Source organism: Pipistrellus kuhlii, unplaced genomic scaffold (genome assembly GCF_014108245.1).
Source record: "Pipistrellus kuhlii isolate mPipKuh1 unplaced genomic scaffold, mPipKuh1.p scaffold_m20_p_2, whole genome shotgun sequence".
NCBI classification, from domain to species: Eukaryota; Metazoa; Chordata; class Mammalia; order Chiroptera; family Vespertilionidae; genus Pipistrellus; species Pipistrellus kuhlii.
Genome location: NW_023425515.1, coordinates 64,688,647 through 65,265,362, shown reverse-complemented (window position 1 = coordinate 65,265,362; position 576,716 = coordinate 64,688,647). Strand labels below are relative to the sequence as shown.

General features: G+C 38.3%; 3 protein-coding genes and 1 pseudogene across 13 annotated transcripts; all 4 read left to right on the top strand.

The window, feature by feature from the left end:
* The first annotated feature begins 3,197 nt into the window (after window positions 1-3,197).
* LOC118723882 (translation initiation factor IF-2-like) lies at window positions 3,198-10,277 on the top strand. The gene is made up of 3 exons (XM_045583786.1): window positions 3,198-3,219; window positions 3,755-4,314; window positions 9,255-10,277. Exons 1-3 carry the CDS (start codon window positions 3,198-3,200, stop codon window positions 9,279-9,281), a joined length of 609 nt encoding a protein of 202 aa, XP_045439742.1. The 3' UTR covers window positions 9,282-10,277.
* Window positions 10,278-133,121: 122,844 nt separating this feature from the next.
* On the top strand, window positions 133,122-134,105 carry CCDC54 (coiled-coil domain containing 54). The gene has a single exon (XM_036443982.1). The coding sequence runs from the start codon at window positions 133,122-133,124 to the stop codon at window positions 134,103-134,105; it is 984 nt and encodes a 327-aa protein (XP_036299875.1).
* Window positions 134,106-171,708: 37,603 nt separating this feature from the next.
* Window positions 171,709-174,019, top strand: LOC118722954 (annotated as a pseudogene).
* Window positions 174,020-279,550: 105,531 nt separating this feature from the next.
* BBX (BBX high mobility group box domain containing) lies at window positions 279,551-568,639 on the top strand. Of its 11 annotated transcripts, XM_036448442.2 has the most exons (19): window positions 279,551-279,688; window positions 283,059-283,129; window positions 397,598-397,671; window positions 414,582-414,699; window positions 464,810-464,980; window positions 472,938-473,180; window positions 486,762-486,957; window positions 492,513-492,580; window positions 505,957-506,037; window positions 509,237-509,311; window positions 517,327-517,407; window positions 532,210-533,218; window positions 534,197-534,335; window positions 537,511-537,659; window positions 546,711-546,800; window positions 548,172-548,231; window positions 556,332-556,529; window positions 558,400-558,583; window positions 562,840-568,639. In XM_036448442.2, the coding sequence occupies exons 5-19, from the start codon at window positions 464,819-464,821 to the stop codon at window positions 562,925-562,927; spliced, it is 2,823 nt and encodes a 940-aa protein (XP_036304335.1). In that variant the 5' UTR covers window positions 279,551-279,688; window positions 283,059-283,129; window positions 397,598-397,671; window positions 414,582-414,699; window positions 464,810-464,818; the 3' UTR covers window positions 562,928-568,639. The 11 variants fall into 11 exon arrangements, with proteins under 11 accessions (XP_036304335.1, XP_036304334.1, XP_045439972.1 ...); XM_036448441.2 differs by lacking the exon at window positions 414,582-414,699; XM_045584016.1 differs by lacking the exons at window positions 279,551-279,688; window positions 283,059-283,129; window positions 414,582-414,699 and adding an exon at window positions 379,460-379,479.
* The last annotated feature ends 8,077 nt before the right edge of the window (window positions 568,640-576,716 follow it).

Genomic DNA, 576,716 nt, shown 5'->3' with positions numbered 1-576,716 from the left:
AAAATATTCTGAGAAGACAGAAATACATACAGAAAAGCAGACATTAGTGCACTTCTCTTAGCCCAAGACAAAAATAAATTATTGTACGAAAAGCATTTATGATAATTGACTATGTAACTTATAGAAAAAAGTATACCTCAATAAATTGCATAAGGAAAAATACAAGTCATATTCTCTATCCATTATATAATAAAGGTAGGAATCCATAATAATCAAAACATAAGAAAGCCTTATCACCTTGAAATGTTTAACTTTTCTAATAAACATAACTTGGCTCAAGGGGAAATACCAACTGATATTGAGAATTTATAGAAAAAAAACCATAATGAAACAGCATCAGAGACTATGAGGTACTGCTAAAGAATGTTCAGAGTAAAATACATAGATTTAAATATTTACATCAAGAAAAATGAGAAAAATAAAAATAAATTAGACATGGCACTCAAAAAGTTAGTATTTCATGTTTGTTTTATTTTTCCACTTTGGATTTAATTATTTGTAAATTAAGCAACCTAGGTTTGAACACAACTTGAAACAAACCTAGCTCTATGAAACTGCAATTAACTATTTTACAATTAGGTATAATTTTGGTGCTGTTATTTTGAAACTATTATATATTAGAGGGAAATAAATAAGCAATTATATTATTATTATTAGAAACCATGCTTTTCACCAAAGAGAAAACAATCATTTGTGGTAGCAATATCTTTACTGATACAGCTCCTAGACAAATGGAAACTAAGGAGAAAATAAACAAATGTATCTGTATCAAAATAAAAAGCTTCTACACAGCAAAAGAAAACATCAACAAAAAACCCATTGCATGGGAGAACATATTTGCCAATGTTATCTGCAATAAGAATTTAAGCTCCAACATTTACGGGGAATTCATACAACTAAACAAAAAGAAGATAATCCAATCAAAACATGAGCAACGGACCTAAGTAGACACTTTTCAAAAGAGGACATACAGAAGGCCGAGAGACATATGAAAACATACTTAAGTCACTAATCATCTGAGAGAGGCAAATAAAAACAACAATGAGGTATCACCTCACACGGGCCAGAATAGCTATCATCAACAAATCAACAAATAACAAGTGCTGGTGAGGATGCAAAGAAAAGGGAACCCTCTTGCACTGCTGGTGGGAATGTAGACCTGGTGCAGCCACTGTGGAGAACAGTATGGAGTTTCCTCAAAAAAGTGGAACTCCCATTTAACCTAGTAATCCCACTTCTAGAATTATATCCCAAGAAAACAGAAGCACCAATCAGAAAGGACATATGCACCCCAATTTCATAGCAGCACAATTTACAATTGCTAAGATTTGGAAACAGCCTAAGTGCCCATCAGCAGATGGGTGGATTAGAAAACTGTGGTATATTTACACAATGGAATACTATGCTGCCATAAAAAAGAAGAAATTCTTAATATTTGCAACAGCATGGATGGAACTGCAGAGCCCTGTGCTAAGTGTAATAAGCCAGTTAGAGAAAGATAAATATCACATGATCTCACTCATTTGTGGAATATAATGAACAATATTAACTGATGAACAAAAGTAGAACCAGAATCATAGAAGCATGAAACAGACTTTCCAACCTATGAGGGAAGGCAGGGGGTGAGGGGTAGGAGATCAACCAAAGGACTTACTTGTATGCATGCATGTCAGCATAACCAATGCACACAGACAAGAGGGGTAAGGGGGAGTGAGGATATGTGTTGGGGGGTTTGGGAGGCCGGGGAGAGGTCAATTGGGGGGAAAGGAGACTTATGTCAGACTTTAAACAATAAAGAATTTAAATTTAAACATATGTATATATATAAAATTAAATAAGTAAAGAATTATATAATATTTCATTAGAATTGCAAAATAATCAAACATTTATGATTTATTTTTATATTTCTTTGAAAAACTACATACTTCCTAGACCTTATATTAAAAAGTCTGAGAAGTAACAACAACCCATTTAGCCATGAACATCCTAAAGTGCACAGATGTGGTCAATATGCCATTTCACTGAAAGCAATGAAGACTCCTTTGAGAAATAGTTGATTTTATATCTAGGGCAGTAAATGAGACTGTTCCAATATAAGACTGGAACTCTTATATTGTCCAAAAGCAAGGAAGCCATCAAAACATTTGTGGTTGTCATAAATGCCAAAGATACAAAATTTGAGCTTTAAAATGAATAGTTACTGTAATTATATACAAGTGTAACTAGAGATGCCAATAGAATTAATAGATGACTAGAAGCAATAAGAGATTCAATATAATAGTAGCAAGATACAAAGTTACATAAAGAAATCAATACCTTCATATATTTAAGCAATAGCAATTAAAGGGAAAAGTAGAAGAGATGGTCCCACTTACATTGCCAACAAAAATGAAATATAGCCTAGTAATACATTTAACAAGAAATGTGCAAAACTTACACGAAAAACACTTCAACGCTTTCCCAAAAGACATAAAACTGAAACTTGAATAAAAGGAAAAATAGCCTTGTTCTTCAGTAGAATAATACAAAATCATAAATCGATGGCAATATTATAAAGTATTTTTATGGATCTAGATTCTATAGTTTATACAACTAAATGAATAAGCAATAATATCCAAGAAACAGAGAAAACTAAACAAACAAACAAACAAAAAAAAAAACCCCACAGCAATGAGGCAGGTTTATCCATAACAGATATTGGAATATATTATACAATTTCTGTAATTAAAACAGTGTAATATTAGCACAGGAGTAGACAATCAGATCAAGGGGGTGGGGTTAAGAAAATACAGATATAACCCAAGTACAATGTGGAAATTTATATATGTGATAAAAGTGGTATCTCAAGACACTGGAAGGAAATGTGACTTTTTTAAAATTAAACGTTAAAACAGCTAAATATTCCTTTGAAAATAGATAAAATTGAATGTAACATCACCTAGACAAGATTCCAGCTTAAAAAAACAAAACAAAAAATAACAAACAAATGTTCAACATTAATCTTGTGTTGAGATTGAGAACCAATCTGAGTGTCCAAGTTGAAGTACATTCTGGAAAGACCACTGGACTGAACTAAAAAAATGTCAATACCATAAACACACACACACACACACACACACACACGGCTAGGAAAGTATTCTAAATTGAAAGAAAGTTAAAGAGATTTGAAAACCAGTAAATGTAATACGTGATCCCAGATGTATAGTTCTAAACAAGAGGGTAAGCGAGGATTTGGGAGGGAGGGGGGCAGCGGCGGAGTGGTCAATTGAGGAAATTCGAATACAGACTAATTTAACTGGGTTAGTGAGTTCCTATTTCCAACGCCTGGAGAGCCTAATGGTGCATTTATTTCCTAAGGACTCTGTATTGTGAGCCTATAGGACAGCGGTCCTCAAAAAGGGTGACTCTGCCCCACCCTCCCACACCAACTTTTGGCGGCGATTTTGGTTGTCACCACGAGGGAGGGAGGGTTGCCACTGGCAAGGTTGCCAGGAGTGCCCCTCACCACTGCACAGTGCCCACGACAGTCCCCCCCCCCCCCCAACCTTCACCCGGGACCCCACAACAAGGGCTCATCCTGCCCAGAGCGTTCCTAGGGCCGATGGAGGACCAGGACTCAGGAGCATCCCTCCCTCTGCTCAGGGGCAGGTCCCGGGATCCCGGGCTGAATGAGAGGACATGGTCTTTAAACGTTAGTAGCGGGTAGAGGTGAAGGGTTACGAAGTTCACAGCTGACTCTCAGTGAGTTCCGCAGAGACGCAGTCCTCGTCCTTCCGCCCCGGCTTCCTCCGGCCCGGTCCCCGGGAGGGGGCGGGGACCACGCCTCCCGGCGGCCGTGCCCGTGGAGCCTGCGCAGTGAGCGCGCGCTGCGGGGGGCGGCCACTGCGCACGCGCCCGGCGGCCGCGCCCACGCGGCGCTCCTTCAAAAGTTGCCCTGGCGCCGAGGGCCGCGCAGAGCGGCGCGGCGGCCGCCACGGGACGGAGGAGAGGGAGCTCCCGGGGTGGGGAGCGGGGCTTCTCCGGAGTGACAGCCGTGCTTTCCCAGGGGAAGCCGGGAAGCCTTCTGTGCCGTCCGCCGACGGCTGCTGCAGGGAGCGCCGTCCATCCTTTCGGAGCCCCCGGGCGGAGGAGCCGGCGGCGTGTGGGCCCGCGATGCCCGCCCCCCGCCAGGCTGGACCCCGCGGAGGCGCGTTCCCACGCCGATGCCGGCTCCCGGGTGTGCGGAGCCCGGCGCCGCTGCTCCCGGTGAGGCCGCGGACGGGGGTGCCCCTGGCGCTCCGTCCGCCCCGGCTTCCCGCCCGCCAGAGCCTACAGGTAACGTCCAAAATACCATACAATTCATCAAAGAGTTGGGTAACTTTTTGCATAACGAGCCAGATGACAAATGTTTTAGGATTTGCAGGCCAGGATCTGTTTCCGTCGCGTATTTTGCCTTTTTTTCTTTCTTTTCCTTTTTTTTTTTTTTTTTTAACAACCTCATAGAATGTAAAAGCACCTCTTAGCTCCCTGGGCCTTTCAAAAACAACATGAGGATGACAGTGATGAGATGCTGATCGTTCTCTAACCCAGCTCGGAGGTTGGAGCTTGGATCTCAACCACAGCGAGCTGCAAGGACCCAGGTTCCTGGAGGACCGCGACCTCCCTGCCCATGGGTGAGGGTTCGCGGTCTTTTGGTCCCTGCACCTGCGCCTCCTTCCTGCTGGGGGGCAGCCGGTGAGTCGGCGAGTCCCTGGGTGGCAGCCTTGCCACCCGGAAACCCCAGACCAGCAGCCACACCCGCCTTGACTCTAAAATGACAGTCTCTTCCTTCCTCGGAGCAAAAGCCGAAGTCCTTACAGTGTGATTAAATTAGTATAGAAGTAAGAGAGAGGTATTGCTAACATGTATTTTAAAACATTTTTCTAGTGATAGATATAGTATATGTCTACTATGATAATTTGGAAAACACTGAAAAAATATATAGAAGGAAATAAAAATTCTCTCTAAAACTAACCCTCCATCACACACACACAAAAGAAAAAAAACAAAAAACAACTAAATGTTTATATATTCTTTTAGTCCATTTTTACCAATGCCTATTACTAGGACAACTTATTGAATAACTGGATTTTTATGAATATTTCTTAATAAACTTTTATTGAAGTTTATTACTACAGTCAAATTTAGGACAAAATACAGAAAACTGGGCGAACTATAAATATACACTTCAATAAACTTTCAAAGACTATCATAAATATACCCTTGCAACCATAGTGGAGATTTAAAAAAAAAAAAAAAAAAAACAAAAAAACACAACAGACCATTCCCAGCTCCCTTAATCCCCTTGCCCAGTCAGGGACAACTTTCCAAATACAACCATTGTCCTATATGCAAATGCATAGATTAGTGTTGTCTGTTCTTGAATTTTACATTAAATGAATTACTCAATAAATATGATATAGTATTTGTTTTTTGATTTTTTCACTTCATATTACATTTGAGATTCTTCCACTCTGGTTCCTGTAACAGATCTTTTTAAAATGTTTATTTTTTTATGTTCTATGACATCCAATTATATGAATATGCCACAACTTATTTTTCTTTTACACTGTTTTTAATTAATTTTGGCCTAACTGATATATAATTCAGATACCATTCAATTCATTTATTTAAATTGTACAATTTGTTGGTGCTTTTAGGATATTCAGTCACAGACAGGTGCAACTATTGCCACAGTCAATTTTAGAACATTTTCTAGTCTCAGGACAACTCCATACTTCTGTAGTTATCACATCCACACTCCCCATCCTCTCTGGCCCTAAGCAAGTACTAATCTACTTTCTGTTTCTATATATTTGCCTATTCCTGACATTTCATAAAATGGAATCATATAATATTGTGACTGGTCCCTGATATTGATATTGTGACTAGTTCCTTACACTGATATTGAGTGTTCAATTCGTTTTATTTTCAGGTGTGAAATAATTATTGATATACCCTGTATTATCTGAATGATATGCATCAGTGGAAACAAATGTCCCACATGGAGATACAGATTTCTATTGGGATATATATCTTAAAAGTGGAATAGCTGGGACATAGGTTATGTTTATGGTTCACTATAGCTGATAATGCCGAACAATTTTTCAAATTTATACACCCATCAGCAGTGTATAATGGATTCTCATTGCTCCATACCCTCCCCAACATTTGGTGATTGTGTGTTTCCAATTTACATTTCTTTGACAAAAGAAAAAGAGCAGCATCTTTTCATGTGATTATTAGTCTTTTAGAAATCCTCTGTAGTGAAGTGTCTGTTGGGTCTTTACCCCATTTTTCTATTGGGTTATCTATCTTTTTTACCTCATTTATGTATTCTACATGTGACTCCATTTTCATTTATGACAGATGCAAAAAAAAAAAAAAAAAAAAATAACCTTTCCCTAATCTGTGGTTTGTATTTTAACTATTTCATTGTCAAATTTTAATGAATGTAAATTTTCAATGTTTAAAGACATACTGTTTTCTTTGAACATTTAGATCTGCTAACCATATGAATTGACTTTGGAGTATAATATCAAATAAGAGTTAAATTTTTTTTCATATACAGTAGTTATTCAATTGACCCAAGTCCTTTCCTTGAAAAGATCGTCCTTTCCCTACTGCTCTGCAGTGTCACCTTTGTCATGAATCAATAGAAACAATGAATCAGTAGAGATGTTAGAGTTAATAAACAAGGACTTTAAATTATAAACATGACAAATATATTTAAAAATCTTGCTAAAGAGGATATAAAGGTTGGATAGAGAATTTCAAGAGAAATACAGATATTATGTTTTAAAATACGTTTTTATTGATTTTACAGAGAAGGGTGGGGGGAGGGAGAGATAGAAACCTATGAGAGAAATATTGATCAGCTGCCTGCCATACATCCCCCAGTAGGGATTGAGCCTCCAACCCAGACATGTACCCTGCCCAGAAATCTAGCTGATAACCTCCTTTTGCATGGATAGACACTTAGCCACTGAGCCACACGGAGCGGGCAGACTATATATATAATATATATATATATATATATTTTTTAAAGAACAAAATGGAAGTCCTATAATTGGATAATACAATATCTGAACTTATTTGATGGGCTTATAAGTAAATTAGACGCAAAAGTAGAAAGGATCATCAACTTCTAGACAGGTCACTAGAAATTATGCAAACATAAATACACAGAGAAAAAAATATTTCTTAATAAAACATCCATGACTCATAGAATAGTATCAAGTGATCTAACAGACATGAAATTGGATTCCCAGAAGGCAAAAAGACTGAGTATGGGGCAGAAAATTATTTGAAAAAAATATTCACAAAAGCTTTCCAAATTTGATCAAATATATTTTATCCAAGATGTCTGCTTATTTTCAATGGAGAATTGGTCCAAATAATCTAGCTTACCATAAATGAAATTTAGATGTTAGCATAAATAATTATAAAGTTTTACATCTACATGAATGAGCAGTAGGTTGCTTTCCAGTTGCACAAAATATAGAAAATACTTTGTTGGGAGCATTACTGAACTTTTAACATGCATGTTGCCTATCTACTAAAGGCCAGTAGTATCAACCAATCACAATAATACCAAATGTTTTTCAAAATACTCCCTCGGTGTGTAGTATACCCTGCATCCATTGTGAATCCCTCTCTCAGATGACCTGTCACTGCCTCCTTTCTCCAACCCCTTTCTAATTTCAGCTTCTAATGCTCACATTTCTCAGACAACACTGGTCTCTTTTTATCTCAGAGCTCTTAGGATTCCTTTTTCATCTTTGCAAGTGTTCCTCCCCCAAATACTCATGTGACTGACCCTTTTCTCCTCAGGTTGTTTAAATGTCATTTTCTCAGTGAGATCTGTAGTTTAAATGAAACAAAACAAAAAAAACTTGTACACTCTTTCCCCCATCCCTAATTTATTTTTTTATTTAGATACTAGAGGCCCGGTGCACAAAATCCATGCACAGGGGATAGGGGTCCCTCAACTTGGCTTGTACCTTCTTGCGGGTAGGGTCCCTAAGCCTGGTTGGTCCCTTTCCCTGGCTGCTGGCAGCTGGCCCTGCCCCCTGCCACTGCTACTGCTTGCCACCTGTGCAGCACTTCCCCCCCCCCCCACCCCCGTCCTCCCACCCCTGCCACCGGTCGCTCCCTCTGCAAGCAACAGGTGAGGGGTGCAATTGCTGGCCAGCCCTGCACACCCACCACAGCATCACTGGTGGGTGGCCTGGGCCTCCTTCTATGGGGCAATCCTGGGGCAATGGTTGGGCTCCCCCGACCAATCGCATTGCACCCACCTTGGCTGGCCTGGAGCCAGTGCATGTCATAGCATGGTCATCCAGATGGTCGTTCTGCTATTCAGTCGTTTGGTCAATCAATCGATTCGCATAATTCGCTTTTATTATTATAGATAATTGACGTATAACATTATTATTAATATATTAGTTTTAGTTGTAAAACATGATTGATTCTATATTTGAATATATAGAGAAATGATCACCACACAGTTATAAAATTTTTTACTTGTGATGAGAACTTTTAAGATCTACTCTCTTCTGGCTTTCAAATATATTATATAGTACTGTTAACTTTAGTCACCTCTCTGTACATTACATCTCTAGGGATTTTTTTTATTTTATAACTAAAGTTTATACTTTTTGACCACCTTTACCCATTTATTTTTATCTGTGCCTTTTATTTGAAATGCTATGTATTTTAGTTACTTTATTTATTTCCTTGTTTTCTGTACCAATATAAGTTCTGGTGAGAGGGGAGGAGAATTTACCAATTTTGTTCTCTAATTCAATATCTTGAATTTGTAAAAATTTCTAATTGTTAACATTTTTCTCAGACACCTTAATTTCTTGCTAATAACCCCTATATCTTTCAGGGTATTTCTTCATTTTTTTATGAATAAGAAAGTCCTGATTGTATTCTAGTAATTTTTATATTTTTAAGGTATGTTTGAGTTTCTCAGCAAAAAAAAAAAAGGATTATTATAATAATAAAAGCTCTAGGCTTTTACCAAGGGGAATAAGAAATGTGATATGGTTGTTGCCAAAGCAACAAAAAGCTCGTTCTGATTAAGTACACTGAGGGCTTCTCCTTATTAGATTGGAGTATCCAACCGAATTGCTGAGGCCCCCTCACAAAGAGAAGCCCCTTAGAGTATCATCACAGAGAAGTCTGTCTATTCAATTAGAAGGTAATTTGTACCAACTGTTTTTCTTTAGGTGGTCTTGCTTCAGGGTGGCTGGTGACCTTCCAGAAAAGGAAAACAATGGAAAATCATCAAAATTACCATAAACCGCTGCCAACTGAATGTTTCTTTTTACCATGCAGAGTGGAGGGAAATGGTATTCCTGCATTACATAATCTACAACAACCTACTTACCTACTGTCTTCTTAATCTACATTATTATTGGAAGCAGGGCCTGAGACAGAGGCAGACATATTCTACTTGGGAATATAATCCTAGGGAGCAGGAATGAGAGAGAGGAAAGAAAATTCAAGCAAAATAAGGTAGTGTTATCAAGTGTCTGCCACTATTAACAGTTTCTTAGTGAAGAGCCTTCTCAGGATCCTTACTAAATTTTGTGTTGGAACTGTCTGTCTGCAGATTGACAGGGAGAAGCATTTATCTCTCAGCACCCATCTCCTACATATTGAGAACTGCTCCCTTTGGTGTTAATTCCCCCAGCCCTGAAGTTGCAAAGCTGGGAGAGCCTCCCTGGCACCAGAGCATCACTCATTGCCACAGCAGAGAAGCCGTGAGATAGGAAGCCAGATCCTTGGGCCAGGCTGGAGTGAGGCACTGTCAGCACAGAACAGGGGGAACCTTCCCAGACTGTTCACCAGCGTGGTGGCTGGACCTGGAGGTTGCAGAGATGTGAGACAGAGCACAGCAGACATCATATAAGCCTACAGAATGTGCTTTTAGCTGTGTCCAAATCTATTTTCTCTCTTTTTTCTGTAATCAAAATTTCAGTGTCCAGAACAAGGCTGGCAGAAGTAGAAAGTTTAACTGTGTTAGAATATGTACATTAATGACAGTTTTAACCTTAAGGGATTTTTGTAAGAAATAGGACAGGAACATGCAAAATACAACATGAGAACTTGGGAAAATAAAAATTATATATATTGTACTTGAAACATTAGACTATTGAATAGAGATACTAGATATCTTCTAAACTCATGTAATCTCAGAAAACAATCATGAATTGTTTGAAGAAATAAAATGAACCTTTTGTTGAGTCTCCGTGGGTTTTATGAGTCATTGTCATTAACTTTTCCTAAGATAGTGTTGTCTACTGTCACATAGTATTATATTAACAATACAGAGCGTACAACCAATGAAAGAAAAATTGGTAGAAATACAAGAAGGAAAAGCGTTGGGATAATTTCCATCACGTAAGGGGTTGGCATTAAAATTGTTTAAAATAGGGGTAAATTGCATGCTTTGATTCAAGCTTCCTCTATGAGGTTTCCAAAAACAGTTTTTTCTGTGCCTAAACTCTTGTAATGACCTCATCATCCTTTCTTATTTGATCTGGAATTACCATCAATAGGATAAAACCTTTGAGCAATTCAGTATGTGTTGAGCTACCATTTGTTATGTACAGGCACTATACATTTAAATAAGATATAATATAAAACATTATATCCAAAAATTTTAGAATGCATAATATTTTAAGGCTCACCATTCAACATTTACCAAAACTGACCATTCAATTGATTATAAATTTCCAAATATTGAAATAATATAGAGTATGAATTAAGCCAGAAATCAATTACATAAAGATAAAAACAATTTCCCAAATTCTTATAATTTAAGGAAAACACTCCAAATGATCCATAAAGCAAGCTATAATAAGTAACTAGAATTTAGAAAATATTTTGAGATAAATTCTAATGGAAATACAACATATCAAAACACAGGATATTGTGAAAGCAAATATTTATGGGAAATTTATAGCTCTAAATATATTTAAAATTTCACAAAAAGATTGGCTATCAATACTCCCAGGAACCAGGGGCATGAGGTAGTATTAAAGTAGCCTTTCAGACAATGGACAACTGGCAGCAACAGTGGGATGACAGAGGGAGGAAAGCAAGGTGACCCTCCAGTTGCCCCACCTGCCTAGATTTAAGGGCTGGATGACATTGCAGGAGGAGGAGCTGAACAGAGCAGTCTTTCTGAGGTAGGGAGACCAAGACAAGTTGAGTAAAACTGAGATGGCTTGAATTTTCAGGGCAGAGTATCAGTGAAGAAGCAGGTGTGCAGATTTTTAAAAAGTTAAGAAATCAGCATACAGATCCCTTTACATTCATTGCTGAACACTAAGCTTAACAATGCCCCACACTAGCACAAGAATGGGAAACATTTAATTTCCATCCAGCCACAGTGGAGAGTCCTCGCTCAGAACTCCTGACATTCACTGGGATCTCAGGAAGGTTACACCTTGTGTAAATAGGGTTAAGCCAGCCTGATGGTAAAATCTACACTAGACATGACCAAAAAAAAAAAAAAAAGTTTACAAACCCCGCAGCAGTATGAAGTTGATCCACAAGTAACTGTCAGAACAAAGTCCAAGTGTGTTATTTCAGGTCCTCCAAGATGCACATGCGAAAATAGATTTACAAGAGATCTATTTGGGGAAATGCCTGTGAGAGTTGAAATAGGAAGACAGAGGAGGAAGTTTTCAGACAGTTGTATGTCTAACCCCTTTGAAAGAAAGAAGTTTGAAGTAGCCTGAATCTCTACAGCAACAAATTCCAAGAAAGTTAAGGGTCGAAACTCTCAAGCCAAAGTTGCCCCTTAAAGGAGTCCCCTTGCACACATGAATGGGCCTGCATTTCTATACCCGCTCTGCTCGCTGTTCTGATGGTAAAGCCTCCTGGGAACTGTAGGCTTGGCATGAACATACCAAGGGTTTCAGAGAGCAGCAGACAGGGCCCTCAGCCAATTGAGTTCCCCTCAGCAGATCTGCGTGGTGCACTTGCATGGCTGCCATAGCCCATCATTCTCCCGAGCACTATTCAGGGAGGAAGACCTCTGTGATTCCTGAAACAGGCCCATTTTCTTGAGCATGAACTTAGCAGAGGGAGGTTGGTTAGTAGACTGAACTACATCCATTATCACTGATCTCAGGGCAGCAAGTGGTTCTCATCCTCTTTTCCCCCCACTATCCCAGGAGGGAACCTCTTCACACTTATCAATCACCTCGGGAGTTGTGGTAGTTTGCCTGGTCATGTGATGCAAACTTTCCCTTTTCAGAGGTCTGAAACCTTAGTAACCACACCCTTCTTGGAGTTTGCCATGTGCTTCTGATCAGTTATAGTGGGAAAAGGAGCAACAGGGGGAACCAAGTGGCTCACCATGGATCCACGCATATCCTTCCCTGTCCCTCTGTGGAGGAGCCCAACCTCCTGCTCATGGTGGTCAGTTACTCTATGGATATGGTGACTCCTCTCTTGCACATCGCTGGGCACAAGGAGTACAAAGTGCTCTAGTGGCAGCCATTTCTTGTGGTTCAGTGAGACCCACTGTAGCCCCTGGGAAGAGTATGCCCCCTGTGGGAACCAAGACCTCCAAATTTACAGAGGGCAGAGTTGCAAGAAAGTACAAATGCTTCCAATAAAAAGTCACTGGGAGTGTTGAAACTGAAGCCACTCCTTTTGCCACTGTATTTGACTCTTATGATACTTCCGTACTAGAAAGTTCCCAATTTAATGAATCTACTGTAGTCATAATGTTGCCCTAAAGCTCATATTTTAACCTGTGCCTTTAGAAGACACAGGTACGAGACTGCAATGCTGTCTGTGATAAGACCAGGGGATCCCATGGTCATGGGCCCACTTAGCACCTTCATCATTATGCATTGGTTGAATACTATGTAAGTCCTTTATAGTGATGCTGGCTGAGGCTCTGCAGGTAATAAAGGCAAACTCATACCTGGACTAGGCTCTAACCCTGTAAGAACAAACTACTGGTCCTTCCAGGATAAAAGAGTCCCATTAGAGTTGACTTGCAACATAAGACTCTTTGATCTCCTTGAAGCACGGTGCCACATTGAGGGCTCAGTGATGGTCTCTGTAGCTGATGGCATGGACTTGAGACTGCGTTAGCTACATCAGCCTTAGCAAATGAGAGTCCATATGTTGAGCCTATTTATAACTTCCAGCTCTGCCACTCCAGCTACTTAATTCAGGTATTCAAGGTGCCAGCTCAGGGCATGATAACAAAGCCTGGCTGATAAGAATCTTCACTGGCCAAGTGCTAAGTACCCCATCAGTGACAATTGCCTTCTTGGGTGGTAAGGTGTGAAATAAAAATCTTAAAGCTCTATGTCCACTCCCATGACATACCTCTACACCAGACTGCCTTGTAATTTTCCAGTCTTTTTCCATCCATCTCCTGAACAAATTGCCAAGCCATTAGCCACTGCCCAGGGAAGTACACGTATTCTCACCTAGAACCAGTTCTCCACACACAGCAGATGACCAGGTATGCCCTTCACAGCTCTGTTTATTGGAAATATTTGCCCTTTCTATTGTCCTTCAAGGCTACTTATGGACATAGTTATAATGTAGCCAATTGTGTCTGATCCTCTTTCCAAGTTCTGATTGAAAAGAACACCTTCATCAAATCAATGGGTACATACGATGTACCTGAGCCCTTCTTAATCGCTAGTAATGAATGATACCACATCTGCACAGCACCTGAAATCAGGGCCAATACTAGGTTCTACCCGCACTAGTCTACAGCCACTCTACCCGCACTAGTCTACAGCCACTCTGTCCAGTTTTCTTCAAAGCCCAGACTGGCCAAGTGGATGGAAAGATCATGACGACCACCAATAAGCTCCACCCCCCAATCCTAGCCAAATGTTTATGATTTCCTATCTTGGCTGGGATAAGGAGGAGTTTCAGAGATATCCATTTGGCTTTCCCCACTATGATCACTCTTACCTCATGTGTCACAGGCTTTATTTGTCTTACAGTCATCCCGCACTACACACTGAGGCACTGTAGACATGAACAACTGTGGGTCTCTAGACTCAATGTGTCCGTGAGCCAGACTTCAGCCGGTACCACAGGACCTGGTCCCTATGAGCCCCCACTTTAAGGGAGTGTCACTATGTTGCTTGGGTTTCCAGGTTTCACTGTGAACTCAGATCTTATGTCCAGCAGTCCTTGAAATGTCTGGATAGTTCCCTTTCTCAGGGTACTATCACCTTAGCAATTGGCCACACGAAGAATTGGAGATTCACCACAGTATATGCCTGCCACTGAATAGCAGGCTCCTTCCTCTGAAGGACCCTCTTCCATCTGTGGGTTCCATATCTGAAAACTCTCTTGAGCCTTGAAACTGAATAAGAGATTGTGACATTTCATTGGGGCCAATGCCCTCACCCTCCTCCTTTTCCATTTTTGCCTTCCTGCTTACAGAGGTTAGGCAGCATTATTACTTGCCTATCCATTTTGGCTGTAGGAGTGTTATATTCAATCAAAAATCTCCTAAACACCCCGAGGGTCAAACCCCTTCACTGCCCCTCCAGTTGTGACACTAATTATGGCCTCTCGCCTTTGGGTAGTTAAGCATCAGTCTTCTATCAATTCAGGGCCAATCATTCTGAATGACATTAAGAAGCACAGTTCTGTGAGCACCTCATGCACAATCAGTCCTGAACTAAAAAGAAGAGCCAACAATGAACCCATGATGCTCAGGCCTCTCACAGACACATTCTTGGTGGCCTTAGTGAATCATGTGTCTTCTGGGCCTTGCTTTGGAACAAAATTATGTGATGAGTTTTCTAGTCTCACAATATATGCAGTCCAGCATGACCACTTCTCTCAGCATCTTTATTACTTCTACAATTTACCAGGACAACCTGAGGATTTTCACTTCACTCAGTGTTGGACATAACAATATCAGGCTTCATACACTATCAGCGAATCTGTCCCATCCCCTGGGGTTCTTGCTAAGGTGGTAAATCCTGTGTCCCAATAAAGTTCCCCTAAATAAATAAGTTTTATTTCTATAATCTTATATTCTGATCCCCTAAATAAAGCACCCCCAAAATCCAATGCCACGAATTACTCCCCTGGCTCCTGGTAGTACATGCTTTTTTTTTGTAGTTTCTTTAATGTATAATGTTTTTCTTCCTTTATCAGGCCCAGCACTTTTCAACTGAGGTTATGCTGCATTAACTCAAGTCATCTGCCTAGCAGCCAGGAAAGAAGATAAGACATTTCCTGAGGGGACACCTACCTATTGCCTTGTTGAAGAATAAAATAGCTGAGTAAACTTGGGAGTATTTTTCTCCACAGTCAAATGCTTGTTCCTACCCAGGCACTTAGCCCCCATTCAAACTCACCCCTCCCCTCCCCCCGACTATTCTATAAGCTTTATGCCTTGAGGAGCATCGGCCATAGATAATTCATCAAAATAAACATGAAAGAAAAAAAGGTTGGTGATTGGTTTTCATTTGCAAGGATCAAATTTTATGGCATTAAACTTAGGATTGGAGGGATGCTAAATTCCTCCATGCACTACCTTCTCCAAACTCACTCAAAGAAAAAAAAATCTCAGCACTAAGTGAGCAGAAAATAAATCACAGTTGGAGAGAAAGCAAAAGAGATAACTGCTGCTGAGAGTTTCAGAAGAGAGATTCCATATTCTAAATTAGAGCATAACAGAACCCCTAGAAAAAAATGTATGTGTGCTAAAAATGGAGAAGCTGGTACCCTACCTCCTGTGTGGTTATCTTGAGAAAGTTCCATTGTGTTGTTTGGACACATAAGAAATTGGAGTAGAAATACCTGCACTGAGTAACTAGACTGATGAATCTGAAACTATTTCACAGACATTGTGGGCCACAAGGATCAAGCTAATGGTTTTCTGGCGTGATTGAAAACATTTGGGAAATGGCCCCAAGAGCTGACAGACCTCCTTGGCCTAAGATGCAGTGTGAACTCTTTGAAGAGGTACTGGAGGGAAATGCAGACACATCATCAGGTGTAAGCTAGGAGGGTGATGTCAGGAAAGGCCAAAAAATAACAGGGTTAATCTCAGTTCATGCTAGCTGTGGACAGATGCCCAGCAAGAATCAGCTGTATCCCCCAAGGCTATGACATGACTTAAGTTCCTTGGAGCTTAGCTGCAATCCTGAGTAGAGGAGAAAATGTTGTATTAAATCATTTTAAAGCATAATGTCTGTATACCTAGAAAATGATTGAAGTTAAGGATTTGGGGGAGAAAGTGCGTGTACCACCTGGCAAAACAAGAACTTAAGACATAAATTAAGTCCAGTTGTGGAAAAATAAAGTCATTTTCCCCACACACCTGAGTATGACTTAAAAGCTAATACAGCAACACCAAAGGGGAAGGGAGCCTAGAGCAAACTATCTGTCTTCAGTTTTTTAACACAACCTGCAAAGCAATGTACGATTAGGGAGACATTTATCAAATTATGTCCTGTGGAACGCTAGTTCCATAGAGTTTGAATTGATGTCAGGAAAGAAATAAAGTTGGAAGGTTTCTTCAGTTACCAGAGTCTCAAAGCCTTTCTTATGTGAATGTTTAGTGCAACTCTCTAGCACAGATGAATTGACCTGGCCCATGTGGCAGCATTGTGATGTATGGCCCAGATCCCCCCTCAAGGAAGGACTTGCTCCTCATTTGCTGGGAGTGCTGTCCACAGGCAGGCAGCCTGCAGCTGTTAGCCCTCTGTGGGAATTGCCTCAGCCCCACAGAACCACTTCACCTAAGCACACCCCTTCATGGAGTTGCCCATACTCAGGGACTTCTCAGTGCAAAGCCCAAAGTTGTTCTTTTGCCCATTTAAGGACAACTCTGAAGGCCATTCCGACTCCAGAGGTCCGTGTTGTTGGCCATGGTGGCTATTGGAGCTGCATTACAGATCAGCCTGTCTCCTTACCCGGTCAAGTGTTGGGCCCAAGAGCACTTCTTAATAAATACCTTGCAGGTTAAACTGTGTCTCAGAGTCTGAATCCTGGGAAACCCAGTCTGAATCACTCCTCTTCCCAATTCTGTTTGCCTACCAAATCCTTTCTTCACAGACTACTTAAAAAGCATAAGGTTTAAGAAACACGTTTTTGGATGCAGATGTAAAAACTGGGTAAGTACTTGTGTGGGGAGTGGGAGAGAGCCCCCCAAGTCTTCACCACCACCCTATGGATTCCTCTAAAATTTGAAACCAACCCTATTTTGAGATATCTGTCTAATTCTTAAAGTACTATAGGAATTCATTATTAAGACAAATGGAGAGAATCTAAATATTACACAACCTACACAATTTTTATTTTTCCTCTAAAATGCTTTAAATCTCTAAGGTGGGGTCAGTATTCTATAAAATGCAATCATTTCTGTCTGGCAAGTGCAAATATTTTGCATTCACAGCTGCTTTTGGATATTTAGTGAAAGAAGAAAAGGGAAAAGCATAAGGAAAACCTCTGAAAATCAGTTTCTAATAAATAAAAACTAGGCAGTAGGATTTTTTCAAAACTAAAACATCTTCAGAACTAGAAAATACCAAACAAGTCTGAGAGGTTATAATACACTTACCTTATTCAAATATTTGTGTTTGGCAAGCCAGTGACTAACATCATTTCAAGACAGAATTGTGCTACCAAAAACCATGAAATGACTTTTTTTTTTTTTTTTTTTTTACAAATCTTAGAAATAATCATCTTATTTTAATATTACTTTGAAACAAGGAGGCTGACAGGCTAACACTGGTGTGATCAGAGACAGTGAACTCAGGCTGCATGGTCAGCATAGAGCAATTTCCAAATAAAATGAGATGTGTGCAGCCTCTACTAAAGTGGCGTGGGGAGGAGCTTGCTTCAGCTCACTTGAATAAGCCACTGTCTATGGCTCACAAGAGTCCCGTTCTTAATGAGGTGGTGCATAGCAGCAGCACACTGTGAATCCAAATAGCAGATGGCAACGCTGTTGAGTAGGCTGGCAGTCTGATGTCTAGCCACCAACTGGCAGCAATCATTATTAAACTGATTCATGTGCCCAGGGAAACTCTTCCTGGGAGTCTTAGCACATGTGAGCAGTGAGAAGCAAATGATCTGCTCTTGCTGTCTTTTGTAGATACTACCTATATTTCTTAAAATATTATTTCCCAAGGCAGTGCACACAACAACGTGGCACAATGTGTGAACTGGAGGCTTTATTCCTCTCCTATAATATAGACACATATATCTTTAAACGTGATAGCTATAATTTCTGTTTTGGTGAATAGCTATTAGAAGAAAATGGCTTCATAGCATTCACCCTATGGACCCACGGCAAATATTCAATGACAGGCAAGCACTTACAGATCCTCCAAAAGGTTCTGTGGAAATGGTTTAGTGAATCTAATGACAACATATTCTGTCTCACATAATGAAGCAATGGCCCAAATTGCTCATGGTCCATCTACCCAAGGCAGGTAGCTCATCCCTGGGTGAAAAGCACGTTATTACTGCGCTTGGCTAAAAAAGCAGATAAAGACGGCTACTAGATTTAGAAAACTGTTCTCATCTGAGGACTTTTCACAAGAAAAAAAATCTTGATGAGATTCATTTTTTAGATCATATCTTTATAAATAAAAATGATAAGCAGATAGCATTTTCTTTTTAAATGTTGAAAGGATTTGCTATTGGTCACCAATAGAGCCAAATCTTAATAAATAAGATTTAAGGCAAGGTTTTATGGAACAATAAAAACTTGCTTCATCACTTACAAAATACTTGCACTTAAATTAAAAAACAAAACAATCCAGCAGTTCTCTAAATCTCCATTAAGTTTGTTTTCTAAAATTAAGATACTAGATTTATTTTATGTCATGTGTTTATAATAACAAGGAGAAAAACTACAGCCAAATGTCTGGTATTCCACACATTGCAATCACAGATTTTATTACATATTCTTTTTTTGGTAATCATTTAATGAAAGCAAAATGTTAAGCCTTTTAAAAGAAATGTCAAAATCTTTCTGAATGTATTCTCTTTGATTCTAGCAATTTGAAAAACCAATTTTGGCTGAGATATTATTTATAACCTCCAGAGAGAGCTTGTGTTCTGTGTCAGACATGAAGGTAATTCTCTACTAAGTTCAGTACCCTAGCCCCAGCCATAAAGCTCAAAAGCAAGCTCCTACCCACTTCTCAAATCTCTCGACATTCTCTCCAAACAGGAAATCAAATACCAGAAGTCATCATGCCCTTTAATATTTAAGATCACAAAAACTCAAATCACTTAGAGGTTGTTTCTTCATTATTTTACAAGAAATCAATTATGCCAATGTTAGATCAGATGTCCCTCTCTTGTCTGGAAAAGCAAGCGTCGTGTTAAAAGATGTCTGTGAAATAGCAAGGGAGGTCCTTAAAATAGCTGGAAACGCTCAGAATATTGAACAACTTATCAGACCAACAAGAGTTGTATTTTTATTCAAACATTATAAACAGCTGGTTTTAAGGAAAATGAGATAGGATGGTGAATTTTTGTCCCTGGTTATCAATATATCCAATGTTCAGTATTAAAAAAAAAAAAAAAAAAAAAAAAGCTAACAATAGTCTAGTTCAAAGGACATATTCCAGGCATTCTGATATAATGGTAAAAACTAGGAGCATAGGTATAGCAGTACTAACAATGCTCATTTTAAATACGTCAACCACTTTATCAAAGATCAATGTTCTCTTTCAGAACAGAGAACTTCTAGTGATCATGAGCTAAGGACGCATGCGCTGAGTAGTTATTTTCTGTTCTCCTGCGTCTCACTAAAGCTGCCCTTATCAAAGACCCCACTCACCCGTCTGATATCCATTTTGCTAAAATCAAAGTTTCATTCTCCAGGTCTCTCTTACTCTAACTCTCAGAGGCATTTAATGCAATTGATCACAACCACCATCTTAAAACACTTTCCTGGCTTGGATTCAAGGCAGCAGCACATCTGCCTGTTTTTCCTTCTTTCTTGCTGCCGTTCATTGTTTCTTCAGCTCCTCATCAAAACCCTGACTTCTTGACATCGGAATGTTCTTAGATATTCTCTTGTGTACATACTGATATCCAAATGAATTTGGACATTCTGCTATGTACACTCCACTGAGTGCACGGACTGTGTGTGTCTGATTAACTCCACAATGCTCAGTACATAATCAACACAAATATTTGTTGAAGGAATGAATAAATACTGGAACAACTACCCCATTGGAATAGATAAGTGTAAGTACTATAATGATGGCCTGGGAATTAAATAGTTTCTGACTATTATTTTATTGAAGTAGTTATAAATATCATAACCCTCATCTTTTTAGAACAGGAAACTGAAGCTTAGAACAATCAAGTAACTTGCCCAATAACATGCAGCTGCTAAGTGTCAGAATTGAGACTTGTGTTCTTGCTGTTCGGTCCAAAGGCCATGCTATTAACTCAGTGCTATACTTACTGCAATACGTACAAGAGAAAACGAAGAATAAGAATCTGAGTTCAGCTCGTTTTTCTCCTGGTCCTCTGCTACAGCAATCCGGCCTTGAAGCTGATGGCTGTGATTATAGCAGGACTACAAATGTGATTTTTCTCACATTCAAAAGGAAAAAGATCTGCCTCCTCATTTATAAAATGGAAATAAAACACTCAGTCTACCTTCTATAGGTTGTTATTTTTAGGCTAAAATAAGATAATGGGTATGTAAAATATAAATCACTATACAAAAAATAATGGATAATTTCCCTTCATAATTACTACTGAGAGGTGCTACAAAAAGAGCTAAAATGGAGAGGCAGAAAATCTCCTTACCAACAGGAACAGATAGAGGAGCAGGAAAGGAGTCAAGAAAGAGCGAGAGCCCTGGCCAGGTAGCTCAGTTGGTTAGCATGTTGTCCCAATAGGCCAAGGTTTTCGGTTCAATCCTTGATCAAGGCACATATAAGAATCAGCCAATGAATGCCTAAATAAGTGAGACAAAACACCAATGTTTCTCTCTCTCTCTCTCTCTCTCTCTCTCTCTCTCTCTCTCTCTCTCTCTCTCTCCCTCTCTCTCTCTCTCTCTGTCTCTCTCCTCTCTCCTTCTCTCTCTCCCTCTCTCTCTCTTCTCCTTTCTCTCTAAAAAGCAATAAATAATATTTAAAGTGCTAGAACATCCCTTATTTACCTAGTTCTGTCAATTAGGGAAATGAATGGAAAGAGAGGTAATTTTCTCCAGCTTTCAGCGAAATTGTAATGAACACCCACTACCTAATTACAAAAATACAAGTTTATTAACTTAGTCATACTGTGTATTTTTTAACAAAAAATTTAATCATAAGGACAAAAGTCTGCTGATGCCTTGAAATAAAACTAGCAATTCTGCACTTAATTTGCTTTTCACCTGTGTGGTTTTACCTTTCATTAACTCTAGAGACATCACAATTAGCAAACCCCAGGGATGACTGGAGATAAAGCAGGCAAGAGATGTCAGGTTAATGAGGCAGCACAGAGGAAGGCAATCCTGTGACCCGCTGGTCCTCAGAACATTCAGGTCTTTAAACTGTAATCAGGCAGCACAGTTAGGAATACTCCCAAAATTCCCATTCACCACTGGATTCCAGGTTGTAATATCCAGTCATTATAGAAAAATGGTGACCAGGATGAACTTAAATTCTGGGACTCCACTTAAAAGTTTAGTAAGGGTCCCTTCTTCCTTTGTTAGCAATATAGTCATCAGATTAGGGGGACATCACTGCAGATACCTAAGGTTTCTTGGTCATGTTCGTATCATCACAGGGGATATCACACAAACATTTAACTTAGTTAACCAAAAGTATTCTTTAACCCAAAGAATATAAGAGGTATGGCCTAGTGAATAGAGCTCTGGAGTTAGATCAATCTTTAAATATAAATTCACATACTTAGCAAATATACTAGGAAAATTCAGACTCAACCTCAATATGCTCATTAAATAGATATGATCCCTCACAAGTCCAGGGTCAGTTTTCAGAAAAGTATGGCTATTATTATTATTGAAGTTGTTAAACAGTGAAATGATGATTCCAAAATTGGCTATAACTTTTTTACTATGTTGCTTTTATTTTAATAGAAAAAAGAGATCCATATGTGTGTTTACATAAAATATTTTCTGGAGAGTTAAGAATTCATACAACAATCATTTCCTAGTTCTCTTTTAACTTTAATTATTAATTAATAAAACATTAAAGGACATTAATTTAAAGAGTAAGTGCCTAATATGTGCTAAGTCTAGGGTACTGTGAGTCTAGGGTCTAGGAAAAAGATACAAAAGTAAGTATAATAAAGACTCCATTCTTGAGACTAAAAGTAAAGAATAATTTAAAAAAATAAGTATCACAAATGAGGCATAAATAAAATATAGAAATTCAGAATACATAGTTTTCTTTGTTAAGAATCTGGAAAAATACCATGGAAGAAGTGATATTTGATATTTCTTAAAGTAAGCACAAAATTTAGATATGCAGAGATTGAGGAGGAGGAGGTAAACAAATTAATGCATAAATTATGAATGAATCATTCATTTCAAAATCTTCTGATTGCTCTAATTCCTGGAAATCAGCCCTTGTGGCGCCTACACTCTAGTGATGAACAGCAAACCCATATGAAAATGAAATGACATGACTAAGAACATGGAGTGACTCACGATGGCTGAGGGGAATAGTGACAGATAATAAAGTAGATCATGGAAGACTTCAAATGCCAAAGTATTTGGACTTTTATTCAAGCCCTTTGGGAACAAGTTTCACAAACATTATCCCACATTACAATTAAAAACAAAAGATAGAGGTCTGGTTCAAGTACAAACTGACCCACAGAACATTGTTAAAAGGTAAACTGAGCCATATTTAAAATTTTAAGAATTTATTTGAACATTTATGGATAGTGTCAAACTAGAAGTGCTTAGGAGCAGTCTGATGACCGGAGCTGGGAAAGAATTACATAGAATGGGGAAGCAAAGAAAGGAAATTATTGGATTAGCTGTTGTTTAAGCCTAATTGGCTATTTGTGATTGGTTGTCTTTAGCGTTTGATTTCATAACTTTGAGGCAATTACAGGCTTAGATTTTGGTTTCCTTCAGTAGGACACCAGGGCATTACAGCCACCTCTGACTAGTGGTCTCCTTGTTTAATTACTTTAACAACATGCATATTGTTCAATGGCATGTAAAGTTCTTTCTAGCATAGTTTGAAACATATCCCACGTAAGAAAGTCTGGAAATAGGGATGTAATTTCACTTGGTCAGGAGTGATGTAATGAGGACCTGACATGAGACAGAGAAAATGAGAGAACTAATAATGCTTCATGACTCTTCACAACCCCTTTGGACCTCCTATCAAGACAGGGAACTAGGTTAAATAAAATAATTTAAATCCTTATCTCTCGCAACATTTGTACTTACAAGGGAGCAAATCTTTCCATTTTAAACTTACACATGAAATAAATAACAAAGTGATTACCAGTCAGTTAATCTGGCAAACTCGAATGGAAGCCAGAAATGTGCAAGAGAGCAGCCTTCTAAACTCCATATTCTTTCCCATTCTGACGTCCTGTTTGCTGGCCCCCATGATGCCTGTGTCTTCCTCAACGATTCTCGGTCCTCAAGACTCCTGCCTTAAAGTCTAATCGGGTGAAAAGTACTGAACCCCTTTCATGGCTACACCCAGCAAGGCACATCCTGCTAACTTTCAATCTGACCCACTAGTGTGATGACATTTTCTTGAAGTGACTAATATTATTATCTCTATGAGAAAAAGCCCTATCTGTGACTTTTCATTATAAACATATCTACTGGGTACATAACATTATTCAAGAAAACATGAAAGCTTGCAGAACAAGTAAACAGCTGAAAGGGCAGCAAGACAAGATAAATGTTTCCTAATAAAAACATGGGAATACATTTCATTGTCTGTGAAAAGTAGAGAGGTTATCCTAAGAGACAGATAAGGTTAAAAAATACCATGAGGTATACGCTATAGGTAAATATATTAACAGTAATGTATAAATACCAAATTCATCATACTCACATTCCCCAATGCCTGTTCATTTCCACTGTACCACCCCCACTCCACTCTATTATTCATCCAGTAAAAGAATCAGGGACATGGGAAGCACACTTTAACTCCCATACCCAATTATTTAAAACTAGAGGCCCATTGCTTGATATTCATGCAAGAATAGGCTCCTGGCTTCACTCCCAACCACCCAGAAGTCAGCAAGTCCCCGCTCCCCACCCCAGCCACCTGGGAGCTGGCAAGTCCCCGCTCCCCTGATGCCTGGGAGCCCGGAACATCCCCACACCCTGGCCACCCAGAGCCAGCAAGTCCTGGCTTCTGTCTGGAGCATCACTCCAGTAGCTCCCTCTGCCACCCCCCTTCCCCTCATAGCAGACTTTACACCTCTCTGCGCCTACGTATGCAAATTAACCTCCATCTTTTTTGGGGGGGGGGGTTAATTTGCATACTCACTCTGATTGGCTGTGGGCATAGCAGTGTGATGATTAATTTGCATGTTTCTCTTTTATTATGTAAGATGTTTTTATTATATTCTACTAACTAAATTTCTTGCATATACCTAATTTAAACCAATGGTTATTTTCTCCTGGTATAGGATAAAATGCAGCTCCATATTGTGGCAAAAAAACAAAATAAAAAGTCTATTATATTTAGCCACTTTATAGCCTTACCTCCTATCTTTCTCCTCTATGCACCTATTCACATCCTGTTTCCTCTGTTTGGAATGGGCTGTGACTACCCACCACTGCCTGCCCATTTAGGAAATTATGATCAGATCATCCTGTGAGGTTAGTTTAGGCAGGATTTATTACAGAGCCCCATTTTGTTCACAAATATCTGATAACTATTTCTCATTACTCAAAGGGAACCACTTCACTAAGATAATGAAAAGGAGGAAATATTCACATTTTCTGAGCTCTGTGCAGAAATATTTTCCAAATAAATATTTGATTAATACAAAGACATCACCAGTAAATAGCATCAGTCAAGCCCTGTATTTGAATCTGTGCAACTACCAGTTCTATGGGAATTGTTTTATGATGATTTTTAATATAGTGCAATTTTTCTAGGAAAAAGGTAAACAAACATACACATAGTAGTGGCTTAAGATACAGCACATGTTAGTATTCACCATGCTTCCATTCTCCATGTCCTTTTCTCCTTTCACTTCCTGGTTTACCTAATCTCTCATCCTTTTCCTATTTCTAAATATCTTTCTTCGTATCCTCTGGAAATCATGAATTGGCATCAGCAAAATCACCTATATCTTCAGCTTATCCTCTGGTCTTCTTGCTTTAACTGAGACTTAGCAGTACCTTGAGAACACAACCTACCCTAGATCCTCCTCTCATACTCCCATGGGTTCCTTACTTCCAAGAGGGAAAAAGAGACAAGGTGATCCTAGAATAGTTTGCCATATATATAACAAGAAAGGTATCAGAGATCACAGGGTCATGTCAAAAGGATCCAGGAGCTAACATGAAGAGGCTCCTAATGGTCAAAAATGGGAAAATTTAGGCATCACTAAGAATAATAGCTACAATGAATTGAGGCACAGCAAACATGTCTAAATCCTTGAGATCATGATTATACCAAAAATAATAATTGGAGGATACTAGGAATCATCTCATTATTTTTGAAAAGCCTATATAATAAAAGGCTAACATGCAAATTGACCAAATGGTGAAATGACCCATTGCTATGACATGCACTGACCACCAGGGGGCAGGCACTCAAGGCAGGATCTGCCTCCTGGTGGTCAATGCACTCCCACAGCAGGAGTACTACTCAGCCAGTGAGCACAGTGGTGGTGGCAGGAACCTCTCACACCTCTATGGCAGTGCTAAGGACCCCTCGGGAGATGTCCACCAAGGGGTCCCAAACTGCAAGAGGGTGTGCAGGCCAGGCTGAGGGATCCCTCTCCCCCGGTGCACAAATGTCATGCACTGGGCCTCAGTAGACAAATAAAGGAAAATACTCTACCAGTGGTGTATCAGCTATTGCATCAGGAGAAAGTTCTGTTTATAAAAATGTTCTAAGGCATTTCCTGTCTCAACTGTACCTGGTATTGTACTAACGCTTCTGCCAAAAACATCAATAAAATCTAGATGACATACATAAATCAACTGTTTGAAGGCATTGGCTAGGAACCAGGACATGCAGGACTCTCTCAGTCCCTGAGAGCAGAGAAGCACATATGGTGAGCACTACATTAGTGCCACAGCTTTTTTCTGAGGGCATTTTTCAAACTGTGGTGCAGGGAATAGAGCTCAAACAGAAAGCGATAGTCTTTATTGGGCTGAGGGGAAAGAGGTCTGAGTTCACATACTGCCAAAGCATCACAGTTCCAGACAGAAAGGGAATTGAGAAAAAGATCCAAAAAGCTGCACTCAGATTTTTCTTGACTCATGTTAATGTCTATGGTGCTAATGTATATGGTAACATCAGCCCAAATAGTGGCAGGTAGGTAAATGGAATTGAACTGTTGAAGTATTCTTGCATTGGTCAGTAACTGGTAAAGGTCCTTATTTAAAGTAGACAATAAGATATTGATATATATTTTATTTATATGGAAGACACCAAAATATAATTTTTAAAATATATACCTAAAATCCTGTAGAGAAAAAAACAGAATAAATAATGCCGTCTTAATCTAAAATAATTCAGGAAAGAAAAAAAATAAAAGACCAAAAAACAGATGGAAACAAATAATATGTTGGTAGACATCTGCCTAATTCTTGTAGTTAGTTTGGGGTGCTATTACAAAATTCCATAAACTGATGTCTCATAAACAACAGAAATTTCTTTCTTATGGTTCTAGAGGCTGGAAGTCCAACATCAGGGTATTAGCAGGGTTGAGTTCTGGTGAGAGGCCTTTGCCAGGTTGCCTAATACTGATTCTTTGGCCTCTCCATGGCAGAGAGCAGAATGGGAAGCAAGCTCCCATTCTAAGGGCATCAATCCCCATTCCTGAGGGCTCCACTGTCATGACCTCATCTAATCCTAGTCACCTCTCAAATATATCACATTGGGGATAGGGTTTTAATACATATATGAATTTGGTGGGACACAGACATTGATTCTGTAACATCAGCTATGACAGTAGTTATATGTAAATGGATCAAAGATTTCAATTAAAAGGCAAAGGCTGAATCTTTTATAAAAGGAAAAAAAAAAGGATCCAGCTACATGCTATAAAAGACATACTTTACAACAACAACAAAAATAATAAAATAAAAAGAATTGCCCTGGCAGCTCAAGCCTGCAGACCAAAGAGTTACAGGTTTGATCCCCGGATCTAGTCAGGGCTCAAGTGGGAGGCAATCATTAAATGTGTCTCTATCACATTCATGTTTCTCTCTTTCTCTCCTCCCCGTCCCTTCCATTCTCTAAAAAATCAATGGAAAAAGATATCCTCGGATGAGGATTAAAAATAATAATAATAAAATTAAAAAATTATATCATGCAAAATCGAAACAAAAGCTAACATAGCTTTATTAATACCTAGCAAAGTAGATTAAAATTAAGTACAGACATACTTCATTTTATATTTCATTTTATCACATTTTACAGATATTGTGTTTTTTAGAAATTAAAGATTTGTATCATTATCAACATCGAGGCTAGACCCTCCATCAGCAAAAAGATTATGACTCTCTGAAGGCTCAGATGATAGTTAGCATTTTTTTTTTTTTTTTTTTTTTTTTAGAATTAAGGTATCTTTTTAAAAAGGGATGTGCATTGTGGATTTTTTTAGACACAATGCTTTGCACACTTAATATACTACAGTATAGTGTAAGCGTAACTTTTATATACACTAGGAAACCAAAAAGTTCCTATGTCTCACTTTATTGGTATAGTCATTTTATTGCAGTGGTCTGGAATTGAGCCTCCAATATCTTTGAAGTATGCTTTGCATTACTAGAAATAGAGTGATATTTCAAAATGATAAAGGAGTCCATTAAACAGGAAGATAAAACATTCCTAAACCTGTGTCACCTAACATATCCTTGAGACAAATTCATAATCACTTTTGGAGATGTTACAATTATTAGCAGAATAAGCAGACGAAAAACAGTAGAAGTATAGAAGATTGCACAATACAATGAACTACCTCAACCCAATTGACATACAGACAACACTACAACCAACAACTGCAATGTACTTTCTTAACCAATGCACTTAGACATTTCCAAAATAGACCACAGCAAATCTTAACAAATTTCAAAGTTGAAATCACAGAGTATGTTCTTTGACCAGAGTGGAATTAAACTAAACAATAGTAACATAAAGATAACTAGAAAAGAATCCTAAATGTTTGGAAATGAAGCAATGGACTTCTAAATAACCTGTGAGTAAGAGAAAAAAAAGTATTGCAAAGCAAAAGAAATAACACAAATTCTTACAAAGTACTTTCCTAAATTGATTTGCTTTTGAATTACTCATTTCATAAAATGACCTTTGGAAAACTTCAAAAAAAGTTTATGGGCTTACTCCATTTTCCCAATCTATAATAAACTTTTTTTCCAATGACAATTCAGCAATTAAGGGACTAACATTTGTAAAGTACTGTGTAGGAACTGATAATTTCCTGAACTTGCTAACCTACCACAGTTTTAAGGATACACAATGAAGATTCCTGAGTCAGAATGGAAAGAGGTTATCACAGCACGGTGGCAGCATGAGCTGCAGGTTTATAATGGCTCTCTGTTTCCCAAATGTCACAGGCCTGATACGGAGCATCTTAGGTGCATGCAGCTCACTAAGATGACCAGCTCCCTGCTGTGCCCCAAACTGAAGAGTTCCTGGTATTCAGGACATTATACAATAATCAGGAAATTCTCGGCCAATGTAGGACAAGTTAGTCACCCAGTGCATACTGGGTTTGTATTCTAGCTGAAGTGCCCTGAGTTTAGAAAACACGGCATGCATAAAAGAAGACAGCCAGTAAATGTGTCCAACCTTTGCTCCAGAAAGAGACATTATCTTTATTATCCTGACAGCAAACAAATCTGCCCTTTGCCTCAGAGAGAGTCACTATCTTTACCTTCCAAAGCTGTTTGCCAGACAAACATACTTGAAAATATAGTTTAGAACAGAAGCTGCCAGTGTGTCTGCTCAAAAGATATGCAGAAATGCAAGACATCTGTGAAGAAGTGTCTCCACAAAATACCCTTATTAAATTACAGTGCAATTATACTATAATGTTCTCTGTAGTAATATTCATCTTGGCTTTGAAAATGAAAAGGCCATACTCTTGTATATATTGATCAAGTTTTCTTTATTAACAAACTAATAAAATATGTTTGCTCACAATTTTTTTTAAAAGGAAGTTTGTGATAAAGGCATCTAAATAGGCTGAAAAGGACAATTTATTTTCCAAAAATAAGTTGCTATTTTATTTCAGTAGCAAAAATTTAGTAATTTAAAAATGCAGTTTTCTACTGTTTTTATTATCTAAGGACATACTTATTAAATCCATCTCTTGGTATCTACCAAAAGAGATCAAACCCCTCCTCCCCCCCCAAAAAAAAATGGGAGTGGGAAGAGTAAGTCAGAAGGCAAAATAAAAACAATGTGTCCCTTCTGGTGAATGAAGTGCATGCTAGGGAAATGAAAGAAATTGGACTTTATGGAGATGTATACCATCAGCTTGTAGAGTCCAGTGGTTCATCTATACATGTAAAAAGCCAGTGACTGTAATGGCCATAGCGACCAGTCTCTATAACATCCATTGTGGCCAACAAACAGGCAGATCAGGGGTGGGGCTGGCCAGCCTGACCCTGATCAGACTCTCCCACCCTGATCAGGAGCTGGCTGCTGGCCAAATGTCCCCCTCCCTTCCCCTCAATCAGCCCACCCCACCACTATAGGCCCGAAGCCCCTCCCCCTGGTCCCCACCCCTGGTCATACCCCTCACCCCAATAAGGAGCAGGGCTGTCGAGGCAACCTCCTGTAGCCCTTCCCCCTGCCTGGTCCCACCCCAGATCTGCCCCCTCACTCCATCCGGAGCAGGGCTGGCTGGAAAACCACTCATGGCCCCTCCCCTAGACTGCTGGTCCTCTATCAGCACTCTCCACCCTACTCAGGGGTGGGGCCTGCCAGCCAATCACCCATGACCCCTTAACCTACCCAGCCCAGCCCTGATTGGGCCCTGATCGGGGTGGGCTGGCTGGCCAACCTCCTGCCATCTCCTCCTTTCGACAGGCCCAGCCTCAATCCACCCTGATTGGGTCCTGGTTGGTCCGACCCCACCAGTGTAGGAATTCGTGCACTGAGCCTCTAGTGTAAACTATAACAATCCAATTTTTATTGTTTTGTTTTGTGTTTTGTTTTTGTTTTTTCACCATCAAGGAAACTTTTTGGGAGTTCCTATGGATACTTCACAACCCATTACAAAGTCTTATATCATGTTCCACTATTTACCATGGACATCCATTGTCTCTAGGACTCTGTGGCCTCCCACCACACCTGAGGCCTGGATCCCATAAAATAGAAATATCATCATCCTTTGTTACTGCATTCGTTTTCTATTTATACATAGCAAATTACCATAAATGCAGTGACTTAGAACAATACAAATGGTTTATCTTAAATATCATTTGATAAGATAAACCATTTAAGTATGGCATGGCTCAACTGGGTTCTCTGCTTCGGGTCCCACAGGGTAGAAAACAAGGTGTATCCTGGGGAGTACTTTTATCTGGAGGCCCCAGGAAATAATCTGCCTCCAAACTCATTCAGGTCATTGGTCAAATGTGGACAAAAGTATGAGTTTCTTTGCGAGCTGTCAACAGGGGCCACTCTTAAGCTCCTTATGACCGCCTGCATTCCTTAACACAGAGCCCCCTCCATTTTCAATCCAGAAACAGTGCGTCAAATCTCTTCCTCGTACTTTAAATCTCTGTCTTCTGCTCTTCCACCTTCAAAAAACTCTCTGCCTTAAAAGGTTCACCTAATAGGATCAGGCCCACCTAGATAATCTCTCTACTTTAAGGTCAACTGGATTGGGACTTCAATCGTATCTGCAAAACCCCTTCAAAGAAGTCCTTAGATAGTGTTTGAATAAGTGACCATGGGCCAGAAATCTTGGGAGTGAACAGCAAAGGTTGGTGAGAGCATTTTTAGAATCCTGTCTACCAGTTATCACATGGGAAGAGCTCTTACCTCTCTATCCCATGGGTTTAGAGACCTCCAACAATGCACCATTGCTTGTGCATCTATTGTAAGAGTTTTTATAAAATCAGGTTCTTTGGGACTGAAGTACAAACCCATTGTTCTCCACAGCATTTAAACCTGAATCCAATGGAGTTTTGGCTACAAGTCAAATGAAAGTGAAAATTTTTGGTATTGTTCAGAATCGTCCATCCACTTACACATATAAGACTTTACAGGATCAAACTCCTCTCTCAGGATGGAAGCTTTCTCCAAAATCTCCTTAGTCCATTAGGAAATAAGTCTTTGGGGAAAATGGCTTTACCAGTACATCAGGCATGTCCAGACCTGTGTGAATTCTAGTTGATCTTCAGCCTGTTCTGTGGCTACATTTACATATTATTAATATGGAATCTCTGAGCTTAGTGTCAGAACTTGGAGTGCACTGGGCTGCTGCTCTCTGGGGAACAGAAATACGATGTTTCTGGTGGAGCAGCTAAATGTATGACTTGCAGTTTGAGACAAATAGGGACTTTTGATTCCCTAGTTTAGATGCTTTCTCAAAGGATAAGCCTGAGAGTGTTTGTACTTGGAAGGGGTGAGTGCAAACTAACACGTGAATAAACATGTTTCTGTGAAGGATAAGCAAAGAAATAGTGCTGTTTCTGCAAGAAGGTCCAGAATTAAGTAAAAAGAAAAGAGGGGGGGAAAGCTTAATTTTCTAAATAGAGAATAGTAGAATCAAAGCAAGAATAGAGTTAGCATTGTGAAAGGAATGATTGTGTCCTCTCCATCCAGTTTGCTCTAAACACACAGAATGCCCAACTGTGAGCCCTGACTGACTTGTAAAGGAGGCATCCAGAAATGTAAGGGGAAGAGTTAAAGGCCACCAGCTAATCTTGGATTTTTTTCAACTCTGTGAACAGATGTCAGGGAAGATCATCCATGGCAGAAAGTAACTCCAGAAAGCAGGACACACTACTACTACACAAGTTATGTAATTTATGTCTTCTTATACTTTTATTTTCAAAGTCTAAGATCCACATAATTCTGCTCATTGTTTGTTTGACAAAAATAAAAATGTGTTATGTGCCTTGACTTCTGAAAAATTGCAAGGGAAAGTAGCAAAGTGGATTGGTCAATTTGTTATATAAGGCTTAGTTGTCCAGGTGGATGGATGATTCTGAACAGTATCAAAAATTTTCACTTTCATTTGACTTGTAGTTAAAACCTCATTTTAATGGGTCAATTTGTTTTTAGGGAGTTGTTCTTTGAAGCCAACCAGTCAATAGTTGATAAAATAAACCAACAAAGGAAATGAGTAATTTAATTTCAGAATTTTATTTTTCTTTTATTAGTCTCAAGAGTATTTATGTGGGAGAGAATGATGCATATAATGAGAGACACCTACCAGGTGTATATTATACTCACCCCTAAAATTAATGAGAAGCTCAGAGCAAAAACCAGGTTATGTGTTTATGCTCACCCCAGAAAAAATGATAAAATCTCCTGTGAGCTTTTGTTTCTAGCTCCATGTTTCAAGTCCAAAAATATAAAATAAAAGATGGATGCATAAAGAAAAGAAAAGGCTATTTTTTGTCTGTATATAGTTACAGTAATAAATGGACTTTTACAACAAGAAAATTCAAATCTAAATTATTAGTAGACAAGTATATAAATGTATAAAAATCACATACATATGATATATAAATCCCCTCAGTATTAATGCTTAGCCATGGCTTCCAAAAAATGTATGCAGATATTATAATTCAGGTAAAATGAGAAATAACCTCAATCACTTAAATCTTGGCTTCTGTTAAGCATAAATAAAGGTATAAATAATGCTATAAAGTGATTTCTGGAAACTACAGAAAGATTTTGAATGTAACAGTATGGTGGAGAAAAAACTTTCTTCTAGCCTTCAAGGTTCTGTCAACTAGTCTAATAACTAAATCTACATGAGACAGATTAACAAGAGGAAATAACCAAATTTAATTATATAAGTACATATTGAAATCACATATAAATGAGTGAGTCAGAAACCTCACATGGATAAGAGGTTCAGGGACAGAAAGTTAAAATAAGGCATATATGTCATTCTGAGCTAAGGATTAGGTAAGGTACCTTGGAGCTTCATAGTGGGGGACAGGACAAGGCAATAAGAAAAGCAGATATGCAATAATTAAGAGTTGTCCTGCCATATAAACAGATCAAAAAGGTGCTCTCTGCCGAGACAGGTTTGGCTCAATGGATAGAGCGTCAGCCTGTGGACTGAAAGGTCCAGTTTGATTCCAGTAAAGGGCATGTACCTTGGTTATGGGCGCATCCCCAGTGGGGGATGTGCAAGAGGCAGCTGATCGATGATTCTCTTTCTATCCCTCTTTCTTCCATTCTGTAAAAAGTCAATAAAATATATATATTTTTTAAAAAGGTACTCTCTGATAATCTCTGATTATGAGCAAGATCCCTAATATAAGTTCTACATAGTTACCAGTAAGGGGGTGGGGGAAATAGAAGTTTCTCTAGAGCCAGAAGGGCCTCAGTTTGCCTTTAGTTCAAAATAATCTACATTACCACAGTTGTGGTGACTCATTCTGGGCCTCTACAGTGGTAAATGTTGAGGTTTGAAATCAAGTAGACTCAATTTTGATGCTTACTTCTGCCTCTTTTTGACTGTGTGTTCTAAAATAATGTGACAGAGACTGAGTAGCTGTTTCCTAAATACATTTTTCATTTCTGGGCCAACAGTTAAACTACATTTCCCAGAATGCATCTTGATGGCCATGTGACCTGTCTCTCCAATGGAACATAAATGAAAGTGATGTGTCTCATCCAGTCCAAGGCAGTTTCCTTCTCCTTTACAAATCATGTGCTATAGTTTCTTTGCATCTAAGGTCATGTCACAGGTATTTTTTTAAAGAATGTTCTATTCAATGTAATATTTAAATATTTTTAAACTTAAAATTTCCTCCAGTGTTCTTAAAGTTGCACTGTAAGACTAATGAAATTGTTAAAAATTTCCATTGGAAGGAAAATGAAAAAAGAACAAATGGGACACGGGGACAGCAATGTAAATCAGGACTTTTGTGGGCAAACTAGAAAGTCAGAGTGAGGAGATAAATAGATAAATGTTTCCACCCCGCCGTGTGGCTCAGTGGTTGAGCGTTGACCTATGAACCAGGAGGTCATGGTTCAATTCCTGGTCTGAGCACATGTCCAGGTTGCAGACTCATTCCCTAGTAGGGGATTTATTGGAGGCAGCCAATCAGTGATGCTCCCTCATCATTGATGTTTCTCTCTCACTCCCTCTGAAATCAATAAAAAATATATATTAAAAAAATAGATATTAATTTTCTTTAAAAAAAATATATTTTATTGATTTTATACAGCGAGGAAGGGAGAGAGATAGAGAGCTAGAAACATCAATGAGAGAGTCATCGATCAGCTGCCTCTTGCACACCCCCTACTGGGGATATGCCTGCAACCAAGGTACATGCCCTTGACCGGAATCGAACCCGGGACCTTCCAGAGCCCAAGCTGAGGCTCTATCCATTGAGCCAAACCGGTTTTGGCTAGATATTAATTTTCTACACAGATTTCAACCCTCCTCAGAAATGGAGGATACTATGTTTCTAATGGTGAAACGTTAGGATAAAAAAGCAGGAGGCATAAATTATGAGGGAAAAAATAATAATTTTATATCAAACCACTGCTGATATTGTCTTCCAATTGCAATGCCACCCCTATTTTACATCTAAGAGATGATTAAGGCCTGGCCAGGATGCTCAGATGTCTGAAGCATCATCCCATACACCAAAAGGTTGCAGGTTTGATTTCTAGTCAGGGCACATATCTAGGTTGTGGATTTGATCCCTGGTCAGGGTACATATGGGAGGCAACTGAGCAATGTTTCCCTCTCACTGAATATTTCTCTCTCTCTCAAGTCAATTCTCAAATCAATAAACATATCTTCAGGTGAGGATGAAATAAATAAATAAATAAATAAATAAATAAATAAATAAATATCAATAAATAAATAAATAAAATGTGTTAATTTTCTCTTTCTAGCATTATGCAGCCAGTTATCTCTACAGGAAAACAAAATTGCTAAATAAGATTCCAAGTAGGGGGGAAACATATATCTGAGACATACATTTACACCTGCCCCACAAAATTATGAGAGATGTTTTTAGGATTCTGTTTTAAAAGCAGAATCCTAACACCAAATTCATCCTCTTAAATCAAAGCTTCCTCAAGAGGAACCACAGGCCACATACGAGATCCAATTGCAAGTTAAAGAAAAAGAGTATTTACGCCCTGGCCAGTTTGGCTCAGTGGATAGAGCAGCGCCCTTTGGACTGAAGGGTCCCAGGTTCCATTTGAACCTTGGTTGGGGCACATCCCCAGTAGGAGGTGATGAGAGGGAAACATCAATCAGGGGGCAGCTGATTGATGTTTCCCTCTCATCGGTGTTTTTAGCTCCCTGTCCTTCTCCCACCCTCTCTGTTAAAAATAAATAAATAAATAAATAAAATATATTTTTTTTTAAAGAAAAGGGGTATTTAGTGACATTTACTATTTTTTTAACCTTTCAGGGAAAATAACAATTCAAAGTGGAAAGAAATTCTCAGCTCCTCCCTGAGGTTAGCAGTCCAAGCTAACAAATGCTCTCAAAAAAGTCAACATCAACATAGCCTACAATAGTTACTTTTCTTCATAGAGCCAGGTCAGAGAGAAAAGGATGTGTTCTAATTATCAACTGAAGATAACCTAAAGATTTTCTATTTTCCAGAATTTCTATTTTCTTAATATGTTCTCATAGCTGAGGTTATTTTTCTCAAGAACCACAAGAGGGAGTATTCTTACTTCTTTGTCACAGTCCAGCTCTGACAAGGAATAGATACTATCCTTAGGCTTGTCTAAAATTGATAAGGCATATTATTTAACACTAGGCAAGCTTCTTTTTTATTCATGTAAAATCTAAGTGATTATCTGCTTATCTTTGATACACATTTTTTATATCCAGGACATTTTCTTGGTCCCTTGTGATAAAGGAGAAAGCAGACAGTATCTCATGCTGATTCTTTCTCTTGTGTTTATTATCTTGGGATTGTAAAGGAGAATTTTTCTCTTAAGTTGTGTTCAGCAAGTGTAAGATGGCAATGGGAAGTTCTCCCTAATCATGAAGAAAGCAATCAGATATCTAAAAAGAATGATACTACTGCTTTGAGCTCATCTCTCTCTTCTATTCCCTAAAAGGCTAAACCAAACCACAAATATGATTCTGCCAATTATCATCACATGCCTGCCTAAGACATAAAGAGAGGATAACCAATACTTCCGTCAATGACCAAAATGTAGTAAGGATCAAGAAAGTGCAGGTCTTATGTAAAAAATTAACACCAACTGCTAAACCAAACAACCCAAACAGACACACTCATTCACACACACTGCTTATTCCACTTATTTTTCACTCAAGTCATGTCAGATAGGAGTGAGATGAGTAGCCTGGCTACTTCAAGAATTCAAGTTCATTCCATCATGTGGCTCCCAACATCTTCCCACTGAATTTTCTCTTGGTGGATGAGCACAGAATTGGATAACTTTAAGGGTCAGAGCTGGAAATTATATACTTCTGTCCCCTAGCCATGGTCTCAAACTCAGTCACATGACCAACCAAACTGCAAGTGAATTTGGAGAATGAGGTTTCCTTATGCCTGGAAAGAGGATAAAGATTTACATGGGCTCAAGAGTTGCCAAAAAGATGGAAAATGAATTTCATCCTGTCCTCCAACTAAATGTAGTATGTGCTTTGATAATAGATGTGGGTGTGGCAGATGCTTATAATATCCTAAGCCACATCCCACTCGTCAGTCCAGCCCACTAGTAAATGATTGTCAGTACCTCTTCAGAAATATGATTACTCCCATAGGTTGAGATCGGAAACCAAGATGGCGGCATAAGTAAACGCCTAACTGCAGCCTCACACAACAATTTCAAAAAAATACAACTAAAATACAAAATGGACATTTCCAGAACTACAGGAAAGTTGACTGACTGGAAATTCTACAATTAGAAGGAAAGAGAAAACCAGAAGGAAAATCAGAGGAGCTGTAAAAGCCAAAGGTATGGAGACATGGTGTGCATGTGGGGAGAAGATGGAGCCGGAGAGGAGGGGTGGCTGAGTGCCTGGCTGGTGTTCCTTAGCGGGAAGGAGACCAGAGCTCCAGACTGTGCTGAGCCTCAGTTCCGATTGCACTGAACCCCAGTTCAAGACCAGATCCTGGGGACCCAGGCTCATACAAAGGGAATCTGGGCTGTAAGGCGGAAACTCAGGGGAGTGGCGAAAGGCAGAGCCCCCGGAGGCACGCATGTTGCGTGCAGAGGATGGACTGTTGACTGTGCCGCTGGATTGGCCTAGCAGGAAGGAGACAAAAGCTCCGGACTGCACTGAACCCCACTTCCAACTGCACTGAACCCCAGTTTCGGCCTCATTGGGGGAGAGACGAGACTGTCTGGTAGTGGGCAAAACTTGAGGGCACCTTTCTCTCAGAGGTGCTTGCAGCGAGTAACAAAGCAGCGAGTACCAAAAGATACTGAGGAACACTGAGACTCAGGAACCTAATAGGGTGGGGCTGACTGGAAGCCAAAGCTGTAGGCTCCACCCTGAAACTCTGCCCCATCCAAGCTGAACACAGAGGCTTTTGCAATTTTCCACGTCTAGTCGAATAAGGCTGTCTCCCAGCATAGACAAAGCTGATGCTCACAACCAATTGGCCTGGAGGTCAGTTCCTCCCAGGATAACTAACAACAATCAAGACTTAACTACAACAAGGCTGTACACACACTCCACAAAGGGGTGCACCAAGAGTGTGCACCTAAGGTAACTGGAGGCTGACCCACTGAACCATATAGGACACCTTAGCACACAAAGCCACCCTACCAACTCAGGAAGCTGTGAAAATGCCGAGACAAGGAAACATCACAAAAAAAGAAATGGAGGACAACAAGTGACTGGATATAAGGTTTTTCAAGAATTTCCTAGAAAAGGCCAATAAAATAAATGAGACCTATGAAGATATGAAAAGGGATCAACTAGAAATAAAAAGGGACCAACTAGAAATAAAGAATACATTGTCTGAAATAAAAAATATTATACAGAGTCCTAAAAACAGAATGGAAGATCGCAAGAATCAAGTCAAAGATTTGGAACATAAAGAGCCAGAAGACACTCCTTTGCAGAAGCAAGAAGACAAGAGAATCCAGAAAGTTGAAAATAGTGTAAGAAACCTCTGGGACAACTTCAAGGGAACCAACATCAGAATTATGGGGGTCCCAGAAGAAGAGAGAGAGTAAGATACTGAAAACATATTGGAAGAAATAGTTGCAGAAAACTTCCCCCACCTGGTGAAAGAATTATACTTACAAGACCAGGAAGTGCACAGAACCACAAACAAAAGAAATCCAAACAGGACCACACCAAGACACATCATAATTAATATTCCAAGAGCAAAAGACAAAATATTAAAAGCAGCAAGAAAAGCCAAAGCCGGTTTGGCTCAGTGGTAGAGTGTCGGTCTGCGGACTGAAAGGTCCCAGGTTCAATTCTGGTCAAGGGCATGTACATTGGTTGCGGGCACATCCCCAGTAGGGCGTGTGCAAGAGGCAGCTGGTCGATGTTTCTCTCTCATCGACATTTCTGGCTCTCTATCTCTCTCCCTTCTTCCTCTCTGTGAAATATCAATAAAATATATTTTTAAAAAATAAAATAAAAGCAGCAAGAAAAAAGCAGATAGTTACCTATAAAGGAGCACCTATACAATTATTAGCTGATTTCTCAACAGAAACCATGCAGGCCAGACGGGAATGGCAAGAAATATTCAAGGTGATGAATAGCAAGAACCTACAGCCAAAAATACTCTACCCAGCAAGGCTCTCACTCAGAATTGAAGGCCAGATAAAGAGCTTCACAAATAAAAATAAAAAAGCTAAAGGAGTTTATCACTGCCAAACCAGAATTATATGAATTGCTGAAAGGTGTTCTTTAGGAAGAGGAAGAAAATAAAGATAAAATTTATGAGCAACAAATACCTAACTATCAACAAGTGAATCTAAAAACCAAGGGAATTAAAAAATCTGATGAACAATATTAACTGGTGAATATAATAGAATCAGAGGTATGGAAGGGGAGTGAACTGATGATTCTCAGGGAAAAGGGGAGTGGGGGGTGCGGGAAGAGACTGAACATAAACTGTGCACCTATGGATGAGGACAATGGGGGGGGGGGAAGGGCAGAGGGTGGGTGGTAACCTGGTGGAGGGGAGCAATGGAAGGAAAAAAAGTGAGGAACATTTGTAATAATATGAACAATAAAGATTTATTTTAAATTAAAAAAATAAAAGAAATATGACTACTCTCTGCTTTTCTGCCTAAGGTTTTTTTTTCTAAAGTCATGGATGTTATCATCATAATTAGCTAGTCCTATCTAATGAAAGAGTAATATTCATATTGACAGTCACTCCAACACACAAGTTGGCTGCCCCCATGTGGTCAAAGATGGTCACCCCCATGTGAACACAAGATGGCCACCACAAGATGGTCAGCAGGGGAAGGAAATTTAGAGAGACCAGGCCTGTAGAGGAGGACAGTTGGGGGCTACCAGACCTGTAGGCAAGGTCAGTTGGAGGCAACCAGGCTTATGGGGGAAGGCAGTTGAGGGGGACCAGGACTTCATAGGAGGACAGTTGGGGGTGACCAGGCCTGCAGGAGAAGGCAGTTGGGGGACAGGGGGTTGACCAGGCCTGCAGGGGAAGGCAGTTGGGGGTGACCAGACTGGCAAAGGAGGACAGTTAGGGGCAACCAGGTTGGCAGGGGAGGGCAGTTAGGGGCAATCAGGCTGGCAGGGGAGCAATTATGCGTCAATCAGGCTGACAAGGAGTGGTTAGGGGATGATCAGGTTGGCAGGCAGAAGTAGTTTGGGGCAATCAGGCAACCAGGCAGGCAAGCAGTTAGGAGCCACCAATCCTGGATTGTGAGAGGGATGTCTGACTGTCCATTTAGGCCTGATCCCACCAGGATTGGGTCTAAACGGGCAGCTGAATATCCCTCGAGGGGTCCCAGATTGGAGAAGGTGCAGGTTGGGCTGAGGGACACTGCCCCCATGCACAAATTTCATGCACTGGGCCTCTAGTTAATATTAATAAAAGGAAGAAAGCAAAGGGTCAGACATTGTTGATCATATTCAACTGGGAAGCATAAGCCTGTTTGTTTCACCAGAAAGCTACAGCTTCACATCCCAGGAAATCATAGTACTGTCCCTGCATGGGAATTCACACCTCCTCTCTTCTCCCATTATTTACTGATTGTTGGGGGAGGGAGAAGAGAAAGAAGAGATGGACACATGTGCAGTAAAAGTCAGGTGGTGCAGGGGAAGTGCTTACCTGTCTCTCTAGCCTGAGGAACAGTAGATTGGCTAGGGACTGGACCCCATCAGAAGGTGTGGAATCTTGGAGAGTTAATTGACTAGTTTGAAGAAGCTCCTCGTTAAAGCCACAAGAGTTCCTTCTCTTGTTTGCTCTTGTACTCCTATTTTTCTCTTTGCTCAGTGACCTGCACTCACCCCTGTGTCTCTGAGTTCACCTGTTATCTCTCCGAAGCCATATGGCCTTAAGCAGCAGCATGGCCCATTGCCATGCACATGCAATGGACTGCACCTGGGAACACAAGCTAAGCTAACCAGATGCTGGACTGAACAATACTTTAATACAAAGCAGGAATGATGAGCATTGGCTTTTATTCTGGCCTTGCTGATGACAAGATTGGACTTCTATAGTGATGTGGACAGAGATGGAAGGGAACCTTTTAATTTTACATCAACAATAAGCTTTCCTTGAAAACCCATCCTCCAGTGGGGGCCTCAGGAAATTATTTTCCTTGCGGCACTCCAGGGAACTCCACTTCCACTGATAACCTTGGAAGTCAATCAGTAGATGCAAAAAGTATTAATATCCAAGGCCACAACCCTCAGACAATGTTGTACAGTAGTTTTTATATACATAGACTAGCCTCATATTCTTTAGCAAAAACAGTTCTAAATTTTCTACAAGATTCCTCAGAATGCACAAGTGGAATTAAGTACCAATTGTTCTCAGCAAAAATAATATTTACCATTTGTTGGCTTTTCTCCTTTCCTGTTTCATTCTCTCCACTCTCTCATTTATTTCCTGAGATTATCTCCTGAATAAACTACCTGCACTGAGTCCTTGTCTCAGGCTCAGCTTTTATGAAAAACCTAATTTAAGAGTTGGAATGGGAAGAAGCTCTGGAAAACAGCCCCTCAGGATAGAAGTTTTGAAATTGAATTACTCAACAGTCAGATGGCAACCATTGCCTGGGGCAGTGTGGGAGGAGGTTAATTCCAAGCATGTTGTGGCATTACAATGACTAACACTCCCATCTATGGCATATTGGAATGTGAGGTTCAGGTAAGAAGACAAAATGTTAACATATGCAGCATCTCTAGTACTCAAAGGGTAATGGGGCAGATGTAATTAAAAGGATGGAAAGCATTGGAGGATGGATTTTGTTAATATCCTAGAAGCTTGGAGAAAAGCTGCTTTTTATGTACAAGGTGTTAGGCATTCATTAGCACTCTATTTGAGATTCCAAAGCAATCCCTACTGTTTTAGATTTTATGTTTCAGCAGCTTCCCCCGGGGGCACTTCCAGATACCAAATATCAAAATATATACCATGAACTTATTGCTAGATAATGCAGGACCCAAAATATAGAGACTTATGACAACATATATTTTTCCTAAAGATCAACACTTCGGGCAGGGTTCAATGGGGACCATCCATTTATGCTCCACTCAGCTTTGGCTGGGGAAGCTTGAAGGCTGGCAACTGGAATCATCTGAAGTCATGCTCATTCAAATGTCTGGCAGTTGGTGCTGGAGACCTCCTGGAGCGTTGCTTATGGATATCAGGTAAAGCACCTACTTGTGTCCTCTCCGTGTGGCTGATTTTCAAGAGTGAGTTTTTCTAGGAAGAGAGCCATAAAGAAGCTGAATTGCCTTTTCTAGCACAAGCTGGTTGTGACACAGCATGACTTTTCAATGCATTATGTTTGTTAAATGCAAATCACTAACATAACACTAAACGCTATTCAAGGGGAAGATAATTAAAGTTAACCTTTTGAAGGAAAGCATTAGAAAGTGTGTGGACATATTTAAAAACTACAACACTCAAACATAGTTTACATAAAACTGACATAATTTATCTTATTTTCATTAATCTGACTGCCAGCATACATTAGTTTGACTATTAATAATAATATACTTTGTTGAAAATATAAAATCTTGGCATATATAAGACTCAGCAGCATATAAAAGATTTTTCCATGAATCTTTTCATCAGCATAATGTTTTAAAAACTTTAAATGTCTTAAAAACAAACAAACAAACAAAAAATCACCTCACTGGGGAAGCTCAATAGCAGAATGCACATGTCAGGAAAGAAGACCTATTGGATGGTACTAAAAGGCTTAATATTTGTGTAATCAGAGTTCCAGAAGGAATAAAAAAAACAGGGGTGCAGAAAAATATGTGCAGAATAATGCCTGAAATCTCCTGCTTTTGATGAAAGTCACAAATTTATAAATTAAAAATAGCAAACCTCCAACCAAATAAACATAAAGAAATTCATGCTAAGACATATTATAATGAAATTTCAAAAAATTAAAGACAAAGGAAAAATAATAAAAAGTAGAAAGAGAACAATACATTAACTAGAGGGAACAATGATTCAAATGTTTCTCATCTGAAATCCTTGAGGCCAAAGGAATTGGCTCAATATTTCCAAGTGCAAAAATTTTCTTAAGGAATAAAGATAAAATAAATGCTTTCTTGAATGAAGGAAATTTTTTGCCTGAAAACTTGTTCTAAAACAATTGTTGCCTGACCACTATGGCTCAGTGGTTGAGAATCAACCTATGAATCAGGAGGTCATGATTTGATTCCCAGTCAGGGCACATGCCCTGGTTGTGGGCTACATTCCTAGAAGGGGGCATGCAGGAGGCATCCAATCAATAATTCTCTCTCATCATTGATGTTTCTATCTCTCTCTCCCTTTCCTTCCTCTCTGAAATCAATAGATATATTTTTAATTATTTTTAATTATTGAAGGATGTTTTTCAGACCAAAGGGAAATAAGACCAAAGGAAAACTTATAATATCAGTGTTGAAGGAAAAGCCACATAAATAGTGGATACTTGGATAAATACATCTCTTGAGCTCTTTAAAACACATTTGATAGATGAAAACAGAAATTAATATATTTTTAGATATTTTTTCATATACATTAATGTAATAATACATGGGACAATCACAACATAAATGGGGGAGAATAAAAGGAGGTATAGAGGGGTAAACTTCCTACAGTCTAACTAAAATGGTAAAATATGATTTGAAATAAACTTTGAAAAGCTAAGTATATAGAGTGTAACTCTTAAGCACCACATACTAACAAAGAGAGTAAAATACAATAGATAAATTAAAATTAAGTAGTAAAAATGTTCACAGAATCTAAAGAAAGATTATTATTAAAAGGGAAAATTAGTAAAGGGGAAATAGAAAGATAAAAATGGAGGGGGAAGACTAAATATCTATATATATGTAAAATCCTAATATGCAAAGACCAAATGGGGAACAACCAAACAACAGGTCACTATTATGTGCGCTAACAACCAGGGGGTACATACAGTACATGGCGGCCAATGGCAGCAGGCAGCAGAGTGCAGAACATGGTGGGCATTGGCCACAGCGGGAGGTTGGACTGGGGCACCAGACCAAGGTGGGGCACTGTTCGCTGTCATCATGGTTACTGAAAATTCTTTGCTCCCATGTATTGTGGTCTCACCGGTGCTCACCCCTGCTGCCAGTGCTGGCCCCACTTGCACCCATTGCCAGCACCAGAGCCACTGCTTGCACCCACTGTGATGGCGCCCGGTGCTGGCCTCAATCACTCAGCACTGTTGATGGGTGCATGTGGTGACTGCTGGTCCCATTCGCCCCTTATAGATTCTCCACCTTCCCCTGCTCCTGATGGGTAATCAAAGCAGCAGCCACCACTTGCACCCACAGACAGTGCCAACCCCACTTGCACCCACTGCTGGCACAGGCCCCAATTGCTCTGCACTATCAGCAGGTACAACTGGGGCTGGCACCATCAGTATGTGGGAGCACTGGTGGCAGGAGTGGGGCTACTGTTAGACAAGAGACTGAGGGCATGGGGGGAGGGTCCGGGCAGGGACACAGAAGATAGGCTGAGACCCACCCCTGTGCTCACTACAGCCTCAGAGTCTACAGTTCCTTTCAAGGTGCATGGATTCATGCATTGGGCCCCTAGTGATTAATAAAATTTTAGACAAATCCAAAAATATCAAAAATCACAATAAGTGTAAATAGTCTAAACACATAAGTTAGAAGACATCGGTTATCAGAAAGACTTTAAATAGAAAAGCTAGGCAGGTAAAATGATGGGAGAAAATATACCATACAGATATTAATCAAAAGAAAGCTAAAGTGATAAACAGGCTTATGGCATCATAATAAAAGGGTTAATCCACCAGTGAAAAAGCAAGCCTAAATAAACAAAAAAGCTTCAAAGTACATGAAGCAAAATGAGAAAGTAGAAAAAGAAATAAATTCATAATTATATTTGGCAACTTCAACTTCTCTCAAAATTTGATAAAGTAAGCCAACAAAAAAATATAAAGAATATAGAAGAACTAAACAACAAGAATATAACATTAATTCTACAGTTTATTCCTAAAAATAAAAGAGCAGAAAATACTTCTCAAATCTGTTTATGAAGCAATATTCCCCTAATACCAAAACCAAACAAAAAATTATACTACAAGGCTGCCATAATCAAAACAGCATGTTACTGGCATAAAACCAGACATATAGATCAATAGAACAGAATAGAGAGCCCAGAAATAAACCCAGGCCTATATAGGCAGTTAACATTTGACAAAATAGGCAAGAAAATACAATAGGGTAAAAACAAGAAATCTTTGTGCAGTATTAATGGGAATGCAGACTGGAGCAATCACTTGAAAAAATGAACAGTATAGAAGTTACTCACATATTTAAATATGGAACCGTTTTATGACTCAGCAATTCTACTACTGGGTATAAAGCCGAAGAAAACCAAAATACTAATTTGACAAAATATATGCACCCCTATATTCATTGCAGACCCACACAAATATGGCAAAAACAATACACTTCACAGATTATACAAAAAATAATTCATAATGAATCCTAGATCTATACTTAAAACAAAACTTTTGAAGAAAATATGGGAAAGAAAATTTTATGGTTTCAGGTTAGTCAAAGAGTTCTTAGGCATGACCCCAAAAGGAACAATTCATAAAAGAAAAAAATGATGAATCAGACTTCAGCAAACTTTAAAACTTTGTTTTATAAAAGATGGTTAAGAGAATAAAAATATCAGTCATAGTAGCAGAGGAAATATTTGCAAGTCATGTATGTGAATAAACAAATATCTGTAGCCAGTATGTACAAAAAAATATTCAAAGAACTCTCAACAATTCACCAATAAAAACATCAACCAAAATGGACAAATATTAGTACAAACACTGCATCAAAGGAAATACATGGTTTTCAAATAAGCATGTGAAAATATGCTCAACATTATTATTAAAGCCACAATGAAATATTCCTCACAGCTATCACAAAGACTTTTTTTAAAAATGATAATTTCAAGTGTTGATGAGGATGGAGAGGTACTGGAACTTTTATACATTCCTGGAATGCAAAATGGTACAGCCACTTTTGAAAACATCTTGACAGTTTCTTATGAAGTCAAATACATCTTGTCATATGACCTAAAAGGCCCACTCATAGATATTTGCCCTACAAAACTGAAAACATACGTTCATACAGCAAATGTTTACACAAATAGCTCTATTCAAAATTGGTGAAAACTAGAACCAGCCCAATGTTTTTCAGTGGGTGAAAGGATAAACAAACTGTGATACATCCATGTAACGAAATATTATTCAGCAGTAAAAGGAACAAACATTGATACACATGGAAATTTGAATGACTCCTAAATGCAGTATGCTGGATAAAGAAGGCAGTTGCACAAGGTTACATCATCTGATTCCATTTATATAACATTCTAGAACAGGATGGATTACAGTGATAGCAAATAGATCAGTAGTTGTCAAGGATTAGGGCTAAGGGGAGAATGTGACTTCAAATGGACAGCATAAGGAATTTTGGAGGATGGTGAAATGATTCTGCATCCCAACTGCGATAATGGTTACATGAATCTATACATATGTTAAAACTCACAGGACTCTACACCAAAAAGGGCACTTACTGTAAGTTAATTAAAAAAATAAAAAGTAAATAATTTTTAATAATCTGAACTCTAAAGAGAAAAACCATTTTTGGATCTCCATGTGATAGAAACTTGCTAGCTATTAATAAATAGCTTAAAAGGCATATATATTCATTAATTTAACAATCTTTACATTAAATAATCCTGTTATTTAAGTATCCTTATTCTATAGATGAGGAAATTCAAACCCAGAGAGATTAAGCAACATTCCCATAATCACACAAATAATAAGTGGCGGGATCAGGATTTAAATTCATCCCTCCATTTATGTCCATAGAAATCATCACTTTGAACATTAAAGACAGAAAACCAATTTTGGGGAAAAAGATTGATATTAGAATATTTGCTTCTAAGGGTTAAGGTGGCTAAAAACTAATATTTACTACTAGCCTCAAAATTGAAAAATATTTTAGAAGCCTGCCAACTCTCAAGATATTTAAGAATTATAAAACATCCTGTTATCTACAATGCAAATGGTCAAAGAACTCAAATAACTGAAAAGTATGTGTTTTATCTGGAAAATATAAATGACAAGTAAACAAGCTGACACCAGGAATTTTTGAAGCAATTTCCAAAATATACCACAGGTCAGCATATTTTCAGCACATTTCTTGGACTGTCTACTTTGAAGTACAGAATACAAATCAATGAGTATTTGACCACCTATTATTTATGTTCATTATGATAACCGTGTTACTTCAAGATCCCAAAGTACCTTCTAAATCAATAAAGCAAGTTTAAAATTTGTCCAAATGGTTTTATGACTGTTTATTTCATCATTTTCCTCTAAAAATTGAAAACTCATAACTGAATAGTAATTAGAGAGACTATTAAATGTACTATAAAATCCCATTTCCTCAATCATTTCAATGAATAGGAGTTCATTCATAGGGTTTAACAACTTTAAAAGAAAATTGAAATCAAAGGCTAAAACAAATGTTCGTCTTTGTTAAACATATTTCTTGGTTACTTGTTTTGAGATATATGATCAAGACACATCAGGGACTTTCACTTCTTGTTCTTCTTCCGTGTAACCTTAGGATTGGGGTTCACATTAATTAATTTTTTAAAATCTTTGTTGTTGAAAGTATTATAGATGTTCCCCTTTTTCCTTCATTGCCCTTCTCTACCTGGTTCCTGCCCCACCCCAGGCCTTCAGCATCCTATTGTCTGTGTCCATAGGTAATGCATATATGCATATGAGTTCTTAATCTCTCCCCATCCCCTTCTCCCTCCTTTAATCTGAGATTCATCAGTCTGTTCCATGTTTCCATGCTTCTGGTTCTACTTTATTCATCAGTTTATTTTTTTCATTAGATTACTTGTTCATTTATTCTTATTTTTAGATTCAATTATTGATAGGTATGTATTTATTAAATTTTGTTGTTCAGATTTTATATCCCTTCTTCTTCTCCTCCTCCTCCTCCTTCTTCTTCTTCTTCTTCTACTTCTTCTTCTTCTTCTTCTTCTTCTTCTTCTTCTTCTTCTTCTTCTCCTTCTTCTTCTTCTCCTTCTCCTTCTTCTTCTTCTCCTTCTCCTTCTTCTTCTTCTTCTTCTCCTTCTTCTTCTTCTTCTTCTTCTTCTTCTTCTTCTTCTTCTTCTTCTTCTTCTTCTTCTTCTTCTTCCTCTTCTTCTTCAAGAATATCCTTCAATGTTTCATGTAATACTGGTTTGGTGGTTGTGGGCTCCTTTAGCATTTTTTTTGTCTGTGAAGCATTTTATCTGACCTTCAGTTATAAATGATAGCTTTGCTGGGTAGAGTAATCTTGGTTGTAGGTCCTTGCTATTCATCATTCTCCTGCCACTCCCTTCTAGCCTGCAGTTTTTGTTGAGAAATCATACAGTCATATGGGTGCTCACTTGTAGGTAACTAACTGTCTCTTGTTACTTTTAAGATTCTCTCTTTGTCTTTAACCTTTGGCACTTTAATTTTTATGTCTCTTGGTATAGGCCTCTTAATGGTTCTCTCTGTGCTTCCTGGACTTGTAAGTCTATTTCTTTCACCAGGTAGTGGAAGTTTTCTGTCATTATTTCTTCAAATAGGTTTTTGATATCTTGCTCTCTCTGCTCTCCTGGCATCCCCATAATGGGAATGTCGGTATGCTTGAAGTTGTTCCAGAGGCTCCTTACATAATTTGGTATGCTTTTTTATTTTTGCTTTTCTGGTTGGGTGATTTTGTTTCCTCATATTCCAAATTCTTGATTTGATTATTTGAATCCTCTACTCTGTTGAATCCCTGTAAATTATTCTTTATCTCAGTTAGTGTATGTTTAATTTCTGACTGGTCAGTTTTTAAATTCTCTGAAATTTAAACTAAGTACCTTGAGGCTCTTGTTAAGGTCCTTGAGCACCCTTATAACCATTGTTTTGAACTCTGTATCTAATAGTTTATTTGCTTCAATTTCATTTAGTTATTTTTCTAAAAAATGTCTTCTGTTCTTTCATGTGCAACATGTTTCTTTGTCTTCACATTTTGGCTGCTTCCCTGTTTGTTTCTATGTATTAAGTATAGCTGCTGTGGCTCCTGGAATTGGTAGAATAACCTTGTAAAGTAATTGTTTTATAGGGCCCAGTGGCTTAGCCTCCCAGTGATCTGAGCTGGGCACTCTAGGTACACTCTTGTGTGGGTTGTATACACAGTCTTGTTGTAGTTGAGCTTTGATTGTTGTTGGCATCACGGTGAGGAATTGGAATCCAGGTCAATTGGCTGTGAGGACCAGCTGCAACTACAGTGGAAGAGCTATTGTACAGGAGATGCTGCTAAGGGCAGGACTTGCTTCAGTGGGGGTATGGTTCTCACTCAGTCTGCCCCTTGAGTATGTAGCTCATGGATATGTAGAGTTGTAAGCTGGTATGGTCTAAAGCTGTCCATTGGGTGAACTGGCTCTGAAATCTCCCAGGAAGTGCAAAGTCAGCCACTGCCTAAGGCCACCAGGCTGGAGTTACAGAGCCATCTGCAAATGGCTGCTGTTTGTGTTGGGCTTGGAAGTGCCCAGCGAGGCCCTTGAGAGTAACTTGAGAGTAATATTCATGCATGAAGTGGTGAAGCAAGGTAGGCTGGTGCTAATGCTGGGTTTGGGGTCTTTTATTGATATGTTTTGGGCATGCTGACACCAACTGCTGCTTGACTGAGATATTTTAGGTAAGTCTGAAGCCTGAGCCAGCACAGGCCATTTATATGGAAAAACTGCTGTAAATTGGTTGAGGTGGGGTCTCAGAGAATTCCCAGGGCACAGCAAACAGTGTGAGCCAGGCTGATGGAAACTCAGATATGACTGCCAGTCAGCTCTGGAATGGGGGAGATCTCAGCATAGGAACAATGACCCCTGTGAGCACCCCTGTCTGAGAAAAAGCCATCACAGAGTTTTCGCTCCAATGCCAGACAGTCCAGTTTCTCCCTGTATGTTCCTGAATCCTCCTAGTCACTGTCCCAGTGCTGGAGCTCAGAAAGAGCGACTTTGTGTAAGTGCATACATTGGTTCTTTAAGAGGAACTGCCTGGGTCTCCAGCAGCTTCAAATCACTCAGCCACCATCCCAACTGGTTTTTATAGCCTGAAGTAACAGATTCTCTTCCCAGCTCTGGAACCCTGGGCTGGGGGTCTGGTGTGGGTCTGGGACCCATTACTCCACATGGGAAATCTCAGCAGCCGAGATATTCCTCCTGATTAAAGAAATGTCACACATGGATGCCACACATTCTGTGCCTCCATCCCTCCAACCAGTCTCAATGTGCTTTCTTCTTTACTTCGCTAATTGCAGGTTTTCCATTCAGCCAGCTTTCAAGTGCTTCTGAATGATGCTTGTTCTGTATTTAATGTGTTGTGGGAGGTGGTGAGTACACTGCCATCTTGGTTCTCCCTTTATTTATTTATTTTATAATTTTAACTTCTGTGGGAGAGAATGTATTCTTTGCCTCCTTTCTTTGCACTCATCATAAATGCTTCTATTTGGGGATGCTGGGAAATTCTGCCCCATTTAATTTAATTCCTTAAACTTGTTAGTATAATGCCAAATATTGAGCATAAAAATTGTCATGCATGAATATTACTCTCAAGTTATTGTACTCAGTATCAAATGGGAAAGACAAGCATGGAAACATAAGACTGCAAAAATAGACTTATCTCTGATGAGACACAAAGGAAGTGAGGAGCAACTTTGCTTGCCTGGGTAAACGAAGGCAACACAGTTTATAAAACTATGGGATGGATCTTAGCCCAGCTGTACCTACATTTCTTTCCTCTCTCACTCCAGATCCATTATTCAGGTAATCATAAGAAAACCCATGAGGGCTTTAAGAAAGTTTTAATAAAATATGTATTAATTCAAAGCACAGACAACTTTTTCTGTGAAGAACCAAACAGCAACTAATTTATACTGGACACACATTGTCTGAGTGGAAGCAGCCAGAGACCATTTGTAATTGAATATAGTGTGGCTATCTTCAACAAATACTTACAAAAATAGTTGAAGTCTAGATTGGGTGTGAGGCCATCATGCGCCAACTCCCGCATTAATCAAATCAACACAATTTTATGTCTAAGCTTTAAGTATAAATTATTGGATCCTTCACTGATAAAATAATAATGACTTATGTCAATGAAAAACATGTTTTGTTGCAAGTAAAGTTAATAAAGACTCAAGTAATTTTGTTGCAGATACCTGAAATGCAAGAGCTTTCTCCTAATACAAATAAAACCTCAATTCCTAATAACTTTGCTCCTGGCCTAACACACTGTTCATTGCTACCTAAAGCTATAGGGCATATTAGGAAGCTCTAAAATTAAAGAAGGGCTTCATTAATCATTTACTTCTTCTTACTCTCAGAATTCTCTTTTGAACAAAAGGTTTGAGAATTTCAGCCTATGGAAATGTGGGTGAACTGTGTGTGGAAATGTTTCTCTGTTGCAGTGTGGCTGATAGGGTCTTTATCCCTTAGCAACAAACACTTTTACTGCAGCACAGCCCTGCAGAGAGCTTTTGAGCAAGTCTTAATTGAGCCAAATCCTCTCCATGGGTAATGCTTTGAGTTTGACACTTTGGTTTTGATGGAGACAAGAGCTACCTGTTGACACATAATCTGAAACTTCTCTCATCGCAGTGTCTAAAGAATAATAAGAATCGGAACTGAGACTGTCCTAAGTGATAATAGACAGGGGTGGTGTCAGAGAAGTATGAATACCATGACCAGATTACCCAAATCTATGGCTAAATCTGGAATGTTACTTTCGAGAAATGTCAATCTGGCATCACTAAAGGCACTAAAATTCAGGTGAGTCATCTTGTCATATGCAACACAAGCTTTTCTCCAACTGCTGTTTTTTAAAAAACACAATAATTACTATTGAATACAAGTGCATCCTGCTTTTTAAAAAAGTATTCTGATGCCTTAGCAAAGGTAATGCTTTTATTCTATTATGAGCTGCCCACGTGCACTTCTTAGGCTGTGACTCATCTCAATGGTTTTCCAATTAAAGAACATTTTATTCTAAAATTTAAAAAAAAATTAATGTCCCACAGTGGTGTGGGGTTAGCATAAACATGGAATGACAGGCAATTCAGTCTAAAACCAGAATCAGGATGATGTCAAAGTATATAAGAGCTGCTATAGGATTTCTTAGGTGCAGTATTTTGGTTTTCATGATCATAATTTCAGGGGCCATCTGATGATGAGTCACAGTCCTGTTTGTGCTGCTAACATTTTGTTCTCCCTTGTAACTATGGTGGGAGTCTGAAGAGGTTTCCAGTTCATTCTAATTTTCCTCCCTGAAGCTGCACTTAATGTCTGTGGCTGATGCTCTTTGCAGAATATATGGGGGGATAGCTCTCAATTTCAGGACCTGAAGGATATCTCCTAACCAGAGTTCAGGGACCTGAAAACCCTTAATTAAGTTTCTAGTCACAAGCAAGACAATCTTGCATTAAGGGCCTTTGAGAGCAACTGCAATCATGTCCTGGTGTCTTCGTCACCATATCCAATAGGATTCTTATTTTAGCACCAAAGGCAATTCTTTCCTCATTGAGGGTGAAGAGAAACACTCAACAGTCAGTTTGAAGAACAGAACACAGTAGAACAAAACACATTTCCTTTTCTGCCCCACGTGGCTCTGGAGCCAATTTTATTCTACTTACAAACAATTACATAGCAAATAGTATTTCACAATGTCAGGTCATCTAATCATCATAGGGACCTCATGACATAGTTACTATTGTTACCTCCAGTTTACAATGGAGAAAATGAGAATGTGTGGAAAACAGGGACTTGCTCAAGGCCAGCAGATAGTTGACTGTCTGCCCGCTGGTGGTCAGTGCACAGGTTCAAGTGCAAGTTCCTCAGCACCACCAATCAGGTGCAGTTGGCTACTTCCCTTTCTTCTTTGAGGTCTCCAGGCTCCAATGGGGCTTGAGGGACTATTCTGGTGAGTAATGCACCAAACAAAGAGCACTAGGGTGGCCACATTTTAGACATGCTTAAAATACCCTATGAAATTTTACTTTGAATTCCCTCTGCCTGTGTAGAATTTATCCTATATAATAAAAGCCTAATATGCTAAGTATCTAGTCATCCATTCAATCAATCAAAGCATAATATGCTAATGATCTGGTAGGCCCGCTTGCTATGATGTACACTGACCACCAGGGAGCAGAAGCTCTGACTGGTAGGTTAACCTGCTGCTGGGGTCTGCTGATTGGGATTAAGCAAGATGGGTCAGACATGCCCTGGAGCCCTCCTATGGTCCCTCTCTGGCTGGTCAATCTCCTGCATCCCTCCCCAGCCCCAATAATGCACTGGTGGGGTCCTTTGGCCTGGTCTGTGCCCTCTCGCATTCCAGGACCCCTCAGGGGATGTCAGAGAGCTGGTTTGGGCCCAATCCTGCAGGCCAGGCCAGGAACCCCACTGGTGCATGAATTCATGCACCCAGCCTCTAGTGCTTACATAAAAGAGAAAACAACTCTATCTCTGCATTCTTCTCATAATAGCTATTATTAGAAGAATGCATCTTTTTAAAATATTGTCTTATGTACTACATCTCTAAGATATTCACAGCTGGTTTGCTAGGGATGATCCCCTCATACACTCTGTTGTATTGCTGGCCTATTCAGTTTAGCATTTGCCCTGGATTTTTTCATTTTAAACTAGTAATATTAGTAATAAGTTGCAGTAAAAATGCTAAGAGGGGCTGGTGAACTTGCACTTTTCCAGTCCAACTCAGACTCAGCTAGGAGCAATTGAAATTTTGTGCAATGAGTAGAGTTCCCATTTTAACACTTGGTTAAATCTGAGAGATGCCCAGAACTTTATAGGAACCAAGCAAGTAACATCAGACTCCCATGGGCATCAGGTAGGATGCTCAATAATAAAAGAAAAAGCACATGAGTGCCATCTTGGTGCCTGCTGCCATCCTGGCTTGGTGGGGCAGCTGTGGGCCTGCCAGTCAATGGATTCTTTAGGAAATAGGGGAAATATAGGGTTGATATATATAAAATATAAAGGGGAAATAAAGGCAAGGATATCTTAACCTGTAAGTTACTGATTAAAGTATTCAAATAGGTACAAAAAAGTTCTTTAAAATGTTTTCAATAAGTCCAAGTGCCCAGCAGTAGATGAGTGGATAAAAAAGCTGTGGTACCTTAATGGAGTACTATGAGATGGTGAAAGAGAGATAAATTTTACTTTATTATGATAGCATAAATGGACCTAGAGATTATTATGACAAGTGAAATAAGCCAGTCAGAGAAAGACAAATACCATATTGTCTCACTTATACGTGGAATCAAAGGAACCAAATAAACTGATAAACAAAATAAAAACAGACGCATGGATACATGGAATAATCTGATCATTGTCAGAAGGGAGAGGGGAGGGACTAAATGAAAGAAGATGAAAGAATTAGCCAAAGAACATATATGCATAACCCATAGACAACGGTGTGGTAATGGACACAGGGAAGGAGGGCTTGGGCTGGATAGAGGAACTCAAAGAAGGAGAAATGGGGACATCTGTAATAGCATTAATAATTTAAAAAAGGAAAAAAGTGTTCAATAAGATAGAAAACTCTGCTCATGTAATTTTATTATACAGATAAACCATATAAGTACTTTTTATATTTTGTTTTAATATACATAGATACAGAGTTGTGCAAAAGTAGGATTACTGTGGTTTGCTTGAAAAATAATATAATAATTAATAAATAATAATAATATAAGATCAAATTCTGTGCTTCATGTACTCATAAATGTACTTTTGCCCACCATATAAATCTTATTTATTAAAAAATTTAGCATTAGCCAGTTTTGCTCAGTGGATAGAGCATCAGCCTGTGGACTGAAAGGTCCCAGGTTCGACTCCAGTCAAGGTCACATGCCTGGGTTGCATGCAGGAGGCAGTCAATCAGTGATTCTCTCTCATCATACATGTTTCTATCTCTCTCTCCCTCTCCTTTCCTCTCTGAAATCAATAAAAATATTTTTTAAAGAATTTTATTTTTAAATGATTTTTAATAGAAATTTTACTATATAAGTTTACTAATAAAATAAAACCAATATCAATCAATAAATATTTCTTTAAGAATTATGTAACTAATAATTAGCACTCCATTTTATTCTCAACATTTTACATATTTCATAGATAAAAGCTACAATTACAAAAAAAGTTCTTCCTCATACTTATTCAATACCTGCTTCCTGGTAAATGTTCCTTAGTTTAGTTCTGATTCTGTACCTATATAAATTAAATTCCAGTAGTTCCTCCCTAGAGGAAATATTTAAGAATATTATATTCTGTATCCTGTTCACCCAAGCAGAGTTTGTAATGCTTACAATTCCAGTATATCTACTATTTTCATGTCTTTTCCTTGCAAGAGTTTTTGAAATGTTCATTCTAGCCATTTAACAAATAAATATTTGCTCCTAAACAAAACAGATAGCAAGAGGTAGTTCTCTGTAAAAATTATATTTTCCTTTGTGTTGCTGCTGTCCCCCTCATTTCTTCTATTGAGTAGTTATTTCTTACAGAGACAGTGAAAGACGTAAGCCAGGGATAAAAAGAAAAAGAAACAAGAATAGAAATATTCTTTTAGGGGAAAAAATAATGGCAAGATACACAGATGTAGATTTCAATATGCCAGATGTAGATTTCAATATGCCAGAAGTTGGCATCTGGTTTTTGAAAGGGCACAGGATTTCATTGATAATACCTCACAGGGTTTGTGAAGATTATGCAAAATAATATGAGAAAAATAGACCAGTTTGAAAGTACCATGAAGACATGGGCTATTATTAGAAGAATGCATCTTTTAAAATCTTGTCTTATGTACTACATCCTTACCAAGAAATAAAAAGCTAAAATTAATTATTCTAATTTGTCCAAAGGCTCATCTATTAATCAGGTATATTTTACACATAACATAAAAACCATTTTTGTTATTTCTAATAAAAACTATTAGAAACATATGAAGAAATAAAATTTTAAAATGTTAAAGAAATCAAATTATAAATTCTATGACAATCAATTAAAAAACCCAGATTAAACCTATCATACACTAGAAACACAAAAGTTACCAAACTGATTCAAGAGGAGGTAGGAAATCTGAATAGGTCCTTAGACCCGCCCAGGGATAAGGAATCACAGTGGTACTGCTCACCAAAGTAATTGTCCTATCCGAAGCACATAATTGGTGAGGCATTAAATAAATTGGATGTATCTGTCCAATTTTTCCAACACCATTTATTGAAGAGACTGTCCTTGGTCCATTGTATGTTCTTGCCTCCTTTGTCAAATATTAATTGAGCATCGTGGTTTGGATCGATCTCTGGGTTCTCTATTCTATTCCATTGGTCTATATGTCTGTTCTTGTGCCATACCAGGCAGTTTTGAGAACAGTAGCTTTGTAATATAGCCTAATATCTGGTATTGAGATCCCTCCTACTTTGTTCTTCTTTCTCAGGATTGCTGAGCTGTTTGGGGGCTTTTTATTTTTTATTTTTATTTTTTATTTTTATTATTATTATTCCAGATGCATTTTTGGAGAATTTGTTCTAGGTCTGTGAAATATGCCATTGGTATTTTAATGGGGATTGCATTGAATCTATAGATTGCTTTGGGTAGTATGGACATTTTAATGATATTGATTCTACCAATCCATGAACACGATATGTTCTTCCATCTGTTTATGTCTTCCTCTATCTCTTTTTTCAGTGTTCTGTAGTTTTCCAAGTACAAGTATTTTACCTCCTTAGTTGTGTTTATTCCTAGGTATCTTAATTGTTTTGGTTTGATGGTCAATGGGATTTTTTTAAATCCCTCTTTCTGTAAGTTCATTATTGGTGCATAAAAATGCCATAGATTTATTGGCATTAATTTTGTATCCTGCTACATTGCCAAATTCATTCATTAAGTTTAATAATTTTTGATGTTCTCTTTGGGGTTTTCTATGTACAGTATAATGTCATCTGTGAATACCATTAATATATACCACACTTAAAAATAAACTCAAAAGGGATAAAGGACTTAACCATAAGATGGGAAACCAAAAAAATATTAGAGGAATACACAGGCAGCAAAATCTCAGAAATATGCCAAAACAATATCTTTTCCAATACAGCTCCATAAGGCAATGGAAATTAAAGAGAAAATAAACAAGTGGGACTACATCAAAATAAAAAGCTTCTGCACAGCAAAAGAAACCATCAACAAAACAAGAAGAAATCTCACTGCATGGGAGAACATATTTGCCAATATTATCACCAATCAGGGTTTAATCTCCAACAAATGTTGGAGAGAACTCATACAGCTTAACAAATGAAAGATAAACAACCCAATCAAAAAATAGGCAACAGACCTAAATAGATACTTTTCGACAGAGGACAGAAGGAAGGCCAAGAGACATATGAAAACACTAGAGGCCCATTGCATGAACCTTCCTTCCCCTGGATGCCAGCACTGGTTTTCCTCTAGCACCTGGGACCCAGACCTTCGCTCCAGCCTTAGTGGAGAAGCCAAGCCTCTTCAGTCTTCAGTCTTTGCTTGGGCTGGAGCCTTCAGTTTTCACTTCGTACCTGCATATGCAATTTTCATACTCACTCTGGATTGGCTGGTGGGTGACGTGGAGGTATGGTCAATTTGTATCTTTCTATTTTATTAGTGTAGATTAGGGGTGTCGAACTCAATCAGAGAAGGGGCCAAAATCTAAAATCCAGCCTAAATCTCGGGCCGAATGGTTTACTGAACAGTCATAAACTGTCATTGTGATGGAAACGCAGCGGAGTGCAGTGATGACAGCGCAGTGCGGGCCACATTGCAAGGCCTGGCGGGACGGATTTGACCCGCAGGCCTTGTGTTTGACACATGTGGTGTAGATGCTCAAAGTCACTAATCATCAAAATAACAATGCTGTACCATCTCACACCTGTCAGAATGGCTATCAACAAATCAAGAAATGACAAGTGCTGCTGAGGATGTGGAGAAAAAGGAACCCTCATGTACTGCTAGTTGGAATGCAGACTGTGCAATCACTGTAGAGAACAGTATGGAGTTTTCTCAAAAAACTAAAAATGAAACTCCCATTTGACCCAGTAATTCCTCTTCTAGGAATATATCCCAAGAAACTAGAAATACCAGTCAGAGAGGATATATGCACTCCTGTTTATAGCAGCGCAATTTACCATGGCTAAGATTTGGAAGCAGTCTAAGTGTCCATCAGCAGATTAGTAGATTAGAAAACTGTGGTATATCTGCACAATGGAATACTACTCTGTGGTAAAAAAGAAGGGATTCTTACCATTTGCAATAGCATGGATGGAACTGGAGAGCATTATGCTTAGCGAAATAAGTCAGGCAGAGAAAGATAAAATATCACTTGATCTCACTAATTTGTGGAATATAATGAACAATATAAACTGATGAACAAAAACAGATCAAGAGACAGAGAAGCATTGATCAGACTGTCAAATCTCAGAGGGAAGGTAGAGAAGGGGAGGGTTAAAGGGGAGAGATCAACTAAAAGACTTGTGCGCATGCATATAAGCCTAACCAATGGACATAGATACCAGGGGTGTGAGGGCTTGAGTGGGGGTGGGGAGGGTGTAAGGGACCAATGTGGGGATGAGGACACATATGTAATACCTTAATCAATAAAGAGAGAAGATAAGAAAATAAAAAATAAATTGGAAAAAAAATAAAAATATTTTTAGCCAAAAAGGTAACAGGCCTAGAGGAGTTTGGAAAAAGGCACCATCAAACATTTCTGAAATAAGGAATTTCTATTTGCTCTTTTAACCAATTGCTAGCATAGTGAAATTTGAAATAGTATCTCTATATATAAAGAGCCAGGGTATGTAATGACCAAGATTCAACCAAACACTGAAAGTCAGTACTGGGTTGCCATGGTGACCCAGCACTGACTGCTGCAAGGGCTGTGGATCAGGCCCAGAGAGAGGCCTGAAGAGAGAGAGGTAGTGTCTGATCCCCAGCCTCCATGGCAGCTGTTGATCAACTGTTGCCTCTCTCTTTCTCTCCTGGCTTCATCAGCAACTGCACCTCTGTTTCTCTCAGGGCCTCCTCAGGGGCTGCTGATCAGCCCTGCCTTTTTGATCAGGCCCAGAGATAGGCCCAGAGATGCTGACTGGCATAGAAACTGACCAATCAGAACGAAATCTGGGTGAAGTGCCAGGAGCCAATGGCTGCTTAGGAGGTGGAGCTTTTGATGCTGACTGGCATAGAAACCGACCAATCAGAACCTAATATTGTTGAACTGTAAAGGCGGAACCTAACGTGGGGGCTAAGGAGGGGTTTTAAAGGCAACAGCTGTTTGGTGTAAGTGTAAGAAAGTGATTCAGTTTTTTCGTGGCCAGTTTGATAGTATAGTGCATACGGCTGGCTATCAGTCCAGATATAGGGATTATGTATTTTTGAATGCCAAGAGCATCTCCTCCTGCTGAAAAAGGCTTTCCCCCATTTAAGCAATCCTATCCTATATAATCTATATATACTACTAAAAAGGTAATATGCTAATTAGACAGGGTCAACCAGCTTCTTCTGGATGTCCAACTTCCTTCCAGACAAAGCCATGATGGTTGGCGCTGAGGCAGAGGCAGTTAGGAATGATCAGGCTGGCAGGGGAGGGCAGTTGGGGGCGAGATCAGGCAGGCAGGCAAAGGCAGTTAGGATCAATTAGGCAGGCAGGCAGGTGAGTGGTTAGAAGCCAGCAGTCCCAGCTTGCAAGAGGGATCGGGCCTAAACCAGCAGTCAGACATCCCCCAAGTGGTCTTCAATTTGAGAGGGTGCATGCTGGGCTGAGGGACCCCCCATGCACGAATTTTATGCACCAGGCCCCTAGTTTATAAGTACAGAGCCCAAATCCTAAATACAGTGTCATAAAATTATTCCAGAAGTGTAATAAATATAAAAGTATGTATTATTACCATAAATTAGAGAGCAGTTCAATATTAAGACATTTATTAAAGCATAAAAGCACATGATCATATCAAGAGATGCAAAAGATATTTGATAAAATTCAACCATTAAAAAATCACCTAAAAAAACTGAAATTTAAAAACATTTCCATAGTGTGGTTTTGAAAAAATATTTATTGTAAGCTAGTCAGAAACATAATTTTAAACACTGTCTAAAGATAGGAGCAACACAAGGATGTTCTCTTATTCACTAAAATATTTTTTTTTTGCCAAGACTAAAAATACCTAGAAGGTTAAGACAATAACTATTTCATAGGTATATCACCCCTTTTAAAATATTTCATAAATGATATTATGTCCAGAATATTTTAGTGAAAGAAAACTCCTCAAAATGGGGGAAACAAGTAGCATTTTATAATTATGATTTTATGTTTATTTATCTGAAACAAATTAATCTTTTTCTTTTTTCTTTCTCTTACTCTTGAGAAAGTTAGGAGATTAATTGATCATTAAAATTTTTTATCTACTCCAGATAGTCAAGAGTTTCAAAAAGAAAAGAGAAAATGTTAACCACTTCCTTTTGTATGTTTTCCCCAATTATAACAGTAATTTAGAATAATGGTTTAACTGTGAATTTGGCTAATCATGTTGGATTCTATATGAGAAAAGCTAGAGACTCAGAGCTTGGAATTGGTTCAAGAGGTTTAAAATATGCCTAATAAATAGATGAGCCTTCGGACAAATTAGGATAATTTAATTTAGCTTAAAAACAACTTCATATCTTCTCAATGGTTTTATCACTATGTAAAAATAATGTTTGCACCATATTTCAATTAGTATAAGATTTGAGTTCACTTTGTAGTAATAATTTCTATTTTTAAAATTTTCTTCATTAGCATCATGGATATTGGAAGGTATATTTTTTTCAGAAATTTTTTAATTGCAAAAAATATAAAAATATTTTTAATAGAAAATTGAATTGACAGATTTTTAAAAGAATTTTATCTTGTTAACTTTATAATGCTAGAAATCACAAGATGGTCTCATTTAAATGGTTTATCCAGATTTTTACTCACTTTAAGATTTTAAGCTAATGTTAAATTGTGTTATTTAATAAATAATGCATAGCTACCTGGATAATTTCTCAGTAAGAAAAATATAACACTTTGGTCTTTAAATTTAGTTTTACATTTCCCTTCTATTTATTTTTATATATCAAATGACTATAGGTTAAGGAGATGTGTAAATAACTTTAAATAATATTAAATACATTGAATTACCGTCTTAACATTTATTTAAGTAAAATAAAACATGCTCATAAAAAATTTAGCTATATTGATCTTGGTTTCCTATTCTCTAGTTTTCTCATGTGTCTGGAAAAAAATTAAGTTGGTTAATTTTGTTAAAAGTGGTAATTAATAAAACTGGCTATGAATAAATCATCATATGCCTATAAGAAAATAAATCAGGTTTGTTTTGTTTCAATTTTTTTATTGATATTTATTTATTTATACATTTAGTCATATAAGCATATAAATTTTATATATAAACACTAATAATTTTATATATAACCATATAAATAAATTTGGCATATGTAAATGCTACCTAATAAAAGAGCAACATGCAAATTAACCATCATTCTGCTACACTCACAAGCCACAGCCACTAGCCACACCTACTAGCCCATCAGAGCGAGTATGCAAATAAAACCAACCAAGATGGCTACAGCCACAGAGAGCAGGAGGGAGGCTTGGGTTTCCCAGGCAACAGAAGAAACCAAGCTTTCTGCCTGCCCTTGCTGGCCTAGGCCTCCACTCCAGGCTACAAAGTTTCAATTATAAAAGGTAAACAAATTCCAACAGAAATGGTGGCAGCCATGAAGCAAGCATGGCTCCCCTCCAGGTTACAAAGTTTCAATTGTAGAAGGTAAATAAATTCCAGATACCAGGGCCTCCACTTGGGTTGCGAGGGGGCATGGCTGGCCTGCAAACCACCACAGGCCCTTAGATCAGGCTGCCCCACACCCCAAGGGAAACCCCACCCTGATCTGGGACACCCTTCAGGGCAAACCAGCTGGCTCCCACCTATGCACCAGGCCTCTATCCTATCTAATAAAAGAGTAATATGCAGATTGGCCATCACTCCAACACTCAAGATTGCTGCCCCCATGTGGTCAAAGATCCTGCCCCCATGTGGACACAAGATGACCAGCAGGGGAGGGCAGTTGGGAGGCACCAGGCCTACAAAGGAGGGCAATTGTGGGTAATCAACCCTGCAGGGGAGGGCAGTTGACAGAGGAGGGAAGTTGGGGGCAAACAGGCTGGCAAGGGAGCAGTTAGACATCAATCAGGCTGGCAGGGGAGTGGTTAGGGGGTGATCAGGCTGGCAGGCAGAAGCAGTTAGGGGCAATAACCAAGGCAGGCAGGTGAGCAGTTGGGAGCCAGCAGTCCTGGATTGTGAGAGGGATGTCCAAATGCCCGTTTACTGGGATCAGTCCTAAACAGGCAGTTGGACATTCCTCAAGGGGTCCCAGATTGGAGAGGGTGCAGGCTGGGCTGAGGGACACCCTACTGTCCCTGTGCATGAATTTTGTGCACTGGGCCTCTAGTATATAAATAAGTTTATTTACACAATAAATTCAATTTTTTGGTGCACAGTTCTGAGATTTAACATATGCACAGATTCTTGTAAGATTCACAAAAACAGAATATAGAATAATTTAAAAACTCTCCCAAAATTCCCTGTTACTGCCCAAAATGTAGTCACTGTCCCCTCATATCTAAGCTTGGTAACCACTGCTCCTCTGTCCCTACTGTTTTGTCTTTTTCAGAATGTCATAAAAATTCAACCTTTTGTCGAAAATGGTTTGGCTCAGTGGATAGAGCATCGGTTTGTGGACTGAAAGGTCCCAGTTCGATTCTGGTCAAGGGCATGTACCTTGGTTGCGGGCTCATCCCTGGTAGGGGGTGTGCAAGAGGCAGTTGATCGATATCTCTCTCTCTCATCAATGTACCTAACTCTCTATCCCTCTCTCTTCCTCTCTGTAAAAAAATTAATAAAATATTTTTTAATTCAACCTTTTAAGATTGATTTCTTTAGCTTAGTATAAAACATTTGAGATACAATCATGGTGTATGTATCAAAAGTTCATCACCTTTTATACCTGAGAATTATTCCACGGCTTATTTATACATTCACCCATTGAAGAACATTTAGTTTGGTTCTTGTTTGGGGCAATTATGAATAATGTTATTATAAACATTTGTGTCCAGACTTGTGTGGACACAAATTTCTCTAAAATAAGTACCTAGGAGCCAGATGTGATAGGTTTATAACAAACTTCCAAGAGACTAAATCCTACACACAATGATGAATTCATGGAAAGTGGAACTTACCTATACAGAAGAATCTCATTTCCTAGAATTTTCAATATTTTTTCAGTATATCTTCATGATCTGTTAGATTAATTTTTTGTTGTAGTAGTATAACATACACATAAAAAAGTTCAGAAATTGTAAGTACTCAGCTTAAAAAAGTTCACAAAATGAACAAAAGTGTAATCAGAACCCAGATTGTGAAATAGAGTATAATCAGCACCCCAGACGGTCTCCCTCAAGCTCTCTTCTTCCCAACAAAGTAACCACTAAACTCACTTCTACCAGTGACCTGTTTGAAAACCTTTGACAGAGAAACTGTAATAATTGGAAAAAATAGTCATAGGTTCATAGAAAACTAAAAAAGAATTAAACAAAAAATATGGCACTGATGAACTCAGAGGAAAATTTACTAGAAATAAAATAACATTTGGTTCAACTGTGATGATTGTTACTACAATTATTATAATATAATCACTGATTACTGCTTAATGCAAAAACCATGATAACTTTTGAGATCTCTGAGGGGGCCAAATACGTAGCAATCATCTTCGCAACCTGAGTTCTGAGTAAACTGAGATGTAAAACAAAAGAATGGCAGAGAGAAGTTAAGGTGTCACTTTTATCATACCTGATAGAGGCAAACTTGAGGGTGCAGCATCAAGTCTTTTTTGCAAAGTGAAGTGATTAACAAGAACCAGACTTGGGGAGACTTACCCCCTCAGGTGTAGGCAGTGCTGGATGGAGGTAGGCTTTCTCACATGAGTTCTGGTGTTGCCCAACAGAAGTCTCTTCCAGCCAGTAGGTGCCTGTTTTCCATATAACATCACTAGATTTTCAAAGTTTTCTTTAGAACATAGTTTAGTTCAATAAGGAGGAAAGTTTATCTCCAACTCATTTGGTAAAAAGAAAACCATTCTAGGCAATATTCATGCAGGGGTATGTTTTAATTAAGATATACTATAAAAAAACAAACTCCTAAATGTGAAATGTCTCAAACACAAATAAATTGAGTTTTCGTTCAGTAACAGGCCAAATCATATGTTCCTCATCAAGAGACACATCTTTGACATTTCCCACAGAAGGCTTCCAAGGTTGTACTACTCAACTCAGCATAAACAAGTGAGGGAGGTTTTTATGGGTCAGGCCTGGAAGGGCCTCTCATCATTTCCACTCACCTTCAACCAGCTGGAGACCTAATTGCAAAGGAATCTGGGAAATGTAGTCTAGCTATGAGTGCAGAAAGAAGAGGAGTCTGAATTTTGGTGAACAGCTATCAATCTCTGCCACTGGATGTATGGTTCAGTTGGGCAAAACCTTATATGTTTCCCATTGCCTCCTGTGTCTGACACATAGTAAACGAGAGAGAGAAAGAGAGAGAGAGAGAGAGAGAGAGAGAGAGAGAGAGAGAGAGAGAGAGAGAATGTCAAACTTTTCCAAAATAGCTGTTCCATTTTGCATTACTACCAGATATGATGTTAGTTCCATACTCCTAGTTTGTGAAGATATTTTATCATAAATGGAAATTGAATTCATTAAATGACTTCTCTGCATCTATTGATATGAAATACAACTATTGGTATTACATTAGTAGATGCATCATATGTAATATTGCATTAGTAGATGCAATATCAATGGTGAATTACATTGATTGATTTTTGAGTGGTGAACCAGCCTTGGTTAACTGTTAAGATAAACCCCATTTGGTCATGATGTATTGTTCTTTTGATATTATGCTGGATTCAATCTGTTGCTTTTTGTTGATGATCTTTGCAGTTGTATTTATGAGGTATTGGTCTATAGTTTTCTTCTCTTGTATTGCCTTTATCTGGTCTTGGCCTCAGGAGAGTGCTGTTTTCATAAAATGAATTGGGAAATGGTCCATATGTTTTGTGGAAGAAATTGTGCAAAATTAGTGTTATTTTTTGCCAAAAAATGTGTAATAACATACACCAATAAAATTGTCTGGGCCTGAAGTTTTCTTTTTTGGAATATTTTAAACTATTAAGTGATTTCTTTAAATAGATATGGAACTCTTCATGTTCTCTATTTCTTCTTATTTCTGTCTTTGAAAAAAAATCAGTCAGTTTCATGTAAGCTGTCAAATTTATGTGGATAGAGTTATTTAAAGAAATCCTTTATTATCCTTTCAATATTTATGAGAGTACACAGTCCTGTCAAAATCTTGATTTTGGACTTTTTTATAGGGATTAAATTTCTGTTGTTTTAAGTCACCAGGTTTGCAGTCATTTCCTACAGTGGACCTTGGATACTAATGCACCCAGATATTTATTATTTCAGTTGATCTTCCTTAATTTGTAAAATTCCAAAATTCACTATTATCAATTCTTTTTCTACCTAAAGAGCTACTAGCATTTCCTTTAAGGCAGGGTTTTAAGTCAATAAATTATCTTTGTTTCCCTTCACCTGAGAATGTGTTTATTTTATTTCATTTCTAATGGATATTTCCACTGGCTATAGAATTTTGGGTTGGCAGTCTGTTCTTGCAGCACTTAAAAATGTTGTTCTATCTTCTAATCTCTTGGTTTCTGATGAGAAACCTTCAGTCATTTGAATTGTTGGCACTCTTCAATGGCTGTTTTCAAGAATTTTCATTTTCATATTTGGTTTTCAGAAGCTTGATTACTTTGTGTTTGGAAGATTTCCTTCAGTTTATCCGGTTTGGAATTTGTTTTGCTTATTGGTTGTCAATTTTATTTTCCCTCACTAAATGTGAATTTTTTTTTGCCCAGTAATAGTTTCCTTTTTTATCATTAAGATTCTTCTCTAAATTTCTGGCATAGTCCTCATTTGTTCTATGAAATGGTTCGTATTTTTTAGAATAAAAATGTTTACTAATAACCAACCTATGTAATAAAGCTTAATATGCAAATCGAATGGCAGAACTATGACATGCACTGAGAAACAGGGAGAAGATGCTCAACACAGAAGCTGCCCCCAGCTCACAGGCCCCATGCCGGCCAAGGCAGGTGCTGGTAGGGGGAAGGGGAGCCCTGATTGCCCCGCCAGTTTCCCCACATATCAGCCCTGATTACGTCCAGGCCTAAGGACCCTATTCATGCATGAATTTCTTGCACCAAACCTCTAGTTTACTTATAATCATATTAATGAAACTAAATGAATTATATTAAGTTTACATTACAAAATATTTCAATAACTACATTAAAAAAACACACAAAGTAATGTTCATGTACACAGGTTGGTTTAATTGTCTAAAAAAGACTTAAATTTTAGGTTACTCAATTTCAGTGCCTTTGTTAACTGGAGATAATCATAGTACACTTTAAGGCACAAACCAAAAAGCCCTGGAGTTTTCTCAGTGTCCTCACTTCTCATAATGTGTTCTTCCTCCCAGAGTAAGACTATATCCTTATACATTTATTGCTTTACACCTCAAGAGAGAATTTCCCCACCTTCCATTCTGCTAATTCTCCAGGACATTTAGTCTTTAAAAGAGACATCACAGAAAAACTGTCCTTATGGCTTGATGAAGAGAACTTGACTAGGTTCAATTAATAATTAATACAAGAGTCCAGCTGGTATGGCTCAGTGGTTGATTGTCAACCTATAAACCAGAGGTTATGGTATGATTTCCAGTAGGGCACACGCCCCAGTTGCAGGTTCAATCGCCAGTGGGGGAGGAGCGTGTGCAGGAGGCAACTGATCAATGATTCTCTCTCATCATTGATGTCTCTATATATCTCTTCCTCTCTCTTCCTCTCTAAAATCAATACAAATATTTAAAAATAATTAATTCCATCCCTAACTGGTTTAGTTCAGTGGATAGAGCGTTGACCTGCAGATTGAAAGGTCCCAGGTTTGATTCAGGTCAAGGGATTGCAGGCACATCCCCAGTGGGGAGTGTGCAGGAGGCAGCTGAATTGATGTTTCTTTCTCATCAATGTTTCTAACTATCTCTCTCCCTTCTTCTCTGTAAAATATCAATAAAATATATTTTTAAAAAATAATAATTAATTCGAGAGGAAAATTATAGGGTGTGGACCCTTAGACCTATGTTTCAACTAAACAGATATTATTCTTTTCTGAAACAGTGAAAAACTGTCCCAGATTTCAAGCTTAGAATCCTTAGGAATCCTCCAGATGCTCATGATGTTGGGGGTTGGGCAGTTTATAACAAAGACCTTCAGATTAAGGAGACAATTGCAAATAGTAGGCAGTTTCCATTTAAGACTAATGAGCAAGATCCAGATGACCAGAACTACTGATTCCCATGCTTTTATTTGCATTATTTCGTCCTCTATTTCCCTAGATATTTTCCTTTTCTTTCCTGATCTAAGATTCCGATTGTGAGTAGACAGTTGTTAACTCTGATATCTATACAGTTTATATACTTAATAATTTGTTTGTGTACATATATATTTCTTGGCATGATACTAATACCTGCCTATAATTTGATTGTGATTTGGTTAAAGCATAAAATCAAACTGGCTATTGGGTTTGTACTTATTTTATTGGCGGTGCTACTCAACTTCATTTGATACTATTTCCTTATGACAAATCAGACAAAACAAACTCCTTGTTAATCCCTGTTAATTGGACTCAACCACCAAGCAACTTATTTAAATGGCAAATACCACAATAGACCATATAGAAATTGAAAGTCCCTACTATGTCAAACCTAGACAGGGGTTCTCCTTTTCCTATAGAAAAAAAAAAATAGCACAGAGAGGAGCTAGCCTATGTAATCAAGCTTTCACAGATATAGAGCATAGATAAAGCTAGGTAACACATGGGGTAGATTGAAAAGTTGCCTCACTTTTATAGACCTTGCAATAAAGGTGCATTAGTTAAGCTAAACCCTCATGCCTATCCAATTTACAGATTTCAGTCAACAGTCTTTTGTGTTTCACATCCAATACCACTTGTTAGGGGCAACCCCAGGATCTGCTTTTAGTGAAATACTCATATGTGGGTGTCAAATAGAATTGGCCTGTTTCCAGGCAATAGAATTTGTGCCAGGCCTATTCTATTTAACACTCATATATGAATATTTAAAGCATAAAAGACTAATGGCTGCATTCTGAAATCTATAAACTGGACAGGCATCTCTAATGTCAGTAAACTTCAAGATAGTTCTTAATATTACCCTTGGTCTATTCTGACCCACCAATTTCCCTTCCTTAAAAAAAAAAAAAATAGACATTTAGATCATTTAACCCAAAAAGTAAAAAGTTATGAGCTTCAATTTACATTAAAAAATATACTCCCAATATGCCAAATTTGAGTTTTGATATCTGGTCAAGGCATATACCAGAAGCAAGCAAATCAGTATTTCTCCTCCTCTCTCTCAAAGAGAAAATAAATAAAAACAATCACTGAAGGAATATTTTAGATGGCTTTCTTCTTCATTTCACACTTTACATGAGGCTTGAAAACTAGGCAGAGTTCTATAAACAATCATACAGAGACCAGCAGGAATGACAATATCACTGAGGCCATAGAACTCCTCATCTAAGAGCTTCATAAATTTGGACAGGTGGCTGTTCAAAACTGGGGCCACTCAGCATGGGACATGTGCTGACTTAGGACATAGGGACGGAATATTGTCCTTACATTGCAGCATACCTCTGCTGGATCTCCATTTTTAAATTATCCAAAAGCAAACATAAAAACCATAAAACTATGTAATTTGGCTAATATCCTCATATCTGGTTGTGTGGCCTGTGCAGATTGGAAATGGTATCAGTTCTCTTGATTTAATCTGGCCATTTTTGGCTCCTGCCTTAGAAGTATACTACAAGCTCATAGCATAACTGTTCTCTTAGTAATTGTCCATGTGGCAACTCTCATTTGCTCTCCAGGGTCTTAAATTATGCTGTGCAGTCACTGTTCCACCAAATGGTCTAAACATGATCCAACAAAATGAACAAGAAAATCTGTCACTTAGTAGAGTTTGGAATGACTACTCTCCGGAACTTTTCACATGACCACAACACATCAAACAGTGATATAAATCTTGAAAAATTATGTCCATAGATGATAATGGTCTATCCTGCAGCCTTGGCAGATTAAAAAGCCAAAAGGAATCCTGACAACTGATAGCAACATAATTCACCATCTTTATTTTAAACCCAGACACATTTTCCCAGTCCTGTGTTAAACAATATTGGGGCAGAGCAAAAATGAGCACCTGCTTGCTCCAGGGATTACTTGCTCTCAAGAAGATAAACCTATAAACCAACTTAACAGCTTACTTATCAAAACTAACAATTTATTTATCAAGACTTTCTTCAAGATCCTCATCTGCTATGCCCATGAATCCAGTTATTATATCATAAACTTCCCAATCCCAACAAAGTTACTGACCTTTCAGGACACAAATTGAAATCTCCTAAATTAGTTGACTTTAAATCCTATAAATATACTTCCATAATTTCTCCACTTTGAGAAGCTATTGATATATTTTTTTCAAGCTGGTGTTCTCCCTCACTGCTGGAAGTCTAATAAACTTAGTCTTTTTTTATTATTAATCCTCACTTGAGAATATTTTTTTCCATTGACATTTTGAGAGAGTAAAAGGAAGGGAGGAGGGGGCAGAGAGAGAGAGAGAAACATCAATGTGAGAGACACATCAGTTGACTGCCTCCCACATGTGCCCCAAACAGGACCAGGGATCAAACCTATAATCCAAATACATGCTCTTGGCCAGAAATCAAACCCATGACCCTTTGGTCCAGGAGCCAATGTCTAACCACTGAGCAACATCAGTCAGGATAATAAATAATCTTGGTTGATCAGTGAGTTTCTCTGGTGGTCAACTGGGGTATAGATAGTTGGCACTACTAAACTTTTATCAAAATGGGCCTTTGTCCTCAGAATACCTTACCTGACTAGTTTTTTAATATCCCTTAAGATTCCTTTGAAATTCATGGAAAACTTTCATCCCCTTTGGTGATCCTCACCCTTATGGCTTATCCCCTTGCCATGAGCACTACAGTGAAATGCAGATAAAGCTTATGAAAAACAGAAGATGAGAAGATTACTCATTGTCCTACTTCTCTGCCCAACCTACAAAGTTCTACTTTGTTTACATGCAGACATGTAGAGTATGCTTCCTTGTTATGTAATCAGTGGTCTTGGTGTATAATTGGTGTCGACTGGTAGACCCTCACTAGGGTATAAAAACCTTCAGTAAAGTCCTTAAATGTGTGAATAAAAGAAACTGCTCAAATAGAAAGAAAACCAGTCATCTGCAGGCAATGCTTCCTAAATTATGCCTGTTCTCACAAGCTTGCCATGCAATGAGAAAAATAAGTAGGATAGCGTAAATTTTCATAATGTTACATAGTTTATGCTATATTTTATTCCACTCTCTTGATTTTAAAAAGGCTTCCCATTCTTTTATGAAATGGTGGTATTAATATATGACAGTTTTCTGCATTTGTGATTTTTAAATTGATATTACTTGAAAATTAAAATTGGCAACACTATCAGTCATCCAACTTCATTTTATTTTAATAATTTTCTTCTTTGTGAACTCTGAAAATCTGGGAACTACTCATCTAGGCATGTCAAAGTATAATTTCCAAAAAATTAAAATCATGACTCTCATGCAAATATGTAGTGTACAAATGTCAAAGATTTTTTTGAACTCATTAATGAATGAATCAGCAGGATGACAAACCTGTTTCAAAGGAGAATATAAGAGTTTGAGAGTTACCAAAAGAAAGCTGAAATAAGACTGCTAATTTATATACAGGGCAATGAAACTGTAACCTTTAGGGGTTATCTTTTCCATAGGATAAAAACCATTAGAATCTCTACCAGGAAAAAAAAAAAGTAATTTACTTCTTATCAAGTTAATATGCAGTTTTATGGAGTTTGGGCCTTGGTCAATAATAAATAATAAGAGTGGCAGAATACTCAGATCAGCTTCTTAGACAGTCTCTAGGTTGAGTCCATAAAGTACTACTGTAATTTTTCTGCCTTATTTCCAAGTTTTGGATAATTTTATTAAGAGGAACTTGCCACTAATATTTGGATGGAGGTTACATATATATAAAGTGTGGATCTATAGGTTTATAGATATGAAACTTAAAGGAAATAAACCAAAATTGAATAATTATTATGACTTGGAAATAGTATTATCAGTGTATTAGTTTGAGAAGGCCGCCATAACAAAGTACTCACAAACTGAATGGCTTAAACACAGAATGTGTTGTGTTGTCTCATAGTTCTGGAGGCTAGAATTCCATGATCAAGTTGTCAACAGGACTACATTCCTTCTGAAGGCTCCAGGGCAGGAATTCTTCCTTGCTTCTTCCTAGTTTCTGTGGTTGCCAGCAGTCTTTGGCATTCCTTGCTGGGTAGCTTTGTAGTAGTTAAAACCCAGGAGCAGAGTAGGAGTCCTAGACCAGGTACAGAAGGTCACCAGGGCTGAAAACCCCAGGGGACCTAGAAAAGGACAATTGTAAGGTGTGACCTCACCCCCAGGGTGACCTTTCCCTCCCCATCATATCCTTAGTCATGCTGTTTAGACCTCCTGATCTCTCATATCTCTAGGCATGTGGTAGGTCCCATTAGAGGAGGAACAATGTGGCTGAAAAAATAGCCTCCTACAAGCCCTTGCACAACCACACCCTTACACATTAAGCACTAGAGATAACATCTAGGTCACAGTAGTGTTTCAGCTCCAGGCCCAGAAAAACAGTGAGGCCAGGCAGGGTAATGCCATGGCTGACATCAGGTTCTACTGTGATGACTAACGACCTTTAGCCCTGGTGCCAACAAATCAGTGAAGACCACAACCCTGAAAGAACACAACTAGAAAACTAATGAATATTCATGCTTCAGCCTTTTCCCTCTCCTTCCCTCAAGGAGCATATATACTTGTTTTCTCTCTCCTAATCTCCAAGGCGCCTTCTTTTGTCTCTGTAACTTGTTTCCTGAGCCCACACAGCCCAACTGGCTTATTTCTTCCATGGCTCACTCCTTCTACCTCTGTGACTTTCTAAATTAACTAGAGGCCTGATGCACAAAATTCTTGCAAGAGTAGGCCTTCCTTCCCCTGGCTGCCTGCACCGGCTTACCTCTGGCACACAGTTCCCGGGCTTCCCTCCAGCCACCAGGAGGCGCCTGGGACTTGGGTTTCCCTCTGGCTGCCAGCAGGCACCTGGGACCCAGGTTTCCCGCACAGCCTCGGCCTCGTTTAGAAGGTTGCCCAGAAGGCCATCTGGTCTAAGTAGCATATTACACTTTTATTATAGATTTTTGCTTGTATAGGATTCTTGGCTCTGAATTCTTTTCTTAGCCAGGACTCAAGTACTGAGGTTACTGAACCAAGATCCCATAACATTCTGGGACCATTTCATTGCCAACAGCTTTATCACTGCAATCTCTGCCTTCATCTTCACATGGATGTCTTTAATTATCTTTTAAATGTTATTTCTTAGTGGTATTCTAGGGTTTATCATACATATCTTAACTTCTGATAAGCTAATCCTATATAATAAAAGCCTAATATGCTAAATATCTGGTTGTCCGGTTGTCTGTTCAAACAAAGCATAGTATGCTAATGATATGCTAAGGCCACTCAACTGCTCATTATAACATGCACTGATCACCAGGGGGCAGACAGTCAACTGGTCGACCAGTCAACCGGTTGCTATGACATAAACTGATCACCATAGGGCAGACACTCTGGATGGTAGGTTAGTTTGCTGCTGGGGTCCAGCCAACTGGGACTGAGTGAAATAGGCCAGACAGACCCTGGAGCCCTCCTATGGTCCCCCCCCCCCAGCTGGCCAACCTCCTGCATCCATCCCCAGCCCCAATCATGTACCAGTGGGGTCCCTCAGCCTGGCCTGTGCCCTCTCACAAACTGGGGACCCTTGGGGGTTGTCAGAGAGCCAATTTTGGCCTGATTCCATGGGCCAGGCCCAGGAACCCCACTGATGCACGAATTTGTGCACCAGGCTTCTAGTATATTATCTAATCAGTATCATTAGATTTACAAAAATTCAATTGCTGTTATTGTTAAGCATAGTACATGTGTTCTGAATCCAACATTACATTGTTATAATTATTAATTTATATAATTTTATGACTATTAAAAGATAGGCAAGCATATATTTATAGAATTTGTTATATTAACCTTATTATTTACCATTTCTGGCTCTCTTCACTTGTTCCTGTGGATTAGAGTCACCATCTGGTAACTTGCTTTAACTCCAGTGTAACCTTGCTCCCACCTGCTTTCTTTGTGCTACACTTTTATTGGCAAATATATTGCATTTCTATGTGTTATAGGTTCAACCATAAAATTTTGTTGATATATTATTTTACAATTGCTTTCAAATCAATTAAGAAAAGATGGGAGAAGAAATTTACACTTATACTGTTTCATAATTGCACAATTACCTTTGCCACTGCTACTTGTTTTTTCATGTGGATTCAAATTACTATTTTGGATCACAGGCAGTTTCTGTTTCCTGTTTTTTTCTCCCTTTGTATAGGTCACATTTTCCTGTTCTTTGAATGTCTCATAATTTTTTTTTCTTGAAATTACATGTTTTAAATAATATGTTGTAGCAACACTGGATACTGACTCCTCACCCCTTCTCTGGAGCTTGTTTTATTGTTGTTATTGTTTGCTTCTTTATTTGTTCAATGACTTGGATAGAGAACATTAGTGAATTCCATTTCCCCTGCAGTATGAAACCTCTGATATTGCTCCTTGGAGGGAACACTTTGGGTACGCACACAGTCAGTCTGAGATGATAGCAGTTTTAGCATAGCTTCTCTCTCTCTCTCTCTTTTTTTTTTAAATTGAATTTATTGGGGAACAGGTTTCAAGTGTACAATCCAATAGACTGTCATCTACACACTGCATCCTGAGCCTATTGCCCCCAAGCAGTTCCTTTCAATCTTCATCCCCACCCCCTTTTTGTCCACCTCCACATATCCCCAACTTGGCTTTCCCTCTGGCTATCACTAAACTGTTGTCTAGGTCTACATGTTTTACACACACACACACACACACACACACACACACACACGTATACACACATACTAGTGACCTGGTGCATGGATTCATGCATGAAAGGAAATTAATTAGAAGGTGGTTGGTGGGGTGAGACTGGGTAAAATGGGCTGGACATGCCCTGGAGCTAAACTCCTGGGGTCCCCCAGCTGGCCACACCTGGGGCGGCACTGGGGCTTAAAGGCTGTCTTGCAAAATGAGCAAGGACCCTCTGGCAGGTGAGATCTCTTGGCCTGGCCTGTGGGAATTGGACCAAAACCAGTTCTTGGACATCCCCCAAGGGGTTCTGAGTGTGAGATGGCACTCTGCAAAGTTGCTGTCATACAGGGTGTGGAACGCAAATGCAAGTGTGCTGTAAACCAGATTTTGGGAACAACATAACCTAAGGCCGAAGGTGGAATGGAGCAGCCCCATGAGGACTCAGGCTCCCTCCTCTCTGGTTTTGGGATGTATCACCCAAGAACCACTGCTGCCCAGTCATTGCAGTTTGGCAACTCCTGTGTGGAACGTTTGCCCTATGGTGGTCAGTGCTTGTCATGGCGACCTGTTGGATGGTTGGACACTTGGCATATTATATATATATATATATATATATATATATATATATATATATATATACACACATATATATATATATATTAGAGGCCCAATGCACAAAATTTGTGCAAGAGCCTTGGCCCCAATCCCCACCTCTGCAGCCTCTGCCGTGGCCCCCGCCCACTGTGGCTTTGTCTGGAATGAAGGATGTCCAGGAGGATGTCTAGACTAATTAGCATATTATGCTTTTATTATGATAGACTAGAGGCCCGGTGCATGAATTTGTGCACCAGTGTGGTCCCTCCCTCAGCCTGGTCTGCAGGATCGGGCCAAAATTGGCACTCCAACATCCTCCAAGGGGTCTCAGATTGTGAGAGAGACTCCACCGGTGCATGATTGGGGCTAGGAAAGGACCCCACCAGTGCATGAATCCATGCACCAGTCCTCTAGTATGCATATAAGATCTTTGGTTAATCTCCCCCTGCCCTCCCCCCTACCCACTTCCCTCTGAGATTCATCAATCTGTTCCATGTTTCCATGCCTATGTGTTGAGCATCTGCCCCCTGGTGGTCAGTGTGCATAATAGTTACTGGTCCCACAGGAGGGCTCCAGGGTTTATCTGGCCTGTCTCGCTCAGTCCCAATTAGCTGGACCCCAGAAGCAAGCTAACCTACCAGTTGGAGTGTATGCTCCCTGGTGGTCAGTGCACATCATAGCGAGTGGTTGAGCGGCCTTAGCATATCATTAGCATATTATGCTTTAATTGGTTGAATAGACTACTGGAAAACCAGACACTTAGCATATTAAGCTTTTATTATATAGGTTGTGTGTGTGTGTGTGTGTGTGTGTGTGTGTGTGTGTGTGTTATCTTGCTTAATCCCTTCACTGTCTCTTTATCTGATCTCTCTGTTATGCTGTCTGCCTCCTTTGGCCTCAAACCAAGTTCATAGATTCCATTAATTGCTGACTGATTGCTATTACTGACTGATTGCTCTATCATCTTTGATAATGCCCCAGGGCATAAATTATTCTACAGTCTGATCTAATTGACTTTGGGCCCCTTTTCAGGAACACTTTTGGAAGACAGTGAGTCCCAGAGGGACTCACTTGTTAACTGTCTCTTTTGCTGATTCTCTCTGGTAAACTAGCTGGCCACTGCTTTAGGCCATTGCTATCATAGATGTATCAGCTGCCTCTTAATTGTTTTCCACCAAAATCTCCATAGTCACTGAGAGCACTCTTAGGCTTGAATTTCCCCACAGTGTGTTTCAAATATAATCACTTTGTTTAAGGAAAGCTTTGTAGATGTCTGCTATTATGGATTGCCTCTCTGCTTGGGAAAAAAAAGTATCAGAACCAATGTGCTGGACCCTGAGCAGGTCTTCTCAGTTTGCCTCTCTTAGAATTGAACTTGTACCTGAATAGTAGGTTGAAGGGAAAGTAATATAGGTCCCAAGATTCTCTGCCTACCATGCCCTGGAAACAGAGGCCAGATGAAATGAGGGCACTCCTGACCTCTCAGCCAAATTCATTAGGAATTTAGTCTCTGAAACTCAGAGTAAGAGGGTATGGCAGCTGTCCTTCCATGTGAGATACTGTATCCTTTGACTGGGAGTTTAGGAAAGAGGACTTCCATCTTCTTGTCCATACTTACATGGTGTGGAATTTCAATCATAGTATACTGGAGATGGAAATGAAAGAATGGGTCATGAAATGTGAGAAAAGAAGGGGACGCTGTAATACTTTCAATAATGAAGATATGCTTAAAAAAGAAAAAGAAAAGAAAAGAAGCCCAGCTGGTATGGGTCAGTGGTTGAGTGTTGACCTATGAACCAGGAGTCACGATTCAATTCCCAGTTAGGTCACATGCCCAGGTTGCAGGTTCTAGCCTCAGGTGGGTATTGTGCAGGAAGCAGCAAATCAATGATTCTCTCTCAACATTGATGTTCCTATCTTTACCCCCCCCCCTTCCTCTCTGAAATCAATAAAAAATATATTTTTTTTTAAAAAAAGAAAATGATATTACTAAAATTATAAATTTGATTATCTAAAAATCAAATTTCTAGAAAAGCAGGTCAGAAAAATCATATGGCCAATCAAGATCACATAAGTAAAATGTCCTTTTTTATTATATTACTAGAAGCCCAGTGCACAAATTCAGGTCCCTTTGCCTGGCTGGCTTCGAGACCTATTGGAGGGCTGGCCAGCCAGGGAAAAGGACTGTGGGAGGTTGGTCAGCTGAGAGGGGGGCAGCGGAGGGGCCATAGGAGGTTGGCTGGAAGTTGGGGAGGGATCATGGGAGGTTGGAGGTGGGAGCACATTGACCACCAAGGGGCAGTTCCTGTGTTGAGTGTCTGCCCTCTTGTGGTCAGTGCACGTCATCATAGCGACTAGTCGACTTGTTCTGATCATTTGCTCATAATGGTCATTTAGGCTTTTATAAATATAGATACTAGAGACCCAGTGCATGGATTTATGCACCAGTGGAGTCCCTTGGCCTGACCTGTGCCCTCTCGCAATCCAGGACCCCATGAGGGTGTCAGACTGCCAGTTTCAACCCGATCCTTGGAGGCCAGGCCAAGGGACCCCACCAGTGCATGAATCCATGCACCAGTCCTCTAGTATGCATATAAGATCTTTGGTTAATCTCCCCCTGCCCTCCCCCCTACCCACTTCCCTCTGAGATTCATCAATCTGTTCCATGTTTCCATGCCTATGTGTTGAGCATCTGCCCCCTGGTGGTCAGTGTGCATAATAGTTACTGGTCAAATGGTTGAACAGTTGAATGGTTGCTTAGGCTTTTAAATATATAGATAAACATCTGCCTCCAAAATACTATATTTTTTTCAAATTGACATTATTGCTCATTCTGGCAATAGTGTCTCATTCCTAATCCTGACTGTCCTAACTGTCAGGTATCTGGCCCTTCATAGTCATCCCTGGACCTCTTTCTAGCTGGTCTCTAGTTGTATAGCCTTTCCTACCTGGCCACCCATTAGGAGCATCGCTAGCTTTCAATTTTACACCTCCTCAAACTTTTACCTCACTCTGTCATCAATAAATATTTTGTAGAGCACCTACTATATGCTAGGTGAACAGAAGATTAATTAAAAAAAAATGGGTTATGAATTAAGTGCCACAGAGCCTTGTAATGTTTAACAAGTTTGAGTAGATTTTCTTAAATAAATCTTTCTTCATTTGTTGCATGACTTCAGTACAAATACCAAAGACTTGAATTTTTTTTAAAAAAAATGTTTTTGCCAGTTTATGTTTGTTTTGTTAGGGAGCAGATTTTTAGAACTCTTCATTGCTGCCATTCCTGATATTTGTTTTTCATAATTAGCTATTCATTTGTTTTCCATTCCAAACCTGAACTCACACATGGTAGTTATTAATATGGTGAAAAGTAAGTTTTACTAATGTTGAGTTCTTGTGATATTTTGCATTCGAAATATTTAAAGAGTGGACAAGATGACATTTCAAACTTACTTTTTCTTCTCGTCCCATATGGGACAGTGCCAAATGTTTAATAGAATATGATTAGAAAAAAGGTGTTTCAAAAGACTCTCTATGTTTATAGAATCGTAAAAATGTTTGACAGTCTATGTTTAAAACAAAAGCAGACAGTGGTTGGAAGGCAGATGAAAGTGAATATTAATGAGACATAGGTGTAAACCCAAAATTTCCTTTGTGAGTCATTCCAATCAAAAGAGCTAATCCAATTATAATATCTATCTTAATATTGCAGCCAATATTGCATTCACAAAAAAAATCTACATCAGAGTAGAAGGCCATGGCTTAAAATAAATATATTGCAATAACATTCATAGATTCATTTAATGCATTAAAACTGGTTTCATTTCAGAACATGAAAAAAATCTCATGATAGAGATTTATACTTGGATGTGAGAGTAAAACATACTTTAGGATGTTTTTCTATTTACTAGTATGTTTTTATTTATTTTTATTCTTTGTGGTATGCTAACTGACTTTCAGTTTACAAAATGTGGCACCTATAAATATACTTTAATTATTCATTTAGTTCAATCATTTAGTCAACAAATACTTATTGAGTAAATAGTAAGCCAAACTGTTTTAGATTATGAGCATGAGGCAATGTATAAGACAGACAAGATCCCTTTTCTCTTGAGTTCATACTCTAATTATTATCTTAAAATAAACATATATGAATGGAAATGTGTTATGTATTGTATTGTATGCTAAGGCACCCTGTTTAGATGCTCTTATCAGAAATAATACACTGAAGTGTTAGCTGCTGATATTTCATAGCCACATCTCTCCCTTGAAATTGCTATCTGTTTAAGGGACCCATCTCATCCAAAGTTACAATATCTGCCCTAGGACAGCCTGCATCTAATGTCTGGTTAACACAAAGTATAAGACCTGTTCTTCAGAGTTATTTGTGGATAACTCCGAAGAGCTGTCTAAGCTCCAGTGATCCCCAAAGGGTCATCTGATACTTCTGTTATAATTTAATAACAGTAGAATTTCTGTATCTATCTAGTTCTGCTTCCTGTACTTCCTCATAGGCATTGTTCCTTAGGGAAATTACCAATAAACTTCCTACACAGAAAACTTCATCTCAGATCTGTTTCTGGGCACCAGAAATGATCATAGAAAGGAGACTCTAAGTGCTACCTTTGATCACATCACTGCTGACAGGTAGAAAACAAACTAGACTGTCCAATAACATAATTTTGGGTAGTGAAACTTCAGAGAATGTTGAACTCTAACCCTGGCAGCATTGCTACACCAGAGAAAAGGCTTCAATGAAGAAGTGGAACCCTATGGGCAAGGGATCTAAATAGACATTTTCGAAAGAGGACACACAGAAGGCCTAGAGACATATGAAAACATGCTCAAAGTCACTAATCATCCGAGAGATGCAAATCAAAGCAACAATCAGATATCATCTCACACCTGTCAGACTGGCTATCATCAACAAATCTACAAATGACAAGTGCTGGCGAGGATGCAGAGAAAAAGGAACCCTCCTGCACTGCTGGTGGGAATGCAGACTGGGTGCAGCCACTGTGGAAGACAATATAGAGTTTCCTCAAAAATTTAAAAATGAAACTGCCATTTGACACAGTAATACCACTTCTAGGAATATATCCTAAAAACAGAAACACCAATCAGAAAGAATATATACACCCCTATATTCATAGCAGCACAATTTACAATAGCTAAGACTTGGAAACAGCCTCATTTCCCAGCAGCAGATGAGTGGGTTAAAAAGATATGGTACATCTACACAATGGAATACTATGTTGCCATAAAAAGAAGGAATTCTTACCATTTGCAGCAGCATGGATGGAACTGGAGAGCATCATGTTAAGTGAAATAAGCCAGTGAGTGAAAGAAAAATACCACATGACCTCACTCATTTGTACGTAATAAAAAACTTTATAACCTGATGGACAAAAAGATAGATACAGAGGCAGCGAAGTATCAAACAGACTGTCAAATTACAGCAGGAAAGCTGGGGAGGAATGGGGGGGGGGAGGTAAGAGATTAACCAAAGGACTTGTATGCATGCATATAAGTACACCAATGGACACAAGACACTGGGGGTGATGTGGAGTGAGGGCATGTGCCAGGGGGTCAGGGAGGCTGGGGGAAGGTCAATGGGGGGAAAAAATGAGACATACTGTATGTACTACTATCTGTAATACTTTAAACAATAAAATTAGGAAGGAAGGAAGGAAGGAAGGAAGGAAGGAAGGAAGGAAGGAAGGAAGGAAGGAAGGAAGGAAGGAAGGAAGAGCCAGACATAGAAAAACAAAACAAAATTGTGGAATACTATGCCGCTATAAAAAAAGAAGGAACTTTTGCCATTTGCAACAGCATGGATGGAACTGGAGAGCATTATGCTAAGCGAAATAAGCCAGTCAGAGAAAGATAAATATCACATTATCTCACCCATATGTGGGATATAATGATCAATATAATTTGATGAACAAGAATAGATCCAGAGACAAATGGTAGGGGAGGAAGGGAGGTTAAAGAGCAATCAAAGGACTTGTATGCATGCATATTAGCATAACCAATGGACACAGACACTGGGGTGGTGGGGACTTGCCCAGAGTGGGAATGGTTGGGGGGGGAGGAGTGTTAATTGGGGGAAAAGGAGATATATGTAAAACTTTAGACAATAAAAAATTAATTAATTAATTAATTAATTAAGTTGAATGAAAGACAAAAAAGAAGTGGGACCCTAGAACTAAGAATGAGGATATCTGGATCCATACAGTGGAGAACTTTGAAACCCAAATCTAGCTGAGCCATATGGGCCAGTAAATATCTCACCTCTTCTCTTAAAAGCTACCCTCTTCTTACAGATGATGCCGAGATTTGTTCTTGAAAAAAAACACATTACCTCTCAGGTTCTATCTCTAATTATAAAACTCTGGTTAAAAAAAAAAAAAAATATATATATATATATATATATATATATATATATATATATATATATATATGTCTTGGAGTCTAATCTCAGCATAACTCTTGTTTGAGGAATTGTTGAGCCTGGGAAAAGAAGGAGACAGACTATACACTGAGAGGGCAGGGCAACCCAGCCTGAACTGGTAGTAGCCAGGAGAATATATATGGAACAAGAAAATGAGATTTCTGAATTAAGAGATGCAAAATATAAAAGTAGATAAAGGAGAATTTATTGAAAGGAGAGTACTCTCTTTTAATACTGAATTTAACACCCTAGCAAAGGTTGTATGATGTGTTACTAACATCAGCCAGGATGGCTTTTGGCAGCTGAAAGAAAGTTATGGACCATACTACATGACAGAAACATGCTAGAGCTGCTGACAAAAGGCTCAGAGAACAGAGCATGCAAGAATGGATATGCTTCTCAAGGTCTAACACTCTACCATCCATCTGTTTTCTATAGGAAGACCCAGAGAACATCCCATTTACCAAAAAAATAAAGAATGAGCTTTGGGCCATGACTAAGAGTAGGAGGCACTATTACAGAGCCAAATCCTTAGTGTCAATGATGATGACAGAACCATGGACTAAATCATGGAATGGCATGGGCCACTTGGTGGCACTATACTGACAGAAGCGAGGTGGGAATAACTGCTATAATGAACAACTGGGTTGGGAGAGCAGCCAGAAGGGCCTCACTTATAAGGTTCTATGGTGAGGGCTTATAAAACATTTACTCACAGGTATAAGATAAATGGGCAGCCCACAAGAACATCGCTAAATATTTAAAATCAAAAGTGATTAGGAGTGGGTGAGCAAAAAGATGAGGCCAATTATGCCAATGAAATGTATAACCCTTTACCAAGCTTCCAAACCTGAGCCAATTTTCAGGCCTAAAACCCATTGATGGAATGGTAGCCAGGGTTCCTATGAAGAAGGACCCTGCAACAGCAAGCAAATTATACAATAGTGATCCTTCCACATTGGTGAAGCTTTTAAGGCACAAGTGGCTGAGGCATAAAAGAACATCCCTTGGAAAGTCAAGGGCAAATTATTGCACCTTGCTCTTCCCAGCAGTAAGAAGGAAGCATAAAGCTTGCTAGTTCTCTGAATTCCAGAGGCAGCATTTTCCATAGTTGGCAATAGTGCTCCAACCCACTCACTGTACTATAAAGAAGGCTTCCAACTTTCAGTGGAGTCCATAGCAGGAAAGAGCCTGTGGTAGGTCCAGACTGTGGTACAATCAGCCCACAGTAACCTAGGGTCTGCCATATGACCCAGCACACCCTAAGTTACTAAAAGCATCTCTGATGGAAAAAGACAACCCATGGAATGTAGGAAAGCCACAATAGAAAAATTGCAACATAGGAATCCTAAGGTCTGGAGAAAATCCAGGCCATCTGCAGCAAACTAGAATCTATCATTTGAGAAAAAGCTTCCGGTGTGCAATTGGGCACTTGTAGTGAAAAAACATCTGACCATGTGGTGAGAGTAGCCCATCATGAGCTGAATTCAGTCAGACCCATAAAGTCATAAAGTCAGGCAGCCCAGCTGCAATCCACCATAAGGTGAAAATAGGATCAGTTATAACATCACATACTATTATCTCATTGGCAACTCTTTCTCAGATCATACCTATGCTACATCAGGGTGAATTTACTTGCTCACTACATTTATTTGTAATGCCAAATGTACTTTGTGGTGTTCCTGTGGTCATTCATGACCATGAACAGAACGGTGAAAACTGTGAGTCCTCTGATGTTCATATTCTCAGCTGACAATCAAGGTGATGCTCTGCCTTCTTGTTTTACTGGTATCTCTTATTTGTAAACAAGTGTCCTTTTTGCAGTTTATTTAGTGCCATGTTTTTGGCATTTTTGTACTTTTTGCTGGTGATTTTCCTATTTAATATGGCTCACAAGTAAAAAGTGTTTCTAAACAAAGATGCTGGGATGTGTTTTAGGGGGAAAATAAAACCAGGTTATGTATTGATCAGTTATGATGAAAATGTTATCCATGACCAAAGACTCAAAGGAACTTAATCCCCAAGAGCAATGCCTCAGTATCTGCTAATTCATTGGTCACAGAGACTTCATGGAACATATCTACCACAAATAATGAGAATTGATTATATCTGCACACTGACCACAGCTCACCAATGAACCTGACCCAATCAGAGTCCTTGAATCTAAGTGTCCAGATTAATAAACCCTCTGCTTGGGAAAATTTAAGAGAGGTGAAAGGGAAGAGCAAAGGCTTACGTATCTGCCCTCCCCAAGAGGATTACACATCTCACATTGTATATCTATTTTGTATTCCTTGTCCCTATAAATACAATTCAGTCTTTTACATCACTAGTTTTATTTTTGGCTCAGAAAATAAATCTCTGAACATTTGTGTTCTCTTCCCAAGCACATTATAAAATCCTAAAGAGAAAGGACTATCTTTGGATTCTTTCCATCCTCCATAGTGCTGGGGTTGTGAAATGAATAAATAAAATTTTATAGATAATAATCATAGCAATTACATTTATCAATGTCTTTCGATTCACTAGGCTGTGTTTTAAGTGCCTTACTCACATTAACTAATCTTGAAAACAATTCTATAAGGTATATACCTTAACATACTCACTTTATAGGTAAAAAAATTGTGGCTCAGGAAGTTCCATAATTTTTCTAAACTCATACAGCTTGAAAGTGGCAGAAGCAGGATTTGAATATTTATTCTGTATTAAAGGCCTGGTGCATGAAATTCGTATACTCAGGGGGAGTGTCCCTCAACCCACCATGTGCTCTCTCACAGTCCAGGAGCCCTGCAATTGATTGCCCCAAAGAGGTAGGCTCTGCCCACCCAACTGGAACTCCATGATGGATTGTCCCCATGGGGTAGCCTGGGCCTCCCTCTTCAGGGCAATTGTTAAGCCTCCCAATTGATCCATCACTCCACTGGCTGATGGCCTGGGCCTCCCTCTGAAGAGCAATCATAGGGCTATGGCAGGGCTCCTTACCAATCACATCGCACCCACGTTGGCTGGCCTGGTGCCAGTAGCTGTCATAGTGTGGTCGTCCAGAAGGTTGTCCAGACAGTCATTCTGCTGTTCAGTTGTTGAGTCAATTTGCATATTACACTTTTATTATTAAAGATTGTATGAGAAATGTGAAATATTTACAGAGGAAGAGAAGATGACAGGGCGGGGGGACAGTCTACAACATGGGGAGTATATCAGAATCCAACCAAGGGAGCAGAACAAGTAGCAGATATATGCATACATATTAAGAGATTTTTCTAAAAAAAAAAAAATTATTGATTTGAAGAGAGAGGGAGAGAGAGAGGAGAAAACAAAGAGACAGAGAGACAAAGAGATGGAGAGAAAAAGAGAGGTGAGAGAGAAACATCAATCAGTTGCCTCCTGCACTCCTGGACATGCAACCTGGGTATGTGCCTGGACTGGGAATCAAACCTGCCACCTTTTGGTGTTAAGGACAACACTCCAACCAACTGAGCCACATCAGACAATGCAAGAGATTGTTTTTTTAAAGACAAAGAATTGCCTTATGCAACTATGGAGCCTGGCAGGCAGGAATTAGTAGGACAGGCAGGAAAGGAAGATTCTGAGCAGATTTGCAACTCACAGGTTCAGTTTGAAGCTTGTTGTCCTTAGATGGAAGTCAAGAAAGAAGACTCAGGGGGAAGAGAAAACAATCACAGACCCAGTTTCTTCCTAAGGGGAGGCCTAAGCCCTCTTTTAAAGGCCTTCCAACTGATTAAGTTATTCGCACCTAGAGCAGTTCTCTTTTTTATTGACTTAAAGTCAACTGATTAGGGACTGCAATCACATCTGCACAATCCCTTCAGCGCATAATCTATTGTAGATTAGTGTTTCAGTCAATAGCCCTAATAAAATACATATAGTCTACAAAATTTCAGTTCTTTAACTTTTCAACCAGAAACATACTGGATAGGAAATTATGGAGAAAGTTTTTCACCCTAGCCAAGTTGATAAAGACCATCAAGGAATGTAAGGGGATTCTACAGACATAGGGCAGTGGCTAGGTGGGGGAACAGCCAAGACAATCCTAATCCTAGTGGCAAGAACACAGAAAAGATTAATCCCTCATGGCTTCTTTTAAAAAGGTTACTGAAAGGTGAGGACTCCAGTGCAAAATGAAAATGGTAAATGTTCTGTGTTTACAGGAAAATGAAGTGGGAAGGTATCTAGAGGATTCAGCTCACAGAGCCCACAAAGCCAAAGGACAGGGAGAAGGTGATGGAGTAAGCCCCATTGTGGGGACAGGGGGAGATGGGACAGATCAAGAGCTCAAAGTGTCTGAGATTTTTAATATGAATAACTGAGTGACCTAGCAGATATAATCAATTCTCATTATTTGTGGTAGATATGTTCCATGAAGTCTCTGTGACCAATGAATTAGCAGATACTGAGGCATTGCTCTTGGGGGTTAAGTTCCTTTGAGTCTTTGGTCATGCATAACATTTTCATCATAACTGATCAATACATAACCTGGTTTTATGTGTTTTTTGTTTAAAGACACCTTATTTAACATATATTGTTGATTCTTTAACATTGAACTTGTGTCCCACAGCACTATAACTCACACTTGAACAATGCTTATGTAACACACATATTTTCCCCCTAAGACACATCCAGCATCTTTGTTTAGAAACACTTTTTACTTGTGAGCCATATTAAATAGGAAAATCACCAGCAAAAAGTACAAAAATGCCAAAAACATGGCACTAAATAAACTGCAAAAAGGACACTTGTTTACAAATAAGAGATACCAGTAAAACAAGAAGGCAGAGCATCACCTTGATTGTCAGCTGAGAATATGAACATCAGAGGACTCACAGTTTTCACCATTCTGTTCATGGTCATGAATGACCACAGGAACACCACAAAATACATTTGGCATTACAAATAAATGTAGTGAGCAAGTAAATTCACAAATACGGAATCTGTGAATAATGAGGATTGACTGTACTTCTGAAGATTCACCTTTAATGTAAAATGGTTAGAGATTCCCAGAGTTTAACACTGTTTATGACTCCATCTTAGACATTTTGTGATTAAGACTACAGCATGCCAAACAGGAGAAGAAAATTAAGCAAGCAATCCATTATTCATGCTTCTGGGCCAATGGTGTCCAACATTAATGCTCCTTAGCTTAAAGTCTGATGGTTGAGTCTATTTGTGCTATCGAGTTTGGAGCTGTGATTCATGGCCTCTTCTTTGTTTGTTTTAAATACCTATAGTTTCTCCACTATGGCTCGACATGCAACAACTGCTTAGTTGTCTTGCGCTCATCAACTTTTACCACATGTTCAATTAAAGATGACTTTCTGTGACTGCACCTGCACAAAGAAAGGTAACTTGTGAAAAACACTCTCAGGCTGATACTCTACTAGTAAATGTATCAATTCTAATCTCAAATCTGCCCATCGTGCTAACTAGCAATTCTAATTTCTCTGCCCATCCTCTTGTCCTCTACTGAAATAGACAGCTATGCCATATCTCTGTTTTTGTCTTAGTTTTCTCAGGATGGCATAATAAATACCATAGACTTGGTTGCTTAAACAACGGAAACTTATTTCTCACAGTTCTCAAGGCCGGTAAGTCCAAGAATAGGTTACCTACAATGGCCATGTTCTTGTGAGGGCTCTCATCCTGACTTACAGTTGACCATCTTTTTCTGTCCTCACTTGGAGGAAAGAAATGAAGAGCAAACTATTTTGTATGTCTTTTTATAAGAGCACAAATTTCATCATGAGGGCCATACCTCCATTTAAGTCTAATTACCTCCCAAAGGCCATTTTCCAACCAAAATGGCTAAATTCAATGGTTAATGTTCAGTTCTCAATTTGGCTTGTTTATAAATAAGAGATACCAGTAAAGCAAGAAGGCAGAGCATCACCTTGATTGACAGCTGGGAATATGAACATCAGAGGATTCACATTTTTTTATACAATTTCCACTTTATTCTGGACACATTCCTCTCACCTGGCTTCTGGATTATCCTTTTCCTCATTCACCTCATTCATTGCTCTAGTTATCATTTCTTTGTTCCTTCTTATGTCCCTTCTTATGTCTAAACAGTATAATATTCTATGTCTTCATCCTTGTCCTTCTCTATACACCCACTCTTTATCTTATCTTTTATGCCTTCTTATGGAGATGAGACTCCCAAATTTGGATCTATAATCTGGATCTCTTCCTCAATTCCAGAATCATATTTCAAGGACCTACATGTGATCTTCACTTGATTTCTAATGACATCTTGAAGTCTAGATATGAACTCCTCGTAAACCCAAGAACCTTTTTCTCTTCTTTCCTACCTCAATAAATTCCAGCCAATCCATTAGCAAATCCTGGCACATTTATCTTCAAAACAATAGTGTATTCATCCTCCTCAACTGCTACATCTGTACTCTAATTACCATTCCCTCTAGACCAGATTATTGTATTGCCTCCTTACAGGTTTCACTGTCCCTGCACTTCATTCCTGGAGGTGTGATCTATAATCAACACACCCAGGGCCAGCATCATGGCTGTGAAACATAGGCAATAACACAGCCCTATGTTAGGGCCAATGCTCAGTTTTATGCTCTGCTGTCACGATCTTTAAATTCTTAATAATTTTTTAATAAATGGTCTTGTAGTTTCATTTTGCACTAAGTCCTGCTATTATGTGCTATATTATGCAGCCGGTCCTAAATACATCCAGTTAGACTTATTCATAAATCAGATTGTATTACTCCCCTGCTCATAACACTACAAAAGCTTCCCATATCATTCAGAGTAAAAAACAAAGCCTCCAGGGACCCACATGACACCTATCCCCATTCCACTACAACTTCTCTTACCTCATATTCTGTCACTCTGCCTTTGGTACACTCTATCCCAGCCTTTGCACATATTCTCTCCCAGGAATGACCTCCTCTGCCTTGCATGAGTGATAATCTCTCTGCTCCTTATTCCAAGACTCAGCTCAAACATTGCCTCTTCCTAAAGCTCCCATTACCTCCATCCTTCTGGGCTCAGTAGTGTCGATTCTCCAGCTCCTACAGTATATTGTAAAAGGTAACAGTTACTGATGCCTTCACTTAACTATGAGCTTCTGGTAGGCAATTTAAAAAATAGTTCTTAGTAATATGTGGAGTAGAAGAATAGGAAAAGAAGGTATACCTTTAGAATGCACAGAGCCAATGCATTCTTGATTTACAATGAATCTAATTTAAGAACCTTCTTCGTTCTGACAGTGTGATTTCAAAATTAAGCTGGGCCAGTGTCACTCAGTGGTTGAGAGTCAACTCATGAACCAGGAGGTCATGGTGGTCAGGGCACATGCCCAGGTTGCAGGCTCAATCCCCAGTGAGGGGGGTGTGCAGGAGACAGCCGATCAATGATTCTCTCTCATCATTAATACTTCTATCCCTCTCTACCTCTCCTTTTCTCTTTCTAAAATCAACAAAAAACATATTTAAAAATAATAATAATTGAGAAAACTCTGGAAGGATGTATAGCCAACATGTAAATAGTGATTACACCTGGATGATAAGGTTACTAATGTGGTTTTGCTTATCTGTATATTTGTATACTTTTTCTTGTTTCATGTGTCAGCAGATTTTAAATATAAAATGCAAAATGATGATCACAATAAAAAATAAAATATGTATTTCTTCATAAGAATTAAATAATATTTATAGAGAAGATAAGATGAGACTTTTTTGGACACATTAGCATTTATACAAAAGAATGTTCAACATGCAATACAAAATATGTTTTTTCTATGTTGTCTAGTTTTTATACAATGAACATGTTGAACTGTACTAAAAATATGCATATAAATATCAAAATAATTTTTAAAAATTTAAAGCAATCAAAAAGAAAATAAATGTGTCTATTTTTATAGTAACTGAACAGCCCAAACAAAAGACACATGATTTGAATCAATCACAAGTTCATTGGGCTCATTCACTATTCCAGAAAGGTAACGTTCTTTTTGTATTATTACTGTCATAAACACCTACAGGAAGCAATGGTCTTTGAATGGTGGTAAGGTTTTGCACTGGTTTCTTACATTCCTAATATATCAAGGGCAAGGTCCTTTGCTCTGGGCTCATACTGCAATATTTGTGATGAGTAAAATAGCCCAAGAACTTGGAGAGAAAAAAAGAATGGACTTAAAACAATCACCCATCTAACTAGCTTCTCTCTAAAAATATAAATTAAGTACGTAAATAAGTAACCCAACTAAACCACCTGCTATAGAAATTGATTCCTGAATCCTAGCACAAACATTGACTCTTTTTTTCTTGGAGATGAAAATAAAAATAACAATCTTTAAAATCATTTTGGCTTTATGTGTTCTATGATGTCTTTTACTTAAATACAATTTGTGCAAATAACTTTCTTCTTTTACTTTTTATAAAATATTATTTAACACCAGGTTCACTAATTAGGAAATACAATATAGTATTTTAATAATTGGGATCATAATTTGGAATTATTTTGTATATTGTGATTCAAGTTTGTTAATACATGTAGAGAATTTGTGCATATTCTAAGGGATAATGGGAGATAGGAACCCTGAGCTACATGTTTGATTCTATAATTTTAAAAAATTTGTTTGGCAAGGCAGAGTAAAATTAACAATAATGATAGTTATTTCCACAGTGTTTTTCATCTGACATCTCGAAACATCCATCATTTATAGTACAGTGGACCCTTGAACAACATGAAGGTTAATGGCACAATTTCCAGCAGGGCTGAAAATGTCCATATGACATTGTTTGTTGTTAATTCTCATCTGAGGATTTTCTTTTTTTGTAGTTAAAGCTTAAATATCAGTCAATTTATTGATACGTTAATTATTCTTTCCTACTAATATTTATTTCAAATTTTATTTTATTTATAGTTTTAAGGCAGTAAAGGGGAGAATCCTATTCATTCATCCATTCATTCATTTTAACTTAAATTCTTTATTGTTTAAAGTATTACATATGTCTCCTTTCTCCCCTCCCCCCCATTCACCTCTCCCTGGCCAGTCCCCTCCCCCAACACATGCCCTTGCCACCCTCGTGTCTGTGTCCATTGGTTATGCTTACATGCATGCATACAAGTCCTTTGGTTGTTCTTTTACCCCTTTTCCCCCCACCCTCCCCTGTCTTCCCTCTGAAGTTTGAAGGTCTGTTTGATGCTTCCGTGTCTCTGGATCTATTTTTGTTTATCAGTTTATATTGTTCATTACATTTCACAAATGAGTGAGATTATCTGATATTTATCTTTCCACCGACTGGCTTATTTTGCTTAACATAATGCTCTCCAGGTCCTTCCAAGCTGTTGTGAATGGTAATTGTTCAACTGAGGATATTCTTTTTCATTGATTTTTAGAGACAGTGAAAGGGAGGAAAAGAGAGAGGGGGGAAGGGAGAGAAACATTGATTGGTTGCCTCCATACATGCTCCAACTGGAGCTGGGAATTGAACATGCAACCGATACTTGTCCTTGCCTGGGAATCAAACCTGAGATCTTTGGTGCATGGGTCAATGCTCTAACCCCTGAATAATGCAGGCCAAGGCCCCATATGACTTTAGACCTTACAGTAAGAACTTCTCATCCGCATCTGTGGATTCAACCCATCTTAGATCAGAAACAGTATTTTCAAAGAATATGATTGTCTGATCACTATGCTGAATACCTGAAACCAGTTAAAAACAATATTGAAAGTTAACTGTAATTGAAAAAAAAGATAAACAAAAACTATTTTTAGTCTGCTGGTGGGAATCTACAAGAGGTAAGGAAGGTCACTTCATAATACTAAAGGGATCAATACAAGAGAATGTAACATTTGTAAAAATATATACACATAATGCAGGAACACCTAAATACATAAAAAAAATTTTTTTTGAAGATATCAAGGGAGAAATTGACAGCAATACAATCATAGTAAGGGGCTTTAATATACTCCACTGACATCATTGGATAAATCCTCTAGACAAAAAAATCAGCAAAGAATCAGCAATCCTAAATGACTCACTAGATCAGATGGACTTAATTGACATCTTCACAACATTGCATCCTAAAGCTATGAAATATACATTCTTTTCAAGTATATATGGGACATTTTCAAAGATAGACTGAAATCATATCAAGCATCTTCTCAGACCACAATGGCATAATATTACAAATCAACTATCAATACAATAAAAACAATGAAAAAAATTGAAACACTTGGAGGCTAAATAGCATACTATTAAACAATGATTGGGTTACCAAAGAGATCAAATTAGAAATTAAAAACATCCTGAATACAAATGACAATGAAAACACAAAAATCCAAAATCTATGGAACACAGCAAAAGCTGTACTGAGAGGGAAGTTCATAGCATTACAAGCCTACCTCAAAAAACAAACAAACAAACAAAAAAAAACAAGAAAAACTGGTAATAAATTATGTAATTCTCCAACTTAAAGAATTAGAAAGAGAGCAACAAGAAAAGCCCAGAGTGAGCAGAAGGAAGGAAATAATGAAGATCAGAGCAGAAATAAATGACATAGACAAAAAAAAAAAAAAAAAATTACAAAAGATCAATGAAACCGAGAGCTGGTTCTTTGAAAGAATAAACAAGATGGATGAACCTTACCAAGGCTTACCCAGGCTTACCAACAAGCAAAGAGAGAGGACCCAAATAAACAAAATCAGAAATTAAAGAGGTGAAATAACAACAGACCCCACAGAAATACAAAGGATTTAAAAAAATAATAATAATAAAATAAAGTGAAATAAAATAAATAAATAAAAAATACTATGAACAACTCTATTCCAACAATCCTAGAAGAAATAGACATATTCCTAGAAAAATACAATCTTCCAAAACTCAACCAGGAAGAATAAAAAAAAAAAAAACCTGAATAGGCTGATACCTATGAAGGAAATAGAAGCAGTAATCAAAAATTTTCCAGCAAAGAAAAGCCCTGGGCCAGACGGCTTCACAAGGGAGTTGTACTGCACCAACTTAGCTAAGGGTTCAGCGAGCCTAAGGGAGGGCCAGTGAAGGATGAAGAATAAAAACAGACAGAGAATAATCTGGATCTACGTGGATCTTCTGTGCCTCGCTTAGGCCACAGAATAGATCCAGACTGCAAACAAGATAATTTACAATGTTCTTGTAAGTTTCATTTGTTTTTGCAACACTTGCTGCCCTCCCACAGCCCATTAGCTACCCAGAAAAGATCTACAGAGCAGTCACAAGATCAGGCTTTATGCTTAGATGGCTGTACCTTCTAAGCTGGAACTTGTTTGCGACTTTGTCGGCAGGTCAGTCCATGGTTAACCCTATAACCGCTCCCTACATCTCACCCTTTCTTTTAATTTTAAGCTACTAATAATGGAAGTAAAAATTAAACATCAAGAACAAAGTTCTGACTATTAAAACATTAACAAAACAATGCTAATGAAAAATCCAGTTAACAAAACAATGTAAATGCAAAACCTAGACATGGCTATTAATAAAACAATGCCAATACAACACAACAATAATGCCAATGCAACACAACAATAATGCCAATGCAACACAACAATAGAGAAATCAAACTACAGTAACATTTTGTACTAAATGAAAGTTTCTTTTGCTGATTTATTCAAGAGTCCTTGGACTTGGCTGCGCAAGAGTTTGCAGAAGACTGGCAGCTAACCAATGCTGGCATGGCCAAAAACATAGTTGAGGGAATAGCTTCCACTTTTTGCTTTTCTGCCATCTGCTGGGCCTCGGTTGTTAACTTCTTCAGCGGATCCCATGTTGTCACCTCAGTCTCTTGCATAGCCTTAGTCATCTTCCTTTTCCACTTTGCTGTCATTGGGGCAACTTTTAGTCTTTTGAACAACAGGACAAGGAGCTTCTCTAGGTCCATTGTGGTGACGCACACAACAGTCTGGCACCCAAATTGGCTATGCTGCTCCTTCTGGAAAGATACAAACACAACCTCTTTCCCACCTCATTACTGAATCTGGTCCAAACTATTGTCCAGTTTGTGCATCTTTCCATTGGGCTAACCCTGCAAATGCTATTGTACAGGAGGTCTGCTGCCTTTCAGCTGCTGTACAACCCTCTACATCACAATTCAAAAATTTTGAAGTATAAAGAACATGACTGAGTTTGTTTTGAGGTGACACATAACATCCGTCTCCCTCTTTGTGTTTTAATAATTGTATAAGAGTATGGTTTGCTCTTTCCACTATTGCTTGACCTTGAGGGTTGTAAGGGATACCAGTTTTATGACAAATTTCATATTGCTGACAAAAATGTTGAAAAGCAGAACTACTGTATTTTTCGGACCATAAGACGCTCTGGACCATAAGACGCACCAGTTTTTAGAGAAGGGAAATGAAGAAAAAAAGATTCTGAAACAAATAGTGTCCTAAAATATTTTATGTGCATTAAAACCCAACATCACAGTCATAAACACATGTAATCAACCCTGTAAAGTAAACAGCAGCATTTAGAACCATTTTAGAGCCGGGCAAGCACACAGAGACCACACAGAGCCGGGCAAGTAAAAAAAAACTTTTTTTAAAAAGTATATGTGTAGGCTATATTTGGACCATAAGACCCAGGGACTTTTCCCCCCCACTTCTGGGGGGGAAAAAGTGCGTCTTATGGTCTGAAAAATACGGTAATATATGCAGGTCCATTGTCTGTCTTTAGCTCTAAGGGAGAACCTAGTACCACAAAGGCAGCTAGGCAATGATTAATTACATGCGTGGCACTCTCTCCCATTTGGGGAGTTATAAAGATAAAGCGGGAGCAGGTATCTACATTAACATGTCCCCATCTATGCTTACCAAATTCTGGTATGTGAGTGACATTCATTAGCCAAATTTTATTAGGTTTAAGACCCCTAGGATTAACCCGAAATGATTGTTACAGGGCAATGAATTATATACTGAGAGCACTGCTTAACAATTTGATGAGCTTGCTTCTAAGAAATATGGAATTGTTTGCATAAGGCAGTAGCATTTTGATGGTGTAAAGCATGGGAGGACTGGGCAAGAGAAAATGGGGTAGCCTATTGCATTACAGCAAGGAGGCAATCTATAGCATCATTGCCTATAGCTAATAGACCAGGGAGACCTAAATGAGACAGGATATGTCCAATAAAGCAGGGAAATTGTCATTCTCTAACGACTTTTTAAAGGTTGAAAAATAAATGAAAGAGTTCCTTTGAATTAGTGTGCCCTATGGTAGCTGTTTCAATAATTTTGGCCATACTTACCACAAAGGCACTATCACTATATAAGTTAATGGGTTCCGTAGCAAAATCTGTCAAGGTACAGATAAGAGCTTGCATTTCTACACGTTGTGCTGAAATATAAGCAGTTTGAAGGACCTTTGCACCTCTGCTGCAATAGTATCCAGCTTTTCCAGAACTGGATCCATCTGTTATAATTATTAGTGCCTGAGGTATAGGTTGTGACTTCACTATCTTTGCAAAGGTAAAGGTAGTGACTGAGAGAAGTTATAAAACCTTATTTGCTGAATAATGATTACCAACCTTTCCGGAGAAATTAGCAAGTGCAACTTGCCAATTTGTTGATCGTTGCCCGAGCCAGTCTTGCTGTATAGCTGTAAAGGGCACTACAATAAGGTCAGGGTCTTGGCCCACTAATTGGCCTTTTCAAAGGTGAGATCGTGCTATTAGCTGGGAGACTAAATCATGGAAAGGAGTTAATACCTTAGTTGGAGAATGAGCCAAATATAATCATTCAACAACTCCAAGAGCTTCCCAAATGACCCCAGTGGGTGTATGTGTACATTTATTAATTTTTATTTGATAAGGCTTTCCATGCAATTTCAAGTATATTAAGAGTCTCATGCTCTACCAACTGAGCTAGCCAGGTGCAATCAATTTCAAGTATATTACATCTGTTAAATTTTAAGAGATTTCCTTTAAGAAAAGAGAATAAACTTCTTGTATTACTCTGAGCCATTGGAGCTTTCTAAGAATCATCTGTCAAAGCCTTGAAATTTTAAGATGAAAAAAAAAATCAAACAAACGTCTATATATGATTTAAATATTATAATACCTTTTATAATTATCTTAAGATTTCAATTAGATTTTAAACAGTTTTTGCATATAAAAATTTTGGTTGGGATCATAGGATTAGTCTTCTTTCTTAATTAGACCAATAGTAAGCAACTTATTTTTAATTCCTAATTATTAGAGAAAACACAACATTTTATTTTCTCAAAAATAAGTACTTATACTCTAGGCTTTTAATTACCACAACTATGTAATTTCTCCCAATTTAATCTGCACTTTGAACTTTTAAAGCTGGCAGGACAAATATATTTAGCATTTCCTAGATGAATAACACTTTACATTTTTAAGAACAAACCGATCATGTTCTTTCCTTCCCCAGGGAAATTGAGTAGCAAGCCTGTAAGTATTCAAATGCAAAGAATTGTCCTTAAATTTTTTCTTTCTTTTTCGCTTTCCAAAGTAATAAACTAATTACCCAATTTGGCCAAGATCTGCATTTCCCTGCCACATTCCTCCACTCCCTTTCTGGAGTGGGCTCTAGGCAGTACTGAATCAAGGAACACAGACTGAAAGTAGAGGCAGGCATTTCCTCTGGACCTTTAGCTATATAATGATCGTGAAGTTGTTTTCCTACCTTTCCCCAGGCTTCTATATTTACCTTTTCTACCTCAGAAAACTATGGGCAGATTTTACTCACAAAAATCCAAAAAAAATCGAAAAGCTGTTCATACCTCACAGAACAGCCCATTGCGTGGAGCATAGCCTTAAGCATGGATATGCATACATTCTTTCCCTGTGGTCCTGAATTTCACATGTTTTACACCTGGCTAGTACTACACCCCTTCCTTACTTACTGCTTGCACGCACCTTGGGGCCTCCTTTCACTTGACAATTGCAGTTCCCTTACACTCAGGTCTGCATTGAGTGCCACTGGGGCCGAACTCAACACCCCGTTGGGTGCCACTTGTGCTGTGCCAGCACAGCCAAGGGTTCAGTGAGCCTGAGGGAGGGCCAGTGAAGGATGAAGAATAAAGACAGACAGGGAATAATCTGGATCTACGTGGATCTTCTGTGCCTTGCTTAGGCCACAGAACAGATCCAGACTGCAAAGCTGATGCTTTATTTATAGTCAGGGGCAAACAAGGTAATTTACAATGTTTTGTAAGTTTTACTTGTTTTGGCAGCACTTGCTGCCCCTCCCACAGACATTAGCTACCCAGAAAAGATGTAGGGAGCTGTCACAAGTTCAGGCTTTATGCTTAGAGGACTGTGCCCTCTAAGCTGAAACTTGTTTGTGACTTTGCCAGCAGGTCAGTCCAAGGTTGAACCCTATAATCACTCCCTACAGGGAGTTTTACTAAAGATTCAAAGAAGAACCAAAACCTATCCTCCTCAGACTATTTTTAAAAAATCTAAGAGGAAGGTATGCTTTCAAGCTCTTTCTTTGAATCCAGCATTACCCTAATCATAAAACCAGATAAAAGACACTACAAAGAAAGAGAATTGCAGGCCAATACCTCTGATGAGCATAGATGCTAAAATTCTCAACAAAATCCTAGCAAATCGGATCCAGCATTACATTAGAAAGATCATACACTGTGACCAAGTGGAATTTATTCCAGGGATGAAATGCTGTTACAATATCTGCAAATCAGTAAATGTGATACATCACATAAACAAATTGAGAGGTAAGAATCACATAGTCATATTAATTGATGCAAATAAAACAAAAAACCATTTGACAAAATCCAACACTTTCTTGATAAAAAAAAACCAAACAAAACCTCACCAAAGTGAGAATAGAGGGGTTATAACTCAACATAATAAAAGCCATATATCACAAACCTATAGCCAACATCATACTCAAAGGGCAAAAACTAAAACCATTTCTCCTAAGAACAGGAACAAGTCAGGGATGCCCACTCTCACCACTCCTGTTTGACATATTACTGGAAGTACTAGTCACAGCAATTTGACAAGAAGAAGAAATAAAAGACATCCAAGTTGGAAAAGAAGAAGTAAAACTGTCATTATTCACAGATGATATGATATTTTACATAGAAAATCCCAAAGACTCCATCAAAAACCCATTAAGTTAATAAATGAAGTCAGCAATATAGCAGGATAAAAAAATTAACGCCCAGAAATCTATGGCTTTTTTATATACCAATAATGAACTCAGAAAGAGAAATTTAAAAATAACAATCCCATTTATCATTGCAACGAAAAATTAAGGCACCTAGGTATAAATTTAACCAAGGAGAAAACTCTAGGACATTGAAAAAAAAGAGATAGAGGAAGACATAAACAGATGGAAGAACATATCATGTTCATGGATTGGTAGAATCAACATCATTAAAATGTCCATACTAATCAAAGCAATCTATAAATTCAGTGTAATCCCCATTAAAATATCAATGGCATATTTCACAGACCTAGAAAAAACTCTCAAAAATTTCTATGGAATAAAAAAAAAAGACCCCAAATAACTCAGGAATACTGAGAAAGAAGAACAAAGTAGGAGTGATCTCAATACCAGATATCAAGCTACACTACAAAGCCACTGTTCTCAAAACTGCCTGGTTCTGGCACAAGAACAGACATATAGACCAATGGAATAAAATAGAGAACCCAGAGATCGATCCAAACCACAATACTCAATTAATATTTGACAAAGGAGGCAAGAACATACAATGGACCAAGGACAGCCTCTTCAATAAATGGTGTTGGAAAAATTTGACAGATATATCCAATTTATTTAATGCCTCACCAATTATGTGCTTCAGATAGGGCAATTACTTTGGTGAGCAGTACCACTGTGATTCCTTATCCTGGGCAGGTCTAAGGACCTATTCAGATTTCCTACCTCCTTTTAAATCAGTTTGGTAATTTTTGTGTTTCTAGTGTATGATAGGTTTAATCTAGGTTTTTTCATTGATTGTCATAGAATTTATAATTTGATTTCTTTAACATTTTAAAATTTTATTTCTTCATATGTTTCTAATAGTTTTTATTAGAAATAACAAAAATGTTTTTTATGTTATGTGTAAAATATACCTGAATAATAGATGAGCCTTTGGAAAAATTAGAATAATTAATTCTAGCTTTTTATTTCTTGGTAAGGATGTAGTACATAAGACAAGATTTTAAAAGATGCAAACCAATGGAGCAGAACAGGGAACCCAGAAATCGACCCAATTCATTGAGCTCAATTAATTTTTGACAAAGGAGGTAAAAGAATACAGTAGATTTAAGACAGTCTCTTAAAAAAATGTGTTGGGAAATTGGACAGATACATACAAAAAAAATGAAACTAGACCACCAACTTATACCATACACAAAAATAAATTCAAAATGGATAAAGGGCTTAAATGTAAAACAGAAAACCATAAAAATCTTAGAGGAATCCACAAGCAGCAAAATATCAGACATACATCATAACAATATCTTTACCAATACAGCTCCTAGGACAATGGAAACTAAGAAGAAAATAACAAATGGGACTACAGCAAAATTAAAAGCTTCTGCAAAGTGAAAGGAACCATCAATAAGACAATAAGAAAGCTCAATGCGTGGGAGAACATATTTGCCAAAGTTATATTCGACAAAGGTTTAATCTCAAAAATTTACAAAGAACTCATACAACTTAACAAAAGTAAGATAAACAATACAATTAAAAAGTGTGCAAATAACCTACATAGATACTTTCCGAAAGAGGACATAAGGAAGGCCAAGAGACATGAAAACATGCTCAAAGTTAGTAATCATTTGAGAGATGCAAATCAAAACAACAGTGAGGTACTATCTCACTCCTGTCAGAATGGTATTATCAACAAATCAACAGATGACAAGTGCTAAAGAGGATGCAGAGAAAAAGGAACCCTCATGCACTGCTGGTGGCAATGCAGACTTGTACAGTCACTGTGGAAAACAATGTTAAACTTCCTCAAAAATTAAAAATGGAACTTCCATTTGAACAGTATCCCACTTCTAGGAATATGTTCTAAGAAATCAAAAACACCAATGTTCATAGCAGCACAATTTACAATAGCTAAGTTTTGGAAACATCCTAACTGCCCATCAGCAAATGGAGTGGGTTAAAAAACTGTGGTCCATCTACACAATGGAATACTACACTGTGGTAAAAAAAAAAAAAAAAAAAAAAAAAAGAAGAAAAAAAAAAGAAAAGAAGGAACTCTTACCATTTGCAAGAGCATAGGTGGAACTGGAGAGCATTATGCTAAGTGAAATAAGCCAATCAGAGAAAAATAAATACCTCATGGCACACTGGTTTGTGGAACATAATGAACATTATAACCTGATGAACAAAAAGATAGTTAAAGAGGCAGCAAAGCATTGAACAGACTGTCAAATTACAGCAGGAAGGCTGGGGAAGAATGGGGGAGGTAAGAAATTAACCAAAGGACTTTTATGCATGCATATAAGCATAACCAATGGACATAGACACTATAGGGTGAGAGCATGTACCGGGGGGTGTGAGTGGCTGGGGAGGGTTCAATGGAGGAAAGGGGATATATATGTAATACTTTGATCAATAAAGAATAAAAAAATAAAACATGAAAATTGAATAAAAGCCAGGCATAAAAGTGTGCACATATAAAATGTCCCAAACAGACAAATTTATAGAGAAATAAAGTTGATCAGAAGTGGTCTGGGACTAGAGGTGGGAGTGAGAATTTACTTGAAAGGGGTTCAAGGGAATTTTGGGGTGTGATGGAATGTTCTAAAACTGGATCATGGTCACTGTTACACAAGTATATAAGTTTACCGACAAAAAGAATTTTAGAGGATGAGTGTTAGGCTGAAGTCATTTGCCCTATTAGAGTGTTGGAATCCCTCTTCAGTTTCCAGAATTTAGCCAGTTTTTAGACTCAGAACCTATAAACTGAAGGAATGACTGGTCCCCATGAGGACACCATAGCAGTGACTGACCCTGTTATTCCCTAAGGGAATATGATTATTTATTTTTAGTCCATGAAAGGAAGGGAAAAACCCAAATCTTCTAATGGCTTTTGAGTAGAAAGTTTGGATCAACATTGATAGATGAGGAATTAAAATACTATCATATCTACATTAGAAGTTGTCAGACCTCACCATGCATTGAATCACTGAGAGTGCTTGTTAAAACATAGAGTCCTGAGCGCCTTGCCAACTCAGAGATTCTGGTTCAGTGAGTCTAAATTTCTAAAGAGCTCCTATGTGATGAAGGAGCACATGTGCTTTGGGTGGCACTTGCTTACATGATGTCATGATGGAAAGCTTTAATTTAATCTACTCATGGTTTAAAAACAACTACTCTCTCAGAGAAGTTGTTTATAGGGCATGAACATGAATCACAAAATTACATGAACCAAAAAAAATGTAACTCAAGCAATAACATTTACATCAATGTGCATGGACATTACTTCACTACCAGCATTTTGTCAAAAGAATAATTACTTGTTTCACTCCTCAGGTTTGTCTCAATCTTTTAGTTTGATCAATGGAATTTATTTTGTCTTGTAATTAAGAAAGATTATCCATTGTTTCCAATAAAAATAAATAAACACAATGTATTAATATTTTATTAATATACTTTGACCCATTAGTAAAAGCATATGTTATATGAAAGACAACTGGTTAAAATGAAACTGAGTCCCACAAAAGAAAACATACTACTATGCATAAAATCAATTTATCACTGGCCAATTGTAATGATGATTAAGCAACATAATAAAAGCCATATATTACAAATCCACAGCCAACATCATACTCAATGGGCAAAACCTAAAACAATTTCTCCTAAGAACTGGAACAAGACAGGGATGCCCACTCTCACCACTCCTGTTCGACATAGTACTGGAAGTATTAGCCATTGTGATTAGACAAGAAGAAGAAATAAAAGGTATCCAAATTGGAAAAGAAGAAGTAAAACTGTCCTTATTCACATATGACATGATATTGTATATAAAAATCCCTAAAGATCCATAAGAAAACTATTACTTAATAAATGAATTCAGCAATGTAGCAGGATACAAAATTAATGCAAAGAAATCTATGGCATTTCTATACACCAATAGTGAACTTACAGAAAGAGAGACTAAAAAAGCAATCTCATTTACCATCACACCAAAAAAATTAAGATACCCAGGAATAAACTTAACTAAGGAGGTAAAAGACCTATACACGAAAAACTACAGGACACTGCAAAAAGAGATAGAGGAAGACATAAACAGACGAAAAAATATACCATGTTCATGGATTGGAAGAATTAACATAATTAAAATGCCCATACTACCCAAAGCAATCCATAGATCCAATGTAGTCACCATTAAAATACCAATGGCATATTTTACAGACCTAGAAAGAACTCTCCAAAAATTCATCTGGAATAAAAAAAGACCCCAAATAACGACAGCAATCCTGAGAAATAAGAACAAAGCAGATGAAATCTCCATACCAGATTTCAACCTGTATTACAAAGTCACTGTTCTCAGAACAGCCTGTTACTGGCACAAAAGTAAGCATATAGACCAATGGAATAGAATAGAGAACCCAGATATTGACCCAAACCACTATGCTCAATTAATATTTGACAAAAGAGGCATGGACATACAATGGAGCCAAGACAGTCTCTTTAATAAATGGTGTTGGGAAAATTGGACAGATAAATGCAAAAAATAAAAATAAATGAAGCTAGACCACCAACTTACACCATACACAAAAATAAACTCAAATTGGATGAAGGACTTAAACGTAAGACAGGAAACCATAAAAATACTAGGGGAATCCACAGGCAGAGAAATATCAGAATTATGTTGAAGCAATTTCTTCACTGATACTGCTCCTAAGGCAATGGAAATTAAAGAGAAAATGGAAATTAAAAAAACAATGGAAATTAAAAAAACAATGAAAATTAAAGAGAAAATGGAAATTAAAAAACAAATGGGACTACATCAAAATAAAAAGTTTTTGCACAGAAAAAGAAACCATCAACAAAACAACAAGAAAGACCATTACATGGGAGAACATATTTGCAAATGTTATCACTGATAAAGGTTTAATATCCAACATTTACAGGGAACTCATATAACTTAATAAAAGAAAGATAAATTATCCAATTAAAAAAATGGACCTAAATAGAAACTTTTTTAAAAAGACAGAAGAAAGGCCAAGAGATATATGAAAACATGCTCAAAGTCACCGCAAATCAATGTCGTACCATTTTACACCTGTCAGAATGGTTATCATCAACAAATCAGCAAATGACAAGTGCTGGCGAGGATGTGGAGAAAAAGGAACCCTTGTGTACTGCTGGTGGGAATGCAGACTGGTGCAGCCACGGTGGAGAACAGTATAAAGTTGCCAAACAAAAAAACAAACAAACAAACAAACTAAAAATGGAACTCCCATTTGACACAGTAATACCACTTCTAAGAATATATTCCAAGAAACTAGAAACATAAATCAGAAAGGATATATGCACCCCTATGTTCATAGCAGCACAATTCACTATAACTAAGATTTGGAAACAGCCTAAGTGACCATCAGCAGATGACTGGATCAGAAAACTATGGTCCATCTACACAAGTGGAATACTACACTTTGGTAAAAAAGAAGGAACTCTTACCATTTGCAGCAGCATGGATGGAACTAGAGAGCATTATGCTAAGTGAAATAAGCCAGGCAATGAAAGAAAAATACCACATGATCTCAATCATTTATGGAAAATGAAGAACATTATAACCTGATGAATAAAAAGGTAGATACAGAGGCAGTAAAGCATCTAACAGACTGTCAAATTACAGCAGGAAGGCTAGGCAGTGTTGGGGAGAAGGGGGAAGAGATCAACCGAAGGATTTGTATGCATGTATATAAGCACAACCAATGGACATAAGACACTGCAAGGGGTGGAATGAGGGCATGTGACAGGGGGGAGGGGAGCCTGGGGTAAGGTCAATGGGGATAAAAAAGAGATATATGTACTACTACATGTAATACTTTAAACAATTAAAAAATTTTAAAAATAATAATGATTAAGTACAAAAGTGCTCGGGCAATCTTCTTCAAACACTCTATTAAATTCTAACTTAAACAAACAGCAAACAGCCAAACTGTGCCAAAATGTGCAGCAGGATATGCCACACCTAGATGCTGCTTTATATGCCATCAGTGATGTGCGCTGCCTTTCTCCCTTGCCTTCACTGTGATTGTGTGAAACTTCATATTGATATAATCAATTAAAATGCAGCATTTCCTGGCAAACATTGCCACTCGATAGAGTGAGGAATGTGATGTGTGAAGTTGATCACATCATGGGTAATTGCTGGATTGTTGCTTTTAAAATAACATCTGTGTGTGTGTGTACTTTGGGCTGAAATGTCTCAGCTTCATTGCTTTATATTATTACAGCACATTTCAGAGGTGTAACAGCTTTCAAAAGAATTTTTTTTATTGTTATGGCAGGAAAAATTCAGAATCTTCACAAGAATTCAAGACAAAGTTATGCCTCTCAATCCATCTAATTTCTCAACATACTGTTCTTCCTCTTACATTTATACCACTCCAATGATGAGGACCAAGTATGATTCCCTGCCCTTTGTCCTTCTCTCTAGTAATCAGGATATTACCTGTTTCCTCATTGAAATACTACTAATGCTATCATAAAATTGCTTTAAATTTTTGTTCAGAAACCTTGTCAAATGTTGTTTAAAATGTTGTTTATAACTGTGCTGGCAAGAACAGATGCTTTTGATACAACATCAGTGTTGTGGGTTTCTGTGAAAGCACGTTTTGGTGCAACTCTAATTTGGTGAAGGGGGTGTCACTCCACTTCAGTGCACTCTTGCGTGGCTTCAGGACACTGGTCTAGAAGTACTGCTGCCTAGAGGAAGTAGTCAACTCAACCAGACTTTCCCCGAAGACCCTAGGATCTAGTCTGACTTCCAAGATCCCCCATAAGAAATGAAAACCCCTGAGGAGAGGTCATAGAAGGATGTTTTCTTTGACTTGAAAGTCGGCTGACACCTCCATAAACTAATCTGGCAAGAATGAAACTCCCTATCATGTTGCTGTTCATCCATCATCCGTGCAAGATACAAATACATGACTTATCTCTGAAAAGGTGCTCTACTTTTTAACAGCCTCTTTCCTTATTTTTGTCATTTTTTAAAAAAAGAAAGAATAGTTAGATAGCGAATTGTATTATGAAGAAGGTACAACTCAAATCCACTTGTGTAAAAAGCATTTCCTGAAGATCCTAGATTATGTCCCAGAATCAAAGAACAATAGGAAGAAAGGGCAGCTCACCTGGGAGCAGGGCCAGCACAGGGACTCGGGTGTCTCTGTCTCCCTCTCAATCTGCCCAATTTGATTCATCACAGGGTGATGGCACTACTCTCCCAGTTTTTTCATGTGGCAGTAACATGGCCACATTTGCACAGCTCCTGAACACAGTTATATTCTCATAGCTCCTGAACATAGAGAAAATAAACCTTTTCTCTTCCAATTTATATTTAGAACATTCTAAAGATGGACATTGGTCTAGCCCCTTTGCTGCTTCCTGGCCATGTCATTGCAACCACTGCTTAGCTACCTCTGTGACAGGGTGCTGGAAGTATGATCACGTGATTGGCAGACCCCAGCAAAACCACAGGGCACTTCTCCCAAGGGAGAAAAATATCAGGGGGGTCAGCAAATCAACAATCATTCCCGCTTCCAAATAACTCCCTCAGCTATCAACCACTGGGAAGTTATTGTCCCCTTTTATAAATGAGAAAATAGAATAAAATTCCAATTAATGCAGTCTCTCTCTCTCTCTCTCTCTCTCTCTCTCTCTCTCTCTCTCTCTCTCTCTCTCTCTCTCACACACACACACACACACACACACACACACACACACACAACTGGAAAGCAGTCAAATCATATTCATAACAAACAGCATCATTTCTGTGGGTTTTAATAAAGAGACTTCTTATAGCAATCTATTTCTGAAACAGTGAGGTTTGGTTTTAGGAAAAGCTGATAATTTCAGATTCTCAAATTAAGTAATCAAATACCTACATTTACAGAGATCAGGAAATATGGGGGGGGGGGAACTTCTAATACATTCTTCAATAGTCTGGGGATGTGTTAGTCAAAATATCTCTGGTGAGTTGTAGCTAGTTTGGCTCAGTGGACCAAAGGGTCCCAGGTTCTATTACCAGGTCAAGGAAACATACCTTGGTTGCGGGCTCCTCCCAGGCTGAGCCTTGGTCAGGGCTCGCACAGGAGGCAAGCAATGTGTTTCTCTCACATTGATGTATCTTTATCTATCTTTCTCTCTCTCCCTCTCATTCTCCCTAAAATTCAATAGAAAAATATCCGCGGGTGAAGATTAACCAATATATATATATTGTTAGATTTTGAGCATCTTTTATTTCTATTCACAATGGCTCTTCTTCCTTCACCTTCTGTCTCCAGAGAAGGGAAATTCTATTGAGTTCAGATTTCTGACAAATGATCAGTGGTTATCTGGAAGTGTCTAATGGCCTAACATCTAAAACTTTGGAATTATGCATGATATTCAGTTGAATTTTTTACTTAATTAGGTGGTTTAATGATACAGATATATATATGGAAACATCATTAGAAGCCAGAAAATGCATGTAGTTCTTGTAATCTAAATGAGACTAACTTTTTTTTTATAAGAGGAAAGAAATCCTAATAGGCATTGAAGGCAAAGTTTATTCAAAAACACTTCAGGCTTCTGAAAATTATACCAAACTAAGTGGCTCATTAAACTTTATGAAAACTGTGAAAGCAAATATTAAATAAAATGTCTTGTTTGGATTAAATTCAGGTTAAAACCAAATTTTAGGGAGAGGTTTGGCCTGATACAATTATAAAATCTTATAACCTAAGCATTAAAAATGCTTAATTTGCCGAAACCAGTTTGGCTCAGTGGATAGAGCGTCTGCCTGTAGATTCAAGGGTCCCAGGTTCGATTCTGGTCAGGGGCATGTACCTTGGTTGCTGGCACATCCCCAGAAAGGGGGTGTGCAGGAGGCAGCTGATTGATGTTTCTCTCTCATCGATGTTTCTGACTCTCTATCCTTCTTTTTTCCTCTCTTTAAAAAAATCAACAATATATATATATTTTTTAAAAATGCTTAATTCTATAAATTTACCTATACTTCCGGTTTTTAGTAAGAATAATGCTCAGGAGCTAGGGGAGGCAAGGGGAAGGTCAATGGGGAGAAAAAAGGAGACATATGAACTATTATCTGTAATACTTTAAAAAATAAAAAATCATTAAAAAAATAAAATAAATTTCTCCTTATCAGATAAATTTCTTAAACTGTTAAAAAAAAAAGGGGGGGGGGAGGGTGGGAGTGGGGAGAAATAATGCTATTTGTCTAGCCCAGGGTGTAAAAATACAGACATTTTTCTCTTTAACATAAATCAGAATTTAATTATTTGGATTTTACAAATAATATAGAGACTAACCCATCTAACAATATGGTATTAAATCACATAATCCATATGAATGTGTATCTGAGTTCTCAAAGCAAAGTGATGATACAAAACAACCTCTTAAGCAAACTTAACAGTGTTAGTTTGGAAGTGTTAGGTCATTCTAGTAGTGTGCAGTGGCCAGATAATATACATGGGTTTTGAAACACTAAATTCTGTCCTTTTATTTTAGAAAGGGCAGAACAAGAAGTAATATAATATGGGAAAATAACACTGGCCTGGGAGTCAGAATGTCTGGATGTTAATGCTTTTTACAACCAAATAGTCAGGTGACCTTGGATGAGCTTAGTTATTTCTATAAAATAAGAAGATTCGGTAAATGGTCTCAAAGTCTATTCCAGTTCTAGAATTCCATAACTCCATATATGTAAATGTGATTAGCACAGTGCTTAGAGATAATTCAAAAGATGTACCACTCTCCATTCGTTCCTCTTTCCCTTTCCTTCCTTTTCTCCTCAGTCCTTTTCATGAACCCAGCCATGTCTCAATGCATATTTTTTTCTGTATCTACAATGCTTGCACACAGACTGGCAAAAATTGCTGTCTATAAAAAGGGCTTCTATCATAAAGCAATTCAATCTGATAGAGCAAACATATAAATAAACCCCATTACTATGATTTGAGTCCAAAAATACATTAGTAATTTATATTTCTCACAAAGGCAGTAGAGCAAAGAGATCCACAAACTGTCCTTTAAGCTAGATCAGAGAAACTTAATTAAGCAGGGAATGTCTCAATATCTGCAATAGATTTTTAAATGCTGAGGAGAGAACAGAATGTTCCCTCAGTGGAACCATGCCACAGTAACATGGGTTCTGCTCAGGTGCAGATAGAACAATCTAATTGTCATGAATTTTCTGCCCTTAAAAACCAGATTTCCTGGTAATCTACCATGCCTTCTAAGTGATTTTTGAAAAAACTGATAAATGGCTTAATTAGTTTAGAGATATAATTGAAATATCATTTAGCAAACCTTGATTATTATAGATATTATACATATAGCATTAAAGATTATATTTTTATGTATGATTCGGGGGCTTCCTATTCAGTTTCACTGATCAGTATGCCTATCCTTTCAAAAATATTAAATATTGTATATTAACTACTATAGCTTTATAACATATCATGATATCTGATACTGCGAGTCCTTCCTTTATATGTGTTAAGACATATTTTCTGACTTAGCACATACTGAATTTGAGCAAATTTTCTTGGAGCAGAGAATCAAGCTACAAGTATCACCATCCAGTGCTACTCTTTCTCTTTCTTACCTTCTTTGAATAACTGACTTTTAATTATGAACACTTTGCTGGGTTTTGTTTTGTTTTGTTTTGTTTTGAGGGGAGGAGGTTTACTTGAGATATTAAAACATACATTCTTAATTTATCAAAATCTAACATAATTTAGTACTTTCACTTCTTCTTAGACAATGCAAGTACCTTAAACCATGTGACTTCATTTTACATGACACTTTTGTCATGTGTTTTAACTCCACATATTTTAAATTCCAAAGATACTATTATTATTATTTTAACAATAAATATTTCTGTAGGCTTACCCACATATTTACTTGTTTGGCTCTCTTAACTTCTTGCATTTCCAATAATCTGTCAGGAATTCTTTTTCCTTCTTTCTGAAAGACATTTTTAGCATTTTTCTTAGTGATGATCTTTCTGATTTTGGTTTAATGAAAAATGGCTTTACTTAACTTTCATTCATAAAGAATATTTTCATTGGGAAAAGAATTCTAGATTAGCACTTATTTTCTTTCAGCACTTATTTCATTGTCTTCTAGCTTCCACTGCTACTCATTAGCTCATGAGCTCATTCTTTTTTTCTAATATATTGTATGTACTTAAAAATAAAAATTTCTCTCAATATGGTTTTACCTATATATCATAACTTTAGATTGTAAATCTCCTATGATTCCTTTGGAGTTATAACAAAAAATTTTTCCTGCTTTTAAGTATTTCTCTGTCTTGTTTTTCAACAGTTTTACTGTGATGTGCCTATGTGTGATTTATCTTCTATTACCTGCTTAGGTTTCATAAGATAAATTGAATCTATGGTTTGATAATGTTAATCATTTTTGATAAATTATCAGTCCATCAACACTTTAAGTACATTTCTGCTTTATTTTCCTTTTACTCTCCTCTAGGAACTCTAATTTTCCAAATGTTATACCTTTCTCAGACTATCTCCTAAACTTCTCATACTATTTTACCAATTTTCGGTCTTTAAAAATAAATTATTTGAACTATCATCTGATTCAGTAATCTATTGCTGGATTTAATTTGATGTCATATTCACCATTGCATTCTCTGATTTTTTGTTTGTTTGTTTGTTTAGTTCTAGAGTTTTCATTTAGTTTTCTGTTAAAATTATCTTGAACTTAGTCAACATGGTTGCTTTAAAATCTGTCTGATACCTCCATTTTCTGGATCTCTTATGGGATTATTCCATTATCTATTGTTTGATTATATTATCTTAGTTGTGTGCTCTTTTTATTATTTATTTACTTGAGTACCAGTTATCTATAATAATAAAAGCACAATATGCAAACTGACCAAACAGCGGAACAGTTGAATGACTGTCCTGGTGACTTTTCGGAGGCAGCTGGGGCTGCAAATTTCATGCATTGGGCCTCTAGTTATATATAAAGGGTTTAGAATTAAACTTAGGCCCTTCTGATCTTCCCAAGAAGAGATTTGTGCACTGTTTTTGACAAGTTAAAAGGATTCTAACAATATGGGGTCACCTTAATGCAATTTTAGAAATTGAGATTATTGCAAAGTAAGTTTCAGTCCTACAAGGGTTTGCTTCCTTTCTGGTTCACCACTGCACCTGGAATGTTGCTGTTTTACTGTAAGAAAAAAGAGGGCAAGAAAGAGAAAAAAGTAACACTGAATGAAGAGGATCTCAGCTCAAAGTATGAGTATTCTACCACTGCTCACCTTTCTTACTAGGCCCTACTCTCCAATCTTTTGAAAAAAACTCAGAAGACTAAATTGAATTTACTATCACCCAGAGAAGAATTAAATTTGTTTCTTCTGAGACCCAGCTAGTACTTCTAGCTTGACAAGACTATAGCCCATTCCAAGATCCCCAGCTTAATTGGGAATCTTGGTATCAGCCACTCAACCTTGATGCACACCTAAAGCTTCATCTCCTTATTTTATCTGCTTTTTCACAATACTATCTTGTTGTTCTGATTTTGCATTTTATATATATATATATATATATATATATATATATATATATATATATATATTGCATTTTATTCTTCTTGTGTTTGTGTTTGGGGAAATTTTGGAAATTCCCCCTGCTTCCTGCAAGCTCAGGGATGCAATAAAATTTCATAATGCAGTATTTATGCAGAATCTTATCAGATGGTAGAAGGTCTAAGGGCAAAAGTTTCTGCTTCTCTTTTTGTAACATCACTTCATGAGCTTTTTGAGGAAGATAACATTCTTAAAATACTTACCAGATGGAAACCAACTTCAGCCCCAGAGTTCTTATGGAAAACACTGATTGCAAACAAAAACACACACTTTGGCTACTGACAAACACTTGGCTTTGAAATACTTTATGGCATAAATGAAATAATTAATTCTTCCTCTTCTTCATTATGTTTTGCTTGCACTACAGGTGACTAATAAGTCTCAAATGGGTCAATGATACAAAAAACTTCGTCTTACAGAGGGAGCTAGGCAGCCTTTATTATTTAAACCTCAAATTCTGGCAGCAAAGGAAGGATTTACACAATGGTTGTCATCCCAGTTCTCTTATTCATATGCTTTAGAACTCTCTATGTTCCTTACTTGCTGACTCAACATGAATTGAATTTTCAATACGTGTTGAGTGACTATGAAAAAGGGGGAATTAGACTCAAGTATATAACAAAAAATTACATCTTTTTAAAGGTTACCATAAAATACTTTTGTTTCTTTTTAGGATGAAACATATCCAGAAAGTAGGAGTATGCATGAAGAAAAATAAGGAGGTGTTGCAATGTCCCTGCAGGATGAGCAGTCTGAAATGGCCTACTTTTTTTTTCTTCCCCTAATCATTCCTATTTTAACTATACAAATAGTACAAATGTCCAAAGTTATGGACAAAAAGTGGCATATGGTAGTGTTATTGTAGAACTGACCTATAGGTTTAAATCACACTTAAACTAGTTATTAGCAATTTAACTTTAGGTGAGTTTCTTGACTTCCCTCTGCTTCCAGTCCCTCGGTAAAATATGTCAGTACTTGCCTCATAAAATTGTTATAAAGCTTTGAGATATAATAGCAAGTTCCTAAAACATAGTAAAGAATTCAACAGGTTAATTGAGTTATTTTTCCTTTGTGATGCTTTTCTTATCCAGGAAAAATAATAGTGTTTTAAGGGATAGTCCTCCAGCCAAGCACCAAAATAAACCTAAGGGCTTACCAGGGGCCACAAAAGCAACGGTGAGCCGGTGCCCAATCCACACCTTATCTACACTGAGTAATGCTGAATAGCCAGCAGAAATAGTGAGAAACAGCTGGGGCATTAAAGAATCTCTGACTCAGAGAAAGAGAAGCACCGAACAGACTTTCAAACCTCAGAGGGAAAGTAGGGGAGGGTGGGGGTAAAGGGGAAGAGATCAACCAAAGGACTTGTGTGCATGCATATGGGCCTGGCCAGTGGCCATGAACAATGGGGGTGGAGGGTAAGGGCTTAGGTAGGGAGGGGTTTGGGATGGGATTTGGGGGATGAGGACAATTATGTGATACCAAAATCAATAAAAAAATGGGGAAAAAAGAATCTCTGTTACAATCATCGTGATATTTCCAGTACACAATTGTTTTAAAATATGTAATTATAAATCTAACCGTGTTCAAGTTGGAAAGAATTATTAGTATTGTTGGAGGAAATAAATAATAAATTTTTAAAAGGAAAAAAAATGGGAAATAGCTATTTTAAAAAGCCATTAAATAGTTGGAGTTAGAAAACAGAGGCAACTCTTAAAGTAGGCTCCAAGAAATTTGTACTTAAGTAGTTAATATTTAACGCTCTTGAAGTATGAAGTATACATATGTTATAAGAAAATATACAAATCATCAATTCCAATATCTAGCCAAACCAATATATCCTGAACTAGTTGCCTCTAATTCATAATCACATTGGGTTTTTTAAATTTATTTTAATGTTTAATATACTTTAAAAACCTTTTAATGTAGTGTTTGATAAGCATTTAAGTATGTAACTACTAGGAAGCACCATGCTGGCTCAGCAAGTAATACAAAAAAGGGTAGGATAAGGGTTTTGCTGTCAAGTAAAGTCATACATTATAATGTGATTTTAATTGTACAAATTTAATACTTCATGCAAGACATAGCATATATTAAGTGTGTATAAACTAAAAAAGGAGAGATATCTGAAAACATCAAGGAAAAAAAACTTAAATCACATTGCTATGCCAAAGTTTAGAGTAAGTGCAGAAAGAGATAAACAAATACATGAAAAAGTAAATAATTAAAGAGTTATAGCATATAAGCCTAATCAATGGTCATGGACAACAGGAAGGTGGGGGCATATGTGGGGAGGGGTTTGGGATGGGAATGGGGGGATATGGACAATTATGTGATACCATAATCAATAAAGAAATTTAAAAAATAAAAGAGTTATATATTTTTACACAAGAGGAAAAAAAACAAAGCTTATCTCAGGATGTTATGCAATAACTAGTTGTTAGGGTACCATGGAGAAAAGAGGTTCTGTAGTTAAAAAAAAAAAAAAAGTGAAGATTCTAGATAATAGATATTCAAAGTTTCTTTAATGCATGATTTCTTACAGCTTTCATATGGTAAAGTTCATTTTGAATTCCCAAGGGGTTTGTATACTGTTTTCCAAACTTCTTTGGGGAAAAAACACACACACTTGTTCATGAGACTTCATTGCTTCTGTTAGGGAGAGGAGAGTCTTTTGTGCAAAATCTATTAAAGAACTAGTTGGGCAAGTGTTATTAAATATACTAGAAGCCCATTGCACTATATTCGTGCAAGCATAGGCCTTCCTTCCCATGGCTTCACTCCCAGCTGCCCGAGCCAGCAAGTCCTTGCTTCTACTGAAGCACCACTCCTATAGCTTCCTCAGATACCCCCCTTACCCACTCACTGCAGCATCCTGTCCCTCCCAGCAGCTCTATGCCTGCATATGCAAATTAACCTGACATCTTTGTTGGGTTAATTTGCATACTCACTCTGATTGGCTGCGGGGGTAGCAGAGATATAACCAATTTACATTCTTCTCTATTATTAGGTTGCATGCTGCAACCTCGTATGCCAACTTCACGATCCACATTGTTGGGCACTAGCTTTCCCAAGAGGTGGGATATGGCCTCAAAATGATCAACAATGCACTGTGGCTAGTCACTCTCAAATTATTAGTTATAGATGGCGAAATGCTTTGCCTTCACTTTTGCTAACCCTACAATTAGTCATAGGAGTTGAAGGAGAAAGTCACTGCTCTGATCTGAAATAAACCTGCTTCAAGTAGGAGATACTGAACTGAGGTTTGAAATAAGGTTTTGAATTAATGAGAAGTCCCTTCATTAATTTAAACTTTAATTTTTTTCTTACCTATGATGAAATTATTTGCTTACTCCATCCTACCTTTAGCATTCTAGAGAAAGAAAGGATAGGGGACAAAACTGGAAACAGACATACTGCCAACTATAATTAGGCTAAAAATAGTTACTAAATATAGTCATGCATACGTCAAAGAACTCATAAAAAGTACTGAATAAGCACCGATGGTGTGACCCGAGTTTCTTTAATCAGGCCTCCCTGTTCCTGGACAGAAACCAGGCCTGAAGCAGGTCTGCCTTAGGATGGCCTGTAGTGTGTGCGTTCTTAACTTCATGCAGGAAAGATTTCACAATAGAAATCCAGGTGATTTTGAGAGTACATTTATTAAAGCTGGAGACAGTGAAACAAGGAAGGCCTTAGGATAGAAGAAGCAGCAGAGAGAGAGCGCCTAAGTGGGGTTGTGTTGTCTCTTTATAAATTTTATAGTAAAGAATTGAGCCAAGGTGGCTTACTGAAAAGTCAGCAAAAAGGGGGCCTTGGAGACAGTTTCAGGGAGTTAGCCTAGGATGAGCATTGTTCCCTTGGTGGCAAGTCTCATGGGGACCCTTAGAACCGAGGGAGAAAAAGCACACCTGAGAGAGAAAGGAGAAAGGAAGACATGGGCTTGCTCCCAGGAGGGAGAGTGAGGCCTGGGTCCTTGTTCTTGAGGGTTTTTAAGGCTAGGAATTTAAGAAAGAACCTCAACAGACTATTCATCAGCATTGTGCTGATGCACCAAAATGAGATTTATTCCCTTAACATATCCGTCCTTGGGTATGGTTGGCATCAATGGCACTAATTGGATTTTAGTGCCATTTGTGCCACTAAATCACCCTGAGGAAGGTTATTTAAGCTATTTATCCTCTGGTTGAGGAGGAAAAAGTATAAACCATTTAGTCCTAAGTGTCCTAAGTCAGTGAAGAGAGGATTTTTTTATATGGCTGCAAACTGCTTGGTCATTTCACTGTCTGTCTCAGTTTCCCCATTCCACCTGTTCTGGCTTACTGGCCCATCTCATCCCCATCATTTGGGTACTAGTAAGGTAATCTCAAATTTCTCTGCCTCTTATCCTTACCTGTTTATGAGACAGAAATTGGTCCATGAAAAGTTAGCCTTGCACCCCAGTCTAGCTATATCTAGAGATCCTGAAAGCGTACCTCCAAAGCTTTCAACATCTTCTCATCATTTTTCAGGCTGTGGCCCAACTCACTACAGTCAAACACTGAGAGGGGAAGTAAATGACAGTGCTGGTGTTAGTGTCAATAAAACTTGAGATGCCTACATGGCATGGTCTCCCCTATCATTTTCTCTCAGCTAAATTCCCTCTGAGTTGGAAGAGTAGGAAGTGTCCCTCTCCTTACTCTGTGTCTTCACGTATCAGCCCATTGTATTCCAGAGTCACCTGTGAAAATACTTTCTTCAGCTTCTGTTTGGAGGCCTCACGGGAAGACCATTCTTCATGAATTTCTCACATTTCTGCAAATCTTATGAGCAGAGACACTACCTGCCTTTGTTCTGGATTATCTTTCTAAGGATCTTTGTGTAGCCAAGATGAGCATCTGCCTCCAGAGCAAAGGGCAGATTTGTTTACTGTCCCCACCAAAAATCAGGCAGGCGCTCTGCCCATTATGAAAGGTTCATGTTCTCTAAGCTTGAGTTTCTCCTATAACACAACCCACTGCACGTGCAGACATCACCTTGTTCTCTTTGCATCACCCTGTCAGAACACGCAAACATGCCACTACTGTGCCATGAGAAATAAAGTCCTTTGTCTCTGACCCGGGAGTCTCATATCTTCAGCATTCGTGACACGTGCAGGCTAACTTGTTACTTTGTAAGTAGAGTAAACTATTGGACTCTATGTAATTGTTAACACAGTTTTCACTGCTGTATTCAGATATAACTTTTTGGATAAGAATTGCTATGTAGGACAGACACTATGCTGTCCTAAGCAATTCGCAGATTTGCCACCAAAAAAATTGGCCTACACTCCCATCTCCCATATTTCACCAGCAAGGAGAGCAGGTCACTAGCACTCTCTACCTGGAGGATGTTCAAGATCCACCTTAGCTCTCAAGCTGAGACCATGCTTCCTGGACAGCCACAACCAGAGTGTGGGTAGGTGGGAGTACTAGCACCTGGACATTTCTACTCAGCAGGGGACTCAATCTCATGGAGAGTCTTTGCTCCAGAGCTCCCTGTTGTGTTGGCCAAGATTTTATCAGATTAGTAGGCTTTTCCTGCTCAAAACAATTCCTTTTACTTTTATCATTCATGGATGTTTTCCCAATAAATTGTTTGCACTCCCAACTCCATCTCAGTGTCTGCTTCCCAGAGAATCCAACTGATATACCTGTGTCCTGTCACAGATACCAGAACCAAACATTCCTCTTCCTATGAGAGTACTCATATAAAGCAGTTCATATACATTAACATCTCATAGGCATCCTGAGGTTCACCAACAAGCCCACACATTAAATCTCTACATAGGTTCAAGTTGGAACTTTTGGTGCATAAAAAATGTTCAATATAACTTAATGTACTTAACATGGTTATGTTAAGATATATTGGGTTTACGAAGTGCTGATTTAATTTTAAGGATTAATATATATAATTCATTTTAAAAAATATATATTTTATTGATTTTTTTTTTTTAACAGAGAGGAAGGGAGAGGGATAGAGAGTTAGAAACATCAATGAGAGAGAATCATTGATCGGATGCCTCTCACACACCCCCTACTGGGGATGTGCCCACAACCAAGTTACATCCCTTTGACTGGAATCAAACCTGGGACCCTTCAGTCAGCACGCTGATGCTCTATTCACTGAGCCAAACTAGCCAGGGCTTGATGCATTTATTTATGTTAAGACTAAAAAGTTGGTTTTAAATTTAGAAATTCATAGTAAATTAATATTTACTGTATTCCAACAAACTTAAAATGGCATTAATTACAAGCATGTTGTTAAGTATTTTAAAGAAAAAAAATCCCCAATTAGTCTATGACACTATGTTAAGATGCCTTATATTATAAGACAAATTCCAATTTCAGTGACATAAAAATGTGAAAACAGATGCAACTTTAATTTCATAAAATGTGGTACATATGACCTTAGAATTTTCCTGGTCTCAGATTATATGTATATTTTTAATAGCTGAAACAGACATTAACAAGAAAAGAGTCTCCAATTCCTGAATTACAGTAGTCTCCCTTATCTGTGGTTTCACTTTCCATGGTTTCAGTTGCTAAAGGTCAACCTGGGTCCAAAAATATTAAATGAAAAATTTCAGAAATAAACAATAAATTTGAAATTGTGCACTGTTCTGTTAGTATGGTGAACTCCAATGCCATCTCACTCTCTCCCACCCAGGACCCAAGTCATTTCTTTGTCCAGCTTATCCACACTGCATGCACTAGCCCCCCAGCCACCAGTCAGTCACTAAGAGCCATCCCAGTTACAAGATAAACTGCCACGGTATCCGGTATCCCAGTATTTGTGTTTAAGTAACCCTTATAGTAGCAATTCTAACAGTGTCACAATGCATCCATCACTCACCTGACTTCACCTTATCACAAAGGCATTATATTATCACACATTATCACAAGAAGAGTCATGCCAGTACAATAAGATATTCTGAGGGACAGAGAGAGCACAGTCACATAACTTTTATTATAGTATATTGTTATAATTGTTCTATTTTATTATGCTACTAGAGGCCTGTCAGGAGGAGGAGACAGCAGTAGGTTGGCCAGTCAGCCTGCCTTGATCAGGACCCAATCAAGGCTAGTCCAACTGGGGGGAGGGGCCCCAGATGATTGGCAGGAGGGCCCCACCCCTGGTTGGGGTGCAGGGGGCTGATTGGGTGCAGGGCTGGCCATGAAGAGGGGCTGTGCCCAGGGAGCAGGCAAGCCCCACCCCTGAGTGGGGTTGGGGGGATGGTCGGAGGTCTGAAGCCAGAAGAGGGGCCCTGGGAGGTTGTCTGGCCAGCCCCACCCCCTGATTGGTGTGTGTGGGGGTGCCAATCAGGGAAAGAGCTGGTTGTGGGGAGGGGCCACAGGCTGATCAGTGTGGTGGGGGTTTAGTGGGGGTGGGGCCAGATATGGGAAGGGGTGTTGGTGGTAAATCAGCTGGTCCCACTCCAGAATGGGGTGGGGGAGCTGATCTGGATGGGTCTGGGTGGGGGGAAGGGCTGCAAGAGGTTTTCCAGCTGGCCCTGCTCCCTATTGGGGTGGAGTGGGGGGGCAATCAGGGTGGGCCAGCTGGAAGGAGGAGCTGCAGGCCAATCAGGTGGTGGTAGCCTATTGGAGTGGCGCTGGTTGGGGGGAGGGGCTGAAGGAGGTTGATTGGCGGGCCCCAAACCCTGATCTGGTTAGTTTGCTGGTCACTGTGAGTGTCATAGTGACTGGTCAATCTGGACATTATGACATTCCGGTCGCTTGCTTTTTACATATATAAATTGTTCATCTCTTGCTGTTTCTAATTTATAAATTAAACTTTATCGTAGGTATGTAAGTACAGGAAAAAACACAGTGTATATAGGATTTAGTTGTACCCACAGTTTTGGCATACACTAGGAGTCTTAGAACTTACCCCTGTAGAAAAGCAAGGACTATAATACCTGTACTTTTGCAGGACATGTGATTATTCTCAATTACATAGGCAAATATCTAACTTGCTAATAATCAAATATTAGATAACAATAAAAAACTTCAAGCTTAATAAACATACAAAGTGGGTTTAAATTATGAACATGGTAGATAATTGATTATTTAACATTTACTACCATAATGACATTTTTTAAATTCAGAAATCTGAAGATTAATTAAATCCCCCTTCTGACTTGTAAGATATACCTTTTCTAATATTTAAATTGAAGTGGAATTAAGATATCATTGAGCCTAATCCCTGTTTTTCTGGAAATCACCAGGAAGCTCAGAGGGTGCAGTATATTCCCTCACAGGTAAGTAATGATAGAGCAGAACCGGAGCCTTTCGCTAAGGAGCCCTCTGCAAGGGGTTCTATCCACATCTTACCAGGACAGACTCCAGACTGCCACACTTTCATGGCACCAATGGTCCTAAAGCCGCTGGGAGAGAGATGATCTTTCTCCCTCTGCACAGAGATGATATGGTCTCTTCATTGCCAAAAATAATGCAGATGCAAACAAATCCAATAGGCTCAGATCTTTAGAAATGAGAAAAAATTCCTCCCTCCTATTTTTTTTTTATTTTTTTTTTAATTCTTAAACCATAACCTAAGTAGGAAATTATTGGGATCTACCAGTTCTGGGACTGTTCACAATGGTGAGGTTATGGACGGACTTGTGGCAACAGCCTTCCTCACAACACATGCCCAGTGAGAACCAATGACAATGGCACCCAGTGAGGTAGCAGAGGTGATGATGAAGAGTCAGGGAATCAACTCTAACTCCCACTTTCCACTCCCGCAAATATATGGCTCACGAATACTTACAAACAGAAAATTTAGCTATTCCATAGGAATATCAAAGAAACTAAAGTTTGCTGATGCTTGTTTTAGCTTCATGACATATAAGAAATTTTTTTGATTGTCTTGAAACATTTCTGTCTGTCTGTCTCCTTTTGTACCTCAAACTCAGTTTAGACTCATCTGGCAGCATGAGCCACCTTCCAGCTTCCTCACCCTCAGTCCTCAGGTCAGTCAGGATGCCATCAAGAGACCCAGCTGGCAGCAGATTTCTAGCTTTTCCTCCTTTTTAAAGTAACGTTGACAATTTTAAAAGAAAATCCCATCACATAGAAACATGGAGAACTTGATCCTAAAGGATCGAGATGACACTGGTTGAATACCAAATAAAAAGAAATGTAGAGAATAAATAGGATAGAAAAGATGAGACTATCGATGTGGACAAAAAAAGGGGGGGGAGGGGTTCCTACCAAAAGTATCCTCACACCGTGATCTGATCCTAAATGTCCAACTGGGTTGTCATGCCCCTGGCATATAACTTTTTAGTAAAAGGTTTATCTTTGCTTTAAGCAAACAGTCCATTGTTTCTGTGCATAGATTAATACACATTTGAAATAAACAGCCACCATCCTCAAGGGAGCACATAATCTTGTTAACTGTTCTGCAATCCAATGCTGGCCTTGCTTTCTCTCACCTTCTTGTGATCTTCCTTGCTTCCCCCTCTTTAATTTCAAATTCATAAAAGAAATTGCAAAAGTGTTATTCTCTAGGCAGGGGTCCTCAAACTTTTTAAAGTGGGGGCCAGATCACGGTCCCTCAGAGAGCTGGAGGGCCGGACTATATGAACTACTAATTCCTACTGTAACACCTCAGCTGCGCTCACTGCCCAAAAAACCTGGCGGGCTGGATCAGACTCCTCTGCGGGCCACATGTGGCCCGCGGGCCGTAGTTTGAAGACGCCTGCATGCTTCCTGACAATTATTGTCAGTTTGGCTCAAATAAACTCCTATAAAATTCTCTACAGGTCTGGATGTTTCTTAGGTTGACACCAGTAACAGACCAATTTCTTTTCCTCCCTTTTTAAATTGCTCTATCTGGACAGCAAAATGCTGGGTTACTGAGTTCACTGATTTATAGAGAATATTCTTTTTATGACAACACTTACACCATAGATGTTTATTAAACATTTATCAAATACCTATGATGGGCCAGGTACTGAGTTGTTTCTCGTCTATATTTTCTCACTTAATTTATTCCTCTCAACAACTTTATGAAGTACTATCATCTCTATCACATGGGTAAGAAATCAGGGATATAGAAATTTTTAAGAAACTGATTGAAGCACCTACACCTGGTGATTTCAGGTTACTACTCACAATGTCCTCTTAAAAATCAGGTCACTGTGTGTGTTTTTTCTCAAGTTTGTGATAAAAGAGGCAAGAAAAAAATCTCCAGTCATATCTAAATGATAAGCCCTGCACCTAACATCAAAATTTCAAATTCATAGGCTTCTTCCCAAATGCAATTCACTCTATTAGGCTTTACTCTGGGCTTTTCCAAACAGCAGGCTGAGCAATGTCATCCAAATTTTTAATGGCTCAAAATGAGCCCATTTATGTTGGATGTATGAGATGGTGAATAAATTGTGGGGGGTTTCATTTCCCAATGTCTGCATTTCAAATAGGCAAAAGAGCATGGCAAATCAGAGATAAAATATCATCCTTCCGATGGATATGATGTAGCTGTGTGGCAACCACAGTCTTCCTAATATCCAACCTCAGAATGAAATTGGCTCTCCACACTTCAGCCCTGCGTATTGAGATGGGGTCAGGAGGGTGGGGGGATGGGGCAGCTGTCTTCCCTTGTTCAGCTGGTGGCATGGAAGATAGAATGAAGAGCTCCCAAAGCAGGCAGGCAAATCCCAAAGGCAAAGGAAAGGAGGACGGAGAGGAGTTATGCCTGCCCAGTTCCTTATCCCCAAACTCAGCATTAGGCAAAGGCACTCTTCTCCCCTCAGGAGATGGAGAAAGGGCAGGAGAGATATGATAATTCTTGTCCCTTCTCCTAAAACATTGTAGTCTGAGAAGGGAGGGATCACCCCCCAAACACACACAGAGAGAGATGTGCTATAGCACTGGACTGTTACATTGCCCATTCTCTTCATTTGGGACACGCTGGGTCTCAGGCACTTCTGGGCATGAACATTTTATTCATAACAGTCAGTAGGGAATAAGAAGTGAAATGACAGTGTTCTGCTGTGGGGAAAGTTGAGCTTTTAAAAATGGAAAATATCATTGTTGCATGTTACATGTGTAAGATAGACAAATAGATGTAAAAATCTGAAATTATATAGAAAGGAAAAAGAAAATGCCCACGGTGAGTCAGGAGTAAATAGCCAATGGTTAATTTACCTCTCTGAATAAAGGAAAGCCACCAGGTGAGTCACTGTCCTGCAGCAATGACTCAGCAGATGGAGAGCCCACTTGTACAAGTGGGAAGAGGAGGAAGGAGGCAGCAAAGGGCTGGGAGTGGGTATGAAACAGGGTTTGTGTTTAATAATATCTCCTTTGTAAATGGTACTAAAAGAGGAGAGGGGAAAAGTCAAAATTAAAAATGACTTAGTTGTCCCACAGAGCCTTTCCTTCTTTCCTCCCCATCTGGGAAATTAGGCACAAGGCTCTGATGAGATAGGGTATGTGGTAGAACAGCTGCAACTGATAAAAGCTACAGGAGCTGCGATGAAGTAAGACCTCTCCCACCACCAGCACAGGATTTAAGGCTTTAATCCAACATAGTCCAGTTTAATACAACACAGTAACTAATTTCACCTAATGGTAACCCCAGCATCATACATATATATATAAAAGCCTAAGTGACCATAAGGACCAGTAGACCGAACAACCAGTTGACCGGTCACTATGACACATGCTGACCACCAGGAGGCAGATGCTCAATACAGGAATTGCCCCCTGGTAGTCAGTGCACTCCCACAGACAACCTCCCTCAGCTGGCCAACTTTCCAAGGTCTTTCCCCCGGCCAGCTGGCTTTGATTGCCCTGATCAGGACTGGGCAAGATGGCCCCTAATGGCCCTGATGAATAAATTGTGGGGATCCCACCTGTGCATGAATTTATATACTGGGCCTCTAGCTGTAATAATTAGCAAGCTAAATAAACATCCTGTGCCACCATCAAGTCCATAAAGGTCACAAAATGGTCCATACAGCTCCTCTGAGAAATCTCCACCCCTTTCTAGGGAAGATTATGAATATTTCTCCCTCTGATTGAGTACCTTACCCCCTGATTAAATGAACCTCAATAAAGGAAGCAAATCCCACTTAAGTAGGGCTGCTTGGTCTGTGCAGTAGCCCATTATCTGTTCCACTGTTTCACCCTAATAAAGTCACTTCATTTTAAACTCTATTCTGGTTTGTGTTTGAATTCTTTCCTGCACAAAGCCAAGAGCTCACTGTGGGTTGTAGCCTCTCAGTCCTCGGCCCCCCCAGGACACCTGCATCAAAAGCTTTAAGCTAGTTTGGTTTGGCTCAGTGGATAGAGCGTCAGCCTGCGGACTGAAAGGTCCCGGGTTTGATTCCGGTCAAAGGCATGTACCTTGGTTGTGGGAACATCCCCAGTGGGGGGTGTGCAAGAGGCAGCTGGTCGGTGTTTCTCTCTCATCGACATTTCTAACTTTATGTCCCTCTCAATTCCTCTCTGTGTAAAATCAATAAAATATATTTAAAAAAAAAAAAAAAGCTTTAAGCTAAAGTTGCTGCAGGAGACGTGACAGCCTCTCCACTGCTATGGGACTGAAGCCTGACAGTTCAGTCTCAGATTTGGAACCACTTCTGCAAGGTCTACTCCTAAGGCCTATCAGAATTTCATGATAAAATATTGGGTATGCCACTTCCGCTGTTTCTTAGTTCCTTAGCCCTAAGATTAAGACACTTGATTTTGTAGCTTTGACCTCCCAATACCTCTTGTAAAAGGCTCGTCATGCTCTCAACTGATCACCAGAGATAACTAGAGGGGTCACCAATGTCCATTTAATTCACTCAGCTTCAGAGACCCAGGTGGAGCTCCAGCCCTGGGTTAATGCCATCTTTCTTGGCTTTAGTTTCACTAAAACACTATATTCATCTTTATTGAAAGCCTACTGGTATTCAGCAGGCACCAAGATAGAGACAGTGAAGACAAACCAAATAGGGACCCTGATTTCATGGTGCAAAGAAAGAGATTTTCATCTACCTAATCTCACTCATTCTTAAAGGTTTTCACTGCAACCAATTCCAAACCACTATATTTCTATGGCCACCCCTTCTATGATACTGAAATAATCAACTGCCTTTACTCTGAGCAGATCATGTATTCTAAGTTCTAAAACAAAACCACCTAAAGGCTCCAGACCTCTTGGCAACAACACACCCACAACCAGGCACTGAAGTATGAGCCACCCTTCTTCTCTTTCTGTCAGGAATTATATCCTGGGGTATCCATAAATGCCTTTGGGACAGGTGATTGGAGGTTAGGTCTGTGAATCATCTAACATTATATGCAGAACTACTGTATGTACATATGCTGTTTCTAGGGGATGACTGCAAAGCTTTCTTTGGATTCTCAAAGGAATACTGGATCTTCTGTTTTAAGTTTTAAGCAATTATGTGACTTTTTTAATCATAATGAGCCTGGCATTCCTTTTTTTTTTTTTTAAGTTCTGATCTCTAATAACAAAGAATGTGATTTCTAGGAATTTTCTTTTGTTGTTGTTCTTGCTTTTAAGTGCTATTAAAAAATTTAAATGTGAAGTCCAATGGAGGTTATGGTAAAGCTTTTTACCTATTTTAGTATCTAATTACCCAAGGGCTTAAGCCAGCTTGCTCTCATTTTATACTATATTATAGAGGAGAAACTTGGGCACCTAAATAGAATGAGTGGTAATTAATTCTCATAAGTTACAGTGAGAATCATAGCCATTAGTACCAAAAACTGAAGCTGAAAATTATTGAAATAGGTGTCTAATAGAACTGTCTTGTCATTCTTCATTTCTGTCATTTGATACTTACATTATATTAAGACCATCAGAAAGAAATCTCAAATTTCCAGAAAGAGAAGAATAAAAAAAATCTAATTCTCAATATTTAGTTAAATATGTTTAAATACCTTTTATACTCTAATTGGCTTTTGGCACACCCAAAGCAGAGGCAGCAACAATATCTATTCTGGGGGGTGCCCAGGGAAAGGAGCTTTTAATAACTACTTAAAGCAATGAGTAAATACTTACAATTGTAAAAGCCTAGGTAGAGAAGAAAGAGGAAAAGAAAACCTTCAGTTTTAAGATTGCCTTTTGGGCATTTTCTATTCTATGTGTAACCAGAGAGTACAGAGAGAAATAATATATTTGGAAAGTTAAATAAGATCTTTGCAATCCAAACCCATTACAGGAGAAAGGACACATGTAGCATTAAAGAGAGAGAGAAAATGACTCTAAAATCTAACTCCAGAAGAACAAGCACTGCAGAAAAAGTGCATAATGATAATAGTTTAAGGGTTACATAAATCTAAAAATTAGACATTTCATGATAACCTCATGACACTCCTCCCACATTAGCACATGGCATTATTGCTGTTCTCGTTGCACATGTGAAATAAAGTGGGAAGAATTATGCCTAGGATGGAGAGCAGACTAATAACAGAAGGAAAGATAGAGCCAGGGGACAAATGCACATCTACTTCACAGAGGTACTGGTGCAGATTTCCTCAGAAGCATAAAATGTCATAATAACAGATGCCTCTCAACGTTAGCAGCAGCATTAAGGAAAACCAGCACAATCTTTCACATTATAATCTTTAAAACTTTAAGTCCAGAAAGAAAATAGCTTCCTGGATTTTATAGTCCAAAGTCCTGTAAAGCATCATTACAACTGAAAACCCAAACACTAAAACAGAGTTTTTCTTCCGATTAAGATATAGTAGCATATAGACAAATCCAAGTGAGACAACACAGCAAAGTACACAGCATTTATAATTAAAAATGGGAAAACTAACATTCTTCAGTTTGTACTCTTGATGATTTCTGGATTTGCTTACATTTTAAATCCCCATTCCTATATGATCACTATGTATTTTATGTCTTCTATTTTTGGTGTTTCTTAAATGAAGTTTGGTGCAATTCAGGAACAGGACAGCAAGTTAATCCAGGACTGCACTCATCACATAATTATTTCTGCTAAGTGATATAAATTTGGTGAAATCAAGGTGCTTAAATAGAATAACTCACTGAGTTTATTCACCAGTGCCATTAAAGGAAGGAGGTCCATGGTTAAGCAAAAAACACTTCACGTTTGCTTTCTCTTTCATTTCCTGGCCATTTATTTTTATGGCTACATCAACTGTGCACATCAAGACTTATAAAGCACTAGGAAGAGGGTGCCAATCATAAGCTATGGGGAGCAGAGGTTAAACAGCAGTCTTGGAGAAGGGAAACCAAGAGGTGAAGTTGAGCATTACAGAAGCTGAGCAGCCTTATGTAATCTATTACCAGCAAGAGCCAAGCATAGCAGAAAGAAAGGGAGGAAGATGACAGAGAGGAGAGATTACATAAAATACTAATGTGCCCCGAGGGTTCTGGAACTAAATGGTGAAGGGTATGTCTAGATAAGCTAGAGAGAGCCCTTTGTAAATTTGGAGTTCAGAGTATAAAGTGACACGAATAAAGAGATAAGTGCCTGAGTTCCCTAGATGGTGACAAATGCGTTTGCAGACATACCCACAGGGAGTTGGAAAACACACTCATTACCTGTGGTTCCCTGGAGACCTGAAAGACTCAATATGGGGCACATGGGAAAGTGTGCTGGGTACCTTAGTCAAGTCTATGATCAGTGCCATTAACACCAATCCTGTTACCATCACTACAGAGTTCTCTCTCTCATCCATGCCTTAGCTGTTTCCAAGTTCATAAATTACCTCTTTCTGCCTGATCTAAATTTACCTATCTTGCCATGTAACTATTGGGTCGGCAGCTAAGTAATTGCGGATTTTTAAAAGAAAATCAAAGACAATTTTTTCATGGAACTAAATAACTTTATTCTGTAATGTATTGCCCATTTTGATCAATGACCTTTTGCCATCTTTCAGGCAGCATCATAATCCCACGTTCAAAGAACTTCTGGTTTTTATTAGCAAAAAACTGAATCAGGTACGATTTGACATCATCATCATTATTGAAATTTCTACCATTCAAGGAGTTTTGTAAAGATCGAAACAAAAAGTAATCAGATGGTGCAAGGTCAGGACTATATGGCGGATGTGGCAAAACATCCCAACCAAGCTCCATTAATTTTTGCTGAGTGACCAAAGATGTGTGTGGCCTTGCATTGTCATGATGGAATACAACATCTTTTCGATTTGTCAATTCGGGCCGCTTTTCTTCAACTGCATTGGTTAATTTCGTTAGTTGTTCAATGTAGACATCAGAATTGATCGTTCGGTTGGGTGGTAAGAGTTCAAAGTAGACAATTCCTTTGTAATCCCACCAAACTGATAACAAAACCTTCTTTTGATGAATATCAGCTTTTGATGTTGTTTGAGTTGGTTCACCTGACCTGCTCCATGATCTTTTCCGCTTGATATTGTTGTAAACAACCCATTTTTCATCGCCAGTTATCAGTCGTTTTAAAAATGGATCATTTTCATTATGTTTCTTTAGCAAATCGCAGCTGCTAATGCGTTGCGTTAACTGTGATTCTTTCAGTTCATGAGGAACCCATGTATCGAGTTTTTGAACATAGCCAAGTTGTTTTAAGTGATTTTCAATGCATGTATGTGATACATGAAGCTTCTCTGCAATCTCACGTGTTGTACTGTGACAGTCTGAATTGATTATTGCTTTGATTAGGGCGTCATCAACTTCAACTGGACGACCAGAGCGTTTTTCATCTTTGAGTGAAAAATCACCAGAACGAAATTTGGCAAACCAATTTTGACACTGCCGTTCTTTTAAGGCTTCGTCACCATAAACAGCACATAACTTTTTATGAGCTTGCGATGCGTTTTTCCCTTTGCGGAAATAAAAAAGCAAAATATGACGAAAATGTTCCTTTTGATTTTCCATTTTTCAACGAACGCCAAACGAAAACTACAAAACAGATCAAAAAACTTTTTTTACTGATTAACAGCTGAATAGCCAACTATCAAATAACAAAATGTGTTTTACATTTGTACTACGTCTGCAAACCTAAAAATTCAACTGAAGCCATATATGTGTGAAACCCGCAATTACTTAGCTGCCGACCCAATACTTCAAGTCTCTGGAGAAGCAATTATTAAATCCCTATCCCAAAATGCTAAATGTCCCCTCAGGAGCTGAGAAAAGTTATCATAGATTCCCTTTATGAAGAAAGCAATGTGTTCCCCAGCCACCCATAGAATTAGGCTCAGGAGAGACCCAATGCATATCTTAATAATCATCCACAAAGGTACTCATCAATGAATAAAGATAACTGAACACTGAGTGCATGTTGGGATTGTGACACTGGAGATAAAGAGTCGAAAGCAAGTTTCTTCTCTCAAGGAACTCACAATCTAGAGGGCAGATTGGCACAACAATGGCATACAGCAATACTGTCACTGTGTGTCAATCACTAGTGGGTAGGGACACAGAACTTTCAAAAAGCTCTAGTAAGTCCACGTGAAGGATCCTGGAGAACAGACAGGAGGAATGTATTACCTGGATGTTTCCTAAAGAACTAGTAAAAACTTGCCTGGGTGATAAATACATGGAGGACATTCAGAATTGGACCCCACAATTTCAGTTATTGTGATAAAATAAATAGTATGTGAAAGAAAATGATCATTCCATCATTTCATCAGAGTTGTCCATCTTATTTGCCCAGGATTCATAAAAATTTTTAAATGCTATCCTGAGCATTTATGGACACCGAAGAGTGAAATTTGGCCCTCTCACCCCAAGTGTCCCTCTTGCCAAGCTGCCTTATCAATGGCAATGGCTCCATCGTGTCCTTCAGCAAATAATGTGGCATCACTGCCTGCCTCTTCCTCCCATATAAACACTGTGCCTTTCCTTTACCCTTAATCCCTTGGCCCAGTGCAATAGCTCTGATGTCAATTTTGTTCCTTTCTACTTCTCATGGCTAAAAGGAAAGAAAAGTAGAAGAGTTGGCTGCACTTTGGGATTCTTAATAACTACTTGGCTTGTGAAACACCAGATCAAGGCTCTCTCATTAACACATTCTTATACACTTAGGTCAGTTACCCTCTGATTAACTTTGAAAGACCTCCCTGGTTCCTCTTCCCTTAATCTTTTTTTCTCATTCGGCACATGATAAGTGATATTCAGGTGGGAGAGCTCAGGTTCTTGTAAATCTGCTCCTCAAATTTTGTTAGGGATGCAAAAGACCTTCAAAATGTCTTCATCTTCACAACCACTAAGGGTACTTGAGCAATAGTAGAGACTATCAGAGTAACATAAAGTTTCCAAATGTCCAATTGCCAGCAAAAGAGCTATAACTCTACCAACTAAAAAGAGAAGCATATTAAAAAGGATGTAAATCGGGGTAAGTTTAAAATAGATCATCTGGACTCTACCATAATAAATTTACAGTTGATTTACTCAAAACCACTAGTATTTTAAATGTTAATAATGTTATCTGTTATTAGAATCATCTCTCCAATGGTCATTCCATGCCAGTCTTTCTGACACTATAGCTTGTTGCAGTAGCTGTACTAGGAGACACAATATTGGTTTATCCGACCCTGTTTGCTGCCTTCTGGTCTCTTCTAATCCAAATGCTTTATCTGCATGGCACATGAAACAGTGAGCAGTACTTGCTTTATGCCATGGTCATATAGATAGCGGAGTGACCTCTTTACTGAGAGAGTAAAGAGACTGTAGAGCTAAAGCTTAAAGCTCTTAACCATTTCCTACTTTCATTGGAAAGATGAGTGAGAAGAAGGTAATCAGAGAAAAGGAGGAAAGGAGGTTACAAATACTGAACACCTTAATCCCCAAACCCACTCTATAAAATAGGTGCTATTATTATCCTATTGTACAGGCTTTTGAAAGGTTAGTAACTTAACTAAGAGCACTGAGTTTGTAAATGAGAACACCTTGAACTCTGAACTTTCTGGCTCCAAATACCATTCCTGTAAATGCATGCCTCTCAGAGAACATTTTTCTTCAGTGAAAATCCACCATTAGGTTCCAATCTTAAATGTTATTTTATTTCTAAATGTTTCCATGTATCTGGCAAGAATGAAAGGGTGGGAATCAGCTCATTCCCCATTTTTCATTGACCTTTTAATTATATTTATTGGGATGACATTGGTTAATAGGATCATATAGGTTTCAAGTGTACAAAATTTATATAGTGCACTGTATGCCCACTACCCAAGTCAAACCATCATTCACTTGTTGACTGCTCTTACAATTCCACCCAAATCAATAGGCTTATATCCTCCCACAATAGGTTCCCACTGTCCAACAAGTCCCAAATAGGCTGAGGCTCCTTTTCTCAACATTAATAAATAAGTAATTAGAAACCCAGATAGGTTTATGCTTTTATCAAACCTACTGGAATAATTTGCTTCATAAAATTATTCAGTGGACAAGAATAATTTTAGTTTAAAAATTTAAGTCTATTGTTCTTTATTATACAGTTGTTATATTACTATTATAATAAGGCAAGAATAGCCTTAGTAGCTTTAATAAATAAAATAAAATAACCAACCAAACATTTAGTTTTATAATATTGCTAAACAAATAAAATTTTAATCAAAATGTTTTCAATAACTATATAGTGTGATTTTTCTAAAAACAAAAAAAAGAACGCCTATCTCTTTCTGAGTTGGCAAACAGGTATTTTTATCATAATTGTCATGGCAGTAGAGATAAAATATATGAACTCTGCAGCTTGAATGTAAGGATTTTAAATTCAATTCTTCCTATTCTTTAGAAGAAAGAAAAATTACTTGATGTCTCTGAATTTCAGTTAAATAAGATAATATTTAGAACAGTGTCTGGTATGCACCCAATAAGTTTTAACTGTTATTACCCCATTTGGAATATTTGCTACAAGCAATCTCTTTAATTTATTTGAAGATTCTTGTAAAATGAGAACACCTAATCCAAAAATTCCCCCAAATTTAATGAAATTTTAATTCTAAATTTAACAATTAATGAAGATGATATAATGGTACACTTTGGAGATACTTAATTAAACATTTATTGTTTCAATCCTATAGCTTTCTTTTAGTATTCTGAACCCATTATTTTATTTCTTTCTGCTTTCAAATATTTTTATTGGCTCTTGACAAACTCATAGGCCCTAAGCACTGTGTCTACAGTGCTCTATGAATAGAATAGCCTTGTCTAAGGTGAATGGGGCAGCTCTGAACACTACTCAAGTACTATTCCTTTGCTAGTCTGCTTCCTGGAAAACATTTTTTTTTTTTCTCAGCAAGAGTTTGGAAAGTTTTCCAGAAGTTTTCATGAGGTTTCTAAACAGAGACTCAAAGATAGGACAATCAAGGAAAATCCCAGATATCATTGATGAGCCAAAATTCTTAAATTACTTTGGCTTAAATTCAGAGTTTGTACCAAAACCTAAGCCAAAACTAGCCCTGCAATTAAGCATAAATAGAAGGAAGAATGATTTAGTAGAGGGTTGGGACTGGCACTGATCCTATAAGGAATATCCTTTTTCATAAAGTGGAACTGCACCTTGAGAGACAGCTTTAACATGTGGTTTAAATTCCAAAATATCCAGTCTTAGGTGACCAAAGAAAAAAATTAATGTTTACCTCAATAATGTATATGAAATAAACAAAACATTTAATATTTCAAAGGAATGAATTTCAAATATTATTATTCTTAAAAGCTGTAAGAAGAAACATAAAAAAAATGTCTGCTGTTTTTTTTAAAGCTTAAGGCCATGGTTCTCAAGGTGTGGTATACAAGGCATGATGAGAGCAAAAATATTTCAAAAACTATCAGGCGTCTTCAAACTACGGCCCGCGGGCCACATGCGGCCCGCAGAGGAGTCTGATCCAGCCCGCCAGGTTTTTTGGGCAGTGAGCGCAGCCGAGGTGTTACAGTAGGAATTAGTAGTTCATATAGTCTGGCCCTCCAGCTCTCTGAGGGACCGTGATCTGGCCCCCACTTTAAAAAGTTTGAGGACGCCTGAATTAGACTATACCATTTTGACATTTGCATTTTGCCAATTGCATTGCAAAAGCAATGGTGGGTAAAACTTAGCAGAAACCAAGGCAGTGGTAGTAAACTGTATCAATAGAAAGAAAAAAAGAATACAAGGAAATTCCAGTTTAGCTTTAGATACCCTTAATGAAGGAGAAAAAAAATTAATTTTCTTAAATCTCACCCCTTCAATATGTCTTCTTAACATTTTGTGTGATGTAATAGGAAGTACACACAAAGCACTTCTGTGACTTACCAGTGAATGGTGGATATCTTCAAAAAAGTATTTATCTGAGTTACAAACTAAACTATTGCTTTTTTTCATGAAATATATATATTTATAGATAGATGATAGATAGATAGATAGATAGATAGATAGATAGATAGATACTTCAGAGGGGAAGGGAGAAAGAGGAAAACATCAATGATGATGGAGAATCATTGATCAGCTGCCTCCTGCACACCCCAACTGGGGATGTATCCTGACCAGGAACTAAACTATAACCTCCTAGTTCACAGGTCAACACTCAACCACTTAGCCACACCAGCCAGGCATGAAACATCATTTAAAATTTTTTAAATTGCTGAAACCGGTTTGATTCAATGGATAGAGCATCGGCCTGCAGACTGAAGGGTCCCAGGTTCGATTGCAGTCAAGGGCATGTACCCAGTGGGGTGTGTGCAGGAGGCAGCTGATCGATGTTTCTCTCTCATCAATGTTTCTAACTCTCTATCCCTCTCCCTTCCTCTCTGTAAAAAATCAATAAAGTATATATTTTTAAAATTTAATTGATTTTGAGAGAGAGAGAGAGAGAGAGAGAGAGAGAGAGAGAGAGAGAGAGAGGAGAGGAGAAAGTGTGAGAGAGAAACATCAATTTGTTCTTCAACTTATTAATGTATGCATTGATTGATTTTTGTATGTGTCTTGACTGGGGATCAAACCCACAACCTTGGCATATGAGGATAATGCTCTAAACAACTGAGCTACCTGGCCAGGACCATGGAATATCATTTTTACTTGAAAGAAAAACTAGAAGCAAACTATAATAATTCATATTTGGGTATTTGGCAAGCATTTTTAGGAGAAAAATAGATGGAAGGACCTTAAGGAAAACAGCCTACAAGCTTAATTAATTTCAAGCTTTTCGGCTAAAATTAGAATTTTGAAAAATTTTATCTGCTACCATGAGGATGGCCTCTTTCCAGTACTCAAAGACTATTTTCTTCATATACTTTAACCAAAACAACATTTCACAATAGCTGTAATGCAAGAAGCAGAATCCAAGTGTCTTCAACTAATTCAGGTATTTAAAACATTTGCAAATATATAAACAAAGTCACTTTATTAATTTCTTATTTTGGAAAATATAATTATTTTGTGTCAACATGTAATATTGTTATTATTTTATTAAATTAATATCCTAAGACTCTCTTAGTTTTAATTTCTAATAAGGAATATTAATTGATATAACCAATATAAACAAAAGGTTTGTGGTCTTCAATTTTTATGAGGGAAAAACAGTTTTGTGACCAAAATTTTTGAGAATTACTAGCATAAGGTTAAATGGAATCTTAGCTAGCAGCTATTGTGACATCAGAATCAGGTCAATAATCACCACATGAAAGAGTCCATGCAGTTAACCATTATTCACAAGCACTGCCCTGAAAGAAGCTAACCAACTATGAGTACCTACCATTGCCCTTCATGTTCTCCATAAGGCATTCCACAATGTTACCAGGAAGACATGCAACAAATAGTAAGAGAAAGACCATTTAATTCTAACATTGCTTCTTTCTTTGATTCTCATCAGGTCTCCCACCATCTTGGCTCATAAAAGATGTACAAACATCAAGCCAAAAGAGTAAAAGCAGCTGCTGGGAATATGTGTCCTTTAAACCTCTCCAAGATCAGACAATCTCTTAAAAATGTTTACAATAAATTTAATAACCAGCAACCAGATTCAACTAGAAATCCAACTATAACTTCCTCTGGTTGTGATCAAGATGACAGTACTGATGAAGAAATGAGTGTTATAGGAATGCTCCAAGATATTAAAACTGCCCAAATTGACCTCCTCAGGAAAATGACTGACATTGTCAGTGCAGTATCAAAATTCCAGGAAAAGACTGACTTTCATCATAAGCAGATGGAGGTACTAGAAACCAGAATAAATGTTAATGAAGACAAGCTATGCACAACAACTAAAGATATCTTCTCTATGAAAGAAAACATTGATGCTTTAAAGGAGAAGATAACAGAGCTGGAAAACCAGCATTCTTCTCCCAGCATATATTGTTCAGAAGTTCTAGAAGGAGAAAAGGGTAAAGAGGTCATGGATCTACTTCACAAACTCATACAACCACAAACTTTGGAGAACACATTGGCTTCTACAGAGTCTGAAATCTCTTCAGCAGAACCAGAGAAAGTGCCTAGTTATTCTGATCCCACTGATCATCTTGAGGAAAAAATAATTTCTCCCAAAATTAAAATTCTGAAGCAAAGTAATCATCAAAATGCATTAAAAGGCTTTAAAAGGGCAAAGTCAAGCATTTATATTTACCCAGACATTAGTACATGGATCAAACTAACTTTTGTCCCTGGAGGAAAGTGGAGATTTTTTCTCAGTGCTACCAAGTTAGAAGAATTCACCCAGTGGCTTCTTTCTAGACCAACCATCCCTCCTGAAGAACCACAACTCATAACCCAGAGACACTGTCCACTCACTGGACCTATTGTGAGCTTGACCACAATCTGTCTCTCTGTTTTCAACTACATTTACTGTCTCTTTGGTTTTTTAAAGGAAGAAATAACTCAACTATAGATGTAACCTCATGGCTGTAAGCATTCACACATCTTTCTGGTTGCTGTGAACTCCTTGCTCACATTTCTATATGTCTACAGTAAGTTAAGGCATATCATCCCACTGGACAACTATGGTGCATTTTCTGTTAATTTTCTTGTTTTCTCATAGGCAAAATTCATAAGGCTCATCAGTGCCCATTTCTTAGATAATGAAGCAAAAATAAAGGGGTCATCACCTAACTTAGTTAATGAACTCTACCAATATAGTCTGATGCTGTTAAGTTACAAATATTCATGGTAAATATACTACATTAAGTTATTCCTAGTTAATAATTTGAAATGGGGCTTTCTTTGGCAATAAGCTAAGAACAACCTAGTTTCAATTGAGAAAAAGGTACTAAGGCAGGTACAAAGGAAATTAAGGGAAAGATATTATGAAAAGACACAATATTGTCTAATATCAGTATGTTTTTTATTTACAAGTGCATTTTACTTAATCCTTCCTTACAAATGTGTACACAAATAATTTTTAAATATGTCTCTATGTAATAGGTGCAGCATGGAAGGTTCTATCACATATCTACTTAACACCAGGCTATATGTTAAATGGGTTTGTTTTAAACCCATTTAAAACATGCTATCAAAGTCAAGTATCATCTTGGAAAAGGCACCAGCAATCTATGTATTTAGTCACTTTCAGAAAAATCCATAAAGAACAGCCAGATTTCTAGTTCAGCACCTTGGGTGTGGTCCTTACATCAGAGAGTAACTAGGGGAGATAGGCCATGATACAGGCAAACAGATCACAGGTGGATTCCAGGAGACTGAAAAGTGACTCAACTGGTATTTTCTGGGTCATCTGAGCCTCTGTATATTTACACATGCTTTCACCTTACATGACTACTTAGCACTTGCTTATTGTTTCAACAGAGGCAAAGAATTTAGGGAAAGAGCATAGGGCTGGGAATCAGAAGATCTTTGTTCTGAACAGTTTTAAATCCTAGATTTACAAGCTTTATTAGTTCATCTCACCCAGGTATGTTTTGTCATCTGTAAAAAAAAAAAATGAATCATTCTATTAACTTAGTACATACATCTTCAGTGTTCAGTAATAGCAAAGGGTCATGGAGGATAAAAGAAAAAGTAGAGGATGTTCCCTGTATTGTAGACACACAACACTGAATAGGATAAATAGAATGTGTGCACCTATAACTCTAATGCATGAGAGATAGGGATGGGCAACAAAGAGCAATATAAGAAGTATTCCTAGTATCAGGGGGTGAAAAGGGTGATGACTCTTGTTGTAAGGAAGGAGGCAAGGGGAGGAGAATGTGGTGAGGGCAGTGTACCAGGCAGAAGGAAAACTGAACAAGAGCACAGCAATGGAACCTGGAGGGAATGTGGAAAATCAAAGCCACCAAGTATTTTACAAACATAAAGTACTGATAGGCTATTATATCATCCCTTTTATGGGTCTCATATTTCTCTTCAGTGATCCCCATCATGTTCATTTTAAGCTGGCTTTTATCTGAATAAGAAAGTTAGAGGAGGAGAAGGTGAGAATAGTACCACACTATTTACTCGGTCACAAAATTTTCCTGAAGATGAAGGTCCTTTTAGTTTACCCAAGATTCCTGTGAGGAAAGAGGATTTTGCTTTTGAGTCAATTATTTATTATCACCACCTAGGTGAGCTCTCAACAACTCATTAAAATTAGAACTCAAGCCCAGCTGGTGTGGCTCTAGTGATTGAGCATCGACCCAGGAATCAAGAGGTCACTGGTTTGATTCCAGGTCAGGCACAAGTCTGGGTTTCAGGCTCAATCCACAGTAGGGCGCAATGCAGGAGGTAGTCAATCAGTGATGTTTCTCTCCCGTCAATATTTTTATCTATCTACCCATCTCCCTTACGCACGCTCTCTCTAAAATTTAATAAAGGAAAAAATAAGTAAAAATTAAATTAGAACTCAACTTGTAACTACATGTGAGAAAATAATTTTTCACCCATCCTTGCTTTCAAATTCTCCTGCCTCATATCCCCTGACTCAGGGTAGTCTAATCACCACCACCAGTTCTCTGTACTCAGCGTACAAAAATATGTGTTTGCCTTGTCCTTGTGTCCCCCTCCTCTTTTTCAGGTCTCTCATCATCCTTAGAATGAGAAGCCCACCCTCCCTGTCCCCATTTCCCATTTCCTCCCTGGATTATATCTTCCATAATAATTCTCTCTCTCTGGTCCTCTTACAATCACTCTGGTGGATCTTTCTCAGTTTCTTAGATGACTCCTCTGCCACTAATTATTCCCTTAAAATATTCATGGTTCACTTTAATGACTCTTAAGTCAAGGGACTATTAACCCAGACTCTTTGGGTACCTCCTGAGCTCCTATCCCAAGTGACTATTTATCTTCTCTACGTGATGTCTACAATAGTCTGAAACTCCTTATTCTTCAATTAACCTTAGCAACTCTTCCTCTGACTCAAACTCATTTCTTTTCCATCATTCCTCTTGCTAATGACATCACAGTGCAAGTTATCAATAGCCCCACATTGGGAATTACTCTCAGCTTTTTCTCTCTCAATTTGTATATCAATCATCAAATCTTTTCCTGTTTATCTTCCAACAATTCAAGGGATCTGTTTCTCTGTTCTCACTTCTACTATTTTGGTTTAAGCCTTATTAATCTCTCTCTCTCTCTCTCTCTCTCTCTCTCTCTCTCTCTCTCTCTCTCTCTCTCTTTAAGGTTTGTCATGCATGGCCTTTATTATGTGCAGGTACTTTCCTGCTATACCAATTTTATTTAATATTTTTTCTTTATTGATTATCGTATTACATATGTGTCCTTATCCCCCCATTGCCCTACCCCATTCATGCTCTCACCCGCCTGTTGTCTGTGTCCATTGATTAGGCTTATATGCATGTATGCAATTCCTTTGGTTGATCTCTCCCTTTTACCCTCACCCTCCTCTACCTTTCCTCTGAGGTTTAAATGAAAAGTTTTCCTGCTTGATATCCCAGCCTCCAGGATGTCCATAATCCAAGTCTTAGAAAGTGATTTTTTTTGCTCTGGTCAGTGTTGTTCAGTGGTTAGAATATTGGCCCAAGCACTGAAGGGTCACAGGTTTGATATCCAGTAAAGGAACGTACTTGGGTTGCAAGTTCCATCCCCAGTCCCAGTCCGGGCACCTGAGAGAGGCAACCAATTGATATGTCTCTCTCACATCAATGTTTCTCTCTCTCTCTCTCTCTCTCTCTCTCTCTCTCTCTCTCTCTCTCTCTCTCTCTCTCTCTCCTCCCCTCCCCCCGCCCCACATCCTTCTCTTCTACTCTCTCTAAAAATTAATGGAAAAAATATCCTCAGATCAGGATTAACAACAACAAAAAAAGGTGAATTGAGAAAAAAAAAAGTTTGAAAATGTTTTCATTGATCCTCATGTAAAGCAAAATAAAATTAAAATTTCTTCAGAGCCCACACAACCCTTCCATCCTGCATTTTCACCCTCAGAAAGTAGAGTTTCATAATGGTAGAGCACAATGGCTTTGGCATCAAGCAGGCCTGATTTAAGGCTGGCTCTGTCACTTACTAACTGTATAACTTTGGAACTAAACCAAAGCTTACATTCCCAAGGCCTTGGTGTCCTTATTTCTAAAATAAGAATTATAATCATGGGCTATTGCCAGTAATAATGAAGATTATTATGTGAACTTCTAAGCAATCTAATTGATGTATAGTTAGTGTGAAATAAATGATATTATTATTATTTCTTCCCATTATTACTCATTTTCCTATGATAACTTTTCATACAAATCATCATCTAGCCACAGTAAATTCCTTGCAGATTTTTTTCAAATCTTGTATCTTTATATTTGTTGTTTCTACTGCCTTCAATGCCCTTCTTTTATCTGGCTAATGAGTAATAATTGGTCATTTGAGATTCAATTCAATTTTTTTTTTTTTCTGAGACACCTCCCCTAATCCTTATCCTCTACTCAATTTCTCTGAGAAAGAACTGGGGACTTCCTTAACAACCCCACCAGTGAGAGAGAATAACATTTATTTCATCACATTATTACTCACAAAACTTTGAGCTTTGTTATGATAACAACAGAAACTGACCTGTTTATCTTGAATAACTAAACCAGTTTATTAGTAGGTTTTCAGTAATTGTTTTTTAATTAAAAGACAGAAAATAAAGCACTATGCTGCTCTACAAAGAAAATTAAGTATAAATATAATTAGATGAATGCTTATAATATATATAAACATGGAAACCATTATGCATCTGTCAAAATGTCTCAAACCATTGTTGTGGTTGTTTTTAAATTCATTAATGGGGAGGTGGAATTCAGCAGTGAAAATAGTAAGGACATTCAAAAAACATCAGACTTAGAACAGCTATTTACTGAACATTTATTATGTATCAGGAACTGTGCTAGGAGCTGGGGTGTACAATGGTAAACTTTATAAATATGTGATTTTGGCAAAGTCCTTGATCTTTATATTAGTTTTCTCAACTCTAAATTGAGAACAATTTATGTCACAAGACTGTTGTGTTAATCAAATGAGACAATGTGTATAACCTTCCCAGAACAGCCCATGACTTAGTTGACACTTAACAAATGGTAGTCATTTCCTTCTTCTCTTGGCTAGATATTTAAGGGGGTAGGAGATCAACAGAACAAAGTCCCTGCCTCAAGGAGCTTACATTCAGAAGCCTCCCTCCCTTTGCCTGCTGTAAAGAACTTCAGACAAATAATGAACCAAGTGAAAGACTAAATACAAAAACTCCAAAACAACTTTTGATTCCCTCAACCCAATATAGCGTGATAAGAATAAGACCGGGTCTGAAGCTCTACTCTTGGTCTGGGCATTCAACCAATGTTCTATCATCTCTAACAGCTGTTTGCCCACCTTTAATTGCACACTGAAAAAATAAGCATCAGAAGAAGTATGTATGGAGGAAGGGAGAGACCCATTTTAAGATAAGTCATTTCGTTCAGTTTGGAATACTTGCTTGCATAGACAGACACTAAGAGTATTCTGCTCATTCAAAAACAGCATTCACTAACATTTATTGAAATCTGACCCTATGCCAGGAACTAACTGAGCTAGATTATGAAGAAACAGAGATGAACAAGACAGCAGCCTTGTCCTGAAGGAACATAATTTCCAATGGTGTTCTCGCCAGTTTCTAATTATTTTGACCTGTTGCTTAGATTTGGAGTAGAAAACTACACACTTCATTTAAAACTAAATGCAATATTTTTATGGGACACAACCCAAGTCTCATGTAGAAAAAAAATTGCTATTCCTAAAAGTAAAGTAATGTTTTAAGATTAATTCCTATAAGCCACAAAAATGCAACTTTTTTGGTATCATTCTACCAAAAATGTAGACTCTCCCCAACAAATCACTTCAAAACTTCATTTCCAAATCCACTGTTTACAATTCAGAATACATATTACAAAGAAACATTTTAGAGTTGGATATTTTGGGCCAACCTGTGAAAACTAATTGAATAGCAATATACCTAAGTTATTGGTATTAATAAAACTATGGAGCCAAGCTTTTGGTATTCCCATGCAAAGTGTATTCAGGAAAATACTATAAGAGCAGTAGTTTTGTCAAATGAATCAGGGACTCCACTCACTTTGCTCTCTCTTCTAACTGATAGTAGCATAAATCTTTCACAGATGATGGTACAAGGAGAATACTTTGGGGAACATAGGGACAAAGAACGGGGTCTAATGGGGACCAAGGATGAACTCTAGGGATAAGACACTGACATGGGTGTTATTGGACAAGAAAAGAGACAAGGTTCCATGTCTCTCCTGAGAATCTAGTCCAGGACATAAGGGCTGAAGTGGGCTAGGGCCACTTTTTATAGTGAAAGATTTAAAGTTGATCTAGAAAGAAGAAAATTATATATGTAAAGCACTTAGCATAGGTCCTAATGCTCAATAAATGGTGATGGAGATATTAGAGACAGTGAGGTAGAAGCAAAATTGGAGGCTTAACTCCCTCATTTGTCTTTTGGAATACAATCAACTTGGAAAATAACTTTTTTTAAATAAAGAAAATGACATTTTATTTTATTTTTAATATATTTTCTTGATTTTTTTTTTTTTTTTTTTTTTTTTTTTTTTTTTTTTTTTTTTTTACAGAGAGGAAGGGAGAGGGTTAGAGAGTTAGAAACATCCATGAGAGAGAAACATTCATCAGCTGCCTCCTGCATACCCCCTACTGGGGATGTGCCCACAACCAAGGTACATGTCCTTGACAGGAATCGAACCCTTGACCCTTCAGTCCACAGGTCAATGCTCTATCCGCTGGGCCAACCCAGTTAGGGCAACTATTTTTTTGTGAATATGGAACTCCAATACTTTCTGAGCTATGAAATGTTGGTGGCAGGTGGAGTTAGTGGAGCAGGGCATTGCTGTAGTGGGCTCTTGGGACAAAGATAGGATAGATTTGCATATCCCCTCATCATTCTCCTTCTCCACCCCATTCCTTTCACCTAAAGCTTGTGTACGAAGGTGTGGGAAGATGTATCCCAGCCAAAAGTAGAGTCGGGGAGAAGGGAAAGACAAGGAGAAGAAAGAAAACTCCCAGTAAGAATGAGAAACAGCCCAGCTGGTGTGGCTCAGTGCTTGAGTGTCAATCCATGAGCCAAGAGGTCCCTGGATCCATTCCTAGTCAAGGCACATGCCTAGGTTGTGGGCTTGATCTCCAGCAGGGGGCATGCAGGAGACAGCCAATCAATTATGTTTCTCTCTCATCAATGTTTCTACCTCTCCCTTTCTCTCTCTCTCTAAAAATCAATTTAAAAAAAATTTCATGCAAGTTAATAAATAAATAAATAAATAAATAAATAAATAAATAAATAAGAGTGAGAAACAGCAAAAGTTTGGTGCAGTCCTTCATACAGTAGGGATATTCCTACCAGAGGCCCACATCATGTGCTCTGAAAATACTAAAAAAGGCAGTGTGTCTCCATAGGCAGTTTAGTCCTTTTTTTACTCAGTTACAGGTTAGCTCTAAGGAATATGCAGCTTCCAGAACAACTCTCAACTGGACCTTTTCAATTTTCAAGGATGCCACCTATTTTTAGATACTCCCTCTCTCCCTGATTCTCACTGAGGATAAGAAAATAAGTGGATGAAAATGTGCCCAAATGACAGTCTGATTTTGATGATATACATATCTTTTCTATCAGTCTGTTCAGAAAGTGTGACCTCATGAGCCAATATCCTGATGGATGGTATAACACATCTTGGGATATCAGAAAATTAAGATGTGGTTGCCACTCTCATTTATACTGACCCTCAATCAACTTACATTTGACAACTATAAAGATAATAATTGCTTGATGTACAGTTTGTAATTAGATCACAGCCATCAGTGACATGGTTATTTGTTGTTATAACAATATTAACAAAATTATGCCTTTGGCAGTCTAATTAGAGGAGCACCTTAGGTGACCCAGCTGGTGTTTTCAATATGTTATCTAAAAGGTAAGATAAGAAGACAAATCAGAGCTGACTTAATAAAGTTTCTGATCAGAGGCTGCTCTGAAGACAGTGAATTACTGAAGGGAACAAAGAGGAACTGTTGACTCATGCAGGCTTCTAGAAGACAACAAAAAGCAATGGAATACTAGATTCAGCCTTATTGTAAGGAGTATCAATGAAAGTTTCCTTTCTCTTGAGCAGCAGAATCCCAAAGTCATAGAAGGTTAGCTATAATAGTAAAAGAAGCCTAAAGATTACTAAATTTTGGTTATATTCAAGTGGGAGTACTTCCAAGAGTTTTTTTTTTTAATCTGGTAGACTTTTACAAAATAATCCCTCCCCAGTATTAAAATATGCCTATGGGTCAGGGGATATATCCTTACCCCATTTGAAAATCATGACTATAAGGAGCAGCAAATGTAGGGACCTAGATATTAGATAGACCTAAATTAATGAGGGCTGTGTTACTCAGCAGACATGTAAACTTGCTGAGTTTCTTAAATTCTCTGAGCCAACTTTCTTGGTTCTAAGTTATGGATAATAATAGAATATAGTAAAAAATTATATGCTGAAGATAAAATCAGGAAAAGTACTTCACTCAGCATCTGACACATAGTAAGTACTCAATAAGTGTTCCATATAACTTGTGATGGCTGGTTTTATGTGTCAACTTGACTGGGCTAAGAGATGCACAGAGAGCTGGTAAAACATTTCTTCATGTGTTTGTGAGGGTGGTTCTGGATGGCACTAGTATTTGGATAGATAGGCTGAGTAAAGAAGATGCCCTACTCAATGCAGTGGGTATAATCCAATCTATTGAGGGCCTGAATAGACCAAAAAGGTGGAGAAAGGGTGAATTTGCTCTCTGTTTGAGCTGGGACATCTCCCTCTCCAGCCCTTGGACATCAGCACTTCTGGTTTTGGATCTATAGTCTCAGATTGGGATTTATACCACTGGCTCCCCTGGTTCTCAAGCTATTAAGCTTGAATGGGAACTACACCACCAACTTGAAGATGGCAGATCATGGGACTTCTCAGCCTCCATAATCATATGAGCCAATATCATAAAATAAATCTCTTTCTGTGTATCTATATCTATGCTACTTGTTCTTTTTCTCTGAAAAACCCTGTCAAGTACAAAACTCTGTTATTACTATAGAATGGGCTGGGCAATAGCTATCCAGAATGTTGAGGCCTGAGATGCAGCGGTGGAAGTGACTTTCCTAACTTTACCCAACTTGAGTCTGGACCAGATTCCAGGGTTTAAGATGATGGGTCTAGTGTTCCTTAGGGCACACTGAATTCTTGCATTCTGAAAGCTAAAGGATAGCAAGATGCAGAGGAAATGCACTGGTCCAGGGGTCAAAGACACATTTAATTGTGCTTCTTACCATCTAATGTCCCATAACTAGGACAATGCATTGATCAAGGATTGGAAATCTGCAAAGTCTGCTTTCCCAGGTGATTCAGTGCATGTTCCATTCTCTTTGAAACTTTGACCTTTCTCACACCAGAATTTGCTGTCAGTCTTCTATTATCTGAACATTTATTTCATCAGGGATCAGATGTTAATATTATACAGTAATGAACATGTACTAGAGGCCTGGTGCATGAAAATTGGGGGTCCTTTAGCTCAGCCTCTCCCTCTCACAGTCTGGGAGCCCTCAAGGGTGGGAAGCGATCTGGCAATCAGGGGAAGGCCACGCCTCAATCACAACTGCTGTCAGCGCAAGCCTCAGCCGGCCCTGGTTACCTGAGCCTCAGGCTGCTGGGCAGCCATCATCTGAGGCTTGCCTGCACCTCAGGCTGGCCCTAGGTGGCTGGGCAACCAACATCAGAGGCTTGCCTTTACCTCAGACCAGCCTTGGGTGGCTGGGGGGCTGAGGGTGGGTCCAGCCACACCATGCGCCTGCTGCCCCCCTGGCAGGGCTGAAAGGACTGTGGGAGTTTGGCGGGGCTGAGGGACTGGGTGCCACCATCTTGTGGCTATGGGCGCTACCTTCTTTGTGATGGCATAATGGTCAATTTGCATATCCCCTCTTTATTAGATAGGAGATATATAAATATCTATCTAATAAAAAAGTAGCACGCTAGTTGACCATACCTTCATGACACCCACCAGCCAATCAGGAGTTAGTATGCAAATTAATCCAACAAATATGGATGGTTAATTTGCATACACAGATGCCAAGAGGCTGTGGATGGGGCGGGGCTCTTGCATCATTGCCATGGCAATAATGCAGGCATTTCACACTATCCCAGCTGTTCAGGGCTTCTGGGCAGCATGGGAAGGCAGAAAGGTGACTCCAGGCGATATTGGAAAGGCTGCTCTGGCCAGGTCGAAGACCATGCTGGCAGCCAGGAGAACAAAGGCCCATTCTTGCACAAATCTTCATTCATGCATTGGGCCACTAATATATATCAATATATGGGTCTCAAATATATATGCATACATATATACTGAGTATATGTATATTTATACCAAATACATAAGAATAGATAAACCTTTGGATTAATTTCCTTGCCTATGGTCAGTGATATTGTTCTTGTTAATATATATAGTTATAGCTTTAAAAAGTAATAATAATAATAATAACAAGCACACACATATGCTTCTGATAGAAGCCTCAGATAATACCTCTAAATATTAAAATAAATATTAAAGTATTATTTCAAAGTTGCCCTAACTGCTTTGGCTCAGTGGATAGAGCATTGGCCTGCAGACTGAAGGGTCCCAGGTTCAATTTCGGTCAAGAGCATGTACCTTGGTTGCAGGCACATCTTGGAGGAGGGGAGGTGCAGGAGGCAGCTGATCAATGTTTTTCTTTCATTGATGTTTCTGACTCTATCCCTCTCTCTTCCTCTCCCTAAAAAATTAATGAAATATATTTAGAAATAGTTGAAGAGCTGTAAATACTATTTAAGTAACTTCTATGAGTTTTAAAGAACAGTGATAACTTACTGCAAAGCCTGTCATTCAAAGGAACAATAGAATTTGAAAGAAAACATGTATGAATACATTCAAGGTAAAATCTAGTAAGCCATTCTTAGCTTGTCTTCCTTCTCACCATCTTTTAAAACAGAGTATTTCTCGTTCCATGACTCTTTTCCTGTTTTTGATAAAATGTTTTTATTTCCATCCATATCTCCTTCCCTTTGCTTCTGTCTCTGTGCATCTCTCTTTCCTCCTTCTATATTAGTTTTCTTGGGATGGTGTGGCAACCCATGAGGCCACACATACATTCACTTGCCAGATAAAGTTATGTGCACTTGTCTTTCCTCTTTTCTCCTACTCAGTTTCAGTCCGAAACTTTAGTGTTGACCTTTTCCTATTCTTCCTGATTTTGCTTACAGGTATCTCTCCTGTATTAGTTGACGTTCTCCAGAAACATAAACAATAAACATGGCTAAGGATTCCCATGCTCTTCCATCTACAAACTGAGGCACTGGAAAGCCAATAGTATAGATTGCACTCTGAGTCTGAAGGCCAGATATCCAGGAGCGTGGAGGACAGGATAAGACTGATGTATAAGCTCATCAGCCAGGAAGAGAGTAAATTCAACCTCCCTCCACCTTTGGTTTCTATTCAGGCCTTCAACAGACTAGATGACACTTACCCACATTGGAGAAGGCCATCTGATTTACTCAGTTCATCTAGTCAAATGCTATTCTCTTCCAGAAACACACACAGAAATAATATTTAACCATTTACCAGGGTATGCTGTGGTCCAGTCATGCTGACACATAAAATTAACCATCATACCTGATCCTGGTCTAACTTCCCCTCATGGTTGTTAACCCCCCTACCCATTCCCCAAACTTTCCTTCCCAGGTCGAAATTTCTGCTTTCGGTTCATGCCAGCAACCACCCTTCACCTTCTGATTTTCTCCTTTGGCTGGCTGCTTAAATTTACAAATCTTACCCCGGACTGAGGATTCACTCTGGTTATCTCCTTAGGGTAGCCTTCTAACAAACTTGCCCAATTATTCACTACTTCCTCCACTTTTGGTCAAGCTTCTCACAACCCCCATTTTTTTTTCCCCCAGAACTAATCATAATAGAGAATAAAATTTTATTATAGAATTTATTTTGTATAATGAAGACAATTGAATATGCCTTGGTCCAAATTTCAAACACAGGTGAGTGGAACAAGTTATAATTTGGCTAGGGAAATAACTACAGGGTTTTTTTTTTTTACTCTTTATTTTCTTATAGTCAGTTGAGAAAAAAACTCTCCAACCTGAGAAAATATATGAAAACTGGTCTTAAACTAATTTTATTTTCTTTATTTGCTGTAATATTCTGCCCCCTTTATGGTTTCCAGCAAATTATTTTTTTTAATTTCTATGGAGAAATAGGAGATATTTTGGTTGGTTGTTTCCACCCCTCCCCAAGCCCCCCGTTCACTGAAAATTGCTTTCAGAAAAAGCATGTTTTACAGAAACACTAATCAAAACTCTGTCATCTACAACGATAAAAAGAAAGTAAAAAATAACATGGACAAAATAATTACACAATAAGTTTTGTAAATTTACTGATTCAGAGACAGGATAACTTGCATAGCTCCTCTCTCTCTCTTTTTTTCTCTCTCTCTCAATTAATTCACAGGTATTGAACTTTCACAATTGTAAAATCAATTTCAATGTGTTTATAATTTTTTGAATACTGTATGACTGAGCAACCTAAAGAAGATTGAAAGAAGTGGAAAGGTTCAATTCACTGTGAGTATTCTAAAAGAGCCAAAGAATTACGCAGTCTCAGATTCATTTCTCTTTCACTTTATTAAAACAAGCTCAATCACAGACAAACAGAATTTTAAATCAGGAGTGAAACTTCCCCAGCCTAATCTTCTGCTGTCTTTGTTAACTAAATGTGCAGAATGTCCTTTAAAGACAAGAAAGACATGTGTGGACATGATGAGACTGGGCTACACCAGAACCCTCTCCCCAGCATGTTCTGCAGTCCCCATAGTGGGTAAGAATCTAAGTTCCACAAAGCCCTGAAATGTGTCTCAATCCCAAACTCCTAAATTCTGTGGTTTTGAAAAATGTCTCTTTCAAGGGCATGCATTGGAAAGGAAAAGAGATTGTGTCCTCCTCCCAGTCTATGAAAACTAACTATTTTAATCTGCCAAATCTCCCCAACTCCATGGAAATAAGTCCCAAATTGAGTGAGGTAACACTAGCTCTTACTACTATCATCTTGGATTTATCTCATAGTAGTAGCCCTGCACATGAATCCATGTGCCAGTAGGTTGCTGCCACCTTCCTATAGCTCCCTCTGGCCCCCCTCATAGCTTGCTGTCCTGCCCCCTCCTGTAGCTATCTGCTGCTGGCTTATAGTTCATCGCCCCACCCTCTTGCAGATCCATGATCTGGTCCTTATGCGGTTGGTTGTTACGCCTCAGGGCATAATGGATAATTAGCATATTTCTCTCCTGTTATTTAGGATGGTCATAAATGATTCTTTTGCTCATTAAACAGTCATTGAGAGTCTGCTATATACCAGGCACCATGCCAAGTACTTGGTAATATGTTGGTGTGTAAAACAGGTAGGCTCCCCTTTGAGGCTCCAGGGAAAGGGTTAGGGGCCCACAGAGCTTTTTCCCTCCTGAAGATTCCTCTTCTCACTTTTTGCAGATGTCAACTTGTTTTCAAACTCTTCAGAGCCATTGCTACACAGTATTTCCTTCTTCCTGTTTGAAAGCAAAAATAATTGCAGGAGCTTTAGCATTCTGCTGTGAATATGAAGAAAAAGATCAAGAGAATCACAAAGATGCGGGCCCTAACACTGTTTGAGCTACTGAAACAACACCAGCAACCTACCTAAGGATTTGTTACATGAGAAATAAACCTATTTTGTTTAAGCCAATGTAGCTAGATTTTTTTTTGTAACTTACAATCAAATGAAATTCTTACTGATATGTTGTCATTGCCACTATCACAACCAAAACTCCTTTGCATCTTGGGAGTTTAGAGAATCTTTCAATTCCTACACTGTCCAAGGCAAGGTTGGAAAACTAACTCCAAAATGTTATTCCTTCTTGATCCCTGAGGAAGTCTATCAGCACATCAGAACGCTCCTGGTTGTTAGTCTCCCATCCACTTTTACTTTGGTTGTTTGGAGGTATTTATTCAAATCCTTTTGAGGGAGTGGGTGTGAGTAGTGAGACTTATAGCATGTGTAGGTACTCAATCTCCAGGCCAGTGGAGTGACAGAGATGCTAGCTCACTTCAAATAAGATAATGGCAACTTATCTCTAAAATGCTTTTCTAGAAGAAGAAAAAAAAAATCAGCAGGCCAATAACTAAGGAGGAAATTGAAGAAGTAATCAAAAAACTTCCAGCAAACAAAAGCCCAAAGCCAGACGGCTTCACAGGACTTTTACCAAACATTCAAAGAATAACTAAAACCTATCTTTCTCCAACTATTTCAACAAATACAAGAAGAAAGCACACTTCCTAGCTCTTTCCATGAAGCCACATTACCCTAATACCAAAACCAGATAAAGACTACAAAGAAAGAGAATTGCAGGCCAGTATCTCTGATGAACATAGGTGCTAAAATCCTCAACAAAATCCTAGCAAATCAAACCCAGCATTACATTAGAAATATCATACACCATGACCAAGAGGGATTTATTCTGGGGAGACAATGCTGGTACAATATCCACAAATCAATAAACGTGATGCACCAGACAAAAAATCACATAATCATAACAATTGATGCAGAACAGACATTTCACAAAATCCAACACCTTTTTCTGATAAAAACTCTCAGGAAAGTGGGAATAGAGGGATCATACCTCAACATGATAAAAGCCTTATATGACAAACCTACCACCAACATTATACACATTGGGCAAACGCTAAAATCATTTCACCTAAGAACAGGAGCAAGACAGGGATGTCCACTTTCACCACACTTGATTGACATAGTATTACAAGTGCTAGCCATAGTGAACAGACAAGAAGAAGAAATAAAAGGCATCCAAATTAGAAAAGAAGTAAAATTGTCATTATTTGCATTCTGAATCATTGTAAGTGGTACCAACATCTTCCCAGGTGCTCCAGCCAGAAAGAAACATATGAGCCATCCTTAACACTTCCCTGTCCTTCAATGATTTGGCCCACTTTTACTCCCCAAAATTAATCACAAATCCAGTTGCCCTACTGCGGATAGCCACAACAGTGGTTGGACAGGTTCAGTCCTTGGACTGACTTGTGGCAAAGACACATACAAGTCCCAGCTTGGAGGGCAAAGCACTCCCAGCACAATTACAGCCAAAAGCTATGGTTGTAAGCTTGACCCTTGACCGTACAGTCCAATCCTGCAGTCTTAGGAGGCTGAGCGATGTGGGCTGCAGGGGTACAGCAAGTGCTGCCAAAACAAGGCTTGATAGAGTTCAGAGAATGGCAACAACAGGGAAGGAGCAGGTTTGAAATTCGAGAGAACATTGTAACACCTTGCCCTTTTTTTTGCTTTGTGTGATCTGATTATAAAATAAAGCTTTGGCTTACAGGATTTGGCACTTGTCTCTCCTTCCGAGAACAGTCCCATCTAGCCCCAACTGTATTCTCTTGTCTGTCTTTTTTATTCTTTCACCACCCCTGGCCGTGCTGGACACGGTTCACCCTGCCTCCTAAATCTAAGTGCTTTCCAATTTAAGTAACCGTCATCTCTCACCTGGACTTTTCAAATTACACTCTACTAGTTTCCTATAACTCACTTTTCCTTGCCCCAACCATGCCCCAAATTTCATGGTTTCTCAGTACTGAGTATTAAATCCAAAACCCTTATTTGTATTACCTAATCAAACAGACTCTTTTTTGCCTCTAGATATTATATATGCCAGAAATGCTGTTTCTTCCAGACTGTGCACAGCCAACCCTTACTCATCTTTCAGGTATGAGCTTAATTACTGTTTTTCTTAAGGAAATATGTCCTGATTAAGTTAGGAATAGATTCCCTATTTATTTTCATACCACCTTATGATTTCCAATTATAGGACTTGTCACCATAGTAATTAAATCCTACTTGTATGATTATCTAGTGAGGTGACCTAACTAAATAATGTAAACTCTATGAAAGTTAAGATGATATATATATATATAATTTTCTCACTAATGTATTCTCGATGGCAAGCAGAAGGAAATAGTAGTTGCTCAATAAGCTTTGTAGAATGCATAAAATGAGTTTTATATAGTTCTAGTTTTAAGGCCTCTATTGGCTTATTGTTGTGTTCACAGACATATAGGACTTTAATTATGGATAATTGCTTATGTTTTAATAATTATAACTATTTAATCATGGTAATTATTTAATTATGAAAATGAGTATATTTCTATAAACTAAAGGAAGTCCTGGATTTTCTAGAAAGTTAATTATAAGGTTAGAATTTTATTGTTCTTGGGGACTACTGGCCAAGAAATTGTATTTTTTTAAAGGGGGGGGGGTGTAAAAAATTGACTAATTCAATAAAATTGACATGTTGGCCATCAATATTCAAAATATATCAGAAAAACATCTTTCACTTATTTGAAACATTTTCTAAGTTGAATGAAATTTTAATTTCAAATCTAGAGTTGTGAGATTAAGAAGTTGGAAAGTGATATACCAAAAATTTCCTCTAGTAGCATCCTATATAATAAAAGCCCAGTGACCATAATAGCAGAATGACTAGAATGACTGCTCCACCAGTCACTATGAGGTGCATTGACCACCTCTTGGTTCCTTTCCCCAGCTGGCAAGTTCCAATCGCCAATGGTAAACAGGAATATGGGGTGGGTGGCAGGGGATGTGGGCAGCACCAGATGAAAGCCTCCACCCCTCTGATCACCCCACATACAGAGGGCAACTGGCAGCAGGGTGTGGAGCTGGTGAGTGGGAAGGAATGGCCAACCTCTCAGTCCCTCCCCCAGCCATCAGGCTCCCATCAGGATGGAGAAAGGGGGACCAGGGTGAGTGGTGGCAGGGGTCAGGGTCAGCTGCCAGCAGCTGGGGAAGATGGCCCTGATTGCAAGCTAGGTCTAGGGACTGTATCCAGGCATGATTTCGTGCGCCAGGCCACTAGTTCTAATATAAGGACTTAAAGGCCAGTCTATGCTCCTGAAGTCCATTATAAATATGTATGGGAATAGAATTAACATAGAATGAGAGAGTATGAGGGAAACCCTGCCAAAGAGGAAAAATACTGATGAGGATTTAAATTCTGAGAAAGTCCCGATTCTCAAGAGTTCTGCTTTATTGACATAAAAATATTGGGCAGACAGAAGTAAGAGGAAGAAGTAATTAGAGCAGAGTTTTCAACTGTGGCACTATTGACATTTTGTGCTGGATAACTCTTTGTTGGAGGGGCTGTCCTGTGAATTGCAGGGTATTCAATAGCAGCTATGGTCTCTCCCCAATCAAAGCCAATATAGTCCTCCACTCTGAAATAGTTACACTCAAAAATGTCTTTAGACATTGCCAAATGTCCCCTGGGGAGGAAATATTGCCACTGAATTAGACAAAAGTGAAAGGGATTTTTCAATTCAAAAAAGTACAAAGGACACAGTTTTTCTATCATTCACTGGTTTATTTATATTTTTATATTTTATTTTTTTTATCCTCACTCAAGGATATGTTTAGTGATTTTAGAGATAGGGGAAGGGCCGGAACCGGTTTGGCTCAGTGGATAGAGTGTCGGCCTGCGGACTGGACTGAAAGGTCCAGGGTTCGATTCCGGCAAGGGCATGTACCTGGTTGCGGGCACATCCCCAGTAGGGGGTGTGCAAGAGGCAGCTGATCGATGATTCTCTCTCATCGATGTTTCTAACTCTCTATCCCTCTCTCTTCCTCTCTGTGAATAAATCAATAAAATATATATATATATATATATATATATATATATATATATATATATATATTTTTTTTTTTTTTTTTTTTAAAGAAAGAGATAGGGGAAGGAAGAGAGAGAAACATTGATGTGAGAGAGACATCCATCAGTTGTCTCCTATACATGTCCCAACCGGGGATCAAACCACAACCCAGTTATGTGCCCTGACAAGAAATCAAACCCGCAACTTTTTGAAATACAAGAGGATGCTCCAACCAACTGAAGTCACTGGGTTATTGATTCATACATTCATTCATTAGACAAGACACAGTACTAGACACTGTGTCACAAAGATCAGTAGAGAGCCCAGTTTCTGTTAAGAGCTAAACGTCTGTTGAAAAACAAAGAAGCCGCTGTCTTAGAATATATCATGGATTTGCAGTTATGTGAGACATGCAGTTATGTAGATTTTAATGAATAAAGAAAATTACCCAAGAAAGGTCCTAACCATGCTTGAAATGCACAGTACACCTGGTAATGGGACCATAGGGTATTAACAGTTAGCATCCAATTCGGCTTCCTAAAGCATCCTCCTGACTTGCATCACTTAGAGAATAAAAACTACTTTGCCCCAAATCTCTTCCTGCCAGGTTTCCTGGTGCAGACCAGTTCAGTCCATTCATCCTCTGAATCCACAAGGGAGGAAGAACCCATCTTCCTGCTGCTTACTGCTCAGAGGCACAGTCCTTGAGACCCAGTATTCCAGTGTGCATCTCAACCAAACTCCGTGGGGATCTTGAAGTAGGTGCAGTGGGGATAGTGGCACCCTCCCGCCCCCTGAATGGCAGCTATGACACTGTGTTCTTGAACTCAACAGGTCAGCAGTGGACTCCTAATTCTACCATCCTATTCTGAGAGAAGCAGTAGCGTTGCTGGCAGGCCAGGTACCAGTATTATTCTGGAACTTATTCTGAAAAATTCAACCTGTGCCTCTAGCACTCTGATGAATATGTATGGGACTGGTTCCTTGAATTATAGTTCACCCTGCTTAAAATATCTAGAGTGAGTTCTGCAAAATGAGTCCTGCAACTTTATACAACAAACTGTAATAGATCACTAAATCTATCACACACTGTGATCACATACCCCCAGTATGGAAACAGATCATAGATTCTTCAGCTAAGCATCAGATGGAGAATTTGGCTTCCGTTTAGGAACCAAGCTGTATAAAAAATATCTTTGCTTATGTTTATGTATTATTGAACTGCTACTTGACGGGATTCTTGTCCCAGCTTAACAAGGGGCAATCCGGAGAAAGGGGTTGATGCATAGATTCAAGAAGGAGTTCAAAGATGAAAGATAATTTTGAAAGACATTGGGGGTCAGAGGATCTTCAGCTAAAGGAGCTAAAAGACTATCTCCTTTTCTAGGACCCTTGCTTTTATTAACATAATTTGTCCTAAGGCAAGGTGGAGATATACACTTCAATGAGTAAGGTTTCAAAGAATAGAATTTACAGAAGCATTGTCAGATTGGGGAATAGCCTACAGCTGTTCAAGAGTTTGGGCAATAGGAGGCAATAAAATGCCCTGAGCTGTCTGGAAGCAGACAATCCTATTCAGGTTTGGGGGAAGTGCCATTTAGCCATTCCAACAGGTAAACTACATATGTGGCTCAGCCCTTGTTGAGTCCCCCAAGCTTCATCAACCTTTTGGTGAAACTCTTGTAATTATATGACATGTTGGAATTGGTTCCCAGCAGCTACTTGTAAAAATATAAGATTGCACTGTAAGTACAGATAAGCATAGAGTGCAATATAGAGGTGGTACATAGCCTGGGAAAATTTTCCAGAGAATTGAAGTCTGAGTTGAGCCTTAAAGTATGAGTAGAAGTGTGACAGAAAGATTGCATTTGAGCATAGGGAAAAGGCAGAGGATGTACATTAGGTTTTAAAAGTCGAAAAGCATAGTACAGTTACAGAGCTTGGAATTGTTTAGGGTAGCTGAATTGCACCATGATAGGAGTGGTGAGTGATCAGTTGGAAATCAGGGGCAAGATCATGAAGCAGGGGAGCAACATAACTTCCACATTTTCTTGAGTCTAAGAGGCCACTGATTATAAGACACACTATTTACTTTATAAGAGCTTTCCAAGGATAAAATTGAAACACTACATTAAATGTACTCATTTCTTTAAAAACTAATTAAAATCTCTATTTTCAATACCTAAATCAGAATTTGTACCTAAACCTTCTTATAATATTTGCCTATGAGAGTCTAGAGATCCTTCTAAGTCTCTTTCCACATTTGGCTGTTGGTTATATTTAGCTTTTCACCAGTGCCTGTGGCCTTGACTTCTTTTTAAGATTAACAGTACATTTCAAGCCATATCAAATTATATTAGGATTTCCTTCTCTGCATTTCTTATTTGGTTACACTAAGTATTTTGATTTTTTCTCCATTATTTTAGGTCAAATAACTTCTCCTAAAAATTAGCCAGAAACTTTTGATAGATCGATATTCCATAACTAAATAATGGCCCTGTATGAAAACAAATTAACCACACTAACTCCTCCTGCTTTGAAAAGCCTATGATCTGTTCCAGGAGATTTGGCAGGTTCAATAACCTTTCATTCCATCGCCTGATGTATATGACAGGCAATCTCCCATGTACAGGATTTATTTTCATTTCAGTACTGTAGCATAAAGACATCTTTTTGCAGACAAACTAGGGATCCAAATGCAAGAAAGCTCAACTGAGATACAACAGAATGAAGGAATATCATGATGTATCTTTTAGTTCGTATATGTTAAGAAATGACAATGGTCACAACTCTATAACTCTCTCCTCTACCTAGAAACTTGTAAGACATTTTCACTGTACGAATTTTCCTGTCTTAAAAATGGTAAAAGGGAAAGGGGAAAAAATATATTTCAGGCAAATCAGGGCTGGAACAAGGTCCAGTGTGGGCCTCCTGCATACAACAGGAAACTTCTTTCTCCTTTAGAACAGGATGGACGGGTGTGTGTGCAAAGCCAAGCAAAGAAAGATGATTTTTGGATGAGAACCGGAGGTGGAAAAAAAAAAGGAAAAGAAAATAGAAAGAAGTCTTTGTTAGTAAGAATGGTTTTATTGAAAGAAAGAAAGAGAGAGAAGAAAGGAAGAAAGAGGGGGAGAGGGAGAGAGAGAGCGATAGGTAGACAGAAAGAGAGAAAGAGAGATCCTAGAAGCAGATGACTCTCAACCATAAAGGCAGGATATTCAAGTATGCAAATGATCTGTAGTTCCTTTAATCTCTAAAATATGCCAATCTTCATTTTAAACTACCATCCTGCTAAGTAATAGTAGAAATTTATACTTCTCGGTTATGCAATTTTGATTTTTCTGGTTTATACTATCTCTATCCATTTCAAACATTTAATCTCCCAGAATTTCATTTGCCTATCTGACTTCTAAAAAAAAACTCCTTTGGATGACTCTGTTTTATTTACTTCAGATTTCTGCTCTTCCCCCTTCTTATCACTAAAGTAATACCTAAAATATAGAATATATGGAGGTCTGTGGCTCATGTAATCTCCAGATAGTAGGGGCAGAAAGTTCCTCTGATCTTTACTCTATTGCCTCTGTTTCCACAGCAAGATCCTTTTTCCAACACTTGACCACATAAAATTTCCGTTTACATAAAATTTTTTAGCATTCAATGCTGTTTCTGAGAATTCCAAAGATGCTTATGAAAGTTGCAAAATTGAACTTATGCCTAGAGAAGGCTAGTAATCTGCTCTCATAACGTAATAAATTGAGATTCAAACAGAGCCTAAAATCCTGAACTCCTAGGCCAACTCGGTGTCAATCAAACCTATTCTCCTTATCTATCAACCTTTGACCTCAGAAAGACCACTCTAACCTCTAACCTCAGAGTGGTCCTTATAGGACTTGTTAAGATTGAAGGTTTTATCTCAAAGGCTATGTGGAGAGTAACATAAATATATTTGCATTTTTTAGAATATTGGAGAATAGAAGAACAAAGTCCTATACAGAGTTAATGGCAGTGTTCCATATAAGAAAATGTGAGAGTCAGAATTCTACAAATATAGAAAGGATCTAAATTAAAAGGCTAATTAAACATAAGGATGGAGGAGAAGGCCATAGGAAAAATTGCCAGATTTCTAACATAAAAATCTAGGAGAATGGAGGTGACATTCTTTAAGACACAGGAAGAGAAAGTTGGGAGTAGATAAAATAATTATCTCAGTCATGGTTGTTCCAAGTTTGAAACTGCCTGTGGTACATCAAAGAGGAGATATTCATTGGGCACCTTTATACCAGTAAGTGGACCTTGCAGTTAGAAAGGAATCTAGGCTAGTGTAACAGATTTAAGAATCTTTGCAATATTAAAGGTAGTTAATATCATAAGAGTAGATAAGGTCATTCTAGCACCAAATTGTGTAAAATAAAAAGAGAAGAGGAATGAAAGAGGATCTTATGCATAGGAAAAGAAAAAATGATTGAAAAGGAGCATCCAAATAAGTAAGGAGGTAGAGGGGTGGGGGAAGAAGAATTAAATGTCATTTTATAAAATAAGATAGCTATTTTAATTTTTTTAAGTAAATAGGTGTATGGGCTTTACATTGTCCCCACTTATGAAATGCTGGGCACTTATGCTAGTTCCATTCAGGCTTTTTACTCCATCAATCTGATCTAAGTGTTCAAAGACACACTCTTCTTCTGTGAATGCTGAAAACTGGTGAAAAGAGGGAAATTTATTTATACTGAATACTAGTAGTATTAGTAGTTGAACAGAGTCTTGATTTGATTCAAGGCTTGGACAAGGATGGGCAATAAAGCTCCTGTTAGACAGTAACCCAATAAGAGAAACCTTCACCAGGCTCAAATGGGAAAGGCATATGGCAGAGTCCCTGGGTGACAAAGACAACAAACTCCACTCTCAGATGTCCTTGGATGCTTGACAATACTTCTCACAGCATGCATATAAGCATAACCAATGGACGCAAAACTCTGGGGAGGGAGGGCATGTATGGGAGTGGGGGGGGGGAGTTGGTAAGATATGTACACATATAATACCTTAATAAAAAAATGGGGAAAAAATACTTCTCACAGTGTTTCTGCACCAAGACAACCCTCAGTCCTGGCTGGAGATTAGCCTTTTCAGGTCTAGCCATCTTCTTCTGATTCTTAAACCTTCTCTGCTATTTTCTTAGTCTCTATGCATCTTTAATACAGGTTTGGGAGATGTTTTTCCTTTAGGGAGTCTTGAGAAGGAGGTCTTGCTTTCTCTTGTGATAGTTTCCCAAAGTATCATAGGGTTTTTCAGACAAAACACACATACACACACACACACACACACACACACACACACACACACACCAAAAAAAAACAACAAAAAACAAAACAAAACAAAAAAAAACCACATAGGATGACACTTTTGGCTTCTCTTTCTCACTTTGCCACATTCTTCCAAGGTGATGAGCTCAAAACAGCTAGTTGTTTAAACTACAAGGTGGGTGTATCAAAGAAGAAGGAAGAGAGATAAAATGCTCTATTAACAGGAAAACATTATTTACTATATAAAATATTAGGCTGACACACACAAAAAGTTAGTGCTAATGTCTGAATGTTTGTATCTCCCCCTAAATTCATATGCTAGAATCCTGATGTACACGGTGTTAGAATGTGATTGTGTTTGAAGGTGAGAGGCCTTTAGCAGGTGCTTAGGTCATTCAGGTAGTGCTCTCATGAATGGTATTAGTATTCTTATATAAAAAAAAATCCCACGGGGTTTCCTAGCCCTAGCAACCATGTGAGGATACAACAATAAATCTGGGACCCATGAGGTAGTCCACACCGGACTATGCTGGCCCCCTGATCTTGGACTTCCAGCCTTCAGAACTGTGAGCAATAAATTTTGGCTGTTTATAAGCTACTCAGTCTGGTATTTTGTTATAGCAGCCTGAGCAGAGTAAGACAGCTGGACAGTGTTAAAAAGATGCTTTTTGACATAGTACACTAAGACCACTATTTGTCTAAAAAGATAAAAACAGCAATGGCCAATAGACAGAGATGTTGAAGAAGCAGTCAAAAGAAACAGACAGGGACAATGAGTATTACATTTCTGAAGAAACAGTCAAGAGAAATAGACAGGAACAATAAGTATTACATTCTTACTGAAGTCCATTTTTCCAAGGCCTAAATCCCCCTTTTACCCCAAAAATAAATTTGCTACTTTGAGTTAAATGTAGACTCTCTCTGAACTTCACACCATTTACAATAGAATGCAGGAAATTTATAGGATAATCAAGAGTAAGGTTGTAGATGTAAATGTTTTATTAGCCATTATTGACCAGTTTCATATCATTAGTTCCAACAAATGTGGCTGTTGGTTAGTCCATTACACCTGTTTCCCAGCCTCAGGTTCAAGTAGAACATTAACAAAGTCAAAGGCCCACAATTTTAAAAGTTAAAGTAATAACTAACACCAATATTTCTAGCTCTGACATCCTTCCTCACTGTACAGCAAAGTACTAGACTTATAATGAGGAAAGATTGGAAAGTTACCCAATGTCTTACACATCACTATCTACATATATTTAAATTCTTGCCTTCCTACTTTAATTATAGGTCTTTAGCCAATGTTTCTTTTTCCTATAGTACTCCTTTATATTTCAAAAAAAAAATCAGAAATAATAATGTTTATCACAGTGAAAATATTCAAAAATACAGTAATGGGGAGGGACATATAACATTTTTTCTAAAAGTCTCTTAATTAGAAGCAATTGTGGTGTAATGTTGTAAAGAACATTTCCTCTGGCACAGGCTGCCAGGCTAACACCACAAGGTCTCCAGATGTATGACTTTGGGCATATGCTGTCTGTGCCTCAATTTGAGAAATATTCAGAAATAATTCCTGACTCGTGCTATTGTTAAAATACTGAAGCTCTAAGGACACTGCCTGACACATAGTAGGTATTCAATAAATGTTATTTATTAACTATTATTTTACCCTCTCCAGTTATGAGCACATTTTCAGCTTATCTTACCATTTTTAATGCCCATTACTATGCAAAAGATAATAATTACAGAATGATGATAATGCAAATGGATAAAAATTAGATCACAAGAGATCAAAAGAAAGAACTCAGATTTTTTTTATCTAGTGTCCTAGACACCTTAGAAAAAATATTATGAAAAAATCTAACCCTGACCTTGACAAGTTACTAAAGGAAAGAAATTTCAATGTTTGTGAAGAAAAACACCAGCTCTTAACCAATTTGCTTTCATTGTGATCAGTTCAAATGTCATTGTGAAATATGGTTTTTCCAAAAAAATTTATTTCACTGACAACAGTAAGATACAATTTGTTATAATACATTATGTTAATGTATTTTTCTACTAAGATAGAAAATTTGACCAATGAATCCAAATAATTCAGTAACAAATTCATACAATAACAAAAAAAAAGGAATTAATATTAGTTTGGTATCATCAAAGTTTTATTTCTTTTTTTTTTTTTAGTGTTTTTACAGTGTCAGCTAGGAACAAAGTGGACTAAACAATTGAGTCTAAGGCTATAAATTATAGTCAATGTGCCACTTTAATGGAATTTTTTTATTATAAATGAAAAAGAATATAGGATTTTTAACAGAGATATAACCACTCTGACACTTAGATCCAAAAAGGCTAAAGAGAAATATTTCTTAATATTAACCTAACATAGTGACCTCATCATGCCTCAGTCAGTATAATCCTTAGCCATTAGCTGAGATATAGATTTCTGTTCAGGAGGGCATGGTTCTCTCTGTGGAAGAAATGCCTTTAGAAACATTTCAAATCATTTATTATAAAAGCTTTCTGGCGTGGCTGTGGGGTAGTGGTGAGAATGTAGAGGTAGGAAAATGCTATTTTTAAAGATTTTAAAATGATTTTTTGATAATGAGTACAGTATAAAATAACATAATTTGAACTTGAAATTTCCAAAAAAACTTTTTGTTGAAACAACACTAACTTACTTCTTTAAAAATTATGTATTTAAATAAAAAGATCAAGGAAACTGTTGAGTGAGGTCAAGAAACCATGATAAGCAGAAATATAGCCATATATATATATATATATATATATATATATATATATATACACACACACACACACACACACACACACACACACACACACTGAGTGGCCAGATTTCAGTGATCTCTGAAAGCATAATAATCTGGCCAGTCAGTATATATATATATATATATATATATATATATATATATATATATATATGTGTGTGTGTGTGTGTGTGTGTGTGTGTGTTTCCATGTGTGTGCATGTGTATATGTATATTGTGTATGTGAAAGTACCAAGTATGTATAAACTAGAGCCCAAATGTACTAGGGTGGGAGAGGGGGAGAGGTCCCTCAGCCCAGCCTGCTCCCTCTCACAGTCTGGAACCCCTCGGGTGATATCCACCTACTAGCTTAGGCCTGATCCTCCAGGGATGAGGTTGGCAATCAGACATCCCTCTCACAGTCAAAGGCTCTCACAATATGAGACCACACGTTCCTTATTGCTGCCTGCAGTGGAGGTGGGAGAGGCTTCCACCACTGCAGCTACGCTCACCAGCTGTGAGCCCTGCTTCTGGCTGAGCAGCACTCCCCCTATGGGAGCACACTGACCACCTGGGGGCAGCTCCTGTGTAGAGCATCTGCCCTCTGGTGGTCAGTGCATGTCATAGTGACCAGTCGTTCCCTGTTTGGTTGATTTGCATATTAGGGTTTTATTATATTATATAGAATGTGTGTGCATGGGTGTGCATGTGTGTATGTACATGCTGTGGAAAGCTGTCCAGATTCACCCTTCAGGATTCAGGCATACATTTTGTCAGCTCCAAGGTATGGTTGCAAACTGTTCATAGCTCTGGTCTGTCTAGCAGTTGCCCTCAGGGAAAGGGAGATGACTCAAACAAGTGTACACCCCCTCTCCTGTGGGCAGTCCACCTCCAATGACTAACCAATGTGGAGCAAAAAGGGTAGGCCTCTTTGTTTCAAATCAGAACAACTCTAAAGAATCAGCCCAGCTCCAGAACTTCCTTTGATATTAGCTGGAGCCCTTGCTACATCTACATTGCTTCCCTTACTCCCTCAGAGCAGTTGTTCTGGAGGGCACGCCCAGTAAACTTCCTGAGCACAAATCTTCATCTCAGTCTGTTTCCCAGGGAACCCAAATGAAAGCAATAAGCATGTATTATTTAGCATCACTTTTAGCAAAGAGATCTAGAAGCAACAAAGTCAAGGAACTGAGGTTCAGAGCTAAGGTTCCAATATAGTTCGTGTGGAAGGGCCTGGGCTCGTGTTTGCTGGGAGAATATCTAAAAGAGAGGCCCCAGCCCTGCTGGTGTGGTTCAGTCCTTAAGCATCAACTATGATCCAGGAGGTCCAGTACAATTCCCAGTCAGGGAACATAACCAGTTTCAGGCTCAGAGCGCAGGAGGCATCTAATTAATGATTTCCTCTCATCATTGATGTTTCTCTCTCTCTCTCTCTCTCTCTCTCTCTCTCTCTCTCTCTCTCTCTCAAATAAATAAAAAAATAAAAATAAATTTTAAAAAGACACCATTTGACTCTCTCATATTCCTCAATATTTTGGGTTCCCACTACTTCCGCAATATATTTTCCGTATGTAATAATCACCTATTAAAAAATGTTGACACTTCATAATTTTGGAGAATATTCTTATGGGGAAAAAACCTGCTTTCATTGCTGATTGATCTCAGAGCTTTGGGTGAGGATGAACCCATGGGCGAAGGTCAAAAAATCCCAGTTACTGAGAGAGGAAGCATGTGTGGACAGCAGCCAAGAAAATTATTGTAATAGAACAGGGATAAGACCTGAAATAGGCAAGCAATTGTCAAGTATTAAGGGGAAATTGGCTATTTGGAGAAAATCACTATTGCAAACCTTTGAAAAACATTCTGGGAAGAAACTGTAGGCACAGAGAAAATGGTAATGTATGCATTTCATTCAAATTGCTTGTAAAAAATAAATAAATAAATAACTTGGCCCATAAGCATACAGAGAAGGCATATCCTTCTTTTGTAATGCGAATTGCTGAAGGCTTTCCCTAAAGGATTAGAGTATATACTCTTATTCTCCAGCCTAAGGACAACTAACATCATTAGGTTTTCCCCAGTGGTTCTGATAAAGCCCCAAATTCTATTGATCTTAAATGTACCTAAAGAGATTAACTCAGAATATGATGACCGTAACGCAAGTGTTTTATACCTGATAAAGTTTGATCACACATGATCTCACTTAAGAATGTCATGTACTATTATCATTACTTTATAGATGTAAACATTGAAACTGTTATATTCTAAGAGACATCTTGCCCAGAGGTATGAGTCTGGACAAAAACGGAGATACCTGGAGTCTTAACTTAGCTCTCTCCATATCATCCCATAGAACCTCTCTACAACTGTGACACTTATTATAGAGTCAGATACCCTTTGAATACTCAGTAAATATTGATTAAGGGAACATTCTGTGATTAGCATTGCTTACTTGTGATATGGTATTTTCTGCCACCTAATGGTTTTCTAAGCATGTGAGGTCTCCTTTTGGGGGCTCGGGTTCCAATTATAAAATAGCTTAAATAGATATTTTAAATATTTTTTTCTATGCATAAAACCCAACAGGTTTCTTCACCATCTGGCAACTTGTAAGAGGGGTGTGTGTGTGTGTGTGTGTGTGTGTGTGTGTGTGTGTATGTGTGTGTTGACACAAAATATTTTTTTATATTGATTATATACAAAGGGTTGAATAAATTGATGTTCATTAAAGGATATGTGATGATTCAAAACTTGCCTATATTTCTTATAATCATAGTTTATTTTCCTTTCTTTGAACTTTATCATGCATATTTAGGGGTATACCATGATTTTCTAGTCCTAGTTAATTGAAGAGTAAGTTATATAACTATTTATTTATGTATTTATTTATTTATTTTATTGTTTAAAGTATTACATATAGTAGTACATATATCTCCTTTTTTTCCCCATTAACCTTCCCCCATGTCGCATATTAGTAATCAATCATTCATTAATGCTAATAAAATTGTGAGAAAGAGTTTAAGGAAACAAAGTATAACTAGAGTTCCACTAATAAATCCAACTGTGTCATAAATCTGATTACTCTTCATAATTACAACTTATATGTATACATATAAATATTTTAAATATAAATCACTTGGTTCATGTGGTTTTACACTTTATAGCTTTCTTTTGCATATACACAGAGAGGTTTTGGTGCAATCTGAGTCATCTGACTTGTTTTTTTGCCTAGACTATTGAGTAGCTCCGACTGTCCTAAATTCTTTCTCTGGTATGTTACAAATACAGCCCACAAAATTTAGAAATATTCCTACTACCCAAAGATCCAGCTTGATGTTTTACAAAACCTATAAATGGACTCTAATAAGTGACTTCAGTTATGTGACATATCTAAAATTCCAAATTCAGTTCCATATACAGACTAAATTATTTATCTTCATTAAGAAGCAGAGGAACACTGGGAGTAACTTCACTGGATCTTCTTCCCTGTGATAGAGCATCCTGTTTGGCAATCATGAAACCTTAGCTTTGAAAGAGATTCCTGAATATTGCTGAAAATACAATTTAGAACACACTATGTTGTTTCAGTTTAATTGTTGTTCTTTGTTTCTTTTGATGAAAGTTTATTCATTCTAGTGAAACATTTAATAAGTCAAGGATAAAGATGTTTATTGTAAGGGAATGGTCCTAATTGCATGTTGGATTGTGTTCCTATTTACCAGGAATTAGAATTTCCTTTCAGTTTAGTAACTACTGAATATGTGAGGATGTACCACTCAAACTTATTTTTATATGTCATTGTATTTTCATTTGCTTTCGTCTTGATGTACATTTGTTTTTAATAATCAGTTGTTTTCTTCATATGACTTACCCTTTTCCAGCTATCACTACCATTACTTTATGTTATTTTCATTGATCAGCTGTACACCCCTCATTGGGGATGTAGCCAACAACACAGGCATGTACCCTGACTTGGGAATCAAACCATAACCTCTTGGTTTATAGGTTGACACTCAACTACTGAGCCACACTGACCAGGCTGAGAGCTAATATTTTTAATTCTGAGGCCTTGAATATTTATAAAGAAATTTTCATTAAGAATAATACATTAACCAATGTTTAAAATTGTTCTTTTGTAAGTTTTTACTTATTTTATCTGAGAGTTTTCTTGTGAATTGCTGCCCTCCTACTTTAATTTTTGTTAGTTGTTGTTTCCATAATCTAATTTTTATTTGGCTTCTATATAGCTGTCTTGTTTCCTCTATGGACTTTTTCCTATAATTTCTCTAACTAATGAACAATGTCTGTAATTTAGAATATAATAAAACTAAGTGGATGCATGATCAGAACCATAAATAGTGTGCTGTGAGGAGTTAACCACATAACCTTCTTTAGTAGAATAATTATAGTGTAAAGTAGTCATCTGTCAACACAAAGAATAAAAATAGTCAATTTATAAATCTAAATAATAATTTATCTAGAACTCATATTATGAGGTCTTAAAATATAAAAACAAGTATTTTACTATCTTTCTAAAAACTAAAATTAGTATATAATTTAATCACTCATAGACACTTAAACAAATCTAAAAGCTCAAGAAATAATGAGACAGAAATAGATGGCTTTTATAGTGTCACAAAGATAGATTTATTTTACTGCTTTACTGAGTCACTACTGAAATGAATTTCTCTATTATATCATAAACTGGGACAAGACACCATTATGCCTTATATAGGAAAGACTTGCCATCTTAAATTAATTCTCCTACAAAGAATACCTAGGTTTTTGTGGGAAATCCTTGAAGAGTGAAAACATTTTATGAATATAAAACAATTTACAGAGATTTGATCCCTCAAGCAATATAGAAGTTATAGAAATTAGTCACAGAAGATTTTATTTTTTTCTGACTAAAATATTTCAAGAGGTCATGAAATCATGGTATTAGCATTACTGCATTTATTTTTAAATAGATATGACTGGCATATTTACTTAGAAGAAAATATTCTTTCCATATAGCTCTGGAAAATGAACTGAAAGATGTTGCTGGCCAAATGAACTTCTTATAAGTTTACATGAATCCAAAAGTCAAGTAAATGTGCCCAACAGTTCTGGAAATATGGTTCTAAAAATGTTTTCCATCATTTTTGGGGGGAGGGGGAGGGGGAGACTGTCAGAGTCCAACAAACAGAAAAAGACATGATTGGAACCTAATTAAGCCTTTGATTAAGGTCCATGGGTATCTGAACACAGGACGCTGTTAAAGTAAAGGATTCTGGCTGAAGCCAGTTTGGCTCAGTGGGTAGAGCGTCGGCCTGTGGATTGAGGGGTCCCAGGTTCGATTCCAGTCAGGGGCATGTGCCTTGGTTGCAGACACATCCCCAGTGTGGGATGTACATAGGGCAGCTGGTCGATGGTTCTCTCTCATCGATGTTTCTGGCTCTCTATACCTCTCTCTTTCTCTCTGTAAAAAATCAATAAGATATATTTTAATAAATAAATAAACAAATAAATAAATAAAGTAAAGGATTCTGTTCACTATCCCATCTCCCCATTTGCATCCTCTAGGTCTCATCCCATTTACTCTAGTTAATTGGTAATTCCCCCACTGTTTGTACACATGTAACTCAACACACCCCATACTCTCTGGAAGATGATCCCCTTTCATACCTTCAAGATCCAATCCCTGATAATCAGAGTAGATCGACCTAAATTTTATTTCCTAAAGTTATTTTGACAGAACCAGGGATTTGTAAGCTGCTGTGGCCTATGCATAGAATAAACATATACATAATGTATCACCAAACCTGGGTATTTGTGAAGGAGTAAAGGGGCTCAATATACTTGCTGTACTAGTTAACTATCACTACAACAAATTACTACAAGTTTTGTGACTTAAAACAACACAAATATACCATCTTACAGTCCCAGAGGTCTGAAGTCCAAAATCAGTATCATTGGGTTATATTCAAGAAGCTGCCAAGGCTGGCCCTTTGTAGACACTCTGAGGGCAGAATCTGTTCCCTTGCTGCTTTTATTTATTTTTTTAAATATATTTTTATTGATTTTTTTACAGAGAGGAAGGAAGAGAGATAGAGAGATAGAAACATCAATGATGAGAAAGTATCATCTATCAACTGCCTCATGCACGCTCTCTACTGGGGATCCAGCCAGTAACCTGGGCATGTGACCCTGACCAGAATCGAACCCAGGATCCTTCAGTCCACAGGATGACACTCTATCCACTGAGCCAAACCAGCTAGGGCCAGAAGTACTCTTGTCATTACATTGGGCCAGTCCAGATCATCCAAAATAATTTCCCCATCTCAAGATCCTTAATTGAATCACATCTCTCTAGTCTCTTTTACCATGCAAGGTGACAAACTCGGGTTCTTGAGATTAGGACATGGACATTTTGAGGGGCATTATTCAGCGTGATTATCATAGGTCAGAAAGTATAAATTGGAACTATTCCAAGAAAATCAGGACCCTTCTTAATAATAGGTCAGGACTCAACATCTATTGTTATCTCTCCTCTGTGCTCTTGCCATTGCCATGTCTTGGTCTGCTCTTCCTTTGCCCACCCACAATCCCCTATTGTTCAAGGCCCATTTTGAAAGCCAACTCTGCTATGAAAACTATCCAGCCAGGCTAATCTCTCCCTTCCCTACTCCCGTGTCATGATGGATTTATGTCATTCATACTGCACTTGTCACCACCCACCCAATTTAATATAAATACAGTTGTGAGTGTGTCTTTTCTCTCCTACTAGAATTAAGCACTTGATGATAAGAGACCATACTTTCAGCCAAAAGAGAGCTGCAAGGATTCAAATGTGCAACAGAAACATGTCCTCACCCACATTCAGACTGAGAACTGTTAGTGCATCCCCTCCAGGCCAAATTCCCATCAGCTTAGCTAGGCAGCCAACCAAGCATATGAGTCACATGACACATAGGGCAACTGAAGAGTGCTTTCTATACACTACAGAGAAGAATATTTCACCGGAAACTTCTTTCAGACTGGGTGAAAGCCCACATTTTGATGAAGCTGGGCCTGCTGACCAACATAATTTTTACCAATAGGATTCTGCACCCAAATATCAGCTTATCCCAGTTTTTCATTGCAGAAACAAAGAACATGTTTGATAGTTGTTTAATTATAGACTAACTGGTTTCAGATGTTCACCAACAATCAAAACTCATTAGAGCTAGTTTTTGACAGGAGTTTTTTTAATGGCAGAAGATGATAACATTGAGATTTTTTTTAATCAAGTATCCTATATAATATAAGCTTAATATGCTAAGTCTCTGATCATCTGGTTGTCTGTTCAACCAATCAAAGCGTAAAATGCTAATGATATGATAAGACTGCTCAACCATTTCCTATGACTGGCCACAAGGGGGCAGACACTCTGGTAGGTTAGCTTGCTGGTGGGTTCTGGCTGATCAGGCTGAGGGAGGTGGGCTAGACACACCCTGGAGCCCTTTCGCAGTCCCTCCCTGGCTACCCAACTTCCTGAGTCCCTCCCCAGCCCCAATCATGCATTGGTGGTGTCCCTTGGCCTGGCCTGCACTCTCTGGCAATCTGGGACCCCTCAGGGGATGTCAGAGAGCTGGTTTTGGCCCAATCTCACAGGCCAGGCTGAGGGTCCCCACTGGTGCACAAATTTGTGCACCAGACCTCTAGTAAAGATATAAACTTTTAAAATTACACTTAGTCATTTCTCTAGAAATTATACATCATAGTAGAGGCAATAAGTTGAATCCACAAGAAGTTATATTATTTGGTGGACCTCAATCAAGAAAATGTATATAGTTAAATAACCAAAAATAGTCTTTGGTACATTTGCTTCATCAGATGCCCCCACCACACAGAATCCCAATCCTTTTAGCCAGATTAGAGTGTATCAGAAAGTGGGAGGGTAATAAGCATTGCAGACTTATTAAAAAAGGACTCTGGAAGTCATTCAGACCACTTTTTCCTTTTCCATTATTAGTCATTCCTAACCTCATTAACAACCTAGGGAATGAAAGACCAAAAATAGCCACCAAACCAAGCCTATTGTGACAGCTGTCTTTGGTGCGAGAAGGCAAGCAGACAGTTGGAAGTCCAAGTGCAGTGAGTAAACAGAGGCTAAATTGAAACAGCAATCATGCTAATCATCAGTTTGTTAGCAAATGTACTGCACTTTGTATTTTCAAAGCCTTGTATCATCATTCATTAATTAATGAGCAATGATTACTATTGCAGTGCCACATAAAATTGTGTGCAAGAGTTGAAAAGAAATAAATTGTTTCATATAGGGTGCACTTAAAAAGTTCTTGTTTCTGTTCTTGTTTTTTAGTTTGTTTCCCACTAAACAGTGTGTGCCATGCTCTCCGTCACTTTTCTGTTTTAGGTTATGCTACTGCTTGTACCAGGAGCATGCTTCCCCCGATAAATTCTGTCCATCAATTAGATATCAGTGTAAACATCCCTTTCTCCTACAGGTCATTCCCAATCCTGCTAAGCTATTTTAGGGATTCCCGTAAACTCCCTTCCCAAGCCCTTCAGCCTCTGTTCAAGTGCCCACTTAATTGTCTGAAACCCTTTCTGGATTGTGGGTTCTGTAAGGACAGAGGCCTTGTATGTCTTATTCTCCTAGCACAGTTACCTAAGATAATGATTGGCACGGGAGGGAGGGTGGTGGGGGGGGGGAAGGGGAAGAAAATATATATATACACTGATTTTTTAGAGAGAGGGAGAGAGAGAAACATGGACTGGTTGCCCTGACTGAGAATCAAACTGGTGACCTTTTGGCCCATGAACAACACCCACCCAATTGAGCCACACTGGCCAGGGCCAATAACTGTTTCTTAAATGAATAAAAGAATCTCCTATAAGATAGAGCTAAAGAGAAGCTATTATTACAACCTGAGTTCTCACCCTATAAGAATTAATCTTCTCAGCATGCTCAATGCTTTATCTCTTTTAAAGCTCACTATGTTACTGTGAGATAGGTAGCAGGTAGGAAAAGAAACTAACAGAGAGCAAGTCATTTGCCCATGATCACACTGTTGGTTAGTGGTGACACTGAGGTTGAATCACAGGTTTCCTGATTCCAAAGCAGTGGAGAAGACAGCAGTTGACCCTGAAATCTGACACTCAGGGGTAGGTCCCAGTGGTACCTCAGACTGGACTAAACTTAGCGGCTAGCCCAGGTTTCCCTCCTGTGGCACATTCACAGTCTCACAGAGCGGCATCAGATAAGGTCACAATAGAGTGAGACAAAACAGGGCCTCTTCATAATTTTGTCTAAGCACAAACCTAAATATGGGCCCTAGGGAAAACTCCAAAAATACCATACAGCCCCCTGTCCTGGATTATATGAGTTTCTGCTGCTTCTTTGCCAACCACAGCTTTATCCTCTCCCCTTTTACAGATAAGATTTATTCAGATACCCAATCATAGAATTACCCTCACTTCCTGACAGCATCCATGTAGAGTGAATCTCTGCTTCCTTAGACTCTCTTCAGAATCACCCATCAAAGCCCAAGTCCTATAAAAAGCCATTTTAATGTCCTCTTACTGAAACGTGCCACTGTTCCACAATGTGTGTTCTCCCTTATTGCGATGAGTAGTAATAAACTCCAGATGACCTCCTGGTGGTCTCTGGCTGGAGGACACTGACAGTGAGTTATACAAATCCATCTATTGGACTGGAGATAGAAAACACTGGAACTTTCATTTCTAAATTTTTGCTTAAAATAAAAAGGCCCAATCGGTGTAGCTCAGTGGTTTAGCGTTGACCTATAAACCAGGAGGCCACAGTTTGATTCCAAGTCAGAGCATATGTCCAGGTTGTAAGCTCGATCCCCAGTGTGGGACGTGCAGGGGGCAGCTGATCAATGATTTTCTCTCAAAATTGATGTTTCTATCTCTCCCTTTCCCTTCCTCTCTGAAATCAATAAAAATGTGTTTTTAATAAAATAAATATTTTTTAAAATAAAATAATAAAAAATAATCTTAATATTTAGTAGTTTATAAACAAAGCTCTCTTCCTTCACCCCTCCCTCTGTGAGATGGCCACAACACAAGCAAGGTCCACAAAATAACAGGGTCACTAAAGGTCAAATACTATATGGTTCCATTTAGGTAAGATAACCAGAGTAGTCAAAATGATGGAAACGGAAAATAAAATGGTGATTGTCCAGTTCTGGGAGGAGGAGGGAATGAGGAGTTATTCAATGGGTATAGAGTTTTATTGTAGTTTTACAAGATGAAAAAGTTCTAGAGATCAGTTATACAATAATGTAAATATAGTCAACTCCACTGAACTGCATGCACACTTAAAAATGATTAAGACAGTAAATTCTGCATGCTTTGTTTTTACCACAATTACACACACACACACACACACACACACACACACACACAAGAGAAGAGTACACGTTTACAAGTGTATCCAAACAGGTTTGACACGGCAGCCATAGTCTTTCTCCTCCTGGATGCTGTAATGTACTGCTATTGATTTGTGTTCATTTAAGAATTTATGAATTATATTAGCTTAGTTAGAATATGTAAAATATTTTGTGATGATACAGGGAATATTCAAGGAAATTTTTGTCCAAACATAACAATAGTTCTCCTTGTGACTACATGTGAGAATAACTAGGGATGATTTTGAAAAATACCGCTTTCTGTGTCCCACTACATAACAATTAAGTCAGACTCCTCTAGGGGTGGAATCTAGAAACCAGGTAAGGGGGAAGGGTTGTTTGTTCATTTGTTTCTGTTTTGCTTGTTTTTTAAGGCTCCCAGTGATTCTATTATGTAGCCAGCAGTTAAGAGTCATTGAAAATAGAGGTCCTCTAGTTTTCTCATGACAAAGCACTTGAGAGTTCTTAAACTGGGCATGTTACACATTGTTCTTTTGCAACTGACAAGTGTCCCTAATTTATTGAACTCTCTTGTAATGAAAAATTGCTATGAATAGCGTGCTGCTCAGCAGATTTTTTAAAAATACATAAATGTTATCTTTCCTTTTGAGGAAAAAATAACACTTTCTAATGAGTGAAAACATAATTTTTTTAAAAAAAGTAAAAACTTGTATTATATTGAAGAAATTTTGAAAATGTGTGGTTGGAAATGCCCCCATCATTTGGTTGCTGAAAAAGTGATGTCATAATAGCTGTTCAATCAACAGCTTGAAAACAAAGTTTTCTACCCTATTTAAAGTGAGTTTTAGTAAATTTGGGGTCCAGTGTTTGTGGACAGTATTAAAAAATAGGTGACAAGCCCTATCTGGTTTGGCTCAGTGGATAGAGTGTCAGCCAGTGGACTTAAGGGTCCCAGGTTCAATTCAAGGGCACAGGCCTGAGCTGTGGCCTCCACCCCCAATAGGGGGCATACAAGAGGCAGCTGATCAATTATTCTCTCTCACCATTGATGTTTCTATCTCTCCATTCCTCTTCTCTCCTCTATGAAATCAATAAAAATATTTTTAAAAGAAAAATTGGTGTCACAATTAAATTTTTAAGCCATTTATACATTTTTTTAAATTTTCATCTGCTTATCTTTGTGAGGTTTTTTTCTTCCAGAAAGACAGAATTAAAACAAAATACAGAACCAGAAATTTGAATTTCTAGATAAGAAAATGCTGAAAAAAAGTTTTCAAAAATAATAAAACATATTTAATGATAATACTCTTATCAAGCATATCAATATACCATCTAAAATAAAATACATTATATTTAAATATTAATATATTTCCTAAGTCTTGTTTTGAATGTTCTTTATAACATATAATACATTCATTTACTTACAAATATACATTGAACTGCACTGAAAATATTGATATTGGGAAGTGTATAGTCAGAAAGCAGCTTGAGGAGGCTTGACGTGCAGGAAACCGTTATAGCACTCACATGTTCTCTGGCTGCCTCTGTCACCCCACTCTTGCTTCAGGTGCACTTTATTTATTTTTTTTGGAATATATTTTATTGATTTTTTACAGAGAGGAAGGGAAGAGGAATAGAGAGCTAGAAACATCGATGAGAGAGAAACATCAACCAGCTGCCTCCTGCATGCCCCCTGCCGGGAATGTGCCCACAAACCAATGTACATGCCCTTGACCGGAATCGAACCTGGGATCTTTCAGTCCACAGACCGACGCTCTATCCACTGAGCCAAACCAGTCTCGGCTTCAGGTGCACTTTAAAGATCCAAAACCATGACGGCCTCCAAGTACTTCATAAGCAATAAGAAAGGAGAAATCTTTGTATTAAAAGCTGGACTCCACAATGAAAAGAAAGAAAAGAGGAAGGAGGCTGTGAAGAAAGCGACTGCTTTCATGACTTTAGGGAAGGAGGTTAGCGTTCTTCTCCAGATGGAGCATATCTCTGCTTGATGAACTATGCCATCATGGCTGTCAGCAGGTGTTGTGAAGGACTGTGAAGATCCCAATCCTCTAGTCCTGGCCCTGGCAGTCAGAACCTTGGGGTGCAACCAAGTGGACAAGATTACAGACTATCTCTGTGAGCCCCTCAACAGTGCTTGGAAGACACAGATCTCCATGTTCAAAAAACAGCAGCGGTCTGTGTGGCAAAACTCCACGATATCAATGCCCAGGGATTTCTGGATTCTCTGCAGGATCTCAGAGCAGATTCAAATCCAATAGTGATGGCTAATGCTATAGCTGTGTTACCTGAAATCAGTGAGTCTGACCCAAACAGCAACTTACTAGAACCGAACCCATAGAGCATTAATAAGCTGCTGATAGCCCTGAATGAGGGCACAGCTGTCCTGAATAGGGACATGTGTCAAACACAAGGCCCACGGGCCAAATCCGTCCCGCCAGGCCTTGCAATGTGGCCCGCACCGCACTGTCATCACTGCACTCCGCTGTGTTTCCATCACAATGACAGTTTATGACTGTTCAGTAAACCATTCGGCCCGCGATTTAGGCTGGATTTTAGATTTTGGCCCCTTCTCTGATTGAGTTCGACACCCCTACCATAGAGCATTAATAAGCTGCTGATAGCCCTGAATGAGGGCACAGCTGTCCTGAATAGGGACAGATTTTCTTCCTGCACTGTCTGTCTGATTACAACCTTAAAGATGACAGAGAGGCTCAGAGCATCCTTGAATGGGTAACTGCCGGCTATCTCATCCAACTCAGCAGTAAAAGTCCTAATGGAATTTCTGGAGTTGTTACTCATCGACTCTGCTTATTGCCATCAGAAACACAGGAGCTGGTCCAGCAGGTCTTGAGCTTGGCAACACGGATTTCTGGTCATTTTGAGCTTCAAGATATTTTTTGGTGGCTTCTCTCAATGAACCCTGTCAGAGCCAAAGAAGTAGTCATATCTGACCTCTGAGGAGACATATATTGAGCCAACTCTGCTGGGAGAGCGAATCTGCCACAGCGGTTCTTTGGCCACTATGTACCACAAGCCTCCCAATGCTTCTGTGAAAGGAAGTCATGGAATCCATCACAAGCTCTTCCCAATACATCATGGGAGCACTGATGCAGGTGACAGCCCTGCTGGCACCACCACTGCCACCAACCTGGAACAGCCTCAGGTTATTTTCTCTCAAGGTGACCTTCTGGGTGACCTTTTAAACCTTTTCCTTGGTCCCCCAGTCAATGTGCCAACGTCTCCTCTATGCAGGAAGGAGCTGTGGATCTCTTGAGAGGAGAACTAGATAGTCTTGTGGCATAACCTTCATTCATCATTAGTGCCTAAACCTTTGCTCTTTTGCCTACTGCTGCTGTGGTCAGCAGTGGGTCTGAATGATCCATTTGAACTCAACAGGCATAGGCATAGCACTTGCTGGGTATATGGCTCCTGAGGCTGTCTGGCTGCCTGCAGTAAAGGAGAAAGGCTTGGAGATTTCCGGGAACATTTACTCATTGCCAAGGACACATCTATATGGAAATGAACTTCACCAACAAAGCTCTGTAGCACATGACAGACTTCACAATCCAGTTTAACAAGAATAGCTTCGGTGTCCTCCCCAGCACTCCTCTGGCCATCCATCCCCAGAGGTGCCAGACCAGAGCATTGATTTCTCCCTACCTCTCAACACCTGGGCCCAGTCATGAAGATGGAACCTCTGAATAACCTGCAGGTGGCTGTGAAAGACAATAATAATGTCTTCTGCTTCAGCTATCTCACCCCCACTCAATGTACATTTTGTAGAAGATGGCAAAATGGAGAGCCAAGTCTTCCTTGCAGCATGGAAGGATGTTCTCAATGAAAACAAACTTCAGCTTCAGATTAAAGAATGTCATTGAAAAGCTGATGTTATTTCCAGCAAATTACAAAACAACATTTATACTATTGCCAAGGGGAATATGGAAGGGCATGCTGTACTAATGGCATTTGGATCTTGGCCGAGCTATGTAACCAGCCAGGAAATTCCAATTAGGTATAATTTATCCCCAAAATGTAGAGCTCCTGAAGTCTCTCAGTACATCTATCAGGTCTAAGACAGCATTTTGGAAAACTAATAGACACCTGTCTGGTGCCTTTGGGCCACTTTGTGATTGCTCCAAGCCAATAACTCTTAACTGGAAAAAATTGTATCGCCATATAGAATCTGAACCCAAATACACTGAGGCCACCCACCAAGGTAGTGACTACTCTAACCCGTGCTAATATTAGGGCACAACTTACTGGGCAGTTTTAGTTTTCTGTGAATATTTGTAACCACTGCTTCACTCACTTTCCATCTCTTGCTACCTGCTGCTGCTGTCTGTCCTTACTTGTGAGCTTCTCCACACTGGGCAAATGAGTGTAGTTTAATATTTTGTAATTGAGAGCTCATTTCAAAAGCACAAAAAACCCTAGCTTGTTTGGCTCAGTGGGTAATGTTAGCCTGCGGACTGAAAGTTCCCAGGTTCAATTCTGATCAAGGGCACATGCCCAGGTTGTGGGCTCAATATTCAGCAACTGATCAATGATTCTCTGTAATCATTGATGTTTCTATCTTTTCCTCTCCCTTCCTCTTTGAAATAAATAAAAATAAAATATTTTTTAAAAGAAAAAAAATCAAAGCAAGAAAAAGCATCACTAAAATAAAAAGGTTAGGAGAACACAGCACTAACCTATACTTCCTTCTCTCCAAAAGTTTACTATTCTTAAACAATTATAATACTTTCATAACATTGCCTATTTATTGTATTTTTAGCAAATTAGGTTAAATGTTATTTAGATTGCTTTAGTTTCTAGGTGTGTTGGAAGCAGGATTATATATTATAGAATTTAATTATAATTAAGTATTATTATATATTAATTTATTTATAACTACATATTAAATTACATATTATGTATTTTATTAAATAATAAATTTAAAGCTGGTGCTTGGGAAAAATATGAGTTGGGTATCAATAAAGTGAATTGGTTTAAACAGCATTGCTAGTAAGATTACAACAAGAACAATAGCAAAAGATTTAAAATTTAAAAGTCTAAGCATGTAACCAATAACATTTGAAATGTATTTTGTTATTTTAACCATAGGTAAAAGTAAAAAAACATCCTTCCTATTCCTGAAGTTCCCAAACAGCTTCTCCAGATTGCCTCTCATGTGCAAAACATTACTAAATTTTCTTTGTCCTTGTGGTATACAAGATGGGGCAAAACTAGGTTTATAGTTGTTTGTATGGAAAATAATATAATCTATTGTACATATAAAAGCCTAATATGCAAATTGTCCCCACGGGAGTTCTACAGGGAGACCTATCACTCACTGTGACATGCCCTGACCTCCAGGGGGAAGCACGGAATGAAGGAAGGCCCCTACTAACCGCCAGAAGGCCCCAATGGACCCTGATAGCCGGCCAGACCCAGGGACCTTACCCATGCATGAATTTTGTGCACTGGGCTTCTAGCTAATAAATAAGAATATAAAGAGGGTGAGAGAATAAGTTATGTTTCATGTACTCACAACTGTAAACCTACTTTTGCCCCACTCTGTATAAGTAATTTTAAAGACAAGATATAAAATACCTACTGTAATCTATATCATTTTGTAGTATAACTGTGTTTTTAATGAGAATTCTTTTAGTTATTAAAAAATTCAATCTATCTACAGTACATCTCAGAGGAAAAGAATTATGTTTGGTGACCCTTGAAAAACCAAATGCGGCTGTTTAAAATATACATCACTATTTCACTCATCCCCAAGTACACTGCCTAAATTTCAATCTTTCAGCTGGTTGAAACACTAGTATCAAACTAGTCTTATTAATACCACTAGCATTGCTTACATGTCTTATCATTGACCTTGGAGAAACTCAACTGAATGTGTCTTTGTTCACTGTATCTGCAAGATTATGCAAGTAAAAATTAAAGACAATAAATTTTCCACCTCCACATGGTAAAACCTTGGTTTAAAAAAGACCTTTGAATATGCTTTATTAACATTAGGTTCAAAAGAGAAAATACCTGGGACTTAAAAAAAAAAAAAAAAAAAAAAAAAAAAGCTTAAAGTGGTAGGAATCCTGCATATGTAGGTTAAGAAGAATTGGTAGCCGTAGTGCTCTGAGCACTGAGGTTTGCAAGTAGAGGCCCCAGAGGTCCCTCTTGAAACCAAATCAGATGGGTCTTCAGGCTCCTCCACTTGCTTTTTCATCAGATTCTTACATGCAGCTTCCAATTTAGAATTCTTTTGAAAAACACATTCTGTTGCCTTATATAATAATAAAAAAAGCATGAACGTGACTAGATGCAGCAATTTTATGATATTATCTAACCCTGATATCAGTGGATGATAAATTGTACTGGAAAAGAAAGCCAAAGGAAGGCAAAGACCTATTTCTTAATGAAGTGCCCACACAGGGAACAGACTGAGTAGGAAGATCAAGGAGCAACAAAGACAGGGCCTCACATAAAATTCCAATTTCTGATTTTTTCTAAAAGATGGGAAGAGTCTGCGAAGGTTGAGAATGTGGAGCACTGACCATAAAGAGAATAGATTAGAAAAGGAAGGAGAAGCAACTCCTTCCTTTTTCACAAGACTATAAGAGTACATGCTATGTCCGTTTTCGGTTTCCCAAAGTGAAGCAGTACGTGTTTTTCATCATAGCTTCTATGTCTTACTTTTATATTTTATTAACTTTTTTTAATTATAAAGATATTGTACTATAGTATCATAACCAAAGAGATGGGGGTATTTTTAATTATGTACTATAACTATATAGAAATATTAGCAAGTTTATGTTGATAATGTTGTTTTTAAATTCAGTGTAATGTTTTTACCAAAACATTAAAAACTTATTCACAGTTATAAACTGTGAAGAAATGATAAAACTAGTATTTACTTAGTACACAATAATTTGAAACATTTAAAAGAGCCTGATTTCCAGTGGGGGCTTGCCTGAGGTGGGAATGGCTGGGGGGAGGGGGGTGAATTGGGGGGAAAGAAGACATGTGTAAAACTTTAGACAATAAAATAGTAATAATAATAATAAAAAGATCCTGATTTGTCAAAAAATTTATTTTCATCACATTAACTTATTAGATGAAGCAAAAGATATAACACTCCTTTATAAGTTTTGCTCAGTTTCCAACATCTTATCCTTTGCATTTTCAATGTCATGACGTATTTCCCAAAATTCCTTTAATGTGAAAATTTTTGCCAGCACCACTTCTCCTGGGACATCTTCATTATTTATATTACAACCAGTGCCTCATATATGTCTTCAAGATCACCTTCATTATTTTCTTCCAGCTGTACATATAGGTTTTTGAACATCAGTTGTGCCAACATTGCCATGGTCAGCTCTTTCTTCTATAAACTCCATTTATGTTGATTCAAATTTCACTTCCATTCTTACCATTTTTTGTTGTTTTGCTGAATGTTCATTTTTCTTGGCCAATTCCCTTTTTTGGTCATCCATTTTTGGAAAAATGTTATGTGGCTTTATAATTGAGAGACAAGGAGACTACACAACTACATGCTTTGCTGACTAGGCATAAACTGAATAACAGATGTAAAGTGATTGATCACCAACAGTCTTGGAAAGCAGTGATATGACTGGTCACTGATCACAATGTGCCTCTCCTATTTAGGCAATGATTTCCAACTGAAGGGCAAACAGTAAAGTTTGTATCTTATATAAATAGTCGCTATAACATACTATATTAACTAAAACTTTAGAAGAACAGTATTACATAACTAAATCATGGTAACTGAAATTCCTTCAATGGCCTTCGGCATTTTTTTAAATCTGTATTTTTCTTGCAGTATCTGCTAGTATGAACCACATTCAAGATAAACTAATTTCCTCACTTCAACAATTTAATGGGCACCAATAAGATAATTGCATACAGTCTGTAATCTGGGAACATAATGTTAAAAGATAATGTAAAAGTTCATAGATGAGTGAACTTACCCTTGGTCAAGAGATCAAAGGAGAGATAACAAAGCTAATGGGAAGGAAGACAAGTATTTTTAAGGTTATTCCAATGGCTACTTGGGTTTCCACAAAAAGTATAAACTTTTTTTCCCTATTCCTCTAACATTTTTTTCCTATTTATCTTGCTGTTATAAATGGTTTTATGGATAACCTTGTAAATATAATAACTTTAAAGTGTAATAACTAGACAAACTGGTATCAAGTCTTAAGGCTGTTGGTACATATTGTTGCCTTGAAAGTATTTGTCTTTAATGTCATTATTTACCTTTGATCTCTGTTTTGATCCCTCAACCAAGGGTAATTTCAGTCACTTATGAATTTTTTTTTTACCATTTTTAAAACTTATGTTCATGTGGTTGTATTATTCTTTGCATAAAAGTGTATAAATCATAGCTACACAACATAGAGGGACCCATTTTTCTGAAGAGCCGAAGTTGAGAAAAATAGCAAGTACTGCTTACTGAATGCCAAGATGAATAGTTGTCACAGAAAACAAGAGTCTTCTCAAAAATTGTTTTCTAAGCTTTCTGGGATGATAATCGATGTGGAACAATTACTACGCTGGTGAAATATTTAATAGCTTAAGAACATTCCGTAATTTGAAAGCTTTAAAAATTATTTGTGACACTTCAAAGAAAGAACATAAAAATGAAATGTTGTCAACTTCCCCCATCAGGCAGAGTTCCAGGCCAACATGAGTGTGCAGGGAGGAGTCAGGGCAAGGGCACATTCTATGTATGTTTGAGATTGTAGCTACATTAACATCTCATAATGTTTTCAAAGCTATTCCTAAATAGTGACTGGTTTTTTTAAAAAGCCAATTAAATTGGCACAATTTATAAGTTAGGGCAGAAAGGAAAGAAACATTAAAACTGGTATAATTACATATAAAAGCATTTACAATTCTACTGAGGTATATTTTGACAAATTGATGAAAAGCCTAAAGAAGAAATATTTTCAAGATAATTCTTAAAAACATTGTCAAATGAATAAAACATGCCACTGCTAGTCTACGAATTAAGTTTCTATTCCTGAAGACAACTTTCAGAGAACTACAGTTCCCTGCATCCCTTGGGACTCTATAGTTTCAAATCCCTTTGTAAGAACTCTAATAAAAATATTTTAAATATCAGACAATATTAAAAATCAGCCCTTATATTTTCAGTTTAATCAAAATAAATGATAAATTACACTCTGAACATCAATCAAGTTAATGTTACTGGTTATTTCATCAAAATTAAATTAAATAATAGTACCACTTTTTAAATCAATATTGACTTTTGTTGATTATGTGTACTTAATCTTCCATAGGTTAATTAATACTATACATATGTACACATTCTCATCTTAGAATTTGCCACTTCAAATGTATTGTATAAAATTCATGTTTTTATTAATATATTTGTTTCAAAATATGTTAATGCTCTTACTTCTTTTGGCAATATGTTAATTACTGACAAAAATAAAGATGTGTTTATGTAGTCATCAAACAAATACTTGGAAATTTTAGTTTGCCTTTTAAGAAAAATAACAGCATAAATTAAATGGCCACTTGTCCATTAAAGATAGTGTCTGACAATCATAAAACACATCACTCTGCTTCTTGTCTCATTACATTTGCTATTTTGCACTAAATTCTAAATTTAATATCCAGCGCCAACAAAACATTTCCCCCCAATATCTGAGCAACTAAAATGCTACATTACTCTCCAGAGCCCTCATCCGAAGCAATTATTGGTTAGCAGATAATTGGCAATATGTGTCCCTACAGAAATAAAATACAAGCCAAGAAATAGTAAAGTCTTACTGGAGGAATTCCTGCTTCACAAGATGACACTTTCATGGATTTTTCAGAGCTCTTGGTAGTTATTCAGCTTGTCGTCAGTTTTATTCACTGAAATACTGCCACCTTCAGGAAGAAATGTGGGAATCTGCAATTGCATTCTCAAGTGGAGACTTAAATCCAAACTGTACTTGCCTTTCTTTAAACATAATTGTGAAGTATCCTATTAAAACATATTTCCTCTGTATCTACAGGTTAGTAACTATTTCTGCATACCTTGTTTTTCTTATTAGTTATTTTCCAAAGTTTAAATAAACATTAAAAAGTTTCTCAGAAATGATAAATAGAAGATAATTCATTATTATCAATCAAATAAAAACTATCTCAATAAGACCAGGGATTTTCAGGAATTAAACTATAAAAAACATGAAGAGCAAGTTCCAGGATATTTTGTGTGCTCAAATAATAAAGTATATATAGATAATATAGGTACATGGCATAAAAATAATTTCAAAAACAATTTATACATTTTATAAGAAAAATATTCCTTTAAATATATTAAATTGAGGCTTCTAAAACAAAACATTTTTCCTCTTTACATTGTAGTCCCTCCTACATTTATGGGTTAACATAAATGTTAAAAGCAACTTTGTGTCAGCTTTCTGATGTTTAAATTGAGAATTTCCATTTACATAAAAAATTTGCTCACACTCTCCTTTCTGCTATTTTTCCTCTTTTATTTTTATAACTTGCTCTTGGTCTCACTTTATTACTTTTCCTTTTGCTTATTCTTCCCCCTGTTCTTTCCCGTCCTCCTCCTCTGTTCATTGGTTTACCTTTCCTTCATTTAGAAAATCCATTTTTATATTCAATAACAAATGTATACAATGCCCTTTTTCTGCTTTCTCTTTATTCAAAATCCATTCTCTATTATCAGACACTGCCAACTAGCACTTTTCAAAAAGTACATGTTAAAGTACAATTACTATAAAATGTCATAAATATTCTACAAAACACTAATTATATAACACAATTAGAAAAACCACATATAAAACCTCTTATTTTTATACTCTAAAGTAATTTGACAATTACAAATGTGTCAATTCCCCTCATATTCTCAATGTGTAAAGAACAGATGAATGAAGTAGAAACAAACTATAGTATAGAAAAAAGTTGACATGTCTTAAAGTTATTTTTAAAAGTAGGGGAGATTGTTTATTTAATTAATGATGGTAGAACAATTAGTTAACTATTCAAAAAACTAAAATTAGATCTTCTACCTGATAAATATGCCAAAATAAAACCTACATAGAATGACCATTATTTTAAAATTTATCTTTATTGTTGAAAGTACTACAGATGTCCCCTTTGTTTTTATTCCCATTGATCCCCCTCTACCCTGCACTCACCCCTCCCAACCTTAACCACACTATTGTCTGTGTCCATAGAATGAACCATTTTTTTAAATAAAAGTCTATTTAAAATACATGTAAATATTTATTGAATTATAATGTAGATAAGAAAGAAACAATGAAAAAAGTTTAATATGTGGGTTAACATAAAAATCAAAAAACATCATAAATCTAAATAATAGTCAAATGGTAACTTGGAAAGATAATTTTCAACATTAATGAAAAGGTTTAATATCCTTATATCTGGAGATACACTACAAATAATAAGAATAAGATAAATACCTATACAGCAAAAAATAAACAAAGGTTATAGAAAATTTTAAAAAAAATTCCTATTCAATATATATTTTTATGTTCAATCTCATTAGCAATAAAAATGCAAATTAAGCCTGCAAGTTTTTGCCTCTAAAATCGATGAATATTTTTTAAATTATAGTACCCAGTTTCAGAAAAGGTGTTGCAAAAATGATACATATATAACCTTTAGGAGGACAAGTTATCAATATATATCCAAAGTTTTATGCTCTTATCCTTTAGCCAAGCAATTCCTTAGAACACAGTGTTGTATGTTCAAGGGAAATAATAATGATGTAAAGAAATTTATATACAAGAATAATCACAGGAGGGTTGGTAAAGTAAATAATAGTAGATATATATAATGAAATAATATTTGGTTATTTATTCTATTTCAAAAATAATTACATTTGAAAATGTTCAAGGATTTATAAAGTGATTAAAGTGAGTTATTAAACTACCGTGTTTCCCCAAAAATAAGACATCCTCTGAAAATAAGACTTAGTACATGGAAAGATAAGACATCCCCTGAAAATAAGACCTAGTGCAACTTTGGGAGAAAAAATTAATATAAGGCACTGTCTTATTTTTGGGGAAACAGGGTATATTATAATTATAATCTATACTTATACACACAAAGGAAGAGACTAACAAATTGTTAATTTTTTTTCTGAGTAGTAATACCATTTCTTTTTTTAAAATTACTTGTCTGTATTTTCTAATTTTCTCAATAATATGACATTTTATCAAGAAAAGAGTTGTTTTCTAACCAATGAAAATCCTATTTTTTAATCAAGTATACTGATGGAAAAGTAGAGATATCATATGTAACATATATTTTCAAAAACTATTTGTTTTCAATTCCCATAGAATGTTCATCACCAAGAATGGACTCTAATGTAAAGTATGGACTTGGAAATAAGATGTGCCAAGGTAGTTCATTGATTGTAACAAATGTCCTGGTGCAGGATGTTGATAGTGGAGGAGGCTGGGTATATGTGGGGACAAAGGACATATGGCAACTCTTTGTATTTTCTGCTCAATTTTTCCATGAATGTAAACCTTTGCTAAAAAATAAAGTGTGTCTGGGGGTGAGGGGGAGATTCCCAGAATGTAAATTGGATGTAAAATAGTTTGGGCACTATATAATACAGAAATTTAAAAACAATACTGATTTAGTGTAGAAGCCTTTGAAGTATCCTGATCAGCTACATATAAGCTTTTAAATAGCAATTGCTTTGAGAAAATCTATATCTCACATAATGAACATAAAATTAAGATAATATTTTTCCATTTGCTTTTTATCCCCATAGATAGAAAGTGATCTGTAAGAGCTCCATCCAATAGAAATATGACATACATATGTAATTTTAAATTATCTGGAATTCACAGTAAAACAAAAATAGAAAAAGGAAATGGGTAAAATAGTATTTAAAAATATAGTTTATTTAACCAATATATCTAAGTATTTTCATTCTAGCATGTAATCAGTATTGAAAAATTGAGATATTTATCCTTTTTATTATATTAACTCAACTAAATTTGATGTGAACTTTAAATTTGCACACAACTCAATTTAGTTGCTAACTTTTCAGTGAAAATATTTGATCAGCATTTAGATTTCATAAGACTTATTGTTAAAAAAAAAACAAGTTTACATATGCAAGTTTTCCTCAACATAATCAAATTTTCCTCTTATAGAATTTATTTTTAAATTTAAGTAAAATAAAATTTAAAATCAAGTTCCTCAGTTGTAGTAGCCACATTTCATGTGTGGCTAGAGGCTACCTTATTAGACTATCTTATATCTTCTCCTGGAATATATTATTATCTTATGGGCAATAGGCCTGAACGCACCTATATTTAACACATTTTAAATCTAACTCTTAACCATTTTAAAAGAATGCGAATTGTGGATCCTTACCTTCTTTTTGGTTACGTGTTAATATCACTAAATCACATGTGAGATGTTATTCCCAGCAAATTCATCTACACAAAGAAAATATCCCATACTGAAAATGAGATATCTGCTCCCCGAAATCAGTTGCCTGCACAATTTCACTTACTCTCAGTGGATTTAGTAATAATTTTGCCACTAAACAATTTCTAATAGTAAAGACTGAAGGTATAAACAATGCAAAATAAAGTCATTTTGCTATATATAATGGATGGATTTGTGACTGCCCAGGCAACAGGACTTCCTCACATATTTAAGAAGTCTTGCATGACCCAAAGGAGTGGAACTAATGAACTGTCCAAAGCTCAGCTGTGCTTTTCAGTTTGTCCTTACAAATTGGACAAGCCCTTTACTGTTAGAAGCAATTCCTCTGGTGGTGCTAGTGATTGCAGCATTTTAAATACATCACCAACTGGACTCAAATCCTTCCACAGTGGTTATGTGACGTGGTGTCCTGGGTATTAGCAATGAAATAGCCAAAATAGGACATGCACATGAACATGGCTGCCAATGATGTTAACTGTTTGGAGAAATTATATCATGACAAGTCCTCCTTTCTGAGTTCTTCTGAATAAATATATCTCCCCCAAAACTATCGTTCTCACTTACTCACATAAATAAAAAGCCAAACTAACTAGGATGTGGTATGTAAGTAATTACAGAAGAGTGTACATGAACTACTAATTCCAGTATGTCAGTCAACACATTCCGTTTGTTGCCAAGGGGATGGGGATGAAATAAAATAATTTTTAAAAATTTAAATCTGATCATGGCTTGACGTTCAGCATGTTTTGGTCAGTTTATACTTTTTAGGTGTGTGATTCTAGAATGCAAAAGTAAACAAAACAGAACAACAAAAAAACAAAAACAAAAGTACAAGTTTTCATTGAACTGAGCACCAGGCACTTCAACATCTGTGAGGCTACCATTACATAAGCGATACAGCTCTGAGTCAGGGAGATTAGATATATAAAAGGCAGCAGCAAGTTAACAACATACTGCAACTTATAGTTAAATTGCAAGTGAATGATCCCAATACCGATTACTATAGGACTAGAACTGGTTCTGCAGGTCCACTGAGGTTCCCAGTGGTTCACAGCCTCTTGGAGGTCCCCAACACTCTCTCGGGGGTTCTGTGAGGTTAAAACTATTTTTATGACAATTTTAAAATGTTATTTACCTTTTTTACTGTCTCTATGTTTTCACTGATCGTCCTTAGAACTGTGTGTGGTTTCTTCAGCATAAAGCAAGCCTGGCATCCCACTGTAACAGCAGTCACTGTATTCTTAACCACTGCACACTTGCAGGAAGAAGTGGACGAGGAAGAGGAAGGAAGTCACGTTCACTTAAGAATGTCTTTGATAAAACAGTTAAGTTTATTAATTTTATTACATCCTTATCCACCAGGGCATCTCTTTTTAATAGATTGTGGGATGAAATGGGAAGAAGAATAGAGTGCTTGCGGAAAAGCACTGAGTTTCAAGTGGAATTAGCCACATTTTTCATAGAGTAGCTTTTTATTTGAAAGAACAACTGACAAACTATGGTTATTCAGACAAATATTTGGCAGATATTTTCTCAGAAATCAACAAAGGGAGCCTGTCACTTCAAGAAAAATAACCAACAGCATTTCTTGACAATAATAAAATTTGAACTTTCAAGCAAAATTAGCATTTTGAAAAACTTGTATTCTAATATATAAAATTTTTCCTGAAGAAATCAATGATAAAATTAATGAATATGATATTTTTGACATTATATGACAAAATCAGTCAACATTTGAGGATCTGTGTGATTCAGTGAACTAAGTTTCCAAGTGACCAGTGGATCACATTACAAATCACGCATGGATAAAAGTCCAAATGGGTTTTAGTGTAACAGAGTATGAAAAGTGTATTTTTGTGGATTTTAGTTTCACATCGCAACTAACTTCTTAAAAGTTACCACTTGAAGAATTTTGGAATACTATCAAAGAATACTCATAATTATCTAGAAAAGCTATAAAAATACTCCTTTTTCAACTACATATCTCATTGTAGTCAGATTTTCTTAATATACTTCAACCTACACGATCTATCAAAATATAATGCAGAAGCAAATGTGAGAATACACCTGCTTCGAACCAGCTAGATATAAAATCCAGGTAGATATTAAAGAGATTTACAAAAATTTTCCCATTTTATTTTGCTTTGAAAAAGTTATTTTTAATTTAAAATGTCACTTATGTAATGAGTATATCATTATAAATGAAATAAGAAATGAATACTTTAAATCAGTGTTTTTCAACCTTTTTTGGGCAAAGGCACACTTGTTTCATGAAAAAAATCACGAGGCACACCACCATTAGAAAATGTTAAAAAATTTAACTCTGTGCCTATATTGACTATATATAAAGTAATTCTCTTGAATAGGAATCAAATAAACACAAAGAAAGTATTTTATAATTACTTTATTATGAAATATTAAGTAAACAAAATAGTGAAAAATTATAAAATTCTTGTCTTGTCTGCACCTACGGCACACCAGGCAACATCTCGCGGCACACTAGTGTGCCGCGGAACAGCGGTTGAAAAACGCTGCTTTAAATATCCCTCCAATTGCAATTTCCAATACAATGAGTATTTGCAGATGCAATTCACATAAATCTACATAATGAAAGCTTTTTATGTTCTTGAGACCAAAAATATCTGAGACTTGCTAAACTACAGAAAAAGGAGCAATCAGGAGGAGCTCAGGAAACTTTTATGGGACCAGTGATTTCATAATCTCCAAATATGCCCCTTCCCCTGCAGTCCTTCAAGGCCCCAAATGAATTGTGTTATTTAAGTATTACCAATTTACACTAGTCCTCTTCACATAACACTGTATTATACTTGTGGAGATGCAATATACAATGCCCCAGATGCAGCAAAACTCCTATATAATCAGAGCTCTACTATTAAGTGGCAGAACTAATAACTACACAGAAGAGCTAACTGTATTATATGAGCTTTTATGTTATATCAGTGGTTCCTTTACACGTCCAAAGTCTCCTTTTTAAGGTTTATTAGCATTTATAACCCTCCATGGACCATATGTATATTGCCTAGCAAAGAAAGTACTTTGATTAACAGTTAATTCATTTTCCTATTTTAGATTGATCATACAGTACTGTGTCCATATAATTACCAGGCAAAGCAAAAACAATGGAATTTTAGTTCATCTGTCTGCAGTAATCGTTTAATTTCTGTTTAGATTTTTGAAATTTTAAAATAGGGGGTAGAATCCTCTCTACCCCATTATTACCTCCATAAATCATTTGGGATACAGAAACTCAAGGTTAAAATCCTCTGTGCATGTAGTATGTGTTTTTGCGATTTTTTTTTTAAATCTTGGGGCTTAAATTTTTTTTAAATTTGTGGATAGTTGGTATACAGTATTATATTAGTACAATATAGTGATGTAAGATTTATATACCTTACACTGTCTCAAATATAATAAAAATGAGTGTGCATTTTTGCTCAGTCACCAGAGAGTGCCAGGTTTGTGTTCCTTATAGGGACACACTGCAGTTTTAAGGTTTGGAGCAAGATAGTGTGAAAAAATCTGAGCTCTAGAATCAGAAACAACTATTTCCAGTTAATACCCATACAAACTTAGGCGAGTAGTTTTAGCTCTTTGAATCTCAGATACCTTACACTGTATGTGAAATGGGACTAATGACATCCACTTTGTATAGCTGTTGTGTGGTACACAAAATGATGGCCATCGTAATTAAGCAAATAAGCCAAGTTGTGTTACTACAATACAACACAATATATTGTTTTAAAAGTTAAAAACCTACTGATATCTCATGTTATTGACAATTTATCTTTCTATAAAAATAAATCTTTTGTGGTTGATGCTTGGTGCAATCTTTGCCACCAAGCTTGGAATAGACCTATCTCTGTGCTCAGTGTGCAACTGCTGAATACACATATTTGGAGGTAGATAGCCTTGGGCCTTGGCACACTTAAAACTGCTCAGGCTTATCTTTAGGCACAGAACTCATGGTGAGCCAGTCCCCTGGTGTAGGACTGACTAGCCACAGAAGCAGCTGGGTTTCTGGTTTCTCTGAGGAAACTCAATTTGGAAATGCCCCTCCCAGATTTATTTGCTTTCTTTCTGCCATCTGCACCAAAAGTCTCTCCTTTTCTTGATTCCTCCTCTTCCCTCTCAAGAACAAATTTAACAGTTTCCCACAGATTTTACAATAGCTTAATTAGTATTCATCATTATTTTGAGAAGATCCTATATTCTTACATCATGAGATGGACTTTCTTATCAATTAAATTGTGCTATTAAAATTCTTTCTGGCCTTTGTGCTCGCTTCGGCAGCACATATACTAAAATTCTCTCTGGCCTTTAATAGTTATAGCTGCATTTCTACAATCTGTTATGGTGTTTAAAAAATACGTTAAAAGTAGAAATTTAATTGTAATACAATTGAAACATCTTAACGTCATGTTATGATAAAATACTGTAATTTTTTCCTATATTCCAAAGGTTTTTCAGGAATTAATTATAAGGGCTTTTAGTTGGGTATGAGATTTATAGCTGTTGTCAGACTAAATGTTTACGTTTTTGGCTTTTTCTTTTCTCCAAAACAACATATATTCACAAATATTTTGTGTGTGTATTTAATCCAAACGAATTCTTTCTATTGATTTTTAGAGAGTGGAAGGGAGAGGAAGAGACAGAGAGAAAGAACATCTCTGTGAATTGGTTGCCTCCCACAGGCACCCCTCCCAGGCCCTGTTTAGAGCCTACAAGGGAGGTACACACCCTTGGGTGGCATCAAGCTGATTTCAATCGAACCCCGAGCCCCTTCAGTCCAACACTTATCCATAGAGCCAAACGGGCTGAGGCCACACATTTATTTTTCATTTAGAAAGAAAAATGTGCTCAGTTCAGAGGAAATACCGGCTTTGGAGAAGCTATAGAATGCCTCTTGTGTAATTCCGGAAACTCAAGTGCTGAGGCTACCGAGTGGGGTGGGTTTTCAGTAAAAATCCGGCCGCTGGCCAATCTCTGGCCAACCAACCCGAGCTGCCCCCTCCGCGGACCGCGATGCGCTGCGCTGCACAGGGTCTCCTGCTGCAGACACAGTCCTCGCAGCTGCCCTGCGTAGGTGCCTGGGGATCTTGACCACAGAATTCCTGAGGACTCTATGGACCAGCAGTAGCTCCTAACTCCTAATGAGAAAAGCCGTTTTAAAATTCAAAACTGAACAGACCCCTCACCACCACCACCACCACTCAAACGACTGTAGTACTCGTACTTTTAAATTCTCTTTGGATCGAGAAAACGTAAAAACCGATCAAAAGGGTCAATCGATTCTGTAATACACGCTGGCATATTTTATCAATCGTAACATTGGCATACATCTGAACGTATTTACTCAGTCCGTGTGCTCGTTAAATTTGCAGGCATGGCTTGGTGCACAGATGGCTTTGCCCACGCCTTGTAGAGGTAAAGCCCTAGGCGCCCCGGGTCCGAGGCCGGATGCCGGGGAGGGGAGCTTCTGTCTCCTGCCCCCAAAGGTTGAATGAAGCCGATTCCCAGGGGCAGACAGGACGCTCTTCCTGCACGTCGCCGGGGCATCGCAGGGCGTCTGCTGCCCCCTATTGGCGGTGAGGCGAACAGTAACGCGAACTCTAGAATCCACTAGAAGGGGCCTCTTGAAGGGAAGAAAAAAAATGTATTCCGCCACTACGCAGCAGTGAGCGGACTCCCTGAGAGCCCGTTTTCTGCAGACACCCGGTTCCACGGCTGCGTTTTAATGCGAGTGTTTGCAAATGAAAGGAAGTTTACTGGGTTGCGAAGGGGAACCTGACGCTGGTTCCGGGAAGGCTGGGGAGAGGGGGGAGGTGGGGGCTGCTCCGGGGCACCCTAAGGATCAGTTTCTGTTTCCCACCCTCCTGCCCACCAGTCCACCTCATCCTCAGGAGAAGCATGTGCCCTCGGTCGGGAGGAGGGCAGTCCTTACGAGCACAGCGTGGTGTTCTCCCCAAGCCCCTAAGGCGTCTGCACCTCCGATGACACCTTGATCCAGGGACCTCGGCTGCACGAGTGACAAAGACCACCCTCCCGGCCCCGGCTGGTGCGGGCATGGCCTCCTAACAGCAGGCTACTTCCTCCGACCCCTGTGGGGGGAACGCGGATGTGCTCCAGAAAAGTACATGCGGAGAAGGAAGCTGCCCGGGCTCCACGGATCCCTGTGCGCGTGAGGTCCTCCCTTAGGTCTGAACGTGCACGGTGTGCCTCCGCTGGCACAGAGCGAGGCCCCTGGCAGGTTGGGGGGCCTGTGTTATTGCCACAAGCCCAGAGATTTGTGACTTCCTTTTTGTTTTCTCCCACTGCCTCCAACACACACACACACACACACACACACACACACACTCACATACACACGCACACACTCACACACACACACACACACACACACACACACACACGCACGCACGCCGTGCAGTACACTAACTTGTTCGCTCTTGCCCACATTTGCCTTGGCCTTTGAGGAAGACGGCAGAGATAGGAAGGAAGGGGAGCGGGGCGGGGGCAGGAGCACCGCCTTCCGCACTGGACTGGCAGCGGGAGGGCAGCCCGGGCCCGGGGTCTGCAGGGCGGCCCCGGGGGAGCCTCCCGAACGCCCCCGGCTCTAGCACTGGCGCCCCAACCAGCCGGCGGGGCAGCGGGTCGGGGTCCAGCGCGCCCCTCCGAGGTCCTGTCCCCCCCACCGGCCGCGCCAGGGGTCGGGCCCTCCCGGTCCCCGCGGGTCTGGGAAAGGAAGGAGGCTCCCGGCTCCGTCCTCCCTCCTCGCTCGCCATGGAGGCAGCCCCCGCCGAGTCCCGTCCCCTGGCGGCCGCAGGTGCCCGGGGGCCCATCCCACGCGGGAGTGGAACTGCCCAGCCCTCCCGGCGCCCTGCCCCGAGAGGGTCTCCGGGGCGCAGCCGGACCCCCGGGCCCGGCGCCGCCACTCCCGCAGCCCCGGGGGGTGCACTGCGCGGGGGCGCGGGCGGGTGGGCGGCGGCAGTGGCGGCGGCTCCCGGGCGCGGGCGGAAGGCGCGGCCACGGTCACGGCCAGGGCTGCTGCCGGGGCCGCGGCGGAAGCGCGGGCTCCGGGGGGAGGGGCGGCCGCGCCCGCGGAGGCCCGGGCTCCGACCCCCAGCGGCGCTGGCCGGGGCGGGAGCCGACCCCGCGGGCCCGGCCAGGGCGGCCCCGGGGCCCTTTCAGCCCCGAACGCGCGCGCGGGGCGTGAGGCCGGAGCCCACGGTGTCCGCCCCGCCGCGCGCCTTCGCTCTGCGCCCACGGACCCCGCCGGGCGCGCGGGCCCGGTTCCGAGGCTGCCCTTCCCCGCCGGCCCCTCCGGGATCGGAGCCGCAGCCCTGCCTCCGGGCGGGAGCGGGACTTCCCGGATGGGGCCCGGCTTCTCTTCCAGGACAATCAGGCTCCTCCCGCCCCTCCCGGCGGTCTTTCCAGGAGCCACCTCCGGAGAGGAGACTCGGGGCGGCTTCCTCTCCGCTGGCACCAACTGGGAACTCCTCTCTGAAAACACCGGGGAGATCACACGAGGAAAACTGGGCGAGGGACCACCAAAACCGAAAAAAAAAAAAAAAAAAAAGCATGCAGTTCAATGTGCACAGAATGTTTGGATGAATGGGCTAATTGGGGATCGAAGCTCAGGGTCTATTTTTGTTAACCCTGATTTTCAAGCTCTTTTTTGTTTGTTTGTTTGTTTTTAAGTTGCACGGCCCGGTTTCTGCTCAATCAACAAACAACACGGAAAATGGAAATGTTCCTTTTCGTTGTGATTCAAAAATCAATTGCAAGGATGGGGACTTGGAGAATTGCACAGCGTCTTGTGAGATAAAATGGAGATGCACACTTAGGTGAGAGTGGTTAGATAGTGACAGGCTGGATCCGGCCAAGGAAGTCCCTGAAACTCATTTCCTGTCACTCTCAGCCACTCCCGAGGGACTTTTTATCATTTAATTATTTTTTAAATTATCACGAGGCTCTCACGAGTCTAAGAGTAAGCATAGGGCTAAGATGGAGCACAACACTTAAACACTTTTCCTCAAGCTATCTTTACCTTTTGGAGGAAGTAAATCCTGGGCTAACAAAGAATTTAAGATCTGAAGACAAAAGAAAAAGTTGTTAAAAGAAATCCTTCAGTTATACTTCCCTTATTTATTCAACAGATATTTATGAAGCACCTATACCTGCATACAACTTGCACATACACACACTATATATACATAATGTGGATTATCCAAATAATAGCATAATATTTGTTGAATGCTTAGTATGAGACAATCTACTTGTTGTTTTAAAGCCATTATGTCATTTTACTCTTCCAGGGACAATGTGAAATTGATACGGATATTGTTATCCATGCTTTCTGAGAAAAATGAGATATTGCAGGCATGAAATAACTTGTTCAAGGTCATTCAGTGAGTGGCATGGCAGGGGGTGAAATCCAGTCAGTCCAATACAGTACACAGACTCAACCACCACACGGGGTATCCTCTAGTCACATCTGGGAATCTGCATATTCTGCAGTCACCTCAGATGAATCTGATGCAAAATAGAACTTGAGGAGAATTGATATAATCACACTTCCTATTTCTCCTGGTCAGGAAATAGACCCAAAGAAGTGATTTGTCCAAAGACACACAGTAAATTAACTGCAGGATGAGCACCCAAAAAACTGCTTCCTGATTCCTTGCCCAGTGTCCTTTCTACATCCACTCAGTCCAGGAGGAGTCAAAGAATGTAAATAATTTGACAATTTAATAACAATCTAGTCAAATCTTGGTTATCCTTAGCTTCCTCTTCTAACTGCTTGCCTTCTGGATATTTGACTGTTGTACTTCTCTCCCAGAGAAAGAGAGAAGTCAAGTAAAACTCATTCATTTTCTGCTAATGTTAAGTGATAAGAACTATATTATTAAAAATAAAAGGGGGGGGGGGGAGAAACACCTAGAGAAGTTTGACGGCAAAGACTAGCACCAAGTTCCTAAAATAAGACCTGCAAATGACCCCTGGAGTTTCCCATTGCTAGAAGCTTGGCGTGAGGGGAAAAGCGAAATGGATGCTCCCATCTAATGCTACCTTTTCTCCACTCTTCCTCTTCTTTGTACCCATGCCGACCCCTATTTGAGAAGTAGAAAAATGGAGATGGAAATAAATGAAGGGAGTATAATGAATTATTCTGGAACAATTTCTACTTTTGTTCTGCAGAGTGGAAAAGTTATAGTGCAAAAAATAACTAGGCCACTGTTCCTCCATCCTCAGCCTCAAGCACTGAGCATGGATAGTCATACATTACCATTAAGTAAATAGATTTAGCCAGCTTAACATCCTGACTTCTATTTCTCTTTTGGCCTTTTTCCTTCCTAATCTACTCTTGAATCATAGAGATATTGAGAGGCTGTGCAAGAACCGTGGGGACTTCTGACATTCCTCAACAACTCTATTTCCTTACTGAAAAGTATTTGCTTTATGGGAGTTGGGGGAAGGAAGAAGGAGACATGGGGTGGGGGGTTGTAAATGGCGATGGAAGAAGGCTTAACTTGGAGTGGTTGAACACAATACAATACACAGTGTGTTACAGAGTTGTATACCTAAAACCTATATAACTTTATTTACCACTGTCACCCCCCAATAAATTCAGTTTTAGAAAAGCATTTGCTAATTCCCAGAAACTCTATGGAATAAAATTTGACTCATTAGCACAGCAAACAAAAATATTGTTCAATTAGCCCCTGACTACTTCTCTTGGTCTATATCTCTGACTCTCATTGAAACCTTAGGCAATATTAAACTAGCTGTAATCCTCTGAACATGCAATGCTGTCTCCTGCGTCTAGCCTCTGTGATCCTGTATTACACCCATCTTCTCCCTGGAATGTTCCTTCTTTCCTTGTCTTCATGGTAAATGCCTATGAATTGCCTCAAACCCTGCTCAGACAACACCGCACCTGTGAATTCTTTCAGGATCCTCTGAAACATTCTCCCAAAGCAATAATCCTTTGCTTATGTGCGAGGCCACTTCTGTTCTGTACATTATGGTTCTCAGTCTCTGTAATGTTTCCTCCCCCATGTCCTCTTCTGTTACTCTGGGAATCTGTCAATATAAATTTTGTTTAGTATATCGGAAAACTTAGAGAACACAAGATCAACTTACTTTAAATAGAATATTTTTTACATTTTGAAATAATATGCTCAGTGTGTTTAAAGCAGTAAGTCCATTTGTTCTATAGTACAGAATGTCCAAAAAATCTGGAAACAGTAAAACAGTATATTACACTTTTTCTTTTTTCTCAAATTACCCCATTACTTTAAATGTAGAGGTACTTAACCTAGAAAGGTTTCTGGAGGTTGGAAAACACACTGAGCATATTATTTCAAAATACAGCTAAAGTACTGTTTAAATATAAGTATATCTTGAATTTCAGACCCGTTGTAGTCCCAGCACCTAATATTATGCCTAGTGCCAGTCACATAGGAAGGATCGGTTGAATTGTTCCAAACTGAATAGAGCATCCACCTTAGATAGTCATTGGCCCAGGGGCTTCCTGTTCTAGCTCAGGGACAGTTCTGACCTCTGCCTCTCCTTTTGGTGAGCTCTTACCAGCTCCAGTCACTTTGCCAGTCACACTCCTCTATTTGCTCTCTCTTTCAGTTAGAAGCAAGGGTTTTAACTAAATTATAATTACCTACAAGCTTCTGGCATTTATTAGGGAGTCCCCATTGATTACAAGTTTTTGAGGGGTAGAGACATTTAATGGAGCAGTAGAGCCAATGAGGCCGCCAAATCAACAGGTGGGCCAATCATTCTTTTATTCAACAAATATTTCCCCAGCAGGTGCCACATGTCAGCCTCCGGGCTAGACAATGGCCTCCCACACCTGTAGAGGAGCCAGCATCTCCAGTTGGAATTGTTGCAGAATTTTCTATTGTCAGAAGCTTACTCATGAGTGGGCAAGCACCTTCTATGCCTTCTGAGGCCCTGAGGGTATGCCAGAAACAGCCACTTAAAGTAAGGACTTGGTGTGGATACATTTTCCATATCAGGTTCACTCCTCAGTGAATAAGAAACTTTGTGCAGATTTATGCTAAATTGAGTACGTTTACGCAAATTTTTTTTTTAAAAATGGAGATATGTAATAGCACCTCTAGAGCACACCCACACATACATACACACACACCTTTAGTCCACATTCCTGAAAAAAATGGCCTCACCTTAATATACTGATCTCAGGCCATAAGTGATCTGCACCTCCAGAAGATTCCCTTAGCATTTAATAATACCATGACTATCTTTTACGTTTGTCTATTTAGGTATATTAATAATGTTCATATACTCACCTCAGATAACTAAAAGGGAGAAAGCCTGGGATATAGTAGGTACAGTTGAACTTTTAGCACCGTTAAAGTACACCTTGTACATCACTAGGGAGGAGAATCTAGAACTTTAGATTCTTTCAGTCCTAGTGAAAGTAATGTGAAGTAGAGCAACATAATGAAGTCTATATTTCCAAATAGTGATTATATTCTCTACCAAAAACAAGCCATTTAGGGGAAACTCTTGGCTCAAGAAACATTTCTTAGATTACAAATTTAAGAAATTGGGGGGCAAACGTCATCGCACCCTAGTAAAGGGTATTTTTAGAAGTGTAGTTTGTATGTTTTCTTCCTCAGTGACACTCAGTCTTTATTTGTAAAGCAACCAAAAATATCCAGACAGTTATTTAAGTAATTTAAGCCACCAGATAAAGTAGCTCTGAATTACATCAGCAGTATCACCATTACAATCATAGTAGCTTAAAGTAGAAGAGGCAACAGACTATAGTGCAAATATTTGGAGCCAAATGATTTGGATTCAAATCCTGCTTCCCCCATTTGTCAGCTCTGTGAGTTCTGCCATGCTTAGCTTCTTCCCACTTTTGGCCAACTCTTGTGTGACACAGGCATATCTCAACTGCCCTGTCTACCATAGAGAGGTATTGTGAGAATCAGATACGGTGCTGGAAATGAACACTGCACTTAGAACTGCAGAGCATCTCAAATCTAAGTTTCTGATGTAGGTCACACAATTTTCAATAAAAAAAAAAAAATCATTAAAATGAATTAAAGGATATCCAAATTTGGATTAAAAAATATCCAAATTTGCCGAAACTGGTTTGGTTCAGTGGATAGAGCATCAGCCTGCGGACTGGAAGGTCCCAGGTTTGATTCCTGTTAAGGGGATGTACCTCGGTTGTGGGCGCATCCCTAGTAGGGGGTGTGAAGAAGGCAGCTGATCGATGTTTCTCTCTCATCGATGTTTCTAGCTCTCTATCTCTCTCCCTTCCTCTCTGTAAAAAAATCAATTAAATATATTATAAAAAAAGAAATATCCAAATTGATTCGTGGAAGCATTCAGAGAATAGCATTAATTCTCTAAATTAAATCCCAAGAAACCACATTCTCAAATCTTTGTCTATTTTGTTTTGTTTTGTGTTTGGTCAGTAAAATGAGTTCTGATACTACTGTAGCTACCCAACAGTTTCTACCCTGACTTCTAAACTAGTGAAGAATGCATCAATGCAGTGACAAAAAGGATCAGTGACTTCTCTTGTCATTTCACATAAGGTATTTTACTAAAGTCACTAGATTCATTACAAGCATCTATACTGATAGCTTTAAACAAAACATTTATAAATTCTATACCCATTTATTTAATTTTAATTTATGAGTTTATATGCAAGGCAGATGAAAAATTTGAGGAACAAAAAAGCTCTTTTCAATTGTAGATTCTCCCATTTGATTATGAAATCATTTTTTTCTAAGCAAAAAGATGCTACAAATTCATAATGTTAATTTAAACTAATGCTGTTCAAACTGCAAGGAGAGGAAATGAATTAATAAAAATAGCTGTATAAGAATTAAGCAGCAAGTAGCATTATAACTCAAAACAACACCTATTTCTTCCAGTTAAGTTTTCTTATTCAATAAATAAGACATGTCTGCTTCCTTTCTCTCATAGTAATTAATGATATTATGATTATAATGTATATCATTTTCGTAATAATTGTATTAACATGACCCCCCCTTTCATCTTACCTCCTAACTACAGAAAACAGAGAAAACAATATTGCAAAATAAAAATATAAAATAATGCCTAACTTAAATACTTTTTTTGTTTATTTTGAATAAGAAAAGGAAAGATTTGAGCTTCACTGCCCTAAGTAAATTATATAAGAATTGTATGTATAATTAAGTTCCTTACATCTTTTAAATCCTACGAAGTTAGAACCATCCTGAGTGACTTAGTGAATTGAGCTCCCATCTAACCCATAAAGACAGGTTTGAGATGATTCTGGATCTTTCCACAGTTCAGAGGCAGTGATTGGCAATTCCCATCTCTTTGCAAATAAGAAGTGATGTTCTCTGGAGGTTTTCTTGGAGGCCGAGAAGTGAATAATGTTCTGTTACAGGTTGCAAAGGTGTCCAGGGGTTTATAATGTGAATATCTGTATGTGTGGGCATGTTAAAGAGACTCCTCAGAGGCTAATGTTCAAAAACACTGGGAAACACCCAACAGAATTATTAATGTCTCTTCAGTTTTGTGATGATATTTTCCTGATTAACTTGGTAAATTACACTGTTCTTAAGTCGCCAAAATAAAAAAGTATGTCCTTGGCTACACCAGAGTATAAATAATAAAGAAATGGGGTGTCGTGATACTGTCAATTAGTGGATTTCATGAGGAGCATCAATGTAAATAACACAGGAAAAGAAAATGATGAGTAGGAAAACCCCCAAAGCATCTCCATGGCTACTGTTCACTTTTAACTTTCTACTGTTTCCAATATTCCTTGAGGAACAGAGGGGCTGATTTCTTGTTTTTCCTTTGTTCAGTTGTCAGCGTTATTTGAGTGAGATGGGTTTACTAGCAGGATTCTACAGCTCCTGTGTTACACTGGATTCAGCAGTGTGACCAGACACTGGAGGAGATGGACTTGACTTGGAACACCGTGCCTGGCCTCAGTGCTTTGGACTTCTCTCTGGACCCAGATTATAAATCTGCATAGTGTATCTTTAAAAAAAAAAAAAAAAAACCTAAATAGATATTTATTTATTTATTTATTTATTTTAAAATATATTTTATTGATTTTTTTTTACAGAGAGAAAGGGAGAGAGATAGAGAGCTAGAGACGTCAATGAGAGAGAAACATCGACCAGCTGCCTCTTGCACACCCCCTACCGGGGATGTGCCCGCAACCAATGTACATGCCCTTGACCAGAATCGAACCTGGGACCTTTCAGTCCGCAGACCGACGCACTACCACTGAGCCAAACCGGTTTCGGCTAAATAGATATTTATTAAGCTCTTATTTACAGTAGCAATGTTCTAGACTTTGGAAGTATATGCTCAGAGATGCACCAAATATATCATGTTCTTGTAACAAAGACAAAGTTTGAAATTCCCAAGGATGAACATGGAGAAGTCAAAGTGAGGTCTGATGCAGTTATGGAAGTTAGGTTCAGAATATCTATTCCAATTTCCTTCTAGTGTGACTTCCCTTTCCTGTGGAAAGCCGAAAACGAAAATAAAAATTCCTCCAGTTCCTTTCCAGCTGGTGATCCAAGTTTGAATTGGGTTCCACATCAGGTGAGATCACATGAAACTTGAAAATTGAACTGAGATAAATGGGAAATTGAGTATGCATTTTATCAATGTAGATCGTAGCAATTGTGGCATGGCTCTGCAGCCAGACACTGTCTCTGAGGTGTGCTTAGCTAGCAGAAATAGCATCTTGATAGTCAAAAAGGCAGCATGACATGGATCCTGAAGCCATAATGGCAGCCTCTTGATTTTTCACATGCGGTTTTCCAATTGGAGCACAGTGATGCTGTTCTGGAAACAGTAACTGTAGCTAACATAGCAGCTTATACCGAGTCAGTCCTGTATTTTATGTCTATAATAAGGGAGGCCTCCTGATTTGACAAGCAGCTTCCTGATCATGGCAGGAGAGCATATCCTTTGGCAGCCTTGTTCTGCAGTATAAACCAGAGAATAGATTCCGGGATTTCATCCTACAGATTTTTATTCAACCATCTTAATAATTCTGTAAGTCATTTGACAAGCTGTAATAAATCTGTTCATTCTAATTATCTACAGCGGAATCTATTGTGGCCCTCATGTTCTCTGCATCAGAATATTGACCAATACAAAACTCCAGAAAAGAATAAATAGAAAGAACACATAAAAAGCTGATTTTTAAGACTATTTTAAAAAGTAAATCAAATAATTGAATTGAGTAATAATTGACCCTGACTATAGGTGGCCCGTTGTGATTTCTCTTTTTTATCCCCAGTTGTTTTCTGCTTCCTTCTCTCTATTCCTCATCTGTCACTTTGCCATGAAGAGGAAAGGTAAGAGTTGACAGCATCTGTGAAAAAATGTTCTTTTGAAATGCAGTGTCATATCTCTAATTTGCATTGTTTGATTCCTCCACAATATGTTGCAATGATTTTAATTCAAATCAAACTCATTTTCCATTTTATTCTCAAGTGTATACTTCCTTATTTTTGTCTTTTGCTTTAAAAAAAAAATCCATACTACCTAGATTCCTTCATTTTTTCCCTCATGTTTCCTCAAAACACACAATGTACATATTGGCATATAAGCTTCCAAATAATATACAAACTTTATATTTTACTAAAGGTATATGAAAGTTCTAGAACAGGTCTATGAATAACTACCCACTCTGTTTTGGGAGACTCTCTCTATAACTTATTAGTAGAAATCAAGTTTAATAGTGGTAAACTTTTTGAGAAGTTAAAACAGTAAATATTTGACATTTTTTTCTAATTATGAATTCATTTAACAGTTCCTGAGTATCCACTCCATATTAGTTACTGTTCTAATCCCTATGGTTACAGCAAGTATTATGGACTGAATTGCATTCCCCCAAATTCATATGTTGAAGCTCTGACCCCTAATGTGATGGTCTTTGAAGATGCAGCCTTTGAAAAGTAATTAGTGTTAGGTAAAGTAATCAGGGGGCCCTCATGATGAGTTCAGTGCTTTTATAAGAAGAGACACCAGAGAGCTAGCTTGATCCCTCTTTTTCCCCATGGGCACCTGTACAAAAAGTCAGATGAGTGCACAGTGAGATGACAATCACCTATCTCCTCAGAGTGGATCTAACTTGGGGCACCTTGACCCCAGTCTTCAGAACTATGAGAAATAAATATATGTTGTCTAAGCCACCCCATCTATAGTGCTTTGTTATGGCAGCCCAAGCAGACTAAGACATCAAGGAACAAAAGTGACAAATAAAGTAGAAGTAAAACCTACAATGTGTTGTTAGGTTATAAGTAGTGCTGTGGAAAAAAATAAAACAGGGAAGGGCAACAGGGTGGTTGTTATCATTTGTTAAAGGAATACTTCACTGAGAGGGGGACCTTCCATTAATAACTTGAAGGAAATAAAGAGCCAGCAATCTTCACCATGGGGAAACAACAGGCCAAATGGGGAGAGATAGCAAGTGCCAAGGTTCAGAAGCAAGAGTGTGCCTGGCAAGGAGGAGCAGGCAGGTCAGTGTGGACAGAGGGGATGGAGGATGGAGACAAGAGTAGGAAATGCAGTCTGAAGGAAGGAGAAGGTGGGATAGATCAGATGCATAGGACCTTGTATGCCATTGTGATGGCTGGGCTTTATTCTGAGTAATCTAGGAGGGTTCTGAGCAGAAATAGGTGGATGCCATGAGCTGTCTTATGTTTTATAAGCGCACTCTTTCTACAGAGTTGAAACTAACTATAAGGGGCACAGGTACAAGCAGAGAGAGAAGAGCTACTACAGTGGTCAAGGGGAGAGACGATGGTGGAAAGTGGCAGTGATGAAAGTAGTGAAAATGGTATATGTGTTGTGAAGGTAGATCTAACGATATTTGCTAATGGCTTGGACATGGGGTATCAAAGAGAGGAGCTATTTTAATGTGCAAACCCAGGATTTAGAGCCTGAGCGATTGAAATGATATGGTTACCATAATCTGAATTGAGGTAGATTGTATAAGGGGCATGTTTAGAGAGAAAAACTGACATCTTAAATTCAAAATACTGCATATATTAATATATTCAAGTAGAGATATTGGGTAAGCAATTGAATATACAAGTCATGGGGTTCATGAGAAATGTTTTGGTTTGAGTTGGACATACAAATTTAGGTATTCATCTAAAGCCCTATAAATAAGAGCAAGAATGATATTAAAAATATTTCACAACCAGTATGGAAATGTTACTAACCAATCAGAAAGTGCTAGAGCAGAGTTTTAAAAGTTCAGGTGTTAATATATTAGCAACTGAGTATGTGTGAGGGCCCAGACTGATGAGTGGAAGAAGGCACCTGAGAGTCTGAAAGCTGCTCTTTACATACTTGAATATAAGTTTTTCAACATTTCATTAAGCAGTGTAGTGTATTAGTGTGCAAGAGGTGGAATACAACCCTGAAGGAGTGTCAAAAAGGAGCAGGAGGTCCAAGGATGCCCCAGGCAGTCCAATATCTAGAGGTCATAAAGAGAAGGGAGAGAGCACAGGAGACTGAGGAGGAAGAGCCAGTGCAACAGGAGAAACACAGGAAGGAGTGGTGCCTAGAAGAACAGTGACTATATAGTCTAGTTTGCCTGAGATAGTCCAAGTTGGTGTGTACATCAGTGTAATTACCCTGTTTCTCTGAAAATAAGACAGTGTCTTATATTAATTTTTGCTCCCAAAGATGCGCTAGGTCTTATTTTCAGTGGATGTCTTATTTTTCCATGAAGAAGAATACGGTACACATTTACTGTTAAATGAAAATAAAGGAAATTTATTACCTGTATATGGTACGGTAGTATGGTAGTTGTCAACACAAACCAGACAAACTGTGAATCCTACAGTATCAAGAATTTACTCATTTATTCAATGACAATCATGTCATCATCTTCTGGAACATCATCATAACAATCCAATTCCTGAATTTCCTGGTGAATTTCTTGTGACTCCATTTCTTTCAGAATCAGTGGACCAAATCTCTCATGTTTAGCTTAGGGGGGCTTTATTTTCAGGGGGATGTCTTATATTTCATTCAGAAGGAAACCTTAAGTAGGTCTTATTTTCAGAGGATGTCTTATATTCAGGGAAACATGGTAGTAGTAGTCCCCATCTTTCACTCTCAAAATTGTCTTTATTCTGATGACAAATTATATGGTCTCCCTACCAAAAAAGCCAGGTAAAGAAAGTAGTTTAAGTGGGAGGCATGATCAACTATTTTAAATGATGTGGCTAAGTGGAGTATGAGGACTGAGAACTGGTGACTAGATTTCGTGTCAAAGTGGCCACTGGAACCTTGTCAGGAAATCAGGTTCAGTAGTGCATCAGGCATAAAAACAAGATGTCAGAGAAACCAAGATGGCAGCATTGGTAAACACGTAAACTGATGCCTCGCACAACAATTTCAAAACTACAACTAAAAGACAAAATGGACATCATCCAGAACCACAGGAAGGCTGGCTGAGTGAAAATTCTACAACTGGAAGGAATGAGAAAAGCACACCTAGACTCAGAGGAGTTGCAGGAGACAGAGGTACTGAGATGCATGCGCAGAGAGGACTGGCAATTGAGTGCACGGCTCGCTTTCTCAAACAGGAGGGAGACAAAAGCTCCTGACTGGGCTGAACTCTGGTTCTGGATGATACTCTGGGGATCCAGACTTATATGGGGTGAAACTGGACTGTCAGGAAAGAGAAAAGCACACAGGAAAGAGAAAAGTTTACTTCAAAGAAACTGTGGAAGACAGAGGTACTGATGTGAGTGCATGGAGAGGGCAGGCAACTGAGTGCATGGCTGGTTTTCTCAAGCAGAAGGGGGACAAAAGCTCCTGATTGCACTTAACTCCAGTTCTGGGCGAGACCCAGACTCATTCGGGGAGGTACTGGACTGTCTGGCAGCAGACAGAACTTGAGGGCGGCTTTCTCTCGGAGGTGCTTACAGCAATTACCATGGGACACTGAGACACAGGAGCCTATTAGTGCAGGACTGACAGGAAACCAATGCTGTCTGCTCCACCCTGAGACTCTGCCCCATCCAAGCTGAGCACAGAGGCTTTTGCAAGTCTTTTCTCACAAGGGTGTCTCAAGCACAAAATAGACACAGCTGATCCTCACAGCCAATTAGCCTGGAGGTGAATTCCTCCCAGTGATACCAAAAGCAATCAAGGCTTAACTACAACAAGATTGTGCACACCACCCACAAAGGGGTACACCAAGAGTGTCCACCTTAGGTAACTGGGAGGCTGAGCCACTATAGGGCCCTTAGCACACAAAGCCATTCTATCAACTCAGGAAAGCAGCCGAAATGTGGAGATAAAGAAACATGCCACAAATAAAAGAAATGGAGGAAAGCAAACGACTGGATATAGAGTTCAAAACCATGGTTATAAGGTTTTTCAAGAATTTTCTAGAAACAGCTGGTAAATTTAGCGAGATCCTTAAGAATATGAAAAAGGACCAACTTGAAATTAAGCATACATTGACTGAAATAAAAAAAAATATATTATACATAGGTCTAGCAGCAGACTAGAAGATAGCAAGAATCAAGTCAAAGATTTGAAATACAAAGAAGCAAAAAATACCCAACAGGAAAAAAAAGGGAAAAAAAAAGAACCCCAAAATATGAAGACAATGGGACAACTTCAAGTGTACCAATAACCGAATTATGGGGGTGCCAGAAGAAGAGAGAGAGCCAGATATTGAAAACCTATTTGAAGAAATAATGACAGAAAACTTCTCCTACCTGGTGAAAAAAATAGACTTAGAAGTCCAAGAAGTGCAGAGAACTCCAAACAAAAGGAATCCAAAGAGGACCATACCAAGACACATCATCATTAAAATGCCCAGGGCAAAAGACAAAGAAAGAATCTTGAAAGCAGCAAGAGAAAAATAGTTCCTTACTTACAAGGGAGTACCTATACGATTGTTAGCTGATTTCTCAACAGAAACTATGCAGGCCAGAAGGGAGTGGCAAGAAATATTCAATGTGATAAATAGCAAGAACCAACAATCAAGATTACTCTATCCAGCAAAGCTATCATTCAGAATTGAAGGTCAGATAAAGAGCTTCACAGATAAGAAAAAGCTAAAGGAATTCATCACCACCAAACCAGTATTATATAAAATGCTGAAGGGTATTCTTTAAGAAGAGGAAGAAGAAAAAGGTATTGTAAAAATAAAAATTATGAGCAACAAATACATGTCCATCAACAGGTGAATCTAAAAATCGAGTGAATAAAAAATCTGATGAATAGAATATCTGGTAAATATAATAGAATCAGGGGCATAGAAAGGGAGTGGACTGACAATTTTCAGGGGGAAAGGGGTGTGGGGGTGCGGGAAGAGACTGGACAAAAATCATACCCCTATGGATGAGGACAGTGGTGGGGAGGTAAGGGCATGGGTAGGGTGGCAACCAAGTGGAGGGGAGCTATGGGGGGAAAAAAGAGGAACATCTGTAATAATCTGAATAAAAATTTATTTAAAAAAAATAAAAAATAAAAGAATGCCTATAGCAGGGGTACAGGAAGTGGGTAGATACAGCATAGGGCATTTGTGCAGAATGGGTATATTGGGTTTCTTCTCCCTGATTGTTTCTTTTTCTCAATGAAATAATAAGCATAGTCATATAGTAAGGGTAAGGATGGTGTAGGAGGTAGAAGGTTTGCAAAAAGGAAAAACTGTGAAACAGCTACCAAGGAGTGTAGGAGAGTGAATGCACTAGGGAAAAAGTAGTAGGATTGCAGGGCAGCACTAAAAGCTCCTGTGAGGTTAGGTGAGGAATTTAAAATGAGACCAGGCAGTATGAGTTATGGGGTTTTTCTCCAGCCACAATCAGTTATAAGCAGGAGGAGAGCTGGATTCTAGCTGGGATGGTTTACCAAGTAAAGTAACAAAGTGAGAGGTAGCAGGCAGTTAAGGTGCACACAGAAGAGTAATCATAACAACAGACCATGGGATTTAAGCTGGGTAAGAATGAAAGTGGGAATATGAAGGGACTGAGGACACTGAATAGACCGAAGGCTTGACTGTAGATTCTGGTGGGTCAAAATAGCTGAAGTTAAATTCTATTGTAGAAGAAGTTAATTGAAAGGTAGCCAAGTCCTAGCCGATTTGGCTCAGTGAATAGAGCATGGACCTGTGGACTAGGTTCACTTCCGGTCAAGGGCACATGCCTGGGTTGCAAGCTTGATCCCTAGAGGGGAATGTACAGGAGGCACCCAATCAATGATTCTCATCATTGATGTTTCTATCTCTCCTCCCTCTTCCTTCCTCTCTGAAATTAATAAAAATATTTAAAAAAAAAAAAAAAAGAAAGAAAGAAAAAGAAAAAGGAAGGTGACCAATGATGGTTTTATAATGGATTGCTTGTCATAGAAATTATGGAAGGATATAGAGTTATTATTAATGATGAGGCCTACATGTAACATATGAGTATTTGTTATGCAAAATTTAAGTAACCCCAAAACCACATACACTCTCCAAATGTAATCAATATTAAGAATCTGATGTACATCAAATGTATATCATACACACACACACACAACACAAAACAATGCTTCAGTGTTGTTGTTTTTTAATATAAAAATAAAAGCATGTGATATTATTGCATTGCTTATATTTTCACCTAACAATATGTTCTGGAATTTTCATGATTATCTCATTTTTCTCATTTTTCTCATTTTTTAATGGCTTGTTTGTTTGTTTGTTTGTTTGTTAAATTAACTTCCAATTGAACTAGCTACTGGAATATTCTAGACATGTTTTCAGTGGTGGAAGAATATTAAACTAAGGAAGCCCAGGTTTCTGGGTTGCTCACTTTCACGGGCCCGAACCAGAGGGTTAGCAATGTGCTCGCATGGCTGTAGGTTTTTGTAAAATTGGAGAGTAAGATATTTCAAAAGTGACTGGTTAAGACCAGTCATTTCTCAAATTTCTTCCATGGCACTTTCCCTGTTGTTTTGGGTGGTGTTGTAGAGGCTGTGAGTATTCAAATAAATACTCACTTACAACTGAATTCACTTCTGAATAAATATGTGTTTTCATACCTAATTTTAAATTCTTTTTCTTAAAGACAAATTTTATGGTTGAAAATGCTCTAAGTCCTACAGAGTTTAGATCTGCCCTGCAAGTTTAGCAATTCTCCTCAACCAGCTTATTTCCTCAATGATTCCCCCCTTCCTAGCTACTTACTCCTGCCCCAAATCTATGTTACTGAATCAAAAAGCAAAAGTTCTCTCTCTTTCACACACCCCTTCCGGGACCATTCTCCCCCTTCTTCTCCCTTTCTGAAACCTAATTTTGAGATGGCCAGAGGACTTTCCTGAGTCAAGTTATTGACCCTCAAACTGATCTTAGGTAATTATGAAAACATGCAAATAACTCAGATCTTCTCAAATGCTCTAATTTGTGGGTATTTGTTCTGTCACTGTTACCTTAATCTCTGTATAAAAGCTGTTAATCATTAACTGAGAAGTTCAGACATACAAGATAATTTAGAGATCATCTAGACCTACCCTCTCATTTTATAGCTTTAAGAGCTAAGGCACAGGATAGAAGGACCTATGACTGTTAATAAATCATTTGTTAAGTAAGGCCCAGCCCTGTGTTAAGTGTGAGGTGAGAAGATCAAGTGAGTCAGGTCCCAGCTCAGAGACAAACTGTTAACCACATACCCTTGTAAAATTTAAGCACATTCTCCCTTGCTAACAGACACTAATGAGTGTAATAAATTAAGGAAGGTTTAGTTAGGCAATAAACAATTATAGTTGACAACAGGGTGTAAACTTGATGCCTTAATTAATGTATTGACCATTAGCTCTTTCCAGGTTAAGAACCCTGATCCTAATTCAGCTATAGTATCCATGATTTGTTTCATATTTTATGTACTAGGACTAAACCATCTTCAATATTCAAATAATAGTTGCACAACGCAAGGTATTAGAAAAACAAAGAGACTCAAAAGGAACTGAAGTTTGACCACTCTAGAGTGATGGTACTTTAACGTACCTCACAGTGTTATGGAGATTAACAAGATTATGCCTATAAGTATTCTAAGCTCTTTGGATTTAAAAACTGCAGTTGGCTGCAGCAACATTTTCTTTATGTCTCATCTGTGTGGTTCATTTGGTAATGAGATATGACTTTAAAGCAAGGAGACTAATCTTGGACAAGCATATCCCATCAAGACTCACTCATCCAAACCTACTTTGTCCTGCCATGTGGTAACCCTGGGAGACTCTGCACTTATTTTGATGAGGCTGCCATTGCTTGAAACATTTTCTGGACTCCTCTTTAGGAACTATTTTGGAGCTAGCTTCTGAGACATAGCAGAAAAACAGCCTCCTTATGGTTTGGGAAATTGTGGAAATACACAAAGGTCTTTAAAATCACCACCAACAACAGCTCATTTGGCAGGTAAATCAGTACCCTGCAAAGACAAAATTCTATATGTTTAGCAGAGAAGCAATTGCATAAGAAGACAAATAGGTTCGTTTAAATGCCCCTGGAGTTGTTATAAGGCTCATCAAAATGATGTTTAAGCACATCTGTGCTTGGGACATTCTCCTGGAAGACAGGAAGGATTTTTTTAATATGAAAACTTTCAGCGATCTAGTGTTTAGTGATTTGGTAGGTCATACGTCGGCTAGTGATTTTAGTAAGAGTGAATATCTGTGTGGTATAATTATTTAAGCATTTTTATGCACATTGGTTTATTTTATCTTCACAACAACCTTAAGATATCACAAAGATATTATAGATAGATGGCACTATCATTTTCATTTTACCTTGGTAAAAAGTCAAGCACTAAAACTTAAGAGACAAACCCAAGTTGATATAATTAATATATGAGGTGGACTTCAGACCCACCTCTTATAAGTTCTTACTGAATTCTTTCAACGTCATAACTAATGTTTTCTAAAAGTGCGTTATGAAGAATTCTGGAATTTCAATATGGTCATAAAGTAATTAAAAAAAAAAATTCCCACAAATTCTTTGACATTGCTCCCTTCACAAAAAACCCTGGAGTCTAAAAAAAAGTTAAACCTAACTCTTCTTCTCTTGAGTGACTCATTGGTAGATGCGATGGTGTGTGACTAGGTCATAAAATATATTAGAGCTTTCTCCTTGCTCTCTCATAGATCATCCGTTCTGGGAAGCAGGCTGCCATGGCCTTCAGCTGCCCTATGGAAAGGTCTACGTGGTGAGCAGCTGAGGCCTCCTCCAACAGCCATGTGAGCGAGCCATCTTGAAAACAGTTCTTTCAGGCCTGCAGACTCAGCCAGCATCTTTACTAAATTCTGAGGAGAGACTCTGACCCAGAACCGCATAGTTCAGCCACTTCTTGATTCTCAGAAATTGTATAAGATAATAAACACTTGTTGTTTTAAGTCAATAAATCTTGAATAATTTGTTATTAAAAAATAGATAACTAATATAAGCCTCAAACAAAGTTTCCTTTGATCAATTATTTTTGGGAAATCCTCATAAAACCTCTTCAAGATTTATAAAGTCTGTTAGTGTATAAAAGTTTTTGAAAAAGTCCTTCAGAAAACAAAACAAAACAACAATAACAACAAAAAACATTACCCTGTTTTTACATCTTTACAATACAGTTCCAGGGCCACTTTAACAAAATATATTTTACCCCCAGGGAACTGCAACAGTATAGGTTGCTAGCAACTTCAGTTAGTTATGAATTTCTTAGTGAGCATTTAGACAAATATCAAGAACTATCCTACAAACCCAGCATATGTTTGGGCCCTTGTAAGAATTATACTGTGGTTATGTACGAAGATGTCCTTTTTCATAGCTGATACATGCTGAAATTTGTAGGGCTTAAGTGTAAAAACATCTGTAACTTTCAAATAATTCAGGAAAAAAAGTGGTATGTGTGTTTGTGTGTGCATGCAGGGGTGAACCATTCAGAGAGGCGCGGGGCAAATGTGAGGAGAAAAATAGCCAGGCCTCCATTCCTCTATCTGGAAATACAACAAACAATTGGTGTGGGATAAGATGCAAAGGCCTTCATCTTCACTGCAGAGTTTCAGAGTCTCTGCTCAGAGCCAGCGCAGAAAAACCGATGAAGGAAGTAAACCATCTGTTCTGTGCTCCTCCTCAACCTTCCAGTTACAGCCTAACTGTGTCTTTGTGATCATCTTATCTGAAAAGGTTCTTCTCAGTTATTCTCTATCCAAAAGCACTCTGTAAATCCCATTACACTTTCTCAGTGTTTCTTTTTTTTTTTAATGTAATTATTCTATACATCTTTATTGTTTATCTTGTCCCACTAAACTGCATGTTCCCTGGGGACATAATGCCTCTTCCATTTACCACTTTCCTTCCAGTGTTTCACTCTAAGCCTGGCCCATAATATGTACTAACAATATTTTTTAAAGTTAATTAATGTCCTTTTCACTCTTTACTTACTACTGCTTGGTAATCCCCAGTTACTTCTCACATTCACTAGGTGACAAGTTAGTTCCTTTATGCTACCAGGTAGAAACACACACACACACACACACACACACACACACACGTATCAGAGAGACACGTATGCTCCACAACTAGATTTTCCTTAGAGGTGAGCTGAATGTTTAGCCAAAATGCACAGTATGCTGGTTGAATATTATCCCTCAGAAAGTCCTTCCTATCCACCTGGTCCTCAGGCTGCTACCTAATATGGAAACAGGATATTAGCAGATGTAATTAGTTAAGTTAAAAAAAGGTCATACTGGATTATGGTGTGCCCTAATCCAATGACTAGTGTCCTTATAAGAATAGAAAACAGAAATAGACAGAGACATGGGAGAAAGAATGTCACGTGAAGAAGGGTGGAGAGACTGGATATACAAGGCAAGGAACAGTAAGGCTTCCTGACAACAATCACAAGCAAGAAAGGGGAAAGAAAATATTCTCTAATAGAGCTCTCAGTGAGAGTATGACCCTGCTGACACCCTGATTTCAGACTTCTAGCCTCCAGAATGGAGGGACATAAATTTCTGTTTTTCTAAGCCCACCTGGCTGGTGGTAATTTGCTATGGAAGCATAGGAAACAAAAACAGATGCTTTGTGTAGATAATTGTAAAACTGAACTAATGTGTTCAGATATACCCTCCCCAGGTAAGTCTCCACTCTAGGCCTATAAACCTATCACAATAATGTCTCTGTGAGTCAACTGTACAGAAACTGACCACCTTGGAAAGTTTTTTTTAATATATTTTATTGATTTTTTTACAGAGAGAAAGAGAGAGGGACAGAGAGTTGGAAATATCGATGAGAGAGAATCATCAGTCAACTGCCTCTTGCACACCCCCAACTGGGGATGTGCCCGCAACCAAGGCACATGCCCTTGACCGGAATCGAACCTGGGACCCTTTAGTCCACAGGCCACCGCTCTATCCACTGAGTCAAACTGGTTTCGGCAGACCTTGGAAAGTTTTGATAAAAAGCCCCCAGCCTACCAACTTATTAAATAGGGGTTGACAACTTATTTGACATCCCTCTCAGACTATTTGCATTTTAATAGGAAACTTAGTCATTCAATATTCCTGGATCCATTTTCTCAAAAGGGTTTACTGAGTACATACTGTCAGGCATTGCTATAGGTCAGCCAGAGGTCTATTTTAGGACACAGAAGCAGCTTTCTCTGAATGTTTCAAATCACACCCTAGAGATCTTCACCTACTCATTCAATGAACTCAAAGAACTTACTGGGTATTCTGCCTGGGAAACCCAACAACATGTATATCTTCTATTAAAGAAGAATATGGCCCTGGTCGGGTAGCTCTGTTAGTTAGAGCATTGTCCCAACATGCCAAGGTTTTCAGAGTTAAGCTCCAGTTCAGGTACAAACAAGAAGCAACCAATGAATACATAAATAAATGGAACAATAAATCAATCTCTTTGGTTCTCTCTCTCAAATCAATAAGTAAAATTTTAAAAGAAAAATATGATCTGTCTGAAAAAGTTATTCTCTGTGTGAGCATAGTCCTCCGAGACATAAACACAGAGTGAGGAGGAGGAAAGTCACCAGTCACATAACCAGTCAAGCAGGGTTAGGCTAATCAGTGCTGGAGGATCTCACAAGACATTCTGTCCTGGCTTTGCTCCGAGCTCTCTGGCCTCTTATTTTCCAGTGAGCTCTCTGACCTCTTGTTTTCCACCTCCTTAAAATGCCAGTCTTCCTCTGTCCATTTGCAAATGTTTGTGTTATTTACCATTTTGTCCTGGGCCCTCTTTTCATCTCCTTTCCACATATTCTCCCTGGATTTTTGCATCTAGTTCCATTGGTCTCAATTACCATGCAACATATACCGACGTCTCCCCAATCTTTACTCTAAACCAGAACTTCTTCCTAAGTCATACACCATTAAATCCAACAGCTTGCTATATAGCTCCCCTTGGATATTCCACAAATATCTCAAATTCACCATTTCTAAAACCCAACCAATTGCCTTCACCAGCAAATCTGCTCTTCTATCAACTGTGTTCCTTAAGTGAGAAACTTCCATAATGAGCTTAGTAATGTTTAGCATTGTACTTCCTTTACTCGTCCTAAATTTAGTAGTTTTGATCTTCAAAGACAACCCAAATTCTAGTTCTTTTTAATTTGGTGATACATTTTTGTATCAGTGATAGATCATTGATCTATCATTTCTCTTTTCAACTGTAATCTTAATTTCCAGAGCCCGCCTCCATTTTTTGAGGGCTTTAATAATTACCTATGTTTTCTCCAATTCTTATGTAAAAGTCTAATAACCTAAATTTCTAAGAGCAGAGTCTAAAACTAAAACTAAAGCAGGTTTTAAAACTATACATGGAACATGGAGATAAATTTTGTTAGAAAAAAATGCATGATCCCAATAGCCAAATAATATTGTAGACTGAACTACAGATTGCTTTACTCATTCTTGAAACTAATCTAAAATGACAATTCCTTGAAGAAAATAAAGAGGACGATAGGAGAGGGAGTATAGATGGCAACCTAAGAAATGAGGCGAGGGAAGACCTCTCTGAGATAGCAATATGAGGTCTGTTATCAAACAGGAAGAGAATGGGCCGATTGTGTAAAGAACTGGAAAGAAAGAATTGTGCCAGGTCTAGGGAACAAGTGCAAAGGCCCAGTTAGAGTTGGGGAAGGGCTTTTTCTTTTTGAAAAATAAGAACTAGGAAAAGCCTTTGATGGATTTTATGTTGGTAAGTTACATGATCAGATTCTTACTTTTCTCTCTTGAAAAGTAAGGTTGTATAAGAAAGCCTACTGCAGCATGGCAAGAAAGGCAGTTTGTGACCAGTAAGGAAGCCATTCCTGTTGTCCAAGTGAAAGATTATTTAGTTTGCACTAGTGGGTGGCTAATGAGTTAGAGAAATTGGAGATATATTTTAGTGTTATCATTTGTTATATATGGAGATGGCTGGTGTGTATATTTAAATATATCATGGTGGTATATTCTATTTGGTCAATAGGACTTGGAATTGAATGTTGGCATAAGAAAATCAAGCATGTTTTTATCTTATTTTTTATTTAATAAATATTGTTCAGTTTATTACAGTCTTTTCCTCCCCCCCCTCCCAAATAGGTCCTCTCCACCCAGTTTCCAACCCACCCCCATGCCCTTACCCACCCCCTGCCATAGGTGTAAGATTTTTTTCCAATCTCTTCCCGTATTCCCATACCCTCTTCCCTCGAGAATTGTCAGTCTGCTCCCTTTCCCTGCCCCTGATTCTATTACATTTACCAGTTTATTCTGTTCATTATATTTTTTATTCATTTTAATTTTAGATTCACTTGTTGATAAATATAATTTGGATGTTGGTACACTTTAAGTTGTCCCAGTGGCCCCTTACACTATCTTCATATTTTGGTGTTTTTTTGTTTGTTTGTTTTTTCTTTTCTGGTTGGGTGTTTTTTGCTTCTTTGTATTTCAAATCTTTGACTTGATTCTTGGAATCCTCTAGTCTGCTGTTGAATCTCTGTGTATTATTCTTTATTTCAGTCAGTGTATGCTTAATTTCTAGTTGGTCCTTTTTCATATCCTTGAGAATCTCACTAAATTTATTGGCCTTTTCTTGAAAATTCTTGAAAAACTTTATAACCATGATTTTGAACTCTATATCCAGTAGTTTGCTTTCCTCCATTTCTTTCATTTGTGACATGTTTCTTTGTCTCCGCATTTTGGCTGCTTCCCTATGTTGATAGAGTGGCCTTGTGTGTTAGGTGTTCTATAGGGCACAGTGCCTCAGCCTCCCCAATTACCTGAGGTGGACAACCACTTAGATTTGCACCCCTCTGTGGGCTGAGTGCAGTCTTTTTTTTTTTTTTAATATTTTTATTGATTTATTACAGAGAGGAAGAGAGAGGGATAGAGAGTTAGAAACATCGATGAGATAGAATCATCCATCAGCTGCCTCTTGCACACCCCCTACTGGGGATGTTCCCACAACCAAGGTACATACCCTTGACCGTAATCAAACCTGGGACCTTTCAGTCTGCAGGCCGATGCTCTATTCACTGAGCCAAACCAGTTTCAACTGTGTGAACAGTCTTGTTGTACTTAAGCCTTGATTGCTGTTGGTATCACTGGGAGGAATTGACCTCCAGGCCAATTGGCTGTGAGGACCAGTTGTATTGGGAGAACTGTTGTGCTGGAGACACCTTATGGGGCAGGACTTGCTTCAATGGGGCTTTGATGCTCACTGAGTCTGCCCCTTGAGTGTGTTGCTTATGGATGTGAAGAGTTGTAATCCAGTATGGTCTCACTCTGACTACTAGGTACACTGGCTCTTGGATCTCCAAGAAGGTGCAAAGTCAGCCACTGCCTGAGGCCACCCAGCAGGAGCTACACAGAAATCTGCAGATTTCTCCTCTTTGTTTGTGATTTGGAAGTGCCCAGATGAGGCCTGGCTGTGAAGCAATGCAGACTGCTGCTGCAAGCCTTCTTCTGGAAGCTTTGGAGCTCTCTGACCCAGCTGTAGTTTGTTACGTTTTAGGTTGCAAGAAGGACAGACCATTCATATGCAAAAGCTACTGTGCACAGCTTGGGTGGGGTTGTAAATTGGGTGGGGTAGGGTTTTAGGGAATCACCAGGGCAGAGAAAACAGCAATTGCTGCCAGTCAGCCCTGCCTGGAGAGGTCCTTGGGCTCTGTGTCCCGTGGCCCCATGCAGGAAGAATGATCACTGCAAGCACCTCTGAAAGAAAGCCACCCTCGAGTTCCTGCCTGATGCCAGACTATCCAGCTTCTCTCTGTATGAGTTTGGGTCCCCAGAGTCTCACCCAGAACTGGAGTTCAGGGCAATCAGGAGCTTGAAAAACTCGATTGAAAAACACAACAGTGCACCAAATTGCCAGCCCATTTTGCACGTGCCTCCATACCTCCACACTTTTTGTACCTCTGCACTTCCTACCAGTCTCAATGCACTTTTTTTCTTTCCTTCTAGTTGTAGAAACTTCCACTCAACCACATTTCCCATGGTTCTGGGTGATATTTGTTTTGTCTTTTAGTTGGAGTTTTGATGTGGTTGTGAGAGGCAGCAAGTACAGGTGTTTACCTATGCCGCCACTTGGTTGTTCTCTCAAGCATGTTTTTAACTTAAGCAATGTGGTGAAGCCTATGCTATTTACTAGGATAATATTTGCATACTTAGGATATCTATTATGATTAAACATAAATGACATGCCCTTAGGTAGGGGAAAAGCAGTACTTAACAATTACATCACTCACTCAATGTCTAGATGTACAAACTACAAATTACCTGCAATTTCTAGTTCAGAGAAGACTTGTTTGAAAGGAAATTAATTATGAGAATAAGTTTCCAAGATTTTAAAAGGAGGGTGTAGCAATAACTTTAAAAACCTGTTTTAATACAACCTGTCTCACTGCTGTATAAAGATAACTTATCTTTGGAAGGTGATGGATCATTTTGCAAAAGGAGCTTAGGATTTCTGTAGTAAAAAGCCAAACTCACTGACTTTTGCTCCTTGGGACTCAAAGTTAAGTAGACTTAGAAAGGTGGACAGTGTGGTCCTGCCTGAAGTTCAGGAGCTGAAACTATCAAGGAAGCCCCTGGAATAACCTTGAGGAAAGGACAAGTGGAGGGTGGTCCCAGGCTACACTTGTGGAATGGTCTCCATAGTATGTGACTAAGGCTAGCCAGATGATGTAGTGAAGTGACACACAGAAGGTTTTGTGATGAACAATGGCAGAATAACTAAGTGAAAACTAAGATATCTAAAAGTTAAAATCCACATTCAAATCCCCATTGTGAGGCTGACAGGCATCCAGACCAGCAACAACATCACAGTGAGTAGATAGGCATTTGCTAGACTTTGGGTGCAGTATTCACAGTGATATGAGACACCAGCCACAAGCAATGGCAATCCTGAGTTGATCAGTCATACCAAATCTCTTTATAGCCAGCACTAGGAGAAAAGGCCCTGCCCATCAACACATCCTCTAGTTTAAGTAAGTTTATCCCTGGTATTCTTGATAAATTGGCCAGAACAAAAGAGAGGGAAATTTGGCTAGATGAGTGGAGAAGGCTTCCAAGGGGTTAAATTCACTTTCAATGACAATAGGCTTCTCAGATAACTCATGTCAAAATGGTTCCAAACCTGCATAGACCAGAGACCAGCCACTCTTCACCTGAGTACAAACGCCTTGCATTTCTGGAAGAGTCACTGTAAAATCCTTACAATGTGTGTTCATGTTTCACCAGATAGAAGTCTTTGTTTTTTAGTATCTTAGTTGTACTTTACTGACAAGTTTTAATTCACTTTTAAAATGTTAATAACCATTTATATTATTATAAAAAAAATCTCTTTCTTATAAGTTTCCAAATGTCTAAACTTTCTTCTAAGAAAAATAAGCCCTTTTTCAGGAGAGAGGGAAAAAAATGTACTTTTCCATAATACATGACATGAGTCATGGAAAGGACTTGAATAATTTGTAGACATGTTGTTATTGAGTCATCACAAATGATACAAAACCACTTGAATACTGATAAAATTAAACTCTTTAAAATATGTAAGAAATAAAAATAATACTATTTTTATATTTCACAAAGAACAATTTCAGTTTTACCCTAGAAGAGACACTAAAACTAAACAGCAACAATTCTCATTCATTGCTTAGGAAGCTTGTTTCCTAAGAAGCCAAATAAGATCTACAACAAAGAGAGAGTGTGCGATACAACATGGACTTAAATACAAGTGTTATCTCTCATTGTTCAATATATTCCTTTCCTTTACAATAGGTAAAATACTATATTTTAAAACAAACTGGCCAGACTGTGATTAAAACACTCAAGGACTTGTAAATCTAAAAGCTTTAAGTAATATGACTGATGGGTTTGATGGTACATTGGAATGCTGGTGATTTATTATATAATTTAAGTGCCCATCTGTGCAGCTGAGCAAAAACATAGCTGATGAAAATATCAGCTGTCCAGCTGTTTTCTCTATTCAGCAGAGGTCATGTGGATTGCTTCTCTGGCTGCCATTACCACTCCAACAACCTCATGTCTGTCAGAAGAACTCTTCGTCTCCATACTCTCCTGAAATAGCAAGGTCAACAACACTGGTCCTTAATTCTGAAGAAGATCCCAGCTACTTTCCAGGCTACTTGCAACTTAATGAGCCTTGACAATGGTTAAAGAAGTCATTCTCTAAACTTTGTGTCACTGTGCCTCACTTTCCAGCTAGCTGGTCTGGGAAAAGAGAAGCTATGGTCTGACTATTAAAATAAAAAATTAATTATACAGTATCAAAATCCGGTTATAATTACTTTTCCACTTTCCAGGTACTGCTTAGCTACTTCAGCCATTCTCCATGGCTCTGAAATCATTGACAAATTTGGTGACCTTAAGTAGAACATAAAACTTAGAGATAATTTCTAGTGGACCTTGCTTTTGTTTTAATATGATTTACTTGAGTAATATAGACCTCAGCAACCCTACTTTCTATCCTTCCCATTGAGAAGTTTCACACTAAGTGGCAAGTGTTGAGTAAGTACTCAGATTCAGGTATAAAGAAGAAAGAGTTATTGACTAGTAATAGGGCCAGATGAAGGGCTTGCAAATCTATAAGGTGCTATAGACTCAGTGGGTATTCAAACTTTTTACTACATTTTTTTATTGCCTTTAGTAGTGATTTGAACACACAATGGACAATTGAAGAGCTAAGATCGGGAAGGCAGCCAATTCATAGCTACTGACCCTTTCAAATGCCTTTCAGGCTCTAAGTAACCATTCTGACCTAAGTTCAAAGACTACAACAGTATCCTCAAACAGTATTGTGGGAAAGACAAGAGAGAGGGTGGGGGTATCCTGAAGGCATTAATAGGTTTCCCAATCTGATCTTTGATCTTCTACTCCATCATCTCAGATGGCTGCCAAAGGACAGGGCCCATAGTTAATTTGCCTGGTTGATACACTCTAGTTTTGAGTTCTGATTTTTTAATTTTGTGATAAGAAAAGATAACATAAAACCTACCCTTTTAATGAATTTTTGTGCACAATGAAGTATTATTAACTACTAAGGCTCAGGGCACAAATTCATGCACACATGAGGCCCCTAGGCCAGGCAGGTGATCAGGGCTGGACCAATCAGGGCCTGCTGGCTGGGGGAAGGGACAGGATATGGGAGGTTGCCCACCAGCCCCAAGGAGGGAGCCAGCCCTTCACCCCCTGGGAAAGGTGCTGCATCTGCCACCACCCACCCTCAGTTCTCTGTCCCAGCCCAGGGTTGGAAGGCCCCAGCAAGGGTGGGAGAGGAGCCAATGGTCACCAGGCCAAGAACAGAAGGAACGGATGCTGGATGCAAACACTGCTGGCCAGCTGCAGGAGGTTGGCTGTAGGAGTGCATTGACCACCAGGGGGAAGCTCCTGCATTGAGCATCTGCCTCCCTGGTGGTCAGTGCATCTCAGAGCAACTGGTTGACCGGCTGTTCAGTCATAACAGTTGTTTAGGCTTTTATATACATAGATAATCACAATGTTGTACAGCAGAGATCTAGAACATATTCATCTCACACACTGAAATATTATATCCATTGAATAGCAACTCTTCATTTCCTCCTCCCCACCCAACCCTTTCACTTTCTGTTTCTAGGAGTTTGACTCTAAGATACATCATATAAGTGGAATCCCAAAGTATCTGTCCTCTGCAGCTGCCTTATTTCACTCATCACAATGTCTGGGTTCATCCATTTTGTCACACATGGGAGGTGGATTCTGATTTTTTACTCTAAAACTATGAATGACTTGAGGCCAGCCCCTAAATGCTATACATGCTGTAAGCATATGTATAACGCACTTCATCAATAACAAATTCATTCCTGGTAAGCATAGGAATTGTTAAGGATAAATGTACTTTTAGAGCAAACATACACACCTATCATGGGGAGAGTTTAGTGCATTCCAGCAACAGAGGATAGCTAGATTTAATTTGGATCATTTTACTCAGTTTCTCTTGAGTCTTTTTAAACTGTTTATTTGGGGAGAATGATACAGTTCTAGAGGCTTCTCTCTAAATTTTTTCCTGGCCCATCACAACAATAAATGAATAATATTGAGTGGTGTTTTATAATTTGTAAAGGATTTTAACATTCATTTTATCACCCCACCTTCACTGAGAAAGCATTTGTTGATTAGACAAAGGCTCAGAAAAGTAGTGATTTGTCCAAGGTTGCCCTCCAAATCTCAGTCTCTTTGAACTAAATCCTAAAGCCTTTTATATTCTTCCACTTTAATTTCAGGTATTTCTATTGCTTGAAAAGTAAACTCAGATGTGGGCAAAAGTGATTCAAAAACTTTATAAGTAATATCAATAAAATTAAGTTCAGAAATACTTATAATTTTCCCTTACTGAGTCCTATACATAAAATTGTCACTCAGAGCAAAATGATTATCATGACCGTAAAACACATGTCTAATCCTAACTAGGAATCTCTTCGCTTTTTTGTTTTCAGTATGATAAAATTTATATACAGTCCTGATATACAAGGCATGTCAGTAATGTAGCAAGGTAGCTGTCATAGGCTGAATTGTGCCCTCACCCAAATTCCGATGCTGAAGTCCTAATCCCCATGTACCTCAGAAATGTGACTGTCTTTGGGGACAAGGTCTTTAACAAAGAAATTAAATTAAAATGAGATCATTAGAGTGAGCCCTGATCCAATATGACTGGTGTCCTTATAAGAAGAGGAAATTTGGATACTGACATACATAGAGGGAAGATCATGTGAAGACACAGGGAGAAGCCAAAGAGCTCATAGGAAAGCATCTTGCAGACACCTTGATCTCTGACTTCTAGTCTCCCGAACTGTGAGAAAATTATTCCATGTTGCTTAAGCCACCAGTCTCTAGTACATTTTATGGCCCTAGCAAGCTAATACAATAGCTAAGATTTAGTTGCTTGCACAGGTTAGTAATGTAATTTTTAGTACAATGTATGGACAATATATGGATATTGAAATGCCATTGCCCTCAATTTTTAATAAAATATGAGTGTATATGTTAATAGTGGTATATGTTTATTATGTTTTGAACATAAGTATTACTCATCAGGTAACCACAAATGCATAAATACTCATATCAAGTTAAAATGACACACACAATAATAACATTATACACTGAGTCAGCATTCATATTTTTCAGGACATCAGTGCTAGATGAGACTAAGAGAAGTTTTTGCTGAAGTGGCAGAATGAGTAAGGTTTTGATGTAAGTAGCTCAGGAACAGTATAAGGAAGAGGTTATGAAAGTGAAAAACCATGGAGGACACAAAATGGGTCAATGGAGCTGGAGCAAAAGAAGTGAGGAAATTAAGTCAATTTGGTTTCTAGGGAGAGAGAATTCAGAAAGAATGCGGGATACTATCATGGTGAAGGAAGGGTGTGAGGATGAATATGAGCCTCAACTCAGAAGTTGGTCTATTACCCTCTCTATAAGAACAACCTGCTGGTGACCTAGTGCTCCATCCTGAGGCTACCTTTTGCAGTTATTGAATCCTTTTCCAGAAATAGCCAGGGAAACAGAAGCTTCTGTCTATACCAGTGACTCCCAGAATCACATGTGGGGGCTTTATTCATTGTCCCCATCACAGATACAGTCAAATACTTACATCTAGGTCAGTGTTCTCAATCTTGGCTGCACATTATAATCACCTGGAGCTTTACAAAATTCTGGTAGCCAAGCTACAGTCCAGACCAAGTCAACCAGATTTACTGGTGGTGGGAGCCAGGCATCAGTTCTATGTTTCTTAAGAGCCTCAGTTTATGTAGGCTGGAGACCCATTGCTGTAGGGAGTAAGGCCTGGGTATCTGTGCTTTTAGTAGGCTTCCCAAGTGATTCTTCCTAGCCAATCCATGAAAAGCATTTGATCCTCAAAACTGAGCATCCATCTTGTATTCCTCAATTAGCTTTCTCTATTTCCTAAGAAAAATCAAACATGTCACTTCTCATTTTTGTCTCCTCTCTATAAAGAATCTCATAATTTATATAAACTTACTTTTCAATTTGGCAAGATAAAAAGGGGGTGTTTTCCACAGAACACACAACAATTGCCTTTAGTAGCTATAGTATACAGAAGCAAAATAAAGTATTTATGTAGGAAATAGAGTATTAAAAAATAAGATAGATGTGGACCTGATTGTGGAGGGAACAGTTTTTCAGCTACTAAGCCAATGGCCTTGAAAAAAATAAGTCAGTGGGAGATTGACTTCAATCTAGATTTTAAGGAAATTATAAAGAAGAGAACAATGAAAGAAAAAAATTACAAAAGACAGTGTAAAGGAGAAACAATTGAACTTTTCTGGTAGATAAGGTATGTGAGAAGGTTGGGAATTGAAGATGTGCAGTTGTAAGCCTGAGTAACAGAAAGAAATTATAGAAATGGGAAAATGAAAAGAAGCTAAATTTCCTTGGGGAGTGGGGAGGTAGAGAAGGGAAGAGGGTTAAATTGGGTTTTGGATTTGTCTGAGATAATATGGCATTTAGAAAGTGAGGCCATTCTGTCTTTTTCATCTTTGTGGCCCCAGTACCTAGCATGAAACTTAACACATGGACATTGATTAAATGATGGTTGAGTGAAAAATCAGAGGTGGAACTGAAGGATTGAGGAACATGCCAGGCTGAGAAAAGTCAGAACCAAAGAAAAACTGAGGGTGGGGATAATATATGCCTCATAATTAAGCTTCTCATACTGTCAAAATGAGGCCACATGTGCTGTCGTCAATTTTGTATCTGAGTTAAAAGTGTTAATCTGTTAACTATAAGCTTTTTAAATATATCATAATTTGTGCAATCCTGTTTAGCATTTCTTTCTTTCTTTCTTTTTTTTTAAATGGAAAAGGCCTGAGCCTCTCTTGATATTTCAGAGTCCCCAGGAATAACCATTGTTCAGTGTATATGTTAGGTAGTTACTTTTAAATTGTGTTGCTAAGCCATGCTTTGAGAGTTCAGAGGAATTCCCTCAGGGACCACTTTAGAAGGGATGGGAAAGAAGGATTTGAGTTGAGCCTATGAGCCTGTGGACCTACAACCCCATCCTTACCCCAAGTGCAAGCTTTTATTTGTTTCATTTATTGGTACAAGTAAGGCTTTATTTGGAAAAATAAATAAAGGCAGTATTTTTACTTTTTCCCTTAGAAAGTAAATCGTGAAACTTACATGCTAAGAAATAAAGAGAAAATGAATAACAAGATTAACCATGAAGACTTAGCTGAAGCCGGATAGTGGAAATTGGCGGCAGGCCAGATCAGCATGGTCCTATTGGCAGGCCAAGTGTAAGAGATTAAGAACAGAGAGTCTGGAGGGAGAGTGTGGAGGAAGGTGAATGACATACTCTGAGCGTGGAGTCCAGATTTCAGTCACTAAATGGCCCTATAGCTTAGGTAGGACATTTAACCTCTTTGGGCCTGTTTTCTCTTTTGCAAAATAAGGTCACTGGTCAAAATGTCTCCAATGATCTCTAAAGTCTGAAGTCCTGCTCAAAGATTCTGTGATTCCAGGGAGCCAATGCAGCAATGTAGGTGACTGACACTGATTTTCCAGGCTACCCAGATTATTCATTATAATCAGAGAAAGCTCATTGTTTGCAGGGAGCCAGAGGGAGAGGTGAAATGTTCAGAAGTTTGATTTTGGGAGTATAGAGTACTTAGCTTGAATAATGCCTGTTAAATTAATTACGCAAGGAGGCCATTATAGAGAGATGGCTCTAATACTATGGTGCCCTACATAAGTATATAAAAACCTAGGCCTGTAAATGCCTCAGGGTTATGAAATTGAAACCTAAGAAAAGCCAATCACAAACACCCAACAAAGCTTCAAACGATAGCCTATCAATCACTTCCTTATATTTTGCTTCTACCTTATTCTATAAAAATATCTCCCTGAGTTCCTGTTCGTGGAGAGCTCCTAAATAATCCTTGTTTGGTGTGGCTTGATTTGAATCACTTTTTGCTCAGATAAACTCTTAAAATTATTAATATGCCTCAGTTTATCTTTTAACACAGCTAATATGGTCTGTGCATTAAGTACTGATATTTACTAAGGACTTTACCCACCATACAACATTTCATCCACACATTGCCATCAGGAAAGTACAATTGTTATTCCCGTTTTAAACTTGAGGAGGACAGGCACCTAGTAAGTGTCCTTTTAAAAAGATGATGTAAATAGTATTGACAATGTTAGTGCTGGTTAAAGAGAATTTACCTTTGAAATGAACATTAGTAAACTAAATCTAGTATTTAACAGTTCGACCACACTGTTCTTATATAATTCAACTGAAAGCTCTACTGTTATAAAGAAACTATGAAAAAATGGAAACATTTGAATTCTGCTCTATCAATTAATTGGGTGTGTAGGTGGCAGGAATGTCCAAAATATTTCACATTTTCTCTTCTTGATGGCAACTTATAAGTTATGAAAAAAATGCAGTGATAATATCTTATACCTATTTGTAAAATATTTAAGACTACAGAGTACCTTCCCTCATAGATATTATCTCAGTTAATCTTATGATTACACAAATATGATTGTCCCCATTTTAGAGGGACAATTTAACTTTTATAAACCCCACTTGAGGTCTATAAAAGTTAATTTTTTTGTCCAGGGGTGATACGACTAGCAAGTGGAACCAAATTTCAGTCTTCAGACTCCAAGTCCAATGCATTTTCCATTATACTACAATCTACTTTATTAAAATTCACATTTTATGTCATATATATTTTACTATACCTACCTACTACAATAGAATTAGTTTTGTCATCTAGAGGAGGAAATCATGTCCTTTCCAAAGATTTGGTTGCAAGTGGTAACAATTACAATATTAATATTGTAATAGATAATGATTAAAAATATGGCTAACACTTAAAAGAGGTAAATAAAAATAAACCCAAATGTAAGCTATTTTATAATTTAGGACTGAGCACAGTTAGATGCACTTCTTAGTGAATATAGAATTGGGTCATCTTTGAAATGTTTTAGGGATTGTAAACTTACTCATTATGAGTCAGTCGAAGAGAATCATTGGTTTATGGTTAAGCCTCTGATAGTTATGATATTTAAAGAGCTTAATTTTCTCAATCTCAGGGAAAAAGATTATACACAACGTATTCTTTAAACCCATACAGATCTGGGATTTTTTCTAATTCTACAGCTAACTACCTGTGTGACCTTGAGGAAATGCATTAACCTCTGCTTCTAACTTTCCTTAACTATAAATGAGGTCATCATTCCTATATCACTGAATTGGCTTGAAAGTATAAACAAAGGAGAGAGCAAAGGATTTACACTAAAAATAAAAAAAAAATTTTAAATAAAAATAAAAATTAGTTCTTTTCCTTGAGAGATTTGCATGTGCTACTCTATTGGACTTCACATATCAAAACAAACCAAAACAAAAAACAATAACAATTCACCTCTACTGATATCTGACATTAAAGAGATGGCTATTTACTAATCTATGTTTCTCACATCGATATTTCTCTCTTTTCCTTCTCTTTTCCCCCCTCTCTCCAAAATCAATGGCATATCCTTAGGTGAGGATTTTTTAAAAAAGTTTAATTCAACTAACATTTATTGGGCACCTACCAAGTTCCTGGTTGTGAACAGGTATAGGAGAGGTATTATACCTGTTCACAACCAGGAACTTGGTAGGTGCCCAATAAATGTTAGTTGAATTAAACTGAAATCAAATTACCCCTTCTCCCTGGATCTCAAATGTTTAATTAGAAGCCTGCCATAGCCCAAATCTCACCGACTAGTACTCAGCCAATATATAAAAGAGCATTGTCCTTGCAGCATCTCTCTTTCATCTCCAGACTCTGCTTTTTTTGTCATGGTTCATTCCAGCTGAACTAAAATTTCCCCAAACATGACTGGAGCAATGGGCCAAATCTAACAAGATTACATTTAATAGGGATAAATGTAAAGACTAATACTTCAGTCCAAAAAGAATCTTGTACAACTACTAGATGGGGAATATAGAGATTAGCAGCAACATGTGTGAAAAAGACTTAAGGGTTTTAGTTGATATTAAGCTCAATTAGTCAACAGTGTGCTTTTGTTAACAGGAAAGTTGGTGTGAACTGAGCCTGCATTAACTCCTGCTCAAGCCTGGCGATGACTCCACTGCTCAAGTTCTTTATATTTAGCAGAATCTCTAGGATGCCTCATTATATTTCAGATGACAGTCCCATCCCCCCAGAGCTTTAGCCTTTCTTAGGGTAGACCTTGAGAATTCACATTTCTAACAAGTTCCCAGGTTGGTGCTAATGTTTGGTCCCTGCATCACCCTTGAGAACCATTGCCTTCCTCCAGGCAGGTAACACTGAGACCACTAGTAAAATAGGACAAAGAGATTGAAAAGATAAGAGGAGAGAAAAAAAAAGGAAATGAATAGTTGTTAGGTAATGTAGTAATGTCAGAAAAATTAATATTGTTAACATTTATTGAGGATTTATTATAGGCTAGAAGTTCAACCAAACATGTCACACATAATTAATAGTAGTAATAATAACAACAGTAATAATAATAATAACCACCACCCAAGTAGTGTGTCAATATTTTTTTCATTGGCTTTACATATTTAACCCTTACAAGAGGTTAAAAAAATCCTCATTTTTTCCATGGGCTTAACATATTTAACCCTTACAAGTAATATATCCTATGAGGCATATATTACTACTAGAAGCTCTATAGACAAAATTCGTGCACTGGAGGGGGGTGGGTTCCCCTCAGCCCCGCCTACACCTGCCTGTCTGATGCCCCTAACCACCTCGCCTGCCTGATCGCCCTTAAGCACTCACCTGCCTGCCTGATCACCCCCTAACTGCTTGCCTGCCTGCCTGATTGCCCCTAATCATTCTCCTGCCTGCCTGATCGCCCCTGACTGCCTCTGCCCCCGCTGCTGCAGCTTTGACTGGAAGGATGTCTGGAATGACATCTGGAAGGTTGTTCAGCTGTCCGGTCTAATTAGCATATTATGCTTTTATTATTATAGATATATTAGAGGCCCTGGGCATGAATTTGTGCACCAGTGGGGTCCCTTGGCCTGACCTATGGGATCAGGTCGAAGCCGGCTCTCCAGCATCATCCTCTGAGGGGTCCTGGATTGCAAGAGGGCACAGGCCAGGCTGAGGGACCCCACTCATGCACATTGGGAGGGCCTGCAGGAGAGCTCCAGGGTGTATCCAGCCCGTCTTGCTCAGTCCCAATCAGCCAGACTCCAGCAGCAAGTAACCTACTGGTTGGAGCATCTGTCCCCTGGTGGTCAGTGCACATCATAGTGAGCACTTGTCTGGCCTTAGCATATCATTAGCATATTACACTTCGATTGGTTGAATGTCTGACTAGACAACCAGACACTTAGCATATTAGGCTTTTTTTATACAGTGTATTTCCTCCTTATCTGCAGTTTTACATTTCCAGGATTTTAGTTATCTGAAGTCAGAAAATGTCAAACAAAAAACAAACAATTCATAAATTCTCAATTTCACACTATTCTGAGTAGCTCCTCCATCCTACCTGGGCTATAAATCATCTCTTTTTTCTAGTTATCTATGCTCTACATGTAGTAAAATAAGATATTTTGAGAACAAGATAGAACACATTCATATAAATTTTATTATAGTATCTACAATAATAAGAGCATAATATGCTAATTAGACCAAACAGCCAAATGACCTTCCAGATGTCCTTCAGGATTAAGCCTTGGCAGCATGGGCTGAGGCAAAGGCAGTTAGGGGCAATCAGGCAGACAGGTGAGCAGTTAGTTAGGGGTGATCAGGTAGGCAGGCAGGCAGAGTGGTTAGAGACAATCAGGCAGGCAGGCAGGCAGGCAACGGTTAGCAGCCAGAAGTCCCAGATTGCAAGAGAGTGCAGGCTGGGCTGAGGGACACCTCTACCCTCTGTGTACAAACTTTATTCACTGGGCCTCTAGAATTATTATAATTGCTCTATTTTATGATTAGTTACTATTGTTAATCTCTTAGTGTGCCTAATTTATAAATATAACTTTATCACAGGTATGTATGTATATATGTAGAGGGGGAAAAACATAGTATATAGTAGAGTTCGGTACTGCCTGTGGTTTGAGGCATCCGCAGTGGGTTTTGGAACATATCTCCCATAATGAAGGGAAAACTACTGTACTCATTTTTTTTTTAGATGAAGAAACAGCTCACAAAAATCATGGCTAGACTTTGGATTTGTGTATGCTGACAACAGCTCCTGTGATACCATGAGGCTCCCCTGGAGACATGATTTAAGTAAAGATTTAGTTTAGAGAAGAATTAAAAAAGAATCATGCAATGTTTGATAATGAATGAATAAATTGAATATGGTATATCTATATTATAGACTAATAGTCAGCAATAACAATGAACTAAACTATTGAAAACAACATGCAACAACATGAATGAATCTCAAGAAAATTATGGTGAGTCAAAGCAGCCAGACAGAAAGAACTAAGAAAATGCTAATGAATCTACAGTGACAGAAAGCAGATCAGTGGTTGCTTTGGGATGGTGGAAAAGGAACCTTGAGAAGATGTGGGAGGGAAGAATTAAAAATAGACACAAAGAACTTTTTGGGGGTGATAGGTATGTTCACTCTCTGACAGTGGTGAAGCTTTCAAGGGTGTTTAAATAAATTTAAATTTATCAAAATGTACACTTATATGAAGTTTCTTATATTTATTATAGTATAATAAAGCTATAAAAACAAGTTTGGGTTTAAATATGGTAAGTAAAATTCAAGAATCCTATGAAGTAGACCACAATTATTATTTACTAGTAACAGATTAATAATTGTGTTCACATATAAAGAACAGGTAATTTGGATAAACCAATATCTTCAGCATATCTAATAATGTATACCCCAATGTCTTACCAAATTCTGAGTAGAAATAGCCATTAAACGATAATTTAGATTCTATGAAAACCTAACTCAATGGGAAAATTTATTACTACTAGTAAATTCTAGTTCATTAAAAAAAAAAAAAACAATTGGTCCTTAAGAGGTCACAAATTCTTTTTTTTTTTTTTTTTTTTTTATATTTTATTGATTTTGTACAGAGAGGAAGGGATAGAGATAGAGAGTTAGAAACATCGATGAGAGAGAGTCATCGATCAGTTGCCTCTTGCACACCCCCTACTGGGGATATGCCCGCAACCAAGGTACATGCCCTTGACTGGAATCGAACCCGGGTCCCTTCAGTCCCCAAGCCGACGCTCTATCCATTGAGCTAAACCGGTCCCGGCAAGAGGTCACAAATTCTAAGAACTAAAATAATCTATAGATATAATAGAGGAATATGCAAATTAGCTGGGACAGTGTAATGTCACGACCTAATAACAGGGACCTGAGGCTGCTTGGTGCCTGGCTGGGGCGCAGGACCTCAAGCTGTGCCCCCTGCCTTGCAGGGCTTGACTGGGGACCTCAGGCCACGCCCACCACCCGGGTGCTGGGCTGGGAGACCTCAGGCTTCACCCCCTTTCCTGGCACCAGGCCCAGGGACATCAGGCTGCACCCTCCGCCCAGAGGGGATTGACGGGGGTGGAACCAGCTGGGTCTGGGTCTCACCCAATAGGGGTGGGGCCAGCCGGGTCTGGGTCTCCTATGTTTTTGAAGCACATGCAGGTGGGGACTTGACTGTAGGTCCCACAGCACGCCCCAGACTCTGACAGGAGGGAGATTTTCATATACATTTTACTAATTTTTTTTTAATCTCTGACACTTCTAGTTATATAGAGAAAGGGCAAATAGCAATATCAAAAGATTTTCTCTAACTAATTCCTATTTAATGTGCACAAATTTTGTGCACTGGGCCACTAGTACTTAAATATAATTACAACAGTAATAGTATAGTAGTAGTAATAGTTTCTTATTAAATTCCCCATTAAAAGAAAACAACTCAAAAAACTTTGGCACTTTCCTTCCAAAATTAGCAAGATAGATAGGATTATTAACAGGAAAGATAGGATTATTCCTAATTAATTTTTAAGTTGCCCCAAAATGCCTTTTTTAAACTTTTTTTACTTAACAGTTTTGATAACAAGGATCACAATATGTTTGCTTTGCTTTGGCTTGAAATTCAGTTAAGTGTCCTAAGTTTGCCATAGGAGTTTACTAATAATTTTTAAAGACATTAATTAAGGAAATTATACTAAAATTAATTCACACACCACACGTGTTTTTATATCTTGGAAGAAATATAACAGGGAGTAAAGATTTCTATATATATTCTTGATTTTTTTACAGAGAGGAATAGAGTTAGAAACATCAATGAGAGAGAATCATAGATCAGCTGCCTCCTGCACACCCCCCATTGAGGATGTGCCCATAACCAAGGTGCATGCCCTTGACCTGAATTGAACCTGGGACCTTTCAGTCCGCAGGCCAATGCTCTATCCACTGAGCCAACCCGGTTTCGGCAAGGGAGTAAAGATTTCTAATCAAATTAGGAAACACTCCTATAGAGTTATTCTTGTAATTTTTTCAGGGTTACTAATACATGCTGTTCTCAAATTAATTGTGACTTAGTAGATACACGAAAGCCACTTGGCTCAGGAATACAAAACTGAATGTACACTAGAGGTGGGTCCTATACCCGCTACATTTTTATATTAATTTCAAGAGAAAATGTAAGTTGCTCAATTCTCTCACTCTGTTCCCAGGGAGAATTAAGTAATACAAGTCAAGGATACAGCTGAACCTCCAAGATAAGGAGAGGAGAGGAGAGGTGTTTGGGGCAGGAGGAGTGAAGAAGACAAGTTCTCTAACTCGTGAAGATCTAGTCGCATCCCTCGTTGCTGAGGGAGTGAAATGGGGAAGAGGGAGAAAGCCTAGAAGAGACTACTCAGATTTGCCTGGTGGGTGGTCCCAAAATAAAAGGGGTGCACAATAAATTCCAGTAAGGGAAATCAGGGAGGGACCTGTGGGGAAAACCATAGCGGCATAATGAAGGTGCATTTGCCATTTCTCCTTTATTCCTAAACACTGAGGGGGTAGATTGCAAAAAACCTCAGAATTTCAATATTGGGGTCTTGGCTTTTAAAAACAGATAATCAAGTGGGTAGGAATGGGAGAATAACCTTTTAGAATCATTGAGGTTCTCTTAAGAAACAGCTCTCCCCAACAAACTTCTGATATTTCTCACTGTGGTATGGATAGGTATTGCTAGGACTATTTAGAAATTACAGAATCATGTTTACACAGCCCTTTCTGGCCTCAATAATACCGTACTTTAGATTTCAAATGTGTGTCCTGGAACACTTTATTTGGTGAAGAACCACTGAGGATGAAGCCTTGTGGAGAGGGCTCTCAGTAAATGGAGGGTAATCAGGCCCAGCCTGGGTGCGGGACCTGTGCAGCCAGGCCAGACCTCCGCCCCCAGCGAAATTTAAAGATCTGCCGCTCGCTGCTGTCCAGAATTCTTAGTGAGTTTTGAACAAAGGGCTCTGCATTTTCATTTTGCATCAGGCCTCGGATTATGTAGCTGCAACAATGTAATATCTGGACCGCAGATCCCGTCCTTCTCCCCCCTTCTGGCAAATCTCTTCTGCCTGGGCACCCTACTCCTCCGGTTTGCAACATTTTCCAAGAGATCGTCATTCAAAGCAGCTGCAACTCCCCAAGGAACTGTGCGTCCTATTGTTCTTCAACAACAATTTTTAAATCTTGCAAAGTTCAAATTTATTTCATCCCAACTTTATTTCACATGAAGAAAGAATGCCAGGGCTGTGATCCTGTGAGTCTAGTTTCGTGCAGAATGCTTTTTCTTTATATTCCATCGGCATTGTATGCAAAGTCCTATTGACCAGGCCACTGCTTCTGAACCAGAACTATATCCACAAGCCTTCTGCCCATGTCCACATGCACAGCCTACTCCATTCAAAAGTGTTTGACTTTGATCCCACATGTAAAATCATGCAAATCGGTGGACTGTCCAGGGAACTGAAGTGAGTATTTGTCCCTTCTTGGCTGCAAATGCCACTGGCAGAGGAACCTCTAACAGCATTTCCTAAGGGACGAGGCCCAAGTGAAATTACCAGGACTTGCTGATAATTAAAGTTGAAATACCAAATACAGAAAGAGTAGCTTTGTAAGAAAGATATGACTGTGTCCAGGCCGCAAAACACTGATATTTTCCCACTATTGTTTTGTGTTATTTTATTTCCTTTAACTAAGCTCACTTTTAAAGGGTTATGTTTACAGCAGCCTAGGGAACACACACAGCTGTGTCTGCTATGGTGAATTAGATTTTCTAGCTGCAAGAAAAGTTAAAAGATCTGGAGGCTGCCTCTATGGAGTGAATAAATGCTGCAATTGAGGGGATAGCAAAGAAAAGGCTGAAGAGTGAAATCTACAATACGGGGATAGTCAGAACCTGACCATCCATTTCACACACTCTTTCTACAGATTCTGATTTCAATAATTGTGCAAGCAATTTCATAAGTACAACAAAAGTCCATTAATGTTTTCAACTTAAAATCTGTATATGCAATATGATGGAACTCTGCTGGTTTACCTTTCTATCATAGGCATAAATTGACTACTACTAAGATGATTATTGCAAAATGAACTATGTTAAAAACATTTTAAAGCACCCTTAGGGGCTTTATAACTAACTCATAGCTCTGTGAGGAAGATACTGTCAGGTACTTGAAAAATTTGACTTTTTCTTTATTTTAAAATCTGTAATAGAGATTTTTCTCTTTATTGAAACACTTTCCCTCAATCTTCAGTAGTTGAGCTCCTACTTCACATAAGAGATTGTGTCGGGCATTGAAAGGAACATATAGAGGAAAATGCTGTTTCTGACTTCAAGGATTAAGATAGATTCCCAAATGAGTATTTCCCAAGGTAAGTGAAGTTAAAAATCAGAGAGCAGCTTAAGCAGCCTGCTATGAGAGTATACACACATTATATGGGTTTTTAGGTTCCAGCAAAAGCTGATCCCAAAACTGACCCTGAGACAAGAATATGTGTGCTTATGGTTTATTTGGGCATTACAGAAAGCACCATGGAGGGAACATACAAGCTAATCAAGAAAGCAAAGTAGCCAATAATAAGAGGTGAATTATCCAGCAGATTCCTGCTGTGACCTCCTGGGGCTCCATCCTACTGGGGAACTTCGGGACACATTACAGAAGATGCCACAGTTACCCTAACTGAGGGGCGAGGACACCTGGGTTTTTATCCTCCCGTTTGCTTCATTCATTGGTTGAGAGCTACCCTGGAAAATGAAAACTCCTGAAACATAGGCAGTAAAATCTCAGACATTTCATGTAGCAGAATTTTTGCTGATATATCTCCTAGGGCAAGGGAAACAGGAAGAAATAAGCAAATGGGACTGCATCAAAACAAAAAACTTCTGTGCAGCAAAAGTAACCACCATCAGAATGAAAAGGGAACTCACTGTGTGGGAGAACATATTTGCCAATGATACATCTGGTAAGGAGTTAACCTCCAAAATATTTGAAGTACTCATACAACTCAACAAAAGGAAGACAAACAACCCAATTAAAAAATGAGCAGAGGACCTGAATAGACACTTCTCCAAAGAGAACAAACAAATGGCCAAGAGACATATGACAAAATGCTCAAAGTCCCTGATCATCAGAGAAATATAAATTAAAATCACAATGAGCTATCACCTCATACCTGTCAGAATGGCTATCATAAATAAATCAACAAACAAGTGCTGGCTGATTGGAGGGAAGAGAACACCAGTTCACTGCTGATGGGGATGCATATTGATGCAGCCACTATGGAAAAGAATATGGAATTTCCTAAAAAAAATTAAAAATGGAATTGCCATTTCACCCAGTTATCCCACTTCTAGGAATATATCCTAAAAACCCTGGAACACAATCAGAAAAATATAGCACCCCTATGTTCATAGCAGCATTATTTACAATAGCAAAGATTTGGAAACAACCCAAATGCCCACAGTAGATGAATAGATTAAAAAGTTGTGGGACATTTACAAAATGGAATACTATGCAGCTATAAAAAGAAGGGATCTCTTACCCTTTGGGACAGCACAGGTGTACCTGGAGACTGTTATGCTAAGTGAAGTAAGCCAATCAGAGAAAGACAAAGATCACCTGATCTCACTTCTTCGTGAAATCTAATGAACAAAATGAATTAACCAACAAAATAAGACCCAAGGCATGGAAGCATGGAACAGACTGACATACCTCAATGTGGGGGTGGGGGAATGAGGAGAGAGAAATAAAAGAATTTATTTAATCTATACCTAAATGCATAGCCCATGAACAGAGACCATAGGGTGCTGAAGACCTGGTAAAGACTGGGATAGGGGCTCGGCAGAGGGAGGGAAAGGAGAAAAAATGGGAGACATCTGTATTTATATATTAAATAAAATAAAAACCCCTGCTCTTGTGACATACCCACCTGCCAGGTGCAAGGGGAAAGTACTCAGGCAGCTGCTCACAGCTGGAAGCCCATTGGTAGATGTGCATGAGAATGATGTTTCTGTTGGAAGAGTAGGATCCTAATAGTTAAAATATGATTTGAGATATGCTTATGAAAGAAGGCTGCTGGAAGAAGTGGTACTGTAGTGAGGCCATACACGATGTAGGTAGTGATAGAAGTGTCACTTGCAAAGAAGTTTTTGCCCTTCCTCCCCCCCCCCCCCAAGATAGAAATCAGGAGAGGAGGCAAAACAGGTTCAAAAGAAGAGGTTTACTGAAAACAAGGTGGAGGGAAAGAAGAAAGGGAGGGAGCTTGATGCACCAAGGGAGCACACAGCAGACTGGAACTGCTGCTGGGGCCTGGCTTACATAAGGCTGGGTTCTCCACACAGGCCTAGGGTAGGCATCATTGCTTTCCAGGTCCCCTCATTGGCTGGTTTCCACTGGTGCAGGTACAGGGCAGAGCTCGTTGGAGAGTGTCTGAAGAGAAACTTTAAACATATCTAAGGAGGGCCTTTAAAAAATAATTGAAGAGCATCCCCATCCATTTAAGAGAGGATGCCTCAGAGAATGACAGCAGTAACTATAAGATTGAAAGGCACAGAGATGGGGAAGGGTATATAACAGTCACTAAATACAGCCCCTGGTAAAGGGGTCTGAATTCACAAGGAAGGAGGGATAGTGGGAAACATGACTAAGAAAGGAAACAGTAATTAGAATGAGAAGGAATCTTTAAACATCCTGTCTAGCAACTTCAAAATCTCTCCTGTAAGTCAAGAGGAAACAGAATATATTCTATTACTAGAGTGACATATTAAATTTTTATTTTAGTATTAGAGGCTCAGTACACTGGGTGGGTGGGTGGGGGGGGTTGTCCCTCATTCCAGCCTCTCCAATCTGGGACCCCTCAGGGAATGTCCTACTGATTGTCCAACCGCTTGCCTGCCTACCTGCCTGATCACCCCCTAACCACTCCCCTGCCAGCGTGATCAATGCCTAACTGCAACCCTGCCAGCCTAATCACCCCCAACTACCCTCCCCTGCAGGCCTGGTCCTCCCTAACTGCCCTCTCCTGCCGGACATCTTGTGGTGATCACATTGTGACCATATGGGGGCAGTCATCTTTGACCACATAGGGGTGGCCATCTTGTGTGAGGGTGTGACAGTCAATTTGCATATTACCTTTTTATTATATAGGAAGATTGCTTCAGAAACTTTGTCATGATGTTGTGGATGGTGTGGAGGAGGTGGACCAGAGGCTATTGTCATAGCCAGTATGAGGCACAATCAGCCATGGTCCAAGGAGGCTGGCAGTGAGAAAAGAGAAGGGGTTTAGGTTTGGGCACGTAGAGAGAGGCTCCCACGGACGGAGAGGAGCCAAGGAACATCCCGCAAAGCATCCTGGAGCTGACTCCTGGAGCTGATGTCTTTAACTGAGCTAATAAGTCACAGCAGGAAGAGGAGGTTCTGCAGTTGGAATGATTTCAGGGTGGGCTGTTAATCTGGAAGGGTCCAGCAGGCAGTTGGAAATACGTGTTTAAAGCCTCAAGAGAGAGCTGGTGCTGGAGGTACACATTTAGGATTCATCCAAAGTCACCACGGAAGAGGATAAAGTGAAACAATTTCAAATTGGTCCCCGCCCACTTCCCAAATGCTCAAAATTAGTGATGTTTTCCTATAAATATAATTTGAAACAGTCATTTCAAGATATCTATTAATTAGGATATAGAATTTCCCTTTCAAATTTATGCTTTAAATATGAGAGTAAAAGGCTTATGGACCTATAAAATAGAAAATATTTTCTTCTCTTAATATAATTTACTTCTATGAATCAGAATATAAGAATAACAAGTACAAACTGAGAATAAACGATAAGTGCACTGTTCAGTTTTTTTGTAATGACGGCTGAAAGTAGCTGAACCACTATATCCTTACAGCAGTGATTGACTGATTCCAGAAATACTCCAATTGTGTCCCAGGAGGAAAGCAACTAATTTTAAAGCATAAAATAAAGCAGCCACCCTAACCACATTTGCCAAGCTCCTCTGATATTCTAAATTGGCCACTTGACTTCTTTTTCCAAATGCTATGAACTGCTGATCTGCACCTCCAAAGTCTGCAGAATATTTCTTGAGCACCTCTTTGCTCTCTTCCTTACTAAAGCTCAGGAGACAATTAATGATGAAGATGTTGAAGTTTGTGGAAGTCCAGTAAATAACACTACATCCTTCCTCACTTGAGTTTTGAATCAAAAGACACCAGGCAAATGAAAAACAATATATAACCTTTATTATAATCATAATCATCATCATCATCATCATCATCATCATCATCCCCATCACTACATAGATAAAGAAAGGCGGGGTTAAAAGATGTGGAGCAAAAATAATGCTGAGCCGAGACCGGTTTGCCTCAATGGATAGAGCGTCAGCTTGGGGACTGAGGGACCCGGGTTCGATTCCGGTCAAGGGCCTGTACCTTGGCTGCGGGCATATCCCCAGTAGGGGGTGTGCAAGAGGCAGCTGATCGATGACTCTCTCTCATCGATGTTTCTAGCTCTCTATCTCTCTCCCTTCCTCTCTGTACAAAATCAATAAAATATATTTAAAAATAAAAAGTAAAAAAATAATGCTGAACCCCTAGATGAGGCAGATTTATTTATCCACCAGACCATATGCAAAAGTGAACAACCATAGGCTTCCCCATGTAGGGGCCTACATTGCAAAACAAACTTCAAGCATGGAAAAGCTTACCAAAATTTATGTTCACAACAATTTATTCTCAAAAGTTACAGAGAGGAAAGGAGTAGAGCCAAATATGCCCAGTTCCTTGTCCCATACTTGCTAACAAGTTATTTATTCTTCAGTCACTTTCACTTATGTTCTTGGATACCCCATATTCTGAAAACATGAAGCCATTTGAAAGAGATTCCTCTCTTCTTTTTTTACCTTCTTTCCTTCTCCACCACCAACAAATCCATAGCCTAAGGAGTTAAGATGAGTTGGAAAGTAGAATCCAGAGTAAGAAAAGTCCTCTCAGGTTACTTCCCCTGACTGTCAGTGCAGAGAAGTGAAGTGACTTGCCCAAAGGCACACAGTTAATTAGTGGATGATGTTAGGCTAGTATCCATTAAGTTTGAAGAAGAAATTTAGAAAGATACACCGTTACTTAATTCCATATTTTTGTGCACCACTTCTCAAAGATTTGAGAAGTGACATCAAAAAATCTCTAACCCAGAGAGGGAACTTCATGAAGCAGCAGATTTTCACATGGTCCTTATTTATTCTGATCTGAACAATATTTTCCGAGGCCATCGACTGTTCTTTCTTCTACTCTTGAAAGATTCAGTCTTCTCTACACAGAAAATGGCAAAAGACTGACTATGCCTATTTGTTTCTGGGGAATCACCTCCCAACTAACACAAAGCCTGGCACATAGTAAGAACTCTTTAAATGGGGGAGGCTGATAGAATAAATAAATGGATGAATGAATGAAAGATTTCTTCTCATTTGAAAAGGATACAAGATGAAAAATATGAGTGCTGTTCCAGTTAAGGCAATAAAAAAACTCAATGGAGAAATGCATTAATTTACTTTCTAAAAGTTTTTACCTGAAATGAACCCAAATACTAACACCTATCATTCAAAAATTGACTTAAGTAGAGAGAATAGAAAGAAAAACTAAGAGTAAAGAAACAGCAGGAGAGCCCTGGCCAGGTTTGCTCAGTGGATAGAGCATCATCCTGCTGACTGAAGTGTCCAAGGTTCGATTCTGGTCAAGGGCATGCATGCACCTTGGTTATGAGCACATCCCCAGTAGGGGGTGTGCAGAAGGCAGCTGATCAATCTTTCTTTCTCATCAATATTTCTACTCTCTATACTTCTCCCTTCCTCTCTGTAAAAAATCAATAAAAAAATATTTTTAAAAAAATGAAAGAAAGAAACAGCATGAGAAAGATCCACTTTAAAAAATTGTTAACTAAGCCACAATACTTATGAAGAACAGTCCTAACAACCCTATGGTTCCCCAGATTGACAATAAAATAGTAAGTACTAAACCCAGCTTCACACCTGACCCAAATGCTCCCATTCTGAACACCAGCCCTAGAGCATTTGAAGGTCATATTTGTGCCAGAAACTTTAATATGGATTCTATTTCAATCTTACAACCAGTCCATGAGGTAGGCATTATAAAATCTGTCACAGACTACACAAATCATGAACCTTCATAAATGTTAAATTGAAATAATCTTATGCTATATAAATCTATCTTGAAGCTTATCTCTTTTTCTCTCCTTTGGCTGAAATTTTTCCTCTTGCTCATTCACATGCCAGTCCATTCATATAAAAAGTATTTATTAAACTATAGGGGGATGATAAATTGTTATATACATGACATTTAAAATTCAGTAGTGAAATTAAGAATACAATTCTATTTGAAATAGCACTATAAGGAAATCAATATTTAGAAATAAGTTTAACAAAATAATGTAAGACTTTTCAAATGAAAATTTTAAAACTTTTCAGCAGATGATCAAAATGGAGAGACATTCTGTTTATTAAAAAAAAGACTCAATATTGCTAAAGAGACCATTTTCTCCAAATTAATCAAGAGATTCAATGCAATTCTTATCAAAGTTCCAGCAGGTTTTTGTTTGTTTGTTTTGCAGAAATTGACAAGCAGATTCAGAAACTTATGTGGAAATACAAAATATCTAGTACTGTCAAAACAATTTTGAAAAATAACAAGTTGCAAGATTTTCATGTCCTAATTTAAAAAGTTACGATCAATCTATAGTTAACAAGATAGTATTATTTTGGCATAAAGCTAGATACAGAAAAATGGAACAGAATTGAGAGTTCAGTAATAAATATTATATTTATGGTCAATTTAATATGACAAAGTTACCAAGGCAATTCATTTGGGAAGGAATTCTGCTCAACAAATGGTTCTGTGATAATTATCTCCCTCTTACACCAGTGTTTCCCAAAGTGTGGTACACATACCCCCAGGGGTACAGGAAGAGTTTAATGGTGTACGCGTTGCACTGGAGTTTGGTGGGGATATGCACTGTACCGTGCTTAGCTGCACCTAATTCTACGTTCTCATGAGTATGAGGGGTACTCAGCGTTACAAAAATTATAGAAAGGGTACACATATGTCAAAAGATTCGGAAACACTGCCTTACACCATACACAAAAGTTAACTTAAAATGGAACCATAGATGTAAATTTAAGAGTTAAGACAATGAAGCTTTTAGAAAAAAATATAAGAGAAAATCTTTTAGATCATGAGTAGGCAAAGATTTCTTAGATATGATACTGAAAGTACAGTGCATACAAGAAAAAAAATGATTAAATTGTACCTCATCAAAATGTAAAACTTTTGCACTTTAAAGTACATCATTAAGAAACTGGAAAGACAACCAACAGACTGAGAGAAAATATCTGTGAAAATCAAGATTTGTATCCAGAATATATAAAGTACTCTTATAACTCAATTATAAAATTATTAAAATTTCAATAAAAAGTAGGCAAAAGAGTCGATGGGAGAAAAAAATGGGTACATCTATAATACTTTCAACAATAAAGATAAAATTTTTAAAAAGTGGGCAAAAACATGAAAAGAGAATTGACCAAAGAAGATATGTGAATGGCTAATAGGCACATGAAAAGATGTACAGCATCATTATACCTTAGGAAAATGCAAATTAAAACCACAATGAGATATCACTCACTAGAAGGGCTAGAAGACAAACTGTAACAAATGTTGGCAAGGAAGAGAAAAAACGGGATCTTTTATCCATTGTTGGTGAAACTATAAATAGTATATCTACTCTGGAAAACAATTTGACAGTTTCTTGAAAGTTAAACATAAAATTCCCATAAAACCCAACAATTCTACTTCTAGGCATCTACAAAAATATGCACAGACAAATACTTGCACTAGAATGTTCATACCAACAAATAATGGAAACAAATCCAAATGTCCATCAGCAGGTGAATGGATATACAAAATGTGGTCCATCCATACAATGGAATATTATTCAAAAACTAAAAGGAACTATGTGATGGATGAACTTCAAAAACATTATGTATAGTGAAATACAACAGAGATCACATATTGTGTAATTTTACTTACATAAAGTTTCCAAAAAAGGGAAAATTTATAAAGTAGAAAAGTGGCTGCCGAGGGTTGGAGCTATGCCTTAGAATTAACTATAAATGGGCATGAGGATGAAAATTCTCAAAAACTGATTCATGATAATGATTGCACCACTTGGTATAGTTACTAAATATCCTTGCATTGTATACTTGAAATAGGTAAACTTTATATGCAAAATATGCCTCAATAAAGTTGTTAATAAAAAACAATATAATTAAGAAATAAATTAGTAAAAGCCAATGTATCATTTGAATCTAGATGCAATACACATCATTGATTTAAGCTCAAACCTTAAAGTCATTATGGAAACACTAGAGGCCTGGTGCATGAAATTCGTGCATGGGAGGCGGGGGCGTCCCCTCAGCCCAGCCTGCACTCTCTCCAATCTGGGACCCCTCAGGGGATGTCTGACTGATCTTTGGGATCAGGCCTAAACCGCCAGTCAGACATCCCTCTTACAATCCTGGACCACTGGCTCCTAACCAACTGCTTGCCTGATCACCTTAACTGCCCCCTGCTGGCCTGATCACCCCTAACTGTCTTTACCTGCTGGCCTGATTACCCCCAACTTCCCCCCTGCAGGCCTGGTTGTCCCCTCTTCCCCCCCTGCCGGCCTGGTCGCCCCATGCAACCTGCTGCTCGGTCGTTTGGTCGCCCCTCACTAACTCCCCTGCCTGCCTGGTTGCCCCAAGCAGCTGTTCAGTAGTCCATTCGGTTGCAACAGTCACTTATGCTTTTATATAGAGAGATTCCTCTTCTTCATGGTCATATAGATCAGGTATCAAGGCCTTTTTGGTTCTTCCTATGATCTTTACTGCATGAAGCCATTTATTTTTCTTTTTCAAGCCATCCTGTTAATCCAGATTTTCCTTACTTTCTTACACAATTTAGTTATAATTAAAGGTAGTTTCCTTAACTCAATTTATGCCCTGTAGGTTAAACATTATTAATTAGTAGATTAATCCTCTAGTAACATTGGTTTTCATCTGGTTGCACTTTTTATCCCCAGACCTTTAATTGTTCTCATTGCAAACAGTATACAATGCAAACAATGACTTTCCCATTTGGATCAAACCTATATTTCCAATTTTATTTTTCATTTTTATAACAATCCCTTTACTCTATCAGATTGGTTTTCTCATTGTCCACTTTATTATTGGGGTAGTTTCTTAAGGCTACTGTAACAAATAGCTACAAACTAGATGGCTTAAAAAATAACACAGAAATTTGTTTTTACAGTTTGGGAGGCTGGAAGTCTGAAATCCAGGTATCAGCAGGGCCATGTTCCCTCCGAAGAGTCCAGAAGAGAATCCTTCATTCCTTCTTCCTGTTTCTGGTATTGCCAGCAATCCTTGGTTTATATTCACATTATCCCAATCTCTGCCTCTGTGGTTACATGGCCTTCTGCTTTGAGTGTGCCCCAGTTCTCTTCTCTTCTAAGGACACTTGTCAGTAGTTAACTTTAAAGCAGGCTGATCTCAAGATCCTTAACTCAATTACATATGCAAAGATCCTTTATTCAAATAAGGTCACATCCACAGGTTCCGGGTGGACATGTCTTTTGAGGCACCACCATTCAATCCGCTACATCCCCCAAGCACCCTCTGTCCTTTTTATACTTTTACCATGTCTGAAATATCACTTCCAGACCCTGCTCAGAACCTGAGTGTGGCTCAGAACACCCTGTATTAGTTTTTCTGAACCTTTATAGCACTCACTGCTCCCTTCATTTCTTTGCTGCTTGTGTTCATGTTTGTAGTTCCATTTGCCAGCCTGATTTTAATCTCTTGCAAGAAGACCTCAAAATCTAAAGCAGTGGGTCTCAGCTTTGGTTACATATTAGAATTATATGGGGAATCTTTACTAGTAAAAAGCCGTTGTTACTTTTGTCCACCCCTCGGGGTTCTAATGTAACTGGTTGTGGAGGGGGATGTTCCAGGTGTGGGTATTTTTTTAATAATTATTTTATTTTATTCTAATGAGCAGCCAAGACTGAGAATCTACTGTTTTAAAGCATGCATCCTCCGCAGAGAGGGCTAAAATTGGTGTTTTAGGGTAGGTGAGGGTACAAAAATCTTTAATAATACAATGGACCAAAGTATATAAATAGATATATGGTAAGTATACTTAAAGTACTGAAATTTCATGAAAAGGAGGAAATCAGGGGAAAATGTGTAAAATGACTTCTTAGGGGGGCAAGAATTTAAAAAATATATTGGTAACGCTGCTCTAAAGTCTATCAAAGTCACCTGTGGAATTTGTCAAGCTGCATGGGACTGAGTCCCCAGAGATTCTGACTCAGGAGTTTGGGCTGTGATCCAAAACTCTGTATATTGAATAACAACAACATTTATTGTGTGCTTTCAAATACCAAGTACTCGTCTGAGTGCAGAGGGCATCATTTCACTTTATAGATAAAGGAACAGAGGCAAAGGGAGCAATTTACCCAAACCACACAGCTAGTTAAGTAACAAAGGAAAGATTTGAACCCAGGCATTCTGCTCAGGTACTTAACCCCTAATCATAAGGTCTCAAGTACCAGAGCTTGAGAAACACTGTGCTGGAGGGTAGGAGACATGCTTCATAGTTCTCTCCCATTTCCTTCCACTAGGAGCAGAATGGTTCACATACAGAAGAGGTCAAAGAACACTTATTAAGTTAATGACCATGATACAAATACAAAGCCAGACAACAGTAGGGCTATGGGGCACCTAGATCAAGATCACAGTAAGCACCCTAACTATAAGATAGGGTAGTAACTGTGTTTCATTTTTAAAAAGATCTACTCACAAATCTAAAATTAACTAATTTGAAATTATGATAAGTATCAATATTTTAAGCTATACGTAACAAATAACATGTGAGAAAAATGCATATGTCTGTGAGTTCTATTGGTGACAAAGAGTCACAGGTACTGCTAACACTAATGTGGTTTGTTGCCAAATTCATTTCTAGAAAGAAATGCTAATTTTGAGTTAATGAAAATAAAGATGTAAATATTTTCCCATCCATGGGCCCCTTGGGGTGGACCTGTGGATCCCAGGTTAAAGGCTCTGCTGAAGAAGAGATCCCTGATCTGCTAAATCCTGCCCAATTTGGCCTGTCTCAATTGGAGGGAAGTCCATTGACTAGCTCCATCATTGTGAAAACCTTTTGGCCAGGAAAACTTCCCCAAAAGTTCCAGACAGTCTCTTGGCCAAACAGCAGCTTTGGACACAGTGACCCTGACAAGAACGAGAACTGAGCAGTGTTCTGGGGAAGAATTAGTTAGAAAAGTGTTTCTGAAAAAAATTATCTTTTCTTAAAAATCAACTGGGAAATCTAGAAAAAATTAAAACTTTTGGACACTCTCAGCCCCTTCCCCCCAATACCCCACCTCATCATGCTCACATGCCTCAGAGCTTCAAATTCAGTGGGTTTGGGGCAGGGCCCCAGGAATCTGCATTTATAAGGATCCTACCAGGTGATTAAGTTGCTGTATTCAGGTGCATTAGCCTATAGTCTCCATAACCAGAAACCTCTTTTGAAATCAATTTGTGTTTTCAAATGGCAGAGAAAGAAGTTAGCAGCCAAGCTTTTCAGAGCATTTCCCAACAGCTGCCCGGCCAGTCCCTCAGGGGGCTGGTTTAGGGCACACACGGCCTAACTCTACGATTCACCATCATAGCAAAGCAGTTTATGATTCCCATCAGAAATAAAATGTTATTACTAAATTTTCATCTGTTGATAAAGGGAAACATCCTCGCTCCTTTTCTTTCCCACCTCCTCTGTGCTGTCCCCAGAATGCTGCAAAGACTAAAAGGAATTCCATGAGAGGCTTGAAATCTTAACCAAAGTGTCAAGTAAATACATTGATGTTTCAAGAACCCCATAACTTTGGAGTACACAGGGTAAGGATTTCTTGGACTCAGGAGGCTTACTGTTTCAAAGTGTATAGGATAACTTCTTTATCTTATCTGCAATAACTTTATCTGCAATCAGGGCGATAACTCCTAATTGTGTTAAGAGAACCATGATATAAACTTCTATCATCCAACCCATGACCTTTTTTTTCTGGAAGAAACACAGGAGGGGGGTTTGAGGCTTCCTAATCCTTTTATGTCATTAGTCTCAAGATTTTATTAGAAAGTTAAGTAAAGTCACCTAGCGTAGGTGTGAAATTCTTCATTCAGGTTGGGACTGCAGTATTTTTATGTTAATAAAGAAGTAATAACATATTTTCCTAACATGTTAAATGCATCTTGTATATGTAACACAATGCTAAATTACATGTATTAGCAATTACGATGTGATTTATTTTTTCTCTTCTTTTTGTAGGACTAATTATACCTCCTGCCAATTAATTTAATTTATCAGTATTTTATATTTTTACAAGCTTCCTATTTAATAGGTTATTAGTCAGTGAAATATATAAAATCTATGGTCTTCTCTCCAGTGTTCCATCCTCCTCTCACAAACAATATATACCACTTAGTACTACTTTTGTAGCCAGGCCCTCTAATCCGATACATCATAGTGTTTACAACAAAGACAATATTTATTGAATAAATTCTGAGTCAGGCACTGTATTTACTACTTTACTATGTTAATCTCATTTGTTCTAATTAATTAAATACTCTTCATCAAATTCTATGAGGTCAACTAGAATTATATTACAACCTCATTTTATAAACTAAAAATCATGAGTGTGAAGAACACTGAATATATTTATAAGATTTCAGAGAATCAGTGGAAAAACTGAAGTTGGTTAGGCCTAGGAGTTTATAATTGTTTAATCCACAGGTCATCATATTATGGCTAAAGGTGAAATCTGGTCCACTGCCTGTTTTATTGCAACACAACTTATTTGTGACTGTGAAAGATGATCTGAAATAAGAAATATTACAAACTCCAAACCCTTATTTCCTACATCTCAATAAAGACTAAACATGTTGAAAATGTTTGGCAATCTTATTATATTATATATTACAAATTATGTGTTTATATTTATCAGATTAATCAGATCTTAAAACATAAAAACATATGGACTTGACTAATTTATTTTTTAAATATTTTATTGATTATTTACAGAGAAGAAGAGAGAGGAATAAGAGTTAGAAACATCGATGAGAGAGAATCATCCATCAGCTGCCTCTTGCACAACCCCTATTGGGGATGTGTCCGCAACCAAGGTACATGCCCTTGACTGGAATAGAATCTGGGACCTTTCAGTCTGCAGGCTGATGCTCTATCCACTGAGCCAAACCAGTTTCGGCAACTAATTTATTTTTAACTCTCTGTCCTGATGTTCACTTACCACTTGATTATGCAAAGCACACTGGAAGCTTATGCAAAGACCAAATCCAAAGGAAATTGCAGAATCGGGGTAGGACGAGTCACTGAGTCTCATGGCTGGATTGGGCTAACAACTAGAAAGCCATGGCCCCTTATTTCTCCAGCTCTCACTCTTTCCCAAACCACATGATCTCTCATCTCAGTACTTCCTGCCTGTTTATCACATGACCCACTATGAGTGCCCTTGCTATGTAGCCATTACATCTAGCTTTTGTGGCATTAACATAGTCTCTGGGTCAAATTCCTTGTTTAAGCATCTAATGCATAGTTGGCTCTATATATATAAAGAGCCAGGGTCATAACATCCAATAACTGGAGGCTCCACCGAACACCAGGCTATGTGCGCAGTAGGGGAGAGGGCTGAACTGCTGACTTCTCAGAGAAAGAGAGAGGTTAGGCTGATCAGCAGTGGCAGCAACTGCCATGGTGGTGGGGACCAAGGCAGAGGCAGCTAGAGGTGATCAGGCTGGCAGGGGAGGACAGTTGGGGGCAAGATCAGACCTGCAGGGAAGGGCAGTTGGGAGCAGGCTGAGGAACCACCCCCCATGCATGACTTTTGTGCATTGAGCCTCTTGTGTGATATAAAAGTCTCTCTCTTCCCATGCTATGGAGGGTCAAATTCTCCAAGAAGGCTGTATGGAGGAGAGTAAGTGATGTTATCACTTTATGCCTATTAAAGTGATTCTCAACACAATGGGGGAGGGATGTCTATCCTTCAGATTTGCACTATAACTGACACTGCAGGAAACCACAAAGGAGGATATTGTGTCCTTTAGTTTTGCTTTCCTGGAGAAAAGGTATAAAATGATTCTCTAATGTGATTTATGAAAATATATTATGTTAATGAGAAAAAGCTTTATGGAAGTATTATATTTTGAACTAATACAAACATATGATGTATTGTTCCTTAAAATATTTACCTTGGTATATACAGGTATTCTTAAACAACTAACAATTAAATGGAGAAATTGAGACAATTTGCATTACTTTGATGTGCTATAAATGTCACTTTTGTTTTGGCTCCTTACTCTGACCTACAAATTTGCTTGCCTTCTGTGCATTTCTTGTAATGTTTATGCTTCACAAAATAGGAATACCAATACAATTTCATATGCTTATCAGCAGCAGAATGTCTAGTCTACTGGTAGAGTATTACTATGTTTGTCCCATTAGATGTTTTAGCAATTTCCCAACACATTCTTGGGATCACATTGATAATGTATTAATAATCCATTTGAAAATTCACATCTGAGATCATAATGTTGATCTGAAAAATTAAAGGTACACTTTTGCTAGTCATCCAGCAGCTAGTATAACCTCCAATTATTTTATAATTGATATGATGAGTGTTGTTTCTATTGTTCATGAAAATGATAATTCTCTCCCAACTGTACTTATACTTGTATCTTTCACCCTTGTGGGGAAAAAAAAGACTGACATTTAAAAATAAATTTATCCAAATTAGAAGTATTTTCTAGACCAAAATACAATGTCTTCCTCTATAAAATTCTAGTTTGTTCTATGAGTGGTACTGTGATTTTGAGATTATAATTATCATGTGTCTTTGCATCACTTTTACTGAGTGCCTACAATATTCAAAAGATTATGCTAGAAATTTGGAGTAAAAAAAAAAGAAGTAAGATAATCCCTGTCCTCAAAGAGCTCCCATTTGTTAGGGAGTAGCCACTAAACATTCTAAATCTGATTGTGACATGCATTATAATAATAGAAAGATGAACAAATCCCATTAGAGAATGGAAAAAGACCATTGATTATTCTGGGAGTGAGATAAGAAAAACTGCATATGACATGACCTTTGAATTTAGCATTGAAAGAAGAAAGAAAAATTCAGGCAATAGAGAAATCAACATGAGAAAATATAGTGAGATGAGGCAAAATAATTAAGTTAGTAAAAGGACTGGGTCTAGGATGGCTGCATATTTTGAATAAAGAGGTAAGAAATAAAGTGGGATAAATAAGATGGAATCATGGTATAAAAAGCCTTGTATGCCACTGTAGGGTATCAAATGCATCATAAAGACAATGGAAAACCATTGAAAATTTAAAAAAAAATTGGAAGTTTTTTAATCTGAGGATTTACAAAAGCATATTTCTATTTTAGAAAAATGATACATGTAGCAACATAGAATATTATTAAATTGCAATATCAATCTAGTTTCCTTCATGAATAATATTTACCCATTCATTCATTTAACAATCACATTCCAAGAATCCTATGTTGAGTTATCATGACCAAGTATATATTACAAAGTTGATTAACAGTTAATTCCTTTCAACTTCAAGAAGCCCCCATATTCTTACATTTCCCTTTGTGCTAAATCTACAGGTGAAACTTTCAGTAGTAGTCAAGCCTTATTTATATGCAAGTTTACTTCTTGCCATTTATAATTATGCAATATAGAGATGTATATCATTACTCAAGTTATTTTAAAACTTTCAAAAAAGAAACATAAATTACCAATATCAAGAATAAAAGAGAAAACATCACTACAGATCTTATAGATTTAAGAAGATATAAAAAAAATTATCAACAGCTACATGCCAATAATTTCAACAACTTCTATGAAATCAACATATTCTTTGACAGGTACAAATGATCAAAACTAACAAAAGAAGAAATAGAAAATCGGAAACATCCTATGTCTATTAAATAACTAGAATTCCATAATTTAAACATATTCTCTTGAGGGGTGGGGAGGGGGCGGTGGGTGGTGTGAGAACCTGGTGGAGGGGGGAAGAAATGAGGAACTTTTGTAATAATAAGAACAATAAAGATTGATTTAAAAAAATAAAAATAAAAATAAACATATTCTCAAAAGGAAAACTCCAGATCTGGCTGGTGTGGCTCAATGGTTGAACCTCAATTTATGAACCAGAAGGTCACGGTTTGATTCCCAATCAAGGCACTTGTTCAGATTGCAGGCTTTATCCCTGAAAGGAGACGTACAAAAGGCCACTGATCAATGATTCTCATCCTTGATGTTTCTATTTCTCTCTCCTCCTTTCTCTCTGAAATCAATAAAAAATATATTTTTAAAAGAAATAAAGAAAAATCTAGGTCCAGGTGGCTTGACTGATGAATTCTACTGGCTATTTAAAAAATAATAACAAATTTAACCAAAAATAAAGGGGAGAAGAGGATATTTCCCAATTCATTTTATGAGCACAGCATTACTGTCTTACCAAAACCAAATAGAAATATTACAAGAAAACTACAAAACAATATCCCTACAGCCGAAACCGGTTTGGCTCAGTGGTAGAGCGTTGGCCTGCAGACTGAAAGGTCCCGGGTTCGATTCTGGTCAAGGGCACGTACCTTGGTTGCGGGCACATCCCCGGTAGGGGGTGTGCAAGAGGCAGCTGGTCGATGTTACTCTCTCATCGACATTTCTATCAATCTATCTCTCTCCCTTTCTCTCTGTAAAAAAATCAATAAAATATATTTTAAAACAAAACAAAACAAAAAAAACAATATCCCTACAGACTCAAAGTTCTCAACAAAATATTAGGAAGTTGAAATATAGTCATAAACAAAAAGTATATTACATCATGACAAAATGGGATTTATCCTAGAAATGTGAGCTTGTTTTAATATTCAAATTATTTTAAAAGTTTAAAAGGTGAGATTTAGAATTTAAAAAAAGCTTCAATGAGCACACATGGGGTAAATGACTTATTTTATCCAGTTTGTGCATTTTGAATAGTTGGATACCTGTTTTCATTAGCTGTGTATAGCTCTCTTCCATTAACTCTTCCATGGCCTCATTCTACCTTCCATCTCTTTTTGGAATTCCAATTTAATATATATAAAATCTTCCATCATTTATGTCTCAATGTCTCTTCATATTTCCTTCTTTTTATATATTTGTATTGCAATCTTTGTATTTTCAGTATATCTTCCAGTTCACTAATTCTGACTTTAGCAGTCTCTTATCTGCTTTTAAACCAACATATTTTTTCAAGTATTATACTTTTAAAATTTAGAAGTTATATATGGTTCATTTTCAAATTGTTTTAGTCACTGTTTGTACTTTATTTTTTAAAACATATTAAACATATCAATTGTATTGATAATTGAAATAGTTATAGCTTTTTGTGGGTTTATTTGATTCTGCAGGTTCTTGCTCATTGTTCCTGTGTATTTTCTGATTTTTGAAGGTGACCTAGGAAGTCTTGGGATTTATCTGTAGAACTATTTTGATATCTGGATTGAAGGAACATTCCTTCTGTGTGGATCTGTGTTCACTTTTTCCAAATCCTAGAGAAAACTACTACTTTGGCATTACTTTAAATTTAATATTCACCTTCAAGTGTTTCAGACCATGTGGGTGGTGTGAATTTGGGGTTAGCTGTAATTATAAATTTTAAGGAGAGAATTTTCCTTTTTCAACCAGTACCAAAATTTGTATATAGTCTCCTTAGGAAATGGGAAGCAGTGTGGGTTCACTTCACTGTCGCACTGAAGAAATCTATAGATTTCCCATCACTATCTGGTTTACTTTCACACAGAATATTCTATATCCTAGTGAAATGAAAGAATCTAAAAATTAGACTCCCCAATTTGAGAGGACCTTGGAATTAATCTTTTGTCCCTTGTACTCCAAAAAGTGAAGTTCAAGTTCAAAGTAGCAATTGCTACTAAAAGACATTTTCTGTGTTCCAGTTTATGCTTTCATTTACTTTTGGCATCTATATATTCTATACTTTCTTGCCACAATACAGATGCGTTTAAATACATGTTTCTTATTTCTTTTAACTTCACATATTTAGGGTTTTTGTTTTGTATGGGACTGTCAGTCCAGGTATCTTAGTCCATCATGCTATCTGATATGAAAGTGTCTTTATGTATCTTCTCTCATGCTATTCTGTTAGCTGAAGACTTTCTTTCCACATTGTGAGAGATACTATCTTATCATATAGGTTCCAGATTCACTCTTTACTGCCTGCTGTGCAAAAATGCAGCTGGACCTTTTAAATAATTTTGGTTTGTCAGTTGACACAATGCTGCCCTTTGGCAATGAGGGTGATGGAGAGACATTGTAAGATAAGTGGATGTTCCTTCTGGTTCTTGGAGTATTTCTTCAGTAGGCTCCTGCAGCATGGGCAGCTTCTCCAGCACCAGACTCCTGTGGCTTTCACAACTCCTCAGTGCCTGGCTCCTGTAGTGCACATAGCCGCCCAGCACCCACCTCGGGCAGTGTGAGTGGCTGCCCTGGCACCTGGCTCCTGCCCTCAGGCAGCTTCTCCAGTGCAGGGCAGTCCACTACAAGGAGCAGCCTACAGCGGTCCTAAGCACTGCTTGGGCTATTGACTAGCAGAGTGCCCTAAGTGAAATTCCTCCTTGTGAACAACATTTCCCTCGTTTCCCCAGGATTTATTGCCAGGACTCCCATCACAGCAAATTTTCTGCCATTCAGGGAATCATGGGTGGAACTTTTTCTGGATCTCAGACCTGGGGTAGAGGGGAGTTCTTTGGGAGTTCCATTTCAGGGCTAGGGTTGGGTTGCTGCTGGTCTGTACATCTGCTTTTTCTATGTTCTTCAAAGTTCTCTACTCCTTTCTAGTCAGTGCCTCCTTATTTAGATACCCAGATTCTTTGTATTATACTTTCCTCGCTCAATTTACTGCATGGCTTTTGTCTCTGATTGAATCCTGACAATGAACACACTTTCATTTGGTAATCTTCTCCCTTCTCATCAAGACTCAGCTCAAGCCATCATCACCTTTCTGGTTCAGATATATTAGAATGAATCATATGAAAATGCCATTTTTGTAGAATAAATAAATATTGGCAATTTCAAGTGGTTTGAATTAATATATTTTGTTCTCTGTAGTTCCTTCTGCATATATCTGCTAACACTTATCTTACTAATTGAAAATATCAATTCTTTAAATATAGTATTACCTACTATAAGAATAGACACTCTTGGGAATGATTGTTAATCTTTTATTTTTAATGCCTTAATGCCTATTCCGATTCACAGTAATTACTATATGCTAAAAAAATGCTTGTCGAACTAACTGAACACTGGCAAATCCTTTAGTCTCTCTAATCTTCAATTTCTTTCTCTTCTAACTGGGATCATTAACATCTGCTTTATTTAATTCAAAAGTTCTTAAAATGAACTAAGTGAATAGTTGTTCCTACTTCCTTAGTTCAATGGAAGGCAGATCATGCTACTAAGTGTGTCATTTCATGGGGGAAAATCATTAAAGAATTATGCTTTTAATACTAAGATTTATTTTAAAATGTTTTAATTAATTATTGAGTAAAGAACACAAAAATATAAATAAAATAAAAATCACTCAAAGTTCTACTAACCCGAGATAAAACTGTTAGAATTATCATGTGGTTATTTCTAGTACTTTTTTCCATGAACACTTTAAAACTAAAATTAAGAAAAAACATTCTTATATATAAATTTTTATATTCTGTGTGTGTGTGTGTGTGTGTGTGTGTGTGTGTGTGTGATGTTTGTGAAATATCTGGCAGCAATTCCACTGAAGTTAAAGGGTAACTTTACAAAGTGTTCTTTCTACCGCATTATTCTGGCTTCCAGTACATTCTGCCACAATGGATAACTCTCTTGCAATTTTGTCCTCTCAACAGCATTCAACACCCAGAGTCCTCAGGTTGGGTTGTATGAGGACTAAGGAAGTTTCTGAGGGGTTCTATTTAGGTATAACACATAATTTCATGGAATGTATTAGAATTCCCCAGGAGATATTGGATCCCACCCTCCCCCATTCCCCACCCCCTATTAGAGTTTATTGTAAAATACCCAACGTTCCTTGGAAATGCATTAGTTGAAGGTCTTATTGAAAATAAAAACTGCCATTCTGGCTAATCACTCAGAAAAAAAAAATAACTTAAATAATATTCAATAGCTCATGATATCTCCAGGAAGCCTGGTCAACCAGGATCAGAGGCTATCCTGTTAATCACAGTGCCCCTAAACATGCTGCAGAATTGGCCTTGCAAAGTGGCTGCCACTACCCATTGCCAGGATGGATTCTGAGAAATCCCTGTTTCCCCACTTCCTGACTTTGACTAAGGTTCCAGAGTAGGTGAATCTGACTGGTGGACTTTATGACATAGCTGCAAGGGATGTTTAGAAAGTGAGTTGCTGGTATTTTCAGTGCCTAAGATAAGGGTTACTCATTTTATGAGTGAGTGGTTCAGATGCTGGAAAAACAAGGAATATCAAATATCCATTCCCCAGCCCAATGCAGATAAACACCCAGTGTTTTTACAAGAATATGAACCTGGTGTCACCAGAAATTCTTTAAAAAAAGAAAAAGAAAAAAAAAAATGACAGCATCCCCATATGCCATCTTGGGCTTCTCATTTAACAAATATTTACTAACTATAGGTCAAGTGCACAAAATCATGCGCAGGTAGGGTCTGGCCAGTGATCAGAGCCAAATGAGGCCTTCCAGCTGCCTGCTGGGGCTTTCCTTCATTCCACACCACTCCCTGGTGATTAGTGCACATCATAGCGAGTGACTGAACTCACGGTTTCCTGGTCGAACTCCCGAGGGGACACTGTGCACATTAGCCTTTTATATATATAGATAGAAATTTACCATGTAAAAGACATGATACAATATATAAGAAATTCTTGCTATTCTCAGAAGACTATAATCTACTTGAGGAAGCAAGACTTACATCAACAAGATTTTAAAAGTTTGACAATTAAAAATTGTCAATTAACTCAAACACAGGGGTAATACAAAATAGTGTACAACTGCTCTAGCTGGTTTGGCTCAGTGGATAAAGTGTTGGCAGGCAGACTGAAGGATCCCAGGTTCGATTCCGGTTAAGGGCACATGCTTGAGTTGTGGGCTCATTCCCCAGTGGAAGGCGTGCAGGAGGTGGCTGATCAATGGTTCTCTCCCATCAATGATGTTTCTCTCTCTCCCTCTCCTTTCCTCTCTGAAATCAATAAAAATATATGTTTTTTAAAAAAATAGTGTATAACTGTTGTCTTAGTTTGGGTTTTTCTCAAAGTAGAACCTGGGGTAAGGACATGGTTCAGGCAGTATATTTTGGACTCGGTCCCAGGAAGAAGGAGTGAGAGGGTAGGGAAAATGTATGAGGGGGAAAAAAGGAAAGGCCAACATAATAGTGTCATTTAGAGGTCATTGTTGTAGACAATGGGGGCTAATTTCTGCCAGGATATCTAAAAAGCATACAGAATAGAAATGTCCACCTAAAAACAGCAGGCAAAAGTATTTACCCACTGGTTCCCACAGCCCACAGTTGAAGGGTTTTCCCTAGGGACAATTTACTCTCCCACACTTCCAACCAGGCTCATCCACAGCCCGAGTTCCCCTCATATCAGAGAAAGCCCAGTGAGCAAGTGCATTGGAGGTGGGTGAGGAGGGCCCACAAAGTGAGGTGAGTTTGAGCTTGTATGGGTCCTTACACTAGGGCTGCAGATGAAATTAAAGGCGGGTCAAAGGGCCATGACAAGGACACCAGGGGTGCCTATTTCAACTGCCCACCTATGGAAACACTCAGTAGGGGTGATGCATTCAAATGAGCACAAGGTCATGCAGGCTGGAGTGTTTGGAGAGGCTTCCTTGAGGAGGCTGGACCCCAGCTGAGCCTGGAAAGAACTGACAGAATTTCTCATGCCAAAAGTTTTACAACACACCAGGATCTGGAGTTTTCCGAAGTCTGGCTGTGCTGAAGGGAGCAGTTATATATTCCTGCACCTCCATGATTTAGTCTATATTCTATTTATTTTCTTGTAATAACATTACATTAGTGATTATGGCATTTAGGCATCTTTCAAATGCTTGCCTAGGTTTTGACACACACAAAAAAAATCCCCTCAATTCAAGTGATTTTAGAGTACTGGAAATTCTGATAACAGTTATTAGTGGTTATTTTTTTAAAGTCCTTAAGTACAAAAAATATAGCCTATAATGACTTAATGATGATTCTTATAAAATAAGCTATAACTACAGACAGAATAAAATAGGTGATATAGTTTTCCTTCTGAATTTTCATAGCTTTGCTAATGAGGCATCTGTAAAATAAAAATAAAGCAATTTCTTTATATTAGGAGTCAGAAATTATAGTAATATATATATATATATATATATATGTGTGTGTGTGTATATATATATATATATATATGTGTGTGTGTGTATATATATATATATATATATGTATGTATATATATGTGTGTGTGTGTGTGTTTATAATCTTACTGTAAAAAGGGCCTATAATGAGTTATATTTTTTCTTTTACCTCATCTTACTTATTGCTGTCAATAAAATCTGCCCATTGCATTGGAAGAAGTAAAACTCCATTTCTCTAAAAATGTATATGATATAGACTTTGCCTAAACCCATCTGGCATACTCCCCAACTATTCCAAAGCCGTGTTTTCAGATTTACAAATGACTGATTCACAGATGCTTCTGGCATGAGGCTACTTGGTTGTCTCCTTCCTTCTCTCACACTCACTCACTCACTCACACAGAAATGAGCTTCTTTACTCCACTCTTCTTTCTCTTTCTGTGAACAATCTCTCTATTGACAATGGCTAATCTGACATAACAAAAATGCGAGCACCATTAACCTCTTAAACCTTTTAAAGTATTCAGAAGTTTCCTTTAAAACATCCATAATTTTTCCAGCTATTCCCTCTAATTAAACGTGCCTTTACTCAAATTCACTTAAATACATGCACATTAAATAGGTTAATTGTATAATGTATAAACTATAATACACTCAATAAAACTGTTATTTAAAAAATTATAATAAAAATATAAATCCATTTCCCCCTAAATGTGATTAGATTTTAAATTATTTGTGGGGCAGGATGATTTACTTAAATATTAACTTGTCTTCTTGCCTATGTATTTTTTCTCTGCTCTCAATCCCAGATGTTAGCCTAAGATTTTGTATTTCATTTTTGTATTTTGTATTTCATTTCTTCAGAGGTATTTCTATGGTAAAGTAGAGGTTACGTGAGGCAAATTCCCTTTCCAACTTGGATGAAAATCAAACTCACTGAAGAGTTTATGCTCTTTGAAGGGAGAAACAGAAGACCCTTGGAAAGTAGCAACAGGGAAAAGGAGAGCTGTTCTGTGGTCTGGGGAGAGGTCACGGTAAAGGGACTCTGGGGCAGGTGGCTCTGGGTTGGGTACCTGGCAGAGCTGGGTCCCAGACACAGACATAACCAGACTCACTCAAACTTGCCTTGAGACAAAAGGTCCTTTTAGGCAGGCATAGGTCTCAGTGGGCACCAGGGCTAACCCAAGAGCAACCAGACCAGTTTCCCAGGAGCTTTAGCTTTTAGTAAAATCCAGCAATTTTGCATGAACCTTCACACGGATGGGTAGTCCCAGAATCGCAGGTTGAACCTGTTGCTAGCCCCAGGCAAAAGATGCAGCCTCATGTTTAAACTGGTTCACAGAACAAAAGGAACTGCAATAATTTTCACTAGGAACATTCATATTTCTATACTAGTACTGCAACCATCTGGATTGCAATTATTTTCTAAATATCACCTCACATAGATGTCACTAATCAATTTTTTAAAGGAAGATTTTTTTCCCCCCTCCTCCCTCATAATGGAGTAGTTACTGTTTCATTTTATACCCCAGAGGGATCTTATGGGTTTATTCCATCCCTATCATTTTATGAATTAAAAACTTGAACCTGCAGAAGGTTAGGTAAATCCTCGAGTCACAGAGCTGAACCCGAGCTAGAATCAGGCATCCTCATTCCTAACCAGTGCTTCCTCACTTTCTGGGGCAAGGATTTGCAGTGGCCACATTACATTGCTAATGGATTGATGAGCTACCAAGCCTGCCTGGCAACTTGGCAGTTGTTCATTCTACGGATACAGATGTGGGGTTGGATAATAATCACACGTTTACTTGTGATAGAGCCTAGCTTTTGTGTCATGCACTTGAGAATGGTGGGGTTTCAAGTTTGCATGGTTCACCAGAAGAGCACCACTTCGCACATTTACAATAGCCCTTCTCCCAAGGACATCAGTGAGCAATTGTCATCATCAATATATACTGTATGGAAAAGAACATTCTCCACTGGATAAGGAAAGCACATTTGTTTCTTTTAGGGTTCCTACAGTCTTTTCTGAAAGACATACTTTGACCTACATTTTTTGTACTTCTATAATATAACAGTGGGGTAATTCAGAAGAATCTGAAAAAATGACAACATAAAATGCAAAGAGTTAGAAGAATTGTGAAACAAAAGAAATAATACATTGTGCAAGGATTAGTTCTATAGGCAATAATGCAGAAGATTAAAATGAAGTAGATACTTGCACTTGTACACTGGTTAGGAAAAAAATTAGTATGGAGTGGTGTAAGTATGCCTGGTTTATTGTGATACTTGCAGAACTATTCTTCTCTTCCCTGTCATCCTTTGCATGCTGGTGAAACATTTGTTATACGTTTCATCACCATTTAAGCATTTTTCCTACTCACTAACTTAGAAAGCAATTTAAGCAATTTTAAATTCCCACTCTGGGAAAATAAAAATGCCATTAAAAGAAAACACATTTACTTTGATTTATTCCTATCAATCCATTTTAATTCAAAAATATACTTTTCTGATTACATCTTTGTTCAATAATTCCACCTACACAGTATGGTTTCTGTTGAAGGAATCAAATGTAATTTTTATCTGGTAACCTTACTAAATTTTGAATCTAAGGTTTGGGCTTTATTTATGAGAGTAGTTTTTTCATTATAAAAATGTAAACATGTTAACAGTTCTCCATGGCAGATTATTTTGTGGTATTACCAGCTCACCAATGCTGCAGTTAAAGTTCAGAAATAGGGATATCAGAGGCAGATAGCCAATCAGCAGCCCAGCAACACTTCACAAGGTCAATGATCTTTGAGAAGTTTCTCCAGGTCAATATTGGGTCTGGAGTATTGTGGAACTACTGACTTCATTTTTTTTTTTTCCAATGTATAATACCTGAGCTTGATCAAATCAAGCAAATATGTCATCCTATATAATAAAAGGCTAATATGCAAATAGACCAAGCGTTGGAATGACCGGTCACTATCATGCACACTGACCACAAGGGGCAGATGCTCAACACAGGATCTGCGCCCGGGTGGTCAAGTGCACTCTCACAGGGGGAGCGCAGCTCAGCCAGAAGTGGGGCTCACAAAGGGCGTGTGAGCGCTTCAGTGATGGAAGGAGCCTCTCCTGCTTCCGCGGCAGTGCTAAGGATATCTGACTAACCGCCTAGGCCCACTTCCTAAGCCATCAGTCAGACATTCCCTGAGGGCTCCTAGACTGCAAGAGGGCAGAGGCTGGGCTGAAAGACCCCTATCCCCCCATGCATGAATTTCACGTTCCTGGCATCTAGTATTTATTAAATTCTCAAGAAGGCTCATCTATAAGCCCAGATCACTCCTTTACAGATGCAGATTCACTCCTTTACAATGGTAGGAAGAACTTGGGCTATGAAGTCAGCAGGACTGGGGTTTGATCTAAATTCATCAGTACTAACTGTGAGGCAAGTTGCTAAATTTCTATGAGACTTGATATTTGCATCTGTAAAATGCAACTGCCAAGAGGAGTAAAAGAAATGTATAAAGTATTTAGCACAATGCCCAGTCCTCAGTGAATGATGGCTATTACAATGAGCATAATGATGGTGATGACAACAAAGGGGAAAGGAAGAGAAGGGAAAGGAGTGGGAGGCTGCAGCAATCACAGGTATTAGAAGTCTTGTGCTGGTTGATTAAATGCAGTTGAGAGTGAAATAGAAGGTACTATTTAGTAGAGAATCAGAGCTAAATGAATTAGATGGAATATTATAAAAGCTTAGGCCTTCCAGCAATGAGGGTAGATCCATCACTACTCCATGGATATACCTATCTGGCAGACAGGATAAATTGTTTCTATTCCAGTACCTACAACAGTACCTAGAAAATGGCACTTAATAAATAGTTAATGAATAAATAGGTAGAGTACTCTAACCTATGTACAGTGTTACTCCCTTTATATTTGGTTCACCTATCTCTGGACTTAATAGAGCTTTTGCTCTCTTCCATTTCTCCCAAATCCCCACAATATATGAACACAGAATTTTTCCAGTAATATAATTAACTGGTACAAAGATTTTTCTGTTACATCAATTATGTTTAGACATTGTCTAAACTCAAATAAATCACATCATTCACTACAATCATATTTCCAAGTTCTGTGTGCCCTGCCTTATAATCTAATATATGCTTATGGTATAGATTGGCCTATGTTCCTGAAACTCATGTCTTCTTTTTCCTGGATACACAGCTAGATTACATTTTTTATGACCAACTTGGTTAGGTGTGTCCATATGCTTGGGTTCTGACTACTGGAATGTGTACATATGTGAAGTACATTTCTTCCAAGCCTAGCACATTAAATCTACCTATTCGCAACTCAGATATCTACCTTCCTTTGTCCAGATGAACAAAGAAAATACAGTTGCCCCAGGAGATGATTGAATCAATAAAAGGAAAAATCCTGGGGCCCTGAATAATCACATAGAGCAGAGTCTGCCTCCCTTCTCTCCATTACAAGCAAACATATCAACCCTTATTAGATTACTAGAGGTCTGGTGCACAAAATCTGTGCATTCAAGGGGGTGAGAGGAGTCCTTTAGCCCACCCTGCACCCTCTCACAGTCCAGGAGCCCTAGGGGGATGTCTAACTGATGGCTTAGGGAGCTGGCCTAAGACATCAGTCAAACATTCTTAGCACTGCCATGAAGGCCAGAGAGGCTCCTGCCACTGCCACTGCACTCTCCAGCCATGAGCCCAGATTCCAACTGAGCAGCGCTCCTCCTGTGGGAGCACACTGACCACCAGGGGCTAGCTCCTGCATTGAAGGTCTGCCCCCTGGTGGTCAGTGCACTTCATAGTGACCGGTTCTTCCACCATTTGGTCGATTTGCATATTACCCCTTTTTTTTTTATATAGGATTATGTGAATGAGAAATATATCTTTATTATATTAATTTACTGAGATTTGGAATTATTTCTATACCAGTTATCTGTACTGACTAATTTAGTATGGTATGTATGTCACTTTGTTGACTTTTTTTTCTTCTTAAAACATTATTTTTTATTTTTTTTAAATATATTTTATTGATTTTTTTTACAGAGAGGAAGAGAGAGAGGGATAGAGTTAGAAACATCGATAAGAGAGAATCATCGATCAGCTGCCTCTTGCACATCACCTACTGGAGATGTGCCCGCAACCAAGGTACATGCCCTTGACCGGAATTGAACCTGAGACCTTTCAGTCCACAGGCCGACGCTCTATCCACTGAGCCAAACCAGTTTCGGCACTTTGTTGACTTTTAATTTAAAGATGTGTGTGTGTGTGTGTGTGTGTGTGTGTGTGTGTGTGTGTTGGCTTGAGAACTTGGAATGTTTTATTTTTGTTCTATATTCCACATTTATATGGTTACCCAAGGGCTCTTTCTTCTGTCCTCTTAGTCACCCACATCACACCAAATCAATCAATAAATAATTAATTTGCCTCCTAAATATTCATTTCTCTTCATCCCCACTTCCTGTATGTTATTTATTAGACCTCTAACTTTCCAGGTGGACCACTGAAATAGCCTCCTATATTTTGTCCTTGCCCTCAGTTTTTCATTCTTTCAATTCATACTCTTACCAGAATGGTCTTTCTACATGAAAGTCTAATTTTGTCATTTTTCTTTTGTGCAGAATTCAGTAATTCTCCATTACCTCCTGGTTAATAGCTAAGGAAATTTACTTCTTACAAATAAATATAGCAATAAATTTATTTTAGCACTTTACATTGTAAAACATTATCTTATTATGATTCTAGAAAATATTTAAATTCTACAAGCATATAGAAATAAAAAATGTCTAACATTTGCAGGTAAAATTTATCTCAGTTAATATTTTCATAAAATTATAGTTGTTCAAGAACTGCTTATTAAGTAAAGATGATATTCATATAGAATTAAAATTAGAGAAACAATAAATCTGTAATTATAAATCTTTTAAAAATATTTTTATTGTTGATAGTATTACAGATGTCCCCCATTTTTTCTTCCTTTGCCCCCCTCTACCCAGCCCATATCTGCCCCTGCAAGACACTCACCAACTTATTGTCTATTTCCATGGACTATGCTTATTTACACTAATAAAAGAGAAAGGTGATCATACCTCCATGATGACCACCAGCCAATCAGGAGTGAGTATGCAAATTAACCCAACAAAGATGGTGGGTTAGCCAAAACCAGTTTGGCTCAGTGGATAAAGCGTTGGCCTGTGGACTAAAAGGTCCCAGGTTCGATTCCAGTCAAGGGCATGTACCTTGGTTGCGGGCACACATCCCCAGTAGAGGGTGTGCAGGAGACAGCTGATTGATGTTTCTCTCTCATCGATGTTTCTAACTTTCTATTCCTCTCTCTTCCCCTCTGTGACAAATCAATAAAATATATTAAAAAAAAAAAAAAAAGAAAAGATGGTGGGTTAATTTGCATATGCAGGTACAGAGCGAAGACTGAAGGCTCTAGCCTGAGTGAAGACTGAAGACTGAAGAGGCTTGGCTTCTCTGCTGTGGCCGTATCAAAGGCCTGGGTCCCAGGACTAGAGGAAAACCGGTGCCAGCAACCATGGGAAGGAAAGCCTATTGCACCAATCTTCGTGCAATGAGCCTCTAGTAAGTATATAAGTTCTTTGGTCTATCTGTTCTCATTACCCACCTCCATACAAAGTCAGTCTGTTCCATGATTCCATCTTTTGGGTATTATTTTGTTGGTCAATTCATTTTGTTCATTAGATTCCACAAAGAAATAAGATCATGTGATATTTGTCTTTCTCTGATTGGTTTACTTCCCTTAGCATAATAGTTTCTAGGTCCATCTATGCTGTCTCAAAGGGTAAGAGATCCTTGTTTTTTAATAGCTGTATAGTTTTCCATTGTGATTACATACCACAGAGGTTTTTTTTTTTTAAGCCATTCACTTACTGATGGGCACTTGTGTTGTTTCCAAATCTTAGCTATTATAAATTGTGCTACTAGGAATATAAGGATTATATATTCTTTCTAATTGGTGTTTTGGGGTTTTTAGAATATATTCCTAGAAGTGGGATCACTGGGTGAAATGTCAGTACCATTTTTAATTTTTTGGAGAAAACTCCATACTGTTTTCCACAGTGGTTGTGCCAATGTGCATTCCCACCAGCAGTGAATGAGGGTTCCCTTTTCTCCACATCCTTGCCAGAACTTGTTTGTTGATTTATTTATGAAAGTCATTCTGACAGATATGAAGTGATATATCATATTATTGTGCTTTTAATTTGCATTTCTCTGAGGATGAGTGACTTGAGCATTTTTTTCATGTGTTTCTTGGAATTCTCTTTAGTTTGTTTTTTGTTTTTTGTTTGTTTGTGTGTGTGTGTGTGTGTGTGTGTGTTCAACAATTTTTATTGATTTCAGAGAAGAAGGGAGAGGAAGAAACATAAACATTAATGATGAGAGAGAATCATTGATTGACTGCCCCCTGCATACCCCACACTGGAAATTGAGCCCACAATCTGAGCATGTGCCCCACCAAAATCAAACCTTGACCTTCTGGTTCATAGATTGATGCTCAATCACTGGGCCATGCCAGCAGAGCAGAATTCACTTTCTTTTAGAGCCTCTTTGCTTGATTCTCTCCCATTATCCACCTTAAACTATTATAGCCCAATGATTCCCAAATGTGAGTCTGAAATACTTATGCTCCTCAGCAGCATTACTGAAGAGTTCAGGATTCTACAAGTAGTCTAGGCATTATTTGTTGACTAAAAAAAAATGATATAGCATTTTTATGTCATATATATATATATATATATATATATATATATATTACTACTGAATGAGTTAACATAAAAATGCATTATATATATACATACATATATATGTATGATCTACTGTTATGACCATCACTTTCCAAATGTATGTATTTTTTGCCATCATGACTAATAAGATAAGTTTTTATTTGAATGTAACAATTTGTACTCTATATCCAGTCGTTTTTTATCCTCCATTTCTTTTGTTTGTGATCTGTTTCCTTGTCTCGGCATTTTCACTGCTTCCCTGAGTTGGTAGGGTGGGAGGATCAGCTGTATCTATGCCATGAGACAGCCTTATTCGACTAGACTTGGAAAACTGCAAGAGCCTCTATGCTCAGCTTGGATGGGGCAGAGTTTCAGGGTGGAGCCTATAGTCTTGGCTTCCGGTTAGCCCTGCCCTATGAGGTTCCTGAGTCTCAGTGTTCCTCAGTGTCTTTGGTACTCGCTGCAAGCACCTCTGAGAGAAAGGTGCCCTAGAGTTTCACCCGCTACCAGACAGTCTAGTCTCTCCCCCAATGAGACTGGGGTTCAGTGCAGTTGGAAGTGGGGTTAAGAGCAGTTCGGAGCTTATGTCTCCTTCCCACTAGGGCAATCCAATGGTTCAATCAACAGTCTGTCCTCTGCGCAAAATGTACGCTACAGGGGGGCTCTGCCTTTCGCCGCTCCCCTGAGCTTCTGCCTTACAGCCCAGGCTCCCTCTGTATGTGTCTGGGGCCCTAGGATCTGGCCCAGAACTGGGGTTCAGTGCAGTCGGAACTGGGGCTCAGCACAGTCCAGAGCTTTTGTCTCCTTCCCGCTAGGGCAATCTAGCAGCACAGTCAACAGTCAATCCTCTGCGCGACATGTGCACGACAGGGGGGCTCTGCCTTTCGCTGCTCCCCTGAGCTTCTGCCTTATAGCCCAGGCTCCCTCTGTATGTGTCTGGGTCCCTAGGGTCTCGTTCAGAACTGGGGTTCAGTGCTGTTGAAACTGGGGTTCAGCACAGTCTGGAGCTTTTATCTCCTTCCCGCTAGGGAATGCCAGCCAGGCACTTAGCTGCCCCTCCTCTCTGGCTCCGTCCTCTCCGCGCACGTAACATGTCTCCGTACCTTAGGCTTTTACAGCTCCTCTGATTTTCCTTCTGGTTCTCTCTTTCCTTCTCGTTGTAGAATTTCCAGCCAGTCAACTTTCCTGTAGTTCTGGATGATGTCCACTTTATATTTTAGTTGTATTTTTTTTAATTGTTGTTTGAGGCTGCAGTTAGGCAGTTACCTATGCTGCCATCTTGGTTTCTCCCTTAATTTTGAATGTAACTGTTTGTAATACATTTCTCAATTGTAGGATGCTAAAATATAACTACTCTCAGGCATATCAGGGATTCAGTATTTTGATGTTAAGAAGGGATCATTACTTGACTATTTGTGAACACTGCTCTAGCCGTTGTAAACTATTTGCAGTTCTTTGAATGGACACGAACAATGACTCTGTACAAGTGGTGGTTTCTGTGGCTTGACTTGCTCAACCTCCTTTCCACCTTACTTCTAGGGTGCTTCCTGTGCTGCAGAGACTAGACAGCTAAAGTTCCCATGTCTAGCGATAGCTGCCTTCAGGACTGCCTTCCTGACTCCTCAACAGTGGATGCCAACGTGCTCTTGGACAGCATACTTCCAGTGTTTGCCTCGGTCGTACAGTACTCTAGTTTTTTGGAAATCATTCCTGGTGGGAAAGCCCTTCCAGATTTTTGTCTTAAATACCTATGAATTATTTTTACCTAGATCCTTTTCTTCTTAAAATGACTCATTGGTTTTGTTTCCTGCACTGAACCCTAATACAAGCCTTGGAAAATATTGCTGTCCAACATGGAATGCATGACCCCTTCCCCTCCTCTTGTCCTCAGTTCAAGGATCTTCATTGCTAGGAAGCATTCACCAACCCCTGTAGCTGAGTAAAGTAACTTTCCTTTCTGCCCCAGTCATGGCACTTCTCCTTAGTGCATAATGATGGTCTATATTTGTCTAAGAAAGCTAACAAATAAAGCTACTTTTTTGTTAGTCGTTTGTTCCTAGATAGCTGCACCATAAAGTGTTGTGGAGTGAATGAATGCAAAAAATGATATATCCATAAATAATAATCAACAATGAGTAACTGATCCATAAAGAACGAATGTAGTAGCAAGGAAGAAAATGTGTAGTTTTTGCCAAAACAGGTTTGGCTCAGTGAACAGAGCATTGGCCTGCAGACTGAAAGGTCCCGGGTTCGATTCCTGCCAAGGGCATGTACCTTGGTTGCGGGCACATCCCCAGTAGGAGGTGTGCAAGAGGCAGCTGGTCGATGTTTCTCTCTCATCGATGTTTCTAACTATCCCTCTCAATTCCTCTCTATGTAAAATCAATAAAATATATTTTTTTAAAAAGAAAGAAAATGTGTATTTTTTTCTTGCAAAATGGTGCCTCATGTAAGTTTATGTAAAATAAGGCAGTTCTGAAATTCTATGAGTCTATATATGTCCTCCTTAGACCTCTAACAAAGACACCCCTATGGTCCAGCAGGGATTGGCAATTTTTTTTTTTTTTTTTTTCTGTAAAGGGACAGACAGACAGCAAATACTTTGGTCTTTGAAAGCCAAACGATCTCTGTCACAACGACTCAACTCTGTCATTTTAGAGACAAAGCAACCAAATATATAAGCAGATAATATATAATGAGAGTGATTGTGCTCTCATTCATCAATAAACATTGAAATGTGAAAGCAATATAATTTTCACATATCACAAAGTGGTATTCTTTTGATTTTTTCAACCATTAGAAACTGTAAAAGCCACATAAAAAGAGGTGAGAGAGACAATGGGAAAGGGAAAGCTTACTTGGCCTGCAGGCAGTAGGCCTGCAAATGCCTGGTTTAGAGATTAAAGAAAGATCTGAATTCACAGGATGCAGTGACTGAGTTGTTGTTGGTTTTGTTTTTGTTTTTTTGTTTGTTTGTTTTGGGAGGGACCTTTATGTACATTTCAATTTCTTCCCATGTAAAATGAAAATAATAATATGTTACTTATGTGATAACATATTACTAATAGAATTAACTCTGATATAAAATAATAATAATAGAGATCTTAAGGACAAGTTTTCGTCATTTGTAGGTCAGTTTATGTTCATAAATACTGGGATATTTTAAGTGTTAGATAGAGAACATCTAATGATTAAGGCCTTGAAGTGTCAAATATGCTAGTGAGCAGTATGTGGTAAGAATCCAGTTTTCTCTTCATTTATAGCATGGAAGGGAAAGAGGCATAAAAAAATATTTTCAACTTACTTTTGTTCCCATCCAACAATGGACAAATCACTATAACTGACGTTTTTAATAAAGCAGACATCAAGAAAGCATATGCCCACATATTATACCTGCTTTAGTTTCTAGAAGAAAAAATATTGAGGCTTTTCAGAGACTCACAGGATTAGAGAGGTAGAAGGGACACCTCCCCCACCTCCAATTCACAGGTGAGAAAGTCTTGAACACAGAGCTGTCAAATGATAGCGGTAGGGCTGAGGGAGACCCTAGTCTCTGAATCCCCATGCAGTCTTCTTCCCATTTTGACAGGCTTTAAAAATAATTATGCTGCTATGTTTTATTAAAAAAAAAAAGTCTGAGATTAAATTCAATAATGGGTTTATAGTTGTTTATATGTGTGTTTTTTTTCTGAGCTGCAAAGGAGTTCTGTTACATAAAACAAAGATATATAGCATAAGAAGTTCTAATACCTCATCTTTTATTGATAACATTACCTATCACTGAAGGTCCTGAGACATGAAACCCAGGAGAGCAAGGGATAAAGATTCCATGACCTTAGAGAGGAGAGGTGAGTGAAGTAAAAAAGAGAGAACAAAAAACAGTTCTTGTCATCTAATGGGCAAGCATCAAGATGCTTCTTTCTGCTGCGTTTGAGAAATTAAAGAATGGCCTCTACTCCTTTCAGGCATCCCATCCTCTCTCTCTGCCTAATGTCACCCAGGTATAGTGTGAACTCAGCACAACTTCGTGAAAAAAAAGGAGGTTCCCACCCCTCTTTGATAAAGCAGCTCATTGAGCTTTATCATGATCATCTCATTTAAAACTGGGACACCCAGCCTCCACTCCCCTGCTCTCTTCTTCTATAACCCTCTGCCACTATACATACTATGTGATTAATTCACTCTATTATTGTCTGTTACCTTTCCCCTCTAGATTAGAATGCAAGCTCCATGACTGCAAGGATTTGAGTGTTTTGTTCTCTGATTTAAGTACCTAGAATATTGCCTTGTACACAGTAGGCACTCGGGAAGTATATGTTGAATTAATAAATGAAATTGAGAAAATGAAGAATAGGGAATTAGGTGCATCTTGACAGATTACATGATTAGATTTGAAATAAAGCTGAACAAGATGCAAAGGAAAGGTGGGGATAATAGAATCATAAGAAGAAAAGGCAAAAGGCTATTTATTGAGTGCTACTGCAGGCCAGGACAACATACAGACCTTTAAAGCCATCACCATATGTTTCTTACCACAGCTACCATTATGCTCTACTTATAGTTCATAAAACTGAGGCTCCTTAAGTTGTTCGGGTTCATACAACTATGAGGGGTGGAGCTGGACTCAAAAACCCACATCTGACTCTGAGGCCCTAGTGTGCTCTGTGACACACTACGCAATGCCAGCTCTGTGAACCAGAGTGCTGGGCAGCCATCTCAGCAGCGGGGCCTGATTTTATTCAAATGGCTAGATGGGCTGGTTTCTTTTGTGGGACACTAGCAAAGCCATGTTGAGATTTTGCTTTCCTGAGATACAGTCTCCAAACCTAGCACATAAAGAATATCTATTTCCATTGAAGCTAGTGGGATCTCCTTAAAACATTTAAAATCAAAAGTAAATTAACATTGTTCCATGCACCAATCATTCTGCCAAACCATAGAACTTCAGATATCAAAATTTGCTGGAGAAAATGGCTCAGCAAGCTAAGTACTCACAGATTCAACATACTGGGAGCAGCAGGCAGCAGGTTTGCCTCCGGAGCTCACCTGTCTCCTCTCCTGTCACCACTTAGGCCAGGCCAGTGGTCAGCAAACTCATCAGTCAACAGAGCCAAATATCAACAGTACAACTTGAAATCTCTTTTGAGAGCCAAATTTTTTAAACTTAAACTTCTAACGCCACTTCAAAATAGACTCACCCAGGCCGTGGTATTTTGTGGAAGAGCCATACTCAAGGGGAAAAAGAGCCGCATGAGGCTCTCGAGCTGCAGTTTGCTGACCAGGGGGCGAGGCAATATAAAGGTAGAGATTTCTTCCCTAACTTCAGAGGCATCTTTTCCTTTCTTTCCCCACACTGCAACTTGTGTTGACACTTTTGCACATATATCCCTTTTCTATTTACAAACCGGAGCATGGAAATAATAAGTTTTACTGCCTTCGTGGCTAACACATTTCTAGAAATGGAATCAGATAGCAATCACAACTATCTATCTGATGTGACCAAAGTGGATCTCGAGTAGTGATCAGGACAGAAGGGGTGTCCAGGTTGGGGATGTATGAGACTAGGAACAGAGGGACTGGGGCAAGAAGGGCCCACTTTAACAGCTTCAACCCTGGAGAGGTTTGCATACACCAGAGGTTCTCTGTGGATCTCAGCATCTCTTCCTTTTGCTCCATCCCCAGCCCTACTCTTCAGCCAACAAGGATAATGTAACAGTTTAGCAGTTACCACTGCAGGCAGGAAAAGATAATTCCTTCTAAAGACTAGATGAGAAAGTAAGTGATTATTAATCAAGTGAGATGGAATGGCTGTGAAGGTACAAAGAACAAAGGTTTTGTGTCCTATGAGGGCTTTAGGGAGTGTCCTGTAAATGTTTTAGACACGTTACCATTTAAATGATGAGCATAACCTGGCTGAGCATGGCGAGTAGAGCTTGTACGTGGAACATCATGATTTGTGTGGTTGAGTCATTCCTAAGTGTAGGTGCTGATAAAAATCAGCTGGGTTGGGATTTTTTGTTTAAAATCCCAAGACTTCTTCACAGGTCAAGGCCAGGAATCTGAATTTTTAACAAGTCACCCTGGCGATTCTGATGAATCACATTTTGAAAGATCCTATCATAAGACTGCAGAGCGCTGAAGATATAATGGTGGGTTGGAGCTAAAAATGAGTTCTTATTCTACTATGGTCACATTCAGAAAACTAAGCGAATCGTGTTAGAATTGTATAAATACTCTGATATTCTCCAATGGTACCAAATAATTGGGAACCCCGCTATCTTTTGTAAAGAAGAGAGAAGGAGATATTTAGTTCATTCCATCCATTGTCATTTCTGTTCCACCATACTATATGTTAGCAAACTACAAAGGACAGGCCACCCAAATCTCTCAAACGTTTTAGTAATCCTCAGAAGATAACATTTCTGTTTACCTTTTGTGGCTCTGCGACACTGGACACAAAACATTACTGGGCACACTTAACATGGAAGCTACGACTTATTGAGCGCTGGGGACTGTTTTTATAGGCAGCATCCAGTTTAATGTCTGCAACAAGCCTTAGAGGCAGGGACTATCCTAATCCCCATCTTACATGTTAGGCAAATTGAAGCCTAAGGCTTGGCAGGTTAAAGAAGACAGTCCCAGGTCATACAAACTCGTAAACAGCAGGGCCCGTATCTGAATTCAGATCTTCCTGACTTCTTCCAGAAGCACTGGTTCTTAAGCTCTAAGCAATTCAGCCTCTCCAGGGAGCCTTAGTTCACACACACCCTATGAACATGCACGGATAAAGCAAATATCAATACAAATTGCATAGCTTGCTGAGGGTACACAATCCCAGTAGAGTAACAGGTCTATTCTATTAAAAAAAAATGACATAAAATCAAAATGTAATTATGCCTTTTGCAAAATATAAATAATAACTAAAATCCACATCAATATTCAGTGTTTGTCATTCTGGCCAGACATGTTTTATCTTTGGAAATAGTCAGACTTTTGTGTGTTCAGTGTAGCTGCCACCTGAAACCTCCAGTGGATAGTACTTCCTGACATGTCTTCTTATAACCACTAATACGTAACTTTGTGTGTGTGTGTGTGTGCTGAATACTCCTAATACATTTAGCCTCCTACTGAAATTTCTGAAGCAAACAAAATAATCTCTTCCAACCACTACTACTGCACACAAGCCCACGAGTTTAAAAAGAATAATACTAACCACAAAAATCACAAAAAGGGCAAGTCCCAAAGTGGCATTTTCTTTTACTTAGAATATAACACCAACCTAAGAATCACAACATACTGTAATCCAGCCTTTCTTCTTAGCCAACCAAGGACAGTCTCTTTACTCTTTAAAACAGCTGACCCTTGGGCAGCTTCTGATCCTGCCTTTGCTCTCCCACTTCTAGATTCCTCCGGCATTGCAGGCTGACTTGCTCTGCCTCCGTCCCAGATCCCGGGGGACATTTTGTGTTGTGTGGTACACTGCATCTGTTCCTGCTGTTAGACCATAGCTCCATTAGTACAGGGACCACATCTGTTTGGTGTCCCTCGCAATAATCACAGTGCTTGGCACAGAGAAGGCACTTAATAAATGGCGTTTAATGAATTAATGGATGAGTGGCCTGTGAAACTGACTGGTTGGCTCCTAGACCTTGGTTCTTTCCTCTAACCTCACCAGAATAATAGCTTGAGCTTAGTAGGATGCCTCTTTATTCTTTACTTCATTCAGGACTGAGAAGTTACGGGTTTCTCAGATGACCACCAAGACCTGAGACCAGCTTTTCTCCACTCCTCACTCTGAGACACCCTTTGAATCAGGGCTGTTTCTCTTTCGAAGTGCCAGAGACAACGCCAATATGTAAAGGATGGGAGAGCCTCCAAATGTGGAAGGAAAGACTGGACGGAGGAGCAGAGGAAAATGGAATCAGGAGGGCATTCCGCTGCCTGCTTTTCTCCTCTGAACAGAAGAAATGTGATGGAGGAAAGGAACTCCGAACTTCACTCAGCAATTAAGGTTTAACAGGCAGGACACACATTGTCTAAATTAGGATCGCAAAGGAGGCGTCCTCCTTGCTGCAGCCACTGTTTATGCCTACAGTAGATTGGGACCTACAGGGCAGAGAGCCCCTTCTCCCTCTGTCTGGTGTTGGGGACTTAGGCGTTGCTCACGAGGCTTTTTTTCTAATTGATAATTATCTTCCTAGGGAGAGATTTATTTTATACTTGTTTCCTCCCCGTAAGGTCACAACTAAATGCAAACTCAGAGCCAAAGGTGGTGACTTCCAGCATAATTTCTCCTTGAATATGTCTTCCTTCCCTTCTCGTCCTCCGTCTTTCCTTCTTTCCTTCTTTCCTTCTGTCCTTCCCTCCCTCCTATATTGTGACAAGCAAAGTTACCCATTTCTTTTCCCTTCTCCTGCATAGTGCTAGCCAGAGATCAGCATTTTTTAACAGCCGATCTGATCTTTGGAAAGAGAACTTTTGTCATTCAACAAGTTAGAGTTTTATTTTTGAATGAGAAAGAAGACGGTAAGAAAAAGTGTCAAAAGGCAGGAAAAGGGAAACATTCCCTTCCAAGTGGCTAAATACTCTTGAGACCTGCAGTCAATCTTCCAGCCTCATTTCAGGTAAGGTACTAAATGCCTCTTTCTTAAAGCTATAGTTTCTGGCAAGCCAGCCTCGATACATTTGCTTGTAGTTAGTAAATCATGTATGGTGGGGGTGAGTCTAGAAGTGAATCTCTAGGAAAACCATTATTGAACAGAAGCTTCTCTCCTACCTTAGTTTCATCTCCTTTACCTCAAACATCATTGTTTTAATGAAGTTCTCAATTGTACGCCTCTCTGGTTTGTCCCATCCCACTTCAGGAAAAAGCAATCTTTCTGCCAGCTGTACTTCCTGCATTGCAACAGCACCTTCAGAAAATGTCCCTGGCCTATCGCCTATCTCCGATCCCTGATAATCTCACTGTATTTAGGGTTTAAATTATAGCTTTCTGTGTTTGGTCCTTATTGTAACCTTACCTGCGTAGTGATTCTAATAAATCCTCCCTGTCTTCACCTAGTTTGAAAAATTGCGTAGATTGAAATAGGAAGTAAAAAAATAAGTTAAAAGAAATTTTAAGGGACCACCTAGATACTCTAAATGAGTTCAGATTTCAGATTTCCTAGATCTATTGGATAATACCCAAGTCTTGACAAAACATGCAGGAAAGTTGGAACTGTTGAAGGCCAACTGAAATCTTGTCTAGAATGAGTGAAGCAATATAATAACTAGGTAAACATCCAATGAAATAATGTATTTCTAAATGTAGGGTGTCTCTAAAAATGCATAACACATGTTGAACAATTATAAAGGCAGTGTTTATTAAAAATACACATCATTTTCAAAATTGAGCTATCAGCTGTTATAGTGTGTATACTTTTTTTTGGGGGGGGGACTGCATATGTGGGTTTGAACATTCTGAGAAATTCTGGCTAAATTTCTTGTGATGGGGAGGGGAAAAAATGGATTCTGCAAATTTTAGGCTGGTGAATGAGACATGCAGCCTAGTTAAGATTCTAGAAAGTGCTGTGTAGTAGAATACCCTTTGTAGCCTTCTAGTCTTGTGCTCGTTTTACTGCCTACAAACGCCAAAAAAAGCAGCTCTCCGTAACAGATGAATCCTTGTCCCTCACCTGGTGACCCTGGCAGGAAAGCAGGCGATGTGCTTTTGTTCCCAGGCCTGGTTATCCTTGCTGCCCTTGACTTCCGGGAGTGAGGGGGGGAAGGGGGAAGGAAAGACCCCTATATTTGTACAATTTACTTCCTTTTTCTCCTAAGCTTATCTAACTGGCTTTATGGTCCTTGAAATAAAATGAAATCTGACTAAGATAGGCAAGTAAAGGAAAGATCTGTCTGTACTTAGAAAAAGGACAAAGTAATCCTTAGAAGCCAGCATGGGGTCAGCGAGACTGGCCTAAGCCTATTTCTTTTTTGTAACAGTGTTAATAGCTCAGCAGCTCTGTGGCTGTTGGAGATGTTTTGGACCTCTTGTTTTCACCTGTCCAGTATTTCTTTGCCTTCTTCTCTTAGTAGTGCTACTCCAATTTCACTTTGGGAGCCTAATAACCTTTGTGTGTGTGCGCGCAATCTTCTCTTCCCTACTTTTCTTAAGGCTTATTGTTGTTTTCAAAAATTATTTGATACATGCAAAAGAATAACATTACATCTGCTACGTAAGTTACAAAATGAGCTCCTGTGGATCCACCAAGAACTAGAATGTTACCAATACATACCATGCACCTAAATGTTTCTGTACTAACTCAACTCCCTGCCTCCCCCATCGCTGACCCTCCCTCCCCACACCAGGAAGCCCCATGCTCTAGGTGGGAGGATCAAGCAAAGTGTCCTCTTTTACTCTGGCCAAAGGGTAAGCATAAAACTTGGGTAAACACAATTGGAGTCTTCCATCCCACTCTTTAGGCATAGAGAAAGGAAGGAAGGAAAAGAGTTTGAGCAAATTCATTATAATGAAGATATTCTCATCTAAAGTGATCTCAGTCCCTGGAGTTGACAGTGTCCCTGGGCTTTCTGAGATCTGGTTCTCCAGCTTTTCTTTTATTCTAAGAGTGTTCCCATATCCTTCCATAATTTCCTGTTTTTTGTTTTAATTAACCAGAGTTAGTATACCCCACCCACCAAAGGACTCCTTTCTGATAACATGAATGAATGAAAATTTCATGAAGCCTTTTGATTAAGTCACACCAAATTATTTTAATGACTGGACTGCAAAGAATATGGATAGCATGAGAGTGAAAATTATAAAATAATGGTCACTTCTGGAGAGAACTAGAGAGGTATTGGACCAAGGGAGGGAACTTCATTTGTACATGCAATGTTTTATTTCTTATAAAGAAATATGAGGCAATATAACAATACATTAAGTCTTAATAAAGCTCCTACATGTTCACTATATTATATTCCATTTAAGTGATATTAGGTGGCTCTATTGCAGATGCAACAACTGTTGCCCTGGGAATGCTGATTAATGATCAATGCTAACCCACTGGGAGGCAGGTGCTCTGGGCTTTGCTTTAGTCCAGGGGTCTTCAAAGTTCTCTCATTATGAGAATCACCTGGTGGAGGTGTTAAAACACAGATTCCTGATAGCACTTCTTATAGTTGGGATCCGGGAATCTGTGTTTTAACAACTCCACCAGGTGATTCTCATAATGAGAGAAGTTTGAAGACCCCTGCTTTAGTCTATGCTTTTAAAATGACTTGGAAAAAAATGTAAGGAAGGCATCAAATGTGTGAATGAACCAAAGATGGTAAAATCAATAGAAATATGCTGAATGAAATAACATACAAAAAGTTGTGACAAAATGGAATTCTGAGCTGAGTCTCATCAGCTACAGGAAAAAGAAAAAAAAAGAAAAACTTGACCATTTATTGGGTGCTATATGACAAGCTCTGTTGTAAATATTTTACATATATTATTTAAATTCTTAAAATAATCTTACAAGGTATAAATTCCCATCCCTTTTATACATGAAGAACTGAAGCAAAGAGAGGTTATGTAATATATCAAAGTCCACAAAGTTAGTGCTGGGGCCAAGTAATGTAATATATATATTGAGATATATATATATGTGTGTGTGTGTGTGTGTGTGTGTGTGTGTATATATATATATATATATATATATATATATATATATGATTAAGTGTTCATCCGTCCAACCAGTAACTATGACACACAATGACCACCAGGGACAGACGCTCAACGCAGGACATGATGTGCATTGACCATTTAAAAATAAATGACACCATGTGCCGAAGCCGGTTTGGCTCAGTGGTAGAGTGTCGGTCTGCGGACTGAAAGGTCCCAGGTTCGATTCCGGTCAAGGGCATGTACATTGGTTGCGGGCACATCCCCGGTAGGGGGTGTGCAAGAGGCAACTAGTCGATGTTTCTCTCTCATCGACGTTTCTAGCTCTCTATCTCTCTCCCTTCCTCTCCGTAAAAAATCAGTAAAATATATTTAAAAAAAAATAAAAAGAAATGACACCACGAACCTGGCTCTGACAAACCAACACTTCGCTTCCCCCAGGTGGGACACAGAACCCGCCACCACCCCAGAGCGACACCCCACCAAATCACAGCCAACACTGCCTAGACCCCATGGAGCAAAATGTGGCCCACAGCCCAGCCCAGTCCGGAAACGGTGGCTGTGGGTGCCAGGTAATGACGTCACATAGCAATACCTGGCTTCCTTAGAGTTTCTTCAGCCTAGGAACCCGGCTTGCTTTACAGCCAGGTGCAAACATTTTACAGTTTAACCAAATGTTTGTGAAGTGTTTTCCCATGCCTCATCTCATTTGATCCTCACAGAAGTCTTGGAGTAGGTAGATAGGAGACTTGGTAGAAACCAATTTTCTTTTCATTTGCTGGAAAATGGAGATTTAGAAAGTTTTCAAACTTGAACTGACTGAAAAGTAAGAAATGGTGGAACTTGAAAATGACATCAGGTTTTCTCACTGCATAGAACATAGTCAAACACTGCTACAGTTAAATATTTTACCCTTTTTTTCTCCCTGCATGATTTATAATAATGATCTGATTCGTGTTGATATTTACTGCTGTGTTGCTGACAATTACCTGAAAGAGAAGTTGGGGTGCTTCACTGGGCTGGAAAAATAGCTAAATCAGAAAGCAGGTCTAATTACTCAGTAACTTTTAAAACAAGTAGTGAATAATAAGGAAAAATGTGTGTGGTTTTAATAGCTGAAATCACATGTGAAGATACACTGTAAAATAAATGTTTTCTATGTACTATTGAGAATTATCTAATTTTTTTCATTTATATATTTATAGTTGATCTCTTCCATTAGGATGTAAGATCCTTGGGGTCAGAGGTTTATTGCATTCATTTTTAGATCTCTATAATCTTGAACAGAGCTTGGTATAAGACAACTGGTCAATAAATATTAATTGAATAAAATAAAAAAAAAAAGCAGGTCTAATTAAGCAAGTTTATCTCTACATATAAAAGGCTCAGTTGACTCCCGCAAGCATATAAATAAAGCTCTATACATATAAAGCTCTCATAGGCCCAATCACTCACATGTGTTTTGATCTGTCTTTGTTGATTCTGAATTTGGTTGACACTTCTATTATAGAGAAAAGGCGAACAGTGATATTAAAATATTTCTTGTAATTAATTTCCTTTCAATGTGCATGAATCTGTGTAGCAGTTATAACTCTAAAGCCTTGGATCTTAACCACTGTGCAATACCTGGGTCATTAAAGTGTATGTCTCAGTTTCCTAAAATAAATTATACAGGGCCTCCCAAAATACATTCACACATTTTGAATAATTTTAATGCAGTGTTTATTAAAATACATTTAATTTTCAAAATTGTGCTATTAGCTGTTAAAGTATGTATACATTTTGGGGGGATAAAGCAAGTTGTTTAACAGCACACACTTAAAAATTTTTTTTTGAGAATAGCAATATTGGTCAGCAGAGTGTTCCATCTCGGCTGCAGAAGTAGAAACTTTGTTTCAAAGATAGGGAGCCTTGGTCATGCTGTCTTGCACAGAGCCTCAGCCCCCACCTGCTCTGGATATGCCACTTGAAGGAGCATACAAACAAAGATAATAGGCAAAGTTTAAGAGAAGACTAAGAATAGAGAATGGTGTCCTAGGAAGAATGTTTTAAGGAACCGGGACTATTTGCTGGAAAAGACACCACTCAAGGCAGGAGGTGGTCATGGGAGCTATCTTCACATATTTCAAGTGTCACAGGGAAAAGGAATTTAGATTGTTCTGTGTGGTAACAAGGAAATGAAAAAAGGAGTGATGGATAACACTTAAGAGGAAAGGAATTATGTTAAATTTTGGGAAGAAGCCTACCATTCAAAACCATCAGAAGATAAAACAGATTTGGGAAGAAGGGTGTTCCCAGGAGCTCCATGTGTCGCAGCAGCCTACCTTGTTGGGGATGTTGTTAAAGCTTCCAAAGAGAAAGAGGCTAGAGGGACCATCTAATGCTAGTGCTTACTGACTTTATTTTCAAATCCATTAGTGGAAAATCATTGTCCACTCAGAGACCTATTTTTATGGTCTGATCCTTAAATGACTCCTTGGGTATTCTTCCTACTTCCAAAGGCAGCTAGCCTGCAGAACTAGGTAGCTAGAACTTTAGTATAATACTAACCCAGCTTTGCTACTCCCTATATGATGTAAGGGAATCATTTAGCCTTTCTCTGATTTTTTTTTTTTTTCATCTTTAAAAAGAAGGTCCCTCTATCTGTCTCACCTACCTCATGTGGATATATTTGTGAGTATGCTAGGCTATCTTACATGTGATTTGGAAAACTGAAATGAAAGAAAGGTGTAATCTTTGATGACTAATGTAAGTTACATTCCCCATACCTGGGACCCCCAACTTTCTCTGGCACTTTTCTCTGTAGATTTTTTCTGGTCCTTCTTAGAATTTAGAGTCTTTTTGATGACTTTTTTTTTTTTTTTTTTTTTTAATAAATCTTTGTTGAGTTAATTGTTACATGTTAGGCAATGCACACACTATTGTGCTAGCCACTGTTGAATAACAAAATGATTAATGGAACATCATGATTTTCTTCAAGGTGTTTGCCATCAAATAGAGACCTCTATCAATACACAGATAATGTAATACAAGGCCAGGTATTTAATGACTTAAGAATAATGCAGATAAACTGCTACAGAAGATCACAGGAGAGTGGGAATTATGAGAAGCTTTGCCTAATGTCACTCTAGGAAAGCAAGGTATAAATCCCTAACTCTGCCTGGACCAAGTAGAAGCTGGTTTTCTTTGAGATTACAAATTTTTGCATTGGTATTGAGAACTCGTTCAATTGTCTGAGTTTCAATTTTTAGTCTCTTTGCATTGGCCTTGAGGAGAGTTTTTTTTTTTTTTTTTTTTTTTTTCCCTTCTCTATTAATTTCTTTTACAGAGAAAAAAGTGAGCTCAGCAAGGTCAAATACAAGCCAAAAACTTATGCAAGGCAGACCCTCATCAGTGCAACTATCTAGAGTTTCAATGCACAAAACAAGGCTTGTTTCAAAGAGTGATTTATTACAAGTATGCCTTTTTAGGTGTTTAATAATGGCCACCCAATAAAATGTTTGCTTTTTCCTGGGATCAGGCTTAACTCCTTTTTATGCTGAAGTTAGTTGAATGTAGGCTAAAAGGAAATTGTCAACACTGGAAGTAAATTGCAACAAGTTTCATAAACTCCATTTGATAAGAGGGTTAAGTCTTATAACCTTCTGTAAAATAGCTGTCACTGGCTTGTACGTGGGAAGACAAATAAAAATAATATTTATTGAATATTTAGTGTGTCCTGGCTTAAACATTTTACATAGATTATTTTATTTATGGATACTCTTCATATTCCCATTTTATAAACTAGGAAACTGAGTCTTAGAGTGATTAAGGATTTTTTCCAAGTTTACATTTAGGAAGTAGTGACATCAGGATTGGAATTAGTATACAGGAGTAATATATGAATAAAGAAACAAAATCTTATTTATAGACCTACATAAACAACATACAGACTTATACATACACATTTACATATATTTAAATTTACTTTCAAAAAATTATTTTATGTGGTTTACAACAGAGAACTTGTAAAAATAAAATTAAGATAATGAATAATCGAGGCCATGAGAAGGGAGATTATGCTAACCATATGAACTTAACTTATATCATCAAATGTGAAAACAAGAAAGGAAAACCATAGACCCTTTTACCCATAAGTATTGTTTTTATCTTCATAGATTTACATTACAAAAATTGAATGAGCTTTATGAAAGCTATGATTTTTCCTGAACAAATTTTTAATTTTCGAGCATCAGTGGCACTTAAATGTCTCTGTTTATTCTTAAATGAGATAGTTAAAATGCAAAAAATATTTTCTAAATGGTAAAGTAATATATTACATTGATTTCTAAGCCTCGTTTCCTTACTCAGTGGTAAGGCCCTGTCTACCACACACGAGACTGGCATTCTATTCTATTCCATCACTTCTAGAGCAGGCAGATTTCCTTTTCCAGAATCTGGCACGCACAAGTGCCCAGCACATAGATCCTTTCTAATAAGTGATTTGCAAACAAATATTAAATGATGGATCATACTGCCACATGATGCCTAACATGCCACTGATGTATAATGTGTGTGTGTTTTTTAAGTGTGTCATTCTTTTGATCTAAAGGCCCTGTTAACCCACCAGTTCCCCAGTAGTTATTTCTAAGCACTTTATGCTCTCTTGTATCATCCCTGGCCGGTTATCACCTCTCACCGTCAGAAGTCTCCGTACTTGAATGCAAAACCCTGTGGCCTGTGCTAAGGCTATACCATAGGAATCTGGGAAGATTAAAACTCGTAATTTATTTTTATTTCATGCTTTTTCATTTCATTTTTGTGAGTGTAGGCTATGTAATAATAAAAATACATGAATGCAGTGGTACATTTTATACATATATTTAGGTACACGCTCAAACATTTTACTGATAGCAATGCAAGATCTAAAAGGTTTGAAACTATAGCTCTAAATAATTCTGCTAAACTCAGCATAACTCAACCAAAAAAATCCCAAATCATAAAAAATAAGGAATGTTTTCCTATGCTTGGGTTAGGGGCATGGGTGGGGAATGAGCTGGTCTTTTCTATTTTTTCATAACATAAATATACTAGCAAATAATTCACAACACTTCACGAAGCAATTAAATATAGCAACTTGTGTTGATTTTTTTTCTTCTTTAAAAAAAGAGCACAGTGAAATCCTAAGAGTTCTTTTTTTTTTTTTTTTCTTTTTTCTTTTCTTTCCTTTTCTGTTTTTTTCTTCATCTACCTCTGGTCCCCAAAGTTTGTCATTTTGAAGGAATCATCAAGTTACTCAAAACCTATGTTGAATTTGAAGAGTCCAGTCCTGGGTTTAAGTCCCTTCTTCACTGGTATATTCTGCAAAATATTGAGCAGGTTAGGCAATTTGTCTCTGTCTCATTTCTCTTACTGTTAGAAGTCTTCGAACTTGAATGCAAAACAGATAATAACTTAGAAGCGACCTCATAGCAGTGTAGTGTGGGTAAAGAACACTTTGTTCCTTCTGTCAACTAAATGCAGTGTCATTAAATATAACCTTTAATATTATCAGTGTAAAATGCTGTTATGAAAGACTTTTCTCTTTTAAAAGTTATTTTCATTAAAAAATAAACAAAACACGTTTCTAAATATCACTGTTTACTAAACTTCATAAACTTTAGTTTTCTCAGTACTATCTATTTCTCTCCCTGTCTCTCTCTCATTTGATAACTTTATGGTTATGAGAGGAAAACTGTAAGATAGCACCAAGGAAATAATGGGGATTTGAAGTAAGTTCCCTTAAAGTTTTAAAGCCATGCATTTAGGCCATACAATTGTAGTGTTTATTTAATCTTCAAAATGTTTGTGTTTAAGAGTAACTCATGGACTCTTAAATCAGAAGCACTCTTAAGAAAACATTTAGAGCCTATGACTATGCCTGGTATATAGTAGATGATAAATAAACATTTAATGAAAATAAACTGAGGAAAGCTTCTTATTTTATTTTTAAAAGAAAAAATGAAAATAAAACCTAAAACCAATTCTGAACATTAAAGTGACTAAGTTATTTGCTCAAAATTGGTTCAGCTAGTTTAAAAGTTGGGTCTAAAATTTATTCATCTTAATTTCCAGCTTTGCACACCACCCACCCCAGCAACCTGTTGACCTGTTTATCTAGATCTGTCAAATATAATCTGCCAAAGACGCATAATAGAAAAAAAAATTAAAAGAACCGCTTGGATTCACCATCTCCAAAAGTCACCCTACATGTGATGTTCACATATGATGTGAAATATGTAAGGTCAATATCATATATGTAATATGCAAAAATACAAATCTTGCAATAGTGACTCAAATGTCTGTTTTTAAAAGAGAGGGGCCATAGACAATCTTCCGTGACTTATTCTACCTTATAGCACTGTGTATGCCCATGCAGGTGACTTGCAGTCCTCGGACTAGCTAAAAGTAGATTGGCGATTTCAGTAAAATGTTTTTCGTTGCTTCTGTGTATTTCTGTATTGATTTTCCTGAATTTACCTCGGAATGAAGCATTACCAACCTCGACGTAAGATCGTCCTAATAAACTTACTTGCACTATTTTGGCCTATGTGATAGCTATCCCATTGACCAAAGAAACCGAAGCTGATAAAAGCCTTTCTTAAGTCCCTGACCAGCCAAGTCAGGCTGTACAATCCTAACATCATGCATGCCTCTTCTATGGGGCACCACACAGGAACGATTAAAAAAAAAATAAATAAAAAAAAAAAAACCACCAAAACCCTCACTTCCATATCCAGGGGAGTTCTAGTTTATCACTATCCCCCTCCCAAGTCAAATGGACACCCGTTTCAAGCCTTGCAACTCGGCGCCCCCAGGCTTTTTCCGCCCCTTCCTCACTCTGCCGGGGCCTCCCTAACCTGTCCCTCTCTCGCTTGCCTACAGGTCCCGCACATGAGAAAACAGAAAAAAAATGTGATGATCTTTGTGTGTCTCCGTGAAATGTGTGTGTGCGCGCGTGTGTCGGGGTGTAACGGGCCTCCTGTTTGGCCGCGCGGGCTGTCCGTCAGCGCGCGGGCCAATGGCGGGCCGCCTTCTATAGAGCGAGCGCGGCCGGGCTCGGGCTGCACGGGCTGTCTGCGGAGCGGCGTGCCGGGCGCGGAGGCAGCAGCGCGGCGCCGCCAGCTCCTCTCCACTTTCCCAGCGAGGAGCCCGGCGGCCGCGGGGGGCGAGCCACGCACACACCCGCCCGCGCGGCCGGCGAGCCCGCGAGGTAAGCGCCCCGCAGCCGCCGCCGCAGCCCTGCCCGCCCGGGCGCTCGCCCCGCACTTTCTGTTTCCCCGACTCACTTGCGAGCCGCCCGGCTGCAGCCCCGAGGGCTCCGCGGCGGGAGCGGCGGCGGCGGCGGCGGCCGGTAGGGTGGACTTGAGGGAGGAAGACGGAGGGAGCCCCGCGCGCCGCCGGGAGCCGCCGCCGCCGTCCGGCCCGCGCCCCGGGCACTTTCCCCGCCGCCAAAACTTTGGGTCGCGGGAGGTCGGGGGCGAGGGTCGCGGCGGCCGCGCGGGCGGGGGCGGGGGGAAGCGGGGGGCGCGGGGGCAGTGCCCGCGGGCGGCGGGCGGGCGGGCGGGCGGCAGGGGGCCGGGCCGGGAGGAGTAGGCCAGCCGGTGCCAGGCTGCGTTTGCAAACCAGCACCTCTCGGCACCCGGGCGAGCGCCGCCCGAGGAGGGGGCGCGGGGGGCCGGGGCGCGGGCGGGAGCAGCCGGAGGAAAACAACAACAGCCCCCACGCCGGCGGGCGGCCGCCCGGGGAGCCCCAAACTTCATCTCCTGGCGAAAGTACGCGGATCGCAGCCCGGGCTCTCGCTCGCTCGGCTGCCGGGGAGGTGGGGCCTGGGGCGCCGGGGCCGGAGGAAGGTGCGGGGAGCCAGCCCCGCGGGGGACTCGTGGAACGTTCCGTGGGCTGCGTCGGGGCCGGGAGCAGCAGCAGCAGCAGCAGCAGCAGCCCCGGGGGCTCTCGTTCGCCTGGAGAGTTGGGGTTGGGGTTGGGGTGTTCCGGCCCCGCGGATCGCTGCCCTCTCACCCCCCAGCCCGCACCCCAATGCGCGGCGAGTAGAGAAAGTGCTGTTTTAGGTCCGGAGTGGCCCCGGGAGGGAGAATAGGGGGAGAGGGAAGAGGGCGAGGGAGAAGGGGAGAGAGGAGGAGAGGGAGGGAACGCGGTGGGGGGGGGGGGAGGAGAGAGAGAGAGAGAGAGAGAGAGAGAGAGAGAGAGAGAGAGAGAGAGAGAGAACGAGAACGGGAGGGAAGAGAGCGAGGAGGGGGGAGAGGAGGGAGGCTGTGTCAGGGTTTTGCTTGAATGTGGGATTATGTTGTGTCAATAAGTTTAAGGTGGAGGGAGAGAGAGCGAGGCTGGGGGTGGCGGCGGCGGCGGCGGGGAGGAGGAGGAGGAAGGCCTCGGCTGGTGAAAGTCTCCTCTCGGGAGGTAAGTTGTGGCTTTGCACGGTCGCGATGACAGAAAACTTGCAGATCCCGTGCCCGGGGACGGGGTCGGTGCCCCCGGGAAGGGCTCCCCAGCCCCCCTGAGCCACACGCGTGGTCCCCTGGTGTTCGCCGCGATCCGGGTCGCCAGCAGATTTACAGAAATCAGACGCGAGGTTTCCTTTCCTCCTCCTCCACCTCGTCTCTCTCGCTCACCCTCAGAGAAACGTATTATTATTTTTATTATGTTTTTTTGGGGGGTATGGTCATCAAACTTAACGTAACTGAGACCTAATCCCGAGTCCAGTCGTGTCCAGGGACCCCCCCCCCCCTCCTCCCTTGAACCCAGGAATCTGGAACACGTTCATGGGTGAAATATCCGAGATCCTTTCTGCTAAATGAGGAAGGTAAAACGAAACGATGCAAAAAGCTAAGACACAACATGTACGACAGAGGGGAGGGGGGGGGGGGAGAGAGCAGCTATTTTTTGCTTTGCTTTCGGTAGGAAGGGAGACGCGGTGTGCATCCCCCTCCCCTCCCCTCCCGGCGTGGAGGGTCCGGTCCATATTCTGGCCGCCGGAGGAGGACCCATCCGCCCAGGTGGACCTTGCTGAAAAGTTTCGCGGGGTGGGGGGGAGCCCCGGAGGGGAAGGTGGGTGGAGGTGGTGGGGGATGGGGACGCAGGGAGCGAGCTCTGCCTCTGCTCCTGATCCACTGGCCTGGGGCTCTGAAACCATTGCCCGTCCTGCTCCGGACACGTCCAGCCCTCCGCGCCCGTCCGCGGGCGGACGCCGGGCTGCCGGGGACCGGGGTGCTTTCCCCGCCGGGGGAGGGACCTCCGGCGCCACCCCCGGGGGTTGCCCACTCGCGGCGTGGGGGGCTCCTCTCTCTCTCTCTCTCCCGCGCGCGCCCCCCTGCGCGGCGCCGCCACCACCTCTGCTCGCGGCGACTCCTGTGGCCGAGCCCGCGGCGCGGGGTGCGGGGTCCACGGCCCCGCGCGGCCACCGGCCCCACGCGCCGCGCGGTCAGAGCCCCGAATGGCAGCGCCGGGCCCGGCGGCCGTGCCTCCCCGGGGGCAGCGGAGGCAGCGGCGGGGCCCGCGGGAGGAGGAGGAGGACGACGAGGAGGAGGAGGAGGAGAGGGAGGAGGAGGAGGAGGAGGAGGGGAAGAAGGAGGAAGAGGAGGAGAGGGAGGCTTTTCTGCTCCGATTGCCGCCAGTTGGAGCCGCCGCGGGCACGGGGACTCCCCACTCGTTGCTCCTCCGTTAGGAAAAGGTGTTGAGCAGACTTTTACGCCCCGGAGTGTGGGGTTGCTTGCACTTCAATGTGTGTTTTCCTCTCTCCCCCCTCTTCCCCAAAGCAAGATGGACTCTATCCCCTTTCTCTTTCTCCCTCTGCCTCTGTCTTGTCAGCCTTTAAGATCGACATTTTGTACTAAGATGCAAACTTGATGGTGACCAGCAACAAAGCCAGGGTGGGTGGGATCTCTTGGCTCCCTCCCTCCCTCCCTCCCTCTCTCCCTCTCCCTCTCCGTCTCCTAGCTCCCCTAGCCCCGGGCTGGTGGCCCCGCACTTGCCGCCCTGGGCACTGGGAACGTGCTTCCTCGCTCGGTTCCCATCTCCAATCTCGGGATGGTGACCGGAGCCCGGCGTTTGGGCGAGGGCTGTGGGTGGCAGCCCTGATCCGCAGGGCCGAGCTCAGGCTGCGCTACCTGGATCCGCTGCCATCGCAGTGCTCCCTCCCGCCGGCTCCTGGGCACCTAGGAGGCTCCGGCTGCCGCCGATCCATGGCTATGATTTGGTTACTTGCTGGTGTATTTGTCCTGGGGGTGGCGATCACTTGTGCAAGTTGATGAATGATCGCGGGGTGGGCTTTGGGTTTGCGGAATGGATCAACTTTCTGCTTTGCACATACGGGGAGTCGGGAGAGAGGCTGCTTGAGGCACCTTGAAATGCCAGCTGAGCTACCCTCAGCCTCTGCCCTCTGAATACAGGGGACTTCTTGGCCTCCTTCCCTGCCCCACAGTTCCAGCGTGTGGGGGTGGAGGAAGGGGAGGGGTTGGTGGGAGATGGACTTCTAGCTTCCGGATCCTTGATAGATGTCGCAGGAGTTGGGACTCTTGTAAAGCCCTACCAATACTGATGATGTGCCTTTATTTGATACTTTATAGGTCACTATCATATGACAAAGGCTTTGCCGCAGTTCATCTTCTTCCAGTGTACTTTCCATTTGCCTTCCTGGGTAAGTATGCGAATTCCTCATACAGGAGACCTGGATGGCTGTGAGTCGTGATATAAGGGTCCTTAACTGTTGCTTTATTGGGCTTGCAACACCCCAGAAAGCTTGTTTCCCTGAAGTTCCCACAACAGAAGCCAATTTAGGATTCTCAGTATTGAGAGTTCAGCTGCTATTACTAATATTTTAAGATTGTTTAAATGTTCATGTTAAACTTATTTTCAAATAGGGGATTTTAATTAATAATGTAATTTACAGAATTGGAGGCCTAGGATATTTAATGCTAGATAATCTTGTGGAAAGATTGTAGCTTATAAATGGAGACAATTATTAAAAACCCAAAGAAGCATTGTGGAGAAGACCTCTCATTATAGCCAGCGGCATTTGCTTACTCTTTCCTAGGTTTCTTTCTTGGGTAACGTCTGATGTTTGTGACAGTTACTTTTGTGGGGAAGGGTGGATTGGGTAGTGTAGTAGATCTAGCATTTAGTGTACCAACCAGCTTGATTTTAAAGGCAAATAACCGGGACCAAATTGATCCTAATTTCCTTCAAAATTTAAGCATGTGGAGAAATTTGGTACATTTTAACAGCCTACAGATACAATAAATAGTGACTTTGGAATTCATAATTAAATGACTTTTTCAGATGTATGCCTCTTGTAAGGAAGAATCTGAAATAATGTGTGGGATAACAAGTGTCTGAAAAGTTTGTGAGAAGTAATGAATTGTCTAGCTGAAAACTGAGGGTTTATAGAGCATTTGAAGGCATCATGGTGAGCCCAAATATAGAAAACCAACTTAAAATTTTGTCCCTCCACAATAAAAAAAATCCTCAGGTACTGTCAAGTTGCATATATGTTAAGAAAACTGGTTGTATTAAATTGTGTAAATCAACTACGGTGCTTTGTCACACTACCACAGTGAAGATGGAATTATATTTTGTGGATGAAAATGGACTTGGACTCAATTTTTCATAAAAGAAAAAGAAAAGGAAACTTTTCTGTATTGTTTCTTGACTTCCTGGGATACTGTGTGCATTCTTAAAGGTCCTCTTAGTATGAAGAGGGATTGAGTTTGAAGACCAAGCCTTTCTGGTAGTTTCTAGACAGTAGTAAAATATACTTTGACATTGCTGAGAAACTTCGCTGAGGTATAATAGAAAGTATTGCTGAGAATCTTAGCTGACATATAATTTAAAATATCTAGCATCTTTTATGGAATGTAATTACATTACTTTAGGTAGTTTTGAGATTTTCCTAATATATCACATATAAAACAGGCCAATTGGAGTGGTCAGAATGAGATGGTTCTGTAAGATGAATTTAGTGCACACCAAAATATGTGGATTTCATGTCTTTGACCTTTTTTTTTAAAGCTTGTTTGGAAGAGAAGTTTTTTTCACTTTAACGAAAAGAATATTCAAAGTACATCCTGATTACTAAAGAACACCATAGTTGCACATTATTTTGTTCACTGGAGCAAACTTTTAATGTTAGGTCTTTTCCCATGGATATATTTTAAATGGGATTCTATAATTTTCACAATAAAAGCTATTTGATAGTCTCTTGTATTTCTTTGAGATATCAAATAACTGCTTCATTAAAACAATATTTTCAAGTATAGTCTTGGTCGTTAAAAGTCAGAGTAGTTTTTATAGTTCAAAACTTATTGTAATGACCTAAAAGTCACCCTAACAGTGAATTGTTAGTTATTTGAGGCTTAAAATAAGAATTTAGATAAAGGTTTGCCTCTACATTGCCAAAATTTCCCAGACTTCACATTTCATTATTCTGCATATCTCTGTTAAGTTCTGAAACTGAAGCCTTAATTTGCATTTCATTTTTAATGCTCGCTATCGAAAAGGAGAATTACCTATGTTGATTTTCAGTGCTATATACTTGGAGGTACTCTGGCAGTTTTAGAAAGAACCTTTCACTGGAGACTTAGATATTAACAAAATTTGCAATTTTCATACTTTTAAAAATCCATCTTGATCTTAGTATCCAAATTAAAAAAAAAAAAAAAAAGAGGTCCCAGGTTTGAGAGTTTGTGAGATAGCTCTGCTTTTATTTTTTAATTTTTAATTTATTTTTTTAAAAATATATTTTTATTGATTTTGTACAGAGAGGAAGGGAGAGAGATAGAGAGTTAGAAACATCGATGAGAGAGAGTCATCGATCAGCTGCCTCTTGTACACCCCATACTGGGGATATGCCCGCAACCAAGGTATATGCCCTTGATGGGAATTGAACCCGGGACCCTTCAGTCCCCGAGCCAGCGCTCTATTCATTGAGCCAAACCGGTCTCGGCATGATAGCTCTGCTTTTAAAAGTGTATGCCACCTTTGACCTTCAAGACCTGATCTTTATACTTAGACTATTGAAACAAAATTGTTTTTAGACATTTGAGTGAAAGCTAGGGTGAATATGTAATAATTATTGTTCATTTGTGCTGTAAGAAACTATGTAATTGATAAGGGTTTTTTTGTATGTAGTAAAGAAGAAAAAGACAATCTTAACCTGGTGCAACTCATAAAACCTAACTAGGCAGTTAAAGTTAGCCATATTTTTCAGTAAAATTATAAGCATAATATTTAATTATTAATCAACAGCTAACATACTTAAAGTTTATGTTTTCCTACATTTCGTAAAGAGCATGGGTAAAGCAAGAGCCATGTTTTATGGGATCTTACCATGAATATCAATTACTTTAATATTAGAGTACTTTAATAGAAGTAATAAAGACTTCACATCTCAACCCTATTAAAAAATCTTTTTGAAAATATAGTCGTTACAGGCATGCCTGTTTTTGTTGTACTAAAGGACATCCTGAAATTATTGCTGTCTTACCAAAGTGCAAAAATGTTTAAAATTGTGATATTTAAATGTTCTAAATTAGTAAATTTAGGCAATTAACTGTGGCATCTTGCATCACCACCAGTGAGGCATACCTGCATTTTAAAATGGTAACTTAAGCAGGTGCTTTACTTAAGAGGATGACACTTGTCTTGAACTTGTTTGAAATCTACCTTTTTTTTTTTTTTTTTTTTTTTTTAACATTTCATTGTGAAGGGTACCTTTTAAAATAGGTCTGAGTAGTATCCTATATTTTTAGTCAGTTTTCTTCCTCTCACTGTGAAATGAAAATAATGTAAATTATAAGAGCATTGTAATTTCGTGGCTTCGTTTTTTAGCACATGCCCCAGGTAAATTGGTGCAGGTGGTCCTCAGGCTATACTTTGAGAACACTGCTCTGAGGGAAGTAAAGACTAAGGCCAAAGCCTGAATGGAGGATCTTACAGTTTGAAAATTCTGGGACTCTCATTCAATCAGTGGGTTTGTACTACCTCAAGGGCAGTTATCACATACTGAGTCGAATTGCAGAGATTTCTATATTTGAAGTCATACCTGAGGAAAGCACTTTGTGAGTATAGCTTCACTCAACATTCGTATGTGTGCATATTATTCCATAGAAGGCAATTACAGTTCCTTGAAATGCCAGGACATCATTTTAAAATGATAAAGGTATACCCAGAAAAATCCTCATGTGTTAATGTTTTCATTTTTTTCTTTCAAAGAAAGAGATAAGGTGAGAATTAAAATAAGTATCAATTATACAATGGAAATATAACATAAGGCAAGCTGCTGGAGAATTCTATCTAAAAGTATATATAGAGAGAAGTTGGAATACTAAGGAAATGAAAGACATGATTAAATACTAATATAGACCATGAAGCATTGACACACTTACCAAAATATAAACATACTAAGTTAAAATGTGTGAGTCAACTCAAAGATCTAGTGAAATGACTTCAGGTATGAGGTGGTTGTATAAAATACAAAGTAAAAATAAGAATGAATTGGATTTTATGAAATCTTAGAAAAAAATAAAAATATTGTAAAATACTGATTAAGTAATTAAACCAATAGCTAAACATGGCCCTTGGGTGAAAAGATCAGAAGGTAAATAAGCTCCTGGAATGGAATAACTGAGATTCTAAAAAGGACATGGAAGGATTTTATTAATGAATTATTCCATACAAGGAAATAATTAAAAGATCGATAATTTATTTCAAAGGAGAAATAAAAACAAGTACAAATAATTGTTTAAAGCAACTGTATTTCTTCAATGTTTTTTAACTGAGGTGTGTGAAAGGAAATAACTTTTGTATCCCAATCCACATATAAAAACTGAAAAGTTTTCTGAAACAGTACTAAGAGCAGTGCCTTATGATATTTTCTATTCCTATCCAACTCTACAAATCTAATCTGTTCCAAATCATTTTACTAAAAAATAAATAGAGTATCATTTACTAAGTTGATTTTTTTATGATGTACAGTTTGAGAAACACCAACCTGGAGTACTTGCTGAAAGTGGAGGTCCTCAGGCCCCACCCTCAGGTATTCTGATTCAGTGTGTCTGGTGGAGGGCTCAGGATTCTGCATTTCAAATAGTTCTGCAGGGGATACTGAAACAGGTGCAGGGTACTCTGACACACTTTGAGAAACTGCTATAAGGGACAGATGGATAAAGATTGAATGGAAGTCATGCATGTAGTATGGATGACTGCTGAGGTCTCTTCCAGCTTCAAGATTCCATGGCTACGTTTCAGTCAGCATTTTGCAACACCGCGAGGACCTCCATGCCCCTCTGTAGATATTCATAGGTATGGTGCAAGGAACAGTGCTGCCTCTGTAGCTTACTAAGCTGAGAGAGTTTGAGCATGTCACTTCAGAATAAACTTTCAATATCTTATGTGCAAAAGGACATATTAATATTTACCATGCAACAGAATGAGAATTACAAAAACAATGATGTCAGTAAATGACCCTTATCCAGAGTCAGCACTCATAATTTAGTATAAGTTTTCATAGTTACATCTCACTTCACCCTAACTCCCCCTAAGATTAAAATTTCTCAAAATGGTACCTTTAATTTTTATTTTCCCTGAAGCAGCAATTTACAACCGGTGTGCTGTAGCACCAGTGTGCTACAAGAATTTTTTAAATGTGGAATTCCTGACTATTTGGTCAGGGGCACTGATCTCTTTCCATTAGATCAGGGGTGGGGAATCATTCTTCTGCCGAGTGCCATTTGGACATCTGTGTTATCACTAGAGGCCTGGTGTATGAAAACGTGCGTGGGTAGGGCCCCTAGGCCTGGCTGACCTTTGGGACAGATCTGTGAGGCAACCGGCAGGGCAATTGGAGGGCCCCCACTGGCACCCGCCTTTGGCTGGCCTGGCGCTGCCCACTTGCCGGCCCTGCCCCCCACCCCCACTGGTGAGGGCCTGTGAGCTGGGGGTAGCTCCTGCATTGAGTGCCTAACCCTGGTGGTCAGTGCACATTATAGCAACCGGTCGTTCTATAGATGGTTACGCCCTTCAGTTAATTTTCATATTAGTCTTTTATTATATAAGATTCTGGGCCATACAAAATTACCAACTTAAAAATTAGCTTGCTATATTTGGTCATTTAATTAATTCACCCCTAATGTTTTGGCAGGGCCAGAACCAAATGATTTTGAGAGCTCTATATGGTCTGCAGGCTGTTTTTTCCCCACCCCTGCCTTTGATCGTCAAGTAAAAAATTGACAACAGCCAATACAACAATAGCCATCTAGTGTGAATAAATCAAAATTATACCTACTTTTTTTTTTTTGTCATATTAGCAATATATGTATTTTTGGTGTGCTGCAGAATTGTAGTAATCCTATCCTATATCATAAAAGCCCAGTGACAGAATGACAGAACAATCAGTCAACCAGCTGCTTTGATGCACACTGACCACCAGGGGGCAGATGCTCAATACAGGAGCTGCTCCCTGATGGTCAGTGTGCTCTCACAGTGGGAGCTCAGCTTGACTGACCAGGATGAGCAGGTCCACAGTTGCTTGGCTGACTGGGCTGAGCTGTGCTTCCACAGCAGGCCGATCCCTGAAGGCCATGCCTCCCACCAGTGCACGAATCCCATGCACTGGGGCTCTACTTAGTTTATAAAATGCAAAAGGTTGAAAATCGCTCCTCAAAAGTAATTTTCAACCCTAGTATCATGAAACATTAGTGTGTTTTTCACTAGATGTGAGGTGTTGGACAACTTCTTTGTTACTGAAGGAAATAAGAATAATCAGAAGGGAAAAAAAGAATAGTTGGGGCATGTGCAGCTAAGTACAGGCCTTTTTTTTTTTTTTTTTCAAGTTTGGATGAGATTTTCCCACTTCTCACAAAAGATAAAGTATAGGACAGGAGAACAACTCTTTTCATATTTCAAAGTGATTATCTGAGTATTCTCTCCGGTGACTTTGGTACATCTTGGAATGTTTTAGTCACTAAACTAAAGAGCATCACTTCTCAAACTTTTCTCTACCATGATACATGTAACTGATATTTACACATGTGGCATTGCAATTTCCCTGGTTAGAGACATAGATAAATTACCTGGTGGGATTTATATGTAGTTCACAGTGTGATAAAGCCACTTCCTTACCTGTTAAGAATGTCAGAATACAAGTGGGAATTGTATTATAATGAAAATTTTGAATATACCCATACATTTATTTGAAACCCTTTATAAACTGTGGTACTTTAACTGTAACTACTTAGGGCATTTTTCACAACCAATTAAAACTCATCCTTGTGTCAAAGCATGAAAATTGAGAAGCATTACTTCCAGAGTGCGTAATTACATTGTACAAAATAGGCACTTAAATAGGAAAGAGGGGCAAGTGAAGAAGGTGAATGGGAAAAATACACCAAATTCCTGAAATCTTGGCCAACATGAAAACTAAAAGGTAGGGAAAATGCAACATGTGGTCAAATACAAAGAAATACAAATGACTGCAAATAGTATCAGAGTTCTCTAACAATTTATTTTTAAGTAGTCTCAACGTTCATTTATTTGAATGAATTAAAAGGAAATAACTTTGCATTTCACAACTTTTAAGATTATTTTTGATAGGAACATCTTTCTCCTTAGCTAAATTTTAGTTGAGTGTACTTCTTCATCTCCAGTAAATTAATTAGCTGTATATATTTTGAAAATGTCTTTGTACTTTGATGTGTAGTGGTATTGGATATATAGTCCACATCCTTTATCTTAAAAAAAAAAAAAAATCTCCAAAAAATGATTTTTGTTTTTGTTTGTTTCTCCAAAAGTTTGGTGGCAAGAGAAAACCTGATGCAAACTATTATGGGCTTGTTTAAAATAGTTTTAAAGCTTACTTAGAAAGAATATTCACATACTTTGCTATAGAAATAGTAATATGTTTGATTGTGTGGGCTGTCCCTAGATTGATAGATCTAGTTAGCAGTGATATATAATATATGTTTTATGCTCTCTCTGACCTTATTAAAAAAAAACTTTTATTTTTCAATTAGTTTACGTGTAATATTATTTTGTATTAGTCTTAAGTGTATAGCATAGTGGTTAGGCAATCATATACTTTACAAAGTGGTCCACCCGATATTTTAAGTACCCACCTGACACCACACAGTCATTACAATATATCTCTGACCTTTTTTCTTGGGGGGGGAAAATACATACATATATATATATATATATATATATATACACACACACACACACACACACACACACATATATATATATATATATATATATATATATATATATATTTCAGAGAGGAAGGGGGGGGGAGAGATAGAAACGTCAATGATGAGAGAGAATCATTTATCGGCTGCCTTCTACACACCGCCTTCTAGGGATCAAGCCCACAATCCCGGCACGTGCCCTGACCTGGAATCGAACTGTGTCCTCCTGATTCACAGGTCAACACTTAACTACTGAGCTATGCTGGCCAGGCTCTCTCTAATCTTTTTAAAAACACAAAAATTTGAAGCATACTTGGACCCAAGGATTTTACATAAGGGATTATGATCCTATCATATTAATTTCCTTAGTCCACACAGTGAAATTTATCTGCCATTCCTACCCACTTCACTCAATGAAAATTCTTTTGCTAACTTTGATCACTGATCATCTGAACATTTTGACTTCATTGCAAGCTGGTGAATCATGGAAAATATCTTAACATTATATTTTAACTGCAAAACTGTCTATTGGAACCCTTTGGCTTCCAATATAAGGCTAGAAAGCTTTAGAGATTATAAATTCAGATAAGCAAAATGGTAGTTAATACCATTTGCACCTCCTTAGTTGAGCAGTGTAAAAGGCTCCTGTCCTGGGTAAGGAAAGCTTAAACACACACACACACACACACACACACACACACACACACACACCTATACACCTATTAATTGAACCTCATATCCATTTTGATATCATGATTCCTTTTTTTTGTTATAATTGTCAGTTTATACAAACACATATCTATATAACATTTGAAATGTTTACTGTGTTGAACATTTCTTATGTATAATTGAACAAAATTTAGTCTCCTTTTATGGTTTTCTGTAGTGAGACATTTCATGAAGAGGTTCTATTTCCTTTATTGCCATTTGCACATTTCTTACATTCTAGCAGAAAAGTAAAAGTAGAAAGTTTTTTGCAAATTTAGTCTACTCTCAGATGAGAATATTTTTGTGTTGTATTGCTTCATAGAAGTTCTAGATGCCTTTATTTTCAATAATTAACTACGAAAATGTAAGTTAAGATCTTGCCTTTGTACTTTTAATTTTCTGTGGAACCAGAGAAAAATGAAAAGTTTGTGAAGAAAACAGTCACACATTCTCTAGGAATTAAGTAGTAGGTGATGTGATTTATTGTTATGGCTAGACTTAAATAGGTCTTCATTTGGTATAGACTGAAACTGTTGATGACTAAAGAATATTTTGCTTTTATTATTTATTAGAGGCCCAGTGCATGAATTTGTGCATGGGTGGGGTCTGGCTGGCTTGCCCTGATGGGGCCCATTGGGCTGGGTTGGTGGGGTGGAAGGGCCAGGGGCAGTTGTGTCTGGCTGGCCCTGCCCCTCCTCCCCCTCCCATCAGGGTGTTGGGGGCTGACCGGGGGTGGAGCTGTTTGTGGGTTTCAGGGGGTGGGCAACCAATCAGGGTCTATATTAGGCTGGTTGGCTACTACACTGTGGGCATAGCCTCCGGTTCTTCTGGCCGATTTTGCTATTCCAGTCGCTGGCTATATATATATTGCTTGACTACTGTAGGAAAGCCACAGATTGAGTAATTCAGAGGGACTCTTATTAGCAATGCGGATTCTTTTAATATTAAAAAAAATATGCTGATTTTCCCTCCACTTTTGGTGTGCCTTTGAAAACTCACCCAAGTGAGGAGAGTTCTCTTTGACTATATACAAGGGAATGTGGTGGACCAGGTGGAGCATGGAACAAAATGAGAAAATAATTCTCCACACCCAGCTGTCACACTTTGAATATCTTTTGAGTTACTGAGGTTAATTTTTTTTTCTTTCCCTCATTTCTTTCCTCCTCCTTCCCCTCTCCTTTTATCCTGTCTGTCTTTCTGTTCACTTTTTGTCTGTCAGCCTTTTTTCATATTCACTAATGTGCATCTGTGATACTACCTACAAATGTTTAAGATTGATAGTAATGGAGTTGAATTTTTTTTTTTACTGTTATTTGATTTTAAAGATTTGTTTGTACTGTTTGAAGTGTTTAGTGATTATCACTACTTATTAATAAAGTTGATGATATATGAGTTTGAGCCATCACCCAATTCCCTCCATGAAAGTGTCAGTTAGGAAGGGATTATGAGGTGCCTGTAGTAGGACTTTGTGAAGTAAAGTTACTTGTTTTTGTGAAATAAATCAAAATGAATTTCTTATTCAAATATTTTGTGTTTTAGGGTAATAGGCTGAGTACATAGTTTTATTTATATTTAAGGGAAAGTTGAAAGCAGTATTTAGAAGTTTTCCAAGTAGTGTTTTACTTTGGGAGGAAGGGATGAAATTGATTTGGACTGAGAGCCCCTTTGTTCAGTACAAGTTTAATTTTACTACTTTATTTTCAAAACAAATTTTTGTTGAGAAGTAACTCTATTTTAAAATATATTTTTTATTGATTTCAGAGAAGAAGGGAGAAGGGAGAGGGAGAGGGAGAGAGAGACAGAAACATCAATGATGAGAGAGAATCATTGATAAGCTGCCTTTTGCACACTCCCTACTGGGATTGAGCCCACAACCTGGATATGTGCCCTTGACTGGAATCTAACCAGGGACCCTCCAGTCCACAGGCTGATGCTCTATCCACTGAGCCAAACCTGCTAGGGCAAGGTAACTATTTTATTTTAATATATTTTATTGATTTTCTACAGAGAGGAAGGGAGAGAGATAGAGTTAGAAACATCGATGAGTCATCGATCAGCTGCCTCTTGCACACCCCCTACTGGGGATATGCCCGCAACCAAGGTACATGCCCTTGACCGGAATCGAACCCGGGACCTTTCAGTCCCCAAGCCGACGCTCTATCCATTGAGCCAAACCGGTTTCGGCAAGGTAACTATTTTAATGATGAGGAAACTGAGCCTTGTTTAGTAATTTCTCTGAAGTCATAGAAGTATGCTTGGCTGCAGTGCCACAATCTTTTGGGGTTTTCTGCACAATCTTTTGGGCTTTTACCTGCCTCTAGCGCCACATTCCCAGAGGTTAGAAATGAAAGGTTTGGGGCAACTTCTAGGCAATAATTTCCCTAATTTTTCTTTCTCCCAGAGAACAGCCTTCTTCATTTTGAAATCATAGGGCCAGAATGCTACTCTCTGTTACACTTAAGGGAGATAGATGAGAAAGTCTCTGAGCTGAGGTCTGTTATCAGTGAGGTCGCAAAAAGTAACCAGTACAAATGTAGTTTATAAATTTACATGTAGTGAACTAACTTTCTCGTTGAAATATTTAGTATAGAAATGTATAATAACAGCAGGTATTGTTTCTACTACTTAGTAATTCCTCTAATACATCATTAGAAATTCTTTGTTCTTTCATGAGGAGTTGTTTTTTTTCTGGCTGAATATTCTATGATGTTTTTACTCTGGTACGTTTTAATACTTAAATTGTTTTACTGAAGGAATTTACCAATATAGCATGGAGATTTTTATGAAATAGTTTTCTGGCATTTGCTTTGAAAAGGAATTCCTTATTATTGGAAAAAATAATAAGCAGATTCACTGATTTGTATTTCAGATGTCTAAAGATCAAACATGAATTAGATATAGGGTCAGGCAAAAGTTGACAGCTTTTGAAGTGGAATCTGGGTACTTTTGATTTATTTTCCCGGGAAACTTAACTTCTGCTCTGATAAATAGAAGAGATTTTTATAAATTATACATTTCTATACAAGTAGAAAATCATTTAGAAAATACAAAATAATATGGTCCTTTTTTTTTAATACTAAGAGCCCTATTCCTCTGAAATTAAATTCTTTCATCTTTGTAAATTCAGTGAAGTCTGAGCTTAATTCAGATATGAAAGATCAAAATGTAGTCATTCTTTTTTAGATGGCTTTTCTTTTTTCCCTGATCCATAAAACATGGAAATACGGTATTTTTCTATTTTGGCAAAGTAACTGTTGTGGATGGTATTAGTATTATTAAAAGTATGCCCTTGCATTATTTTAGCTGATTGATACTTTACCAAAGGTGATGGGCTTCCATTTCTTGTGTTTCATCTTCCTCCAATAAACCACTTCCATGCTATTCTCATTCAATTGGGATGGTAAACCGAATCATAAATTTATGGCCTCTGACACCTTTCTTTCGACTTGTTTCATTGTGTCATGTTCAAAGAACATTTTGCATATTAAATACTTTGGTTCAGTGTTAGTGAGATTAAAGTAGCAAAAACTACAATATTATCAATTTAATTCAGCCTAAGTGGATTAAGTGCCTATAACATGGTGATGCTGATTTAGACTTCAAGATAAAAAAGATGAATACAGAACAGCTCTTTTATTTTTTATTTAAAATTTTTCTTTATTGATTAAGGTATTACATATGTGTTTATATCCCCTTATTGCCCCCAAAGTAAATGTGTTCTGCTAGGTGGAAAAGGCCACTAGATATCTATGATATACGTTATTCTGTGCTAATTGTTCTAACAGATATGGCATAAAATAGTACTGAGTAAATGCTGCTGAAAAGCTGGTTAGTTCCAGCACAGAGCTGGACACCAAAGTGGAAATGGGGAGGAGTTTCTTGTTCTGACACTGTGTTTGTACTACTTGTCATTAGGATTGTAAAACTAATTTGGCTCAAGCACTAGAGTAGATTTTAATAATTAGATTTTTAAACCTAATTTGGCTTTTATGTAAATACCAGATGCCTGGTGCACGAAATTCGTGCACAGCAAGGGGGTCCTCTCAGTCCAGCCTATACCCTCTCCAATCTGAGACCCCTTGGGGAACATCCCTCTCACAATCCAGTACTGCTGGCTCCCAACTGCTCACCTGCCTGCCAGCCTGATCATCCCTAACTGCCTCTGCCTGCTGGCCTGATTGTCCCTAACTGTCCCTCCTGGTGGCCTGGCTTGCCCCCAACTACCCCCTCCTCCTGTCCACTGGCCTGGTCAAACCCCCACCCCCCCCCCCCCCCCCCCCCCCCCCCCCCCCCCCGATGGCCTGGTCACTCTATACAGCCTGCTGTTCAGTCCTTTGGTTGTCCATCACTAGCCCCCCTGCTGGCCTGGTTACCCCATGCAGCCTGCTGTTTGGTCATCCAGCCAGTTGTTTAGGTCGTGACGGCCCCTGGCTTTTTATATATTAGGATAGTGTATCCCTTTGGCTTTTGGTCTACTTAAAAGGTCACTGACTTTTTTATAAAGATTTCTAATGATATTAGAAAGATATGCTTTAGTTAAGTGTTTTAAACTTCTTAATTTCTTTTTTCTTTTTTATTTATTGCTATTAGTGTTGCAGTCTCTAATGATAACACTTTTGAAGTGAAGGGAAGTGTTTGAAGATTCCACTACCAAATCGTGTTCAAACCATACAGACTAAAATAATATATTTGAACTAGATTTCAAACTAGTGGTCCACGCACATGTCAATAAAAGTATAATAAACTATTATCGTTTATTAGAGGCCCCCGCCACTGTGGAAGCTGCCTCTGCCTTGGCCCCCATCCGCTGCAGCCTCGAGGGGCCTCTGCCTCGGCTCCCGCCTGCTGCGGCAGCCTCCTCTGCCTCGGCCCCCAGTGCCGCAGCTTTGTCGGTCCAGAAGGATGTCCAGTCTAATTAGCATAATATGCTTTTATTACTATAGATACTTAACTTTTATTTAGATAAATTATACTAGTTAGGAGTATATTAATAAGGTTCTAGTCCAATTATTAAAGCACAACATGAAATTCTAAAGAGGTAAAAATTTACTTCTGTATGACCCTTGAGAAATTATAGATTGATAGAAGCATTTGGCATAATTTTTAATCAGTTTTCAGTTTTTGCAGGATGTTTTCAACTGTGGTTTGTCTCATGGCTATTAGTAAGCCATGGTTTTGGAGGCCCCATGAGTTTGGTTGCCTTAGTAATCTGGGCTCTGGTCTTTGGATTCCTCTTTGACTTGATCAAACCTTTATTATAGCTTCTTTTTATCATTTAAACCTCAGAATGTCTGCCTTTTCACCCAGTTTTAGTTGTGGCCCTCTTTTGACTGATCCTTTCTGGATATCAACCCAATTTAGATTCAAACCATGTTTCTAAAATATGGTGCTCAGTGTTCCAAATGCCAGCCATAGGTGTTTTTGATAACAAACAAATACATTCCTAGGTGAAATCATAAAGAAGAAGCCTATCTGGGAAAAGTACTCTATGTAATAAAGAGCTGATATGCTAATTAGACCGGACAGCAGAACGACCTTCCAGAATGACCTTCCAGGAGACCTTCTGGAGTGACCAGTGTGCAGGGCCACGGGGCTGTGAGGTAGCAGGGACTGTGAGGTAGCCGAGGCTGCTATGGGCTGAGCCCCTTGCACGAATTTCATGCATTGGGCCTCTAGTTTATTCATAAGATCTCAACATTAATAATGCCTCTAATGATGGCATTAAAGCAACAGAGAGGAACAGAAACACACAGAATAACAACATGAGAATCTTCCATTTTCTGTCTTGGGGCTTTTTGGCATCATGGAAGTGCAGGCATTCAGATCTCATTATTTACCAGTCCTCATGGTAATAACCTACTTCTTTATACGTTTTATATATGGGCGTGTGTTCTCATCTCATTTGGTGCTGTTTTTAGTAGTCCCAGAGAACATGCTCTGATTTGTTGTAAGGTTCAGGGTTTTGTTGTGTTTTAGTAATTTCCTGTATACAGCCTCTGCATGAATAATACAGATTCATATAAAAGTTTTCTAAAGCTTGAAAGGGCTTCAGAAAGTGGGTCAATCACATGTGGACATAGAGTTTTACATATGAAAACCTTGTTTCATACACTTAGTGATATGTTTACTGCATGAGGAACTGTGAACATGAATCAGTTGCTAGGAAATGGATTTCCTTTTCTTTATTTTTTAAAAATGTGACCATATATATAATTTCTGACATATTTGTCAAATATAGCTAAATGACCTTAACTCTAATATATAGATCTTAAGAATTAGGGTAATTGGAAATTGGTACTTTTCTCCATTAAAGATGTTTTCTTGAAAAGTTTTGACTTAACTAGTGTTTCACAATTAAATTCTAATTTCATTATGCTTCAACTGTATTTCTAAATAACCTTCAATTAGCAGTGGCTACTGATTTTATAGTTTAAAGTGTTACCATTCCCAGTTCCCATATTAAGTAATCAGTATAAAATACACATAGGGGAGCTATGTAAAGGAACATAATACTCATCATTTTATGAAGAAGCAAAATCTTTCATAAAGCAAATGATAATCCTCTATCATATATATTGAGTAAATCTGGGCTCTGTATTTTGAATTGTCTTTATTTTATGCAACATATATTTATTGAGTACTCAAAATATATAAAACTAGATTGGGGATTCTGGGGCTTGCAGAATTAAAAAAATAGTGGTTCTAGTTTCAGCATGCTCCTAGTATAGTTATGACACACATACCACATGTGGAATAAAAAATAAAGACAAAGATTCCATAATATTCATGGGACACAGGGATGGTGAGTATAGGATGATATGAAATGATTAGGAAGGGGAAATTGGAATGGATCTGATCTTTGGTTGTATTCTTTAGTATTTAGGTATTGTTGCAAAAGCTTCCTTGAATTTATTAGTGAGAAAATGAACCTGGTGGAAAGCCCAGGTTAAACCTACCTGAGCCAAACAGTTCATTCCAAATGTGTCATCTAAGCAAGTAGCATCGCTGGACCTTTTAAATGTGGCTCTATCTTCCTCAGCAAAAGAATTTGAGCATGTATCTTTGATATGTGTGCATTTGTTGATAAGTTACATATACTGAAGTATTGTTATATTATGTGTGTAATTTCTCTTTGTATGAAAGCCTAAGCGACCATTTGTTCGACCTTTGGTAGCTAGGATGTGCACTGACCACCAGGGGGCTTATGCTCAATGCATAGGCATGGAAACATGGAACAGACTGATGTATCTCAGAGGGAAGGGAGAGGAGGAGGGCAGGAAGAGATTAATCAAAGATCTTATATGCACACTAGAGGCCCGGTGTATGGATTCATACACCAGTGGGGTCCCTTGGCCTGGCCTGCAGTCCGACACCCCCCGAGGGATCACGGATTGCGAGAGGGCACAGGCCAGGCAGAGGGACCCCACTGGTGCATGAATCCAAGCATCGGGCCTCTAGTAAAATATAATAGCTTAGAAATAAGAAAGATAAATTGAATATAAATAAGATTCTAATATTTTCTTCTTACTACATCTTAACTACTATGTCTTGTTTATGTTTTGGTGTTCAAGAACCCCACTTTGAAGACTATAGGTCAAAATTGAGCATTGTTACAACCAAGTTTAGGTAAGTTCCATTAGATCAGGGACTTTGTTTTGCTGATTGCTGTACCTCAGCCCTTAGAACATGCTAGGAGCTCAATAGATACTATTGAATGAATAGGCAGAATTAGGCTAGTCAGGAGGGAGGAAGACAGACCTTCCTCAGCATGAGGGATCTGTTAGGAATAGAAACAATTTTTGTTCATTGCTGTATCTATGGTAAGCAGAAACTTACAGCCAGTGATGCTGCTGGTGGTGGTGGAGGGGTAGGAGGGCACAGTGTTAGTATGAATATCTCAGAGGAATGGCTTTGGCAACCTGAGATCTCAAAAAAAATGTCACCTTCTTAAGCAGTAGGATTTGGATTTTATTCAACTTTGTGCCCACAGTGCCTAGGTCTGTGTCTATGATTTATTTTTGTTGACTTGCTCTGTTTCATACTATGTACTGGATGTAAGAGGCTCTGCGTGTGCAGGAATGGATCAGTGTCAAGATCAGAGGCCTGTAAATGAATCCTGCCCTGATTGAAGCAAAGCCAGTGATTCTGGGATTACCTCATACGCAGATATGTTTTTAAGCCTTGGCAATGTTTCCTGCGCAGAGATGTTGTAGTGACCACAACTGCCAAATTACAGTTGTTTATTTAAAGATCATTGTTAACATACTTTTATTGACATATTATCAATGAAGATAATGGAATTTACAGTAGAATTATTTCTTACATGCTATTATCTTCTACCTTCTTCCCCCACCGCTAAAGCTGGGATATGTCATGGATCAGCACAGTGTATACTATTACAATTAGAACGGGATTTATTTACACATAAATGAAACAAGGTACTTGGCATTGTCTTTCCTCTTTTTGGAATTTTCTTATTCATGCTTCTTTAAAAGATACTACAAATTCTAATTTTGTGGTCATAAAATAAACCTGTCATGCATTTTATTGAGTGCTATCAGAGTTGGGGAGAGCAAACATTTCCTCCCTGAGAAGTGATGGCATTATCTGTCCTTTAGGAGCTAGCCAGATGAAGATAGCCATCCTTTTCGGCTCTGCCATAAACGTCAAGATGGGTACCTCCTTACCCCCTCTTATAGCTCAGTCTCATTTAGGACCTGTTTATTTAAGTAGTTTCACTTCTGCACAATTAATAAGTTACTTTGCTCTCATTTACATTTCTGATGCCTTATAGTAAATACAGGAAGTTCCTTTTTGCCCTTACAAAAACCGTTTATTCTGCCCAAGCTTCCTAGCCTTGGAAAAAATTTCTTCAGAGAGCCCTCCTCCATCTTTAGCACAGTCTCATCATTAAGTCATCAAATCATCAAGTCTTTATTATAAGGCTGTCACCCTTAAGGAGCAGTAGTAACATTGCTTACTTCCACTTGTTATTGCAGTCTAGAGTTTACATTGTGGTTTCGCTGACCTTTTACTCTTTAAAACTACTCTGTGAGGTAGATATATAGTAGGGTATCATTATTTTCATTTTGCAGATGAGAAAATAGGCTCAGGATTGTTAAGTGGCTAGACCCAGTCATGAGTTTGCAGTGGCTCCTGTGAGACCAGACTCCAGTCACTCATTTAGCGAGCTGACCAATGTGCAAAGCAGAATTTATCTTATTTGAACAGCTTTTTTTTTTTCTTTTTTCTCTTTTACTTATTTTCAACCAAGTATGCTATTGTAAACACCTGTAACAGCAGTGGCATGGACAATATGGTAATTTAATTGTTCATGCCCAGTGTTATATAACATGTCAGTGAAATGGGTCTTAACTTTCTGATGTACTTAGATCTACTTGTGTATGTAAATAAGTGTTCTCAGATCCTGTGGAATGACTGACCATTTGACTTAACTATTTTGTAGCTTGTGATGGAAAATTAAATGCATAGGGACCACACACTAACAAAGAAGTGCTTTGAAGTGTATGTTAGGATTCTTACGTGAGATTTAGATTATGTATTGGGGCCATTTATTTTCCTCCTATGAGACATTTGTGAACTTATAATGAAAATTAATTGGAAAATATGAATTGATATCTAGATATTTGAGCTATACCCATTTCTGGAATACATTTATATTATAATCTGGTATCAACTGGTGTTTTCAAAGAAATGAGGGCTTGTGCATAGTTTTTTTTTTTTTTTTTTTTTTTTTACTTTAAAAGACAATTTAATTTGGCTCTGTGTAGAAAAGGAACATTTAACAGGCTAGTTAGAAAATTCAACTATAAAAGAAGATATTTCTATCCAAAAATTACTACAGGATCAAATATTCTACATAGTAGAGAAGTTTTATTTGTTAGGATCTTACTTCAAAGTTCCCCAAGAATAAAGAGGCTAGTAATTATCTCAGTGTGAGAGAATGATAAAAAATTGATTACATAAGATAGCCAGAAACTTTTTTTTTTAATGTCTCAGATTTACAATCTGAGACAAACGCAATTTATTTAGAATATTTGTTTCTATAGATTCCCTTTATTTCAATTTGATATTTAAAATTTGTATTTGAATATTACTATTTTGGGACATGATATAAATAGTAATGAGTAAAGAATAAGTTTATTGAAGAATTGCAATTTGAAGAAAAACCGGCGCATGTTTATTGAAGAAGGCATATAAAGATGGAAGGGATTAGAAACTATAAACTTTCTTTTCTTTAGGTTGGGTTATCATTGAAGTGGAGTATGAAAATAAATGTCATGAGGATAACTTAAAATTCTGTTTTAAAGCAGTTATGCCAACTCTGTATCCAGTGGTCCCTCTCGTTGTACCTGGACACAGCCTGTGAGGAAGGAATTGTCTCCACTTTAGATGAGAGAACTGTGTTTCAGGCTCAGCAACTCTCCCAGGGTCATTCTTCCCATGAGCGGTGGAGCTGGCATTCCATTCCAGCTCATGCTAAGGAGGCCAAGCTCCCACTCCCGCACTCTCTTATCTGCCTCTTGTGCTTCCCGCTCGGCATTTGAATCGCTCCATAGTGCCATGTACCTGTCTTGACTCCTAATGAATTGTAACACTGAGGGTTTAAAGCACAGTTTTCTGGCTCAGATAAAAGTGCTTTTTCTCTGTGTTTCTACATTGTCATGCAGATTGCTGTATACACAGTTACTTTACTTCTTGAGTCTTTGTAAGTATATGGTAAAGTTCTAAAGTTAAAATTAGTATTATATAGTATGCTAGGAGATCATGACTTTAAAAAGTTGTGCCACCACATGAAGAAAAAAAAAAAGTAGTTTTGGGATTTGCATAGCTTACATCCAAGACAAATAATAGAATTTTAGCTCCAAAAGATATATTACAAATGATCTTAGTGTAGCTTAATCCGTTATTTTAAATTTGAACAAAGTAAGGCCTAGACTAAGAAACTGGGACCCAGGCATGTGAATGGAAGACCCAGAATTAAGATGTAAGGCTTCTGGTTTGGTGTTTTGCTGTAGAAACTTGCTTAGCTCCAAAATAACATAAAAAAGTTTTAGTCAATTGATGGCACCATTTTCACAGCAGGAATATGTGACTTTTTAATGTAGTCGTTTATAAATAGTTATAAAGATAAAAGAACTAAAATGTTATGTATTATTAGAATAAAGCTATATGTAATACATTATACATATTAACTTTGAAATCATTTTATGCTGTTACTAGTTGACTTCTAATTTATTGAATAGTATAACATAATTATTGTAACCAACAGATAATAAATAATAAACTGAACATGGCCTTGGTGTAGTTCCCTGAATCCTGTGAGAACTGAGGAAGAAATTGCAAAACAATATCACATTGTTACATGGCATCCCAGCTTATCAAATGCCATAAGTTTATTACAGTCTAGTTTTATCCCAGCCTTACAGCAGTTTTACCTAATCTTAAGCAAAAGAGCCTTTCAAGTTTCCAGGACTGTTAAATTTTGTTTTGTCCATCAAAGTATAAACTGCTCATTGCTGTTGATCAGGAGAAAGACGTTTGTAAAACCTTAACAGCTTCATTTGTGAGAGTGATTGAACTGATTTGTGTCCTGCGATGCCTTATGGTGGACTTATTAAGAAACTACTGTGGTAAAACAGTGGGCACGGACCTTGTAACTGACCGAATCCACTCAAATGTACTATGTGGACTAAAACATTGAGTTAAGACCCTACATGGTATTTTCAAGGTTGGTGTTTTTATGTCTCATTTAAGAGAAGTTAACCTCCACTCTGTAGTTCAGGGAGAAAGTCTGGCTGCCTTATCAGAGGAGGTCACCTGTGGGTGGCCATCCCCCAACTCCTTACCTGCCGAGGAACAGGGGCCAGGTAACCCAGCAGCTGGCTGGTCTGTTTTTCTCCTTTGTGTATATTAGAAAATCCACCTTTGCTTGAGATACTCTAGTTCCAAATGTTGGGAAATTGTCATAATAGATTGACTTTGTTAGAAAAAGACACTGTACTCCCTGTTGGCAGAAAATTGTCATAATAAATGTAAAAATCTGTGCTCTCTTATGTGAATGGTGCCCCTAGTGTTGTGCACAGGACAACTTGCACAGCTGTACGTGGAGACCCTGCAGGAAATTTTATCCAAGGAGCTCATGTCTCTAGTTATTAAAACATTTACCTCTAGAAAACTATAAATACAGTTTTTAGATATGGGATTTAGTTATAATATTTATGAACTCCTTATTTTTAAATTTATAAACATAATAAAAATTAAATTGAAAGAATAGACAATGGAGTCATTTCTTTACCTCTGCAGTGTACTGACAAGAGGCTCTGTATTCTATTACACATCTCTTGGCCCAACCGATTTAATATATTTTCAAAGTTAGTCTTTAGAGTTCTGATTAAAGAAGAAAAACTTTGGACCTTTATAAAGGAGATTTCCAAAATTAGATAGGTGCAGTAATAGAATGCACAATGACTTTAAGCATCCACCTCTTTTATCCACCAGTAACAGTTTATTGTCACATCATATAAGTGTAATTTGATGGGATTTTTAAAATACCAAAAATTGGCAATCTGGGATGAAGAAATATGCTCAGTGAGGACTTGAGTTATGAGGACAAAAGGAAAAATGAACTTTTTATAAATCTTAAGTGGCAGCTAAATGGAAATAAAAACCTTTAATTTTTGTGTGAGAATGGTGATAGCAGATCAATACCGTGTGTTCAGTTGGAAGCAGAAGGTTTCAGAATGTAGCTTGTCTGACTTGAGAGCAGTTGTTTGGGCAACTAGGGTTGGTTCCCTACACATTTGAAAGGATAATAATCGATTCAGAATCTTTGTGCTGGTCCACAGAATTATTTTTTTAAAAGGGGCAGTAGTTACCTTTCTCGTTATTTCAGGAGTGGCAGTTGATAGGATAGTCTAGTGTTTCCCTCGTTGAGTTTGAGTCTCACTTGTGATTTCAACAGGTAGTGATGATGCATTAAGCAGTTACAGCAACATTTGTGCTGGGCCTTTCATTCAGCTCAGTGACATGATGTAAAATACAGGGTTCAAAACAAAGATTTTAAAATGGTGATCTCCTACCAGTTCTCACAGTTTGGGGAAAAGGACAGCAAAATGTTGCTGGTTTGTAAAAAGGAGACTGACTGCTTGTTTACAGTATCTCAAAGGTGCTAATTGTTTCTATTGGAACATTACATGTGAAGCCTTAAGGTAATCCTTAATCTTTTACTTAGGTCCCAGGGGCCAGTGACCAGTTTGCCCCCACTGTAATACCTATCCTCTCCAGAGCCTTCCTGCTGGCTTCCTGGCTCATGGTGGACAGATTAGACATGTTAAGTTTGTGTGAATCAGCTTCCTTCACTGTGCCCTCTGAAGATCAGCTCAAAGACCTGGGAGCCAATAATCTTCCAAATTTTGATTTCTTTACTGTGTAGACTTTGCTGAGCTGACATTCATTCTCTAGTTACTTGAGCCCAAATGTTTAAATTGATCACATTTGTAATTTTACTGTTGTCATAACTTTTGGAAATGTTAGTATGAATAATTTAAGGACTATATTTTTAAAAGTCCTTTGTCAAAATACTGGTTATTTGCTTACTTTGTTCACTAAATGAAACTCAGAATTTTTAGATTTCATGATACACAAGGCCACATGATTAAATAAATGAAGTACACTCAGTGATATCATTTTAGGAAAGTGACAAAATCATTTATGGTACATGAGGTCATTTTTAGCAAGAAGTTTATCTCCTCTTTTGGATTAAAAAAATTTAGTATACTTGTTATACAATCTTATATTGGCAATATTCGTTTCAGGTGACTCAACATTTTTATATTTTACAATGTTTTCACTGTGCCAATTCTAGCAGTTATCTGTCACCTTGTAAACTTGTCACAGTACTAGAGGTTCAGTGCACAAAATTCATACAAGAGCAGGCCTTCCTTCCCCTGGCTACCGGCACCGGCTTCCCTTACAGCCCTGGCTTCTTCCAGAAGGTCATCTGGGAGGAATTCTGGTCTAATTGGCCTATTGTGCTTTTATTATTATAGATTACTGACTGTATTCCCTTTCTTCTTTTCAGTCATCTACGCACCCCATCCCTTCTGGTAACTATCTCTTTGGTCTCTGTTTCTATGAGTCTGTTTTTGTTCAATTTTGTTTTGTTTTACTTTTTAGATTCCACATGTAAGTGAAACCAAACAGTAATTGTCTTTTTTTGCCTGACTTATTTCTCTTGGCATAATACCTAGATGCATCCATGTTGTCGAAAATGGCAAGATCTCATTCTTTTTTATTGCTGTGTAATATTCCATGGCATAATGCCACATTTTTTTTTTATGCATTCATCTATAAATGGACACCTAGGTTGTTTCCATATCTTATCTATTGTAAATAATGCCACAGTGAGTATAGGGCTGCATATATCTTTTCAAACTAGTGTTTTTTATTTTCTTTGGTCAAATACCCAGAAGTGGAATTAATGAAATTTTTTTTAGGTTATGTAATGGGACTTCTGAGTTAACATAAAAACATATTTTACCTTTATGAAAATCCATAATAATCAATGCTAATGCAACTTGTATGCATGCATATAAGCCTAACCAATGGACACAGACAATAGGGAGGTGAGGGCATGAGGGGGTGGGGGGGGAGGGGGAGTAATGGGAGAATAAAGACACATATGTAACACTGTAATCAGTAAAGAAATTTAAAAAATGTTAATGCAAAGAAAAATTTAAATATATGCTTTATGAATTTAAAATGTATGAATTTAAAATGTATGAATTAGATATTTTATCATAATATTTGAAATACTGGTTTGGTGCTGGGCCTATCATTATTTATTACAAATGTGATTATAGTTATTATATCTGCAAGCAATGTGTGGCTCCTTATTTAACTCGTACTGTATTTTCAGAAGGAAAAGTAAATTATATTGATTTGCTGAGTAACTTCTTACCCAACCAGTTTCTTTTATGGTTTGTTAATATGACTTCTCTGCTAGTGTGTTTTTTCTGACTTAATAGTAATGAGTATTTTAGATAAATTTAATATTCAGGATAGTTTGAAATTTAATCAATACTCATTTCCTTGCTTTATAAAAGTATAAATGCTAGACAAGTAACAATTACCTAAAAAAGCTGCTTTATATTATAACGTAATAGTGCTAGAGAAGTATTTGCTCTGATAACAAGAAATGAAACTCAAAAGTTCTAAAAATTATTTTGGTTAAGATTTATAGTTTTAGCCCTATCCAGTTTGGCTCAATGGATAGAGTGTCAGCCTGCGGACAGAAGGGTCCCGGGTTAGATTCCGATCAAGGGCACATGCCCAGGTTGTGTGCTCAATCCCCAGTAGGGGTTGTGCAGGAGGCAGGCAACCAGTGATTCTCTCTCATCATTGATGTTTCTATCTCTCTCTCCCTATTACTTCCTCTCTCTGAAATCAATAAAAATAAATATAAAAAAGATTTATAGCTTTAAATCTTTGTGATAGGTTAGGATGATGGCATAAATTATAGTTATCTGGCAGAACTTTAAGGAAAGTTTGAAGGAATTTGTGATGGTTTTAAAACAAAGCATTAGTAAATTAATGGTATTGGTGAGCATTTACTAAATATTTGTTTAGTTAATAAAATTATTGAACTTTGTCTAATTTGTATAGGTAATCATTGTGTCTCATATGCTTGATGGTACCTGCTTCAGTACCTGTCTAGCAAAGGGCATTTGGAGTTTATGGATAAATGAGTAAGACTGAATTTAGAGTTTTATAGGTGCTTCTTGCATATTGATTTTAAGATCTAACTCGATCTTTCCTATATTCTCATGAAACCTATTGCAGTTGGTTTTCTCTTTCTACATATATTTGTTCTACTCTGCATAAAATGAATAAATGACATTAAATATAACCTGTATTTACTACCTATTATATATTAAGTACTATTTAAATATATAAATATTTTAAATCCTCACCTGAAGATATGTTGTTATTAATTTTTAGAAAGAAGAGAAAGAGAAAGAGAGAAAGAGAGAGAGAGAGAGAGAAAGAAAACACCATTGATTGGTTGCCTCCCATACGTACCTGACTTGGGATCAAACTGCAACTGGAATTGAACCTGCAACCTTTTGATGTACGGGCCAATGCTCCAACCAACTGAGCCAACTGACCAGGGCTATATTAGTCACTCTTATATGTTTGATCAATGAGAGAACCAATCAGTGGTGTTTCTCTCCCTCCCTCCCTCCCTCTCCCCCTCTCTCTCTGTCTCTCTCTCTCTCTCTGTAAAAATTAATAACAACATATCTTCAGGTAAGAATTTAAAATACTTATATATTTAAAGAGTACCTGATATATATAATAGGTAATAAATACAAACCTTGCTGGTTGATATAATTTATATACCTGCTCCTACTTTTACTTTTCTTCCCTCCTCCCTTTCACTCCCCTCCCAAATATTGAAATTGAGGCTCGAAGAGGATAAGTAACTTACCTAGTATCACCCAGGAGGAATCACAGGATCTAACACCAAAGCCAATGCCCTTTCCGTTGTCCTCACTTACCCAGGGACTCCCGTAACTAGACTCTTAATCTCTGATTGCTGGAACAGTTACTTTTTTTTCTCTTCCTCTCTGATTTGATTGGCTTCTTTTTCATGATTTAAAACTAAGTTCTGGGCCCAGCCACGCTTTCAGAAACCTAATTAAGTTGGTCTTAATATCTACCTGGGAAACATCATGGTTTAGAAGTATCATCGTGTGTACAGCAAGCCCCATTTGAATGTCATCTATTCCACCTCTTAACTCAGTGAATTTGGGCCAGGCTTGTTAATGTCTTGGTACTCTGGTTTTCTCAATTATAAAAAAGAAAAATATTAGTTACTTTTTAAAGTTATTTTTAAAATTAAAAATAAAATCTATGTAAAACGGTCAAGTGCTTTGCACATGGATACTTAGCATCTATGAATTTATACTACTTTGTGTGAATTCTCCCGTCTCTGTCAGATATATTGATTGCATCTGTGTTTATATGTGCTCACTTGTCTATTATCAAGTGTAACATCTATAATAATAAAAGCGTAATATGCAAATCAACTGAACGACCTAACAGCAGATATCCGGATGACCTTCTGGATGTCTATGCTATGACACCCGCTGGCACCAGGCCAGCCAAGATAGATGTGAAGTGATTGGTTGGGGGCCCAGCCATTGCCCCGTGATCGCCCTGCAGAGGGAGACCCAGGCCATTGACAAGTGGGCTGTGGCGGGTGGGCAGGACCCCCCTCTGCAGGGCGCGATCCATCCTAGAGCCCTGGCCAGGTGGGCGGGGCCTACCTCTTTGGGGTGATCAGTCATGGGGCTCCCAAACTGTGAGAGGGCACAGGCCAAGCTGAGGGACCCCCCCTTCATTGCATGAATTTAATACACCGGGCCTCATGATATTATATTTATACTCATCCTATATAATAACGAGGTAATATTGCAAATTGACCATCACACTTTCACAAGATAGGTGCCTATGACCAGGCTGGCAGGGGGGTTAGTGAGGGATGATCAAAGGACTGAACAGCAGGCTGTGTGGGGTGACCAGACCAACAGGGGAGTTAATGAGGGATGACCAAACGACCAAACAGCAAGCTGCATGGGACGATCAGGCTGGTGGGGGGAAGCAGTTAGGGGCAACCAGGCTGGCTGGAGGGTGCAGTTGGGGGCGACCAGGCCAGCAGGGAGGGCAGTTGGGGGTGATTAGGCTGGCAGGGGGGGGGGGGGGCGCTAGTTGAAGGTGACCAGCCCAGCAGGAGATGAGTAATTAGGAGCCAGTGGACCAGGATTGTGAGAGGGATCAGGATTGGAGAGGGTGCAAGCTGAGATGAGGAGGACCCACCCCCCTTGCATGAATTTTGTGCACCGGGCCTCTAGTTTATATATATTATAAAAAGTGCTTAGAAAACAAGTGGTTTTCTTGGGGTTCCTGATAATGGGTAAATTTGTACATTTAAAGATTAATAATAAAAGAATTGTAGCATTCATTCAACAGACATTTATTGAGCTTCTATGGGCTAGGCTCTGTTCTAGTCTTTAGGACTAGTAATAATAAGATGGTTAGAAACACTGCTCATATGTGAGGGAATCTCCTAGTGGAGTAAAAGAGGCCAGTAAGTAAGTTGTATATGTTAGGTAGTAATATATTACAGGGAAAATAAAGCAAAGAAGGAGAGAGTGCAGGATTTCAGTTTTAAACAGGTTGGTTTGTGATGAGAGGAGTTTTACTGTGTCAGGAATTGGGCAAGTCCAAGAGTGGTTCATATAAAGACGGAGAGTGTGGTGCTGACTTTGGGGATGCCCTGTCCCCTTCCAACACCTGAGTGTCTTTTTTTGCACCAGTTTTAGAGTGTCTGGCATCCTTGGAGACATTCCTGTTCAGTGGGAAATGTGGTACAGAAGTTTGTACTCGGTGGCAGGCTTTGGGGGAAATGGCTGTGTTGCTTGGAAGAGGATGCATGGTGCTCTGGATGGCTTTTTCTGTAGCTGGCAGAATTAGGGGCATGCCATGTGCATGCCTTGCAGCTAAAATGCTCACTCATACTTCTCTTAAGACTTTTATTTGAAATTCCCTTATAGCAGCCACGAGAGCTAGTAAGTAGATCTTTCAGAGTGACAAGAAGAGTATCCTCAGCAAGTGTGCTGTTCTTTAATTGCCTTTTTAAAAATAGTGCTGATGGCAGGAGGGCTGATTATTTGTAAAATAATTTACAAAGAGTTAAGATGGGGAGTAGTGTTGAGCTATACTTTTTTTTTTTTTTTTTAAATTTCTCCCAAATTTATTTTTGGGTCTGTTAATTCATTCAGCATGTATTTGTTGAGCACCTACTATGTTCTAGTCACTGTGAAAGGTACCAGGAGGATAATGGTGGGGAAAGTGATATTCCTACTTATAAGGAGTGTGTACAGCAGGGAGAGAAAGTACAGAAATACCTCCTCATGAGACATTAATGATAACACATGGGGAAGAAGCTAGCACATGCCTGGGTACAGTAGATGCTCAACACCTTTGTGTTGTGGTTTAGATAAAGTGATTAGTTACTCAGAAGAGCAATACAGTATGCTAAAATGATAGCAAGTGACATGTTAAGATGGCAAGTGACATGAATGAGGCAGCAGTAACATCTGGCTACGTTATTAGGGAAGCCTTCATGGAAACTTGAAATGTGTCTTAAAGATTGAATGGGAGTTGGGCACACCCTGTGAGCATGAGGAAATTACCTTATTTGGCTTTGTATTTTTACAGAATCAGCTGTCAAATTTTTGTTGAGTGAGAAAATAGGGGAAAGGACAATCCTGGTGAAGGGAAACGTGAGGGCCAGGGCATGCCAGAGATTGGGAAGCCAACAGGTGAGTGCAAGGGAAATATTGCTTCAAAGTAATAATGGATCAGGTTCTAAGGCTCATAATTGCAGGCCAGGCAGTGGAAGATTTTTGAAGCAGGCTTCATACCATGCACAGGTAACATTGAAGAAGCAGAGTGAGTGTCAGCAGCAGGTGATAAAGACTTAAACATTATAGGCTGGAAGTAATTAAGAACTCACTCTAGGGTGGCCATGAATGGACCTAAATGGTATTTTAGAGGCTGAATTGACAGCACACTAAAGTTTAGTAAACAGCTTTAACCTGCTCAGTGGAATGATTTTGAATGTCTCCTCTCCTTTTGCTATAGGAACTCTTTGAAAAAATGAGAGCATCAAATCATATTAACTGGAACAATTTTTCTTAGAGTTTACCACTAAATACTTGCAAGAGCCTTTATAAACACTATGAAAGCAAAAGAATATTAAGTAAAGTTATTATATCATGTTAGGTAAGTTCTTTTAGGCCCTTTGTATGTTCTGAGTTATAAATACACATGAGAGAGAGAGAGAGGGGGGGGGGGGGGGGGGGGGGGGGGGGGGGGAGGGGGAGGGGGAGGGGGGGGGGGGGAGGGGGGGAGGGAGGGAGGAAATATAGTAATAACCGCATATCAGTTATTCATTTGATTCTGCATCTTGAATGATAAGACTTTGTAGGTTTTTATGTGAAAATTCTTAATGATCATCTGTTTTATAAAGTTGTTTCCAAGAAAGATTTCAGGTAGGGCAATTTTGTGTTTATTTAAATAGAATAGCAATGATGCTTAGGTTTTATTTAGAACCATACATTTTTGTTAGGAAAACAATCCTTCAGAAAATTTATATCAATTTTTGCCTTCACATCTAGCATAATGTATAAGACTATATATAAGAGAATATAAAAGTATAATCTGTATGATCCTTTCTTTCAAAATCACATGCCTTATTAATGTGCTTGTGTGTTGGGGTGTAAATTCTGAAAACAGATACACCCAGATTCTAGCCCTGGCTTTTACACCACTGAATGTGTAACTTGTGCCAGACATTTTATTTCAAGAGGCCTCAGTTTTCTCATCTGTGAAATAGGGGCTGGCCTGGAATGATCAGGAAGGTCCTTCCCAGGGCAGTTCCCTGTGACTCTGTGACCTGTTGGAGCCACAAGAGGAAGAATCTCCCTTACCCATTGACAGATTGTAATATTTTAAAATTCAGATTATTTGGTATTCTTCATAAGTTCCTGACTTGTATCTTTTTTTCATGTAGGAAGCTGAAAGGCCATGTTCACTTCTGTTACAAAACATTGCCTTTTTCTGAGCAGAGTGCAAGGCCCATGGAAGATGCCCCCAATAAATAATTGTTGGGTTTGTTCAGCTGTGAGAGACATTAGTGTGTTAAGGGATTATTACTCTGGGCCTTGGTCTGATCCTCTGCTAATGTTAGAGAAGCAGTTGAAACAACTCTTGTTATTTCCAGAAGTAAACTCTTGAATAGGCTATCACAGAAACCATTACATTCACTAAACGAACACTTATTGAGGTCATGCCATTTGTCCGACAAGCATGGTATTAAGCCTCAGGAATATAGAGTTAACAAAAGTAGGTACACCAATATCAGCTTCCATAGTAATGGAGAAAAACAGGCATTATGGACTTAGTATGAGTAGGTATTACTCCAATTAAAGACAAAAAAGTGTGAAGCATACTCTAAATTATTGTTAAAAGTAAAACTTCTTTTTAAAAAAATGTCCAAATCAGTAAAAGTACACACTTGAAAAAATGAAAAAATATTAAGACTCACCCCAACTTCCCTCCTGCCACTGAAGTTTCTTTTTCTTGAAGTAAGATGACGGATTCTCATCTGGTTTCTTCACATTTTCCTTGTTTAGGTCTGAAGAACCAGGGACATTTCAGCTAGTCTCAACAACCATGATGGCAGGCAGGGTGATCTGTAATCTCTAAGAACATTACAGCTGCAATTATTAAGGGTTTATATCCAATAGATAAAAGCCAGTTTTAGTAATTTTTGCCTCCGTAGCAAATATCTCATTTTACCCACCCTTTAAATGCTGTACTTTGGTTGACTTCATAAGGGAAGAAATTTTTATTTTAACAATTTTATTTTGGAGTAACAAAGTGACCCCAGGTTGGAAAGGATCTGCTGAATTTGCTAAGTTTGAACAGACCAGTAAGTAGTGAAAAGCTTGAGTTATTTGGTATTTAGACATCCCATTACATTACAATGAACAGTGAAAATCCTCACTGTGTTATATCTGTAAATTCTTCTGTATTTATAATGCTACTGTGTATTGAGCATTATGTACCAGGCATGTGTTAGGTATTGTAAAACATCTTACTTAATCTTTATAGTTGTACAGTGAGGTAGAGGTTATCATTCCCCATTTTACCTATAAAGACAATGTAAATATTTCTATGCTTCAGGATTTGAATTGTGGTCATTCTGACTCTAGCGTCCAAGACCAATTTTTCCCTTTTCCCCATGCTCCCAAGTAATTATGACTAATGTCTATGCCTGAGCCTTTTTCTTTTTTATTAAACTTATTGGGGTGACATTGGTTAATACAGTTATATAAGTTTCAAGTGTACAATTCTATAATACATCATCTGTGCATTGCATTGTATGCTCACCACCCAAAGTCTAGTCTCCTTCCATCACCATAAATTTGGCCCCCTTTATTCTTTTCATTCTCCCCCATCCCCCTGCCTTTCTGATAACCACCCTTCTGTTGTCAGTGTCTGAGTTTTTTGTTTATTCATTTGTTGCTTTCTGTTTTCTATCCCACACATAAATGAAATAACTTAGGTCTGTGCTTTTTAATGCATGGGCTAAAGGACAGATTAGATAAGTGAAGGTTGTGCCTGTGAGTGCAGCATGAAGGAGGAGAAACTTCAGGGCTTAAACAGGAGAGGTGCATTTTAGAAGCCTGAGGTGAAAACAAGGAAGCAATAGCCAGAATTGTTCCAGATAGAAGTTTCCTGGACCCCCATGGATATCAAAATCCATCGAAGCTCAAGTCCCGCATATAAATGACACAGAACTATGTATACAGTCGTCCCTTCACGTTAGTACATGCCCAGCTGTGGGTCAAAAATACTGTTTTCGGTCCCCAACTGGTTGAATTCACAGATGCAAAACCCAGGAATAAGGAGGGCAGACTGTAAATTTATTGAAAGAAATCTGCATTTAAGTGGCTCTGCACAGGTCAAATCTGTATTTTTCAAGGGCCAACTGTAGTATAGTTGGGATACTTTTCTTGTATTTGCCTCTAGGTTTGAGGTTTTAGATGTACCCAGCTCACAAATGAATTTATAGGTTTCCAAGGGCACTTTGGCAAAGAAAAAGCAATTTACAAACATCGAAGTGATCTACACAAGTTGAGTTTTTCATTAAAGACCCTGGGAAAAGCTTGGAGAAGGCTTGTTAATCTTTTCAAGAAGACATTGCTATGGCCACAACATACTGTAATAGTGAAAGTCCAATAGAAATTATTCATCACAAAGCAGAAAGTGCACCAAAAATACTATCCCACTTAAGTTTAAGAACATGATCTTATCTTCTGGAAACACAATATTTGCATCTTCAGGTTAGAAAGGTTAGCCTGCCGATGTGGCTCAGTGGTTGAACATCAACCCATGAATCAGGAGGTCACGGTTCAATTCCTGGTCAGGGCACATGCCTGGATTGTATGCTCGATCCCCAATGCGGGGTGTGCAGGAGGCAGCCAGTCGATGATTCTCTTTCATCGTTGATGTTTCTCTCTCTCCATTCCCTTCCTCTGTGAAATCAATAAAAAAAAATGTTATATATATATTAAAGAAGCCCCAATAAAAGGCTTCTGAAACACCATGGTGATGGAGAGCTGTCCTGGAAGACATCTCCCAGTGCTCTGGCTAAGCTTGTGAAATTATGGATAGAGCCAGCAAAGAATTATTCACACAAATTCTGATGAATTTGAATGAGCAGTAAGTTTATACAGTCTTAAAGTTTCTATACAAATTCTCATCCCACCCCCAAGCATGATCATTTAAACAATAGGAAAAAATTGTTAAACTGTTGTCCTGAGAAGATAAAAATAGAAATTTCTTAAAAATATAACTTGCATAAATTCATGATTAAAAAATAATGGGGTGATATAGCAAGTAGGAAGTTTTGGAGCTTATCCATAATTTTGTAAAGTTGATGTCAGGGGAAAAAGCCATGTCCTTTCACAACAGCCCTCGTCTCTACTGTTAGATTGAGTACTGGTCTGTGTGGCTCAGGGTCTGCTCAGCTCTGTTGTTCACGTGCTTTGGTATCCTCTTTATTGCTATCCTGCCAAGTTTTTCCAAGATATTATGAATTTTCTTCCCATTTTAGTAAAATATTGGTTAATAGAAACCACCTATTCAGTTCTGATTCAGTAGATGTTTATTGAACATGGTTATTATTTAAAAATGACGCATATCCTATATAATAAAGAGGTAATATGCAAATTGACCACCACTCCAACACACAAGATGGCTGCCCCCGTGTGGTCGAAGATGGCCACTCCCATGTGGACACAAGATGGTCTGCAGGGGAGGGCATTTGTGGGTGGGTAATCAGGCCTGCAGGGAGGGCAGTTGGGAGTGACCAGGCCTGCAGGGGAAGGACAGTTAGGGGCAATCAGGCTGGCAGGGGAGGGCAGTTAGGGGTGACCAGGCCAGCAGAGGAGGGAAGTTGGGGGCAGTCAAGCTGGCAGGGGAACAGTTAGGCATCATTAAGGCTGCCAGGGGCGTGGTTAGGGGTTAATCAGGCTGGCAGGCAGAAGCAGTTAGGGGCAATCAGGCAGGCAGGCAGTCAAGTGGTTGGGAGCCAGCAGTCCTGGATTGTGAGAGGGATGTCCAACTGCCTGTTTAGGCCTAATCGCAAATAGACAGTTGAACATCCCTCAAGGTGTCCCAAATTGGAGAGGTGCAGGCTGAGCTGAGGGACCCCCTCCATGCATGAATTTTGTGCACCGGGCCTCTAGTTAGATTATAATTTTGCTGTATGTATCTATATTTACTTATTTATTTTTTTTGATTAGATACTGTTTTAGATGCTGGCCTTGAGCCAGACCATTTTGCTGAGCAGTTTCAGAGCCCTTCTCCTGGTGAAGGAGTAATACATTTAAATGCTAGGTGTTAAACAGCCTTACAGGAATCTGGTAACTTTCTGTAGTTATTCCTTCAATTAACTGAACCAGTGGGACTGTCCCGCTGGGGCTAATGTGATTGTGGTGATTTTCTGGTCTTTCTTTTGAAGAGGTTGCTTTAGGAAATGTGTTTTAAGGCACAAACCAGTCTTAAGTGATATTTCTACCAGGCCAGTCATTTAAATGGACAGAAAAGGCTCAATTTATATAAAACAATTCAATGAAAATGTTGGGAAACTTTAAGGAACCAAGCATTTGGCTAGATTTGGAGTTCTCCCTTAAATAAACCTGGAAGCCAGAATCAGAGGGATCTTTGGTTTTCTTAGTGTTCTGCTTCTTGATTTTTTTTTTTAACTTTCTCAATGCCATAAGAAAGTAAACTTATATTCTTACGAAGTTAGGAGTGATTGGCCAAGTTGTTCTATCAGAAGCTCATATTTTTTTAAAAAATATATATTTTTTTGATTTTTTACAGAGAGGAAGGGAGACAGATAGAGAGCTAGAAACGTCGATGAGAGAGAAACATCGACCAGCTGCCTCTTGCATACCCCCTACTGGGGATGTGCCCGCAACCTCAACCAAGGTACATGCCCTTGACCGGCATCGAACCAGGGACTCTTCAGTCTGAGACCGAAGCTCTACCACTGAGCCAAACCAGTTTCAGCAGAAGCTCATATTTTAAGTTTATAGAATGCTTTATCTCTCTCTCTCTCTCTCTCTCTCTCTCTCTCTCTCTCTCTCTCTCTTTCTCTCTTTTTTAGAATGCTGTATCTTATAAAATCTTTTGAATATTACATTCTACTCCATAATACTTTAAAAAATTAAGGTAAAAAATTAAAGACAGATCTTTAATGTTAGGTGATTGTTGACAAAATAATACACTGGTATAATTCACATATCTACATGTTTTAGCATAGAAGCAGCATTTGAAATTATTTTCATCAAGAATATTGATATTTACTTTTAACATTTTTATTTTTTTAAATATATTTTTATTGTTTTCAGAGAGGAAGGGGGAGGGAGAGAGAGAAACATCAATGATGAGAGAGAATCATTGATTGGCTATCTCCTGCACACCCCACACTGGGGATGAAGCCCACAACCCCAATATGTGCCCTGACTAGTGACCTTCTTGTTCAGAGGTAAAAGCTTAACCACTGAGCCATGCCAACTGGGCTTGAAATTTACTTTTTAAGTTTTATGGCTTTTCATACCACTTTATAGAATCCCTAGGGATGATGACAGTTGGTATGGCATGATTATTCTATTTTGAGAAGTGTGGACTTAGTTGAGATAATTGTGCAAAATGATTAGACATCGTAATGGTTTTTTTTTTTTTTTGCTAGAGAAGTCTATTAATGTCCACTGTTCATCTAAACATCAGAAAATGTCTACTTTAATTGCAAGTCAGTTATCAAGTCAAGTAATAGGTCTACTATTAGGAAATTAAAGATTCATTGTTTTTACTGGGAATCTATTTTATAGTAAAGTCTATTCACATGTATGTTACCTACCATTTAACATTCTTTTCAGGATAACATTTGACACGTTGCTCTACAGTAGTCATCTTCCAGGAATCTCTCCGATGACGCATTCCCAGCTTTCTTTTCCCCCATTTCTTGAATTCTTTTGTGAACATTGCCTGTAACTGTAAGTTTTTTATCTCTGTTTTCCTCCAGCTTTCCCCCCTCCCCCCCAGAGAGCAGATATTAAAGCTTCCTTTTAGTAGAGACCAAATTTTAGTTATTGTATCTAGTGCAGTGCACAATACAGTAAGCTCACTAGATTGATTTCAATTGTAGATACTGGTGTTGGGTAATATAGAAGAGACAAAACTGGGTAAGGGATAGACCCTTTGCTCATGAATGTTTAATATTAGGGGAGTTGATGATGGTAAGTAATATTTATTAAGAGATTTTTTTTGTGCTAGGTAATATTCTAAGCTTGTTGTATGTGTTATTTGATTTTGTATGCACAATACTCATTTGAGTTAATAACATGCCAGTTTTATACATTAAGAAGCTGTGTCTTGGTCCGATTTCCTAGAAGCAGAACCTGAGATGCAGATTCTTTCTTGTGCAAGTGATTTGTTGAGGGAGGGAAGCAGGAAGCAGGATGGGGGAGGGCATGGCCCCTGGACTAGCATTGTCAGCATAACATGTTATAAATACCTGTTCCCAGGTCTCCCTTGAGTTGGGCAGCAACTTGTGGTTTAAGTAGTCTTCCAGGTGATCCTGATTGATAATAAATTTGAGAACCACTCAGGTAGAGGAAGAATCCAGGTAAAGATGTGTGTTTTGGTAAAAATCTAGCCTTAATGGAGTTTAGGAGCCACTTTATTTAATTAAAAAAATGTTTAATTGATTTTTTTTTATTATACAAAGAGGAAGGGAGAAGGATAGAGAGTTAGAAACATCGATGAGAGAGAAACATCGACCAGCTGCCTCCTGCACACACCCCCTACTGGGAATGTGTCTGCAACCAAGGTCCATGCCCTTGATCGGAATCGAACCTGGGACCCTTCAGTCCACAGTTGATGCTCTATCCACTGAGCCCAACCGGTCAGGGCAGGAGCCACTTTAATACTTTAATCAGTTAGACATTGGCTTCAGGGGAGACTGCTAGAGGGGCAGTCAGTGAGGAAGGGAATCTCTGGAAAAGGTAGGCCTTGTGCAGCTGTGAGCTGTTAGCATCCAACACTCCCAGCATCCACCACACATACAGGGAAGTTAAGTAGCTAGTAGTGGGATTTGAACTCAGGCCGTCTGGTTCCAGAGTTCATCTCAGCCATTGGTTACACGGTCTTCCTGTGGCCGGAACAATAATAGCAATAATAGTATGGACATAAATGAACAAGAGACAATTTAGAGGAGAGAGCTGCTTCTGATGGAGGAAAACAGGAGCCCTCATGAAAGCGACATGATTTGATTTTGCCTTGAAGTAGGATAAGATCTGCACATGAACAAATTTATGTGAGAGGCCTTCTAGGTATTGGGGCTGGCCTGAGAAAAAGCACGGTGGCATGAAAGTGTGAGTTTGTGTGTGAAAAGCTAGTTATTCTGTTTGCCTGAGATTTGGCTTATTAAGGAGATCTGGGAGAAAAGTGTTCAACTTTGGTTTGAGGCCGGGTCATCGATTTCATTGGATGCCAGGCAAGTTAAGATTTTTAATCTGGGAGGTGATGTAGTCAGAACTTTAGATTAATATGGCAACAGATATTTAGGATGAATTTTAGGAAGAGAAACTGGGGATAAGTAGAGGGAGACAAGTCTGGAAGCAATTGGTGTACACCAGCGATTTTCAACCTTTTTCATCTCATGGCACACATAAAACTAATTACTAAAATTCTGTGGCACAACAAAAAATATATTTTTTGCTGATCTGACAAAAAATAGGTATAATTGTGATGCATACATGTCAGATGGCTGATGTGTTGGCTATTGCCATTTTTTTTTTCTTTGACAATTTAAGCAAAAAGAGGTCTGTGCCCTGACTAAACAGTTCAGTATTGGATATTTAAAAAATTCTTGCAGCACACCAGTGTGCATTTTTATTTAAATTTTTAATTTATTGATTGATTTTAGAGAGAGAAACATCAGTTTGTTGTTTCATTTATTTATTTATTCATTGGTTGTTTTTTGTAGGTTCCCTGACCAGGTATTGAACCAGCAACCTTCGTACAGCAGGACAATGCTGTAACCATGAGCCACCCAGGCAGGGTAGCAGTATGCCCAGTGAAAATCCTTGGTGTACATGATAAATTAGGACCTGGTCTTGGCTGTGATAGTTAAACTGGAAAGAAACTTAGAAAAGGTACTGCAGAAGAAGCAGTATAGGGAGTTGGGGGAACAAAAGATAGCAAGCCATTACAGAAGCTGCCTGCCTAAGAGGATGCTGGTCCTTTCACACAAGGATGGAGCTTCTCCAGTGGAAGGTACTTGAGGGTGTACAGAGAAAGTGCAGTTCAGGTTCAGGAGTGTGGATTTGATAAGGGACATCCTATTTGTAGATGCAAGCAAGTATTTGGAATTGTTAACCTAAAACTCAGGGATGGATAAGACTTCTTTGTAGAGGCAATTATTAGGTCTAGTAATAATTAATGTCGTTTTCTAATACTTTTTTAAATCGAATTTATTTAAACAATACAACAAAATTTAATCAACAATATAGTTGCCGTTGTTTTCTACTACTTGTGCCCAGCGCTCAGGAAGCATTTTAATCCCTCTGTTGTAAAATTCTTGTGATTTTGATGCAAAAAATTCGGTCAATGCATTTTTGAGGCATTCTTCATTATTAAATTTTTTTCCAAGAAGAAAGTTTTGCAAAGAACGAAACAAATGGTAATCGGAAGGGGCAATATCAGGAGAATATGCAGGTTGAGGGAGAACTTCCCATTCCAACTGGCGCAGTTTTTCAGCAGTGATTCTTGCAGTATGCGGTCGTGCGTTATCGTGGTGAAGAATTACGCCCTTCCGATTAATCAGTGCGGGTTCTTTTTCTCTTAAAGCTTGGGCTAACCTTTCCAATTGGGCACTATACACTGCACTTGTAATGGTTTGGTTAGATGGTAAAAGTTCATAATGAAGAATTCCTTTAAAATTCCACCAAACACACAACATCACTTTTTTCGCATGCAAGTCAGGTTTTTGCGTGGGCTGCGGAGCCTCATTTTTGTCCAACCATTGAGGCCGCCTTTTCAAATTAACATACAGCACCCATTTTTCATCTCCAGTAACAATTTGCTCTAAAAACGACAAACGGTTTTGACGAGAGAGGAGCGAAGTGCAAATTGTGACTCTTTGATTATGGTTGTTGTCGGTCAACTCATGAGGAACCCATTTTCCAAACTTTTGGACTTTGCCAAGTGCACGCAATTGATTGGAAATTGTTTTTTTGTGAACAATTTAAAGTTGTCACAAGCTCCTGTTGGGTAATTTGAGGATTTTGCACCAAAAGAGCTTGAAGAGCTTCTTGATCAAAATTGGACACACGGCCTCGACCACTCTTGTCATCTAACGAAAAATTTCCCTCGCGAAATTTCTCAAACCAATGCTGGCATTTTCTGGTGCTAACTGCATCTTGACCAAGAGCACTACAGATGTTTTTTGCAGCCTCACTTGCTTTTCTTCCTAATTGGAACTCGTAAAGCATGCAGTGCTGAATATGCTCTTCATCCGCCATCTTCTTAGCCCTAGTTTTGCAACAAAAACCAAACCAAACACAAACTTTTTCAAGCAAAACTTGTTAATTGCACTTCACACGTTCTGTAGATATCACGTGTTTGAAGGTTATGTCAATACAAGTCAACGCCAAGCAAGATTTTAAACGAATGTTGAAAAACGACATTAATTATTACTAGACCCGATATTGAAAGTCACAGGTGTGATCATAAAATTGTCAAGGATGGCAGTAATAAGAGAGACTCAGTGTCAAGTTTAAAATTCCTGGTCTCGTTCAGTTTTTTAAATACATCGATTCACATGGTCTCCAAATGAATTATGAAGTTACATTTTGCATATGAAGTCAAGAGAAAGTTAAACCTCTTACTGCTCTCTAACTCAGGGTAGGGAATATAATGGGGAAAAAAGAAAAAAAGTCCTCAGAAATCCTTTCAGTCAAAAGCAAACGTTTTTTTCAGCAATTCCTCTGTAGTATCTTGACCTTTATTTTTTTAAATCTTCTCTCTCTCTCTCTAATCCTCACCCGAGGATATTTTTCCATTGATTTTTAGGAGAATAGAAGAGAGAGGGAAAGCCAGAGAGAAACATCGAAGTGAGAGAAACACATTGATTGGTTGCCTCCTGCATGAGCCCTGACCAGGCCCTGGCTGGGGAGGAGCCTGCAACCAAGGTACTTGCCCTTGGCTGGACTCCAACCTGGGACCCTTTGGTCTACAGGCTGACACTCTGTCCTCTGCACCAAACTGGCTAGGGCAAATCTTTTATCTCTCTCCCACACCCCCCCACCCACCCCCGCAAAAAAAAAAAAAAAAAAAAAAAAAAAAAAAAAAAAAAAAAAATAAAGAGGTAGTAAATAGTTTGGCTTAAAAAATCTTTCTTTCTTGCTCTAGCTTAGATACTATCTAATAAAAAGAGTAATATGCAAATTGACCATCACTCCAACATACAAGATGACCACCCCAATGTAGTCAAAGATGGCTGCCCCCATGTAGACACAGGATGGCCACTACAAGATGGCCAGCAGGGCAGGGCAGTTGTGGATGGTCAGGCCAGCAGGGAGGGCAGTTGGAAGGGACCAGGTCTGCAAGGGATGGCAGTTGGGGGAGATCAGGCCTGCAGGGGAGGGAAGTTAGGGGTGACCAGGTCAGCAGAGGAGAGCAGTTAAGGGCAACCAGGCTGGGAAAGAAGGGCATAAAATTTAGGGGTTACCAGGCTGGCAGGGGAGGGCAGTTAGGGGCAATCGGATTGGCAGGGGAGCAATTAGCCATCAATCAGGTTAGCAAGGGAGTGGGTGGGGGTTGATGAGGATGGCAGGCAGAGGCAGTTAGGGACAATCAGGCAGGCAGATAGGCAGGCAGGAGGTTGGGAGCCAGTAGTCCTGGATTGTGAGAGGGCAGTTGGACATCCCTTGAGGGGTCCCAGATTGGAGAGGGTGTAGGCTGGGCTGAGGCACACCCCTCACCCCGTGCACGAATTTTGTGAACCAGGCCTCTAGTTTATAAACAAAAGAAAAGGCAAACTTATCAGCCAAGACACTAAATAACGTCAACTGAGAATTAAGAGTAAGATTTCTTTGTGATAAACCATAAGACTCAGATTTAGTTATATTTCCAGTTTATATGTGTAGTCAGTTGTTTCAGGAAGAGATGTTATACTCTGAATAATGGGGCTAGAGGATGTCATTATGTGCTGTAGCTCATATTCTTTATTCTGAGTTCAACCGTTTGTGATTTCAGGAAAAACACTTCCACTTGGTGTCACTGCTCATCTTCTAATGAATGATTTTGTAGGCCAAAAGTATCTGGAATTTATACTTGGTCAAGGAATGGAAATGAATTTCTGCCAGAAGAAACAGGTGGGCATTCTGTTCTTCAAAAGGCAATATGGGGAAAGTGAGAAATCCCTGTTCTCCAACCACTAGATGCTGGTATTATGTCCATGATAATGACAATCTGAATGTCTCTGAGGGGGCAAAATCACCTCTGGTTAAGAACCACTGTACTAATTATCCTACATGTATCAACAAAGAATCTGAAACTCCGAGTAGTCTGCATTTAGGCGTCGTAAAGTGTGGAATAAATGAAATTTTTGCCATTTAAAAAACTGATTACTTGAACACTGAGCTTGGGACAGATTGTCCTGGTTCTGTAAAACCCATTTCAAATCAAAGAACAGTTTGGTACAACCACTTAGGGACAGCAATTTGTCAATATTTTGTAAAAGTTGAGAAACACAGCAATTCTATTATATATCTAGTATACCCTAGAGAAATTGGCAGAGACCTGCACAGGGGCCCAAGTACAAGGACATTCATGGCAGAATTTATTTGTAATAGGAAAACTGGGAATGCACCATGGACTACCAGTAAGGAAACATACATTGAGGTGTGTTCAATGCCATGGAGGAAATGTGACCCAGTTAAAATGAATTAAGTGAATTAGTGTGGGTCAATTTAAAAAATGATGTTGTTGGGCAAAAGCCAAATCACGGAATACTTTTAACTTTGTATGATCCATATAATTTTTCAAAAAACACTCAAAACAATGGTATACATAGCTTAGCTCCCATTCATGGCAGTGTCCACTTCTGAGGACAGAGGGATGAAGATGACTGGGACAGGGAGAGAAAAATGTAGGATGTCAATTTTATTTACATTGTTTTATTAGTAAAATAAAATGCTGGGGTTACGGGTTTTCCCCAACTTTGCATGGTTGAAAATTTGGGTTTTAATATTTTCTCTCAAAAACTTAACTACTAGCCTACTGTTGACTGAAAGCCTTACTGGTGACAGTCAATTAACTCATGTTTTATATGTGACATGTATTATATACTGTATTTTTACAACAAAGTAAACTAGAGAGAAATATTATTAAGAAAATCCTAAGGTAGAGAAAATTCATTTACAGTATTTACTGAAAAAAAAAAAAAAATCCACCTGTAAGTGGACCTGTGCAGTTCAAATCCATAGTGTTCAAGGGTCAACTGTACTACAGAAATGTTAAATTTCAGTTGTAGCTTTATGCATATTTTGTTATTTATCATTCTCTGTATTTTTCTTTATTTTCTTTCAAATGAAATATAAAAGAAATACTTTAATACTTGACAGTATACAATGATATGCTTCAGTGCATTTTGGGAGATACCGACTTACACCTTTTCTGGAACTATTTTTTAGCTACAGATTTAATTTTCATTCATGTGTTTGAAGGAAGTGATGCTGCTGTGTGCTCTTTCCTAGTCACATACCATGCACTAAATCATGGTTTGGTGATTTGTTTTTACACAGACGTGTAGATCTGAATTCTCACACGCTGGACTAAACGCAGCTGTGTTTATTTCAATGAGATTACAATAAAATAAACACACATGTGGTCCCTTATGAGCGTGAACCTGTAAAACACTTGTTGATTTGGTTCTGAAGTTGTGTGTTCAAATAAACACACTTGTTTTAAGGGAAGTTTTGCTTTACTCAAATGTTCATGACTTGAACATATGTTTTATAGTAGGCAGATGTGGACATAGTGTCTTAAAAGAATAATAGTTTTTAGAGTTTGTCATTGATTTTAGACAAATACAGGGTTTATTTAATGGCCTAATTTTTAATGTATGTTGGTAGTTGTGTAATGAATTAAAAATAATCTTTGAATATCCATTTTACACAATTCACTTATTTTTGACAGGTTAACTGTTTGGAATATACTTTTCAACAAATTAATTAATATGTGAAATATATATGTTTGTTTTAGGATATAGTAATGATAAATTAAAAAGTAGAGTTTTTTTTAATTTTGAAAAATGCTGCTTGTTTAACCATACTTAAAGTCTTTTTAAAAAAATTTCATATTTTAGAATGAAAACAGTAAAGTTCCAAATGAGCAAGAGTACTATTTACATTTATAGGTATTTCTGCTGAAAGGACTGTAGGTAACCTGAATGAATTAACATGCTTGCACCTTCTACAAAATAGTTTAATCACATAGAATATATAACTTACAAAGTACCAATATTTGAGGTTATCTCTTTTTAAAAAATATATTTATTGATTTCAGAGAGGAAGGAGAGGGAGAGAGAGATAGAAACATCAATGATGGGAGAGAATCATTGATTGGCTGCCTTTTGTATACCCCCTACTGGGGATTGAGCCCACAACCTGGGCATGTGCCCTTGACAGGAATTGAACCAGAGACCCGGCCAATGCTCTGTACACTGAGCCAAACCAACTAGATCAAGGCTATTGCTTTTTTTTTTTTTTTCCTTCTATATGAACCACTAGAGTAGACTATAACAGCCAGAGCTCTTTTCTTTCCCTCCAGAATATGGGGAAATTTTTATGTGATGGTTGTGCAAATATTTAGAAAGCAAAAAACTAACATCTGTTTTTGATGTGAAAGTTATTGTATTGTGCACACTAAGGTTCTTTGGTTTAGAAATCTTGTCAACTCCACAGCCGTGGGTTCTGCAGCACTCCTCCCTGCTGTATGGAAGGACCAGGACAGAGGTCTGTGTTTATGGGGTGTGTGTGGGGATAGGTGGGGGGGAGAAGTGGCCATTCGTTAATGGAGGGACATCTTTAGATAGTCTCCTTTGACTAGTTAGGAGCTGAGGAGGGCCTCAGGGGCCTTACAGAGCCTTTTTCTCAGGGACCCTTGTCCTTTGCTCACAACTTCTGTGAAGCTCAGTGTGGTTTTGAGCTCCATCTCTAAGGAACAGACTCAAAGTGCTACCCTCCTAAATGTAAACTGTTATGTGGAAAAAAAGCTTTTATCAAATTTTGAAAATTAATGTTTCTGTTTCACAGGTAATAAATGAATACATTTTTCTTTGTCAAAGATCAACACCTTCCAGAATGTGTGTGTGTGTGTGTGTGTGTGTGTGTGTGTGTGTGTGTGTGTGTGTACTGGCGGCCTGGTGCATGAAATTCATGCATGAGTAGGGTCCTTAGACCAGACTGGCAATCAGAACCAATCAGGGCCTTCTTGCTGCTGGCCGGGGGCCTTCCTTCTTTCTGTGCTGCCCCCTGGTGGTCAGCACATGTCATAGTGAGTGGTTGAACTACCAGTCGGTCAAACCTCCCGAGGGGACTACTGGCTCGATGCATGAAATTTGTGCACATTAAAAGGAAATTAATTAGAAGAAATATTTTAATATTGCTATTTGCCCGTTACCAGTGTCTGCGACACACGCCTCGTGCCCGGGGCCTGTTGCCAGAGTCAGGGATGTGTGCTTCATGTTGCTGGGCTGGTGTAAGGGGCGGGGATGCGAACCTTACATCCCTGGCCCACTGCTGGGGGCGGGGATGCGAGCCTCATGTCCCTGGGCGGTACAAGTCCCTGCCCCCTGATACTGCAAGTTCCCGCCCACTTGCTCCTGCTATGCACTCACTCAGCCTGCTGATCAGTCATTATGTGACAGCATCTGGACTAATTTGCATATTACCCTATTATTAGATAGATATATGTGTATATATATTTAGTATTTACTAATTTCTGAAGTTATTTTAATATAAAATAAAAAGTATTTTGATGCTCTGGTTGGGTGGCTCAGGCTTTTGGAGAGTCATCCCATATACCTAAAGGTAACGGGTTTGATTCCAGGTCAGGGCATGTATGGGAGGCAACAGATTGATTTTTCTCTCTCACATTGATGTTTGTTTTCTTTTTCTCTCTCCCAATCAGTCTCTCCCTCCATATCTCTCTCTTTCTCTCCCTCTCTCTCTCTCTCTCTCTTTCTCATCTGTGTCTCTGTCTCTGTCTCTATATATCTATTTCCTTCTCTCCTTATCCTTCTCCCTGTTTCCCTCTCTCTAAAATCAATACCCTCAGGTGAGGATTTTAAAAAATGAGTAAGTTTAGAATCTGCCTCTTCCCTTTCTAGAAAAGGAAGCTTCAGGGAAACAGAGCTCTTTGTCTATTCTGTATGTTCCATAAATCCAGTGCTTATAATAGTGCCTCACATGCATTAAACACTAAATAAATGCTTGTGAATGAATAAAAGATACAGAATTCCTTTTGATTTTATTTCTAATCTTAATGTTTTGCCAACCATTCCACAAACCTCTTCAGGCTAGATACTTTATCAGTTAAGTGTGTATTCTTTAGAATCCTTTCAGTGCATTTACTTAGACTTTTTTTTTTTTTCATTGTAAAAAGCAGAGCATATTCACTATTTTTCTATACCTTTACCAAATGTAATATCAAACATTAAATTTTTTTCCAGTCTGATGTATGAAAATAGCATCTTGCTTTAATTTGAATTCTCTATGAAGTAGAACATACTTTCATCTGTTGATTAAAAAAAAAAAATTACCTGCCTATACAGTTATCTCTTGTAGTCAGTAGGGAATTGATTACTGTACCCTCGTGGATACTAAATTCAGTGCATGATGAAGTCCATTTTATAAAATGGCATTTCATTTACATATAACCTATGCACATCCTTCTGTATACTTTACATCACCTCTAGATTACTTACTAGTCCAATGCATATGCTATGTAATTAATATTATATTATTTAGGGGATAATGATAAGAAAAAGGGGAAAAAAGTCTGTACATGTTCAGTACAGACACAACTCTCATTAACTACACAGTATGCATCAGCAACAATTCAACATTTATTTATTTATTTTTAAAATATATTTTATTGATTTTGTACAGAGAGGAAGGGAGAGGGATAGAGAGTTAGAAACATGGATGAGAGAGAAACATTCATCAGCTGCCTCCTGCACACTCCCTACTGGGGATGTGCCTGCACCAAGGTACATGCCCTTGACTGAATCAACCTGGGACCTCTATCCACTGAGCCAAACCGGTTTCGGCCATTTATTTATTTTTTTAAATATTTTCTGTCTATGGTTGATGGAATGTGGAACCTGAGGCTATGGAGTGCTCACTGTATATCCTTTGCCCAATCCACTATCAGATTTTCTTTTCTTGGTATTGTTTTTGAATGAGCTTTACATATGTAAGGTATATATTACTTCTCTAATGTACTATATTAAAATATATATGGCTAATCTTTCTCAGTTTATTTTTCTTTTATTTAATTTCTCATGGGGGTATTGTCAGTTTTTATATAGTCAATATTATCAATCTTTTCCTTTTTGTTTTTTCTTTCTGTATCCATAATCATGAATATACATAAATAAATAATGATTTATGTTGTGAGGTAGAGATGAATTTTTAAACTCTTCCCAGCTCTTCACTTCCCCCCAGCCCATCTGTGGACTAGTATGTGGTTTTTCTAGCTAATTTGAAATTATTTTATCACGAACAACTATTTTGGGGTTGATTTTGAACTTACACTTTGCATACTATTGATGTTCTTTTTCTATTTCTGTGGAAATAGTAGATAGAATTATATAGCTTTACTAGAATTTGTGTTTGGGTGTGGTCTGACAGGCCCACAAAGATGGGGGCCAATCAGGGTTAGGAGAGTGAAGGGAGGGGATGTGGGAGGTTGGCCAGCTGGTTCCATCCCCAATCAGGGTCGGGGGGCTGATTGGGGGCAGGGCTGGCCAGGGGGAGGGGCTGTGGGAGGTTTGGGTGGCCCAATCAGGGCTCTGATAGGGCCACTTGGCCTCCACAGTGTACATGTTAGCGGCCAGTCATTCTGGTTGTTCCAGAAGCTTGCTAGCTAGCTAGCTAGCTAGCTAGTTAGACAAACAGACTAGAGGCCTGGTGCACAAAATTTGTGCACTGGGGGGAGGTCCCCTTAGTTCAGCCTGTACCCTCTCCAATCCAGGACTTATTGGGGGTTGTCTGGGTGCCAGTTTAGGCCTGATCACAGCAGCCGGACATCCCTCTCACAATCCAGGACCTAACTGCTCACCTGCCTGCCTGATCACCCCTAATTGTGCCCCCACACCCCATTGGCCTGGTTGTCCCCAGGTGCCCCTTCTGTCATCCTGGTCGCCCCCAACTGCCCCCCTCTGCCTGCCTGATTGCCCCTAACTGCTCCTCCCCTACCAACCTGGTCGCCTCTTACTGCCCCTTCTGCTGGCCTGGTGGTCCCCAACTGCCTCCCCTTCCCTCCCCTTCCTCCGCCGACCTGGTTGCCCCACGCAACCTCCTGTTCGGTCAGGTCATCCAGGTCATCCAACGGGATGTTTTGGTCATGATGACCCCTGGGTTTTTATATATTACGATAATACCTCTCTTCATAGGTTTACTAGTTTCTCAGTTGATTCTCTTGGGTATTATTTTCCCCAGAAAATCAAATCATAACTTAAATAATGATAATATGTCACCTTGTCCAATCTCTTTTACTAATTTTTTTTCTTTCTGGTTTTGCCTAATGCATTGACTGGTACCTCTGTTATAATGTTGATTACTTCTAGTGATAGTATATATATATTTACATATTTTAATAATACATCTAATATTTATTTCTCTACTATGAGTGATGTTTTCTATATGCGTTTTTTTAGATCCTCTTTATCAGGTTGAGGAAATTCTCTCCTATTCTTAGCAAAGAAATTTTATCATGAATATGTGCCAATCTAGTTTGTTGATTTGATCCATGTAATTTTCTTCTTTTACCCTGTTAATATAGTGAATTGCATTGATAAATTTAATTTTACATTTCTGAGATAAGCTCAACTTGATGCTACTTTATTCATGCTCTTTTATTATATTTTAAATTTTTACTTAAGAATTTTATATCTGTTACAGTATTATTGGACTAATTTTTTTCTTTGGTATTTTTACTTGGTTGTATCATGGTATTAAGTGAGCCTTAGCCTATATAGGTCATAGTTCCTAATACCTTTCTTTGCTTTGGAGCATTTACTTGAAGTAAACATTATTTAATCTGGATATTTATTAGAATTTCTATAAAATTGCCTCAGATTAGTGCCTTTTTTGAGGATGTAATCTGTGGCAACTGTTTTAATTTTTTTTTGTTTTGTTTAACTTTGGATATTGTGTTGTTGGGTTTTCTGATTGTTCTTGATGATGTGACAGGTTTTCATAGTTCATTGACAGTTTGGAATACTTAAAAATGGCTCTTTGATTACTCTTTTAAAATTTTTGTTGTTCATTTTTAGAGAGATAGAAAGGGAAAGGGGGAGAGAGAAATATCGATTTGAGGGTAAAACACTGATTGGCTGCCTCCTGCATGCCTCTACTGGGGATGAAGCCAGTAAGCTGGACATGTGCCCTAAGAATTGAACTGGCAACCTTTTGGTGCACAGGATGGTGCCTAACCAACTGAGCCATACCAGCAAGGGCTGATTTACTCTTATGTTGCTTAGAAATACAGTGAAACCTCATTTCTTAAACATCTCTCACCTTGAACTATTCAGTTGCATGACTAAGTTGTTCATAGAAAAATGTCTTGGTTGCCAGATTAAACTTTAGCTCTCGACCACAACCCTTTCATGCTGATACCTGTGTGATCAGTCACGTGTCTCTCAGGTAGCAAACACAGGCGAGTTTGCCCAAATCTGAGTCAGTTTACTGCTAAACCTTGCTTTGTTAACATCTCAGGAAATTGTGCTGTGAATATTTTTATATTTTTTTTGCTGCTTATTATTATTAAATATGTACAGTAAATCACCATGGTTCCTAAGAAGTTTAGTGATTGTAGCAAAGTGAAAAGGAATGTTATGAGAATGATGAAGCATAAAAAGGAAATATAGTATTGTATATAAGAAAAGATAAAACAGGGAATCATTTGGGGGTCTGGAACAGATTAATTCAACTTATATTATTGTTAATGGGAAAAAAATGATTCGGTTTCGGAACAAATTGCTTCTCAAACAGCCTTCTGGAAAAAGTAAATCTGAGAACTCAAGTTCCACTGTATGGTTTAAAATTTTCAGTTAAAAATTTTACACTATCATTTTTTTATTGCCTTTTTTAATGTTACTATATTTAGGTTAGTGAATGTGGCCTATAAGAATGTGTTACTATTTTTTTTGTTACATGCTAAGTAATCAATCTCTGAGTATTTAATGTCTTTGAAAGAATGTGATTTCTTTTTATGTGGAGTCCAGAGTTCTGTATATTACATTTTTTTAGGTTAATTCTATATCTAGTAGGTTAATTTGAATGTGTAATTCTTATCCTTCATAACATTTATATTACTTTTAATTTTCTTATTTTCTGAGAGAGGTATTTTAGAGTCTACCAATGTGAATGTGATTTGTCACTTTCTGTTATTTCAATTCTTTATATATTTTTAAGCTGTGTTGCTAAATATATAAGAATATATAAGAATATATTTAATATAAATATATAAGAATCAGTGGTTGCTGTTCACTCTTGGAAGATGATTCTTTTTGAAAATGAAAATATTTCTTATCTCTCTCAATTATTTCCTCCTTGATTTCTTTTTTGTCTTTTGCCACTGTTGCTATGCCTACTTTCTCTTTCCATTTGCCTGTTGTATCGATAGTTTCATATCCCTGAATTTTAAATCTTTTTGTGTCCTTTTGTTTTAGGTGTGTCTTTTAAAGGTATGTACAAAACTAGATTTTACTTTTTATTTTTTAATTTAGCCTGAATATATCTCTGAATAGGTGTGTTTCTATTTATTGTGATTTAAATTGGCTAATTTTTAAATTACTACAAGTGTGCTTTCATCTTAACTTTTCAGACTTTCATTGGAATGATCAAATTTTTCTTCTTTAAAAAATATATAGATATTTTTATTGATTTCAGAAAGGAAGGGAGAGGGAGAGAGAAAGAGAGAGAGAAATGCCAATGATGAGAGAGAATCCTGCACACCCCACACTGGGGATTGAGTCTGCAACCTGACATATGCCCTGACCTTGAATCGAACCATGACCTTCTGGTTCATAGGTCAATGCTCAACCACTGAGCCACGCTGCTGGGCAAATTTGTTTTGTTCTTGAAATGCTCTGCTGCTTTGAATAGCCTACATTCTTATCCTATTTTGTGATTACTTTTATTTGCCTTTTTTTCAATTTTATTGAGATAAAATTGATACACAGTGCTGTATATAAATTTAAGGAGTGTGGCATAATGACTTGACTAACATATACACTGAGTGACCAGATTATTATGATCTCTGAATGCATAATAATCTGGCCACTCAGTCTATATCATATAATAAAAGGCTAATATGCAAATTGTCCCCTAGACCAGGAGTTTGACCAGCAGGCAGGTCGGCCAACCACCCATGTCCCCTCCTTCTGTCCAGGCTGGCCAGACCCAACCCATGCGTGAATTCATGCACTGGGCCTCTAATATATATTTATTTTACACACACACACACACACACACACACACACACACAGTGAGTGGCCAGATTATGTGTTCAGAGATCATAATAATCTGGCCAATCAGTGTATTGTGAAATGATTACCATAAATTTAGTTAAGAGCCATTATTTCACGTGGATACAAAAATGTATTTTTCCCTTGTGGTGAGAACTTTTTAGGATTTACTCCCTTAACAATTTCAAATATACCATAGAGTAGTGTTAACTATAGTCTTCATGTTAGGGGTTTCAATCCCACCACTTATGTAATAAAAGCGTAATATGCAAATCGGCTGAATGGCTGAACAGGAGAACATCCATCCTGATGACCAACAGGGACCACACTATGGCACCCACTGGCGCCAGGCCAGCCAAGGCGGGTACAATACGATTGGTCGGGGGCCCGGCCATTGCCCCATGATTGCTCCACAGAGGGAGGCCCAGGCCACCAATTGGTGGGCTGCAGTGGTTGGGCAGGGCCTCCCTCTGCCTGGGAAGCCTGGGTTTCGGGTGCCAGTGGCTGTGGCCAGAGGGAAGCCAAGGTCCTGGTTGCAAGTGGCCAGAGGGAAGCCTGGGTCCCGAATGTTGGTGGCCAGAGGGCAGTGATGCTGGCAGCTGAGGGGAGGAAGACCTACTCTTGAACGAATTTTGTGCATTGGGCCTCTATTTTATTTATTTATTTATTTTAATATATTTTATTGATTTTTTTTACAGAGTGGAAGAGAGAGGGATAGAGAGTTAGAAACACCGATGAGAGAGAATCATCGATCAGCTGCCTCCTGCACCCCCCCCACTGTGGATGTGCCCACAACCAAGGTACATGCCCTTGACCGGAATCGAACCCGGGACCTTTCAGTCTGCGGGCTGACGTTCTATCCACTGAGCCAAACTGGTTTCGGTTAGTTTATTTTATTATTAGAAATTTGTGTCTTTTGACCAGTTTCATCCAATTTCCTCACCCCCACAAAACATTTAAACATACATATTTGAACATGCTTTTCTAACACTTCTAGCTTCTCTATAAATAGGAAAAGAATATGGACATATTCTTTTCATCCTCCATTATGTCTCTTGAGTCTCTTAAGGTTGATAAAGACAGAAATTTTCCCTTGCATTATTGTTTAAAATGGAAGTTTGCTACATCTTTTATGGATAATCATCCTTCCCTTCCCTTTCCGCCTTCCCTTCTTTCTTACCTCCCTTCCTCCTCCCTTCCCTCTATGTTTTCTGTTTTAATCCTCATCCCATGGGCGAGGTATTTTTCCCATTAACTTTTAGAGACAGTGGAAGGGAGGGGGGGGGGTGAGAGGAGAAAGGGAGGGAGACAGGGAGGAGAAAGAGAGAGACATCAACATGAGAGAGACACATCGATTGGTTGCCTCTTGTTTGCACCCAACTGGAGATTGAACCTACAACTAAGGCTCCCTTGACTGGGAATTGAGCCTGAAATCCTTTGTTGTAGGGATGAAATTCCATAATCGTAATAATAGTAGCTAACTTATTAGACACAATATGGTGAGAACTATACTGGGTTATTTTACTCACAAAATGTTATGTCATTTAATTAAACAATTCCTTTATAACACCCCTAAGAAAATATTATTAATAGTTTCTTGGTATGGTATTCTCCTGGAAGCAACTAATATTTGCCCCATGAAATTCATTGCAGAAACAGCGCTTGATCAATGGCTCTCCTACTGGCTTCCCAAACATAACAAGTAAACAGTATTTTCAAGAGAGGTGTGTTTGGCCTACCTTTGACTGTTTGTTATCTGGAGTGATTTCTATTTTGTCCTTATTTTTCTGCTCAGTGTTTAGTCCCAGTTTGCCTGTGCACTCATGTGCACGTGTGTGGGCTCATACACAACATTTATTACACTTGTTGGGATTCATTAGTTGAGCTAGATATAATGGGTTCAGATTCTTTCCTTCTTGTCATTTACTATGCAGGGCATTTATTCCTTCTGAAAAGCTAATGTACTTATTTTGTGAAGAGATTATTTTTCAAAGTAATATGAAAGGTAAATAACAGTTACAGGAAATTATACTAGACTAAGCCTACTAAAGACATTGCCCAGAAAATACACTACTTTCTTTAAGATACTTAGGATGGTACATTCCTGAACAGAACCATTGCATGCTGATGGCTACTACAGAAACTCCATGTCTCCTGAACTTTTTGAACTGCGATATTTAGGAGGTCTCTTTCTTAACTCTGAAAAAAAAAAAAAAAAATTCTAGAGAAAGAATTTGTGACAGTCATTTATTTAAAAAAAAATAAGAGCCAAAAATGAAAACTCACTTAATACATTGTTTTGAGACAATTGGTGCCTATCAAAGGGCTATTTTATCAGAATTGTTCCTTTTCAGAAAAGGTAAAATACCTGAAATGCATTGGAGATTGTCATGCATGTTAATTAAGAAAATTGCATGTTAGTTTGTCTTTTTATCTGAATGTTTTATAATTACAAGTAAACTCAATGTGTTACCTCCTTTCTTCACAACCTTCTGATCATTATGTATGTTTTCAAATTCTTTTTAAAAAAGATTAAAATTACCATCAATGTAGTATCATCATTTCAATGTTTAATATACAAATGTGTAAACAGGCTCATTTTGAAACATAACATTTTAAATCATCAACCATTCAAATGAAAGATGATCATAGTTATTGACATATGACTAGGAAAGCTAATCTTTTCAGGAAAAATACTGACTTATCTTGGCTATATAAAGAATATATAACAACACCAAACAAGTTTCATTAGGTGTTGGTGTTAAATGGACCACCCTGTTTGTTAATTTTGACCTCAAAGACATGGGTGCCTTTAATTTACTATCAGTTGCTGACACGTGCTTCTGGCTTATTTAAAAATTTTAGGTAAATTTTAAACTCCTACTAATTTTTAATGTTATCCTGTTAAGTTTAAATAGTAATAACACAGCAAAAACAATGAAGATATGATACTCAATTGACCACCTTTATTATTGGGATAAGATCATATTTACAATAATTAATGTACACTAATGTAACTTTACAGTGTTTCACAATTATGTACATAGATTAAATCTGAATAACAACAAAAATAATCAAATAATTTATGTTTGTTGGTGATTAAAATATTCTTCAATATTTAATAAAATCATCTGGTATCTCTGTATAAACTCAATTTCTTAAGATACAAATAAACAAAGTGTTTATGAAAATATTATGTAGGCTTTGAAAATGAAACTTAAATCACACATAGTTATAGTTTTAACTGTTTTTTAGTAGATTTTAGAGGACAATTATAGAGTAGTACTTAAGTACATATATTTTTAAAGTTATTATCTATTAAAGTTTAGGATGCTCTTTGGAAATTATGAAGGATGAAGGATCATTTCAAATATTTTGGTGCTTCTAACACCTAGCACAATGTCTATATAATAATTACTCAATAATTATTTGTTGAAGTGAAATAAAGGAAATTCATCTTTGGGAGGAATTTAATGAATAAAAATAGGTAAAACTATGTAACAACATTTAAAAATCCAACTTTCAAGTCTACCATTATTAATCCCCAGGAATATCTCTTGATCCTGTGTTCTGTGCTATTCTTACACATTATAAAAATACAGATCTATTTTTTAGAAGAAATAACTCAAGGCTGTAGAGGGCAGTATAAATCAACTTAAGTGGACTTTCTAGGTTAGTGAGGTTCTCTAATAATTGCTGTTGTCCAAATGTCCAGTTATGTTTTGATACCCCAGGTATCTGATGACTGATATTAGAATGGTCTCAGACTTAAACATAGAGAAGAATACGTGAAAGGTGTATTAGAACCAAAGAATTACCTAAATCCACAAAGGAACTGGCAATTAAATACTGTTTCTACCCTTCTAAACTCTAGTGTCAAACCCAAGACCATTATCTGGATAATCTAGTTCTAAAAATACTTTTGTTTCAGTGAACTTGATAACATTCTTGTAAAGAATTTCCCCTTCTCTTTAATTGTCTATATAATTTTAATTAAAAACAGCAACCCCAGTTGTCTCTTCTTTTTCTCTCCCCTTTCTTACCACTTTATGAAGGGATAGACTACTTAGTTGTGTATCAAATTGTGAGCTATACTAAATTTAGAAAATATTTAATAATATCAATTCAGTTTTATTTGCCATTCTCTCATTGTGCTGCCAATATTCATGGACTGTTTGATTATCCAGGGTTTGTTTGATTATATCAGTTTTCTGTTTCACAAGCTATTTTAGGATTATTTTGCATTAAGAGGCATAGGTTTGAAAAAAAAATATATATGTATATAAAATTGATTTTTTTACAGAGAGCAAGAGAGAGGGATAAAAAGTTAGAAATATTGCCGAAACCGGTTTGGCTCAATGGATAGAGCGTCGGCTTGGGGTTTGAAGGGTCCCAGGTTCGATTCCGGTCAAGGGCATGTACCTTGGATGCGGGCATATCCCCAGTGGGGGAGTGTGCAAGAGGCAGCTCATCGATGACTCTTATCGATGTTTCTAATTCTCTATCTCTCTCCCTTCCTCTCTGTACAAAATCAGTAAAAAAATATATATATTAAAGAGTTAGAAATATTGATGAGAGAGAAACATTGATCAGCTGCCTCCTGCATATTCCCTATTGGGGATTTGCCTGCAACAAAGGTATATGCCCTTGGCTGGAATTGAACCTGGGACCCTTCAGTCTGCGGGCCACAGTTCTATCTACTGAGCCAAATCAGTTAGGGCTGCATAGGTTTTCATTTAGGAAAAAAACCCACACACACAAAAAACCCCAAAAATCATACTAAATATCTTACAACTGTTTTAGTTACTTTTAAAATTGTCACTAGTGTTGCCCATACTGACCATCTGATAGGGATGGATATCTATAGTCAGAAGAACTAGTATACAGGATTAATGTAGTTATAATACTAAATTTTTTTGAAACGTTATCATCTACTCATTTCTCTTAGATTTTTGCTTTAGATAAATAATAATTTCCATGGCTGAAAAAATTTAAAAAAAATATATGTTTTCATTGAATTTTAGAGGGAGCAGAAGGGAAAACAGGGATGGAGAGTTAGAAATAAACATCAGTTATGAGAGAGAATCCTTCATTGGCTGTCTACTGCACACCCCCTTCTTGCTATTGAGCCTGCAACGTGGGCACATGCCCTGACTGGGAATTAACTGTACCTCCTGGTTAATAGGTTGACAATCAACCATTGAGCCACACCAGCTGGGAATGGCTGAAAATGTTATAAGAATCATTATCTTTAATAATTGCTGACTTAGCTGAAACCGGTTTGGCTCAAAGGATAGAGAGTCGGTCTGCTGGACTGAAGGGTCCCGGGTTCGATTCTGGTCAAGGGCATGTACTTGGGTTGCGGGCACATCTCCAGTAGGGGGCGTGCAAGAGGCAGCTGATTGATGATTCTCATCAATGTTTCTAACTCTCTATCCCTCTTTCCTCCTCTCTGTAAAAAATCAATAAAATGTATTAAAAAAATAATAGTTGACTCAGTTATTATACTAATTCCACTGGGTAATTATTTCTATAATTTAAATAATCTTAATAGGCATGTAGTCCTTGAGTAACATAGGATCTTTACAAAGTTTTAATAAAAAAGAAAAGTTCTCTAAATGTAGATACATGAAGCATGTTTTCCAGAAATTATAGGAGTGCTGACTTCAAGTCTATATCATATTTGACAATTTACAATATGAGGAGAACCAAGGAATATGTAGTTCAGAAAACCTAATTTGATATTATTCTCATTTGATTTTCAGAACAACAAATAAGTTAGTGTTGCATTATTATCTTTGCAAATGTGGGGAAACTAAGGCTCAGGCTATAAAAGGGATATGCTTAAGTTGAGGTGGCCGATAAATTATAATGCTTCAACTGGAACGCAGCCCTGCTTAGAATTAAATGGCTGTTTTATGAGTTTATTGGTACAAAGAGAAGTAATTTCTTCAACATATTAAGAATCAAAACACTACCTATATTTGTTGAATGAATAACTATTTAAAAAAAATCAGAGAATATGTTTGCTGTAAATTTTCAGTTAACGGTTTATAATTTCAATTTATTGACCTCACCAATTCACTAACTTTGCGGCAGTTTCTGTATTTCAGTTTTGCTTTAGAAGTCTATTTTGTTTGTTTGATCTAAGGCTGTGGTCGGCAAACTGTGGCTCATGAGCCACATGCAGCTCTTTGGCCCCTTGTGTGTGGCTCCTCCACAAAATACCATGGCCTGAGCGAGTCTATTTTTAAAAAGTGACATTAGAAGAAGTTCAAATTTTAAAAATTTGACTCTCAAAAGAAATTTTAATCGTTGTACTGTTGATATTTGGCTCTGTTGACTAAGGAGGTTGCCGACCATTGATCTAAGGTATAGAGAGCTAAGCTTTTTGCATATATGAAGGCCATATATAAGATGATTTATAGGACTACTAGAGGCCCGATGCACGAAAATTCATGTAAGAGTAGGACTTCCTTCCCCCCAGCTGCCGTCATCGGCTTCCCTCTGGCACACGGGACCCGGGCTGCTGGCACTGGCTTTCCTCCTACACCCAGGATCCGGGCTTCCCTCTTCCAGCTGCCAGCAGGCACCCAGGACCCAGGCTGGTTTCCCTCGGACTGTCTGCAGGCACCCGAGATCTGAGCTGGTTCCCTCCTGCAGCCTGCAGGCACCCATACCTGGGCTGGCTTCCCTCCAGCCCCAGCTTGGTCAGGAAGGACCTCGAGAAGACCTCTGGCCTAATTAGCATATAAGCCTTTTGTTATTATAGATGAACATAATTCATAAACTGTGTTCAGGGGTTCATGTTAACAGGAAAAAAATGTAAATTTGTGAAACAAATGTACTATCTGATGTTCAGGATTCTTTAGGTATAAACAACATTCCAAGGGTTGACTTACCTATCTGGTTAGTTATTTTTATCTTGTGAATTTTGTTAGGGGATTAAGGTCTTGTGCTTTGGCTCAACAGACTGGTTTTCTTATGACCTTTTTTCCTCTCAAAACTCTTACAAACATCAAATTATAAGAACAAGTTTACTTTTTACTACATCTCTGAAAAGCCCATACAGTTTTCCCCCATAAATCCCATTAGTTAAAATATGAAAAAGGATCCCTAAAATACCTGTTCCTCTATTAAGGATGGATGTGGACCCGTGTGTTGATAACTATTGGTATGAATATGAAACACACTATGATTCACCTATCCAAGTAAGTGAATGCACAGTTTGGTTTTACATTTATTAAAAACGACGTTTCCAAAGAAAAACAATTAGTAGGGAATAGAAGGAAGAATTGGAAGATAAAGATGTTCTGCCTCTGTCTTCCTAGGAGAAGAATTTGAGGCTTACTTTAAGTGTGTATGACTTTGGGCAAATTACTTAAGCATTCTCAATCTCAGTTTCCTTATCTTTAAAGTGGGGTAATAACAGTACCTCTTCATTGACTGCTGAAAAGAATAAGATTAAAATATGTAAGTGGCTCCTATGCTTCTTGGCTCATGGTATTCTCTAAGTAACTGATAAAAATAGCAGTAGCTCTTGGTGCTTCAGTAATTTTAAATGAAAATTAATTTATGTGTAAAGTTTAGTGGTAGCAAAAGGAGTGGGCAGGAAAGATCAAGTAACTGCAGAGTAAGGATAAACTGGTCTCCGTGTGGTGTGGCTGTGGATGTTAAGGGGGCACCGAGGTGACTGTAATGGTTCTGGTGTGGGCGTCTGCCTGTTGCAGAGATGGTGTTCTCCCCTACCCCAAGATAGAGTTTTCAAACAAAAACCAGTGAGGCAGAGTAGTGGGTAAAATAACTCAGGATAACTTAACATTTTTATTTGACACACTTGTTTTAATAAATTGGTGTCCAACATTCATCATTTTAAGTAATTTTAGGTGAAGTGATTTTTGTTTGTTTTTGGGGGGTGTGGGTAGAGGGGTGGTTCTTCTGCCTAAATCAAGTTTCAATACGAATTTGTTTGGCTAATGAATGTTCTTTCTACACAATTGAATGGTAAAATTCCTTCCATTGCTTTGTCTCAAAGAATTGGCTTTTCTTTAGGATCACAGTATCTGGAAGCATGGCCAGGTACATTCGCTGCACACTAAGAGGGAGACTGGGGGAGTAGTCAGGAAGCTTGTAGGTGGGAAGGGTTTCCTGTTTCCAGGCAACAGCGAGGAGCTACCGAGGGAAAGGAACTTGCATATAAATTCATCCAGGAGAGGACATTTTACCACACTGCCTTCTAGCCTGTGGGGACACAGACTTGATTCTGGAAGGAGAGGGTGGAGTTTAAATTTCATTTGTCAGTGGGTCAAGTTATTGTAAACCAATTTCTCACCAGGTTTTATGCAGACAAAAACATCATGCCTTAGGGGCCAGGTTAGAATTTTATAATATTTTGAAAACAGTAGCACCTGCCTGTTTGCCTCCTATATCATTTTCCAGAAGCACAGGGCTTCCTGTGGCTTCGTTTTTCTGTCTGTCTGCTTAGAGAGCGGGGAGCTCCTGGCCTTAGAACAGGCTCGCTCTCGGTTGCCTCCATCTGCAGGAAGGAGGGAGAAGCACAGCACACTGGGCTCGCTGGGAGGTGCTTCCTCCGAGGCTCACCCTGAGCAGATGAAAGAGGAAGCCCTCCTGCTCTGTGGGCCACGGAGAGTGTGTGCGATAACCTGCGTGTGACAGCTTCCTCGTCCTGTGAAATGCTGGAGGAGGTGGATTTGGATGAGTGGAAGGGGCATTTGCAGGAGGCAGTTAGCTGATGGTCTGGGTTAACCTTGAGGCTTTTGAGTTTCTAAGAAAGATTGTTGTTTAAATACCCTGTTTAATACCCAAATGCCCCTTCCACTCTTCCAAATCCACCTCCTCCGGCATTTCACAGGGCGAGGAAGCTGTCACACGCAGGTTATCGCACACACTCTCCGTGGCCCACAGAGCAGGAGGGCTTCCTCTTTCATCTGCTCAGGGTGAGCCTCGGGGCTGGCTCCACGGGAGGAGGAAGCACAGGTGCTATTGTTTGAGGATTGACCTGGAAAGGTGGTGTGTTTTGATTGCTAAGTCTGTATCCTTTTTTCATAACTTGTCCTAGGGCTCTCTAGGTGCTGTACACCCACCAGTAAGTTACAGGGCCACAGAAAGAACTGCCCGTATGCGTAAGCACAAACAGACAAGATCCAGGCTTTATAGTGGAACCCCCTTGCCATGTGTCTGAGGATGAATCACTTCTTGAAGGGTCTAATCTGTCTCCTTGTTGTCCTGTCTGGAAAGGTCACATTATTTAAGTGTAACTCCTGAGAGCCTGGCAGGTCTTTTCAAACAAATGTTGATGGATTTTCTGCCGTCCCTCCCATCTCAACAGATTTCTTTATGCTTCTTTTTACATAGATACTTAACCTATGTTGAGGGTGCCTCTTTTATGACCAGAGAGAAGAAATTATAGAGTTTAATCCTCGTGGCTTATAGAGTTTGTTCTTCCCCAGATTGTGCAGCCAGCTTTTCGTCAGTTGTTGACCTGTATCTCTCTCTCTTCCTTCCTTACTTATGTTCTCAGTATCCCATAGGAACATTAACAAAGTACCTATATAGTGGATTGAGTATCTTTTACTATCATTTTTTATATAATTAATTTTTAAATCTAGTTTTGAGAACATGAGTTGGCAAGTTCTGGGGTATTTTTTGTTAATATATATAACTATATATTAATGGCAGTGGATTTTTCTCCCTCATGTAACTTTGGATTGTGCTTGAGAAGCTCATTTAAATCAGTACAAGAGATTTTTAAAAGCCAATAATCTTTCATGTAAAATTTGTATTACTTATGGCATTTAGATAGACATTTAATTCTGTCTAGTTCATTTTAACCACTTGATATCAGTTATAGAGTTTAATTTTAGATATAGGAAATTTGAAAGATTAATATAATAAAAATAGACTCTATGCATGCATCATGCCTTCTTTAAATGAAAAAATAAAGAGTTTAGTTTATGTGGTCTGTTTATCTTATTTTTAAAGACATTGCTTCTGTTTTGCTAGCATTTTGGAAAGAAGATAAATTTGAAATCCAGAAGTTTTTCATTGTTCATTTTCCCCCTTATTATTCTCATTACTCTTTTTCAACATTATCATCCTTGCTACTTCTTTGAATGTTCAATATTGTTATCTTCTACCAGCATGTTCATGTGATAATGTATATTAACAATTTGTTTTATTTTACTGAAGATTAAAAAGTAAGATATCCATGTGGGAATCAATTAATAAAGGAGCATTGTCTTTTGATATCAGTCCCATTAAACTTTAGTTGCATTCTTAATAGGTATTTACCAACAATGTGACTGATATATAGGTATGCTATCAGGAAAAAAAAATCTTTTTAATTGTTACCCATGAGTGAGTTCTGAATGAGTTTTGCTTAAAAAACAATCTTATGTTTAAGTAGGGACACATTTAAATCAGGCTTCTAATTTTTTATAGAAGCTGCTAGGTTTGCCTTAAAGATATCTTTCAGCATACTTTCACTTAATGAGCTTTTATAGAGTAATTATACTTAAGTCTAAAGTGTGGGCTGGATAAAAGAAATGTAAGACCTTTCCCCTGCATCCTAGGAAAGGAATAGTCTTTCCCCATTTCTCTTGAAATTATTTTTGGTGATACAGGCCAATCTCTTTCAGGATTTCCAAACTCAGGAATTCCATTTCTGTGATCCTTTATTTGTGCCTTGCTCCTACCAGGTTAGAAGTGAACGGGATCATATTTTCTCCACTTGTCTGGCATGCAGGGCCTTCCAGTGCTTTGCCCAGGTAGACAAATAACACCTGTGGAATTAGGCCAGGATTTGTAAAAAGGATGGAATTATATTCCAAATAAGTGTTTTGCTAATTGGTGTCTGTTATGGACCTAAGCTGTTGATGTTCAGTTTTTATACATTGCCTATGTCCTCAGTATTTAGTATCCTTGAGTTGACTGTTTGCTTTGCAAGTAGGAATTTAAGTTAAGAAAACTTATTTGAGTTATACATTGAGAAGACAGTTTATCAGCAACAGGGTAGAATTGATAGAATTTATTAAATCTAATTTTCTATTATGTACTATGTCCTCTAAGGAGTAGTTGTATGATAGTTTTTAGAAAAGAATTATGGTATATCACATTATTACTACTAAAAACTTTTAAGTAGAATTTAGACAGTTATCAATTCGTAGGTAGTATTACTCCATCTATAGTGGCATATCTATAAACTTTAAAAAAATAATGTTCACTTTATTACAATATGCGTGTATACATGAACTTTTTAAAAAACCCTAACTTTTAAGAAAACTATATTGCAAATGTTTAGGCAGAAGCATGATTTTTTAACTTGTTGGGCATTAGATATTTTGGTAAACTTTCTCTATGATAAAATATTCACAGTAACCTGGTAGAAATATTTTTAAGTACATTTTGTAAGTAGAAAATATTTTGCAGAATTGTTTTGTGCTTTTGGAAACATTTGGCAAAAGTTTGTGTAGTTTTTACTTTGAAAATTTTTAGCACACATATAGCATATGTAGGAACTCTTTTCTACATCCTCCCCCATCCTTTCACCTCCCTACCAAGTTTGTACCTTTTGACTACTTTCACCCATCTGTTTTGTGTCCCAGATAATGCTTATAAAACTAAGACTTGTTTTTAAATATTGAAATTGTCTTTGTGGTTGAAAGCACCTTAGTCTGCCAGGTAAGTAGCCATCTTTGAAAAGGCAGAGCTTCCCAAATGCCAAACAGTTACTACTAATTTTAGGACAGCTTTCAGGTATAAATTTCAATAAAAGACTCTTCTCCCAGTTTTTATTTGTTTATGTTTTATTTATTTATTTTTTAATATATACATTTTTATTGATTTCAGAGAGGAAGGGAGAGGGAAAGAGAGACAGAAACATCAATGATGAGAGAGAACTGATTGGCCTCCTCCTGCACCACCCCCCCCCCCCCCCCCCCACCACCACCACTGGGGATGGAGCCCACACCCGAGCGTGTGCCCTTGACTGGAATTGAACCTGGGGCCCTTCAGTCCACAGGCCGATGCTCTGTCTACTGAGCCAAACCATCTTGGGCTCTTGTTTGTTTTTAATTGTAGTTGGAGAACAGTTCTTTGCTTACTAGTGTCTTACTATTATTATTATTATTATTATTATTATTATTAGTGCTATCAGTATTTTTCTTCCTTAAAGCTGTTGGTATATAACTAAGGTAGTACTTTCTCTGCAAATGTTATATCTCTGAGACTAATGTACCAGTTAAAGTATAATGCTTGTGAGTTTAAGTTCTAGAACCTTAACCATTTTTTATTTTTTTTAAATATATTTTATTGATTTTGTACAGAGAGGAAGGGAGAGGTAGAGAGTTAGAAACATTGATGAGAGAGAGTCCTCGATCAGCTGCCTCTTGCACACCCCCTACTGGGGATATGCCCGCAAGCAAGGTATATGCCCTTGACCAGAATCGAACCCGGGACCCTTCAGTCCCCAAGCCGACACTCTATTTATTGAGCAAAACTGGTTTTGGCAAACTTTAACCATTTTTAACTTCAAAAATTTAAGTTTAAAATTTTCAATGATAATACATTTTTCTGACTTGCTAATTAGAATTTAACAAACATAATTTTACTTTTTTTGATAATTCAAAATCTTTACTGCTGTTAGAATTAATAGTATGATGTAAGTATAGGATATAGAGGTATGTTACGTTGTTAGCTTCACTATAAATGCTCTGTTAGAGAATGACTTGTGCTCTAATCTGTTTTCTTTTCCCTTTTCTTATCCTTCCCCCCTTTTGACTCTCCTCAAGGCTGTTAGCTGCCTTGTTATATGATTTGCTACTACATAATGAAGCATACTGCTACAGCGATAAAAATAAAAGCACGATCAACATGTTGTGAAGCTTATGAGATCTGCCTTAAATATATGAGTCTTGTTAGGTGTTAATAAAAATAAATCCTGGCTATTCGGAAGACTTTTGAAGTTTTTTTAGGCGTATGCATTTTTTGTATTTTGAGTAGTTAAAAGTTTCAGAAGTGGACTTTTTGGTTAACTGAGATGATACTGTGTTAGGTTCCTTAGTATAACTCTTAAATTTCCAAAGTGTTGGGAAGGGTCTCAAAGGTCAGTTATGCAACTACTTATTTTATAAATTAGGAATCAAAGCATGAAAGGTTTATACCGTGTTACCAACTGCACAGGATACTAAATTTTTGGAGTAATTAATGCTTAATTTATTTTCAGATTAAAAGGAGTCATTAAGATAGTTTTAAAATATTAATTCAGGTTTAAGAGATGCTTATTCTAATATGTTTATGGTTTTCTTCATCATAGCATGATTTCTGCTGAGCCAATCTTCAGCTTTGATTTCTGAAACTATTTTTTTAATAGGTCTGTTTTGTTTCTGTTGTTTTTTAAAGTGCCAGTCATTTCAATCTTTAGGATAATTGTACTTTAAATTTTACATGTATCTCTTTTATTTCCTCTAAACGTCAACTAATTTTACAGTTGGTTTGTTTTTTAATATCTGAACCAAATTATTCATATGATACTATTTTTTCTTTAGTTTTACACTTTTAAAATCAAAGATAGTAGTTATCCATTTAATTTGTGAAACTAATCCCACCCTTCCTCACTCCCTCCCTCCCCTTTTCTCCCTCCCTTCCATTCAATGTTCATTTAAACCTATGTGCTGGGCACTGGGGATCACAGCCCCTAACGTTACATTCTAATCAGGGCAGTTGACATCAGATAATTATTTATGCAATCATTTAATTCAAAACATCATAACTGCTTGAAAAGCAGAAAAATAGAGTAGTACTAGTAAGAGAATTTTAAGTGGGACACTGACCAAAGTAGGAGCAGGGCAGGCTTTTGGGAGAAAGCAATGTTTCAGTTGAAATCTTAATTTGTTGGCCTTTGGGAGTCTAAAATGCAAAGTATAGGAAGAAGGCCTGGAGTAGGGCAAGTGAAGTGGAATCAGTCAGTACAGGACCTGGATTCTGACCAGGGAGGCAGGAGGATAATCAAGAGAATATCAAGTCAGTAACTCTAACGGAGGAAACAGTAAGGTGAGGTTTAAACCCACCACTGCATTTAGCAATGTTTAGGCCATTGGTTTTGAGAAACGGAGGGGGTGAGAGCCTACAGAATAGTGGTGCTGAGTAGCAAGTAAGAAGGGAGAAAAAGGTGATAGTTGTTGTTGACAAATGGTTTAAATAGTTTCACTTGGAAAAGGGGAAGAGAGAGAAGATAGTTCCTGGAGATAGAATTGGGAGCTGATTTATGCTGAGATAAATAGGACATACTTTTATGTCCAAGGGGAGAAGAATAGCTTAATTTCTTAAAAGATCAGTACTTACATATATAAAAATAAAAAGCCTTTAAATATTACTTTTTAAAATAATTATGGATGTTTTATAGGGAGACTTTGTTTTCCAATTATGAAGCTTTTCAGCTAACTCATTACAGCACAATACAACCATATTTCTTTTTTTTATGGTTCTTTATTTTCTTTGGAAAATGTTTTACCAAAACATATAACTTTTAGTGAAGCTAAATTGGCATGAGCCACTTGAAATAATAATAAATATCTCCAGAACAAGAAACCTATTTTATATTCATATGATTCCCTGGGTAACTAAAAAAGAAACTTATTTTTAATGATGTTATTTAAAACACAGTAGTTGAATGCAGAAAAATAAGTTATTAGGTTATATTATATTCACAAAGAAGGTCAGGAATCCCTAAACTAAAAGGTTCCAGAATCATCTTTTAGTATGCAGTTCTCTTACTGGTTAGGATCACACTTCATACTTTTTGGACATTTTTGTAGATGAACTATAAAAAAGATCAAGTTTCAGATATATTTTCTTTAATATAACTTTAATGTTAAACAAATGTTCTTATTTTAAGAAAACCCAATGCAAAATCAGTAGTTAATAATAAATAGAGGATAATTATTTGACCAAGATAATTCATCCACATGGTTCTTTTAAATTTCAGTTATCTGCTAAGAGTTTATATATTATTAACTGTTTGTCCATCAGAGAACTGTGGGTTATAGGCAGATAAATTTAAGATAAAAAAATGTTAAGAATCACTAACACTTAAATATTAACCAGGAATGAACATTGGTTAATGAATTCAGTTTGTTTTATATATATATTAGAGGCCTAGTGCATGAATTCATGTATCGATAGGGTCCCTCAACCTGGCCTGTGGGATTGGGCTGAAATCCACTCTCCGACATCCCTTGAGGGATCCGGGATTACTAGAGGGCACAGGCCAGGCTGAGAGACTCCACTGGTGTATGATCGGGGCTGAGGAGGGACACAGGAGGTTGGCCAGCTGAGGACACAGGAGGTTGACTACGGGAGGGCTCCAGGGCATGTCTGGCCCTCTCGCTCAGTCCTGATCAGCCAGACCCCAGCAGAAAGCTAACATACCGGTCGGAGCATCTGCCCCCTGGTGGTCAGTGCACATTATAGTGAGTGGTTGAATAGCCTTAGTATTGGGTCGGCAGCTAAGTAATTGCGGGTTTCACACACATATGGCTTCAGTTGAATTTTTAGGTTTGCAGACGTAGTACAAATGTAAAACACATTTTGTTATTTGATAGTTGGCTATTCAGCTGTTAATCAGTAAAAAAAGTTTTTTGATCTGTTTTGTAGTTTTTGTTTGGCGTTCGTTGAAAAATGGAAAATCAAAAGGAACATTTTCGTCATATTTTGATTTTTTATTTCCACAAAGGGAAAAACGCATCGCAAGCTCATAAAAAGTTATGTGCTGTTTATGGTGACAAAGCCTTAAAAGAACGGCAGTGTCAAAATTGGTTTGCCAAATTTCGTTCTGGTGATTTTTCACTCAAAGATGAAAAACGCTCTGGTTGTCCAGTTGAAGTTGATGACGCCCTAATCAAAGCAATAATCAATTCGGACTGTCACAGTACAACAGGTGAGATTGCAGAGAAGCTTCATGTATCACATACATGCATTGAAAATCACTTAAAACAACTTGGCTATGTTCAAAAACTCGATACATGGGTTCCTCACGAACTGAAAGAATCACAGTTAACGCAACGCATTAGCAGCTGCGATTTGCTAAAGAAACATAATGAAAATGATCCATTTTTAAAACGACTGATAACTGGCGATGAAAAATGGGTTGTTTACAACAATATCAAGCGGAAAAGATCATGGAGCAGGCCAGGTGAACCAACTCAAAAAACATCAAAAGCTGATATTCATCAAAAGAAGGTTTTGTTATCAGTTTGGTGGGATTACAAAGGAATTGTCTACTTTGAACTCTTACCACCCAACCAAACGATCAATTCTGATGTCTACATTGAACAACTAACGAAATTAAACAATGCAGTTAAAGAAAAGCGGCCCGAATTGACAAATCGAAAAGGTGTTGTATTCCATCATGACAATGCAAGGCCACACACATCTTTGGTCACTCGGCAAAAATTAATGGAGCTTGGTTGGGATGTTTTGCCACATCCACCATATAGTCCTGACCTTGCACCATCTGATTACTTTTTGTTTCGATCTTTACAAAACTCCTTGAATGGTAAAAATTTCAATAATGATGATGATGTCAAATCGTACCTGATTCAGTTTTTTGCTAATAAAAACCAGAAGTTTTTTGAACGTGGGATTATGATGCTGCCTGAAAGATGGCAAAAGGTCATTGATCAAAATGGGCAATACATTACAGAATAAAGTTATTTAGTTCCATGAAAAAATTGTCTTTGATTTTCTTTAAAAAATCCGCAATTACTTACCTGCCGACCCAATATATTGTTAGCATATTATGCTTTGAATAGTTGGACAGCCAACTGGTCGACCGGACACTTAGCATGTTAGGCTTTTATTATATAGGATTCCCATACTACAAAAAATATCATGTTTTAAGAGATACTTTCACTTTGGCCTTTGAGATCTGAATTTTTTAAACTTGAGTCAAGTAGTAACATATCCTCAGAGTTAGATAGTTCTTAATAAGAACTATAAAGATTTTTAAAACATTTTTTACTGATAAAAAAAGAAAAATGTATTTTCTGGGTGGCCTGATTAGTTAACTTATGACTGAATATCAGTATTGGATTTTTGTCTCAAACTTTGCATTTGTGTTTATGATATTGTTGACAATTAAATGTGTACCTAAAGCAAATGTTTAACTATTAAGATCATGTTCCTTAGATTAGGGTCTACAGAATTGTTTGAATTTATTTTTGTTGTCAAGGCTAAGTAAGTTTGAGAAAGTGTCCTTGATTATGATCTTTGATTATTGTGTTCAGTGATATAAGTAAAGGATTTACATTGTTAAGGGCTTTAATACTATCTTGCTTTATTTAAAAATATATTCCAGCAGGGAACAGACTGAGGAATCTCAGAGGGAAAGGGACTGGGTGGTGGTGGTTGGGGGCCAGGAAGAGATTAACCTAAGAATTTGTATGTATGTTTGCATAACCCATGTAAACGGTCAATACTGCAGTGAAGGCCTGGGGGTGTGAGTGATAGAGGGGTAGAGGGGGTTAGTGGGGGAACAAAAGGAGACATTTGTAAAACTTTCAATAATACATAAAGATAAATTAAATAAATAAAAAAACACTTAAGGGGATTTAATTAACCATGATAGTTAAATGGGTTAATTGTTTAAGGAAATATCTGTTTAATCTAACTGACGATTAATTAAAGGACAAGTGACAATGATGAAAAAAATATATTTCATCATTATTTCTGAATATTTTGGAAACTTTTAAACATTAAAAAATGAAATTAGTTTTGGTAAGGTTTGGAGAATTTAAGAAATCACCTTGTTTTCATAATACATATTACTTAGAAATTATTTTTGCTTTCTTAAAATTTTATTTATCTTCTTATGACAGTAGAGTCTTGTCTGTTTTGTTCCCCTTCCTATCCCAATGCTCACAGCAGTGTCTAGTACATAGTAGGTGTTAAGTAAGTAATTATTGAATGATTTGAATGAATGAATGAAGGTTCTGGAGGGAGCATGACCCAGATATTAAAAGATGGCCAGGCTTTGAGGAGGTAGCGAAAGAAGGAAGTGACTGACAGAGGGAGCTGTATGAAAAACATGTTCACAAAGTAAGAGAAGGGGCCTAGCACATGGGGGCGCAGGAAGGAAGAGTAGAGAATAAGGTTCAGTAAGGAAGCCAGCCTGGATTGAATAGTCATTTAATGTGGAAAGAACTCAGCCACTAAAGTGGTTGAACGAGATATAGATGCAAAGTAGCAGAGGGATATGTCATTCAGAGAAGCAATTTGGAATCACATATTTTAGGTTCAAAATCTGAGTTTGCTATCAATAAACTAGATAACCTTGTTCAAAATGCTTAACTTATCTGTGTGAATTTCCCAATTCCAGTAAAAAATATTTAATTCGGCTGTTAAGATTATGTTTATTGATATTTTTAATAATAGAAAGAAATGCTTGTGTTATTTTTTTTAAAAAAAACTAACATATGAGTAAAAAAGAATGGAGTAAACATTGAATATAGCACAGAGCACCTATTGATGTGCCAGGCTTTGGGTTTATAAAGGAAAAAAGACTGGTAGTAAAAAATGTCAATAGTGGTGTGATTATAGGTAATACTTATTTCTTTTAAATTAAAAATCACATGTATTATGTACTTATTAGCATTCATGAAGACGAGGAATTAAATCTCCCAAATTAATTAAGAAAAAACATAAGCGATGTTTACAAAGAACATCTGTATTTCCAGAGTTGGAGATGATGTGTGTTACATACTTATTTTCATTTCTGCCATTTACCTCCATTTAGCCTTTTGATATATCTTGTTAGAACCATTAGACATCATTTTATGCTCTTTTACCTATTTTTAATGCAAACTTGATTTTAGTGGGGAAAAATAAGGAACTATTTTATCTTATTATTTGAGCTCATTAATTATACTCAGTGAGTAATTATCTTTGAACATCTGCAATTTGACCATTATTTCATGGTGTTCTTATGGACATAGATAAAGAAGTGTACTTGGTTCCTTACTCTCTAAAAAGTTATAAAAGTTTCAAGAAAATAAAGTTATTAGATAGAAGAGAATAATTAGAGAATGGTTGAAGTAAAAACAGTGCAATCCTAATTCATAACTATTCTCTAGTTTTCTGCATCCTCCTGATTCCAGTGCTGTTTCCCTTGCTCCCAGAGTGCCTTCTTGATCAAGTTACTTGGTCCTCCAGATTATTATTTAAAAACTAAAATATATCTGAGAAATGACGACTAATTCCTTCAAGGGGTCCTGGATTGTGAGAGGGCCCAGGTCAGGCCAAGGGACCCCACCAGTGCATGATTGGGGCTGGTGAGGGACTGTGGGAGGGCTCCAGGACATGCCTGGCCTCTCTTGCTCAGTCCTGATTGGCTGGACCCTAGTAGCAAGCTAACCTACTAATTGGAGCATCTGCCCCCTGGTGGTCAATGCACATCATAGTGAGTGGTTGAGTAACCTTAGCATATTGTTAGCATATTATGCTTTGATTAGTTGGACAGCCAACTGGTCGACTGGACACTTAGCATATTAGGCTTTTATTATATAGGATGAAAAAGTGAAATGGATGAAAGCCATGGTCAGAGAATTCAGGAGAGCAATGCAATTCCAATGAAATAGGCTTGAAAACTTGTTTTAAGATGCAGAAATAATCAGTCAGCTGCTCAAAAGGGGTTAGGAGGAAAGGGAGACATTTTAGAAGCTTGAATCCCCAGCAATTTTATACTGCATTGATGAATAAATATATTTTTAAACTTTTCATATGTGCTAAAGGCTCCTGATTATAAGATAACCCAGTTCAAATCTTGACTTTTCAATTTATGTAGGTGAGATGTTTTATCTCCCAGTCTTTGTGACTTTTTCTGTAAAATATAAATATTTGTAAGTAAAAATTGTAGTGTAGTATAGATCCATCTTAAATATCTGTGTAACAAGAAGGGACTTGCTAAAATGTTTGCAAATTAAGATTTTCAAATATAAAACCTCTTAGACCTAGAGAGAGTTAGAGTACAATAGAAATAAACCTTCTTTTTGGGAAATTTATCAGATTAAAAAGAACATGAAAATAAACTATGTAATCTGATTTGAGAGAATGAATATATTTCTACCAAATATGACATTTATTTTGAAAGGAACTATAAAAATCAACAAATGCCTCGTGTAACAGTAATTATGCACAATTAAAAGGAGCACCTCAATTACTTAATCACATTCTGTTTATTTTAAAGGGTCTTGATAGTAATAGAAATGTTTCCTTGAGGCATAGTACTTGACTATAGGTAATTGAAATGTAAGTAAGTAAGATTTCATTAAAGTAAAAGGAAATATTTTATGTGGTGAAGAGAATCTATAACTTGCTAGTAAATGCATGCCTTTTAGCCTTTATAATCGTTATGGTACAAAAAATGTTATTTTGAATTTTTTTGGCATTGTAGATACAATTTGTAGATGTGATGACCCTGGCTTTATATGAAAGAGATCAACTCCTTCAAGAAGTTAATAATCAGTGCTAGCGTTTGCTTGGTGGTAAGAGTTGTGAAGGGCCTCATGTTTGATTCCGACCAAGGGCATGTACCTCTGGGCGCTTGTGGGAAGCAATTGATGTGTCTCTCTCACATTGATGTTTCTCTCTGTCTCTTCCCCTCCCTTCCACTCTTTCTAAAAACAAAAACAAAAACAAAAAAATGGAAAAAACTTCCTTGGGTGAGGATTAACAACAACAACAAAAAGTTAATAATCCCCCAGTTTAGTATGACATTGATATTTGGGAAAATTTGTAAGCCTATCAGCCAAAATGTAATCTACTTATTGTTCCTCTTCTTCTCCCCCCACCCCCTTCTCAATGTTTTGGGTTAAAAAAAAGTATGTTAAGATCACTAAGAGAATGCTGATATTTTAAAATACCTTAAACTGATTTTTTGTGTTATAGCAGCCTAACAAAGAATGTTCAATCTTAAAATCTTTTAGAGTCTAATAATATAAGGAAATCTTAGAGAGATTTGAAACATTTAAAAATCAAACTTTATTTTAAAACCAGGAGGTTTAAAGTTTATTTGTTTTGCTGTGTTTACCAGGACACACAGAGCTCATGTTTTATTAACAAAAGGAGCATGTGCAATTTTGAGGAGCTCATAGGTGCTTCTTCCAATCAGTGTGTTTAGATTTATTATTATAGCAATTAGATTTGCCAAATTTCAATGATATTGAATGTCATTATGCTCAGTCTTCCTCCCTCTACAGATACCCGAAGGGCTACCCATTTCTGTTAAATTATGCCGTATAATTTATGGAAGAGTTGTTTGTTTTAGATTAAGTTAAAAAGTTCCCATGATACTGCCTTTTTCAAAGAATTCTATATATAATAGAAAAAATAGAAGTATGATTTATTTTTAATAGATATTTAATCATAATTTTACATTTCTAAGAAGTGGATTATCTGTTCCTAGAGGCTGACTGGTGTTTTGCTAACTTTTTTTTAACACCCTAGCTGCTAGTTCAAGGTCTGCATTTGTCCTGTGGTGGTTCTAATAGCAGCAGTCAATTAATCAAACAATATAAAAGTGTTTATCTGATACTGACCTTGTGCTGGGCACTTCTCTGGGTATTATGGGATAAACAAAGCCCCTTGAGCTAGTCAATAAATTTTAAGTGGTCATGACCCTAAGTCATATCTTTTGTCTGAAAACTGAGTACTGGGCATATGTTCAACAAAGAGGGTACTGAAACATCATCCCAAGGGTGTTTTTCTTTTATTTCCCCAACCGGTTGCCAGAGAAGTAATCACTAATCCACTAAATCCTAATCACTTTTGGTGATTGAAGATTATCACTTTCTAAAGAGATAGGCTTCTAGAGTAAGCTCAGTGGCAAAAGAAACCTCAGTCAGAAAACAGATTTGAAAACTTTCAACTAATCTTTTTTAACATTTAATGAGTTACAACACATTGTACTATGTACTTGGGTTGTAAAGATGAACAAAACACAAATTCTCTCTGTTCTGCCGGATCTTATTATAAAAGGTAATGGAGAAACCAGATTAGTAGTCACAAGTGAAAGTCCTCCGTGGCATAATGCAGAGCATTTGGGAGCACATAGCATGCAGCCTAACTCTGCCTGAAGGAAATGGGCAAACTGTGGTTTCTGCCAGTCTCTTTAAGTGAAGAAAACAGACTTTAGATTTAGACAAAAGCCACAGGCAAATCGTGTGATAAAAGCCCAAAGCACAGTTATCCAAAGGAACTCAGCAATAACTCTGAGCATATGATTTAAGATTTGCCAAAGAAATCGAATTTGCAGTTCACTAGATGACCGGGACATTTACTGTGCTCTGATACTTTTGAGTCAAATGGTTTTTATTGTGCTTGTATCAGGTCATCAATGAAAGTTGATTAAAGTGATCACATTCCCCCCGCTCCCCCCCGCCCCCCCCAAGTCAGATAGTTAATTTGTAGACAGGAAATAGACCCCAAATTATACCATAGGCCAGGTTTGGGCCATTTTTCGTTCTGGTATTTTTTTAGACACCTGATAAAGTTTCGTAAATACAGGTTTCATAAATACAGGTACCTGTACAAAGTTTGCTTTTCTTAGGCTAAGTTTCTCTCCCCACTCCCTGTCTAGTAGCTGATATTTTTTTTGTGTTCCCACTTTCAGGCCACTATTTAGTTTTTTCATTCTGCTGCACATTATTCTCTTCCAGGGAACAGCTTCCTTCTTGACTTCTTCCCTGAAGCCCTTATTCCTGTCAGCCTCACTTAGTCAAATTCTCAACTCTATGTCTCATCACTGGGGTGCACCATATACCTCAGGCCCTCTAGGCTGACTATCAAGAAGGTAGATGATGGAGATGATGCTGATGGTGATGTGGAGAACAAGGGCTGTGCTATCATTATAATCATTCCCAGAGAGTTAGTCTACAGCTGTTCAGACTGTTTAGGCTCTGTGGCAGCTCTTTCACTTAGCTCTTTGACCTAGGCAGATTTTGTTTCCTGTCTTGGACAAAGTTTTTCTCATCCATAAAACAGGAACAATAATAGTAATAATAATAATAATAATAATAATAATAATATCTGTTATGCCATAGGATTATTGGGAGAATTAGATGAATTAAGACATGTCCCATAATAATAGCTAAAAATTATTAATTATTATTCAGTAAACTCAAGTTTCTAATTGGTACAGTGCTAAGGATATTACTCTTAAGTCCCCACAACAACCTGGTAGGTACTATTTTTACCTTTTATAAATGAGGAAATTGAGGCTTAGAAAAGTTAAATAATTTGCCCAGGATAACATGGTCTGGATTCAAACTCAGATCTGTGTGACTCCAAAATGCCTGCCCTTTGGACTAAACTTGATGCCCTCTGGGAGTCACAGAACAGCAGGAATGCTGTCACAGCTCACTGCAGCTCTACCAGCTATTTCCATGGGCCCCTAGACACACCACTAAGGGACTTGGCTAGACTATCCTTCTGCAGGATTGAGTTCTAGTTCTGGCTTTCACTCCCTGCTTTTTGATCTTGAGCAAGTCACTTAAATACTTTTGAGGCTCAGATTTATAATCAATAACCTGGAAATCATAGAGTTGCTTTAAAGGGTCAAGCAAGACTCTAATACTAGTAACTACATAATAATTCATGGGCTAGAATAAAGTGCCTACACCCCCCCCCCCCCAATATGGACATTTTAAATAGACAGAATAATGTCAGTTAACATTTTAAAACCTTATCTTCTCTTTGAGGTTATTTGAATTTTATTTGCTACTTTGGAAAGTGAGAGGTTTATTTTGTATTTCTGCAAATGAAAGATTCTAGGGCACTAGAGGTAACTAAATCTGAAATGTTGGACTACCTAACAACATAAGTAAAAACATTTAGTGAGCAGATAATAAAAGTGTGTTGGTTATTGGGTCGCAGATGGATTTGATACTAAAGAGAATCACGTCTGAAAATGTTAGGCCTCCTCTTTCTGTGAATCTTTTGTTACAGGAGATTGAGCTTTTGAATAGAACACAATATAGAGTTATGTCTTTCTATACATTATTCAGCCATCCATCTAACAATATCAGTGACCCAGAAACCATATGGCTTCTGGAGATAAGTAGAAAACACCTGTCTCTTAAATTATTTTTATGAGAATTAAACATATCTAGTTAGCTTTTTGGCTGACTTCCACACCTATAGCAGTTAGAATGGCGAGGAGAGGTTCATGCAGGCAATCAGTGGTGAGAAGTGATAAGGAGGAGCCTGACCAAAAGGGGTGGTGGTGGTGGTGGTGGGGGAACCATAAAACTTAAGTTTTCTTGGTATGGAATCTGTAAGTGAATGCTTGTTCACTTCTGTGAACTCATCTCAGTTTTGGGAGATAGTTTAGGAAGGTGCGATTAACTTCTTTTTGTAGGGAAGAAAATTGGAGCTAGGGAGTTTCATTACCTACTCGGGCTGGCAGCTTGTGATTGGCAGGTCAGGAATTGAACCCACATCCCCCAGAGTGCATATAGTTAAACAGGAGGAACATCATAGATTTTGGGAAGCATTATATGAATGCTCAGCAGGACTGGTGTTAGTAATAATTGGGAAACACGAATAAATTTTAAATTATGCTAATATGGTGTAAGAAGGTGTGAAGGAGTTCCCTATTTTAAGAAGAGTTCCTTTTAAATGTTTAAAATTAGGAGACAAAACTACTAGGGTACTCAAAGAATATAACCAGAGATAACTGGAAAACTTAGTTGCTCTTAGTGGCTCATTTCCTGAGGTTCTAGATTGTGGTTCATTTCTAAAACTCTGTAAGTCACACTTGAAAAGTGCTTTGGAATGGAAGAAGGGCGAACCAGTATAGTGGTCTTTAAACATTTGTGCTCCAGTAAAAGAATTTTGATTCTCTCATTGACATTTAAAATTTTTGTCAAAAGTTTAAATCATTTGTATGGTATAATTATTGTTGATTGTAAATACTACATTTCTTAGTAAACTTGCCATACCCTTCTGTAATATTTGAGTCAAACACCACTATCCATTTACAAACTACTTTTAAATATATTTTATTGATTTTTGTACAGAGAGGAAGGGAGAGAGATAGAGAGTTAGAAACATCGATGAGAGAGAGTCATCGATCAGCTGCCTCTTGCACACCCCCTACTGGGGATATGCCCGCAACCAAGGCACATGCCCTTGACCGGAATCGAACCCGGGACCCTTCAAGCCGACGCTCTATCCATTGAGCCAAACCGATCTTGGCTACAAACTACTTTTGAATGGTCAGAAGTTTTAGTGTTAATTTTTCTCCTGAAATCTTTATTATTAGACTTTTCCCAACAAATTTTATCTTTGTGTATTATTATGTTTAAGAATCTACTTTTAATCACCCTATCATACTTTGATGATAAAATTTAATTTACTGTGACAAGACTGTCATTTTAAAAAAGTTATTACAGTGATTATTAGTATACTGTTGATCATAATAATATCCGTGAATTATAAATTTTGATAAATAATATTAGAGAAAAATACAATTTTATTACAAATATATCTCTTAATGCATTATTAATGATTTTCTCCTAATTAGCTGATATATTAGATAAATATTATTCATTACAGCATATTTTTTGTTTTAAATATACACACTGTTGAATTTTGTTTACATAAATAAGTTTAAGAGGATGAGAGTGTTAATAAAATTGTGTCAATTCTTTGAACTTCTGGCTTCTATTTAAAATCACAATGATCTATCATTTAAAATATTTTTAATATTTATCAGCTGACAACCAAATTACAATAGGTTCTCCTCTACTTTTATTCCAAGTAAAGAAATAGCAAAGATACCTAAGTTGCAAAAGAAGCGTGATTAGGGCCATAACTTTTTCACACCGGTATTTCTCCTGTGTCCTGTGTCCTGCCCAGAGGTTTTTTCCTCCTGCAAGCAGTGCCTCTGAGTGAGATTTGTGATGGGTGAATTGTGTGCCTGGATTTTATAAAGTGGGAGAAGGGGAATTGGAAAAAGGAAAAGTGGGAAAGTTAAACCTGTTCTTAGGGGCATGCTCAGGTAGATTGGTTTTAGGCAAGGGTATTCAGAAAAGTTGATTCTGGAAACTGGTCTACCGTCTGCTTACCTGTGTTCTCTTCAGACCCTTTGGGAAGTCCCAGGGACTTCTAGGAACTTGAAGACTCTTGGGCTAGTAACCACTATATTACTGGCTCTTAATTTAAACATTTTTTTTTCTTTCTATCCAGCATGTGTGTGTGTGTGTCCTTTAAACTTAGAACACTAGTAAATAGTTGTCTAGGGTAATGTCATAGGTCTTAATTACTTCAAAACAATTATTAAAATGTGTCCTTTCCATCTTCACTATCCTAATTCTCTCTAAATTCTCCAGAAGAGGATTAACACTTGAACAGCCTGTGTAACTTTCCCCCTATACATCTTTTGGTAGTCCTACTCACATTTATCAGTACTTTGGGAAAGCATATCTTAAATAGCTCAATATAAGGACTTATTGCTGTTTTTAGTAAACAAAAACAATTGGCCACAGTTAGATGATGATTATTATTATTATTATTATTATTTTTGGCCTGTGTTTATTTCTTTTGAGCATCAGTTCATGAATTGAAAACAGCACAAGAGATCCCAGATATAATTTATATTAACTCTTTCCTTTTACAGAAAGTGAAACGAGAGATTAAGTCAGTCGTCCAAGGTCACAGAGTTGGTATCAGAGTAGTAGAACTGGGGTCTCCTCATTCTCATTATTACACCCTTTGCTACATCACACTTTCTCTTGCCTTTTGCTAAATTGCATTCACTACCTCAATCCTATTTAATATTAGTTCTTCTGGGGATTGACCGAGCTTTTGTTGACTCAGCATTATTTTTGAAGTAGAGACATTTGCTTTTTCTTTGAAGACTTTTCTCAAAACAAAAATACTCCTTATCCCCTGGCAAATACTTTCTGTGGCACAGTAGGACACAGAAAGCCTGCCTGGGGCCCTGCGGCCTCAAGGCAGTGGCACTGGGGGAGGGGGGATGTTAACAGGTCAGAGTAGAGGTGGATTGGCAGAGCTGGGGCTAGTGGGAGGTGGGAAGCTTACATCATTTCCCTGCAACTGGGCTCTGGCGAGGCTGTAAGGCCTTACAATCCCCTGTGCAATAGTTTACCAGACTGACAGAGATTCGTAAAAGAGAGAAAAGGTATGGCAGGACAGATGCTCACCCCGTTCATAAATCTGTGCTATAAGATGAAACTGTCAATAAGTAACTAGAAGCAGCCAGGACTCTGTGCTTCGCTTTCTCTCTCCTCCCCTTCTCTCCCCCCAAGCTCAGTTTCTTTCTGCTCCGCCCCATCCCTGCTCTCTCTGCTGCTCAGATCAGCTTCCTGCTTCTCTTGAAAGCGGTTCTCCTATAAAGCTGGTCTGCTTTCACTGAAAGCATTATATTCATAAGTCTGAGTCAGGTTTTGTGGAAGTATTGTTGGTTTGGTTTTTTTGGGGGGGATACAGGGAAAGGGAAGAATTAAAAAAAAAAAAGGGGGGGGGCAGGCTGATGAAAAAGCAAAATCATCATGAATTTTGTTGTCACATCTTGCCGGTGTTACAACCAGCTCTGTAGACTGCTGCACTGAAAACATTTCTGTGAGAGGTATGTGCTTGAAAACGGAAAGGTGACTGTTGGCTGTGGAGCAGACTGTCCGCCCTGCAGCTGCTCAGATGGCTGTGAGGTCGGAATTCTCTCTAGTGTTTTGATATCGCAAGGGCAGTCGTTAATTTTAAACGTGGTACAGTTAACCAGCTCTTGGTGAAATGTTAAATGTGTGCTTAGTCCCCACATCAGGACTTCTGAAATGCTCGTTCAGAATGAATATGTCTAGTCAAATCCATGGTGTTATTCCAGGCTCTCTTGATGGTGCTTGTCTGTAAACAAGATGATGATCTTTAATACCTCTCTCATTATTTATGAACCACATGACAAAGATTAATGAGAGACTTCCAGTAGCCTAGAAGAAGCTTCAGATTCTTTAGGAGCGTTTGCCTCGACAGATGGTGAAAGTAAAAGGAAATAGTTGATGATTTACCTTAGCATAAAGTGAAAGTTTTAAAGTTTAGAAGGTGTGTTTTAGCTAAGTGGAAAAATCTGGAGGGGCCACTAAAATTTAAAATCATAATCCCACCCACTAGAGTGGACCCCTGACCTGTGTTATGTCCAGGAGATTTTTGAACACATATGGATGTATCTTTTCAAAGGAAATTAGGGAATATGCATAAACGTTTCTATTCAGTGGGATTAATAATAAGAATATAGCCAACAGCAAAGGAAATGTGGAGAACTGTATAATGGTTACGAAGTACTCAGGCTATCCTGCTATAAAAAAATTTTAGAGAAAATATAACATAATTTGTCACTTACCTTGAATAAGATAGTGAGGCAAAGATCGTTTGAACTACAAAGTAGTTTCTGCTTGATCATAAGAATTATTTTATTATGTAAGAAACTTGAGAATTCTTGAATGCTAGCATATTTTAAATTTATTTTACAAAACTTTGGAGTTAAGTTGTTTAAGTTATCAACATATAAACGTGCCAGTACTGTTGCCCTTTTCCACAAAGATGGTAGTGCTTAAATCTTTGAAAGCTCTTATTCATGAATAGAATAAACTAGCGATTATAAGTCAGCCTAAATCAGTGGTTCTCAACCTTTCTAATGCCGCGACCCTTTAATGTAGTTTCTCATGTTGTGGTGACCCCCTAACCATAAAATTATTTTCGTTGCTACTTCATAACTGTAATTTTGCTATGGTTATGAATCGTAATGTAAATATCTGTGTTTTCCAATGGTCTTAGGCGACCCTGCTAGCGGTTCTCAACCTGTGGGTCGCAACAGTAAAATTGGTCTAATAGTAAAATTGATAACAGACAGATTACTAGGATAAAATAACACACACACACACACACACACACACACACACACACACACACACACGAGGGCTCCAGAAGAATATGGCATCCAAGGACAAATTGGGCAGTTGAAGCTTATAGCCATTTTGGACTTAAGGAGAGGAAGGTCAGTGGTCTAGTTATGAAGTAGCAACAAAAGTAATTTTATGTTTGGGGGTCACCACAATGTGAGAAACTGTATTAAAGGGGTCGCAGCATTAGAAAGGTTTAGAACCACTGGCCTAAATTTTTCCCTTTACAAGACTGTGCCATTTAAACTTTATTTCTTCTCAGAATTGTGCACAGAGAGCTAATCTTCATGATCATAGAAGTTATTGTTAATAAGTTGAAAATGGAAAAGGTTCTAGAACAAAAGATCTGGGAAGTAAACCTAATGCAGGCTTCTGAAAAGGAATCCCCACCACACAGACAGGTGGCCATCCTGATCTTATTAACTTGGTCATTCTCAAGTGCACATTAGAAACCCCTGGAGAACTTTTAGTACCTGCCATTGCTCAGGCCCTGCCCAGAGATCCTAATTTAATTGTCGGGAGTGGAGCCTGAGCAATGAGAGACTTAAAGCTGCTCCCAGTTGTTTATAATGCGCAGCCAGGTTGGCAATAGTTGCATTTCCTGAATGAACATTCTCAGTAGTGAAGCAGCCCATGCTGTTTTGGGTGTTGTTATGGATCAACACCTGGTCTGCTATGGTATGGGCCCTCTTAGGTCTGAACTTTGTCACTTGAAGCTCATGAGGTATTTAATATCTCTCCCTCAAGACTTAGCTTTTCTAGACTGAATAGTCCTAGTTCCTTCAGTCTTCAGGACTTTCTTTCTAGATTCTTTCCCATTCTAGTCTCTTCCTGTCATGGAATTGCTCTTTTTGAACAGCATCACACTGTCTTTTTTTTTTTTTTAAACCTTCACCCTAGGTTATGCTTTTTTTAAAATTTATTTTGGGAGAGACAAGAAGGGGGAGGGAGAGAAACTTTGACTGGTTGCCTCCCTTAGACACCCTGACCCTGCAACTTGTGAATGTGCCCTGATGGGGAGTCGAACCCAAGACTTTTTGATGTACAGGACAGCATTTCAACCAACTGAGCCACTTTGGCCAGAGTTTTATCACTCTTAAATAGGATGCCCTGGCAACTAGATACATAGTGCCTAGCAAGGATGCAGAGAGTACAGTAAAGCTGCAACTCTCTTGTTCTGGACACTATACTTCTGTCAGAGATTACATTTGCTTTTTGGCAGCCATGTCACACTGTTAACTCATGGTGAGTTTGATCTCTTAGTTCTTTTTCACATGATCTAAGCATAAGTCAGGACTCCATGCCTGTAAAGTTTTCACTATAGTTTCAGATTTACATTTATGCTTATGAAATATGAGGAAATCTCATGAATCAGTTATCCCACACAAGGAGAGGGATGTATTTAAACTGAATGTCAAAAGGTTATAATGCGCATATAGCAGCAATTTCAATGAGTGATCTGGACCTTTCGTTTTTCCAGTGTTCCTTCTAATTCATCACTCAGTGCTTGCTGTTCAAAGAACCCATTTGACTAGACAGCCTGTGTTAATATTTGCATTTGATATGTAGGGGAGGAAAATAATTTTCCTTCTACCTTTCTAAGTTCCTCTGGCTGATCTAATAGTAAAATTGATAAAAGACAGATTACCATGATAAAAAACCAAGTTTATTTTACACACACACACACACACACACACACACACACACACACACACACATATATGGGGGCTCCAGAAGAATATGGCATCCAAGGACAAATTGGGCAGTTGAGGCTTATAGCCATTTTGGACTGCGGAGAGGAAGTTAAGTGGTCCAGGACTTTAAAGAATTGGACACAGAGGAGATGTTAACAGACTTATGATAAGGTGATAGCTCCCTTCCTTTAAGCAGATATTTTCTATCCAAACTTCTTTAGGCAGGTACGTAAAATACTATTTTTGTTGATCAGTATCCCCAAAAGGCAGATTTTGGGGTAGCACACTCTGCTCTCCCTCAAATACTTTGTCAAATGCTTTTTCAAAATCAAAATACATTATATCCATGGTATTCTCCTGAACTATTTTTATTTTAAAAGGCAATGTATTGAACTTGTCATGACATTCTTATTTAGTGAGGTAAGTAGAAGGAAATATTTTGCAGATGAGCAGGTGACATACCTAGATCTTACTACTTTCAAAGCTCAGACCCACCACAAGCTCCACTGGTCCCCCCCCTCCAGTGCTCCGTGGGTCAGACCACAAGTGCTGATGTCATTTGTCATTTAGGATAAGACTTTGAAGAAAACTGAAAGGAAATAAAGCCTCTGTGGATGCTTCATTGTCTCTTTGGGGATATTTAATACTTAATCCCTTAAAATATACCATATCAAATTTTGATTTGTTTTTCATTTAGTGTTCTGCCCAGAGCAATAAAAGAGGAGTAGATGATAGCTAGCATTATTAAGTTAACTGCAGAAAATAGTTTTCTTAGCAGTTTGGGCATCCTAATTCCGCTTGGAAAATTATTCATGCCCTAACGCCCTCCACACACTGATGGTAGTACTGCCTTGCTTATAATGAATTATACCATGCAAAAGTTTTATATATAAAAAGGGAGAGGTATATATGTCTGTTTTCCAATTTTGCAGATGAAGAAGCTGAGGCGTAGGCAGGAAAGGCTTGCTGTATCCTTAGTGCTTGGCAGTGCATTTAGTACATAAACATGCTTAGTAAACAACTGGATATTGCACAGCTTTCTTCAGTATTGTTTTCTTCTCCACATAGGAACTAGATTTTATCTTTCTTTCCCCTAGCTATGATTTTGGGTGCTCATTTCTTTAACTGTGTTGAAATGGAACAGCTTTTTCAAGAATACCTATTACTTTAGAAAAGCTCCAGTGATATAGTAAAAGCTCAGATAACTAAATTTATTTTTTCAGCTTTTAAAGGGGAAGAAAATAAGTCCCTTTCCTCCCCTTTAAAAATTGATTTAAAACCATTTAGTTTTTAAGAAAGAAAAAAGAAGAGCATCCAAAGAATGAATAGCCTAGGGCTGGTCTGTATTCATCTAGCCCCATGTCCACATCTTCATTAGGTTCCAATGAAAACTGATGTTCACAACAAGGCTGGCCCTAATGTATGATAAGACCTGCAGTCACCAGTGATTTATTATAATTATACTCACTATGCTGTACTTATTAAAGTATCAAAGTATACCTTAATACATTTGGAAAGGTTTTCAGTAGCAGTGGTTTGAGCAACAAGGCTTTATAAGTAAATTTAGTCAATCAGACTAGTTTTCTTTTCTGGTCAATATAGTTTTGGTTGCATGTCCGCTGCTACAGTTTGGAAACACCTGCCTTTATTAGCCAGAGGCTTGCAGAGAGAATCAGCTGTGAAACTGCACTTTTAGAGCATCTCTTGCTTCTTTTGTAGTCCCAAGTGTGTATTTTCTGTTTTGTAAGGATATTTAAATTACTTTGATTAATAGTGGTTGTACTTTTACATGGTGGATCCTTGTATCTCATGTCCTGAAATCCATTCTTGTAACGCCTTCATTATTTTTATGTTTCAAAATGATGCTTTTAACTAGGTGTATTTAACAGAAAATGAGAATTAAATGTTCATAGAACCACGAGCCATGTATACATTAGCCATATAAAAGAATAGTTTAAAAAATGTGATATGACACATGAAGATGTGATTACTGGTGGATTTAGTTAATTCTTGAGTAGTAGTCAGTACAATGTATCCGTACTTAATTTGAAATCAAAGATGAGATGTCAGAAAAAAAATATGAGTTGGGAAATACAGGCTTATTTAAAATACTTCTTGTTGTAGATAGAATATTAAAATGTAAAGGCCTCAAAACCTAACCGCTCTAAATTACTATTCAGAGAGTGCATACAGACTTACCTTCTAAAACTTTAGCCAAATCACTTTATACATGGCATATCCCAGCAGTTGTTTTTCTATGTGTTTTTCTTTTTATTATTATTATTAGGAAACTGGGTGGAGCTCATCAAACTTTAGAAAGAATGCTGGATAACCGAACTTTGGGGTTAATTTTGGTATTTATTTTTAAAACATGAGTTTTTACATAGTGAAATTAGCTTCCAGAAAAGTTTGAATTTATATGAAGTTGTTCTTAAAGCATTGTGATAAAGAATTGCAAGAAAATAGTATACTTGTTGCTATAAGTATTCATAATTAATAACAAACAGTCTGTCTTAGTCTGTTTAGGCTGCTATAACAAAATGCGACAGACAGGATGGCTTAGAAACAACAAACATCTATTTCTCATAGTTATGGAGGCTGGAATTCTGAGATGAGGGTGCCAGCATGGTCAGGTGAGGGGTTCTCTTCTGGGTCACAGATTTCTTATATCCTCATATGAGCAAAGGATTAGAGAGCTCTTTTTTATAAAAATACTAATCCCTATGCTGTATACCTGAATCTAATACAAAATAATATTGAATATAAACTGTAATTGAAAAAAATATTTTAATTTTAAAAAAGGACTTTTAAGTGGTGGCCTTGAAAAAATAAAAATAAAAATACTAATCCCATTCATGAGGACTTCACCTTCATGACCTAAGTGCCTCTCAAGGGCTCCACCTAATATACCATCACATTGTACATTAATATTTCAACACAAGAATTTTGTGGGGCCAAAACCGGTTTGGCTCTGCAGACTGAAAGGTCCCAGGTTCGATTCCATTCACAGGCATATACATTGGTTGCGGGCACATATGTACACGGTAGGGAGTGTGTTTCTTTCTCATCGATGTTTCTAGCTCTCTATCCCTCTCCCTTCTTCTCTGTAAAAAAATCAATAATATATACACGTACATATATATATGTGTGTATATATATATCTTATACACACACACACACACACACACACACACACACACATATATATATATATTTTTTTTTCTTTTTTTAAAGAATTTTGTGGGGAAACAAACATTCAGACCATAATATTCTGCCCTTGAGACCCCTCAAATTCATGTCCTCGTATGCAAAATACATTCATTCCATCCCAGCTACTCAAAAGTCTTGACTAGTTCTAACATCAACTCAAAAGTCTAAAGTCTCATCTAAATTTTACCTACATTAGACATGGTGAGACTAATGGTATGGCTCATCTTAAGACAAATTCCTCTTCAACTTGAACCTGTGAAAACAAAAAACTTACCGTATTTTTCGGACCATAAGACGCTCCGGACCATAAGACGCACCAGTTTTTAGAGAAGGGAAATGAAGAAAAAAAGATTCTGAAACAAATAGTGTCCTAAAATATTTTATGTGCATTAAAACCCAACATCACAGTCATAAACACATGTAATCAACCCTGTAAAGTAAACAGCAGCATTTAGAACCATTTTAGAGCCGGGCAAGCACACAGAGACCACACAGAGCCGGGCAAGTAAAAAAACTTTTTTTTAAAAAGTATATGTGTAGGCTGTATTTGGACCATAAGACGCAGGGACTTTTCCCCCCCACTTCTGGGGGGGGAAAAAGGGCGTCTTATGGTCCGAAAAATACGGTATATACTCCCAAATATATTGATGGGATGGGTATATAGTTAAACATATTTAAAACAGGAAAACTAGGAAAGAAAGGGGTATGATAGACCCCAAGCAAGTAAAAGCTCTGTAGGGCAAATTACATCAAATTTTAAGGTTAGAGAATAATCTTTAACTCAGTGGTCTGCTCACCAAGCCCATTGGAAGCAAGTCGTAACTCCTGGACACACTCCGGGCAACCCGGCCCCTGTTATTTTCTGGATGTAGCCCATACAGCAACCGTTCCAAGCTGGAATGGTACTCCTGTGGTTCTTTTGGTTTGGGGTTACCTGGCAGCTTTAGCCCTTTTCCTTCAGCTCTATTGGGTGTTATCCTAGTGGGGTCTCTTCTTTGCCATGTCCTCAGCTTTTCTTCTGCTCCCGGTAGGCAGCTTGGTCCTTTGAATCTAGATAGAAGTAGCCCCCATTGGCTCCTATTGTTTTGAGTGGGAGATTTTCTGGTCTCTTGAAACCCAGGGAATATCCTATCCTCTTTTGAAAGCTAGGAGGAAGCCCTGATGATCTCTAAATTGCCTTTGGAGTCCTTTTTCCCTTGTCTTGAGGAATATCACACATTCCCAGTAGAATATCTCTATGGTTCCATTTTGTATGTTCTAAGAAGTCTGACAACTAACCTTCATTCATTCTTGTCTCCTTCCCCTTCAGTTCATATTGGGTGGCTGACTAAATCCTGGGTTCACACTCATACTAATCTCTTTATCCAAAGGTCTCTTGGTCACACCCTTAGTGTTCTCTCCTAAGACACTGTTATAATATTATAAGTTGAGAATTTTCTAATTTTTTAAATTTCTGCTTTCCTTTTGATTAAAAATTTCATCTTTAAATCATTCTTGCTTGCATTTTCCTACAAGCATTCAAGAGGAGCCAATCTGTACCTTCAACACTTTGCTTAGAAAAAGGTTAGCCAAACATCCAATTTCATCACTCAGACTTTTCTTACTCACACATTCTGTCTTCCACAAAATGCTAGGACATGAACAGTTCTTTGCTACTTTGTAACATGGATGGCCTTTCCTTCAGTTTCCAATAACATGTTCCTCATTTCTAATAGCTCATCAGAATGGCCTCTACTTTTCATATTTCCATGAACATTCTGTTCATGACCACTTAGGTTTTCTCTAGAAAGACAGGCTTTTTCTACCTCTCTTCTCTTCTGAGCCTTCACCAGAATTGCTTTTAATTGTCTGTTCACGATAATGTAGGCTTTCCCTACAGTGCACTCCAAAAACTCTTCCATCCTCTACCCATTACTCAGTTCCAAAGCTGCTTCGCATTCTTAGGCATTTGTTATAGCAGCACCACACTTTCAGTGCCAGTTTCTGCCTTAGTTAGTGTAGGGTGCTGTGATAAAATATAGACTGAATGGCTTATAAGCAACAGGAATTTATTTCTACAGCTCTGGAGGGTGGAAATCTGAGATCACAGTCATAGTTTGATTATGAATGACAAAGCTTCTTATTAGAATTACTAGTCTTCTCTGTATATAGAAAGCTCCTGAGAAAGTGGATATCAGGGGTTGTAGCAAGTAGACCTAAGTTAACATAAATAAAGCGCCAAGCAAATATGTATGATTTTTATATCGAGATGTAATATATTGATTTAGATATTATCTTTGCATAAATCTTAGAATTATTTGATCATTTTTAATAAAACACTTTAATTATATTTATTTGAAGTTGTGTAGGTTTTCTTCGTCCTATTTAAGGGACTTATCCTAGTTTGGGGGCTCAGGAAAACTCATCTTGGAGAAAGGGATGGCTAAGAAAAGGTCTTACGAGTAGATTTATAAGGGCTGGGACTGGTAGGAGAAAGTGCAAAAGATGTGAGTTGAAAAAGAGAAACTAGAAGAATCTATTATTATCAGTGTTCAGAAAAGAACAAAAAGGGTGATATGATGTAGACTTTTGTGTGCTTTGATGAGATTATGCCAAACCTAGAGGGTAACTCTGAAAAGTGTTAATTGAGGGAGTGTGGTGTTTGGGTTTGCATTTTGTAAAGATCGGTCTGATTGCTACAGGAGGGATACTTTGGAGGGAGGCATAAATGGGGGATGCAGAAATCATTCAAGAGATTGTTGTATAGTGGTAGTTTAGGCCAGGTGGTGGTGGTGGGAATTTAGAAACTTTAATTAATGGTGTTTATAATTGACTAGATGTGTAAGGGTAAGACGGGGGGAAACTCCACACTAGGTTTAGCATCTGGTGCATTGATGATATAGTGACAACCACCAAAACATGAAAAGCCACAAGAGAAGCAGAACTGGAGGCTGTAGGGAGAAGATTATGTGTTTAAGTGTACACATGTTGAACTTGAAGTAACTATAAGATACCTAGATTATATTTCCATTTATGAGTAAAATATATCTGGACTTCAGAAGAGAGGAATTGGCTGAAATATAAACTTGGAAATCATTGGCATATGGTAATTGAAGCTTTCAGAATGAATGATATCAGCTACGGAGGAGTGTACAGTGAAAGTAAAAGCGGACTTGGTAACCTTAACCCAAGGCCCTGCACAGGAGACACTTTCCACCCGAGAATTGAGAACACAAAGAAGCACACAGTGCTCACCTGCATTTTATTTATCTGTTTTGCTTTTTTTTTTTTTTTTTTTTTTTTTATGTTCTCATCTGAGGAAATTTTTTCCATTGGTTTTTAAGGAGAGTCTAAGGGAGGGGGAGGGAAGAAGGTAGAAACAGACAGAGAGAAAGTGACAGAAAAAAAGAGAGAAGCACCAATGTGAGAAAGAAACATCAATTTGTTGCCTCCTGTACATGGCCCCATTAGGGCCAGGGATCAAACCTACAACCCATGTATGTGCCCTTGACCAGGAATTGAGCCCGTGACCTTTTGGTGCTTGGGCAGATACTCAAACCACTGAAAGCACCAGCCAGAGCATGGTCCCCTTTCTATAGCCACAGCCACTTCCCTCTTGTCCCCACTCCCTTGCTACTCTGTCCTCCATTTTTATAATTTTGTCATTTTAAGAGTGTTATTTTTTTCTCTCTCAGCATAACTATCTAGAGATTCATGTAACTTATTGTATCTATAGTTTTTTATTCTGAATAGTATTTTATGGTGTAAAGATATAACTGTGTTTATAACCACATGTTGAAATTCATCTCAGTTGTTTCCAGTTTGGGACTATTATGAATAAAGTTGCTATGAACATTCATGTACCTATTTTCTTGTGAATTACCGTGTGCTTGCCCGGCTCTAAAATGGTTCTAAATGCTGCTGTTTACTTTACAGGGTTGATTACATGTGTTTATGACTGTGATGTTGGGTTTTAATGCACATAAAATATTTTAGGACACTATTTGTTTCAGAATCTTTTTTTCTCCATTTCCCTTCTCTAAAAACTGGTGCGTCTTATGGTCCGGAGCATCTTATGGTCCGAAAAATACGGTAGTTTTCATTTCCACTGGAAAAATGCCCCGGAGTGCAATTATAGGACCATAATGATAATTGCATGTTCAGTTGTTACTTTTGCATTTTGAAAGTTTTTAAACATATATCCTAGATACTAATCCTTTGTCAGATATGTATTTTACATGTACTTTCTTCCAGTCTGATGCTTATCCTTTTATCTTCTTTATACGGTTTTTGGCCAAGCAAAAGTTTTAAATTTTGATGGATTTCACTTTATCATTCTTTTAATGGGTTGGACTTTTGGTGTCAAATCCAAGTCTAAGCATTTTTAACATAACTAAATTCTAAAGGATATCCCTCCCCGCCCCCCCAGTTGTATAGTTTTTTGTTTTACACCTCAGTCCATTATTTAATGTGAGTTATTTTTTATATATGATGTGAGTCTTAGGTCAATTTTTATATATGATGTGAAGTCTTATTTTGCATATGGATGTCCTGTTGCTTCAGCACCATTAGTTTTTTTAAAGATATATTTTTATTGATTTCAGAGAGGAAGGGAGAGGGAAAGAGATAGAAACATCAGTGATGAGAGAGAATCATTGATCAGCTGCCTCTTGTATAACCCCTACTGGGGAACAAGCCCACAACCCAGGCATGTGCTCTTGACCAGAATTGAGCCTGGGACCCTTCGTCCTCAGGCCAACACTTTATCCACTGAGCAAAACTGTCTAGGGCAGCACCATAAGTTTGAAATGGCAATTCTTCATCCATTGACCTGCTTTTGTGTCTTGGTCAAAAATTAGATGGGAATATTTATTGTATTTGTTTCTAGGTTCTCTGTTCTCTGTTTCATTGATTTATGTGTCTGCTCATCCACCAATATAATACATTCTTACTATCTATACCAGGGGTCCTCAAACTTTTTAAAGTGGGGGCCAGATCACGGTCCCTCAGAGAGCTGGAGGGCCGGACTATATGAACTACTAATTCCTACTGTAACACCTCGGCTGCGCTCACTGCCCAAAAAACCTGGCGGGCCGGATCAGACTCCTCTGCGGGCCGCATGTGGCCTGCGGGCCGTAGTTTGAAGATGCCTGATTCTACACTAATAAAAGAGAAACAGGCAAATTGACCATCCCTTTGCTATGCCCACCAGCCAATCAGGAACGAGTATGCAAATTAACCCAACAAAGATGGCCATGGCCACAGAGCTGGAGTGAGCAGGAGGCTTGGGTTGCCCCAGTGATGGACGAAGCCAAGTTTCCTGCACACCTTGGCCTTCACTGAACAAGGGGTCTGGAGCACTGGCTGCTGCTGAAGGAGTGGGTGGGGGCCTGGGTCACCAGGGGTGTGTGGCCAGCCTGAAAACAGCCATCAGCCCCTGACCAAGGCTGGTCAGACACCCCAGCAAGAACCCTCACACTGAAGGGGGTGTGGTCAGCTTGAAATCCCGCTGAGCAGGTCAGCAGGCAGGTGAGTGGTTAGGAGCCAGAGGTCCCAGGCTGGCCTTGCCTCCCCAGCGGGGACCCCACTCCATGGGAGCATGACTGGCCTGCAAACTACCACAGGCCCCTAGCCCAGGCTACCCACACCCCAAGGGAACCCCCACCGTGATCCAGGACACCCTTCAGGGCAAACCAGCCGGCCCCCACGTACACCAGGTCTCTATCTATACTAATAAAAGGGTAATATGCTAATTAGACTGTAAGACCTTCCGGACATTTTTCTGAACAAAACCATGGTGGCAGGGCCGAGGTAGAGGCTGTTAGAGACCAAGAGAGGAGTGGGTAAGGCCAGGATGAGACGGCAGTTGTGGGTGATCAGGCTGGTGGGGGTGGCTGTTGGGGGTGATCAGGCCATCAGTGGGGGTCAGTTGGGGGTTATCAGGCCATCAGTGGGGGTCAGTTGGGGGTGATTATTAGAGCAGGGGGGTCAGTTTGGGGTGAGCAGGCCAGCAGAGGGGCAGAAGATGGTAAGCAGGCCAGTGGGGAGGGAAGGTGAGGCTGAGCATTCCAGCAGGGTGGGCAGTTGGGGGCGAACACACTGGCACAGGGGGGCAGTTGGGGGTGAGCAGGCTGGCAGGCAGGTGAGCTGTTAGGAGCCAGAGGTCCCGGATTACAAGAGGAATGTCCAAACACTGGTTTAGGCCTGATTCCACAAGGATTGGGCCTAAACTGGCAGTTGGATATCCCCTGAGGGGTCCCAAATTGCAGGCCAGGCTGAGGGACACCCACTCTGCCCTTCACCCCCCCATGCACAAATTTTGTCCACTGGGGCACTAGTAGCTATATAGTAAGCCTTGAAATTATGTAGATTGATTTCTCACCCTTCATTCTTCTTTCCAAAGCTATCTGAGCCATTCTAGTTTCTTTACCTTCCCATATGAAATCTAGAATAATCTTATCTCTATCCTCTGTGTCGATAAAAATCTTGCTGGGATTTTTTAAAAAGTTGTATTAAATCTGCATATCAATTTGAAAAAATTGACAACTTTTTTATATTCAGTCTTCTAGTTCTTGAACATAGTATAGTATGTCTTTTTCTTTACTTAGAACTTATAATTTTTCTTCATAAGCATTTTGTAGTTTTCAGCATACATGTGTTGGACTTGTTTTATTAGATTTACAATTAACTGATTCATTTTTTAAACTATTGTAAATGCTATTGTATTTTTTATCTTCCACCCAAGGGTATGTTTTTGTTTATTTTTAGAGAGGGGAGGAGAGAGAGAGGAAAACATCTATATGAGATCGATTGCCTCCTATACACACCCTGACTGGTGATCAAACACAACCAACTGAGCCACCTGGCCAAGGCAGTGATACTGTCTTTATAATTTTGGTGTCTATGTGTTTATTTGTAGTACAAAATATTTTAATTTTAGTGTGCATCTGTTTGTTGCTCATATATAAAAATATGGTTGATTTCCACTGATTCCCCGTATTGGCTGTTGGGAGGGGGGACTTTTTACCACCTGATTAGATAAGAATCCCAGCTCCCTGCTTGTCCTCTGATACTACCTCATTGAGGGGGTTGTGGGTCATCTTCACAGACTAGTGAGGGTGGTAGTCTAGGTTCTATATTTGGCCTTAGCAGGTGTAGGTTCATGTATTTCTGTCATTTTTGGCTCATATAGAGCATTTATTGTCTAAAAGTTTTTTGTCTTCTAGGCTGTCCCTTTCTTGATCTTTTGGCTAGAGAGAGCTGGCTTTTGTTGGGACTTAGTTATTTGTGCCCTATTGGCATATCTGGATTGCTGGCTTCTTCAGATCTAAGTCTACAATATGTGGAGCAAAAGTAAACCTAAGCCCTGTGGCTCAGTTGGTTGCAGCATTGTCCCGTGCACCAAAAAAGTTGTGGGTTTGATTCCTGGTCAGGGCACATATCTAGGTTTCAGGTTCAATTCCTGGTCAGGTGTACAAGAGGCAACTGATTGATGTTTCTCTCTCACATTGGTATTTCTCTCTCTAGAAAATAATTAAAAATCTAATCCTTCAGATGAGGATTAAAAAACAATTTTTTTTTTTAAATGGAAACCCAGGGAACATACCATGTATTGTTCTTCCTTACATCCTTAAGACCTTAGTCAATTTTATTGTAATGTTAATGTCTTATGATTGTTTTAAATATAATATTCAGTTTTTTTTTATTTGTTTTGTTTTTACTGATTAAGGTATTAAATATGTGTTCTTATTCCCCCCCCCCCATTGTCCCACAACCCTCTCCGTTCATCCCCTCATCCCCCTGATGTCTGTGTCCCTTGGTTATGCTTATATGCGTGTGTATAAATCCTCTGGTTGATCTGTCCCCCTACCGTCACCCTCCCCTACCTTCCCTCTATCCAGAGACAGAGAAGCATCAATCAGAGTGTCAAATATTCAGTGTTTTTACTTGCACTTAGTGAGACCATTAGGCACAGTATGTTTGTATCGTCTTTCTGGAAGTGCAATTCCCTTATGTGTTTTTTAATGTGGTAGAAAATATAAAAATATAGCATAGATGGTATTATGAAGATCATAGCTTGGAATTTCCAGGTGTAATCATTGATATTGGAATGATTCTTCCCAAAATAGAGATTATTTCAGGAAATTTAGATATCTTTTGGCTTGAAGACTTGATTTGCGGCTTGGTGATTGACAGTGGCATGGTGTTCTTGAGTTTCTTTCCACATGCTATTTTGGTCTTGGTTTTGTATATACAGTAGAACAGGAAGCATATTGGGTAGGATTACACCTTTGTAAGTAATTTTAAGTTCTTATGTTGTTTATTTGATTCTACTGGCCTTTAGTGCAAAGGGTCAAATACCCTTTAAATCAGCAAATTGATACAAATGATCTCTTAGAAAATTTATTTTTGTCTTTTAAAACTCAGGCTTTAGAATTTTTTTACTCCTTAGATTAACTGGTAGTAAAATTGGCTTTTTGCGTATAGTTCTATGAATTTTAAAACATGAATAAGTTTTGTGTACAGTTAACATTTTGAAAGCTCCTTCACTCCCCAAAATTTCATTATGCTATTTGTAGTCACACTCACCTCCAAACTGTTGGCAACCACTATTCTGTTCTTCATTACAATAGTTTTATCTTTTGGAGCACCTTATCTAATAAAAGAGTAATAAACAAATTGACAATACCTCTGCTACACTCACAAGCCATGCCCACTAGCCACACCCTCCAGCCAGTCAGAGTGAGTATGCACATTAATCCCAACCAAGATGGCTGCGGCCACAGAGAACAGGAGGGAGGCTTAGAAGAAGCAATGGTAGAAGCCAAACTTTCTGCCTGCCGTAGCCGGCCTAAACCTCCACTCAAGGCTACAGAGTTTCAATTATAGAAGAGAAACAAATCCAAACAGAAATGGTGGCAGCCATGGAACAAGCAGAAGGCTTGGCTCCGCTCCAGGCTACAAAGTCTCAATTGTAGAAGGTAAATAAATTCCAGATACCAAGGGCTCCGCTTGGGTCGCCTGGGGATGTGGCCAGCCTGCAAACCACACAGGCCACTCGCCCTAACCGCCCCACAGGAACCCCCACCCTGATCCGGGACATACTTCAGGGAAAACCAGCTGGTCCCCACCCATGTACCAGGCCTCTATCCTATCTAATAAAAGAGTGATATGCAGATTGACCATCACTTGTACACACAATAGCTGCCCCTATGTGGTCAAAGAACCTGCCCCATGTGTACACAAGATGGCCACCAGGGGAGGGCAGTTGGGAGGCACCAGGCCTGCAAGGGAGGGCAGTTGGGAGTGACCAGGTCGGCAGAGGAGGGAAGTTGGGGGCAAACAGGCTGGCAGGGGAGCAGTTAAGACATCCATTAGGCTGGCATGGGAGTGGTTAGGGGGTGATCATGCTGGCAAGCAGAAGCAGTTAGGGGCAATTAGGAAGGCAGGCAGGTGAGCAGTTGGGAGCCAGCAGTCCTGGATTGTGAGGGGATATACCGAGCCTCTAGTATAGTATAAATGGAATCATGTGGTTTGTAATCTTTTGAGACTCACTTTTTTCACTTCCTATAATATGTGTTTTCCTATGGTCTTAGGTTGAGAACTGCTGCTGTAAAGCCTAAGACCATTGGAAAACATAGATATTTACATTACGATTCATAACAGTAGCAGAATTACAGTTATGAAGTAGCAATGAAAATAATTTTATGGTTGGGGTCACCACAACATAAGGAATTGTATTAAAGGGTTGCCGCATTAGAAAGGTTGAGAACAACTGCCCTAACTGCTTCTGCTTGCCAGCCTGATCACCCCCGATTCACTCCCCTGCCAGCCTAATTAACATCTAACTGCTCTCCTGCAGGCCCGATCGCCCTCAATTGCTCCCCTGCCAGCTTGACTTTGTCCCCAACTGCCTTCTTCTGCTGACCTGATGGCTCACAACTACCTACTCTGCCAGCCCCATCACCCCCAACTGCCCTCCTCTATGCGCCAATTTGATTCTGATTAATCAGTTTCTATAACAGGCAGTGTCAAAAGCTCCGCTTTCTAGGCAGCCATTTGCTTTTCATAGTTCACCCAGATTTAGTTGTGATTGGTTTGTTTCTATGCCAGTCAGCATCTCTGGGCCTATCAATGGGTCTTGATTAGAGAAGTGGGGCTGATCAATAGTCCAGGTGGAGGCCTGGAGAGAAATGGAGGCACAGCTGCTGGCCAGCCCCAGAGGGAATGAGAGAGGCAAGAGCTGATCAACAGCTGCCACAGAAGCTATGGCTCAGACCCTGATTCTCTCTTCAGGCCTTTCTCTGGCCCTGATTTGCAGCCTTCTCAGCAGTCAGTGCTGGGTCGCCATGGCAACCCAGTGCTGACTTTCAGTTGGTCAAGCCTCTGGTTGTTGTGGATGTGACGGAACCAGGATTTTTATTTATTAGGATTACATAGGGCAGATATTACAGTTGTTTATCTCAATCGCTGTTGGGATCTTTTTAATTTATAGCAATTATATAAAGCCAGTATATACAGATTTTTTTTTTTTGGTTGAGCATATTTTGATTTCTCCCTTGTTAATACCTATGAGTGGGATTCCATGGTTATATCGTTAAGTATATATTAATATAAGAAATGTTGACACCATTTTCTAAAACAGCTTATACCACCTTTCAAGTCCTTTCAATCTTCTATTCTTCAGAGTGTTTGCTGGAACATTTTTATAAAACTTCTCTAAAATCCTTGTCAGATAATACTAACATCTGCATCATTTAGAGTTGATATCTGTTATTTTTTTTCTTCTATGCAAGTTGAGATTGTTTTCTATTTTTTATATGCTGATTAATTTTGTATTTTATCCTGGACATTTTGATTATTTGATTCAGGATTCAGATTTCAACCAACCCTCTGTGATTTGTGTTTCCTATATCAGTTTAGTTTTCAAAGACTTTTCAGTTGTTTGGCATTTTCCCACATCTTTGCCACCCTGTGGCCAAACTGGGAATTGAGCAGTGCTTTATCTAGTTGTTCTCAGTGTCTATATATCTGATGTTTAGTATCAATCTGTGCGTGTGTAGCTTGGTGTGACACCACGAGTTCATAAAAACTCCTCTGCCATCTCCCACTTTCATTTTGGTTCCCTGGTTGGGAGGCTGGGGCGTTAGTTATGCTGTGCTATGTAGTTCCCATGTCTGTGAATATGCAGTGGGAAGATAGAGAATAAAAGGAAAGCAACAGGGTGTTGCCCCACCCTCTTGGAACCAATGTTCCTGCAATCAGAAATGAAGGTTCCCTTGCTTAGAATTTTTGCTTCTGTGGGCTTCTATTTTTGCCTCTTCCCTCTGCTACCACAGAAATGCTTGAGGCCCAGCACATGAAAGAGTGGAGAAAGTGGTACTTCAAAATTTGTTGTTATTCTTCTATTTTGCTGTTTCTGAAATAGCTGCAGCATGCATTCTGCCCAGGTTTTATAGCTGCATTTAGTGGGATAGATAAGATGGAGTATATTTATTCTCTTCTACCCATATGGGAGCTCATTGGGCTTGCTTTAGTGTTGAAATAATTAATGGGAAGAAAAGAGGTTAGATCGTTGGTTTTGTGAATCAGAAGATCATATAATTTGGAAAATGTCTTAAAGGAAAAGAGTACAAGTTATGAATGCAAAATTAGGTACAATGTCTTGGATTAGGCTGTGAAAGTAAAAGACCATAAAGACTAAGTTTCATTGACTTTGATAAAAACCTGCCTATGGAAACAAGGTAAAATGCAAATAAATACTGATATGGGTAGAGCACTGTGCAGGGCGTATTTTAACCATGTTTTTATTTAATATTCATAAAAAATACAATCCCATTTTACAATGAGAAAAATAGTTTGAGGATTGTTAAATTATGTACACATAAGGGGCGTTATAGCTCAAATATTCTAAGACTTTTATGCATAGTATTTTTTAAAATAAATAAATTAGAGATTAGGGGAGCCAGTATAGGCTCCTGGCTAAGAGCACAGGCTCAGAAACCAGACTGCAGGGGTTCAAAATAGGCTCTGTTATTGATTATATATGACCTTGAGAAAGTTCCTTAACCTTTCCTTCCTTCTTCATGTCTATAAAATGGAGATAATACAACCTATTATTCCCATTTGTTGTGAAGATCAAATGGTTAGTCTAAAGCATTTAGAATAGCTTCTGGAATATAGTAAGTGCTTTTTATTCACCATGTACATCTGTGCATTTAGCTAAATTAAATCAAAGTTTTTATTTGCTGTGTTAGCAGCCTGCTTGGACTACAAAGACAGGTCATAAGAAAAGAGGACTTTCACTTACTCATAAGTTATATTACAGATTTGGAATGCAAGTTAAGACATGGCCATTGTTAAAATAGGCTACATATTATATAATCAATAATGCTTTCATTTTCTGTCAAGAATAAAAGGAAATTTCTTTTTTAAATTTAGGGATGTTAATCTGCTTAACAAGCAAAGCTGAGCAAAAATTCTCTATATGGTTGATTGTATTATTTTTGGACTATTATAGGCTGATGGTTTTTTTTTTTTTTTTAAAATATTTTATTGAGTTTTTACAGAGAGGAGGAGAGAGGGATAGAGAGCTAGAAAATTTGGTGAGAGAGAAACATCGACCAGCTTCCTCTTGCACACCCCCCACCGGGGATGTGCCCGCAACCAACGTACATGCCCCTGCCGGAATCAAACCTGGGACCTTTCAGTCCGCAGACCGACGCTCTACCACTGAGCCAAACCGGTTTCGGCGGCTGATGGTTTTTAGGAAATGGCCAAAAATACAGAGGTAAAGTACTTCAACGACAACAATAACAAAAATATATTTCTAGAGCTATTTTGTCTTAAATATGCACAGGCTCTTCTGTAAGATGGAGACAGTGATAGCATCAACATACATTATATAACGAAGTATAATAAATTGACATGAAACTTAAAAAATAAACATTTATTATCTTACAGTTTCTGAGGGTCAGGAATTTGGGAGTGGCTTAGTAGGGTGACTCTGGCTTCATTAGGATGTTGACTTGGGCTGCATTCATGTGAAGCCATGACGGGGACTGAAAGGGTAACTTCAAGGTGGTTCACTCACATGCTTAGCAAGATTGTGTGTGACTGGCAGGTGAGCTCATGGGGTCCTCGGCACATGGACTTTTCCATAGGACCAATTGAGTGTTTTCATGATATTTCAGCTAGCATACATCAGAGCAATCAGTCCAAGAGAGATCAAGGTAAAAGTCGCAATGTATTTTATGACGTAGCTTCAGAATTCTCTGTTATTTCTGCATTATCCCATTGATTACACAGGCCATCCATAATCTGTGTTGGAGGGGACTACCAGGAGGTGGAAGTCATCAGGGCTGTCTTGGAGACTGGCTACCACCTTACCTTATTGCTCTAATATTTTTATTTTATATTTTATTGATTATTATTATTATTATTATTATTTTTTTTTTTTTTACAGAGAGGAAGGGAGAGAGATAGAGAGTTAAGAACATCGATGAGAGAGAGTCATCAATCAGCTGCCTCTTGCACACCCCCTACTGGGGATGTGCCCGCAACCAAGGTACATGCCCTTAATCAGAATCGAACCTGGGATCCTTCATTCTGCAGGCTGACGTTCTATCCACTGAGCCAAACTGGTTTTGGCTATTGCTCTAATATTTAAATGATATTATTCCAGTGAAGCTTCTGGAAGCTATAGGTGCCCGATGCAACTCCTGTTTGATCATTGTATTTTTAATTAATGGTTCTGGTCAGTAGAAATCAGTTTATAGTTTCCCAAATGGAGAGGAAGGTTTATATATTTCTAGAAAAGAGATTTAAGTATCAGGTGATAGTAGCAATTAGAGTTTGAGGCAAGAATATTTATAAATTCTATAAGCAACAATTTTGACCCATAATGAACTCATTTAATATTATTACCACCTAGCACATGATCATTGAGGAAGAATAGTGTGTTTCTAATCTGGTACTTTTTTTGTGTATGTGTTATTGAATATCATGTAGCCTCCTCTCCTTTCTCTAAGGTTAAACAGCTTCAAATATTTTCTTTCTAAGTAGACTATATTTTACTGTTGGTAATGATATTTTGATATTATTTTGAAGAGGACACTTACTAGATTATTTAAAATGATACATAACAAGAATACAATAATTACTTTGATTTATTGTGAGAAAATAAAGGGAAATCATTTAATGTTTTTCTTTAAATGTTAATATATAAATATTTTGCCACTAGAGGGCTCCATATTTTAAAAAATTAAAGTTATAAATGGTCACTAACAATTTTTGACAGTAAAGAAAGATATAAAAGGCTCCATTTTTTAAAATAAAGCTATTGAATTAAATAGTTGCTTAGTATAAATGAAAATTGTGTGCATGTGCAAATAAAGTGTTAACAGGTATTTGCTTTCTCCTTTTTCTTATATTTGAATGAAAATAAAGCATATTAATCAATTCATAAAATACCTCCCAGCTCAGATGTCAAAATATAAAACTAGTCACTGAAAGCCCCCCAGTGAAAAAGGTTAGAGAACTTATTTTTTTCTTATATCTGTCCTATATGTACTATTTTTATTTTTTTAAATATGTTTTTATTGATTTCAGAGAGGAAGGAAGAGAAAGAGAGATAGAAACATTAATGATGAGAGAATCATTGATTGGCTTCCTCCTGCACACCCCCTACTGGGGATTGATCCTGCAACCTACGCATATGTCCTTGGCTGGAATTGAATCCGGGGCCCTTCAGTCCGTAGGCTAATGCTCTATCCACTGAGTCAAACTAGCTAGGGCTGTACTATTTTTTATATGAGAAAACTTATTGTTTTAAGGTTAATTGTGTTATTTCCATTTAGTTTTAGTTTAATAAGAATCGGTAGTTATTGCAGTGAATACTATGACATAATTAATAAAATTCCCAGAACATTAGGGTCCATTTTGAAACTGAACCAACACCAAAAACAGACATGGCATCAAATATTTGACAGTCACTGATTTTAGCATCTTTCTTTGGTCCCGAGGTGTAATTTATATTGTTTTGTTTTGAAAACTGAGCTTCAGGGTTTGCTTTTCTAGTATTTATTAGTATAAAATGGGAACCTACTAATGAGAAATTAGAAGCTTTTATGACATGCTTCAGTACTTGAGGGAATAATCTTTTTTTTTTTTTCTCCTAGAAAAATTCTAGGTAAGAAACTACTGTGCATCTCAAAAACAACATTTTTATTGCCTTGATCTTCTTGATCTTTCCTTCTTGAAAAATGTGTTTAGATTTCTTCATAATTGTGATGTGTTTACTTTGAGCTGAGCTCCAGGGAAGCTTGCAATTTCTAGTGTCGTTAAGCATTTCCCTCCCATAAGCAGTTTACAGAGCTGAGGCAGTGTGCTTTGGGTGATCTGAGTAGTTAGGTTCCCTACTTACTCAGTAGCTTTGTCCTTTAGCATCCTCTCTTCACAAAAGGAGCCTTAATGCAAATTAATTGCTAAAGAGGAGGAAACAAAACCAAACCAAAAGGAAACAAAGTAAAAAATTTTTATGCCTGTTTATTTGAACAGTATTTGCATCTGTGATACTTATTAGTACTTCTGCGTATTAGGACCAACTATTGACATACAGACCAAGAAACCAAAAACATTATGAAAGATAGGAGGCCCTAAGTACTAATTTTGCATATGATGTTGGGCAGCATTATGGAATGATTTTTTTGTTTCTTTAACCCTGTGCTAAATAAATTAGGGAAGGTAGCTCATTTAATGTTTTTCTTTAAATGTTAATGTGTAAATATTTTGCCACTAGAGGGCAGTTAGCCCTAGTTCACACTATTTATTGGTAGTGTGTTTAAGACAGTAGCCAATACCATTAACTTTGGGTCATGGGATACATTGCTTTTCTTTAGATAAATGCACAATTTAGTGTCTAATGTGTTCCATCTATTTAGTAGTGATTGTGGCATACATATGGATGCAGCCTACAGGGCATATAGGGAAATTCTGCCCTTTTCTTGAAGCCATGGGTGCATCCTTAATATTCGTCAGCTGTGTTGCAAAACATGTATGTAGCTGAAAGATATGGGAGAGGATATAGGAAAAAGCTTGACTGGATCTCCTCACTACCACATGAATTTGAAGACAACTCTGCATTGCTTGTATTGAGATAATCTTTTTTACATAAATCTATTCACATGTAAACTGGTGGGAGGCCCATCAGGGTAGGGATACATCCTATATAATAAAGAGGTAATATGCAAATTGAACATCACTCCAACACACAAGATGGCTGCCCCCAGGTGGTCAAAGATAGCCGCCACAAGATGGCCATCAGAGGAGGGCAATTGGGGGTGACCAGGCCTATAGGGGAGGGTAGTTGGAGGAAGGGGGGAACCCAGACCTACAAGGGAAGACAGGGGCAATTGGGCTGGCAGGGGAGGGCAGTTAGGGGCCACCAGGCTAACTAGAGAGGGAAGTTAGGGATGATCAGGCCAGCAGGGGAGGGCAGTTGGGGGTGACCGGGCCAGCAAGAGAGCATATAGGCGTCAATCAGACTGGCAGGGGAGTGGTTGGGGATGATTAGGCTGGCAGGCAGAAGTGGTTAGGGGCAATCAGGCAGGCAGGCAGGCAGGCAAGCAGTTGGGAGCCAGCAGTGAGAAGGCAGTCAGACATCCCTCGAGGGCTCCCAGATTGGAGAAGGTGCTGGCTAGTCTGAGGAACACACACACCCTCTCCTGCAGGAATTTCGTGCATCAGGCCTCTAGTTCTTTCTATTATATATAAGAAAATAAACAACTAGTTAGATTCGTTATTACCTTGTAGCCATTTTAACTGTGTTTTAACCACCTGAGCTCCTGAGCCATAAGAACTAGCAATTTTTAACACTACTTTCGATCTCTTCAGTTGTGTATGTACGCATGTGTGTCCATAATGGTTCTCAAGCCAGGTTGCACCTTGGAATCATCTGAGAAGCTTTTAGTACCATGGATGCCTACAGTTTATTCTTATGTCAGTGGTTTTAATGTACTATGAAGTGGATGGGCATTTGTATTTAAAAAGTGTCTCTTGTGATTGTGTTTTGTAGTCTGGGTTGAGAACGAATCATGGGAAATACCATTTTTGGAAACTTTCTGAGGCTCCTACAAGTTCTTATTAGTTAAACAAATGTATCAGAGTAAATACAGCTACTTTATCTTATATAATAAAAGCCTAATATGCAAATTGTCCCCTCTACTGGGAGTTTGGCCCGCTAACTGCCCATGGTCCCTCCCCCTGGCCGACCCGGGTTAGGGCCTGCTGCCAACCTCCTATGTCCCTTGCCCCCTGGCTGGACCCCACCTGTGCCTCTTCCTCATAAGATGCCAAATGTTACTGTTCCATGATAACATTTTCATTTCCTTCAATTGTTCTGCCCCTGACAGGGTTGCTTAGCCATGTCCGTAATTTTTCAATGATCTGATCTAGAGGCAGTTTGAGTTCTTTCTGATCTCACCTCAAATACACAGAACCAGGTGGAATGGGCTGTCCTCTTTTTTTGGACAGCTTAATTCTACAAAGTCTGATTTCTTTTTGTATACTTCAGTCTACTGACTTACATTGCAATATGTCATTTTATAGACTTTCAGTTGAGATAGGCATCTCCTATTCTCTGCTTTCAGATTTTAGTCATTCCAGTTGATGCTACTAAGTTTGAACTATAGGTGTTAACTTTCAGTGATATCCAATATAATAAAAGCCCTGAATGGCAGAACGATCAGAATGACCACTCGACCAGTCACTATGATGCGCCTTGACCACCAGGGGGCAGATGTTCAATGCAGGAGCTGTCCCCTGGTGGTCAGTGCACTTCCACAGTGGGTGCGCCATTCAGAGTGTGCTTGCACAGAGGGCCATTCCCGCAGGCCACACCCCTACCAGTTCATGCATTGGGCCTCTAATAAACATATAAAGATGAGGGAGCTTACTTAGAAATCTGTGGATGTGCTTTCATGTTACCTACTCTGATTGTTGTGCAGTTAGAGATTTTTTTACTTAGACATAATGCCTGGTAGCATGCAAATTTTATTCCCCAGTTAATACTGTAAACTTTCTCAGTTATTTATTGTTTTTTTATCCTTACCCATTCTTCATTAATTATTTTAGAGAGAGTGGAAGGGAAGAGGGTGGAAGGAAGAGAGAGAGAGAGAGTGAGAGAGAGAGAGAGAGAGAGAGAGGCATTCATTTGTTGTCTCCTGCACTTACTCTCCATCCTCCTCTCCCCCAAACTGGAGCCTGGGATTTAACCTGCAACCCAGGTATGTGTCCTTGATTGGGAATCAAACCTGAGTCCCTTTGGTGCTCAGACCAACACTCTAACCACTGACCCATACTGGCCAGGGCTCTATCATATTTTAAAAGTTGTCTTTGATATGGAGGATGGTGGGGTGAAACTAACTGGCTGGGGTGATATGAAGAGTCTCTGGGGAAAGGGAGAAGACTTGTGAAGAAAGTTTGAGGACACCAAACACCAGCTTTAGTTTTGCTTATAACCAGTTCTATACTGCTTTTCTTCTAATTTTAAATGTTCATGTCACACATTTCTGTGTGTTTGTTGAGACTCTTTGTTGAGTAGTTGAGTGTTCATGGGAGAGAACCTGTATTTTTTGGAATCTTATACAATGAAATTTAGATGACTTGTAGCTGTTTTGTAGGTTCTGAAAGATATATCATATTAGGAGCCTGGTGCATAAAATTAGTCCACAGGAAGGGTCCCTAGGCCTGGCCAGTGATCAGGGCTGATGAGTGGGACAGCTGACGGGGCAATTTTGGGGCCACCACTGGCACCCACCTTGGCTGGCCTGGTGCCACCCACTCGTGGGCTTCGCCTCCTGCTGCCACTGCCAGTTGCCTAGCTCTTTTTGACAACCAGTGAGGCGATCGGCTAGGAGGCCATCCTGGCACCTGCCTTGGCTGGCCTGGCTCCACCCACTCGCCAGCCTTGCCCCCTGATCTCCACCACTGCCTCCAGTCTGGGCCTGTGGGCTGGGGGCCGCTCCTTTGTTGAGTGTCTGCCCCTGGGGATCAGTGCACATCACAGCTACCAGTCATTCTGCGTAATTTCTCAATTCAGTCAATTTGCATAGTAGGCTTTTATTATATAGGATTCTTTTTTTTTTTTTTTTAAATATATTTTATTGATTTTGTACAGAGAGGAAGGGAGAGAGATAGAGAGCTAGAAACATCGATGAGAGAGAGTCATCGATCAGCTGCCTCTTGCACACCCCCTACTGGGGATATGCCCGCAGCCAAGATACATGCCCTTGACCGGAATCGAACCCGGGTCCCTCAGTCCCCAAGCCGACGCTCTATCCATTGAGCCAAACCGGTCTCGGCTATATAGGATTCTTACAGTTAACATACTTGAAGCAAGAGTATTTCTGCTAAGATATTTGCTAGAAATACTTAAGGCATACCCAAAAGGACAGGAATTCTTCCTGGATAATGCGATTTTTATACAAGTGTTTTTTAATAATGTTACAAAAAGTTAAATTATATTTATGTTAATATTTAAGTGTATCCATGCAACCTTCCTAAAGGGAAAAAGAGAAAGACTAGTATTTTTTACTTCTTAGAACAGAATATTTTCCAGTTAAAACTATATAAATTGCTAATGTTTTTACTTCCTTTTTTATCAAATGATTTTGGACTAAATAGTTTAAATAAGAGAGATTTTCTGTATATTGTTAATTTTTGCTGATGTGAAAGGAGCCAAATAAGCCTTTCTTACCTCAGAGGACAAGGTAGTCTTGACATTCCTCCAGTGGGTTTCATTTGCAGAACCTATTTCTGGAGGAACAGGCTAATCCTAAAATGTGTAGGCCAGAGTTTACTTGGGTTAACCCTGGCTACCTATAGGTGAGATATCCCACAGGGCTGGATTATCCTAACCTTTTCCATCTCAGTGCTCAGTGGCTTGATGGGACTAATGAATCTTCCCAAAGTACCTGGCAGTTTCTTGTTGGGTATTCCTTGATGTAGCTGCTGGCAAGCATGTTTTTATATTCTTCCTGGAAGTGAAACTCCTTCTACCTTAAATGTGCAATTTCCCCTGACTGAGAAGGTCAAAGGCACATTTATACAGTTAACAGGAGTATAAAAGAGTCATTCATAGCCTCCCTGCCAAGCCATCTGACTAGACTAATGCCTACTCATTTCCCACCTCTACTTATGGAAACTGCAGAAATTCATGGTTGCAGTATGGTCCCTGAAACAACAATATTATGGCTAATAAGCATTATAGTAAAATATCCATATTATCAAATTATCTAATGCACCTTGAAATTGGTAGGAGTAAGAAATGGCTTCTCAGACTGTAAGAATTAAACATGTTAAAACCACCTACATTAAAACAGTGAAACACCATTTAAAGTTGCAATTCACTTATCCAAATGCTAAGAATATTCAAGGCAAACTTCAATGTGTTCCCAATGTACCTTTTAAAAAATATATATTTTTATTGATTTTTTAACAGAGAGAGGAAGGGAGAGATTATAGAGAGTTAGAAACATTGATGGGAGAGAAACATCGATCAGCTGCCTCTTGCACACCCCTACTGGGGATGTGTCTGCAAGCAAGGTACATGCCCTTGACCAGAATCAAACCTGGGACCCTTTAGTCCACAGGCTGACCTTCTATTCACTGACCCAAACTTGGTTAGGGCCCAATGTACCTTTAGGACATTTTTTTCTATACTGAATAACATCCTATCTAATAAAAGAGTAATATGCAAATTAACCATCACTCCACTATACCCACAAGCCATGCCCGCCAGCCAATCAGGAGTGAATATGCAAATAAACCCAACCAAGATGGCTATAGCCACAGATAGTAGGAGGGAGGCTTGGGTTTCCCTGGCATTGGAGGAAGCCAAGCTTTCTGCCTGCCCTTGCTGGCCTACTCAAGGCTGCAAAGTTTCAATGATAGAAGACACATAAATCCAAACAGAAATGGTGGCAGCCACAGATCTGGGAAGAGTAGGAGGCTAGAGTTGCGTGTGTGTCTCCCCCCCTACCCCCCCATGGAGGAAGCCAAATTTTCCCACAGCCCAGGCCTCCACGTAAGGCTATGAAGTTTCAAGTATAGAAGGTAAATAAATTCCAACAGAAATGACTGCCTACACCAAGCAAGCAGAAGGCTTTGCTTTGCTCTAGGCTACAAAATTTCAATTGTAAAAGATAAATAAACCCCAGATACCAGGGCTGCTGCTTGGGTCTCCATGGGGCGTGGCCGGCATGCAAACCACCACAGGCCCCTCACATAGGCCGCCCCCACCCTGATCTGGGGCACCCTTCAGGGAAAACCAGCTGCCCCTACCCATGCACCAGGCCTCTGTCCTATCTAATAAAAGAGTAATATGCAGATTGACCATCACTTCAACACACAAGATGGCTGCCCCCATGTGGTCAAAGATTCCGTCCCCATGTGGACACAAGATGGCCTGCAGGGAAGGGCAGTTGGGAGGGACCCAGGCCTGCAGGGGAGAGCAGTTGTGGGGAGCAGGTCTGCAGGGGAGGGCAGTTATGGGTGACCAGGCCTACAGGGGAGGATAGTTAGGGGCAAACATGCTGACAGGGGAGCAGTTAGGCATCAGTCAGGCTGGCAAGGCAGTGGTTAGAGGGTGATCAGGCTGGCAGGCAGAAGTGGTTAGGGGCAATCAGAAAGGCAGGCAGCTGAGTAGTTGGGAGCCAACAGTCCTGAATTGTGAGAGGTCCCAGATTGGAGAGGGTGCAGGCTAGGCTGGGGGACATCAAACCCCCCCCCCCCCCCACACACACACACACTAGGCACGAATTCTGTGCACTGAGCCTCTAGTATTACATATGTGTCCTTATGCCCCCATTGCCCTCCGTCCCACAAACCCCCACTCATGTCCCCGTTCCCTTGTTGTCTATGTCCATTGGTTATGCTTACTACTATATGCATGCATACAAGTCCTTTGGTTGATCTCTCTCCCATACCCCCCCCTCTCCTGCCTTCCCTCTGAGGTTTGACGGTATGATCTATGCTTTTCTGTCTCTGGATCTGTTTTTGATGTTCATTATAGTCCACAAATGAGTGACATCATCAGTTTATGTTGTTCATTATATTCCACAAATGAGTGAGATCATGTGATATTTATCTTTCTCCAACTGACTGACTTCACTTAGTATAATGCTCTCCAGTTCCATCCATGCCGTTGCAAATGGTAGGAGTTCCTTCCTTTTTATAGCAGCATAGTATTCCATTGTGTAGATGTACCACAGTTTTCTAATCCATTCATTTGCTGACGGGCACTTAGGCTGTTTCCAAATCTTATCATAGCTATGGTAAATTGTGCTGCTATGAACATTCACAAAGGGGTGCATACATCCTTTCTGATTGGTGTTTCTAGTTTCTTGAGATATATTCCTAGAATTGGGAGCACTGACTGAAATGGAAGTTCCATTTTTAGTTTTTTGAGGAAACCCCATACTGTTTTCTACAGTGGCTGCACCAGTCTGCATTCCCACTGGCGGTGCATGAGGCTTTCATTTTCTCTACATCCTCTCCTGCTCTTGTCATTTGTTCACTTGTTGATGATAGCCATTCTGACAGGTGTGATATGCTTTATTAAATGTTTTTCTGTCACTTAACTTTAACTCCAGTAAGAGTATTAACAGTTATTAAGCATTTACTGTAAACCAAGCCTTTTGTATTTAAAATACACTGAGTGGCCAGATTATTATGACCACCTGATGTTTGTAGGCAAATTAGCCATACACTGCATCGTATGGGATATGGAAGCCAAAGGCCTGTTCTAACACCTTTGCTGTCTGCAGTTACCAAGATAAAATGTCTCCAATCCACACAGGAACAGAAGGATTGGACAGTTGAGCATTGGAAAAAAGTCATGTGGTCCGATGAATCATGTTTCCAGTTGCATCATGCAGATGGCAGAGTGAGAATTTCTCAGAAACAGCATGAAAGCATGCACCCCACGTGCATGAGGACAACCCTTCAAGCTGGTGGGGGCAGTGTTATGGTTTGGGGCATGTTTGCCTGGCATGATTTGGGCCCTTTAATTTGTGTAAAATAAAGTCTGAATAGCACAATATACCTAAGTATCATTGCTGATCAAGTTCATCCTATCACGTTGATGGCGTATCCCAATGGAGATGGCTTCTTCCAACAAGACAACGCTCCATGCCATGGTGCTCGTATTGTGCAGGAGTGGTTTCAAGAACATGAGGGAGACTTTACCTTGCTTAGGTAGCCCCCACAATCACCAGATCTCAAACTATTGAGCATTTGTGGGACGAAGTTAAAAAAGCCATCAGGCAGCTGGTTCCACAGCCATCAAATCTCACAGTACTGGACAGTGCTATTCATCAGGCATGGTGTCATACTCCTAGCATCACCTTTCAACATCTCATGGAGTTAATGCCAAGAAGAATTGCCACAGTATTGAAGGCAAAAAGATGGCCCAACAAAGTACTGATGGGTGGTCCCAGTAATCTGTCCACTGAGTGTATCTTCTGATAATCTGAGGCACCCTTTAGAGCACATGTGTCAAACACAAGGCCTGTGGGCCAAATCCGTCCCGCCAGGCCTTGCAATGTGGCCCGCACCTCGCTGTCATCACTGCACTCCGCTGCGTTTCCATCACAATGACAGTTTATGACTGTTCAGTAAACCATTTGGCCCCCGATTTAGGCTGGATTTTAGATTTTGGCCCCTTCTCTGATTGAGTTCGACACCCCTACTTTAGAGTGTACGAATTGTTAGCCCAATTTTTCAGGAAATGTCAGCAATTGGCTCACAATTGAAGGGTAGTACATGGTGGATGTAGGTGTGGACCCAAGGTCAGTATGCTTTGCTGTTAATTGTGTTTTGCTATTTATGAGGCCATGGAGAGAAAAAAAATGAGCCAGTTGCATTACCCACAATTCATGTTCCATTTTCTGATATGAACCTTGCACTTCAACCAGATCTGCCTTTTCCCCCTTTTAGCTGCTTTCCAGTATTGAAGCTTGACTTATCCTGTCTGTGCCTATGCCTGTAACACCATCCTCTGTCCTCTCTTCCCCATCCCATTGCCACCCATGATTCAGGTTCCAGCTTTGTTCATTTCCTACATAAACATTCCCCTGTGCATTCCAACTTTTAGAAAAATTCTTTGCTTACTATTTTTACATTATATATTTCTGTTTAATATTAAATAAGATGTATGTATATATTTAACTACCTAACTAGACCATCAGCTTCCAGAAAACAGCAATTCATATAATGCCTTTTGCATTGTTAATACATAGTAGTTCTTTAATACATTTCTCAAACTGTAAAAGATTGTGTCTGTTTGCATGACCTCTGAGTGCCAAACAAGGCCAGGACACAAATAGGCCGGTAGGTAGTTTTTAAAGCATACTTTTTCAATTGGTCAGTATTGAGTAATTTAAGACCATGACAAACAATGCCAGAGTTTTCTGTCTGCTTGCTAGTGCTTTCTAACACCTTACTGGAAAGTCCAAACAGATGGACAAATCTGGAATGATTTAGTAGTTACTTTGGTGTGTTGTTGGATATCTAGGGAACACTTAAGACTTGTTTTGCCTTTTATTGCTTTGTTTAAGGTTTCCTAACTGAAAGACTCTGGGTCATGGGGAAATGCAGCCGTGAGGGTGGGAAGGTAATAGAGAGGCACTTCAGGTTTGCATTTTCTTTTGAGAGGTTTTCATTCTGTAGAGCCAAGATTTGTAATTTTGGTAAAAGATTGGTGCTTGGCCAAAAATTCCTGTGAAATAGCTATGATTTAAGCTTTAACTGTAAAGATAGGCAGGGTGAGTGATTTAACAAGTGTTATCTTATTTATTCATGCTTTCTTTGTCACTGTCTTATCAAGTATGAATAAAAATAAATGCTTTTGTTAAAAAGCGTATGTACATATGTGTATCTATATAATGCCTATGTGTGTATGTATGTGTGTGTATATATATATATATATATATATATATATATATATATATATATATATATATATATATACAGGGTGTCCCAAAAATTGTATACATTAACAGTTGATAGCTCAGTTTTTAAAATGAAATGTATTTTAATAAACACTGCCTTTATAATTCAAAGTGTGTGTCTACATTTTTGGGACACCCTATCTATGTGTGTACATATGCATATATATCTCCCTGCTGTTACCTTTATCTACATGAAGATATTTTACTTTAGAAAATGATTTGACAGGAGGCCAGACTATCATCTTATTATTTCTAGGAAAAACATTCCTTGCCCTGTGGTGGATCAGAATTGCATTAATAATTGGTATGCATTTTAAGTACCATATTATTGTATAATGTATCTGATGCTACAATTGAGGAGATTAAAGAAATATAGAGGATAGTGGAGTGGGTGAGGACCTTCTATACACACAGGACAGGGAAGGCTTTAGTTAAATAATAAGAATTATTATTTTTACTATAAATATGATATGTTAAAATTTTATTTGTAAATATATAGTCTATAAAAGAGTAAATTGAGGAACAAGTAAGAATTGTGTTTATGCGAAGAAGCAGTTTTATGCTTATGAAAACCTACATTGTAAAGTGGAGATTGGAATACCTAATTGTTGGGGAAATGGAGGCAGCTAGTGAAAAATTGGATATTAAGATTGTTATTTGGGACTTGGCCTTGTTTTGACTCTCAGAGGTCATGCTGACTCTTAGATTAGAAATGCAGCCTCTTTCAAAGCATAGCCTAAATTGAAAGTAATAATTTTAAAATTTGCTTTCTTGGGTGCTCCATTTTGTTTTCTTCAGGTGGAAAAGCACGAGTACCTATTTTCAGGAGGATGAGAAAACGTTTTATTTCCCTTTCTTGTTTGGCCATTTTTGTTGTTGTTTCTGGTTCCATAAATGGAGAAGCATCTTTACCGTGCCTTGTATCATGCCCAGCAACTTTTTTTCATTTGAATGTAATTGTTCCTTAGCAAATAATTGCGGTCTGGAATGAATTTTATTGAGCTTGATTGAATTAGGGTTATGTATGAAAATGAGTTAGTTAAAGCATAATTTATTACCCAGAGAATTGATGAAAACATCAGAAAAGCAGTCATTCATGGGGATTAAATATTATTCCATGTAAGTGGGCAACCTGATTGCCTTTGAGTCCCTTCTGCACTAACTGGGTAGTTGTGACATCAGGGTGCAAAACCTACAGTGTTGGCATAGAAGGGGATTTTGCCACGATGTGACTTTGAATATTATATTGGACGTTAGCTTTAATTGGGAGTCTGCCTCATTGTAAGAAGTAGCACCTCACCTTTTTCAATATTATTAGATTTTTCATACATAGCACCTCAAAGGGCACTGTATAAGCTGTGCCAGAAAGCCCGTTGCTTTTGGAATATTTCATTGGTTGCTTAGGCCAGATCTTTAAGATAAGCGTACCTGAAAAACCTATTTGTGGTAAGAGGCAAATAATAGATATTTAAGAGGTGGCTGTCTGACCTGCCATGAAGTTTTTCAGAGGGGATCATGGGCCATGCCAGGTCAGTCTTAGCTGTGCATCCTGTGGGACTCAGCGGCCTGGGTAGGACATAGAGGCTTTGTGAAGGAAGAGGGAACAAGTTTTTAATGAGACAGTGGGCACTAAGTCATGGGGAGTTAGGATTTCAAGGTCCTATATGGATGGTGAGAGTAGGGGTTAAGATGAAGTCCAAGTGGGACCCAGAAAACACAGAGAAGACTAGTGAAAATCTGCCCTGGCTTTGGTCAAAGGGGACATTCAAATCACTATTTTGCAGGGTTGTGTTCACACTTTAGGCATCTTCCCTGTTACCCAACACGTCTGCCCTCTTGACATGTCATACAGCGATCCATTTCCATCAATCAAAATACTTTCTGAGTACTTGTAACTTAATTGCAGAACAGCTTATGCTGAAACAGCATTTCTGAAGCTACTCATGTGGCATTTGTAAAAGGTTAAATTTGGAGTTTCTAAGTTTTCTATCAAAGGGAGTCTGTCTCAGCAGGGTCTTCAGCCTTGAAATCAACCCTGCTCTGTGGATGACTCCCTTGCTTCTCTCTCCTAGTCACTGAAGTCCAACACGATTTCTTTGTTATCCTAAGAATTTTAAAACACATATTGGCCACAGCATAGACAATCTCTCCTCTTTCCCTACTCATCACAGGTGATAAATTATTGAATAGTAATCAGACTAAGGTATAGTTCTGATCCATTTTGGAGATATATATCTGATTGTAGAAACAAATCATCTATAAGGGTACCTGAAGATTATTTGAGAGTTTATTTTTGATCTTAAAAGAAGTTCATTCAGTATGTAGGATATATTAGCATATGTCATGTCATTTATCATATAGCATCTATTCATTTCTTTGATTAAAAACCAAACCAATTTTTGATCCAAAATAATTAAACCCATACTGTTAAAATTAATAGTAGAACCTCCTCTCCCAATTTTGGCAGTATGGATTATATTGAGTTTTTAGTTTATACCAATTTATTTACCTGATAGTTATTTATATTCATTTTTTACTTTACAATTTTTACCCATTTATTTTAATGATTCTCCTCTATACTGGTTTTTATGGATTTATATGAAAAAAGTTCACAAATGAATATATGATAGTACATATAATTTCTTACAACAGCATTTTTAATATTAGTTGCCTATTTTTAAATTAAGAATATATTGTACTTCGTGATTCCTTAGTAAAAACATAGTTATTTAACTTGAAAGTATTCATATGTGTCCTTTGTAGTTAGCTTCAATGATCTGAATTTATTCATTCATCCATGCCTTTGTTTTAAAAAAAAATATGGATGAATGAGTAGTATCTCATGTGAAGCTACATGAGAGCATTTAATATTTAATATTCATTCTTTCCTGCTGTTTTCTTTAGTAGCACTGGGTGACAACTGAATCATTTAACTCTAGATAGGATTACTCAGATGAATCATGACACCTTTTTTTGTTTTTGTTTTAATTTTTTATTTATTTTTTAATCATTGCCTGAGAATATGTTTCTTTTCTAAAAATACATTTAAAAAATTTTTTTTTACAGAGAGAAAGTGAGAGGGATAGAGAGTTAGAAACATCGATCAGCTGCCTCCTGCACACCTCCTATTGGGATATGCTTGCAACCAGGGTACAATATGCCCTTGAGTGGAATTGAACCTGGGACCTTTCAGTCCATAGGCCGATGTTCTATCCACTGAGCCAAACCAGTTAGGGTGAAAATATGTTTTAATTGATTAGAGAGAGAGAGAAAGAAACATTGATCTGAGAGAGAAACAGCCATCAGTTGCCTCCTGTACATGCCCTGACTGGGGGTCAAACCCACAACCTAGTTATGTGCCTGACCAGGAATCGAATCTCCAACATTGTTGGTGTACAGGATTATGCTCCAACCAACTGAGACACCTGATGAAGGCTACATTTTTATTCTATTTTTAAAGAAATTGTTATTTTTAATCACAGTCAAAATGCAATATTATATTAATTTCAGGTATACAACCAGTAATTATTATCTTACTAAGTGATCATTCCAATAAATCTTGTACCCATTTGACACCACAGATACTAGTAGTTATTAGAATACTATTGATTTTTATTTCCTATGCTGTACTTTACAACCCAATGACTATGCTGTAACTACCAATTTTTACTTTTTTTTTTTTTTTTTTTTTTTTGTATAGAAATTTATTGAAGAACAAGTACAGACTTCCACATGGGGAGGGAAAGAATCTCACAGCACAGGCTCCCATGTGGGGAGGGGGAAAGAGGCCCCCAATTTATACTTCTTTTTAAAAAAAATATATTTTTATTAATTTTTTACAGAGAGGAAGAGAGAGGTATAGAGAGTTAGAAACAACGATAAGAGAGAAACATCGACCAGCTGCCTCCTGCACACCCCCCATCGGGGATGCGCCCACAACCAATGTACATGCCCTTGACCGGAATCGAACCTGGGACCCTGCAGTCCGCAGGCCGACTCTCCGTCCTCTGAGCCAAACCGGTTTCGGCTCTTCTTTTTAAAAAGGACATTATAACATTTCTAAATGATACCTTTGCTGCTTTGAGTATTCTTGTTGTAGGTCCTTCCTTTTCATCACTTTGAATATTTCTTGCCACTCCCTTCTGGCCTGCAAAGGTTGTGCTGAGAAATCAGCTGACAGCCTTATGGGAGCTTCCTGGTAGGTAACTAATTGCTTTTCTCTTCCTGTGTTTAAGATTCTGTGTCATTAACTCTTGCGTTTAATTATGATGTATCATGGTGTGGGTCTTTTTGGGTTCATCTTGTTTGGGACTCTGTACTTCCTGAACTAGTATGTCTATTTCTTTATCAAAGTTAGGAAAGTTTTCTGTCACTTTTTTTTTTTTAATAGATTTTTCAATTTCTTGCTCTCTCTCTTGTCTTTCTGGCCCCCTCATGATACAAATGTTGTCCCATAGGCTCCTTACACTATCCTTATGTTTTTGGATCTTTTTTTCTTCTTGCCTTTCTGACTGGGTGTTTTTTGCTTCGTTATAGTCCAAATGACTGATACACAGTCAGCTTCACCTACTCTACTGTTGATTCCCTGTAAATTATTCTTCATTTCAGTTGTTTGTCCTTCATTTCTGACTGGTTCTTCTTTATGGTTTCTATATCTTTTTTTTATGCTATTGAAGTTCTAGGTTCTTCTACTCTCCAAGTTCAATGAGAGTCCTATAACCAGTGTTTTGAATTCTGCATCTAGTAGATTGCTTGCCTCCCATTTTGCTTAGTTTTTTTCTCTTTTTTTTTTCTGGAGTTTTAATCTGTTCTTTCATTTGAGATATGTTTATTTCTTATCTTCTCATTTAGGCAGCCTCTCTGCATTTGTTTCTGTGTATTAGGTAGAGCTGCTGTATCTCCTGGGCTTGGTAGTAGTAATCTTGTGGAGTTTAGTGGCACAACCTCCCATTCACCCAAGCTGGGCACACCAGGTGCACCTGCTCTCCTTTTCCCTCACCTCCATGTGGGCTGGGTACACCCTCCTGTTATAGTTGAGCCTTGATTGCTGTTGCCACATTAGTGGGAGGGATTTATCCCCCAGACCGACTGGCTGTAAGAATTGGCTACAACCACTGTGGAGAATCACCTAGGCAGGGATCTATCCCATGGGGAGCAGGACTTACTACAGTAGGGCTCTGATGCCTGCTCAGTCCTTTCCTTGAGTGCAATGCTTGTGGAGGTGGTTGAGTGGTACTTCAATGTGGTTGAAGCTGTCCACCCAGTGTGCTGGCTCTAGGGCCTCCTAGGAGGTGCAGACCACTGTCAGCCACCACCTGTGCTCTGCTTAGGCCCACTCTGCATGAGCTACAAAGTTATCTGCAGATGGCTGCTACTTGTGCTGGGTTTGGAGGTACCCAGGAGAGGCCAAGCTGTAAACCAAGGCTGACTGTCACTAGAGCCAGCTTGGGGTCATTTAATGAGAGGTACAAAACTCACTGTGGCCAGTTGTTGCTTATTTTAAAGATTTAAGGACAGTATGAAGCATGAGCCAAGATAGGCCATTGGTATGGAAAATCTCCTAGAAACAGCTTGGGTTGGGTAAACAGTGATAGCCAGATTGATAGAGACTCAGATATGGTGCCCACCTGCCTCAGAAAAGGAGCAGTGGCCTCTGCCCAGAAACTAAATCAATGTCTCACATAGAAACTGAACTTAGTTCTTAAAAATGATACAATTTAGGTGTATGTTTATATTTGCAATATAATGTAAAATGTTTATTAATTTGTTGGACACCCTTTTGCTCTGTCACTTGTAGGTAGAATGTAATTTTTTATTACCAGCTTTTCTCTATTTGTGTGTGTCTCCGCACTCATTATCTTGCTCTGCTCCTTATCTTTTAAAACATATAAAATATAAATTGTAAGATATTAATATCCAAACCATAGTCTATCTGGTTGGTTTGGGCCAGTCATTTAAAATAATTTTAAAGAACTAGTCAGGATGCCAGTATAACATCATGGTTTTTCATGTAATTTGACTGTAATTCTACACTTGATTTTAGCCAAAAAGCTGAGAGGTGACTGCCTATAATACTTTGTCTCTGTATTTTGTCTGAGAATTTCCCTTGAGTAACTTCAATGACTTTTGTTTTGTTTTGTTTCGTTAAAGTTGACAGAAATACTTAAGTCTGTTTTTTTATGAATAGTGTTAACATAGAGATTTTAAATAAATTGGTATTGATGGCCCTTAATTTATTTTGGGAGGGGGTATTAATTTTGATAAAGGCAATACGTGTTAGCTTTGTTTGAAAGGCCTCCGTGGCTCACCATTTTAACAGTTTGCTATGGCTCTCTCACAGAATCCTGCTGCATCAAGGAAGCTGGGAGTTCCGATGTTCCATTGAAATCACAATGGAAAGTCTTGGCCTGACTGGTAAGAACAGCACTGCAGGTGCCACTTTCCTTACTTACCTCACGCAGCCCAGGACTACATGCCCTCAGAGCTGATCTCAGCTTTTTCTTAGCTGATGGATTCCCTTTCCTTATTGATCAGGAAAGGGTGATCATTGTGTTATTGTTCCTTGTCAATTTCATTATATTTTTAAAAGTGACATTTTAATCTCCATCAAGTAAGTTAAGTTTTTCTTTAAAATCATGAATATATGTAAGTTAACTGTTTTAGAGTCTCTAATTTGTTTCTCCACAGTAATGTACTGTTGGTGAAAAGTTGATTTATTTAAGTCCTGGATATTTAGAAATTACATTTAATTACATTTCTAAATATTAAATTGCTGTCTTCCCAGAAAGCTATTTTTTATACTGCCTTAGGTGGTCAGTGTCAATGTATTATGGGAGTGTTTTTTTTTTTTTTTTTTTTTTTTTTAACTATTAAAAACATTATGAAATTGTTTTGAGGATGAAAATCACACAATGAAGAAAAAGTTGATATTGCAAAATACATACATGTGACAAATTATACCAAATTCTTAAACTCACAAATACTACAACTGTCCTCTTATAGATAAGTTATTTCAAAGTTGTTTCTTTAGGAAAAGTTTTTAATGGGTAAAATATAGCAATAACATATTAAGATTACTTTTAATAGTAGTTACTTAATGTATTCAGTCTTCTCATTTGAGAATAAATTGTATGATTACTCTATTGGTACCTAATACTTTATGTTGAATTGATGATTTATAAGACCGGGGAATTTGATGTAAATTAAAATGAACATATATAGGAAATATAGTTTAGTTCCATTTTCAGGGAACTTATTTTTTAATTATCATTAATTGAAAATAAATCTTAAATATTTTCTGTTTTTAAGTATTTTTATTTGTTAGCTTATTAAATCTGTCTAGAATATCTGTGTTAGCTTCTTGTTTTAGTAACTATATGATTGAACATTGTTTTTAATATGTGAGTCTAAATATGAGACCTCTGACCCTTTCCTCTGAACATCATTGTATAGGATTGTACACATAGTAAAAATGTATACAATTTAGCTTGAATGTACATTTACTGGGCTTTCTTTTTTTTATTTTATTTTTTTCTTTTTTAAAAAATATATTTTATTGATTTTGTACAGAGAGGAATGGAGAGAGATAGAGAGTTAGAAACATCGATGAGAGAGAGTCATCGATCAGCTGCCTCTTGCACACCCCCCACTGGGGATGTGCCCGCAACCAAGGCACATGCCCTTGACCGGAATCGAACCCGGAACCCTTCAGTCCCCAAGTCGACGCTCTATCCATTGAGCCAAACCGGTCTCGGCTTTACTGGGCTTTCTAATACCCAACAAAATCTTAATGCCAATGAGAAGATTTGGATTTATTTATTATTTTTCCTCATTTCTGTGCTATTCTTTAAGACAAAATTAAGTTAGAAAAACATTCTGGATTCAAGAATGCCAGTTAGGATACAGTTGACTATGGTTTTACTGAATCAGCAAAATATACTATAGAATATTTGAATATTGATACTGAAGTATCAATTTGAAATTTGAAATTGATACTGAATTTTCTTTAAACCTCTCAATGCTCAACTCACAAATCAGTGAGTTGAGCATTACAAGGTTTAAAGAAAATTCAATTTTTATTAGTTTCTGAATTTGCTAAACTTGAAAACATTATGAAAAATAAAGTAGGATACCATCTGACCTGTTCAGAAAACTAAATTGTTATTCAGCATTAGTACAACAGACTTGACTTTTAATCTTTGATTTCTAAATGTTAATCAGATTATTTCAAGAAAATATTTTTATTGACAATAAGCAGAAATTCAAGTTGCTGATAACATTTAAGAAGATCAATTATCTAATACCATATGTTTCCAGCTTCCATAGATGTTCGTCTTAAATTCAGTATTAATTAAGAAATAGAAAAGATACCACTCAAAATTAGGAATAATTTAGGAAACAAAACCTGGAAAATTTTTTGTGACAAAAGGATGCCAGGGTCCAATAAATCTAGAAGACAAGCTATGTATCATTCAGCTTAGACAAAGTTATGTTTCATTATCCAAAGAGTTCCCAAATCTTAGCCATCTGTAGCAGTGAACATTTCTCACTGTGTGTATGTTTCTAATGAGTCTGCTGCCACTCTACTCCTTGTCCTTTTTGTTCCTCAACCAAAGCTGAAGGAACAGCCTCTTTGGGAAGTACAAATATTGTGACAGAAGGAGAAAGGGATGGTAGTAGAATGGAGGCTCTTAAAACTGCTGCTTGTAAGTGAAACTACCTCATATGTTTCCTTAGCCAAGACATGTCACATGGGCAACCCTCATGTCATAGGGTTGCCCATGTCACATGGGCAATCCTCATGCCGTAAGAATGGCCTTTTAGGAGAGGTGTGATAAGGAAAGGCTGATAGGAAGGCATAGTGCATATTTTTACTAAAATATCTAATAATTAGAGGCCTGGTGCATGAAATTTGTGCATTGGGGTGGGTGGGTGTGTCCCCCGCAGCCCAGCCTGCACCCTCTCTAATCTGGGACCCCTTGAAGGATGTCTGACTGCCCATTTAGGCCCGATCCCAGTGGGCACAATTTAGGACAGGTGGCTCACAACCACTTGCCTGCCTGCCAGCCTGATCACCCCCTAACCACTCCCCTGCCAGCCTGATTGATGCCTAACTGCTCCCCTGCCGACCCAATTGCCTCTGACTGCCCTTCCCTGCCAGCCTGGTCACCCCTAACTGTCCTCCCTTGCCAGCCTGATGACCCCTAACTGCACTCTCCTGCCAGCCTGGTTGCCCTTAACTGCCTTCCCCTGCTGGCCTGGTCACCCCTAACTGCCCTCCCCTGCAGGCCTGGTCACCCCCAAATACCCTCCTCTGCTGGTCTGGTAACCCCTCCCCTGCAGGCCTGGTCACCCCCAAATACCCTCCTCTGCTGGTCCAGTAACCTGGTTGCCCCTAACTGCCCTCTCCTGCTGGCCTGGTCACCCCAAACTGCCCTCCCCTGCAGGCCTGGTCCCTCCCAACTTTACTCCCCTGCTGGCCACCTTGTGTCCATATGGGGGCTGCCATCTTGTGTGTTGGAGTGATGGTCACTTTGCATATTACTCTTTTATTAGAGAGGATATAAATAATTCCATTTATAACTCTTCTAGAAAGACAGAGTACACACAGTGTATTTAGCTTCCAAGAAGCTCTGTAGTAAATATGTCTGTTTAACACATAAAAGTATTTGTGAATCCTTCTGTTATTATGTGGAACACTTGGACCTGTGATACACTATCTATCACTGACAAATTTTAAGGAATGAGGAATTGGTACAATTCAAGAGTTTCTTGATGTTTTGAACATTAGGACTTTCCCCCACTCTGTAGTGAGGTTTTTTACATTACTGTTTTTATAAGTAGTTTTAAAAATGAATTAAAATTACTATAGACTGGACCATCCTTAGTTTGCATCCATGATTAGAGAAGGGAGGAATGATGATACTAATAATAATTTCTTATTTATGTTTAATAGGTTATATAATTTTGACAAATGTCAAATTTGATATTACAAAAATAATGAGATAATGGTGCTTTGCTTTTTCCTGTAGAATATAATAATTTTACTATAATAGATTATAGTACCCAAATACCTCCACTTAAGTTCACTTTCAAGAATCATTCTAGAAAGAATGCAGACAATTGTATACTGGGAATTTTCTCAGGTACCCCACCTGACATCATATTTATTGTACATTGCTTTATTGGCTCCTAAGTTTTGCAGAAAATTTCTAGGCACAAAGAGAACTCCTGAGCCAATATTGATTTGATTAGCTCCACAGGTATTATAAAACATTGCTACTAGGCCTGTGTGGTTAGGATGGTGTAAAAAACCTAGGAGTATATAAACAAAGTTTTGCTTGATAGCTTATTGTTTCTTGTGATTAGAGGAAAGGAACATTCATATATAAGTATATATATTCAGAGGAACAGACATAAATTCTAGTTCTAGAACTTTTCAATTGAAGGAATTTGGGCAATCATTTAGCTCTCTGAAATTTTCTGATACTGGCACATGGGAAGCACTTAAGAAATAGTACTTAAAAAAAAAGTAAAATGTGTTAAAAATTCAGGAATCTTGAATGCACTATAAAACACCTTTAAAACATCCAGCAATGTGTGTATCTAGAGTATGTTTGCATATTGGTGTATAAACACATACATACATTTACCTCTAAGAGTTTTAAAAAATTGTTCTAAAGGCATAAGAACCTATGTATTCTTCTATAGTGCCATTGAAAATTGAAAGTGGGTTTATCCTTATCAATGAAAGGGTAAATCCTTTAGAATATTACCCATCCTATAATTTAATAATTCACTTTTTTGCCATTGAGACTATAGAAGTCTTGAACAAAGAATGATTGCCCAATGTGGATATATGGCCTTCAGCTTGAATATTAATTAGGTCAGAATCAAAGAAATAAAATTTTATATTTAAAAAAATTTTTTTAACTTACTGATTTTAGAGAGGAACGGAGTGGAAGAGAGAGATAAAAACATAAACGATGAGAGAAAATCATTGATTGGCTGCCCTGTGCACGCCCCCTACTGGGGATCGCACCTGCAACCTGGGAATTGTCATTGACCAGAATTGAACCTGAGACTCTTCAATCTGCAGGCTGACATTCTATCCACTGAGCCAAACCAGCTAGGGCAAATTATATTCTTGAGACAAGGCACAAGAACAGGAGATAGTGTCACTGAAATTTTCTTCACCATATAGAGCTAATATTAGGTTTTAAAAATCAACATTTCTATTTTAAGATCTTTTTATTACTATTTTCTGATGAGGGTTAGATTATTTAACTCCTTTGAGGACTTCTCTATACATTTTGCCTGATTGTGCTCTCAGAATCAGGCACAGCATGATGATATCTCTTATGGTGGAAAGCTTTATGCTGTTTCTAAAATGACAAATAATTTGTTTAATTTCACACATATATGAAATTTTGGGAGGTGAATTATTCTTCAAGTTGGTCCAATCCATCTCTTTTATAAATAGACTAGAGGCCCAGTGCATGAATTCATGCTTAGGTGGGGTCCGGCCAGCCCAGACCCAATCTGGGCAGATCAAGGCCTCAGCCATCAATCAGACATCCCCCAAGGGCTCCCGGACTGCAAGAGGGCACTGGCTGGGCTGAGGGATTCCCCCCTACCACCCAGAGTGCACAAATTATATTCACTGGACCTCTAGTATTATAAAAGAGAAAATTGAGAAAAGTTTGAAATGAGCAACCCCTATCTTCTTTTTAAATAAAAACTCTCTATAGCAGTCAGTCAGTCTTACCATTTGATGAAGCTTATAGCTCATCTTTCAGTTCATTTGGTGAAGTGAACCCTTAAAGAATGATCACATTTTCAGGTTGGATAGTTTAGTTGTTATTTTTAAAATAACAAGTGTTACCTTTCTTTATTAGTAACTGAGTTTCCCTTTTTAGAGAATTTAGATAAAATTTTCTAATAAGGTTGTTATAATATGTTTTATTAATGGTCAAGGTGTCCCAGTTATGTCTCTCTTTAATGAGTTTTACCCAATCATCAAAATCATAGAATTTGATTTTGAAGACTTAGGCCCTGATAATTTTACCAATTATTTCTGTTGTAATAAAATATTTCATACACATTCAAGTTTTTAATGTAGCTGTCAAAAAGTAGTTTAGAACTTTTACTTTGGAATGCTGATAAACACCCTTATTCTTGCCTCTAAATTGTCAGCAGCAAAATGCTCACTATTACTTCCTTAAGATTAATATGTATAGGCAGAAACTTAGAGGTTTTCTTGTAGAAAATTTAAGTGGATTTTTTTTTTTTTTTTTTTTTTTTTTTTTTTTTTTTTTTTTTTTGAGCTGTCACTTTATCTCAGAAACCTGGGCTTTGGACTCAGATGGACCCAAGATAAGACTAAATCTAACTCAGCTGTTTACTGACATGGGACTTGGGGAAAATTACTTAGCTTCATTGTGCAATAACAACCATGTAAGATTGTTATGAGGATTAAAAGTGCTGGAGGGTGCAATGCTAACCCAGCACATGGCAGGGCTACGAAGAAATGCGTTTGTTCTAAAAAATAACAGTAGGTCAGAAGTGACATTTTTGCTGCTAAACCATTCCTTGAAATTGACTTTTGAAGCATGTTATTGTCTGTTTACAAGGAAAAAGTTTGGCTTCAAATTGCACATCTTTATGTGGGAAGTTGAATTCAGGATGGATTTGCTTTAAATCATTAGGAAATAATATTTACTTTTTTATATTACTAGATATCTTAAAATGTTTTCTACACAACCATAAGTGATAGAAGTTTGGTTATAGCTATACTTTCTCCAATTAATTTTGCAAGTTGACTGAAACCCAATCAAAGTTCCAGTTCATGAAAATATTAGGAAATAAGCCATTTATATTATTCAACAGCTTATAATTATTTTAGCAACATTCTTGTTTAATACTATCGGTATTAACAAACTTATCACCCCAAACAAATAAATTATTTAAGCATAACAGAAAATTCTTATGATCAAAGACTATCATTATTGTAACAAAGCAGGGAACTTATATTGTGAATTCTTAATGAATTTTAAAGTATGAATTATTTTCATAAATTGATTATCTCAACCTGACAGCTATAAAAATAAAAAATAACAACCAATTCTAGTTTAGTCATAAACTAGAAAAGCTGTATTTTCCTTTATTTTTGGTCAGTGGTTTAGCTTTCCACAATTAATTGGTCCTAGAAAAAAAAATGTATTTTTGTATATCTGCAGAAAATGCTATCTCAGTGGAGGTATTTACTTTCTAAAAATGTTTATGCACTACAAATTGTTTTTCTTTGTCACTAGTGTCAGTAACTCTTGTTTATCAGATTTGAATATATCTCTCTATAATTAACATTTTTAAACTGTTTTAAAGATGATTTAGTACCCTCTATGCGAGTACCTCATTTCCTTCTAAAAGTTGCTCTATTAGCATGAGTCTATTATGTGTTTGTGGTTTTATTTACCTTTTCCTAGTTGAAAATGTGAACATTCTAACCGTAACACGCATGGATTTTATATGCTTAAGTTATATATTTTTAGTTATTAGCATATATTAAAACCAGAACTCTGGTGAGGAGTTCCCTTGGCCTGTGCCCTTTTGTATTCTGGGAGCCTTTGGAGGATATCTGACTGATGTGGAGGTGGGAGAGGCTCCTGCCACCTTTGCTGCACTTGCTCTCCAGCTGTGAGCCCCGCTTGTGCCTGAGCAGTGCTCCCCTTGTGGGAGTGCACTGACTACCAAGGGGAAGCTCCTGCGTTGAGCATCTGCCCCCTGGTAGTCAGTGCACATAATAACACCGGTTGCTCTGCTGTTTGGTCGATTTGCATATTACCCTTTTATTGTGTAGTATTCTAAACTATTTTTGCCCACCTGTAAGAATGTTTGCACTATTCAGCGCTATTCTATTCCCTTTTACAACCTGAGATTCCTGCATTATTCTCACAGGAAAAAGGTTTTGTGTAAAGATAAAGTAATCTTTTTTCTGTTTTTCTATTTTTTAACCTAGTAATATCCACTAGAATTACTATGTACAATGAATTAGACACTATATCAGTGTCATTATATAAGAGAAGGCAAAAATCTACGCAGAGAAGAAGAGACAAATGTCATTAAGAGTTCTGAGGAAGATCTTAAATTCCAGGTACAAGTATCAGGGAAGACTACATAAGGAGAAATATAGAAGTCTGGGAGGGTGACTAAACCCCACTACCATTTGGATAGAATATATGTAAAGATAAAATGGGAAACTAGTGGAAAGCTAGGTGTAAAGAGGCCCTTGAATGTCAGGGTGAAATTACATTATTACAAAGATAGAAGAACCACTGAAAATTTCTAAGCAGACTATATAGATGGGAGGGATGGATTGGAAAGGTAAAGAGGCAGGCATGTTAAAGATTGATTTGGAGGCTTTAGGAATTCTAGGTAAGAAGTTATGAAGGTTAAACGCTATATCTCAAAATACTTGGTTTGAGATATCCAACTCACAAAAATCAAGTACATCTTTTGCCAACTCTCAGGGCAAAATTATTATTATTTTTAATTTAACTTTATTGTTGAAAGTATTACAAATGACTCCTTCCCCCCCCTATTGATCCCTTCTCGCCTGCATCAGCCCCCCCCCCCCCCCCCCCCCCCGCGCCTCAAGCCTTCACCACACTATTGTCTGTGACCATGGATTAAACATATATGCATATAAGTTCTTTGGTTAATCTCTTTCCACCCACCCTCACCTTCTCTGATATTTGACAGTTGTTCCATGCTTTTGTCTCTGGTTCTATTTTGTTCATCTGATTACATATATGAGTGAGATTATATGATACTTATCTTCCCCTGACTGACTTAGTTTACTCAGCATAATACTCTCCAAGTCCCTCCATGCTTCTCAAAGGGTAAGAAATTCATCTTTTTTACTGCTGCATAGTATTCCGTGGTATAAATATATCACAGCTTTTTATCCACTCATCTAATGATGGGCACTTGGGCAGTTTCCAGATCTTAACTATTGTAAATTGTGCTGCTATGAACATAGGGGTGCATATATTCTTTCTGATTTTTGTTTCAGGTTTCTTAAGATATATATATGTATTTTTTTTAAATATATATATATATATTGATTTTTTTTACAGAGAGGAAGGGAGAGGGATAGAGAGTTAGAAACATTGATAAGCTGCCTCCTGTAAACTCCCAACTGGGGATGTGACTGCAACCAAGGTACATGTCCTTGACCAAATTCGAACCTAGGACCCTTCAGTCCGCAGGTAGACACACTATCCACTGAGCCAAACAGGTCAGGGCATGATATATTCTTAGAGGAGGGATCACTGGTTTAAATGGAAGTTATATATTTAATTTTTTTGGTTTGCCATAGTAGCTACACCAATATGTATTCTTATCAGCAGAGTACTAATGTTCCCTTTTCTCTATAGCACTTCTCATTTGTTGATTTATTGATAGTAGCCAATCTGTTAGGTGTGAGGTGATACCTCACTGCCATTTTTATTTGCATCTTTAATGATTAGTGACTTTGAGCATCTGTATATATAAAAAGCCAGCCTGCAACAGAAACACCATAATGACCAGAATGATTGATCTCTATGATGCCCACTGTGGCCAGCAAATCAGCCTGATCAGGGGGTGGGGCCGATAGCCAACTTCCTGAAGCCTCTCCCCCAAGCAGGCCCTGCCCCAGATGGGCCCCCAATACCTCCATCAGCCCACAGTCTCTCCCCCAACCAACTTCACTCTCAATTAGCCCCCTCAATTGGGTAAGGCTGGCTGATAAAATACCCATGGCCCCTCCCCCAGGTCGCTGGTCCCAAATTGTCCCCCCACCGCCCCACCCCATTCAGGGCCAGGGCTAGCTAGCTGGCCTACCACCTACAGCCCCTCTCCATGGTCAGCCCCACCCCTGATCAACCTCTACCACTTTGATAGGTCCACAGCCCCTCCCCTCGGCCAGCTCTGCCCTGATCCGTCCTCGCACACCAATCGGGGGTGGGGCTAGTTGGCCAACCTCCCATGGCTGGCCTACTGCCCATAGCCCCTGTCCACAGCTGGCCCTGACCCCAATCGCCCCCCGCCCCCCCATCTGGGGCAAGGCCCACTGGCCAATCGCATGTGGCCCCTCTCTACAGCTAGCCAACCTCCCGCCATCTCCTCCTCCTGACATGCCTGGGCCAGATCCACTGATTAGGGCGGGGCCAACTGGACTCCACCGGTGTGCAAATCTATGCATTGGGCCTCTAGTTTTTCATATGGTTCTTGGCATTCTGTATGTCCAGTTTGGAGAAGTGTCTATCTAGGCCAATTTTTTGTTTGGATTGTTTATTTTCTGTTAAGTTGTATGAGTTCCTTATATATTTTGGATATTAATCCTTTGTCAGATGTGTCATTGCCAATTGTTCTTCCATACAGTGGGCTTCCTTTTCCTTTTGTTATTGGTTTCTTTTACTATCCAGAAACTTTTTATTTTGATGTAGTCTAATTTTTTATTTCTCCTTAGTTTCCTTTGCCCTAACAGTGTTTTCCAAAGTGTGGTACATGTACCCCCAGGGGTACAGGAAGAGTTTGGTGGGGGTACGCGTTGCACCAGAGTTTGGTGGGGATATGCACTGTACCATGCTTAGCTGCACCTAATTCTACGTTCTCATGAGTACGAGGGGTACTCAGCTTTACAAAAATTATAGAAGGGTACACATATGTCAAAAGTTTGGGAAACACTGCCCTAGGAGATGTTTTTGTAAACATATTGCTATGAAAGATGTCTGAAATTTTGCTGGCTATAGTTTTTTCTATGATTTTTGTGGTTTCATGGCTTACATTTAACTTAAGTCTTATCCATTTTGAGTTTATTCTTGTGTGTGGTATAAGTTGGTGGTCTAATTTCTTTTTCTTTTTTTTTTTTTTTGGCATGGATCTGTCCCACTTACCCAACACCACTTATTGAAGATACTATCTTGATTTCATTGTATGATCTTTCCTTTGTCAGATATTAAGTGTAATGGTGTGGGTCAATTTCTGATCTCTCTGTTCTGTTCCATTGATCTATATGCCTATTCCTGTGCCAGTCCCAGGATGTTTGGATTACAGTGGATTTGTAGCATAACTTGTTATCTAGTATTGTGACCCCTCTAACTTTTTTTCTTTCTGAAGATTGTTGCAGCTATTTGTGGCAATATAAATTTTTTGTTGTTGTTCCATATATATTTTTGGAGTATTTGTTCTAGATCTGTGAAATATGCCATTGATGATTTAATAGGGATTGCATTAAATCTATAAATTGCTCTGGGTAACATGGATATTTTAATGATGTTAATTCTACCAATCCTTGAACACGGTATATTCTTCCACTTGTTTATATTTTCCTCTATTTCTTTTTTCACTCTTCTGTAGGTTTCTGAGTACAGGTCTTTTACCTCCTTGGTTAAGTTTATTCCTAACTACCTTAATTTTTTTGTTGCTTTGTAAATTGGATTGTTTTTTCAGTTTTTCTTTATGAGAATTCATCATTGGTATATAAAAATACCAGTGATTTCTGGGTGTTAATTTTGTTTCCTGCTACATTGCTGAACTCATTTATTAAATTTAGTAGTTTTATTGTGGAGTTTTTAGGGTTTTCTATGTACAATATCTTGTCATCTTTGAATAATGGATGCCTTTTATATTTTTTTCTTGTCTGATGGTTGTGCCTATGACTTTCAGTACTATCTATCTATCTATCTATCTATCTATCTATCTATCTATCATCTATCTAAAAGCCTAAGAGAGTAATCGACTGTTCAACTGTTTGACCGGTAGCTATGATACACACTGACCACCAAGGGGTAGATACTCAACCCACAGGCATGGAAACATGGACTAGATTAATGAATCTCAGAGGAAAGGGGAGAAAGTGGGAAGATTAACCAAAGATCTTATATGCATACTAGAGCCTCGGTGCACGCATTTCTGCACTGATGTGGTCCCTCTGCCTGGCCTGCGGGCATCGGGAGTCTGACATCTTCCCAGGGGTCCCGGATTGCAAGAAGGTGCAGGTCAGGCCAAGGGACCCCACTAGTGCACAAATCTGTGCACTGGACCTCTAGTGTTGAATAAAAATTGTGAAAGCTGACATCCTTCTCTTGTTCCTGTTCTTGGAGGGAAAAGGTTTTAGTTTTTGCCCATTGAGTATTATTCGGTTGTAGGTTTGTCATTTATGGCTTTGATTATGTTGAGGTATGATCCCTGTATTCCCAGTTTGCTGAGAGTTTATAACAAAAATGGGTGTTGATATTTGTTGAATGCTTCTTCTGCATATATTGATATGATCATGTAATTTCTGTCTTTCAATTTATGTGATGTATAACATTTATTGATTTGCATATAATGTCATTTTCTGAGCTTCACATCCCCAGAATACTACTACTTGGTCATGGTGTATGATCTTCTAATGTAATGCTGGATCCAATTTGCTAGACTTTTGTTGAGGATTTTAGCATCTATGTTCATCAGGGATATTGGCCTGTAATATCTCTTTCTTTGTGGTGTCTTTAACTAGTTTTGGAATTAGGATAGTGCTGGCCTCATAAAAGGAGCTTGGAAGTGTTCCTTCCTCTTGGATTTTTGGAATAGTAAGGCCAGGGGAAAAATTATTACTCAGTTTTAAGGATTTCTTCATTGATGATTTCCTCAAACACTTGACACCTACTAACTTACTATTTAGCCTGTGTGTGTCTGTGTCTATGAGTATTTAGTGATTATAAATCTAGTTTTCACTATTTCTCAAAGAATATAAATCATATAAATCCTGTCCTTTCACCTGAACCAAATTACTAATCTATAGAATTTGGCAATAGACTGAACTTGTGTTAGGGGTGAAGAAGGGATTATAAGAAGAGAGCAATGGGAGATGTTGAAAAAGAAGTCAAAGATAGGATTTACATTTAAATGTAGGTATTTAGATAACACTACATCCAGAAGTAGAGAAATAGTAATACATAAAAACTGATTTGTGGGAGGGGGAGATGAAGTTTGGGATGATTGGATTTGAACATATAATGTACGTGTTTCCCTGAAAATAAGACATCCTCCGAAAATAAGACCTAGTGCATGGAAAGATAAGACATCCCCTGAAAATAAGACCTAGCGCAACTTTGGGAGAAAAAATTAATGTAAGACACTGTCTTATTTTCGGGGAAACAGGGTAATAATAAATGTGAGGTGAGTATGGAAGAGATTCAAGCTGTGAGTATAGGTATAGCTTGAGAGGTAGAACTGAAATTGTTTCTTAAAGAATAGTTTGATTTTTTTATTTTTTAGAGAGATGAAGGGGGGCAAGACAGAATGAAAGGAAGAGAGGGAGGGAGGGAGAGAGCAAAATATTTATGTGAGTGTAATATCAATCCAATGCCTTCTTCATCCCCTGACCAGAATTAAACCAGCAAACTTTTGATGCACAAGACAATGCCCAACCAAGTGAGTGTCATCATTGGCTTGGCCTAAAGCTGAAATGTTGAAAAATGGTGAAAGTAGAAAATGTGGCTAAGAAAGAACTTTTGAAACCATCTACTTTTCTTTGACAATCAGATTTGTGGTGGGAAAATCAAAGTAGTATATGACCGAGGAAGATGGTGATGAGTTTTCAACAAAAATGTTGAAAAATTTAGACACATCTAAATGCCTAAAGAAAAGTGTTTGTGCTACATGATCTTGTGGTCCTTTGGAGAAAGCAGTTTTTTTTACAGTGGTCAAGGCAGAAGCCATATTGTACTATTATGATTTCAGTATTTCCCCTTTTACTGCCAAGTTTTTTATTTTCTCTTTGGCTGAAACTGTATGTTGAGCTCCTGTCTTCATGGAGTAATCTGGAATGATTTACAAATCTACTCCCTGGGAGCATGAAATTTATCTTCTTTAAGTGTAGCTTTAATATTCTTTTCATTAACTATGTAGTTGTAGACTGTTTAAAATAAAAACTCATCTAGATGCTAATATCATTTTCTCAAATACCATCAGCAAACATACTTTCTAAATGCCTCAATTATTATGTATATTCTAATTGGCATTACAGAGGGGTAATTAATGATTTCCCTGTCATTGCCAGTTCTTCTTTTATACTCAGTACAGTCAAACTTTAAATAGGCCTACTGCCTTAATAAAGATTCTTTAGAAAGTTCTTTGGAGCAGTAGGGTCCCCTGCATATGCAAATTCTAGGATAGAATCAGATACAATCAGATATGACCCATATGCAGAGAATAATATAGTTTTAAGAGTGAGTTTACAAGACTCACCCTAAGTAGTAGTAATAATTATAATGATAGAACTTCAACTGTTATTTTTGCATTTTATGTGCTAATATCTCTGTGTCTGTGTGTTTGCATTTTTCCTTAATCTTCACAATGACCTCAATATGTAAGTATTATTATTATTATTCCCATTTTATACATGAAAGAACTGAGGCTAAAAACAATATAAATCATTTCAGCTTCTTGGCTAATTAAGAACAGATCCAAGATTCAAATAATCTCTTTCTGACTTTCAAAGACCTTGTTCTCAACATAGCCCATGCAATTTTATGATGTATTTGAAATTTTAGCTTTAATACCCTTGATGGCAACTACTCACTCAACTTTAGAAGCTCAGTGCCTCATTGCTTTCTTATCCTTTTCCTCTAACAAGGGAAGAATAGAAATTGCCATTTGTAATTGTTGATTGCCAGATGCTTTTTTGTATATTCAGTACTATATATATTTATATAAACTTATATAAACTCTATGAAAGGTAGGTATATTTCCCCCTTATATTTTATGATGCAGCTTTTGAGCATAGCATTACAACTACATACTCATTACCTAGATTTAGCCATTAACATTTTGCTATACTTACTTTATTACATGTTTATAATCCATCCATTGTCATTTCATTTTCTGATGCATTTGAAACTGAATCATAGACATTACTAAACTTGCTCTAAATATTTTAGCATGCATATTATTTATTAGAGTTCAATATTTATATATTTTAAGTTTTTTATGTAAAATTTACACTTAGTAATACACAATCTTAAACATATATTCTCTTGAGTTTTCATAGATGCATACACCTGTATTATAACCTACTAAATAAGTATTAAGATAATAAAACATGACTATTGGTAGGTATCTCCTTTTATTCCCCTTTGTAGATGATGACACTGAAGCACACAGAAGTTAACTAACCTGCCTAAGGTCACACTGTTAGCAAGTGACAGAATCTGACATCAAACTGGCAATTTGGCTGCAGGGTTTGTGGTCCTCACCACACCACTATACTGCTTATGGATTGTCCTCACATGTTCGGGTATCCCTGTACATTTTAACACAAGTGTGTAGACACAGAAGTAATACAGTTAGGATTAGTGAGAGTATAAATGCTGTTCTAGGCATGCATTGGTTCCTTGCAAGAGGTTTGTGGCAAGAGAAACTCAGAAGGAAGTAAGTTCCCTTCATCGAAATAAGTAGGGTGAATCTCTGTATAATAACTCTGTCTTCATTGGCATCCTTGATTAATGTTTCCACATATAAATTGACAGGTTCCTTATGGCAATACTGAGGCTCAGAAAAATTCTACAGTGCCATTTGTACAATTAAGGCTAGCTGATGTACAGTATAATTTTTTGAAGCATATTTTAGTCTATTAATAGAAAACTATTCATCTATGTACGGTATATATAGTACCCTGATACTTCAGTCTCCAAAATCATAGAATTAACCAATTTGGAATTCATAGTTAAGAAATTTGTAAAATTTTTAACAAAGAAACTAAATGGAATTCTTTGGCATAAAATATAAATAAGGATTTGAATACATTATATTAAATTTAATTTCTAGTTTGCAATACTTAGGTGAAAGGAGATTGTGTCTCTTTCATGAATTGTACTCAAACTATAAGCCAAATCTTAAAAGTTGACCAGTTCGCTCTGTTCACTATTCAAATAGGAAAAGTCAGCAATCAAACCTTAAGTTTTGCTCAAAAAGCAATTGCAAAAATAAATCAAAGCATTTAGTTAGGAAATCCTAGTCTATCACTAGAGGGCAGAGCAGTACCGTACTTTAGGCCTTATTTGAAAATTTCTGGTTTAAAAATTGCTGAACATGGGAAAATATATTGATGCATACTCGAATAGAAATTTCTTTGTATTATTGTCTTGTGTGAAATCCAATAACATGCTTACACATGTCAAAGAAGCTTTTCTGGCAGTTACATTGATTGCTTCCATAAGGAAATGATTATTTAGACAATTTTAATTATTCCTTAAAAGAAAATACTAATTCTTACAAATGGTGGTGCATTAAATCATTTCTACTCTATGTACTACCCTGAAATTGAATTCCAGTATAGACTTTAGGTGAGACGTTATGAAAGAACAAGTTTGAGACAAGTTTACTAGTATTTAAATCTAAGAATTTATTGAAATGCAGATGTTTTTATCTTTCAGCTGAAATTTGTTGAATCATTAAAACTTGAGAAAGTTATAAAAGCAATGAACTAACTCTAACTCCCTTTTTAATGTTAAAATTTTATGAAGTGGATGTTCAACTAATTTCATTTCTGTTTATAAATTCCTATCATTCTAAGATACTTTTATTCTGACTACTTTTTTTGATAAATTTTAAAAGTAATTGAAGCCCTGAGGTAATATAGTAGCCTAGTGAATAACCTGAGTATTTCAGTGTCCCCAAATAGAAAATGTCATCTTGACAGTGTAGTTTGAATTTTATTTCATAAAAACAGCTTGGATTTATATATGATTAATTTCTAGTAGAGACAATATATGATACCAGAACAAAGCACTGAGTTTTGGAATCAGAAGATTTGGGGTCCCAGTTGTTATGTGCTTACTTGTGACCTTGGGCAAGTCACACTACCTCTCTGAAGTAAGAGGTGGGAAAATACTTTATTTACAGCTGGGTTGTTTTGAGGATTGTGTTTGTGCCTAGGTGTATGCATCTCCAAAGATAAGACCCTGTGAAGGTGACTTTTAATAAAGATACAACTTGAGAAAAACCTTAGAAATAACTGAGAAATAGTTGATGATATCATAAATTTAGAAACGTGAGGGCACCTGTTACATGAGTAAATATAACAAAAAATGTGGTTTCCAAACCCAAACCCCAGTTCAGATTGCTGACTTTCTCCTTGTCTATGAGTGTCTTTGGCTGCCTAATTTCTCTGTAACCCCCACTTTTTTGCCTCTTATTTATTCTTCATTTTACCTTCTGTTTATTTCCATGTTCCCTCTCTCTGTGTTTCTCCTGACTGTCTTTGGTCTCTCTCTGTGTTTTTCTTGCCCCAGGCACCCCCAGGAAGACCCCAAGCCTCTAGCGGTACCTGGTATCATCTCCAGCATGTTTATAGATGTGGAGGATTCACTGGGATATTGACAAATACCAGAGGCGAACTGTATCACTGTAGTAAGTCAATAAGCCTTTAATTGAGTGACTCCTGTTGGTGGTGCTTTGGGAAAAAAAGAAGTTAGGGTATAGCTCAGAAGTAAACTTATAAACTCTTCTTAGTGATTCTTGCCAGATGGTCACACATATAAATGAAAACAACAAAATAAAAAGCTGACAAATAAGAAGAGAGATGAGGAAAGAAAGGGTGGGAGTGAGTAATTTCCTTGGGGCTTCCAAAGCCTGCTCACTTGCCTGAGTGAATTCCTGAATGGGGGGAGGGTGGTGCAGTGAGAGTGCTAAATTTCAGCCTACCAACAGCTAACTTCTTAACCTTCCAGTCTTAGAGAAATTCAAGTTATGAAAAGTATAGCCAAGTTGAGACTTTCCATAAACATAATTAGAATCCTTTGCCAGCATTAAAATTTATGGAGTTTAAGGGTAAATTGTGATTGTGAAGTAATAAAGAGGTGTAATATGAAATAAAATTAATACAAACTATTATAATTTATGGATACATTTTACATGCCACGATTAATTAAAATAGTGAATTGTAGTATGACAAGTTAGTTTTGTTTTTGTGATGAAAATTTATTTTTGCTGTTGTATTTTAGACAGTCCTATGGTTTTCAGAGTTGGATATGGTTTTAATCTCACCTCTGCTAACTGTATAAGATTGGGTATTCTACATAATAACACAAACTTAGTTTTCTCATATGAAAATATTTATCTTAGAGTTGTGTGATTTAAAGAGATAATTTTATAAAGTCCTGAATGAATGCTGGGTACTTGTTATTTGCAGATAATTAAAAAGTACTTTTAAAATAGTTTGTTAAATGCAGGTGTTACTTCTGAGAGCTTTTTAAAAATAGAAGTAAGAAAATGCTATATGTATATAGGGCATACTAATAACATGTGAATAAAATACAAAGAATAGCATTAACATGAATAGTTTAATATTTACCACTAACTGCCTGGCCCGTATTTCAACAGCTTCCTTAAGTTAACTCATTCCCCAATCCTGAAGAATGAGTTAACTTTCTTTCTTTATCCTTATACTAGAGTCCCGGTGCATGAAAATTCATGCACTGGAGCGGAGGTCCCTCAGCCTGGCCTGCCCCCTCTCACAGTTTGGGAGCCCTCAGGGGTGTGAGGCGACCCAGGAGATTAGGGGAAGATGACGCCCCTATCATACTTCTGCTGCTGCCTCTGCCGGCAGTGCAAGCTTTGGCTGGTCCTGGTTACCTGAGCCATGGGCTGGCCCTAGGCTTCTGGGCAGCCGCCATCCGAGGCTTGCCTGCGCCTCGGCTGACTCTGCTTTCTTTAGCCTCAGTCAGTGGGGGGTGTAAGAGGACCCGAGGCCCCCAGCGGGGCTGAGGGGCCTCTAGCAGAATGGAGGGTACTCTCAACAACATGAGTTATAACTTCCAATTTGTTGGACACCACAGTCAGACTTCAGTTTCAGGGGAGGGAGGAAGAGAGGGATGGACAGCTCGTTGGAGGAGCCTGAGTGAGCTGTCAGTCAGGGCCAGAGGCCCCCAGGGGGGCTGAGGGGACTCCAGTGGCAGGTGTGCAGAGCAGCCGGCCCCACCCCTACTGTGGGCCACCTTTGTGATAGTGTGATGGTCAATTTGCATATTACCTCTTTATTATATAGAATTTTTAAAAATATGTTTACATTAAATTTTGCTTGTTTTTGAATTTTATATAAATAATAAATACTATATGTTTTCTCTGTCACACTTATTTTTGCTGCTCAACATTATGATTTTTTAAATTTTATTTTTAATTATGCTCGACATACAATATATTAATTTTGTATGTCGAGCATATTATATACCACATAGTATGACAGTACTTATATGTCTTGCAAAGTGGTCACTACAATAAGTCTAGTAACCATCTGTCATCATATAAAGTTTTTATGATATTGTTACCTGTATTCCCTATGGTGTACATTACCTCCCCCTGACTTCTTTTTTAACTAGATGTTTGTACTTCTTAACCTAATCCCCTTCCTTTTTTACTACCCATTGGCAAACATCAGTTTGTTCTTCATATCTGTGGGTTTCTTTGTGTTGTTCATTTGTTTTGTTTTTAGACTTTACATATAAGTTAAATAATATCCTATTTGACTTTCTCTGTCCTACATATTTTAGTTAATGTAAATTCCCTAGATACATTTATGTTGTTGCAAATGGCAAGAGGTGATTATCTCTTTGTTGTTTTGATTTGTATTTCTTTGCTGAATTGTGATGTTTAGTATGTTTTTGTATGTCTGTGGGTCATCTGTATGCCTTCTTTGGTAAAATATCTATTTAGGTCCTCTGCCAATTTTTTAATTGGATTTCTAAAAACGTTGAGTTATAAGAATTCTTCATATATTTTGAATATTAACCCATTATTGGATATATCATTTACAAATATGTTCTCCCATTCAGTAGGTTGCTTTTTCGTTTTGCCAGTGATTTCCTTCATTGTGCCAAAGCTTATTGGTTTGATGTAGTCCCATTTGTTTATTTTTGATTTTGTTGCCTTTGCTGAGGAGATACATTTAAAAAAATATTGCTAAGAGTGATATCAAAGAGTTTACTGCCTATGGTTTATTCTAGAAGTTCTATGGTTTCTTACATTTAAGTCTTAGGTTCTTTTTGATGTAAGAAAGTGGTATACTGTAATTTTTTTGCACATATCTGCCTAGTTTTCCCAGCACCACTTATTGAAGAGGAGACTGTCTTTTCTCCACTGTATATTTTGACTAGAGGCCCAGTGTGTGAATTCGTGCATAGGTGGGGTCCAGCCAGCTTGGCCAGGGGCAGGGACATAGGTGGTTGGCCGACCTGCCTGCTGTTCGAACTCCTGGTCAACGGGACAATTTGCATATTAACCTTTTATTATATAGGATATACACTGGGTGGCCAGATTATTATGTGTCCAGAGATCATAATAATCTGGCCACTCAGTGTATTTACTTATGGTCTGGGGGAAGGAGGGGAGGTCTCTTATATTTAACTAACTTGTTCTCTCTTTGCTTTTAAAATTATCTCCTCATGTTTAATTTTTGGCATTTTAATTATGTGACTTGTGGATATCTTTGGTTCATTTTGTTAGGGATTGTCTGTGCTTTCTGGATGTGGATATCAACAGCTTAGGGAATTTTTTAGCTGCTATTCATTCAGATATATTTTTTGTCCTTTTCTCTCTTCTGGGATCCATATGATTCAAGTATTGATACATGAGTTGTCTTGGAGATCCCTTAAACTGTGTTCATTTAAAAAAAAAAATCTTATTTCTTTTTGCTGTTCTAAGTGGGTGATTTTCACTGCCTTGTGTTCTGGCTCCCTGATGTGCATTTATACATTATTTAATTCGATTTTGCTTTCCTCTAGTGTATTTTTCATTTCAGTTATTGTGTACCTCAGTTCTAATTGGTTCTGTTTTTCTTAAATCTTTGTTTAAGTTCTCTCTGAGTTTACCTATTCTTCTGTGGATTTTATTGGGTATCTTTATAACCATTGTTTTGAAGTTTTTATAAGACAAGGTATATTGTCTGTTTCATTTAGTTTATTTATTTATTTATTTAAACAGGGTGTGGGATTTTTTTCTTGTTCTTTCATTTGGAACATATTTCTCTTTTCTCATTTTGACTACCTCTGTGTTTGTTTCTGTGAATTAGGTGAAACAGAAACCTCTCACAGTCTTGAAGGAGTGGCCTGGTATAGCTATTTTATTTTATTTTATTATTATTTTTTTTACTGTGTATAAGGGGTATCTTTGTCAGGCCAGCTGAAGGTGGAGCTAGTGTGAGGTTGGGCTGCAGAAAGATCTGAAGCAAGCTGTACTGGAGCCACCTTGGCAGTCCAGTTGAGGCTAGACCTGGAGCAAGTGCAGGCTGTGGGAAGCCCAGGTACAAGCTGCCCAGGGACACCTGGACAGGCTAGGTGAAGCTGTAATTGGAGTAGGATTGGACCACAGGCAGTCTGGGGAACTAGTCACCAACCTAGAGCTATGGCCAAGGGGGTGTTGTCTATGGGAAGATTTATGAAAAGGTTGAATGGGGTTGGGGACTGTAGTTGGAATGGGTGTGGACTGTCGGGATTCCAAGGGACAAGCTCCCCGTGCCTGGCCCTCTGGCTGAAGAGGGCACAGGCCAAGGAAACTCCCATTGGCAACGTACACTCACATGGGTTCTGGGGTGCAGCAGGGTACCTGTGGACAATGATTGGCTAGAGTGTTTGGATCCTGTGCTCAAGGTGGAGGGAGGGTGAGCATAACAAATGGTGCTCTCCTGTTTCTCCAATACCGGAGTGAGTTCTGCAGTTCTCCTGTTTGGAAGATGCTCTAGGGTTTGAAAATGAGTTTCCTTATGTATATTCTAGATACTTTCTGAGCCACTCTCCCCCAGCCTCCCACCGCCGTGCCCCTGGGCAGCAAGTCTGCACATAGGCTATTTAGTGATCCCTCCCTACCACAGGTCCCTGCGTTGGGGGTGGTGTTCCCAAGATAAATGTCTTAGTGTCTCCTACCCTCTTACCCATTTCTATGTGATCTCTCTGGTTTGTTTTGCAGAAACTGTTTAGTCAGCCCTTATTTCTTTTTGAGGGGAATTTGTCCTTTCTAAGTTTAGATTCAAAGTGATCCTGGAAGGAGATAAATTCTTCCTACACCACCATCTTGGACCTAGGAAATCTCAACCTCATGTTTGGTAATCACCCTTGTTTATACCTGTAATTCATTTGTGATCACATTTGTATTTTACTGAATGAAATTACCACATTATTTACCTACTTTTTTGTGATGGCTTTTTATGTTCTTTCCAATTTTTGTGTTATTAGAAATAGAGCTACAGAGGGAAAATTCTTGAGATTCCTATACATGCCTCTTATGTTATTTCTCTAAGATAAATGTTCAGAACTAGAACTTCTGGATGAAAGGATATGTCCAGACTATCTCTTCTTTATCTCCAATAGTTCCTTAAGATTATTAGATTTTTGTTTAAAGAATTTTGTAAGTTATCTATAGCACCATCTTACCATCTTAACAATAACCGTGATGGCTATTTTTTTCTTGTTTTTTATTTTTTTATTTTTATTTTTTTATTAGTTTTATTTTCAGCATTAGCTATTTTTATTTCTCTCTGTTTTCCAGTTGTCACTTGTACCTTTTCTCAAACCCGTTTAAATCCGGAGATATGGAAATGGCTAAGTATATTTGCTAAGTATATTCTCTGGAGAAAACCACATTGTAATGTAATAATGTTCTTATGTTAAATGATATTGTCAACTGTTCTTGACTTCTAAGAAAGTTTTGGCAGGAAAATGTGCATCTTTTACTGATTTTTTTTCCCCTTAAATCAAATTGAGGAAGAGTGACCCACAGGCAACTGTTTGCAAGCTACAGTGACTTCGCCTGTGTTTTGTTCTGTATTGCAAAAGTTCTGGGACCTCGAGTAAATTATTCAACTTGTATTTGCCACCCACTCTTTTCCCACTTCTGTTCTTTACCCACTTCTGTTTTTATCATTTATTCTTTTGATATATGACTATACTTGTATGCCATTCCAATTTCCATACCATAGTTGTTCTTCCTAATTTTATAATCTGTACTTGGTGGTTTATAGTTTTAGTTGGTTGAACTTACTATTTTGCCTATTGTCAAACTTATTATCACTATCTGCCCCATTTATTTTCTGAGGTTTTCCAGGAAACTATACTAGGATCTAGCTTAGTACTTTGTACTTACTATTCAGTAGATGCTTATTTAATAAAGAAGGGAAAATGAAAATGCAATAAGCACTGAAATCTCAGCAATAGCAATTTCCCTAAAAGCAATGGGTAAAAATCATCAGTACTGTAAACAATTGTGCAGTGAGTAGATTTTTAAACCATACCCAGGTCATTTCTTCTTGAATTTCACTCTGATTTTTGGAAAAATTAGAATGGTAGGCCTGTGATCCTTAAGATTCCTTTTGACTACAACAGTTTGTATTCTATTTTAAATTTTAATGACAAGTGGTATCTCAGTGGTGTGTGGGCAACACTTAAAGCCTGAATCTATAATACCTTCCAGAGCTTTTGGCCCACAACTTACTGGGTACCCAGGTGACCTGCCAGTTACTTTCTCTCATAACACCAGAAATGGGACATAATCAAACTATCCTTCCTCTCTGTTGTTTAGGGTTGGTTATTTTTTCCCTAGAGAAAGAATATATTGATCTTTTCTTTGAGAAAGTACAAAGAATACCTTTGGGTACCCAATTTCATTCACCAGGCAATCCAGACATTTATGGCTCAGTGTAAAACCTTGACCTTTTGCCCACTTGCTCCTCTTCCTGTTCCTCCAGCCCCAAGGCTGTGATCAGGGCTTTAGTCTCACCCTTTGTCCATTGTTGTCCAACTTAACCCCCTGTCTTTTCTCACCATAGTGAGCCAGTGTTGGTTTTTACTGTTGGGCTTTCCTTGGATTCAGTGGGTCTGTTTTCAGCCGGGCCTTGAGGCAGTGTTCATTCCTTTTTTCTGTGTTTTCTCTGCTAGGGACTTCTCAACTCTGAGGCCCAAATTCCTTCCATTGCTACCCTTACTTAGTTTTCCCATAAGGTGATTCCATCTTAAAAGGATTAGTACTACAGTCGCTTTTAAGGAATAATCTGAATCTGGATTCTCACATGACTGATATTTACCATTCTTGTTTTTTGTTCAGAATTCCTTTTTTTGAGTGCCCCTGAATTTGTGGATCAAAGGCAAAAGGCACCAGAGAACAGGCCACACAGAGCAGTGGATACAAACTCTATCTTTACCTTCTGTAAATTGTAAACACTGCCTAATCACTCCTTAGATTCCTGGCCTGAGAGCTGTGTTATCTATACTTGGTGGTTTATAGTTTTAGTTGGTTGAACTAAGATTTAGTAGGCTCTTTCTGAGGTTGACTGGGTGGAGGGGGACACAAAATAATTTAATCTCATGACCTTATGGACCCACTTGTGAATATCCCATGTAAGTCTGACAGATTTTAAACTAAGAAGAGAATAAGGCAAAAGAAGAATTTTGTAACAACAACAAAAAAAAAGGGTGGAGGGAAGCAGTTAATAATATCATCCTATCTCTAGAAGAACAGATAACTTTTCATTCCTTTGGAATGCAGGGAGAGAAATATGCTTTTATACATAGAAGGGAAAAATTGGAGAAATTACCTGACATGAAAACTTTACTCATAGGAGAAAACTCTAACCAGTCTTACATTTTCTTTGATAAATGCAAAAAGCTTGACCCATCAAGTATTCACATTAATATTTGAAATTATCAGTGACAAAGTCTCCTTTGTAATACTAATTCACTTAGTATTTTATTAATTTAGACAGGCTTGAAAGTGCTTCAGAAAAATTAGAGCACTCATTTAATATTCTTATTTTACTTAATGTCTTTTGAAAGAAAACCATATATGCCCAAATGACTACATTGTAGAAAATGTTTAAAAAAACTATTGTATAAATAAGTTGGATTATCTTTACATATAGTTAGGAAATTTATAACATATATAAATTTAATGTATATGAAGTACATAAATATATGGTACAGAATTTTTCTTCAGAGAGAAATAGGAAATGCATTTATTACAGATTCTGTATTTAATGGGATTAACTTGGAAGAGGAATTTTAAAAAAATAATGTAAGAATAAATTTTGAACTATGTATTTAATATTTACTCACGTTTTAAGTTTGTTATACAGCAAAGTTAATGGTAGATGTAAAAGGAAGTTTTGAGTTGAGCTTTATACAGTCACGTAATTATACAAAGTACAGATTTATCTAGATTATTAAAGTAATTCTGAATAATTTTAAAATTTGAATTTAGGTACTGCTGGAATAATTATGTTTATTTTGTTGGAACTTTATATTTCAATAAGAGAACCAAGAAATGTTCAAATGGGTCTGTAATTTTGAGAAAAAAGTAGTGAGCTTCCTGAAGTTAATTTTCTACTATATTACCATTTATTATCTAGCTGAAAAATCCACATTTCTAAAAACCTGACAAGGTTTTATTATATCTGAAAAAATAAATCACAAAAATCTTTTTAATAAAAACAACAGTACAGAAAGTATAGCAGCAGCTGTGCTTTAATATTGATAGTTGTTTTGACGAATTGGGACTCTAGGAAACTCACCTAGACATCATAATGTTATTAAAGATCACTAAATATGGTTTTCTTTTGTATATATGACAGTTTGTTTTCTACCACCAAATCCTTCTCAGAATTGGTATGTTTCTTTTATACTTAGCTAGGGGGCACTTTACTCCCTCTTCCTATGCTAGTCAAGCACTGTTTCATTTAAATGATGGCTTCATTCCCCTTAGATTAAAGTCTGTTTTGAGTTTGAGGAATCTTGGCTTTAGCTTTTTATCTGTTTAGTTATTTAATCCTTACACTGGGTAGATGATAGTGTTACTTTCGGTGAGTCTCAAGCTGTCCTGTAAACTCAGGATTTGTGTGTTCATCAGTAAGTAACCTGCCAACTGCTAAGAACCAGTCTGGACCTAGAAGAGTTGCTCTCTGGAACTCTCTGAGTCAGAAGTTCTAGATCTCAGTGCCAGGGTAACAGTGCGTCTGATTTTCACTGACTGGAGCTATCCATTCAATGGTTCTCTCAGGATTAAAGCTCATCAAGACAGCCTTTCTTCTGCTTTTACTGAAGCTTACTCAAGGATTGAGTTGAGTATGTTTTTCTTTTCTTCAAATTTAAACAAAATGTGCTAGAGATTTTTGTTGATTTGCTTGAAATTATATTTAAATCATTTAAAAGACCATTTTCATTGAGAATGGCTCTTTTACTCTTTCTGCTTAGTAAGGATGATGATGAGCTTGTAGGATTGTGTTCTCCTATTTCTTCCTTGACATTTTCCCTGGGACTCGGAAGATCAATAAGGGATACCAACCCTTCCTCACCTCCCTCTTACATTTCAAATTTATGCTTATGGGGAAGATGGACTATGGGCAAATTTAACTTACTGCATTTAAATATATGATTTTCAATGGAGGACTTCATTTTGAATACTCACTGTCTGTTATTAAAAGGGTGATGATGATGATGATGTCACCTCTGGAGTTGAAAAAAATGAGAGGCTAAGAGTCAAGGATTTAAAATAATTCAAGACAATAATAGAAGATGATTACAGGTTTATGGCTCGTGCTGTAGGGAGGTAGGAAATTTGGAGGAAAGAGACATTATTTTGCCCTGGGATCAGATTTGACCTGCATGGAAAGGAATAGAAAAAGGGCATTTTATTTATTTAGGCCTAGTGTATAACATTCATGCATGGGTAGGGTCCCTAGGCCTGGCCGGTAATCAGGACCGATCAGGGCCAGGGCCTTCCTTCACTGGCTGCTGGCTGCTGGCTAGGGCCTTCCTTCATTCTGTGCTGCCCCCGGTGGTCAGCCCACCTCTTAGCAAGCAATCGAATTCCCAATCTCAAGGTCAAACTCCCAAGAGGACACTTTGCATATTAGCCTTTTATATATATATTTATTTATTTAAAATATATTTTCATTGATTTCAGAGAGGAATGGAGATGGAGAGAGAGATGGAAACATCAATAATGAGAGAGAATGATAGATCATCTGCCTTTTGCACACACCACACTTCAAATCAAACCCACAACCTGGGTATGTGTCCTGACCAGGAATCGAACTGTGACATCCTGGTTCATGGGTCAACACTCAACCACTGAGACATGCCGGCCAGGTGAGAAAGGGCATTTTAAATGAGGGATCTCTGGTAAACAACAAGGGGCAAGAAAGTGCCAAGTGCCAGGGAGCTGGGCCTTGACTTACATCTTCTTGGGAATCAAGAAAGACAAAGGAAGTTTGGAGGAGGAGGGAAGGGCCTAAAAAATGTGTAGAGTGCCAATCTAAGAAGTTAAATTTTGAGAGTAGACTATGTAGTGCCATCAAAGAATTTGGATTCTGAATAATAAATCTACTGATAGAGATTAGCTTAAAAATAGAGATTATCACTTAAAAGCTACTACAATAATCTCTTGGGGTGAGATGATACCAAAAGATTTGAAGAAAGAAGAAAATACTATTAATAAATTTATTCATGCTTTCTTTTTTAAGTAAGTAAGGTAGCATGTGTGACATCCTAAACAGGCGTCTTCAAACTTTTTAAAGTGGGGGCCAGATCACGGTCCCTCAGAGAGCTGGAGGGCCGGACTATATGAACCTCTAATTCCTACTGTAACACCTCGGCTGCGCTCACTGCCCAAAAAACCTGGCGGGCTGGATCAGACTCCTCTGCGGGCCGCATGTGGCCCGTGGGCCGTAGTTTGAAGACGCCTGTAAAATAGGTTTTCCATATTTTCTGCTTCCATTTTTATCATTATATGAAGGTTGGCACTAGTCTACTTTTACACATGAATAGTGGTCCTGAAATTAGACAACTAGTAGTGGTAAATAGCCTGGTCTATTTGCCAAAACCAATCCTTTCTTCCCTTGCTGTTACTCATAGAGTTGAAATAGAGAACAGATAAACTTCTTATTCTTTATTTGACTTGTCATATACACCTTTCTTATGAATTATTAAGTGGATCCAAAATAGAACTATATTTATGCATATTTTAATATACATAATTGAATGTATATCAGTACACTGGAATCTGTGTTTGATATATGTTTTTTATATTAGCTTTATGTATTTCTCAATCATTTCAGAAGAATGCACTTTCCGATAGTTTAGAGAAAAACATCAGTTGACAAAATTTGGGTCATTAATTTTATATCAATTTAGAACAAATAGGAAGAGAGTTTTATTATCCTATATAATAGAAGCCTCACATGCTAAGTGTCCAATTGTCCATTCAACCAATCAAAGTGTAATTCTATATAATAAAAGGTTAATATGAAAATTGACCCTAACGGTGGAATGACCAGGTCACTATGATGCGCACTGACTACTAGGGGGCATTCGCTCAATGCAGGAGCTGCCCCCTGGTGGTCAGTGTGCTCCCACAGGGGGAGCACCGCTCAACCACAAGCCAAGCTGATGACTGCAAGTGGAACAGTGGTGGCAGGAACCTTTCCTGCCTCCTTGGCAGCACTAAGATGTCCAACTGAAGTTTAGGCCTGCTCTGCAGGGGACATCCCCTGAGGTATGCCAGAGGGATGTCTGACTGCCAGCTTAGGCCCAATTTCCTAGGAAGCAAGCCTAAGCTGACAGGTGGACATCCCCCGAAGGATCCCGGACTGTGAGAAGGTGCAGCCAGGATGAGGGAACCCATGAGTGCACGAATTTTCATGTGACAGGCCTCGAGTATGCTAATAATATTCTAAGGCCACTCAACCTCTCATTATGATGTGCACTGACCACTATAAGGGACAGATGCTCCGACTGTTAGATTAGCTTACTGCTGGGGTCCAGTCAATTGGGACTGCGTGAGACAGGCCAGACATGCCCTGGAATCCTCCCATGGTCCCTCCCTGGCTGTTTAATCTCCCGTGTTCCTTCCTGGCCCTAATTGTGCGCCAGTGGGGTCCCCCAGCCTGGCCTGCACCCTCTAGCATCCCAGGACCCCACCCCATTGGTGCAGAAATTAATGCACCGGGCCTCTAATATAGGAGGAAAAAATGAATGTCCCAGTTTTCTAGAATAAAAATTATAAGATAAACTGAAGTGTTTAGAAAAGAAGAATTTTGGTTAATTTAATTTTCTTATACATTGAAAGTTAGCCAGAAAACTTTGTTGTTGTTGTTGTTGTTGTTAATCATTACCCAAGGATATTTTTCCATGGATTTTTAGAGAGAGTGGAGGAGAGAGGGAGCGACTCAGAGAGAGAAAAAAATCCATGTGAGAGGGTGGACTCATATCCAGGACCCTCAGTCCATGGGCCTATTATCCACTGAGCCAAACTGGCTAGGTTCTAGGAAACTTTTATCTTTAATGTTTATAAGTCATAGTAAAAATGTTAGTACAAAACTCAATTTCTTAAAAGCAGAGTGAAGCCCGCTTTTAATCGGAGGATGATCTTGTTCGTCACTATAATGGATAATATCTATTTGACAATTTAAAAAATTATACTACATAGAAGAGTTTGGAGATTTGAAGAAATAGGTACTAACATTCAGTGAATTGCCTGCTACCCACACCAATAACTTCTCCACCTCTTAAGACATTCTGGGAGTTTTTGTTGTTATTTTTAAATTGATAGTTTCTTTTTAGAATTTGTCACTTTTTCCTAAAAGGAATTTTCTCATTAAATGAGGAATGTCTATATTTTAATATTGCTGTTACATCTTCAAATTGTGCTAAGTGGAGGTTTTTTTTTTGTTTGTTTTTTTTGTGGGATCTTTTTTTTTTTTTTTTTTTAGTTCTAATTTTTAATTCTTTTTGTATAACCTGCATTTCCTTTAGCAAAAATAGTTTTAGGTTCACCAACAAGAAGCAGCTGTCTGAAATATTTCCATTGACTCACTTGAGAGTCTGCAATTACCCAACAAAAGTTTTTGATTTGGGAAGTGTAAAGAAATAAAAATAAGCATTCAGATTAGATTTTGACTGATTGAAAAAAAAAACTTCTGTCTGAAACTTGAAGTCTTGAAATCCACATGTAGTGTAGTTGAAATTTTGAGAGTTTTGAGCCTAAACACCATTGACACTGTTAACGAGAGTTTAAGTGATAGTATGCTTTCTATTTCTTCTGAATTATTTCTTAGATTCTCAAGGGAATTATTGAATCTTTATTCCAAGAAGGATCTGACAAGGGATGCATTTCAATATTATTCACAAGATGAAAAACAAATTGTAATTTTATATGTCTCTGTGTGTATGTGTGTTATTTGGTAAAAACCAAAGAATATCAGTACAAAGAACGAAATGGACAAAGCTAGAAACATTAAGAAAAATATCCCAGAAGACTTTTAAAGTGCTAAATTGAGTGTAGTGTTATAAAATTATTCACATTTTATTAGATCCAGATAGAATTGCAAACTGTCTCCTTGAGAGACTGTTGCTATAATTGTTTAGGGTGAAAAAAGAATGTTGATAAGTCTCTGGCATAATTAATATTCACAATGGAAGAATATATTAAAATAATAAATTTTATTGCACTTAGTAATCCTGGTTAATTTTATGATTCAGTTTTCTGAAATTTTTGCAAATCATATATCTTCAGAATTTCTACTTCTGACTCTTCTTTCTTAGTAGCTACAAAAAGATTAACAAGGTTGGGAAAAGTTCTCAACACCAAATTATGACCATTGATAAAACTTACTAAAACTTCGGCAAATTGGAAATGCTACTTCCTGTTTGATGACTTTCAAGTGAAATGTTTGTAATCTTATATCTGAAATATTGAATTAAGAATGAGCCCTGGTTGGTTTTGCTAAGTGGTTAGAGCATAGGCCCTCAGACCAAGGGCCTCAGGTTTGATTCCCAGTTAAGGACACATATCTGGGTCGCAGATTCATCCAAGGCTCCTGTCCAGGCACATGTGAGAGGCAACCAATAGGTGTTTCTCTCTCACGATGTCTGTCTGTCTGTCTGTCTGTCTGTCTCTCTCCCTCCTTCCTTCCCTTCCTCCTTTTCCTTGTTTTCATTGTTCTCTCCCCCCACCCCCCACAAAAAAGGGGGGGGGGAAAGGAAAACATGTCCTCAGGTGAAGATTTAAAAAAAAGCAGATGTCTTAGAGTCACTTGTGTGAGATTTTAGGGATCTCTTCACCTTAGCTCCCCAAATGTAACATAAGTTTATTCTTTTATTTATTCTTATATAGCTCTTACACAGGTTATTTGTGAAATATTGTAATTCTGGAATCACAGTTTGAAAAGTAAATGTTGGAGGACTAATAAAATCTTGCTAGAAAGCTTCTAGCTATTTTATACACATATGATGCGAAGTGGTTTTTTAAATAAAATGGGCTTTAGGTTAATACATGACTGCAGTTTTTAAGCAGTTGAATGTAGCCTTTCTTGGAAAGAACCTAGTAAGTTGAAAATGTTTTGTAGTCTAGGTAGAAACTTCATGGAAGGTTTAAAATGTTTCTTGAAACTGTAGAGTGATGTATTATCACCAGTTCTTCAAAATAGCATCACCTAAGTACAGTATAACATGTGAATTATTTAGGGGCTGAATTTGAGGGTGTTATAAAAAAGCAACTGGAAGAGGAAAAATGTACTATGTGGTTTTTTTTTATTTTTTATTAAGTGCTGTCAACTGTTGGAATATAGGGTATGACATATTAATTAAACTATCCAGGAAAATATTATGATCTTATGATCAATTTTTTCATAGGTCTGAATGCATTCTTAGTTCTCATATATTGTTTTGCCCCCCCTCCTCCAAGTTCCTGGCAAGGCAGTAAATGCTCAGTACATTTATTTTGAATGTTGAATGACTATTGCTCATTTTAATAAAATGTTATACTTTAAGAAAAGTGTCAATGATTTGCTTTGTTGTTTTTTAAAAAAAATATTAACTGAATAAACTTCAGTTACCTTAAGAAATGATGAAATGATACCTTTTAGACTTTTTCAATGATGAATGAAAATCCCTATGGATGACTTTGTACTAGTCCCAGCTGTGAACAAGTACTGAGACCTTGAGCAAATTTATTAATTTGGAACTGAATTTGGTTTTCTTTCAATGAGAAAATTAAATTGGATAATCTTTAAAGTTTGTTTTTAACTCTATAAAATCTGTGTTTTAGAATGAAGAACAAAAGTAGGAATTCAAAATGTTTGAGTGTTCCTGTATCAAGTTAGATGAGATTAATAAGAGGAATTCCACATTCAGTAAGTTTTTAGCAGAATTTTGATGAGGATAAAAGAACATTTTGGTAGGAAAACAATCCTTATAAACATGCCAATCCAGTAGGAATGGTACAAAGAAGTTTTATAGTAGCAAAACCTTGTTTGGGATATAATGGCAATGAGATTTGTTTGATGAGAGCAGAGTTTTTCTTGGGATAATATAATGAGTTTTCATATTCTTTGTCTAAAAGCTCAATTTCTGGTAAAATGGCTATTTGAAATCTGTTTTTAATAAAAGTTTATTCTACTTTTTTTTTTTTTTAACCTCAGCATTTTTGCTTTAGTACCTACTTACTCCAGCTGCTCTAAACCACAGGAATTACATTATTCATTTCCTCAACTGAGTTGTATAGTTTTCTCACAAAATTAAGAACACAGTCTAAGTTTAAAAACAAAAACAAAACAACAACAACAACTGTCAGGCTGTTGCAGAATGAGAATGATACTGATAAAGATCAAAGTGTGTCTCCTTTATAATAAGATTTTCCTTTTTACAAATTGTTCTTGATAAGAGAACTGGTTATTAATAAGACCCACTTAACATTTTTCCCCCTAGAAATATTTCTTATTCGGGATAACATTTGTGTACAATAAGTTTTTTCCAAAATTAGTGTAACATATTACATACAGAATTATTTTAAAAAATTAAGCCTATCTGTCAGAATATATTTTGTAATCTCTAAATATGTATTTTTCTTCACTTGGTAGCTTCTTTTTAGCTACAAGACTCAAATAGTTTGTATAAAAAAGGAGTTCTCTTCATTGACAGTCTTCAAGTATTTCATTTATCTTGGAGGATAGACATGAACTGCTTTTCACAGAGTGGTATGACCACAAATGTAAAGTAATTATTTTCTCTTTCAAAAAAAAAAAAAGCATTCAAACTTATATGTTATGTAATTTGACCAAAATCATTAATAATACGATGATACATTTTTCAAGGGAAAATAGCCTATAAGTAAATGATCTGTTGTAATACCTTAAAAGTTGGAAATAAGTGTTAGAGCCTGAAAATGAGGCATTCTCACGTAAATATATTTGAAAAATTTCAGACTGTGTAAGTAATATTTAAAACTGTGCTTATTGATTCTACTTGATTCTTTTAATAAGTGACAGTTACACCTTTGATCCAGAAAAGTCTGTGTCTGTGAGAATGTTCTTTCACATGCACACATTGTGTAATTCCGAAGCCACTGTCTCACTACTTTTTAAAATCTTCACAAATTATTCCTAGCTTATAACAACAACATAAAAATATATCCTTTGTAATGACGCTAAAGTTATATCTTTAATGACGCTAAAGTTAAAACTTGGGGACTCTTGACATTTAGTTGGATGACTGATCCCAGTGTCTACAGCTGCCAAGTAAATGGAAGACATTGAGGCCTGTGATGCATAGAATTGCTTTGACTCAGTCCGTCCCTGGCAGCGCTTGCAGCCTGGTGGCAGCAGAACCAAATCTATGCACTTACAACTTTGAAAGCTGCTTTTCTTGGACTCCCACAGCAATTTGTATAGAGGAGGAGCCAAAGTGAGTTGTCTATAGAGACCTTCTCAAAAGCAATTCACTTAGAACCTACAAAGAGCCCCTTTTTAGGTTTGGAACCATCTCTGCAATCCGCAGACTTGTGTCAAAGCCTTTGCTGAAGAAGTAGTGTTAGGGACAGGCCTGGTGAGTTTTGTTGTGTTCAAGTCTGTTACAATCTTCAAGAAATACAGCCTGAGAATAATGTGGAACTGGAGAGGCCTCTCCACGGCCAGATGGAAGGAACCAGAGAGTCTCAGAGGTTAAGGTGATTTAGCCAAGTTGGTGTTTGAATCCAAGTTTTTTAGATGTTTACTTGTGTGTCAGAAACATGGTCCTAAGAGTCATAATAAATAGCAAAATAACAAAAAGGACATTTAAATCATAGCTTAAAAGATCAGTAAAAGTGCCTGAAATCTCACAGGAAGACATAGCTAAGAAGTCAGGGTCCTTGCTGGTTTGGCTCAGTGGATAGAGCACTGGCCTGCAGAGTGAAGGTCCTGGGTTCTATTCCTGTCAAGGCCACATGCCTGGGTTGCGGGCTTGATCCCCAGTAGGTGGTGTGCAGGAGGCAGCCAATCAGTGATTCTCTGTCATCAGTGATGTTTCTATCTCCTCTCCCTTCTCATTTCATCTCTAAAATCAATAAAAATATATATTAAAAAAAGTCAGACCTTGGAATTTGGAACTGATTTAGAGTTCAAAGAATGTATGGTGTGTATGTATTTATTCTGTGTGATGATGAAAGGTAAATATGATGGTTTTGCAGAAAACAAAAGGTTTTCTTCTCAAAAGCTAAAGGTTAGTTGTGCACTTCTGTTTATCAGCCGTCACATTTCCAGCACCCATTGAGGAAGCGGTGTCTTCTCAGCTAACACAAACTCATTGTGGAAATAGCTTCTTCTGCTTCTCTCAGTCTATAACAGTAGTTCCCACTTCAGTAACTGCTGGGTCTGTTCCCTGCTCTCTTGATTCCCTGGTCAAAATCACTGATAAGATAGAAGCTGTTTTGCCCCACCTTGCTAATTTTCTTGGAGGACTATGAAGAAACTCACAGTTTTGACATCTTTTCGTGCACACCCGGACAGTGTTATCACATGGACCTTTTAGATTAAAAATGCAACAATAGGACTGTAAGAAAAAATTTAATGGAAATATTCTGTTTCTTTTCGGAGAAAGAATGGAAGGCAGTGTGATATAGTGGAAAGAGTTCTAATTTTGTGGTTAAGAAACCTGCATCTTAACTCTTCTATTAATTAGTTTAGTGACTGTAAGCTAACCTTGGACACCTATGAATCCTGGTTTTCTCATCTGTTATTTGGAGGACACAGTGACCTCCGAGGGCAGGATATGCAATCCCTAACAATTCTATAAAATGAGCATTTCATTTCTAGAAGAGTAGTTTCTTAAACAAAATATTTTATAAATTAATTATGATATCCAAGAACAGCTGTAAGACATGCAAAATTTTCCCAAGGAAGCCAATTACAACAGGTTGCAGACAACTCTTTTCAAAGTCAAAATGTCATTCCATCTGTGAGTTTGGATGCTCTCCAGATAAGTATCATTTCGGTTTAGCACTGTGGGAATCCAAAAATATCTAGATAATTAGAAGTTTAAAAAAAGTATGTGTGGACTGCTTCTGAAGGCAAACTGTTAAATCTATAATAAGAAAATCTACATAGATATGGATTTTTTCTGATTAAGTCTAGCCCTAAATTTTTATCTGAATTATCATAGACTAAAACTATAAATATCTGGTTGTATATCTCAGCTTTTTATTTGGCCTCGGTTTTATATTTACTTCACATTAATTCTATTTATTAATTTCAACTTAATTGTTCATAACTTGTGTTTTTTACCACCTTTTATGGTAAAAAAAAAAAAAGTGTCTTTGCAGCTTACACATGCAGGGACGTGGTGCAGCTTTAAAGGCTTTGCTGGTAACCCTGCTGATTTCTAAATATTAGATTGTTGCTTATTTAAACCAAAGAAATTTATTTTCATGTAGCATAGAACACTGGTCAACAGTAATTACTGTCCTGATCTTTTATTATTATGAAGTGAATGGATGAAAAAGCACATTTGTTAAACTGGATATTCTTTCTAACTTTTTGCATGCTATCATTATAAATCAGTATTATTAGTCAGAGGTGTGTTTTTAAAAAATGATAGGTTGTCTACCAGCTCAGTGGTAATTGGTGAGGAAATTCCAGAAGGGACAGCTATTTCCTCAGAGTAGCTATTTATTTTCATTGAGATACATGGACACATAACATTATATTACTTTTAGGTTTACAACATGATGGTTCGATACATGTATAATTGCAAAATCTTTACCACAGTAAGTCTAATTAACATCGTCACCACACAGATTGTTTTCTTGTAATGAGAACTATTAAAGTCAACTTTCAAATACATAGAACAGTAGCATTAACTATAGTCACCATGCTGCATATTATATCCCCAGGATGTATATGTTTATTTTGTAACTGAAAGTTTGTACTTTTTGATTTCCCAGAGCAGCTTTTCTAAAGATTATATCATTTAAGTGTAAGCAGAGAAACTTTATAAAAACATCCACTAGATGGCACTTTATAATTGTGTTTAGAATCAGGCCTGCGGCATTCTTGTCTAGAGGGTATAACTGAAAAAGAAAATGTCTTTCTCTGAAGGTTCGTTAGTTGTTCATGAGCATCTGAACTCATAGAAACTTTAAAATCATTTTAAAAAGTGAAAAATTTCTATCAGCATTTTGTTGTATAGCCCGTTCATTGTTTCTATAAGATTTGACATGTTCTCAAACACAATATGGCATTGATAATCTATATTAGTAATATTGGGAAGTCTGTGTTCCTAACAATTTTAAATTCTTAATTTTATAAGAATATGGCAAGTATGGAAGAATGGTCATCTATTAGAATACCCACCAGTAGGAAAATAATGTATCTTTTCTGGCAAGTGTAGAACATTGCGCTTATAACAGATAGAAATTATACAATATATTCAGTGTGATTCCAAAGTTCTTTTTAAGTAAAGGTTCTAAGAATTACTGTCCTGAACCTATGGAAGATTTTTACTATTTGATTTCTTTTTCTAAATAGTTAATTATTAACATGCTAATAATTTTACTTTTAACAGTGTCTTCAGTTTATGAATGATTTGATTAATCTGATTAGTCAGTTAGTGTTTTTAAAAGTTTATTGTTTATGAAAGTTTACCCCAATGTTTTCTTACATGTTTATTTTTGAGTTATTTGTGTTTTAATCTAAAGTTACAAAATAAAGTTAGGGAAAAGAAGAAATTGCATTCATAATCCTGTCATACAGAGAAATGTTGTGGACAATTTAACTTTTCATTCTTCCAGGCTTTTTTTTTTTTTGTCTATGCATTTATAAATCCATATTTATCATTTCTTTTTTATAAAAAATAAATCATAATGCCTGTTTTCTTTCCACTTAATAGTTTATCTGAAACATGTATTCATGTGAAGAAAAGTATTTTTATAGAATTCTTATTACTATGAATTATCTCTTCTCAATATCCCACTGTTTATATTTAGATTTCTCCATTTTTTTCTACTCATAGAATTTCAAAATTCAGAGGTGTTTCTTTACTTTTATATTTCTAATGACTATGCTATGTTAAAGCAGCATGAATCAAACTGGCACAGCATCTGTTTATAATCAGTTCTCAATAATGTTGAATGAATTTGCTACTTTTTGGTTATGTGAGGTAAATGACTAGTAGTTGTTAATTGTAGTTTATTTCAAGTTGATTTGAATGTTTATATTCTGAGATTAATTATAACAATGATAACAATAGTGAATCCTCATATACATTTACTTCATGAAAAGTAAAAAAAAGTACATAATATGCAAGGCAATATTATAAGTAGTTTGTTTATATGTAAACAATTTGGGTTAATCTCTCAATGTGATAGGTACTATTGTTGCCCCCTTTTTAAAAAAAAATGTATTTTATTGTTGACAATAATACAAAGATTGAATATCTCCCATTTTCTCCTGTTTTGCCTCCCTCCGTCCAACCCTCTCCCCACCCCAGGCCTTCCCAATGCTATTGTCTTTGTCGATGGGTTATGCATATATGCACATGTATTCTTTGGCTAATTTCTTCCTCTGTCCCTCACCCACTCACCCCTAAAATTTATTATTCTATTCCATGCATCCATACTTCTGGACCCATTTTATTCATCAGTTTATTGTGTTCTTTAGATTACACTTTTAAGTGAAATCATGTGACATTTGTCTTTCTCTAATTGGCTTATTTTGCTTAGCATAATAGTCTCCAGGTCCATGCATGCTGAAGTAAAGGGTAAGAAATCCTTCTTTTTAACTGTTACATGATATTCCCTTGTGTAAATGCACCACAGCTTTTTTATCCACTTATATACTGCTGGTCACTTGGGCTATTTACAAATCTTAGCTATTGCAAATAATGCTGCTATGAACATAGGGGTGCATATATTCATTCTGACTGGTGTTTCAGGTTTCTTAGAGTATATTCACAGAAGTGGGATCGGTAGGTCAAATGGCAGACTGACTTTTAATTTTTTGAGGAAACTCCATACTGATTTCTACAGTGGCTACACCCGTCTGCATTCCCACCAGCAGTGCACTAGGGTTTCCTTTTCTCCACATCCTCACTAGCACTTGTCATTTGTTGATTTGTAGATTGTAGCCATTCTGGCAGATGTGAGGTGATACCTCACTGTAGTTTAAAAATATGCACTCCCCTTTGATTAGTGACTGAACATTTTTTTAATGTATTGGCCTTCTGTAATCCTCTTTGGGTAAATGTCTATTATGTCCTTTACCTATTTTTTAACTGGATTGTTTTTCTTCCTGGCGTTGAGTTGTATGAGTTCTTTGTATATTTTGGAAATTAAACCCATATCAGATGTACCATTGGTAAATATGTTTTCCCATACAGTAGGTTACCTTTTTATTTTTTTTTATTATTTTTTTAATATATTTTATTGATTTTATACAGAGAGGAAGGGAGATAGAGAGTTAGAAACATCCATGAGAGAGTCATCGATCAGTTGCCTCTTGCACACCCCCTACCGGGGATATGCCCGCAACCAAGGTACATGCCCTTGACGGGAATCGAACCCGGGACCCTTCAGTCCCCAAGCCGACGCTCTATCCATTGAGCCAAACCGGTCCCGGCAGTTGATGGTTTCTTTTGCTGTGCAGAAGCTTTTCAGTTTGATGTAATGGCCCATCTCTTTATTTTTTCCCTGTTTCTCTTGCCCTAGGCGTTGTATCAGTGAAAAGTTTGCTATGTGAGATGTCTGAGCGTGTACTATCTGTTTTCTTCAAGGATTTTTATGGTCTTGTGATTTACATTTAAGTCTTTTATCCATTATTGTCCCCCTTTTTATATAATAGTTAAGGTTGCTAAAGCACAGAGAGGTTAGGTTATTTGCTCCAGTCACATAGTTAATCTGTTCTTCTAGGTTCATGAATCCAGGCAAAAACAGTCCACGCTGTTAACCTTTATGCCCAACTACATGAAGCACTGGATATAGGCAAAGTGGAGTTAAGCAGATAGTGTGAGATTTCTTTCAAAATTGTATTTAAGGGCTTCATTGAAAAGACTAGAGCCGTGGTCGGCAAGCTGTGGCTCGCGAGCCACATGCGGCTCTTTGGCCCCTTGAGTGTGGCTCTTCCACAAAATGCCATGGCCTGGGCGAGTCTATTTTGAAGAAGTTGCGTTAGAAGAAGTTTAAGTTTAAAAAAATGTGGCTCTCAAAGAAATTTCAATCATTGTACTGTTGATATTTGGCTCTGTTGACTAATGATTTTGCCGACCACTGGACTAGAGATTTACGTGGTTCCTTTTAAAATGGTTATTAATGTCATCAGATGTCCTTATTGAATGAGGTACTGAAAGTTGTAAAGTTCTAATACAAATTATACTTATGCTGTATAGCAAATGCTTTCTTTTGTGAAGATGACACAAAGTTATATTATTTTTAACTCGTATGAAATTTTTAGTTCATGTATATTATCCATAATTTAGGCTCATGGAGTTTTCTGGGCTTTGATTCAAAGCAGGCTACGTCCAAGTCAGGCTGCTCTGAAAGTGAAAGCTGCATGGCTCCCTAGCTGCAGATGCATTTATTTAATGAACATTTATTAAGTACCTGATACATGCCAAGTACAGTAATACTTCTAAGCATAAATATAAATAAAATGTAACATGTTGGCTAGCCATCAGCATTGAAAATATCCCAAAAAGCCGAAACCGGTTTGGCTCAGTGGATAGAGTGTTGGCCTGTGGACTGAAAGGTCCCAGGTTCGATTCCGGTCAAGGGCATGTACCTTGGTTGTGAGCACATACCTAGTAGGGGGTGTGCAAGAGGCAGATAATTGATGTCTCTCTCTCATTGATGTTTCTAACTCTCTATCCCTCTCTCTTCTCAGTAAAAAAAAATCAATAAAATATATATTTTTAAAATATCCCAAAAAGCAGCATACTTTTGTGATATTGCTTAGTTACTTGCTTTAGGCTTCTCTCTTTAAAAAATTGAAAAAATGAGCTCAAGCAAGGAGATCTTAGTTCAGTCCAGGCTTTGTCTTTCCTCTGAGTCTGGAAAAGCTCTTCTTACCTTGATGATACGTGCCTAAAATTTCTCCATGAAGAGTTAGTCATTAAACATTACTCTTTGCCAAAACCATTTTAAAAATGAGTGTGAATTTATCATTTTACTTAATGCCCCTTGTCTCATTGGAACATCCCGGTCTGTGACAGCCTGGGAGGAATTAGAACCGGCATTTTATTTTTTTATTTTTTAATTTTTTTATTTTTTAAATATATTTTATTGATATTTCACAGACAGGAAGGGAGAGAGATAGAGAGCCAGAAACGTCGATGAGAGAGAAACATCGACCAGCTGCCTCTTGCACACCCCCTACTGGGGATGTGCCTGCAACCAAAGCACATGCCCTTGACCGGAATCGAACCCGGGACCTTTCAGTCCGCAGACCGACGCTCTACCACTGAGCCAAACGGTTTCGGCTAGAACCGGCATTTTAAAGCAGTAAGTCTGGTAGCAATAAATTGCTTCAGTAAGAAAGTCAAGTCTGATTCCCAGGGATCAAGGAAGGCTGGAGGAACAAGTGTATAGCATATAATTCAACCTGACAACTGAGTCTTATTTTTGGATGATAGAGGACTGAAGTCGCCAAACCTTGCTTGCTCATTGGCCACATGGGGCTGTTTGGCTTCTGGAAGGTCTGGGAAAGTTATCCAGGGAGTAGAGTTGAGAGGTGGCATAAATGCACACATCTGGCTTCCCAGTTTTAACTCATTTACTCTATCAAGGAATATTTTTCCCCAAGTTAAAATATGCTGAAATCTGAACAGAATTTCAGAAGCCCAAGATTCCAAAAAAAGAGACCAAGGAGTTCAAGTGGCAGTACTGACATGCAAAAAGTGAGGATGACGTGGTTTCCAACAAAGTGAGAAGTTACCACTTCCAGGGAATGTTTGAGAATTTGTGGGTCATTATCTCAGTGGAATGGGTGTGTGTGTGTGCGTGTGTGTATGTGTGTGAGTGTGTGAAAAGATGCTGAAGGAGATGAGATGTGTGTTGATTCGGCATTGAGTGAAATAGTATTGTCTAGTAAAGAATTGTCCCACCCCAAGTGCCAAAAGTGTCCTCACTAAGAAATGCTCATTTACAGCACAGGGTATTCCTGTAAATTAATGTAATCAAAGACAAAATGACACGTTCAACATTCTTCATAACTGCAGTGTAATGAAGTCCAAAGAGTAATTTGTAGTTTGAAGAAATTGGGTTTTATAAATGACTACAAATAAAAATAATTTTGTTCCTTTTTAAAAGTTAGATGAAAGAACATGTTTGGGAGTGTGTGGGTTGAGGGAAGACGAGAAGACTTAGGTTGTTGAAAACCTTTCTTAGAAACATTTAACTAGTTTTCTTTCAGTTACATGTTACTGAGATTACAGATGATTCACTGTGATTTCTTGAACCACCAACCACATTTATCTTCAAGTTTAGTTATTTCTAGACAGTTTATTCATTTAGCATTTATTTTTTAAATAACTTTTTATTGACTTTAGAGAGAGAAATGAAGAAAGAGAGAGAAACATTGATGTGAGAAAGAATCATTGATTGGCTGCCTCTGCATGCCCCCTGCTGGGGATCAAACCTGCAACCCAGGCAAGAATTGAACTGGCGACCATTTGGTGCATGGGACAGTGCTCAACCAACTAAGCCACATAGGCCAGAGTGTTTTCAGCATTTATTGAAAGCATCCTTTGTAATATGTATGCTTCTGAAAAGTGTGAAAGACACACTTGCAAACATGAAAATACTCAAGGTAATGTCACCGCCATGTTATTCAAATACTATGGGCATAGGGAACACTCTAGCTAATAACTCTGGCCTGTGATCACAGTGTGGAAATCTCTGAAGTTCCCTGGCAATGAGACAGAACAGTGTTTCTACTCTCCCACTAGCGCCAGAGCATTGGATAACTGGATAACTGCGGTAAAAACAGACAACTGAATTTTTTAATTCTCTTAATTAGCATATAATATGTAGAGGGTCTGCTCTATTTCTATGTATGTAGTCAAGTATATGCATCATTTCTTAATACTCAAACCATAAAACCTTCCACAGCAATTGAACTCAGACTAAGAGTCCATTTGCTGTAGTTCTTGTCATTGTGTAGTGAAGCAGTTAATTTTGAGCAGGTGTAGAAAGATGCCACATGGTCACAGACAAGACCAGACAGGGAAAATGACTTCCCACTGCAGCATATTGATTTGGTACCTCAGCAGCCTGCTACTTTGTCCTTTATTAAGTTATACTTAAAATATTTGATTTTAAAATAATGTGCTAGCTTTCTCTTTTACTTATAAAATAATACATGTCAAAAACACTAGAAAGTATGAATACAAAAATGGAAATTGCACTCAATGCATATTCTATTCCATATCCATTGTGTGCTTTTTGATGTTTACCCTTCCAGTGTTTTTTTCTAAGCATAGATACACTTACACGGTTTGTTTTCTTCTAGATCAGTATCATGGAGTATAAATGTTACTGTAAGAGCATTTAAGGAACAGTTTTTTTCATTTTTTAATTTTACAGCCTAATTCCTATGCTCTTTCTTGTTAGAGTTTTCTTCCTATTTTAGTATTTTATTCACAAAGATGGAACAATTCAGGGTTGGTATGCTGGGTAGTTGTACATTTTAGAAATCTATACATTTTTATGTGTTTTCCATATATCCATAAAGTCACTGCCATTTAATAAGGAGAGGGGGCAAAGTTTTCTTTTTTCAAGGAAAAGAGTTATTTTGTCAGAGAGAAAAACTTCAGGGTATTACAAGGATCTGTTTATGACAACACTTGCCTGATGCTGAACAGATACAGTGCCACTTTTGATGATCATTCTTTAATTCTGTTTCTTAGGACTTTACTGCAGGTGCTGTGGGTTACTGTGTTCACAGCAATGCTTAGGTGGTTAATGCTCCTTTTCAAGTTGAGCTTTCAGGCTATCATTCTGGAATATAGGAAGTGCTGACTTCATGGATGAGTTTCAAAAGTTAAGTTTGGCTTTTGGGGTCATGTTTAGACAAAGCCATATTTATGAGAACATGAAATACTATATTGTATTGTCTAATATCTATGAATCCATCAACTCTGGGACACAGAGACTGTGCCCACACATGCATGTGTTAACTTAAAAAACATAGTCATTTTCTAATGAATGTGTTTTTTCTCTTGTTGTAATGTGGGTCCTTAACTTACAATTACTAGGTATACCAGTTAATAATGGCTGATTCTGTAATCAAAGAAGATATGATAATTTCAAGAGAAGCATCAAAAGTGCTTTATTCAAAGTAATGTCCACCGCTAGCTACACATTTCTCACATGTTTCAGATAATTTGTGGATACTGTTCCAATAGAGCGTTTCTTGTTTTAATAAGGCAAACCATTCAGAGACCCAATTTTCCATTTATTTGTATGTTTTGAAGTGCTGCTCAGAAAGTGTGTGCGCCATCGATCCTTACAAGTGGTAATCTGAAGGAGCAAGGACTGGTGAATATAGTGGGTGGGTTAATACTTCCCAGGCAAGATCTTTTAACGTGTCTTTAACTGGTTTTGAAGTGTTGTGATGGTGCGTCATCGTCATCATGAAACAAAATTACTTTGCCACGTCTTCTGGCACATTCTGGTCTTCTCATGATCAAAGCGTGGTTCAAATTGATTATTTGTTGTCGGTAGCGATCAGTATTAACTGTTTCACCTGGTTTTAGAAGCTCATAATACACCACACCTTCCTGATCCCACCAAATGCAGAGAGCATTACCTTTTTTTATGAAGCAATTTGGCCTTGCAGTGGATGTTGATGGTTGACCGGGATCAACCCATGATTTTGTGCATTTGGGATTCTCAAAATAAATCCACTTTTCATTGTCAGTCACAACTTGATGCAAAAAAGACTTTTGTGCCATTGAAGGAACATTTTACTGGTGACTTTTCGGTTTTTCATCTGTCTTTTGTTCAGTTGATCTGTTGGCACCCATTTCTTTTCCTTTAAAATCTTTTTCGTTGCTTGTAAACATTCAGAAATTGTTTGCTGAGCAATGTTTAGTCTTTTGGCAAGTTGTTTTTGAGTTTGACATGCATCTTCATCCAATAATGCTTGTAATTGTTGGTCTTCAAACTTTTTTGGTTGAACTGGATGTTCTTTGTCTTTCACATCAAAATGATCACTTTTAAAGCATTTAAGCCAGCCTTCAAAGTATCTTGAGATGTAGCATGTTCACCATAAGCTTTCCGAAGTATTTAGCAGTACGTTTCTCCAAAAATAAAGTAATGAATTAAGACTTCCTGCAAATGCTCCTTTTTTGACATGAAATTTGACATTTTGAAGTGTAAAAATATCTATGATGTTGACATCTTCAGAAAACTTGACATATGAAGTTTTAAAGTTTGTTGTCAATACAACAAAATAGCATGCATATCAAATCTCATATATATCAACATATGTGCAACTCCATCTATTGAAACAAATCTGCATTATTAACCGGTACACCTAATACAAATCTTTCTACTACTTATCCTATATAATAAAAGGCTAATAGCAAATTGTTCCCTCCATCTGGAGTTCAACTGGGGAAGTTCGATTAGGGGTTGGGTCCAGCCAGCCCCGCTCCAGATTGCCCCCCACCCCCTTAGGGGTTGGGGCTGAACCACCCACCTCCCCTCCCCTGCCCCCATCAGCCCCTCTCAGAGCAGGCTGCCCAGACCCCACCCATGCAGGAGTTAGTTCACTGGGCCTATAGTCAAAGAGAAGAGCTTTCCCCATAATTTTTACCATGTCACTAACTCATATTTCTATCTTACTTACAAGATCCACAAACAGTAGCTTTTGAAGATAGTATTTTTGAACAAATGATATAATAATGTATCTATCTACCCTAATTGTTTATAATGGACTGTGGAGACACTAGGGATGTTTTTATTGTTTTAAAATAGGCTTATTTCATCATTGAAGCTACATACTATCATTGGACTATTTTGATGTATTATAAAATGTGAAAGGTTGAGAATAGATTTTGTTTTCAAATATGAAACTTAAACTCTGTTTAGGTATAAAGTGCTCAAGATTTTTCTCGTAGTTGCAGTATGCTTTGCTGAGCTAATAGTCCCCACCTGGGGAGATGCTGAATGTTTCTCTGGGACTGTCTGACATCACACAGAAGGAGCGGAAGGTCTGCCATGTGGTCACATGGATGCTGTTAGAGGATGAGTTCTTATATCGTCATAGCAGGCAGAAACATTCCATGCAGCAGCAGTGCGGAGCATAAGCAGCCACTTCTAGGCTGACAACCGAAAGCTAGTAACACATGATTGAGTTTCAGGAAACATTTTTCCCATAGTTGGGAGTGGTTGCCTAACTGAACCGCTGATGTCAGCTATGAACAGTGAGAAAAATGCTCTTCTAAGATCAAAGACACATAGCAGCATTTGGAATTTGTTCAAGAATAGTAACTTAGCGATTACAAACATACTTTTAACTGTGGTATTTTGTTATCTGTCTTCAAAGGAGAACTGCTTGTTGATAGTTAGACCGCTTCCTGCCTTTCATCTTTTTTTTCTGACTGTGGACAAAGGGGGAAAGTAAGGCAGCACCATAGAGTGAGGGTTTTTAAGATTTTAAAATTTATTTTATTTTTCCATCACCATTTATCTCCTCTATGCCCTCTTCTACCTCCACCCACCCCCTCCACAATCACCACACTGTTGTCCATGTCCATGAGTTCTCTTTTTTATTTCTTTTTTGCTCAACCAGTCCCGCTCCCCATACACACATGGACACACAAACACACACACATACACACACTAGATCTGTCTGCCGCCTCTCTATCTATGAGTCTGTCTCCATTATGCGTGGTAGTTCAGTTTGTTCATTAAGATCCACATATGAGTGAAATCATACGGTACTTGTCTTTCTCTGACTGGCTTATTTCACTTAGCATTATACTCTTCAGGTCCATCCATGCTGTTGCAAGGGTAGAGTTGTTTTAAAATATGGGCAAATGAATTAGGTATTTTAGAAAGTAAAGTTGGCTCTTGTAAAAATGCAGTTCTAATTTTTGAATGGCTTTCATATTACTTCTTGCCAGGTCAGTAGCAGAGGTCAATGGTATAATCTGCAGAGAACCTGGAGGATGGAAAGTAAGAATATATAAACTTTAGGAGTTAGGACCTTGTAGTGACCAACAGGAGGCTGCCAGCATGGAAAAGCAAGATTTAAGAAATAGTAAACCTTCTGACAAGAGAACAGCATTTGACAGAGTAAAGACACTGATTTGTCAGTTTGGTAAGGTTCTTGTTCTTGCGATCAGCCTAAAGCTGCCTTGATCTGGTTAGCCAGACGGTATTTAATCAGGTGCTTCCTTAAGGAATGTTGGAAGGTGGTAATTCCGGGCCACATTAGGCTAGTTGTAAAGTTATACTTGGACAACGTAAACAAGGTGATATTTTCTAAATGAAATTGAAGGAAGAAAAGGGAGCAAAACTCATCCAAGGTTGAACTCATCAAAATTTGCTGAAAATTACATGTGAAGGATACACCAGTCGCTTTCTTTCTCAGCCTTCATTTTTCTTCATCAGCTCTTGCTAGTGATGCATCTGTATGAGGGTAAATGCAGGTTATCCTGCATGGGTGATGGACCCTGATTTCCACTTCTCTGAGTCTGCAGTAAGGAATGTCTTACAGGAATTCTGCCTGTGTCCTAGAGCATTTTTACTAACCCTGTATTTGGGGCAAATGTCCCAGTAACTACAGATTCTTTCATTCCACTTTTCTGATTTTTGTCTTGACTTTCATTTAAAACAATGCAGGTTTTTGCTCCTAGATTTTGGCCACAAGGTTTTTGTTGGTATGTAAATTTTTTTTGAGATATTTTATTCTTTAAATAGCAAGAAACCTGGAAAATTATAAATTACCCTAAAAATAGATAATTTGTTGTCTATTTTGCAGGGATTTTTCTCATTAGAATAAAATTATCATTTAACAACTTTTCCCTTATTAATCCAGTTCATTTCAGAACCTCAGAGTGGCAAAGAAACCAAGAGTTCATTCTGTTTTTTACTCTAAATAAATTTGAAAATTTTTAATTTTAAAAATACCAGTTTACTCATTTGTCTTAATGATAATATAACTTCAAAGCAATATCAGGTTTATAATTTAGTTAAAAAAAACATATCTAATAACAAAAACAACAATAATAATTAGCTCAAAAGGGACCCAAACTTTTTATAGAAACTTAGAGGAAAAGATTATTTTGTTTTAAACTTAACCTTTTGTGGGTGTAGTTTTTTATATCTTTAAATTGATGGTGTTGTACTCTGATTTCTAAGGTCCCTTTCAATTCTAACATTGGGGTATTTTAGTGGACCAAAATTTGTATCTAATAGAGTCCAATATCTAGAAATAATCACAAGAAACCTTGACGTTTGCCTTTCTCCATTTTAGCAGTGGTGGAGTCCAATTTTAATATAATAATAAATTTTCATACTTTCCTGCTCCCCCCTTCTGCCCCCCCCCCCCCCCCCCCCCCGTCTTTTTTGGTGTTAGGCCAGTAATTTCTGACTGCGGTGTGTTTTGGGAGCATCCTAACAAGGCCTTGGGAACAATAACTACAGAATTAACAAAAGCTAGGTCAGTGGTAGTGGCAGAGATCCTATTATATTTATGAATGAAGTAGTTATAGCTCTTGCCCCTTCTCCTGCTGCCCAACACACTTGATTTATCCTACCCAGAGTGTGAGATTTGCAGTAATAAGGGAGAAATTAGGATTTAGGGTTTCATATAGCTGTTTGGTAGCAGTGATACCTTTTAGATGAATCTCAGAATTAAAAAAAAAATTTTAATTCTGAGATTTTTTTTTATTTTTTATTTTTTTTATTGATTTTAGAGAGAAAGGGAGATAAAGAGAGAAAGAGAGAAACATCAGTTGGTCACCTCCAGCACACCTCTACTGGACATTGAGCCCACAACCTGGTCATGTGCCCGGAATCAAACCATGACCTCCTGGTTTGTGGGCTGATGCTCACCCACTGAGCTATACTGGCTTGGTTAATCTCAGAATTGTTGAAAGTTAGTATAACATAGATTCCAGGATAATTGGGGAATCCTATCTAAAAAAGAGGGAATATGCTAATTGACCCTCACACCATTGCAAAATGGCAGTACCCATAGCCAATAAGGAGGGGATATGCTAATTGACTGTCACACTCTCAAAGATGGCGGCGCCCACAGCCACAAGATGGCGGCACCTAGTTTCCTTAGCCCTGCTGGAGTGGCAGGTCTTGCCGTGTGCCTTCCTCTGGAGTCTACCAGTCCTCTCAGCCCCCCAGCCGCTCAGGGCCGGCCGAGGTGCAGGTAAGCCTCAGATGGCAGCTGCCCAGCTGCCCAGCGCTACCTGAGGCTCAGGTAACCAGGACCGGCTGAGGCTTGCATTGCCGGCAGTGGCATCAACAGATGTGTGCTTCGGGCATCACCTTCCCCTGATCATGGTGTTACCTCCTGCTTCTGAGGGCTCCCTGACTGTGAGAAGAGGAAGGCTGGGCTGAGGGACCCCCCTCTCCAGTGCATGAATTTTCATGCACTGGGCCTCTAGTATTATATAAAGCAGGTCCTATTTGTGAAATCATTAATCAACCAAAGGGGAGGGTCACCCAAGAAAATATTAACCTGGATCCTATCTAATATTTACTTGTTATGTAAAAACCATTAAATGGCTTTACTGTTCATGTATCACACTGGTTTGACTCAGTGGATAGGACGTCAGCCCATGGACTAAAGCAGGTCCTGGGTTTGATTCTGGTCAAAGGCATGTACCTCAGTTACAGTCTTGATCCTGGGCCCTGGTCTAGGCATGTATTGGAAGCAATTAGTTGTTGTGTCTCTCTCACATCTGTTTCTCTCTCTGTGTCTCTCCACCTCCCTTCCACCCTCTCTATAAATCAATGGGGAAAAAATCCTCCTGTGAGGATTAACAACAACAACAACAAAACCCCACTCTTGTAAAAAAAAAAAAAAAAAAATTGAATAAACTCAAGGATGTTTAATAACATGGCCCTTATAAACTACCAGGGTTAAGAAAATCATTTCATTGTACTTCAAGCTCTTATGCTAATTGAAGTGAAGTTAGATTATACTAGTCACAAGCACATGTACCTGTCACTTGAACAAGAAAATCAGAGGTGAAAGCTGACAAAGGTAATCATGTATTTTATCTCTGAGACCCTAGATCGTCAGCATACTTTTCAGTTTAATCCAGTTTTCTTAGGTGTTGTAATTTCAGAATTTACTGTTTCCGCAAATGCTTCTAGAACCACCTGCACGTGGACAAAGAAGTATTGAGCAGCAATGGAGCATGGCAACTGGACCATTTGAGTCCAGATCCTGGTGTCCAATGGGCTAGTGTCCTAGCTATGTTACCCTGGGCAGGTTCCTCTCTGTGCCTCAGTTTTCTTTTCTGTAAAAGGTGGGTAATTATGATTCCTTCTTCACAGAGTTGTTTTGAGGATTAAGTGAATTGATGATTATAGTTATAATAGTGTCCTTGGACAATGATTAAGTCCAGACAGAAAAAGATCAAAGTTATACTATTCAATTTTCACTATTCTCTGTGCTTTGTTATCCATGAAAATTATATGGATACAGGGCCTACATCAACTATAGTTCAAAACTGCAAACCTTCCCTTATTTACAAAAAATTGTAGCTTCCTAAGAGGAAAGTATTTGAAAAGAAAATGTTTATTGTTTTCATTGCATAGCATCTTTTTTCACTTTATAAATACTCAATATTATTACTTTATAACATACTCAAATGGATATGTTATGACTGGAATTCTAATAATAGTAAAAAAGTTTTTAAACTCTCTGGAGATAGGTGTTGAAAGAGTAGTGACAGCAATTGCCTGGACTTGACACAATTAATAATTTAGCATGTTTCAGTTGTCAAGGACAGACCTCTTTTTCTACTTTTCATGTATCCGGGGTACTTAGAATTCCCCATTAATTTTTCATCATGAAGCTCTTCCCCTGTTCCAGCTCGTTCCCCTCTTGGCACATGAATGGTTTGAATTGATGTGAAGGGCCCCGAGATTTAAAGGCCCAGATTTTGCCACATTTATTACTTGTCTGAGCTACAAATTTCCCAGTGTCATAGGCAGTTTTGCTCCAGATGTACTGTAACTCATGGGATTTTAATAAATGTAAAAATACAGCTAAGGTGGTTCAGTCCTAACCAACCTGTTAGTGACCTGAATCTCCTAGTCTCTGAAAATTTAACATCTCCATAATAAAGCACACATTGAATTATTTATAAAGTAAAAAATTACCAGGGGCCTCAATGGCCTTGATTTGAAGCTATTAGGAATTGCCTTTTTTTTTTTTTTTTTTTTTTTTAAGGAAAAAAAGTGTTTTCCCATACACTCCTTGTAAAGATATAGCAATATCTTTACAGACATAGTTCTTAGGGCAATGGAGACTAAGGATAAAATAAACAAATGGGACTACATAAAAATAAAAAGCTCTGCACAGCAAAAGAAACCATCAGTAAAACAATAAGAAAGCCCACTGAATGGAAGAACATATTTGCCAATGATATCTTTGGTAAGCATTTAATTTCCAAAATTTACAGAGAACTCATACAGCTTTACAAAAGGAAGATAAATGACCCAACCAAAAAAAATGGGCAAAGGATGCCCTAGCTGCTTTTGGCTAAGTGGATAGAGCATTGGCTTGCAGACTGAAGGGTCCCAGATTTGATTCCAGTCAAGGGCACATGCCTGAGTTGCAGGGCTGGATCCCCAGTTAGGAGGTGTACAGGAGAGAGCCAATCAATGATTCTCTGTCATCATTGATGCTTCTATATTTCTCTCCCTCTCTTTTCCTCTCTGAAATCAATAAAAAATATATATATTTTTAAAGATGGGCAAAGGATCTAAATGAGAAGTCTTATTTAAATGTTGGGAAAATTAGGTAATCTTACTATAGAGTTTCAAGAAATTACATAAAATGTGTTTAAAATTTTAGTAGTTAAAAAACAAGTTAATGAAGTTATACAAAATTCAAAATGTACCCAATTTCAAAACCCCCATACAAGTAAGAAATTATATCCAATGTACAGATAGTGTGAGGGGCTGTGAAAGCTGACTTCTTCATAAAAAGTGAGAGAGGGGAATGGAGGCCTACATACAGGAGAGGGGGTACTCTGCAGCACAGCCTGGACCCAGCTGGAGATACTGAAATAAAATCAAAGTGGAGAATGATAATAATGGGCCTTTAAGGTCATCTGACCAACTTTCTGATACTTGAAGACCTTCCACAGTTTTTCTGCTTCATAAATTGCTAATTTTGTCCTTGAACAGGCCTGGTTTTGAATTTTTCTCTTTTTCTGAGATGAAAATCAGGCCTAGGTTCTGTGCATCCTTATTCTCAATCTGGCACTGGTGTTGGTTCCTTGTTCCCTGCTTCTCTCCATGCAAAACTCTACAATTAAGAGGAAAACGAGTGTGAGAAGCATAAAAATGTTATTAGACTTTATACCTGTCTCAGATCATCTTTGACCAATTTCTTTGTGAATGCCAACAAAATTCCAATTCTCACTAAGGGTTACTTTCTCATAAATTCCCAGCCATTTCTTCGTAAGTCAAGCTTGAGATTTCAGGACTGGCCAAACATCTAATTTTCCCCCCAGCTACCTCATCCTACAGAGAGTTGCAAACCCTCCCCCAGTCTTAAGTAACAACATAGCAAAGATCTGAGTACTTCTTTTCAGGATCTTTTCAAATATTTATTTTTGCTGATGCCAGAATAAGAGAAACAAGGTCATAGTTGGCAAAGTTTGTAGTTATGGCAAAGTTGGCAGTGACAGAAAATTCCTAGAACCTGGAGTTCATTCCTGGCTGTGTCCTCAGTGATGTGTTTAAGTTTAGCCATTAATTAAAAGGGTTGATGAGACAAATTGGGGCCATTAAAGTGAATAAAGAGATTTATCTGAATTTTCCAGTGGCTTTTGTAATTGCCAAGTATCCTGGTGCCAAGAATGTCGTGTTGTTATATACTATCTACTCTTTAATGGTTTGGACCACAGTTGCTGCACTCTATTACATGCTGTCAAGTTCCCAAATTGTTTTACTATTATATAGATCTTATTTCACCAACAGGTCTTTTATTGGTACATCTCATCTTTTTTATGTGTCATCTGTCTTCATGCTAATCCATTAATCAGCCTTCAAAAGGTTGATTTGGGATCAGGAAATCTTTGTAGGGGAGCTATATAAGAGCTATAGGAGGAATTTGCCCACCTCTCAATTACAGATTTGATAGTTATCAAAGCCAGACAGCTGAGAGAGCTCAGCAAGACTCAATGAGCCTTATCTTCAACTCTGAGAAATGCCATAAAGGGATATGAATAATGTGTCTGACATTTGTTATTAAAATTGTGATTTTTTTCTCTCTCTAAAATTGGGCTGATCATGCATACTTTATTCACACCAGTTGATTCTTTTCAAATTCTCACCTAAGCTTTTATTCTCAGTGTGCTATTAAATATTTTTAAATCCAGTAAATACTTGTACATAAATAAATAAAGGAAAAAATAAATAAAACTTTGTAACTATAAAAAAAAAGGACCTCTTTTTGTATAAAGTATGTTTGGCGTATTGTTTGAATTTAAAAAAATATTTGCAATAAACATAGGAAATTGTGTGTTACTCTGGGGTTATATGGCATGTTTGTCAGTGCACTTCCCTTATGTGTTGTGTTGCATATGGATGTGACAAACTTTGGTGATATCTGTTAAATTGTAACCTGCCTATTGTGTTCAGTGCAGAGTGCTGTGTTTAGTAGAGAAATCATGCTTGTCCTACCCTGCCTCTCAGAATAATTAGATAGAGATGCTTGTGCTTTCCTTAAATAAAATGTTATTATTAATTATTATCATTAATTTGTTTCGAAAGACCCAGCACTCGTGGGCTGTCAGTCACAAGTGCTCTGAGAGCACGTCAGGACCCGCGGTGTCAACATTTATAAAGTGCAAAAGGAAGAAAAGGACAGAGTCACAGATACATGTGCTTTCTTGTTCCCTGACTACCCCCCTCTCCCAGTGGATTTACTACGGCTAAATCCATAGGAAGGACTATTTTGAAATATGAAGGGAAATTTGGAATCCTCTGGCTAAGTAAATGCTGAGAGACTAATTAACTGCAGAAAGGCTTGGAGACTAATTAAATGCAAAAAAGGATTGTAAAATGGAATTACTTTCTCTTCCAAAATAAATATATTGATTAAAAACTAAAGTCAGTGATAGTTAGATGGAAGAAAGTTTTTTGAGATTAGTGTCCAAAGCCTTAAGTCTGTGTCCCTGATTTGCCTCTTAATGGCATTGGAAAGATTAAATGAATGTCTCTGAGACTTCCCTCCTTCAGCTGTAAAATGGTCATACTTATATCCACTTCAAGAGTTGTGTAAGATTAAGTAAATCAGAGTCTGCAATAAAGGCTTTATAAGTTATAAAATAGTACATAATTGGGAAGTAGCAATTAAGGCACTCCAGGGAGTTTTAATAGCACTACTGATTTTTTTCTTATTAGAAAATATGTTTAGAACTTACTAACGAAACGTACTCAAATTCTATATCATAAAATGCTTTATTTTTAAAAGTAAACAATTTCTTAGATATATCATTAAAATAACTTCCATTTTGAAAAAGATCACCAAAGAATAAATACATGGTGTGGGCATATAGATGGCACTGTAGCTCCTCATATTGATTATGTATATTGCCCACTAACTCTTGTGACTGAGACAAATCTCTGTGTGTGTGAGAATGTACTCCCTTCCCCATGCCTCCTTTACGAAATGCCATGGTGTAGGTATGGAATGACTGGCTGTAAGATGCTCATTGCAAAATACTGTGGAGATTCGAGGTAGAAAGGAACTGAATTAGTGAGAAATGGTCTTAGTAGAGGTAAGAATCTTACTTGGGTGACACTAGGAGGTCACTGGTTTGATTCCTATTCATAGTACATGCCCAGGTTGCAGGCTGGATCAGCAGTAGAGGGTGTGCAGGAGACAACTGATTGATGTTTCTCTCTCATTAATGTTTCTCTCTGTCTTTTCTTTACTCTCTCTGAAATCAGTAAACACTTAAAGATAAAAAAAGAATCTTACTTAGGGGAAACATAATACCAAATTTGAAAATTCCTGGGTTGAACTCAGTACACTGCATTTGGATGATTCTTTCTCCCTAAAATCAATGAACACCATGCGTTTATGATACAGAAGAGCTTCTTAAGTGATTTTTCCAGGCGAGGTTTATAATTCTTTATAGAGGGCTTTTGTTTTCTTTATATTATACAGCATTACCTTAACCTTTGAATTTAAATAGGATGCTAGAAGATAGAGGGAGCAGATTTATGTAAATTAGGCTGTAAAAGAAGATTCCCAGATGTCTCAGTAAACAGGTATCTAGTGAGTAATGTCCATTTTCATACTGTGCATGGAGAGGAAAGAGGATTGAATTAGGGCCATACTAAAGCATCTAGCTACTTAAGTTTTCCCTTTGGTATTTTTTTTAAAAAAGAAAAAAGGCTAAGCAAATACATAAATAGGAACTTGGTTAATTCAGTGGCATAAAGAACTTTTATAAACAAATACCATAAATTTAATACATTTAGTAAATAAAACAAGCTTTTAGTACTTGGCACTGTAGTTAAAGCACATTCAGACCAAATGCTTAAAGGAAAATACAAGGAAGAGTTAAGGATCCGAACAGTACTGTTCTGATTCTGGATCTGCAAATAACAGCTTTGGTATCATGTGTGCTAAATCAGAAAATGGGAATATATTTAAGAAAAAATGTCACTGAGTATGAAGCAAGTATGAAGCAAATGACTTTTTGCTTAACTCTAGTTAGAAAATATAAATGTATCATAGCTTTCTAGGCATTCCAGTTAATTTCTTTGGCAAAGGTGTGGTTTGATATGTAAAATAATTAATTTGATGTATTTTCAAGTACTATTTATTAAAATACATATATATTAGAGGCAGCATCCTAAGCATTTGTGACTATAAAGATAATATACTACCTTCATGTACTATGTAATCTAGAAATTATTAGTTAACTCATTTGTAGTGTACCACATTGTAAAGTATTAGGCATTAAAGAAACTAGGATAAGTTACTTCAAGAAATACTATAACTACCCTGTTTCCTTAAAAATAAGATAGTGTCTTATATTAATTTTTTCTACCAAAGTTGCGCTAGGTCTTATTTTCGGAGGATGTTTTATTTTCAGGAAAACACGGTACTAAAATGAGAAATATTGATTCTTTGGGAAAAAAAGAAAGATTTTTGTTTTTCAACCATTAAGACTTAGAGATTTTGCTTTAAGTGAACTAAATTTAACTGTTACTTAAATTATTTCCTATTTTTTTAGGTTAAAGATTAGATTTTTTCCTGAGCCCATTGTGGGACTACTAAGGAAGCCATGTAGAAGAAGGTCATAAACAGATATTATAGTGTGGAGAGCTGAAGTCAGCAGTGCTGTAGGGAAGATCAGACAGCAAGTGTGGAGAGGAGTGGACCATATTAAAGAGGTAGAAGGGACAGAACTTGGTGACAGGGTAGATATCAGGGCAAGAAGCTAATTGCAATTATTTGAATTTACAGTGAGAAAGTAGAAGAGATATATGTTTGCTTTCCAGATGTTTATGTGAAGGGAATGCTACCAGTCCAAAGTCCGTGTGTCCAATGCTTTGAAATGTCAGAGTTTGGAGTAAAGAAAGGTTTATTGATAGAGAAGTTGCCAACTGAGGAGAGACCTACCCTACAAATTCATCTTAAGAAAGTACAGAGATGCGATTCTTTTATGTCAAGGGAAGGAAAATGGAAGGGCCAGTTGACAACCACAGACATCTGGGTGCCAGGGAAGATTGTGCTGGTTGATGTGAGTCCCTGTCACAGATTCCTGCAAACCTTTGATAACAATACATACTTTCCTTATCTCCTGGAGGGAGGCACTTTCTGGTAAGGGATTGTTTTTGTAAAAACTCAAGAGGCAAACAGAATTCCTCTGATGATTGGCATGTCTATATGCAAGACTAGGCAGAGCTATTAGCCCGAAGGCCATGGGAACAAAGCAGGCTTGAGCAAGAGTCTGAGGGGCCCAGCATTTCTCTCTGTTCCAGGAAGGAATAACCATTTCCTGACATTCTCCCCAGGAATATGGTGGAGGCAGAGGCCAGATCCAGACAAGGTATTTTCCCTGAGAGGCTAGAAATCAAAGATGTAAGCATGACTCAGTGAGGTAAGAAGCCCGAGCCTGTGGTGTGGTTGGAATGAGTTGTGAGTGCTTTCTAGGAAATTAATCCTGAGGTTTAGAACCAAGAAGTTTAGGAATCAAATGAGTAAACAAGGTTCAAGGTTGAGCCTATGAACCAGGAGCCATGTTAGTACTCGGCAGGCCAGCCTTTGGCTGTTAGCTGTGTGGTTTGAAATGAGGCAATCTCCAGGCTTGAAGACTGGGGCCAGTTTATACAAAGGGGAGAATTGCCTAAAGGAGGAGGGGAATTTCAAGAAGGCTTTAGATTGGAAATCACGTGTAGACCTAAGTAGAAGGTGTTAACTACAAGGAACTGTGGACAGTTTAGCAATCAATCGGCTATCAAAGAAAGAGCCCAGAGTAGGAAGAAATGGGATAGAAAGCATGGATTGGGAGTGAAAGGACTTTGACCTTGAATCTTTGCTTTTGAAAGAAGAGGGAAGAAGAAGTTTTGAAATTGGTAGGCAAGATGGGGCTTTGGGAATGTTTCCTAATAGGGGGTTTTTAAGACTCTCTATTAATCTGGAGGCAGAGGCAGTTTGCCAAAATAACTGGGATTGTGGTGGGAAGGACAGTGTGGAGAAGTCATCGGAAGCTTGAGCTCTAGGAACAGAAGACCTAGGCTTGAATCCTGGCTCCTCCACATGTTGGCTGAGTGGTCTTGGGCATGTTGCTAAAGCTTTGTCATTCTCAGTTGCTTCATTTTAAAGTGTGACATGGTAGTACCTTTCTCTGAGTTGTACCAAGGATTAAATAAATTAATTTATGTAAAGTATTTAGCATGTAGTAGACATTCTTTAAGAAAAAAAAAATTATTGTTGAAAGTATTATAGATGTCTGCCCGGCCCACCCATTCCCTCTACCCTACTGCTGCCCCCTCCTCAGGCCTTCACTGCACTATTGCCTAAGTCCATGGGTTATGCATATATGCATATAAATTATTTGATTAATCTCTTTCTCTCACCTCCCCCTTCCTCCCAGCTTCCACCTGAGATTTGTCAGACCATTGCTTGTTTCCATGTCTCTGGACCTATTTTGTCCATTAGATTCCACATATGAGGGAAATCCTGTAATACTTATCTTTCTCTGACTGGATTATTTCACTTAGCATAAATACTCTCCAGGTCCTCCCATACTCTCTCAAAGGGTAAGAGATCAATAAAATTTATATTAGCAGGCAACATTTTATAACGGTCCAGAACCATACTCTGAAGTCAGACTTTCTGAGTTCAAATACTGGCTCCACCAAATTTGAGCTAGCAATGTGACCTTGGACATTATGTAATTCACAAACATAATGCATAGTCATCAGGTGATCAGTGAATACATTTTCAACTGCATTGACTTTTAAGTGAGGAGACTATGAGCTTTTGTCTTCCATTTTATTCTTTGATTTCTTTCCAGTGTGAAAATTATGTCAAACTACCTTTGCAACAAATGCATATAATAAAAACTTTATTAATTTATAAAATAAAAGAGGCAAATTGTATGTTATCTGTGCATCAGTGTTCTCATCTGCAAAATGGAGATAACAATAGTATCTTACATCTTAGTTTTGTAAATTGAGAGAATTAATGAATGTAAATTCGCTTCTGGCATATAGAAAACAATATATATTATATGTTTGTCTGCATTATACATAGAAGCATTATATAAGTATATACATATACATATATATGTGTGTGTGTGTGTGTGTGTATTTCTGAAATTTACATACAATTATTTATTATACTAGAGGCCAGGTGCACTATTGGGGTCCTTGGCATGGCCTGTGGGCATGGGCCAAAACCAGCAGTCCAACAACCTCCCAGGGATGTAGTGGTGCGAGAAGCAGCAGGTGGCTGGGGAGGAGCTCAACCTGGGCTGGGCGCTGCGCTGCTCCTGCTCATCTTGGCCCAGCTGCTGCCACTGCAGCTCGGTAGGCTCACTGCAGCTCTGCTGTGGTCTCCGCACATCCTAGGGCAATGCCAGCATGCTCATGACCAGGAAGCAGCCACAGGCTCATGCCTAGTCAGAACCCATGCTGGTCCTGATCATGGTCCCCGTCCAGATGGAGGAGGGGCATGCAGGGGGAATGTCCATGGGGAGGCTCTTGCCACTGCAGCTGTGCTCACCAGCTATGAGCCCGGTGTCTGACACTCATGGGTCAGCTGAGCATAGCTCCCCTTGTGTGACCACCAGGGGGCAGCTCCTGGTTTAATTCCTGGTCTGATGGTTGAATGGTCACTTAGGCATATTGTTTTAATAAAAATTACTATTACCCTCACTCATCATTGTCAGTAGGTGTTGAGAAGAAATTGAGAATTTATCATGGACTCTGTGGGACTGCATATCTCGGGACCTATTTTGTTCATCAGCTTATTTTCAACTAACACTAAAGCCAACCTGAGATTGGAAACTTTGTAGTGCTGGAGATAGACCTAGGGAAGAAAAATGATTGGTTGAGTTCAGAGTTGGGGTTTATTAGCAGACCAATTATGAAAGGAAAAGAGAACTAGGGAGGCAAAGTGGTACCACGATACTATATTTTGAGAGACTAATGAGATTTATTGACAAATAACCAGAAAAAGGAATAAAGCTACTGGAACATCTTTTTAGACTAGAACTGACAGCTGTTGTGTGGAGGTGACTTAGATTTCATTATATTTATTACATTGCCCTGCCATTTTGCCTATTTTTGTTCTCGTTCCCCTCCCCTTCTGAACATCCTTCCTAGGTTCTTACTTTTCCTTCTCTGCATGTTTTCTTTTCAAGCCTTATATCTGGTCTGCCTTCTAGCAAAACAATATAAAAGTGTATAATAAGAAATCAGACTATTGTTTCTATATTCATTTCCATACATATGTGAGCAGCACCTAGCACAGTAACGTGCTCTGACAGATCCAGAAAAAAAGCACCTGGCACATTCATTACCCTCAAGAGTCTCTGCAGGAGGAATTTATTATACATGATATTATTATGCATATATTATACATAAAAATGATAATTGTCATACAATCCAATAGTCAAAAGATATGGCACAGCTATTAAATGTGGGTAGTCAGAAAAGGTGCTCAGGAGGGAAAGACTCAGAGCTGGGGCAAATAAAGACAGTTTTTTAGAAATGGGAGTTCAGAGAGGTTTGCTAAAATATGAAACCTACAGTGTGCAGGTCTGAGGGATCAGAGGAAAGACAGTGCCACAGAACAGGGCAAGTGTAGCTAACAGGCAGAAACCAGCCTGACAGGAGAGCAGGGACGGGAGGTGAGTTGAATGGGAGGTAAGGCAGGACACTTAACACCCACAGTACATAGCTTACCAGGTCACCAATAAGTATATGTTCCACTGCAGTGAGAGAAAGTGAGAAGGAGACTCCCATGGGCTTGTATTCTTGTACTTCAGATTCTTGTCATTGTGATAATATATCATCACCATGAAATAAGTGCATCAAAATCCTTCTTAATTTAGAAACTAAAAGGGGGCGGGGGGGGGCGGGCTGGGATGGGACAGGATGTGTAATGCTAGACCTGTCGAAGAATAAGAATGTGTGACTTTCTGATTAAGAATGTAAAGACCACCATAAAATTACAGGAAACCAGAAAGTTGGTCTTTTGCAGGGTGGATTGGGGAGTTGTGGTCTAGTCTAATGGAAACATGTCCAGTCTGTTACTGAATTATCTTTGTAAATAGCTTATTCCTTCCCAAGCCACCTCTTTTGGTGCCAGATCTCTTTCAAAATTGGCTGTTGTCTCTATCTGTAGTCTAAGGCATCAGGCATTTTTGAGAGCCATGTTATGTCCCCCAAGACTAAATATCAGGGAGTGTAAGTATTGGAGATCATAAAATGTATGCTCCTTCATGAGTTAAGGGCATAGTGACTGGAACTGCCAGCACAGCTAAGCCCTTCTTTGAGTACCGGTGCCTTATTAGTATTCATGAAGAGCACATAGATAACATCTTGACAGAGTTAAAGTTGCATCTTGAAGAGCCACTGCTTTTCAATAAAGAGCCCATTTAAAGACACTCAGTGCATGAATAGAGTGGCTGAATTGCTTCTAAAAGGAGAGTATTACTTTATTGAATTAGATATTTTTCATTTAATCTTTATACAATTTAGAATTGTCATTAGAATTACAATAAATAATGATTAGCACTTGTAAGGCTTTTACCTTCAAAGAGTTTGGAGTTAATCTAATTTAATTGTCACTTGAAGTCATCAGAGATGTGCGCTTGCTTTTCTCCTGTGCCCAGAAAGTGTTCACTTTCCAGCTCCCTCCGGGTCTCTGGAGGTATTTCCTTGGCCCATAAGCTCTGGTCCATGGGAGATGCCTGGAGAGTCAACAGGTGGGAGGCTTTCTATTAGAGCTCTGTCTCCTTGGCAAGCATTTGGGCTCTTGAGTCAGGCTCCCTGGTTCAGGCTCCCTCTCTGCTGTTGGGTGACTATGGGCAAGTTACCCTCAGCCTCTTCTTCTGGGACTCATAGTAGAACCTGCCTCAGAGAGCTCTTGTGAGAATAAATGAGATGATGAATATTAAACATGTAGCGACTAGTTTTTTATAAATATTAACTGTATTAGTAGTGTTTATAAATTATTATTAGAAACACGTCACTCTGGGACGTTGTTACGTGTAGTAAAGGTTAGATGAGGAAATTAAAAGCCAGTATGTTCCTATTTCAGGGACTGCTACGTACCTGAGTCAGTGTTATCTAAACACTGGGTCAGAAAGGGAAGAAACTATGGTATCTTCCCTATAGAAATTCCCACCTGTTGGGAAACAGGGGGATACTCAAAACTAAAACACTATGGTGAGTACTAACCATGTTGAGTACAATCAAAGTTCAAGAAATTTTGACTTAAGATTGTCACAGAAAGCATTAGAGGGGAAGGGATATGGGATCCAAGTGTTGGAGGATGAGAAGAACTTGGACAGAGCACGGGAGAATTTTAGGGTGAGCAAGATTTCAGAGTTGGGGTGTTTGCCAGCCTCTGTGTCAGCAGGACATCCTGAAAGATTGAAAGCAAGGAGTGTCTTGAAAGCAGCAGGACTCTTGGAAGATTTTAAGTAGGTCGGTCTAATTTACATGGAAACTCTAGAGCTACCACTTTGTCACCATTTCTTTGGACTATGGTTTTTTTTTTGTTTTTTGTTTTGTTTTCTTCTTTATAGACATGAGAAAGCTGTGAAGCTTTGTAATCTTAGTTGGACCCAGAAGAGGCCTTACTTGTGGTTAGAATGTGTGGTTCTATCTTAACCTATCTCATTGCATCTGAATTTTCATATGATTTAAATGGTATTTTATTGGCCACTTAGGAAACAGTGTAAACTCTAAAATACTCCTGTGACACTGTTAAATTCACACAATGTTTTAAAGATTGAGTATACGGTTTGCTTAAGTTATAAGACAAGATGATAGATTAAGAGGATCTTATTCACAAATATGTGACTATGCCAAAGCACTGTTTCTGACTAAAATCACTTAAAGAGAAGGGAAACTTTCCATCTTTCTTTTTCAGTTTTTGAGACTAGAGGCCACTGTACATGAGAGACATCCATGCTCTCCTGAACAGCATTTTGGGCTGAGCTCAGGGATCAGATGCTGCCAGTGAAACCCAAACTGCCTCTACAAAGCTGTGGGTAAAGGGAGAACTTACTCACCTTGAGTGTCTGTACTTGCTATTATATAAAAAGTGTTCTCACAGTAGAATGGCTATTCAGTTTTAATATATGAGGAAGGACCAGCAAGATTAATAACTTTACAACAAGTAGTTAATGGCAGAAGCAGAATTCTAAATGAGGCCTGCCAGGCTCCAGTGTCCATATTTTTCTTTTGTTAAACGAGGTGCTTGATTTGTATTGTTTCTTCTATGATAATTTCTTCTTTAAATTTCTCATGAAGATTGAGCTCAGTAAAGTTCTTCATGAATGGGCTTGCTGTATTTTTTTCTAATTTATCACTAAGTTGAATTAAATTTAATTCTGTTCAGTGAATATCTAATTGCTCATCCTGGCACAGAGAGGGGGCATACATGGGTTGGTTGGTTTTTATAAGATAAATGAATATTCAATATTTTGGATAGGGGACTTCAGCCTCCCTCATTTGACAAATGTAACAACATAATTTGATATGGAGTTTTTTCAAGTAGGGTCCACTGACAGTTAAATAACCTGACTTCAGCTATTCTAGAATTGCAGTATAGAATGGATCAATGATCCTTTTTAAATAAAATCTGTCAATTGCTTCATTTATTTCATATAGATTGTTTGCTTAATATGTTCTTGTTCAAGAATAAGAAGCCAAACTTTACAATCTGTGGGGGTTTTAATATCAAATAATTCCAGGGTAGTTCTCTGTTACTATAAAAAATTAACATCTTTTTCTCTTCTTCATTGTTGGAATAAGGTGAGTGATAAGGTCTCAATATTCTGCCTTCTTTGCCCTGGTCTTACCCATTTGTTCTTAGTCTTTTCATGCATTCTTCTCTGATTACATCTGAACGATAATCAGGAACATAATTTCCCCCACTCTTTTGCTTTCTTTTAACATTTTGAAAATAGATCCATAGGGAATTTAAATGTAATTAGATAACTAAATGACTAAAGTTTACTGTTAGTAGTTTGAAATATTTCATTGTCATTAATTAGATCAGTTACACTTTTCTTGACTATTTTGTCTGAGGTATACTCTCTCCAATTTATTCATCTTTAATTTAGACTAAAAATACTTATTCCATGCTTATTGTGTTCTAGGCACTGTACTAGGTTTGTCATCCTTATTTCTTCCAAATAAGGATGACAAACAGACCATGTGCCACCTTGGCCTGCATTTAGTGATTGCAATTTTCAGCCTCTCCCAACCACCCTCTTTTTCCCACTCGGAATAATATCTGAACTCAGGAGAATGAGGATTAATTTTGAAACCATTCTAGTGTATAAGAATAGCAAATTATTGTAAAAATTCAGCATGTAACTTCATATATTGCTTAGGAAAACCCTTATGACACTGATCTTAATGTTCTGGTGAGCCAGGATGCTTCTGAACTCATGAAGATAAATAAAGTCTTGGATCATCAAGAAAAAGGCCACCCTAACTGGTTTGGCTCAGTGGATAGAGTGTTGGCCTGCGGACTGAAAAGTTCCATGTTCGATTCCGGTCATTGGCATGTACCTTGGTTGCAGGCACATCCCCAGTAGGGGGTGTGCAGGAAGCAGCTGATTGATGTTTTTCTCTCCCATCCATATTTCTAACTCTCTATCCTTCTCCCTTTCTCTCTGTAAAAATCAATAAAATATATCTTAAAAAAAAAAAAAAAAGCTTAGTACTGGAGGTAGGGAATATCCAAATAATTGTTATTTAAGGTAAAATGTGGTGTTATTAGCAATAAAAAATCCTTCTAGCATATTTCTTGGAAAGGACAGTTTAATTTGGGGAGTATAGAAGAGATATAAAGTATTTATGTGGCATGTCAGCTGCATGCTAAGTAGAACAGTAGAGGTAGGTGTGGGAATGGTTAATGTAATTATTTTAAACCCAAAAACCACAACCTGTATCCATTAATTTGATTCTGGATATCTATTTTCTGTTTAAATATTGAAATTATCTATACAGACATAAAGTCACATGTACTTAAACACATTCACACATAAATGAAATAGCATAATAAAACCCTTAAGATTAAATTATATATTTTTCTCTAGGCATTTTCAATCACTTTGACCTCGCTAGTTGATAACAACTTATAGATTCCCACTGACTTCTGTTACTCTTTAAAGATGTGGCCCACTAGGTAGCTCAGTTGGCTTCAATGTCCTCCCAATACACCAAGATTTTGGGTTCAATTCCCAGTAGGTTACATACAGTGACCAACCAGTAAATTCATAAATAAGTACAGCAACAAATTGATGTTTCTCTCTCCCTTTTGCTCTCTCTAAAATCAATGTTTTTATAAAGTAAATTTTACTTTAAAAAAGTTTTCTCTCATAAAATATTGGGCCTTCAAGTATGGGTTTAATTATCACTCAAGTAGTTCATTCTGAAGTGATTAATACACCCCAAAAATAACCATTTCCTCTTCTCTATATATAACATTGGTATTTTTGGAAATTGGGTTGCCTTTGCCAACTTTTATTTGTAGATAAAATGGGAATTGTTAAATGGTCTGTCATCAGTTCACAAGAAATCTTTGTTCCTTTATTAAGAGCAAACCAGATAAGTATTTCCATTTCAAGTTTTCAGTAACTTCTTGTACTCTTGAGGCAGCCACACAAATCTTGTAATTGCTTCAGATATTTACCAGAAATTTCTTGCTTAAAAAACACACAGGAACATAGTTTTCTCTCCCTCATTTTCTTGACTAAACATGGCTTTTAATAAATTAATGATGATTATTCTCAAAATGAATATTTGAAAAATATTTTAATAAATGATGATTTTTTTTATTGCAACACAAGAAATAATTTAAGTGTTCACCAATAGTGGAATATTTGGATAAATTGTGATATATTATTATTTTGGAATATGACATAGTTATTCCCAAATGAGAATGATCAAGATACTCTTAGAGAAAAGAGTATGATATAGGAAATTTAAAAATATTAATAGGTATGTTTATTTGTTATTTGTATATTAAAAAGGTACAGAATGATGGAGTTCTTAAGGATATTAAAATTGGATAGGATAGGCAAGACAGTTAAGGGGGGAGTTGGTGTTGATAATACGGAAGAGAATTTAGAAATAGACTCATACACCTGTGGCAGTTTAGGATAGGATAAAAATGGCATTTCACAGGAATGGGAGAAACCTGAATTATTTAATAAATGGTGTTGGAACAGTTATTATTTAGAAAAGAAGAAGCTATTTTTCTTCCTCACCCCTTTTGTCAGAATGAATTCCAGGTCAGATATTTAAATTTTTTAAATGATGAAAGCATACAAGTTCTAGAAGGAACATTATTATTATTATTGTCATTATTTCTAATTTGAAGACCTAAGCATGACCCTCAAATACAGAAATAATTAAGGAAGGATAAATTTGCCTATGCCATATTGTTTTGAAGGTGAGAGAACTGGGTTAATCTTGAAACTATATGTGGACCCCATTTTTAGAAACATGGCCTTAAAAGTTTATCGATACTACTTTTCAAGCATTTGGACCAAGACAAACTTACACTGACCAAAAAAGATCACTATCCTATGTTTTCAGAGCAACTGCATTTGTGTTTGTGATTGTCAGCATGAACCATTTAAATTGATGGCATTTAACTTTAACTTTATTATTTGAATGTTTGCATGAGTATGTTTAAACCACAATTTGTATATTTCTTCAAATGCATGAATGAAAAATCAAACATTGTGATAAAGTATGTAAGAAATTCAACATTTATAGTTTACCTCTGGACTTTGGGGCAGGGCATGATGATGTAGGTCACATGTGTCAAACACAAGGCCCGTGGGCCAAATCCGTCCCGCCAGGCCTTGCAATGTGGCCCGCACCGTGCTGTCATCACTGCACTCCGCTGCGTTTCCATCACAATGACAGTTTATGACTGTTCAGTAAACCATTCGGCCCGTGATTTAGGCTGGATTTTAGATTTTGGCCCCTTCTCTGATTGAGTTCGACACCCCTAATGTAGGTAAACATCATTTTATGCTATTTTCTCCTTTACAATATATGTGTTGTTTTTATTGATGAGAAAAACTTTTTTTTAGTCATTGAAAAGTAATGTAGAATTTTTGGTTTCTAAAAGATTTTGCCACATTCATGGCCTGACTGTTGCCTAGCTGTTTCAGCGAGTCATCCATTAATGGGAGGAAACAGGCAGTAAAACTTTGTCACTGATTGCAGCATGTATGTTAATGGAGAGACAAAGGGATTTGCAATTTGTGTATTGTAGGTGGGTACTGAGGCTACTCACTCCACTGACTGAACTACAGTAATCCCGCACTGTGTCCTTAGAGGCTGCACATAACTCGCTTTTCACAAATGTGTGTCAGTCCTGGCTGGTGTTGCTCAGCTGTTGGAGTGTTGGCCTGCACACCAAAGAGATGCTGGTTCCATTCCCCATCAAGGGCATGTACCTGGGTTGCAAGTTGGACCCTCAGGTCAGGGCATGTGCGAGAGGCAATCAATGTCTCTCTCACATCAGTGCTTCTCTCCCTCTCATCTCTCCCCTTCTCCCCTTTTTCCCCTCTCCCCCTTTTCCCCCTCTCCCCCTGTCCCCCTTTCTCTCTTTCCCCCTCTCCTCCTTCCCCCTCCCCCCTCCCTCTCTCCTCCCTGTCTTTGAAAACCAATTGAAAAAAAAATCCTCTGGTGAGGATTAACAACAACAAAAGATGTCATTATATGAAAGTTTTATTTGAAATTCAAAACATTTTATTCTTACAAAGAAGTGATTTTATTTAATAATAATTTCAGTCTCAGATTTATCATAGTGTAAAATGCAAAGTTTATGTAGATTGTAATAGGAGCCATGGAGAAGGTACAGAGGACCTTTGTGAGCACCTCTGCTCCCCTGGGAGCATTTCTCACATTTCTCTGACAGGAAACTTTGAGAAGTGCTGCCCTGAATAAATACGAATGGGTGACAGCAATTTGTAATCATCCTAATACTTTATTTGGGGTTTGAGTTCCGAAGTTACAGAGTACAAGAAAGTAGATTTCATAAAAGGCAAATTTTATTAGCTCAATTTGGCACAATAAAATGAATGCTTGATTTGTGTACTTAAAAGTTTTACTGAATTCAGTAAATGCCTGAGTTTTGGTAGGCACTTTAATCATTAAAACTATAATTCAACACAGAAAACAATAAATAAACTAACTACAATCCAATTAAAGCTAAGAAAGCTAAATAAACTAATTGTAATCAAATTTACTTTGACTTCTGTTTCTCTCCCCTTTTCCCTTTTCACAGGTCACAGTAATGAAAGGCAGTAATAGAAACAAAGATCATTCAGCAGAAGGAGAAGGGGCTGGAAAACGACCAAAGCGGAAGTGTCTCCAGTGGCATCCGCTGCTGGCCAAGAAGCTTCTGGACTTTTCAGAAGAGGAGGAAGAGGAAGACGAAGAGGAGGATATTGATAAGGCAATTCCTCTATTTATTATAGATGTTTTAAGTTTAACCATTTATCCTAGAAACTTCAGTGAATGCCTGTGGTGTGAAAGATGCATTTCTAAAAGTCTATGGAACGTAAATCTTATTTAATTACTTAATCTACATTTTTATTGATGATTCTCAAAGTGTCTGTACTTCCTAATAGTTTAGACTAAACAGATCCTCCCTTAATAGTATTTCCATCAATTAACTAATGATTAGAAAGCAATATGAAGATGCAGTAGAGATGGGGATAATTCAGAAAATGTGGTGTGCTCACCTGCACCCACCTGTTGCCCATCTGGCCTCTTTTATTGCTTCCAGTCTGGCCCTGCCACCATAGCAGTCTCAGAGCTGTTCAGGCCCTCATCTCTGTGGCATCTGGCTGCTCTCACTCCACCAAGCCTCAGTGGCAGTCAGTCCTTCAAGTTCCCTTCTCTGGACTCACACTTGAGCATCCCACTCTTATTTAGAAAGACACAGCCATGCAGGTGGCCTTAGAAGGCCACATATTCTTCCAGATCTTGGCATAACTCCTCATCATTAGGACTATATCCCCAACAGATGGGAATCCCATAATTTCATTCCTTCCCACCCATCTCATGTTTACAAACATTATTTTGTTCCCAGACATCTTTTCTGTATACCTTTCATGGTTTTTCTCCTGACCTTTTCCCCTTTCATAGAGAATAGAGGCCACCACAAATGACTTCTTCAGTTTCCTGAGCATATTTCTTCTCACCTGTGCATATTTCTCACTCCTTACCCAACTTTTCTTCCTTCTTTCCTTGTTCAGAGAAATAGGTTTTACTCCTTATTTTTGAGGAAATTGCCAAGTTCATAATTAATTTGATCTTTCTGCCACATTTGCACCTGTTGATCACTTGGTCCTTGAAGCTGTCTCCTATTTCTGTGATATCACTCACTCCTATTTCTATTCCTACCTTCCCCAACGTATTTTCCTAGTTTCTTTCAGTTCATGGCCCTTCATTATTCTGCTCTCAAATGCTGATTTTTTCTGGGCCTCTTATTTTAATATCTTTCTTTATCCCGGAGCTTTTTTTCTAAATTCTGAACTTAAATTTATATGTGATCAGAACCTCAGTTTGAATGTGTTCAAAATGAAGCCATTATCTTTCTCTTCTCCAAACCGCATTCTCTGCATCTTCCCTTTCCCAGTAAGTGGCAACTCCAGTGTTCAAATGAGTGCAACCTGAAACCTTATCTATTTTCTTTTGTACAAGTTTCACATTAGTACACCCATCAGCAAATTATCAGCTCTACCTTCAAAATATATTTTCAGTTTGACCCCTTCCTGGCAACTTCACTATTACCAACTTGATCCAAGCCACCACCATTTCTAAGGGAGATTGGGCTGTAATTCTCTTTTTTTGTATTATCTTTCTCTGGTTTTGGAATTATGGTAATCCTGGCCTCATAAAAAGACCTTGACTGTGTTCTTTCCTGTTGAATTTTTTGGAATAGTTTCAGGAGGATATGTGTTGGTGGTTCTTTGAATGTTTGGTGAAATTCCCCTGTGAAGCCAACTAAATTTTTTTTTATTTTTTAATATATTTTATTGATATTTTACAGAGAGGAAGGGAGAGAGATAGAGAGCTAGAAACGTTGATGAGAGAGAAACACCGACCAGCTGCCTCTTGCACACACCCTATCGGGGATGTGCCCACAACCAAGGTACATGCCCTTGACCGGAATTGAACCTGGGACCTTTCAGTCCACAAGCCAAAGCTCTACCACTGAGCCAAACCGGTTTTGGCGAAATTTTTTTTATTTTTTATTACTGCTTTAATTTCATCAGTAGTTGTTGGCCTATTGGGGTTTTCTGATTCTTCCTGATTGAGTTTTAGAATATTGTATTTTTTTTTAGTAATATGTTCATTTCATACAGGTTGTCCAGTTTATTGAAATGCCATCATTCATAGTGTATTTTTTTTTTTTTAATCTTTTGTATTTCTGTGGGGTGAGTTGTTAACCTTTTTCATTTCTGATTTTGGTTATTTGGGTCCTCTCTCTCTTTTCTTGAGTCTGGCTTAACTTTGCTTATCTTTTCAAAGAACCAGCTCTTGGTTTTTTGTATTTTTTTTTTTTAAGGCTCTATGTCATTTATTTCCACTCTGATCGTTATTATTTCCTTCTTTATACTTATTATAGGCTTTTATTATTATCTTTCTAGTTATTTAAGTTGTAGGGTTAGATAATTTATGAAAAGTTTTTCTGGTTTTTTGAGGTAGGCCTTTAGTGCTATGAACTTCCTCTCAGGAATGCTTTCACTGTGTCCCATAGATTTTGGATTGTTGTGTGTTAATTTTTATTTGTTTTCAGGATGTTTTTTATTTCTTCCTTGATTTCTTTGTAACCCATTCATTATTTAGTAGCATGCTATTTAGCCTTTCTGTGTTTGAATGTTTTTTTGTGTGTGCTTTTTTGTTTGTTTTAACTGATTTCTAATTTTATGCCATTTTGATCTTGATATGATTTCAGTTTTCTTGAACTTGAGAGACTTAATTTGTGTCCTAACCATGTGGTCTATCTTTGAAAATGTCCCATGTGCACTTGAGAAGAATGCATATTATATAGCTTTGGGGTTAAATATTCTGAAAATATTAATTCCATTGGATCTAGTGTGTTGTTTAGGATTGCTGTTTCCTTGTTGATTTTTTTTGTCTAGCAGACTCTTCAGTGATGTCAGTGGGATGTAAAGTCCCCAGTTATGATTGTGTTACTGTCAATCTCTCCCTTGAAATTCTCCAGGATTTTTTTATATATATATTTTTGAATTTTCCTATATTTGGTACATAAATGTTTACCATTGTTATATCCTCTTGTTGTATTTATCCCTTTAGTATTATAAAGTGGCCTTCGTTATCTCTTGTTATGGCCTTCACTTTGAAGTTTATTTTGTCGGATATAAGTATTGCCACCCCAGCTTTTTTTCATTTTTTTTCATTTTTATTTGCTTGTTAATTTTTTCTCCATTCCTTCACTTTTGTGTGAGTCTTTGTTCTGAGGTGGGTCTCTTGTAGTCAGTTTATATATGGGTTGTGTTTTCTTGTCCATTCAGCTACCCTATGTCTTTTTACTGGAACATTTAAGCCCTTTACATTTAACTTTATTATTGACAGGTACTTATTTATTGATATTATTATTTTTTATGCCTGTGTTCTTCTCTTTCTCTCTATTTACTTTTCTTACAATAGTCTCTTTAGCTTTCTTACAGTGCTGGTTTGGTGGTAATAAACTGTTTTAGCCTTTGTTTTGTCTGTGAAGCTCTTTATTCCATCTTTGATTTGGAATGATAGCCTTGCTGGATAGAGTAGCTTTGGGTTCAGTTCCTTGGTTTTTATTACCTTGTATACTTCATGACATTCCCTTCTGTCCTGAAGTGTTTCTATGGAGAAGTCATCTGACAGTCAAATATGAGCTTCCTTGTAGCTAACTTTCTGTCTCTCTTGCAGCCTTTAAGATTCTTTCTTTGTCTCTAATGTTTGCCATTTTCATTATTATGCGCCTAGGTGTGGGGCTTTCAGGATTCATCTTGATAGTGAAGCTCTGTGTTTCCTGAATTTAAATGACTTTTTCCTTCAACAAGTTAGGGAAATTTTCCTTCATTATTTCTTCAAGTTTTCTATTCTTTTCAGAATCTGCTCCTTCTGGTACTCCCATGAGGCAATTTTTTTTTTTTTTTTTCCATTTTATGTTTCCCAAAGCTTCCTTAGATTCTACTGCTTTTTAAATTTTTTTTCCCCATTTGCTGCTCTGAATATTTGTTTTCTACCTTGACTTCCAACTTGCTGATTCAGTCCTCAGCTTCTTCTAGTATACTGTTTAATTCTTCCATGGTGTTCTTTATTTCAGCTATGTCATTCCTCATTTACAATTGATCCTTATTTCTACCTCTCTTTTCATGTTGGTATAGCTCTCATTAAGACCCTAATAATTTGTTTTAAGCTGCTGGTAGTTCTCACTGAATTGTTTGAGCACCTTTATTACCACTAACTCTGAATTTTTATCTAACCAATTGTTTACCACCATTTCATTGAGTTCATTTCCTGGCAATTCCTCCTTTTCTTTCATTTGGGGATTGTTTCATTGTCTCTCCATTTTGCTGTTCCTTCATTTTATTCCTATGTATTAGATCAAACTGCTATGCTTCTCAGATTTTTGTGGGGTGGACTTATGCAGTAGGCTTTTTATGGGACCCCATGGTGCATTTCCTTAGATCTCCTGAATGGGGTGCTCTAGGAAAGCCTCTTACTTGAGATATTTGAATTCTCCTATTGTGATTGGGTCTTGTTATTATCCCGTTTGTGGATGGAGTCTTCTTTCAGGCTGGCTGACTATATGGCTCACCCCTAACCACATCTTAGGAGCTGTCGTGGAGGTGCTGACCAAACAGAACAAAATACAACACAACAAAACACTAACCAGGAGAAACAAAACAGAAATGTACATGATACCAATACATCACCAACAAAAGCAATCACCAGAGAAGAGAGCATTAGGAAAGAGGGGGAAAAAACAGAAAAAAAAATTTTAAAAAAAGAGGAGAAAACAAAACAAAACAAAAAGCATAAACAAAATTAGAAAAGGAAGGGCTGAATATGTAGCTAAGATGCTGAAATAAAGAAAATTCATATAAACAATTAAAGGAGTAGGGAAAGGAAAAGGGTTTAAAATAAAGGAAAGAGAAAAGAAATGATAATTGGAAAAGGAAAATAGAGAAGATAACAGATAGACCTAAAATAAAATAAACAAGATGAGAAAGCAGGAGAAAAAGGAGCTTCGAGGGCGGGGTGATGAGTAGTGAAAAAAGACCAGTGGGAAAAAATTTGATTCGGAAAAGGGAAGAGGAAAATTAGATAGATGAACAAAACAGCAGACTAGAATAACAACAATCAGGTAGATAATGAAGATAGATTTTTAAAATGTACAAAAGAAAGGAAAGAGAAAAGAATAAACAGTAGAGAAAAAAGGGAAAAAACATTTAAAAAAAACAACTGAAGTGGCCTTCTTTTCAGAGGAGTTTAGTGCCCCTTGGGAGCTCTCTTTGGATCCCACTCTTAGGTTCTGTCTGCTAATTCTGGGTTTCCCGTCAGTCAGGTACTTAGGTGCTAACCACATCAGTGATTGTCTTTTGGCTTTCAACAATCTGCTTGAATCTCCAAGTGATCTACCGATCTACCGCACCACCATTTGTGTCTGTCTCCCCAGGCCAGCAAACTTCCCCTGGTTCCCAGGTCTGGTCTCTGCCTGCCTTTGCCTGCTAGCCAGCTGTCAATCTCAGTCACTAAAAACTCCCTTTCTGAAAGGGCTTTAGGCAGGAGAGGTGCTCCTTACCTTTCAGGCAATGTGGTGGGTGAGTTTCCCTGTCCAAGAGCTATTCCTCAGTGAGTGGCCAAAAATATTACTCCGTCTTTGTCTTGACAGAGATCCTTGTATCTTGTATGCAGACTGAAGGGTTAGGTGGAATTAGTTCTCTGTGTGGGGAAAGTATCAGTATGGTTCCCAGGTTAGTGAGGTGGATGGCCCCTCCTTCAGTCCAGTTACTGAAGGCACCCTGAGACTATTCAAACCCATAAACTTAGCCTCAGATTTTTCTGTCCTCTGAAAAGGTCAAAATGCAGGGTATGGCATGCTGGGCTCCTGAGGGCGGGCAAGCAGTATCACCTAGGGCGGGTTTTTTTCTCTTCCTGCCCTACCGCTTCTGGGAGCAGCTAGTAAGTAGCTCCTCTCAGGAAAAATGCCGTTTTGGTTTTGGGGGCCTATTACCCAAAGATCCTGGATGCTGTTTTTCAAAGTCTCCCTGCAATGCTTCCCACCCCAGCCTCTACTTAGGCACCTCAAGTCCGCATCTACTCCCTGCCCCAAGACCTTGGGTGAGTAGTAGCTACAAATAAAAACTCCTGTGCTGGGTGTGTGTGTGTGTGTGTGTGTGTGTTGGGGGGGGGGGAAGAGGTTGGGGGCGCACAAAGAAAGAAAACCAAAAGGAAACCGTGGCTTGCTTTCCTCCTGGCTCTGTTCCCTGGCCCAGGCTGTGTTGGCGCCAGCAGGTCTGTCACCTCTCCTGGTGGACATTCAGTGGGTTGCTGGTATGGGCTCTGGTGCTCCAGGCTGTAGAGCCCAGCTTGTGTTCTGGGCCTCTGTCTTCTGAGGGGATAGACCCTCCTGAGTCAGCTCCTCAGGACCTTGCCCTTCCTACCAGTCTCCAGGTGTTTTCTGTCCTTCCTTGATATGCCTCCTCCTTGATATGGACCTCAGTTGATAATTATAGCTGAATGTTCTCCAGTATAGATGTATTTCCAGTTCGGCCTGGGTTGAGGTGCACAACAGGCCAGCCTATTCAGCTACCATTTTTCTCCCCATAATACAGTTTTTAATGCCTGATTTTTCTTTAGCTTCTTAGTTTTAGAATGCTAAATAAATATTGCTTGAATATTCAAATTATTGTTAATAATTCTATACGTAATAAGAAAAACAAATCTGTAGCCTTCAACGCAGTAATAGTCTATAATGGATTTCCAAATCAGATTGCTATGATTTATTCTATACTATTTGTGTTTGAAAATAATTGATGGTTAATTAAATGCACTTGCAATACTTACTTTAAACTTAAAAGACTTTTTAAAAAATACTACTTTAAATTAAGCTAGTGATTTGTCCTAGAGTATCTTATCTGTATATAAAAAAATATGGTTGCCTTATACAGTCATTCTCCAAGTGTGATTTTCAGACCAGCAGCATCAGCATCAACTGGGAACTTGTTAGAAATATAAATTAATAAGGCCAACTCCAGAGTCAGAAACTCGGGGAATGGGACCTAACAATCTGTTTTAACAAAATCTTTGAGGATTTCAGTGCCCACCCAAGTTTAAGAACTACTGCCCTACTGTACAATGCAGACCTTGATCTTCTTGATTTTAACAAATAATAAATTAAAGAAATGCTTTTAATAAAAATTCTGGACTTCTGTTCGTGGTTGCAGTGTTTCTAAGATATATTATAAAATCATAATTTAGAATTAGATGATTGATGATGCTAATATATTGTGAGATTCTGTGATCAAAGATATGCTTTAAGAAATTTAATCTTCAGCTAGATGCAGGAAGTATTTATAAGAGGTTAAAAGCAGGAAGACCAGGTCATAGGCTGGAGTGGAGTGAGTTAGTAGCAGTGAGAAACTACCTCCTTGCACAGATGCAGTGGACAGGATCAGAGCTTTGCAGAGTCCTTGAAGACCTTGAATGAAATGAAATGCTTAGAAAAAGTGAGGATTCAGAACTGATTTTGAAGGTTTAGGCCTAAATGAGTTTATTCCTATCACTATAGTATTTCACTAGACAGAAAAATATTTATAAGCTTCAAAATGTACACTGTAGTTATTTTTTTGAATAATATTACATGTCTATTTTGACTTTCACAGTAGGAAGGTCTACTTACGATGTGCACATAAATATTGAGTACTGTATTTAGGTTTTTATGATCTCTTCATGTTAAACATTTTCATATTATAAGCCATAGGAAAGCACTTTAAAAGAGGAGAAAGACAACTCTTAATATTTGTGTACTTCATGTGAATATTTTTGTTAATCTTGAGACTCATATACCACAGAATGGATTTATTCATTCAACAGTTTAGTACGAATGTTACACCAGACATTGAGTTAGGTGCTAAGCAAATACAACACAATATAATATATGCTGTAATAGACTTGCTCAGGTTACTGTAGAAACTAAGCAGGATACATCAGATGTTGTTTACCAACCACTAACTGGTTAGTAATTATTTTAAATATTTTTTTCTCTCAATTTATAAGTTGCTTAAATGTAGCTAAAAAAAAAAAAATACAATTTGAAAACTAAGACTAATTGTTAAAACAAAATTATCCAGGATGTGTTAAACATTTGGCTTTTGTTTGTTTGGTAATAGGTTCAACTTCTTGGAGCTGATGGCCTAGAGCAAGATGTTGCTGAGACTGAAGATGATGAATCACCAGAGCAGCGAGCCCGGAGACCAATGAATGCATTTCTCTTATTTTGCAAACGCCATCGCTCCCTTGTACGTCAGAAACACCCCAGGCTTGATAACCGAGGTGCTACCAAGATACTGGCTGATTGGTGGGCTGTTCTTGATCCGAAGGAAAAGCAAAAATACACAGACATGGCCAAGGAGGTAGGTCCCAATAACAAGGTTTTGAGTTGTGGTTGTGAGCAATCAATCCTATATTCCTCAGTCAGCAAATATGAAGGCCTATCAGCAGGAAGGTGAATCCTGAATTAGGTGTTAAGAGAAAACAAGAGGTTTGTTCCTATTTCTGAGTTCTGAGTTCATCTTTCAAACACTAGTGGAGTGCCAAGAACAATCTATTACCAAGATGTTTTTTTCTCATTGTATGTGCTCTACTGGTTGATAGAGTACAATAGATTGATTTTTATGAATGGTGATTTATTAAGGAATGGGTTTTTTAAAATAGTTTTTCTAGGAATTCAGCTTCTGCTGTCAGAAGGTGCCTGTGGTAAAGATAACAAACTTAGATTACTCCGCTTGTGTCACGGGAAAGAGTTGATCAAGTTCTGATGCCATGTAACTTCGTGACAGTATCTAAGTCAATCTCTGGGTCTCAGCTTTCTTCTTTTTATGTTAGAACTAGAGGCCTGATGCATGAAATTTGTGCACAGGTAGGGTCCCTAGGCCTGGCCAGCAATCAGAGCCAATTAGGTTCCCGCCTCCCTACATCCACACCTCCTCCTTCCCTCACACCCTCAGGGCCCTTGCTGCTGCTGCTCGCCCACCATGTTCTGTGTTTCCCCTGGTGGTCAGCACATGTCATAGCAAGCAATCAAACTTCCATTTTCCCAATCGAATTCCTGAGGGGACACTTTGCATATTAGCCTTATATTTATGTAGATGAGGAAATTAGACAAAAATTTGTATCCCTTCCAGCTCTAACATTTTTTTTAATTTTTAAAAAAGTATATATTTTATTGATTTTTTTACAGAGAGGAAGAGAGAGGGATAGAGAGTTAGAAACATCGATGAGAGAGAATCATTGATCAGCTGCGTCTTGCACACCCCACACTGGGGATGTGCCCGCAACCAAGGTACATGCCCCTTGACTGGAATCGAACCCGGGACCTTTCAGTCCGCAGGCCGACGCTCTATCCACTGAGCCAAACCAGTTTCAGCGAGCTCTAACATTTTTAAATTTTGTAATATATAGAGCTATCAAGGGATATGCTTTAATTTGTTTGTTTTGTAGGGAGTGCAGCATGAATATTTAAAATAGTAAATGTTAAAGGGCAGTGGAATAGGATGTACAGTGATGTGTGCATGCATGTTAACAATGTAAAGGCAGTAGTTTGTGAGAAGCATTTCCGTGCAGGAAGGCTATCAGATAGGTTGGACATTGGTTTTGTAATGATAGCAGTGACTAAACTTCTTCAAAAATTATACACTGGTCTGTTACTAAATTAATCTGAAATTAACAAGAGTTCATTGCACAGGAAAGCAATATCTTTGTGATTAAACCTGAAAAGACTAATTCTAACTTTATTTCTCCAGTGTTGCCACTTGCAGACAATCTTGATTCATGAATCATGAAAACCCTGTCACCCATGTATTTGGTTAAACCTGTGAAAAGATGAACCAGTAGGTGGCAAAATACAGTGTTTCAAATGACACGTTATTAGACATCTTAGTGTGTGGAAAAAAATTATTTTAATTGCTGTGGTTTTATTGAGTTGTTTGACAAGGTAACATGGAACATAAAAAATTTCTTAGGCAATGTTCAGGGAAATTTGAATCCAGAGTTAATGATTAGCCTGCCTATATGCTATGTAATTAATGCTCACATAGGCTTTAGGAATTGACTACTGCTAGAAACAGGATTTTAACTATGTAGAGCATCTAGAAAGTTTAAAATTAATTCCAGCCTACATGGTTTTAAATGTTTCAGTAAATTCCCACTAGCTTAACAATAAATAGTGAAACTTTCTCATTAAATATTGTAGCTTTAGATCTTTTCCTAGTCATTCATGCTTATATCGTAAAATAAACAATTATCTGAAACCTCATAGAGACCTGCATTGGCCTCCTATAATTAAACAGTTGAGTTTGTTTTTGGATTGCTGTATTTGGATAACAAGCAGCTTGTACCAAGTATATTATTTATTCCAGCTACTGCTTATTTGCCAACTCAACAGGTGACCACTTTTAAAAAGAGGAGGTATTATTTTTATACAGGAAATCCTTACTAATTACTTAATTAGAGTTATAGTATTTGCCATAGTGGTGCTGTAATGAAATTGTTAAAGTGGTGCCCTGCAATCTACTACAAGAGATGATCATAACTGATTCTTTATCTTGCGTCTTACCTAGTTTATATATGTTCTTATTAAATGTTGTCTTGTTTCCAGTGCACAGTGTGGATAATTCAACTACTTCCAAAATCATCATAGGATTGGTTGCTATTCATAAGTAATACTTCTTTTTTTCAATTTATTTACTAAGTGGTTTTGAAATTACATTAAAGTGTACGTAATTGTGATGTTGCTTTTTTGTGTGAATGTTGCAGTCTAAATTGGAGTATCAGTTTAATAAACAAAAAACTTATTGCTTCAAGGTACCAGGTCTTGTGGTGGTTGCTAGTGATAAATATGTTCTCAGTTCCTCAAGGTCCTCCTCAGACTATCATTTTTATAATTGCTTTCCATGTGTAATCTTTCAATTTCAGAAACCAATTTAAAGTGTGTTCCCTATTAGGATAAGACATAGTCTTTCAGCATAGTTGACTGTGAATGTGAATGCTGTCATTGTCAATCGAGTAAGAAATACTTAATTTTTTCCTTTTTGTTTTTAAAAGAAACATATTCTAAAATTAGCAGTGAATAATAATTAATACAACTTTAGAGAGATTTATTTATTTATTACCGGCTAGAACTTTCTCTGACCCTTTCCTTGTAAGATGGTGTAAGTGTTGTGGCTCTTCACAGGTTCTGATTTCTGACTGTGACTGCCTGTTGGGACATGCAGAAATAGTTTTACTTTTTCTTTTAATATCTTTATGTACTCTTACAAATATAGGAATACAAGTCTTTCTAACTGCCTAGGATATTGCTGGAACCATCCATTATTCACTTAAACTAATAATTATAATTAATTCACAGTCAGTTTAGAGCACATGTGTCAAACACAAGGCCCGCGGGCCAAATCCGTCCCGCCAGGCCTTGCAATGTGGCCCGCACCACGCTGTCATCACTGCACTCCGCTGCGTTTCCATCACAATGACAGTTTATGACTGTTCAGTAAACCATTCGGCCCGCGATTTAGGCTGGATTTTAGATTTTGGCCCCTTCTCTGATTGAGTTTGATACCCCTAGTTTAGAGGATCACATATCTTGACCTTCACATTGAATGGGATCAGTGCAAAGACGAGGGAGAATCCTGGAAGTCAAGGCAATTTTTAATGACCTTTATAATACAGTCTTCCTTCTTTTGTGGAGAATCAGAGACATGAGGCCGAATGCATGCATTTGTTGATTGATTCATCAACATTTTACATAAGCACAAGCATGTAAAGTCAATTGTGCTTGTCCCAATTCTTTTTTATTTTTACTGTTGTTGAGAATATTACAGATTACTCCCTTTTCCCCCACATTGCCCCACACTCCCCAGTTCCCACCCTGCCCCAAGCCTTCATCACCCTGTTGTCGGTATCCATAGATAATGCCTATGTACATATAAGTTCTTTGATTAATCTCTTCCTGCCCCTCATTCCCACTTCCCTCTGAGATTCCTCAGTCTGTTCCATGTTTGATGAGAGAGAAACATCGATCAGTTGCCTCCTGTTCACCTCCTACTGGCAAGCAAGGTACATGCCCTTGACCGAAATCGAACCTGGAACCTTTCAGCCCACAGGCTGACGCTTTATCCACTGAGCCAAACTGGTTTCAGCTCTGGTTCTATTTTATTCATCAGTTTATTTTTGGTCATTAAGACTCTTTGTTCATTTATTTTGATTTTTAGATTCAATTGATAGGTATTTATTGTGCCATTTTATTCATATTTTTGTTCTTCTTTGTACTAACTGCATTTCTTTTGCTGCTTTTAAGATTATCCTTTGTCTCTAACCTTTGGCATTTTAATTATGATGTGTTTCAGTGTGGGCTTCTTAGGGTTCCTCTTTTTGGGACTCTGTGCTTTGTAGACTTGTAAGTCTATTTCTTTCACCAGGTTGAGGAAGTTTTCTGCCATTATTTCTTCCAATAGGTTTTCAATATCTTGCTTGCTCTCTTTTTCTTCTGGCACACCCATTATGAGAATGTTGGTAGGCTTGAAGTTATCCCCTCTGGGTCACTTACACTATCTTAATATTTTTGGATGATTCTTCTTCTTCTTCTTCTTCTTCTTCTTCTTCTTCTTCTTCTCCTCCTCCTCCTCCTCCTCCTCCTCCTCCTCCTCTCCTCCTCCCCTCCCTCCCCTCCCCTCCCCTCCCCTCCCCTCCTCCTCCCCTCCTCTCCCCCTCCCCCTCCCCCTCCCCCTCCCCCTCCCCCTCCCCCTCCCCCTCCTCCTCCCCCTCTCCCTCCCCTCTTCTGTTTGGGTGTTTTTTGCTTCCTCATATTCCTCATATTTTTGCTTCCTTGATTTTTTGAATCCTTAAACATTATTTTTTACTTCAGTTAGTATATACTTCATTTCTGACTGATCTTTTAAAATTCAAACTAAGATCCTTGCTGTGATGCCAGACAATCCAGTTCTTCCCCTTTTGTCTCTGGGTCTTCCTGAGCCATTACCTCGATGCTGGAGCCCAGAGGGAGGGAGTCTGTGCACGTTCATGTACTAGCCCTTTAATAGTAACTGCTTGGGTCTCCAGCAGACTCAGTGACACTCAGCCATAATCGCCTGGGTTTTTGTTGTCTGGAGTTATGGGGACTTCTCTTTCTAGCTCTGGAACTGTGCACTGGGTGTCTGATGTGGATCTGAGATCCTTTTCTCCTCATGGGGAGGCCTCTGCAGCCGAGCTATTCCTCATAATTTAAAAAAAAAAATGCCGCACATGGGTCTCAGACCAGCCCATTCTATGCCTCTGCTCCTCCTACCAGTCTCAGTGTGCTTTCTTCTTCTCTGGTTGTAGGACTTCCATTCAGCTAGCTTTCAGGTGGTTCTGAATGACGGTTCTGTATTTTAGCTTTAATTTTGATGTGATTGTGGAAGACAATGAGTACCATGTTCACCTGCCCCTCCATCCTGCTTCTCCTATCCCCATCCTCAGAGCAGGGATCTCAGGCTCTTTGGAGTTAGTATCTTGACCATTTGTACATATTTGGAGCTAGGATACTCCTGTCTGTTCGATGTTAGTGCCCTTTTACTGTATAGTGGCTTGCTTTAGATGCCTGAGAGATAAGTAGATTTGAGTAAGTATTACAAAAATGGTAACAATAAAATGTGTCATGGGATTTAGGTAAGACTCTACTTGTACTGGGGTGCGGGTATTTCAGAAAAGGCTTTATGAACTTAATAAAAGCTGGCCTGGGCAGGTAAGAATAAGAGCAGATGTGGGAGAGTAAGAATGAGTTCAAAAATAAGAAAATTTGTTTTGTTTTACCCTAAGCCTAGCATATGTGTAGGAGAATGACAAGAAATGATGATGTTAAGGAAAAATTATGAGACCAGGCTGAAAAGTTTGGAGGCTTAGCTGTATGTCAGTAAAATAGCTATGACATTAAATGTAATAAAATGTAACTTGAATGTAAATTATAATAGCCTTTTGTGAATGTTGGTATCTGTTATCAATACTCCAGCACAGTGGTCGGCAAAAGGTGGCTCCCGAGCCACATGCAGCTCTTTGGCCCCTTGAGTGTGGCTCTTCCACAAAATACCATGTGTGGGCGTGCACATATAATGTGGTTGAAACTTCGTGCAGAGAAGTCAATTTTCGACCTGGGCAAATCTATTTTGAAGAAGTGGTTCTAATGCCGAGCTACACTCAAGGGGCCAAAAAGCCGCATGTGGCTCACAAGCCACCATTTGCCAACCACTGCTCTAGCAAACATTTCCATTACCATAAAACTGCATGGAATTTTTAGTGATTAGTTATTCCTCCATATTTCAAGATAAAATTAAACTGTTTTTGGGTTATTTATTTGCACTAGAGTACTTTTTATAAAGGCCATTCATTCCCTTATTTTGGTTTCATCAGAAATGGATTCTTCTCCAAAAATGATATATTCTTATTTTCTCATGTATTGTAACTCTGGCAAATTTTTGTTAACTGTCATGTATTGTGTTTAACAAAACTTGTATTACATGCTTGCTGTGGCACCTTGTATACTACTGCACTGAGAGGAGCATCTCATTTATCCAGCATCCTTGAGAAACTGATGTTACAAATTGTTGCTCCTTTAAACACTTATTATTTTATATATTTATCCTGGAAATTTTATTTAAAATTTTATTTACATACTTTCTTAATTAAAGTATTCAAGTTGCCTTTTGAATTATGTGAAAATTTCAACTCATCATTTACAAACAAGAATTATTTTATAATCTGTAATATGGTGAGACCTTTGTGAATAATTGCATTTTGTTCACATTTCTGTCTATGTATCAAATGAGACTATTTTGTTCTTTTAAATTCCTTCTTTGCTTTCCCATTGGTCTTTCTTTTGGGTCTACCCTGCACAATATTGACATTTCTCTCCTTTCACTTCTTTTGGCTACCTCTAATGAAATGGCTTACTATCTGTGGGATTTCTGAATGTGGCTTAATTAGAGCCCCCTTCCCACCTCACCCCGGGCCGTAAATAAAACCAAAAGTTTTGGCTCTGTGTTTCACAGTATTCCTTGTTTCTGAACCTTTCCCATTTTTGTGTTCTAGGTATCAGTACTTTCTTACTATATTTTAAAAAATAATCCAGCATTTGTCTTTTAATGGGAATAATCAGTTTCTGAATATTGCTCTGTTTTGTCCAGGTTTCTTTTATGAACTTTTAACTCATTTACTCTTCAGATTAGTCCCATGATTTAAATATTATTTTCCAAAAGCTTAAAATAAGGACACTGAGGCCCAGAAAAATTAAGTGACTTGTCCAAGGAAGCAAGTTAGTAACAGCATAGCAGTGGTTTTCATACTTGGACCTCTCCCTTCTCAGACTTTCCTGAGTTTTCACATCTGGAAAATGGCATTAAAGATGCCTGCCCTCCCAGAGTCAAGATGAAATACAAAAAAGGTGATGTAGGTGTAAACATTCTATAAAGTTTAAAATGCTGTATAAATGTTGGTTTTATTGTTATTCCTGACAAGCAAACTACGTTTGTTTGTATTTGATACTTCTCTACCTAGTTATTACTTAATTTTTTTATTAGGAACTGTGAACACAATAAAGGGCTACAGAAATGCAAAATTTGTCTTTGAAAGAAGAATCAACAAAACTTAAATGTATCATTTTCCCAACTTGGCAGATATTCTCCTATGTGATTAATAGCCCCCAAGAAAATAGATGTTTGGTTAGGTGAACTAATGACTTGATTTCAAAATATCAATTTTCTAATTATTAGTAAACACTATATTTTAAATATTCCAATAAAACATAAGTATAAGGATTTCATAATGACCCCATAAATAGTGATAGACCTCATAGTGAGTGATAAATTGAGAATTGAAACTGAATCCCTTAAAACTCATTTTGATGTTGGTTTCAGATGTTAATATTTATTAGATGACTGAGGGACCTAATTCTGAATCATCATGCAAGATTTTTGCTAGTTTTATAAGAAAGTTTCCGTTAAGAAAGATGCTGTCACTAACACTCAGATTTCTTCTGTTTCTTAAATGTCCCCTTCATCCCCTCCAAGATTGACCTGCTAGTAAATTCTTACCCAGGATGATATCACATCTTCTGCTATGAATCATTTAGTAATATGTTTTGGTGAAAATCAATACATGTAATGAAAATGATAATACTGTTGTCCTCATGAAGGAATTATTACCAGAACTAACTATTTTTAAAGCACCGGTGATATTAAAGGCCAGCTTAAATGAACTTCTGATGTAGAGCTGTGCTGAAGACAACATAAAGCAGGCACAATTACTGACCATATCATTTCTCTTTCTCTTTCATATTTCACATTCCACCTACCCACCTCCATCTCAGTATTTTGTATCGACTAGACATTGGGGATGAAAAGAGCATGAATCAGAGTCACTGCCTTCATATTGTTTGCAGTTATTAGCCACACAAACATACAGGGTGAGGCAAAAGAAGGCTTACATGTGTTCATATGGAAAATAATATACTAATAAGAATAAACAGTTTTAAGTGTTTCCTGTACTTAAAACTGTGAGCCTACTTTTGCCCTACCCTGTATTATTTCTTTTTACACATGGCCCATAAGCCTTTCCTTGGCTCAGGCATGAAAAAATTGTTTTTCAAAGGGATGGTAAAGGGGGAAGCTACCTATGGGTTGAAGAACAAAGGATAGGCGAAAGGCCTGGAGTATGTGTGCCTTTATGGAAAACAGTAAAGAGAAATCACCATGAAGGTCAATACAGTATCACTATCACAATATTAATCTTCCAGAATCTTACATTCAACGTAAATGATCAGTACCAAGATAGTATTCATTAGTCCAGTCACGTACATATTGAGCAAAGGGCTTAAAAATGTGGGTGATAGAGAAAATAGCACACTCCTTGTCTTGAAGTTAATGCTTAGATGGGAAAGCTGTAAATTCATGCTAAGAGACACAGGTCCATGCAAGCAGTGTATGAACTAGTGTGGTCAGAGGCAGAAAGAGCCTCAGGGTGTGAGGATGTCTATCTGTCCCTGAAACTAGGCACCTCATCAATCATTTGCTCTGATTCAATCATAAGAGACAGCAGAAAGGCTTAATCATTTGTGGTGATGATGTTATTAAGGAAAGGAATTATAGAGAAGGCTGAGTAAGAAATGAAAAAAGATTGTATTAGTCTGAAGCAAATAGCTGAGTGAAACTATTACTTAGCATGCTGGTAAACCATGCAGGCAAAAATATCTGTCACAGGATTCAAAGGGCCGAAGAGATCGGCTCCTTGCTGAGGGCAGGAGAGAAATCTTAGTTATCCTCTAATAGCATCCATGTTGGGCTACTGGTACTACCTCAAAAGTAATTTACTAAATACAATTTTTAAACATCCCCTAGTAAAGTAAAAAGTCACCTTATGGTTTCCATTCCCCCCCCCCCCCCCCCACACACACACACACACATTTCCAACTCATTAGATAACCTAAAATGATTCTACTTTACAGGCTTGCTCCTGACTGACAAGGTGCTCAGCAAATGCTGACTCCCTTCTAATCCCAACCACCACTACATTTCATTAACAATAATACTAAATCACTGTATGCAGTAATGGTAGTAAATGCATCCATTTTATGACAGCATTTTGCCTACTTCATATATGACAATGGCATTGCTATATACTAAAGATAAGACTTTATATTAATCTTTTAAAAATATTTTTTATTGATTTTTGAGAGAAAGGGAGAGGAATAGAGAGATAGAAACATGGATGAGAGAGAAACATCCATTGGCTACCTCCTGCACACACCCCTCCCACCCGGGATTGAGCCCACTACCTGGGTATGTGCCCTGACCAGCGGGGAGGGGGGGGGGGCGGAGTGGGGGGTAGGAAGCAGGGGATTAAACCAGTGACCTCTTGGTTCATGGGTCAGTGCTCAGCCACTGAGCCACACTGGCCAGGCACCTTATGTTAATCTTTTAAAAATTGGGTCTTAACATTCACTTCCCAGATCATTGATAAAATTGAAAATTTGATCTTAAATTTATTAACTATTCTACAATAGTTTGTTTTTAAGGGGGGGGGGGGCGGGTTGCTATATAAAAGTCCAGTAGTATTTCTAGTTATTAATACAGTCTAGATCTCAATAGAGAGAAAGAGAATGCCACCCCTGCTGAAGTCCAGTAAGTAATAAGGGACCCTGGAAATGTCTATATAAAAAAAGATAGTTGATTCTGGTGCAAGTATGTGAAATATCGCCTTAAAATAAAATTACCAGAATTTTGGAGGAGAGATTGCAAAGAAAATTACCTGATATTAAAAAAAGAGATATAACACTTTTTATTAATTGAACCTCTAACACAACACATTTTGAGAAAATTATACTTCTCTGTGACAGGCAGAAATCACATTATACACAGGTGAAAGATGAAAGGAAAACTTAAAAAGTGGCACTAATCTCTACTTCCTTAGTTCTAGACCTTTCCCTCACAAAAATTTAAAAAATTTATCATTTATTAGATAATAAGACTCAATAGCATTATCTAATTTGAATTATTGTTGCTTAATTATCTTTACTAGAAAGAAAATTAGAATGTTTGATGTGACAGAACATTGAATTAAGTTTCTGGTTTTGGCAGAACAAAAATATTTTAAGTTATACATTAATCTGCAAAACTTTCATGATAAAACCACTCCAATAAATGTCACACACTTAAAAAACTGACTTAAGTGGCTATGGAATTGCATTGTTGTTCTATTATGGAAAAGTCATAAAGGAAAAACAGAATGTAAGAATTAACTATTGATTCTATTACCTAAATTGGCTGTAAGGATTACCATGGCAGTTTTCATATGTAAAAAAAAATTAAAGAATAATTTTACTCCGTAAGTTGGGTAGTTAGGAGGAAAGTCAGTTTATTAAGTCTGCACTTATAAAAAAATCAAAATGTCAGAATTTCTTTTTAATCTAATTTTGTTACTTTTTAGAAAGTGAGTACAAATCTGGGTGAGTAATATTACCTACATTTCTTAAAGTGTAAAATAGATAAATTCATGTTAACACATTTGAATTGTAAAATGCTTGTTTTGTTTTTAAATGTGTTCACTGAGGTTTAGTAAAATTTCCTTAAATAATTTAAAATTCTCACAAAATAGTTTATGTAATGAATTATTCAAATAGTGTAAAAGTTAACTTTTATCTATATCCCTTTGAAAGATCACAAATTCCAAAGTGGTCAAGATTTACTGTAGTGAGTGGAACTTTCGTAACTGGAACTTTCTTCTTATAAAACTGCCAAATCTATTAAAATTTCTCATGACAAATATGTTAATTTGTTTGATAGTCCTGTGTCACTTTATAGAGTGGTGACCTTTGTCCAAATGACTGTGCATCTGACAAACCTAGCCTGTGTGCCTTCCACTGGAACACAATAGTGATGCATGTGTCTGCTACTTCCATTTTCACCTCTCCCTGACATTTGTCACTTTCCACCTTTGGGCAGTGGGTCAGGCTATTTATCTGCCCAGCTTAATATGTAAATGCCCCTGTGCACAAGTAGAATAGGGCATTTCTTCATCACATTTAGTATCTCCAAATACATTCTGCTGTGTCATGGTAAATTCTAGTGTCTTCCGGTTTTGTGTCCCATTTTAATTATTTTTGTAAGAAAAGTATAACTGTATCTTACAATTTTTCATGCATACCTTCCTCCTATAAGTTTCAACATATCAGTAGGCAGATAACAGATTTTAGTTAAAAATAAAAAGGAAAATTTGAATTAAGATAATCTACACTAATAAAAGAGTAACATACTAATTGACCCTGCCTTCATGACACCCACCAGCCAATCAGAAGTGAGTATGCAAATTAACCCAACAAACATGGTGTGTTAATTTATATACACAAGTGCCCAGTAGCAACTACGCAAGCATTTCATACTTCCCTCGCTGCACCTGGCCTCTCGGCAGCGTGGGAAGGCAGAAAGGCAGCTCCGGGCTGGAGCAAAAAGAGGGCTGTGGTCAGAGCGAAGGCAGTGCCAGCAGTCAGGGAAAGGAAGGCCCATTCTTGCATGAATCTTCATGCATCAGGCCACTTGTTTGAAATACTTCTAAACCAGTGGTCTGCAAACTCATTAGTCAACAAAGCCAAATATCAACAGTACAGCGATTGAAATATCTTTTGAGATCCAAAAACTGACTTCTGCGCATGGGCCATGAAGTCAATTGCACTGTACGTGCGAGCCCATATGTGGTATTTTGTGGAAGAGCCACACTCAAGTGGCCAAAGAGCCGCATGTGGCTTGCCAGCCACAGTTTGCCGACCACTGTTCTAAACCATTGACTAGATACAGTATGATTTTCTATATGATTTAAAGTGAAGTGCTGAGAAAACTTTGTTGTTTGGATTACATATACTTTATACCAAGGGTAAAGGAATCTTTATTTCCCATTGGGCTAAATAAAAAGCTTTGGAGCTTATACTAATAGTTCATTTTACATACAAAGAGACCATTTTAAAAGGCAAACTTATGGGACTAAAAGAATTGCATTAATTTAATAGAGTATTTCCAGCAGTAATGACATAATAGTTGAAGCACGCATGGAAAATCCATTTTATCAGATGATAATTTTTGCCATTCCTATATAATAAAAGGCAAATCAGCTGAACAGTAGAACAACCAGTCGCTATGACGTGCACTGACCGCCAGGGGGCAGACACCCAATGCAGGAGTTGCCCCCTGGTGGTCAGTGTGAGCGCTGCTCAGCCAGAAGCCAGGCTCATGGTTTGCAAGTGGAGTTTGTGAGTGCAGTAGCTATGGCAGACATCCCTGATGGCTCCCAGACAGCAAGAGGACACAGGCCAGGCTGAGGAATGCCCCACCCCCGAGTGCATGAATTTTGTGCACTGGTATATATAATAAATAACAGTAAATAGTTTTTATGTAATTTAGTCAGGAAAGGGGAACAAAGTGGCAGATGTGGGAGGAAAGAGCTACCGGAGAAAGCCACAGGAAGTAAAGGAGAAAGGACACTGTCAGTGAAGGCTGAAACCTCCTAGAAAACAAAGTTTGTGATGGATTAATTGCAACATCACACATTACAGCTCTCAGCATGTTCACATTAGTGAATACCTGTGCTCATTATAAAGCCCTGGGATGTTGGCAAGTGCAGTTACACTTTACAGATGGAGGAACTGAGGCTGAGAAAGGTTAAACAACTTGCTTAATGTCAGGTCCCCAGACTCTGTACCTAGTACTCTGTGGCCTTGCATCATCAAAATACTGAAAGTTATATAGTTTGTTGTCCTACTCTGTTCCCCTTTTTCTATTCTCAATCTTGGTTCATTTACCCTATAGCTGATTATTTTCCTCTGTTAGTTTTGCCTACATCAAAGCACAGGTTTAATTTTTATGGTACTTACCAAAGTGTACAGTAAGCAGAACCTGGTCACTGCCCTGTTCACACTTTGTAATGTGGACGAGATACCATGCTATGCACCTCTGCTTGCAGTAACCCTAGGCATCTGGCGTTATTTCCTATCTGTGGAGACAAAGCTGAGGCCCAGAGGTGTTAAATTCTCCAGTTTGGGTCTCCATCCTTGGCACCATACCCCTAGTGGAAATGTTAGGGTTTTGAATTCTGGTTTTTCTGTCTTCAAAGCCTTTGACTCTTTCCATGACAAATGACTCCATCTCTCCAACAAGGTCTGACAGCTTTTTGTATACTAATAAAATATTGAGGGTTAAAAGATAAAAAAATTGACTGGTTCTGTATCCTCATCCCACAAATGAAATTTTTAGTAAATGAATTCATGTTCTGAATTGTCATCCTACAAGGAAAGCCATTGAAATTACTGAGAGTGGGTTTGTGTTTTCTTCCAATCATTATCCATATTAGGGTAATGACGTGAAGGCTGCTAGAACATTTTCAATCTTTGTGTTCATTAAAACCTGTTATTTATTCTTTATTTATAGTATAAAGATGCATTTATGAAAGCAAATCCTGGCTACAAATGGTGTCCTACCACAAACAAACCTGTGAAGTCCCCAACACCCACTGTCAATCCACGAAAGAAGCTATGGGCCTTCCCGTCTGACTCTTCAAGAGACTTGCCAAGCCCCAAGAAAGCTAAGACTGAAGAAATGCCTCAACTTAACTTTGGAATGGCTGGTGAGTTTGAATACTAATTCTACCAGTTCTTTATTTAGGCAGTACTTTTACCAAATAATACAGAGAGAGAGAGATAGAATAAAAAAGAGAGAGAGAAGAAGAATATATAACCAGTAGGAAATAGTGGCAATATTGCATATCTTAAACCTTTGGAGTGTACATAGAATGCATATGTATAATTAAAGGAGGTGTGAATTCCTGACATTATCATTATGAAAAACAGACAGCAATGTGGATATTGTCAGGAACTCAGGGAATTTTATAATGTAACAAAATAGTTTACAGACATACACTGTAAGCTGAGTAAGCACCTTAGTTATTATGAGTACTTAAAGAGCCACTGTTGTGTAGATCAAATGAGGATGTGATCATCTGAGGCAGGAGTTCTCAACCTTTCTAATGCTGTGACCTTTTAATACAGTTCCTCATGTTGTGGTGAGCATAATGTAAATATCTGTGTTTTCTGACAGTTGAGAACTGCTGCTGTAGAGCCTAAGACCATCGGAAAACACATATTTACATTATGATTCAAACAGTAGCAAAATTCAGTTATGAAGTAGCAACGAAAATAATGTTAAGGTTGAGAGTCACCACAACATGAGGAACTGTACTAAAGGGTCAAGGCATTAGAAAGGATGAGAACCACTGATCTAGGGCAAGAATATGAACAACTTTGTGACAAATGTGAAGAACAACTTTGTGACAAATGCGAGATGTATCTGACAGATGTTTCTTACAGGGAATTCCCATCTTACTCCCTCACCTGCCCCCTGTCTTGTGTGAGCTGAGCAAATTTAAAAGTCCAGATGGCCTCATTTGTTATGTGACCTTTAATGCTCTTTGGGTGGTAAGGAATGCTTAAAGCATTTATAACCGTGAAATAAAGTATTTATACTCACTCTGTAAATGACTCTGTCTTCCAAAAGAGGAATTTTCCAGGATGAAATTGAGAGAGGAAAGCAGTGAAGTTGAGGTTGAGCTATAGGATTCCTACGTTCTTATTACAAGCAATTTTTTTCTAAATGAGAGCACTTAACCATTTGTAATATAGAGAGCTTGGAAATGAGATTGAACAATATTGTGATGACACTTTTTTTTATGGCTAGTAGGCCAAATGCGATTTAATCTTATACTTATAAAAGGGTAATATGCAAATTGGTCAGAACACTGTCATCTAACAACTGATCAGCAGGAAGTGGGGCAGTGAGTGATGATCGGAAGAGGGCTACAGGAGGGCAGGGCAGCAGGTGGAGAGCTATGGGAGGCTGGGGCAGTGAGCTATGTGCATCAGAGAGCTGCAAGCAGCAGTGGGTGGGGCAACCAGATGAGGCAAGTGGCAGCGAGCATGGATTTGTATGCAGGACCACTAATCATAATATAACAAAGTATGTGGTGGTGTCATGTATAAGCCTAAGGAATGTATCTAGATAACAGAGGAATATGCAAATTAGCTTGAACGCTGTAATGTCAGGACTGAACAATAGGGACCTGAGGCTGCATGGTGCCTGGCCCGGGTGAGGGCCCTCAGCCTGCACCCCTCACCCAGCTGGGCTTGACAGGGGACCTCAGGCCATGCCCTCATCCCTGGCACCAGGCTGGAAGACCTCAGGCCGTGCCCCTCAAGCCAGTGCTGGTCTGGGGGACCTCAGGCCACACTCCCTGCCCAGCAGGGACTTGCCCCTCACCTGGGGAGCTTGATGGGAACCTCAGGCGGTGTCCCCTGCACTGGTGCCGGGCTGAGGGACCTCAGACCATGCTCCTGTCCGGCAGCGGGGCTTGACAGGAGACATAAGGCCACTCCCCCCCACCCCAGTGCGAGCCAGGGTTCCTCAGTACGTGCCTCCTGCCCCGGCACTAGGCCTGGGGAACTGAGGCTGCACCGCCACCTGATGAGGCTTGATAGGGGACCTGAGATTGCACCTCCCACCCAAAACTGTGCCACTGCCCAGAGGGGCTGGATGGGGTGGGGCCAGCTGGGTCTGGGTCTCCTGTGTTTTGGAACGGTGTACAGGTGGTGGATGGGGACTTGACTCTAGGCCCTGTGGCATGCCTCACATTCTTACAGGAGGGAGATTTTCATATATATTTTACTAATTTTCTTTCCATCTTTGACACTTCTATTTTAGAGAAAGGGCAAATGGCAATATTAAGATATTTCCTCTAATTAATTCCCTTTTAGTGTGCATGAATTTCATGCACCAGGCTACTAGTTCTAATATAATGGTGGCATTCTAGGAGAAAAAAGTCTTTCAGGTGATTGTTATTTAAGTGTGTGTAGTATAATTCTGGGTGAGCTTCCAAAATGATACTTCTACATATCCCAGAAGAATCAAATCGGAGATCTTTCCTCATTTTAGCTGTCACTTTGTACTATTTTAGCTTTAAACCACTTACTATAGTAGTCTTGGTGTGCATTCTGGACTTCCCACACCATTGGAGTGTTTTATAAAACCTTTTATTATCAGGACCAAAAGAGAATATATGGATAATGGGCTTCTAACTGAATTCTTTCAATTATTATTTATCTTCCATTGCTTTTTATTACAATTTTAAATCTAGGTCATTCTGTGTAGTTTTGTTTTTTGGTGTTTTGTTTTGTCTTGTTTTGTTTTTGCACACAATGGCTCTTTACAAACCAAACATAATTGTAGATAAATTACAGAAAGCAATGAATGGTGTCTGTTTATAGTACCATTTCTGACAGTTTATTAATCTAACTTACATACTTACAAATTAAAAGTGGGACCAGACTTTCAACCAAGATATGTGCGGGTCAGCTTTTAAGAACTGTGCTCTTTAGAGCAAAATATAGGAAAGGAAAAAAAAAAAAAAAGCAACAACACCTTTTTTGCATTTATCTCATGTAAGGGCTTGTGATGGATGTTGGAAATCTGGGATCAGAGCCCTTGTTAATTTAGTGTATACTGTATAACATTGGCTCATACTTCCAGTTACTCCCTTTTCAATACAATGAATGCAAATTAATTTGCCTTTAATTAAAACATGGTCCTTAGCTGTTTCAATCTAAGGGGTACTGTAGGGCTTTTGGGAGCCAGTTTAAGCTTTTCCTCAACATGGAATCTCATTTTTTGTTTTGTTTTCCCAGTAGTTCTTGGCACACAGCATTTTGCTATTTTGAATAACCTCAAAGCAATCAGTTGTATGATTTCCAAGAAGGGAAAGCTATGTAGAATTTAATTTAGAACAAGCCCTCTCAGTGAAAGTAAAGCATATTCTTTATATAAATATATTTTTGATATCTGTAAATAACATTATATAAATATAAATTAACTAGATGCCCCTTGCAGGAAGATTCCTGCAGTAGGGCTTCCTGCTGTGGTCTCTGCTTCCCTGCCTGCTTCCCTTCCTTCTCCCCGCCTTGCTTGTGTGCTTTTCCACAGCTTTGCTCCCTTCTGCAGAGCTTTGCTTCTTTCTCCGCTATCTTCAGTCTTTGCTCTGGCCTGGATATGCAAATCAACTGTAATCTTGGTTGGGTTAATTTGCATACTCATCCTGATTGGCTGGTGGGTGGGGCTTGTTGGTGTGGTCAATTTGCATGTTTCTCTTTTATTAGAGAGAATATAAGGTATGTTGGTAATTTCTTTGTCTTATTTTTTGTGTCATTACATCAAACTTCTTGCAAAGTCACATTGGGGTATAACTTAAAATCATCATATGTGTGTTTCTATTTTACTTTATCATTTGAAATAACAAATTTTTATCTTTATTAGAAAGCCATCATCCTATCCTCCTGATCTCTAAAATGATAGCTGCAAAATTATTTAACTGCCCAGAGAACCAAATTAAACTCTTCCATTTTGCTAAATTTATTTCCCTCTCCTGATTTAAAAAAAATAGATTTAAGTATCTATTTAACAGCCACAATAGTTCTTAACTGTAAAAAGCCTTATTTCATCAAATCAGCATGCTTTTATGTATTCTATGTGTGTCTTCCTATAGCCACCTTTCAACATTAAACTTGCCTTCCTAATCATATGGTGACATATTTCCCCTCTATCTTTTCCTTTTTTTTTTTTTAACTACCACAGATTTTTCTTTTCTTTTCAGTTTTTAAAATGTGGTCAGAGTTGCTTCATGAGTTCTGGAAACAGATTGTATACAAAGATATACTCAAGGGCATGCATTTAAATAAGAATTCCACAAAGAAAAAAGCAAAAAAAGAAATTCCTGATGTCTTCAGGCAACAATATGCCTGATGCTTCTTTTTAATTGTAGAGAGGTTCCCAAAATTAAAACCCAATTTATTTATTTATTTACTTTTATTTATTTTATTTTTTTTAATGTATGGTCTTTTTTTATTTTTATTGATTTTTCACAGAGAGGAAGAGAGAGGGATAGAGAGTTAGAAACATCGATGCGAGAGAATCATCGATCAGCTGCCTCTTGCACACCCCCTACTGGGGATGTACCCGCAACCAAGGTACATGCCCTTGACCGGAATCGAACCTGGGACCTTTCAGTCCGCAGGCCGACACTCTATCCACTGAGCCAAACCAGTCCCAGCTATTTATTTACTTTTAAAAATGTGTTTGTATTGATTTTAGAGAGATAGCAAGGGAGGAGAGACAGAAACATTGATTGGTTGACGCCTGTATGCACCCCAGCCAGGTATTGAACCTGCATCTTGGGTACATGCCCTGACCGGGAATTGCCACTTAGACACACTGGCTAGGGCTAAAAACTCATTGATTGAGGACCTACATGTACTATGATAGGCAGTGAGTTAGGCATTTTCAAGTTATTTCATTGCAGTTCTGATATTTAAGACAGTCTTAAAGGATATAAGTGTCTAATTATCTATAATACTTACTTTGTTCAGATATAACTCCAGGTCAGGGATATATCAATTTTCTGTTTTTATTTTGTCTTTCTGTTTCTGTTGATTATTGAAGGAATGAAAACAAAGACTTTCAGTAATATAAAAAGGATTCATTTTAAATCTTAAAGTTATTTCAAGGAAGGGCCTGACTATATCCCTAAGATTTACAATGTAAAAAAGACATCATTTTTAATTTTACATTTTAGAGAAAGATTGTTTGAATAAAGCCTACTAGATTTTTCAGGCCCATTTGTAAAATTTGTCTCTGTTTTCTAGTTCCTCTTATAGCCTGGTTCTTTATATCAGCTCTTATTTTACATGGCATAAATAACAATTTGAGAATAACAATCTCAAACTTCTAAGAAGATAAGCATAGTATTCTTTTGTTTAAAAAAATCCACCTAAACCCTCCTGGCTGTTAGGAAAGAAGCATCAGATTAAGGAGATAATTTATGTTGTAAACAACTATGGTATTGAAGAATGTAATATTATGTTGGAATGGCGGGACCACAGTGCTTTTTAAAAGGCTGACAAAAGTATGAGTACTAAGTACTTATATGCCAGGCATAATAAATTTTGAAAAGATTTTCTATAAAAAGTTATATGTGGTTCTGTTGCATTTTGATTGCTACTCTTTGTGAGTTTCCTTTTTTAACTCTGTGGATTATATGTACTTAATGTTTGTAAATTGATGATTTATTTGTTTTTTACTTAGATCCTACTCAAATGGGAGGACTGAGTATGCTGCTTTTAGCTGGAGAACATGCGCTTGGCACATCAGAGGTAAGCCGGTTCCTCATTCTGCTCATGCTGGGGGTTGAGAATACAGACATTTGTATTCTGTTCACAATGTGAGTTCTGCACTTCCACTGTTTACAGCTCCTGAACAGACTTTACTTTTGTTTTCATTGAGCTCTATATGTGCATTGGATTGTGCCTTGAGTGTAACAGAGGTGGTGTGAATGGTCACAAGAGTACACAGACACAAGGCAGGTGCAGATTTTGAGCCTCGGGATGAGAAACGCAATGTACAGATAATTTGCATTTGCCATGATTGTGTCCTGCATCAGTACAGTGGGTCCTATGATTCATTTAACTCTATTCATAACATTCCCTAGTTTTATCACATTCTCATTTAGACTTGCTAGTGAAAAGATGAGAGATTTAAAAAAGAGAAAACTGTCTGTGTCTATGGTTCCTGAATAAGTCCACATTTCTGTTTTATAAAATCAGGAGATATGGCATTCCAAGGTTGTTTCATTTTTTTAAATGGAAAATGAAAAGGACCCAGGCCCTCATGACCTTGATTTTATGGTCTTTTATCTCTTGGTCTGCTTTTGCTAAACATTTTTAGGTATGGTTTTGATGGGCAGCTAGTAGCAGTTCACCATGCATAGTTTGCATTTGTGGAATTCTTCTATTTTCCAGAGACCAAATGAATTAACCTGAAGGTCATGTTATTTTACCACATTCAGCTACTTGATAGGGACATTTTTCAATCCCCAACCAAAGTTGCTATGTTGGAGAAAATAGCAGTCAGCTAAATTTTATTGCAAATATATACTTTTTTTTTTCACTTTGAAAAAAATAATCATGAGTGTGCCAATTAGATTATAGTTGAAGCTTGTTCAAATAGTGATTTTAGAGGATACCATATAAGATCTTTACATCACAAAAGACTTTCATTATAAATAGCTTACATTTGAGATCCATAATAGTTGACCAAATGTTCAATTTAACTGACTTTTGATTCCGTTGAATTCATTAGAACAAAAAGTGTTTAAGTTGGAGGACTGTTAGTTATTTACATTGTACTAATCTTTAGTTGAGAAAGCGTATCCTTTTGCATACTCATTACTCGACATGTTCGTAATTCCTACCAGAATAGCTTCTTGAGCATCATTTTACTTTCTAACACGTAGCTGCTAACTAATAGCAATCAGATTAACTCTTACCTACGTGTAGACTATTCCAAACATTCCCAAAAGGTGACTGTGAATGTTGGAATAATACACACTTAAGGTTTCAACACAGTCTGACTCATGACTTCCAACAATGCATGGTATTGTGAAAGTCAGCATCATATTTTCTTACAGATTAGATTGTAATGATTACTTCCCAACAATTATTAGCATTCTTTCTAACTTTCAGGAACGTTTGTAGAACTCACAGATGAAAATGCTAGTCAAACAAAAGAATGCATTTTCCCTTTGCTTAAAAAGTTAGACTCCTCGCTCTTTGTAGTGGGATTTTCTCCTCCCCACCTTCAAGAACAGCATATCTCTGACAAAGCAGAGTTCAGCCTTTGGTTTCTGATGAAGGGGAGAAACATTTGGAGAATTCTCAAGCTAAAGAAACAAAGCTAAATGGTTGTAAGAAGTGAGTCAGAAGTGAATCAGAGAGAAGAGAATTAGCTCAGGAAGAAGTTGCCAGCAGTTATGTCTTTAGGGACCACTACTAAGAATACAACTTTTATACCCACATGCTCTTACAAATGATTTTTTTCTTGTTGCTTTAGAAAAAGGAAGTATTTAACAAAGTGACAAGATAATATGCATTCAGTGCAATCGTGTGATGGGGGAAGTGATGAGTGGAAAAACAAACTAAGGTTGTTAGGCATAAATAGAAAAAAATAATTTTGAACAACTGCTGCTTTTATTAGGAAAAACTCAACAGCCATTTACAGTCACTTTATTTCTTACTATTTTGCGTGGGATGTTTGAAATGTTTAACAAAATGAAGTTAGCTTTTGACAATTTAAATATACTTCGACAATCTAAATTAAAACCAGATTCATTTTTTAAAAAAGAATACAGCTTTTTTTTGTCATATCATTCTCTTGTTGAAAATCCTTATTGTTAAAAGAATTACATATGCCCCCCATTTTTCCCCCATGGACCCCTTCCTGTCCCCACCCCTTTTCTCTGTCCCAGGCCTCCACCACCCTATTGTCTGTGTCCATGGGTTATGCATATATGCATACCAGTTCCTCGGTTGATCTCTTCCCACCCCCACCTTCCCTCTGAGATTTGACAGTCTGTTTCATGCTTCTATGTCTCTGCATCTATTTTATTCAACAGTTTATTTTGTTCATTAGATTCCACATATGGAGAAATCATTACATAACTTTAGGGGCTTAGGCAGATGGTGAAACTAAAACAAATATAGTAAATAGGTATTTGAATATTCTAAGAGAAAATTAGCAGAATAATGATGTAAGAAGAGAGATACAGAATATTTAGACTTCTGATATTTGAAATGGATAATTATTATAAAGTTTATGTTTGCTGTTAGAACCAGTCTAATAAAGTGACATTTTACAAAAATTCTGCCCCAGAGAAAGGAAAGGTCTAATCATAATGGCTTCCCATGACATTTTTATTCTGAAATATTATTCTTAAAGGGAGGAGACTCTCCTTTGTAGACTCTCCTTTGTTCTTTGATCTGAGCCCTAAAGACATAGAAAAAATTTTAAAGTATTTTTTAAAATATGGAAGTATAATATAGATAATAGTTTTTCTTTTTTAATTCTAAAAGGAATAGTCTAGCTGTAACTGAAATAATAACATTTCAGATTAAAAGTTTATTTGGCCTATTCTGTTTCCTAGATCTACCTGAAGTACTCTTAGAGTTTTTAGACAGAAATGATAGGTTTTTGAACGATCAGTGGATATATATATAACAACAAACATAATGTTTGCATTTTGTCTCTTTCCTCAGTCTCCTGATTAACTCTGAAGATGCCATATCTGTTGCATTATTAATTCAATATATATATATTTTAAATATATTTTATTGATTTTTTACAGAGAGGAAGGGAGAGATATAGAGAGCTAGAAACGTCGATGAGAGAGAAACATTGACCAGCTGCCTCTTGCACACCCCCTACTGGGGATGTGCCCACAACTCAGGTACCTGCCCTTGACCAGAATCGAACCTGGGACCTTTCAGTCCGCAGACTGACGCTCTACCACTGAGCCAAACCGGTTTTGGCTTAAGTCAATATTTTTATATGCTACTATTATTGAGTCAGGCTTGCTTCTGTAGTTTCTGTTTTGGTAGCGGTGTTTTCTGAAGAATTAAACAGTTGAAATGTGAATTTAAGTTTATTTTGGATTGCTTTTTTTTTCTTCTTACTTTTGAATTAATTTTGTGTGTGTGTGTGTGTGTGTGTGTGTGTGTGTGTGTGTGAGAGAGAGAGAGAGAGAGAGAGAGAGAGAGAGAGAGAGAGAGAGAGAGAGAGAGATTTGTTGTTCCATATATTTATGCATTTACTTTTATGTGCCCTGACTGGAGATCAGACACTCAACCTTGACGTATCAGAAGGACTCTCTAACCAATTGAGTTACCTTGTCATAAATGAGCAACCCTATATTTCCTTTATATCCAAAGTACATTGAAATGCATTAATTATTTGGGGTAAATTTTCAAAAGCAGTACTTTTCATGAATGATTATGGGTTAAAGAAGCAAAATAGAGTCATTGAGCAAGGCTGGCATAAAGGAGAAACCCCTCTCAAAATGGCAGAGTAAGCCTGTGTCCTGAGACCTAGGGAAATATAATGTAAATATAGATGTTTCATCAGGAAGCAACCTCAGAATCATGAAGGAGATGAAAAGGGTGTTTCCAATGAATAGGAGATTTTAGCAAACCTATTTACTAGTAAATCAGAAATCAAATGGAAGTTGTTAAATCAGTGAAATATGATGGCAGTGTCAGCAGAAAATAAGCTAGCTGAGGGGCACAGAGAACCTTTCTGAATGCCCAGAGATTTATGTGAACATACACACTTTTCTTTTTAATTTAAAGGAACAAGAAAGAAAAAGTTGAAGAAATAGAAGTAACAGTGTTCACATCAAACTCTGGGAAGAGCTAAAGGGAAGTCAGTTGCATTAAGAGAGTACAGCCCTTACATTTCATATCATGTAGTTATTTACAGATGAAAATGCAATAAATAAAGTATAAATATTTGACCTAGAGTTTCTAGTGGTAATCTGTAGGACTAAAAGTCTTTTATACTGTTATATTTATTATTACTTTAATAAAATGTAAAACTAAATTAAAATTTAAAAATAAAGTCAGGGAGTATATAATTCAGAGAGTATGGGGAGATTATTTAGTCCATAATGTATTGAATAGGTTGGATTACTATTAGAAAGGACAACATTCAGTACTGAATTAAGAAGGGATATTTTGGGGAATTGTGGAAAATAAGAAGTTAGGCAGAATAATCATAACTGATAAAAAGTTTGGAGGCATCAATATCTATTTGAAGGCAAACTTTCAAATGTATAGGCAATGCATTAGACTGTAGGTCTATGATATTAGAATGCCTAGTTCTTTTGTTGAAATCAAGAGATATGACAATAAAGTTATGATCAACTTTTTTTCTTTGCTTTCCATGCTGTAAATTAGAGCTAATAATATTACTCTCTTGCCTGTAACTCCCAAGACATCTGTGAAGATTAATTAAATAAAACCTGAAAGGCATTTTTTAACTCTCTTGGCAAGCATTCTGGTAGGTATCTAGTTCTGTTACCATAAGTTATTCTTGGTATTTCATATTTAACTTGAAAGCATAAATTATATCAGGCTTACTCCTACAGGCTACAGTATGCTTTACTAACAGTACACGTGTGTATGCACACACATAGTTTCCGTTTATTGAAAACTTGTAGGAAAGTACAGTTGTAGTTTACTCTGTTTATCACCTGGTGCTCAAGGAGGAGACAACTTTTTAATACCCGGAAGAAACCAATATAAGAAGTACAACTGTAGTAGAATAACAGAGTTAGCATCAAAGTTAGTAGAGAAAATGCTAGCAGATAATGGCATACCTCTATTAAGGAACTTTAAAGGTCCTGTATAAGAACTGAACAGTGTAGGAACCCACTCTGGCCATCCTTTTACACATTCATTCATATGACAGTTACTCATAGAATGCCTTCTGTGTTCCAGGCACATCAGGAAAAAAAATCAGAAACACATCTCTATGGTGTCTTAAGATCAGGTGTTTAGAGATAGCAGCTCTTCACATGATACTTCTGGCTTTAGAGGGAATCACATTGATTTTCATTTATTGATCACCATCTGCCTATAAAAAACCAAAACATTTCTAAATGACAGAAATTTGAAAATAATAAATTCTGTTTTATGTTTCTAATATTGATTTCTTATCTTCTCCAGGAACCCTTCCTGCTTGTTTTGAGCCAAAATTGATCTCTCCTCTTCATAATCCCTCATAGCTATTAGTGTCAGCATTTTACATTATAGCACTTTATGATATAGAGTGGGTAAAAGTAAGTTTACAGCTGTGAGTATATGAAACATAGTTTATTCTTCTATTATCACTTGTTAATTATTGTAAACTCACTTTTCCTCACCACAGGAAAATTTGTGTTCTTTATTATAAACTCTTTAAGAAAAGTATTTCACTGTTCTCATTGTACACTGTGTATAAGTCTTGACTCAGCCAGAAGACTTGAAGCAACTTGAGAGAAGGAATAATTATAGGATGAAGCTGCTGGGCTCCCCACTTGCTTGCAGTGTGGTTACTAATGACAACTAACATTTATTGAGCATTTCTTCATTCTAGGCATTGCTCTTAAGTGCATTACATAAGAGTAACTCTTGATTTCCATAAGACTATGAATTAAATCTTATTTTCCTTATAAGTAAACTAGTGAATCAGGGGTCACCGCCACCACTGCACTCACCAGTCATGAGCGCAGCTTCTGGTTCACTGATCACCAGGGCAGCTCCTGTGTTGAGCGTCTGCCCCCTGGTGGTCAGTGTGCATCATAGCAACCAGAAGTTCCCCCTTTCGTTCAATTTGCATATTAGCCTTTTATTATTTAGAATATTAAACTATTAGGTGAAGAAGAGAAGGCAGATAAGGGTTAAATAACCTGCTCAAGAATGTACAGCTATGAAGTGACAGAACCAGAATTTGAACCCAGGAGCAGGAGGACTTAGCATCAATCTTTGAATAGGGGACTTTGTGACAGCCCACCTGACCTCAGTTCAGGCCAGCTCTCTCATGGGAGTCCTGTTTCTTGGGCCAGGCCATGTGCTAATAAGCACTTACATGGATAACCTCATTTCGGCCTCCCATACGTCTTGTGAGGTTATTATTATTACCCTCATTTCATAAATGTGAAAATAGCCTTTGAAGAGGTCATAGAGCAAGAAAGTCATAATACTAAGACTTAAACCCATATGTTTCCCTCTAATTGGTGAGATAAGTGAAATCTGAAATAAAGAAAAGGTAGTTAGTTATACCAGTATTTGTTAAATTATTTCCATATTGAGTGTTAAATTTATAACAAATACGTACTAAATAAAATTGAGAAAGTTTTCATCTTTATTATAATTTCTGACATCAGTGAAGTAGAGAAGATAATTTTCCTACTTTTTGTAGATTTGAGCTAGTTTAATGTGTATTTTTCTTAGGCTGCTTTTAGGGTGTTAAAATCCATTGAATTACCCCTACCCTCAACTCTTACCCCCACACCATCAAAGCTATTCATTCTTTCTCACAGTTTTATAGCTTCTGAATATATTTTGTGAGGAAATGTACCATATTTAAAGTTTACATAGCAAATGGGCTCTTTGAATTCTCTCTTTTCCCAGGTAGAGACCTCCACATTTTACCTCATTGTTCACTGTCCATTTCAGCTGGAGCTGCCCATCCAGCCCAGCCTCTTCCTTCTGTCAGCAGTGAGGCTCAAAGCCCACAGAGTCAGATCATTTTATCCAGCTTGGATTGGCAAGCATCTATTCTCAATGAGTTCCCAGGCTGCATTGCTCAAAACATTGATGAACTTGTATGAGCTCCTCTGTCTCCCAGAGGTGGTGGAAAGGGTAGCAGTGGTTTGTAGAAGTGGCCTAGTATCTGTTCTGGACTTCCATACTAGTGCACTGCCACACAAAGTATAATAATAGGTGAACTTTACTCATGGTATGAAGGTGAAACCAGGGACCTACTCTTTCTCTCCCCCAGATGTTTGGGGAGTGCTCCGGTCTCTGCAGTGTTACTTGGTTATGCTCTCCAGGAGAGCCCAGTGTTCTCTCAGCTGCAGCTCAGGCCTGGGGTCAGCCAGCCATGTATAGTACTTTAGGACTCAGGCCTTCTGTAATCTGATTTAGGTTTAATCAAGAGTGTCTTCATTCCAGTCTTTAAAAACATTTTGAAGGACGAACTTGGATGTAATAGGCTTGTATCTGATTCACCTGTGTTTAAGATCAAGTCTATTTGAGAGGTTCGTTTAACATCTCATTAAATACAACTAAAATATCACTCACGTACTGTCACAGCAGGGTAACTGGCAAAAGCCATGTTATATGAAAGGCCGGATCAGACTAAACAAGGGTGAGAATCAGATCAGTGGACGGTGGAGTCACACAGGATCTTTATACTTGAACTCTGAAATGGAACCCTCTACCCCCAAGCCACAGTAGACAACCCCACACCCCACCCCTGCTTAATCTTTCTTTCTTCTCTCAATTCCCTCTTTCAGTGAAAGGTTTTAACCTACCTTAGAAATACTGGCATTATCTGACCTCTCTTCTTCAGCCCTGACATCCTTCCAGACAATTACTGAGGCTTCGAAAATACCATCTCTGATTTAATTGGGGCTCCCCATCTCAGCTGGTTTATTTCCTTAACCTTCTTATTGGTCTCCTGCCTTCAGTCACCCCCCAGCCAAGGTCATCTTGCACTCCACTGACAGAATTATCTAGCTGCACACCTCATTATGCAGCTCCTCTGACTGAAAAACCTTGGTTGGCTCTCTGTTACCTTCATCCTACTTTTCAAACTTAACATAGAATTTGAATTCCCCTCAGCCTCATTTATGTCCCATTACATTCCCAGACATCTCAACCTTCGAAAGTCACCGGTTTTCACACATACAGGCACTTGCCTCCATGCTCTTCCTCCTGCTGTTGCCACATCCTTTCGCAGTTCTGGTGTGCCTTCTAGGTATATCTCAAATGTTAACTTCCTTCCACCATCCCTAGAAAGAATGGTGACGGCCTCTTTGTCTTCCCGTAAGCCTTGTAATATTCCACCATCATGCACTTACATTTTTGTGTGTGTAGCTTTCCTCTGTATTGGAATAGCGATCATTTTAAGGGCCAAACACATCCCCTTAGTCTTATTTTATTCCTCAGCATAAAAAACATGTGTGTAGAATGTAAGCTTCTTGAACTCAGCAGTCCTAATAGGTGTTTATTGAACATTTATTGAAGGAGTGGGTACTTAATAAGTGTTTGAATTAGCCAAAGGCAGGAATGTGTAGTCGGATAAAAGTGCACTTACTCCTTTTGTTGCTTGTGTGTTCATCACATCTAGCGGAGGGAAGCTGTGGTCTTGTGCCGTGTGAAGTAGGAGCAGGCTCTCGCTAACACCTCGCTTTCCAAAGCACTTAGTGCATCTGACAGTTTTTTTATCTTGTTTTATATCAGGGGCCTGGATCATGTTTCTATGTCTACGGTTTTCAAGATCTAAACTGCACCTGTGGGGAGGGGGATGCTACTTCATCATAATTCTTAATTATACTAACCATCCTTCTTTCTTGGTTATTGTGAATTATAGCTAAATCAAAGAAAAGATTGGATTTAAAGGAAGTTGAATATGTGGTTAACTTTGCTTTTGAAATCACTTTAGCTGTTTTCTTTTTTGGGTACATAGCTACACCTAGTGGCTCTATGGATTATTTCAGAGACTATTTCTAGAAACAGCCCATTGGTGTTTTTGTGTGTGTGTGTTTTTCCCTCTCCCTTTATTTAACCTCCTCTTATTCTGTGTCTTTTCTTTCCTCCTAATTAACAAATATTTTAGAATCTTTATATTCAGTTATATTTGGAGAGTAAGCTGATGCAAGCATAAGAATGGATATTGAGGAATTGATATTTATCCATGACAAGTAATTTAGAGCACTGTAAATACAAACCACAAGGCAACAAGTCAGAGAACCTGGGATTCTCGGACTAATGGCATTGGAAATAGGAGTCCTTTGTGGGCAATATATTCTTTATTCAGTGTGGATGTAATCTGTTTTTTTCTAAATGTGTGTGTATGTATCATGCATGCACAAATATTCACACTTGTGTTAGATGCCTTATCAACCATTCAAGAATGAATTCTACACACACACACACACACACACACACACACATATGTATTAATATAATTTCCCATGCCACTGAACCACTTTTACATTTTGAGATTTTATATGGAAATATGTCTAGTATGTATCACATTCATTTCTGCCTTTTAATAAAGAATATATTTTATAATTATTCTTATCCTGACAACTTAGAATCATAGTTATAAATATTAATTACTACAGTGAACTGATGCCTTCAGGAGAAACTTTGGGGTTATTTGCTCGACTTTAATTTCTTTTAGATAGACCACAATGCTTTGTAAGCATTTGGGTCTGTTCTTTTTGGTGTTTTGTATTCTCTTCCCCCCCCCCCCTCCCCCCTCTTCCTTTTTCTTATCCTCACTCTTGGCTCAGCTGATTTTTTTGCTTCTCTTCTGCTATGGACCAGAGAGTCAGATAATCACATAGCTTAGTGGCAACCCAATTCTGCTGGCTCCTAATTTTGTTCTCTTTTCATTATACTACACTGAAGACATATGTTAAATCAACACTGCTTTGCCGGGGCCGGTTTGGCTCAGTGGATAGAGCGTCGGCCTGCGGACTGAAAGGTCCGGGTTCGATTCCGGTCAAGGGCATGTACCATGGTTGCGGGTACATCTCCAGTAGGGGGTGTGCAAGAGGCAGCTGATAGATGATTCTCTCGCATCAATGTTTCTAACTCTCTATCCCTCTCTCTTCCTCTCTGAAAAATCAATAAAAATATATTTAAAAACAAACAAACAAAACAAACAAAACACTGCTTTAAGGTAAAGAGTAAAGAGGTTTTTATAGACTCTAAAATGCACAGCCTTAGTGATTCTGTTACTGTTGTTTTAACTATTGGGCAGCCCTGGTGTGATTTCTGTTTAGTTCATTGAGATTTCTCATATTCATATATACATAGAGAATTAAGTGAGTCAACAGATATTCATTGTGTCTGCTGTGGACCCAGGTTTATGGTGAGCACAGCCCACTGCATAGACTTCTTTGATTGCATAGTACAGTTGATATAACATGCAAGATTACAAATACCTTAATAATTATTTAAATTTGGCCTGGCCAGTGTGGCTCAGTGGTTGAGCATCCACCTATGAATCAGAAGGTGACAGTTAGATTCCTGGTCAGGGCACATGCCTGGATTGTGGGCTCAATTCCCATCCCAGTGTGGTGTGTGAAGGAGGCAGCCAATTGATGGTTCTCCCTCATCATTGATGTTTCTATCTATCTTTCCCTCTCCTTTCCCCTCTTAAATCAATAAAAATATATATTTTTAAATAATTATTTTAAAACTATTACATTTGATTTCTCATTTAAGAAGGTAGTTGTATTTAAGACCATCAGAATGGTTTGCAGAGGGTCTAATTTAACTTTAAACCTGGGGAGCAAATAAAACAATCTTGGGCCATGTGGCACACAACTTGTCAAATAGCGATGTGCCAGTGAGAGAGTCAGGCTTTGGCAGCCAGACCCACAGGTGGCACATTGAAGCTTTGCATATTTTCTGTGGAGCTTATCTCTGAGAGAAGGTGGCCATTACTCTTTCAAATCCAGAAGAGACAATTAACATTTCAAATGCTTGCACCTGCCCAAGGGGGTGTGATGCTTTTGGAGAATCACATCTTCATTGTGTAACAAAGAGGTTCAATGAGAAACTGTTTTCAGGAAAAGTAGCCTTGGTGACTGCCAGCTCTTTCCATTGGATTTAACCTTCTGATATAACCCTCACAATTATTAAAATTACATTGGAAAAGGCTTACTCCTAGTACAGGAGAATTAATGTATTTTTTTAAAAGAACATTCTATAACTAGTAGAGGTCCAGTGCATGAAATTTGTGCATGGATTGGGTCCCTACGTCTGGCCGGTGATTAGGGCTGATCAGGGCCTTCTAGCTACTGGCCAGGGCCTTCCTTCTGGCTGCTGTCTGGGGCCTTTCTTCCTCCAGCTGTTGGCCAGGGCCTTCCTTTGTTCTGTGCCAACTCCTAGTGGTCAGTGCACATCATAGCAAGTGATCAAGCTCTCGGTCTCTCCTGGTTGAACTTCCGAGGGGACACTTCGCATATTAGTCTTTTATATATATACACTAGATGCCCAGTGCATGAAAATTCATGCCCTGGGGAGGGGAAGGGTGAGTCCCTCAGCCCTGCTTGCCCCCTCTCACAACCTGAGAGCTCTCAGAGGTGGGAGGTGACCTGGAGATAGGGGAAAGTGATGCCCCATCACACCTCTGTTGCTACCACTGTCGGTAGCGCAAGCCTTAGACTGCCCTGCTTACCCGAGCCTTGGGTAGCTGGGAAGCCACCATCCAAGATTTGCTTGTGCCTTGGGCTAGCCCTGGGCAGCTGGGGGGCTGGGGCTGGGTCCAGCCGCACCGTGTGCCTGCTGTCCCTCTACCTCCAGCTGGGCTGAAAGGACTGGGGGACTCCAGCAGGGCTGAGGGGACTGGGCACCACTATCCTGTGGCTGTGGGCACTGCCATCTTCGTGATGGTGGTATGGTCAATTTGCATATTCTCTCTTTACTAGATAGGATATAGATAGTACAATAATATATTTTTGTTGAAAATATTATCTACATACACAGTTGGAAGTAATGTGTATGAAAAATTAACAGTGCTTATCTTAAGGAGATAACATTGTAAATAATATATTTGCTGTGTTTTGTTTTTTAGATTTTCATAGTGGACTTGGATATTTTCTTGTTAGAAATGTTATTTAAAAGTATTTTTAACATCTTTCTATTTTTCCTTTAAATATAAATATAACTTTTCCCCAACACTCCTTTTCATGCAGGGAAGAGCAAAGAGAATACACTAATTTGTGATTTATAAGACTTGTAGTTAACTTTCATTTAGTTCATTCAGTAAATACTTGTTGAGTATCTACATTGTACCCAGACAGCATTTTGTGCAGTAAACAAAGCCCCTGAGAGGAGACAGACAATAAACAAACATGTGTCTTGTGGTAATCAGTGCTCAATGCCATGTAGATAAAAAATAAGATCAGTGAGTATTGGGGAGAGAGATATTATTCAGCAGGAATGTTGTCTGAAGGAACTCTGGTGCTAAGTTCCTTCAGTGGTAAAAAGGGTTAGATCAGAGTATAATGAAATCCTTTTCTCTCTAACATTGTGATTCCTATGACTGTAGAAATACAATTGTCTACCTAAGTGATTATGTCACTCAGATGCAGAAATGAATCAGTTTTACGCATTGAGATAAAAGAAATGTGTTCCATGAAATGAGTACTTAATTAACAGCAAGAATTAAAAAAAAAAAATCTGTGATATTTCAGCAACTGTTGTTAATAATGAAAATCACAAATGAAGATAGCAGAGCCTTAAGTGTTTACCAAAAATGATAAGTAGCACAAAAGAAAATATGGCCTGGCCAGTGTGACTCAGTGGTTGAGTGTCAACTTATGAATCAGCCATCAATGACTCTCATCACTGATGTTTCCATCTTTCTCTTCCTCTCCCTTCCTCTCTGAAGTCAATAAAAATATATTTTGAAAAAGAAAATATGTAGCATAAAATTCCTATGCAAATACTAACCTTTCTAAGATTGGTGCTTATGAATAAACACATGAAAACCCTGGAAAACATGAATGTGATTTTAGTTTTGTTTTTCCAAAAGGTTTGTATTTTCAAATTTTTAACATGTTCATGTAGTCTGTTGATGTGAAATATTGAAGAAATACAGAACATGAAAGATGTAGATATTCTTTGGGTTTTGTGGAAGAAACCAATGGGCATCATTGTAGAAATGGTGAATATTAACTTTTTAAAATGCATTGTCTTTTTCATCTGCTATTTATAGCATTATTTACAATTGAATGGCATCTTGTATAAAATTTGCAGAACATAACTTCTTTTTTGTCATAGTATTGCCTAAAATTGGGGCAATCAAAACTATTCTTTCCTCAAATAGGAACGTTTTAGGTGGCATTTATCTTCTGTCATATTCCAGAAATTATTCCTGTGATGCTTCATACCATCTTTCCTTGTTTCAGATGTCCTCTGGCACCTGCAGGCCTGATGTTTCAGAATCCCCTGAATTGCGTCAGAAGTCACCATTATTTCAGTTTGCTGAGGTAATATATTGAAATTTATACTTAATAAGGAAATTGTAAAATGAGCTTAAATCTGAGCTGATGAAAATAACTTAGAGAAATGAAGAACTTTGCTTAGTTCAGTTGACTATAAATGGAAAAATTAAATTTTTGAAAGATGTGTTGGAACTCCAGAATCTCTTAAGGAATAATTATATGTTTATGAAAGCTTATTATTAAGTCCTGAATATTATTATATCAATACTTAAGCCTTATCAATAAATTTTATTCATGGGTAGTAAAATTAAGAATATAATTGAGCCCTGGTCAGTGTGGCTCAATTGGCTGGAGCATCATTCCCGGTACTGAAAGGTCTTGGGTTCAATTCCCAATCCAGGCACATTTCCAGGTTGTAAGTTTGGTCCCTGGTTGGAATGTGTGCAGAAGGCAGGCAGTTGGTATTTCTCTCTCTCTATTTCTAGATCTCTACTGCTCCCTTTCCATCTCTCTCAAAAATCAATTTTAAAAAAAAGTAATATAATTGAATTACTATTAGTCACTAATCAGGTGTTAAATTTGAAGACAGAAACAACTTATGGTTGTTCATTGACTATGCATTCCTTTTTTTAAGTTTAATTTTTTTAATTGAAATTTGTGAAGTCTTACGGTCTTTTGTCAAACATGTTAGGCTCAATACATCTTTAACATTGGTTGAAAGAGATGTAGTACAAAAGCACATGTTCCTTGATATCAAGTGTAAAGGTCAAGACTACTTCCCAAAATATCTTCATTTACCCCAGAACTCAATATAAAGCTTTCATTAATTAATTTTCCCCTGAACTTTAAAGCACGTCATCTTCCTTTGATCACTAGAATGGTCTTTCACTCAACCTTTCTAACATATGCCTATTGCATAACCGTTTTATACAAGGATAGCATATTTTAAGTTTCAGATTTATTTTTCCCCTTTGTTCTTTCCTAGTGGTTCTCAACATTTTCATTAGAAAACTGGTTTTAACAGTGGTATATTAGGCCATTCCTTTTAAGACATTGTTTATAATGTGACTAAATGCCCTGTAGATAGCACAGGAATGTTATAACATAAATTTGCTGACATGATACTCCTTATCTGTCACTTTCCTTTCTGCCTCTTTGTGGAATGCACCAGGAATTCCAGTTGTTTTGCACATTGTTTTCTAAGTATTTATGTAACAGGGGATTCACCCTGTTCTCCAGTAGTTATATTCATGTGAAATAGTGTTGACCCCCACTTTGAAACCAGAGATGCTTAACCATTGATCTCTGAACCCCTAGGGATCTAATGAAATCTCTAAAATGTATGAAATTTGGTTTTGTGGACATATGTACATGTTTGTAGGTTCTACAGCACATGGAAGATTCCAAAGAGATTTCCTGATCTCTTTGATATAAAGAGTCCCTGATGTAATATTTCTTCAGAAGCTCCTTACTCGTGTCATTAATGAAATGTCTCCTTTATCCCAATATTAATGTGCAAAACATCCTTTTGTTGAGAGAGAAACTTGTGAAATGCTTTTCAAAAGTCTAGATGGTTTATACGGGTTCTATTTTGTCCACTGTCTGATTTAAGCTTTGAGGAAAGACATTGTCTTTACATAAACTGTTTGTCTTCTCAAACTTTTATAGAGGGTTGGTAGGAATGAAAAGTGACATCTGAAGGAAGACCTACCTGGTGTATAGTTCTCAGGACTTCAGGAAAATCCTTGTGGATTCCTATTTGCAGTCTGTCATGCCTTGCACTGACAGGTTTCATGGTTAGACCAAGAGGCCCTCACATGCCTTCAGTGTCTTCAGAGCACTTAGTTAAAAATACCCACTTATGATAGTTTGTTTATATCTAGTTTGTTAAATAGGATTTGCTTTTACTTATATTTATTCTAAAAATGTGTAGATGTCTGATTGGAATTAATATTTTCCTAATGGTTTCATCAATGAATAAAGCCAATGATTCCACCACTTTCTCTACTATTTCTTATCCCTAAATATCGCTTTGATACTATGTCACCAAAACTGGTTTCATTGTTTTTCTAGCAAACATAATTTAACTGAGATTAAAATTGATTTTTGTGGTTGAAGAGTTATGATTAAGGTGCATTTTTTGCTTAGTAAGTATCTTTCGATGGAGTTGATGACACAGTTAATTGATGGAAAATATTTTTATTGGCCTGGGAATGGGCTGACTTTATGTTGTCCAGGCTTTCTGTTCTTGTGACTCACTTTCACCCTATATTGTAGCTGGACAGAAGTTTGTGCATTTTGGAACCAAAATTAATAATTGACCTTGCTCTCAAAAAATCCTCGGAAAGTTTTCCGCATGGCCCGCAGTGCAAGCTAATGAGGCTACCACAATTAGGGCCAAGTGGAAACAAAAGGTCTGTTGGTTAAACTAAATGTGGTGTGGCAGAACCCTCTGACACTGTCAGGCAGCTGAAGTGAGTGAGTGAGAGAGAGAGAGAGAGAGAGAGAGAGAGAGAGAGAGAGAGAGTGTGTGTGTGTGTGTGAGAGAGAGAGAGAGAGAGAGAGAGAGAGAGAGAGAGAGAGAGAAGTGAAGTGTTATAAAAGAAAGACATGTCTTCAGTGAACAATTTGTTGAATTCTTTTGCTCTATTATCATGGCCTATTTTCTTGCCATAATCCTATAAAATGGAGACTGTCTTCCTCATTGTCATCATCAGTTTACAGTTGAGAAAAATAAATTGCAGAAAGGTTAGCTGAGCTGTGCAAGGACGTGTAGCTAGTGAGGAACAGATCTAAGATACCAGATACCCTGACCCACATCCATATGCGTCTCCAATATTGCTTTACAACTGCGCCTAAGCAGAAAACATCTTGGGGGATAATGGTGTGGGGAAGAGAGAGTGACTGTCTTTACTTGCAGCTTCCAACTTTTAATAATATTTTAAGAAATCGATTGAAATAAGGAAATTAATCTCAACAGATATCAATTGCTATTTGACATGTAGCTAATACTCTTACAAGAGACATGGCAAATGAGCCATGTCTTTATTCTTTAAATCACCTGTTTTTAGAAACATGGCCTTTGTCTTCCTTTATAATCTGCACTGTTCTTCTAAAAGGGATTGAGGGTGATGACTCATGTCTTAATCTTCATCAGTGTCTACAGTGGGAATATATGGCAAAATCTATTACTCTGATATGGGAAACTGTTTTTGTGCATTAAAAACTACTTGTTTCCTTTCAGATATCTTCAAGTACATCCCACCCAGATGCTCCTTCAAAACAGTGTCAAGCATCAGCCTTGTTTCAGTTTGCAGAGGTATGGCCGCCTCCTTCTCCTTCCCCGTTACCTCTCTCCTTCTCCCCTCCCCTTTGTTCTCCTCCTCCTCCTCCTCTTCTTCAATACTTATTGGGCTCAGAAAACTTACTGAGCTTGGGGAGTGTATAGCGAACTTTAGGTGTGCCTCTTCCCATTCCTGACATAATACACATAGCTGAATACTGTTTTTTGCTGTCTTTGCTGTAATTGTACTCAGATTAGCTACATATATTATATCCATTTTGTAACCATTCGTTAAGGAGTTCGTTCAGAATAAGCACTTTCTAGTAATTTCACCTCATTTTTGCCTTGTTTTTAATTTATTTTTAAAGCTTGGAAAAACTGCTGCCAACATGAACACCATAGGATTCCAATTTATTAAATTTTCCTAATAGTGAATTATATGCTGTAATTCATGAATAACTCTCACAGCAATGCAGTGGTGAATCTGACCTGTGAAATCATCACTGATTACCTTTCACTGTGGTATAGCTTCAGCCAGTATTTTAATTAACCCCAGACTTGTGTCCAGTCAGCTCTCACAGGATCTCGGATTTCTTTGGTTTGTCAGCCAGAGACAGAACACACAGTAGAGAGCTTTTTTTTTTTTTTTGGTAGGTATGATTAGGAGGCAAATCTGATAGGCTTGATATGGCCACGAGGATCTGGCTTCCTCTATAGGCTTGTTTCCAGTGAGCACTATATGACAAATCATAAAACGTATATAATTATTGAAAATAAGATGCTGTCTTCTTTAGGTCTTTCCCCCTTTTCCATTATATTAATTCCAGTAAAAAGCATATCATAAACTGTTCAGTCCCTTATGGGATTGAGAGAAAATGACAAGCAGAACTTGTCTGTTTATTATTGGTCATTTGAATCACTTTGATTTGTTGAATAGAATGCTGTTTAAGTGAAATATAAAATGATATCCTTTTGACGGAAGAAAACCCGGCATCTTACTTTGAAAATGATAAAAATTACTTTTAGCCCTTTAGTTAAAAGCTCATGGGGCATTTGTGTCAACCACTGTGACTTTATAGCACAGTTGGCCTGCTCATCCATTCCGTCTCACTGTTGAGGGTGATGCAATAAAAATGGTAAAACCAGTTATCATTTCATTAAGAACAATTTGCTTGATGAATTTGAATAAATTAAGATTTTTATTATAACTTTTCATTAGGATAGTCTGTTTTTTTAAATTTATCGTTAATCTTGATACCTGACTGAATCCCATCCAACTTTTTAGAAACACTTCCTCCAAAACAGAATGTATTTGCTACATATTGTGTTTGATTAAATTCTGCACTCTGGCATGAATTTTAGAAAGGCAGTAGCTCATCTTTGATACACCTGATATTTACACATTACCTACCAAGAGTATTCAACTTAACATGTAAGTGTGGGATATGTCAGCGGATGCTGGTGCATTTCTTAACAGCCATCACCACTGAGAGTGTGATGGTTATTTGAGTGATACCATCATTAGATTTATTAGGAGCTCCTGGAGACCTGGGCAGCTCTAGAGGAGCAGTTTGATGGCGTAACAGCCTGAATCCTGCGACTCTGGAGGACCAGATTATGTGCCTCTCTGCAGCAAGTCAGTTTGTCCTTACTGCTCAGTGTATGCGTTCCTCCAAGCATGAGGAGGTCCTCTCCACCAGGGGAGAAAGAACCTCCTCTGACTTGGACATCGTGCAGAGATGTTTCCTTGAACAGAGGTCATCTTCCCAGTAGCACTTTCTCCTGAGGGCTTCATTTTCATGGCCATGGGATATATAGAAGATTTGAGGAAGCTTAAAAAATAGGTTTTGTTTTGTTTTGTTTTTCGAAACTTATTAGTTGTTGTTTCAAGACATCGTGATGGAGGAAGGCATGCATAATGGAAAAAACAAAGTAAAATGTTTTGCCCTAAAGCAATTTCCCCTCCCAACTCAGTATATTATTTTTCCTAGTTATATTTTCCCTAGATTGTGAGCCTTTTAATTCCTAAGCAAGTTATAACATACCTTGTTATTGAGTAAATATTATATGTGATTATGTGAGAGAAGAACTTAATTCTCTCCAATATAAAACTTCTCTATCACTTTCCTCTACTGACTCAAGAAATCCTAAGTAAGGTTCAATCTCTTAGCACCTTATGAGTTGATCTTTTTGTCAGCCGAATACTGTGCTGGTTTATTCAAAACTAAACAAGACTTAACTAGGGGAACTAAAAAGTGATATGAGCATGTATATGCAGAAATAGAATAGGCTGTAATTACTTTGATCATATCCCTTAAGCTCTTATAATTACTTCATAAAACACCCATCACCTTAGAGAAAACACAGACTCTAGTAATTCTTGTTTTAATTAGTCTTAGTAGAGGTTCTAAAACTTTAAATAACTCCAGTCACTCTCAAGTCATTTTCATCACAGATTGCTGAGCCCCTCCCCCAAAGTTTCTTTCTCACTGAGTCTGGAGTAGGGCCTGAGAATTTGCATTTCCAAAAAGTTTACTATCAGGAAATAAGAGTTTGAGACCATTGCTCTATAATTTAAAAATTTTACCGAAAGCAGTTTATTTGTCATTATTAAGGTACTTCCTAGTGTTTCTGGGACCTCACAGGGAAAGGACGAAGTGAGGAAGGGATGGTCGTGTAATAGAAAATTTTTCAAGGGGCCACTTGATACCCCCATCCCTTTTCATAGGGATTCTCACTCACCTTATGTATACTTTTATTTAAAAAGTGGTTTTTAAAATAACTTAGGGATCAATTTACGGTTTTAAAAAAATGTTTAGCTATAATATCATTTTAAGATCAGGCTTATAAAATTCTTAGAGACCATTCCTGATAATTTAATTTACAGATGTCAGTAACTCCAGGAAGAGATTAGCTAGATCTACTCTTGGCAATGAGTCATTCATTGTGCAATATCATTATCCTAGAAACACACCTTTTAAAAAAATTATAAGCCTTGGGTGTTTCTTTAAATTAAAAATGTTTTTTCTTTCATAATGAGTCCTAAGTCTCTGCCTTGCAAGGTGAGAAAGATATTTTTTCTTCTTAACCAAATATGATAAGTTTTAATACTGAGGTTAATACACGGAGCCATGAAACGGAGTGAAGAACATTTTTGCTTCTAGGTTTAAATGAATGCTTACATTTAAAAAGAGAAAATATGTCTGCTCTACAAGATCTAGAAAGAAATAATAGAGTACAGAACCTGTTTTCCCCCATGTCAGTCTATCTCCCATTCCTTATTGACACTCACAATTCACCTAGATCAGTGGTCGGCAAACTCATTAGTCAAGAGCCAAATATCAATAGTACAACGATTGAAATTTCTTTTGAGAGCCGAAAACCGACTTCTGTTCATAGGCCACGAAGTTCCAATCACACTATACTTGTGCGCCACATATGGTATTTTGTGGAAGAGCCACACTCAAGGGGCCAAATTGCTGCATGTGGCTCGAGAGCTGCAGTTTGCCGACCACTGACCCAGATTTAACTCAGCCATATGAAGAGCCATCACTGTTTCCAGGCCCCTATTCATTAAGTTGGTTAGAATGAGTTTCCTAGCAGCATCTTTCATTGTTTACAAGTAAAGTAACACATCTTTCACTTTTTAGATCTCACTTACTGAAGACTAATGACCAAATGTAAAACCAGAAGGGAGCTCTTGTCTTCCATTATTTAACAAATCTGAAAGCCATGACCATATTCTCTGCTCTGTGGCTGACTCTTACATCTAGAGCATATCTTTGCATTGAAAAATTATGTATTTACTTGGAAGACAAAGAGCTAATCTGGATGATTTAGACCACATGTGTCAAACACAAGGCCCGCGGGCCAAATCTGTCCCGCCAGGCCTTGCAATGTGGCCCGCACCGCGCTGTCATCACTGCACTCCGCTGCGTTTCCATCAAAATGACAGTTTATGACTGTTCAGTAAACCATTCGGCCCGCGATTTAGGCTGGATTTTAGATTTTGGCCCCTTCTCTGATTGAGTTCGACACCCCTAATTTAGACAAATAGATTTGAATATTAAACTTAAAAGGTATTTTCTTTGCCAATATAAATACACCAAGTTTAAGCCATTATCACAAGTGAATAAATGCAATAAGTGCAAATTTAAGGCATTTGTTTTCATGATGAAATGCTTAGTGTGTTATAAGATATTGCATTTGAAAAAAACTTCATGCACTCACACTGCAGCTAATCAGTGTGAGAATATTGCATGTTTTATTGGAAGCATTAATATTTCTTTAGGGTAAGGTAGACCAGTCATCTCACTTTGTTCATTTGTTCTTTGATTCAGTGATTTATTCAGTTATTATTGGTAATTTTCTTACAGGGTACAATGTTTATGGTACCCCTTGTAATTGCAGAAGACTTCCACCATTTCCTAATTGGCACTTTTTATCTTTATCACCTGTACTCCCATACCAGGGGGCCAGGTATAAAATTAGCAGATTTACATCCAGGGTAAGCAATTGCTGTGCCTTTTGTACTATTACACCTAGTCTTTTTAAAGAAAAAATCAAAACATTATGTAATAACCAGAGGAGAGACTACAGTGGAGTTACAGATTGTCAAGCACCATCGATTCAAGGAAAATGAAAAGCAAAGCCAGGAACATACTGTACAGTATGGCCCTAGTGCCCTCTACCTAGGAGTTTAGCAACATGCCCTTCCACCATTAGCTGACCAGTTATTGAAACATTAAAAAACATATATTAACTATATTGTCTCTACTTGAAAGAATCTGTGTATCTTAAATAGGGAGGGTGGGGGAGGGCAAAAAAAATGGGAGGATGAAGAGGGGAATGGGAATGAAGTGGTATAACATGTAACAAATGGTCATTGTACAAGCTATGCTTATAATTGAAAACTTAGAGTAGATGAGATTACCAAGAGAATCATGTATATGTAAAAAGAGAAGGGATCTTAAGTCAAAACTCTGAGGGATAACTATAGAGGGGTGAGCCAGCAAAGGAGAACAACAGGAGTGGCCTGAGAGTAGGAGGAGAACAAGCACTTTGCAGTGATAGAAGCTCAGAGAGGAGTTCTCCAGAGAAGGACCAGCCATGTGCATGCTGCAGAGAAACAGAGAAGGCTCCAGCCATGGACATTAACATATGTTTACTTTTTCAGTCCACATCCCAGTTAATAAGCCAAAGACATTTTTAGAAAGCATATCTTAATATGTTTTTATTGATTTTTTGAGAGAGAGAGAGAGAGAGAGAGAGAGAGAGAGAGAGAGAGAGAGAGAGAGAATCATCAATGATGAGAGAGAATCATTGATCACCTGCCTCCTGCATGCTCCATATTGGGAATCGAGCCTGCAACACCGGTACCAGCCGGGCCGAAAGTTTTACTGTCTCATAAATGTTGGACTAAAACACATTAATCTTTTTTACATGTGCCCCTGTGGAGATTGACTTTTCAACAACTTAGGGCATTTAAAATACTTCCCTATACCTACACAATTTTCCTCTCAGAGGCAATGAGGAAAATTGTTCTTGCGAAACACAGGTGATTCCTTTTGAAAGCCAAGGAACTTTTCTCAAGCCCTCACTCAGACAGCTGAGCATAAACTCACATGGCAGATGATATATCCATGCCCTCATTAGTTCTTCATTAAGCCTTGGTTGTGCCATTCACTGCTTTAGGCACAAGACATATGGTAGTGAACAAACACATACAATCAGAGAGCATAAACCTACAGCTACAAAAGCGACAGCAGAGGGAGCCAATGGAAGAACTAGAAACAGTGTCATGGGCTATCAATGCTGCTCTCCCCAGCTTGTTACCGTTCAGCAGTTCTTGAGGGTATCATATGGTTATGTGACAGATGTAATATTCTGCAAATTATTAAATTTAACAGTAATCCTCTGACATTGCAATTTTTTATTCTATTCCAATTTCAGTGTTTAACTAATTTTTACAATTGTACTAAAAGAGTTTATATTTATTAGTGTTTATGATAAGATCCTTATTACTAATATATGCATTACTTATTGAAAACATAATATGGGCTCAGCACTATTGCAAACCCTTCACCAACATAAAACTTAATCTTCACAATAGTAATCTTCACAACATAAAACTTAATCTTCACAAAAGGCAGGTATTATTTTTTCTATTTTGAAGATGAGGTAAACGAGGCTCAAAGTCTTAATTAATTGCTTAACTCCACACAGCACAAAGTTAATGAAGGCACATCTGTCTGACAAAGAGCCTTGTTCTTTCTATTATACAACCTTGGCTTAAGGTATGCATTCATGTTCAGTTCTTCCTTAAAGATACTGCAAATCGGTGATTATATTAATGTGCTTGTTTCTATTAGTCTAGTGATAAGTTGAGTAATTCAACTTCTCTAGAAAAAGTAAAAGTGCTATATATCAGAAAGTTAAGCTGAAGGAAATATTTTTCACACTTCAGAAAAATTGAGCCCCATAAATTGATCTTCTAAAGAAAAAGTAAGTGATTAGGATGAATAGGAAAGGACTCTGAAAAAAATGATAGTATCTAGGAAGAAAAAGTTCTTAAAACTTAGCAAACTAGGCCCTACTAAATAACCCAGGTAGCTTATTAAATAATTTGCCTCTATAAAGGCCTCTTATGCTGCAGGTCTTTTAGGGATAATTCCCTCCAGCAGCAAAGCACCTAGAGCACATGTGTCAAACACAAGGCCCGCGGGCCAAATCCGTCCCGCCAGGCCTTGCAATGTGGCCCGCACCGCGCTGTCATCACTGCACTCCGCTGCGTTTCCATCAAAATGACAGTTTATGACTGTTCAGTAAACCATTCGGCCCGTGATTTAGGCTGGATTTTAGATTTTGGCCCCTTCTCTGATTGAGTTCGACACCCCTAACCTAGACTCTCCTGCACCTGACAGCTCCATAGACTTCCCTGGGGGCAGGGCTGGGGTCACCTATGGCAGCATTGTCTCCTACAGGGAACTGAGCAATATCTCTGTCTTAAACTGAGAAAGAATTCGGAAACACAAAGAACACAAAAAGCCAGCTAGCTGCTTTAATGATGACAGAACTTCTCCAGGGAAAGCATACTTTGTAAAGATGCTTACCATATGTCCTTCTGAGTTCTTTACTGAGTTAGAGTAGAAATGGAAAATGAAATTTTCATGGAAAAATGACAAAGGACGGTGTTGTTCATTGTTATCAGCGCCTGGCTACTGTTTAGTCAAAGTGGAAGGAGAGTATGCAGTCAGTGTAATATTGTATGTATTATATATGTGTGTGCTACAACATAGGTCCTTAATTGTACAACTTATTTAGATTTGTGGTCTTGATTGTCAATCCTTGTGTGTACTTAGAACATAGTCTCAAAGGAAGAGCCAATCTATGTTATAAAAGGCTTGTGGCTATAACGCTGTAATGAATGGTCACCATGAGGTGCGTTGATGGGTCTCGAGGCACGGCAGAGTCTGGGGTCCTGGCATCGCGACAGGTCTGGGATTTTGCGTGCTAAGCCTCTAGTGTTTTATATAAAATTCTTAGCTCCCCAGCTCCTACCATACTGCCTAGGAATTTATATTGGATTCTAAAAAAAAAAAAAAAAAAAATTTACTTGGTGTTCTTAGAGCTTCCAAACATATTCCTTTGCACAATTAACTAGTCACTTTGGTAAATACAATGGGCTGTAAATAGATCTTTTATATATGACCAGTTAATGAGTTGATACTTTTAGAAATGGAAATGTGTGTCTTCTTGTAAGGTTAGAACTAAATTTAAAGCCTGGAATATAAAAGATAATACTTTTGTCATTAAATAGCCACCGTAGTCATGCCTGGTTTTTTGTTTTGTTTTGTTTTGTTACTGTTTTGGAGATTATTTACTAAAATTGGTTTGAAAATTATAATCCCAAGCATGCACATTTAAAGTTATTTGGTATGTGGGAGCAGTGATGTTCTCATAAACTAAGGAAAGTTCCTGAATGTATGAATGGGAAGCAAGAATTCTGATATTACAATTAATATTCTTTATATGAATTGTTTTCAATATAGATTTCTTCAAACACTTCGCAATTGGGTGGTGCCGAACCTGTAAGACGCTGTGGAAAGTCTGCACTCTTTCAACTAGCAGAGGCAAGTGTCTAAGAATATAACGAGATGAGCTATGCAGAGGCGGAAATCACAGAAATTAATCATGTTCCTTGAACTGCACCATTTCACCTTTGCCCATAAAGTGTGTTGTATCTAATTTTCAACAATGAGAAGGTTAACCTTAAATTTAGGGAAAAAAGGCGTCTTGCTAACTAAAAGTCATTAAGCATTGAAAAAGGTTACCTAAGGAAATTGCAAAATCCTTTTCACAAGTAGTAATATTTTAAAGTAAGGCCAGTTTTGTCTCAGATCAGATAAATAAGTCCAGCTTGAACTCAGAAGAATGGTCCAAGCCCTTTTCCTCTTTGCTGATTCTCTTGTAACATCTGTAAATCCCTAGAACGCACTATTTTTAAACCAAGTGGTTGATGTTTTAATTTTTGTTGTTTTTAGAGAACTCAAATGACATGTTCTAAGTCAGGTTTTATAATTTCTGTCATCTGTACATCTGACCTGACATGGATTTAAAGTTCCTTTGGCAAAGTAGAAAATGTGTTTTTATAAATCCCATGAGGTGGGTGATGGGCTAGGGAGGATGATGCCTGAAGTTTTTAGGGTGGGCAGGAGTAGTGACTTTGCCAAGCTGTGACTGCTCTGCCTTAAGGGAACCCGTGGAAGAAATGTTTTCAGGACACTATAGTAATAGTTCTTTCTTCTGGTGAGACAAATTAGGAGGTAAAAAAAAAAAATGGCTAACCAAAATCTCATATAAATTTTTTTACCCCTCTCATGTTTTTTATTTTCTACCCATGAGTTCCTTCTGAGGTGTTTTGTTGTTGTTGTTGTTGTTTTTAGTGATACAGTTCTTTTATAAATCTTAAGTAGTTTGTTAATTTAATAGGATATCCTGTCATTTTCCAAATTTTATGGCAGCTTATATCATAAAAATTTAGGAGTTTTAAATGTTTTAAAATTAAGCTTTTTAGCCAGATCCAAATTAGAAATATAAATACACAAAGGTCTGAAGCAATAAAGAAGTATATAAACTATAGAATAAACCAGTCTATTGTCTGACATTAAGCTGACCAACTTCTGTATAAGATAAACTCAGACCCAAACAGAGATCCGTAAATGATTAGAAAACTTAACAAAGGCCACAGGAAATACTATATAATAAAAGCGTAATATGCAAATCCACTGAATGGCGGATTGCAGTGGCAGTGGCGGAGCCTCTTCCACCTTCACACCAGCACTAAGGATGTGCGACTGCTCCCCACAAGCCTAAGCAGGCAGTCGGACATCCTCTGAGGGCTCTGGACTGTGAAAGGGTGCAGGCCGGACCGAGTGCATGAATGTTGTACACCAGGCCTCTAGTAGTTTTAATAAAAGAGAAGGATCTCTTACTTTGAGATAGCATGGAGGGACCTGGAGAGTGTTATGATAAGTGAAATAAGCCAGTCAAAGAAAGACAAATATCACATTATCTCACTCATATGTGGAATCTAATGAACAAAATAAACTGATGAACTGAGTGGATCCGGAGTAATGGAAGTATGGAACAGAGTGCGGAATCTAGGTGGGAAGGCGGAGGAGGAGGATGGATGGGTGGGAATAGATCAGCCAAAGAACTTGTAAGCAAATAGGTGTAAACCATGGGCACAGACAATAGGATAGTGTAGGCGTGGGGCGGGGGGTGGAGATGAATTAGAAGAGGACAGTGGTAGAGAGAGGGGACATATTTAATACTTGCAACAATAAAGATTAAAAAAATAAAGAAACAAAGCAAAAGAACTGGGTGAGTCAGTAGCAAAGTACTATTGCAGGTAGAATTTTAATAGTAAGGATCTGCCCAATGTGCCTTTGGAGTTGGAGTTGTAAACAGGACTTCATAAACAGAGAGACTATGAGGCCATGAATTTGTTTAGTGTCTTTCAGACTATATAGAGTGTTAAGACAATTTATTTGAAAGCAGTGATTATTACCCGACTGGTGTTGTTCAGTGTTGAGCTTCGATCCTTGAAGCAGAAGGTCACAGTTCAATTCCCAGTCAGGGCACATATCAGATTGTGGGCTCCATCCTGAATAGGAGGCTTGCAGGAGGCAGCTGATCAATAATTCTCTTATTGATGTTTCTATCTCTCTCTCCCTTCCTATCTCTGAAATAAAAACAAACAAACAAACAAATAAAAACCCAAAAAACAAAACCTGTTAAAAGAAAAGAAGTGATTATCGTGCTTGAATATTAGGAATGTGTAGCCCTCTCTTCAGTTCCCAATTGTGTTGTTACACATATATACAAACACCTACATATGGTTTTTATTTCTATTTTTTAAATTTAAGTATAAAAAAACCACAAACATTAATTTGAAAAGATATCTGCACCCCTAAGTTCATTGCAGAACTATTTACAATAGCCAAGAATGGGAGGCAGCCTCAATGTCTATCCATAGATGAATGGATCCATATGGTTCTTAAAATATTAAACATTAAATTGTTAAACACCTAACTTTTAGTATTAATATGTCTTTATTAAACAGTTTTGTGTTAGAAAAGTGTAGACCTTTGAGGAACTTTGCTGTGGAGCTGGGCAAACTAGAGAGATGAATTTTCTTTCTTTGGCATAAAGTATTAAAAAAAAGGATTCCCTATTAAATCAGAGCTCATTAAAAAAAGAACACTTCTAATTTGTAGGGATGCATCCCAAATATGAAACAGATGCTATGGTCTAACAGATGTTTGAGTGCTGGGATCATAATTTAAAGGGGTAAAATGACTGCAGTAAGCCTATTCCAATTATAGTAAATCAGCTTATACTCAGACTTAGTTTCTTATAACATCTGACTAAAAATACATGGTTTTGATGAAACAGGGTCACTAAAAAAAATTTATCAAGAAAATCTTCTAACATTATTTCTCCCACATGAATGTGATGTCATAATGCCAATAGACTGTGTTTTAAAATAACATCCTGAAGCTTCCCAGTTTCTAATTAAACATAAATATGTGCACAATTTATTAACCAGCATCTCCAAATAATCAACAATAGAAATAGGCTTCCTCAATTTATTTTATTCCATTTGTACCTGGTACTCATTTTTCTTGAACAAAACATTATATTTCATTATGTTGGGTGCCTCTTTAAATAAGTGTAACAGAATATTAAGGAGGATTTTTTTTCTTTTGACCAGAATTAGTGGTATTGTCTGAAATTTGAAGGAACAGCTTTCAGTTATCCCATCCCACAGCGAAAGCCTACAAGAGGCCACCTCCAATCTGGGCCAGATCCTTCTATTGGGATTTATAAAGAGATACTAATTCTACTGTCTCATATACTTACTGTGCAGAGGTTTTTTCTCTCATCCCTGCCCTTAACCCAAGTCATTAGTAGTGGGGAGATATCATAGGCTATCCAATCATCTAGAATATTTTGGCTTTTCTCCCTGCCCATGAAAGTGAAGGCAGCCCTAAGAGAACCCATATTAAAGGTTGGGGTGATACCTACAAAAAGTAGCAAGAAGCCAGACATGTTTCAGACATAGATTTACTGCTGCATTCTTGGTCCATCTGAGCAGGCAGAAAGAGAACCGGAGGAAGTTGGCAGCAGGGAGAGACTTGGAATGCCTGCTGCACTCCATTTTGGATTGTAGAGGTGTGTGAGTTTCCCAGGCGTCTAGTGGACGCATAGGTAGTAGTCCAGACAAGAGGCCATGGGACAGTCATGGGGAGGGTTGGCAGAGGACCAGCCTGGCACAGTGGGGCAGGCTCCTACACCAGGAAATACTTTACTCAGGACATTCTGATGAGCTCCCATAAGCAGGAATGATCTTCAGCAGTTTGCATCAGTATGGCTATCCCGGTACTAAAATACTTGGTATTGTTAGTGCAAAGACTGTGACCTAAATCCCCTGAGTACCTTGCAGCAATGCTGCCAGCATCTCTGATCCTTTTTTCTTTTTTTTTTCTCTTTTTTTTAATATATCTTATTGATTTTGTACAGAGAGGAAGGGAGAGAGATAGAGAGTTAGAAACATCAATGAGAGAGAGTCATCGATCATCTGCCTCTTGCACACCCCCTACTGGAGATATGCCCGCAACCAAGGTACATGCCCTTGACCGGAATCGAACCCGGGACCCTTCAGTCCCCAAGCCAACGCTCTATCAATTGAGCCAAACCGGTCTCAGCAGCCAAACCGGTCTCGGCTCTGATCCTTTTAGCAACTAGAGGGTCTGTAGGACTTTGTCCCACCCCTGAGACCCCATTCCTTTTGACCAGTCAGAACCCCACCTATAAAATATTTTGCATATCATCCCTGTGCTTTGCATCTCCAGACACGGTCATTCAGTCTTATGTAGAGTTAGCAGGAACAGACAAAAAAAAGAAAGACATACCCATGGGTAGTTAGTTTTACCTCCACCATTTCTTCTGTCCACTAAACCAGAATGTTTAGGCCTTATGAAGGAAGGAGTAGGAACCAGCCAGCCCAAGAACTAACTGCTCGCCCTTCGCCAATTCTATTCCTGTGGGCTGGCATGAGAGGAGGAGTGAATGAGGAGAACTCCCTAAGATAGGAAGAATTGCTTGTAAGAAATGTCTTCTCTTTGGTGAGAAGTAAGAAGTATTATAGGAATATATTTATTGCTGGGCCCTATACACCCTCAAGCAGCAGAAAGAAAATTGAAAAAGTTGGCAGCAGACACAGAGATACTTGGATCAGCCTACATTCTAGTGTTGGCATTATAAAGACCCCTTTCTATTTCCCTGGAGCCAAAGTTACGCTGGGGAAGGCCCTTCTTTGAGCATTTGATTGGCATTTTAAACTGGTGAACTGTTAATAGCTAAAAGTGACCTGGATATTCTGGGATCTATTTCAGGTGTTTTTTAGGAATCTATGCCAACTGGGAAGAGAGATTTGCATAGTGCTGCTGAGATTAGGAAACGGAAAAAGATATAGTCCTTTATGTTTGAACCTCCATGAGGATCATACTCTTCAATTAATCGGTTACTTAATTGGTGCAGGTCCTATAATGAATGTATTGTGTTTCCTTTCATTTTTAAATTAATTAGGTTGGGTCATATAAAGATCTGAAAAGCAACACAGCATCTCCCCCTCTTCCCTGCCTGGAGAGCACTGTGTATCATAGTTGCTATAGTTGGAGGACACTTAGAGAAATCTTTACCTGTTCATTTTAGCAAAGAAAGTTTCTACACTAGATCACTGGTACAAATTGCCCTAGTATACTAAGTGGGACAGTTTATTCATTCATTCTAAGGACTCATAATTATTGAAGGTCTGCTCCATGCCAATACAGTGAGGCTGCTGAAGCTTCCTGCATGCGGATACACAGTATTGTTATCATGATGAGATAGCTGTGAGCTTTCTTCTCAGTAGTGCAGGGATGCTTTACCTCTAGGTACAGTTTTGACGTTTTGGTGTGCCACTAGGGGCTGGAGCATAAGTCAATGATTATTACTGTTTGTTTTACTTCCGATTTTTCTGAAATAATTTTATGTGTTATTTCAAATAGGTTATAAATTTTTTTGTTCATAAAGATTTGCTTTTATTAGACCATAAATTTTAATAGCTGATTTTATATGCAAGTTTTATTATCTAACCTAAGATAATAACTGACATTTATTATCTACTGTGTGCTAGACACTTTTCTAAGTACTTTATATGTACTCATTGAATTTTCACGCCCATCCTCTGAGGGTAGGTACTGTTATCTTTCCTTTTTTACACATTACGAAACAAAAGGGCAGGGAGGTTTTGTGTTTTGCCTAAGGTCCCGGGGATAGGAAGTGTTAGGGCCTCTGTAGAAGCCTAGGCAGTCTGTCCCCACTGCCTAGGCTCTTCAGCACTGGGCTATGCTGTCACCTTGTTTTAGATGAGTATAAAGGCTGTGCAAGCTGCTTGTTACAGGAGTTTGCGTATTATAGACAGCTCCATGGAAGACAGCTTACTCCTACACATGTGTGTACTACTGAATAAGATGACAGATTGTTCAAGACTGCTGTCAAAAAATGGAGCTGATATTTCCTTTTTAAAAAGTGTCTGTACTCTTAAAACTGCCAAGATATGCTTATACACTTAAATAAGTAAGTGCATATTTGTGAATTTGGAAGACACTGTGAGGGCTATAGGAAATTATGGTGTAGGAATCCTGCCCTCCAGGAACGTATTCTTTACTTGCAAAGAAATAAAATATGAAATGTTAAGGGATAAAATTATAAATAGTGCAAGTAGTTTCATAGAGAACGATGCAGTGAAAAAACAAAGCTCCATTTGAGTGAAGAGTGGTACACAGATGAATATGTAAAAACAGGACAGGGAGAAATTAATATGAGCAGGAATGTTCTGGGGACCCAGCACAGGGAGAGAGCATGAAGATGGGTCTTGGTGAATGCGTTGTTGAGGAAGAGAGGTTGAAGCTAGCTGCCAACTTGCCTTGTTTGGCTTGTAACTTGTTGACCTTTATTAGCATTTGTATTTGAATTAGTGGCTAATGTTTTAAAATTACAGACTTTGAGTAAATACAAATTTTTGATTTCTCTTGAAAATGGAGAGATCCAGAAATACTGGGCTAACTTTCCTACGTTGGAACAGTTGTTCAGAACTAATAAGAGGCTGCTCCCTCGCAGAGGTGTTTGCTGTACAAATGTGACCATCCTCTCCTTCCCCTACTGAGCCCTGTCTCTGGGGCTAAAAGCCATTGGCAGCATCCACTTTTACTTGTCCACCTTCCTCTGTTGTACCTGACCACCTGGACCCAGTAGAGATTGGGACTTGTGCATAATTAAATGGAGAGATGGGGAGAGACAGCAAAGAGATAAAGGCAGGCAAGTGTGAGGTCATTGGATGGCAAGTAAATCAGACTGGCAGGAGTGGAGGAGATTTGGGGCAGGGGAAGGCAGAGTGCAGCTGCAAATCAGAATTGAGAGGGTGTTTAGTGTAAAGCAAAGACATTTCTATGTGAACATAATGAGGAGCCATTGAAGATTTGGGGCAAAGGTGTGTGCAGTGATGAGCGCACCACTTGGAGAGATATTTGGCAGAGCGTGTGGAATGGAGTAGAAAGCCTCTGCGAAATCCAGGTGTGAAGAAGATAGGAACCTGGAGAGAGGGGGCTGGCAGTGGGAACTGGAGGCAGAAATAGACCTCAGGGGAGTTGCATGGGCTCAGTTGGATGACCGAGTTGATGTGAGAGGCAAAGCAAAAGGAGTGTTGGAGGTGACTGCACTTCACTGCCTGGGTGTGGGGGGACTAATTGCTTCCTGAAGTTTGACCCTGACCTGTTGGGGGAGCCTGGGTGTTTGTGGACGAAGAGTCCAATAGTACAAAGGAAGAGAGGAGAGATGCTGAGGTGGGGAGGGATAGCTGAAAAAAATCCATTACTTAAAACATCAACAAGAGAGGGATTGCCAGCAAGGTAAGTGGCTGAATTTGGAAAGCAGAGAGACATGTTCCTCTGAGCACAGGAGGAAGGTAGAAGTGGTCACCACAGCACTGCTGCGTCCGGCCTGGGGTACCACTGTGCTGTACTTTTTTCTTTATCCCAATTTATGAAACTAGTTATGTGTTGAGGTGGAGTTGGAGAAGGAAGATGCTGGATCTCTCTAACTACACTCCTTGTGTATAAAAAAGCAAGATTATTGATCTGCTGGGAAGAGGGGAATTGGAAAAGTTGTCCTTCATTCTATTTATTATAAAGGATGGAGACATTTTCAGAGGCCTCAGTTTCCTGGTTTTTCTTACATTCTAACTTGCCGAAGCCAGTTATAATTGAAAACAAATAAATATACGTTTATTCCAGTATCCATAAAAATTAAATCTTATGGAAAAGTATGGCTTAATTTAAGAAAAGCTGAATTGTGATAAAATTGCAGAAATTATATACCATATTGATAAAAGTAGGAAATCCCATCCCTCCAATCACAGTGGCATTCCCACCACTGCCAGTTATAGGTGTGACTTCAAGTTCTGTGTAGTGTCCTCATATGTTGTGGATGTGCATCATCCCTCCGGTTCTGTTGTAACTCCTGAAGCCCAGGACCTCGAGGTGTGGTTTTCTGCATCAGCTCCACCTGCCCTGTCATCACACCCCTGAATTCTAATTCTTATCTGAGGGGACTTTTTATCTAAAGTGGTGCGTTGTTGTTTTTTTCTTCCCCATCTTTTTGTGCAGAGATGTGAGTCATTCATTTTTTAAAAACTCCTAAAACTGCATTTCCTACCCAGGTTGCACCAGTTTATTTTTGGAGGAACTAGATTACAGGAATGTACCTAATGACTTCAGTTAGTAGGTGCATTTGGAGTTTTCAGGAATGGTATTGTTTCTGAAGAAATAGTGGGTAAAGAGAAATATTTATCCACCATTTCTCCTGGCCTAATTGTTTCAGCAAACCAAATAATAAACTATTTCACATGCCTAGATTTTAGTGTTGGGAGACACTTAGACCACTAGTCTGTGACCAGTTATCTTTTATAATAAAGAAAATTAATTTTTTTTTAGCAGCAGGAGCTACTATTCCCTGAAACCATTAGCTTGTGTATTTTTATGGCAAAAACATTCTGGTTTTATTTAATTATAGAAGAAATGCACATTTTGGAAAACACTGCTAAAAGCCATCCTTGGGTTATGTCTACAAGTCTGGCAGGTAATAAGCCAGTACAAAATGATTGTAAACATACCTTGGCTGCAAAACATTTGTTTTGAAATTGAAACTCTGATTAGTGTCAGTGGGTCTGTTTTCACACTGCCTTTTTTTTTTTTTTTAATCTAGCGTATTCCTGTATAATAGACAAAGAAGGACAAAATATAATTAAGAGCAAAATAAAATGGGATGGTACACATTTCTTTGTACTAGTTAAAGGGTTTCTATTTCTGTAGCAGTACTTATCTAATACACATGATTATATTTCACTGACCATTTCTCTAAGTCTTTTAAAATAGGGCACATTAAATAAATGAATTGATAGTTCTTAAGAAAGGAATACACTTTAAAATGCCTTTGATTCCATGAGATAAAGGCTTGATGTACATAGATTTATTATGTCTTTAAAGCAAGTCCCCAGTAACAAACCCTGAAACTAAGATGTGGTTTTACCTGAATTGAACATGACAGCCTCCTTGAACCCCAGAACATAAAGCATAATCCCTCCATCTTATCTGACTCCTTCAATATTCCTGTTGCATTTTTTTTCTCTGCAGTCACTTTTAAGAGTATAGTCTTATATATCCATCCAACATGTACATTGTTAGGACCTCGGTTTCAACATGCTAGTTTTGTTTTTCTTTAGGGAGTGAGTTACATTTTTTTTAGTTACATTTCTTCTAGCACATCACTGATGTGCCATTCTGATTACACAAAACAATGAGAAACCACTTTTTCGGAGTTAATATTAAAATATTGTCAAGGTTAAAATTAAAATTTCGGTGTTTAATTTTCACTGTGCTCTTGTGAAGCATAGCCGAGGACAGTGTGATTGCTAGTCCATGCCACCCGATAGCAGGATCATAATTAGCAATGTAGTTTTTAATAGACTCAGAAAGTAACTCTTTCTTGGTATGAATCAGAAAGCATTTTAGACTCATCCATTATTTTGGAACTAGTGAATCATTCATTTTAACATAGTTACCTATTGAATTCATTTGTTTTGAAGGCAGGTACTAGGGTATTCTTGGTGAATAATATAAAGGTGAACAGGAAACATTTTGTATCTACTGAGTTACCCTTATAAAAATAGAGTGTAATACCTGAGGAAATATACAATAGGTAGCAAGTATTGGTGCCTAGCATTTGATTTAAAACATTAACATTTTAACTTCTCTGAATACAGCCATGGGAACCCACCCAGAAGGTGCCCTGCAGATGATTTTACATTCTCACTTTAAAAGAAGGTGATTGTTCAATTTAAAATAATAATAGAAGAATAAATTGTCATTTACTAAGGCATATTCTGTTTCGGGGCCTGATTAACAATCTTCTGTTAAGGTCCACCTGACTAATTAATAACAGACATTAATTTTGCACTTCCCAAAGTACAGTTTTATTCATTTGAATTCACATTGATTTATTTTTTGTGTGTCTACTATGTGCTTACCTGTGCACATGTCCTAGTTTCTTTATGCAATGTAGTGTGTACACATTTTAAGTCCCATTGAAGTGTTGATATATGCACCCCAAGATAGATGTAAGTAGAGGAGCTTGTACCAAAAGTGGAACTGAGCTTAATGTGTGTTTAATAAAAGTTGCTTCTTGAAAGGTAACTGATTTAAGATCTTCCTGAATCTAATTCTGTTGTATATGTTTCTTTTCTCAACTATAGACTCATTCAATCATATATGAACAATTACAGCAAAGCAGTTAGTCTGCCAGAGCCATGACATGCTATTAATGCTACCAATATGAATATTACTTGTAATAATAATAGCCAACATTTTCTCTATATGGCATAAGGCCCCAGAGAGATGGTTGTCAGAATATATTATTTTTGTTCTATACAAGGCACTAATTCAAGTACTGTACATGTGCAACTCATTGAACTTCACCACTAACAATCTTATTTTATAGATTGGGAAACTGAGGCACAGAAAGATTTAGATAAAATGAGCTAGACAGTCTGCAGTCTTATGCAGTCTGGCTCTAGAAATCCTGCCTTTTGTTTTTTGTTTTGTTTTGTTAATCCTCATTCAAGGATATTTTTCCATTGACTTTTAGAGAATGGAAGGGAGGGGGAGAAACAGGGGGGGGGAGGGAAAGAGGGGGAGAGAGAGAGAGGGAGAGAGAGTGAGAGAGAGAGAGAGAGAGAGAGAGAGAGAGAGAGAGAGAGACAGACATTGATATGAGAGAGGTACATCGATTGGTTACCTCCCACATGTGCCTAGACCAGGGCTGGGGATTGAGTTTGCCCTGTGCGCTGACTTATATCCCAGATGACTGCAGACTGCTTTTCCTGGACTCCTGTGTCCCCTGATTTCCAGCTTGGTTCAGCCTGTGAGAGACACTGGAGGGAGATGAGGGAGGGGGAGGAAAAGAGAGGCCGCGCCATGAAAAGAGAGAATGAGGAGGGCTGGGGGACAGCAGAGTCAGCCTCTCTCTTATGCATGCAGCTCTCTTCAGACAGCCCCTCTACAGTTCATCTCTTACCGGGACCCGCCCCTGGGCTTCAGTAGCATTCCTTCTCTCCTTTGGACCATTGTGCTTTCTGCTGTGGCTACTCACTGGGTTGTCTCACCACTTCTTGTTTGGGTGTCTCAGTTCTTCATGACCTGTGTAATCAACTTACTCCTTGCATTAATTTCCGTTGGCTAGATATGATTAAATTGTTTCTCTTTTCCTAGTTAGACCCTAACTGGTACACAAGCCATTTTCATTTTCTGTTTGGTATGATTATAAAATAGGCTAAGAGAATGGTGTTGGCATATTATATCCAGATTTCAGATAATCTTATGTCCTTGTGAACAAAATGAGGGGGCGTTTAGACTGGACAATAAATTCTTGGATTGCTAACGTTTATTATTGTCAAGTCAACTGATGAAAGGGCTCTAGAGGTTTGCCAGAGGCTCTGTCCTTGGCCACGTCTACTCAGCATTATTGCCAAAGATCTGGACAAAGATGCAAAGCAGCTTATATCAAACGTGTTTGTAACACACAGCTGATAGGCAATTTCATTCAAGTTGTGAAAGGATCAACTTTTTAAGGGAAATGGAATATCTTGCATCTAGGTACAAAAATATATAAAGAAATAGTATAGGAGAGGCCAAGTTTCCCTGCATATTATGTCAGTATTTTAATGGACCACAAGCCAGAAGTGTGACCTGTGTTTAAAAGAGGGGATGGGGGAACTTGTCTTTGGGCCCCATTAGAAGATTGGTGTTCCTGTCAACTGATAAATAGTCCTACTTCTTTCAAGAAGCATTCACAGGAAGGGTAGAAACTTACTCTAAGAAAGATATTGCTAACTTGAAGCATCAATATTCCCCAAACCTTGTAAAGCTTTATGAAATTTACAAGTTGTATGCGCACACATTTGTTCATCTTTGTCTCACAACAGTCAGTGTAGGATGTACTCTTACCCTGTTTCTCAGCCTTTACTTCCTCATATGGGTTCAAGTCTAAGATACATAGCTCACTGTTTGGTCTTAGGCAAACAAGGTCTGGTGCTTGGTCAGAAACCCAGCTAATTCTCACTTTAGGACACCATACTGCATCTAGCTTCCCTTTGAAAGGTCAGGGGCCTTTTATCTGTGAAGAACAGTAAAGGGAACCTGGGACATTCTGCTAGAACAACAACTTGTGGGAAATAAAGTCTGTCTTCCAAGATTTGAAACTCACACGAGAGGAGTGGGAACTACAAGGCTTAAGAGGGGTTTTGCTCGATATTTTAAAAATTTCAAACAGACCATCTCCTATGGTCATAGGTAACTAACTCTAGGAATAGAGTAATGAAATGAATTCCTATATTGGGAAGAATGTTAAATTTTTACCTCTAGAGTGGCACCCAACTCTACCCTATTTGTTTTGGGTTTTTTGGGTTAATGACATTTGTGGTTTATAGTTTTGACTAGGAGTTTTATTTTTATAGTTTCACTTTCAGGAACATAATTGTTTTTCTTATCATTTAGGATTAACATACTCTATTTGTCTGTGTGTGTGTGTGTGTGTGTGTGTGTGTGTGTGTGTGTTGAGGTGCGGGGACTTTCAAGAGCTTAAAACAAGGAAGTAAAGCGTGACTAGCACTCAGTGTAATTAACTTCACAAGAAATACTACATTATTACCCAGAGTAGGTCCCCAGAGTGAATGTCTGTATTTGTTTCATTTTATCCCTATCAGGGGTGATGAGGAGAATCATTTTGAAATATATTGAAGCAGAGAATAGTGTTTGCAAAGTATTATTAGGTTTGATAAGATGAACTTGTGCAAATGCAAACTGTTGGCATATCACTATAAAAACCTATATGCTAAAAGGTCCCTGAGATGACTTAGTAAAGGCCATCAATGTGAAAGTAATTGGGAAAAAAAACACACCATAAAATTTACCTTGAGGATGCCTTTCTAATCTTCTTTCAAGAACTAGTACAGTCTTTCTCCCCCCATTGGGATAGTTATATTCTTGAAGATCTAGGATAATGGAGTAAGGAAAATAAAAATTATTTTAAGATTTATGCAAAAAACAAACAAAACACACACACACACACACACACACACACACACACACACACACAGCAAAGCTCCCTTGAGAGAAAAAAAAGCAGGGAAGATTAAATGTATTGGTGTTTCAGAATTCATTGAAGATAACATTTTGCTTTGACCTTTTTTCTGGTTACTTTAATAAAGGGAAGTTCTTAGTCCTCATAACTACTTGCTGAGGTCTAAAAGTTAACTGACTTGATTTCCTGAAAAGCTTCATTGTGAACCCAGGATAGTTCAGATCTTCCCTGTGAATGATCCAAGGAGTTGGGTACTCTTGCCATGTTCACTTTTTAAAAAACTTGCACTGTCTGCCCCAACCTCCACCTCTTTTCCAATTTCTCCCCAGACTTATTAATCATAACATAATTTTCAAGGAAGAATTTGAAAGACATTGAAAGTGCTAAGGGGGAAAAATGAAGTTAAAGAGCATCTGATATTTAATTCAGTGTAATATCCATTTAAAAATTCGAATTTGAAAAATGAACTTTGTAGATGTTAACATTCTCTGACAACTTGCCATTTGATAAAATAGTGATATGTCTTTTTAAATGGATCAGTTTCCTACTCATAGGCATAATTTGGGGCCTCAACAAGCCACAATATTCTTTTTCCTTTTTGTTACTAATGCAAAGTAGATAAAAAGAATAATATTTAATAATTCCTGTGCTGCCTTTGATCTAATCACCATGGATTTTCCTTTAATATTCTTTATGTAAAATTTTGGGAGTTTAAAAACTTAACCAATTTGCTGCCAGACATTTTTGGGCATTCAGAATTTTTCAGATTTTAGGAAATTGGTGATATAGTATATGTATTTTACACTATTCAATTAATTTCCCCAGTGCATATTCAAATGCATGAAGATTCTGATACCAAAAGCATATGAATAGTCACATTAAGTGAGATGAATGTGAAGCAGTTTCACATTAGTTCTGATCAGAATTTGCAACCAAGTAAGTTTGGATGAGATCAAGTTTGCCACCAAATGAGTTTAAAAAACAATACAAAAAAACACCCATCACTTAATTTTCAGGGCTTTGGTAATCTTTAAGTTATCAGCATAATCTTATTTTTAATTGCAAATGGATAGGTAGAAATTGTCCATATTTTTCTCATTTTCCCAAGAATGAAGAAAGGACAAACATTGGGAGAGAGTTTGGAGATTTGTTAAGTGTTGCTATAAGTACAATTCTTATTATTATCTCTTATACCTCACAGGATCCTCTGGGATAAACTATTTTTATTTTACAAAGGCAACAGAGGAGTGAAATGACTCATTCCTACTACAAAGTTAGCAAGTAACAGAACTAAGACGCAAACTTAGGTCTTTCAACTCTGGATCCCATTCTCCTTCTACCAAATTTTGTTTTCATAAGACAACCTTCCCAAAAGCTGGAAAATTAGAATTCAGGTATATGCTTGTCTAGAGTTTAATATGAATATATTATAATGCCTAAAATCTTTTATTAATTTGAATCATTTAAGTTAGTTAGGCAGAAGTAGATTGATTACTGTCAAATTTAAAGTTTGTTTTGATTATTTTTAAAGGGGACAATAATTTAAAAGTTCAAGCTAATTTCAAGTATGGAATAATAAGGGTTTTTTTTTGTGTGTGTCTTGTTCTCCCAATTTTGTTTCAACTGTTCAGATGTGCCTGGCATCAGAGGGGGTGAAAATGGAAGAATCCAAGCTAATAAAAACAAAAGAATCAGGTGGCGGGAGAATGAAAGAATTGGAGAAAGGGAAGGAAGAAAGGGAGATAAAAATGGAGAAAACAGATGAAGCCAGGTTACAGAAGGATGCAGAATTTGAAAAAGCTTTTAAGGAAAATGTAAAAGATCCTAAGGAATTAAGAAATTTTGAGGAGCTGCAAATGAATGATATAATGGCTATAAAAATGGAAGAGCCCAAAGAAGTTAAAAAAGAAGAATTAGACAGAGATCAAAAGTACAGTCATTTCTCTGATTTTTCTTACTCTGCCAGTAGCAAGATAATAATAAGTGATGTTCCCAGTAGAAAGGATCATATGTGCCATCCTCATGGGATTATGATCATTGAGGATCCCACAGCATTAAACAAGCCAGAGAAGCTAAAAAAGAAAAAGAAGAAAAGCAAAATGGATCGACATGGGAATGATAAATCCACACCCAAGAAGACTTGCAAAAAGAGGCAGTCCTCAGAGTCTGACATCGAGAGTGTCATATACACCATTGAAGCTGTCGCAAAGGGAGACTGGGGCATTGAGAAACTTGGAGAGACCCCTCGCAAGAAGGCACGTGCATCCTCAAGTGGCAAAGGAAACATTTTGGATGCCAAGCCACCAAAGAAAAAAGTGAAATCAAGAGAGAAAAAAATGTCAAAGGAGAAATCCTCAGACACCACCAAAGAGTCAAGACCTCCAGATTTCTTAAGTATTTCTGCCAGCAAGAACATTTCTGGTGAGGTGCCAGAGGGTATAAAAGCAGAACCATTGACCCCCACAGAGGACACATTACCACCCAGCTTATCAGGACATGCCAAGCCTGAGGATAGTGAATGTCACAGAAAAATAGAAGCCTGTGGTTCCCGGAAATCCGAGAGGTCTTGCAAAGGTGCTCTTTATAAAACCCTGGTGTCTGAGGGCATGCTCACCTCTCTGAGAGCTAATGTTGACAGAGGTAAGTGACTTCTACAAATCTGAAAAGATTATGGAAGGCTAGCAGAATTTCTTCTTTAGACCTATTGAAAAGAACCAGAAAGAACAATACGGTATCAAAATGATATTTTACATTTGTACAGTTCTTAATGGGTTAGAGATGGCATACTTAATTTTACATGTTTCCTAGCCCATAGAGAAGAGTATCTTCAGTGTATAAGTATTTAAAGTAATTCAGCCCTTCCTTTCTTTTTAACTGGGATAGGCTCAGTGTTTGGTTTGAAGGATCAATATTGCATGTCCAGAGCTCTTAGTCTGTTTTCTAACACTGATGGGAAGAATTTCCTGAGTCAAGCAGATAGTTTGGCAGAATCCTGACCTGAAGGATCCAGGAGCAAGTGACTTAACTAGTCTTCTCCATTCGTTAAAACTATAATTGAAGTGAAGGTTCTTTAAAACATTACAGCATCCAGAAGCCAGTAATGTATCTACCTTTATTCCATAGTGTTTCATATAAATTCATCTGTTTTAAAATGTGCCTAGCTAGGGGATTACCTTTGTCCAAGCTAGATTTCAACTAGAAATGAGTAAATACTAGGTATAGCAAGCCCTGAATGAAGATCTTTGGGAGTACATAGTTCTCCAGGGATGCCATTCCAATAAATCTTGGTGAATGAGAATTAGTAGTGCTCACCAGCAAAGGATTCCCATACTCTAAGGTGATCCCTAATGCAAAAGTGAGCAGTCGGTGTTCTGCTCTGGAGTCACACAATAACTGTTGAGTTATGACAAGAAAACTCATTTCAGGGGTTGTAAGTCACTCTCGTGTGTGTTCTTTTGTTGAGGGTGGTCCATCATGAATCACTTTGAGACTCTGAATATTTAGTAATAGCGTCAGGCCCATGATACCAGGGGTCAAGAGGTCACTTGTGAATCAACTAAGTTGATTTCACTCCCATCCCAATATACCGAGCACATCCTCTCTCTTGAATTTCCTTAGGGAAACGAAGCTCAGGAAAAGGAAACTCCTCTGATCATGAAGGCTGTTGGAATGAAGAAAGCTGGACCTTTAGCCCAAGTGGGACCAGTGGGAGCAAGAAGTTCAAGAAGACAAAGCCAAAGGAAGACTCTCTCCTCGGGTGAGTGCCTGTGAGCATGGTCTGCTACACTCACTACGCAGCCCCAGGTGTGGCAGGGTTTCCAAGGCAAGCATAAATCTCTAACTGCTTGTTCTTTGAGTGTTCATTCAGCACTTAGCAAACACACCAGGGAAACGGATCATGTGCATCACCTGATTCCTGCTGTTCACATGGTTATGAGTGACAGTGTCATTCACTTTAAAGTATCAGACATAGGCCTGAGTTTGAATTGAAGTTCACCATATATTTATTAGTAGTGTGACATTGTAAATCCTTTAATATCACCAGGATGCATTTTCCCATCTGAAGTTTACAATGGATACTATATAAGTATGTCTACATTTTACATACTGTATGTGCTTTACAATACTTAGTATTTCTAGGCATGTCCATATATTCGTAAAAAAAAAAAAAATGACAGCTGAAAATATAAGGTAAATAAAATTAAGCTTCTACTTCTAATCTTATTTTATTGAAACCATATTTATAATGCTCTAAATAAAAATAAAAGATTGAACATTCTCTCTGGTACAGAGAATATTCAGTAATTAATTATATATTGAAGTGCTGTGTCAAGCAATAGCATACATCAAGATAAAATTATTAAGAATTATTTCATCTTTATATTATACCAAAGACTCTCATACCAATCTTAATATAAAGCATTTTACAAGTTTTTATGATATCCAATACTTTATATTGGTGAGGAAAGTATCTGAATATTCAGTTGTACTGTTTTGAAAAATCCTTTGAGATTTCTCTTAGTCCAATTTGAAACGAATACACTGAGCGGAAATAAATACATTTTTACATTTTCCATATTTATTCATAAATGTGTTTAAAGGTATGCAAATTTTATGCATTGGGAATATTGAATTTGGTTTATTCATAAATACTTGCATTTCTGTTTGTAGAATAACATACATTTCCTTGGATGTTACAGTGCTTCAAAGCCTGGCTAATTCTAAGGCTCTCGGTCATCACAAAGAGTGAGAGTAGAAATTATCTCTCATGACAATGATTCCTTAAGATTATTTGTATTGACATGCTATATATATATCTTTATATATATATTTCTTTTATAATATTTTTTAAAGTCCAGAATAGTTCAGATTAGTTTTGTTTACATTATGCTTCAACAATGACATGAAATCTTCATGCTTGTCATTGTCAAATAATATTTTTCAAATGAAGTATTTCCTCAAGTGACCACTGAGCATCAGCGCAGTGCTTTGTGTATCTCCTGGAATTACCAGTATTCTGTGTGTCTACCTGGCAAGAGAAGAGCACGCTCATTGCAGACAGTGAAGTCCTAGGGGACACAGCAGGCTCGCAAGTTCCCCAGCGGAAGGTTCTCTGATGCTTCCGTTAGGTCCTGCTGAGGACTGTACTGCCAGTCCTCTTGGAGGAATAAGAGCAGTGCCAACAATCTGTTGAAAATCTATCCCTACAAAGAGATTGCTGTGTGGGTTGGTTTTTTTTGTTTTGTTTAAGTCATTTGTAAGGAAGCCACATACAGATTACTGGGAGTGTGGTTTTCAACAGACTTAAATCCACGGTAAACTTCTGATCTTTCCTCCTCTGTCTCCTTTAAATAATGGCCTGTCAAAATCAGACTGTCTGGGTTTTCCTTGTCAAGAACACACCAACACAGTACCTGAGCAGAGAGAAATGCCACTTCCTGTCAGTCTTATCTGAGATTTCTAAATGAGCATTTTAAACATTTTTATCTCAGAAAATGTGCTACCTACTTAGTTAACTGTAGCCAAGAAAAATTCACTCGGTATTGGCAGTTCTAATTTTATAGACTTATCCAAGAAAAACAGAGGTGATTATTCTAGTGGAAAAAAGAAAACGAGAGTCCCAAGAGACCTTAGGGATTATATCTCATTTCATATTTTTGCCTTGTTTATTCAGAGTATATAAAAATTCACATCTTACAGATAGCTTTCGGATACATCTAATTAGTAACCAGATAGTCTCTGATTTTCCATTAGCATAAACAATTTTTTTAAACTTAGCATGAAAAGATGATTTTAATGAGAGAAACATCACCTCCACCTACCACCCTTTGCTGCTTTGATTAGAACTTGGTAGTGTCCTTTTTCTGTTGACAGTTCTGATAGTTATTGACTGTCTTATCTGTGCTCCCCAGTTCTTATACATTCCTCAAAACTGAGAACAGTTTTAGGTGGACACAGCTCGATTATATCACACAGGTAGCAGCCTTCTGGGAAGTTGGCTACTCCAAGCTGCTCTCTCCCAAGTACGCCTTCCACTTTCCATCCACTGAGCACAGAGATTCTCCCGCAGCTTCTCCTGTCTGTTTGGGCTGTGTCTTAGTAAGTCTCACTGTCAGTGAAAGCCAGCAGCCAGCATAGGACCCAGCAGGCATGCTGCCATTGCTGGGCCGGGAGACTTTGCAGACAGTCAGAAGCAGCACAAGGATTTCCCAGCTTGGCTGGTGGCCTTTGTGCAGTCGTCATGGTGTCCGAGCCGTGCTGCCTGTCTGCCAGTGTGTCCACTGAGAACTGGCTTTGCTTTCCTCCCCAAGGTTGTTATCCTCATCCTGGTCAACTCTCCAGAATGATTTCCTAATATTCAAATCACGTGCTGTGTTTTCTTTGTGTATATATGGCTTAAAGTACTTATCAGTAAATACTTAAAAAAGAAAAAAGTCTTACAAAATGAACTAATGTATCATATTACCAAAAAGCTTCCCAATATAGGTACATATATATGAATCTTTAGAATGAGATACTTGTCTAGATGGAATATGCTTTGAATTGAACTTAATAAAAACTCCCCATGCCAACGGAGAGACTGACAAATTCTCCACTTTAAAATTTGATATTTTAAAAAATGTTTCAGCTTTTCCAAAGTAATATGATAACCTGTCTTGTAAGTTTACCAAGAAAGCTGTGTTGCTAAATCTTTTCAAGCTTTTCTGAAAATGTTGTTTTTGTCCTTACATAGAATTTATTACCAATTAATTCTCAGGGACCCTGTTTTCAAAAGAAATACCTTAAACTATATATTCTACTGTTTAAATAATTATATCTTTAAATTAAATATTTTTGTTTTTATTAAAAATTAATTCAAAATAATTAAATATAAAAATATCTTTAAATATTTATAGCATGTGTCAATTATTATATCCCTTCTCAATTATTAGCTCAGCAAAGCTGGATGAAGAATTTGAAAAAAAATTCAACAGCCTTCCTCAATATAGTCCTGTTACATTTGACCGGAAATGTGTACCTGTTCCAAGAAAAAAGAAGAAGACTGGAAGCATGTCCTCAGAACTGACTAAAACCAGCAAAGGTTAGATGTGTGCTTTGCCTTCCTGCATTGTAGACAGAATCTCCCTGAACCCTCTTCTGAACTGCCGCAGCTCCCCTTAGATGTAACTGCACCTTGATTGAGGCGGTAGTAATTATCTTGGTTCCTACTACCCTTCTTTCTTCCTTCTTCCCTTCCTACTTCTCTTCAGCCTCTGTCCTTTGGCCTCTCTGCCTATACATTGGCCCTTACAGGTGTGTGGGTTTTTGAAAGTGTTCCGTGTGGTCTTTGACTTTCTACTCTCCAGAATTCTAATTTGGAAAGGCAGAATTTCTTGAGCAAAAAGCTGCCGAGTCTAAGTCTTCTGTTCCCTGTGTTTGCAACAGGTTGGACTATGAGACTATGAAATCATTCCATTTGCTTAATAAGCAGACTTCGTGTTTTTATTGGCAGTATAAACCAATGAAAATAAAATTCCCTGTAATACTTTGGTGATATTCTTTTATTCGTTTTGTTAAATTTAGAAAAATTTTGTTCAGCATATTTATTTTCAAGAATATCAGATTCTCCCCTGTGTATATAAAAAATTATCATAATGTGGGTGGATGTCAGCATTCGTCGAGGGCAACGTTGTAGTTCAAAGGGGGGCCAATGAAGAATGTGGGGCATTTTCAGTGGTCTCAACACCGAGGACCACTGTTAGATTTGGGCAAGGCTCGGGTTCTAAACATCCTAACCTGCTAGGGATATTCCAGCACAAAGAAGGATTGTCCTACCCGAAATGACAGTGTTGCTCAGCTTGAGAAACATTACTTTAGGTCTAAAGATTGATGGGGAAAACATACCTCTGTTTTTCCACACGGATGTGGAACTTGATTCAATTAGCTCTCCTGTAAGATCGTGAATGGAGGGATGAAGACCTGGCATGGCTGAGCCGTGTTGCTTTCAGGATCAGATTCCGAGCAGGGTTTGATGGAAGAGTTCTTGTAATCACCCTGCAGAAGTGGCTGCCTGTTGTCAGCTTTATGTCAAATTAGGTTAATTCCCTTTTTTTGTGGATTTCAGGTGGATAGATGGTTATGATATGACATATATCTTTATGTAAATCTAATTGAATTTTTGCAATCGTGATAAATTAATGAAGCAATACAATTTTATGAATTTTAAAAGGATATATAAGGCGTACATCTAGGGAAAATTATGGTTTCTTCTCTGAAGAAATCTGAACCTCTATCCCTCGGTACCTAAAACCCCTTTGTGCACTGGTATCAATATAACTGAGGAGGATAGCTTTGAGATCTGTATCTTAAAATGGCTCTGCAAGGCTGAAGAAAATTCCCCCTTCATGATTAAAGGCACAGAGGAACATAAAAGAGAGTTTAGCTTAGTTTTCCTCTGTGGGTTGGTGGATAAAGAACTAAAAAAGAAATGTTGCATCACCAAGTTTGCTCTTCTGGGGAAATAAAATAGGGATGTATCACAATCTTCCAAGATAGGTAGGAAAGAAATCAAGTAGCCTGTTGACAGGTAAGCAATTGAGCATTGTAGTGATAGATTGTCAACGGCAACAACAGTCTTTGTGCTCTAGAGGTATTTAGGAATAGGCACAGTAGTCCATGAGTCCAAAGATGCCAGGTTATTCTGAGCTCCCATAATTCTTAGATCTAAAGTTGCTGATGAATAATTATCTTACAAGCAGATAAAATGGAACTTAATTGATTGATATGCAGGATGAATTCTCTTCCTCTGTTTTTTTTTTGTTTGTTTGTTTGTTTTTGTTTTGCTTTTTTGTAGTTTGAGGCATTAATTTTAGAACTCTGAAGATGGCCAGTTACCTGTCAGGAAATGTAACAATAGATTTATTTTTCTCTGAAGTTAGGATCTGTTTTCTTTCAACCTTCTCTTGTCTATTGTATGGTTTTTCTCTCCCAAACTAAGATTAACAGTATTACAGTTTATGTGAAATAGCTTTTTAGAGGTTTGGATTATACATCATACAATATCATTTTTAAAGTCTTCTGTTAAACCACAAAGTCACTGGTATTACACAGAATATTAGTAATTATGTAGCTGGGAAATCTTTTAAGGTTTTGCTCTGCATAACAACTCATGGAGAAAAAAATGCAATTATAATAAGGCAGAAATTAAATAATTGATTCTCTATTTTATTATGGTATTTGTGACTGATTAAAATTTGGCATTAGCAGCACCAATGTACTATTTACAACTTATTAATGAAATTGTTATACCAGCTGTGCTGTAATTGCCTGATCTTTAGAGGGGAGATTGTTTTTCTTAAACTCTAGATCCTTTGCACCTTTCTTTTAATGAATCCTTCAAAGCAAAAACTTGGGTATGAGGTCATCATTAGTTCATAAGAGCATATCTTCAGGGGAAACCTCATTCTTTTTCCAACAATTCACCATTTGTCTATATTTTATTTTCTTCTACATTTGTTATCACTTAACATGCATTATATTTTTCTTTCTGCCTTTTAGGTTCTAATTTAGCCACTCCAGGTTATAGGAATTGTGTAGAATTTTTCTGAAACGTAATTTCTAGAGGAAACGATTTTGGGTACATTTATACAGTTATATACCTCAGAATCATAGTACCTGCTTGGATCTACACTTCTGTTTTCCCAGTGTCTCCTTGTTTATATCTCTATTTCCAAGTAGTCTCTTTCCTTTTCTCACTGTCCCCTCCACTCTCCCTGCCTTGTCACTTATTTCTCTATAGTATGTCTTATCAGAAACTTTAAAACAAAAAGAGGATGAAAATAGCAAAATGCCACCTTTTCCAGCAGGACTCGGAATATGTTATACTCGGCAGAGCACAGTGGCTTTGGAACAGAATTTCCTTTTGCTTCTAAGAGCAAATTATAATCTGTCTGGCTTGGTGCGGTTCAGCTGAAGCAGCCCATGCCTACATGGTTTCTGGTTTCTGTCTCATAGTCACGTGTGTATATTCAGATGAAAGTTTTAAGTTATAAGTCTAAATTTAATTGTAACCTCTCAAAGGATTTCTTTTGACACATTATCTTAAGTATACTGTTAATGTATGAAGCACTTTTTACAGAAGTGTCAGAAGTCAAGAGTGCTCTGCAAAATAAGTAATTTTCAAATGACATAGGGTCATGGAGAAAAAGTTAATTGAGTTCAATTTAGAGTGTTTAAATTATGGCCCAGTTTGACCCTTGACTTCACTTTCCCTCTTTTATCTATTCTGTCTTCTCACATACTGTTTCTTAGCTCATCAGACATACTATTGGTCTTTCTCATGTTTTTCCAATTCACGCTTATGGATTGGAATTTCAAATGGTTAAGCACTTGATATTTTAATATAAGGAACAGGTTTACAAAATTAAAGGTTGAGGACAGAATCCCCTGTTTGGAAAGGAGCCATCCTAAGGATACTGTCAGGGTTAAAGAACTAAGGCCTGTTTTAGCCAGGCCAGCCTCTCCTACCAGGAAGTTACAGCTTCCAGGTTGAGCAGAACTCTGTACTTTGTCCTATAACTGTTTCAGAGTCTTCATTGCCACCAAATATTCTCAGGACAGTACATTTTGTGGGTATTGAAGATATATCTAATATAATCCTGAGTTCCTCAACAGGGCAAGGATTGTCTAGCCCTGTGGTGGGCAAACTGCGGCTCGCGAGCCACATGCGGGTCTTTGGCCCCTTGAGTGTGGCTCTTCCACAAAATACCATGGCCTGGGCGAGTCTGTTTTGAAGAAGTGGCGTTAGAAGAAGTTTACATTTAAAAATTTGGCTCTCAAAAGAAATTTCAATCGTCGTATTGTTGATATTTGGCTCTGTTGACTAATGAGTTTGCTGACCACTGGTCTAGCCCAAAAGTTCAGTCCCCTCGATGAATTCTAACTCGATTATGACTGCTTTACTCAAACTTACTCAAGTCTACAGATCCATGTGACCAGTAGCTGGGGGCACTTTGCTATAAATTATTACAAATTATTGTTTCATGTGTTCATTACAAAAATGACCACCTAGTTTTAGAATTAAAAATCTGTTCTTTTTATAGCTTGAAAACATGAAACTAGAACCTGGGCAGAAGTCTCCACCATTTCAGTTTGGCCTAAAATTTGTTTCCTTTGACAGAGAGTAAGGTTCACTTAATTCACCTCACCTGCTGACCTTGAAGAATCACATCAGGCTAGTTCTGAGCTGGCTCCTGTCTCACTACAGTGTCTTACCCCCAAAATGTCGCTTTTTCAGCAAACCATGAACAACATTAATGTCTGGAAAGATTATTATTGTCAATATTTCTATGGCACCCTCTTATCTTCTCAGATTCTTTGTGTCTGCTCTTTTCTATCCAGCTGTGAACTTGGCATGCAAAGGAGAGGGTAATGCCTTCAAATATAGGCCATCCCACCCCAAAATTTAAATATAGTCCTAAGCTAGTTTACATGCCAGCAAAAAGTGATTTTTGTCATAAGGATGTGATGGCTGATGCAAAAACTCCATTAAGAAATGTGGTAAAGAAGAGGGCAGAGATGGGAAGGAAACTTGAGGGGGTGATTTAATGAATGACACTTGCTGATTCTTTGTTTTCTAAATAATTTCTTTAAAACTCTCTTCTCTGCTTTTCATTCCCTCTCTGCTTTTTATTCCCTACCCTCATTTTCCTGCATAGAGTCTAAATGTTAGTAATTAAAGGGGGAAATAGTGGTAAATTTCTGTATATATGTTATTTGTTACAATGTTTGACTTTATCTTCTTGAGGCAAAATATCAAACATCTGTACCATAGTGTTGGGCAGAAATCAAGTTATTCATTTCTTGGATCTAATATTGCTGCTTTCTAATTACTTATTCACGTTTGTGACTTTCTTTTTAAACTGAAGTCATTCTTTATTTAGTTGTGTTTTATAGTTAAAAAATAAAAGTTTACAGTGGCTCATCTGTGTGCCGCACCACTCTGGGTGTATTTTTTCAAGTTAAAATTGACAAACTCCATCCTTAGCTTTGTCTTTAAATTGTATTTTTTAGATTTCTCTGAATAAGGCTGGATCTGAAAATATGTATCCTTTTCTTCTTTATCATAACCTATTCCATAGGTCCCATCAGTTTCCTTTGTGAATTACTGTCTTATCTCGTTTTCCTCACACAAATGCACACTGATGAATATAGAAATCATTCTCCCTGTGAGCCAGTTCCTTATCATTGTTAAATTATCTTCCTGCAGGTAAATCACTAGGATCCTTATAGTCCTAAGAAGTCTCAGGATGGTTTTTCTTCTTTTTTCTACTTCTGTTTGCTATGATTACCCATGTATCTATTATTCAGGTTCACTAACCTAAAATTTCTTGGTTGTATAAAATACGTATGAGGCAATGATTATAAATGGACTATCAAGAATATCTGTACTATTAGTGCAGTATGTACACATGATATATTTTCTTTGTATTTGTTAAATTTATTTATTTTTCATTGTTGCTCACTATTCCTGGGAAACAAAAGCCAATAAGAGGAAAATTTTTGTTTCTATTTTAAACCATCATCAGCCAATTCAGGAATATTTGCTAATTGGTTATTTACAATAGAAGGATGGCTTAAAAGGGTGGTTTGGTGTAGTCATCTAAAAATACCCGCATTCTTACTTTGGGCCAAGCAATGGCTTACGAGCTTTATTTATTCGTTGATGTAACAAATATTACTGAGAATGAGTTGTGAGCTAAGTGCCATTCTAGGCATATATCTGTAGAATATATTTGTGATAGAGAACAAAGGACCATCCTGCCATGGATGTTACATGATGGTGGGGTTACCAGATGATAAATGAGCCTAAACAATAAGCAAAGTATATGACGTATTAGAAGGTTAGAAGTGCTATATAAAGAAGAATAGGTTTGATAGAACAACTAGGAAAATGATCAAAAGGAAGGAAAATAATTCTATATGCCAGTCCTCTCTGTGTATATAGAACACTTCACCAACAATAGCAGAATATACATTCTTCTAAGTACACATGGAATGCCTGTAGAATTCAGTATATATTAGGCCATAAAACAAATACATTTTTTATTAAAATAATTCAAATTATGCCTTCTGACCATAGTGGAATGGAATTAAAATTTAACAGCAAGAAAAAAATGTGGAAACTCATAAATATGTGGAAATGAACATTCTAAATAACCAATAAGTTAATAACCAAAGAAAAAACTAAGAAATTAATAGGAAAATCAGAAACTTCGACTGAATAAAAAGGAAAGCAATATATCAAAACTTACGGGATACTGTTAAAGTAATGCTTAGAGATAAGTTTATAGCTATAAATGCATATATCAAGAAAGATTTTAAATAAATAACCTAATTTTCCTTGAGACACTATAAAAGGAAGAACAAACTAAACCTATAGGAAGTAGTAAAAGTTCTAGCCAAGATAATTAGGAAAGAAAAATAATAAAGGTGTCCAGATTATGGAAAGGAAGAAATAAAACTATCTCTGTTTGCAGATGATATAATCTTTTATTTAGAAAACTTAAAGGCTCCATAGAAAACTTAAGGATTCCACTAATAAATGAATTCAGCAGGGTTATGGGATACAAGATCATTAGACAGAAACCAGGTGTATTTTTATTCACTTGAAATGAACAATCCCAAAATGAACTTAGGGAAAACAATTCCATTTACAGTAGTATAAAAAATAATACAGTACTTAGACATGCAACATATTGAAAGCTACAAAACATTGTGTAAAGAAAGATGATCAAACAGAAGAACGTCCCAAGTTCATGGATCAGAAGACTTAATATTGTTAAAATGGAAACACTCTCTCAAATTGATCTACAGATTTAGCCCAATCCCTCTTAGAAACCTAGCTTACTTCTCTTGTAGATACTTCCAAGTGATCCTAAAGTTAATTTAGAATTTCAAAGGATTCAGAATAGCCAGGGCAATCTTCTCATTTTCACAACTGGCTATAAAAAAGAAAAATAGACATATAGGTCAATGGAATAGAATTGAGTATCTAGAAATAAACCTACATGTCATTGGTCAACAGATTTTCTATGATGCCATGACTGTTCAATGGAAAAAGAATAGTCTTTTCAAACAATAGTGTTGGGTCAACTAGATATTCACATTCCAAAGAATGAAATTGGGTCCTTATTCACTTCACACAGTATATAAAAATTAATTCAAAATGGATCTAACACCTAAAATATGAGCTAAATCTATAAACCTTTTCAAAGGAAACGGGGATCAGTGTTAGTGACCTCAGATTTGGCAATGGATCCTTTGCTATGATACCAAAAACTCAAGCAGCAAAAGACAAAATAGGTAATTTGGTTGTATCAACATTTAGAATTTGTGCCTCAAAGGACACTAGTAAGAAAGTGAGAAAACATTCCACAGAGCATATGAAAAATGCACACAACTCAAGAAGACAGTTAATTTAGAAATGGGCAAGCTGTTTGATTAGCTGTTTTTCTACAGAAGGTATACACATAGCCAATAAGCGCATGAAAAAGTGCTTGATGTCATTAGTTGTCATGAAAATTCGAATCAAAACCACAACAAGTGAGATACCACTCCACATCCTCGAAATGGACTTAATAATGGAAAAGACAAGTGCTATTGGAGTGTAATAAGTGTTAATGAGACTGTGAGACAGTCTGACAGTTCCTCAGAAGGTTAAACAGACAGTTACACTATAACCTAGCAGCTCCACTCCTAGGTTTATGTCCAAAAGAAAGGAACACAAACATTTACACACAAGCTTGTTTATGAATGTTCATATATATATAGAGAATGTACATTAGTGATTGCTTAGGGATAGGGGGAATGAAGTTATAGGGAGAGGTAATAACTAAAGGATACGGGATTTATTTTTGAGGTGGTAAAAATATTCCAAAATGATGATGATTGCACATAGCTCTGAATATAAAAAAACCACTGAATTGTACATTTAAGGCAGGAGCCTAGTTTGCCTCTGTAAGGCAGAGCATGTGGTTGCAGATGCCATTAGGTGGGTAGGTACCACAGGGGCAGTTTATAGAGCTTCCAAACTTTTTTAATCTTCATATCAAGCCTGTAAATTAGACACTATTATTATTCCCATTTGAAAATGAGGAAGCAGACTTATTTAAATGATGAAGTCAATTTCACAATAGGAAGATCGGAGTATAGAAATAACCTACTTTGAGCCGAAACCGGCTTGGCTCAGTGGATAGAGCGTAGGCTTGCGGATTCAAGGGTCCCGGGTTCGATTCCGGTCAGGGGCATGTACGTTGGTTGCAGGCACATCCCCAGTAGGGGGTGTGCAAGAGACAGCTGGTCGATGTTTCTCTCTCATTGACGTTTCTAGCTCTCTATCTCTCTCCCTTCTTCTCTGTAAAAAAATCAATAAAATATATATTTTTTTAAAAAAGACAAGGAGTTAATAAAGGAATATTAAAAAAAAAAATAACCTACTTTGGGCAGGTCAGTGTTCTTGTTGATATTTCTGAATGGTGATTAAAAAATGGCCTTCTATTTTTTCTATGAGAAAACTAAGAGACAATCTGAGTCTTCTCTCTGCACCAGAAAAAAATATTTTTGGCAAATATTTTTCTGTTTTCAAATAACTTTCTTTCTTCCTAGAATATCCTCAGAAGAGGCTAGAAAGTTATGTAATGCTATCAGGCCAACCTTTGTCCTGAAAGTGTTGTCCTTGTGAAAAACAGCTTCTTAGGAGAGATGAATGCCCGTGTAGTCCTTTTCTGCGTGATATTTGGAAATTGAAAGTAAAATCTTTCCTTTGTTACTGATGGCAGCTACTCTGCTGTTTTTAGTTGTGGCCTGTCTCTAGTCACTAAATCTCTCAATTTCTGCTGAGAGAGTCTTAGCCCTAATGGAGGCTTCTGCCCAATACATTTGAAGGAAAACCTCACTGGGTTTTATAGTGCTCAGCCTCCTATTTTAAGAGGCTGAGCACTAGTTAAGTGAGTAACAGCTCAAAGGTGACATTTCTTAGACTCAATTTGCTTATTTCACATGTGGGAGGAGGATGTAATTATTTAGAAACACACGATATTGTTTTATGGAACCTTGTGAATTTAAAATATATTTATATTAATATTGTCTATAGGTTCTTTCCAGTCTCAGAAAAAGAACTTATTCCACAAAATTGTCAGCAAATATAAGCACAAAAAGGAGAAGCCTAATGTTCCAGAAAAAGGTATTGGTGCCTTCCATCCTCCATTAAGGTGTCTTGGCCACCTCCATTGCGAATTCATCTTTGAGCAATGCTTCGCGCACTGGCTTCGCCTTGGTCTCCCCTTGGCTTGCTTCGCTGTCATCAGCTCCTGATGCAGGCATATTCATTATCTCTAGATCCTGCAGCTAATTGCAAAGAGAGCGCCTTCTCTTGGATTTCTACTCAAATCCGTATTTGTCTCTATTTTCAGAGTTCCATATGAAAGCTAAAATTGCTTTTTCTCATCTATATTTGATGCATTTTGTAATTTAGTTTTCTTGAGCTCTTATCCACTTATTTTCTTTGACTATTCTCTATTTTTCTCGTGTTCAGCAGCCTTCATCCCAGGACCACATTTTCCTCCTGAAACCGCACCAGTTTCATAATCGTGTGAAAGTCCCATGGTTTCTCTATTTTCTCTGACACTTGTGGATTCTTGTTGAGGAGGATTTCACTCCTAAGACATAACCTCTTCTTCCCGCTTCCCCTCCAACTGTGTACTTCATCATTTTCTTTCTACCTCCTTCAGTTCCATAACTTTTATTTCCAGAGGGCACTAGAGATGGATTGCACTCTACCCTTCTTTACTCTGAACCTCGGTGTCAGTGTTGCAATCTTGATGGGCCTTTGAGCCTCATTAGGGCTCATCTGAAGATTATTGTTTTTTTCTTCTCACAATTCAGGACTCCCACTCCTCTTTCATGGGAAAGATAAATTTCTCCATTTCATTCAATGCAGCCACGTGTCCTGGGAGCCAGGCTCCTTTAGCATCTTCCCCGCATGCTAGTGTCGTTTCTACCATGGGCCTGCTCCTCCGGTGCCCATTTGCATCTCCTTGCATGGCCAGATGTGAAGCCTTTCCTGTTGCTGGGGAGGCTTCAGATGCAGCTGTCTTCCATGTGCAGACACATGTGCCTGTGTGTTCCTGTTTGCAGCCTTTTACTTAATTTGGGCTTTATTTTCACCTCCAGCCGCGTAGTTTTGTTTGGTATGTGTTGGTGTTTTTGTTTTGTTTTTCTCTCTGCTTCTAGTGGAGAAACATCACTCTTTAGGTAAAATGTGAGCTTGTATCATTCCCTCTTAACTGGTCTTCAGATTTTCTTGAATAAGTCATAGAATTTATCAACAATGTATTTCATAAAAGGTAAATTTGTTTATTTTTATATAATCCATATCTGTAAAGCCTGATTATTTTAGTTGAGAATTAAATATTTGAAATTAAATTCTGCTTTATTTGTGTGATAATGCTTTTTATTTAAATTGTTTTGCATATTATCTTATTTTTATAGTGTATATATATCTATTATATACTGAGAGCAGAGTTTCACTTTCCTTTTCTGTCATTGTTTTTAGGAAGTGGGGATAAATGGTCAAACAAGCAATTCTTCTTGGATGCCATTCACCCTACAGAAGGTAAAAAAAAAAAAAAAAACAATGTTCATTATATCATTTCAGGTCATCTGTGCTGGTAAAGGCAGAATTTTAATAGGTTTTAAAAGTATAATTTATATGGGCTCCACCAACAGCATTAGACTTGAGTATTCATAATTGGGTTATTTTAAATTTTCAAATCAAACCTGTATTTTTTGACCCTGCTCAGGGTCAGGCAATATGTCATATGGAGTTTAATTTGCCAAAAGGAGATTTATAACCTTTGAGCCTCATTAATGAGGTTTTTCATAAATAAAAATACTTAGCTTTGCAGTCATGTTGCAGGCAGATGTTCATGGGAATAAGAACAGGCCTTGCTAGCATGGAACTGTTCTGGTGGCTGGGCATGAACAGGCCTGCAGAAATGATTTCTAGTCAACCTCTCAGTACCTGTAAATATATTTAAACTAGAGGCCCAGTGCATGAAATTCATGTACAGGTGGGGTCCTAGGCCTGGCCGGCTATCAGGGCCATCTTGCCCAGTCCCAATCGGGGCAGGGCCAGCCAGGGCCGGGGGGCTTGCCGGGTGCTGGACAGGGCCTGCCAGATGGGGCCTGCTGGATGTGGGGAGGGATAGCAGGAAGTTTACCAGGGGAGGGGAGGTTGGCTGTGGGAGTGCATTGACTACCAGGGGACAGTTCCTGCATTGAGTGCCTGCCCCCTAGTGGTCAGTGCACATCATAGCAACTGGTCATTCCAGATGTAAAGGTCACTTAGGCTTTTATATAAATAGACTAGAGGCCTGGTACATGAAATTCATGCACAGGTGTGTGTGTGTGTGTGTGTGTGTGTACCTCAGGCCAGCTTGCACCCTCTCCAATTTGGGACCCCTCAAGGGCAGTCATACATCCCTCTAAACAATCCAGGATGGCTGACTCCCAACTGCTCGCCTGCCTGCCTGATCACCCCCTAACCACTTCCCTGCCAGCCTGATTGATGCCTAACTGCTCCCCTGCTGGCCCAGTTGCCCCAACTGCCCTGTCCTGCCAACCTGGTCCCCCTTAACTGCCCTCCCCTACAGGCCTGGTCACCCCCAACTGTCCTCCTCTGCCAGCCCAGTCACACCTAACTGCCCTCCCTTGCAGGCCTGGGTCCTTCCTAAACTGTCCTCCCCTGCAGGCCTGGTCACCCCCACCTGCCCTCCCTTTCAGACCTAGCCCTTCTCAACTGCCCTCACCTCTGGCCATCTTGTGGTGGCCATTTTTGACCACATGGGACGGTCGTCTTGTGTGTGAGAGTGACAGTCAATTTGCATATTACCTCTTTATTATATAGGATGGATTGTCTCTTAGGCCCATGTATAGTCCAAAAAAGGGGCCCATATAAGACCATATAATGTTACAGGTCTAGGTGTAGATTTTATTTCAGAATTTCTCACAATTATATTTATTTGTGATATTATCTAATTTCTATTAAATATTGAACCCTCAGGTGAATGCTCATTTCTGTGATGGTTAAGAAGCCACCCTCCCTTTCTTCCCATTGATTCCCCTTTTCCACTGTAAATAATTTTAAAGAGTTGACCGTTTTCATAGTGCTTAATTAGTCGATTCATTTGAAAACTAGAAGGAATTTTAGAGGTCATCCCGTTCAACCTATTTGATTTATTTATGGCTGGAAAAGGGAACTTAGTGATGAGTAGTCCATGTCTCTGGAATCCCAAATATACTCTCATTTCTTTTCTAAAAATAAGAAAAAAATTAAAATGCTCATTTAGCCTAAATCATTTATCAAAAATAAGTTTTAAAAGTATTTATAAATATGAGTTTATTGTAAACATGGAATTTTTTTGTTTGGTTGGTACCAGTTACATGAGCCACATGACTGCTTTTACACCATTTACTTTTACAGAAAATGCAAGCAGCATGTATGTTTTCTGACCTGTCACTTCACATCACAACCTCTGTAGAGTTTCATTTCTGCAACTTAAGCTGGAAAAACAAAATATGAATTGTTGTGCTGCTCTCAGTATTAAATTCCGACATCCCAAAGTTGATATATTTTAGCTCTTCTGTATTAAAAATAGATTCTACACAGATTTGATAAATAAATGTAAGGCACTGATAAGGAATCTAAAAGAAGTATTTAAGGAAAACGGCAGTACATTTTTTTAGTGATACTGCTCTAAATATTTTGTGTTTTTACAATGAAAACCCTACCTCCTATAAAGTGGGTTATCATAACATGAATTAGGTAGAAAGCATGAATTAGGTAGGAATTCAGAGACCTGGGTGCTGGTCTCAGATTCACCAACAGAGATCTTGTTTCAGTAGAACAGATTGTTTAGCCTCACTGGGTCTCACTGTCTGTGTAGGTGCTAAGTGTGAATGTGACTCATGTATTAGGGCTGGGTAAATGGTGAGGTGTGGTAATACATAAATTCTATTTCCCCTCTAACATTTAATGATTTTATTATGTGATATCCTGAAAATAGGTTAATTTGGAAGCCCCAATTTTCTGCCATTTCAGGAACAGAAAAGTAAATCAATTTTGAGTCTTGTAGGCATTCCCATGGGTTTAGTTGGAAATAGAGTTACTATCGGTGATATTTAATTATACTTATTATGAATGCATGTGGAACAAAACTTTAGAGAACATGCACTAAAAATTGTATGCCCTGTAGTGTAGAGTGCAAATTCATTTTACATGACCAGAGAAAAAGGAATAGGTTTGAGCTTTGGAAATTACCAGTAATTTAAAGTGACCTTTTCTTTTCTGGTTACTTATTTTCATACCATCTCCTACATTTACTTGTTTGGGTGGTAAACAATGTACTTTGTGAATTATCTCAGCTTTTCATTCTCTCTCTCACTTGTGGCTATCACTGCTTATTAAAACTTTACTTTTGAGAGTGTAAAAATATAAGAAAATTAAACCATAATCAGAATAATTGTAGGATGTGTAAACCACCCTAGGCAAAGGTTAGACAGGAGTTGTTTGTAATTGATATCTATCACAGATATGTTGACTCAACTAAAGCTACAACTGTTAACTGTTTCTAATTGCTGTTAAAGTGGAGTACTTAAAGTTCATTATGTTTTCTTTATATCATCTCAAGTATAATTATTTTACAATTTGTATTTTTCCCCAAAAAATATCAGAAATCACCTGGCAATTGTAGCTCGGTGGTTGAGTATTGATCTATGAACCATTAGGTCACTGTTCAATTGCCTGTCAGAGCACATGCCCAAGTTGCCAGCTCAATCCCCAGTAGGGGGTGTGCAGGAGGCAGCTGATCAATAATTGTCTGTCATCACTGATGTTTATATATCTCCCTTCCTTTCTGAAATTAATAAAACCTTTTTTTTAAAATCAGAAATCTTTAGGTGATTAGTCATATCTGAAGTTTAAGTGCTAAGCTTATAATCTGGTTTAAACATTTCCACCCATGCTTTTAAAATTCAAAATCACTAAACCATTTTTTAAAGCTTTTGTAGATCATAAAAAAAAAAAAAAAAAAAAGATTGCTTATAGCCTAGAATTAAAGGCAAATTTTTCAGATAAACCAAGACAGCCTGTCTCTGTCACTTTATCTTTCCACCAAATTATGGTGTCATGCTTATTCGGAAGCAAGTAATACTTAATATTCATTATAGTTTCCAGAGGACTTCTACTTTTTCCCCCAAAAAACTAATCTTCACATCAGCCTCGGTTAAGTACGAAGGGCTTATTAGTTCCAACTGCATGAAGCCTGACCAACAGAAGCAGGAAGGGAAGGAAGAAGCCAATAATCTTCCCACATTGGCTGTTTTCCAGGCATATCTGTAGATGGTCCTCATTTGGCTCAGATGTTAAACTTACAAATGGTACCTTATAAGAAAAGAAAACCAAAAATCTCAGACTAGGAATCTCTGTAAGATTAGTTTCTTTTGCAATACACCTAATTGTGGGGGATAAAATTTTGTTTTATAGTTAGATTTTCAAACAGGAGCCATAGCACTCAGGCTGACTTGATCTCCTCAGTTCAAAATAATTGCTACTGCACTTCAGCAAGGTCTCCCAGGACCTTAGATTAAGTTCATTCATTTGGTTATTTTTCCTGTGTTCACTCAGTGTCCCACTGCGTTTTCGGTTCACAGGAGACCGACCAAAGGCAATGAGATTCCAGATTTGGCTATAATAATTTCAGTGCAAGTTGGATTCCCCTTAGTTGGAATGTGAATTCATGTCTCTAGAGCACTTCAGTGGTCTCCTGGGGTACAGTGCAAAAAAATGATCTCCACATTTTGGGAGTAGAGTGCGGAAAACAAGAGTCTGTTACTGCCAATTCCTAATGCTGCTCCAGAAGTGAGCTCACGTTATCACTCTCAGATGATCCGTGCCAAGTGTGTTAGGATGATCCTGGAGTGAAAAACTAGCCCTGTGGACGTGTTTTGCAGTGCTTGGGTAGGTTTGTGTGCCCAATTCCAAGCCGAAAAAGGAATGACTTAATTTGGTTTTAGACAACAAGCCTTTCTTTTCTCACATTTCCACTAGTTTGTCAGGGAGAAAGAAAAGGGAGCTGGCATGCTGTCTCGATACTCAACTGCAGGCTTTTTTCTTCCCTGAGCTTTTTCTATTTCCTGTCCCTTACCACCTAGCCTGTGTGTGCTAATGCTGCTGGACTCAGGTCTACTGTCCTGTCCCAGACAGCTACTTCTTTGACTTACTCTTACCTGCTTTCCCAATTCTTCTGTCCTGGGGAAAGTTCTCCCTGAGTGCTGACCTGAAGACTGGCTGTCATCTGTCTAGGCCACCACACAAGATGTTCTGGATTGGTTACCTCCTGGGTCAGTGCTTGGGGTAGGACTCTTAACTGCTCTTCCACACTCTAGCAGCATCACATTACACACTCTTTTTATTTTGTTTTATTTTGTTGTTGTTGTTGTTAATCCTCACCTGAGGATATTTTTCCATTGATTTTTAGGAGAAAATGTAAGAGAGAGGGAAAAACAGAGAGACATGTTGAAGTGAGAGAAACACATTGATTGGTTGCTTCCAACCGAGGAGGAGCCTGAAACCAAGGTATGTGCTCTCAACCAGAATCAAACCCAGGACCCTTTGGTCTTCAGGCCAACACTCTATTGACTGAGCCAACCGGGAAAGGCTACACACCTGTCTGCAGGGCCCACAGTTACTTCCAGATTTGACGGGGTTTAGAGAAGACACCTGGAGAGGTGGGATTGCCTCTTTTTCAGGGATTTATGAAAACTTGCAATACTTTCTCTTTTTTGCCTTAGTCTGGAACCTGGTGCACTCCTTTACCGTATCCCAGTACACAACCTCTGGGACTTGAGGATTGTTGGTCTCTGTGAGCCAGCTGGCCTTTGACCCCTGGCTTCTTGTATGCTGGTTTCTGAGCTTCCCCTAGTGCCAATGCACTTTTAGGCCTAAACTGTACCTCCCATTTGCAGCCATCCTTTGGCTTTTTATTGTGTTTTTATCAGTTCACCTGGGACACAGCAAAAGGAATAAACTTTGAATAGAAATGAAACCATTTGAAGGCTCACTACCAAGAAAATCTAACAATCTTAGTCAAGGGATTACTCTTTATTATTATTTTTTTCCAATTACAGTTTGCACTCTTTTTTTTTTTTTTTTTTTTTTTTAGTTTCAGGTGTACAGCATAGTGGTTAGACAGTCATACACTTTATCAAGGGGAGGCTCTTTCCTAGCCCTGAGCCTCTGGAGCAAGCTGCACATGTGTTTTTCTCTGATCAGAACCCTGATTCTAGGCAAAAATTGTAGCAAAATAAAAAGAATTTGGGGGGTTGGGGGGCTCCCTTAGAGCTCACTGAGTCCATTCTCCATCTTTACAGTTAGTGAATTTGAGAGTCATTAGTAGAATCCAGCTTTCTCTATACTGAGTTACCTCTATCACCCCACCATCTTTCTGTAGAAACCCCATCATCTTTCCCAACACATTCAGCCCTTGGCCCTTTTTTAGGTACCCATGCCTTCTCTTTGACTTCCTTGGTGTTCTCTCTCTCTCTCTCTCTCTCTCTCTCTCTCTCTCTCTCTCTCTCTCTCTCTCTCTCTCTCCCCCCCCCCCCCCCCCCTTCCTCCCTTCCTTCCAATGAGCAATCTTTTAATATCATATACCCTTTCTTTTTGGGGCTTTCTATTATCTTATTTCCGCAAGTTTTGAATTTTTATGGGAATAGGAAGAAAAGAGAAGAGGTAAATGCTTTTTCTGGAAGGTGCATTTATAATGTAGTGATTGTACTGGAGAGGTAAGATCCACCCTGTAATCAGAGGGACAACTGATGGGTCTGGATACAAAACCATAAATTTTGTTGCTTATGAATATCCAGTGGAGGTTATTTAGTAATCCTCACTGTGAACTTAGATTTGGGTTTCCTTAACCTAGAGGAGGCTTTGAATTTCAGGGCTAATGCAGAATCATTAAACATCATTGGAGTGTTTCTAACCAAATTATCTTTTATTTACTTTTATGTAGCTTTTATCAAAGTTCAAACTGAAAAAAAAAATTAAATATATACCATGATTGGCCTGTGTTATGCTAAATATCAAAGTATAAATATGCTAAGACTGTTTGACCTGGAAATAGATCTACAATTTAAAAGGAGTCTTTTTTTCTTCTTCTATTTTTATATTATTTGCTTGAAAAGGTATTTGGGAACATTGCCAAATAGTGGAGTTTATTTTTAAAAAAATAATGATTATCTTAAGCCTGTCCCCAAACAGCCATCTATTATGTAATTCTGAGGTAAGGTCAAGCTTAAATTATGATTTATGCTTTACATACTTTCTTTTGATGTAATTTAAATTATTTCTGACTTGTGGAATGGGAAACCTGGAATCAACATCTTGATGTCAAAGATCTTACAAATTCATAACCCTCCTTTCAAAAGGATGTGTCTAACTAAATCCATTAGAAAGCTAGATTGAAATTGTTGAATGAAGCTTATGCAAGTATTCATATGAACAGTGAATTATTTTATATCCTTACTTTCACTCTGTTCTTTTCTTCTTTCAGCTATTTTCTTCTACCTGCATTACATATATTGTCTTATTTCCAATGTCTACCTTCACACCCTCCTCTGATAAGCACCTTCAGTTATACTCCAGGTTTAGTTTGCATATTTCTCATGTCAAACCTTGATTTCCTGAGCCACCTTCCCCTCTTCTTTGTCAAAAACCATTTCTATGCCTGTCTTAAGAGGTTGGATCATTAAAAAAGGAAAAGATGTATCTCTTCCCTGCCCAAGAGACCTTCAACCACTGGAATATAAAAAGCCCCAGTCATGAAACGTGACTACATGTATGTACTCCTAAATGCTCACTGTACTCATATCTGCATATTTGTCTTATTTTGCAATAAAGGGGAGAGGGAGATGAATGAGCTCCTAAGGAAACAAGTATATAAGAAAGGACACAGCATTCCCAAACTGTTTGAATTGGGAGCAAGTCTTTGGTGGCAAATATGTCCCTTGCTCTTGACTGAGCTATTTGGGACACAAGTGTGTGCTATGAAACAATTTACTGATAATCCAGTCAGAATTAGGGACCTAGAACTAAACTTTCCAAGGAACCCTGCTGAGATATGGTATCATGAAATTGTCTCACTAAGCACAGTCTAGCCAATAGGAGAGAGTCTCAGTCCGTGCTGGCTTCAGTTCAGTGTTTGTGGGGTCCTGGCCAAGACATCAACAAAAGGTCAGGCCTCACAGCTTCTTTTTCTGATTAGTCAAACTTGGTGACTGAAAGCGAATATCCCAGGGATAAGTATAACTTTAAGAAGCACATATTTAGCTCAGTATCCTGAGAAGAAGAATAGGGGATCCTGACACCTGCAGAAATTGTGGTCATTTGGGACACAATGGCCTCTTGGTGTTCAGTATTCTATTGGGGGGGTTGGGGGTACATCTTAATCCTCTGTACTTAATCTACCAAACCAAATAGATACATGTGTTTAAGATTATGGGCATTTTTTTTTTTTTTACTTTTTTCCCCCATCAATACTTTGAAAATTCTAAATGTAAGCTCAGAAGGGTCAGACATTGACAATGTTTCCTTCTAAGAGCAATGTCGGTGCCTAGTGTTTTTGTGTGTAACTGTATATGGTTTGTCCTATTTCAGCCATATTTACAGAAGACAAAAACACCACAGAGCCTGCTCATAAGGTTAAAAATGCCCCATCCATTCCCAACACTCCAGAGCCAACAGCAACGCAAGAACCCCTGGTGGGCAGCCAAAAGAGAAAAGCAAGGAAAACCAAGATCACGCACCTGGTCAGGACAGCAGATGGCCGGGTGTCACCAGCAGGAGGCACTTTGGGTAAGAAGAGGGAGCTTCAGACAGAGATAACCAAGTCAAACAGCTGACCCTTATGGCTACTTGGCCAGCAAGTGACTATACACCAACTGCGGGTTTGGTCACAGTGACATTTTCTCTTTCCAGATCTCCTTGATAACTAGTTTTCTACAGACTCCCAAATGTGCATGTTTTAGTCCATGCTTTAAAGTAATAGCTTTTTTTCCAAGAGCCTATTTTGATTTACAAGAAAGGAAAAGTAATTTTAGGGCTGTCAGCTTCTCCATCCCTTTCTCAGCGTGCACAGAAATAGTATTGGCCAGGTAAATTCCCAAAGATCCCAGGCTTTTAAAAATCCTGGATGAATCATTGTTTCTCCATGGCTCACTGCTCAAGCCAGTAAGAGAAGGCACTTTGGGAAGCATCCAGCACTTGCTGACTAAGCCCACCCAGAGAGCTGGAGCATGCTTCTGGATTACTCTAGTTCTCTGGGCTAATCTTTAACCAACTCTTAACTTACAGTGAATTTCTCCATTTTCGCTTGTGGTCTGGGCTCTGTTTGTTGTTCCTGGTGGTCTCCATGGCAGAAGAATTACCTGGTGGGATCAGAGCTGGACACTGAGTGTCCTCCCTCAGATCTTGGGGTGTTGTGCCACCTCAGCATTAGTGCTCTGAGCTGTTGCCATGCTGTTGAGCACTTCTCTCATCTCTTTCTGTCAGTCCCAACGGAGGGGCCCCTCCCCGCCACCCTAGTCCAGTAGCCAGGAAAAGGCTCAAGGCCCATAATGAATTCAATAAATAAGGGGGAAAATGTTTAATTGAGTGTTTTTGAGAATAAGATTTATAAATATCTGATTTAAAATAATCTACTTGTTAATTGAGATTCACCGTTTGCTGAGATAGAATTAGAGGACTATTAGTGAATTGTATGCATTTCTCTTGCTTTGCATTTGTAGATTGGTAGAGCAAGAAAGCATATTAAAGATCCCTAAGTTTTCCCTGTCACATAAGAGGTGAAGCTCCAAGGGGCACACTTTTGTTTTGAGTGCTTTGAACTATGAAGCAGAAGTATGATGAAGACTAGCAACCAGTTTTCCTCATATGTAGCCCAGCAGGCCCCTCCCTCATTTGCTTTCCACTGTGGGTTCTGCTCTGTGATTTTCATTTTGTAAATGGTTGCAGCCTCATTTTCACCTGTAGGAAGAGGGAAAGATTTTAGGAAATACTTTCTTTCACGTAGGAAAGCACATAGCACTTTCATTTATTGCCTTTACCAATTATTTTCTGTAGTTGAAATGTTTTTAAAGCCATGATAACACCTGCCCTCTGTCTTGGCTACACAGGAAGGAAAGGGTACTCACTCCCAACAGGCATGTTGGCCCTTTATCTTCCTTCCAGTAGGTCTTCGGAACAAAAGTGACAGCCTGGGGTCTCATTAGGGTTGAAATTTTATTGGGGTTAGTGTTGCCACCCTGAGTGTTGTTGTCATAGCACACTGAGTATCCGGGTTGCCCTGGCAGGTAGGGCAGCTGCTGCTTCATCAGAAACGTTTGGTCAGTTGGGGTTTTAAGGGCCCTTCACTGCGTCCACCAGCCCCTCCGCCGAAGTCCCTTGTGCTGATAAGCCCATTTTTCTATCTCCAACACTGACCTATTTGACCTTGAATAATGCACAGCTTTTCTGCTTGGCATCAGGACATAGTTGTCCATTGCTGCGGTTGAGCTTAATTAAAGAGTTTTGTGACCATGAAAGAGATCCTATAAAAGCCTCACTATTAAGTGGGTAACAAAAGTGAGCAGAGAAGAACGTTACCTCATTTCACACTGCCTAGCACAGAGTTTTCTCTGCAGGAAACAGAGGGGCCCTCTCCTGATGGGTTTCTCTTGCGTTGCAGATGACAAACCAAAGGAACTGCAGAGGGGTTTCCCTAAAGTCCCTGAGACAGGCTGCCACGACGTGTGCGCACACAGCAGCGAGGCCCTGGAGACACGGAGCAGCACTCCCGAGATGCCCGCCGTGTCTGCGTTCTTCAGTCTGGCTGCGCTGGCTGAAGTGGCCGCCATGGAAAACGTGCACAGGTGAGCGGTGGGAGCCTTACTCCGCCAGGGTCCTGGGGACCTACCTGTTCACTGTCACGCCTGCACAGAGCGTAGGTGGAGGAAGCAGCATAGGGGACAAAATCAGCCTTTCTGACGTCGTCTGTGATGTTTTCACAATGTGTTGGGGTTAATGAGACTTGGTTCAAGAGCACTTCTGTTTATGTGAGGTTACAAAAGTGTGTGTGCTCATTACCAATGAGAGTATAGCCAGCCAAGTATTTTATTTTAAGTGCATTATTCTGTGGCTAAACTTGTATTTCTCTTAAAAGCCTGAAAGAGCAAAGAAGCAGCACTCTCCAATCATTAAGCATGAGGTTTAGAGTCCGGCCTCAGGCCTGGGTTTGAGTCCGAGCTCTGTCACCTGCAAATTGCCAGGTCTCAAGCAAGGCCATTCCCGCCTCTGCCTTGTCGTGTCTCCTATAAAACGGGCGTCACTGGTACTCATTCCATAGACATGTTATGTGGAGTAAGTCTAACATCCCAGTGCCAGCAGGCCGCGGACACCCTCCCTGAGGAGGGCCAGTGGCTGTGGTGGTACCAGCAGAAGAAAACAGAGTTGGTTCAGGAAAAAGTCACCTGACTCACAGCAGACAGAAGGACTGGATTCTCCTCCCACTCCGTGTTTGCTACAAAGTCATCTCATTCTTGGGGCCTCAGTTTTCTCATCCTGCTTTGAACACAGCACTGTCCCCAAAGAGTCACCTGGTTGTAAGCATCAGCCAGGATCCTAGATGTGGAAGCTGGTGGAACTCAGGAAAGCCCGCAGAAAGTGTATCAACTTCTATGTGCAAAATGGAGTGTTCCACTACTTCATGGGTCTTTTGGGATGGCAGAAAAGACTTCTGTGAATTCAGGGATCTCATGGCTTTATTCGGAGTGGATTACCCACAAGATGAGCTACTTTCCTAACCTTTCGATCTTCAGTACAAAGATCTTGGAGTCACAGAGGACTTGTATGCCCACCTGGCAGGCTCCATTCTCCTTATCACACCAGGCTTAGGAGCCCAGGCGGAAGCTTTGTTTGCCGCTTTCTCTTTATCTGTCATGTTGCAGTTCCAGTCCTGCCTCACAAATAGCCTCTGGATATTTACCACAGGTCACATTTCTTTTCATGTGTGCACTGCAAGTGCCTCTCAGCACGTGAATGCTGACAGACGTCGTCAAAATCCGCTTAGATCTTTGCGGGCCTGAGGGAGAAAAATATACAGACACTTCTCCACTCGTGGAGTTTCGCAGTCGAGTACAGAGGACAAACTCATACACTTACACAGAGGACTAAATATGTGCCCACATAAATTGTGGAAATAAGAGGTAATGTAAGAATCGGGGTAGTCCTATTTCAGGGCTCAGAAAAGGCTACCGCACAGTCCTCCCTGCTGTTGAGGGTTCCCTTCTGAACAGCACTGCAGTCACACCATGGCTGTCAACCAGCCTTCCACAACTCCCAGTTTCCAGCAGCAAGCACCTCAGCAAACCATTCCTTCTTACCCACGCCGCCCCCGAAGTCAGGGGGCACCGCTGGCAGCCCCCGGGGGCCGAGCCCTCTCTTGCCTCTGCTCCTTCCAGGCCTCGTTCTTTGTCCTCTTCTCTCACTGCTACTGCAGCCTGCACCCTCCCCATGCACCCCTCATGGACCTGCCACCATGTCGGTTTGTAATTATTTGCCGATACTTCTGACTCCTTCCATTGTATTTTGAAGAAAGAAAGAAAGAAAGAAACTCTAGTTTTATTTTCCATATCCACAGCTTCCTTAGTTCCTGTCACATCAATGGAGGAATGGGCGAGTGAGATTTGGGGGTTTTTTTTGTTTTGTTTTTTTACCTCCCACTAGAAGAACGATATTGCTTACTAAAATTTTACTGTCAGTTTAACAAATGGTTAGTGTTCTCAATGTCTAGAAAGACAGATTCTCCCCAGGAATCTTAGTTGTAACTTCAGTCCCTACATGTTAAAGCAGAGCTACCATCTGCCCTCTACCTACAGACGTAATGTGATTGTACCTGTTTGCACATCAGTTCATTATTGCTTAGGCACTTAGAGAGTGGTCAACAGCGTTAAGGGTAGAAATACATCATCTGCTGCTACCTGCATTCTTGCCACAAGAAATCTTAACATTAGGTTTAAAAATCCAGGGTAGAAAGGCAGTTCCACAAAATGCCGGACACAGGAAGTTTCATAAACCTTTGTGTGTTTACAAGGAATTTTATAAGGAGGAAAATTCATTAAACTTAACCCTAAAATCTGCCCTTCCAGGCGGGTCTTTCTAGTCCCATTATAATGTTGGCCCAAATGCCGGATTAACTAGCCCGGAGCACGCAGCCAAAATGAGTCAAGATTTGGGCCCAGGTCCTTGAATCCAGTGTCCTTGCCGTGGCTCCTCGGTGCTGCTTTAGCATCTCTCATGTCCTGGCCAGTCAGGAAGGCTCCCCAGCCCTTCCTTCCCCTGGGAACGAGGGCCATCAGGTCGTTGCACCCACATCGTTCTCTCCCATCACACTCCCGTCTTCCTTCCCCATTGATTACGTTGGACTTTCATCCCAGTTTCTCTCCCTTTTGCTCTTTTTTTTACATTGTCCTTTTCATTTTTTTAAAAAAATATATATTTTATTGATTTTTTACAGAGAGGAAGGGAGAGAGATAGAGATCTAGAAACGTCGATGAGAGAGAAACATCGACCAGCTGCCTTTTGCACACCCCCTACTGGTGATGTGCCCGTAACCAACGTACATGCCCCTGACCGGAATCGAACCCGGGACCTTTCAGTCCGCAGACCGACGCTCTACCACTGAGCCAAACCGGCTTTGGCTCATTTTTAACTTTACTTTTTTTGTTTGTTTGTTTCCTCTTCTCCTACTTGTTAAAATTCTCTTGGTTTTATAATGTTATTACATATTTAATCTTACAGGTAAAAAGTAGCATTTTAATTTCATCTTTCTGGAGCAGAGTTGAACATATTGAACAGTTGGTGCTTACAGCAACCCTACATGAATAAACAAATTAATCCAGAAGTGTGATTGTAACACACGTTTTGTTTTTCTGAAAGCCTAATATCTTAGGCTAAGTGATCATTGGATTCTGATATACCCAAATGTTGTCATTTATCCACATTACTTTTTTTTTTTTTTCTATGCACCAAGAAAAAAAGAATTGGATATAGTTGTGGAGCAACTAAAATTTAAATTTTAAAACAGCACCCTTTGTTCCACGTAGTCTGAAGAAGATGCTATATTGAAACCTTAAAACCAGTGAAGACATTGTTGCTACATGGAATTACTCAGCACAGTGCTATGTACCCTGCTGACCACAGTGGGCCAGAGCGGTGGGATGCAACATGCAGGTGTGATGGGCCTGTTGGACAATGTCAAAGAGGTGCCCAAGTCTATCTTGTTAGACTGAGAAGCTCTGCATAAGTCACCAAGAATTTAGAACAGTTTTGTTATAACTGTGAAATAAAACATATTTTGTTCTATTCATTAAGCTGAAGCGGAGTGAGGGGAAAACATCAGCTATGTTCATTGTAATTCCAATCCAATCCAAGTAATGGGATTTTCCATGAATTTTTCTAGTCTTGCCTAGAATTTTCTATCCATGTGTGTTGAGTTTGGCTCAAATTAAGTGGATTTTCTCACACTCTAAAATTTAATCAGTACTTGCCTTTTCCCCTCTGCGCTCTTTGTCCATATGCCTGTAAAACTTTTTTTACATTAGGATTTCAGTGTTTTCACATATTTTTTGTGTCCTAGTACACCTCTTTCTCTCCAAAGACCATTGCTGTTATTGGCCCTAAGTTTAAATTGGGTTTATTATTATGCCACTTAAGAAGTGAGCCTGGAGGTTATCAATTAGTGTAGCAGAGTGTTCCCCTCAGGCAAGTCAAGGAAAGGAATCTTCCAGGGGAAGATTATTGTCCAGTGTGTCAGCCTTTGACTTAAATAAAGTTCTGAGGGAATTTGCCAAATCTGTTGTTGCTTCAGCTTCTACAAAATGGAGGTGGTCAGTTGGGTACAGAATGTTTTCAGTTGTGTGAGTTGTGTGAAAAATCCTTAAAAAAAAACAACAACAATATATGTAAAGAAAAAAACTCAAAGGACAAAATTGGTTTTCAGTAGACAACATAAGTAAAAAGTCAGCAGAAGCTACTAAAGTATCAGGAAGCGCTATGTTATTTATCCTCTCCTATTTCTGATAACATAATCTGAATAAGTGTTTTTTTTCTTCTCTCTCTTGCTTCACAGAGGTCAGAGGTCAACTCCCCTCACCCACGATGGACAGCCAAAAGAAATGCCACAGGCTCCTGTGCTTATTTCCTGCGCTGACCAGTGAAGCGCCCTTCAATTGTAAAACATTGTGCTTTACCTACTACCCTAGCCTTGTCTTTACCGAGGGATGCTATTGAGTTCACGTGGTGGGAAATACAGACTGCAAACAAGTGCTTGTTTCCCTACATGGCCCAGATTCACTTGAAGCAGAAGTTAGCCTCCTGGGCCCATTTGTTCGTTCGGAACCCAGAGTCTTTGTGGGTGATGTTCTCTGTCTGATAATGAGCAGAAATGGATTGATCCTGGAGCTTTGCTTTCTATTGAAGGCTGTTGACGGTAACAGGTGGTAACTTGGTAAAAGACTGCCTTTACTTTAGCTCATCCAGCATCTCTTTTACCAACCAGAGAGTGTGAAACTAGTTTCATATATTACCTAGTTATTCTTTCAAAACAAAAACAAAAAAACAACAAAAACAAAACTGACGCACTGCACTAGTTATTATTAGATATTCTTAGTCTTTTTTGTACATGGAGATTTAAGTTCTAAGATGGTTTATATAATAGGTTATACCTACATTTATATTGTAGAATAATATTAAAAAGCCTGTTCCAAGACTCCCACGCAGCATGGGCAGGCAGATGTACCATTGTTAGCGGTGTATGCTCGGCCTCGTGGTCCATATATTCTGCACTTTTATATTTGCCACCAGAGCGATAGTTTGCTGGCAAAAAAACAGAGAGAGAGAAATTACAATTCTTAAGCTGAATTTTTTTCTTAGCCTTGAGTGACCAAGAATAATTTGCTTGGGGCAAATTGTGGCAAATATTTACCTGGACAGGGGAAGAGTTCTACAGATTACAGGTTACTGATGTTTTCATGCCTTGAGGATTCTTTTATTTTTACACAGGGGTCTAAGTGACCAATGGATTGTTCATACAAACAGACAAAAAAAAAGAAAAATATTATTCAGAAGTGACCTTAGTATTACTTCACTATTCTGAACACATTGAAGACACTCACTTCATGTGGACCTGGAGCCCACAGACCTTTCCATCCATCCCAGACAGACTGGACGGGTAGCAATTGCTATGCACAGCCTCGTCGGCGCTGCAGGTGTTTAGAGCCATTTCGAATTTGTGTTGTTAAGGAGGTATGCCTGATCGGAGTGGGACTCAGTCACAGACCCACCTACAAGTTTCTGTTTCCTTTCTGTGTTTTGTTGCTTTTGAACATAAAACCCATCATACATATGCCAGTGCCGAATGGATTAACTGGCTTAGAACATTCAACATATTGACTTAACCACCTGATGTTCACAGTGTCTTGTTTCCTAGCAACAGATGCAAAGTGATAAATCAAAATTAGTCAGAGGCTACAGATTTTACAGGGTATTTCTTCCATAGCACAAAGTATCCCCCCACTCTTGCATCGCAGCACAAACTACCAAATTTCAATGATTGGATTCCAGCAATAATTTTTATTGGTTTTCAAACTGGCGGGATTTTGATAGTGTTAGTTCAGGTTTGGAGCTTTTGAATTAGATCTCTAAATGGTGACAGTTTACAGGTTTTATCTAGCTTTCTTATTTATACTTGACTGAATTGTAATGATGATTTTTTTCTAATCGTAATTTGACCTAATAGCCATATAAAAAGTGACTCTATTAATACTGACTAGGTTTAGCTTTTCACGGTTGTAGATATTACTTCAGTTTCGGTGCTGGAAAATATGTACAACATACTAACAGAATTGAAGACTCTAGAGAGGGTTTGTTTCAAAGCAGGAAAAGGGCAATAGAGCATTGGTGTGATATTCTCAAAGATGCATACTCATTGTGCATGTATGGAGGAAGAAGGAATTAGTAAACAAGATTAATCAGCAGTTATAGCTTAATCCCAGTCACATAGAAATAAATCAGGTGAGCAGCCCCAGATTTCAGCATAGCCTTTTTACTATGATGCTGTTTTATTAATGTTTTCTAAATCTCAAAACACAAATTGAATGTTTGGAAATTGCTGGGTCCCAGTGTTGGTGGCTGTTAGGAGTTTTTGGACCACTTGCTAGCAGTGATTTTAAAATTATTATTAGCTAAAATCCAAAAAATAAACCCAAACAAACCAACAACAAAAATTGTGTGGTGCAGAACATGCACTTTGACAATGGTACTAACTTGTTATTCTATAGAACATGTTAGAATAGGTCTATTTTTGCCAGAAGCACCCTCCTTCAGTCCTCCGATTACATTTCACTAGCGTTCCTCAAGAGATTGCTGTATATTCATGGGACCTTTTTTTAAAAAGAAGCAAAACAAAAGATTGCTTTTTTTCTATGTGATTACTATCTTACTTGATCTGCTTTTCCTAAACCTCAGTGGCTTTTCCCTTAGGCAGGGTGGGAGCGGGAGGGCAAACTACTGGATATGACTGTTTTCAGATACTTAAAAAAAAAAAAAAATACACAAACAAAAACACCTTTTTGTAGAAATGCTTAAATTTTAAGCAGTTAGGCACTGAAAGTAGCAGAAATCCTGCAAAGCTTTATAGTTCTTTAGACACTCGCCTTGTTGTTTCTCTGAGTGCAAATCTTGATTTCAATACTAGTGCTTTTCTCATGCCCTGAATCCGCTGGAGAAGGGGTGTTGGTATATTCAGGTAACAACATTTGTTAGCACAAATATTTCAGACCAACATGTAGTCCCCACCCCACTTACCATTTTCATTTCATTTCTCTCATTCTTCTTCATTTCGGAAAATTGTATTGCTATAATGTGTATCTTAATCTGCCAGCAATCACCATCCACACTAACATTTGTCCCACAAGCATCCTCAAGAGAAGAAGTTGTTGCACCTTATGTATATCTCAAGCAAACCAAAATATGATGCTCTTCTGCTCTGTTTTATTCTAAATCGTTGTATCATATCTTTCTTGAAACCATTCTGAATTTAGTTGAAATTATCAGTATTTATACTTTTAACCTTAATTTCTGGATTCAAACCTGTATATAAATATTTTGAAAAAAATTGTCCCAGCCCTCCTCTGTAATGCTGGAAGGGGACAGTGTGGTCTCTGATGGAGACAATACTGTTCCAGTTTCCTTTTGTCTTTTATTTATTTAGTTACTCTGGGTATTTCCTATGTAACTTTGAAGTGTGTAGAGTATATTATAGTAACTGAAGCTAAGAGAAAAAAATACTGTAAGACACCCTTTTAAGTTTGCATTTGTTTGGATGCTGTAATGAGATCAGGAAAAGTGTCCCACCGCCATGTTGAAGATACAGGTTCTTACCCCCAAATGAGGTTAGTTCCCAGATTTTTAGATCCAAAGTGTTAATTCACTAAAAACTCCTTTAAAGGCTAAATCATACTGTTGTAGTCCTGACAGACTTCTATCAGAAATGTATTTATTGAACTCTTATCAGATGAGCTTTCTACCAATGCCATCTCATAGCCGACATGCTGACATTCCCACGTCATCACTGATGCTCGCGTTCCTGCCACTGGAACTGCTGGAGGGAAGTGGTGACTATGGTCACGGGGGGAGCATCTGAACTGGCCTGGATGCTTGGGCCCAGGATGTCTAATCTGTCATGTTCTTACCAAGGCAGGTGCCAGTCTGTCTAAGTCACCCACAGTTTTGTTTGCACTCCGCAGTCTTTGGCTCATCGTATGACAGTATTTGCACCTGTAAATGTAAAAGCTAAAGCAAATTTAAATTGATTCAGAACCAGAAGGAAGCTGACACTGAAGGACATCTTTTGTTTCTGCAGTATGTGTGCGTAGGGGGTGGGTTGGGGGGCGGGAGGGGCAATACCCAATAGCTCTGTTCCCAGTTTGGCATTTGGCATTAATGTGAAGCAGTGGGACCATGCTGCCTGTAAACTACTGTATGAACCCTAAGTGTTCTGGAGACCAGCAGCTGGAGGCTGGAGGCCAGCGCCCACACACCGGGAGAAGCGCCCTGTTCCCTGGGAGAGGGAGGAAGACACACGAGGCACCGAGTCCTCACTTGTCAGGGGACCGTGGGGGTGTATGCGATACCGGGGAGGAGATTCTCCTGTGACTGCACTGCTCCACAGGGCCCTCGGATAAGGCCAAGTCTAATGGGCTACCTCGGCTTTACAAGTTAATTTCAGTTAAGTCCTCTGTTTTGAAGGTTTGTCTTGTTCTGCTTCTACCTTCAGTGCCACTATTTTCCACTGCAGTGTTTTGACTTCACAAGCCGCCTTCTCCAGAGAGAACAGTGTGTATTGCCGAAAGTGGGCAGTAGAAGCAAATGCTGTTACATTTGACCTATAAAGTATTCAGTGACTGCCAGGTGGAAATTGAATGTTAGCTTTCCCCACATAGGACCTTGTCTTGCACCTTACAAAGAGTGATCTAATTGTTAATTAGATGTTGCTTTTATTTATACAAGCATTCCCAAAGAATTAGACTTGGAGTTTGTTTTTGAGTTTTAGGATTCTTAACAATCATTTTACTTAGATTCACTAACATTATACTTAAAATAAAAAAGAAACAGTTTGTTCAGTTCCTCTGACCAGATACTTCTGGTGAAGGGGTCAGGGTTGGATGGACTGCTTTGCTTTAGCTTGGAAGAGACAGCTGCGTTTATTATGCTCCATAATAAATGATCTTGTCCTTTTCACTGGGGACATTATCTTCCTTACATTTCAGAACAAAGAAGCAACAAAACAGTAAATCAAGACAAATAGATCTGATTCTGTCATACACCTCCATCTGTTTGTGCTATGCGTTTCTTTAAAAATTATAAATATACTTTTTTTTTTCCAAAAAAACAAAACAAAAACACAAAACAATAGTTTCCTCTCCTGGCCAAATTTTATGTGTGATGGTGTGATTTGTACTAATAAATTGGAAAAGGAAACCTTATACTTAGAAGTTCTGTGGCCACTGTTTTCTTGTTACAGTCAGTGGTCAGAATTGATCCTGCCCTCAAATTGATTTTTATGCACAGTTAGTTGTTTTAAACATAACTACTACTTCCAAAGATTTCCTAATAACTGTAGGTCAGAACTGGTTACTGAGTAACAAGAACCTAATTCAATGCCTCCAAACCCTCCCACCCACACCACAAATCTTACCTCACAAGCTCTAATCACAGAGGCGCGCTTGCTTCACAGACTAACACAGCTCTCGCCAGCCCCGAGGGCCTGGCCGGGGTCCCGATCCCTCCTGCCAGTTCCTCGGCTGAGCGGCAGGACGGGGGTGGGGAAGGTTCATGATCTGGAGCTCAGCACGTGCTCAGCAATGTTTGTCATTTCATTAGCACGAAACACATCTCTTGCTCTCAGGAATTTGTCAAAAAAAGAATAAAAACCACCTGAGATTCCACACACCAGATTATGAATGTTTCTCGTAGGTTTGAATTGCTTACTTGTCATAAATTAACCACAGCTTCGTTTGACCACCAGGTCTTAAGTCTGTGACAGTTTCAGCATGACCGAATCGCTCATTTTCTTTTTTTTCTTTTTTTTCTTTCTGAAATTGGCTTGGTTCTCTTTAGAGTTGGTGTAAACATGCCATGTAATAAATGATTTCTACTTAATGGTACAACAGAATTATTGCTTTCTTTAGATGTATGTGTAGTAAAAGTCAATATACACATTTATATAATTTCTTGAAAATCTTATACTTTATTTGATATTTCTAAAAATTGCACATGTAAGTCATGTGTATAACATGCTAAAGTACTTTAACTGTGATCTTAAAACTGAATAAAAATATTTAATAAAAATTTGAAGTATTTTAAAGATATTCAAATATATTTCTTTATGTTCACACTCCTGGCCATAGAGTATTTGCCCTCAATATACCATGCCCACTATAACTTTCATAAAAATAAGCTAGTTCAGAATATCCAAGGATAGTCTCCTCTAAACTATTGGTCTGAGATTAACCATTGTCTCAGCATCCTCAGTTGCTTTCCCCTAAAATGGAGCAGAAATCAGCTGATGGAAGAGGGAAGATAAGCTATATAAGAAAGGTAATATGCAAATTAACCATCATGTCCTCATATAAGATGGCTGCCCCATGTGGTCACAAGATGGCCAGCAGGGAAGGGCAGTTGTGGGCAATCAGGCCAGCAGAGGCGGGCAGTTGGGGGTTCTGGGCCTGCAGGGGAGGGCAATTGGGGCGGGGGGTGGACCTGCATGGAAGGGAGTGCAGTTGGGGGGGACCAGGCCTACAGAGGAGGGCAGTTAGGGGCAACCAGGCCAGCAGGGGAGGGCAATTCGGGGCAATCGGGCAGGCAGGGGAGTGGTTAGGAGGTGATCAGGCTGGCAGGTAGAAGCAGTTAGGGGCAATCAGACAGGCAAGTGCTTGGGAGTCAGCAGTTCCAGATTGTGAGAAAGATGTCTTCCCAGGGGCCCTAGATTGGAGAGGGTGCAGGCTGGGCTGAGGGACACCTTCCTCCAGTGCACCGGGCCTCTAGTATAATTACACGAAACAGGTTTTGCATTCAGACAGGCATAGCTGCAAACACTAGCCCCACCAGCTCACCACTGGGGTTGACCTCTGAACCACACTTCACTCATCTGAATGATGCTGTTAATACCTCCACACCATTGCTGAGATGAAAAGAATAGACACATGGAATGTTGGCTGGCTTAGGGCCTATAGTAGAGATTCTATTAAATGGTAATCATTGATTTTTTTATTTCAACTTTAAGACAGATATGTTTGAGTCTATAGGGAAAATGCTAAGTATGCTTTATTTGAAATAAACTTTAAAGGATGATGCATTAGGGGGAAGTTGTTTCAGGAGATATGATATGGGGAAACTCAGTTAAATTCACATAGCTCACTCCATGTAACACTATAAGATTTTTCTAAAAAATTAGTCTGCCTGATGAATTATACTTTTGTAAAGCTCCAGTTCACTCCCTTTCCTTTGAATTACTGTCAAGTATAGGGGTGGGGGTCTGGGAATAAGGGTGCTCCATCCCAAAGAACATAAATGGTGTTAGGAAAAAAGACTATCCATATACGTGGTTTTATGGTCCCACATGTATTTAGACAGTTACATCTTTTTGGGTAGGACATGAAATCTCAGGGAAAAATAAAATGGTCTTAAGCAAGCTAAAACTAGTACTCCATTGTATGCATGCTGAAAATACATAAAATTGTTAATTATAAATTTATCAGAAACGTTTTCACCTTTTATTTTTTTATTTCTTTAAAACTGCAAGCTTTTAAAATATATATATTATTGATTTTTTACAAAGAGGAAGAGAGAGGGATAGAGAATTAGAAACATCAGTGAGAGAGAATCATCGATCAGCTGCCTCTTGCACACCCCCTACTGGAGATGTGCCCACAACCAAGGTACATGCCTTTGACGGGAATCGAACCCGGGACCTTTCAGTCTGCAGGCTGACACTCTAACAACTGAGTCAAACCGGTTTTGGCTGTTTTCACCTTTTAAAGTTATGGAAAAATATATGCAAAAGTAAGTTAGCATATTAAACTCCATGTCCCCACCCCTTAGCTTCAAGAAATAACATTTTCTTAATTCCTGTTTCATCTATATTTTGCCCATTTCCCTCCATTTTCTCCCCTAACCTCAGACATGTTTATTTCAGGAATGTGATTTCATGTATACATACTTTTGATGCAGCCTTTTAAAAATATTTTAATACAATTATTTTTTATGTATCACCTCACAATTCCAAAAATATGTTTAGCTCCTGTCTAAAGCCAAAGGAATCCATTGCCACAAGAACAGTAGTGCTGGAGTGAAGATTAATTGGAACTAGAAGACACTTTAAACAAGATACTGCTATATTTACCATTTTTGATCCACCGTTCTCCAGAGATTTAACTTGATTAATCAAAGCCCCCTTTTAGCATGTAATTCTTTCCATGGTCTTTTTCTCTTTTCCAGACTTAATGTCAAAAAGGCCTAAGTGCTAAACTTTTGTAAACTTGTATGCCCTTCCTCCTTCCCTCCAACCCTGTCCTGACTGTTTTCTGCCTCCCCAGACATGCAGGAGTGAAGTATATTGCAGGGGAGAGGCAGACACAAAATGTAGATGACCCACACACACAGCAGTGCCAATGATTTTTAAAATCTGAAATTCTGGGTTAACAGGCCAGAAATGAAAGCACAAAGTGAAAGCCGTTGCTGGAAGAGATCAAATGATAATCCTTGCTTTTGGAGATCCTGTACCCTAGGGAATTTTACAAAAGGTCATTCTGTCTCAGGGTTGTGTATTGCAGGATCAGGAGAAAAATGTGAGGATTGAAAGTGTCTTGAGGGATGGGAGGTGAAAGGGAGAAAGGGAAAGTTTGTACGAATAAGCCTTTGAAGTTCAATGTCAAAAGTCAAAATGGGTTTAGAGCTAATATGAAAATATTTTCAAGAAATATATTCAAGTGGAATGGTTATTTATCCTAACCTTTTCTACTGTTAGCCATTATATCTGTGGTGCTTCTGAGAGGCAATTTAGATAAAAGTTTATATCTCCCAGAAACCAACATGTAAACACTAAAAATATATACACACAATAGAAATAGAATACTAGGTAGAAACAAAAACAGATAATGTGTTACCATGTAATTTGAAACATTTATTAAATATAACATTAGATATAATAAGAAGGCAGTATTGATTGTAGTTTTAACATTTTCCCAAGATTATATAATCCTTAAGGTAAATACTGGAGAAGTTTAGACATTTTATAAAATAATTTTAAATTTTCACTTCTCCCATATTAAATATTCACTTGAGTGTGTATAACAGCATATTAAAGTTATAAGAACAATATTCTGCACATGAGTTCTTGAAAATCTAAGCACCTTTTGTGAGTAGTAGTATTTAGCATATAAGATGCATTAAACCTACATTGTATAACAATCAAAATCATACCATATTGTTAGAATAAATGTGTTTAAAAACTGCCTCATTCCACTTCTCTATTTCAAAGTGCATGAAAATTTTTCGTCCCCTTGCTTTGTTTGGCTCCAGAGAAGTCCTGGTACCCATAATTCATGTCCATTAAATTGCTTAAGTCTTGCTCCTCGAAGAACCCACTCATTCAGCAAGTCTGCCTCGGATGCCTACTATTGGATGCCTAGTACCAGCAAGACAACCTTGAGGGGGAGAAGGGGGCGGGAAGAGAGTCTCCATTGAAATGCATTGTGGATGAGGCTGGGCAAGGACATCAAAGGCTGTCAGGAAGGAATTACTTATAAACTCATGTGGAAGACTTTAAGGAAAGAGATAGTATATGTTACTGTTGTATTTAAAATTCTCATTTAAGAGATCTTGGCACAAGAAAAGCAGATGCTGCTAAGGCAAAGCCGCAGATGCCCGGGACTGACAACACGTGAGGAAAGTCTGGGGAAGATCCATAATGCGGATCAGCGTACACATTTCCTCCTCCTGTGTCCTGGGGGATGGAACGCCCAGCTAACTTGATTCCAGGACTGATGTGTATGGCCCAGAAATAGCCAAAATCGCAAGGTAATGCAGTTTGTGATTTGAACATTTGGCCTTGATTAGAGAGGTAATTCTGGTAACCAGATATTTGGTACCCTGAGTTTATTTTCCTTCCTTCCTTTGCTGTGTCTTTCTTCACCGTAACCCGAACTCTTGCGTGTTGCTGAAATTTAATTTTTTCAATCTTGGCATTTTTCTTCAATGATGGCACACCCCCTTCCAGATCCCCCAAAAGCTGTTTTAGATTTCTCTTTATGTTTTATCGTTTCCTCCACCCACATTGACTAAGGTTTTTATGGCAGGGTAAATGACTCAATTCCTTTGCCCCAGGAGGTTCCTGGACTAAAACATACCTGTTGTGAAGGATTCTCATTTTTGATGTGTGCTGCTCCCATTTCAATTTGGGGCTAAATTGGCCACCTGAGTCTTCCTTTGCTAATCCTCTGCTTCTACAACGGGCTTCACCACAGGAAACGCCTGTTCTCATCTCTGAGGGAACTTCCCCTTGGGAGGTACTGAGGGCTGTGCATCTACTTTTTTAAACTCAACATCTCAGTATGGCCATCAAAAGCCTCTCTCTAGGGATCAATAGTTGAAAACATTCGTTTAGCTCTAACATCACCGGCCTTAAGAAGCAAGATGAGCTTTCTTAGGTAGGCACACTGTACTGAAATCCATGGAAGAAGTCAGAACATTTTAGATTACACAATTGAAGTTCGTCGAGCATCTGTCTGTGGCCCCCAACGAGATGTGTGTTGCCAAAAGACTTCATTGGTCTCCCCCCACACACACACACACACCCTCTCAAAGATGGACTTTAAATGAGTGGGTCACACATGGACACCTTCCAAGGATGTAGCGTGTGCCAAGAGCTGTGGCTGGAGCAGCAAAGAGGGTCTTCACAGCCCACCTGACCCCCTCACTAGGGACTGGAAGAGGACAGGAGTGCACAGGGGGACTGGTAAGCACGCCGCGGTCCTCCCAGGACACCGTTCAAACTGGGATCAGGCCAAGATGTTTCTATATGTGGGCATTTATCCATGTGAATTACTTTTTTTTTTTTTTAATTCCTTTCACTCCTACCCACACATCCAATATTCCATATGCCTCTTTAAAAAAAAAACACACACACCAAAAAACGGTTTTCCGGTCCGGGTATGCACTTTTCCTTCCGAGTTGCCTTTGTGTGACATTCTAGCCTGCCACCGACACTGCTTGCTCCTCAGCCAAACATCCACGTTAGACAAAATCCGTCCCAGCCATTGTACCAATTGCAGACAGCAGTGCCAGTCGGTGGGGCCATCGGAGTGGAATTATAAGTGAGCTGATGAATAGTGTTCCCTGGGGAAGAGCAGGCCGTCCCTCGATGTCAGAAGACAGAACCAACCCCGGGTGGGACTGTGCAGCAGGTGGGGCTGGAAGACACCCAGTCACGGGGCAGGAACCACTTTCCCCTGGGTCACCTGTCTGCCGAGGAGCTCCCTGCCATCACCATCCTCCGCCACACGGACAGCAGTGGCTTTTGAGATTAAACTGCTGCAGATGAACAATGCATTGTACACTTCTTGGTCCCTTTTATTTCCTTCCCAATTTTATATATTAGCGTTTAAACCTTTTAACTGGAATGTTAACCTTGGATTAGCTTAAAACCATTTACCTTCAAAACGTCCCACAGGCACAGTCAGCCGGGTCTGAAATAGGCAGAAGAGTGATCTGATTTCATGTAAACAGTGACTGGCCTTCCTGTGTCTCCAGGACACAAAACACAAGCTAAGAAAAGGCCCGTCTCCTCCCATCCTCTTTACCTCTGCTTTCAGAAAACAAAGCCAGCATTCTGGAAATGCTGATGTGGGACTTAGTACCCAAGACTCTTAAGTAGAATTCTGTGTGCTTCAGTCCACTCTGCAGCCTGATCCACCTTTTCCGGGTTTACAAGCAATGTTGTTGTTGTTGTTGTTTTTCCTAATTGCCCAGGAGCTAGCTGCCAGCTTCACCAAGCAGTCCACGCTGCGAGGTTGTACATCCCTCATTATGTTCATCCCATAGAGCCTCTTTGCTTTGCCATTCGCACCAGAGAAGCATGACTCCATTTACAAATCACTTGAAGGCAGTCTCCTTTCAGCCTCCTCGCATGCCTTGCCCTTGAGTGGGGACCGCTGTCTCAGGGCCGCTGGAGGCTGAGTGTCTGGCTCCTTCCCAGATCAGTAGGCACAGCCCTGCCGGTGCCAAGCCCTCCGGAGCAGGGAGAGAAAGGAGCTCCCAGACAGGCCGCTGCCCTTGTCCTTTCCCCTCGGCTGTGACATCAGCCGGAGAATATTCCCCCGAGATGCCGAGACCGGGTGTATTTCCAATGACTTCAGAGGGACAGAGCCAGTCTCCCGCTGTACACAGGAGACAAGAGGCATTCCAAAATGGGATCTTCACGCTGAACTATAAAATGAAAAGCAATTTAAATGTGTCACCGGCCCCAAACCATCAGCCCAACGAGCATAAATAACCTTCCTGAGGAAGGGCTCTGTTCCCAGGTAACCGCTCCCTCACGTGGGAGGAAAGGTTCTCTCACGGGAAGGCCTCTGAGTGTCCTTAAAGGGTGGTTGCGAGTGAAACACATTATCAAAGAGTCCGTTTTTCTATTTCTGTAAACAACTCTGTTGGAATATCTGTGAGACTGTCTCAGGCAGGGAAGCCAATGACAACTGGTACAACCAGGAGCAGGCAGTGTTGCTTCCTGAAAGGGTCGTCAGTTCCTGATTATTTCTCTCTGATTACCTACAAGGATGCTGCCAAATCCCATTGACTTCTCCTCAGCAGTAACCACTCTGATCAATTATGTGCATTGTGAATTATGTGTCTTTATTTAGTTTGATTCAGCAAGGAAAAAAATAATAATAATAATAAAAAGGACTTTAAATCTCTGGGCTCCGGAAAGATGTGACGTTCAGACACCTGGGCCTGGACCTCCAGGTTGGGAGAAGTCGGCATGTGGACGCCTGTGCCTAGATGTCCTCAGGATTATCCGCAGCGCAGAGCGAGCATCACTGCCCTTTGCGAGGCTCCGGATGCTCCTGCCCATGAGCCTCAGGTGTGGCACCTCCTCCCTGGGTGAGACGGCAGAGTGAGAGAGTGAGCAACAGCTCCTAGCAAATGTGTTCACAGCTGAGCCAAAATGTAGTGTCAGCTCACAAAGAGACAGGCTTTCCGCTTTGTGTTTAGGTATTGTTTGTTGCAGTGTTGTTTTGTTTTTTTGTTTTTGTTTTTGCCAAAGCAGGAGAGGGGATGTTCAGGACAATCACCTTGGACTCTGAAAAAAAAACACTTTGACATCTCTTGACTCAAAGTAGCTGCTGCCCAGAGGGACCCGGACCACAGACACCCACGTTGAGGCTGAGGTGGAGTGGAGAGAAGTCCTCCATATGAGGGGTGTGAGGTGAGGACTGCCAGATGTGGGCCTCTGCAAGCCAGGACTCTCTTTAATATAAATGTTCAGCCCCGCACAAGCAGAGAAGAGGCACCCCAGGTGTGAGGGGCCCCCCGGGGAGGGGGAGTCACTGTGTCCTGTAGCACCAGCCGCCCGGTCAATACAACAAACAACCAAACACCCCCTTCACTGACCAGAGCAGACCTTTTCTTCCATCCACCCTGTGTGACCAGAGTCGTTACCTCACCTCTTTGCTTCCATAACGCTAGTGTGGGCACTATAACAACTACTTCTGGAGGTCACTTTGTGAATGCAATGACATATTACATTTGAACAAATTTGTAGACTCTAAAATACTATCCTATATAATAAAGGGATAATATGCAGGTTGATCATCACTCCAACACACAAGATGGCCACTCCCATGTGGTCAAAGATGGCTGCCACAAGATGGCTGTCAGGGGAAGGCAGTTGGAAGGGACCAGGCCTGCAAGGGAGGGCAGTTGGGAGCAACCAGGCCTGCAGGGGAGGACAGTTAGGCTGGCAGGGGAGCAGTTAGGGGCAAACAGGCTGCCAGAGGAGCAGTTAGACATCAATCAGGCTGGCAGGGGAGTGGTTAGGGGGTGATCAGGCTGGCAGGCAGAAGCAGTTAGGGGCAATCAGGAAGGCAGGCAGGAGAGTAGTTGGGAGTTAATAGTCCTGGACAGGCAGTCAGACATCCCTCTATGGATCCCAGATTGGAGAGGGTGCAGGCTGAGCTGAGGGACACCACCCCCTCTGTGCACGGATTTCATGCACTGGGCCTCTAGTATAAACAATAAAGTCTATTAATTAAACTGAAAATTAGAAAGTCTCATCCATGTATCTAGTTATCAAATATCTTCAAAAGGAAACAATTTACTGGTTAAAAAGCCATGTTAAATTTCTTACTGACATTCTTCTCTTTAAAAAACTGAAAAAGTATAGTTTTCTTT

Coding starts and splice junctions, on each gene's coding strand:
- CCDC54 (XM_036443982.1), top strand. CDS start 133,122: ATGTACAAACATCAAGCCAAAAGAGTAAAAGCAGCTGCTGGGAATATG.
- LOC118723882 (XM_045583786.1), top strand. CDS start 3,198: ATGTATAGTTCTAAACAAGAGG. Junction 3,220..3,754: donor GTATAGTTCTAAACAAGAGG/GTAAGCGAGGAT, acceptor TGAGTTCCGCAG/AGACGCAGTCCTCGTCCTTC. Junction 4,315..9,254: donor CCGCCCGCCAGAGCCTACAG/GTAACGTCCAAA, acceptor GTTTTTCTTTAG/GTGGTCTTGCTTCAGGGTGG.
- BBX (XM_045584015.1), top strand. CDS start 444,212: ATGAGGGTAAATGCAGGTTATCCTGCATGGGTGATGGACCCTGATTTC. Junction 533,219..534,196: donor GAGAGCTAATGTTGACAGAG/GTAAGTGACTTC, acceptor GAATTTCCTTAG/GGAAACGAAGCTCAGGAAAA. Junction 537,660..546,710: donor ACTGACTAAAACCAGCAAAG/GTTAGATGTGTG, acceptor TATTGTCTATAG/GTTCTTTCCAGTCTCAGAAA.